The sequence below is a fragment of the Triturus cristatus genome, chromosome 8 (assembly GCF_964204655.1).
Source record: "Triturus cristatus chromosome 8, aTriCri1.1, whole genome shotgun sequence".
Classification (NCBI taxonomy): domain Eukaryota; kingdom Metazoa; phylum Chordata; class Amphibia; order Caudata; family Salamandridae; genus Triturus; species Triturus cristatus.
Window position 1 is genome coordinate 1,250,104,947 of NC_140591.1, and position 576,716 is coordinate 1,250,681,662.

Consider the following 576,716-nt stretch of genomic DNA (forward strand, 5'->3'; position numbering starts at 1 on the left):
CCAAAGTTTTCCTACCCAGAATCCTCTGCAAACCTATAATTTAGCTAAAAAAATCAAATTTTCCTCACATTGCTATATGGTTAAGATGTGGGCTCACTGGGCCGACACAAATTTCCTACCAGCCAGCATTCTCCCAGGTCTCCCAATAAAAATGCCACCTCACTTGTGTGGGCCGAGTACCTGTGACAGGGAGGGCCCAAAACGTATTGTGGAGACATCAGAATTACATATCACAAAATGACCTGGTTTTGCACAGGGGGCACCTGAGTTTTTGGTCACAGGCTCGGCAGCCATGTAGGGAAACCTACCAAATCCAGACATTTCTGAAAACTACACTTGGAGGAATCCAGCGAAATGTGGCTTGTGTGGATCCCTCCATGTTTTCCTACCCAGAATCCCCTGTAAACCTCAAATTTAGCGCACATAGAAAATTACACTTTCCTTACACTTCCTACTGCCCAGCATTCCCCTTAGTCTCCCAATAAAAGTTATACCTCACTTGCGTGGGTGTTTAATGCAGAGTCAGCCTAAAAACGCACATAAAATAAAAATATCACTTAGTGCCGGCTGTGCTATCCCCTCAATCTCTACATTTTTGGCCCTTCCCAGTTGCAGGTCCATGGACCACCCACACAAGTGAGGTATTATTTTACTTGGAAGACCAAGTGAAATGCTGTGTGGTAGTAAATTCATGCCCGTGCGGTGATCCCATAAAGAAATGTGAGAAAATTAGATTTTTCTAGCTAAATTGGAGGTTTGCAGGGGAATCTGGGTAAGAAAACGCTGGGACATCCATACAAGCCACACATCCTTGGACTTCCCAGTTGTCTACTTTTCAGAAATGTCTGGGTTTGGTAGGTTTCCCTAGATGGCCACTAAAAACAGAGGTGCACCCCTGAAAAACCAGGCCATTTAGTGATAGATAATTTGATGCCTCCACATATTTTGGGCCCTTTCCTATTGCGGGTCACTTGGCACACCTACACAAGTGAGGTAGCATTTTTATCAGAACACCTGGGGAATGCTTGGTGGTAGGATATTTGTGCCAGCTCTGTTATCCTACATCTTTTCCACACAAAAATGTGAAGCAACTGTGATGTTTTTAGCAAAATATGAGATTTAGAGGCGATTCGGGGTGAGAGAATGTTGGAGTATCCAGGCAAGCTAACCTCCCTGGACTCCCTCAGGTGTCTACTTTTCAGAACTGCCTGTGTTTGGTAAGTTTCCTAGATGGTTGCTGAGTCCGGGACCAAAATCCCACCAAACCCAGACATTTCTGAAAAGTAGACACCAGGAGGAGTCCAGTGAGGTGTGGCTTGTGTGGATCCCCCAATGCTTTCTTACCCAGAATCCCCTGAAAACCTAAAATTTAGATAAACATCACATTTGCCTCACATTTCTGTGTGGGATCAGCATGCCGGCACACATTTCCCACCACCCAGCTCCCTCTGTTTCCCGATAAAAAAGATACCTCACTTGTGTGGGTGCCCAAAGCAGAGTCAGGCTAAAAACCTGTAAAATGAAAAACTGAGGGGGAATCAAAGCATGTCCCAGGTATCTAGTGGTGCCTAAACATATCACAGATATCCCCCCATGGAGGGCAGAAATGGTTCAAATATGTGCTTAAAAAAGGGGAGCAACCCTTGACTTTGGAGCAGCTCCCTGACATGCCCATAAACATATCTGTGGTGCTTAGTGGGGCAGATCGGGTGTAATAACCACCATCTGCGCCCCAGGGGCAGAAAGACTGTGCCCATTTTTTGGGGTTGGGTGAGGGCATTGACATGCCTTTTCTGGGCACCCCACCCCTACACATGTAGAAATAGTCCTTGGATTATAGTAGGCTTTCTGCCCCCAGGGGAGCAGATCGGGGGGCTGTTGCCCAAATCTACCCCCTGTGGGGCAAAAAGACTGTGCCCATATTTTTGGGGGGCATCGGCATGCCCCTTCAGAGCAGCCCACACCCTTTCACAAGGAAAAAATGTGTTCCTGGTGCCTAGTGGGGTTTCTGTCCCATCTGGGGCTATGGCCACCATATGTCCCCTGAGGAGGCAGAAAGGCTGTGTCTATTTTTTAAGGAGATGTGGGGGCATAGGCAGATTCCACCCCTATACTAAGAAAAGAAAATAGTCCCTGGTGCCTGATGGGATTTCTGCCCCTCAGGGAGCAGATCCAGGCTATTGCCCCCATATCCCCCCCGGGGCAGAAATACTGTGCCCATATTTTGGGGAGGTGGGGGCATTGGCATGCCCATTCTGGGCAGCCCCCACCCCTCTTTTATAAACGAAACCCTGATGTCTAGTGGGTAATAACCCCATCTGCCCCTCGGAGGCGCAGAAAGACTGTCCCTTTTGTGTCTGGGGGTGGGGTCATTAGCATGCTCATTTTGGGTGGCCCCACCCCTGCACATTCAAAAAATAAAAATCCCTGTCTCCTAGTGGGCTTTCTGCCCGGGGTAATAACTCCTATCTGATCCCTGGGGGGCAAAAAGACTTCAAATGTTAGGGTTGGGTTGGGGGCATTGGCATGCCCATTTTGGGTTGCCCCCATCCTCTTTTATAAAAAAAGGGCTTTTGCCCCCATCTGCCCCCCTGGGGGCAGAAAGACTACATTTCCCCAAAACCATTGAAGCGGAGAAAATGCCCTTGCCCAAGGGGCCACTCGCCTCTCTCCTGTGTCTAGTGGTGGATCCCTGCTTGGGGTTTGCCCTCTTGCGGTGATCCCCAAATAGGGATCCACAATAGAAGAGTGCCATTGGAAAGGGGAGATTCTCCCCTTGCCAGTTATACCTCTCCTGTCTGCATAGGTGCTCAGGGGCTGAGATAGTCCCACATGCACATAGGTAGTGAAAGTGAAATAAGCCGATCAGCTGATTCTCTTTCACTTTCAGTGTGCCGCCGATAGTCATTACACTGGAAAAAAAATGCCTCTGGAGGGTGGGGAAACTCTTCCCCTGCTCCTGAGGCTCAAAATGAAAAAAGAAAATCCTCTGCTGTAAACAGCAGAGGGATTTGGTGGTCATGTGTAGAGGATGGAATTGTTCTGTACTCTGCCTGCCCACGAGCACCATGACCCAGGACGGAACCATTCCATCCTGCACACCTTACGTGTTAAGAAGTTTTTCTTTATTTGCAGTTTTTATGGTGGTTCTGGTGGGTAAAGTACAGACACCATGGCACATGAGCAGAGCGGGGTGGAGCGCTACAGGCAGACACATCACACAAATATACTATGACAACGTTTGTCACCACTGGCACTCATGGGTTCTCAGTGCTAACAGGGAATGTTAACATACTGAAAAACAAAATTGAATGTGGGCTGGTGGAAAACTATGTCAAACGCCTGTGACCTGACAGAGTTATGCTACAAGAGACGCACCTACAAGGTACACAGTGCTTCTTCCTAGTGATCGGAGTATATACATCCCTCGGTCATGCTGGTTATAATTCTGGATCTAGGTGTGTGGCAATATTAATTAAAAAAATCCTCCTCCTTTACGGTGACTCAGAATGAATTGAACCACCGGGTAGATACGTGGGAGTCAGAGGCACATGGGGCAGACAAGAACTCTCTCTGATCTGCATCTATGCCCCTCCCCGACGACAGGCCTCTGTGCTGGCCAAGGAGGTCGATAGCCTCTTTGAGACTGCAGGTTCACTTCACCTTCTAGTTGGGGACGTTAATAATGTGCTGCAACCACTGCTGAATCGTTACGGGATACATGAGAGAACCTGCACACTACCCCATTAGCCCAATTTGTAGAAACTCTGGGTCTGTCTGATTTATGGAAAAGTAAGTGCCCACATGCCATGTAATACTCTTACTTTTCAGGGACACAGCCTGTTCCTGACTACATCATCTGTTTGTGCCCATTGCAGAGGTAGCGGAGGTGAATTGAGCTGAGTTCCTGTCACGGGGCCCATCTGACCATGCCACCCTTCTCGTCCAGCTCGGAACAAAACCCTGGCCTTTCACCATTGGGCTGGAAACTAAATGCATGGAACCTTTGAGATGGGGGCATAGATAAGGGTCTCAAGATAGACACTAGCTCTGTAGATTCAAAAGTTAAATTACAGGGGGTCTACAAAATCCTCCTGAGAGATAGGGCATGGAATCTGGTCTCCCCCACAAAATATTTTGGAGATAGCGGAATTGGAGCATCTATAGCAGCTAATCCTCCTCCCAGAGGATCAGTCTATTGACTCACCAGGCCCCTTGCTCTTTTAGGCAGCTAGGAGCCCTCAACACAGAATACCATGACCTGGTGTAAGATAAGGCTAGGAAGCAGAACTTAGTGACACTACACCGGTTGTATGAAGAGGGTGACAAAGCTGGGAAACTTCTTTTTTGGATTAGCAGGAAGTAAATTGAGGCGCTGTGGGTGGGCAGTATCAGGGACAGCAAGGGGACGGTCCATGCCGCTGATGCCCAAGTTTGCCAACTGCTACCAGTCATTTTATGAGGCCTGCCCTCTAAGTGATCTCTCGGAAATCACCCATTACCTGGCCGATATTTCGACCCCTGTGTTAGATGCGGAAGCTGTGGAATCCTTAGCGAGCGACTTCACGGTCTCCGAGGTGCAAGATGCAGTTTCCAAATTTAAGATGGGAAAGACTCCAGGTCCTAAAGGTATCCCTGCTGAGTTCGACACATTTTATTTAAATATTCTAGGACGCCATCTATTGAATTTATTTCAGGAAGTAAGCGAAACAGGCATCCTCTCCCCTGACCTCAGGGTAGCCACTATAACAGTTATCCATAAGGAGGGAAAACCGTGAGATGGGCATGAATCATACCGCCGGATCTCACTTTTAAACATTGAAGGAAGAATCATGGCTACAATTCTCATGACCTGTCTGCTGCAGGTTATCATGCCCCTCATCCACAGGGATCAATCTGGGTTCATGCCGGATCATTCTACCCAGCTAAATTGCAGCCGAACCCATCACTGGATGTTAGAGGTTAAGAATCGAACTGCCTCCCATACGTTTCTATCCCTAGAGTGCACACTGATCAAATTTGGTTTTGTGCCCAAATTTAGGAACTGGATATCAGTACTATATCAAGCGCCAAAGGCTGCAGTCCAAGTCAATGGACTGATGTTCTCTGAATTCCCTATCTGCCAAGGGACTAGGCAGATGTGTCTCCTCTCCCCCCTTCTCTTTGTGTGAGTCCCTGTCTTGTTGAATCAGGATGCACCCAGACATTCTAGGCTTCCAGACCTCGGACCCAGACATGGTAGAGAAAAAGATATCCCTCTATATGGATCATATCCTACTATACATTACCGCACCCCGACCTCCAGTCCCACACTGTTTCACATAATAGAAGAGTACGGACGACTCTCAGTATATAAAATTAACTACGGCAAGTCCACTATTAACGCCTCTGGTCTTGTCCGAGATTGGCCCTTCCTCCCTAGCAACCTGACTGTGACCTCAGAGGGATTTAAATACTTTGGAATATTCATGACACCCCATAGGGAGCTCTTTTACCGTCATAACCTGGGGAAGGTAATATCTTACTTCCAAAGAGACACATAAAGGTGGAAAGAACTGCACCTATAGCAAATAGACCATGCAGCCCTTTTGAAAATGACCATGTTATCACAATTACTGTATGTCCTGCAAAACACATATTTTCCACTCCGGGGTTGACTTTTACTGACATAATCAAGGATATGCGATCCCTCCTGTGGCAAGGTAGACATCCCAGGATAGCCCTTAAGAACCTGCAGGGAAACCTCTACAATGGCGGGCTAGCACCCCCTTATATAGAGGCTTATTATTTGGCTGCACAGCTGATCCCTATCAATGATTGGGTACATATGCCACAAGACCACCCTGCGTATAAACTGGAGTGGGATACTTTAGCACCCTGCACTCATCTACACTTTCTCTATGGTGGTAAAGGAGTCTAAGGCCTCCTCCCAGCAACTCAGGTGACCCTTGTGGCAGGGGAGAGGGCTATGAGAATTATTGGTTTGGCCCATAAGGTCTCTAAGGAGGTCCCATTGTGGAAAGGGACATAGTTGCTCGAGATTGCCAAACTACAAGGATTTGGAGCATGGGACTTGATTGGAATTACCACTGTTAAAGACATTTTGGACAAGGGGGAGCTTAAATCCTTGGCAACCTTCATGAAGAATATGACCTGCATAAATCTCTTTTTTTTAAATATGCTCGGCTAAGACATGTGTGGTTGGCTAAGGGCCTGTCAGGTACTGAGATAACGGATTATACACCACTGAAGGGGCGACTGTTGCAGGAGGCACTTACTAAAAGGGATATATCTCTCACTTAAAGAACACTGAACAACAATACGCCTGATAATCTGTGAAACCTATGGGAGCACTGGGTGTGGGATGTGGGAGACCTAGATGACATTAATTGGTATGTGGTGATTATGCACCCGCAAGAAGTTTCCATAAAGTCCTGGTTGCAACTAACACAGTACAAAATCCTACACAGGGTGTAATAAGATAAAGACAGACTCCACAAGATCGGCAAAGCAGAATCTCTGACTTGCTTGCATTTCCACACTGCTAGAGGGGGTTTTATGTACACACTATGGAGCTATCCCATCATCCACGGGCTTTGAATAGAGCTTTTGGAGGAACATGGCAAAGTTCTGGAGGTCACACTTCATACAGAGCCTGCATATGTCCTATTGGGGGTCCCTAATGATGTAGATGTTTCAAGGCCCCAACTTCTATTTCGTGCCCTCAGATTGTTGCTCGCCAAGTGTGACGTGGCCAGAAAATGGCGATAGGCTGAAATGCCAACTATCCAGGAATGGAAGAGGGGGAAGGACCTTAATATGGCTGCTGAAAAGGTCACGTACGCCAGTAGGGGCTGCCCCAGAATATTTTGTAATATTTGGGGCCGGTGGATCACTTACTATGGGCATGCTTATTTTGATGATGCCACAGACCCACCATTTGATTCTCTGACAAATATGAACCATGATATCCTCCTGGGTGGAGTGGCCCATACATTACTACTTTACAGTTAGGGAAGGTTATTGCACTGATGTCTGTATGAAATTTACTGTTTTCTCTCCAGTATGCTGTTTTACATGCATGAACTCGCTGTTGTCTGCATCTCTATATATCAAGTACTTGTCCTCCATGCCACTATTGTTCTTTGTATTTTCAAGTGGTTACCATGCAAATATGAAAAATAAAGGATAATAAAAACAAATCCAACAGTTGGAGTTCACCTGGGTGGGAGTGGGACCTTGCTTGTAATTCCTTTCATGTTAGCACGCTAGCCTGCTACTACTACCACCACCATAAGATGGCACCTTGGGAAACCCTGCATCAAACACCTTTGAAAGAGATAGCAGCCCTCGCTTCATCTATTGAGGTAAGAGAACTATGTTGCGTTGTTGTAATATAGCCAATGGCAATCTCCCCCTAGTGGTCAATATAGTTACACAGGATAGTAGATATAGGGTACGGTATGGTATACACTTTTTAAACAGATTTAAAAAGCAGGCTGTGCTAAAAGGCGGCAGTGCAAAGTAAAACACCTCAAAAAGGATTTGAGGGATAAATAAAGTAAAATATATATTTATTTCTTATTTTTTTAACATAAAACCCACCACTTCCACCCACAACAGGCCCACCCCTCTCCTGTCCCTAACGAATGTCCAAAATGTCAGACGAAAAAGTCCAAGCAACAGTCCCAGTCCAACTCCCATAGTTTCCACCCTCTCCACTCACAACAAGTCCCTCCCACAAAAACAAATATTAAAAAAGGGGCTAAAGAAGAGGGCACTACACTACAAACTGGCTAGAAGTTGTTTGAGGTACCCCTCCATGTATGCCTGTCTACTTTCAATGTGTGCCAGCCTCAGCATGACATGGCACTGGAAAGTGAGGTCTAAGTGTAAGGGAGCAGCAGTGGTGGTATGACAGGCAGCTGCCAGCTATGGTGTTGTTCATGCTGGAAGGCTGGAGATGCCCACAGCTGGCTGGGACCCTTGTCAGCAGTAAAGGCTGCCTCCTCTTCCCCAGGCACTGAAATTCAGTCCATATGGCCTTCAGCTTCTGCTGCTGCAGCCGAGCTGCTATCTCCTGCCTACTACGTTGTCGATCAGCAGGAGTAGATATATCAAATAAAAAAGAACAAATTGTAAACAATGCTCTGTGCAAAGCACTTCTTTAAAATTATATAGTAGCACAGTACCAGTACATTGTTGGTCCCCTAGGTCCATTTTAATTTGATGTGATTAGAGTCCCAGACATGTTTTATCCACACATGCCTCACATAAGGTTGAAACTGGCTGAAAGGACTTAAGGCAGAATAACAGCACACCCCATTAAAACTGTTTATTTTTTTCCTTTACAGGATTTCCTAGTAAATAAATAAACCGTCATATTGTGTAGAAACATAAAAATAAATTCGTTCTCATTAATGAGTAAGACATTATACATTGTGGAGTACAAGTATTCTTGTTGTACTAAAATAATGGAAATATGTTAGCTAGTGCGTCAGTAGTCGCTTCTTTGCTATCTGCAGTCTGCCGCTGGGGCAGCTATAATGGACAATTATCTAATCCCAATGGCTCTGCTCTTCTCCAAAATGCCTTTCAATTTTACCATGACTCCAAGGCAGATGAATAATAATGATACAACATCACACACGTCCGGTATAAAATATGGATATCTTGTGCCGTAAGTAGACAGGGGGAAAAACAATGCACTGCAGTTTAGGGAAAGGATTAAGGAACATGATATATAGCTTGTATTGGCACGTTCATCACAGACTTTCCGATCAGCAAAAACTCAAGGCACTTAGTCCCACTTTACTCCCTGGACTCACCTTCCACCATAATTTATAATTATTTATTTCCAACAAATACATTTGTTTGGCAGTATGGAAAGGAAACTTAACCTATTTGAAAGCAGGTTAATTTAGAGGGATTATGCCAGGTAAGTTAGTAGATGTTTTACTACAGAATACTAGCGGGGTATCACTGATCATCATCATGTGCCTAAGCTTTGAATTAATCAGTCACTGCAGTTGACAAATGTTGAAAGGGGACAATATGAACAGATGTAAAATTCCTATGGAAGCTATAATACATATAAATCACTTGGCCAGAAAAATGTGGTGCATCCATAGAAAGGATTTTTAATTTTTTTGGGCTGGGTGGGACAGAATTTAGGAAATAAGAAAGGAGTGAATTACTAGAAAGTGACTGAGTCAGCACTGGGAGGGAAGGGAAACACACTTTGTTTTCACTTTGCCATGCATTGAAAACTGTAATTACCACATTAACTAAAGCAGATGCACATTGCACCCCTAACACTGCAGTGCTGAATTGAACTATGTAGCAGTTAGGTCATGGGTAGGGGTGGGTGGTGAATTCTGCTCCACCGGTGAAGTTCATGGAGTTTTGCCACTCTGCGCTCTACTTGGAGCACAGAGTTTGACAAAAAACCTCTGCCAACTGCTGGTGGAACAGAGTTCACCGGCATGTGCTGCTCATCAGCCAATGTTAGGATCGCAAACATTCAAGCTAGTCCAACTAGTTACATCAGCCTCTGCTGTGGCTCCACAGTGAGGGGCGGGTGTGGAAGAGGCTGGGTGGTGGTGCCAGCTCCAGAAGGGAAGAGGAGGAGGAAGGAGGATGGCAGCAGAGAACGATCTCTGAGAGGTTAGTGGTGCGCAGAGCAGGCGGCCGCTCCTGCTCTGTGCGGGGGCAGCAGGCGAGGAAAGAAGGGGTTGGGGTAGCTTTTTCCACAACCAAAGCATCCCCAAAGCACCCCCAGCCTCTGCTGGTCTGAGTGTTGGGGGTGTCAGTGCCAATCCTGGGCCTGCAGTCAGACAGCAAGGGTGGGGGGTGTCTGGTGGTAGTACATCTGTTGTATAGAATAACGTTTGCTGACAGCTTGAGTCAAAACAAGGGGTGCAAGGTGGGTGAACAGGGATTGTGGCTCGAGCCTTTGTACCTACTCTGAGACATAACTGACCTTGTACTTGTCTACCATGACTGGGCCTAGAATGTCACACCCGGGGGGATCCACAGTACTATGTCTGAAGTTTCAGAGAACCCATATATGGTACATGTTGCTTGGACGCCATGCACCAATTGGGGATGATTCACTGTAGTGATGGTGGGGATGTTTCATCCTCATCGGTGTGGGGCCATAGGGATGAGTCTGAGGCTGCCTTTGGTTGTGTGTTACAATGATCATGCACATTGGGGTGGTGGCAAGGTAGCTCCAGAGGTAGTGGGCTTTACTAGTTCTGCATCTCTCATTCTCCAATGGAGATGTGAGAAAGAATAGCTACTTAGGTTTGTAACCGGTGAGGCATGTGAGGTAGCTGGCCAGCCTCAACTGTTTGAACCTGTGTGTCCCATCTTGGCCTCTGTAGTATTCCAGCTCCCCGGTAGTGGTCTATGTTGTGTTTCTGTTGTCACTATTTAACTGTGGAACTGCGCTTTTGTAGGGATGGGGTCTTGCCAGAGAGTCTATGAGGATCCAGAGCTTTCAAAATGAAAAGAAAATGCATATGGGTGTGGGTGTGAAAGCACATGTGTGTGCGGTCACAATGTGTGCATTTCATTTATGTTCACAAATGCCTACAGCAAATCTGTCTCAACTTGAAGCTTCCTAAAAATGTGTGAGTGCAAATAGTGTTTACCATGATTTAATCAAGTGCACCTGTCTCCCACTTGATGTGTGTCCAGTGTTGGTTAGGAATAGTGAAAGGACTTTTGGTTCTAGAGGCAAAATTGAAATTTGCATCCAGAGGTGCCTACCTACCTTTCACGTGCATACAACAATTTTCTGCCTTTTTTCAGTAACCCAGTGCCAATAGGTGGCCTCCTAAGGCTGCTGGTTTATGAGGAGTCTTTACACTATTGTACAGCAAGAGGGTTATGTGACTGTAAAACTATTTGAACTAATAGGCAGGAAGCAGGTCAGTTGACACCAGCATTGTGAACCTTATATAGGGGCACCAGACATGGTTCGTAGTAGGACCGAGAAGCATTCTACCACATGCGGAACTCTGATGAATTTCACTGAGTTTTTATACAAGAGTACAACTTCGCAAGTTCCGCCCACGCCTAGTTATGAGTGGCACTGGCAAAATACCATGTGAAAGGATGTGATGGGAGAGATACATATCTGCCTCACTTAACAAATACAGTGGGCCTGATTCTACTAATAAAGTTAGACTTTGTGTCTAAGTTTAGACCAAAAGTCTAACTTAGACCAAAAGTCTAACTTTACTAGTAGTAAAGTTAGACTTTTGGTCTAAGTTAGACTTTAAGTCTAAACTTAGACTTCAGGTCTGAACTTGGACTTTTGGTCTAAGTTTACATTTGTGAATCAGGCCTTCTTAGTCAAGGGAGTAGACAAAAATATTCCCCACTTTGAACCAAAGCTTTGATAAAAACCATTCCAAACAAGCACGTCCCTCTCTAGAAGAACTCCCTTGTCTCTTCATCCAAGCAATTATGCATTCATCATTTCATTGTTTTAGTATTGTTCACCCTTTGATACCCACTATTTAAGCTTTACTTTCTCTCATCCAGTCTTTCACTATTGAAAACCATCCAGCCATATAAATCCATCCATCCATCGTGCTTTAACCGACCTGAGAAGAATTCCTTTTCAGCCATCATCCATTTCACCAACCCAGGAAGGCATCCTTTCACCCATATACCCATCCTTCATGCACCCATGTATCCTATCACCCGCCTATGCCTCCTTTCACCTTCACTCACCCACGCATCCTTTCACTCACACAACATTTCACCCATCCTTCCTCCTTCTATCCTTTTTTTTCCATTTTCCATCAACCTATGCTTTTTAGCTTTCATTATGAGTTTTAGTCTGCAGAGTTGCAGATAGGAAAGGCCATTAACTCAATCCCGCTGTAGCTGCTAAAGCGAGGGGAGGGGTTCACGACTTGTAGTGAGTATACTAGTAATTGTCAATAAGCAAGCAATGTGATTTTCCATGGTCCATCCCTACTGCTGCTGGGACCCCACTTCGATCCTCACCTCATCTGCTCCACTGGCGCTGTCTCCGTCAATGGTTTGTATGGCTAGATAAAACATTGCACATTTTAGATGCCAGATTCGCCGCTCCTTATTATTATTTTTTTTAACAAAATTCCACTACAATACATCACTGCAGTTCCGTTGCAGTGTCTTCTATCAAAAATATCCCATTGGGCGTTTTGTTTTTTGGCAATGTTTGAAAATCCAGATAGTCAAGCCAGCCAAAAATGTTTTGTAATGGAGGGGCAGGGCTATGCTGACTCTTGAGTCATTGGTGCGCAATGAAGGGGATGAATAATCATTGGCAACGTCCTCATACTAGTTTCCAGACATGCTGCACTGTCATTGAAACTGCTGATATACCACTACTCTATAAATGAATACATACACAACATTGGCAGGGTCCACACCTAACCATGGCCACTCTCTAGTTTTACTATTTGAGCATGAGCAAAAAAAAGAAAGCCTTCTCAGCGAACATAGTTGAATGGGAATAGCTTACTTGGGCATGCAAACTTCACAGTAGAGTACCTGTCCTAAAATCAGTTCTCCGAGTCCTATAGTACCAGTCCACAAGAATTATAAGCAGGGAGGGAAAGCTTACTGACAACGCTGAGGAAGGGAATCTACAAACAGACTAGTACAGACAGGAGTAAGTCATCTACAGAAACGTGAAATGTATCAAATAACTAGGATAATGCAAAGATAACAAGAATTTAACAAACATTAAATAGAAGTAGAACAAAGAAGAGTTGGGAAAACAAGAATTAGGAGACAGTCACAGTAAAAAAAACAAAAAGGAAAAAGTATTCTAAATGTGAGGCGGTAAAACTTAGGGAAGTAATAAAAAATAATATTTACATGAGGACCTACTGGGACCAGTAGATATTTATGCATCGGCTGCAGTGCTGGTGTTAGTGGTAAAGGTGGAAGTTCCACCTGCCGTGACACTGGTGGTGGCACCCCCTTCTCCCTGACCCACTTCTGTGCTCTCAGCCCTCTTCTTGCCTGTGGATGCTGATGTAAGAAATAAAGGACAAATAACAGAACGCAAGCGGTAGGGCTTCCAACACTAGCACGCTAGGCGATTCCTATGCCAAGAAAAAAGTTTTGTGGTAAGATAATGGTGCTCACTTCTCGTGGTTTACCACTGATATCCCACAACTAACTAAGACTAAATTATAAAGAGAAGGAGCAACACAGTTTAAATACAAATATATCAATATAATAATGGAGTCCTTTGAAAAAAAAAGTCATTAGGCAGATGATTCTTGATTAGATCCTTCTTCTTTATTATAATTCAAATCAAGTTCTTTTCATTAAAAAATTTTCATTTGATTTTTCAATGTTGGACTTGCAGCTTTGTTACATGAATTAAATCAGCCTTTGTTGCATAAATTAAATCAGCCAACGCGTTTCCTCCTGAACGGACATCATCAGGGCTGAAATAATAGAAATAACAAATATAACTATTCAACCGAAAATTCAAAAGAAACATTATCATAATGCATAGATACATCTCTGCCTATATCCATTCTAGTATAATACCAGCACAAGATAGAAGTACTTTATTTTACAATCTACTAATTGATTGCCTCCCATTTGCCATCATTGCATTCCGTTGATTGCAATATCTGTAAACATTTGTGTAACAGTCTTTCAAATAATGAAAACATAGTATTGATTCATAATGTATAACTTTGTAGCTTTCCAAATCCAAGCTACAAACCCTTTAATGCAACATTCATATGTTTAGGTCACATATCCTAATTCCAATCAGCTATACCCTGAATTTGGATCACCAGGGGTAAAAGAAGCTAGTACCACTGTTCAATTTCAACACAATTCATACCTTAATAATTAGAGTTGAATCCTCTCGAAATATTATCCAAATGCTCCGCATAAATTGAAGTAAAAAATGTTAGGTTCTAAGAGTGCTTGAACTCGTTCTAGAGTCTCATCTGTAAAAAAAGGGGCAAGTCTTAAAACTTAGACCAATTTATTCTTATTTAAATTCCTAGTCTGAAATAAATAATCCTTACCTATTTAATATCCACTACATTTGTGCATCTATTTTCAAAGTTGTCTTGTATGTGTCTTGCAATAAAGATGAGTTCATGAAAATTAATATATGGAACATGATTAGTAAATGAATCTGTTTCAAAACTTCATTATTGAAAGGTCATGTACAAATACACTAACCTATGGCACTATCTCTCGCTGAAATATCAAGGATGTGCAATATGAAGCCAAACTACTTAAGTCTGTTCAATCTTAATTATTTGTTGTCAAAGCGAAATTTGCCAGAAATTAAAGGACAAAGTCGCACCATGTTTCCTCATAAAATTCTAACACTCACCTCAGCCAAAATAGTAGGGAACGTACAGCGTCAGCGCGGCCTGATAAATCCCGCTGCAGCTGTATGCCAAATAGTCCAATGTTTAAATACATCACTTTGACCAATCACTTCTCTAGTATATTTTACATTGCAGCCAATCGAAATGGTAATTGCTAAGTCCCTAATTTCAATGCGCAGTTCCCTCTGTAGTCCGTATCTAGATTTGACCAATCAAATACGATCTAATGTATTCTAGTGGTGGAGTATTGCATTGAAGCTCGTCAGCCAATAACAATAGTTAGCATCGCTATTGGCGGGAAATACGAAATCTAATGGGAAAAACCTGATTGACGAGGAAGTGAAATTTAGTATCACGTCCTCCACATCGTCATCAGTGGCTTAATCAGTAAACACGTCCTGCTTAAACTGAGCTCCCAATTAACCGAAGCGAAACGCGCCCGGCTGTATACCCCAAATGTGCAAAGCTCCGCGTGCTCGGGTCTGCATCCGAAAAAACAGTTGAACGCAACAGCCTGACATTTAGCTCCCTATAATAAATTTAGAAAAAAATTTTACTAATGATTTTGCAATTGAACTTACTGCCATGCCATCAATGAATTATCTTAATTATTTAATTTAATATGTGCTCCTCGCAAGTCACAAGAAAATAACATTTACCATTTACATCCTAATTTAAAGTGAAACGAATTTGAACTGAAACAAGCGTTGTATTTAAACTACGCTACCGATTATGGAAAGCGAACCGCGTCGGGCTTGTTGCCATAAAGTTAATGCCTCGCAGTGTGTACGCATCTTAATGCAGCTCCGACACCCTGCACATTTGGCCGAGCACGACAGCTAAAAAAGTCTAAATCCCCATTCGACCAACTGTAATGCCAATTGTCCTGCAAACTGATCTAGGGTCACGTAATCTCTAATTTGCTGACCAAAATTATTTAATTTAGAATTATTAAATTAACTGCGCACACCCGTGAAAAAACTGACGCTTAAATTATCATTTATAACGGTGTTTTTGAACAATAAGCGCATGAATTTTCTTTAATCAGTTATGACCTCTCATATAGCTTATATGGTCAGTTTCATGAAGCAAATCAAAATATATTTTTTGAAATTTTTCCACGATACTAGTTATGAATAACATAAAACTATTTGTGTATGATACTAACATGGTACACAAAAATGAGCAATTAAACAATGTGTACATTGTAAAGAATAGTCCACTCACACTTGGTTCATATCCTGTTACTGTGTAGTGCAGAAAAAAACCTTCTTGACATAAACAATAAGGCACAATAGTATTAAATTGTTGAGTTGGAATACTCCAATAGGATATACAATTTGAGAAACAAACTGTCCAATTTATGACTTCCTACAAGGATTATAAGAAATATTATACCACTCCATTAGTCATGTTACACAATGACAATTATAAAAAATAATGCAGTAACGGCCATGGGCTCCAGGTTTGCTCCCTCTTATGCCAACCTATTTATGGAATGGTTTGAGAGAGAGCATGCCTGGAGCAGAAGAGCAGCCATATGGATGTATCAAATTGTTTTCTGGGGTCGCTTTTTTGATCATGTTCTGGTCATCTGGAAGGGATCTGACACAGAATTGAGAGATTAGCATCAGTTTTTGAATGATAATGATTTTAACGTGACATTAATAATGAGCCATCATCCCACTAGGATAGAGTTCTTAGATGTTGAACTGTTTATTGTGGACACTCACTTTCATAGTACATTTTTTCAGAAAAAAACAGCAACTAACTCTATTTTAAGAGCAGATAGCTCCCATACCGCCTCCGTAGTGAAGGGCATCCCTTATGGGGAAATGATTTGTATCTGGCGAAACTGTAGCAGAGATGTAGAATTCAAAGTAGAATTAAATGCATTACAATGTAGATTGGGCAATAGAGGTTATTCTAAAACAAGCCTAGTACAGACAAGGCAACGGATTGAACATGTAAAAAGGGAAGATACATTGATTCAAAAAATGAGACATCAGACTTCAGACCGTGTGGCATTTATTACCACATCAAGGGCCCGATTCACAGAACTAACTTAAGACAAAATCCTAAACTTACTACTTTTGGTATTCACAGAAGTTAGGATTTTGTCTTAAGTTTGTCTTAAGACAGACTTAAGACAGACTTAAGACAGACTTAAGACAAACTTAAGACAGACGTAAGACAGACTTAAGACAGACTTAAGTTAGGATCTTGTCTTAAGTTTGTCTTAAGACAAACTTAAGACAGCTTAAGACAAACTTAAGACAGACTTAAGACAGACTTAAGACAAATTTAAGACAGACTTAAGACAAACTTAAGACAGACTTAAGACAGACTTAAGTTAGGATTTTGTCTTAAGTTTATCTTAAGTCTGTCTTAAGTCTGTCTTAAGTTTGTCTTAAGTCTGTCTTATGTATATCTTAAATCTGTCTTAAGTCTAGCTCAAGTTTGTCTTAAGACAAACTTAAGACAAAATCCTAACTTCTGTGAATACCAAAAGTAGTAAGTTTAGGATTTTGTCTTAAATTAGTTCTGTGAATCGGCCCCATAATGTACATCAAAATCAGATCTATAAAATTTTAAATAAGAATTGGAATCTGTCAAAGAGAGTACCGGGCTTCTTAGGTATAATCTCAGATAAACCCAAAATGACATGTAGAAGAAGTCCTACTATTGGAAATTTAATTACAAGAAACTAATTGGAACCATTAAGATCACAGGGCACCAATTGGCTGTCAAGCCAACCTAAAGGGTTTTTCACATGTGGAGGTTGCAATATATGTGATATAGGCATTAATCGTATCAAAACATTTAGCTATAACACTAAGAAAAGTTACAGTATAAAGGAGTTCATCAACTGTAACAGTGTGGGAGTAATATATGTTTTAATATGTGAATGCACTAAAATATACATTGGAAGTACCAAACGTGCTTTGAAACTTAGGATAGAAGAATATAGAAGATCTATAATAAATAGAGATACAAGTTCACCATTATATCAACATGTGACATAGGATCATGAACACAGTGGGGGTTTTAAGTTCGTTGGTTTACAGAGAATTACACCCAAAATGAGAGGAGGGGACTGGGAACTATAATTGCGCCAGCAAGAGGCTAAATGGATCTGTAGATGCAGGGCCACGATTCTTGGTCTTAACAGTGACAACGAACTGCATTATTTTTTATTGTCATTGTGTAACATGACTAATGGAGTGGTATTATATTTTTTATAATCCTTGCAGGAAGTCATAAGTTGGAAAGTTTGTTTCTCAAATTGTTTATCCTTTTGGATTATTCCAACTCAATAACTTAAGATTATTGTGTTTTATTATTGTTTCTGTCAAGAAGGTTTTTTGCTGTACTACACAGTAGCAGGATATGAACCAAGTGTGAGTGGACTATTCTTTACAATGTACGCATTGTTTAATTGCTCATTTTTGTGTACCATGTTAGTATCATAAACAAATAGTTTTATGTTAATCATAACTAGTATCGTGGAAAAAATTTTAAAAATGTATTTTGATTTGCTTCATGAAACTGACCATATAAGCTATATGAGAGGTCATAAATGATTGCAGAAATTAATGCGCTTATTGTTAAAAGCACCGTTATAAATTATAATTTAAGCGTCAGTTTTTTCACCGGTGTGCGCAGTTAATTTAATAATTATAAATTAAATAATTTTGGTCAGAAAATTAGAGATTACGTGACACCAGATCAGTTTTCAGGACAATTGGTATTACAGTTGGTCGTATGGGGATCTAGACTTTTTTGGATGTCATGCTCAGTCAAATGTGCAGGGTGTCGGAACTGCAATAAGATGCGTACACACTGCGAGGCATTAACTTGGGGCAACAAGCCCGATGTGGTTCGCTTTTCATAATCGGTCGCGTAGTTCAAATAGAACGCTTGTTTCAGTTCAAATTTGTTACACTTTACATTAGGATGTAAATGGTAAATGTTATTTTCTTGTGACTTGCGTTCGACTGTTTTTTCGGATGCAGACCTGAACACGCGGAGCTTTGCACTTTTAAGGTATACAGCCGGGCGTGGTTCGCTTTGGTTAATCGGGAGCTCAGTTTAAGCAGGACGTGTTTACTGATTAAGCCACTGATGACGATGTGGAGGACGTGATACTAAACGTCACTTCCTCGTCAATCAGGTTTTTCCCATTCGATTTCGCATTTCCTGCCAATAGCGATGCTAACTATTGTTATTGGCTGATGAGCTTCAATGCAATTCTCCATCGTATTTGATTGGTCAAATCTAGATACGGACTACAGAGGGAACTGCGCATTGAAATTAGGAACTTAGCAATCACCATTTCGATTGGCTGCAACGTAAAATATACTAGAGTAGTGATTGGTCAAAGTGATGTATTTAAACATTGGACTATTTGGCGTACAGCTGCAGTGGGATTTATCGGGCCACGCTGATGCTGTACGCTACCTACTATTTTGGCTGATGTGAGTGTAGAATTTTATCAGGAAACATGGTGCGACTTTGTCCTGTAATTCTGGCAAATTTTGCTTTAACAACAAATAATTAAGACTGAACAGACTTAAGTAGTTTGGCTACATATTGCACATCCTTGATATTTCAGCAAGAGATAATGCCATAGGTTAGTGTATTTGTACATGACCTTTCAATAATCAAGTGTGGAAACAGATTCCATTTACTAATCATGTTCCATATATTAATTTTCAAGAACTCACCTTTCATTGCAAGACACATACAAGACAACTTTGGAAATAGATGCGCAAATTTAGTGGATATTAAATAGGGAAGGATTATTTATTTTAGACTAGAAATTTAAATAAGAATAAATTGGTCTAAGTTTTAAGACTTGCCCCTTTGTTTTACAGATGAGACTCCTGAACGAGTTCAAGCACTCATAGAACCTAAAAAATGTTACTTCAATTTATGCGGTGCATTTGGATAATATTTCAAGAGGATTCAACTCTAATTAATAAGGTATGAATTGTGTTGAAATTGAACCGTGGTACTAGCTTCTTTTACCCCTGTTGATCCAAATTCAGGGTATAGCTGATTGGAATTAGGATATGTGACCTAGACATATGAATGTTACATTAAAAGGTTTGTAGTTTGGATTTGGAAAGCTACAGAGTTATACATTATGAATCAATACAATGTTTTCATTATTTGAAAAAATGTTATAGAAATGTTTACAGATATTGCATTCAATGGAATGCAATGATGGCAAATGGGAAGCAATCAATTAGTAGATTGTAAAATAAAGTACTTCCATCTTGTACTGGTATTATACTAGAATGGATATAGGCAGAGATGTATCTGTACATTATGATAATGTTTCTTTTGAATTTTCGGTTGAATAGTTATATTTGTCATTTCTATTATTTCAGCCCTGATGATGCCCGTTCAGGACGAAACGCGTTGGCTGATTTAATTTATGCAACAAAGGCTGATTTAATTCATGCAACAAAGCTACAAGACCAACATTGAAAAATCAATTGAAACATTTTTTATGAACATAACTTGATTTGAAATATAATATAGAAGAAGGATCTAATCAAGAATCATCTGCCTAATGACTTTTTCGTTCAAAGGACTCCATTATTATATTGATATATTTGTATTTAAACTGTGCTGTTCCTTCTCTTTATAATTTAGTCTAAGAAATAAAGGAGATAAAATAAGAAAGGTTAGTGGTACAGTTAAAAATCTTCCCCAAAACCTTTTGACAGGCAAAGGCAAACACAGTAACATTGTATTTTTGTATATCGCCTATGCTACTACTCGTATCAAGTTGACCTATTTCTCATTTCCTAAACCAAGGCTCTATTCCAAATTTTGTAACTACATTTTGGAACTATTAATGCTTTACAACGAATGATCCTTGCTTCTCATTCTCGATCTCAACCCCCTTTGACAGGCCAACTCAGTCTCATGTTTTTCAGTGCACATATCCATACTACACATCACTGGGAGATTACAGATTACCTGGGACTGTACAAGCCACATAAAAAAGGCACAGAAAATTCACTGATAATATTAGTACTACCACTATCTTAGTGACAGGACAGAGGAGTATACATGAATGCTTAAATAATCAGCCCAAGTAAGTGCCAACAAGTATGATCAGGTAGTGCCGAACACCGGGGCTGGATCACATAAGATTTGTAACGTAAACCTAACTTACCTCTGAATGTGACAGCATTCTATTTGGCAAAAAAACAATCTTAGCATAGAAAGAACACAACAAACAAATAGTCACCGAGCCCTACAACCTCCATGCCCAGCAGGTTGAGCAGGTCGTGCTCCCTGTCCAGGATGTTGGCCCACGGTGCTTTAACTGCTGCTTGGTGTGCTGGACCCCAGAGCTCCAGCGCATACACCGGAGAACCCTCCCGCATAGCAGTCAACGCTCCTGGTGGCCATACTCGCTGACAGTTCTACCCCCTGCTGTCAGCATGGGGTGAGGTGGCATGGCACATAAAGAAATTAGTGCAGCCATCCCTGAGAAAATGGCAAGGACTGGAATGTGTGCGGTTAACACTTGCCCTGGTGCCGCCACTCCCTCTCTCGCCCTGCTCTGCCATGGCACTGGGAGGCCCCCCCAAAAAAAGAAAAAATAGGAGAAGGAAGAAAGGAAAAAGGAAAGGTTTAAAGGAACAAAACAAACAAAGATGAAAAAAGTCACAAAAACACAAACAAAATGACAAAATTTTAAATATATGAACATAAAAACACATACTGATACAATAAAGGAAAATGAGGGGTGGAAGAGTCAGCTGGGGGAGTATGCTCAGACGTGAGTCCCTTGCTCACTTTGCCACTGGATTCAAGCAAGCCTGGCTGAAGACGGCTGAAATGCCAGAAACCGGTCCTAGGAAGCTTGTTTCCGGTCCAGGGAAGACATGGCTTGGCAGTTCGGGCTGGACTGTTCCCATGAGGCACAGGGTCAGACTGATTTGCATTTGGCCATGTCTGAACTGGGGTGGCAGAGTCGGCTAAAGAACGGTGATGGATTAAACCCAGATCAGTTGACTGGGGGTGAGTGCTTGCATTGTTCAACACTCCGTCCATCATTTCCTTTGGTTTTTGCTTTGTTCGCCATAAGTTGGCAGGGTATGCTCAGACGTGAGTCCCTTGCTCACTTTGCCACTGGATTCAAGCTAGCCTGGCTGAAGACGGCTGAAATGCCAGAAACTGGTCCTAGGAAGCTTGTTTCCGGTCCAGGGAAGACATGACTTGGCAGTTCGGGCTGGACTGTTCCCATGAGGCACAGGGTCAGACTGATTTGCATATGGCCATGTCTGAACTGGGGTGGCAGAGTGGGCTAAAGAACGGTGATGGATTAAACCCAGATCAGTTGACTGGGGGTGAGTGCTTGCATTGTTCAACACTCCGTCCATCATTTCCTTTGGTTTTTGTTCAATTTGAATGACAGCATGTTACACTTGCACATGTACACACAGACACCTAAAAAATGTTTCCCAAATTAAACATTATTAGACACTTGCACTTCAAAATGACTGATGGTTTCTATGTAAAGTAGGGTTACATAAACTATTTTTCTCACTCTGAAGACACATGGTAAATTACAATGTTCATCACTCACTCTAAACCAGCTTTGGTATATATATATATATATATCCTACTGAAAATGGATTTTTAGGTTGAAGCCGCCACCCCACATTTCAACCACTTGTATCTGACTTAGAAGAATCCTCTAATAACTACTTGTTGAGCTGCATCTCCCCTATATGAGTGTTGAATAAGCACTGTCAGTATGCAGAAAACACTCCTCTCAAATCAAAGAGAAAGCCAAAATATACTTAATTAAAGTTCCTATAAACATGTAGTTTTTGCTCATTATTTTGAAACAGCTTTGGTAATTAATTAATCCTATTAAAAACAAGCACAAGTGATTAAAATAGCAAACATGTCTATGGAAATCTATAGCGTATCAACAAGAACTGGCCTTAACAGGAACATAATGATCAGTTTGTGTCCGGGAAAACCATTAGGTTTTTTAAAGAATGCTTCATCATCTGGTTCCCACCCAAGGTGCCTAGTGCACGCTGGGTGTGCTACGCCGCTTGGACTACAGGGGAGCGGGGTTTGTTTTGGTGGTGGAGTGAAGTGCAGTGAATTGTGAGTTAAAACTGTCTATAGGGTCCCCCTCAAAGAAGAGTAAATGTAATAATGGGGCTCTGTGGTAGGGTTAAAAAAAAGCTGAGGCGGATACCGTTTGAGTTGGTATTTAACTCATGTATCCAGTCTATGGGTCTACATGTTTCAGACAGTCCTTTCCATATGCTGGCTTTCGTCAGGACCATAAACTGTGCAAATAGACTCGGGAGAGATCCTCAGTCTAAGGGTGAAGAGAGTGCGCACACGCTAAGGTGAGGGACAACAAAGAAAACTTATTGGTTTTATCATGAGTTTGCTTTAGAAGTCGTTTTTTTGAAAGAAATAAAGACACAAACAATAATAATAAAGGCACACATGAAACATAGAAACACATGTATAGATGATCCACGCTTGCACTCATGTGTGCATCACACTTTGTCCGGCTGGATCTAAAATGATCATTATAGTGAGGACAAATCATACACCCATGCGTGCAATGCTTTAACACTCAAAATCTTTTTTTGCATGTAGTATTCTATGGACTATGATGGTCCCTTTAATTCAAACTTCATCACATGTTTATAATGAGGTGAGGTCGGTATGGCTGGTGGTTGTAGTTTGATCAATATAGTGAAAATGGAAGAAAACAAGAAGTGATTGATATCTTACTTAAGTCGCTTATTATTAGAGCGACATGGATCCCAAAAAGGGGGCAGTGCCTGTAGTCACACACTAAAAATAGAAGAATGGGAGGGAAATGAGGACTTTCATAAAGGAGAATCAAGTTGGTGCCATTTCCCGGTAGACCCATGTAACAACAACCTTGTAAGCCTTGATATAGAGAGTCTATACACAAGCCTTGCTCAGGATGACACCTTAAGAGTCAGCAAAAAGGCCTCTTGGGACTTCATTACCCCAAGAGAGTTTGTGATCAACTGTGCCACACTGGCATTGAAAGAAAACTACTTTGAGTTTGAAGTTCAGTCTCTGGCCCCTGTCTGACGGAGACAAGCTTTCTTACTGCCCTTCGTTGGCTTGCAACTTTTAGTAGATGAAATGGATGTGAAGTAACAGGATCTACGCTCCTCTCCTGCCACAATTCAAATGAATTAAAGTGAACATGGGCCGAGCAAAAGTTTATCTAAAGCCATCATTGACTTGCAGCGTTTACTAACTGGTAAGAGGAGTTAGGGCATCAGTGCCTCTGCTTCTCTCTTGCCATCGTTCAAATTGAATTGAAGTGCACACACGAAGACAAAAAGTTCACCCCTTAAGTATAAAAAGTAGCATTTTGATAAATATAGATTTTTAAAGAAAATAAATGGGAAAAGATTATTTAGAGCTGCGGAAAACTATTTGCAAACAGATTTCACATTTACATTGAACTGATTTGTGCTTCTTACGGTTGTGAAACCCTCCAGCTGAGTTGTTTGGATATTTCATTTTTCTTTTTGTTTCTCCTACTTCCTTTCATCATCAGTAGTTGAATCTGTTGGTATGATTGTGATCTGGTTTCAAACTTATTTTTAATATGAGTAAAATATAAGGAATGATACAACATGTTTGAAAATACATATTTATTGTCTATACAAATTCCTGATTACCTTATAAAGAACTACCTTCAAATGTATTTCACTAAATATATTTTTAAAGCATAAACAGTGAGGCAACTATTTTAAAACGCAGTGAAAACTGCATTGGAATGCACAATTTTAATACTGGAAACATCTAATTATCTAATATTGACACATAAAAAGAAATGCATTTGAGGACTCATGTAATTCAGTAACTTGTAGCATAAGAGATGACACCTATTTTCACATATGCATTCAGCCTTCTGCACAGGAAAGTGAATGATTCTAAAACTCTTCTCTCCAGCAGTGTGTCTTGCCATGCTGGCACATTCTGAGAGCTAGGCAAACACTCTGGTTCTTAATTGGAACTCTGTGATCTTCACGGCCATGTGTTTTCAGAAAAAGGCATAGCAATACATGGTTTGCTACTAAAATGAGGCATGCCTCTGGTACTAGCTGAGAGTCCCCTGGATAGCAATTGACCAGCTATTAGCCAATTGAAATGCAGAATTCTACTAATGTACACCTGTCTGATTTACCATTGAGCACTATTATCCAAGGTGGAGGGCACTGCCAAGTAGTCATAGAGTCAAAGAGCCTGACTAGTGCCAAGGGTCACTATCATATTTCAGACGTGGCCATCAGTTGTCAAGAATCTCCATCATATTACAGGTGTAGCCAGCAGATGCACAATATGGCTTCCAGATGTCAGGGGGGATTACTTTATGATATGCATTTCCACCTTTTTGCCAGGGTTGTTATCACATGTCAGTGTTTGCATGCACCTTTTAAAGATGCTCATCATATGCTGGGTAGTCCACCATATGTCAGGGATTCCCACTCAACTCTGCCATGTGTATTTTTTGAGTTCCCTATCACCCAGGAGGATATCATGGCACTGAGCAGGAGTGATAGCCACCCCTTCCCTCAGAGGGCTGAGAGTGGGTTAGTTGAAGAACCAGGTCTTTAGCTCCTTGTGGAACTCAGGGTGTGTGGAGGTGGCTCCGATGTGAAGTAGGAGGTCTTTTCACACTTTAGAAGCAATGTACGACAAGGCTCAACATCTGAATCTGCTTCAGTGTATGCATGGGATGTGTGCAAGTAGATGCCTGGATGGTTGGTGAAAGGAGATGCACCTGTTCAGGTAGTCAGGGCCTGTGTTGTGCAGTGCTTTAAATGTGTGGGTAAGGAGTTTGAATTGATCACATTTGTGTATCAGGAGCCAGAGGAGCTCACTGATATGCAGAGGGATGTGTGCCATGCGTGGAAGGTTGAGGGTGAGCCGGGCTGCTGTGTTCTGAATAATTTGTAGTCTTCTTGTGAGTTGTATAGTGATTCAGGCATATAGCGAGTTCCCGTAGGTCAGTTTGCTGGTGAAAAGGGCCTGGGTGATGGTTTTTCTTGTGCTACTTGATAGACATTTGAAGATTTTCATCAGCATAATCAGGGTCAGGAAGGAGGATGCTGTGACAGAATTGACTTGTGCTGACATGTCAAGTTTGTTGTCAGTGACAGTTCTGAGGTTCCAAGCATGGGAGCCAGGGGTGGGTGTTGATTCAGCATCAACCGACCACCATGTGGAGTCCCAGTGCAAAGTGCTTTTTCACTGTTTTTGTCTTTTCTGTGTTGAGCTTGAGACAGTTGAATTCCATTCAGGTAGCGACTCCGGTCACGCGGATGGTAAACTTAGTTCTTGCGCATAGTGTTCTCTCTGAGGCGGACAGTATGACCTGTGTGGCATTGGTGTAGAAAGGAATGTTGATGTTGTGGGCACGGATGACATCAACCTGTGGAGTAATGTATGCATTGATGAGGGTATGGCAGATAGATGATTTTTGAGGCATTTCACAAATGAGTTTATGGGCTTCTGAGGTGTACAGTTCTAGGCTGACTGCTTGTGTTCTTTCTGTCAGGAAGAAGCAGATTAATCAGAGGGAAGGTCATTGAATGCTGATCTCATGTAGTCATCTGATGAGGCTGGGGTGAGATACTATTTCAAAGCTGCCAATAAGCCCAGTAGGATAAGGGCTGCCATCTATCCACTATCCAGGATCATGTGGGTGATGTCTTTTAGGGCGATCACTGCTGTTTCTGTACTGTAGTTGGGCCTAAATCCGGACTACCATCAAGGAGTAGGTGGTTGACAAGTTGGTTGATGAATGTTTGCTTGAATAGGGCGGAAACATTGGTGTGCTTTCAGCTTTCAGGGAAGATGGCTGAGTTGATGGAGGGTTTGATGATGGGAGTGAGAGCTTCACAGATAGGAGTGAGTCCCTTGTTGAAGGCATGGTGGGGGCAGTGGTCTGGCGAGGCCTGAGGTAATCTACCTCATGGTGCTGGTAGTCTTCTTTGTGGTGACGGCGGGCCATGTGGTTAGGGTCCGTTCTTTGGCCAAGTTGGGCAGGTTTGCTGCAAGGTTGATTAGGCCTGGTTGAGGCTCAAAGATTTTGTGTGTGTCTGTGATATTTTTGCAGAGCAATTGTGAGAACATGTGCAGAGATCTTGTGAAGGGATGATGTCATTGGAGGTGGTGGTAGGTGCAGTGGCAGCATCAATGCATTCTCAGAGTGCTGTGCATGTGGTGCCGGTGGTGATCCAGCTGTTGAAGTTCTTGATGTCTTCCATCAGCCTGCTGGTATGTTTGGACAGTGTGTAGATGGAAGAAGCCCAGTTCTTTACTTTTATATTTTTCCAGCAGCGGTGTGGTGGTCTAGTGGAGGCAGGGTCTTAAATGGTTAGGGACACAAATGCTGAAGCCGACAAGGGCATTGTCTGTCCAGGTGATGTTTCTGAAGGAGGAGAATATTGGGTCCATGAGGTGGCATGAGTCATTCTGGGTGAAGCTGAGATTCTAAAGGTTTTTCAGCAAAGCAGTCAACTTGGGGTTCAGGAGGTCTTCTAGTTGAAAATTCACTCTCCTAGGAGGATGAAGGTGCTGGAGTTGTGGTTGAGAGTGCACAATGAAGTCCGTAATGTCACTTGCAAATTTGACATACGGTTCAGATGGTCTGTATGGGGCAGACCTACATAGGGTGAAGCTGGCTGTGATTAGAAGCTGGATCACTGACTCAAGACTGGGGTAAACAATATCGTAGACAAAAATATTGAGTCAAAATATCGTTTACCACAATATTGTGATCTTGTACTGATAGTGGTAAGTACAAAATTACTGAGAGAAAAAAGATATCGTTGATACTAATATCCTAAGAAAAATAGAAAAAAGTATTGCTTTTTTAATATAGAGTTAAAGTACTAAAAGTTAAATATTTTAATATATAATTTTAATACAATGCGAATTAAATATTATATTTCACTAATTTCTATATATGAATATATGCTTATATAAACAAACACATGAATATATATATTCACTGAAAAAACCATAGGTTTCAGGCACGTTATAGTTAGGAATTAGCATTTAAAAAACCTTAGAAATTCACTGAACAAACCATAGGTTTCAGGGGCGTTATAGTTAGCTGGACTTTTCACTCGTACAAAACCATTGAAATTCCCCCGTTATAGTTAGTTCAGCTAACTATAACTCGCACGCCCGCAATGCACTGCTGATGACGTCACATATTACATCACTCATGATATCACTGATGACATCTCCAGTGACATCACTGATGACATCACTGATGACATCATCCAGTGAATGTGTGTTTTTCTGAAAATTACATATGTTTTATATATGTATATCTCAAGGTCGATGGAAGAATAAATGGATATATAAGTGTCTAAATGGATGATTTGTTTTTGAAAAATTGATTGTATAACTGACTGATTAAGTGTATCTTAGTGAATACATGGCTTAGTGAGTAATGTTTAAATATGTAAATATCTGTATCAGTCTCTCACTTTGTGTATAAGTGGCTGCATGGGTTGATGAGTAGCTACATGAGTGTCTATATAGGTTATTAGTTGGTTTTTTGAGTATCAGTATGAGTGTCTGAGTGTCTGTATGGTTCGGTGGGGGGTATTACGTAGTGTATAGGTGCATGAATGAGTGACTCACTGTTTGTATGTGTTGAAGACTGCATGTGTGCAGGACTGTATGGGTGGATGAGTGTGTGCATGGGTGTGTTAGTGAGTGAATGACTGTCTCAATAGTGTCTTTATGAGTAACTACATATGTTTTAAACTAGTGTATGTGACTATTGGTGTATATAAGTGAGTATATGTGAGAGTGAGAGATTGAAAGCGTTCCTGTATGTGGTTGTTTAAAATACTAAGTATGTGTAAGTTTCTGTAGAAGTAAGTGTGGTGGTGTGTGTATAACTGTATATACAAGTAAATGGATGTTTGATTCTTTATTAGCATGAGTGACGTGGGTGTGAGTAACTCTATGGATGAGTGGCATTGTGTAACAGGATGTATAGGTGTATGAGTGCATATGATGAGTGAGTACATGTATGAGTGACTGTATAGGACTGTTGGTGAATGAGTGGATGTGTATGTGGATCTTAGAATTACTGAATAGGTTGTTGTAACTGATATTGGTATGTCCATTGTTTTGAAAATTTTAGTTTCTATTTTTGAATGTGTGATCAAAGGTTATATTAGGGGGAGAGGAGGTCTGATTCTCTATCACAAGGATGATGTCATCAGTGATGTCATTTGAGATGTCATCAGTGATGTCATGAGTGATGTCACTGACCGTGTCATGAGTGATGTAATATGTGACGTCATCAGCAGTGCTTTGCGGGCACGCGAGTTATAGTTAGCTGAACTAACTATAACGGGGGAATTTCAATGGTTTTGTACAAGTGAAAAGTCCAGCTAACTATAACGCCCCTGAAACCTATGGTTTTTTCAGTGAATTTCTAAGGTTTTTTAAATGCTAATTCCTAACTATAACGTGCCTGAAACCTATGGTTTTTTCAGTGAATTTCAAAGGTTTTTTAAAGGTTTTTCTAACTATGCCTACAGAGATAGGACATGTGAAGAAAGAAGGAAAAACGCACAGAAAGAAAAAAAAGAAATGCAGAAAGAAGCAACAGAAGTCCTCAAAGACGAAGAAAAGTGCAGGAAGAAGAATAACGTGCAGAAAGAATAAACAGAAGAGCAGAAAGAAGCCTTGTTGCAAAATCATCCTGTACCCTCAACTTTTTCAGACGGATACTGGTGGTAACTGAGTCTGACTAACCAGTCCTAGAGCCAGTGCTATGTTAAAAGACACTCAGAATACAGTGAAAACACCTACATACACTAGGGAACACTATGCGTTGGGGTCCCCCTGTGATCAGCATGACCTCCTCTGTAAGCCCCTAGTATATAATAGGGCAGGGGATTAAAACTACCTCTTAAAATGCGCCACAGGGCGTGTTTGCACACGTCACCTCAGGCCCCGTCCCCTCACTTCCCCACTGTGTAAACACGCCATGTGGCCGTTTTAAGTTGGGAAATTAAGTCCCCTTGAATCCTGAGGGTCCCTAGGGTCCAACAAGACCACTAGGTACCTCCAGTAAGCGCCACATAGCTGCGTTGCAGAGAGATGTAAAAAGGGGCACGGCCTCGGCAACCACCCTGCAACGCAGCGCAGTGGCGCTTACTGGAAGCACCAGGTGGGCTAGTTGGCCCCCAGGGTCCCTCAGGATTGAAGGGGAATTATTTCCCCAACTTAAAACGCGCCACAGGGCTTGTTTGCACACGCTAACTCAGGCCGCGTCCCCTCCCTTCACCACTGTGTAAACACGCCCTGTGGACGTTTTTAGTTGGGAGATTAAGTTCATTTGAATCCTGAGGGTCCCTAGGGTCCAACTAGCCCACTAGGTACCTCCAGTAAGTGCCACAGAGCTGCGTTGCAGAGAGGTGTAAAAAGTGGCACGGCCTGGACCACCTCTCTGCAATGCAGCTCAGTGGCGCTTACTGGAAGCACCTGGTGGGCTAGTTAGCCCCCAGGGGCCCTCAGGATTGAAGGGGAATTATTTCCCCAACTTAAAACGCGCCATAGGGTGTGTTTGCACACATCACCTCAGGCCCCGTCCCCTCCCTTCTCCACTGTGTAAACACGCCCTGTGGCCGTTTTTTAAGTTGGGAGATTATGTCCCCTTGAATCCTGAGGATCCCTAGGGGCAAAATAGCCCACTAGGTACGTCCAGTAAGCGCCATTACAGAGAGGTGTAAAAAGGGGCACGGCCTGCACCACCTCTCTGCAACGCAGAGCAGTGGCGCTTACTGGAAGCACCCGGTGGGCTAGTTGGCCCCCAGGGTCCCTCAGGATTGAAAGGGAATTATTTCCCCAACTTAAAACGCGCCGCAGGGCGTGTTTGCACATGTCCCTTCACCACTGTGTAAATGCGCCCTGTGGCCGTTCTAAGTTGAGAGATTAAGTCCCCTTCAATCCTAAGGGTCCCTAGGGTCAAACTAGCCCACTAGGTACCTCCAGTAAGCGCCACAGAGCTGCGTTGCATAGAGGTGTAAAAAGGGGCGTGGCCTCAGAACACCTGTCTGCAACGCAGCTCCCTGGCGCATACTGGAGATACCTGTTGGGCTAGTTGGCCCTCAGGGACCCTCGGTATTGAAGGGGAATTAATTCCCCAACTTGCAACTGGCCAGGGGGCGCGTTTGCAGAGTGCTGCAAGGAGGGGGCGTGGCCTCCAGCGCGATGCCGGTCTTTTATTTATTTATTTATTTTAAGAAGGAGGGCTGTGTGGCCCCCCTTCTTTTTCTAATTTACTGGCTCTGGGGACCCCATCCCCCAGGGCCTGCACCCTAAGTTTTTATGTTGAAAAAACTTAATTTGGCCCTCCCAAGGCCTTAATCGGCCCCGGGGACCCCAACCCCCGGGTCATGGCCTTTTTTTTTTCATTCTTTAGGAGGGGGCTGCATTGCCCCCCTCCTCAGGCCACTTATGGTCCCGGGGACCCCATCCCCCGGGGCCGGCCTTTGTTTTTTATTATTTAAAAAAATATATATTTATAGAAACACCTAGGACATGCTGGACAAACCGTATGTACCTATCACCATGACGATTTGCGTGATATTCATTAAAAGGCGACTATGCATTGAATGAATCCACATGGAATGTATTTATACCGCTAGTGAAGCTCTGACGTGTCTGACTCCCTACCGTACCTAATCCCGGCGCCCCCACCGGTGGGTACTCTCCAAGTAGACAGCCTTGTCGTTTATTTATACAAACATGGGTAGCTATTGACGGTGGGCACATTTAATATACACACACACCAAGCCATTCAAAGGGGATTCGACAAAAATTCGACCAAACTATGCAGGAAACCCCCCTCACGGTTAATAAAACACACATCCACCGCTGGATGTGTAATACTTTTTATTTTACTCTCTGGAAAGGAGACGAACCTCACTTGAGAGTCACAGCGTGCTCCTGGCAGAGCCCAATGCTGTGTTACACCCACCAGTGCCCGTCGATTGCCTCACACCTCTGTGTTGTATTCCACCAGCTAGTGCGTAGGCTATGACACTCTCTAGCCCATGTGCACTGTAACACCACCCCGTGAATATGTCATGCCATACTTGCCTTCGCACGGGTTATATTGCCCCATCTAACGTGCCTTCCTCGATGCCTATGTTATAACGCACAGCGCTATGCCATACATATTACAATCTGGGATCCATATCTTTGTCACAGTGCATATGCAACGTTACACTCCCCAGCACATATTTTATATTACAACTTTAGAGACTAGTTAGGTTACACAACACTGCCCTGTGCATATTACACTCCGAGGCGCAAATCGCATAGCACGCGCTAGTGCCTGTGCTATCTCGCGCTCTCCAATGAATCTGTCATTGCGCACAATGTATTGCATATTATATTTCACGTCCAGGTTAATCTTATATCACACTTTTTGGTGCATAGTTTATACCATATACTATATCTAGTTTTCATTTTCAATCGTGCTCTCAGGACTATGTTCTATATAACACTGTGTCCACCTACCCTTTTCACGGGCATTACATTTTGCGATGGGGGATGGAGGGTCAGGGGGTGTTTCTGCCAAGTGAGCCCGGAGTCACAGTCACAAACGTCCTCTTCTTCCTGAATAAAAGTGAGATTATGCTGCATACTTGTTCATATTTTAAGTAGTTCGCACATACACACATTTTAAAAACAATAAAGTTCCTAATACACACCTTCTCTGAACAGTTAGCTTGCTGCCCCATCCACCTCCTCCCTATCCTCTGTTGTCTGAATCCATGGACTAGCCTCCTCCCTCCTGCCATGCATGGTCTGATGTGCTGCCACTGCCCTCCATTTAGCATGATGTACCAGTCCACTCCTCCTGCCCTCCATTGCCCAATTCTATGGCCCATCATTGACCTCCTGCTTAGCCTCTGTGCATAGCTTGCTGCCCCTATTCTCCTTCCCCCTGATGTCTTTGTGCATGCCCCTGCTCCATCCTTTTTGCCCACCATGTTCCATGGACCTGCCACTCCTATCTACTCTGAGTGTTCTGTTGAGCTGCCACTCCCCTCCCACCTGCCTAGCATTGTCAGATGACTGTAACCTGTCCCTGCCACCTCCACTCTGCCTGTCCACATGCCATGCCCCTATCCCCTTCCTCCTGTCCTCCATGGTCCATTTTACTGCCACACCCTTCTGCCCTCCCTGGTTTGTTGTGCTGCAACTGCTCCTCCTGCCTGCCCCGCGCAGTCTGCTGTGAGGCCCCTTCACCAGAAATCTCTTGTCTGTGCCCAGGTCCTGACCCTCCCTTTTATCCTCCATGGTCCTTTGTGCATGCTCCTGCACCCTCCTTCTTGCCCATCATAGCCATTGTGCAGCCACTAACCCTCCCGCTTGCCATGCCTCCTCCCACCTTCCCTGTGTGGTCAGCTAGCTGCCCCTGACCCCTCCCACCTTCCTTCCATGGTCTGTGTGTATGCCATCATAGTCTCATTGTTGCTCTCCATGGTGTGTCTTGTTTCTAGTGCCCATCCTGCCTGACCTCCATGGTCATCTTGCTGCTCCTGCCCTACCCCCTTGCCCCCATCCCTCTGTTTCCATGTGCAGACCCCTATTCCCTCCCTCCTGGCTTGTCTGTTCCATTGTAATGCCCCTGATCCGTCCCTCCGGCCCTTTATGGTCTGTTGTGCTGCAGCTTTCTCTCCTGTCTGTCCATTATGGTCAGCTAGCTACCATTGCCTCTTTCCCCTCTGTTCTCTGTTGTCCATGTGCATGGTCCTGTCCCCTCCCTATTGCTTTCTATGGATTGTTGTGCTGCACTTCCGTCCCGCATGCGCTGTGTGGTGTATTGTGCTGCTGCAAACCCTGATGCCTGCCCTGTTTGGTGCACCTCTCCATGTCCCTCCTGTCCTCTGTTATCCGAGTCCATGTCCCTACCCCAATTCCTCCTGCCTACCATGATCCAATGTACCATACTTGCAAACATTTTGAACTTGGTAAGAGGGAGATTTTGAAAAAAAACTGGGGTATTGATTTTCCCCTTTGAGTTATATTGAAAAAGAGGAGATTGTAGACAGGAGACAGATCAAATAAAGCCCATTTGAGCTTAAAAACATTGGACGTATCCTGGCTGAAACGGGTCTGTTGGCATGTATGGTTGTACTAACACTGCCTCTTCCTTCTGCCCACAATGGTCTATTATATTGCCACAGCCTCTCTTGCCAGTCCTGTATTGTTGGTTTGTTGCTCCTGCCCCCCTTTCCACTGCCCTCCATAGTCTGTTGTGCTGCCACTGCCCTTCCTGCCTGCCCAGTGTGGTCAAATTGTTGCCTCTGCACTCTGCTACCTGCCTTCAATTTTCAGAGTCCGTGCCCCTGGCCTCTACCTCTCAACAGTATCCCAATGAACAACTAGATTGCTAACATTCTATATTTATTACAAAAGTGTGGAACGCCTGACGTCATCTTGATGTAATCAAAACTGTAATACCTAGAGGATTTTCTTTAGAAATTACATATATGAGAGGGTCTTATTTGCATCAAAATTATGGTTAGTGCTCTAAAAAACTAAAATGAGGACATATTTTCTGAATTGTCAAATAGCGACAAAGAACTTTTAAATTATTTGTAATCTTTATGTTTTTTTATCCAGTTGACCACTTGATTAAATGTTGCACCTAGGGGAGAGGATGTGGTGTTACTTCCAGAGCTGCAGACTTTGCAACTGGGAAACCAGGTTGGAGTTTCTGCTTCAGCTCAACATTCTGTGATTCTGGTCAAATCACTTAATCTCCCCATGTCTACAACCAAAATTAATTTGATCTTGTGTGATGTAACGAATGCTCATGTAAAGCATTCCAATACCTGACAAGTCTGCACTATATAAAACTGCAAATACACAAAAAATAAGGTTTTGCACACTTCTGTCATTGGGCTACATGTGGGCTACATCTGGGTGATATTTGTGCTGCATTTGGGCTCTTTTGTCTCTGGTGGCCATCTTGGGAGATTTATTTGTTATGAAGTTTCCTAATTTCCTCATTTACTGCAGTCTCCTCAGTAGAAAATGCTTTCAGTTTTTTACTTTGATTCCATCAAGAAGGTATTCAGATATGTCACACATTTGCCATAAATTCTGAATGTTAGCACTCTAGTTGCTCATTAGATCACTGTAGTAAAGCTACTGCTCACCACGGAAGTCTGCTGCTGGTATTAAAAGTGCATGTTCAGTCTGCATATCAGAATTTTTTAATGAAATAGAAGAGGATTTGAGAAGTCACTCAAAATGTGCCCTATGTTTTCTTTCTTCAGCACTTATCATAATTTCTATGGCAAAATGAACCCCCTCATTGTGTTCCTTTTTAAATTAAATGTTTTAAGTGTTACCACTTTATTCCAATCAAGATGGCTTCAGGTGTGCCATACTTTTGTCATAAGTAAGACTGTTAGCGCTCTAGTTGCTCGTTAGAACACTCTGGGACATTCTGTCATTGGGCTATACTTGGGCTACATCTGGGTGATATTTGGGCTACATTTGGGCTCTTTTGTCTCTGGTGGCCATCTTGGGAGATTTATTTGTTATGCAGTTTCCTAATTTCCTCATTTACTGCAGTCTCCTCAGTAGGAAATACTTTCAGTTTTTTATTTTGTTTCCATCAAGAAGGCATTCAGATGTGTCACACATTTGCCATAAATTCTGAATGTTAGCACTCTAGTTGCTCATTAGATCACTGTAGTAAAGCTACTGCTCACCAGGGAAGTCTGCTGCTGGTATTCAAAGTGCATGTTTCAGTCTGCATGTCAGAATGTTTTAATGAAATAGAAGAGGATTTGAGAAGCCACTCAAAATGTGAACTGATTTTTCTTTCTGCAGCACTAATCATACTTTCTATGGCAGAATGAACCCCCTCATTTTGTTCCTTTTTAAATTAAATGTTTTAAGAGTTACCACTTTATTCCAAGCAAGATGGCTTCAGGTGTGCCATACGTTTGTCATAAGTAGGACTGTTAGCGCTCTAGTTGTTCTTTCGAACACTCTGGGAAGCTGCAGTAGAACACAAAGGAATCAACTGACAGTCTCTGCCATTGTTGGATGTACATGTTTTGCTGAGAAAGTCAGACTTCATTCTCACATGACTGAGAAAGATAATGTGAATTTACAGAAAATATGCTCTCAGTTTAGCTTATAGATCACCTTCCAAACCTCTGTGGGAAAAGCATGAGAAAATAGTTTTCTCTCAAACATGATTCATGATATCACAGCAGAAGGCTTTTTCACATGGTAAAATCACCTTAGAACACACCACAATTCCTAAAATGAGTATGGTACCATCAACAAATGATTTATAATGTAACTAAAGTCTTAAAACCTTCTATTAACAGCAATGCTTTTTAATGAGGTGCTATCATGTATATTGGTCCCAAGATGGCTGCCAACACTTCTTGGATGAAGTGCTGACAGCCAATCAGATCTCACGATGAGATGTGTGGTTAGGCTCCGCCCAGATATATATGTGATTTTACTTTTGATTTGCTCAGGAACTACTTAACGGATTTACACCATTTAAGCAAAAGGCACGAGTCTGAACTGAGGACTACCTCTTTGCCAAATTTGGTGTAATTCCGTTCAGCACTATCTATCTATCTATCTATCTATCTATCTATCTATCTATCTATCTATCTATCTATCTATCTATCTATCTATCTATCTATCTATCTATCTATCTATCTATCTATCTATCTATCTATCTATCTATCTATCTATCTATCTCTAGATATATCTATCTATAGAAATATGTGTGTGTGTATATATATATATAACGAACATAAACAACGTTATTTACGTTTGAAACTCTTAATTTGAACACAATATATAATAATATAATATGCGTTTTATCTAAACCAATGCACAATGATTACAATGTATTATGTATGCAATGATTGCCAACAATAATGAATTGAATTAAGGTTGATTTGCACATTCAAATTAAGCCTGGGCGTTGAACTACGCTCCGTTCGCGGAGCTTGCGAAGTTTAGGTAACTTCGCGATTCGCGTAGAGCGCGAAGTTGCAGATTGCTGCGCAATTTAGCGCGTAGCGTAGTAAATTTGCTTCCTCGCGCGCTCAATATTCATTCTCGCGCGCGCGGTAACGTCTTACCTTGATTCTGCGATCACCAACTTGCTTTTCTGTCTGTTCGCGAGCGCCACGAGATTTGTACTATGGCTGCCCAAGCCCGCGAGAGTGTGCGACCCCGAACACGTCATTGATGCGCGTGAGCTGACTTCCGGCGGCTGTTTTGGTAAGATCGCGATCCCGAACATGGAAAAACTGCAATCTGGCAAAGAATATCTCACGAGTTTCATAAAACCTTCTCTAAAATGATCATTTTGCTCAGAAAACTCCTCTGATTGTGATCTTGCTGTAGTCTTTTGTGTAAGAAAGAGTCCTTTAATTTTTTTAACTCTTTTTTTTCATGAGGAAGGAAGTGCCCCTGAGTCTACAACTTCCTGTTCCTGTCCAGCAGGCTCCTCCCACGTGCTTTGTGCATGTGTTGTTCACTTTCATTTGGATTTGGAGCTGGAAGGATCACTTTTTGTGTCTGTCTGCTGCATCATACCATTGGATTGGATTTATTTGAGGAATTTTTGATTTGAGATTTAATTTACTACAAGTAAGTTGGATAATTGGTGTGTTTGTTTCATTGGGGCTTGTATGTACCTACATTTTTCTGGGATTTTTATTGTTTTTAAAAATTATTGTTGTGGTGGGTGGCCTGTACTACTTTCAATAGGGGCCTAGTTGTTTTTCTCTGCAATTTCAGCCAGTAGGTTACCCATGGGTCCATGTTTTGTGGTGTCTGTAGAATTTCTACATCATGTAGGGCATGGATGGCATAGGATTGAAATGCTAAACGTGGCTGTGGTGTATTTCACTGTTGGTGTGTGTGTGTGATTTACCTTTGTTGGATGTGTGTGCTTGTCGCCTAGTAGTCTTCCACTATGCCCAGAGGTAGTCAGCCTCCAATCTGTGGTGCGTGATTTAAATGTACAGTTGGTGTTGTCTGGTGATTTTCCTTTACTCCATGGATGGCTTTGGATTTTATTGCAAAAGGTGTGTTTGGGGTGCAATAGCATTTTTTGGGTGTGTGCTAAACAAATTGTGCTATTTTGGCCAGCATGTAAGGCAAGGGATTCAGCTCGCGAACTTTCGGTAACTCTGCACAGCGCGACAACGCGGACTTACAGTTTTCGTCATTTTTGCGCTCGCAATATGCGTGTTCGCGCACGCGAGAAAGCCTTTTTGTACAGTTCGCGATCCCGAACACGCAGCTTTTGCAATCTGGCAAACAATATCTCGCGAGCAACATAGACCCTTCTCGAAAACGCTTTTTTGTTCATTTCTGCACAAAAAACTCCTCAGGCTGTCATTGAGCTGTAGGTTTGGAGCAGGGAGAAGCTGTTATTTGTCTGGAAAACATTTTTATGAGAGGGATTAAGTTCCACAGACACTACAACTTCCTTTTCCTGTCCTTTGCAATCACTTTTTGTTTGTTATTGTGGTGGGTGGGCTGAGCATGTGTGTGGCGGCCATTTTAGGAAGGCATGCATTGTGCCTTTGCCATAGGCGTCCATTGACTGTCTCCCATTTCTTGTGGTTGTTGTGGGTGTGTGGCGGCCATTTTGTGAAGCCATCCAAGCAGTGTGCTTGCTTTTGCCATCCGGTTCCAAGCTTGTGGCCTAGTAGTCTTCCACTAGGCCCAGAGGTAGTCAGCCTCCAACCTGTGGTGCGTGATTTAAATGTACAGTTGGTGTTGTCTGGTGATTTTCCTTTACTCCATGGATGGCTTTGGATTTTATTGCAAAAGGTGTGTTTGGGGTGCAATAGCATTTTTTGGGTGTGTGCTAAACAAATTGGGCTATTTTGGCCAGCATGTAAGGCAAGGGATTCAGCTCGCGAACTTTCGGTAACTCTGCACAGCGCGACAACGCGGACTTACAGTTTTCATCATTTTTGCGCTTGCAATATGCGTGTTCGCGCACGCGAGAAAGCCTTTTTGTACAGTTCGCGATCCCGAACACGCAGCTTTTGCAATCTGGCAAACAATATCTCGCGAGCAACATAGACCCTTCTCGAAAACGCTTTTTTGTGCATTTCTGCACAAAAAACTCCTCAGGCTGTCATTGAGCTGTAGGTTTGGAGCAGGGAGAAGCTGTTATTTGTCTGGAAAACATTTTTATGAGAGGGATTAAGTTCCACAGACACTACAACTTCCTCTTCCTGTCCTTTGCAATCACTTTTTGTTTGTTATTGTGGTGGGTGGGCTGAGCATGTGTGTGGCGGCCATTTTAGGAAGGCATGCATTGTGCCTTTGCCATAGGCGTCCATTGACTGTCTCCCATTTCTTGTGGTTGTTGTGGGTGTGTGGCGGCCATTTTGTGAAGCCATCCAAGCAGTGTGCTTGCTTTTGCCATCCGGTTCCAAGCTTGGGGCCTAGTAGTCTTCCACTAGGCCCAGAGGTAGTCAGCCTCCAACCTGTGGTGCGTGATTTAAATGTACAGTTGGTGTTGTCTGGTGATTTTCCTTTGCTCCATGGATGGCTTTGGATTTTATTGCAAAAGGTGTGTTTGGGGTGCAATAGCATTTTTTGGGTGTGTGCTAAACAAATTGGGCTATTTCGGCCAGCATGTAAGGCAAGGGATTCAGCTCGCGAACTTTCGGTAACTCTGCACAGCGCGACAACGCGGACTTACAGTTTTCGTCATTTTTGCGCTTGCAATATGCGTGTTCGCGCACGCGAGAAAGCCTTTTTGTACAGTTCGCGATCCCGAACACGCAGCTTTTGCAATCTGGCAAACAATATCTCGCGAGCAACATAGACCCTTCTCAAAAACGCTTTTTTGTGCATTTCTGCACAAAAAACTCCTCAGGCTGTCATTGAGCTGTAGGTTTGGAGCAGGGAGAAGCTGTTATTTGTCTGGAAAACATTTTTATGAGAGGGATTAAGTTCCACAGACACTACAACTTCCTCTTCCTGTCCTTTGCAATCACTTTTTGTTTGTTATTGTGGTGGGTGGGCTGAGCATGTGTGTGGCGGCCATTTTAGGAAGGCATGCATTGTGCCTTTGCCATAGGTGTCCATTGACTGTCTCCCATTTCTTGTGGTTGTTGTGGGTGTGTGACGGCCATTTTGTGAAGCCATCCAAGCAGTGTGCTTGCTTTTGCCATCCGGTTCCAAGCTTGTGGCCTAGTAGTCTTCCACTAGGCCCAGAGGTAGTCAGCCTCCAACCTGTGGTGCGTGATTTAAATGTACAGTTGGTGTTGTCTGGTGATTTTCCTTTACTCCATGGATGGCTTTGGATTTTATTGCAAAAGGTGTGTTTGGGGTGCAATAGCATTTTTTGGGTGTGTGCTAAACAAATTGGGCTATTTTGGCCAGCATGTAAGGCAAGGGATTCAGCTCGCGAACTTTCGGTAACTCTGCACAGCGCTACAACGCGGACTTACAGTTTTCGTCATTTTTGCGCTCGCAATATGCGTGTTCGCGCACGCGAGAAAGCCTTTTTGTACAGTTCGCGATCCCGAACACGCAGCTTTTGCATTCTGGCAAACAATATCTCGCGAGCAACATAGACCCTTCTCGAAAACGCTTTTTTGTGCATTTCTGCACAAAAAACTCCTCAGGCTGTCATTGAGCTGTAGGTTTGGAGCAGGGAGAAGCTGTTATTTGTCTGGAAAACATTTTTATGAGAGGGATTAAGTTCCACAGACACTACAACTTCCTCTTCCTGTCCTTTGCAATCACTTTTTGTTTGTTAATGTGGTGGGTGGGCTGAGCATGTGTGTGGCGGCCATTTTAGGAAGGCATGCATTGTGCCTTTGCCATAGGCGTCCATTGGCTGTCTCCCATTTCTTGTGGTTGTTGTGGGTGTGTGGCGGCCATTTTGTGAAGCCATCCAAGCAGTGTGCTTGCTTTTGCCATCCGGTTCCAAGCTTGTGGCCTAGTAGTCTTCCACTAGGCCCAGAGGTAGTCAGCCTCCAACCTGTGGTGCGTGATTTAAATGTACAGTTGGTGTTGTCTGGTGATTTTCCTTTAGTCCATGGAAGGCTTTGGATTTTATTGCAAAAGGTGTGTTTGGGGTGCAATAGCATTTTTTGGGTGTGTGCTAAACAAATTGGGCTATTTTGGCCAGCATGTAAGGCAAGGGATTCAGCTCGCGAACTTTCGGTAACTCTGCACAGCGCGACAACGCGGACTTACAGTTTTCGTCATTTTTGCGCTCGCAATATGCGTGTTCGCGCACGCAAGAAAGCCTTTTTGTACAGTTCGCGATCCCGAACACGCAGCTTTTGCAATCTGGCAAACAATATCTCGCGAGCAACATAGACCCTTCTCGAAAACGCTTTTTTGTGCATTTCTGCACAAAAAACTCCTCAGGCTGTCATTGAGCTGTAGGTTTGGAGCAGGGAGAAGCTGTTATTTGTCTGGAAAACATTTTTATGAGAGGGATTAAGTTCCACAGACACTACAACTTCCTCTTCCTGTCCTTTGCAATCACTTTTTGTTTGTTATTGTGGTGGGTGGGCTGAGCATGTGTGTGGCGGCCATTTTAGGAAGGCATGCATTGTGCCTTTGCCATAGGCGTCCATTGACTGTCTCCCATTTCTTGTGGTTGTTGTGGGTGTGTGGCGGCCATTTTGTGAAGCCATCCAAGCAGTGTGCTTGCTTTTGCCATCCGGTTCCAAGCTTGTGGCCTAGTAGTCTTCCACTAGGCCCAGAGGTAGTCAGCCTCCAACCTGTGGTGCGTGATTTAAATGTACAGTTGGTGTTGTCTGGTGATTTTCCTTTACTCCATGGATGGCTTTGGATTTTATTGCAAAAGGTGTGTTTGGGGTGCAATAGCATTTTTTGGGTGTGTGCTAAACAAATTGGGCTATTTTGGCCAGCATGTAAGGCAAGGGATTCAGCTCGCGAACTTTCGGTAACTCTGCACAGCGCGACAACGCGGACTTACAGTTTTCGTCATTTTTTCGCTCGCAATATGCGTGTTCGCGCACGCGAGAAAGCTTTTTTGTACAGTTCGCGATCCCGAACACGCAGCTTTTGCAATCTGGCAAACAATATCTCGCGAGCAACATAGACCCTTCTCGAAAACGCTTTTTTGTGCATTTCTGCACAAAAAACTCCTCAGGCTGTCATTGAGCTGTAGGTTTGGAGCAGGGAGAAGCTGTTATTTGTCTGGAAAACATTTTTATGAGAGGGATTAAGTTCCACAGACACTACAACTTCCTCTTCCTGTCCTTTGCAATCACTTTTTGTTTGTTATTGTGGTGGGTGGGCTGAGCATGTGTGTGGCGGCCATTTTAGGAAGGCATGCATTGTGCCTTTGCCATAGGCGTCCATTGACTGTCTCCCATTTCTTGTGGTTGTTGTGGGTGTGTGGCGGCCATTTTGTGAAGCCATCCAAGCAGTGTGCTTGCTTTTGCCATCCGGTTCCAAGCTTGTGGCCTAGTAGTCTTCCACTAGGCCCAGAGGTAGTCAGCCTCCAACCTGTCGTGCGTGATTTAAATGTACAGTTGGTGTTGTCTGGTGATTTTCCTTTACTCCATGGATGGCTTTGGATTTTATTGCAAAAGGTGTGTTTGGGGTGCAATAGCATTTTTTGGGTGTGTGCTAAACAAATTGGGCTATTTTGGCCAGCATGTAAGGCAAGGGATTCAGCTCGCGAACTTTCGGTAACTCTGCACAGCGCGACAACGCGGACTTACAGTTTTCGTCATTTTTGCGCTCGCAATATGCGTGTTCGCGCACGCGAGAAAGCCTTTTTGTACAGTTCGCGATCCCGAACACGCAGCTTTTGCACTCTTGCAAACAATATCTCGCGAGCAACATAGACCCTTCTCGAAAACGCTTTTTTGTGCATTTCTGCACAAAAAACTCCTCAGGCTGTCATTGAGCTGTAGGTTTGGAGCAGGGAGAAGCTGTTATTTGTCTGGAAAACATTTTTATGAGAGGGATTAAGTTCCACAGACACTACAACTTCCTCTTCCTGTCCTTTGCAATCACTTTTTGTTTGTTATTGTGGTGGGTGGGCTGAGCATGTGTGTGGCGGCCATTTTAGGAAGGCATGCATTGTGCCTTTGCCATAGGCGTCCATTGACTGTCTCCCATTTCTTGTGGTTGTTGTGGGTGTGTGGCGGCCATTTTGTGAAGCCATCCAAGCAGTGTGCTTGCTTTTGCCATCCGGTTCCAAGCTTGTGGCCTAGTAGTCTTTCACTAGGCCCAGAGGTAGTCAGCCTCCAACCTGTGGTGCGTGATTTAAATGTACAGTTGGTGTTGTCTGGTGATTTTCCTTTACTCCATGGATGGCTTTGGATTTTATTGCAAAAGGTGTGTTTGGGGTGCAATAGCATTTTTTGGGTGTGTGCTAAACAAATTGGGCTATTTTGGCCAGCATGTAAGGCAAGGGATTCAGCTCGCGAACTTTCGGTAACTCTGCACAGCGCGACAACGCGGACTTACAGTTTTCGTCATTTTTGCGCTCGCAATATGCGTGTTCGCGCACGCGAGAAAGCCTTTTTGTACAGTTCGCGATCCCGAACACGCAGCTTTTGCAATCTGGCAAACAATATCTCGCGAGCAACATAGACCCTTCTCGAAAACGCTTTTTTGTGCATTTCTGCACAAAAAACTCCTCAGGCTGTCATTGAGCTGTAGGTTTGGAGCAGGGAGAAGCTGTTATTTGTCTGGAAAACATTTTTATGAGAGGGATTAAGTTCCACAGACACTACAACTTCCTCTTCCTGTCCTTTGCAATCACTTTTTGTTTGTTATTGTGGTGGGTGGGATGAGCATGTGTGTGGCGGCCATTTTAGGAAGGCATGCATTGTGCCTTTGCCATAGGCGTCCATTGACTGTCTCCCATTTCTTGTGGTTGTTGTGGGTGTGTGGCGGCCATTTTGTGAAGCCATCCAAGCAGTTTGCTTGCTTTTGCCATCCGGTTCCAAGCTTGTGGCCTAGTAGTCTTCCACTAGGCCCAGAGGTAGTCAGCCTCCAACCTGTGGTGCGTGATTTAAATGTACAGTTGGTGTTGTCTGGTGATTTTCCTTTACTCCATGGATGGCTTTGGATTTTATTGCAAAAGGTGTGTTTGGGGTGCAATAGCATTTTTTGGGTGTGTGCTAAACAAATTGGGCTATTTAGGCCAGCATGTAAGGCAAGGGATTCAGCTCGTTAACTTTCGGTAACTCTGCACAGCGCGACAACGCGGACTTACAGTTTTCGTCATTTTTGCGCTCGCAATATGGGTGTTCGCGCACGCGAGAAAGCCTTTTTGTACAGTTCGCGATCCCGAACACGCAGCTTTTGCAATCTGGCAAACAATATCTCGCGAGCAACATAGACCCTTCTCGAAAACGCTTTTTTGTGCATTTCTGCACAAAAAACTCCTCAGGCTGTCATTGAGCTGTAGGTTTGGAGCAGGGAGAAGCTGTTATTTGTCTGGAAAACATTTTTATGAGAGGGATTAAGTTCCACAGACACTACAACTTCCTCTTCCTGTCCTTTGCAATCACTTTTTGTTTGTTATTGTGGTGGGTGGGCTGAGCATGTGTGTGGCGGCCATTTTAGGAAGGCATGCATTGTGCCTTTGCCATAGGCGTCCATTGACTGTCTCCCATTTCTTGTGGTTGTTGTGGGTGTGTGGCGGCCATTTTGTGAAGCCATCCAAGCAGTGTGCTTGCTTTTGCCATCCGGTTCCAAGCTTGTGGCCTAGTAGTCTTCCACTAGGCCCAGAGGTAGTCAGCCTCCAACCTGTGGTGCGTGATTTAAATGTACAGGTGGTGTTGTCTGGTGATTTTTCTTTACTCCATGGATGGCTTTGGATTTTATTGCAAAAGGTGTGTTTGGGGTGCAATAGCATTTTTTGGGTGTGTGCTAAACAAATTGGGCTATTTTGGCCAGCATGTAAGGCAAGGGATTCAGCTAGCGAACTTTCGGTAACTCTGCACAGCGCGACAACGCGGACTTACAGTTTTCGTCATTTTTGCGCTCGCAATATGCGTGTTCGCGCACGCGAGAAAGCCTTTTTGTACAGTTTGCGATCCCGAACACGCAGCTTTTGCAATCTGGCAAACAATATCTCGCGAGCAACATAGACCCTTCTCGAAAACGCTTTTTTGTGCATTTCTGCACAAAAAACTCCTCAGGCTGTCATTGAGCTGTAGGTTTGGAGCAGGGAGAAGCTGTTATTTGTCTGGAAAACATTTTTATGAGAGGGATTAAGTTCCACAGACACTACAACTTCCTCTTCCTGTCCTTTGCAATCACTTTTTGTTTGTTATTGTGGTGGGTGGGCTGAGCATGTGTGTGGCGGCCATTTTAGGAAGGCATGCATTGTGCCTTTGCCATAGGCGTCCATTGACTGTCTCCCATTACTTGTGGTTGTTGTGGGTGTGTGGCGGCCATTTTGTGAAGCCATCCAAGCAGTGGGCTTGCTTTTGCCATCCGGTTCCAAGCTTGTGGCCTAGTAGTCTTCCACTAGGCCCAGAGGTAGTCAGCCTCCAACCTGTGGTGCGTGATTTAAATGTACAGTTGGTGTTGTCTGGTGATTTTCCTTTACTCCATGGATGGCTTTAGATTTTATTGCAAAAGGTGTGTTTGGGGTGCAATAGCATTTTTTGGGTGTGTGCTAAACAAATTGGGCTATTTTGGCCAGCATGTAAGGCAAGGGATTCAGCTCGCGAACTTTCGGTAACTCTGCACAGCGCGACAACGCGGACTTACAGTTTTCGTCATTTTTGCGCTCGCAATATGCATGTTCGCGCACGCGAGAAAGCCTTTTTGTACAGTTCGCGATCCCGAACACGCAGCTTTTGCAATCTGGCAAACAATATCTCGCGAGCAACATAGACCCTTCTCGAAAACGCTTTTTTGTGCATTTCTGCACAAAAAACTCCTCAGGCTGTCATTGAGCTGTAGGTTTGGAGCAGGGAGAAGCTGTTATTTGTCTGGAAATCATTTTTATGAGAGGGATTAAGTTCCACAGACACTACAACTTCCTCTTCCTGTCCTTTGCAATCACTTTTTGTTTGTTATTGTGGTGGGTGGGCTGAGCATGTGTGTGGCGGCCATTTTAGGAAGGCATGCATTGTGCCTTTGCCATAGGCGTCCATTGACTGTCTCCCATTTCTTGTGGTTGTTGTGGGTGTGTGGCGGCCATTTTGTGAAGCCATCCAAGCAGTGTGCTTGCTTTTGCCATCCGGTTCCAAGCTTGTGGCCTAGTAGTCTTCCACTAGGCCCAGAGGTAGTCAGCCTCCAACCTGTGGTGCGTGATTTAAATGTACAGTTGGTGTTGTCTGGTGATTTTCCTTTACTCCATGGATGGCTTTGGATTTTATTGCAAAAGGTGTGTTTGGGGTGCAATAGCATTTTTTGGGTGTGTGCTAAACAAATTGAGCTATTTTGGCCAGCATGTAAGGCAAGGGATTCAGCTCGCGAACTTTCGGTAACTCTGCACAGCGCGACAACGCGGACTTACAGTTTTCGTCATGTTTGCGCTCGCAATATGCGTGTTCGCGCACGCGAGAAAGCCTTTTTGTACAGTTCGCGATCCCGAACACGCAGCTTTTGCAATCTGGCAAACAATATCTCGCGAGCAACATAGACCCTTCTCGAAAACGCTTTTTTGTTCATTTCTGCACAAAAAACTCCTCAGGCTGTCATTGAGCTGTAGGTTTGGAGCAGGGAGAAGCTGTTATTTGTCTGGAAAACATTTTTATGAGAGGGATTAAGTTCCACAGACACTACAACTTCCTTTTCCTGTCCTTTGCAATCACTTTTTGTTTGTTATTGTGGTGGGTGGGCTGAGCATGTGTGTGGCGGCCATTTTAGGAAGGCATGCATTGTGCCTTTGCCATAGGCGTCCATTGACTGTCTCCCATTTCTTGTGGTTGTTGTGGGTGTGTGGCGGCCATTTTGTGAAGCCATCCAAGCAGTGTGCTTGCTTTTGCCATCCGGTTCCAAGCTTGTGGCCTAGTAGTCTTCCACTAGGCCCAGAGGTAGTCAGCCTCCAACCTGTGGTGCGTGATTTAAATGTACAGTTGGTGTTGTCTGGTGATTTTCCTTTACTCCATGGATGGCTTTGGATTTTATTGCAAAAGGTGTGTTTGGGGTGCAATAGCATTTTTTGGGTGTGTGCTAAACAAATTGGGCTATTTTGGCCAGCATGTAAGGCAAAGGATTCAGCTCGCGAACTTTCGGTAACTCTGCACAGCGCGACAACGCGGACTTACAGTTTTCATCATTTTTGCGCTTGCAATATGCGTGTTCGCGCACGCGAGAAAGCCTTTTTGTACAGTTCGCGATCCCGAACACGCAGCTTTTGCAATCTGGCAAACAATATCTCGCGAGCAACATAGACCCTTCTCGAAAACGCTTTTTTGTGCATTTCTGCACAAAAAACTCCTCAGGCTGTCATTGAGCTGTAGGTTTGGAGCAGGGAGAAGCTGTTATTTGTCTGGAAAACATTTTTATGAGAGGGATTAAGTTCCACAGACACTACAACTTCCTCTTCCTGTCCTTTGCAATCACTTTTTGTTTGTTATTGTGGTGGGTGGGCTGAGCATGTGTGTGGCGGCCATTTTAGGAAGGCATGCATTGTGCCTTTGCCATAGGCGTCCATTGACTGTCTCCCATTTCTTGTGGTTGTTGTGGGTGTGTGGCGGCCATTTTGTGAAGCCATCCAAGCAGTGTGCTTGCTTTTGCCATCCGGTTCCAAGCTTGGGGCCTAGTAGTCTTCCACTAGGCCCAGAGGTAGTCAGCCTCCAACCTGTGGTGCGTGATTTAAATGTACAGTTGGTGTTGTCTGGTGATTTTCCTTTGCTCCATGGATGGCTTTGGATTTTATTGCAAAAGGTGTGTTTGGGGTGCAATAGCATTTTTTGGGTGTGTGCTAAACAAATTGGGCTATTTCGGCCAGCATGTAAGGCAAGGGATTCAGCTCGCGAACTTTCGGTAACTCTGCACAGCGCGACAACGCGGACTTACAGTTTTCGTCATTTTTGCGCTTGCAATATGCGTGTTCGCGCACGCGAGAAAGCCTTTTTGTACAGTTCGCGATCCCGAACACGCAGCTTTTGCAATCTGGCAAACAATATCTCGCGAGCAACATAGACCCTTCTCAAAAACGCTTTTTTGTGCATTTCTGCACAAAAAACTCCTCAGGCTGTCATTGAGCTGTAGGTTTGGAGCAGGGAGAAGCTGTTATTTGTCTGGAAAACATTTTTATGAGAGGGATTAAGTTCCACAGACACTACAACTTCCTCTTCCTGTCCTTTGCAATCACTTTTTGTTTGTTATTGTGGTGGGTGGGCTGAGCATGTGTGTGGCGGCCATTTTAGGAAGGCATGCATTGTGCCTTTGCCATAGGTGTCCATTGACTGTCTCCCATTTCTTGTGGTTGTTGTGGGTGTGTGACGGCCATTTTGTGAAGCCATCCAAGCAGTGTGCTTGCTTTTGCCATCCGGTTCCAAGCTTGTGGCCTAGTAGTCTTCCACTAGGCCCAGAGGTAGTCAGCCTCCAACCTGTGGTGCGTGATTTAAATGTACAGTTGGTGTTGTCTGGTGATTTTCCTTTACTCCATGGATGGCTTTGGATTTTATTGCAAAAGGTGTGTTTGGGGTGCAATAGCATTTTTTGGGTGTGTGCTAAACAAATTGGGCTATTTTGGCCAGCATGTAAGGCAAGGGATTCAGCTCGCGAACTTTCGGTAACTCTGCACAGCGCTACAACGCGGACTTACAGTTTTCGTCATTTTTGCGCTCGCAATATGCGTGTTCGCGCACGCGAGAAAGCCTTTTTGTACAGTTCGCGATCCCGAACACGCAGCTTTTGCATTCTGGCAAACAATATCTCGCGAGCAACATAGACCCTTCTCGAAAACGCTTTTTTGTGCATTTCTGCACAAAAAACTCTTCAGGCTGTCATTGAGCTGTAGGTTTGGAGCAGGGAGAAGCTGTTATTTGTCTGGAAAACATTTTTATGAGAGGGATTAAGTTCCACAGACACTACAACTTCCTCTTCCTGTCCTTTGCAATCACTTTTTGTTTGTTAATGTGGTGGGTGGGCTGAGCATGTGTGTGGCGGCCATTTTAGGAAGGCATGCATTGTGCCTTTGCCATAGGCGTCCATTGGCTGTCTCCCATTTCTTGTGGTTGTTGTGGGTGTGTGGCGGCCATTTTGTGAAGCCATCCAAGCAGTGTGCTTGCTTTTGCCATCCGGTTCCAAGCTTGTGGCCTAGTAGTCTTCCACTAGGCCCAGAGGTAGTCAGCCTCCAACCTGTGGTGCGTGATTTAAATGTACAGTTGGTGTTGTCTGGTGATTTTCCTTTAGTCCATGGAAGGCTTTGGATTTTATTGCAAAAGGTGTGTTTGGGGTGCAATAGCATTTTTTGGGTGTGTGCTAAACAAATTGGGCTATTTTGGCCAGCATGTAAGGCAAGGGATTCAGCTCGCGAACTTTCGGTAACTCTGCACAGCGCGACAACGCGGACTTACAGTTTTCGTCATTTTTGCGCTCGCAATATGCGTGTTCGCGCACGCAAGAAAGCCTTTTTGTACAGTTCGCGATCCCGAACACGCAGCTTTTGCAATCTGGCAAACAATATCTCGCGAGCAACATAGACCCTTCTCGAAAACGCTTTTTTGTGCATTTCTGCACAAAAAACTCCTCAGGCTGTCATTGAGCTGTAGGTTTGGAGCAGGGAGAAGCTGTTATTTGTCTGGAAAACATTTTTATGAGAGGGATTAAGTTCCACAGACACTACAACTTCCTCTTCCTGTCCTTTGCAATCACTTTTTGTTTGTTATTGTGGTGGGTGGGCTGAGCATGTGTGTGGCGGCCATTTTAGGAAGGCATGCATTGTGCCTTTGCCATAGGCGTCCATTGACTGTCTCCCATTTCTTGTGGTTGTTGTGGGTGTGTGGCGGCCATTTTGTGAAGCCATCCAAGCAGTGTGCTTGCTTTTGCCATCCGGTTCCAAGCTTGTGGCCTAGTAGTCTTCCACTAGGCCCAGAGGTAGTCAGCCTCCAACCTGTGGTGCGTGATTTAAATGTACAGTTGGTGTTGTCTGGTGATTTTCCTTTACTCCATGGATGGCTTTGGATTTTATTGCAAAAGGTGTGTTTGGGGTGCAATAGCATTTTTTGGGTGTGTGCTAAACAAATTGGGCTATTTTGGCCAGCATGTAAGGCAAGGGATTCAGCTCGCGAACTTTCGGTAACTCTGCACAGCGCGACAACGCGGACTTACAGTTTTCGTCATTTTTTCGCTCGCAATATGCGTGTTCGCGCACGCGAGAAAGCCTTTTTGTACAGTTCGCGATCCCGAACACGCAGCTTTTGCAATCTGGCAAACAATATCTCGCGAGCAACATAGACCCTTCTCGAAAACGCTTTTTTGTGCATTTCTGCACAAAAAACTCCTCAGGCTGTCATTGAGCTGTAGGTTTGGAGCAGGGAGAAGCTGTTATTTGTCTGGAAAACATTTTTATGAGAGGGATTAAGTTCCACAGACACTACAACTTCCTCTTCCTGTCCTTTGCAATCACTTTTTGTTTGTTATTGTGGTGGGTGGGCTGAGCATGTGTGTGGCGGCCATTTTAGGAAGGCATGCATTGTGCCTTTGCCATAGGCGTCCATTGACTGTCTCCCATTTCTTGTGGTTGTTGTGGGTGTGTGGCGGCCATTTTGTGAAGCCATCCAAGCAGTGTGCTTGCTTTTGCCATCCGGTTCCAAGCTTGTGGCCTAGTAGTCTTCCACTAGGCCCAGAGGTAGTCAGCCTCCAACCTGTCGTGCGTGATTTAAATGTACAGTTGGTGTTGTCTGGTGATTTTCCTTTACTCCATGGATGGCTTTGGATTTTATTGCAAAAGGTGTGTTTGGGGTGCAATAGCATTTTTTGGGTGTGTGCTAAACAAATTGGGCTATTTTGGCCAGCATGTAAGGCAAGGGATTCAGCTCGCGAACTTTCGGTAACTCTGCACAGCGCGACAACGCGGACTTACAGTTTTCGTCATTTTTGCGCTCGCAATATGCGTGTTCGCGCACGCGAGAAAGCCTTTTTGTACAGTTCGCGATCCCGAACACGCAGCTTTTGCACTCTTGCAAACAATATCTCGCGAGCAACATAGACCCTTCTCGAAAACGCTTTTTTGTGCATTTCTGCACAAAAAACTCCTCAGGCTGTCATTGAGCTGTAGGTTTGGAGCAGGGAGAAGCTGTTATTTGTCTGGAAAACATTTTTATGAGAGGGATTAAGTTCCACAGACACTACAACTTCCTCTTCCTGTCCTTTGCAATCACTTTTTGTTTGTTATTGTGGTGGGTGGGCTGAGCATGTGTGTGGCGGCCATTTTAGGAAGGCATGCATTGTGCCTTTGCCATAGGCGTCCATTGACTGTCTCCCATTTCTTGTGGTTGTTGTGGGTGTGTGGCGGCCATTTTGTGAAGCCATCCAAGCAGTGTGCTTGCTTTTGCCATCCGGTTCCAAGCTTGTGGCCTAGTAGTCTTTCACTAGGCCCAGAGGTAGTCAGCCTCCAACCTGTGGTGCGTGATTTAAATGTACAGTTGGTGTTGTCTGGTGATTTTCCTTTACTCCATGGATGGCTTTGGATTTTATTGCAAAAGGTGTGTTTGGGGTGCAATAGCATTTTTTGGGTGTGTGCTAAACAAATTGGGCTATTTTGGCCAGCATGTAAGGCAAGGGATTCAGCTCGCGAACTTTCGGTAACTCTGCACAGCGCGACAACGCGGACTTACAGTTTTCGTCATTTTTGCGCTCGCAATATGCGTGTTCGCGCACGCGAGAAAGCCTTTTTGTACAGTTCGCGATCCCGAACACGCAGCTTTTGCAATCTGGCAAACAATATCTCGCGAGCAACATAGACCCTTCTCGAAAACGCTTTTTTGTGCATTTCTGCACAAAAAACTCCTCAGGCTGTCATTGAGCTGTAGGTTTGGAGCAGGGAGAAGCTGTTATTTGTCTGGAAAACATTTTTATGAGAGGGATTAAGTTCCACAGACACTACAACTTCCTCTTCCTGTCCTTTGCAATCACTTTTTGTTTGTTATTGTGGTGGGTGGGATGAGCATGTGTGTGGCGGCCATTTTAGGAAGGCATGCATTGTGCCTTTGCCATAGGCGTCCATTGACTGTCTCCCATTTCTTGTGGTTGTTGTGGGTGTGTGGCGGCCATTTTGTGAAGCCATCCAAGCAGTTTGCTTGCTTTTGCCATCCGGTTCCAAGCTTGTGGCCTAGTAGTCTTCCACTAGGCCCAGAGGTAGTCAGCCTCCAACCTGTGGTGCGTGATTTAAATGTACAGTTGGTGTTGTCTGGTGATTTTCCTTTACTCCATGGATGGCTTTGGATTTTATTGCAAAAGGTGTGTTTGGGGTGCAATAGCATTTTTTGGGTGTGTGCTAAACAAATTGGGCTATTTAGGCCAGCATGTAAGGCAAGGGATTCAGCTCGTTAACTTTCGGTAACTCTGCACAGCGCGACAACGCGGACTTACAGTTTTCGTCATTTTTGCGCTCGCAATATGGGTGTTCGCGCACGCGAGAAAGCCTTTTTGTACAGTTCGCGATCCCGAACACGCAGCTTTTGCAATCTGGCAAACAATATCTCGCGAGCAACATAGACCCTTCTCGAAAACGCTTTTTTGTGCATTTCTGCACAAAAAACTCCTCAGGCTGTCATTGAGCTGTAGGTTTGGAGCAGGGAGAAGCTGTTATTTGTCTGGAAAACATTTTTATGAGAGGGATTAAGTTCCACAGACACTACAACTTCCTCTTCCTGTCCTTTGCAATCACTTTTTGTTTGTTATTGTGGTGGGTGGGCTGAGCATGTGTGTGGCGGCCATTTTAGGAAGGCATGCATTGTGCCTTTGCCATAGGCGTCCATTGACTGTCTCCCATTTCTTGTGGTTGTTGTGGGTGTGTGGCGGCCATTTTGTGAAGCCATCCAAGCAGTGTGCTTGCTTTTGCCATCCGGTTCCAAGCTTGTGGCCTAGTAGTCTTCCACTAGGCCCAGAGGTAGTCAGCCTCCAACCTGTGGTGCGTGATTTAAATGTACAGGTGGTGTTGTCTGGTGATTTTTCTTTACTCCATGGATGGCTTTGGATTTTATTGCAAAAGGTGTGTTTGGGGTGCAATAGCATTTTTTGGGTGTGTGCTAAACAAATTGGGCTATTTTGGCCAGCATGTAAGGCAAGGGATTCAGCTAGCGAACTTTCGGTAACTCTGCACAGCGCGACAACGCGGACTTACAGTTTTCGTCATTTTTGCGCTCGCAATATGCGTGTTCGCGCACGCGAGAAAGCCTTTTTGTACAGTTTGCGATCCCGAACACGCAGCTTTTGCAATCTGGCAAACAATATCTCGCGAGCAACATAGACCCTTCTCGAAAACGCTTTTTTGTGCATTTCTGCACAAAAAACTCCTCAGGCTGTCATTGAGCTGTAGGTTTGGAGCAGGGAGAAGCTGTTATTTGTCTGGAAAACATTTTTATGAGAGGGATTAAGTTCCACAGACACTACAACTTCCTCTTCCTGTCCTTTGCAATCACTTTTTGTTTGTTATTGTGGTGGGTGGGCTGAGCATGTGTGTGGCGGCCATTTTAGGAAGGCATGCATTGTGCCTTTGCCATAGGCGTCCATTGACTGTCTCCCATTACTTGTGGTTGTTGTGGGTGTGTGGCGGCCATTTTGTGAAGCCATCCAAGCAGTGGGCTTGCTTTTGCCATCCGGTTCCAAGCTTGTGGCCTAGTAGTCTTCCACTAGGCCCAGAGGTAGTCAGCCTCCAACCTGTGGTGCGTGATTTAAATGTACAGTTGGTGTTGTCTGGTGATTTTCCTTTACTCCATGGATGGCTTTAGATTTTATTGCAAAAGGTGTGTTTGGGGTGCAATAGCATTTTTTGGGTGTGTGCTAAACAAATTGGGCTATTTTGGCCAGCATGTAAGGCAAGGGATTCAGCTCGCGAACTTTCGGTAACTCTGCACAGCGCGACAACGCGGACTTACAGTTTTCGTCATTTTTGCGCTCGCAATATGCATGTTCGCGCACGCGAGAAAGCCTTTTTGTACAGTTCGCGATCCCGAACACGCAGCTTTTGCAATCTGGCAAACAATATCTCGCGAGCAACATAGACCCTTCTCGAAAACGCTTTTTTGTGCATTTCTGCACAAAAAACTCCTCAGGCTGTCATTGAGCTGTAGGTTTGGAGCAGGGAGAAGCTGTTATTTGTCTGGAAATCATTTTTATGAGAGGGATTAAGTTCCACAGACACTACAACTTCCTCTTCCTGTCCTTTGCAATCACTTTTTGTTTGTTATTGTGGTGGGTGGGCTGAGCATGTGTGTGGCGGCCATTTTAGGAAGGCATGCATTGTGCCTTTGCCATAGGCGTCCATTGACTGTCTCCCATTTCTTGTGGTTGTTGTGGGTGTGTGGCGGCCATTTTGTGAAGCCATCCAAGCAGTGTGCTTGCTTTTGCCATCCGGTTCCAAGCTTGTGGCCTAGTAGTCTTCCACTAGGCCCAGAGGTAGTCAGCCTCCAACCTGTGGTGCGTGATTTAAATGTACAGTTGGTGTTGTCTGGTGATTTTCCTTTACTCCATGGATGGCTTTGGATTTTATTGCAAAAGGTGTGTTTGGGGTGCAATAGCATTTTTTGGGTGTGTGCTAAACAAATTGAGCTATTTTGGCCAGCATGTAAGGCAAGGGATTCAGCTCGCGAACTTTCGGTAACTCTGCACAGCGCGACAACGCGGACTTACAGTTTTCGTCATTTTTGCGCTCGCAATATGCGTGTTCGCGCACGCGAGAAAGCCTTTTTGTACAGTTCGCGATCCCGAACACGCAGCTTTTGCAATCTGGCAAACAATATCTCGCGAGCAACATAGACCCTTCTCGAAAACGCTTTTTTGTGCATTTCTGCACAAAAAACTCCTCAGGCTGTCATTGAGCTGTAGGTTTGGAGCAGGGAGAAGCTGTTATTTGTCTGGAAAACATTTTTATGAGAGGGATTAAGTTCCACAGACACTACAACTTCCTCTTCCTGTCCTTTGCAATCACTTTTTGTTTGTTATTGTGGTGGGTGGGCTGAGCATGTGTGTGGCGGCCATTTTAGGAAGGCATGCATTGTGCCTTTGCCATAGGCGTCCATTGACTGTCTCCCATTTCTTGTGGTTGTTGTGGGTGTGTGGCAGCCATTTTGTGAAGCCATCCAAGCAGTGTGCTTGCTTTTGCCATCCGGTTCCAAGCTTGTGGCCTAGTAGTCTTCCACTAGGCCCAGAGGTAGTCAGCCTCCAACCTGTGGTGCGTGATTTAAATGTACAGTTGGTGTTGTCTGGTGATTTTCCTTTACTCCATGGATGGCTTTGGATTTTATTGCAAAAGGTGTGTTTGGGGTGCAATAGCATTTTTTGGGTGTGTGCTAAACAAATTGGGCTATTTTGGCCAGCATGTAAGGCAAGGGATTCAGCTCGCGAACTTTCGGTAACTCTGCACAGCGCGACAACGCGGACTTACAGTTTTCGTCATTTTTGCGCTCGCAATATGCGTGTTCGCGCACGCGAGAAAGCCTTTTTGTACAGTTCGCGATCCCGAACACGCAGCTTTTGCAACCTGGCAAACAATATCTCGCGAGCAACATAGACCCTTCTCGAAAATGCTTTTTTGTGCATTTCTGCACAAAAAACTCCTCAGGCTGTCATTGAGCTGTAGGTTTGGAGCAGGGAGAAGCTGTTATTTGTCTGGAAAACATTTTTATGAGAGGGATTAAGTTCCACAGACACTACAACTTCCTCTTCCTGTCCTTTGCAATCACTTTTTGTTTGTTATTGTGGTGGGTGGGCTGAGCATGTGTGTGGCGGCCATTTTAGGAAGGCATGCATTGTGCCTTTGCCATAGGCGTCCATTGACTGTCTCCCATTTCTTGTGGTTGTTGTGGGTGTGTGGCGGCCATTTTGTGAAGCCATCCAAGCAGTGTGCTTGCTTTTGCCATCCGGTTCCAAGCTTGTGGCCTAGTAGTCTTCCACTAGGCCCAGAGGTAGTCAGCCTCCAACCTGTGGTGCGTGATTTAAATGTACAGTTGGTGTTGTCTGGTGATTTTTCTTTACTCCATGGATGGCTTTGGATTTTATTGCAAAAGGTGTGTTTGGGGTGCAATAGCATTTTTTGGGTGTGTGCTAAACAAATTGGGCTATTTTGGCCAGCATGTAAGGCAAGGGATTCAGCTAGCGAACTTTCGGTAACTCTGCACAGCGCGACAACGCGGACTTACAGTTTTCGTCATTTTTGCGCTGGCAATATGCGTGTTCGCGCACGCAAGAAAGCCTTTTTGTACAGTTCGCGATCCCGAACACGCAGCTTTTGCAATCTGGCAAACAATATCTCGCGAGCAACATAGACCCTTCTCGAAAACGCTTTTTTGTGCATTTCTGCACAAAAAACTCCTCAGGCTGTCATTGAGCTGTAGGTTTGGAGCAGGGAGAAGCTGTTATTTGTCTGGAAAACATTTTTATGAGAGGGATTAAGTTCCACAGACACTACAACTTCCTCTTCCTGTCCTTTGCAATCACTTTTTGTTTGTTATTGTGGTGGGTGGGCTGAGCATGTGTGTGGCGGCCATTTTAGGAAGGCATGCATTGTGCCTTTGCCATAGGCGTCCATTGACTGTCTCCCATTTCTTGTGGTTGTTGTGGGTGTGTGGCGGCCATTTTGTGAAGCCATCCAAGCAGTGGGCTTGCTTTTGCCATCCGGTTCCAAGCTTGTGGCCTAGTAGTCTTCCACTAGGCCCAGAGGTAGTCAGCCTCCAACCTGTGGTGCGTGATTTAAATGTACAGTTGGTGTTGTCTGGTGATTTTCCTTTACTCCATGGATGGCTTTGGATTTTATTGCAAAAGTTGTGTTTGGGGTGCAATAGCATTTTTTGGGTGTGTGCTAAACAAATTGGGCTATTTTGGCCAGCATGTAAGGCAAGGGATTCAGCTCGCGAACTTTCGGTAACTCTGCACAGCGCGACAACGCGGACTTACAGTTTTCGTCATTTTTGCGCTCGCAAGATGCGTGTTCGCGCACGCGAGAAAGCCTTTTTGTACAGTGCGCGATCCCGAACACGCAGCTTTTGCAATCTGGCAAACAATATCTCGCGAGCAACATAGACCCTTCTCGAAAACGCTTTTTTGTGCATTTCTGCACAAAAAACTCCTCAGGCTGTCATTGAGCTGTAGGTTTGGAGCAGGGAGAAGCTGTTATTTGTCTGGAAAACATTTTTATGAGAGGGATTAAGTTCCACAGACACTACAACTTCCTCTTCCTGTCCTTTGCAATCACTTTTTGTTTGTTATTGTGGTGGGTGGGCTGAGCATGTGTGTGGCGGCCATTTTAGGAAGGCATGCATTGTGCCTTTGCCATAGGCGTCCATTGACTGTCTCCCATTTCTTGTGGTTGTTGTGGGTGTGTGGCGGCCATTTTGTGAAGCCATCCAAGCAGTGTGCTTGCTTTTGCCATCCGGTTCCAAGCTTGTGGCCTAGTAGTCTTCCACTAGGCCCAGAGGTAGTCAGCCTCCAACCTGTGGTGCGTGATTTAAATGTACAGGTGGTGTTGTCTGGTGATTTTTCTTTACTCCATGGATGGCTTTGGATTTTATTGCAAAAGGTGTGTTTGGGGTGCAATAGCATTTTTTGGGTGTGTGCTAAACAAATTGGGCTATTTTGGCCAGCATGTAAGGCAAGGGATTCAGCTAGCGAACTTTCGGTAACTCTGCACAGCGCGACAACGCGGACTTACAGTTTTCGTCATTTTTGCGCTCGCAATATGCGTGTTCGCGCACGCGAGAAAGCCTTTTTGTACAGTTCGCGATCCCGAACACGCAGCTTTTGCAATCTGGCAAACAATATCTCGCGAGCAACATAGACCCTTCTCGAAAACGCTTTTTTGTGCATTTCTGCACAAAAAACTCCTCAGGCTGTCATTGAGCTGTAGGTTTGGAGCAGGGAGAAGCTGTTATTTGTCTGGAAAACATTTTTATGAGAGGGATTAAGTTCCACAGACACTACAACTTCCTCTTCCTGTCCTTTGCAATCACTTTTTGTTTGTTATTGTGGTGGGTGGGCTGAGCATGTGTGTGGCGGCCATTTTAGGAAGGCATGCATTGTGCCTTTGCCATAGGCGTCCATTGACTGTCTCCCATTACTTGTGGTTGTTGTGGGTGTGTGGCGGCCATTTTGTGAAGCCATCCAAGCAGTGGGCTTGCTTTTGCCATCCGGTTCCAAGCTTGTGGCCTAGTAGTCTTCCACTAGGCCCAGAGGTAGTCAGCCTCCAACCTGTGGTGCGTGATTTAAATGTACAGTTGGTGTTGTCTGGTGATTTTCCTTTACTCCATGGATGGCTTTAGATTTTATTGCAAAAGGTGTGTTTGGGGTGCAATAGCATTTTTTGGGTGTGTGCTAAACAAATTGGGCTATTTTGGCCAGCATGTAAGGCAAGGGATTCAGCTCGCGAACTTTCGGTAACTCTGCACAGCGCGACAACGCGGACTTACAGTTTTCGTCATTTTTGCGCTCGCAATATGCATGTTCGCGCACGCGAGAAAGCCTTTTTGTACAGTTCGCGATCCCGAACACGCAGCTTTTGCAATCTGGCAAACAATATCTCGCGAGCAACATAGACCCTTCTCGAAAACGCTTTTTTGTGCATTTCTGCACAAAAAACTCCTCAGGCTGTCATTGAGCTGTAGGTTTGGAGCAGGGAGAAGCTGTTATTTGTCTGGAAATCATTTTTATGAGAGGGATTAAGTTCCACAGACACTACAACTTCCTCTTCCTGTCCTTTGCAATCACTTTTTGTTTGTTATTGTGGTGGGTGGGCTGAGCATGTGTGTGGCGGCCATTTTAGGAAGGCATGCATTGTGCCTTTGCCATAGGCGTCCATTGACTGTCTCCCATTTCTTGTGGTTGTTGTGGGTGTGTGGCGGCCATTTTGTGAAGCCATCCAAGCAGTGTGCTTGCTTTTGCCATCCGGTTCCAAGCTTGTGGCCTAGTAGTCTTCCACTAGGCCCAGAGGTAGTCAGCCTCCAACCTGTGGTGCGTGATTTAAATGTACAGTTGGTGTTGTCTGGTGATTTTCCTTTACTCCATGGATGGCTTTGGATTTTATTGCAAAAGGTGTGTTTGGGGTGCAATAGCATTTTTTGGGTGTGTGCTAAACAAATTGGGCTATTTTGGCCAGCATGTAAGGCAAGGGATTCAGCTCGCGAACTTTCGGTAACTCTGCACAGCGCGACAACGCGGACTTACAGTTTTCGTCATTTTTGCGCTCGCAATATGCGTGTTCGCGCACGCGAGAAAGCCTTTTTGTACAGTTCGCGATCCCGAACACGCAGCTTTTGCAACCTGGCAAACAATATCTCGCGAGCAACATAGACCCTTCTCGAAAACGCTTTTTTGTGCATTTCTGCACAAAAAACTCCTCAGGCTGTCATTGAGCTGTAGGTTTGGAGCAGGGAGAAGCTGTTATTTGTCTGGAAAACATTTTTATGAGAGGGATTAAGTTCCACAGACACTACAACTTCCTCTTCCTGTCCTTTGCAATCACTTTTTGTTTGTTATTGTGGTGGGTGGGCTGAGCATGTGTGTGGCGGCCATTTTAGGAAGGCATGCATTGTGCCTTTGCCATAGGCGTCCATTGACTGTCTCCCATTTCTTGTGGTTGTTGTGGGTGTGTGGCGGCCATTTTGTGAAGCCATCCAAGCAGTGTGCTTGCTTTTGCCATCCGGTTCCAAGCTTGTGGCCTAGTAGTCTTCCACTAGGCCCAGAGGTAGTCAGCCTCCAACCTGTGGTGCGTGATTTAAATGTACAGTTGGTGTTGTCTGGTGATTTTTCTTTACTCCATGGATGGCTTTGGATTTTATTGCAAAAGGTGTGTTTGGGGTGCAATAGCATTTTTTGGGTGTGTGCTAAACAAATTGGGCTATTTTGGCCAGCATGTAAGGCAAGGGATTCAGCTAGCGAACTTTCGGTAACTCTGCACAGCGCGACAACGCGGACTTACAGTTTTCGTCATTTTTGCGCTGGCAATATGCGTGTTCGCGCACGCAAGAAAGCCTTTTTGTACAGTTTGCGATCCCGAACACGCAGCTTTTGCAATCTGGCAAACAATATCTCGCGAGCAACATAGACCCTTCTCGAAAACGCTTTTTTGTGCATTTCTGCACAAAAAACTCCTCAGGCTGTCATTGAGCTGTAGGTTTGGAGCAGGGAGAAGCTGTTATTTGTCTGGAAAACATTTTTATGAGAGGGATTAAGTTCCACAGACACTACAACTTCCTCTTCCTGTCCTTTGCAATCACTTTTTGTTTGTTATTGTGGTGGGTGGGCTGAGCATGTGTGTGGCGGCCATTTTAGGAAGGCATGCATTGTGCCTTTGCCATAGGCGTCCATTGACTGTCTCCCATTTCTTGTGGTTGTTGTGGGTGTGTGGCGGCCATTTTGTGAAGCCATCCAAGCAGTGGGCTTGCTTTTGCCATCCGGTTCCAAGCTTGTGGCCTAGTAGTCTTCCACTAGGCCCAGAGGTAGTCAGCCTCCAACCTGTGGTGCGTGATTTAAATGTACAGTTGGTGTTGTCTGGTGATTTTCCTTTACTCCATGGATGGCTTTGGATTTTATTGCAAAAGTTGTGTTTGGGGTGCAATAGCATTTTTTGGGTGTGTGCTAAACAAATTGGGCTATTTTGGCCAGCATGTAAGGCAAGGGATTCAGCTCGCGAACTTTCGGTAACTCTGCACAGCGCGACAACGCGGACTTACAGTTTTCGTCATTTTTGCGCTCGCAAGATGCGTGTTCGCGCACGCGAGAAAGCCTTTTTGTACAGTGCGCGATCCCGAACACGCAGCTTTTGCAATCTGGCAAACAATATCTCGCGAGCAACATAGACCCTTCTCGAAAACGCTTTTTTGTGCATTTCTGCACAAAAAACTCCTCAGGCTGTCATTGAGCTGTAGGTTTGGAGCAGGGAGAAGCTGTTATTTGTCTGGAAAACATTTTTATGAGAGGGATTAAGTTCCACAGACACTACAACTTCCTCTTCCAGTCCTTTGCAATCACTTTTTGTTTGTTATTGTGGTGGGTGGGCTGAGCATGTGTGTGGCGGCCATTTTAGGAAGGCATGCATTGTGCCTTTGCCATAGGCGTCCAAACTTGTGGCCTAGTCGTACAGTAGGCCCAGGGGTACAACTCAGCAATCATTACGGCGGGTTTTTGTTCCTTGCTATTCTTCTTCCTAAGTGTACACAGTAGAAATACAACAGGATCCCTGGCCTTGTCAGTCTCTTAATGGCTGGCTATACTGTTGATGTTGTTCACTGACTTCATGAAATTTAATAATTGTGATGACCACCCACGAGACACTAATAAGTTATATGTGATATTATGGATCTTTTGACTGATGTTCTTCTGGCTTTTTTGCTTTTAGGTGCACAAAAGACAGAGGTGTGTCATCATCATCCACTGTTGTGGTGCCAGACCGACGTCCTGCTGCTGTAGTGTACACAGCGTGACGTGTCAGTGCCCTGACCAGGCATCTCTGCAACTTGTGCAACTGAGTGCTGTTTTGACATCTGTTGAAGATGCCCCCAAAGAAAGCAGGTAGCAGGTCCTCCGGTACCAAGAAAGTTGCCATGGAGAAGAAGGAACAGAAGAAGAAGGAAGTGTCACTTAAGTCTGGTGTGCCTCCCAAAACCTTTTTTGGTTCACCAAAAATGAGGCCTGCAGCAGCGGTGTCGGGGGGGCAAGCTGGGGGCAGCACCTCCACATCAGTGGGCCTAACCCACCAACCCATGCCCAAGCAGATGAGTGTGGAAGAGGTAGCCAGCCTTATGGTAGAAAGCAGTGATGCTGAGCCTGAACTAAACTTATCGCTATCTCAAAGTAGTACACAATCAACGCAGGAGGGAACATCATCAACACAGCAGATAAGTGGTCAACAGCCGCAGCCACCGCCCGCAATAGTAGCTGTTGTTCCTCCCGAAGTAGGGGCAGTTCAGGAAATTGAGCCTCATGCAGAGGAAGAAGAGGAAGCCACTCCTTTAGAAGTTGCATTGGCTTTTAAATCCCCAGCAAGGAAAAGGAGGGTTAGTACATCAAGTTCTTCACCAAGCCCCCCTTCTGATGATCTAGATGTCACTTGGAAGCCACAAACTGAGTCTGAGAGGGAAACACATCACAAGAGCAGGCATGGGAAAAGGAAGGTTCCAGAAAGCCTTACACTTATGGATGTTGATGTAGAAGAGCAGGTTGATGATGATGATGATGATGATGATGAGCCAGTCATCACAAACATCACTCCCGGGCCTGAGGAGATGGAGAGCAACATTTTTACATTATCCAAAATGGATGCGAGGGATGTAGCACGCATACCTCCAACACAGGTAACACCAACACGACCTCCAGCTTCCATATTTACATTAGCAAAGGGCCGGCAGCGTCCTACATCCAGCACAACAAGCACCACCTCAGCAGAAGTAGGTAGTGGTCCTGCACAGAGTCAAATTCAACACACACCCTCCAGTTCATCCGGCATTGGAAGTGGGAGTGGCACCTCCAGCAGGAGACAAAAGTTAAGCTCCTCAGTGTGGGACTTCTTTACGGTTAGCCGAAAGGAGGAGAACATTGCTGTATGCTCCGTTTGTCATTCCTGTGTTAGCCGTGGAAAGCTTGGTACAAACTATGGTACCGGAGGCCAAATGACCCATCTGAAAAAACATCACGCAATCCAGTGGGAGGAGCACCTTAGGCTCATCAAAACTGGAACCATTGCTGTTGGGCTTAAACGAGTAGAAAGTCCGCTCACGGTGGAACAGGAAGAAGAGGGAGACATTCTCTGTGCTAGTGGTACACAAAGTAGCCCTGTCCCCAGCACTGCAGTGGTAACGCCCACATCCTCAGCCACATCTCATTGGCACAAGAGTAAGAGCCAGCCTAAGACACCAAGGAGTACTGCTGGCCCAAAAAGTGCGACGTCGACCACAGGAAGGAATACCATGCAGCCTACCATTCTTAGCATGTTTAGTAGGCCGGAGGGGCAGTACGAACGCAATCACCCAATAGCACGTTTGTACAATGCTAAGCTGGCAAAAATGTTAGCACTGGACCTTCTCCCTTTTTCTTTTGTTGAAGGGGTGGGTTTTCTTGAGTTTGTGACCACCATCTGCCCAAAATGGAAAGTTCCCAGCCGCCACTATTTTGCAAGAGTTGCTGTTCCAGCACTACATCACGACGTGCTGGAATTGCTTGGAAAAGCCTTAAAAAAGAGTGCTGTTCAGAGTATACACCTGACAACAGACATGTGGACCAGTTGCCAAGCCACTGATTACATGTGCATCACTGCACACTGGGTCTCTTTTTCGGGTGTTAAAGATAAGATATCTGACGGCGTTGTTGACACCGCTGAGATTTTTAAAGACACTCGCAAACATGCAACTGTAGCCATGTTTGCAATGGAGAAATCTCATACTGCTGCTAACATTTTGGATGAGTTTAACAGCAAGGTGTTTGAGTGGCTGCGACCAAGAGGTCTTACCATTGGTTTTGTTGCCACGGACAATGGCAGTAATGTAGTTCGGGCCATGAAAGATGGTGGCTATTTCAGGGTGCCATGTTTGGCACACTGCATTAACATTGTTGTGCAAGACTTTCTGAAAAATGAAAGCAAAGTCAGCAGCTTACTGACCACCTGCAGAAGAATATGCACACATTTCAACCATTCTTTTAAAGCCCGGAAGGAGCTGAGGGTGATTCAACGTGAGCATAAAATGCCAGTCAAAGCACTCATCCAAGAGGTGCCAACACGTTGGAACTCAACGTATTACATGCTTGAGCGTCTGTTTGAGCAGTACATACCACTTAATGCTTATGTCATGAAAAGGTCAGGGGATCCTACAGTGAAAGGCATGAGAGTTGAGATGGCCCAATGGGACCTTGTCAAAAGCCTGACAGAGATGCTACTTCCTTTTGAGGTCTTCACCCGTGAAGTGAGCCGGGAGGACTGTACTATGGGCCAAGCTATCCCATTGTTGTACATGCTAGAGCAAGAGCTGAAGGAGGTGGCAGAAATGTACGCAGGTGTGGATGACAAAGTAGACGCACATTCTTTGGCAGACACCTTATCCGCTCGCTTATCTCACAATACAAGGATTCAAAATAACATTCTGTCAGATCCACATTACATTACTGCCTCAATTTTGGATCCACGTTACACATTATTGCTGCGCAGTAATGAAGTCATTCCTTTTTCAGAAGTGAATGTTGCCCAGTACAAAACTTTGATAGCTGAGGAAGCCACTGAGTTTGAAAACGAAAGGATCTTCATTAAAGGCCCGCCCCTCCAGGGCAGAAAAAGTACTGCAGGGCACCCAGAACGAAGTTCTACTTCAGAAGCCAAGAGCAGTGCGTTTGCCTCCCAGCAGTCAACACTGCCAGCAGCAATAACATCAACAGCACCAACAGGATCATCAGGCACAATTACAAAAACGGCAGGTGATTGGTTTCTACGGAAAGGGTATTGCACATCAATGACTGATGCAAAGGCAAAAGAGGCCCAGGAAATCGGAGCACCCCTGAACATTGAGCGGATGGTTCAGGCCTATCTAGATGACACAACAGAGGTCTACATGGAGCAAAGCCCATTGGTGTATTGGTATGGGAAAAGAAGCCAATGGCCAGTGCTCAGCAGGCTGGCGATAAAGTATGTGGCTTGCCCTGTTGCAAGTGTCTCTTCAGAGCGTGTTTTTTCAGTGCTGCTGGTGCCATTGTTACTGTCAAAAGGACCAGTCTCTCGCCCAAAAGTGTTGAGAGGTTAACCATGATCAAAATGAATCAACACTTTATATCACCGGAGTACAAAATACGTGAATCACAGGAGGAAGAGGAGAGTGACTTTGATGACATAAGTAGTGGATTGTTAGACGTACTGCTGTCCGAACCACCAGAGTTTGAGGATGAGCTCCTCTTCCCTGACAACTAGGCTTTCAAATTGTTCTCCCTTCCTTTATTTGTGTGTGACTGTGTGTATCTGTTTTTCTGGTTCAAAATCTACATTCACAACAAAGCCATCAACAGTCTCCTCTTTTTATTTCCCTATTGGAGTTGCACGTCTGTGCATAACTGTCCACTCCACTCCTCAGGGTCCTGCTCCATGTTCCTTACTCTCCCTAAGTACATTTCAAGCAAGTCAGACATTGGATGGAGATGGAGAATAGTACAATACAGGTTGCCTCTAACAGTCCCTCCATGAGAAGTGAAACGTGACTCCACCTATATTCCATTTTGTTTCCAATCCGAAAGAAACTCATCACTGACTGGCAGAAGGCTAGGCAGGCATCAGATCAGACAGCCAAAGAGAACACCAAGACAGGTAATGAGTGATTATTGTGAATGATGGTGGCATGCATTGCATTGGATGCTGGCTGACTACGAAGAATTGTGCATGCCATGAAGTAGAACTATACTAGTTTATCGACAAAGTAAAAGTGACTCAGGTGTGGTGACAGTTAATGTTTCCTTGTTGTTTAATAATGACCACATTGTACTCCTACCACTGCAGGTGCCGGCCAATATCCGTTGCAATTTGGTAATATGGAATATATTATAAACTTAATCAGTCACTACAGACTGAGTTGGTGTTGGAGAATACGTACCACACGGTCACCATCATTGAGGATGCTGAGCATACTATCTTTGCACAGAGTCAGTTGGATTGGAGAAAATTGATGGAATAACTGCGTTTCATGGGCTGACTTAAAAGGTAAAAAGTTTGAACAAGAACCACAGCAGACCTAGGCTAGATATCCGTGTAGTGGTGTGGACTGGAGTAGAGTGTAGTGGTATGACGGACAGTGGCGCATTGATTTAGTCACTTCATTGGGAAAATTCTAGGTTGCTGCAGTGCATATGACATTTCTCTGGCTCAGTCAAAATTTAAGTAAGGGGTAGGGTGCCTGGCCTGTGCCGCGGTTCTCCTGTTCTGTGGCTGTGCTGGCTCCTGAATCCTGTCCCGTTGTTGTTGTACCTTAATGCTGTAGAGTAGACACACTATGTAGCCTATCCAAGCTGCCTCAGTCTGAAAGTGTTCTCTCCAGAGTGTTGTCTTGCACTCCACTGTAATTGAGTTTATTGTTGTAAAGGCTGTAATTTTTCAATACCCCGTTTGTTTTTCCATCTACACTTACAGGCCGGCCTTTACCCTGTGCTACAGTGGGAGAAACGACTCACACGTACCTTACCAATCCGCATCAGGCGTTTCATGGGCTGACATAAAAGGTAAAAAGTTTGAACAAGAACCACAGCAGACCTAGGCTAGATGTCCGTGTAGTGGTGTGGACTGGAGTAGAGTGTAGTGGTATGACGGACAGAGGCGCATTGATTTAGTCACTTCATTGGGAAAATTCTAGGTTGCTGCAGTGCATTTGACATTTCTCTGGCTCGGTCAAAATGTAAGTAAGGGGTAGGGTGCCTGGCCTGTGCCGCGGTTCTCCTGTTCTGTGGCTGTGCTGGCTCCTGAATCCTGTCCCGTTGTTGTTGTACCTTAATGCTGTAGAGTAGACACACTATGTAGCCTATCCAAGCTGCCTCAGTCTGAAAGTGTTCTCTCCAGAGTGTTGTCTTGCACTCCACTGTAATTGAGTTTATTGTTGTAAAGGCTGTAATTTTTCAATACCCCGTTTGTTTTTCCATCTACACTTACAGGCCGGCCTTTACCCTGTGCTACAGTGGGAGAAACGACTCACACGTACCTTACCAATCCGCATCAGGCGTTTCATGGGCTGACATAAAAGGTAAAAAGTTTGAACAAGAACCACAGCAGACCTAGGCTAGATGTCCGTGTAGTGGTGTGGACTGGAGTAGAGTGTAGTGGTATGACGGACAGTGGCGCATTGATTTAGTCACTTCATTGGGAAAATTCTAGGTTGCTGCAGTGCATTTGACATTTCTCTGGCTCGGTCAAAATGTAAGTAAGGGGTAGGGCACCTGGCCTGTGCCGCGGTTCTCCTGTTCTGTGGCTGTGCTGGCTCCTGAATCCTGTCCCGTTGTTGTTGTACTTTAATGCTGTAGAGTAGACACACTATGTAGCCTATCCAAGCTGCCTCAGTCTGAAAGTGTTCTCTCCAGAGTGTTGTCTTGCACTCCACTGTAATTGAGTTTATTGTTGTAAAGGCTGTAATTTTTCAATACCCCGTTTGTTTTTCCATCTACACTTACAGGCCGGCCTTTACCCTGTGCTACAGTGGGAGAAACGACTCACACGTACCTTACCAATCCGCATCAGGCAGGCAGTGATACCCAAGATTGATGTGCGGAGTGTCCATGGAAGGGAGGACCAAGAAGAATGACGAGAATGATGCAACTCCACATTTGGACCAGGATAATACAGTAACTTTAGTATCATCATTCGTCTTTACATTTATTTGCTTGCTTTTTTCTCTTTAATCATTACGACTGTGTGTTGTGGTTTGTTTGTTAATTGATCCAACTTTTTTTTAGTTTCCTTAGCTAGCTTGAAAAATAAAAGTAAGCCCGGTACAGCATGTAATTGGGTTCGGTCTGAGCTCTGAGGGCGTCAGACAGGCAAGGCAAATTTCAATTTCGTCCCTGACTGTACTGTCTCATTGGGTCATAGTAGTTATAGTACAACTCATTATCATTAACCATCAAGTTATCCTCCTCAGCATGCATGCATTTGCTTTCTCTCACTTCATACTTTGATTTCTTTGATAATGGATCATGGTCGTCTTACAAGATTGTGTTTTACTTTTGTTGTGTCCATGCATATTGTCTGTTTTTCTTTCTCAAACCTTTCCCAAAACCCCACTTCCCATCCAATCATCAATCCCTAACCCTCTTCCCCCGGGCTGTGTGATTTATATTGAGGTGTGATGTGATGACTATGTACACCAATTGATCACACGCTTGCTGGGGCAGATGTGGTGAAAGCAACACTAATTGAATTTCAACTAAGGCAGGGCAAGGATCTTCTTCTGCTTGACCACCCATGCTGTAGTTTACTTTGTGTTCTGTTCCACTCCTCCTCCCAGAGTCTCAGTCAAGTGACTTTCTCTTTCTTTTTTCAAACGCTATTGCCAGTGTCTACTACTACCACCACTATAATGGCATCTACTCCGTCAATTTGGGAAACCAACCATGCAGCCATCAGTGTGCCGAACTTCATCATCAATCACAGGTAAGATAAGTTTGGTGGGAGGTATGGACTAGGAGGAGAGACTGACAGTACTATTATGACAATTAAAAATAACTCAGTGAGGGGTACTGCATCTATCGGTTTGTGTGTTACAAAATCGGCAGATCTTTTAAATCAAACACTGGCTGTGGGCATGCAGCAGCACGGAAACAAAGTAAACAACCATGTAACTTACATTGAATTCAGAAAACTGTAACCCACCACAAAAAACATTAACATCGTATAAATAAATAGTAAGTATATTTTTAATGTCCCCTAACAAAAATAAACTATCCCGCTCTGACCTAACCCACCCCCCTCCCTAACCCCAACGAAACGAAACGAAAGTCCAAAGTCCCAATGTCTGTAGAAATCCCCAACGCCCACAAACCCACCCACCAACAAAAGGAATTAAAAAAGGGGCAAACGACGAGGTCCTCTATTGTCGGCGGGCCTTAAGATGTTTGTCCACCAGGATCTTTACCCGCTCCTCCATGTTCTCCTCCAAGCGGGTCATCCGGCGGAGCAGCTGGCGGCGAAATGCCCTACAGTTGCATCCAGGGTGGGGGGCAGCAGTGCTGGAAATAGAGGCGCGGCTGCGGCCGAATGCAAAACCACGGTGCCGTGAAAGTGGAGGCCGGGCCTGACTGGGGCCCGGGGCATTGGAGGAGGCTGCAGCTGCAGCCGCCTCCTCCTCCTCCTCCTCCTGAGCCACCAGCCGGCGATAATGCTCGCAGATGGCCTCCAGTTTCCGGCGCCGGGCCCTAGCGGCCAACTCCTTCCTTGATGGTTTAGTGGAAGGAGTATCATCTATATCAAGAAAGAAAAAGAACATGTTGGAGCCAATACTCTTAGCAAAACAGGAACACTAAAATCATTCAACACATAGTGTCACAGTATCACTAGCAAGCACAGTTCATAACATTTGGGATTTGGTGCTGGGGTAAGTATCTCTAATCCTACTTCCTTGGACTCTAACATTTGTGACCGTTTCAGACATTATTTTAAATATAATCGTACTATGTATGTACTCCGGTACACCAGTCGTGCTGTTCTTATCTGTAGTTTAGCCCAATTACATAACCTTGTTGTAGGCGGCATGCCAGGTCCATCAGCTAAGCTTGCACCCAAGAGAAACAGATATGAGCCACATGATGCAGACTCACGTTAGTTTTATTTACTACTACTGTCTGCAGGTGGGGAAGCTCATCTTTTTGTCTGACGCCTTACGGCCGTTGGCACTGGTCATACTCTGTTACATGAGGGCAAATGGCATGCACAATTTCACTTACACCCTGCCATGGGTACTACAAAAAGGCTGATTATTTATCGGATCCAACGATCATTGCTTATATTCATATTATAGATGCTGCTAGTGCTAATACGATATACGACATCAGGTCGGTAGCGGTCGGTGGTGGGAGTGCTGCCGGTCGGTGACGTGGGAAGGTGCAGGGTGGGGATAGTAAACGATGGATTAAGGACATTCACAGGTAATTAAAGAATACATAAAAAAAAACATTGCTGCACACAGTAGCACACACTGCATCGCATTCGGCGGTGCAGTGCGCACCTTGAAAATAGTTTTATTTATTTTTATGTTGATTACCTGTATTTGGCCGTAACAGTAATACACAGTTTACTCGCCAGTGCCACCCACCCATCCCCTCCCCATGTCACCGCCCGCCAACAATCCCACCACCAACCGCTACTGCAGAGGGTACTTTGCTTTCATTGATTGTGTAACCAATATACATAAACATTAAACAACAGATAGGCCACCCTTTGCAGGCTGGCTGCCCCAATCGAAAATACATTAATAATAATAGGTAGGGAGTGGTCCCCAGAGTGGGAGGAAGGGGTTTCCGCTTGATAATATATGACGTGCTTGCAAACTACTGCAAGTGTACTGTATGCTCATAATACTACCTTGATTCCTCTAGGCTTTGCTACTGTCGCGCAGTTTCTGTTACATTTTCTTCAAAGTAAGAATCTCCAGTGACACTTTCCACCTATACTGTCTCTTGGTGATAGTACATCCAGGCATACATCCATTAAAGTAAACGTCTATCCTTTTGTATATATCTCTTAACAAACCTTAGTTGGTTTCACCAACAAACACCCATGCTTCTGCTCCTTCCTTCCTTGCCTTGGCTTTGAGTTTGCACCAAAAACACCGCTGATTCTTGCTATCTAGTACTATCCACCCATACTGTGTCGCCCACCCAGGCAGGCATTCTTTCACCTTCCACCCATCCTTCAACAACCCATGCATCTGATCTTATTACTATCAGACTCCTATACATGCTTCCAACAACATATCCTTCTCTGCCGGTCAGTCATATTGTTTATCTCGCCCGTCCTTCCACCCTTAGTGCTTTCCCTCTATGTTCAACACATCCATGAAGGTCATCTGATCTGAGTTTGTCTTCTCCATAAAACATTCACAGCTGATTTTGGAGTCAAATAGAAGAGGCCATTGGTTACTCTACTCACGCTGGTAATGCTACGTAAAGGGTGTCTTCTTCAACCGTTGTATAAAGTCGCACAGTACAGTGAAATAGTGAACACAGTTCCATCTAGCTGTAATGTCAAGAAGTAATGAATATAACTTACCGCCGCCGGCCACTGCTGCTGGATCCCCCCTGGGCCCTGTGTCTCCTGCAGGTGCCGCCAGTTCGCCTGCCCCCTCCGGAATGGCCGCATCGCTGGCCCCGACGGCACTGGTGGATGGTAGTGTGCCTAGAAAAAAGCATCACAAATTTTTTAGATGCCTGTAAACCTCCCCCTATTTTAAGTGTTCACTTGGAACATTGAAAAAAAAGTTAATGCGATGCAACATACATCAGCACTAGACAGTAAGTACAGTCAGTAGACAGACACTAGTAGGATATGGTTCCACTTCCTAGGGTCATCTAGTCCTACTCTACTCTTTTGAAAGTTAGCCTGAGCCATGAGTAACCCTTTTAGATTCATCATGTCGACTACTACTCTTTTGGTGCATATTATACCTGCCAGCTTATTGACATGTGCAGTAGATGCCTTTAAGGCCGCTTGACTGTTGCGTACAAGTGAAGAGGTCGAAAAAAAAACAACATATTGACTTTGTTTAGTTTATATTGCTTAGCCATCACACATACATGTTACACTTTTTGGCATGACTGCAAAATGCTAGCATTCACCAGTATACTATCTAACGGCTAACTCGCAGCGTTTTTCTCATATATCATAGGCGGAAGATTCCCTTCTACAAACCAGAGATTTACAGAGCATATTGGATGCAAGATGATGTAACCAGTATTTCTACGTTCTACGGTGAGGGATCTTCCAGAATTATAAAGATCTTGGCTCTTGTTCTTGTTGTCAATCATGCACTTGTAAATGTTTACTGTTTTAATGTTAGGCTTTTTGCTGGCTTATTGACTATGGCTGTTGTAAATTAAATTTCATATTAACGATGTACAGAGTTTGATACTTGTTTCAAATAAACCTTTTGAACTTACACATAGACTCTGTGGTATTTGGTGTGGTGGAGTGGACTTACACAAGTGTGTGAGCAAAATGGTGTTTGTTATTATGTTCTGGGTTGTCTCTGTCTCAGTCATCATCAACATTGTGTATCGTCTTCGTGGGGGGGTCGGGAGTGGGACCCTAATGTGAGACACTATAGCTAGTCTGTTAGGGGATCCTGGGTTCTTCGGACTGAGGTGTGATCAGTAAGATCCAACCTCCCATCAGCACCATCCTATTTTGTTGTGCATAGTTCTGTATGTGGCTCTGCAGAATCCTAGACAATAGTAGTATCATGTACTATCCGATCAAAAATACTAGTCAAATATCTGGTTGGGCATTTTGTTTGTGGTAATTGTCAAAGCCTCAACATTGAGAAGACTTGAAGAGGACAACCCAAAGGACAGGACCCAGTGGCTAGAGCTATTGGTCAATCAGAGTTTTATTGTTGCAAAGAAAACCTTCTATTAAAGAGTGGGCAACTGTGCAAGCTTCGCTACACACAGAGTAATAATAGTAATAGTAGTAGTAGTATTAGTAGCACAGAGAGTCATAGCAGAGGGAGTTAGAAGCAACTTCGAGGCAGGGATAAACAGAATTAGTAAACAGATAGTCAAGGTCAAAGAAGTAAGCTTTTGTAAAAAAGAGATTCAGAAAGTGGAACCATAATTTAGAGTTTGGGAAAAAAAAAGATGCAGTAACATAACATTTAGGGAAATATAAATGTCAATCTAACCAATGGAGGACTTACTGGGGCCAGCTGCAGGAGCCTCAGTAGAGGAGAGGTCCTGGGGTTCCCCCGCCGACTCCGACCCCGTCTTCTTGCCCCTGGGTGGTGCTGATGATCATGTAAAATATAATAAAGAAAGAGACCAACATTAAGGAGTGCTGTGAGAAAAATAATAAATCATTTGGAAAAACAATAAGTCAAAGAACATTTTAGGAAACAACAAGTGCAATAAAATTGACCTATCTAATCAGATGGATCGACTACTGGCTGCTTCCTAGTGCATTTACGGATCGTCTACTTATTTATGAACACTCCAGTGTTCCTTGATCATTCTGATTCCAAATACTAACAAAGCCTAGTAAGTACCACCTGACCTACACCACCTATTCCAGACGGGCCAATTGTTCACTAAGTCTGCACTTCAATTTTTTTCAGCCATCAAATGCATAGATGAGATGGAGGACACATGCATAGTTGCATACATTAGTGCATACATACAACAAATTGTGGGTTGGTTGCATAATGCTGATCTAGTTCTGCTACTGACTGACCATGCTAAGCCTACCACTCACTAAACAAAGTACAAAAGGTTCGACGGAGGACTGGGGTAAGCAGCACTCAGTGACAGAGGATGCGTCACGCAGACCGCATAAAACAATTAGTAACTACTACTAACAAACTAAACCTAGTATCCAATATCCATCCACCACTATTTCACAGTAGGACAATGGAAGGACTAGAGTCTCTCTAGCAAATCGCATTACCTAACTTCAGTTCTGTAAAGTAAACTCTTACATAATCAGCATCAGCACAAGCTAGCGCAAACTACGTTCCAAACAAGTAAGAGTACCACCGTGCACCTGGGTCCTTAAATCAAAGAACATTTTGCTTTTTGGAACGTAATTTACCAGCAACGCTTGGCACGCAGTAGTAATCTTGTTGTTCATCTAATTTAATATACACAATCAGTTACTCACCAAGCCCGATGACCTCGACACCTAGCAGGTCCAACAGGTCCTGCTCCCGGTCCAGGATGTCGGACCACCGGTGAGCTAGCTGGTTGTGGGTGCGCCGGATCCCAGTGCACCGGAACACGGCCCGGCGCACCTTCGCCCACCGACGGTGCCGCTCCTGGGTAGCGTACCCGGAGCCGGGCCTGCCGCCTGCTGCCAAGGTCAAGGGGAGGAGGCGCTGGATGAAGAAAACAAGAGCCGCCACCTCCTCCTCCCCAAACAGTTGCCGGGCCTGCACCCCTGCAGGACGCATTCTGCCGCAAGGCAGGCGGCGCTTCTCTGCGCCTGCAGGTCCCTTGCCCTTGGGACTTGGTGTGCCCTTGGCCATGGTTCTGGGGTGGGTGGGAGGTGGAAAAGAAAAGTCCGAAGGGGACAAAAAGTTAGGGGGAAGAAGATAGAAAGAACTTTATAAAAGTAACAAAAACACAGTAAAAGTAGAAATAAAATGCAAAATATAAACTGAGGCAAACAGAGAGATAGATAATAACTAAAAAAAGTCAGGAAAAAGGCTTTAAAGACAAAGGATTGCTATGATAAAGGGAGGATACAAAAGTAGGCCCAGGAACATGGCATAGAGTGAAAAACAAGATGGCCGCGCCCATTCGCGACCGCGTGGGTAAGTTCGCGCGATATTTCTCGCGAACATGTACTATTTATCGCGAACAAGTAAAATGCGCTCCGGAACACGTCAATGCACATCGCGAACACGCTATCCGCGACCCGGAACAGGAAATAAGGCATCGCGAGCGGGCGGGACTATAGAAAAACAAGATGGCCGCGCCCATTGGCGACCGCATGGGTAAGATCGCGAGATATATCCCCCGAGCATGCAAACAGTTCCCCGAACATGCTTACCGCGCTCGCGAACAAGAAAAAGCCATCGCGAACAGGTTGCCACAAGCAACTACGCAAGCTCGCGACGCTTCGCGAAGGTCGCGTAGTGCAATGACATCTTCGCGAAGCTTTGCGAAGCGCGACTACGCGAACTACGCCCAGGGTTCATTCAAATATGGCGGCCATAAATTTCGGGGTAGTCCTTCATTTGTTTTGATGTACCATATCTTTATTTACTTTTGCCTCAGAGACGCTAGCCGACACTGACGAAGGCTACGGCTGAAACGCGTCTGTTTTGTTGAATTTTTGCACTGAATAAATCCTCATTGGATTGATACCAACGAGAGTGCTGGTCCTTTCTGTTGCGAGAAGCAGTAGTAGAGCGTGAATATTATAGCGGTTCTTATATATATATCTAGTTCACATAATCAACCTTATTTGTTGAATCCAATAATTTACATAAACATATAAGTTACACAAACAATATTGTTCGCAATAGGATGAATTTTGCAAAGCAACATTTAATTATTGTTCAATTCACAATAATACTTGATTCATAACAATTTATACATAGGTCAAAAATTTGATCATTTTCATGTTCGCCCAATGCATTTCGGGCCGTATGGTGGCCCTTCTTCAGGGGCAGATCTAAAACGAAATTATAACAATAAATCCAAAAATCTTTTCTTCATAAGTGCAGACAAACACTCAGATACATCAAGAGAAAACATACTAAATTTAACTATACCATGTTATCTCTTCATCACATTGTATATTTAGAAAATGACATTGCTAATGAATTATTTCAATCAGAACGAACTGGTAAAGAAGGAATACCATTATAAAACCCAGTCACCCTTGGTGATAAAAATATCAAAGATTTTTGGATTTATTGTTATAATTTCGTTTTAGATCTGCCCCTGAAGAAGGGCCACCATACGGCCCGAAATGCATTGGGCGAACATGAAAATGATCAAATTTTTGACCTATGTATAAATTGTTATGAATCAAGTATTATTGTGAATTGAACAATAATTAAATGTTGCTTTGCAAAATTCATCCTATTGCGAACAATATTGTTTGTGTAACTTATATGTTTATGTAAATTATTGGATTCAACAAATAAGGTTGATTATGTGAACTAGATATATATATAAAAAGCATTTGCATTCTGGGTAGGTTGCTCCGTAGCAAGAGTCTTTCACTTGCACCATCACTCATTTACTTCAGGGTCTGCCCAGACAGTCAGCCCCTTTACGGAAGCACCCCTAAAAATTATTAAGAAAATTTTTTTTTTTAATATTTGAGTGCCTTTCATACAGTCACATTATTATAGCGGTTCGCCACCGCTGGACCGGGCACCCGCTCTAAGAAGAGTGCGGGTTTCAAGCGGCGGAGTTGGAGCGAAGGAAAATTGAGACGAACCCGCACCGCCAGAACAAGCTGATATACTACCACCGGGGGAAGCCGAGCGAAGTCACTCAAGCTCTACGCGACTCGGAGGTAGGGACGATCCATCAGTATTACCAGCTTACGTATTATAAAGGCACGAGCGAGTTGGGGGTGCATGCGATAAACAATCTCAAATGTACAGTGAAACGGCACGTCGCGAGGCTGCGACTGGAATGTTTAAGACCCGTCCCGGGGGGGACACACAAGGTGCCAATCAAACAGAGAATGCTGCCCAAACCAGTACGAAAGCCAAGTACCAACAACTAGAAAGACTTCACGAGAGAGAAATAAGAAAGTGGTGGGAAGCTACTTCTTTGGAGAACTATGTTGAAGTAAAGAGGGTTCCACGGGGTTTACGAATATACACTGTTCCGGCATACGAGAACCCGGACCCTGACCTTCTGAGTGAATGGGCGGAGTATACTGCAGAATCTTCACAAGGAATGCTCAAGATTCTAATAAAATTCGCCTGGAGAGATCGGGAGAAAGCTTTAAAAGATATCGAGTTCCTTGAGAACAGTATTCTTGAAACAGTGGAAGCGGACAAACACGAGGAAGAAAAACAAATTATACAAAAAGTCTGATTATTTATGAGAAAAAAATTCAAACAAGAGAGCAACAAAAATTCGAGAGAGACACTTGTGATTATGAACAAGGAAGGATATTAACCTTCGCCAGGAGATATGACACACCACGCAGAGATCTGAAGTTATCAAAACAAAAGGCATTTGTCACTAGGGATACTTCAAAATCAGAAATCACCAGTGTGGAACAATCTGAGGAGGAGGGAAGCATTATACGAGCGCAGAAAGATAAGCCTTCTTTTCACGAGGAATACAATCTTATCAGACAGACATGGTTGAGAGGAGGGAAAGGACGACCCCCGGACCAGTCACAAAAAACAAACGATGCAAGAGGAGAGGCGGCAGGAAGCACTGGAAGAGGAAGGCCTGCGAGATCGCGGAGAGGACGGACCAACAAGGACTAGAGGATAATCTAACAATTGTGAATTTATCTCATAGAAAACTAACACCAGATGAAGAAAAGATATTGAAACTCAGCCTGTCATTCTGTCCAACACAGAGTTATGAATACACCCAAACACGCATCGACTTCTTTAAGTTTATTCGGAAGATAAAGCTATTAAAGTTCTTTAAAACAAAGATTCCTAGTGATCAACCAATAAGGAACACAAGAGAAGATCTAATGGGAACACAGGACCTGGAGAAAGTAACTATCCAAGATCTAGAAACACTAGCAGTTCTTGAGGAACTGAGCAAAGAAGGCTGCACACAACCAGTCACCCAAATAGATAACATCACGAGAGCCGCTGAAATGGGGGTAATACAAGTTGGGGAAAAAAGCCCATTCAAACCAGCTTCTCGCTTCTGCCCACAATTACCAACCGACGCAATTGACATTTTCTCAGATGACGTAATCAAGGAACTACAAGTCCTGAGAAAGGACGAAGAAAACTCAAAAAGAACAAGAAAGTGGAACCTATCGTATAAACAAAGGAGAGCCATAGAAAGCTTGGAACAAGATAAGACTATTATAATAAAACCATCGGACAAAGGGGGAAATATTGTCCTCCAAACCAGAGACGATTATTACAAAGAGGCTATGCGACAACTTGAGGACAAAGATAATTTGCCCCTACCACAGAGAAAGAATACAAAAAAAGTATTCTGGAATATGCCACCCTGATCAATAAATGGTACGACAGAGGAATTTTATCTAGAGAAGAATTATTATTCCTACAGAACCGACACCCGAGGATACCCACCTTTTACCACTTGCCGAAGATACATAAGGATGCTTCTAGACCACCAGGGAGACCCATTGTGTCGTCGATTGGAGGTCTAACAGAGAATATGTCGAAATTCATAGACCATTTTTTGCCACCATTTGTCAAACAATTAAGCTCCTACACTAAAGACACTAAGGATTTTTTTAAACAAATCCAAGACATTGGGTGGGAGGAAGATCTGACCATGATCACATTGGATATCTGTAGTCTCTATACAAGTATCAGACATCAAGATGGTCTGAAGGCTGTCAGGAATTTTTTTAAACTACGACCAGCCAAATATCTAGAGCACAGTGAAATGTTATTAGAGTTCATTTCATTCTGTCTCAACAATAATATCTTCACGTTCCAAGATCAGAAATATAGACAGATACAGGGCACGGCGATGGGCACCTGCTTCGCCCCCAGTTACGCGAACCTGTTCGTGGCCTGGTGGGAGAAGCAGGTGGCCTGGTCCGACAATGAGAACAAGTGGATGGACAAAATAATCTGTTGGCGGAGATATATTGATGATCTCTTCATTATTTGGAGAGGATCATCCACATCAGCTGAAAAATATATCTCCGCCCTCAATGTAAATAACTTAAATCTAAAGTTCACCAGTGACATAAGCCCAAAGAAAGTGAACTTTTTGGATTTGAGGGTTTTTGTAAATGAAGGTGTTATCCAACGGCTCTACACCGTAAAACTACAGTAGGGACCTCGGTTCTACATGGACGTAGCAGCCACCCAAGGTCTCTTATAAAGAGTATTCCTTATGGGGAGCTACTCCGGATAAAAAGAAATAGCTCTCAATAAACAGATTATGAAGAAGCTGCTACTGACAGCATTAACCGATTTAAATCAAGAGGTTACTCACAAAAAACACTGCAATTGGCAAAAGAGAAGGTTGAAGCTAAGGAAAGACAAATCTTGTTAAATGAAACAAATGCTAAGAAATCAGGAGAGGACACAGGAAACTTAAGATTGATTACCTGTTATTCATCAGCGGCAAATAAATTAAGATTAATTCTAAACAGGAACTGGAAAATCCTTAAATCTGATAGTGTGGTGGGGAAAGAACTTATGGATTATTCACAAATAACATTTAGAAAGGCGCGCTCTATTAAAGACCGTCTAGTACAAAGCCACCTCCCAAAGCAGATATTAGGTGGCAGCTTACAGAACCTTCATGGTTCGTTTCCATGTGGAAAATGTAAAGCCTGCAGTTCCAGTAAGAAAGTTCTTGTGTACCAAACTCCTGGGTACCAACATAGCAACAAGATTTCTAAATTCATGACGTGCACCACGACACATGTGGTATACTGTCTAGAATGCCCATGCGGCTATCGCTACGTGTTCAGTACTGTCAATGCAGTAAAGATGCGGGTACTTGAACACCAGAGGGCGATTGCCAATAAGGATGAGAACTATCCAGTTGCCCGTCATTTTGCCAGCTATCACAATAGCAATAGATCACTTTTAAAGTTTTTCTGTTTAGACTGTATTCCCAAGGATATCAGAGGGGGAGACAGAGAGAAAAGGTTACGACGTCTGGAGTCGAGGTATATTATCGATCTCCAGACCAAGTACCCTCGTGGGCTGAATGCTGGTGAAGAACTGATAACCCATCTTTGAAACACATTAATTAACTAACGCAGCACCCTCTAATACCTTGGCACCTAGTAAGAATATAAAAAGATAACATCAAAACAATGTAAGCCCATTCAGGGCATTATAACGAACATAAACAACGTTATTTACGTTTGAAACTCTTGATTTGAACACAATATATAATAATATAATATGCGTTTTATCTAAACCAATGCACAATGATTACAATGTATTATGTATGCAATGATTGTCAACATTAATGAATTGAATTAAGGTTGATTTGCACATTCAAATATGGCGCCCATGAATTTCGGGGTAGTCCTTCATTTGTTTTGATGTACCGTATCTTTATTGACTTTTGCCTCAGAGACGCTAGCCGACACTGACGAAGGCTACGGCTGAAACGCGTCTGTTTTGTTGAATTTTTGCACCGAATAAATCCTCATTGGATTGATACCAACGAGAGTGCTGGTCCTTTCTGTTGCGAGAAGCAGTAGTAGAGCGTGAATATATATATATATATATATATATATATATATATATATATATATATAGATATATATATATATATGAAAAAATATTCCCCAATCTTCTATGATTGAAGAGCCGGCACTCGAAATCATGGGTATTCTTCCCGTTTATCGCATGATTACAATCCACACACGGACATCACAGGGACGCAGGAGAAAGGCAGCAAGACTGCTGAAACGCGTCCCTGTGATGTCCGTGTGTGGGTTGTAATCATGCAATAAACGGGAAGAATACCCATGATTTCGAGTGCCGGCTCTTCAATCATAGAAGATTGGGGAATATTTTTTCACATTTTCAGCGCTGGCGGCAGCGCTAACCTTTGTGCACCACCAGCGATCAGGCAGCACGCCAGTATACCGCAATTTGTACCTGAATATATATATATATATATATATATATAATTGTACGCATTATCATTGTATATTGGAAATCCTTGCATGTGTATTTAAGCTTATCTTTAAAATCTAGATTATTTTATACAGTTGACGAAAATGAGATACAAAGACGATGTTCAGTATATGGGATCTTACAATGTAAGGAAACAGTTAAGGCTAAATGAGGTCTTCCTAATGTTAGAAATATATGCAGCACGTTCAATATGAAAGTGCTGCTTGAGGGGGTTTGCACTATTTTTTATAAAAGAAAAATGAAAGTGTTTTAAACAGATGAAAGAAGCTTGTCTACATTTCTTGATTCATTTATTTGTGCAAAGCAATTATCGTATTTTAGTGGACTGCACATGCATTGGCAACAAAGGGATAATTGGTGCATTATGCCTTTATTATTATATAATTTTGAGAGTTTAAGCAGTGCCACTATATTTTATATGTATATTTATATGTATTTAGCATGCAAATTGTATTGTTTTTTGATGCAATGGCCAATGGTTTTAAACATTTAAAGATGGGGTATTTTTACTATATCTATGAATGGGACATGATAAACTATTTGAGGAAAAAGGTGCTTACAATTGACAAAGGCTGTTGCTACAGCCGAAACGCGTCTCTCCTGGTTGCTCGGGCTGAGGGAGGCCCAACACAATAAAGAAGCCTTAATCCTGTAGTCCTCGTGTGTGTGCTCTCTTCCTTTGGGAGTAGGGGTTGTGCAGATATATATACATTTGTATATTTTTATAGACAGTTCTCCGCGCTTCTCACGACACAGACGCGGCACTCCCCGTAATAATGGTTAAGATAATTTATTCTTCAACATACACAAGCATCTACGTGTTTGGGCTCCTGTTGAGCCTTGTTCACGCGAGGAGCAAAAAAAGTGATGATGCTTGCATATCTACGCCCGGGAGAGTAACAAGCACTAGCGGTGTTCTGGATGCATGCGCATTCGCACTCGTCGTAGGAATATATATATTTATATAGACACACATATATATTACCTACTGGCGGTCGCCAGTAGGTAGTTATAGTTAGGACTTAGTTTCCATAGGAAAAGTGTTTTTTGTTTTCTCAATATCTTTGGCGCCGGTTGACAAATCTTCGCGAAAGTTTCAGAACTAGTGGCCGGCTCCGGTCATCTCCTGCCTGAAAAGCTTGGGGGTGATTTGACAAGCAGGGACTGAGAAAAAAGGGACGTCCCAAAACGTGTTTTGCCCATGTAATTTTCCATAGGAAACTTTAGACACTGCTGCAGCCCGAACTGCTAAACAGAATTACACCAAATTTGGCAAAAAGGTAGAGCTTGGTTCAGAAAGAGACCTCTTTTTTAACTTGTGTAAATCCGTTAAGTAGTTCCTGAGAAATTTGAAAAATAAAAAGTTTCGATATCTAGGGACGCGGTGGAGTCGCGACCCCTCCCGAGCACGAGCTCCAATGTGATTGGCTGCAAACACTCCAATTCAGGAAGTGTTGGCAGCCATATTGTGACTCGGTAGAACCGAGTCACAGGAAAACAGCAAAACAAAGTTGGAAAACAAGACAAGGGTGCAGGGTAGAAACAACCTGACCCCCGTAGGCCTGTCCACGGGGTCCCACAAGGACACCCGGGTTAATAAAAAGCTTATTTAAAAAAAAAAAAAGCGAAATGTGCGCTAGGGTCGCGAATCCCACCAAAATGTAAAAAAAAATAAAGCGCAGGCTCCCGCGCTTGATTTAATTGAGGCCCCCGGGTGTGCCAGGTCCCGGGGGCATTGGCTAAAAATATTAGTGGGGGCCCGAGGGGGCCCCCGCAGCCCCAGGGACTGCGACTCCCTAGGGCCCTGGGGACTGCCAGCCCCTGGGCTTGTTTAATTTGTTGGGGCCTCCAAGGGTCCACCAAGCCCTGGGGACCGCCACCCCGGGGCTTTTCTCAAATATTCACGTGGGCAGATGTCCCCCGCACGGCCCCGTGGACCGTCACCCCGGGCTTCCTTTTTTTAATAATTAACCCTGTGTGGGGGGCTCGAGCACCCCCACATAGCCCCCCACATGCCCGGGGACTGCCACCTCCCGGGGCACTAATCATGTAAATTCGGGGGCCCGTTATGGACCGCCGAGCCCCGGGGACCACCAGCTCTCAGGGGCTGTGCACCATGGCCCCCCTCCAGGAGCCCTTGATGGCCCTGGAGACCGCCACCCCCAGGGCCGGCACCTGCAATGTCCCAGGGGGCCCACCCCTGGGACACTGCTGTTTGCTATGACAGGGCAGGAGCCGTGCAGCTCCCACCGTGTCATAGCAAACTTGCTTTGGATTTTGGAAGCGAGAGCAGGAAACCTGCTCTCTCTTCCAAAATCCAAAGCAGTTTGCTTTTCCACACGGGGAGCTGCATGTTAGCATCTTCCCGTATGGAAAAGCAATGCCAGCTCCCGCAGGAGGCGGGGAGCCAGTAGGGACTTTGGGGGCATTGGGGCTCCCCCCACGGTCCCTAACTATGAGGCCATGGCCCGGGGGATGGAGTCCCCAGGGCGAATGTAAATTAATAAAAGTGGTTTAAAAAAAAATAATTGGAGGTGTGACCCTACCGCGGTGCTCAGTGCGGCCCCCCTGCTGTGAATGCGGGTTTGCGCGGCTCCCAGTGTAGCCCCCTGGTGTGAATGTGAGGGGTGCACAGCACTCAGCGCGGCCCCCTAGTGTGAATGTGAGGGGTGCGCAGCTCCCAGCACGGCATCAGGTGTGAATGCAAGGGGTGCACGGTTCTCAGCACGGCCCCCTAGTGTGAATGCAAAGGGTGCGTGACTCCAGGTCATGCTGGGTGCACGGCTCCAAGCAAAAATAATTAAGATTTTTTTTATATACACATAGGTTATGTGTTGGGTTATTGGGTGGCTCTAAAAAGAGCCCTTGTTTTTATTATGAGTTTCTTGCAGCTACATGTAAGTGCGGATGCAGAGCTTTAGGTTGTTGAGAAACACTCTGTTCCCTTCATCAGTGAAGTGTACTCGGTCACTCCTGTAGATGCCCTCCATATGGAAATGTAGATTGTTGTTATATATGGAGCCCATTCAATGGTCTCTGAGGTAGGCAGAAACAGCTTTATTGACTTTTTTTTATAGCTTTCTAAATCTGTGGACAAAATTGATTGGACCACTTCCATTTCTGTCTTTGGCATATGTTAGAGTATACAAAGGCAGTTTGGTGGAAAAGCAACATCAATTCTGCAAAGGTGTCCTTCATTAGCATTTCCAGATCTACCCCAGTCAATGTGCCCAGGTCATTGCCACCACAGTGCACAATCATGAGGTCAGGGGGTTGGAGATGCAAAAAGGTTTTAACCAAAGGCATCAATTGGTGCCACTTTAATCCTCACTGTCCAATCCATTTAATGTCTACATTTTGCAAAGCTAGGTCTTTGTCAATACCTCTGCTTTCAGCATACCTTTTGCACCAGAATACATAGCTGTGCCCAACAATCCACACTGAAAGCATCTTGAAGGGATCTCTGTAGGTAATGAAAAGATGTCTGTAGCTGAGGTAGGCAGTTGGTAGAATGAGATATATCTAAAATGGTGGAGAAGATGCTGTTTTTCAGAAAGTAGAGATTTGATTGGCTGTTTAAGAAGATTCTACATTCAAATATAGGGTGCATTTTACTTTGTTTAAAAAGCATGTTTCTTACTGGTTAGTAAAACATTTTTGAAAGGTACAGCAGAAAGGATAAGGGCATGTTTTGCAAAAGCAACCACACTTGCTGTTCTTATTTGCAACATTCTGTGGTAAACTTTTGACCGGACAGTTAAGTTGAATGTTGCATGAGCTGTTGCTATGGAAATTGGCCTTAAGCAGAAGGGGTGAAGAAGTCAGTTGAAAAGTGTTATTATGTATGACCAATGGAAATGTGTTTTTCAATTTGAAAATCTCTGGGAAGCAATGTGATTTGTTGCATATGTGTATTTGTATGGCAAAAAAGAGGGAAATCTTGCCATTACTGGTTTTACCTTGGAGAGTTCGGTGATCTATATTTTCTGTGTGTAAAAGAATATCCTGTCTGAGTGTGTGAGATTTTTCATTCAACAGATTTATTTAAAAAGTGAGTTATATATTTCTGAGGTTTATTTAAAATAGATTTGACATTATTCTAAAACTGTGTTGTTTGAAATATATTATTAAATATAGAGATGTATATTGGGATTATTTTTATTGTACTCAAAGTTTGTTTAAATAAACAGTTTGTACAGTAATATATATATATATTTAAGTCTGTTCAAAGATGTTCATATAAGGTGTAGTTTATTAGGCATCATTTTTTCATCTTTCTACAAACGTACAGTTTAATGATACTGCATGATTATAGTTAGTTTGGTAAAATGTAGCACATCTGTGCTGTTTGAAAGATTATCATATAAGGTGTTAATAACTAAGTTTCTGTTATTAGTTTGTACAGAAGGTAAAGTTAAATTATGGCATATAATTAAAGATAGAATGGTGAAATAAGGTGCTGTTAATTAGGTTTCTTTTTGTAATCTAAGCAAAGGTATAGTTGAATGATGCCACATAATTTTAGATACAAAGCTGAAATATGTGGTTTTTAAAATGATAATTAAATGTGTTGTTAATTGCTCTTCTTTCTTAAGTCTGTTGTGAGGTATAGTTTAATGATGTCGCATAATTGTAGATTGAATGTTCAAGATGTAACCCAAAAATAGACCACCATATATTACCCTTTGTGGCATGTTGTACCTATCTACCTAACTAGATGGTATGTAATGACTCATATATGTGTTCAGATGGTATTTATGTATGTATATTTACTGAATTATTGAGAGGTGCTTGACTGATTACAGGAGTGCAAAGGTAGTGAATATTTGATTTTATATGTACAAGAGAAATGATTTACTGATTCTATATAGTGCAATCTCCCAGTTAGTATGCAAGCACTACCCATGCATTCATGCAATGACTCATGCACTATCCATTCAGTCCCCTAACCACCTACACAGTACTGATTCACTCCTCCAATTACCCAAGTAGTACCCTAGAAGTCCAGCAATCACACTGTCACTCTCTGTGCACGCCTTTAATCATCCAGCCAGTAGCATGTCCTTATCTAATCACTGCGCCAAAACCCAAGCACTTATATAAATTCATCATGCTGTCAACTTGCAGCACTCTAAGTATCCAGTCACTATCCATGTACTTGTACAATGACTCAGGCATTAAGACATGCAGCGCTACAATGAAATGTGCATTATCCACGCAGTCCCCTAACCACCTACACAGTACTGATTCACTCCTCCAATTACCCAGGTAGTACCCATGGAGTCCAGAAATCACACTGTCACTCTCTGTGCACTCCTCTAATCATTCAGCTAGTACCATGTCCTTATCTAATCACTGCACCAAAACCCAAGGACTTCTAAATTCACCATGCTGTCAACTTGCAGCAATCTAAGTATCCAGTCACTATACATGTACTTGTACAATGACTCAGCCATTAAGACATGCAGTGCTACAATCAAATGTGCACTATCCATGCTATCCCCTAACCACCTTCACAGTACTGATTTACTCCTCCAATTACCAAGTAGTACCCATGCAGTCCAGCAATCGCACTGTCACTCTCTGTGCATTCCTCCAATCACCCAGCCAGTACCAAGTCCTTATCTACACATATTCACTGAAAAAAAACATAGGTTTCAGGCCCATTATAGTTAGAAATTAGCTTTTAAAAAACCTTTGAAATTCACTGAAAAAAACATAGGTTTCAGGCCCGTTATAGTTAGAAATTAGCATTTAAAAAACCTTAGAAATTCACTGAAGAAACCATAGATTTCAGGGACGTTATAGTTAGTTGGACAGTTCACTTCTACAAAACCATTTACCGTTATAGTTTGTTCACCTAACTATAACTCGTGCCGCCGCAATGCACTGCTGATGACGTAACATATTACATCATTCATGGCATGGTCAGTGACATCACTAATGACATCTCAAATGACATCACTGATGACATCATCCATGTGATAATTTGATGCACCTCCTCACACCCTAATATAACCTTTGATACACCTACTCTAAAAGACAGAATACCATTTTCGAAATCATAGACACACCAATTCCACTTACTACATATCTATTCACTGGTTCTTAGGACAACACACACATCTAATCATTCACCCATACAATCACTCATACATGCAGTCACTTATCAATACAACACTATCATGTACACGCATACACCTACACAGACACTCACACACCAGCACTCTTCCAGAGTTACTCACACACCTAGTCAGTCATGCAAAGAATCACTCACACTTCCATTTACTGACCTATAGAGTTATACACACAACAGATAACTTATTCAAACAGAAACAAATGCATAATTACTCTCTTATGCAATCACTGATACAAGTACACACTCATCTATACAGCCACTCTCACAATCACTGACTGTCACATATAGTCATTTATATACTCCAACTCTCACATACACTGCCTTTTACATATGTAGTTACTTGGACATGTACCACTGAGGCATCCATTCACTCAGTAAGACACCAATACACACACTGACCCACCCATATAGCTGTTTCCACATGCACTCTTGAACCCATACAGCCAGTGAATCAATCACTCAAACATGTATGCACAGAGTCACACACCTCCCATGCACCCACACACACACTCAGGCCCCCATACAAATACTCTGGCAAGCAATCAATAACCCATATAGACATTCATGTAGCTACTGGCCAACCCATGCAGCAGCTTATACAACAGCAGACAGACTGATACAGACATTCACACAGTTTAGTTACTAAACCATGCATTCAATAAGACACATATAATAACTCACTTAAACAGTCAGTCACTCACCTACTAAATCCTCCATCCAGACACCTTGGCATATATATAATACACATTTAAACTTTATAGAAACACACATTTACTGGAGGATGTCATCAGTGATGTTATTTGAGATGTCATCAGTGATGTCATCAGTGATGTCTCTGACCATGTCATGAATGATGTAATATGTGACGTCATCAGCAGTGCATTGCGGGGGCGCAAGTTATAGTTAGGTGAACTAACTATAACGGCAACATTTCTATGGTTTTGTAGGAGTGAAATGTCCAACTGACTATAACATTCCTGAAACCTATGGTTTTTTCAGTGAATTTCTAAGGTTATTTAAATGGTAATTTCTAACTATAACGGGCCTGAAACCTATGGTTCTTTCAGTGAATATTTATATATATGTATATATCAAAGCTCCAGGGTTCCCACCTGTGGAGACGCACTCGGACATCCACTGCAGCAACCTTCATGAGGTAAAAGCCAGATCGGCGGGCGGATCCAGTTTACAGTATGCCTGTCGATTCACGCCTGATGCGTTTTGTGCTCATTGCACTCTTCAGAGGCGCAACAGTCATTTTGGCATAGAGTGCAATGAGCACGAAACGTGTCAGGCGTGAATCGACAGGCATGCTGTAAACTGGATCTGCCTGCCGATCCGGCTTTTACCTCATGAAGGTTGCTGCAGCGGATGTCAGAGTGCGTCTCCACAAGTGTGAACCTTGGAGCTTTGAGATATATATATATATATATATCGGCAAAGCACTCTCCTCTCTCGTATCCGACCAGCTGAGCAGAAGGGAGCACGGACCACAAGATTCTTTTCAAATATCTGTTCGTTTATTCAAGACTTAAACAAACAAGGCAGCCATATATATATATATATATATATATATATATATATATATATATATATATATATATATATATATATATATATATATATTATCTACTGGCGGTCGCCAGTAGATAGTTATAGTTACAACCTAGTTTCCATAGGAAATCTCAAAATTCTATTTTGAATAACTTTGGCGCCGGTTGACGAATCCTCGCGAAATTTTCAAAACTAACGGGGTGCTCCGTTCAGCTCCTACCCTGAAAGTCTCGGGGTGATTCGTCAAGCGGGGGCCGAGAGAAAAGGGGGGTCCCAAAACGCGTTTTCCCCATGCATTTTTCCATAGGACCTTTAGACACAGCTACAGCCCGAACGGCTGAACAGAGTTACTTGAAATTTGGCAGAGAGGTAGCCATAAGGCCAAGGAAGTGCCTTTTGCAGGTCTGGTGTAAATATGTTCAGTATTTCCTGAGAAAATAGCATTTAAAAGCATATCAATATCTATACGCGCGCACCTTGCGTGCACCGTGCGCGCACCCTGCCGTGCGCGAGCGCAATTCTGATTGGTTGTTAGATGTCGGTAAACATTCGAATCGGTCGAAACCAGGAAGTGTCGGCCGCCATTTTGTCTCTCGCAGTCGGAGGGGGTGAAAAAAAAAGGTGGAGAACGTGAAAAGGGGGCAGAGTGGACAGTTCTTGACCCCCTAGCCTTGGTCATGGGGTCTCAGAACGAGCCCCAAGGGAGAAAAAAACAATTTTTTTTTTTAAATCGCGAGGTGCGTGCACTCAGCGCGCACGGCGCGGACTAGGACCCGTGGGCGCTCAGTGCGCGAAGCGCACCGAGTGCCCACAGAGCTCGCACGGTGCGCGCACCTCGCGATTTAAAAAAAAAAATAATAATTCACGGTGCGCACACGGTGAAAAACCTGAAAAAAACAAATTAAGAAATAAATAACTTAGCATTTAAAAGACCGTACAAATTCACTGAAAAAACCATAGGTTTCACACACGTTATAGTTACGAATTAGCATTTAAAAAACCTTGCAAATTCACTTAAAAAACCATAAGTTTCACACATGCTATAGTTAACTGGACATTTCACTCGTAAAAAACCAATGAAATTCCCCCGTTATAGTTAGTGCAGGCAACTATAACTCACGCGACCGCAATCCTCTGCTGATGACGTCAGATATTACATCACTGATGACATATGTGTCTTTATGAAAAATAAATATTTGTAATATATGTATAGCTAAAGATTAATGGAAGAAGACAAGGGTAAATAAGTGTCTAAATACAGTGATGTAGTATCTGACGAGGATTGCGGTCGCGTGAGTTATAGTTACCTGCACTAACTATAACGGGGGAATTTCATTGGTTTTTTACGAGTGAAATGTCCAGCTAACTATAGCATGTGTGAAACTTATGGTTTTTTAAGTGAATACATATATATATATATATATTCACTGAAAAAACACAGGTTTTAGGGACGTTATAGTTAGTTGGACATTTCACTCGTACAAAACCAGAGAAATTCAGCTGTTATAGTTAGATGTGCTAACTATAACTCGTGCCCCCGCAATGCACTGCTGATGACGGCACATATTACATCACTCATGACATTGTCAGTGACATCTCAAATGACATCACTGATGATATCACTGATGACATCATCCAGTGACTGTGTGTTTCTGTAAAGTATAAATATGTTTATATATATATGTAAATATATATACCTGGGTGACTGTGTCAGAGATGCTTCAACCAATTGTAGAGGGGCATTTCCTTTTCAAAGTGAGCTGGAAAACCATTCAAGAATCTGGCGGCATCTGAGGAAGTTTGGATAAACGAAACGCGTCATGCCGATGGTTATATTAAAAGGCAGCTTACCTGGAAACCCGTGTGTGCTCTGCTTTCTTAACTAAGGGAGTGTGGTTTTGATATTTTGGGTGCGGCCACATGCACCGTAAGGAGTACCAACCCCCCAGTGTTTCAGCGGCTAGTGTGGCAACTTGTGGACACTCTAAAAACTTTTTAGAAACACTGAAACCACCGCATACCTGAAACCGTGCCTGGTTGTAATCGGATGGAGCGCGACTTCGCTGTGAGATTACTGCTTACTGAAGCGGTGCTAACGGGCGGACATCGGATTCTCAGCGGTGGGGTGAGGGACCAGGAGAGCTGTTCATCGCCCACAAAACAAGATCAAGGCACGTACTGGGGAAAGAGCAGACACCGCCCACTGGGGCTAGTACTTACGTCATTGGTGTCTGCTCGAGAAGAACTTGGAGTGCTGAGTTCGGGCCAATCCCTGGGTGACTGTGGCAGAGATGCTTCAACCAATTGTAGAGGGGCATTTCCTTTTAAAAGTGAGCTGGAAAACCATTCAAGAATCTGGCGGCATCTGAGGAAGTTTGGATAAACGAAACGCGTCATGCCGATGGTTATATTAAAAGGCAGCTTACCTGGAAAACCGTGTGTGCTCCGCTTTCTTAACTAAGGGAGTGAGGTTTTGATATTTTGGGTGCGGCCACATGCACCGTAAGGAGTACCAACCCCCCAGTGTTTCAGCGGCTAGTGTGGCAACTTGTGGACACTCTAAAGACTTTTTAGAAACGCTGAAACCACCGCATACCTGAAACCGTGCCTGGTTGTAATCGGATGGAGCGCGACTTCGCTGTGAGATTACTGCTTACTGAAGCGGTGCTAATGGGCAGACATCGGATTCTCAGTGGTGGGGTGAGGGACCAGGAGAGCTGTTCATCGCCCACAAAACAAGATCAAGGCACGACCTGGGGAAAGAGCAGACACCGCCCACTGGGGCTAGTACTTACGTCATTGGTGTCTGCTCGAGACGAACTTGGAGTGCTGAGTTCGGCCCAATCCCTGGGTTACTGTGTCAGAGATGCTTCAACCAATTGTAGAGGGGCATTTCCTTTTAAAAGTGAGCTGGAAAACCATTCAAGAATCTGGCGGCATCTGAGGAAGTTTGGATAAACGAAACGCGTCATGCCGATGGTTATATTAAAAGGCAGCTTACCTGGAAACCCGTGTGTGCTCCGCTTTCTTAACTAAGGGAGTGTGGTTTTGATATTTTGGGTGCGGCCACATGCACCGTAAGGAGTACCAACCCCCCAGTGTTTCAGCGGCTAGTGTGGCAACTTGTGGACACTCTAAAAACTTTTTAGAAACACTGAAACCACCGCATACCTGAAACCGTGCCTGGTTGTAATCGGATGGAGCGCGACTTCGCTGTGAGATTACTGCTTACTGACGCGGTGCTAACGGGCAGACATCGGATTCTCAGCGGTGGGGTGAGGGACCAGGAGAGCTGTTCATCGCCCACAAAACAAGATCAAGGCACGTACTGGGGAAAGAGCAGACACCGCCCACTGGGGCTAGTACTTACGTCATTCGTGTCTGCTCGAGACGAACTTGGAGTGCTGAGTTCGGGCCAATCCCTGGGTGACTGTGTCAGATATGCTTCAACCAATTGTAGAGGGGCATTTCCTTTTAAAAGTGAGCTGGAAAACCATTCAAGAATCTGGCGGCATCTGAGGAAGTTTGGATAAACGAAACGCGTCATGCCGATGGTTATATTAAAAGGCAGCTTACCTGGAAACCCGTGTGTGCTTCGCTTTCTTAACTAAGGGAGTGTGGTTTTGATATTTTGGGTGCGGCCACATGCACCGTAAGGAGTACCAACCCCCCAGTGTTTCAGCGGCTAGTGTGGCAACTAGTGGACACTCTAAAGACTTTTTAGAAACTCTGAAACCACCGAATACCTGAAACCGTGCCTGGTTGTAATCGGATGGAGCGCGACTTCGCTGTGAGATTACTGCTTACTGAAGCGGTGCTAATGGGCAGACATCGGATTCTCAGTGGTGGGGTGAGGGACCAGGAGAGCTGGTCATCGCCCACAAAACAAGATCAAGGCACGTACTGGGGAAAGAGCAGACACCGCCCACTGGGGCTAGAACTTACGTCATTGGTGTCTGCTCGAGACGAACTTGGAGTGCTGAGTTCGGCCCAATCCCTGGGTTACTGTGTCAGAGATGCTTCAACCAATTGTAGAGGGGAATTTCCTTTTAAAAGTGAGCTGGAAAACCATTCAAGAATCTGGCGGCATCTGAGGAAGTTTGGATAAACGAAACGCGTCATGCCGATGGTTATATTAAAAGGCAGCTTACCTGGAAACCCGTGTGTGCTCCGCTTTCTTAACTAAGGGAGTGTGGTTTTGATATTTTGGGTGTGGCCACATGCACCGTAAGGAGTACCAACCCCCCAGTGTTTCAGCGGCTAGTGTGGCAACTTGTGGACACTCTAAAAACTTTTTAGAAACACTGAAACCACCGCATACCTGAAACCGTGCCTGGTTGTAATCGGATGGAGCGCGACTTCGCTGTGAGATTACTGCTTACTGAAGCGGTGCTAACGGGCAGACATCGGATTCTCAGCGGTGGGGTGAGGGACCAGGAGAGCTGTTCATCGCCCACAAAACAAGATCAAGGCACGTACTGGGGAAAGAGCAGACACCGCCCACTGGGGCTAGTACTTACGTCATTGGTGTCTGCTCGAGACGAACTTGGAGTGCTGAGTTCGGGCCAATCCCTGGGTGACTGTGTCAGAGATGCTTCAACCAATTGTAGAGGGGCATTTCCTTTTAAAAGTGAGCTGGAAAACCATTCAAGAATCTGGCGGCATCTGAGGAAGTTTGGATAAACGAAACGCGTCATGCCGATGGTTATATTAAAAGGCAGCTTAGCTGGAAACCCGTGTGTGCTCCGCTTTCTTAACTAAGGGAGTGTGGTTTTGATATTTTGGGTGCGGCCACATGCACCGTAAGGAGTACCAACCCCCCAGTGTTTCAGCGGCTAGTGTGGCAACTTGTGGACACTCTAAAAACTTTTTAGAAACGCTGAAACCACCGCATACCTGAAACCGTGCCTGGTTGTAATCGGATGGAGCGCGACTTCGCTGTGAGATTACTGCTTACTGAAGCGGTGCTAACGGGCAGACATCGGATTCTCAGCGGTGGGGTGAGGGACCAGGAGAGCTGTTCATCGCCCACAAAACAAGATCAAGGCACGTACTGGGGAAAGAGCAGACACCGCCCACTGGGGCTAGTACTTACGTCATTCGTGTCTGCTCGAGACGAACTTGGAGTGCTGAGTTCGGGCCAATCCCTGGGTGACTGTGTCAGATATGCTTCAACCAATTGTAGAGGGGCATTTCCTTTTAAAAGTGAGCTGGAAAACCATTCAAGAATCTGGCGGCATCTGAGGAAGTTTGGATAAACGAAACGCGTCATGCCGATGGTTATATTAAAAGGCAGCTTACCTGGAAACCCGTGTGTGCTCCGCTTTCTTAACTAAGGGAGTGTGGTTTTGATATTTTGGGTGCGGCCACATGCACCGTAAGGAGTACCAACCCCCAAATGTTTCAGCGGCTAGTGTGGCAACTAGTGGACACTCTAAAAACTTTTTAGAAACGCTGAAACCACCGCATACCTGAAACCGTGCCTGGTTGTAATCGGATGGAGCGCGACTTCGCTGTGAGATTACTGCTTACTGAAGCGGTGCTAACGGGCAGACATCGGATTCTCAGTGGTGGGGTGAGGGACCAGGAGAGCTGTTCATCGCCCACAAAACAAGATCAAGGCACGTACTGGGGAAAGAGCAGACACCGCCCACTGGGGCTAGTACTTACGTCATTGGTGTCTGCTCGAGACGAACTTGGAGTGCTGAGTTCGGGCCAATCCCTGGGTGACTGTGTCAGAGATGCTTCAACCAATTGTAGAGGGGCATTTCCTTTTAAAAGTGAGCTGGAAAACCATTCAAGAATCTGGCGGCATCTGAGGAAGTTTGGATAAACGAAACGCGTCATGCCGATGGTTATATTAAAAGGCAGCTTACCTGGAAACCCGTGTGTGCTCCGCTTTCTTAACTAAGGGAGTGTGGTTTTGATATTTTGGGTGCGGCCACATGCACCGTAAGGAGTACCAACCCCCCAGTGTTTCAGCGGCTAGTGTGGCAACTTGTGGACACTCTAAAAACTTTTTAGAAACGCTGAAACCACCGCATACCTGAAACCGTGCCTGGTTGTAATCGGATGGAGCGCGACTTCGCTGTGAGATTACTGCTTACTGAAGCGGTGCTAACGGGCAGACATCGGATTCTCAGCGGTGGGGTGAGGGACCAGGAGAGCTGTTCATCGCCCACAAAACAAGATCAAGGCACGTACTGGGGAAAGAGCAGACACCGCCCACTGGGGCTAGTACTTACGTCATTCGTGTCTGCTCGAGACGAACTTGGAGTGCTGAGTTCGGGCCAATCCCTGGGTGACTGTGTCAGATATGCTTCAACCAATTGTAGAGGGGCATTTCCTTTTAAAAGTGAGCTGGAAAACCATTCAAGAATCTGGCGGCATCTGAGGAAGTTTGGATAAACGAAACGCGTCATGCCGATGGTTATATTAAAAGGCAGCTTACCTGGAAACCCGTGTGTGCTCCGCTTTCTTAACTAAGGGAGTGTGGTTTTGATATTTTGGGTGCGGCCACATGCACCGTAAGGAGTACCAACCCCCAAATGTTTCAGCGGCTAGTGTGGCAACTAGTGGACACTCTAAAAACTTTTTAGAAACGCTTAAACCACCGCATACCTGAAACCGTGCCTGGTTGTAATCGGATGGAGCGCGACTTCGCTGTGAGATTACTGCTTACTGAAGCGGTGCTAACGGGCAGACACCGGATTCTCAGTGGTGGGGTGAGGGACCAGGAGAGCTGTTCATCGCCCACAAAACAAGATCAAGGCACGTACTGGGGAAAGAGCAGACACCGCCCACTGGGGCTAGTACTTACGTCATTGGTGTCTGCTCGAGACGAACTTGGAGTGCTGAGTTCGGGCCAATCCCTGGGTGACTGTGTCAGAGATGCTTCAACCAATTGTAGAGGGGCATTTCCTTTTAAAAGTGAGCTGGAAAACCATTCAAGAATCTGGCGGCATCTGAGGAAGTTTGGATAAACGAAACGCGTCATGCCGATGGTCATATTAAAAGGCAGCTTACCTGGAAACCCGTGTGTGCTCCGCTTTCTTAACTAAGGGAGTGTGGTTTTGATATTTTGGGTGCGGCCACATGCACCGTAAGGAGTACCAACCCCCCAGTGTTTCAGCGGCTAGTGTGGCAACTTGTGGACACTCTAAAAACTTTTTAGAAACACTGAAACCACCGCATACCTGAAACCGTGCCTGGTTGTAATCGGATGGAGCGCGACTTCGCTGTGAGATTACTGCTTACTGAAGCGGTGCTAACGGGCAGACATCGGATTCTCAGCGGTGGGGTGAGGGACCAGGAGAGCTGTTCATCGCCCACAAAACAAGATCAAGGCACGTACTGGGGAAAGAGCAGACACCGCCCACTGGGGCTAGTACTTACGTCATTGGTGTCTGCTCGAGACGAACTTGGAGTGCTGAGTTCGGGCCAATCCCTGGGTGACTGTGTCAGAGATGCTTCAACCAATTGTAGAGGGGCATTTCCTTTTAAAAGTGAGCTGGAAAACCATTCAAGAATCTGGCGGCATCTGAGGAAGTTTGGATAAACGAAACGCGTCATGCCGATGGTTATATTAAAAGGCAGCTTAGCTGGAAACCCGTGTGTGCTCCGCTTTCTTAACAATGGGAGTGTGGTTTTGATATTTTGGGTGCGGCCACATGCAACGTAAGGAGTACCAACCCCCCAGTGTTTCAGCGGCTAGTGTGGCAACTTGTGGACACTCTAAAAACTTTTTAGAAACACTGAAACCACCGCATACCTGAAACCGTGCCTGGTTGTAATCGGATGGAGCGCGACTTCGCTGTGAGATTACTGCTTACTGAAGCAGTGCTAACGGGCAGACATCGGATTCTCAGCGGTGGGGTGAGGGACCAGGAGAGCTGTTCATCGCCCACAAAACAAGATCAAGGCACGTACTGGGGAAAGAGCAGACACCGCCCACTGGGGCTAGTACTTACGTCATTGGTGTCTGCTCGAGACGAACTTGGAGTGCTGAGTTCGGGCCAATCCCTGGGTGACTGTGTCAGAGATGCTTCAACCAATTGTAGAGGGGCATTTCCTTTTAAAAGTGAGCTGGAAAACCATTCAAGAATCTGGCGGCATCTGAGGAAGTTTGGATAAACGAAACGCGTCATGCCGATGGTTATATTAAAAGGCAGCTTACCTGGAAACCCGTGTGTGCTCCGCTTTCTTAACTAAGGGAGTGTGGTTTTGATATTTTGGGTGCGGCCACATGCACCGTAAGGAGTACCAACCCCCAAATGTTTCAGCGGCTAGTGTGGCAACTAGTGGACACTCTAAAAACTTTTTAGAAACGCTGAAACCACCGCATACCTGAAACCGTGCCTGGTTGTAATCGGATGGAGCGCGACTTCGCTGTGAGATTACTGCTTACTGAAGCGGTGCTAACTGGCAGACATCGGATTCTCAGTGGTGGGGTGAGGGACCAGGAGAGCTGTTCATCGCCCACAAAACAAGATCAAGGCACGTACTGGGGAAAGAGCAGACACCGCCCACTGGGGCTAGTACTTACGTCATTGGTGTCTGCTCGAGACGAACTTGGAGTGCTGAGTTCGGGCCAATCCCTGGGTGACTGTGTCAGAGATGCTTCAACCAATTGTAGAGGGTCATTTCCTTTTAAAAGTGAGCTGGAAAACCATTCAAGAATCTGGCGGCATCTGAGGAAGTTTGGATAAACGAAACGCGTCATGCTGATGGTTATATTAAAAGGCAGCTTACCTGGAAACCCGTGTGTGCTCCGCTTTCTTAACTAAGGGAGTGTGGTTTTGATATATATATATATATATATATATATATATATATATATATATATATATATATATATATATATGCACCAAGGTGCATTGAAGAATGAGAGGGTGTATGAGTGTCTGAATAGATGATTTAGTAGGTGCGTGACTGACTGCATACGTAAGTAATTAAATGTGTCTTACTGAATGCATGGGTTAGTGACTAAACTGTGTGAATGTCTGAATCAGTCTGTCAGTTGGTGTGTAAGTGGCTGCATGGGTTGGTGAGTATCTACATGAGTGTCTATATGGGTTGTTGATTGGTTGTCTGAGTATCTGTATGGGTGCCTGAGTGTCTGTGTGGGTGGGTGGGTGGGGGATGTGTGACTCTGTGCATAGATGTATGAGTGGGTGATTCACTGGGTGTACAGCTTCAAGAGTGCATCTGTGAAGGGCTGTATGGGTGGGTGAGTGTTTGCTTGGGTGTGTTGGTGAGTGAATGGATATCTCAGTGGTACATGTGTGAGTAACTACATATGTGAAAGGCAGTATATGTGAGTGTTGGACTATATAAATGACTATATGTGAAAGTGAGTGATTGTGAGAGTGGCTGTATGGATGAGTGTGTGCTTGGGTCAGTGATTGTATAAGAGAGTAAGTATGTGTTAGTATCTGTATGAATAAGTGAGGTGGTGTGTGTATAACTGTATAGGTGAGTAAATGGGAGTGTGATTGATTTTTTGCAAGACTGACTAGGTGTGTGAGTAACTATGGGTGAGTGGCAGTGTGTGAGTATCTGTACAGGTGCATGAGTGTATATTTCAGTGGCTATATTGATGAGTGACTGCGTGTATGAATGATTGTATAGGTAAGTAGATGTGTGTGTAGACCTATGAATCAGTGAGTGGGTATGTACTAACTGTTATTGGTGTGCCTATGGTTTTGAGAATGGTAGTCTGTATTAGAGGAGGTGTATCAAAGGTTATATTAGGGTGTGAGGAGGTGCATCAGATGATCACACGGATGATGTCATCAGTGATGTCATTTGACATGTCATCAGTGATGTAATCAGTGATGTCACTGACCATGTCATGAGTGATGTAATATGTGACTTCATCAGCAGTGCATTGTGGGGGTGCGAGTTATAGTTAGCACAACTAACTATAACAACCACATTTCTCTGGCTGTGTACGAGTGAAATTTCCAACTAACTATAACGTCCCAGAAACCTGTAGTTTTTTTCAGTGAATTTCTGAGGTTTTTCAAATGCTAATTTCTAACTATAACGTCCCTGAAACCTCTGGTATTTTCAGTGAATTTCAAAGGTTTTTTAAATGATAATTCCTAACTATAATGACCCTGAAACCTATGGTGTTAATATACACACACTAACCCTAAATAAAGTTCTAGCGATTATAGTTCCATTCCACTGCATATCACAATGGATGGTGTGGGGTTTGAAGCAGGACCTGGCCTAGCATTGTGCTGATCCTACAAACACAAAAGGAGCAATAGGGGGAATAAGGAGTCAGATCGCCCCCCACTCAAACTATCACAAACACTACAAGATCTGACCCCTATTGAACAGACCAATTAGTAATTTGAGACCCAAGGGAGCTTATACTACACTTCAAAACTTCCCTAGCAAGGCCTGCTAGTTGCAAAATGCCTGCTGGTCCATGCTGTTCAGTTTAAACAAATGTTAGTAACCACAGCCTGTATACACAGTATATAGTGACTTCAAACCCCTCATACAAATGTGTATCACAAATTAAAGACAGAAAATGTGAGAGAAGGCCAGTAAGCACCTCTCGTACGCAAACCCAGATAGCTGCTGGATGGCACTCGCCAGTATGCCCACGTTATCATCATCGGTTGCTTACATGGCCAGAAAGGAAAAGAAAGTGTGTGCTTGTACTTCCTCAGTGGTGAGAAATTGAACAGAGAATAAATAAAAAAACTGTGTGCCAAACAACACTGAGTCTGTGTAGCTCACTCAGTGCCCACTGGACCCCAACGGTGAATAAGAGAAACTATTCTCACAATTAAAATGAGGTACTGCTCACATGCAAGACATACTTTATTGAGTGCTGCGAGTGTCCTCAGGTTAAAAAAACAGGCATGTATATGGCCACTCACACTCACGAAAGGCCAACATCTTTCGTTGCCAACACTCTCTAGGCAACTTCGTCTGGGCATTTGGGGAACCAGTCTTCACCACTTAATTTTACTGCACCATATCGAGTGGTTGCTGTCATCCCTCATACCTACAACCCTCTTCAATGGCGAATAACACGCCAATAGGACACGTTTCACCTGCCAGACTGTAAATATCAATCTCCACCGCACCCGCGTTACAAAAACACCATGCCTCGTCCTATATATATCTATATATCTATCTATATATATATATATATTATCTACTGGCGGTCGCCAGTAGATAGTTATAGTTAGGATCGAGTTCCCAAATCTGAAAATTCTATTTTGAATAACTATGGCGCCGGTTGACTTATCTTCATGAAATTTTCAAAACTAATGGGGCGCTCCGCTCAGCTCCTACCCTGAAAGTCTTGGGGTGATTCATCAAGCGGGGGCTGAGAAAAAAGGGGCATCCCAAAACGCATTTTCCCCATGCATTTTCCCATAGGACCTTTAGTCAAAGGTACAGCCCGAACGGCTGAACAGAATTACTTGAAATTTGGCAAAGAGGTAGTCCTCAGGTCAGGCATGTGCCTTTTGCATATATGGTGTTAATCTGTTCAGTAGTTCCTGAGAAAATTGCAGTTAAAAGTACATAAATATATGCGTGCACGGTGCGCGCACAGTGCGCGCACCAAATATCCGCGAGCGTAATTCTGATTGGTGGTTAGATGTCAGTCAACATTCCAATCGGTCGAAATCAGGAAGTGTCAGACGCCATTTTGTGTGTGACAGTGAAAAAGAAAGGTGGAGAACGTGAAAAGGGGGCAGGGTAGAGAGTTCCTGACCCCCTAGCCTTTGTCAGGGGGTCCCTGAAGGACCCCGAAGGGTGAAAAAAACATATAATTTTTTTTCAAAAAATCACGGGGTGCGCGCACGGTGCGCGCACCAAATGTCCGCGAGCGTAATTCTGATTGGTGGTTAGATGTCAGTCAACATTCCAATCGGTCGAAATCAGGAAGTGTCGGACGCCATTTTGTGTGTGACAGTGAAAAAGAAAGGTGGAGAACGTGAAAAGGGGGCAGGGTAGAGAGTTTCTGACCCCCTAGCCTTTGTCAGGGGGTCCCTAAAGGACATTTTATTTTTTTTCAAAAAATCGCGGGGTGCGCGCACCGTGAAAAACCCTTAAAAAAAAAAACATTTTAAACTGTTTATAAGTTTATAGAAGATATTAACTATGCTGTTCAACTTTATCCAAATTAAAAAAAAAGAGCTGAGCCATTCCATATTACAGGATACAGTCAATCTATAACTATATACATAGGTAGTTTATTGTAAAATAAATATATAAAAAATATAATAATACATACATAAATTAGCATTTAAAAAACCTTACAAATTCACTAAAAAAAACATAGGTTTCACACACGTTACAGTTAGAAATTAGCATTTAAAAAACCTTGCAAATTCACTTAAAAAACCATAGGTTTCACACACGTTATAGTTAGGAATTAGCATTTAAAAAACCTTGCAAATTCACTGAAAAAACCATAGGTTTCACACACGTTATAGTTAGGAATTAGCATTTAAAAAACCTTGCAAATTCACTGAAAAAACCATAGGTTTCACACACGTTATAGTTAGGAATTAGCATTTCAAAAACCTTGCAAATTCACTGAAAAAACCATAGGTTTTACACATGTTATAGTTAGCTGGACATTTCACTCGTACAAAACCATTGAAATTCCCCCGTTATAGTTAGTTCAGCTAACTATAACTCGCGCAACCGCAATCCACTGCTGATGACGTCACATATAATATCACTGTATTCACTAAGATACTGTTAATAAGTCAGTTATACAATTAATTTTACAAAAAAAACCATCCATTTAGACACTTATTTACCCATTCATTCTTCCATTAACCTTTAGATATACATATATAAAAAATATTTATTTTTCAGAAAGACACATATTCACTGGATGATGTCATCAGTGATGTCATCAGTGATGTCATTTGAGATGTCATCAGTGATGTAATCAGTGATGTCACTGACCATGTCATGAGTGATGTAATATGTGACGTCATCAGCAGTGGATTGCGGTCGCGTGAGTTATAGTTAGCTGAACTAACTATAACGGGGGAATTTCAATTTCAATACAAATAGATATATATAGATATGTATAAATGTAAAAAACGTAAATGTATCTATATTGTCAATAGGTAAATAATAAATAAGTATATATATAATTATATATACAGACATACATATATACATATATATACAGACAGACATATATATATATATATATATATATATATATACAATGGAAAAAGATAGGTTAAAGAGGTGTTATAATTAGGTGTAAAAACAAACGAAAAACAACATTTTAAAACCCAAAAAAACACTGAACTTCACCAGTTATAGTTTAGCTAACTAAAACTTGCGCCACTGCCATGGCCTGCTTATATCCTCACATATCACTCATGACATGTTAAATAAGTGACATCATTGATGGCATCACTGATGATATCTCAAAACATCATTGATGGAGATCACTGATGACATCATTCAATTATTCGTGTTGTGTAATTTGAAAAAAATTAAATCAAGAAGTTGACAGGTAAAGATTTATCACTGGAAGACACTTTCTGACAGGCCCTATTGACAATGCTCAATGGGTTAGTAAACTACACTACACACATTCATGAGAGGGGCATAATGACATGCAACCTTAGAGCCATGCTTACAAAACCAGTATGTGATAAACCAGCACTAAGTGGCACACCCCTACATTATCAATTATTCAATAATCTGCAGTGCCACAAAATCTTTTGTGAAGGTCTGGAAAGAAACATGCATAGCTGATTGAATTTGTTGATGCCACTTTATTACAACTATTTACCATGGGCAGGTGCCTAGATATTAATTGGTGGTTAATGTATTGTCAAAGGAATGTTTGGTCTTTCACGCAGATTCTTTAGGAAAGGCTTTGGCTTTAAGTCACAACCTACTTTCAAACATATTCTACAATCCACATCAGGTGCATCAACCTTTACATGGAGTGCTTCTTCTGCCGCAAATGTTATTGATTTGTAAATGGTGCACCATGTATTTTTTTAAATGAACAAATACATTTGTCTCCAAGGCTTATGCTATGTCCATGCTATTTACCCATGCATGTACAATCAGTAACGTTATACTATTCATGACTGTGGTATTATCACTGATGGCATCAGTGGTGTCATCAATAATGTCATTTAACATAAGGTGAGTGATTAAATATATCAGATCATAAGCTGAAAAGCTCACAAAAGCTGATTGTATTTTTGCCAAATCACAAAAAGCATACTTTCTGAGTAAAGTTCCATTGTTTGGTAAATTTGGTGTAATTTCTCTTAGCTATTTTTTCTGTATCAGAGATAACATTTTCAAACCAGGGCAATTAATATTAGGGAACTTCCTTTTTCTTGGACCCCACTTGACAGATCAGTCCAAAACATTTCAGTGACAAGCAGAGGTGGCTACACATTTTTTGTGAAGTTTTGTCAAATGGCCCCAAAGTTATTAGCTAAACAACCAAACTCTAAAGTAACTATAACTACACAGTGCTGACATCAAATGTATAACAGAGGGCAGTCCATGGGAAACACGCACTTTATTCTGCAAACACAAACCGGAAATATCCCTGAAATCATCATTTATTCCATAAATAGTAGCCCTGGGCCCTTTTCATTATATATTTTTTTATTTTCTGATAGATGGTTTATAGACCCTCAGGCTAGCTTTGCAAACATTAAAAGGGTGACAGGTTAACAGAGCTAAGTCATGAGGTTTATGACCCCCCCCAATAATTTATTTTTTTCAGATTTGATTCCCATGAGCCTTATGGTTAGAGGATGCTCCCCCTGCTATTTTATTTATTTTCTAGATTTAAGAGTAGAACACCATGTCCTGGTAATGGTGGCCCAAGAAAAAACTCTTGTCTTGTTGCCAGTCAGTCACATATTTTGGGTTCACTGAACCAGGTTTGGGTCCTTGGAGCCAAAGCGAACTGCAGTAGATAAAGCTTTTGAGTCCTATCATGTTTGTTTATTTTTTTTAATTTATGTCCTTTAAGTGTCTTGAACTTGGGTCCTTGAACGTTTGTTTGAGGAGAGATTGAGAACTTTAGGTTTACAAAACCTGCAATTAAAAAAAAGTTTTAACATAATACCAAGGAGGCCCCTTTGGGCTACACACAAATGAGCCTGTATGCAAGGTGGATACTCCCCGACTCACTAATGCCTCTTGTAATTTTTATTGCTGTATGAGGACTGTGAGAAACTGGGTTGTTGGTTGACTGGGGTGTAAGCCCTGGTCAAGCAACAGCCACATTCCCGTGTCGGGTGGACCACAAAAAGTCACTAAATTCACCTGTTCTTAACCTGTGTAGCTTGGCACAAAAACAGCCAGGCTTAACTTAGGGGCAGCGTGTAAAGTATGTATGCACCACAAAAACAGTAATTAAGTTAAAACACAGCACAAGAAAAATCCCTTACCTATTTAGAAAAATAAAGTACATTTTAATAAAATAATTGATGCTAAAATGACAAAAATCCAACCAGTCGAACCAAAGTTACAGTGCCAACTGCGTACATCTAGTGATGCAAGACTGGGTCAAAGTCGAAAGCAAAGGCTGACCGTGATGGAGCGTGGTTCGGATTTAAGAAGAGGATTGGGCACAGTCAGCTCTTACCTTCAGACTTAGAAAAAATTGTGGAAGAAAATGGTCTGAGAAGGTAAAGTAGCAGGCAAAGTTGCAGGAGGTGTCCGAGGAGGACATGTCTTTGCTAGATGGCCTTGAATCGAAGCTGCTGTGAAGATTTCTATTTTCAGACTTAGTTGCTAAAATGGAAGTCAAGAAACTCCAGCTGGATGAAGCAGGGAGCTGTAGCCAAAGACAATTCCACAATGTTGGATACCCCTTTGATGAAGGGCCACTGAAAAAGATTTGCTGCTGTGGAGAAGAACGTAGAGGTAGAAGCCGCAAAGCCAGTCCAACCGGTGATGCATCTTGGGCGGATAGGTGAGCAAGTTGGTCCCAGTATCATTCTGGATCTCAGAGAAGTTTTTGACCAAATTTTGTCTAAATTCGTAGTTTTGGAAATTGGTCATCTGGGCACATTTAGGACAACAAACAAGGGTCCAGAACTAATGGGACACCTCTTGGGGGTTCAGGACTCACCCAGGCTGGGTCCAGGTGCTAATTCCAAGATGATGGGAACCTCTTAGCAAGGCCTGGGTGGAGCTCGCAGAGTTTAATGCTGTGGAATTAAGCGGAGTTACCGAAAAACTCAGTGGAATTTCGCGGACTTCCACAGGCTGGCAGGGTAGGGCTTCTAATCTTCTTAACCGCGTTATGCAGAACTGAAGTGGTCAGTTCTGCCAAGCATAAACATGGCATATTAAACATGATATAAATAAAAAATATGTAGAAAGCTTTTTTTGCTCCACTGTGCATGTGTCTCTCTTTACTTCACTCTCTCTACACAAACACAGTTGACAAAGCGGCCGGGCAGGCTGGTGCTACCTGACTCTTACACCTGCTTTTACTGCACACTGAATCACTTCCCACCCCTGGAGTGCCCTCTGTCATCTAACCTTGACCATTCCCAAGAACTCTCCCTGAACATATGTGCCCCTTTGCATATTACTCACACTCAACCCCCACTATCTGTTGCATGACTCACCTTGCGAGTACAAGCACTCGAGGTCTACTTTGGAGCTGACCAGAGAGATAAGTCAGAGGGCATCGAAGCGCAGCATAGGCTAGAAGGAGAGACACCACTTCGGGCCCTGGGCCTGGAGAAGCAGCACAAGGCACAAGGGAGTCCTCCACCGGTCACCAGTGCCTGACCCTGAGACCTCGACCCTACACAGAAGTTTTGGAACCAGAGAACAGGGAGAGACCATGAAGAATGTCCTGGCTACTGGCATGGCGGACATCCAGTGATTGGGGAACAGGGTCCGGGGAGCTTGAGTGGGGTCAGATCAGAATGAAGATTGAAAAGCCACTGTTCGTCTGCTTTGGAGCGGAGATGCACGTGTGCACTGTTGCCAGGGCTAACAAACTAGAAAGAAAGCACAATCCACTTTCAAGTGTAGCCCCCCAAAAATTCCAATGATAGAACCCCACTGCAACTTGCAAGCCCAGTCTCCATAAATCGAGGGGAAAAAAACTCATGCACCTCATTGTGTGCAGAAATGTCATCACCTGCTGCTTGTGGTAACTCTCTATTATGTACATGTGTTATATACTGCTGATTCTAAATGCTGGTACGTAATTACCGCAGTGTGAATAATATCTGTTTTCCTTGCTTTTGTCCTATAACCCCCCTACTGCCTTTGAAAGCAGTTCTGTTGGGTGTGATGTGTTGTGTTTTGGCAAAGCTGTGAACAGGACACTAGGCCCTCTTTTTGCACACAGCCAGGCTCTGTAAGCTACCTTTCTCCATTCCGATTGTGATGGGATCTTGACTCTCCTCTGACTAGGACATGGCATAGTGTCCATGTGCAGTCTGTGCTGCTTTGTAGGTGCTCTACAAGGGAGGTGGCACTGCAGATAGAAGGGTCCTGACTCTCCTGAGTCTTATCCGTGTATTCCGCTGGCAAAGCGGAGTGCCCCACCCACCATTACACTTATGTCCATGTGGCTCTGAACAGGAGGCCAGCAAACAAGCTCTTTTAGTCACTTCTGGTAGTCTGGGTGCGGGTGAAGCTGTAGGCCTCAACTGCAGGGCTGGCCTCCAAGGGTTCAAGGCAGGCTCCAGGCAGCAAAGAAGTCCTTTCAGGTACAGCAGCAGTCTTTCACAGTACACAGCAGTTCACAGAACAGGCAGTCCACTGAGTGTACATTCGCAGGTCCAGTGGTGAACTAAAGAGTGGGTCTGAAGGTCCTATTTTTTTACCCTTGTGCCCTTCTTCTAGATGGTTGGAGAAGCTTCTGGAAAGGTTCTTTGAAAGTGCATGGAATTTCCTGACTCCCCATGCCCTGACTCTAGGCTGAGTGCAATGACAATAGGGAGTTGTAGGCCCTTGGCGTGGAGGCAGAGTACAGGCTATTCAGGTGTAAGTGGGATTGTGCTCAGCTCTGCCCCTGATCCTGCCAGCCGGTGACCCACTGTGGATTACCTAATCCCTCTAATGTGTGACGGTCTGGGATGAATTCACAAAGTTGTCAGCTATCAGACACAAGAGAGGATGCAGGTACTAAGGCTTATGGGAATGGAACATTGCATCTTTTTAAAAGTGACATTTTCAAAATTGTAATGAAAAATTCTGACATTATTATTAAATAGGCCTCTTCACCACAATTTTAAAGACACCAAAATGATATAGTTACTAGCTCCCAATTGAAACTTATAGTTTATTAAATGTAATGAGGAATCCCTAATCTTATCTTATGGGAGGGGTAGGTCTCACAGTAGTAAAAAAATGAATTTCTGAGATTTTACTACCAGGACATGTAACACTTGAAAGTACATGTCCAACCTTTTAATTACACAGCACCCTGCCCTATGGGCTACCTAGGGCCTACCTGTGGGGTGACATATGTAATAAAAGGTGAGTTTAAGGCTTGGCAAGGGGGTTTTAATGTATACATTTATAAGATGACATGTAGGCCTGGGCAGTGAACTTCGCTCCATTCGCTGAGTATGTAGAGTTTTGTGCACTCCACACTCCGTGGAGCTTGCAGAGTGCAGACAACTCCGCTTCGCGATATGCAGCGTATTTTTTTCCCTGCTCGCGATCGCAGTCGCGAGTGACAGGAATACCAGCACAAACTGCAGTTTGCACTGCACTCTGCCACTCGCTGAACTTCGCGAAGTTTTTTGTAACTTCGTGGAGTTCTGCGTATTAAAACTCCGCAAACTACGCCCAGGCCTATTGACATGGCAGTTTAAAACTGCATTCAAGCTGCAATGGCAGACCATGTTTCGAGGTGCTACTTTAGTGCTTGGCACAATAAGTTCTGCGGGTCTACTTGTGGCATTTAATTTACAGGCCTTGGTTCAATCAATCAATCAGACGTTTGTTAAGTGCAAATACTCACCCATAAGGGTCTCAAGGCGCTGGGGGGGTGGGGTTAGCAGGCTCCAGTCCATCAAGGGGGGGTCTGTCGAAGAGCTAGGTTTTGAGGTTTCTTGCGAAGATGGGGAGCGATGTTGTCTGTCTGAGGTGGAGTGGCAGGGCATTCCAGGCTCGGGCTGCGAGAAAGGAGAAGGAGCGGCCTCCCGATCTGGTCTCTCTGGTGCGGAGGACCACAGTGTAGGAGAGCTGGGCAGATCGTAGAGTCCTCTGTGGTGCGTGGAATTTTAGTCGGCTGTTCAGGTATGCTGGTCCGGTGTCGTAGAGGGCCTTGTGGGCGTGGGTGAGCATCTTAAAGGTGACTGTAGCTTTGATGAGGAGCCAGTGGAGTGTGTGCAGATGCTGGGAGATGTGGCAGTGTCTTGGCAGGTTGAGGACCAGTCTTGCGGCGGCATTCTGGATGTTCTGTAGCTTGCGGTGAGGTTTTTGTTTATTCTGGCGTAGAGTGCGTTGCCGTAGTTGAGTCTGCTGGTGAACAGGGCGTGAGTGACGGCCTTTCTGTGTTTGAAGGGGATCCATTTGAAGGCCTTACGTAGGAGGCAGAGGGTGTGGAAGCAGGAGGACGAGACGGAGTTGATCTGACAGTCCATTTTGAGCTCGGAGTCCAGGATGATTCCCAGGTTGCATGTGTGGTCTGTGGGGGTTGGGCGGGCTTTCGAGGGCGGGGGGCCACCAGGTGTCGTTCCATGCATCGGGGTTTGGGCCCATGATGAGTACTTCTGTTTTGTTGGTATTTAGTTGTAGGCAGCTGTTTTTCATCCATTTGGCGACGGCTTCCATGCCTTCTTGAAAATTGTGTCTGGCGGTATTGGGTTCGTATGATAGGGAGAGGATGAGTTGGGTGTCGTCTGCGTATGACACAATGTTGAGTCCGTAGGTTCTGATGATGGTGGCATGTGGAGCCATGTAGACGTTGAAAAGTGTAGGGCTGAGGGAGGACCCCTGGGGGACTCCGCAGGTGGTAGGTGTAGGGTCAGAGAGGAAAGGGGGAAGTCTGACCCGCTGCATTCTGCCAGAGAGGAAGGAGCAGATCCAGTTGAGGGCCTTGTCTTGGATCCCTGGGTCGTGGAGTCTGCGTATTAGGGTGTGGTGAGTGACTGTGTCGAACGCCGCTGAGAGGTTGAGGAGGATGAGGACTGCTGTTTCTCCTTTGTCTAGTAGGGTGCGGATGTCGTCTGTTGCAGCGAGGAGGGCGGTTTCCGTACTGTGTTTTTTTCTGAAGCCGGATTGGGAGGAGTCGAGGATGTTATGCTCTTCGATGAATGTGGCGAGTAGTCTGTTGATGGCTTTCTCGATGACTTTCGCTGGGAACGGGAGCTGGGAGATGGGTCTGTAGTATCTGAGGTCGGTGGGGTCCACCGAGGGTTTTTTCAGGAGGGGGTTGACCTTGGCGTGTTTCCAGTCGTCAGGGAACATGGCGGTTGCCAGGGAGCACTTGATGGTGTGGTAGAGCATGAGTGCGATGGTGTCGGCGGCTCTGTTGAAAATGTGTTGGGGGCAGGGGTCCGTGGGGGCCCCCGGAGTGGATTGACTTCATCGTCTTCAGTGTGTCTTCGGTGGTGAGGGCTGTCCAGTTGTCGATCGCTGGCTTCAGGGTGTCGGGGTGGTTGGTGAGGGTTCAGTGTGTTGGTTGTCTTCGTGGAAGTTGTCGTAGATGCTCTTGGTTTTGTGGTGGAAAAAGGTGCTGAGTTTGTCGCAGAGGTCTTGTGTGGGAGGGATGTCGGTGGACTCGCTGGTGGGTTGGGTGAACTCCTTGATGATGTTGAAGAGTTCTTTGCTGTTGTGTGCGTGAGTGGAGATTCTGTCTTCAATTGCTTTTTTCCTCATTTCTCTGATGAGTTGGTGGTGGGCATTGGTGGAGGCTCTGAAGTTTTTGTAGGCTTCTGTGGATTTGGTGTTTCTCCAGGCCTTTTCGAGACAGCGGCAAGTGCGTCTGGACTCTCGAAATTCGGTGGTAAACCATCTGGCTTTCTTGGTGTGGGTGTTGATGTTTTTCTTGAGGGGGGCTATGGTGTTGGCACTGTCGGAAATCCATCTGTGCAGGATTCGGGCTGCGGTGTTGGGGTCGTCGTTTTCAGCGATGGTTAGGGTGGAGTTGCTGAGTGATGAGGTTAGCTGGTCGTTGGTGATTCTGGTCCAGTTTCTTTGTGGGAGCAGGTGCAGGTGTCTGTGGATGGTGGAAGTTCTGAGGGTGAAGTGGACGCATCAATGGTCAGTCCATGGGAGTTCGGTGGTGTGGCTGAAGGTGATGGAGTTACCTGTCGTAAAGAAGGGGTCGAGGGTGTGTCCTGCTGAGTGCATGGGTTTGGTCACGATCTGGCGGAGTCCAATGTTGTGGAGGTTGTCCAGGAGGGATGTGGTGCTGGGGTCCAGTTGGTTGTCGAGGTGGAAGTTGAGGTCTCCCAGTAGGGTGTAGTTGGTGGACACGATGGCATGTGGGGAGATGATGTCTGTGATGGAGTTGGCCAAAAGTCCGTGGGGTCGAGGGAGTCGGTAGATGAGGGTTCCTCAGAGGGTGGTGGTAGGGCTGGCCAGTATCTTGAAGTGAAGGTGTTACATCAGGTCTGTGGGATTGTCAGGGAGTGTGCTCAGGCAGAGGTTGGATTTGTGGACGATTTCGATTCCTCCTCCCGGGCGGGTGGGGCGGTCCTTCCTGGAGATGTTATATCCTTGGGGAATGGCGATGGCGATGTCCGGTCCCAAGGTGGTGTTGGTCCATGTTTCAGTGAAGAACGCTGTCGAGGAGGTCCCAGATTTCGGTGGCGTGTTTGTGGAGGGATCGGACGTTAAGGAGGATGCATTGCAGGGTCTTCAGTTGGGTTGTGGTTTTGCTGGCGGGTTGCGCCGGGTCCGTGGTCTTGGCGGTGCTGCAGATGTGCCAGCAGTAGTGACAGCTGAAGGGTCCGTGGGTGTTGGCTAGTGATGCTAGCTTGCAGTTGTTGTTGCGTCCTGGGTTGAGAGCGTGGAGTGCCGCTGGATCGTAGCGTTGGCATTGAGGTGGTCCAGGGTTCCTGGCGCTGGTCGCTGTCAGGTCGCAAACGTGCTTGCATTTGGTGCGCCATTGGCGTGCCAGCGGCGCGTCCGCTGCCTGCGTCCACTGCATGGACATGCAGCGGCCGCCATTAAGTAGGGGTCGGGGAGGGCTGGACAGCTGGGAGGCGGGGAGGGGAGCTGGATTGGGCCGGTTGCATAGTATACCACTCAACATTGGATTTTTGAGTAAATTAAATGTCAATCAGGTATATGCCAATCAAACCATGTTCAGGGAAGTGAGCACAAGCACTTTAGCAGTGGTGAGTCCACAGCCAACAAAAATGAATTCAACAAAAAGTGGAGAGAAAAAGACAAAATGTTTGGGGGTGACCCTGCAGAGAGCCTGGTCCAACAGGGATACTGAACCAGATATACAGTCATGGCATCTGCAAGGGAAATTCTTCCCTTACAGACAGCCAGTCTTCGGTTTTGCAGATCCAAGTTAGGGTCCATGGTCTTGAAGTGAACAATGGGAGGAAAAGCTCCCTCATCCAATAACTCCAGCTGTCCTCAAACTTGTGTTCAAACAACAGTTAAAGGATTCAAAGGCCAAGATACACAATAGTGTTAATCCTTCAAGCCCAACCAGTACCTTTTTGAAATTAAAATATTTCAAAACCTACAAAATGGATTTAAACCAAACCACATAAAGCACACTTTCTGATAAAGGTTCTACATTCTGCCAAGTTTGGCATAAATACTTTGAGTGGTTTTTTGTACAGCAGCGAAAACATTTCATAACAGAGCTAAAATAGAGATACAGATCTTTATGGTCACCCCTTATTCTACTTCCCCCTGCACAGAACTGTACACAAATCGACAAGCAGGACCATAGCTGTTTACACTAAGCACGTGCCCAATTTTATGTTGCTCTTTCCATGGGAATAGTGATGTAGCCAAATAATAAAGTGCCTTTTCAATAGACATTGTGGCAAAACCATAAATACATAGTAGTGACTACAACTGTGTAATATATGTAGATGTTATATTTTGGTGTTTTTCTTGCAAGAAATGTCATTATATAAAAACAAGTTTCACAGAGACTAATGATATATGAAAAATATTCTACTGCCCCCTAAGGAGTGAGGAAAACATTGTCACAGGTACCTGTCAAATACAGGTTTCATTTAATCTTCATAATGACAACCCCTAACAACTCTACCCTACTTTGCTATTGTTTATTTTTTATGAACATTCTAGTCATCAAAAGTAGGCAAAAATCGACCATTCTACTTTAATTCAGTGGCACTTGTTAACTGCAACTTACAGGAAACAGCTTTAACAATCAATCCCTTCTACAAACTGAAATTCGGCTATTTTCTTAAAATTTGTGTTTGTACTAAAATAATTTTTACCTGCATAAATAAGCAGTTCTTCTCATCTTCTTCTAAAGACTTCTAAACAGCATTATCCAGTATTTGACATACTGTTTTCAATAAGCTTTTCCCTTTATGAAAAATATAGTTTCAAAACTTCATAATAAAAGTATAATATAAAAAATTCTCAATAGCTAACATGAGATTATAGTAACATTTACATATCAGTCACTCATCCTTTGGCTTCATGGTTTATGATATCACCACAACCTGTTGATAGTAATATTGGACAATTCTACACAGTTAACCATAATATATCCATTTTACTCATAGGACATTCAGGTATGTTTAAAGAACCAGAGAAATACAATGTAATCACTTTATAATTGACCTGCAAATAGTGCAATTGAAGCCGCATGCTGAAAAAACGTATTTACAGGAGTAAAGATTACAGAGGTTTATGTAAACCTCGAAAGAAATATACACTCAAAGAATCTCAAACTGTTTATTTCCTTTGCAAGCTGTATGCAATACATTATAAATAAACAGCATTAAACATTAATACATTAAACATTAATAAGCATTTATAAATGGTCCCCATGAGATGGATCATGGAAAAGAAGCATATATAACTCTGTATGAAGAGATCTGTATATTTTAGTACATTTAATATTATCAGCCCTTCCAACCCTTTTCCTGTACCACACTATCCATGACATAGCCCTTCCTTATTAGGCATCATCCAACCTCTGTTTCTATTCCACTTGAACTCCCAGGAGCAAAAGTACACATCTCTTTATTCATCCCCTGTGTCCCCACCCCATGCTAGTTGACATTTTACAAGAACAAACAACACATGCTTGCACTCATCTCACTGTCTCCCACCCTCACATTGACAACTTAGCCAACATTGAGCTCAGCACGCCACGCCGTAGAGCGTCTCTCAACATGATGATGTCAGTTCAATTCCATGATTATGTGCCAGCCTCCATGAGCTCTTTCTTGACATAACTGTAATTAATTTTAGAATGCTTTCAAAAACAAACATCATAGTCAGTTTAGCATATTTCGTTTTTGCATGAAGGAGGAAGGAATAAGAACCACTGAGTTTCAACTAAGAGGCAGGTGATATTTAGCATGACAGTTACACAGATTTTGCTTGTCTGGTGGGTGAAATGGGGAGGAATAATCAATAATGGATCACATATATACCATTTCCCCTTCCATTGTTTTAATGTCTACCCTCTCCTCCCACCTTTTCCTCGTTTACCATTTCATTATCATTTTGAGGGTACTGAAGTTTTTACTATTTCAGAATCACCATCTCATCGGCTATATATCTACTTTGTTACTTTTACCTTACCATTTGTTATAGTTAATTGTTGATTCCTATTTTATTATTTTAATGATGCTATCTGTCAGATATTGGGGTATTAATGGAATGGGGGTGAGAACAACCTGAAGTAATAACCACAAGCCTTATCAGGGTGAACTAGTAAAATCACTAAACAATCCTGCGCTCAAACCCCTATTAGTTATGGCACAGAGCAGACAGGCGTAACTTAGAGGCAATGTTTAAAAATGTATGCAGTACCAAAACAGAAATAAAGTCAAAACACGACATGAGAAGAATCCAAACCTATTTTAATAAATAAAATGACACCAAAGCAACTAAACCACAATAAGAAGAAACTCTGTCACTCCATCCAATAATGTAATCACCCCTGGATCTGGGACATCTAAAGGATTTTGGAGGCCCTGGATCAAACATAATTTAGTGGCCCTTGTTCAGAACAGCTTTGAATTAATGATCCAATTTCAGGTTTTTTAGGTTCTCTTTAGCCAGGTCAGTGACACTGCACAAGCAGGCTGGTCCAAATTCTAATTCTGTTTTCATCCAATATTCAGAGATAGTGATTTGTGTTTTTAATATTGTAGTATAGCAGCAGCTTGCTAATATTATTTCAAATAATCTCTGCAATCCACTGCAATTTCTCCTATTTGAGGTCCTGTTTTGATCTATAAGGAATTGTTTTAATGGATGTTGGATGGTGTTGAAAAACGTAACAATTCTATGCAAAATGTCTGTAACAGACTCCCACACAACAAGCGTATTACAAATAAATTAAAGGAACATGGTATTTAAAACAATCTATGTTTAAAAATCTTTCAAGGCCATCAGGGCAGGACTGTGTGGAGAACAGAGCTGGATCTATCACAAGGCCCCCTGAAAGACTGGAGCCATGGGTCAGCGCTCACTTTGCCCATGCCTTGAAATGTCGCTGCACTGGATTTGTCATATGCCACGCTGCCATTCTCCTCTTCCATTCCTCTTGTAATTTCCATGTATTCATTGTTGCAAGGAGCAATAAATGGTTCGACAGCCACTTTTGAAGTGGGGTTCAGGAACTATAGAGCCTGAAGCTGTCTATATGCACTGCTTTGATTGTATTTAACATACAAAATTGCTTTTAGGTTATATCAACCGCTTGAGTTATTATATAATACCAGCATATCGAGGGGAAATATTTTTTATTTCTCCTTATTTTTCCTCTTTCTACATGTGCTGCATTCTGCAGCACACACAGAAAAAGGAATAGGACTCTGAGGATTGTTTTTGTTCAACTTAGGCACCCTTATACCATGACGGAGGGGTGCCTGTATTGGCGCCAGGTAGCTAAAGTGTGCCAGAGCAATGAAGGAGAGGGGTGTGCCATATAATGATAAATACATCACATTCCTGCCCTTTTCCTGTCACACAGTGCAGCTCGGTGGCTTGCTGCATTGCACTGCGTGAAAGCATGATAAATCTGGGCCTAAAGCTCTGTAACATTTATTTCCTAGTCCATATCAGTAGTGTTGGTGTATGCACCATTATGTATATTTTCTCATTTCCAGTCTATCCAGCTCTTACCTAAGCGGGATTATCTTGTCGTATGTGTCTCCTCCTCACTGCTGAAAATCTAGTAACTTTACCCCAATCCCCCCACCTTACCGTGCAGCAGTTTCGAAATTGCGCACTTCCCCAATGCATTGTATTTCATTTAATTAACTCTTTAGTCTATTAACGTGCCTTCTACAGGACACTGCTATGAATCCCAGAAGTGGTTTGAATGAAGAGAGTTTTTAGGAAAATAAAACAAAAGCAACTAGAATTAACAGTCTCAAGCTAAAATCTGTAGATGAGGGAAGAAAGTCCCTGTATCACATGCAGTCTTTGGTAATCCTGTTGCCATCCTTCACATTTGTTCAATATTTCTCCCCAGTCAGCCTCACACTGCACATGCCAATACAGTGACTTTGCCAGGATAATCTCTGCCGTGATTATCTTTGTTGCTATGTAAGGTATGGTGTATCATGCATTGTACCATCCTTATATATATGTTTGGGATGGGTGAGTTGTCAGTATCATACGCTTGTGATTATTGTCTAGAGTTAATCATTGTAGCATGGGAAACCAGATACTTTAATGTTATTTGAGGGTTGACTTGTGCTCCTTGGTGGGTCCCTTCTTTTGGCGTTCCTCTCCTTTTTTAATTTTGATTGGAACCTTTTCCATTGTCTCTCTAGTTCTGGGTTTCCCCTTGTGGAGCATTGTCTCTTGCTCCACAAGTCCGTAGCCCATACTTCAATTCCCCTACTCAGTTATTTTTGTTCTACTGCTCAGTTTCAAGCGACCCTATGATTATCAAAGAAATTAGCTCTGCTATGTAGAATAACTTTAATTTTCACTGGGTATATCAGGTGATATTCAAGATTTAGGGCCTACAACTTTTGTTTTACACTCTCAAAGGTTTTCCACATGCTTGGTTTAATCTTGAAATATAATTTGGGCAGTGTAAAATGTAAGTATCCCCTTGGTGTTCCTGTCTTTAAATTTCAGTACTTTGATTATGAAAGACCGGGGTGGGGCTCCTAAGTGCAGCTGTCTGGCCATTGCTCTATGGGCAATTTCTATTACAAAGCAACTGGGTAGTTTGTTCTCCTATAGCCCTGATACATTCCAGCCATAGATGAATGTTTCTGTCTGGGAGCCCTCTACTCCTTCTAGTAATCCCACCAGGCAAAGATTCTTCCAACTGGCTCACACTTCAGTATCTTCCACTCTTTCTATCAGTGTTTTTGTGGCTTCCGTCACTAGCCACAGCCCGTGCAGGTAAGAGCAGTGGGGCAGGGTTGGGGGGGATTCAACAGACTACCATGAGGGAAAATCAAATAAATAATATATTTTCCCTCGTCATCGTCTGTTGAAATTCCCCCCCACTCGGCCCCACCACTCTTACCTGCTCAGGCCGTACTGTCTGTCACTCTTTCTGCCATAGTTCTGAAATCCTGCTGAATAAGCATGACATCTGTTCCTAATGTGCTAATCTTGTTTTCTAAGAAAATGCCCATTACTTCAATAGCTCAATCGCCACTGTATCTGTTGTTAGCATGACCGTTGCACCATCCTGTGTTGGTAGGGTCTCTTCATGCGCGAATGTTTGTGGAGGTATCTTCTATTTGGCATATTTGTCTATTTTTAGTTGTTGTATGCCCTCACATGTCATTCCCCTCTCCCTTGGGCCTTCTGCTCAGACTGATGTGTCGGACAAGCACTAGGGCTTTCAGTTTTTTTAAGGTAAGTTTGGGCTCTGGACGTGTTGTATGCTGTTTTATAACCCCTTTTAAATGGCAGACCTTTGGTCTCTGCTCTCCCAGGAGCAGGTGAATCTTCCTTACCCCCTGTAGACCTCCTTGTCACTGCTGTGCTCAAGGCCCAACCGATCCAAGTCTGGGCTCACCACGCTGGACACTCCTTCTGGACCTGAAGGCAGAGGCCATTCATTGATTTCCCCAACTTTCCAGTAGGACACCCTGGTGGTAAACAAAATCCTTTATGTAACTAGGTTTTGCTCATCATACTACACGGTATTTGGAGTGAAATGACAAAGTTTACGATGTCTGACCACTGTTGGGCATCACATTTATACCATTACTTTCTTTTAAAAAGCTAACACAACAGTACAAGCCTTTTGTAACTTTGGTAAAGTCAACATGGTATAGATATCATGGGATGCAAACTCCATAAAATGGCAGACTAGGGCTTAGGAGAAAACTACCCAGAATGGCAGCATACATGGGGGAAGGAGGACATAGACAATATGACGTAAAAAATTGTGGTAGGTGGAACATGTGAAAGAAAGGGTGGGGAGCTAAGAAAAGGACCTTGCCACTAACTGTCACTTGATATATTTTGATGGATAGCATGTCAACTCCTGCTCATGCGCATGCTTGGCATGAAGCTTAAATTTAAGTGTTCTTTAGTTAAGATCTCTCAAACCCAAAGAGTTGGACAAATCTAACAAGCCAAATGTCTATGTAAAACGTAAAAAATAACAATGAAAATAAAAACAAATGTTCTCAGTAGCAGCTGTCTCTGAAATTTGCCTTTATTTCTTAGTATTTCATTAACTTATACCGAGCGTGCACAACTTGGAATTCCAAAATGGTACACGGGAATGAGTATGCATGTATATATGAAATAATCCTAGCTACAGAACCGCAGGACGATGTATGCAAATATTAAGGAGGTTGCTGGGAATGGAAGATCTCTGCATGTGCAATGATCATGCCTAGCCTAGGCAACTCTTGCAGCGTGGAGCGATATGCTCCTACATAATTACGTGTGATGAAAATGAATTGACAGAGACAGTAACCTTTTTTTTCATCTCGGGATATATTCATCACTATAGTAAGTGGACTAACACTAAGTAATGCCTTGACTGACTTTTTTCACTTTCCGTTTATCATTGTGATTTATTTCCTTTCCCACTTTTGTTGTTATAGTTTCGCCCACTTGTGAATACTGAAAGGGCATCCACAAATGCACTGCCATTTCGGTAAGATTTGTTATATTAAGGCGGTGGTTAGCGTTGATGCACTTTTGGGTCATTGTATATTCATTATTTCTAGTTACAAATTTCCTTTCTTTCTTTATTTTTTAGTGTCTTGGTCCTGAGGAGAACCCCTTCGGTTAAACAAATTGGGGTTCGAAACACGTAGACCTTTTTGTCTGTTGTGATACTAAACATTGGTGTAATTAGTTCTCTCTGGTGCATTCCAAGAATTATTTTGCTTATTTGTAAAACGATTGCCTAAACAATAGGTTATATGCACATTTAAATTGTATTGATCAACTGTTTACCATGTTTGGACAGTCCTTTGCTACATTCAAATTGATGTTATTGGCAACCAAAGGCAGATTGTTTGAATGAGTGTTTTTTTGATGAATGAGGAGTGGTGTATGAATGTGTTTGTGAATTAGTACATCTGCCAAATTGGCAGTTTAGTCATTTTTGTCAATTGTGTGGTATATATGTTTTTTGCTAAAATTTTATGTGGTGCTTAATTGTTTGTGTGCTAAAAAACTTTCAAAAAAGATGTCGCTTGAATAAATACTATTAATTAGTGCAGACATGGTTGTTTGAAATTTCTTCCACGGTCTATTTATTTTGCAAATTAGTGATCAGCATTGGCACTCTCTTTTATTTCTCATAGCCTAGGCAACAGCAGTGACTCCCCTCCCCCTCATTTTAATGCAATTTGCTCTACCTAGAAGAGTGCACTCTTAATTAATGAGGGTCGCCTCAGGGTAGAACAATTGCATTATTTGCCTTATTGATGAGGCAGCCAGGAAGGAAAGATGGCGATGAGCTACTGAATAACCCTTGAAATAAAATGAAATCTGATCACAATTAGTATATGCTGGATTTGCATTAAAAGCCATAGGGTAAAAGGTTATTGACGCTCTGCTTTCCCTTGAGCTGGTCATTACACTTTAACTATTAATTATAACATGAAATATTCAAATATCGAAACAACCTAAATGCTAGAAAGCAAGGCAAGCATAGTTTAAAAAACCCGAGGACTAGATTGAATTTCTAGGATTCTTATTGTATACATTTTTAATTTCTAACTAAAATAATAATGTGAACTTTAGATAAATATATTACTCATTCATATGAACATATTTTAATGTGCATTTTCCAACTTAGAAAGTCTTTAAAAAGCAAAGCGGGGAGGGAGGAGCCAAGATGGCGGACGGACAGGACGTCTGAGCTCCCGGCTCCGCAGCCCGTCTGCTGTTTATATGACATCCTGATCTTTAATCCTGCCTACGGTGCGAGCAAATGTAACCACGAATGCGCTGATACTTTCCGCATTCCTCCGATGTCCCCGCCGGCTTTTTTGGTCGAGGATTCATAGAGTTTGCCGACTTCGGACCTTGCCCACGCACCCTGGCCCGACCACCGTCACCGGACACCGCTTATCACGTACGGTGAGACGACCTGGGGCTGGACCGGCGCCTGGGGAAATGTGACCGGATGTGGAGTGGGCGGCTTGGCGGAGCCTTCTTCGCGACGGAGAGAATTCCTGTAGGATTGGGCCCGGGCTGGCGAACCTTCCTTTGTCCTGCTACCAGCGGTCAGAGCGGTATCCGTTTTAGAGCGCCCACCACCCGCATTGCAATACAGCCGAGGGCTCTCCCATCGAGTGAGCCCCGTATAGCGAGCGGTAACTTTTCTTGCCTTAACTACTATTCCTCCGCCCTATGGAGTCGCCCTCACCCCTCCGCTGTGGGCTAACTGCCAAAATGGTGGCGGTGCCGGTCTACCTCGCCGGAAAGACGGAAGCCTCCATACCCCTGACGCGCGCTTCCCTGCCTACTGTCGAGCTGGAGGGTGTCCTGGTGGCGCCTTTACATACTGCCGACATGCGGAAGCGAGGAGCAGACCTGACCTATGGTGATATCCTTCTAGCCCTGGAAGACTTGAGGGCGACATGGTGCCAACACACTCGAGAACTGGAGCGGAAGATCGATGCTGCTATGCCATCCAGGGAACTACTGCGGTTGTCTGACCCCCCAATGCCTCTCATTCCCTTCGAGGTGGATACAATGTGGCGACAGGGGGATACTGTGGAACGTCCTCTCCCTGGCTACAGTGTCGAGTGTTCTCTTAATGACAAAGTTGCAGATACAAAGCTCCCTTCCACTTTACAAGCTGAGACTCTGCCTCTGCAAGTGTTGCCACGGCTTCCTCAACAACGCCGGAGTGTGTGCCGTTCTGTGGGGAAAACTGTGTTGGTTACTATCGCTGTGGTGATGGTCTATGATTGGGAACTCTCGCTTCCTCTCCCTCTGCGTCTTCTATGCCGGGAGCGGCCATCTTGCTCCTTTGTTCTGCCTGAGGTACACTCCCAGCGGTGGCCATGCTTGGTGGGGTCTCCGCGTTCTGGCCAGGGCTGATGTTGTCTCCCTTGATGATCCTGCCTGACCGCCTGGCATGACCCGGACTAGAATATTTGTCCATGTATTTGCTGTGCCGCATGTGTGTAATTTGCTATTGTTGATTGCGGGGGTGGATCTGTGGGGCCACTTAGGATCGGGCCAGGGCTGGGCGATTCCCTTTAGTTTGCTGTACGTATTGGCGGGCGGGTACTAAGACGGGACTGCTAATTATCTGATTTATTTGCACATTTGGAATGGAGTCTCCCCACCTGCTGCTTTGCTTGCTACTTCAGTTGTGCTGATGATATTCAGGGTGGGGGATGCTTATGGGGCTGTGGTGACCGGGAGTATGTAAAATTTCCTCCTCCTGCCTTCTCTGGGAGTCGGAGACTGGGAGGTTCTTTCCCACTCTCCGGACTCTCTTCCTACTTGGGGTTCATTTGGGGCGACAGGCATGCCTATTGGGGGGGGGTGGGCCGTGGCCTTCCGCTGGTATGCAGGGTGGGGGGATGGGATGTGTTCTATGTCTTTTCTTTGTCTCTATGGCCCTCTTTCTCTTTCTTTCTCTCTTCTTCTTCGGTTTCTTTTTCTTTTATGTTTCTTTGTTTCGTCGGGGTTCAGTGTTAGTTGGGAGTTTATACGTGTTCTATCATTCTGTGGTATAGTGTTTGCTCTTACTTCCCGGATGGTGGCCACCTGTTTCCTTGCAAACGCTTTCCTATATAACGCCTCCTTCTGGGAGCTCCGTGAACGGTTATGTCTCTCCTGGTCAATGTTAGCTTCGACTCCTTTCGTAGTTCACTACATTGTACTCGACAAAATCATAAAATTAAACCTTTTCTTATCCTGACATTATTGTTCTATGTTCTACAATGTCATAGCGGCCGGCCCCGAGGGGTTGTAGGCAGACGCTGTGTATTGTGCATTTACCGAAATAAAGGTTTTAAAAAAAAAAAAAAAAAAAAAAAAAAAAGCAAAGCGGGCAATCAATGCTTGCTGTTCATATATAAAAATAAAAAAAGTAAATACAATGATATAAAAGGTAGTCTTTTTTGCGTGAATTTGTACTTTTAGGTCCTGACTGCGAGTGGGCTGTTAATCGCGTTCAAAACTAAAAAAACTCCCGTTACCTCTTTGTCCATGTCCTCGCTTCAGTCATTATTCTATGAGATTAGACCGCCTCGCAGACAGGCACTCCGTTGTCCTATTTTTCTTTCTAAATTAAAAAACACTTCTCACTCTAAAGTAGATGCATAAAAAGACAACTTACCCATAAGACATCCAGTTTTGTTGTCTGTCTTCTGGCTATAGTGTCCTGGTGTGAATATATAAAAAGTTATCTTAGGAGATTTCCAAGAGTGCAATAATGATAGACTTCTTCATCTTTTCTTGAAAAGAGTGCCCGATGCATTTCGGGATCGTAAATCCCTTCGTCAGGGGCAAACCTAAGATGAATGTAAAAATTAATCCATTTATACAATTTATACAGCTACTGAGAGGATGCTACGGTGGTAAGTGTTATCAAAATAACCAATGTGATCATGCGTTGACAGTGATGGTGACTTAGACATTCCTATGTAGCATTGTGGTGAACTAAATAAAGCAAAATGGGAAAAAATAGGAGAAAAAAGGAACAAGAATAGAGAAAACAACAGTCCTTGAGCTGGTTAGTATTGGAAAAAGTGATAAGGTAAATGAAGGTGGAGGTGAAGGAAAACAACGGTATGGCATTTGAGAAAGTGCTCACCTAGCTTTGTAACGTTGATTCTGTTCTGAGGGAATGGCCCTTCTAGAAACAGACAAGCAAAAGGAATGTAGGTGAAAGCGTACAAAAAATGGAGGAACTAGTGAGGAAAAGCTCATGTGGAAAACATAGCTCACCTAGATGACGTGGCAGATAAGTTTAGATGGGTAACCCGGAGCAGAACAGGGAAGAAGTCTCTGAAATAGCCTGTTTGAAATAAATCTGAGTTCTCAATACGGAGTAACAAGTTACCGAAAAACGTGATGCGCTAATAAAGGCAATGTGCTTACCGAGTTCGATAATCGGAAAATCCTCACTTGTATGATGGAGTCAAATTGGAAACAGTTAATTCCAACAGGGTACGCGGTGGCTGCATGTTCAAACGCACGAAAATTTGAAGTGAGCAACCCGGAAGATGGCAAGGCGTGGTATGTCAAGTGACTAGCGTAATGGAAATGGTAAACATACTGAAAGCGGTGATCGTAACAGACTGAGACTGCTGAAATGCTCATGGCGATAAATGAATAATTATTATATGTACTGAGCGAGAATGTAGAGAATAAAAACGAAAAATAAACGGCAAATGAACGAGACGCAAAAATGAAAAAAAAAAATAATAATAAATAAACAAGTGTAAAAAACAAAACGAAAAAAATGAACAATAGTGTATGATCATTATATCTGATGAAAAGAGAAACAGAGGAGACAAATACCAATAACCACCTAGTAGCGTATGATGAGGAGCTGAAGAAATAACATCAGAAAAACATGTGGGTGCAAGAAAATACTGATTAGTGGTGGAAAGAATGGGCAATTGTAATGGAAATAGAGAAAAGTGTAAGTAATAATGTAGAGAGAATATGTGATACAGTGCTGAAGTAGTTAAGGGGTGAATGAAAAATGAAGTGAAGATGAAAGAAGAAGAGAAATGAACAGTTGTAAAACAGTGTGCATGGGTAATACGTTCAACCAAATCACATTGAAATTACAATGATACCATCCTAGTCGGGCAGTGAAGCAGACAAAAATATCTAACAATGACTGATTACACAAGAAACATCAAAGAATATGCCTTAAGACCAATGTTGGTGTACTTGTGTAGAAGGATCTATAGGAACCTAATGATGTTAAAGAGTTATGATAATTCTTAATGAAGATGGATGTCATGTAGTAGGTAGTGAGATCAAAGGAAACAGCTCATATCCAGACGGTCATTAAGACCGAATGGCATCATGGTATTAAGTAGATTAATCCAATAGATTTCTCTTTGAAGAAGTTTTTTAGTGGTGTCTACGCCTGGCCTAGGTGTTACAGACTCAATAATTTGGAACCTAAGTTGAGATATGATATGCCTGGATTCGTTCCAATGTGTTGCAAGAGATGAAGTGGAACTGCGGTTTCTAATCTTGCTTTTATGTTATGTTATTCTGATCTTGATTTTTCTTTCAGTTTTCCCAATGTAGGCTTTGCCACAGGGGCATTTGATGCAGTAAATGACATTCATGGAGTTGCAGTCACATGAATTTTTAAGATTAATTGGTTTTCCAGATGATGGGTGGGTAAGGACATTTCCACTAATAACATTGTTGCAATGAATGCATTTATTGCATTTCATGGTGCCTTTAAACTTTATAGTGGTCGAGTTTGGAGAAGGAGAAGATAGTAGTGCTTTCAAGTTTTTCCCACGTTTGTATGCATACAAGGGTTTGGTGGCAAATATGCCATTGAAGTCATTTTCATGTTGAAGCATTTCCCATCGGGAATTAATGATTTGTTGGCCCACTTTTGATGCAAGTGAGAGGGGTATGGCCAAAAGCCGATGGCCGCACTTTAGCTGAGCGTTCTTCCCCACACCAGCGCTGCAGAGAGGCCCGCAGCATCATGAACTCTGCTAGGGCCTAACAGGAGAAGGGGTCACAATTCCACCTATTTGCTGCTTCACCGCATCGCATCCAGCGTCAACATTAGATTACACAGGAAGAGACCCAGAAGTAAAGAAAAACATTTTAAATACATTGCTGAGCAGTTACTGTATTACAACCCAGCACTGGCATCTCCAGAGGCCTGCAGTTTTAAGAAAGCTTTCAGTGGCACCAGCACAAGTGACTGCAGCACCACCTGGTGACCAATGAGTCAAACCGCACTAGGCCTTAAAGACTGCTGCCAGAGCACCAGTACTTGTGCTGCAAACAATGTGCCCTGCCTAACGCAAACTCTGCAATTCCACTGCAACTTCACCTGAAGCAGCGCATGCAGAGGAGACTGCAAGGGGCCCTTGGCACCATCACTCACGGACCGCAGTGGAGGAGAGCTGTTGGGCCTGGCCTGCAAGAAATGGCTGCAGTGCCACCGAGAGGACAACTCTGCTACCACACCAGAAAATGACTGTCAACCCGCTATAAAACGGCCCTTCCAAACACTAAAGCCAAGCAGAAGAGACCCTGCATCATAAGTGCCTGTTGTGCCCTGTGCTCCAAAGCACAAAAAGAACAATTGATGGACAGAATGCTGAACAATGTCAAACATTCACCCCAGTACAGAGATCTAGGCCTAAATCCCCATGCCATTCCAGTTTAACCCCAGCCATGTGCAAATCAGTCTTGTCCCTGCTCCCCATGGGAACAATCCAGCCCGAACTGCCAGGCCAGGTCCTCACTGGACTGGAAACAAGCATCCTAGGGTCAGGTTTCAGGGTTTCACCCCTCATTAGCTAAGCTAGCTTGACTCCAGTGGCATGGAGAGCATGGGACCCACATCTGTGTTCCCATGCAGCAGCAAAAGTAGACTGGACAAGTGGGCTGCCTATTTCCTGAAGAGGGGAAGGACTGCGTACCACAGCAAAAAAAGCTCTGAGAGACAGCTAGCAAGCCACAAAGAATACGGTGTGCTGCACATGCATCCCCTAGCGTTGTCTGCTGCCACCGCAATCAGGGGGAGAGGGCTGCACGCCCCTCAGTGGTGAATGGCCACCACCACAAGTAAGGAGAGCAGTGGCACCCTCGCAGAGACAAAGCAAGTTACACAAAGAGCCTTGTTGCCCACCAGGTACCCACAAAAGAAATGCTACACATGCCTAGCATACCAAGAGAAAATAGGGGAGTAAAGCCCTAGCATGGCCCGGATACAGGAGGGAGAGCCTCTACATCTCCATGGCACATGCACCGCACCACAGTGGGCCAAAGACTGCCCCGAGATTATGCAGCGAGTGCCCCCAACACTGCCTTAAAACAGCATTACACATCAGCCTATTACAGGCATAAGGAGAGCTGCATATCCCCAAATGGCAAGCTGCCACCATTGCAACACGAAGAAAATGTGGCACAGCACCATATTGTGAAGAAAAGAAGAGTGACATTCCAGTCACCCTGGAGAACCGGACGACCACAGGTGCTCTGTAGAGATCAACAAGGAGATAAGAATGAGAACTCACACCACTGCAAGAGTACACCCGCAGACACAAGACAGCCACCAAGGTGAAATGACGACCCTGGAGACAGACTGCTCAATGGGAGAACAACATGTAGGCTGCCAGCAAGTGCAAACAGCGTCTCTCCCCCTACGCTTACCAATGTGACCCTTAGTTCCTGAGCGTCGGCTGTTTGAATCAGATGCCATTCCTGCTCGCAACCGCAGATGTCACGTGAGAATAACAGCACCAGCAAATACACAGAGCTACGTGACTGCGATGCCCGCCAGTCATCCTCACTCCAGGCGAATCATCACCACCTGTCATCCAGGTCTCATGGCAACCACATCATCATTGCCATCTGCATCACCCAATCCAGTGAAGGAGCAACTCATCACCAGGATGGATCCTTGCGCTTGCAAAGCACAATGAGACTGAAAAGCCCCTGACAAGACTTGTCATCACAGTGCCCAGATACCCCAAGAGAAGACTCTGCAGCCGGGCTCCACTGATGCGCATTATGCACTGTGTTTAAACCAAAAGCATCACTGCAAGAGCATACAGACCCATCCAACAGTACATAAGTGGACATTGATTCAGCAGACAGGCTGCCAAAGAATCCAGACTCCGTCTACTCAGTGTTCGTGCCCAGTGGTAGCTGGTTGAATTATGTGCCGAGATGCCCTGGTGCTCCCAACTGCACCTGTCCACCATTGTCCTGCGGACTGCATCTCAAGGATGTGATGTATTCGTTGTTTTCATTACTTTTCACAGGTTGGACTTTGTTTTAATACAGTTTAGGAGGAATGTAGTGTCCTGCTGGACACCTTCTAGTGTCTCAGCAGGCACCAGTTTTACCTGCCACTCCCTCGAGGGGAGGATACACACACTCCACACCCCTCCACCACAGGCATCCGAGTGACGTGGGCCTGCTTATAACAAGGCCTGAGTGCATGTGCCCATGGCCAGTTCACTTAGCATAAACTCTGTGTCTGTGTCCATCATGCCAGTAGCATGTGGGCCTAGGGCTCACGACACTGGCCAGGTATCCCTGGACCTCTAGTTCAGGGCTGTGCTCAGTAAGAAAGTTAACATCTTTATTTTTATTTTTAATTTAATTGTATAGGTTTGGTTTCTCCTAGCATGTAGAACAGGCTGCTATGGTTTCAGTGTATATCGAGACCTCTGAGAGGTTTGGATAGGGTCAGATAATGGAGATTTAGAGTGGCACATACTGTTCATTAATGGTGGAATAAGCCACACATCTTTGTTAACATCTACTTCACTATAGGTTCTGTGCTGCAGGCTCGTTGTGGCAGATAAAGACACGTGAGACAGCTGATCATCATAGAAACAAGGCACCAGAGGAAGAACAAAGTGGCTTGCAGATTCGACTAGCTAGGATAGTCACTGGCCAGGAGCATGACAATATACACGTGTGGCGAAACTAGACCTTGCATCTTCAATACTCAGCATTCTTGTCTGTGGTTGCCTGGTAACAAAGGATTGTTTATAGGGCAGCAAATGGCTAAATGGGAGCTAGAGCACATAATAGGATGTATTCTAGGTAGTGGTCTTTTTATATAATGATGGATAGGATGGGAAGGGCGTTTCTAGTTTAGAAAATAGATAGGGCAATGGAGTTTCTTATTTGGGAGGCAGGTTCCCCTCATATATATTAATGACTGAAAAAGGGAAGAATCGAGTGCAGAGCAGTAAAGTTGCAGGGGAGTGGTTGAAACATTTTCACTCGAAATGGGAATACTTTCCGAACAAAAATTACAAAGATGCATGAGTTAGTCTTATTGATTTGTGAGGGGGTAAAATATGTTGCAAATCGCAGGGGCAAATGGACACAAACTCAGGGGGGCTTATTTACAAGCCCCTTGCACCGCTGGTGCATCACTTTTTATGACGCTCTGGAGGAGCAGAGTTCGGATCCATATCTACGAGGCCAAGCAAAGCCACCCTTCGTGGCTTTTCATGGCCTCCTAGATATGATGTAAGGCGATGCAGCGCAAGTCACTGTGTTGATTTACACTGCATCAGGGGATCATTCCATGGGTGTTGCAGTGGGTTTTCCCACTCAACTCCCATGGGTTTTGACACATTCCTAGATTAACAAGGAACTGTAAACCTGGGAATGCGTTAAAACTGTATGCCTCCCATGGAAAGCGTAATGAGGAGAAATATCTTTAACTCTCCTCTGTTTTTTACCTCTTTCTATGTGACATAGAAAGAGGACAAAGACTCCATGAATTGTTTTTGTGCAGGGGCTGTCCTGCACAAATTCATTGTAAATGAGTCCCCCAGTCTGTGAACCCTGAACTAGGTGAATATGTGCAGAATGTGCACCTAATGTCCTGTTCTGAGTTGTCACACTCAGTGCTGAGTGCAATTTGCTCGACCACTATTCACTGGAATCTGCGGTAAGTAGGGGTAATTAGTGGGTGAACATTTCTGATTGAACATGTATTCAGGCCAATAGTGTTTCTGCTGAGCACCGCAATCATACTAGCTTGTTTTCACTCTATTTTGTCCTCACTAAGTCTTATCCCATTTATATTTATTTCTTCTAGTTCTATCTTTCTTCTTCCCTTCACTCTTTTTTAGTTTAAAGAAAGGTTTATTGGATATAAAAAAGAAGTATAACAATTCAAAATACATCATATAACGTAATATAAATCCAAAATTGGTTATAGAACAAGAGAGATGAAAGAAAGAAAAGGAAAGAAAGAAAAGAAAGAAAGAAAGGGAGAAGTGGGAAAGAGGGGGGAAATCATAAGATAAACAGCGGTATCATAACTAGAATACAGCATGTAAACATTTCGGCGAATGATAAAAATAGTATGAATAACAAACGTGCATTGTATACTAAAATATTAACAATAGATAGATTACATTTTTTTCTATTAAATTCACGGAGGCTTGGATACTTCTTCATTACAAGGAATATGTAAAGGTAGAGCACGAGCAGAAGCATTTAGGAAATTAGTGACTGGTAACCACAACAGATCTCGTTTAATGGCCAAGGCAATTGGGTAAACATAAGCTCGATCTAATCTGTGGTTATAGCAGACGCCATACCACCAGGCTTGAAATGAAATGTTAGAGGCATTTTTCCACGATTTTGTAATTTGTTGAAATGCAACGGCTAAAAGTAAGTCCACAATAGAGGTGGAAGATTTGAGAGAAGACCATACCTCTGAGATACTACCTAGGAAAATATGAGCATAAGAAAAAGGGATATGTGTGTGAAAAATTTTGTTAATTTGCTGCCAAACTTTGATCCAAAAAGTGTGAACAGGAGGGCAAGTAAAGAGCATGTGATAAAGATCTGCATTAGGGGCAGGGCATGACCAGCAAGTAGAGGGAACAGTAGGGTCTATGCGATGCAATTTGGCCGGAGTAATTAGGAGTCTATTGTAAAGAAAAAATAAAGCTTGTGTGATATTAGCTGCTCTTGACGACTTCCTTATTTTATTCCAAATCTTTTCCCATGTTAAAACGGAAAAAGATATACCCAAATCCACCTCCCAACTGCATTCCGTTGTAGACTTAGTACGGGAAAGAGATGTAGATCTTAATTTTTTATAAATAGTGGATGCCGAGGATGGGGTACGTAGAGAAGAAAGTGTGAGAGGAGAAGTTGTTGTATGAATATGGACTGAGGATAAGATATTGAAAGAATTTAAAGCAGTAGAAGTCAATATTCGATACTTCGATAGATAGGAAGGGGGAAGAGAAAAGCGGGTGCGAAGTACAGAGAAGGGAACACAAGCATCTTCTTGAAACAATTGATGGGTCCACTTAAGGTCAAGTGCTAGCCAATCCTTCCAAAAAAGGGTCCTATTTTTGATTTTAATATGTTTATTATACCAAATTGGGGAGTTTAGAAAGCGGGTACGATCATCAAGACCTCCGAACAAAAGAGGCTGAAAAATTTTGCGGGCATTCTTAAGAATGGGAAGTGACATTTTCAATGGGATGTGAGTTAAGGACAAAAATTCCTCAAAGGAGAATGGATGGAAAAAGGAAGATTCTAACTCTACCCACAAGGGACGAGGATTAAAAGTGTCGAGATCTGTAGATAATAGAAACGAAGAGTGTTTGAGAAAAAATGATGTGTGATAAGAAGAAAAGTCAGGGAAATTGACTCCACCCACATGCTTAGGTTGTTTAAGTTTGGAGAGAGACATCCGAGGATGTTTATTTTGCCATAAAAATTTTGATAAGATGCCATAGATTTTTTTGAAGCAAGATTTAGGAATAATAACAGGGAGATTGGCTAAGTAAAATAAGATTATCGGAACTAACATCATTTTAATCGAGTCTAATCTGCCCCACCAAGATAAGAATAAAGGATGCCATCTTGATGTAGAGTTACTCAAAGTGAGCTGTAAGTTTTTTAAGTTTAGAGCCACAGTATCTTTAAGGGAGGGAGTGAACCATAGACCCAGATATTTAATTTTAGAAGTGTTCCAATGAAAGGAAGAATCTACAAAATCAGCGTGAAAACAATATTTGTTTAGAGGGAGAATTTCACATTTGTCAATGTTGAGTTTGTATCCCGAAACTAGAGCAAAAGCAGAGACTTCTGATAAAAAGGCTGGAATGGATGATTGAGGACTTGAAATGAATAAAAGAATGTCATCAGCATACGCTGAAAGTTTTAAATTGTTGTCTGCATAAGGGAAGCCTGTAATGTTAGAATTCAAACGGATTTTTGTTAAAAAGGGTTCTAACGCTAAAATAAATAAAAGTGGAGAAAGGGGACAACCCTGTCGAACCCCTCTATGGAGGGGAAAAGAAGAGGATATAAGGCCATTAGCTAAAATAAACGATCTAGGAAAAGAATATAATAATGAGATATATGAAATAAATTTGGGACCAAAACCAAACCAACGGAGTGTGGAAAAAATAAATTGCCAGTTGACTCTGTCGAAAGCTTTTTCAGCGTCTAATGCAATGGCCGCTAAAGAACCTGGATGAGAATGGGATTTACTAAGAACATTAAAAAAAGAGACGAGTATTATCTGATAAATAACGACCTTTAATAAAACCAGATTGTTCTCTGCCAATTAACCGTGGTAAGATATTGTCTAGGCGAAGAGCTAGAATCTTTGCAAAAATTTTATAATCCAAATTAATCAAAGAAATGGGTCTATAGTTTTTACACAGAGTAGGGTCTTTGTTGTCCTTAGGAAGAAGACATATTAGAGCCTCTTGAAAAGAGCCTTCAGATTTTCCAGAAGAAATGAAAGATAAAAACAATTGGTGTAATTTAGGAACAAGGAAAGAAGCAAAGTGTGCGTAGAATTCCATGGTAAAGCCATCTGGCCCTGGAGCTTTGCCCTTTTTGAGTGAGTGAATAGCTTTAAGAATGTCACTGGGGAGTATATCTGAGTCCAAAGAGGAGAAATCAACATCCGGGGGAGACGGGGAGGGAATAGTAGATAAATAATGGGAGATGTCAGCCAAAGAGGGCGAAAACTCAGGAGTATAGAGCGTTTGATAGAAATTAACAAATTCTGAGAGAATATCTTTATCTATATGAACAGTTGTGTTATTAGAGGTGACAATAGAATCGATCTTTGTGCGTTCTTTTTTAACCTTAAGATAATTGGCAAGGAGATTGCCAGATTTATTCTGAGCGTTATAATATTTAGCACTGGACTTTAAAAGAATTAAGTTAGCAAATTCTGTAGAGAGTTTATTAAAAGAGAGTTTGGCTTTAATAAGATCATTCAGCGTAGATTGATTTTCTGTTATATAATAAGAATGTTCCAATTTCTTAATTTGTGAATTAAGTGTTTGAATAGACTGCATAGATGTTCGACGTTTACGAGCCACGAATGAAATAATGAAGTCTCTTGAGGCAGCTTTAAAAGTATCCCAAATGAGTTGGGGGGATATATGGGGAGTGTCATTTTCAGCAAAAAATAAGGTTGCAAATTCCAGAAATGATGATGAAAATTTGGGATCTAATAGTAGAGAGTTATTAAATCTCCAACGTTTAGTGCCTTTGTTGGGGGGAAGTAAATCTAAACTTAAAGTAACTGGAGCATGGTCCGAAATTAGAATGGATCCTATATCAGAGTGGGAAATATGTTGTGTGAGAGGTTTGGAAATAAAAATATAATCAATTCGGGATTGGGAAGAATGTGCTGGGGAAAAGTATGTGTATTCCTGAATTGTAGGATGACAAAGTCTCCAGGAGTCTACCAGAGATCTTTGTTGAATAGTAGAAGTGAACTGGTTGTGCATGGAAGAAGGAGAAAATCGGGATTTGGATCGCCTGTCTAAAAAGGGGTCTAAAATCATATTACAGTCTCCGCCCAATATTAAGTAATCATCAGTATATTGCATTAAAGAAGAAAGAAGGTGAGGCCAAAACGTTTTGTCTAAGGTTGTGGGAGCATAAATATTGAAAATGGTTAAGGGAATTTTGTTAATCAATAATGATACAACAACCCACCTACCCTCAGAATCATTCTCTTGCTTCACAAGTTGAATGTCTAAACGTTTGTGACATAGTATAGTTACACCATTTCGTTTCCCTGAACCAGGCGAAGCATAAACATGGCCTACCCATTGACGACGTAATTTAGTTAATTCACCTTCAGTTACATGAGTTTCTTGCAATAACGCAATATCTCCTTTTAAATTAGCAATATGAGATAAAACCCTTTGGCGTTTAATGGGGGAACCCAAGCCTTTGACATTCCACGATACAATATTTAAAGTCATCTAAATATAAATACTAACTCTTCAATTACCGTAGAAACAGTCATATGTAATGTTTACTAACTGTACAGTGCACGTTAAATTAATACAAGAAGGAAATATCATAAAAAATTGTTGAGAGAAGATAGAGATACTTAAACAAATAAAAGAGAAATTATAACACCAAAGAGAGAGGTAAAGGTATAAAATAGAAACTGAGAAGCTAGGAAATAGAGTATAATGGGGAAAGGAAGAACAAGAGAAGAAGTTATAGATTATTACAGGAATGTAAGTAGAAAAAAGAAAGAAGAAAAAGAGGCAGGACTGAGGTAAAAAATACAAGATATGAGAGAAATAACAGAGAGCCCAGCATAGGAAATAGGATAGGGAAGCGAGGGCAAAAACAAAAGAGAAAGGGGGAAAGACAAGGAAGATAGAAGTAGAGGAGAACAAGATGAAATAATAAATAAAGCACATACCACAAAAAGACATGGACAGATGGGGATGGTGGAAGCACATGAGGAAAACAGCACACCAAACGCGGGATACCCCAGTACAGAACGGAAAACGAAGACACCATCCAGGCAGTGGAGATAGGATCATGGAAGGACGACGATATAATTGCTGCTTCTAAAATAAAGAAGGGGGAAAGGAAGACCAATTACAAAGGGTATACGAAACTTATGATCACATACAATGACAAAAAACAGAAGAACAAAATTAGTATAAGCCAACAACATTTAGAATAGTTAAAGCAATTCGTTAAGCTATAAGTTATAGGTTATAAGTCTTAAGTAGCCTCAGGTCTTTGAAGTACGAGGAATTTCCATGTTGTCTTCAATACAAGAGTCAAGAAAGACTTGTAGACGTGCTGGGTCTTCATAGGTCGTAGTTTTGTTGTTAAAGGTGACTTTCATAAGACATGGGTGAAACAAGCCATAACGAGCATTGAGATTCCGTAACGCAGGCCTCATATCCAAAAATTGTTTCCGCCGGTCAGCAGTTGCTTTCGCATAATCCTGAGCAAAAAATAAATTATTACCTTGCCAAGACACTCTCCCTTTACTTTTGGCTGCGTGAAGAACTTTAAGTAAGTCTGTGTATTCTAAAAAATAAAGAATAACACCACGAGGCTTGGAAGTAGAGGAAGCAAACTTAGAATTTTGACCTAGTCGGTGAGCTCTTTGAATGTTCAATTTTGGAGATTCAGGAATGTCCAGCAGGGTTGGTAGAAATGATTGAAAGAAAGAAGGCGCATCCGAGCCCTCAATTCCTTCCACAAGGCCATAAATGTGTAGATTGTTGCGCCTATTTCGATTCTCCAAATTCTCAATCTGAGTCTTGAGATGAGCGACCTCTAACTGTAATGGAGGTATTTGAGACGTGACAGACTGAATGGAATCAACGCGTTGAGAAAGCAGTGAGGACTGTTGCTCCATTTGAAACCATTTATCTTCAAGATTCTGGAGACGAATGTTGGTCTCTTCCATATGAGGTTTAAGTGCGCGAATTTCTTGAAGAAGAAGTTCCATGGATAATGTCGTTGTAGAGCCTGTTGGAGACGGTGGGTCTTTTTTGACACGCTTTGTAGAAGTGGTAGATGAATTTTTAGGTAATTGTTTAGGATTACCACGAGGTAAGTTGGACTGAGTAGTAGTGGCATTGAACTGCGTAGTTTCAGGGTCTTCCGTATTGTCTTGTAGTACACTGAAGGGGTTAGGGTCACTCATCGTAGTGTTGTCACCCAGAGTAGAGCCAGTACGGAGTGCACGGGCTTTTGCCATAGTAAACCACACAATAAGATGTAAAACGCGTGGAGAAATGTGGATACGCAAATGATTAAACGCAGAAGTCCAGCCAAGAATGACGAAAGTCAGTGAAAAAAGGAAAGAGATGAGGCAAAAAGCATTTAGAAAAATACGCTGCACAGGTTGTTTGTAAAAAGCAAGTCTTCAGAAAAACAAAGAGAGCGACCCTGCATAGGTAGAAAGCAAAAAAGCCATGTCCTTGAGCCAAATCTGAGGAGATAGCATTCTGCGCCGAGGTAAAAAACAAAATGGCGGCCACAGAAACGAGCGCGAACGAAAGTGCGCTGAAAGAGTGTGAAACAGCTCACCCTGAAGGTCGAAAATGGGTTCAAATGAAAGCGCTATGTTTCATATCATCCTGCCAGCATCAGCACCGTCCCAAAGATAGAGAAAAGATGCCTGGTGGAAGCTCCGGTCATCACGTCAGTAAGGAGCTCCGCGATCCGGCGGCCATCTTCTTTGGCTCCCAAGCCACGCCCCCCCTTCCCTTCACTCTTCTGTCTTAAATATTACTACTTACGCTCAGCATAAAGCCCTAATTATTATTTTGTTATGACATGATGATGGTTCTAATTCTGTAAATTCTAAACCAGCAAAACAGAACCCTTTGAATTCTCCACTTGGGACGTTATGTACAAACTGTAAATCATCGATGTATTTTGGGAATTATGAATTTGAGGAAGGTGGCAAGGAAAGGCAACTTGTTCAGTGTATTCAGTAATATGTAACACAGAACTAACTGTGAGCCAGTCAACTCCCACTTCATTGTATTTTCAATGTCCATCCATGAGCAAGGCTATGTCATTCGAGCAAAGGAATGCACACACTTGTGCATGCACATGTGATATACAATTTCATTTTCTATGCAATAATGACTAGAGTAGATTTACCATTCCTGCCCCCACTGTAAGACAAACCAAGCATGCAGAGGCAAGTACTGTCAACATATGTGGATATCAAACATGATGAACCATTAACACAGATGCAAAGGTGGACGACAAATGTCCTGCAATTTGAGGCACACCTTCAGCTTTTTTGTGAGGATTTGACAATCATCGTATGGAAAATAGCCAATGCCTGCAATAAAATGCTTATAAACTGTGACATCGGTGCAAACTGCACAATTCGATAACATACACCAAAATCGGCCGGTGCTTTACTACCTATTCTAAATGATACCCCATACCTTTTCGTGGATCAATCTTGGCTGCAGCACATACTATCTCCTTTTAGGAACATGATAAAGGGAGCAAGGCTCCTTCCAAGTACACAAAACATCAAATCACAGTTTTACAGTATATTAAATACATTCGACCAAAAGTGACAGTAGCTGTGGAATGTGCATTAACCAATTTCACCAGAATAAGGAAGGGAACATGGGGCACGTGTGCTTTATCTTAAACAGCATATGTAGACCAATTATAGGGTAACCGAGAAATCACAGCAGGCACTGAGTCACAAGACTATATACATAAAAGCCCTGTAGGGGGGATTTCGTGTCTGTGGCTGTAGGCTGGGGAAGAGTTAGGTCCTCATTTAGCACTTTGCCTTGACAGATCACTAAGATGGTCTGACAAACCCTTGGAGTCCCCAAAGGAGTCTCCTGCTGCAGAGTCAGGGTGAGATGCACCATGCTCAAGACTGCGATATGTTATGCAGATTTGTAGAGTGCACTATCACCCAAGAGGGTATCCTGGTGCTGAGTAGATGTGAGCCAAGCCAAGCCTCAGGCCTAGTAGGATTACTCGTAAAGCTAGGTCTTCGGCTTCTTGTGACATTTAAGAAGCAAGGAGGAGGCTCTTATGAGTAGCGGCAGGTTGTTGCAGGTTTTAGGACTGATGTTGAAGAAGGCTTGACCTCTGGATCTCATTTTCTATATGCGTGGGATGTGTGCAAGTAGGAGTATGAACGAGCTGCAGTTTCTAGAAGATTTGTGAAAGCAGATGCAATTGTTGAGGTATGCTGGGCCAGTGTTATGTAGTGCCTCGAAAAGTGTGTGTGAGGAGTTTGAATTATACACATTTGTGGTGTGATCTGAGTGTGGCGTGGGAATTTGAGAGTGTTTTTGGAGTGTTTCTAGACACCAAATAGTCTGCAGCTTTCTGGTGAGTTTTTTGTTGAACCCAGCATAGTGGGTGTTGCTGCAGTCCAGCTTGCTTGAGACCAGGTTGTGTGTGACAGTTTTCAGAGTGCTGATTAGGAGCTAGGAGCCATTTAAAATCTTCTTCAGCATCTTCAGTGTATGGAAGCATGAGGCAGTGACAGTATTGATGTGGGCCGTCATGTCGAGTTTGCTGTTGATGACGATTCGGTGGGTGCTGGTGTTTGTCAGTCCGAGCTCTGTTGGTCATCTAGTATAATGGGGTGACCCAGAGCCCCTCAGAACCTGGATGTACAGGAATGTGGAGAAAGTAGGTTGTGTCGGGTAACAGAAATGATTCTTGGTATGCTCAATAATAACCAAAGGAAAAAAACAGTACTCAAAAGGAGAAACAGCAAGGAACATGAATCACCAACACACCAAATTTGAATCAATCACAGTCTGTATTTAAGGAGAAATCCATATATTTGTTTACATTTTATGATGTCGAACTGACATTACATGGCTGTCAGAGTCCTGCCATGCTTATTAGTAAATCACGCACCTTTTGGGGTCGAAACGTCGACGTACTTGTGATAATCCTGACCCTACTCTCTCCGCCGCACGTGAAATGGAAATTTAAAACCCAAGTGGTTCGGAGCTTCATGTACCTAGGGATGGATTGCCTATGAATGATCATTTTCAACAATTCGTACAGCAATGTATATATATCCTGTTCACATTTAGCACCATTTTTCGCACGTTTTCACTATAGCACTTGCGCCGTCTGAACAAAGTGTATGTTCATGAACTCTGACAGCCGTGTAATGTCAGTTCGACACCATAAAATGTAAACAAATATATGGATTTTTCCTTAAATACAGACTGTGATTAAATCAAATTTGGTGTGTCGGTGATTCATGTTCCTTGTTTTTTCTCCTTTTTTATTGATTATTACTGAAAAGTTTGAGTACTGTTGTTTTGCATTGGTTATTATTGAGCATACCAAGAATCATTTCTGTTACCCTACAGAACCTACTTTCTCCACATTCAAGCTCTGTTGGTCAACACGTGGAGTTCCACTGAGAAGTGTTCTTCCTGAAGATCATGATTTGTCTTATACGTGTTCAGCTTTATACAGTTGGTCTTCGTCCAGTGGGCCATTTCAGTCATGTAAGTTTTGAACTTGATCAAGATACTAGGCATCTTGTCCACGAGGGAGAGAATGAGTTGTGTGACATCTGCGTAGGAGAGTACGTTGATGTTGTGAGAGTGAATGATGCTGGCTAGTGATCATGTATGTGTTGAAGAGGATCAGGGTTAGGGAGGATATTTGCAGAAGTCCACAGATGAAGTCACAGGTGTACGAGGTGTATGGTGTCAGGATGACTGACTGGGTCCTTTCTGTGCACCAGAACTTTGCTTATCTCTTTTGGGTAGCACCTGGAAGCCCCTGGATGTGCTTGACATGCCTGTTACCTGGGCCTTGGAAAAATGCGGGTACACATCCAGCACCAGGATTGGCATCTGACATCTGAGAGAAAAATCACTACTTTCATTTTGAAATAGTCACTAGTATTTAGAAAAGAGTGAGGGTTTGGCCTCTGGATTCCACACCTATTTCTCTTTAATTGACATGATAGTCTACTAGATCAGAGTTGCATGTTATTTGTGTTGTGCCTACACAACAATGTTAAGCGGGAGCAAATTCAAATTAAATGAAAATGCATCTTCCTAATTTTAGACAAAGGAACTCATCATGTCCTAGGTCAAAGCAGGAATGGCAAAACTAAGTAAGATTTAAATGAGCCAACTACCTCTCAGGACGACAGGACTATGACATTCTATGTAATGTGCAGAATGAACATGAGCATTTTACACAACAAAGGTCCCCACAAATCATAATCCTACGGATGTGGGGGACATGAACTTTACTTTCAACAGGAAAACCTTTGAAACAGAGTAGTTAAGCCATGAGCAAGCCCTGGAAATGGTGAAACATATCTCAGCAGCCTATTGATAAGTAACTTTCAGTATAACAAAGAGAATTGATTGAAAAACATTGGATAATTGGTAGTGTCACATTTAAAAAAAATATTGAAAAAAAAAGACTGAAAACAGTGCTTTATTTCATTGAAAAAACACAATTTAAAGCCATAACAATTATGCTGATGAATTCTGATTTAATTTGAATGGTCTTAATACACTAAAAACACTAGAATGTACTACTCATGGGTGACTGCATGCTTATGCAATTAATAACGATATCCAGAGACTTTAGATGCAAAAGCCCAGATGCTCTCCCGTATCTGATGTACTCCCCACACAGTGATGTCAACTTCAAGCTAGGCAATGAACGCCTGCTCAGCTCACTGTTTAATGTATATAGCTTCCCCGTTCACCAAACCATGATCCCATTCTCCCTGCAAAATGCACTTTCTCTCTTCTCTTCTGTCAGTTCTTCCCGGAATCATGCACATGTGGGCACTGCAGACCAGACCAATGTCTCTTTCCTCTGAATTTCTTTTTCACAAACCTCCAGCCTAATCTTTGACCCATTCTGAGCACAACTATAGATCCACTGCTCTCTCTAGAATCAACACATCATTATACTCCTTCTCAGCCACTCTCATCCAGACTTCTACCTCATGTGAAAACATTTTCTCCACCTCCCTCATCTAGGTATTGTCTTACCAATACCACAAGCGACTTGATTCACTCTTTACACACCAGCAGCAGACCTTTCACCTGATGTTCATCTTACCATTCTGTTGTAGTAAACAGGGTGAAGCGGTGAGGTGTTTGCTATAAATACAAGTTTATTCCGTCAGCTGGCTCAACCACATTTAAAAGTCGCCAGAATTCCATGATGTCATATGCAATGGATTGATGACATTCCACAGAGGATTACATAAATGAGCTAAGCAGAACTCAACACATTATAACACATTCATTAGTGGTGGGAGAAGAAAAGCATTTTTGTTAGACCTAAACAAGTAAGGGAGGCACTGGTAGCCCCTAAAGCTTTCGGCATGGGTGAGGGCAAAAAAATCAGTCTTGATTTCGAACTGCCAGGCCAGGTCCTCTCTGAACTGGAACACAAGCTACCTAAGACCTTTTTCACCCTAATTGGACTTCTTCAGTCAGGTTCAGCTTGGTTCCAGTGGAACAGTCAGCATGGGGCCCAAGTCTGATAATATCCGCTGCACCTAGGAAGTCACACTGACAAATTCAATAAAGTATTTAATATGGTGTACGATGAACCACTCATAGACCTTCTGAAAGATCAAGCTGTTTCCTGTCTGCAGTTCCCCGATGACACCCAAAGTTATATTAAGCTCTCCTGAATCCATCAGCATGATCGGACCAACACTGCAAACCAAACATGAAAGGAAAGAATAAAAATCATTAAAATTCTATTGGTTTTAAAGACAGAGAGCCCGATTCACAAAGGTAAAGTCTAACTTTACTAAATTGTGGTATTAACAAAGGTAAGTTACTACGAGTAAAGTTTGACTTTTGGTCTCAGTTTGACTTTTGGTCTCAGTTTGACTTTTGGTCTAACTTTTCCTTTGTGTCCTCCCTCCAACTCCCCTGTAGTGCCGACAATGTTGTTTCATTGTACAATTTTCATTGACAAATGCTTTAAATATAATTTTTTTTAAAAAGCTTTACCTTTGGAGTTTCTTTGCTATCCTCCAACTTTGGGCCTAGTTCACAATGGTAAACTTACATTTTTGTTTAAGTTTCCATTTGTTTTGAAATTCACAAAACTGAATTTTATTAGTGAGGTTTACAAGTGCAGAGACTTTGCAGTCGGGGCAGAGAAGTACACACTTAAAGAGATAGGCATGTTGTAACTCCTCATGGGTGCTCCAACAGAGTCTCCACACTTGTAAACTTACCAGTAAAATACAGTTTTGTGAATTGCAAAATAAACGTAAACTTACACAAACATGTAAGTTTTCCTTTGTGAATTATTTTATTTCTCCGGTGAAATTTGGCCACTCCATGTTATGATTGAAATGTGGAGTTCTGCTAAATTCCACCAACCACTGCGTGCCAGTGTTTTTTCTTGCTTGTGGCTTGAAAACGGTAAGATGGTGCGCACAAGTTAGATTTGGAATCTCCATGTATAATTTTCAGACTCTCGGAGGGCTCCCGGTGAGATTTTTCCAATACAGGTGGTTGCGACCATTCATGGTCAGAAAGCTGCCACTCGAGCAAAGAATCTACTCGAGTGGCAGCAACATCAGTTTGAGAAGCAGCGCCCTCTGGTGTGCCACGGGATGCCATTCGCACAGATATTTCAGCACGGACCAAGGTCCTGGCGCTAAATGACAGCACAAACCCATTAGTGGAATTCCGCAGAATCTCGTGGAACTTTTTTGTACTTCTGCAGAATTCCCTGAAGTAAAACTTTGCAAGTTCCGCACAGGCCTAGCCTAAAGCAAATATTTTCTGCCCAAGAGTTAAATCAGCAGTAGAAGCTTTGATAATTTCTCACCTTGATCCCGGTTTGACAGTCCTTACTGACCTCCTAAAAATGAGACCAGTTCTTCTCAGAGCTATCTTACATGCTGTTGCAGATGACCCATGAAAACTATCTGCCTTCCCTATGAGACTTTATAACTCAGCATTCTGCCACTTTACCTCTGTGCAAATTTTGGTATCCAAGAAAGTTAATTTTTTATTTCATTCTTCCTTTCTCTATTGCCTCCTTCATTTAATTTTGCCTTTTTTTCATTCTTTCTTTTTTACTTTCTTTCCTTCCGTTCCTTCTTTCTTTTTTGGTTTCTTTCCTTCTCTCTTTTTGCCTTCTTTCCTTCTTTTTCTTGTTGTCTTCTTTCCTTTGTTCTTTCTTTCTTTCAGTCTGTTCATTTTGCCTTCTTTCTTTCATCCTTTCTTTCTTTATTTAGTTTTCCTTTTTTTTACTTTTTTGCCTGCTTTGCATTTTTCTTTCTTTCTTTTTTGCCTTCTTTGCATTTTCTTTATTTCTTGTTGCCTTCTTTGCTTTTTTCTTTCCTTCTTTGCTTTTAACTTTTGTTCCTTATTTTTGACTTCTTTCTTTCTTTCTTTCTTTCTTTCTTTCTTTCTTTCTTTCTTTCTTTCTTTCTTTCTTTCTTTCTTTCTCTCTTCGTCTTTTCCCTTTTCTTTCTTTTTTCCTCATTGCTTCTGTTTGTGTGTTAGCGCTTATTGCTGAAAAAGTGACCCATGAGTAGAATGCTTCAGTTTCATACGTTTCGTGAGCCTTAACCCTGAAGGTAACATCTTAACACCCATTTTGAAGCACATATAACGTTAGATGTGCTGTAACAGTGGAGCTGCAATTAGCAGGAATATTCACCATTGTCCTGGACGGAATTCAAAGGGGAAATATCTGCAATGGGGTATCCTTTTAAAGGTTCAAGCTTGAACAACCTACATGCAAAAATAGGTGCTTCCTATAATGCTGAGGAGGATTTGCCTCTAACACCACAGACGTCTCCATTGAATGATGAATAGGGTACCTTAGGCACAAACAAGAACTACTCAGGACACCAGTTAAATAAGTACCTGACCTCAGAATGTTGATGCCAGATTCTACGGTTCCCATTAGAAAAGGTAGAACTGCATATTAGGACAACAGGACTTCAGAATACAGTACATCTACACCATCAGAAACTGTTGCCCCAATTCCTAAATAGCTCACAGTGCCTCACCCGTACCACTAGCCTTACTGGGTGGCAGGTGATTTTGGTGACTTTGAACATGACACTCTGATTCCCAAGGGAATTTTGGAAACAGATCTTGCCATGTTCATAGTTCACTTATGCATGCCCATAGTAAACAAAATTAAAGATACAAATGGAATTGTAAGTACATTTATTGAAACAATCATAATCTTGCATAGAAAGAATGAGCTGCAATTATAAGGCAGATAAAACAAAGCAATGTAACCAGCATTATGAACATGGTGAAAAGAATAAACATTCCAACGATTTCCAGCAATTGCCAACTATGTATTTGATACCCAAGGTGCACAAAAGTATACTACCACCTCCAGGCAGGCAAATATTATCGGCAAGAGACAGTACATTTGAAAATACATCAAAATATGTTGACTTTTTCCTACAGGAATATGTTTGTGCTTTACCATTTTTTAGTACAGGACACTGGAGAAAAGAATTTATGATATTCCATGGCACAATGATTATTTGCAAATGACGCTTGGTGTAATTGCATTATATGCTAGCATCAATTATCATGATGGTTGTTAGATTTGTCTAGTTGGCAGAGGTAGGTACCTTAGGCCAAGTAGGGACCCTTGCATCTAGCCAGGGTAAGGGGGTACACTCCTAAAATAACCCCTGCCCACCCCCTTGATAGCTTGGCACGAGCAGACAGGCTCATCTCAGAGGCAGTGTGTAAAGCATTTGTGAACACATACAGTAACCCAGTGACAACACTACAGATGGACACCACACAATTTGTAGTATAAAAAGACGTATTTTTATATAGGCTTACCACAAGACCACAAACGACAAAAATCCACAATACTGTACTTAAAATGGTATAATTAGCTTAGTTCTCTTTAGATGTTAAAATGCGACACTTTGAGTTCAATGTACCTTAGGTTGCGTAACGCTATACATCGAAAATGTTACAGGGAAGGTGATGTGCCGGTTCCTTATACGCAAGAACGGTGATGCATCGGGTCCCTACTGATGCGTAGGGGGTGCGTCGGCTCTTCTCTCTGAGGGGAGGTGATGCGTCGGTTTCTTACTGCGCTTCCATGGCGATGCGGTCCGCAACGCCATGATGCGATGAAGATCCGGTACAATGCGACAAAGATGGCGTCTTCTTCTTGATGCAACACAATGGCTGCACGCCATTCGACCGTGCGGCGACTCAACGATACTGCTGAGCCGCGACAGGCCCTGCGGCACGCTTCCTGGTGATGCGTCGTCGTCCGATGCAACGTCGATCCTCTTCTCCTGCGATGCGAGATGCTTCAGCAACGATGCGACGGCCTTGCGGTGACTCAACGATTCTTCTGAGCTGCGACACACCCTGCGAAAAGCTTCCTGGTAATGCGGCGGCGTCTGATGCGACACGGATCTGCTTCTCCGGCGATGCGAGGCGCTTCGGCGGCCCTGCGGTGACTCAACAATTCTTCTGGCCGCTACAGGCCCTGCGACATGCTTCCCGGTGATGCAGCGGCGTCTGATGCGAATTCGATCCTCTTGTTCGGCGATTTGAGGCGCTTTCGCATTGTGAAGCGGCAGTTCAGCTTCACGCTTCTTGCTCATGAGTCACGCTTCCAGCTCCTTGCGACACGCAGTCCCTCAGAAAGCCCAGCACAACTGCAGGCACTTCCAAATAACTCTTGGGGAGCTGTTTGGTGAAGTCTGTTGTCCCTGAGACTTCAGAAGGAGGCAAGCTCTTTTTGCAAGCCCTTGGAGATCCTTCACAAGTTGAATAAAGTACACACAAAGTTCCTTTCTCCTCACTTTGGCAGTCAGGCAACCACTGCAGGCCACAGTCTCTCCTCAGTTTCTCTGGTTCCACTCCTCAGCAAAGTTTTCTTATTGTTTCCCAAAAGTGATCTAAAGTTCTGGGGTCTGGGTCCCCCTTTTTATACACAGTTTCTCTTTGTTCTCTGAAGGCAGAGAGGCCTTTGTCTAGTCCAAACCAGTTCTGGTCAGTCCTGGAGCACTTTGTTGACAAGACTCATTCTTTCCTTTCACAGTGCAGGCCAGGGACATCAGACACATCACAGGAGGTGGAGCCAGCATTGTGGAGGGAAGGCACAACCCTATTCAGGTCCCAGGTGCAACTCCCCCCACCCATCTGAATGCAGATCTCTCTATTCAGCCCTATGCTGACTCACCCTGTCTCCTGGAATCCCCTAGCCCCTGTCACTCAAACTCCAGACAAGGAATACACAACCTAGCAGAGGCAGGCTTAGATGGTTAGACAAGAAAATACCTACTTTCTAAAAGTGGTATTTTCAAACACAGAATGTTAAAACCAACTTCACTAAAAGATGTATTTTATCATTCTGAGTTCAGGCATACTAAACTCGAATTTCTACCTAGTTCCCTGAGTCAGTGAGGATTATAAGATGTAATAATCAAACTGCTCATTCTTGCCTATGGGGAACAGTTAGCCTTGCAATAGTGAAAAACGAAAATGGCTGCAATTCACTACTAGGACATGTCACACACACCAGGGCATGTCCTACCTTATACTTACAATGCACCCTGCCCTTGGGCCTACTATAGGGGTGTCTGATATGAAGAAAAGGGAAGGTTTAGGGACTGGCAAGTGTGTGCACTTGCCCAGTCAGCATGGCAGTACCAGACTGCACACAAGCTCTGTAATGGCAGACCTGAGAGACACTTTACAGGCTGCTTCTGCTGGTGGCACAGCCAGTGTTGCAAGCCCACCAGCAGCATTTGGATTACCAGCCCTGGGCACCCCTGGCGCACTGTACTAGGGTCTGACAAGTAAACCAAACCAGCCAATCATGGTATCACTAATCCATACATCAATTTACCATAGGGAGCGCTTGCACTGTGGCACTGAATAGCAGTGGCACAGTGCCCAAAGCATCTAACACCAGCAAAAACACATGAGGCAACAGCAAAAAATGGAAGGGAGACCCACGCCAAGGTGCCAGGTCTAACAATGGTCTAAGAGCTGTATAAAATTATCTGTGAGACAGACGGCTGAGACTATATAATCATAGTAAGATGGTAATATCAATGATTAAGTGGTGCCTTGAGAACAATTTCTTTCACTTCAACAAATAAATATTTCAGCAGATGCGTGGTGTGGTGATGGGTGCCTGCTTCACCCCCAGCTATGCGTGTTTGCGCCTGGGCTGGTGGGAGAAGCGGGGGCTTATCGCTGACCATGGCACAATCTGGGATGAACATGTAATATGCTGGTAGTGCTAAGTAGACAATTGATTTGTCATATGAAAGGGTACACCTGAATCAGCGGAGGCATTTGTTGAGAGCATCAATAATAATTCAAAGAATCTACACTTTACGTCACACATGAGCAGACAATGCATAGTTTTTTTGGATGTACAAGTGTTTATAAAAGACAACATAATTGATACACAGCTATTTAGGAAGGTTAAAACAGGTAATTTGGAGTTGCATGCTAGCAGTTGTAACCCAAAGCACCTCAAGTCTAGCATACCATTTGGTGAAATGATTTAAAAGAGAAGAAATTGAAGTTGCAGGGATGATTTAGAAAAATGTCAAACAGAAGCAAGGAACAGATTTTTAGCTTAGCACGAGATTAAACCAACTAAACCCTTGACTGGGCAGTAGCTAAAGCCAATCTGAAAAGTAGGGAAGTTGTCCTATTTGGGAAAAATCTTAAGGCACAAGATACTAACGTAAGATTAATTCTGACATTTAGCAAGCAAGAAAAACAGAGCAGGTCAGTTTTAAGAAAACATTGGTCTTTGGTTCAAGGGGATCTGTTATTAGATCCTACCTTGCCCAACTCACCACCCATTACATTCAGAAAAGCTCCCTCAATGAGTGATGCTTTGGTGAAGAACACTCCCGAATTGATAGAAAAACAAAGTTGACTGCCTGCTAGAAAGGGTTTCTATTAATGTATTTCCTGCAGAGCATGCACATTGGGATTAACGCAACTGAGTATAGCACACTATTTCATGAAAGACTACAGAAGATAACTGGCTTTTTCAACTGTAGGACTGAGTATGCAGTATATGGATTGGAGTGTGACTGCACTTTAAGATATGTATGCAGCACCAAGTTGCAGGTTCACAGAAGAATACTTCAACACTTAAGAGCCATCACCAACACGGACAACACATACCCAGTAGCTCAACATTTCAATGAACGTCATGGAAATAATCCCAAATGTCTCAAATATTATGCCATTGATGTAGTCCCCAAGAGGATGCGGGGTGGAAACCGGGATCGGTTGCTGAGAAACTTGGAATAACGTTATAATTTGAATTTGGAGTCCAAATCTCCAAAGGTTTGGAATATAGGAGAAGAATTGCACATATTTCTGTAATATAACTAATTGCTTGATAATTTCACATATTAAGTATGTAGATAGATTGCATTCACTTAAGTTAGTTTTCCCTTTTGCACATTTTATTGTATATGGTATGAGGTGATGAAACATGATTCAATATGATTATATTTTGAAATGGGATAGTGTAATCATTGATCAGAGATAAAAATAAGAAGCGTATATTTATTGATATGCTGTGTTATGAATTGTGACTTGGACCTTACAGTAGTGTATGCCCACTATGGGCTCATTTGTGTTTCAAGCAATTGGTTCTCAAGCAACTTTACACAACATTAACAATCATGATTTGTATAAAAAGTGCATTAATCTTTAACAGTAGTTGGTTATTAGATTTAATTTATGAGATATTAATTTAAATAATGTTACGCTGTATGTGAACAAGGCCAGGCTTCGCCTTAATGTGTTATGGTGGATATGTGGCAGTAAGCAAAATGAGAAAAGCAATTGGAGTCTGTGCTGGTTGTTTTGTAGAAGAAACGGAGTGTTGATAACCATAAATATATATATATGTGTGTGTGTGTATATATATATATATATATATATATATATATATATATATATATATATATATATATATATATATTACCTACTGGCAATCACCAGTAGGTAGTTAAAGTCAGGACCAAGTTTCCATAGGAAGAACATTTTTTGTTTTGCTTATAACTTTGGGGTAGTTTGATGAATCTTCATGAAATTTTTCAAACTAATTATTTGATCATATCAGCTCCTATGTTGAAAGTTTGGGGGTGGTTCGTAAAGGGGGGGCCGAGAAAAAAGGGGGGTCCCAAAATGTGTTTTCTCCATGCAATTTCCATAGGAAACTTTAGACAAGGCTACAGGTCAAACGGGTGAACGGAATTACCCCAAATTTGGCAGGGAGAAGGGTCTTGGTCTAGAAAGCACACTTTTGTTTATTTGGTGTAAATCCGTTCAGTAGTTTTGGAGAAATATCAAAATTTACAGATATCGATATTTGGGAATTCTGCCATCTAATTGGCTGAGGCGTTACGAGCACGTGCTTGCTGCTTATTGGCTGCGAGCGGTGCGAGCGGTTGCAACTAGGAAGTGTTGGCAGCCATTTTGTGATTCTGTTGAAGCAAGTAAGGGGAAAAAAGGGCGAGAAAAGTTGGAAAGAGGAGGGTAGGAGCACTGTAACCTCTGTGGGGTGTTTAGGGTGTACTATACAGGGGGTGCGAAGCGAACTACTCATCCCTACTGGTCTGAAAGTGCTGGGCTACGGAAATTAAGTCTGATGCTGCTAAGGTGAGCTGCTGCGGGACTCGGGATTAAAGCGTGAGCCCAAACTGTGTGTCTTATGCTGTGACTGAAGTCATGTGCCCTAGCCGCTGCACCACACCTGTGGAAGTAGTGTCAGCATGTGTTTATACCTACTAGGACAAACTGCTGACCACTACCGGTCTGAAAGTTCTGGGGTACGGAAAATATGTGAGGTATTGTCTAGGGTCTCATGCTGCTAAGCTGAGCTGCTGCCGGACTCGGGGATGAAAGCATGAGTCCAAAGTGTGTGTCGTATGCTGTGAAGTCATGTGCTCTGGCCCCTGTGCCACATCTGTCCAAGTAGTGTCAGCATGTAGTTATACCTACTCGGAAGAACTTTTGTTTTGAACATTGTAACTTGTGTAGGGTGCTTAGGGGGTGTTATACAGGGAGTGCAAAGATAAATTTGCGCGTATCAAATCAATTCGGTATTTGTAAAGTGCACACTACTCACTCCTGCGGGTCTGATGGTGCTGGGGGCGTAAGCTGAGCTGCTGCCGGACTCGGGGATAAAGCTGCTGAACTACTGACCCCTACCAGTCTGAAAGTGCGGGGTACGTAAATTAAGTGAGGTATTGCCTAGAGTGTCATGCTGCTAAATTGAGCTGCTGCTGGACTCGGGGATGCAATTGTGAGCCCAAACTGTGTGTCCTATGCTGTGAAGTCATGAGCTCTGGGCGCTGTGCCACACCTGTGCAAGTAGTGTCAGCAATATTTTATACGTAGTAGGACGAAGTTTTGTTTGGAACACGGTAATTTGTATATGGTGCTTAGGTGGTGTTATACAGGGAGTGCAAAGGTAAATCAATACGGTATTTGTAAAGCGCAAACTACTCAACCCTATGGGTCTGAAGGCCCTGGAGGCCGGTGTGGAAATGATGTGAGCTATTAAGTGAGCTATTGCTCAGAGTCACATGGTGCTGAACAGAGCTGCTGCCGGAGCAGGGGATTAAACCGTGAGCCCTCTGCTCTGAACTCATGTTTTATGGCCGCTGCGACAAACTTGTCCAAGCAGTGCCAGCATGTGTGCATACGTACCAGGAGGAACTTTTGTTTTTAACAGTGTGACGTCTGTAGGGTGATTGGGGGTTGCTACAGAGGGAGTGTGAAGTTCAATTGTGCAGTTTCGAATCAATCCGGTATTTGTAAAGTGCAAACTACTCACTTGTACGGGTCTGCAGGCGCATGGGGCCGCCGTGGAAATTAAGTGAGCTATTGCTCAGAGTCACATGGTGCTATCCTGAGCTGTCGCTAGAGCCGGTGATTAAAGTGAGAGCTCTGTGCTCCAAAGTCAGATGGTCTGGCAGCTGCACCACAGCTGTGTGAAGAATACATTTTGGCGAAGGTCCGAGAGTTGTCGTTACCTGGCTCTAAAATAGCGGGCCTAAGTTGTCAGTTATAAGGCAGCTCTAAAAAGAGCCCTTGTGTTTATTAGTTGGAGCTACATATAAGTGCAGATGCACAGCTTCAGGTTATTCAGAAAAACTCAATTTCCCTGATCTGTGAAGTGTACTCCATCACTTCTTTAGATATCAGCCATATCAAAATGTATGTTGTTGGTGTAGATCGACCCCATTCTATGGTTTCTGAGGTATGCAGACACAGCTTTGTTGACATTCTTCCTAAATTTTTCAATCTGAGGACAAAATTGGTTTGACCATTTCCACTTCTGTCTTTAGCATATATTGGAATATACAAAGACAGTTTGAGGCAAAAGTAACATCAACTGTCGAAAGGTGTCCTTCATTAGCATTTCTAAACCTACCCCAGCCACCACAGTGCACAATCATGAGGTCAGGGTGTTGGAGATGCAAACAGGTTTTGACCAAAGGCAACAATTGGTGCCACTTCAATCCTCTCTGTGCAAACCATTTAATGTCCACATTTTGTAAACCTAGGTCCAAGTCAATACGTCTCTGTTCTGCATACCTCTTGCACCAGAAAACATAGCTATGTCCTACGATCCACACTAGCATTTTTAAGGTATGGCTGGAAGGTATGCAAAGATGTCTGTAGCTCATGCAGTTCCTTCGTAGAGTAAGAGATATGTTTAACGATGGGGAAAAATATATTTTTTTTCCACAGAAAACAATAATTGATTGGAAGATAAGAAGCATTGGGTACTAAAAACTAGGGTGCATATTAGTTGCGTGAAAAATCATGTTTGTCATTGGTTAATAAAGAGCAGTCTAAACGTGGAATACATACGATAAGATGAAATGTGCTCAGCTCAACCAGACATGCTACTTGCATTTGGAAGGTACATTTGGACTTAAAACAATGGTGAACTTTTAACCCGCAGGTGCTGTTAAATGTTCGAGAATATGCTAAAAAAAAAAAACGTTACGTTTAAAAAAATCATGAACTTTTAACCTGCAGGTGTCGTAGAATGTTCCAGAAAGTGTGGTGATAAAATAGGTTGAACTTCTGACCTGTATGTGGCACGGAATATTAAGTAGCTTTTCATATGGAAAATTAAAAATAACCAATGGAGATAAATTTCGGAATGTCGATGAAGGAATGAAGTATTTTGATTTGTTCTTTACATATATTTATATGTGGAGCAACAGAGAAATTGTGCCATTACTGGTTCCATTCTACATGTACTGTATGACAAAGAAAGAATTGTATGAGTTTGTGACATTTGAAATCTGCATATCAATTACAAAGGTGAGGTAGAAATGAACAAGGTGTGTTATGTTTTCTGTAGTAGTGATTAAGTATTTGAGGTGATATGTTTAAGTTTGAAAGTATTTTTTATTTCAAAATAATTTACTGTGAGTAAAGTGTGGTGTTTCATATTGGTTATAAAATTTGCATAAAGTTTGACATGTTGTTAAATAAGTACTTTATATATGTTTAGGAATTTTTCACAAAGATGAAGTGTAGTTTGTCATCTTTAAAGGACTGTATGGTTTTGAAAATGAGGTACAGCGTTAATTTGGGTTTGCTAATGTATTCAGGCGAGATAAACAAAATGTCCCTCATTTGCAAATTATACTTTTTGTCGAAATAGTGGGGCGGGGGGGGGGGGTAGGAGATGTATCTGTTAGTAAGTTAAAAGCGATAAAACCAAATCCAGAAATGTTATGTGGACAGGTTGTGGTTTCATTTTTGACACTGAGAGGTAGAGTTGAATATAAGTCGAGGTAGGTTGTTGTACTGTGAGGCCATCTACAGTGTTTGGAGATTACATGACCAGGAGATGGAGATAGTAAAAGTGATACGTTCCTTTTATATGTACGCATAGTTTGAATCGATTCGATTCATGAACTTTATTCGATTAAAAAAAGATAGAATCATAAAAGTATACAGACCTTAATTTAAAAACATATTGTTACTAAAACAAAGTTTATACAAATTTAACATATCATTTATCAGAAAGAATGGAAACCTACAATGCGAAACCATATTAGTCACCCTATAACAGAAATTATTAGCATACTATATAACCAGTTGGACCAACATATGACATTGATTTTTTAGTGCTTATTGCACTGGCAGCAACAAGGTCTTTAAACAAACTAACAATACCGTTTCCTAATCTGGAGTGACAGTCGTATAAAACTTAACATGGCACAACATATTCCAGAAGATGATAGCGATAACAAATAGTCATAACCCTCTTTATAATTACATGGTTGTCGCCCTTTTAGAATAGGCTTAATAAACCTAATTCTTGGTTCCTTATAAAGAGAACAAAAAAGGACAACATGAATAGTACTTTGACTAGTTTTGTTATCGCAAAAACAAGGGGGCAGCCTCTCACACCAACCCCCTTGTTTTGGAAAGGCAAAAAGAAAATGAAGAGTGTTTAATCTAAACCTTGTTAGGTAAAAGCGCCATTGCACATTAGTAGTAAATGTTAAATAAAATTGATACTGCAATTTACCCAAACAATTTGTTGGCTGGTCTGAGTGTAACATACTTAAACTTTTACGATAACTTGTTTTAATCCGAGTTTTTATGTCCCCCTGCATTTTTTCGGGGTTATCATAAAAGTGACCCAAACCAATTCTATGCAAAGTATTACTAACATATGAAAGCCATGGGATCTGCATTGCATGTTCAAGGTTTTTGCAGTCCTTCAGGATATCTTTGGAGAGCTGAAGGTCTTCCGATAACCATATTTTACCCCATAATAATAAAGGGGAAACGCGGATGATGTCAGTCACATATTCCATTCCCATCTCAGTGTGGCAAAAACTGTTAGGTGAACCTGATGGAATTGACAATAAACGTTTTAAAAATTTATTTTCCATGACCTGGATCATGGCTGGGCTTTTTATCCCCCAGACCCCTGCCCCGTAGGTGGCCACAGATAGGCATTTTACTCTATACAAGGTTTTATAATGTGGGACTGATTTTTGTCCCAATTTACTACAAAAACGAAATAAACCCTCTATAGATCTACTGGTACATTGCACACGCGCCTTCATCAAAGGGACCCAGTTCAGTCTGTTGTTAAATAAATTTCCCAAGTAATTGAAATTATCAACTTTGTCAATGGTAGAATTAGTTACCATGAACTTACGGGTTTTTGTCCCTTTAGGGCCACAGACCATTGCAAAAGATTTTGAAAAGTTTACCTTTAGGTCCAGGTCCAGCATAAAGTTATTAAATGCTTCCAGACAGGTCTGCATACTGTTCGCTGTAAGGGTCATTAATACCGTATCATCGGCATAAGATAACATAGGTATCTTCTTGCCGTTCACCTTCGGGAAATCCAAACAATGTTCCAACAAGAACTTTTCCAGGCCATTAGTATAAACTAAAAACAGAAAAGGCGGTAATATACAGCCTTGTCGTACACCCTCAGTTGAAGGGATAGATTTAGTTTTTTCCCCCCCTGGCCCGAATCTTATTGTCACAGTTGTAGCCGCATGTAGTCTGCGGAGCAGGGTAACCAAAGGTTCTTCAAAACCCATGTCCTCCATCATCCGCCATAGTTTATTCCTACAAACAGTGTCAAAGGCACTGGATAAATCCATGAAGGCCAGGTGGATAAAAAAAACCCTGGCCTTCATGTACTTACCCATAATTAGTGCCAGATTTAGACACTGTTCGGTTGTTCCCTTTCCTCTCCTGAACCCATATTGAGAGTTCACAATTAGGCCCACGGAGTCTGACCACGTCTCCAATCTGGCCAAAATTATCCTTCCCAATAGTTTGCATGATGCATCAATTAATGATATTGGGCGATAGCATCGTGGGTCGCACTTGTCACCCTTTTTGAAAATAGGCACCTCCACTGCCTCCTTCCAGGATAGGGGAATGCGACCGACAATAGCTGCTTTGAATACATTCAATAACAAAGGGGCCCATACGACAGTATTATGTTTGAAAAGATCCAACGGCACCGCATCAGGGCTAGGGGCTTTTAGTGGTACGCCTTTCCTCAGGGCATCTTCAACTTCCCGAAGAGTAAGCGACGAGCTAAGCAAGGAAGCTGTAAGCGGGAAGTCCACATCCTTTGTATCATCCTGCAAACCCAAGAGGGATACTAACTTAGGATTAAAAATGTTCCCAAAGTGGGCTTCCCATGTCTCACCCGTTATCTGCATCACCATATTTTCCTTGCCATCACTAGAAAATAAGGGACGATTTACCACTTCCCAAAAAAGCCTACTGTCTTTTAACTCTGAGGCTTTTTCTAGGTCGTCCCAAGCTAAGGTTTTTAAATCCAGCTTCCGTTTTCTAATTGCCTCTCTATATGCGCTTCTCGCAGTTCTTACCAGCTCCTTATTCCTTGGTTTTTGTTGCAAAGCCCTTTTTAGTGATTTTTGGGTTGCAGAACACACAGCATCAAACCATTTAAAGCCATTGGACTGTCTATTAACCGTTGGTTTTTTAAGATGCTCTGCCACATTCCCACACAGAATTTCGAAATTCATAATTACATTTTCAGGGTCTGTGGTTGGTGACAGACAAGACTTAATTACAGAACTATTAGCACTTAAAATCTCCGTCTCCAGCCCAATTACATCTACTTTCTCCCACTTCATGGTAACACCTTGATTCCTATATATCCTTATATCTTACAGGTTGGTCCCAGATTGGATGCCTTGTTGCAACGGGGGGGGGGGCACACAGTTAAGATCAAAGGATTATGATCGCTTGCCGGATTTGCATGTGTCTCAAATTTATCAATAAAATGTAAATAGCTACTGGACACAATAATAAAATCAATAACACTCATAGTTCCACTAGCACCCTAAAAGGTTGGTATGGGAAGTAAATTTGGGGCAACACATGATTCCATTATACATAAGTCATTAATTACAATAATATTATTTAACGCATCACCCTGAGGTGTATGCTTAAAATGCTGGATAGGGTGCTCATTTAGGTCCACCAAACCACACACATTTGACCCACCAAATTTACACAGGGTACAATTGAAATCGCCAACCCATATAATAAATAACACTACGCACCTTGGATATAGCCTCCTGCAAACTCACAATTACAGCTGTGTCATGGTTATCAAAAACACTGTAATACCAATTAATCAGCAGCAGGGGCACGGGAAACAGAGATTCTAGCAAAAGTAATTGATACCAGGGAGTATCTACTATCTTAGATGTTATTAAATTATTCCATTTGAGAGTAATAGCGGTCATTTTCCCACCTTTAGCTCTGCCTGCCTGTGATGGCACAGCTAATACGTTAAATGATTGGAATCCGTCAAAATCCTGGTCAGTTCTACTCCATGTCTCTTGGAGGCACATGATATAGTTTGAATCATTTGATCATATGTTAAGATATAATATGAACATGGTTTCTGGTTTGCATTTGGGTATAGTTAATAGTTTTTCAAGTTTCTAAGTAGTGAATAATAAAAAGGTAGATATACTAAAATATATGGTAGTAAACGTATTAATGATTGTCTGTTCTTATGAAATAGAAGTGGTTGGGGAGTGTTTCTTTAGAAGAGATGTTTTATAAATGTGTGAGAGATAAAAAAGAAATGAAAATGTTTGGTATATTTTCTGTGTGACTTTCTTGACATTAGTAAACTACATGTGATTATAAGTGATACTAATTGTCAGGCTGTGTCCCTGTGCTGAATATATATAGGTGTTTAAGTGGTCCGGGTTTTACCAGTGCTCAGCTTCACTATCCCTTTTGAGTCACTCGTCAATTTTTTCATTCCATTTAATATCGTTAATATACATACAGTAAAGGGACGGTATATCAAAAGTTTGGAAATTACAACTTTGTTTACTCTCCCCATCCCCTGCTATACACTGCAGAGTGTTTAAACGACTTTAGTAACATACAGATGTCTAGCTAGTAAAGGTTGTGTAGTGCCACTGGGCCCATTTATAAACCGTGCTATGGGATTGTTTATGTTTTACGCGCCAATTTGCATGTTTGAATAATTTTTGCTGATAAGCATTCCGGCAGACACCTGTTAAAATTAAGCCTGTGTATGGGTATAGTGGCGCTACTAGGAATGGTGGAGGTTTCTGTTTGATTTCGTACGGTTAAGCAAGGGCGGGAGTGGGGGTGGGGGCAGTGGGTATGTTGGTGATCAAAACTTCACTATCCCTTTTGAGTCACTCGTCAATTTTTTTTATTCCATTTAATATCATTAATATACATACAGTAAAGGGACGGTATATCAAAAGTTTGGGAATTACAACTTTGTTTACTCTCCCCATCCCCTGCTATACACTCTGCAGAGTGTTTAAACGACTTTAGTAAGATACGGATGTCTATCTAGTAAAGGTGGTGTAGTGCCACTGGGCCCATTTATAAACCGTGCTATGGGATGGTTTATGTTTTACCCGCCAATTTGCATGTTTGAATTCTTTTTGCTGATAAGCGTTCCGGCAGACACCTGTTAAAATTAAGCCTGTGTATGGGTATAGTGCCGCTACTAGGAATGGTGGGGGTTTCTGTTTGATTTCGTATGGTTAAGCAAGGGCGGGGGTGGGGAAGGTGGGTATGTTGGTGATTAAAACACAGACTTTAGTAACGTGCAGATGTCTAGCTACTAAAGGTGATGTAGTACCACTGGGACCACTTATAGAGTGCCCTATGGCATGGTATATGTTTTACCCGCAAATATGCATGTTTTTTAATACGTTTTGCTGATGAGCATTTAGGGAGACTTCTGTTTAAATTAAGCCTCTGTATGGCTATAGTGGCGCTTCCAGGTTTGCTGGGGCTCTTTGTTTTATTGCGTAAAGTTAAGCAAGGGAGGGTGTGGAGGTGGTGTAGTGGTACTGGGACTATTTATAAACCGCCTTATGGTATGTTGTATGTTTTACTTGCAAAACTGCAGGTTTAATACCTTTTGCTGATGAGCTTTCCGGCAGACACCTGTTGAAATTAAGTCTATGTATGGCTATAGTGGCGCTAACGGAGAGTGCTGGGGCTCATTGTTTGATTTTGTAAGGTTAAACAAGGGCAGGGGTGGGAGTGGGGGAGGTGGGTATGTTGCTAATCATAACACGGACATTTGTAACGTGCACATGTGTAGCAAGTAAAGTGATGTAGTGCCACTGGGTCCATGTATAAAGCACTCTATGGCATGGTATATGTTTTATCCGGAAATTTCCATGTTTTATTAACTTCTGTTGTTGAGCGTTCTGGCAGACACTTGTTGAAATTAAGTCCCTGTATTGTTATAGTGGCTGTACCAGGTTTGCTGGGGCTCTTTCTTTTAATTTGTAAGGTTAAGCAAGGATGCAGATGAGGGTGGTGTAGTGGCACTGGGGCCCATTTATGAACCACTTTATGGTAAGGTATATGTTTTACTAGCAAATTTGCATGTTTTAATACCTTTTGGTGATGAGTGTTCCAGCAGACAGCTATGCAAATCACACAACATTTCTGTGGATAACAAATCTTCATGCTGATAGACACTCTTGCACTGTGGTAGAAGGCTGGCAGCGTTGATGGCAAATTATGAAACTTGGTCCCATTGTAGATTTAAATGGAAGCTTGGACCATTTCTTTGTTACTATGGTGCAGTCAGGGCTTTAAGTGGGAAAATAAAACTGGGGGTGCTCTAAAAGGGGCGGGGCAAACGTCTTAAAGGGGTGTGGGCTATCCAAGTAGGGGAGTGGTCTAAATCAAGATAACTAGCATTGTGTGCTCAAGAAAATCCCCTCCAATTATCCTACCTTCGGAAAACACACTCTTTAAAGGATTTCCCTTCCTCCTACAACGTGACTCACCTAGAATGATGTGTCTACTTCTCAGTAGTGAGCAAAATGAGCATGCGCACATTGATGTGTATGCTCTCACTGCAGTCTAAGAAAAAAAAAGACAACTGACTACCTTTGTGAGGGCCGAAAATAAAGCCTGATAGTGACCCGTTTCGAGGCCCACTGAAAATAACTGCCGGTGGTCAGACCCGGCCCACTTAAAGCCCTACATCCATCCATCCTAAGCACTGCGCCATCCAACCATCTTTCAATTGATCCATACATTCCTACCTACATACACTCACATCTGTCCCTGCATTTGTCCTAAGCATCTATCAGCCCACTTGCCTATGGTAAGCACTGTGCCATCCATCCTGCCAAACGTCCATATATCCATACATACATCTGTCCCAGAACCAATCCTAAGCATCTATCAACCCAACCCCCTATCCTAAGTACTGGTCCATGCATCTATTCATCCTTCCATCCATCCATACATCCATCCATATAGCTATCCATTCATCCATCTGGCCATCTATCCACTCGCCCTTTATTCAACTATCCGTTGTTATGTCCGTGCACCTTCCACCCCCAATTCTCAATACCTCGTATTATACTCATCCACCCAGCCTCTTAACAGGCCGAAAATCCTGGAGATAAGCATTGACAGGCAGATGTTACTGATAAAGAACAAGATAGCTTTGAGTTGCTCTTTGTGGACCATAGTTCACCACCCTTCTCTGGTGGTGTTTTAAACAAAGGTTGATCCAGCTAAAGAAATGTAAAGCAGCTTTTCATTGTAAGACATTAATTTAGAAACGTAACGTTTTGTCCATTTCTAGATAGGAACACTGCTTTAAACTGGCCGTGACTGACAGATACTGAATACCTGTAGTTCTTACATTTGAGAGAGTATACCAGATAGGTAATTTGGGGTGCTGAGAACCTGCACTTCTATATTTCCATGTGAAGCACAGTATAGGAATGTAAAGGTAATTCCAAAGCTACTATCTTCGTATTAACGAGGGGGTGTGAGAACTAAGTGAGCCAGGCAAAGCGTGTGTTTTCGTAGCACTAAAACAAGACACTGTGAAAGGTCAGAGCAGGGCCGTGCTGGAGTTAGGTGCCTGTGGTCGTCTCCAAAGGCGCAACCAGAGCGAAATTTCGGGGAGGCTAATTCTTTCTGCAATAGGCAGAGTGGGGATGTAGGGGCTCTAAAAAGGGGTGAAAAAGAACAGAGCCTCATTTACAAGCAAATGGTCTTTTCAAGACCTGTGAAGTACTCGGGTGCGGCTCTTTGTGTGCGCCCGGGAAGCTGTCTCAGGGATTCCGCGGCAATGGGGGTTGCGCGCCTGGTGGTCTCTCTCTAATCACCCCACGATGATGTTGCTCCTGCTCTGCAAAAAGAGAAGGGAAATCCTGAGAGAAAATGTCTCTCTTTAAAGGATTGCCCTTCTCCTACAACGCGACTCACCTGGCATGATGTCTCCACTTCTCAGTAGTGAGCAATGTGCATGCTCTCACAGTCTCACGGAAGTCCAATAAAAAAAAAACAACGGACTACCTTTGCGAGGCCCGAAAATAGAGCCCTATAGAGACCCATTTTAAGTCCCCTAAAAATAAACTGCCAGTGCTCAGACCCTCACAGACCCCCCCCCACTTAAAGCCCTGGGTGCAGTGTTATGTTTGCGAAGTTGTAGATAAAATTGTTAGGCTAATAATGGTAATTTTTGTGTGTGCCGTTTGGTTGATAATATCATCCTAAGTACATAGATTACAATTTTAAAAAATACTATCTATATAGTTGTCTGCAGTGGGTTCCAGAGGGAGTGCTGTGAGGTGGTGGGGTGCGGTGGAGAGGTGAAAAGTACGAGGTAGTGCAGTTACATATAAATTGTAAAGGTGTAGGCAAATAATTAAATAAATACGTTCTGTATGTTCTATGGCACTACCCGTCATCCTACTGCTCCCCTGCCCTGTTCCATCATGTTGCAGCACTGCCTCTGGAAGCCCTCAGTAGAACTTATGTAATTGTATGGTATTATTTTAATATATTGAACAGATGTAAAAAATAATTGAATCTATTTTTTCCTTTTCAGAAAATTATTTTGTTTGGATTAAAATTTGAAAATGTCTAGAAGAACTGAAAAAAAAGGAAAGAGAAAAAATATATATACTTGAACAAAAGGAAAGATTTTCAATTAGAAAAAAATAAGTGTACTACACAAACAGTTTCTTCTGGTAAAAACACTAGAAAAATTCTGAAACAAATATTACGAACATATAATGAAAATAACATGACACAAAGCAAAAAGAAGAATTTTTCAAGTAAGGAGAAGCAGACTTCAATTTCAAATACCAGGAAAAGGAAACATAATAAAGAAACAGTATCTGTTACCTGGAGACAAAAACAATTTCAAGAAATTCGTCAGAGACTTTTTCGAAGTAGAGTGATTCAGAATTTAATGAAAACATGCTGCAAATATAAAAAGAAAGTGCTGCAATTCAAACAGAAGCAGCGTATTAAAAGTATAGTGGATACTGCTTTCAATTTAAAACAGAAGTTATTCATTGTGATTTTGAAGAGGATGAAAGTGTTGGATAAAATAATGAAAGTGTTGAAAGAGAAAAGTAGAAGAAAAAGACTTGTGAACAGAACCAACTTTTGCAAAATCTTTAGTGGACATTGGAAACATACTTCAACTAGTGAGCCTTTTTATAATGAGGAAAGTTACTTCCAGGAAAATAGTTTACCATTTGCAGTTTATACTGGAGGTCGTTGCTACGAAGTTCAGGATGGTTGTCCCCTTCCAAAAGAGGAAATGGTTGGTAAAAGCGCAGAAGAGTTAATAGCTGAAGAAGTGCAAGGGAAATGTACACAAGCTCCTGTGTATAAGTGGGGTTGTAGCAGTATTTGTAGTATTCAACAGGAATCTATTGATATAATGCGAAATTTGCTACGAGAATATACACAGAAAAGTATTAAACAGAAGATTTATTTATTTATTTTTATTTATTTATAATTTTATATAGCGCTGAATCACCCCTAAGGGTATCTCTGCGCTTGCGACAACAGACTATCTTGAGCTAGAAGAGGTATGTTTTCATCAGCTTTCTAAAACAAAGGAGGGACATTTTCATGCGAAGATAATGGGGAAGGCTGTTCCAAAACAAAGGAGCCAAGTACGAAAAGGCCCTGCCGCCAGAACGGGCTTTATGTACTCTGGGAACAGCAAGAAGAGTTTTTGATCCTGATCTCAGTGAGGATATAGGATTGTAGGCCTTTAATTTCATTGTTAGATAGCAGGGACTCAGCTCATTTAGAGCCTTGAAAATCATGCAACCTGTTTTAACCCCTTCAGCGCGGCGCGGATTTCCGCGCCACGCTGAAGGTTCTGAGCGCGGACGGGGCCATGACGGAACGGTTCCGTCATAAGCACAGCCCAACCGACGTGCATGACGGAACCGTTCCGTCATCGGCGTCGAAGGGGTTAAATTGCACTCTTTTTCTTATAGGCAACCAATGTAATTCATGCAATAAGGGCAAAGAGGGGGTTCTCGCCGGAGAATCCGTAACCAGTCGAGCAGCTGTATTTTGAATGACCTGCAATTTGTCCAAAGAGGCAGCATGAGCAGAGAGAAGAAGAGCATTGCAATAATCAATCTTGCTCATGAGCAGGGCCTGAATTAAGGTCTTCCTGGTGGATACTGGAAGCAGTGGAAAGACTCTTCTAAGTAAACTTAGAGTGCGATAGCACGACACAGCAAAAGTATTAACATGGGTCTGCAAAGTGAGTTTGTTATCAAGCTTAATGCCCAGATTTTTAGCTACCTCTTTGGGTGCAGGGGCTTTACCCAACTCCTCCGGCCACCAATTAGGTGACCAACAGATGTCAGCACCTCCGAACAGCAGAATCTCAGATTTATCAGAGTTTAACTGGAGATAGTTGGTTTTCATCCAGGAGGCAATAGCCATCATACCTCGAGAAAAGATGGATTGTATATCTGGTCTCCTTTTGTCGAAGGTGAGGAGGAGTTGAGTGTCATCTGCGTAAGAGATGGGGTTAAACCCCAAGTCCCTCATCAGTATTGCCAGGGGCGTCACATAGATGTTAAATAAAGTAGGGCTCAAACAAGAGCCCTGCGGGACGCCTCTGGTAACCTGTGAACGAGCAGATGTAAAAGGACCCATTGACACTGCCTGAGTGCGGTTGGACAGAAAATCTGACAGCCAGCTCAGTGCAGATCCGTGGATGCCACACTCCAGTAGTCTATGCAAGAGAACTTGGTGGGAGATGGTATCGAATGCTGCTGAAAGGTCAAGCAGCACCAAAAGTGCCGCTTGACCTTGATCCAGAGCCATTCTGATATGGCGCGGAGATAGTGCCTATTCTCAAAAAAGGCTGTCCTCTACAGCCCTCAAATTATCGCCCGATAAGTCTAATTGATACGACCCAAAAACTATTCGGGCGCATAATTTTGAATAGATTGCAGGCCTGGGAAGAAGAAAATAACGTTTTAAGCACTTTGCAGGCCGGCTTTAGGAAGGGTACTTCAACCCTCGACCAGATATTTCGTCTTCAGGTTATATTCTGGAAGACTGTGAGAGTAGAGGGTGGCAGCCTCTACCTCATTTTTGTTGATCTAAGGTCAGCATTTGATCTGGTTCCGAGAGAAAAGCTCTGGGCCGTTATGCAAATGCTCAACATTCCCCCCTATCTCTTGGATGTTTTGAAGAACTTACACAAGGCCAATTTCGCCCAGGTTAGATGTGGGAAGTATGGCGAACTCTCCGACCGCTTCCCTGTTAGCCGAGGAGTTCGACAAGGATGCGTGTTAGCTCCTACGTTGTTTTGCCTATACATCAATGGACTCATAAAACACCTTTTAGCCCTCAAAGATATTGATGTTCCTAGGCTTGCCTCGGGCAAGGTTCCTGCCCTAATGTTCGCTGACGACACCCTGCTGTTGTCACGCACTCCCATGGGAATCCAGCGAATTTTAGATGGCTTTGTTGACTTCTGTGGTGACAGGGGCCTTGAGATCAACCTAGCCAAAAAGAAATTTATGATTCTCAACCCTCCTAAAAGTACTCGCCCCAGCCCAGTTCTGAATGGTATCCCCCTTGAAAGGGTGAAAACGTTCACTTACTTGGGGATTACATTCCAAGAAGATCTTGGCTGGGGAGGCCAGGTGGTCAATTCTACACTTAAGTTGACCCAAACCACAGGAGGTATGGCTAGATTGTTTAGTGGCACGGTTTTTAAACCAGCGGCTCCAGTGGTAGAAATCTTTAAAACTCAAGCCCGACCTGCCTCTACCTATGGAGCAGAACTATGGGGCCATTCCAAAATAGATAGTCTAACGAGGGTCGAAAACTCCTTTATCAGGAAACTACTAAGTTTACCCCCTAGCACCCCGCTGGTCCCAATTAGACTAGATCTGGGACTGCTTCCTATTGAAGAAGTGGTGGCGGCCCGGCCTGTCCACTATTGGAAGAGACTATGGTCTAATCCAGACCTGGAAATTTTTAGAGATGAATTTCTGGATCTCTGGCCTACACTTAAACACATGAAGATTCCTTGGTTAACCCACGTTAGGGAAACTTGTTTCAAGATTGGTCGCCAGGAACTCTGGGATACCCCAGAAGGTTCCTGCCTATCTGTTTCTAAAACCAATCTTGCTGAAGAACTAAGATACTTTCATATAACACGCCTGCACATGGATCCTAATATAGGCAGGCTGACTGAACAGTTTCTTCAGATTAAACCGAACTATGGGAGGGAGTTATTTTTGGATCTGATTTTCCCTCCTGTAGCCAGGAAATTATATGTTCAATTTAGAATGGGTACCCTACCACTCACGTCCTTTACTTCTAGATGGGACATTAACAATAGTATTTCATGCCCTGCATGTGGCTACAAACTGGAGGATGAAATTCATATGTTCTTTGTTTGTCCAGCGTACCTTACCCATAGGAAACGTTGGGTAAAATCGATTTGTAGGAACCTTGGTTTTAGAGACTGTGTTAATGCCCTGCGAGTCTTAAAATACGACACCCATCCCCCAATTGTGTTCGCAGTTTCACGTTTTCTTAATGCTGTATGGTTTCAGCGCAGGAAATTTTCCACCAACTCTTAATAATGTGAAAATTTTAATCTGACTATTTTACTCTGTCCTGGTGGTTAAAATGTGATCTGCTTTTGCTTTTGACATATAAATTGTTGTATTGTATTCTTGCTTTTATAGCCCTTGTGGCCGAAATAAAGTTTTTGACTGACTGATATTATCCGTCACCTCCACCAAGGCAGTCTCAGTGCTATGCTTAGCTCGAAAGCCTGACTGCAAGATGTCCAAAGCACCAGAAGCCTCAAGGAAGGCAGATAAGTACTTATTGATGTGCTTCTCAATGGTCTTGCTCTGTAGAGGAAGCAGCGAGATCAGGCGATAGTTTGACACTTCCTCGGGAGAGATGTTGGCATTTTTGCGGATGGGCAGAATCTGTGCGTGTTTCCACGTTTGAGGAAGACAGGCAGATCTTAAAGAAGTGTTAATTATGGAGCAAAAAGGGGGCGCCAGCTGAGCCGCAAATCTTGAGGAAATTTTAGCAGGAATAGTATCCAGGGGGGATCCGGATCTGGTGGATTCCAAGAGGGTTTGTACTTCCGAGATGGTAATAGCAGGAAATGTAGTCAGACAAGGTCCTTTTCCTATTGGGGTGAGGAGTAATCTCCGCGGGAATAGAAGTAGGAGTATTAGAGAGGATGATGTTTTGATAGATTCTCTCGATTTTTTGTACAAAAAAAGAGGAGATATCATCACATAGTGTCTGAGAAAAACTAACCGTAGTCTGACAGGATTTGGGGTTAGTAAAATCCTGCACTATTTGAAAAAGCATCCTAGCATTATTGCCTGCATGTTCTAGAGTTTCAGCAATATGAGTTTTACGGGCTAATTTAACATTTTTATGATAAATTGCCATGGCAGCTTTGTAAGGGATTTTAGCTTGCTCATTATGTGAGCGACGCCAAGTCCGTTCCAGTTTTTTACAGGCACTTTTCTCCACCCGTAAGCTAGGCGTGTACCAGCCAGTAGCAGACCTTTTTGGTGAGAATCTAAGAGGCTTAAGAGGAATTATTCTATCGAGAAAATTAACAACTGTCAAATCAAATAGTTCCAGCTGCTGATCCACATCCCCCTGCATACTGTTCCCGTCCCACTCAGCAAACAGTGAGGAAAGATGGTTGACCGTTAATTTGTGCCAAGGTCTGTATTGGCGGGTACCAGAGTTGTTAATAGTCGCCGGAGGATGTTCAGTTGGACCCAACAGTTGGAAATTAATCATAAAATGATCAGTCCAGGTAAGTGGCAGAGTTTCACCACATTTTATGTCCGAAGAATTGGTAAGTATGAGATCCAGAGTGTGACCAGCAATGTGAGTGGGAGCATTGTTAATGATCTTTAGGCCCCCAACAGCTAGATCTTGTAAGCACATTCTGGCATCTTGATTGGAGGCGTCTTCACTGTGGATATTAAAATCCCCAATCAAGAGAAATTTACGCGTGGTGATTAGATAGGGAGATATAAATTCAAGCAATTGGCTAGTGAAATTGGATATTGATCCAGGCGGTCTATAGACTAGAGCACCTTTCCAAATATAGACAGCAGATAGATCCAATCTAAAAACAATGCATTCAAACGCTTCCGTCCCCATCTGATCAAGGATAGTGACGGTCAGTTCCTCTTTATAAAATAAGGCTATACCCCCACCCGTTTTGCTTATTCTATCCCGCCTGAGAATCCGATAGCCCTCGGGTATAGCGAGAGCAATAGCCGGAGTAGAGGAGGGTTTAAGCCAGGTTTCAGTAATGAAACCCATATCTGGCTTCTGATCAGTTAGAACGTCCCATATCTCCGCAGAATGTTTGACCAAAGATCTAACATTGGCTAAAATACAGTTCCATACCTGGTACTGCACAATGGGAGGTGAATAACTGTGATTGGGCAACTGAGGAGAAACAGGTGGGCTCAGGCAATCAGGTGATAGAGTAGTAAGAAGAGTGGGACTGCAACAATGCATGCTTTGATACTTGCAGTACAGGCATGAAAAGGGACCTTCAAAAGGGCCATTGCGCAAAGTTTTACAACACATCTTATTTAACAATAGCAACTGCTCACGTGAGTAGGACTGAGCTGGATTGTTCACAGGTCCCAATTCTAACTGAAAACTATCAAGATTAAGTTGTTACAAGTACTAGATCCATGTAATGTAAGAAAATATACTGAGAAGCATGGGCATTCTCTGGCTTGTTTTTCAAGAAAAGTGTGTAAAAGTGTTTTTCATCACTTGAGGATGTTAGCAGTGCACCATTCAGAAATGCGGAAGTTTGTAAGGAAACTGTACTATGTAAAAAGTCCTGCATTATGTTTAAGTGAACTGAATACAGGTCTTTTACATGGTTCTTTATCAGATGTTCAAAAAAGGTGTGATGATATTGAAATGGGATATTTTGGTTCAGAAGAGCAGTCCATAGAAAGTGAAAGTTTGACAATTACAGATGTTGAAGGAGATGGGAAAGTGATTAGCACTGATCAGTTTGAAGAAGAAATTGGAAATTTTATTGTAGTGTGCTCTGAAATACCAAACTATGTTTGTGTTTGTTGTCTACGTACTCATTATAAAAGTCAAACTAGGAATGTTGATTTGTATTTGAAAAGTGAAAAGGAGAGCAATGATAAGTGGGAAGAATTTGCAACTTACTTGTTGGTGGAAGGTCGATTTGAGTTAGGTAGTGATCAACGTATATGTGAACATTGTTACAACAAATTAGAAGAGAACAAAATGCCTGCTAGAGCAGTACATAATAACTTAGAATTAGTAGCTATTCCGGAGGAACTGGCAGAATTGAATACATATGAGTTATTTCTAATTCAATCTGTTCATCCTTTTCAAACTATAATTCGGATGGAGCCTAAAACAGGTAAACTGCCACCAACAGACTTGCAATGAGGGCTGAAAGGAAGAGTGGTGTTCTTACCTTTGGATTTTAAGAAAAATATTGAAACTATTGCTGGAGAGAAAGAGGAAAATGAGGCAGAAGTCATTCTAGTAAATGGTGTACCAACAAAGAGTCTGAAAATATGGCAAGAATTTGTTAATAAAGTTGAAAAGGCTACCTTATATCTTATAGAGAACAATATTTATTACAAAACTGTAAATGTGGAGGAACAGGTAATAAGTTTAGAAGATGAATCTGAAATTTCAGGTGGTCAAATAGAGAAAGTGGACAAGTCAAAGACTGAAGAGATTTATGAACATTACACAATATGTCCTTTGCATTTAAAATAAGTAATAAGAAGCAGCATTGAGTTATTTCAAATGAAAAAAGCACAGGGAACTCCAATGAGTGAATGGGAGAAAAGCTTGGAAGCTCGTTGTTTTCCTCAGCTGTTTCCTACTGGAGAAGGTGGATGATTTGATAACTAACCTGTACGGATTCCAGCTTCAGAATATCGGTCAACAAGATTACATTCTGAAGATCCTAGATTTTAACAGTGCATTCCATACATATTTCACCTTTTGTTTGAAAGTGATCTGTCTTCTCTGTTGTATGCAGTGAACCACATACTTAAAACTGGAGTTCATCAATCACTTCTTTCTGTGAAGGAATTTTTGGAGAAAGTTCAAGAAACAGATGAAAATTTAGAAGCACAGTTAATCAATTGGATGGCATGTCAACGTGGAACAAATGAGTATTGGCATCGTCGTCATGGAGAACTCAAGTGTATGTTACAGAACTTAGGTACATCAACATGGTTTGTCACACTTAGTTGTGCAGAGTTGCATGGGATGATTCTCTTGAGGTTCTAAGAGAAGCGAATTCCAATAAAAAATATTGAAATAAAGACTCCTGGTGAACTGTGTTCATTGGATCCTGTAAATGTGTGCAGATATTTTAATCATAGGATTCAAGCTATGATGTCTTTTATCTGCAATAAAAATAATCCACCTCTTGGAGATGTTACCGATTTCTTTTGGAGAAAGGAGTACCAAGCAAGAAGTGCACCTCATATACATATGCTACTATGGATCAAGGATGCACCTAAATTTGGAACTGATTCTGATGAAACAGTATTGTCTTTCATCGAACAGTATGTGACATGTGAGATTCCAAGAGAAGAAGGAGATAGAAGCTTAAGACAGCAAGTTTTACGTTTCCAAGCTCACCGTTGTGGAAAGTACTGCAGAAGAAAATACAAGTCTAAGGAAAATTTTGCACCAAATGTCGGTTTGGTTTTCCACGTCCAGTCATTTGTAAAGCAAGATTACATTTTTTTTTTCTTCTGTAAGGCACACAATAACTCGGAAATCTCCAAAGAATACTTGCAACTTAAAAAGAACAGAAGTGTCAAAGTATATCAATGACTACAATCCAGTCATTTTAAAAATGTGGAATACGACCATGGGCATCCAGTATGTTGCAAATAACTCAATTGCTGCTGCACGTTATGTTACATCGTACATAACAAATCAGAAAAAACAGAGATGAAACAAATGTGGGAAGAAGTTGCACAAGAGAAAAGCCTTAGCAAAAAATTGTACAGCTTTACTTTGAAAATGCTTTCCCACCGAGAATTTGGATACTATGAATGTTCAGACCGCTTGTGCTCTTCAAGTTTATATTCAAAGTCACGAGGAATTATTTGGGTACGTTTAGGTCTTGCCTGCAAACGAAATAGAGTGTTGAAATCATTTGAAGAAATTGAAGAATTAGCAGCAAATGAACCAGACAGTACAGACATTCTTATAACTAATATGTTGGACACATACTATCCGAAAAGGAGTCGACATCTGGAACAGCTATGTCTGTATGAAGTACTTCAACATTACAGCTTCAAAAGAAATGTTAAACAGAATTTAAAAGAAGGAAAATATGCAGTAGTTGGATTTCATGGTTGTTTAGTAAAACATGCAAAGGGTAATCTTATAAACCACAAGAAACTCAGTTTGTGAAACTCCAGATAAGCGAGAATTTTACTATTTGCACTTCTCCAACTCTTTAAACCATGGCGTAGTGAAAATGAATTACTTGGAGACTTTGACTGCTACGAAGATTCTTTTAATGCATGTAAAGATAGCATTTCATGTACAGCTTTCCCTACATATTTAAAAATGTGGAATGATGAAGTTGAACAGGAAAAGACTATTACAGCTGAAATAGCTAATGAAAGTTCTCAAGGTAGTCAAAGTAGTGGTCCATGTAGTCAAGATCCTCTTGGACAACCAATACTGGAAAATGAAGCAGCGATTGCTATGCATGAAGTTGAAATTGCAATGCAACAAGCACACAAGTAGAATATTACATTGGAAAACTTAGAAGAACAAGTAAATGTTGAACAGAAAGAAATATATGTACAAGTGAGAGAACAGATAGAACATGGTTTGTTGCATGAAAAAAAAGAATGTGTGTGTTCATCTTTTAAACCTCTTCTGGTGTACATCAGTGGTCAAGCTGGGACAGGTAAAAGTTTTTTGATTCAAGTTTTGACCAGTTATCTTCAAATAACTACTGGTTCACATTTATGTTGTGTGGTAACAGCTCCAACTGGGTTAGCTGCACACAATGTTAAAGGAGTTACTTTGCATAGATTACTGATGTTACCAGTTGAGCATGATAATAAATTAGAATATCCGAAGTTGTCTGGAGAAGCAACAGGTATTAAAAACAGATTACGACGTTCTCTTTGGAGGAAAACATATAATTGTATTTGGAGATCCGCTACTACTAACCCCTGTAAAAGGAGAACCAGTGTTTAAAACTCTTCTACATAAAGACACTAAGAAATCTTTGGGAAGTATTGGAAATGTGAATCTGTGGTTAAATTTTGAATATAAAGAACTCACTCAGAATATGAGACAAGCAAGAGATGAAGATTATGCAAATATTCTAAAAGATGTAAGAATTGGTGTTCCAAGCAAACATGGTAAACAAGCTTTTCAAAGTCATCTACTAAAGAACTTGTTTACAAATGAAAACACACCAGCAGAAGTAATGTACAAGAAAATGAAAGAAAAAAAGTCTATAGTTTGCTTAATGCCTACAGTGGGAGAGTGTTATACTTTTAATAGAGAGCTTATGAAATTGGAAAATCAAGAAATAATTCACATTGAAGCTATTGATAAAATCGAGCATCAAGGAATAACAATTCTTCTTTCAGAAAAACTACAGACTAAATTGGATTCTTTGAGAAAGTATGTATCAGAAACTGCTGACTTAGAAAAAAATGTAGATGTATGTTTAAACTGTCAGGTAATTTTGAGGCGTAATCTGAATATAGAAGAAGGTTTAGTGAATGGAGCAATGGGGAAAGTTGTTGATTTTGTGAAATATCAAAATAGAAATGGAATTGAATTCTTGAAAGTTAAATTTGATCAGATTACAGAGGTAAAACAGATTGCGCGTTCTGCTGCACGTTTTTTGCTTGTAAAAGACTTGTATGTTCGTAGAAAACAGTTTCCCTTCTGTTTAGCTTATCCAATAACTATTCATAAATCTCAAAGTTTAAGTGTAGATAATGCTTTGGTAAATGTAGGAAGAACTGTGTTTAAAGAGGGAATGGTATGTGTTGCATTATCTTGAGTTAGAACTTTGTCTGGTTTGTATTTAATTGATTCTGATGAGAACAAGGTTAGTGCTGATGTTACTTATGTAAGAGAATATAATCGTTTGAGAAGGCTTTATGCTCCAAGTTTAGGTGAATATCCTATTTATGAGAAATTTGTTGTGTGTTCAAAATGCAAACATGTTGAAGAATCAACTATAGTTGAAAAGCAGAAACAAAATCAAGAGAAAAGAAAAGATGTACGGATCCTTGCCCTGCCAGATTGCTGGCCGCTGCAGCGGATACCATTAACCCTGAAGTTGACCAAATTGTCAATATGTCACTGCAGGAAGCCGTTGTCCCGGCTTCATGGAAACTGGCACAAATTCTCCCTCTCCTTAAGAAACCGTCCCTTGACCCGCTGATTCTAGGTAGCTATCGCCCAATCTCACTTTTGCCAAGTCTGGCTAAGGTCTGTGAGAAGGTCGTTACTAATCAACTGACCAACTTTGTAGAGGCCTCGGGTTTGTTTCACCCAACTCAATCCGGATTCCGGGCCTCGTTTAGTATGGAATCAGCTCTGTTGGAGGTGTTAGAGGCTATTCGCTGGTGTTTGGATGCCGGTGGGAGAGCCACATTGGTTATGCTAGATCTCTCGGCGGCATTTGACACGGTACCCCACTCTCTGCTCCTGGATCACATTTCGGAGATCGGCATATCAGGTTCTGTATGGGACTGGATTGGGTCCTTCCTGGAAGGTTGCTCGCAGGAGATGTGGCTTCCCCCATGTGCCTCTCTGCCCCAGCGGGTGACCACTGGGGTCCCTCAGGGATCATCCCTTAGTCCCCTTCTCTTTAACATCTATGTCACTCCGCTGATTTATCTAGCGGAGTCTTTAGAGGCTAAGGTGATGGCATACGCTGACGACACCCAGCTTTTATTCTCATGGAGTAGGGATGATGACTCTGTTCTATCGGCTCAACACTGTTTGTCCTCTGTCTTTTGTTGGTGCGCTCAGGCGCAGCTAAAATGCAACTAAGAGAAATCTGAGGTCCTTTTATACGGCACTTTCCCTGACAACTTCAGAGAGAGGTTATGGCCCCCCGGCTTCCCTTTGCCTAGTGCAACGGGTAATGCTGCAAAAAATCTGGGGGTCCGGTTCAATGAGAACCTGTCCTTTTCAACCCAAGTCAAGAAGCTGACGGGGACCTGCTTTGGCACTTTGAAACCTTTGAGGAAATATCTTCCTCTCCTTCTGAAACCTGCTAAAGAGACAGTTGTTTGTGCCCTGATTCTGTCCCGCTTGGACTATGCCAATGCCCTGTATGTGGGCCTAACCGGCTACCTCTTGAACAAATTTCAGGTTGTCCAAATCTCGGCGGCCAGATTGTCGCCCGGGTTGTCTAGAAAGTGTAGTGTGCGAGCTCATTTATGCTCCTTACACTGGCTTCCAGTGGAAGCACGAATACAATTTAAAATTCTGACTATTGCCCATAGGGCACTCTATGGTTCGGGTCCGGCCTATCTGCAGAAGAGGTTTGTTTTTATAACCCAATGAGACAGTTGCGGTCCTCTTCTCAACTTCTGGTACAGACCCCTAGGTTTAAACGTCAATGGCTCGGTGGGAGTTCCTTTGTGCGGAAAGCCACTTTGGCTTGGAATGCTTTGCCTTTAGCACTGCGCAGCATCCAAGATCCTGTAACTTGAAAAAAAAAGCTAAAGACCTTCCTCTTTTAGCACTTCCGGTTTCTGTCTTCTTTCTCCGAGCACGCGCCGGGACACTCTTGAGTATCCGTGCGCTGTATAAATTTATTTAACATAACATAACATAATGTAAAGAAGCAGAAAATACAAACAAGTGATGATGTTGTCGGATACGAATTAGAAAATGCTTCTGGTGTCAACTGCTATGGTAATGTTATTCTAAACGTTATATTTTATCTTGAAGATGTTTATGGTGAAATTATGAAAAGTCAGGAAAAAAGATTATGTTCGGCACTTTATACTTTATTTCAAAAATTGAGAACTGATAGAAGTAAGATTCATTCTGCTTTTGGTATTCGCCAACCGTTGGATACATATAATGGATCTTTAACGTTCAGTGCTAATATACAACAAGATGCACAAGAATTTCTAATGATTATGCTTGGAGTACTAGAAGATAAAGGAATTCAGATTGAGAGTTTATTTGGACTCAGTTACAAATGGGAACATAAATGTGAACAGTGTTCATTAACTTCAAGCAGTATAGTTGACAGAGAATGATTTCTACATTTAACAATACCTGACTGAAAATCTGTACCATTTTCCAAATGAGTAAAATCAACAATGCTATCTACATTATGCCTACAAAGATATGGAAAATATTTGATTATAATGCTGCAACGTTGAAGACCAAATGGGAGAAAAGTGGAAACCAAAATTAAAACGTTTGTTGCTAGTCAAGTATCTATTTCTGGAAGAACTTTTGCAACAGTTGCTATTGTTTTCCATGCTGGAATTACTACGACAAGTGGACATTATACAGTTTATTTAAAGTGTAATAATGGTTGGAGTCACTGCAACAATACACACTTGGAAATGAAACCAAGATTGCCTTAACAATTACCCAACTCATACTTGATATTTCTGAAACAAAGATTTTAGATACATCATACGGCCTAGTGGGAAGGTGTAAAGATACTTTAAGGAATTCATACTGGATGATTTCAAAGCGAAGTTTTTGATACATTATTTGGCGTATTGGGAAAATGTTAACATAAACTACAAAGTAAAGGTAAGATTTGAAGATTAAAAATAGTATTGGATGTGTTATTTTGTTGATTTTGTATTATATTTGCGAGAATTGGGGATTTGTTTTTTTTTAACAATCTAGTCGATTGTTTTTTCCCCCTGCTGTTTATGATGAAACTTCACTGACATCACTGTGAATAGTGAGGTTAAGTAGAAGCTGATGACAGCAAAAAAGGGAGAAAACTTGTTTTCTGAATGTTAAATTATTTTGTATTATTTAAATGTAATTTGTGACATATATTACATTACATAGCAGTTTTGCAGTTTATTTTATGTAGTTGAAAAGTTAGAAAAAACAGTACTAATGACAAAGAGCACCATAGTAGTTCGATATTTAAAAAACCTTTGAAATTCACTGAGAAAACCAAAGGTTTCAGGGACGTTATAGTTAGAAATTGGCATTTAAAAAACCTTAGAAATTCACTGAAGAAACCATAGGTTTCAGCGACGTTATAGTTACTTGGACATTTGACTCATATAAAAGCAGAGAAATTCACCCGTTATAGTTAGTTGAGCTAACTATAACTTGCGCGCCCGCAATGCACTGCTGATGATGTCACATATTACATCACTCATGACATGGTCAGTGATATCACTCATGACATTACTGATGACATCTCAAATTACATCACTAATGACGTCACATTTTTTCTTGTGACTTGGTCTTCAACCGAGTCACAAGATGGCAGCCAATCAGATCTCAGGCACAAGATCAGGAAGGTTTGCAGATCCACAGCGGCCACAATTGTATATCTGAGAAATCTTTATATATCTCAGGATCTACTGAACAGATTTACACTATTTAACAAAAAGAGTTCTGAACCAAGAGCTACCTTTCTGCCAAATTTGGTGTAATTCTGGTCAGCAGTTCAGGCTGTAGCCATGTCTAAAGTTTCCTAAGGAAATGAACATGCAGAAAAAGTGTTTTGGGACACCCTTTTTCTCGCCCCCGCTTGATGGATCACTCTGCAATTTTCAAGACAGTAGCTGACATGATTGTCCCATTTGAAAATTTCACAAAGATTCATCAAACAATGCAAAAGTTATTGGCAAATCAAAAAATGCTCCTCCTATGGAAACTAGGTCCTAACTAAAACTACCTACTGGTGACTGCCAGTCGGTAATATATATATAAAAGAATCCATGATAATGATGTAAATTGTCTTACCTATTATGTGATTAATGCCATCCCAAAACCAAGAAGGGGAGGCAATAGAGAACATCACCTTAGACAATTAGAAACAAAAATTATTCTGGAATTCGATAGTAAGTGGCCCAATGGGTTAAACAACACGGAAGACATGTACAATTTTCTTTAAACAAAGAGTAAAGTATGATAGTAGTATTCCGGAGTTGTTAAACAAGATCTGCAAGACTGAATTCTCTTTGTTACCCATTGTTTTCTTGGCTAAAATAAGAAATAATGAAATGTATAATGATGGCAACGAATGGCAACAGAAAACTGTGTGTATAAAAATTGCAGCAGCTGCTACCAAGATGATCAACATGTTTCCCAAGTCAAACCTTTTTTTAGTATAATGAATTTTAGATAAGAGATTTTATTTTTATGCTTTTTAGTGGTATTTTCCATTATTGGATTTTACTATTATTAATATTTATAAGATATGTATTAAAATTATACTAAGAACTGTTTTTAGATATATACTCTATTGCACTTTATATATATATATTTTCTTGCACATTGCACAATTTTGCAAATCAATAATAATTTTTATTGCTGCTAAAACACATATGCACTTTACTCCGATGTCTCACTGGATTCATCCAGAAAATAAATTTTCCTCATGAAGAGGACCAATTTCAATTGCTTTTTCATCATATGCATTTTATGTATAGAGATTATCCCATAAGAAACATGCTTTGCACAAATATGATGCATTTTTCTTAAATATTTGCTATGTGACATTTAATAGCGTGTATTTATACAAAATGTTTGTGTTGCCCTCTGGTTTTTAACTGGTTTTTATAAAAATCCAGTAAAAACAATGAACCAAGCATAGCACCATAGAGAAGCATTTTAAAATGTAAGTCTTTCTTCCATGGTAGCAATCATGTGATAAGGAGCAGTGGAAGTGGGTGGATACTAAGCAAGCACTTTAAAAATGTAATGGCGAACTGCTAATCCGCATGTGAACAAGGGCTCTTGAAGCCCGAAATGCGTTGTGCGTGGGTTGGAGATTTTAAAACAATAAAACATCTTGCCTGAAATACTGCGGGGTCTGCGTCTCCTTCTTCGCCTCTTGGAGGCTGGAAGTTGTAGGAGTTAAAAAGTTTACGATATATATATATATATATATATACACACACACACATATCTATATATTTACACTCACTTCTTCAATTTCCAGTTGTCGTGACACTGGACACTGACACCGCAGACTAGTGAAAAAAATCGCACTTTTCATTTTGCTGTTGGCACTGTTATAACGCGTTTCGGCAGTATTACTCCACACATTGAGCACCATTTTTGCTTGTATTCTTATTGCAGTTGGCTAATCACATGATTTAGGAGACATAGAAGACATACTTCTTTCGCTCCCAAATGGAGCACATTGTTTGCAACAATACAACAACTCATATCGCTTTGTATACCATGCAACCATTTTTTAGATCATTCTAAATATGTGTGGTATTACGATTAACTAATAGTCGTTTTAAAATACTCTCTTTTGTATTCTTTACATTTTAAAATGTGCTCCTCTTCATTATGTGCTTGTTTCTATAGTCACATTAACAATCTAGTTATTGCACTGCCCAATTGTGTCCTTTTCTCAAGATTCTTTGTTAAATATTAACCATTTACCTAATACACACTTGGGTCCTTTTTAACTATTTGTAATGCAAGTGCCAAAGAGGGAAGAGTTAATTCTGCATCAAATACATAACATAGATCATATGCCAAATATAAAGTGCTAGTGCCCCATATTATTGATAATTTAAATCCTCATTGAATATAAATAAAATTGATCATGCAGAGTAAACTATGATAGATTAAACATTCAATATTGCACATTGCATTTCATTTCGGCATATGAAAGTGCAGGTGCCTCGAGGTAAGAAATATCGTTCAATATTATACCATTTGACAACAATAAAAGTGCAAGAGCTTATTGTTGTCAATTGAATAGGTGCCATATACACACCATAAATTACTAGTGGAATGTTTTGCAATATCATCATCTTAAAATTAGATGATAACTGTCAGCATGTGTGTTCATCCACAGGCAATGTATAAATAATGTAAAAGTAATAAAAACCAAAATGATAAAGAACCTAATGCTACAATCCTACCAACAAATATACCAACAACTATATTACATTTAATCTCATTTCCTCATATTGCAATGCTGGTTCTTCAACACAGGTCTTCATGGCCAATCACAAAGTGCAAGTGCTATTTTTCCAAAATGATAAAAGGGTAGTAGAATTTTCTATACAGTCAACCTAGCAGTTCACAAAAATATAAAAGTGCAAGTGCTTATATGTGCAAACATTGCTGTCACTGTACAACACCATACTTCATTAAAACCAAATCTTATATCCAAAACACTACATAATAACAACAACCCTCTTTGCTTTCTTATAGATTGTTCACATTTCCCCCAATGATCTACTCTCATTTGGAGATTCCGTATCAATCTTTTTCCATTTTTAGTGGGGTACCCAGCGGGAAAATATAAACTTTGTGACTTGTCTGTTTGCCCATGTGATGGAATCTCAAAACAATCAGACCTCCATATCATTATATTCTGTGAACTGTATAAAGCGGAGTGAGCAAGATACCTATTACCGGTTCTGAGGCAACACAATTTTAGGGAATGTAGAGTGGCTCTAAGCTTTCTCAAAAAACTTGACAACTCTTTTATTAGCTACGTACTAGCCAGCTTCCTCTGGGCCTGTCTAAAGAAAAGGAAGCTTTTTAATAATTTTTTTAAATATTGAGATGTACTTGTTATTTTAAGATATTTCATTGTAACAATTGATTAATTTTACATTGGTTATTACTGTTTGTGCTTTTATGATCCTTGTTTTTATTTAAGTTCGAATAAAGCTTTATGAAATTAAATGAGTCATAATCGGCATTTGCTTCTGCATGGGATGCTGCCTTTTGTTGAGAATGCTTCAGCATTGTTTTTTAGAGATCCTAGTCCCAGGGAAGGCAACAGATGTGAATGAGTCTATGGTCCTGTTCAAGGGTCATTTGGTTTTTCGGCAGTACAGTCCTAGCAAGAGGGCACGTTATTGAATTAAGATTAATATGATGTCTGAGAGTGGTACTGGATATGTCAATAATGTCAGGGTGTACACTAGTAGGTATTCTTCAATTGGCCCCCCGGTTGTCTATTTACTTTTGGAGTCAATGAAGAAATTGTGTGGGAACTTGCCAGAGGACTTTTAAACAAATACTCTACTTTCTTGTAGTCTACACTGTTGTGCATTTGTTCAAGGAATTGTTCAAAGTGGCACAATCTGCTCTAACCGTAAAGGTTACCCTTAAGAGCTTGTATGTAAAAAAACATCAGAGGGCACAGTGCTATGTCTTGCGTAGTGATGAACCTCTAGTAGTGACATTTTCAGACAGGAGAGTTGTCCACATGCTGACAACCATTCCTGATTAAAGTATTTCACCTGTGAATGTTTTGGGGAAAGGTTGCTAAAGTGTGCAAACGTGTGCATTTTTGACTACAATAAGCACATGGGTGGTGTAGATAGAGTAGATCAGAGACTGGAGTCATACAGTTGGTATAAGAATTTGGCAGTCCATTTGTTTCATTTGGGAACCTTCAATGCTTTTGTTGTATCAAGGATTGTTCTCAAGTCTCTTGTTAGTGGAGCAGGCAAGTGTTTCTAGAGTTGGAGTGGTGCGGGATGTGGCAAGATTGAAAGACTGCCACTTTCTTAATTACATTCCTCCCACACACAAACAACTTTTCCTGTAGGAAATATAGGGTCTGTGTCAGAAGAAGCATGTGAAAGGAAAGTCATAAGCACTGCCTTGAGTGTTCTGCTAATAGTGGGCTATGTGTACCTACATGTTTGAAATCGTACCACACGCAACTGAAGTTTTGGGGGACAACCGTGAGAGTAAAAGTGAACTGACTGGTCTGTATTGTTTTATATTTTTTGTTCAGTTTCACGTTTGGCAGTTGTGTGATGTATTTATTTAGACCTGTTGTGTTTGTACTCATAGTTGGCTTTTCATCTCCTTGGTTTGTGCTTTCTTATTTGGTAAAAAAATGTGATAGGGGTGTGTGTGGACTGGTGCTTGGCTGGCGGTGTGTTTAGACTGGCACGTGGATCCCTCAGATCCCACGATAAAAATGCTACCTCAGTTGTATGAGTGGGCCAAGTGCCAACGACAGGGAAGGGCCCGAACCATTGTGGAGACATCAAACATAACTATTACAAAATGAAAAGGTTTTGAAAGGGGGACACATGCATTTTTGGTCCCGGGCTCGGAGACCATCTAGAAAAATCGACCAAACCTAGACATTTCTGAAAACTAGACACCTGTGTGGGTCCAGAGAGGTGTGGCCTGCATGGATCTGCCAATGTTTTCTTAACCAAAATGCCCTTCAAACCTTAAATTTAGCTAAAAAGTCACATATTCTTCACATTTCTGTGTGAGAAAGTTGTAGCATCATTGGGTCGCCACAAAAGGGCCACCCCAAATATCCAACCACCCAGCGTTCCGCCAGATCTCTCAATAAAAATGCTACCTGACTTATGTGGGTGGCCCAAATGCCTGTGATAGGGAAGGGCCAAAAATGTATTGTGGAGACATCAAAATGATATATTGCAAAACACATGCTTTTGCAAGGGGGGGCATGTGTGGTTTTAGTCCCGGGCTCGGCAGTCACATAGGGAAACCTACCAAACCCACGCATTTCTGACAGCTAGACACCTGGGTGAGTCCAGGGAGGTGTGGTTTGCGTGGATCAGCTAATGTTTCTTTTCTTACCCAGAATCCCCTGCAAACCACAGATTTAGCTACAAATTCACATTTTTACCATGGCTTCCTTCCTATACCACTGACTAACCTGCAGCCATAAAAGATGCTTGCACATTCACCCCTCTGCCCCCAATTCTCAAGGAAAGGGAAAACAGCCAAACAACCCCTGAGGAGGACTAGAATCTGTGCTCTCCATTCCTACCAAGGGGATAGCTCAGTTTGCATGGATTCTACTAATAAAAATGTGATGCTTTGAAGATAAAATACAGCAGCGCATGTTATACACTAGAAAATTTGGGCCATATCAGGTAAAGGTGTACATAAGGTACGTATGTGCAATTTGCTTCGTTTGTACATTTTAGTACCACTATTTGCACACTGCCACATAATTATGAGCCACCTTTGTCATTTTGTATTGTTCTTCATGTCCACTGTGAATTCAAATTATGTTCCAATGGATGTATTACCACAGTTCCTCATTGGATGCTGCTCCAATAGTTTTTGCTCATATTCAAAGACTTCTGGAATATTTTGCAGTACATGCTAGTACATGTTGCACAGATGAAAACTTTGATTTCGCAGTGCCCATGAAAAAAATATAACGTGCCAAAAGAGATTTTTTTAGCATACCTCTATTGATCATGAAGGTCTTGCTCCTGGGCAGTCGGAGGTTTTGGCACTCGTTATATTTCAGAAATACAGAGCGCACACCGGCAGTGAGACTAGATGGGTGCTGGCTAGTTTTCCTCCGCTGGAGCTGAGGAAAGTTTCACTCGTGGTCAGGAAGTTTTGGCTTGCATAAATGTGTCATTTGTCGAATTCGATCTCAGACGTGACAGGGAGTGGTGGGGTACGTTTTCAGACCTAAATTTGATTTTCTTACCAGTTTGTTTTCACTTTTGCTGCTGGTCCCATTAGTTGGTGTAGCTGCCATTTTGAGCAGTCCTTGGACTGATCCTTATTTTCTTATAACTTATTCAGTCTAACTGCGCTCATAATTTTTGTAAGGCACAAACTGTTCTTTTCTTGAGGAGTACTTCACTATCATCTTAATTACTGGCTTTGCATTGCTTCAGTCCCTGTTGGACACTGGGTTATGGCTTGATTTGACCCTGGGCCAGCTTGTATTCTTTGGTTGCTGTTTTTTCCTTATACTTGTTAGTTGTTTCTTAGCTATTGGATTCTATAATTTTTTTAAGGTGAAGCTCTACCACTCAGGTGCGATTTCATAATGGACACTGTGCATTCCTCCAAGACTTTGGCCTGTTCTGTGTCAACCTTCAAGGTACGTAAAGAGTCTGGAGGTGGTGCTAATAAAAGGGTGAAGAAAGATCCTTCCTCACCCTATGAAATCCCCATTACCTTTGACATTGGAGAACATTATGGATGAGGTAAGGAATATGAGACCCTTTATGGCAGAGGCAAGCGCATCCTTGCAGAGGATTGAGGAAAAGTGATCCATTCTTGATTCAAGGCTTACTGAGGTAGAGCAGCGGGACAGCGACGCACAAGATGTTGCAGCCAAGATATCATCTCTGACCAAGAAAGTTACACAGCTGAAGAAACTGTCTGCAGATTCAGAAAATTGTAACTGTTGGACCAACCTGCATATTTATGGTATTCCGGAAGGCTCAGACGGGCAGGATATGATTAAATTCCTAAAGCTGTATATCCCAAAAATTGTTGTGTTAAAATCCTTAGTTGAGTTGAATATCCAGAGGGCTCATTGGACAGGATCTTCCCTGTCTGCAAACTCTAATAGACCCAGAGAGATTATTCCTTTGTTTTTACAATATTCAGATCTTATCAAAGTCCTCACAATGGCCAAACACCGTAAACAGATGCTCTGGTTGGGACATACGTTATTTTCGCTCAAGATGTGTCTAGGGCCACTGCCAATAGGCAGAAAGAATACTTGGACTCGAGACCAGTATTAAGGTATATGATTGCACAATATGGGCTCATTTACCCTTGTTTTATAAGGTCACTTCTAAGGATAAAACAACCACATTCGAGGATCCAAATACATGCACACAAGGGAGAAAAAATGGAACTTAGCAAAACATGACCTGTTCTCTGCATAATTTCTTAACTCCTATTATTTTTGTTGTTTCTTTACAGGTCCCATATTACCTTTAGTCCGTTATAGTATGTTGTAGTGTTCGTCGGTGTTCATCTATTTTCAGTTTTCACTTTATGTCATTGTTGTATCATTATTTTCCCTGTATGGTAAGTTTGACCGGTGTTCTTTTTTTATTTGGATGTGGAAGAATTTTCTCTTTTTTTTATCAAGTCGTTCTTCCTGACATTATTTGTTCTGTATCTATTTTCTTCCTTGGTTTTCCTTGTTCAGGCTGGACATCTACTTGTCCTGTTCCCCCTCTCCATACCAATATCCTTTTTTTCTCTCTTCTTTAGTGATGACTTTGACTAAAGTCTTTTGGCTTTTTGTCATCTCTTTAATTTTTTCCGCACCAGGGAGCTATTTTCACTCCCTATTATTCCTTTTCTCTTCTTTATCCCTTTTCTCTTCTTTCAATTTCCTTCCTTACATTTATTTCAGCTGCCTTATATTTTCTCTATTTACAACCATTTTTATTTGCTATTTCATCAATACACTCCACATTTCATTCATGTTGTTTCCTATTACTTAATAATAAACTTATATATGTTTTTCTGGTTAACAGTTATTGTTTATATTTTTAGTGACTAAATTACATGTTATTTCTTGGAACTTAAAGTGTCTTTGAAACCCTGTGAAAAACAGAGGATGCTCACTCACCTTTCCAAATTGAACTGCCAAATTGCTTTTTAGCAGGAGACGCATCTTAAGGAACAAGATATTGACTGTTTGCGCAGACAATGGGTTGGATCCGGTTATAGTTCCCCTGCTGTTAATAATAAGGATGGAGTTTTAATTTTGGTACGTGAATCTTTATGTATTCAATTGCTCACTGAAACAAAGGCTGATGCTGGTAGATGGATATGATTGAATATTAAAATTAATGATATCCTTTTCTCGCTCTGTAATATTTATGGTCCTACAAGGGTGGATAATCAATTTTGGGATTGTTTTTCTTCCCTTTTATCGGCTTGTCCCTTGGAACATTTTGTAGTAGGGGGTGTTTGTAATCAATTAATGGACACCTTTTTCGGTCTCAGGTTAGATATATTCTGAATGCAAAAATCCTTGCAGATGAATATCTCTCCTAGATGATTAATTGATGTGTGGAGAATAGCTCATCCAGATGCTTTAGAATTCACATATTTTTCATATACCAGAACAGATTTTTATTTGTAACACCAAGGGGGCAATTACCCAACACCGTTTCGTAAACGGGACCGACCGACCTCCGGTCAGCAGTCCTGCCCACCTCATTAGGATGCGACTGAACCCTGTTCTATCGCATTCTGACATTCTTTTATGGGGGCATGCATTACCAGCCATAATACATGCTCCTATCTGTAAGTGTGTTGTATTGTTTATCCCTGCACCCCGTGGCAGGCACCCAAAGGTGCCTGCCGCGAGGTGCAGGGATCAACAGGGGGCACCTATGGGCCCCTAATCGGAGGCCACATCCACAACAGGGCCCTGCTGGGGGCACCCAAACTCCTTTTTGCCACCCCGGTTCAGACTCAGCGATATGCAAATTAGTCTTGACCCTGCTCCTCTGGGGTGATGAAGTGAGCTAAAGAACGATGATGACTTCAACTCAGATCTGTGACTGGGGGTGAGTCTCCGAAAAGTTTCAGCGCTACGTCCATCATCTCCTTGTGTTTGCTTTGTTCATCCTAAGTTGGCAGGGTATGCCCAGATGTGGGTCCCTTGCTCACTTTGCCATGGGATTCAAGCTATCCTGGCTGAGGAGGGGTGTTAATGCGAAACTGGTCCCAGGATGCTTGTTTCCAGTCCAGGGTAGACCAGGCTTGGCAGTTCAGGCTGGACTGTTCCCATGAGGAACAGGGTCAAGAATATGGCTAGGTCTGAACTGGGTTGGCGAAGTGGGCTAAAGAATGATGGTGGATTCAACCCGTATCTGTGACTGGGGGGGAGTGTCTGAAAGTTTCAGGGCTCCGGCCATCATCTCCTTGTGTTTGATCTGATCTAAGTCTACTATCCCTTATGCTGCCATAACTTTAGATGCTGTAAAAGCTTTTGATAGGTTAGACTGGGATTTTATGTTTGGTGATTTGAAATGGAAGGGTTTTAGTCCACAGTTTCTCAGATATATTCATCTTTTATACTCTCAATCCTCCACTTCAATATTTGTTAATGGCAAACTATCCTCATATTGTCCTCTTTTTCAAGGAGCTAGACAAGGATGCCCTTTATACCCTCATTTTTTATTTTATCTTTGAAACCTTTCTAGAGAAAATCAGTAGATCTCTGTCTTTTTCTGGATTTAAATATAAACATTTGGAAGTGAAATTCACTGCATATGCGGGTCATATTCTGCTATATATGTCAGATCAACAAACTATGCTTCCTGCTTTTTTTCTCTCTTAAATGTGTATTCCTTATTATCTGCATACTAGCTTAAGATAAACCAGAGGTACTGCCTTTCAATAAGTATTGTCTCCCTGATATTTTCAAAGACACTGGTTTCACTTGGACTTCGAAGTCTATCAAATGTTTGGGTATCCTTTATTCTAATAATATTAAAGAAACCATTCAAATACATTGAGACCAGGTCAAATTAAAAATGTCAAGTATGTCAAGTAATTGGTCTCCTCTTTATTTATCCTTATGGGGAAGATTAGCTACGATCAAAATGGTGATGATACCAAAATCATTTTCTGTTTGTCCGTGCTTCCTGTTAAAATTCCTCTCATATTTTTAAAGTTTATTAATTGTTTACTTATATCGTTTTTATGTCATAAACGCAAGTCAAGAATTTCTCTATTAAAACTTCAACAGTCTAAGGATAACAGAGGGGTAAATTTCCCCAATCTCAGACAATATCATTCTGCTTTTAACCTTAAGCAAGTATGGACCTCTTTTGTCACTCCTCCCCTGGATGTATTTACAGTTTGTGGTAACTGGAGCATGCACAAGCTGCTCCGTTTTGCCTTCCGGAGACAGTGCTCATTTCCCAAGCTCCTAGGGCTTTATTTTCACCCCTACTCTCGCATTCCCTCTCTATTGCCACACCTTTATTTCTTAAATCCAATTCCCCATTAGAACATGTTATGTGAACTCCTGTATGGTATAATAAGCATAATAAATTAAATAATCAAGCTCTTTTTTGGAAAGAATGGATTATTGGCCATATTATTTAAAATGATTCCCTTTTAGAGTTTAAAGACATAAAACTTAAATTTGGCATCTCCTCTTACCATGCAGTTCAATATCAGCTTCTTAAGCCTATTCTTCAGCTCCTCTCCCAATCCTCTTCTTCATCAGACAACCCTTCACCTCTCTCTTCCTCTATCGATTTTTCTTCACAAGCAAAAGCATCCGTCATATACAAACTTTTATGTTTTTCTAATAAGAATATACAAAAATCCAAGATTGAATTACAATAGAAGTCGGACTTTATTCAATAATTTTATCTATACACTTGGAAAGCAGTTTGGGCTAAGATACACATTACTTCTCGCTCTGCCACTACCACTCAAACATCATTTTATTTCTATAATAGAATGTATTATACTCCCATTCAACTTCATAGGTCTCAACTTATCACAGACACTAACTGCTGGTCATGTGCACAAGAAAATAGTGATATTTTTCATATGTTTTTTGATTATCCTCGGGTTAGAAACGTTTGGTTACTTATTTGGGATAAGATTAATAATATCTACAGATATTGCAGATGTTCCACTTTTCTAAGGTGGTCAGTCCCCTTTATAACACTCTCAAAGGACAATTGGGAAATTTACTGATAGCCCTTGTTTGACAAATGATCACATCTAATTGGAAAGACACTTCAAAAATAACATTTATTGCTTGGTGAAATTTACTCTGCCATCACCACAGGTTAGAAAGAGCTTACACTACTACACTCTTCCTTCTGATTAAAAGAGATGTGTATGGCTTCCGCTCACTTCATACCTATCCAGAACTGTTACTTCTTCTAGACTTGTCCGTACCACTTTTGATCCCTCATGAGGTATCTAGCAGTCTGTTTTGGTGTTTTAGGTATTAAAAGATGGTTGTTATGTTATGCTAATATATACCTCTTAACTAACTTTCTTCTTTTCTTCTTTTCTCCTTCTTTTCTTTTTCTTCATCTCTCTTTTTTACTCTTAGAAAATAAAAAAATGCTACAGTTTCATACATGTTCAGATTCTTTGATTTTAAGCATTATATTTTCCACTGATTGTAATTATTCATTTTTATATGTTTTTGTATACCGCCAACACTCCACTTGCTTTGGGGAACCAGGGTTAATTCACCCACTCACCTGGGGGCCAGGACTCTGTTTCCTATGAGCCACTGCTGCTGCTGGGACGCGTTCAAAAGGCACCAGCAGTCCAGCGTTTTTCTTATACCGCCAATGATCCACTTGCTTTGGAGAACCAATTTGATTCACCCACTCACCTGGGGGCCAGGACTCTGTTTCCCGTGAGCCACTGCTGCTGCTGGGACACGCTCAAAAGGCGCCGGCAGTCCCATGGTTTTCGTGTACCACCAACACTCCACTTGCTTTGGGGAACCCGTTTGATTCACCCACTCAGCTGGGGGCCAGGACTCTGTTTCCCGTGAGCCACTGCTGGTGCTAGGACGTGCTCAAAAGGCACAGGCAGTCCTGTGGTTTTCGTATACTGCCAATGCTCCACTTGCTTTGGGGAACCCGTTTGATTCACCCACTCACCTGGGGGCCAGGACTCTGTTTACCCTGAGCCACTGCTGCTGCTGGGACACGCTCAAAAGGCTCTGGAAGTCCCACGGTTTTCATATACTGCCAACACTCCACTTGCTTTGGGGAACCCGTTTGATTCACCCACTCACCTTGGGGCCAGGACTCTGTTTCCCTTGAGCCACAGCTGATGCTGGGACACGCTCAAAAGGCGCTGGCAGTACCTTGGTTTTGGTATATTGCCAATGCTCCACTTGCTTTGGGCAGCCCGTTTGATTCACCCACTCACCTGGGGGCCAGGACTCTGTTTCCCGTGAGCTACTGCCACTGCTGGGACGCGCTCAAAAAGCGCTGGCAGTTCCGCGGTTTTCGTTTACCACCAACGCTCCACTTGCTTTGGGGAACCATTTGATTCATCCAGTTACCTGGGGGCCAGGACTCAGTTTCGCATGAGCCATTGCTGCTGCTGGGACGCGCTCAAAAGGCGCCGGCAGTCCCGCAGTGTGGGATACGCCTGGGCAAAGCCAAGGACAAGTGTGGGCCCGTCCATGCCTGTTGGAGCCCGGAGGAGGCTGGGCCCACTCTCTAAGCCCAGGATTACTGTGCCATGGTCCAGTATATTAAGGTACTGTTGTTCCCCCATTATTTGCCACATTTACCGCAATCATATTCAATCTGTCGGGGATACTCTGAAACCTTCTACATAAACAAACTAAAATGCGTAAATGGAAGGGTCACACAGAAAAGCCAGGGGGTGGAATTGTTGGGACCCTTGATGCCTTTTTGACAAGGGCTGGGACCGTAATAGTCCATGAGATAGAGCTAACGGAGTGAAGACTCTCTCTTGACTCACTTATTGCACAACAACGCTCCTCCCTTGGAGGCCGAACTATGGACTCTGACCCCTCGATCTCTGCTCAATCTACATTGTCCCCTTGCAGGGTATTGCATCAAGCCCACCCCCCCCCTACTAATGCTCTATCTGCTTGCGGTATGGCGACGCAGAGGAACACAGTGTCATCCCAGCTAGAAAGCAGCACTTCTGAGGCCCCGGTTAAGAAAAGAAGGGGAGCGGGAGCTGGAACATCAAAACAGAAAATATCGAGAGGGAGACGCTCATGGAAAACTACTGGGAAAGGTGATCTGGATTCGGGGCCTTCAGTATAAACAAGGACTATGAACATTATCATACCGGTGACTGATTCTGATTCCGATCTCTTAAAGAGGATGGAAACTATGGTGACTGTACTCCTAAATCTCATTTTGTATAGATTAACTTAAATTGAGGAAAGGTTATCTTCCATGGAGGCTTCTTTTTCGCTGAACCAAACTTCTTTAAATCGAATCCAGCAAATTGAGGTGGCAGGGACAGTTGTACAGACGGATGGGGCAGCCCCTCGGATTTCAGACAACATGGGAGGTCATCTTTCCCAGCAGTCAGTAGGGCCACTTACTTATTTGGCAGGTTCCGCCGAAATGTTATCTAATAGGGCGAGAGATCATGTTCTTAATCAGTATCAGCGACAAAATTAGCCCCAAATTAACTAAGGAGTCCCTTCCCATATGTATAACTTCACTGCCCCACAGGGCGAAACTCAAAGGAACCCAAGAGGTCAAAGCGATTTACCAAATCTATTGGCTAATACTATTAGAACTGGGCATTTTACTAGTTCTCGGATAGCACATAGGGGAGATGCTGAAGGTTAGATACGTTATAATAACAACGTAAGTCAGAAATCAAATGACTATACTTCTCTCCATTTACCACCGGCAGCATCACCCTTGGTGATGGTTCTGACCAATGTTCTGACTTTAAGGGAGGGCTAACTCGAAACAACCTCTCAACTAATGGCTAGGTCTCTACAGTGGCTGAACCATCAGTCGGTTTAGGCAGGGGGAGGGAACAACTAGCCAACCAAATTATTATGGCCAGAAGGATAGGGTGGCTGGGTCTGTCCCCAAAGAAGTTGGAGGGTGACTGTGTTGTAATACATTTTAATAATCTATACACACCAAGATCCGTTTTAAATCATTTGTCCAGAGCTCCTCCAATAGTAACACAAATTACAGCATTTCCTTTGGAGTATTTTTATAGGTCCTGCCCATTGATGAATCTGGAATTGCCACTCCGCATAAGGGAAAATTTAGATAGACCAAATCTGCGGGAAAATCGTGGAATCCAACTAGAAATTAGATTCACCCCTTTATCTGGCTTAGAGTTATGCGATTGACTATCTACCCCTGTGTCCATAGACGCCTATACGGTAGACACTCATCCTCTAACTAAACAAAATGTAAATAAAAGGGCAGGATTACATGTATTCAGAATAGTAACATGGAATCTAGCAGGCATTTTAAATAAATTGGGTGATATCGAATGGTATAAATTATGGACGAATCAAGACGTCTCCTGTTTCCAAGAGACTTGGGCAACGGAGGACATCTTTTTAAATGGTTATCGCTAGTACCAGATGAGAGCAATCGCGTCACCCTCAGGAAGAGCCAAAGGGGGTGTAATATCACCGATCCCCAACACATTGGCCTCAAAAGTTAAGGTGTTGGAAGGTAATAGCCCATATTTTCACCTTCTTATTCTGGAATCTCCCAATCAAGATTTTTGGATTCTAATAAATTATTATAATAATAATTTTGGTCCAAATGTGCATTTACCTCTGGAGGATGTGAATCGGGCTATTGATAAGTCGGTCAACCTTATTAAACAAAAGGCTGTCATATATATCATTTGGTTGGCAGACTTCAACATTCACCCCTGTAAATATAATCTAGAACGGGTTTGTGGTATGGAGGACACGCTGGGCAGCCCTTTTTCTCATTTTACTCATAATAATTCTAGAATCACCCTTAACAAGATGGCTTCATTGAGAATTATGCAAATGGTAAATAGCTTGGCTACCACCTCAGATGCCTTATTAACCACGTTACAGCGAGAAAATCAAGAATCTACTATAGATTTCATTTTGATTACACACCCACTAAGTGACAGAAGTAGTATTACCACTACGCATTTTACAGATTTCAGCGATCATGCCATATTGTTCTGTGAGATCCTTCAGGTGCGCAGGGTCGCGATGACACCCCAGAAAGTGGGCCAGCCAATATTAGCCACGAGAAATGGATACCAACTTAGGGGGGCTCAAGTGGATAAAAAAATTTGGTTCCTGAAATAATTAGAAACACCCTTGATCAAGTTGCCTGGACTCTGCTATCCCCCCCACAATCTCTGGTTATGTCCCTTGTAACACTCCTAGAATTCATAAGGAATGCACTTACTAGGAATAACACAATGAAAGCAGGAAAGGATAAGGGTTGGTTTGACTCCTCTTGTTGAAAAAAAAAAGAAAGCTCTTATTATAGCCCTGGGAAATAAACCAAGAAATATAAATTGCTACCATTCGCAGGGAATATAAACAGGCTAGGAAAAACAGGGAGAAGGCGCTAAAAGAAGAGATATGGGCTAAACTAGAGGAGGCCTTGGCTCTGGGAAACTCATAGGAATTTTGGGGAATAATAAATGGACCCCACTTTAAAACAAAGAAGGACCCTACATTAGATGTTAATGTAGGAGAGGAGGAGTGGGTAGTTTTTCCCCAAATGATCTTCCACCTTCACATAGAAATAGCCCAGGCGATGTAAATAGGAAATACCTTTTTTTCTCGATTAGTGAAGTTAGGGCTGGGTTAAAAGCCTGTAGTGCTGGGAAACCGCCAGGGCACGACAGTGTTCCCATAGATATTTTCCAAGAATATGAGGATGTATGGGTCCCTTTATTGACTAACGTGTTTAATAAAATCGCCATTACTGGCCCACCGCCCTCTTGGAACACAAGTATCATTGTTCTGATTCATAAAAAGGGCGATAAAGGTTACCCAAAAAATTACCGATCAATCTCCTTAATTGATATGACAGCCAAACCAATGGGCCGTCTTCTATTGTCGAGACTGGAGGTATGGGCAAAGGAAAAAATATCTTAAGGGAGTCCCAGTATGGCCTTCAGGAGGGTAGGGGAACAATGGATCAGTATCTAAATCTCTCCCTGATTATGGACAAATATGTCAGGGCCAAGGGTGGGAAAATCTACCTTGCATTTATGAACTTATCCGCAGCATTCGACTGCGTGTCCCACCCTAGACTCTGGCATAAAATGGAGGAGATGGAAATTGACAAGGCGATACTTGATTTTATCCGTAAATTATACTCCAATGCCTCCTCATCGGTCCATTATAGGGGAGACAGGGAGTGCACCCGGTCATTTAAGGTACTTAGAGGGGTAAGGCAGGGCTGCGTCCTCGCACCGTTTCTTTTTTCAATCTACACAAACGGTATAGGTAAACATCTCAAGGACGCAGCCCTGGATGGTCCCGTATCTATAAACCATCACCGATTACCCATTTTAGCTTATGCGGATGATGCTGTTTTGATGGCCCAAACAGGTATGGGGCTCCAGCATCTGATATCGCCCTACTCGTCTTTTATGTACTCACTGGACCTACAGGTCAACCAGTCTAAATCATTTATAATTGTGGCTGGGGCAGGGAAACGGGAAAAAATGATATCCTTCTTTACGGAATCTGGGAAAATTGAAGTAGTGGAGTCTTTTCCCTACCTGGGTATACTTTTTAATACAAATCAATCATGGTCCAGCTCGGTGGTGGGAAGAGCAATGGGCATGGAGAAAAGTCTAATGGCGTTAAAATCAATTTAAAAAAGATTGGGGGCAAACCCCCAATTCCTATGAAAAACATACGCACCGTACATACGCGATGTTGGGGTATGCGATGGTGGGGTACGCGATGTTGGGGTACGCAATGTTGGGGGTACGCACAGTACATACGCGATGTTGAGGTACGCACCGTACATACATAACACACGGGGGTGTATGCCTGTACGACTCGTACCCCTGTACGACTCGCACCCAGGGAACAACTTTTCCCGGGATACGAGTCTTACAAAGTTCGCTTCGTAGCGGGTAATGACATTCCCCGTGTACGGGACGTTTTCCGTACAAATCGTAAAACGGAAAGCCGGTCCGGATCGTACTAGTACGGTTGGACTGCATTTTTACAATTTGTACGGAAAAGTGTCCGGGTCCGTCTGGTACAACTTTTCCCGATCCGATTTGTAAGAAAAGTTGTATTTTTCCCATACGAATCGTACTTCACGGGTCGGACGGGACTTGTGCGATTTGTATGGAAAAATTTACCGATACGAGTCGGACGGGAAAAAAAAATACAGGATCGGAATCGGCCCCTTAGTGTAATAATAATGTAATGTAATGTAGCAATGTGATAACAAAGTCCTCTCCAAATGATTTCTCCTACCTAACCTATTATATTACAATTCCATAAAGAAATATGGCTTACCAGGACAATATTTTTAAAACCTTTATCGTGACTGTTCTACTTACATCATCTACTCAATAATATGTATTAATTTATCTATTTTTTACCAGTGAGTGACCTTGGTATGAATGGCTCTTTGGTGTCTCGAATTAAATAAGAAGGCAATAGATTCGCAGCAAACACGTTTCTTCACAATTCTTTGCGCGGTTTGCAGCAGATGTTTACTGTATGAAAGAAACTAATGGCACGCAAGACATGTTGCTTGGATTTCACGGTGCTTGCTTTCCTTTTCATGTCTGTTTTGACTTATCGCTGCTAGAGCGCACACTCATAATTAAGCTTGTCTGTTGAGGCCACTGTCATGCTAAGCAACTTAGTCATTTCCATAAAATCCACACCTCGTTTCCCCTGAAAGAGATCGAGAGTCTAGGGATAGGAGAAACAAAGGCTTAATTTTTTAGTCAGTGTGAATGTTTAAAAAACGAGATGCCCAAGGAACATTTTTCAGTAAAGAATATAGCGAAAGGAGCAGAGTACTATCAAAGTGAAAAATACAGTAACGGCAAAGTCAGAGGTTCTGCTTGAATTGACTGTGTTGTGCAGTACAGATAGAAATGAAAGAGCGAAGGTAATGAATGATAGAAGAAAGACACAGAGAAAGAGAGATAGTAACAAAGTAATAAGTTAGTTAGAGAGAGAAGATATAGTGAGCAGGTATAAAGCGAGGGGAAGTGGAGAAAAATGTAGAGGTAAATTCAGAAATTAGGGGGCAGATTTATGAGGCTCTTGCGCCTCATTTGCGCCGCCGTTGCGTCACTTTTGTGACGCAGCAGCGGCGCAAATCCTGCGCCATGGTGCGGGGTATTTACAATGTGACGCATCTGGGAGATGCGTCACGTTGTAAAGCCCTGTGCCACATGTAGGCGTTCCAGGGCAGGTGGGGGCGTTCCGTCGCAGGAACGCCTCCTAAAAGTGGCTGAGTGAAATCTACAAGATTTCACTCAGTCACTTTTGAGCCCATGCTGCATCAAAACCCTGCGCCTGCTTGAAGCAGGCGTAAGGATTGACGCAGCATTGTGCAGATAGGGCCCCCCAGAGCATTGCTGGAGCTGCGTCCGCTTGCGACGCAACTCCAGCAATGCGCCACTTTTACGGCACAGATGCGTGACGCATCTGTGCTGTTTTTGCCCCATGGTGCGCCGCATTATAAATGCGGCGCATCCATGATGGCGGAGCTGGGGCGCAAAATAACTGGCGCATCCCTGCTGATATGCAGGGATGCGTCAGTTATTATAAATATGCCCCTAGGTATTGAGAGAGAAGCAAGCTAGAAAGAGGCGAGGTAGTGCGATCAAAAGACAAATGAGGTAGATAGAGTTGAGGTACAGAGAGATAGTTGATAGGGATAAAGATGAGATATAAGGAGAAGGAGAGAGAAACAGAGAGGTGAGATAAAAATGGATGACATAGAGAGAGGGGTGAAGTCGAGGGAGGAAAGATGGAAGATACTGTGATGCAGAGAGGGGGATGAGGTAGTGAGAACTGAGACAGAGAGAGGGGCATTGAGGTAGAGATGCAGATGGTAGGCACAGGGAATGATAGAGACAAAGCCAGGCTCATCAGAGATAGGTGGGGAGAAGTGGGGTAGAGAAAAAGACTAGAGGTGATATACACAGAGGTGGGGTAGAGAGAGTAGCTGTAGGGAGCTTCGGTAGTTCATGCAAATGTAAAAATAGGTAGTAGTGGGACAGAAATGTCACCTGCATGGTGTACAGTTGTTCTCTTGCACTGAGTGCTGAACGTGTATTTGGTATCCTGACAATTTATTTTGTGCACAGAAGCTTAATCCTGTTCCTTGAAATGGGTAAGGTCCTAGGCTTATCCAGTGACCTAGAGGTGCTCACCTAGCATACATACCCTCATTGACACACAGTGGACTACGGTCTCTCTTGTGGGTTTACTACATGTATTGGTGTTTTGTGAATCTATTGTTGTGACTGCATCTTTTTTTATCTGTGGCACTGAAGTGGAGCCCTACTGGTCTACTCATGTAAAGTTCTGCTTCTATGCACTTACCCAACATGGCAGTGAGCAAGGAAGGGAGAGAGATAATAGAGCAACAGATAGGCGAAACAGAGAAAGAGAGGTAAATAGAAAGGTATAGCGTGGTGAGGTACGGGTAAGTAGAGAGTGACAGAGTCAAAGCTGGAGGTTTGCAGAGAGAGGGAGAGAGGTTGAGATAGAAAAAGAAATAGAGGAGAGAAAGAATAACTTTTCAGTGGTCCCCTTAGATGGTTAGGGCCCTGGGCGATTGCCCGTCTCAGCCATGACTTAAACTTCTCTGCAATTACTTGTCTTTGATACTAACTTTCTAAGCCCAAATAATAGGTAATTCTTTCACCCACTTTAATGGCACTCAATTCATTGACCTCTGTAGAAGGGAAAGGATACCCACTGAGTTCAGCAGCAACAACTTAACTCATTGAGCGTTCATTATTTCTGGATCGACTAAAAAAACTAAGATTTATTTACTTAGGAGTGCAGTTTCCTTTTGGATTGGTTAGGGAATGACTGTGCTCTTTTTAATTCTGGTTGAGACAGTTTAAGTTGATGGCAGGGCTCATATTCAGGAAAGAAAGATACATAGAGAGGGGCTTCTGGCCAACCTCTTTCAGCCATTGATTTTGGCATACCATTTTTCACTTTTACCTTGTTTGTGATTACTGCCCTTCAGCATGATCTAGTAGATCTCGGGATACACATTTAGTTAGGAATTGGTGATAAACATTTGATCAGCTAGAAGGTGTTTCTAAAGATGGGAATTGTGAAATGTGCGTTAAGGAGACTCGTTTTGGAACAAAGGATTCTGGCTTATCCCCTGAAGTATTTGACCCTGTAGGAATGACTGTGAGAACCTTGTCAGGACCAGAGGGAGCTCCCAATGGCGGTTTACCATAGCTACCAATAGCTGTAAGTTTGAGTGCAGGCCTGTAAGCTCTTTGGAGCATGCAGGGGGCCTAAGTAGACACCAGACTAGCTACTTGTCTGTGATAATCCTTTCCATATGTTTTGGTTTCTTAAAGTGTAGAATGTGAGTTCCTCGAGAGATATGGCTTAATGATCAGAAAAGATGAAAATTATGAATTTGCCAGAACTTAAATTGTAGCATGAAGTGAAGGAGAAGAGCACTGCGTATGACCGAATGGAACACTTAAGCTGGAGTGATAAGATGGCTAGGTCTGGAGTTTTACAGAGATGGTTGTAGAAATTACATATGCCGCCTCTTTACCCTTGAGAATCGGCACAGTACTGAAAAACTGTGGCGAACCAGCAGTGGCTGTGAAAGTAGGGGTGCTGGAGGTGCTACTGCACCCCCTCATTTCAAGTAAGAAGAGACCAGCGGGAGAAATATGGTGCCTTTCTCTTGCTGCCACTTTGTTCAAATATTTTTCTTGTAGAGTATTTTGTTAGATGTAATTAAACCGTAAGCACAGTGATCAGCTTTTTCTTACAAATTACTGCTATTTTGTAGTTGTTATGCATAGCTGTGTTTTTGTTTTAAGGAAAATGAAAGTGGGAGAATATTGTATCTTGAAGCTAATGACAGGAGAATCACAAAGAAGAGTGACAAATGAACCTTTAGAGGTTCCTTTAAAAGACTCCAATGTTAAAACGACTTACTTTCTAAAATGTACAAATATTTTAAAAGTATACGAGCCTCCCTGAAACTTTAGTTGAGGCATTTTTCATTTTAATATTGAAACATCAAGAAAACGATTTTTTAGTATGGCTGGAAAGATTCAGAGGTGTACAAAAGGTTAAAATCACTCCCATTTTGTTTTGCTCTTTCATAGACATTGCTTTATTGCAATGGAAAATGACACCAATAACGATTAGCAAATTAGTGTATTTTGATGCAAAACATTTTGTGAAATCACATCGGGCCAAGTGTGTTAATGGTATACATTACGGACCTCAATTCAGTTGCTTGAAAATATCAGAATATATACGTTTGCCTTGGGGGGAAACGTAGCACACCTTGTGGGTTTGATTTACAACGAATAATTTACCTCGCTGTTCTGAAATATACAGTAGCAAATGGGGGATTGTTAGACCTGGCCCTTTTTGCGGTGTCTTCCCCAAATGTTTTGCCTTAGCACTCCACAGGACTCTGTGCACTTTACCACTGCTAACCAGTCTTAAAGTGCGTGTGCTCTCTTCTTAGATTATGTAGAATTGGCTTATAGCCAATTGGCATACTTAATTTTCTTCTAAGTAAAGTAGCACTAAGTCCTGTAAATTAGATGCAACTAGTGGGTCTGCAGCATATATTTCACCTCTGGGGTAGGCCCTGACCACCCCAAAGGCAGGGTGCAGTGTATTTAAAAAATTGGACATGTACTTTTAAGTTTCACATGTTCTAGTGGTGAAAAGCTTTTAAACTTTTTTCACTACTAGAATGCCTATCTTTTCTATAGGGTAACATTGCAGTTGCCTTATTACATTTTACAAGTGTAATTTTAAAATGAGCAGAGATGTCCCGTTCATGTTTGGTATCTCTGGAATACTAATTTAAATCCTAGCTTATGGTGAAATCAGATTTTAAATTACAATTCTGAAAATGCCACTTTTAGAAAGTTGCCATTTACTTGTCTTAGCTATTTGTTGCTTGCAGCCTGTGTCTGAGTCACATGACTGGGTGTAGATGACAGATGGACTTTGTGTATTCCTGCTAGACAGCCACACACAACGGGAGGTTAGGCGTGACTGGATGGTCCATCATTGGCAGGATGGGAGGAGTAGCTGGGCACAGCCCCACTTACACTTGAATAGGCTGTGTTCTGATTCCACACAAAGGGCTGCCTACCCCCTGCAGGTATTCCAGAGCCTGGACCAGGAAGGCAGGGCATCCGTGCACTTCAAAGGCATGCTTCTGAAAGTTTCTCCTCACTTCAAAGGCACAACTGTGGATAAAAGAAGTACCTCAGACACCAACTGTTCAGTACACTTCTGGACCTGTGGATACTCTACCACAAAGAGTACTGCTGTGCTGCTACCAGGACTGCCATTCTGCTGGACTGCTGCTCTATAAGAAACTGCTGCCATGCTGTGTTGACCTGCTTCCTACTGCCCTCTTGCCTGGGGAAGAATAACTGGACATGCAACATCATCTTGAACCCAGCGTGAATCAAAAGGCTTGTCTGCTGGCCACCTGATCTGAGCCTCAGAGATTTAAAAGGCTCCTCAACAGCTCCTGGACCAGTCTTCAGCAAGTTCCTGACCCCTCTTTAGTGCCTCTCACATCCTGGATCCTTGGTTTGGCTCTCAAGCTCTTGAAATCAATCTTTTAGCCTCTTCGCGACTGTGAACGGGCCCATTCCTACTGGACCTGCACTGTTCATGTTCGGAAATAAGCGCAAGTCGCCGCCAGCCCATCTCTTTGCACAGCAGCATTGACAGCCCACGCATGACCGTCAACACGAAGCTCCAGCCCACCCATCTGCCATGTCCGGCCTGCTCTTCACGCCACAGTGACCACCACCCACATGCTCTCCTTGCTCCCGGCAACCCTCTCCAATGCGAAGCAGACTTAAGCAGTTGAAACTTCAGTTGGACTAATCTGGGCCTGTGTCCAACCTGCACTCCATCGCTATCGACCTGAGCTTTTGACTTTGACCCGGTCTGGCATGACTAGATAGCCGCTGTTGGCGCTTTATGATTTGAGGTGCTATATTGCAGTTCATTCATTCAAAATTCATAATTACGGTTCTACTGATTGGTTTTTTTTCATTTTGCTCTTGTTTTTTAGATTGCGCTCTGTTTTTCTAACCTGGTTTGGTATCTTTTAATTTTCACTGTTTTATTGATTGCAGTGTTGCACAAATACTGAACACATTGCCCCCAATTTAAGTCTGGCTGCTCTGTGGCAAGCAACTAGGGGGTTGAGCAAAGGTTAATTTGGGATATGCTAGTGCCTCAGCCTTACTACGATTGTGGTTGCTGATTGACCAGGGCTAACACACCAGTCAACCAGTAACCCGAATTCCAACAGGGATGTCATGAGATTTTGTTTTTACTAAATGGTAAAAACATAGGTGCTCTCCCGTCCTGGCCTGTAAAGCAAATATGGACCTTTGTGCCCCACACATATTTTGTCGGGAATTGCCCAGAAAAGTGTGCCTATGGAATAACTCCGGTCCATACATACTCAGAATTCAAAATATCAATATCGCAAACAACCATTTGTTAATGCCTCATTTAAAATCTTCCTCTAGGCTTGTAATATGGCCCTATATATTATGTCTTAAATATTAATCTCTGTAGGGCCAGTTTCACACTAATCTTTGCATTTACAAAGTCAGCGCCATTAAGTTCTGAATGTAAAATATTGATTTGAATTTACAGTTGTGCACTGCAATTCACAATTAACGTTTGCCAGTCACAGTGCACATCTTGCTAGCTTTTGCTATTTCTCATTTTTGTAAAGAATAGAATTGTAGTAGACCACCAACGTAATGACTAACAAAAGGCAGCGTGTAGTGGTCAATTTCTGATCAATCAGCATTTGTATAGTGCAACACTCTCAACCCTAGAAGTATCTGGGCGCTGAAGGAGCCATGTTTCAGTCAAAGAGCCTCCCCGGGGATGTTGTTTGGAGGTGGAGAGGCAGGTGATTCTGGGTGTTGGTGGAGATGTAGGAGAAGGAGTGGCCCCCACTGTAGCTATGGCAGATACGGGCTATGTGTGCGAGGGCAAGTGAGGTGGAGTGCATGTGTCTTGCAGGCAGGGGGAAGTTTAGTTGATGGTTAATGTAGGATGGTCCTTGATCATGTAACACTTTCTATGTGTTCATGAGGAACTTGAACTGGCATCTTTCCTGGATGGGGAGCTAGTAAAAGTTTCTGAGGTGGGGAATGAGGTGGGTCTGATTGGGGAGGTCCAGAATAAGTCTGGCTGTGGTGTCCTGTATGGTCTGGAGTTTTCTGAGGTGTTGGATGGGAATTCCGGTGTAGAGGGTGCTGCCGTAGTCGAGGCGACTGATGACAAGGACCTGTGTGATGATCTTTCTAGTGTGGATTGAGATTCATCTGAAAATTCCACAGACCATGCAAAGGGTGTAGAAGGAGGAGGATGCAACTGCGTTGACTTGTCATTTTATGTTCAGTTGGCTGTTGAGGATGATGCCCAGGTTGCGTGCATGGTCTGTAGAAGTAGAATCTGGACTGATCTCTTTTGGCCACCAGCTGTGGTCCCATATGTAGGTGTTTTTTCCCGAAGATCAATACTTCTGTTTTTTCGGAGTTGAGTTTGAGGCAGTTGTCTCTCATTGAATTGGCTACGTAGGTCATGGCGTTGTAAAAGCTGATCTTGGCTTGGCAGGGTTCTCGGTGAGAGAGATGATGAGTTGGGTGTTAACTGCATAGGAGATTAGGTTGAGTCCATGGGATCTGGCAATATTTGCAAGAGGGATCATGTAGATGTTGAATAGGGTGGGGCTGAGGTATGATCCTTGTGATACGCCACATATGATGTCGTTGGGGGAGAAAGTAAAGTGGGGCATTCAGTTGCTGTCTGTAAATCCTGTGAGAAACGATGCAATTAACTTGAGGGTGTTTTGCTGTATGCCAATGTTGTGGAGTCTCTTGATGAGGGTGTGGTGGGAGGCAGTATTGAATGCAGCACAGAGGTCGAGGTGGATCAGGACCACTGATTACCCGTGGTAGAGGAGGGTTCTAATTTCATCTTTGGCAGCAATAAACATGGTTTCGGTGCTGCGCTTGGCCCCTAATTCTGATTATGAGGGGTCGAGTAGGTGTTTTTGTTCCAGGTATTTGGTGAGCTGTTGGTTGATTATCTTCTCAAGTACTGAGAAGAGCGAGGAGATAAGTCAGTAATTTGTTAGGTCGCTGGGGTTGGCAGAGGGTTTCTTTAGGAGGGTTCTGACCTCGGCGTGTTTCTATCTATCCAGGAATGTTACTATGGAGATGGAGGTGCTGAGGATGCTTGTGAGTTCTGTGCTGATTGGGTTGGTTCAGAAGTTTAAGAGATTGTGGGGGCAGGGGTCGGTGTCGCCCCAGCGTGCATGGACGACATGATGGTGGAGATCATTTGGCTGGTGTTAACTGGTTGGTTGAGGATAGCAAGGTTGAGGGTGGTGGGTTGGAAGTTGAAGTTCTTCTAGATGGTGGCAATCTAGCTGTGGAAGTGGTCCAAGAGGGTGTTGCAGAATTCTTGTGAGGAATGGATGGCATCGGGGGTCTGTAAGCAAGGGGGCATCTTATTGTGGTCTTGGCATTCGTCTGTAGTTGGAAGTTGAGGGGTATTAGGTCGTAATTTGTGGTGGTGCATTGGATAATTCCTTGAAGATGATGGCGATGCAACCGCTGTGTTTCTTGATGCAGTCCATGTGTATAATTTTGTAGCCATCTGGATTGGCGGTGGCGATGTCAGGGTTGGAAGAGGGGTCAAGCCACGCTTTGGTGATGAAGGCCACATCAAGGGAGAGGGTGCTGATTGTGTTCCAGAATTCCATGGCTTGTTTGCAGAGGAAGTGCACTATGATTAGGATGCATTGGAGCGGGTCTGGGCTGTTCTTGGCTGTTCGTGGTGCATGATTCATTGCGGGTTGTGTTGCAGCAAAAGCGGCAGAATCCGCAGGTGAAGGGTCCTTTGGTAGATCGTGGTGGGGAAGTAAAGCAGCTGTTATTTCGGTGTCCGGGGTTCAGGTTCAAGAGCTCATCGGTAATGTATACGTGAGTGGTGGGAAGGCCGGGGTCCTGGCGCTGAGCACCTTCCAGGTGCAGACAGGTGCCGTCGCGTTTTCCTTTAGCATATCTTCTGCACACAAGCCATGCAGCCGCACAACGGCCTCAATAAGTAGCCCTGGGAGGTGGGAGGGGTTATCACGGAGGGCGAGGAGAGGAAATAGCAAAAGGGGCGGTAAAAATTACTGGAATGGGCAGGGAAGCAAGGATGAATAACCTAAAAATAAACCCAGGAAGGGGGCCAATGGCAAGTAAACCAGACAAAATTAAACCCAGAAAAATTAAACCCACTAAGCAGGGAAGAGTTTAACAAATAAATTGAATATGCACAGGTTAAAGAGTCTGAAGCCCAACCAGGCAACCTCATGGCAGTGGGAATTAAATTGTGGCTGTTGGAACTCAAAAGCAGTCCCAGTCAGTGAGGAGCTAGGCACGAGTGGGAGGGCAGAGCACATGTTCAATGGTCAGGAGTCACTCACTGGAGCCGTGCAGTGGCCTCCATAAGGTAGCCCTGGGAGGTGGAAGGGGCTGTCAGGGAGGCGGGGGAGAGAGGAGTGGGAACAGTGAAGGGGTCAGGAAAAATCAGGTGGGGAAGCAAGCGAGGACGAAACACCCAAAAATAAATCCAGAAAGCAGGCCAATGGCAAGTAAACCAGACAAAAGTTAAACCCAGCAAAAGACCTATTTAGAAGGGATGAGTTAAATTAATAATTTAAATGTCCACAGGTGGAAAAATCCTTTGAGATCTCAAGGGGCAATGAGAACCTCTTCATAAAGGTAATCACTTTCTCATGAAGTACACACATTTCTTAACAGTAAATATACAGCTCATTGGAGCAATGAACATACCACAGAAAGTCATTCACTATAGCAAACAGCATTGAGATCTATGCCATATAACATTAGGATAAGAAGGTCCCCTTAACATCACCTCCTCAAGGGCAATAGCTTTGTTTGTTATTTTCATGCTGTCTTATCTTACTATCAGCCACAGTTGCTAAATTATGTACATGTCACTATTTGTGAATTGTAATTATTTTATCATTATTAATATCGCGTCACAATTTTTATATGTGTCACACTGGGTGTAAAGGGAATCAGCTCACAATAATATTATACTAAGATAATTGCTGTTATTTGTTTTTCCTGATTCACTTACAGTCATTTGCCAGAGTCTGCGCCTATAACACCAGCTAGTCATGAGCAGAATGTGCTCAATGACGAAGAGTGGTGAGTGAATATAACTACCTACAGTGAATGTGGAGTGCATAAAACTTCAGAACCTCTACTTTTTTGGTCCTGGCGAAGGCCAAAAGGTCCATAGGGGTAATTCATGGTTGAAACAAGTCAACCCGACCACCAGGTGTTGTGGACCAGTGACTTACCCACTTAACACCAAATCTTTCATTTAACCTTATCCCTATCCTGGTTCACTCTGTTAAATACATTTTCAGGCGCAGAATAGGAGATAATTTTAATCTCTCACTGTTATAATAACCAAGACAGTCTTCCTCCTGGTGGAGGATAGTAGAGTCACTTTGATAGCCGAACACTCAAGTGACAGACCCAATGATGACACTAGCCACCAAACCACATGAGCGGAGATAATATACAACACAAACTGTGAAACTGTAGATGAGGGTCTCACAGACAATCTTCCAGAGACGGCTTACCGACAACAGTGATTCATTCTCCCCCCCATTGATTAATAGAAAGAGTCTGAAGCCCAAACAGATGGACCTCCTTGCAGTGGGACTGAACTGGCAGCTGTGGAGACTCAAATGCAGTCCCAGTCAGTGAGGAGCTAGGCATGGGCTTGGGACTGGGAGAGGGGCACACATGACCAAAGGTCTGGGCTACACTTTGCATTTCCAGACTACGGACAACTTCAGGTCTCAGGATTAGGCATCATTCTGAAGGATGACAGCATGCTCCCACCTCTGACCCAAAGACCATTTACAGTGCACCATATTTTGTGGCATTGTGACCACTGATCCTTCAGACACAGGGGTCGCAATTTAGGCACATTGCACTTGTGAATGCTGAGACTGAATTCTCCTGTACCACAGCCAAGACCCACCCCATTCATTTTAATTAGATGGGTAGTATTGCTCTATACTCCTTACAGCCTGTTCACACAGTAAAGGAATAACAAATCCTTCACAGCAGAAAGAATGACTCTGCTTGAATCTGACATGTGTTGATTCTTCATCAGACTTTCAACTGGGTTATTAGTATTTCCCTACTTTTTGAGGATTTGTGATCTGTGCAAATGGTGCATGAACCCAATGAAATACCTTATCAGTTAAAAAATGTACAGCCACTCTTTTGCTAGTTAGGAGAATCATTCTGGACCTGCAATTAAATCTTACCCTCAGTACTCTTATGTAAAGGTATTGGGAACAAAAGGGACAGATGTACAAAGCTTTTTGAGTTTACAAATGGCCTGATTTGCAGAATCGGGCCATTTGCACAGCATGACATCTTATTTTGATGATCAAAATGCAAATTGAAATTCAGTAACTTTTACCGAATTGCAATTTGCATTTACGATTCGGTATTTGGAAGGGGCATGGTTAGGGTGTCCCTTGCAAATACCGGTTCCCATTAGTATATTTTAGTGTTTTTCAACTGAATTCTGGTTGCAAAATATCAAACCTTTACCACTAATTCAAAAGTGATGGTGACCCCTTCCCCTTTGAGAATGTAAAAAAAACAAATTTAAGAGCAGATAGGGGTCCCACAGACCTACTGCCTACTCCAAAAAAAGGAAACATAAAAGTTTAATTTTCTTTTTTAAATGGGCTGCATTTTAAAAAAAAATCTTTCTTGAAAAGCAATCATGGTGGTCTGCAGACTACAGCAGGAGCAGGACACTATCTTTGTGATGGCTGTCATTCCTAATGGGTCGCACATTGCGACCTACCTCATTCATGAGTTAGATTGAGTTGCATACCACTAGTAATTCCTATTTTAGAAGTCAAAGTTTCACAGATTAGGGATAACGATTTCCTAATTACAATTCAGAGATAATCACAATTAGGAAATTGCTATTCTCAATTAAAGTACATCTGGCCCCAAGTGGCTATCAAAGGAAAATCATTTTTGTATTTAGTTGGGTGTTATATTCGGTAGGGGCAATTAGAAAAACTAATTTTCAAAATTGTACCCTTGAAAAGAAAGCTCCATTTCCATATGTATCCAATGTTCACATGTTCCCAGTTATGTTATAAATGAATAATGAATACCACATTTTTTCACATCTAGGCAGGGGTAGTGGCTTAGTGGAATAAGGCATTCACTCCAGGGGTTTGCGTGTGACCTCATGGTCGCAGGCTTAAATCTCAGTGGGTCCACTCAGTCTATCATTCTTTTGAGACTAAACTAAGATGAATAACATTAACTTGATTAGCAATAAATACCAATTATCTGTCAATGGCAATAATAGACTGCTCAGTTGTGTACATGTGGTATACTAACATACCTTCTATGTTAAACAGGCTTTCCAAGCACTCAACACTAACATTAGAGTTTTTTACAGATTATGAGTTTGAATAACAGCAAGACCAACTTATGATAGTTTGCAAATCATTAAATTGGATAAAAATTTAAACTGTTTTTCACTGTGCTTTGAAACAGTGGAATAACGTTCACAGCACATAAAGCTAACAAAAACCCCAAATAATAACTAAAAGCTCCATTTTTTTCTGCCCCTCTGCAAACTACCATGGGCTCAAATGAATCCTTGTCAGGAAGTAACAGGAACATTTTGTCCTCACAAATGGGTGCACATATAACATCCTGCCCTCTGTAAAGTTTGAAGCTCACTTGGGAGCCCACTAGAGGGCAATACTGCTAATTAACATGCTAATAGGAGGTGCTGCAGGAGTGTCTGCGCAAAGGTGTATTTCTGCCTGTAATCAAGGACCAAGGAAGGTCTGAAACACGTTATGCTAAAGAAAGGAACTTCAGTGCCAAATGTCATTTTTTTGCCTCATGAAACGGAACACATGCCTGGGAGTGTGTCTTCAAACTTGTGGACAAACTTGGTATATATATTGTAATGGGGAGTGTGATCAGTAAAATATCAGCCTAGTAAGTAATGCATACCATTTAATGGCAAGACATTCTTTTTCAATTGATATATAGGTAAGTTAATGGGATAATAACTTCCTGCTTATACATAAAATGAAATACTTCCTATCGTTGTAGTTTTGTGACAGAATCTCTGCCAACCCAAGCTCAGAGGCTCAGTTTGCAGAAAAAAGGGAGCCTTAAAGCAACATAATACTGAGACAGGGATGAGGACTGCCATAAGGCAGTGAAAACAATGGCCTCCTTCCATATTCTAAAGTATTCTTTTAAGGCATTGTTTTTGGAAGGATTAGTGATAGGAGTGACAAGTGAAGACACATTTGGTATAACCTATTTGCAATACCCAACAAACCCCAAAAAGTTCTCAAACCTATTTTATTGTAGTCGGGATTTGCATGGACTGGAGAGCTTTCATGTTCTTGGTTTGTGCTATCAAAGTCCCAGTCTTCAAGATGTATCATAGGTATGGGACCTGATGTGAGGACTGGGTACATTTGACTAGGTTGGCTGTTAAACTGGCTTCTCTCTCTCTCTCTCTAAGGAACTTCAAGACAGAACCACAATTCTGGTGGAGATCTTCATATGTCATACTGTAGATGACTATGTCATCTATATAAGCTGTGACAAATAAGTGGTCCATGAGCCTTTGGAATATGTCTGGAACCTCATGCAATCTAAAAAGCAACACCTTGAATTGGAGAAAGCCTGTTTCTATCTGATACTTGGTAGGTTACCTTGCTCATTTATCCTGGTGCAAAGTAGGGACCATGCCCTTTAGCCATTAGTTTTTGGTCTTAAGCAGTCATGAAATCAAGACTGTGCAGTAGAATTCTCATCCTTGCTGCTTTGTAATACTGCTGTTCTTGTTAAGTTTGTAGCCTTATCCTTTGCAACATCCCTAAAGGTATTAAGTAACTCTTGCAGAGATAGCATTTACTCAAACACAGACTGTGGTATTTTCTTCGTCCTCGTCACATTGCTCTTGTGTAAGGTCGAGGTTGATTGTGGGGTTGGAGATCAAAGAGTAGTTCAAATAGACTGACTAAATTAGATAGCTGAGAGGTGATTCAGAGAGTAAAGAGCAACAAAGTTAGTACTTTGTACAGGTCTTTAGCCCCCGTAGCATTTGTGGCTCTCACAGTAGGTGTTTAATGATAATGTTATACCATGAGACAAAGCCATTCATCTGTGAATGGTAAATGGAGATTTTGATGTGAGTGATACATAAAAATACAAAGAATTCATACATGTTTTGTGATTTAAAATTGGTTCTTTGGTCTTTGATGATTTCAGATGTTAACCGTTGTTGAGGAAAAAGGGATTAAGGGCCTCATGTAGGTAAATAAATTTTACCAGTTCTTAAATACCGAGCCGTACCGAATCGGTAAATTAGAATCGGTAAGTTATATGTAGGTAAAAATTCGGTAACAGTTACCGATTCGGTAACATTCGGTAAATACGAATCGGAATTCACCGATTCGGTAAATACCGAGGTGATAATTACCGAATCGGAAAATACCGAGGTGGTATCTACCGATTCGGAAAATACCGAGGTGGTATCTACCGAATCGGAAAATACCGAATCGGTATGTACGGATTCGGTAAATAACATCACATGACTTGACGAAACAGCTAATCCTGTGCAACGACAGCCCACCCAACCAGGAACTGCCCACACCCAGGCAGGTGTACACAATTAGCCGACGTGGCCACACCCAGGCAGGTGTACATAATTAGCCGACCCTGGAGAGGCTTGGAGTGCAGAGGAGAGGCAGGGAGCAGTTGCATGTGCGAGCGGGAAACGAACAGCATGTCCAGCCAGAGAACACAGAAAGACGGAGGGGAAAGGAGGAGGAAGCTCAAATTCAGCCCCAAGGAACTCCAGGTGCTGGTGGAGGAGGTGGTGAAGCAGCACCAGAAGCTGTTTGGGAGGCAATCCCTGCAAGTGCCTGAGGCCGAAAAGCGCAACATATGGCTGGCCATCCAGGCGCAGGTCAATGCTGTGGGAGTGACCCACAGGGACATTGAGGTCCTCAAAAAGCGCTGGTATGACCTGAGGATTGTGACCAAGAGGAAGATGGGCGACATCCAGAAGGAGGCCAGCCAGACCGGAGGTGGAACCAACAGGGCACCTGCCCTCACCGAACTGGAGGAGCTGGTGGCGGCCACAATCGAGCAAGAGAGCGTCGTGGGTCTTGGGGACGCCGACAGCTCTGCCAGAGCCGCAACACACCAAGGTAAGACGAAAGCACAGCAATGTAGCCTCCCCTACCCCTATCCCACATCCCCCATTGTGAAACGAGAATCACACTGCAGTCCACACGTGTCAGTGCAGACAGGCAATGCATTCCGGGAGATGTAGTCAGGGCAACACTAACCATGACGTAAATGTCACAGGGCAACAAGGCATGTCACGCACTCGAGGCACAAGGAGACAGAGGACAGATTGGAATGTGAAATGATTTATTGTGACGCTTGCAATGCAGCCCTTCGGGGACACTGAGCCAATGTTGTTTTTCTGTCCACAGATGTGACATCATGCAGTACAGGGCATGCTGCAGGGGAGACGGCACACCGGCCACAAAAATCACCTCTAGCCAGCACGAGTTCAGACCAGGGAGCAGGCCCACTGGCAGCCGAACCACCAACACAGCCAGCCTCGCCGCACACAGAGCCAGCATCACCTCACCGAGAGCCAGCATCACCACAACCACAGCCAGCATCGCCACTCATGTTCGAATCACCGGCCACATCTCCGCTTGCAGGTGTGAGAATGAGGAGGCGTCCAGCAGCCAGGCTACGAGCCTTCGACACCTCGTCAGACGACAGCATGGGCCCAGAAGACCGCACCGGGCACCAGGAAGGGAGCCATCCCACTGTGCCCCACACCTCACAGGCAGCACAGACGGGAGCAAGAGGGCGCCGCAGGTCGCGTGTCCAGAGTCCACCAGCACCCACTGACGGCCATGGTGTCTTCTTGGGGCTCGAGGGCCAAATGTTGAAGCAACAGCGCCTGCAATCAAAGGCAGTTATGTCAGTCCAGAGGCACATGCGGGTGATGAAGACAAGCTTAGTCAACATGGACACAAACATTGGCGGCATGGCTGCGGGCATTCGGGACATGTCCCAGTCAATCCAGCAGTTGTGCAGCAAATTAGATGCTGACATCGAAGCACGGCGCCGGGAACGCCAGAGAAGGGACACTACCAGCAGGGCACTCAACCGTCTGGCAACTGCGACTTCCCTACTTTGCCGGCGCTCTGTGACGATGCAGGAGGGCCTAACACAGTGCTGCAGCGACCTGTCTCGGGGGATGGTGCAGGTGACAAGTGCACTAGGGGTGCTATTGACTAGTCAGGCGTCGACAACTGCTGCAGGGGATGCTGCGGAGAGCATCGACACCAGCAGCAGCATCACACCCCCCGTCCCCGAAGCACGCAGGAGCAGCAGGCGGCTGGGGGTTGGCTCTAGTGAGGATGCACAGGCCGTGCAATCCACCACTGCAGCGCGTATGCGCAAACATTGATGTGGCCCTGCTTAGCCACTTCCCATTGGGTGACGTAACCCTGGACATACTCCTTGTATAGATGGTATATTGCCAGATTGGCCTGTTCATGTGTTCATGGCGTGGTGCCACATTAAACTACGTCATGACTTCTCACAACTCGCTGTGTCCCCTCACTTACTCAGAAATAGTTGCATGTGATCTCTGCCCGTCTCTCTCTCCCATCGATTGCAGTTGGCACTCTAGCTGCGCTGCCCTCTGGCTGGCCTGACTCATCCTCGTTGTCCTCAAAATATGTTAGTTCCACATCTGTACCTTTTTTCGTGGCAAGGTTGTGCAGCATTGCACAAGTGGCAATAATCTTGCAGCAGGTGATGGGTTTGTACTGGCGTGCGCCTCCGCTCTTGTGGAGGCAGCGGAACCTGCTCTTCAGTAGTCCAAACGTGCGCTCCACCACATTGCGTGTTGTTTTGTGGGCCACGTTGTATCGTCTCTCACTCTGGGTTGCTGGGTGTAGGTAGGGAGTGAGGATGAATGAACGGCATGCATATGCACTGTCGCCTGGATGAGTAAAAGGGAACCATCAGTTACATGCCTCTATACACTCTGATTTGCAGGTTTCAAGGGGCGTCACTGTTACTTACCCAGCAGGTATCCCTCTCCGAATTCGCCGGCACTCAGTCGTGTGTAGATCCCACTATTCTGGAAGATGTAAGAGTCGTGGGTGCTCCCAGGAAACTTTGCAACAATATCTGTGATGATGTTCCCTGCATCACAGATCACCTGCACATTGATGGAGTGGGTGGACTTCCTGTTCCTGTAGATGTGCTCTGTATCAGCTGGTGGACAGATTGGGATGTGTGTACCATCAATACAGCCGATGACATGGGGGAACTGTGCCATGTGATAAAAGTCTGTTTTTGTTTTCTGCAGTGCAGCCTGTGTGTTTGGGAAGCTTATGTAGTGGTGCATTCTCTGCGTCATGGCATCCAGGAACTTCCTGAAGAAACGGGACAGGCAACTCTGGGATACACCACCCACCGCAGCTATCACCACCTGATAACTGCCGGATGCCAGTAGATGTAGGCTGCAGAGCACCTGCACATGTGGTGGTATGGCGTGCGCCCTTCTTGTTGGCTGGTCCAGGAGTGGGTGCAGGTCCCTTATCAGGTCCATGATGGTTTCGGGGTGTAGCCTGTACCTCTCATGTATCTCTGCATCAGTCAGCTGTAATAGTGTGATGCGCTGTCTGTAGATTTGTTCCTCCCGTCGCCACACCCTCAGTCCTGCTGCCTGTAGACGTAGGCGCCTTGCAATGACGTACATGGCGGCCATGTTGTCCACGCTGTTGCATTTTGGGATTGCTTATGTGCATTGTTGATGGTTACCACCTGCTTTCAATCCGTGTTAATTACCGACTCTTATTTACCGATTTTCCTGGATTTCTTAATTACCGACTGCTCCTACATGTCATTTTAAATTTTTACCACTTCATATTTACCACTTCATATTTACCGATTCGTTAATTATGTATTCGGTAAATATGAATCGGTATTTTAGAATTCGGTAACTATGAATCGGTATTTACCGCCTCATATTTACCGAAAAGTGGTTTTTGGACTCCTACATCTCACTTGTCTGAATACCGGTCGGTAACGGCATATTTACCGAAAATCGGCCGTTACCGACCGGTATTTCGCTACCTACATGAGGCCCTAAATGATCACATTGATGAGGTGTTGTTATACCTCACAAATAAAAGGCCTCCGAATATCTAGCACTATCTACTAAAACCAAAATAGAGAAAGTTGTTACCTAGATGGCTTAAGGGATTGGACTAGGTCCATCAAGATCCTCTGTCATGGGACGCAGATAATAGAGAGAGGCTGTAAGGGAGCATTTGATATTTTCCTGGTATTGGTTAAGTAGCTGGTAGAATATGTCTTATTCAAAATAATAACATTGGAAGTCTGAATGCTTATGGGCTAATTGCATCACTATGTTCCTGAAGGTTTTTAGGGGCTACCAGATGTTTCAGGATGGAGGTTGTTAATTGGGCACCATCCTATAAACAGATCCACTGGAATTATGTGGCTGAAGAGGGACAACTTATGCAACAGAGTACAGCAAATTATGTGGCAAGAAAAGTCAAATTATGTGGCATAATACGGCACACTTTGTAATTGTGTTACTTCATAATTTCATCCGTTTTTAACTTGGTAACACTGTCTAGGCATTGGTTGCACCTCATTTGTAGTACAAATATAGCAATGAGCAACATAAAGTTGACAAGTCCAGCTTTCCAAAGGGCATTTCACTGCGTGGCAACACGTGTCGCTGCATTTTAATAACTTGTAAACGATTAGAGCTAGAAACAAGGTTTTTTTGTTAATATCTGCAGATTATGTGGCAGATGGGTGATGTGGCAAATGAGGCAAATATATAATTATGCAAAAATAACCACAGCCGCTTAATTCCAGTGGCCCTGCCTATAAACAATCCCTCTGATGTTCTGGAATTTGAGTATGGATGGAGTGGAGGTGATATTGTATTCTTCCCCAGCACGTAATAGGGCATAATGCAATGAATCATTTTGGGCTTGTGCTTGTTGAAAAGTTGTGCAATTTGGTAAATTCCAATCTACCAGGTTGGAAACTTTTGCTTGTGCTGCTATAAGGGAGAGATCTTAAATCTTCTCTCTACCTTTTTGGTTGTGATACTTCCTTATGCGATCTCTTGGGGAAATTAAAACAGTTCGGTGAAATAAAGCAATGTGAAGCCATAAGTATATGCTATTACTGTCATAAAACAATTCCAGGCAGTTTGGCATAATCATTTCCAATGCTATAGGTTTATGTAGTTGAAGCAGAACTACCTACAGTAAGCAAAAAGAACTGGTTATTAACTTATATTTGTTTCATGTTAGAATGTTCTAAGCTGTTTTCTGGAACTTTCCCCCACTTCACTGTATCTGCAGCATACCATACACACTAGGAATATGTTAGATAACAGTAGACCCGGGTAAAGTGGAATGGGATCAGAGAGAAAAGAGAGACAGTGGATATCGGCATTCATGATTATATTTGCTATTAAAAATTGTGTCAATGCCAATAGATGTGGTAGCAATACATTCATTACATATACTCATGTTTGGGCAACAGTTCTAAAATAATTATGAACTGTGAAATACCTATTTTTAGATTTGTATTGTATTAGGCACTGGGGTTTTGGGATGAAGGTCTGCTGGTGCACAAACTATTAAGAGAGCCTCTGGCCTGTTCAAATTTACATTTAAGTGGTTAGTCCGCTAGAAGATGTATGCGTTGGATGTTACTCCTGCCATTCTGTGTACATTTGTGATTTGGTGCTTAAGATTTAGTATTGTCTGCTAAAGTACTTAATCTTTTTAAAGCTAAAGCAGTGATTGGAAATTGACTTATTGAGTGTTATTTATTGTGTTCTGAGTTGCTCACCCACAGCACTTCCTGTCTAAGCCTTGTACTGCTCTGCTTCACTGGGCTGAGAGTCAAGCACTAAAGGGGATACTTGGTTATTAGTTTGAGGGTTGGCAGTTCAGCCTCCCTGAAATACCAGCAGCAAAAGATCCTGGTTGCCACAATTGGGGACTAATAGTTTCTGATTGTCATGGGACCCTACCACCTGGATTTCTCACAGATGTGTTATGCAATAACTACATACATATTATGACAAATGATAGTATGAGTGTCTTTCAGGAAGAATTCATAGTGTATGATTTTTTCAAATTTAATTAACCTCCTAAATGGCATCCACTGTATCTCAGAGTAAGTGAATAGAGGTAGTAAGGTGGCAAATGCAAATACAATGTTTTATCTGTTTTATCCATCTATGCGCAAGATTAGTTTTTATGCAGTAAAGTAACATTTCATTTAATCATCCTAAGCCAATGGCAACTATATGTGAAGGGTTGAATCATCTTGACTCTATCAAAATGTAACAAATCAGCTCCACCAGACCCAAACACTGTGTCATCTTAAAAAATTAACTTTTACAAAATTGTATTGTGTGAAACCATTTTATATAACAGATAATCTATATGAACTTCAATCATCGAAGATAGGCAGTTTTTCATTTTAATATCCATATTCAAGGCTAGCTATTTAGGCTTAGGAGTGGACTAAAAGTGCACTGGATTTGGCCTTGATAAGTCCCCCCTTAGAATTACCTATTGTAGCAGTACATGTAACGGTGGGGCCAGAGTTACGATGGATTACAAGTTGAATCCTGAGGATCCCCTTGGAAATGATGACCTACCAGAGGAATCAGCAATTCTGTTCCGCATATAGAATCCACAGTAAATCTGTCGACCGTGTAAATCTAAATGAACTGGGCATGGGAGCTTCCACCTCATTGTAATTAGTGATGAACATGTAATCGGTGTGCATACTATTGTCAGCCCATATTGCATGATGACAGACATTTGACTTTTATGTTTATTGGATTGCATGTGTGTAAGAGACTTTATTGAGATAGTTTCTGTTTCATCCATTAATACAGTACTTCACTGGAAAGTTTAGTTTTCTTTTGCATGGTCAGAGCATCAATTTTTTGCACTTTACTTTCAGTGAACTTTATGTCAACCCACAGTAGACAATAGCACACCTATAAGCTACAATGGAAAGATTCATTATTATATTGTTTAGATGTAAAAGGTGTGGATTTATAGATTCACATGGAGTACCAGGGATATGTAAAACCATTAAATGGTAGCAATTATTTCAACTCCTTATTGATTTCTTGCTTTCATAATTAGCCTTTGAAGTCGGAATGTGGGCTCCTTCAAGCTATTATTTCTCTCCGCTCAACATTGCCACTTGAGCAAACTTTTGCAAGTGGCACTTTTGTTTCAAATTACTAAAATAGGTTAACCTCTTTTTATCACTCAGAACTACTCTGCTAAATTGAAAATTGAAAACCTACCAAACAATTACTGTAGATTGAAAATAGAGCCAAGATGTAGTAAAAAATCAAAACACAGGGCCAGATTTAGATCTTAGCCGACGGGCTGAAATATAAATCCCATTATATCCTATAGAATTTATATTTCAGCAGATGGGATACCAGTCCCAGCTGTGGTAGAGTAACCCCATCCACCAAGATCTAAAGCAGGCCAATTTTATCCCTAAACTGAGCTTTATGGACATCGATGTTCAGGGCAAAATTGGAAATTTTGGGAACTCACAAGTTCATTTACTCCCTGGCAGAGGGAACAGCAGTGTACAAGGTCAGCACAGGATATTTCCTCTGCTTCCCTTGCCAAGGACCACTCCTAAATATAGAAATGTCTGGATTGAAGTGGGGATATCTGTTCCTTCAGTATAGCTGGAAGTGCAGTGGCTCTATTGAAAAAATTATCTTTGCCATGTGGGCTTCATCTTTCTTCCACCTGCTCAGCACAGGTCTTTTGTTTACAAAAAACAAAATCCTGAAGTAGGAATTTGCTGATTTAAAAATAAAACAAACAATGGCCTGACACTGAGGTAAGTTTTAATCCGGTAAATCATTGATTTCCCTCACAGGGCCCACCATACCTCTTAAGATGGTCTGTGCAGGGAAATCTAGATATAATCGATGGTGGGCTGACTGACATTATGATCTGGTGGTCCAGCTGCAGAGTGGCCACCAGGTCAGCAGTTTACACTGAAAGAGACAGTTAAGGCTTCACTGGTATAAACTGGGTGCTTCACCTACCTATAAAAGAGGTTGGAGAAGTGCTATTTTGGTTGGGCTAGAGTTCCACTATTTTACACTGGGCTACCATGATGCCAAACTCTAAACGAGGACCTCAGTAACAACAGCATTGTAAGTAAAATATGTTCTTGGTTATTGTGTGTGGTAGTACAACCTAGTTTATTTTAGGTCATCAATTTCCTCCCAAAAAGTTGCATCCTTAAACTGAAAATTAGAGCGGATTAGATTCATTTTGATCTTCCTTGGTCTTGGGGTTTTCATTCTTTGTCAATTCCTTAAGAGTTCCTATGTGTCTGTGACACAGACGTCTACATGGAATATCTTAAAAGAATGCTGGACATTGTTTGAATACCAAAGAGGTTGGTTGTAATGAAGATATGGACTACCTGTTCTCCCCTGAGTATCATATCATTTTGTAAAATGCTTTATCCACCTACTGTATGACCTCTTTAAAGTATTTACGGTGATATTTTACACTAAAAGCCTCACGGTGCTTCCAGGTTGGTCATCCCTTTTAAAATTAAAGAATTGTTTCCTGCTTCTCTATGCATCCTAGCATATTAAGTTGTATTTCCTAATGATACGTTTTAAAGTCTTGTAATGCTATATTATCTTTACTTACGGAATACCTTAATTGATTTAATCTGAGTCTTGAGTCTGGTAATACCCACACTAAGGCATCTTTCACAAAGATAATGCTGTAACTTTCCTTTTAACTCAGGAGTACTCTGGTTTATGCATGAAATGCATGAGCATAAGTAAACCAGGAGTACTTCAATTGTGAGTGACTCCTTCTATCACACTAGTCTTTGTGAATTAAGACGAAGTCATTATGTATTTGGTTGGAACCACAATATAGTTTTCTTGTCTATTGCAAGCCACATGATCACAAATAAAAACTTTCATTTTCAGAATTATTTTTGAAAGCATTTCATATTGCTTTGATTCAATTGAGAACATTGCCCTTTTTTTAAGGCATTTATTTTTCCTAAGATTTACATATGCAGCTTTTCCTTTTTTATTTTGGTAAATGTTATTGGAACCAAATCATTTAGTCTGTAACCCAAACTATTGTATTTATGAATTGAATTGTGGCACATCTATATCACAGTTCTATTTCAATATTTTAGGCTTATCGTTAATTACTTTATATCCAGCCACATGAAAATGTTTCACTTATTACAACTGCTTTAATTTTCTGCCTGGAAACAATCAAAAGATAATTAAATCATCTGCATGCAGTATTATTTTTCACCACCATTGTTTTTTAAATGGATAACATGTCCAGAACTCCTAAAGCTTATGACTAGCAGATTTATATAAAGATCAGTCTGCATCGTGGAATGTAAGCACGACTGCCTGGTACTACTTTACATAGCAAGATCATGTGTGAAGACCCCATTAAAGCATATCCTTACTTAAGAGTTTCATATAGGAGTTCTGATTAAACTTATTCTAAGACTAAATTCATACTTGTACAACATTGTCCTTTTTAAAGGACAAGCAGTTTCATCCAAAACCGTTGCAGTGTAAATTGTACAAATCATTTATGCATGTTTTTGGTTTACAGCCATAAAAAGTGCCTGTAATAAATGAGTGCTATACTCAGATGATTATATTCTACTAATAAAGTTGACATTGATGCAAGGGAATAAAATCCACAATTATCTTGTTTACATCGTTGAAAGGGTATCTAAGACAGATTGTTTGATTCACTGTTTAGTAAGGAAATCAGTCTGTAACGTTCATATTCTTGAAGTATGTAATATAGGGGGAATGTTTTCAGACCTTCAGGAGTAGGGCCCCTTAATTTATTTTTCAAATATCGCAACATAGATGTAACACTTCTCTGGTTATTTATTTGGACAACATCTTATTAATCTCAGTCAGCTGATTTCATTTTTGATTGAATGTTAATCTCCATTGTACTGTTGCCTTCTATGCCCTCACTCTGTACCTATATTATCATATGAAGGTTTACCCAGTGGTTAATTTGAGCCAGAGCTTCCGGTGCTCGGCACCGCACTTAGTTTTTGACACCGGCACTAATGACAGTCTGCCACATGGTGGCACTGTTTGTTTAATGGGATGAACACAACAACAGTTATTCATGAATTCAAAAAATATTTTTAACAACACTAATAACTGTACAGTCTAAGCCTTCCTACAGGTTTGGGGGCCTGGAATAGTCTTAAGTGTCACACTACTAGGAGCATGATGGTTAGTTGTTCAGTTAGTACCGTCATTGGCAGTTCTGGCACGGGCAATAGGTGGTGCAAGCTACAGTGGCTTTTTTTTTTTTTTACAAATTAAGCACTGGGTTTACCCTCTTAAACAGTCATTTCTAAGTATGTTTCAAAAAAGGTTTAGAAGGTGAGTCTGATCCCTGCTTTAATTCTTCCTCATTCTGAGCTTCATGCACTCCGAATTCATCAGTATAAGTCCTAATGAGTGTAATTTTGCAAATTCCTGGCTAAAATGACACCACAATTCTGTTTTTTCATTGTTGAACTATTTAATTCATTAATCCTCTAAAAAACTCCACAGTCTCCTAAAGGCAGAGACACAGAATGGTTAAGCAAGAAAATGCCCACTTTCTAAAAGTGACATTTTCAAACCCACAATTTAAAAGCCAACTTCACGAAAAGATGTTTTTTTGAATTATGAGTTTAGAGACTCCAAACTCCAAATCTCTATCAGCTTCCAATGGGAAATTACACCTAAAAGATATTTCAAGGCAATGCCCTATGGGAGAGATAGTCCTTGCCATAGTGAAAAGCAAAATTAGCAGTATTTCACTATTAGGACATGTAAAACACAACAGCACATGTCCAGCCTGTTAAATACACTACAGCTGGCCCATATGGCTAAATTGGGCCTACCTTAGGAGTGTCTTACATGTAATTAAAGGGAACGTTTGGGTATGGCAATTGGGTGCAGTTGTGGAGGGTGATGAAGTGCGTGCAAAGTATTAAAACTGACTAATGGTAACCAAGGGGTGTGCTGACCCGTCAGAATAAAAATCCCATAGCTTAATGTGTTACCCCAATAGGCAACAACGTGCCCAGGTTACTAAAACGTCGACATGTTTCACGCCTAAGTGGTCACATGGATCCTTGGCGCTTCTTCAGTACCGTAAAACGCGTCTTACGGCGGAATGCCCACTGCAACACCCATTGCATGTCCCTTTTATGCTAAGTGCTGTGAAAATAGGGGTGTTATTTACAAGGCAGAGTTAAACTACGTTAAATGGCTTAACGCCAGCTTGTAAATAGGGCGAAGGAGTTAACGCCACACGAACATGGGGAAAGGTGACTTTCTGGTGGCATTAACTCCTTGTAAATATGCCCCTTGGTCTTCATGCTGAGTCAGCTTAAACATATACATAAAATATTATACGGTCCTGGTCAAGAATTAAGAATTAATGAGGTTTGCCTCAAGAGGCCCACCTCCCCATTAAAAAAAGGCCTGGTCCCGAAGGATGGGGTTACCGGTCCATATGGCCCCCTCCCCTCATACAAATAAATCGTTAAAGATATGAGCAGCAAGTCGTTGGAGGCCCTGCCCCCTTTCACTACCACTCTGCAAACACACCTCCTGACACACAACTGGTTGGGAGATGAAGTCCCCTTAGCTCCAGCAGGTCCTTGGGGGCCAACAAACCCACCTGCTACCTCCAGTAAGTCCTACACAGCGGGATTGTTGAGAGGTCACCAGAGGCCCCACCCTCTTTCTCCACCACTCTTAAAATGCACCACCTGGCGCACTGCTGGTTGAGGGATGAAGTTCCTTTGAATGCTGAGGGTCCTTGGGGGCCAACAAGCCCTACTATTACTTCCAGTAAGTCCCACACAGTGTGATTGCTGAGAGGACTTCGGAGGCCATGCCTCTTTTCTCCACCACTCTGCAAACGTGCCTTCTGGTGCAGTGCTGGCTGGGAGGTGACGTCCCCTTGGCTCTAGAGGGTCCTTGGGGGCCAACAAGCACTCCTGTTACCTGCTGTAAGTCCCACACGGTGGAATTGCTGAGAGGTTTTCGGAGGCCATGCCCTCTTTCTCAACCACTCTGTGAATAAGCCTCCTGGCTCACTGCTGGTGGGGGGATAACGTCCTCTTGGACATTGAGAGTTCTTGGGGGCCAGAAGCCCTCCTGTTACCTCCAATAATGCTGCCACAGCAGAATTCCTGAGAACTGGTTGGAGGCCCACCCCCTTTCTTCACCACTCTGCAAACACAACTACCAGATAAAAAAACGTACAAATTAGCTTCAAAAAACAAAGATTATAGGGACGTTATAGTTGGGAAAAAGAATTAAAAAATAGTTAGAAGTTCATAGAAAAAAACAAAGGTTACAGGGACGTTATAGTTAGGCTCAAATTTCGCTTATACAAACCATTAGAATTTAGCACTTAGAGAAATGCAATTCTTATGACCTAACATATTACATCACTCATGACATGGTCAGTGACATTACTGATGACATTGTCCACAGAACCTCTTCAACGCCCAGTCACACACCCTATAATGTCTCATACACCTACTTTCACTCCCACACAACCACTCATGCACCAATTCACATACCCATACACATACTCATACACCCACTCACTAATCCATAAAGCAACTCACACATCCACTCACCCATACAGCCACTCACACAACCACAAACACACCCATGCAGGCACTCATGCACCTACTAATTCACCAATACAGACACTCACACATCCAGTCATATAGCCATGCAGACACTTACACACCCAGTCATACACCCATACAGCCATTCACACACTGAGTCAGTCACCCATACAGCTACTCACACACCTACTATTTCTCCCATAAAGTTACTCACACATCCACTCACTTACTCATACATATACTCACACATATACTCACTCGCCTATACAGTCACTGACACAAGCACACACTCACCCATACAGCCACTCTCACATTTACTCACCCACTCATACAGTCACTCACACACCCACTCATTCACCCATACAATAATTATGCAACCACTTGCTCACCCATACAACCACTCACACACCCCCCATTGTTCACCTAGAACATAACATAACATATCATGTGTATTTGTAAACTGAATATTCACCCATAGGACACCCAGCATAATAAGGCCGGATCATGGGGGATGGGATCCCAGGGCCGATATCAGCCTGGGGAGCAGGGCCGCACGCCCCCTCTCCCTTTCAATTGTGGCCCGGCCCCGGTGATGGGGTCTCTGGGGCGGGGACCAGTCCGGGGGGTCCGCCTCCCCATTGAATTAAGACTAGGCTCCGGGCGATAGGGTCCTCGGGCCACAACTTACTCTATTTCCATTAGCAGTATGTAAAGATCTTCCCACTTTTTCCCATGTCGATGGACAGCTTAGCAAAAGGTCTACTAGTGCATTTGCAGCTGATTTTGGTGGCACGTTATTGATGCAGAGGAATACGAGGACATCTCCATCAAACATAGAAGCACTTCATTTAGTTATGGGGAAGTACCCTGTTTGGTGGAGATTAACTTCTTTGTAAACTTGTCATCTTCTTTTGACAAGGTTTCAGGTTATTACAGATTTATGGATGAAGACACTCAATGTACAATCACATTGATGAAATTACATGCAGACAAGGTCACTTTAAACATTACCCCGTGGTCCTTTACACAGCTGTAGTGCAGAATATGCATGAGACATTTACCCAACAAGGTAGCACTTACTAATTAACCAGATGAAAGTACAACAGTTGGGTCGATCTTTTTAGCAAAACTGGGGGCTCTTCTGGGAAATAATGACATTCCTGTCTGGCCCAGGTGTGCATTTCACAGAAATTAAACCTCAATGGGAAGCACTTACAAATATAAACATAGCCAGTCTGGTTTCCCAGTTAACGCTCCACTTTAGTAAGGCACAAACATTCACAACTTCTTTGGCTTGGCAAAGGCATTTTAAATGTGTGTTCCTCTCGTATTCCATGTTGAAAAACAATCTGAAATCCTTAATGAAGGTGAATGCATCATTGATCTAATGGAGGGCAATTTGATCTGTAGTGACTGTAATGGTGGTTTCTTTCTTGTCATCTCCTGGTGAGAGCAGAGTCCATGGTTCTTCCTTTTAAATACCCTAAGCATGCAAATGCCCAAATTTCATAGGGTCCTTTACTCACCCACTCACAGACACACACAGGCACTCACACACCCACTCACAAACTAACACAGCCACACATGCACCCACTCAAAGACCCATAGCGCCACTCACAAACCCAGTTACAGACCAACATAGGGACACACATACCCACTCACAGACTCACACAGGCCCTCACAAACCCACATACAGACTCATACAGGCACTCACATACCTACTAACAAACCCATAGCACCACTCACATACCCCCTCAGAAACACACAAGGCAATCACACACCCACATAGCAACTGACACAGCTACTTACAGACCTATAGTTCTACTTACAGACCCACACAGGCATGTATACACCCACTCACAGACCCACACAGGCACTCGTATACCCACTCACAGACCCACACAGGTCCTTACATGCCCACTCACAAACCCATAGCACTACTCACACACACACCCACTCACAGACACACACAGGTACATACACACATACTCACATACCCACTCAGCCACTCACATATCCAATCACAGACCCAAAGTGCCACTCACAAACCCAGTCAAAGCCCCACACAGGGACTCACACATCCACTCACAGCCCCACACAGATACTCATACCACTCATGGACCCATACAGCTTCTCATACACCCAGTCACCAACCTATACAGCCACTCACACACCCATTCTCAAAGTTTGCAGGTTGCAATTTGGAAATAACATTTAAAAAAACATAACACTTACTGAGAAAAACAAAGGTTATAGGGACTTTATAGTTAGACTCAGATTTCACTCTTGCAAAACCATAGAAATTCAGCAATTTATAGTTACCAGAGCTAACTATAAATGATGCCCCTAAATGCACTGCTTAAGACCTGATATATATCATCACTCATGACCCCGTAGGGTGTCCTAGAGCCTACCCAGGGTACCCAGTCTGCACCATTAGGGACCGGGGGAGCCTGAATGCCCCTGTGGTCCAGGCCGGCTCCCCACCTCCTTCTGTGTTCAAGGACTGACCCCATGGAGGTGGTGGTCCCCAGGCTGTGTAAGGCACGGGAGGTGGGCCGCATAGCCCCCTCACCTATTTCATATTTTGCGTAGCCCCTGGGAGGTAGTGGTTCCCAGGGCTTTTATGAAGCCCAGATGGGGGTCAATATGACTCCTCTCCTTTAATAAAATAAAGCCCTGGTGAGGTGGTGGTCCCCGGGGCTCAAAGAGCCTGAGGAGGGGGCCTCATGAGCTCCCTCCTTTCTTAAAAAATAATGCCCCTGGAACATGACCCACCCTGGGCCTCTTTTCAAAACAAGCGCATGGGCACCAAAATTTAGCCAGAGTTACAGATCGGTCATGTTTCTTGGTGACATTTTAAAAAAAAAAAAGATTTTAGGCCTTGCAGGGTCCCAGGGGGACCTCAAGACCAGAGATAGGGGGTCAGGGTATTCCTACCCTGCCCTCTTTTATTTTTTTAAATGTTTTCTTCCTGGTTGAAGTGTTGGCAGCCAAACAGATGCCTCTACGAGATCAGGAGGGTTTATGCAGCATTCACGTCCCTAGATATACGCATTTGGATTCCTTTTAATCATTTGAAAAGTACTGAATGGATTTACACCATATAGCTGTGAACCAAAAGCTACCTTTCTGCCAAATTTGGTGTAATTCCATACAGCGATTCGGGCTGCAGGCGTGTCTAAAGGCTCAATGGGAATTAACATGGGAAATACACTTTTTTTTGACTGCCCCCCCCTTGTTTTCAGCCCATGCTTTACTTATCACATTTAAACTTTCCATGCACAAAGTTCTGTAGTCAATTGATCACCCTGGTGCACACAGAACCCAAGAGGTAAATAAAGATACTAAAGGTAAAAATTACAAAAATCACCTTCCATATCAATACTCGTATTTGCTCCTTTAACACTTAATCCAACAAATAAATGTTCACCAACACTCTGTAAAAGAAAACCGATCCTCCATAAGCCACTTTCTTCACTACAACCACCTGTCATCTTAAATCCATATTACAGGATTATCCCTCAACATCACTAATAACGGTAATACATTCCTCTTCCTCAATTACTAAAGTAGGCTCCTGGTGCTTTTCATTCACCTAGTTGGTCAAGATCTCCTTGTAAAGGAACTCAAATATGACGCCCCCATTCACATACGTATTATAGTACTCCTGTTTCAAAGTACACTTGCAGTATATACATTGTCCTTAATTTTAAAATAAGGTCCAATTGTTCCAATTAATTTTTGTCGTTCATTGCTTTATGCCTTACCTAAAACTTATCCCAAAACACTTACTGTACCGATAGTAAATTCTCTCAAAACTCCCTTGGTATGTCGATAACTTTAAGTTATAACGTTGTTTCTGTAAGACAAAGGGACATTTACCTCCATTGTAAGTAGTGCACCCCCAAATCCTCTTTATGTCCACATCTCACCTTAATTAAATATTCTTCAAGTCTCACAATCCGTTAAGTCTTCCGGTACTCACGAGTACGTGATCTGTGAGAGAACACAAGTAATGCCTTCAAATTAATTCTGCCTCTCATCATAACACCACTAATATTTAACATCTTATACCAAGGAAACCCCAAACTTTAACTCACCAACTATCGACGTATCCTTCCCTACAGCAGTATCTACTTCAACTCGCGTACTACTCGTGCGCCATTTTGACATCCCTTTTATACAAATAGTCCCGGTGGGCGCCATGTTTGAGGATGTTTGTAAATACTTCAAACCTAGAAATTGCTACTATTGTCCTCAATCTACTATTTCTTATTATTTATTACCGCCCCCTACACTACCAATCACATTTATCAAGTTTCCTACACCAGTATAATAGATTTCCTAGCCGTACATTAAGTTCGTATGAACTGACTCTGTCTTCCATTTCTAGTATGTATGCAGCCGTATCTCGTAACATGAGAGCAATCCATCACTGTAATACTGGCCCACCCATGGCACCCAGTACCCATTGTTGGGGACCGCAGGGTTAAGCCTCAAGGCCCAGTGGTCTTGCCTCCTGTGGGAGCTGACATTGGGGCAGCATGCAGGGAGCTGCTGGAATTGCAGCCTCCTGCGTGCAGGAGCAATAGTTTAATCTCTTTCCCTGCCTGCATGTATACAGACAGGGAAAGACATGAAATCTCCACTACCAGTGGGCGGGAGAACTTTGACACTTTGATTACTTTGACAGCTACTGCCTGCTGGAACCGGAGTGTTTGCTTTTGCTTGGCTGATGCTGTTAGCTCCCTCCAAGCAAAAGCAAACAGCTATGTCCTGGGATGGGCACCCAGAGATATAGCAGGAGCTGGCACTGGGGTGTGGTGGTCCCCAGGGCCATATATGTTTCCATGCAGGGGGCCGTGTGACCCTCATCCTTTGATCTCCCAAGGCCGGCCCCTGGAGGTGGTGGTCCCCAGGGACATATATGGCCTGGGAGGTGGGCCACGCGGCCCCTCCTTCATTTTGAAAATAAAATTTGGGTTAGGGAGGTAGTGGTTCCTGGGGTCCAACCCCCTCCTTCATTTTAAAATTCACCCCGGGGTAGGTGGTGGTCCCTGGGGTTTTTGAAAGGTCCAGGAGGGGTGGTCTGTACGGGCCCTCTCCTTTAAAAAAAAAAGTTCTGGGGAGGTGGTGGTCTCCGGGGCTAGGGGTTGTCTGCGAGGCCCCCTGATTATAATTAACAAAATCAACGGTGAGCTGATGGTCCCTTGGGCATAAATTATCCCTTGGAGGTGGGCCCTGTGTGCTCCCTTTCATTTTTACATAAAAATCAGAATGCCCCCAAGACGTGACCCACCCGTGGCTTTCTTTGAAAATAAGCACGGGATACCACGCTTGTTTTTTAAATTTATTTTTTGCAGGCTTGGGGGTCAGAATAAAACTATTCTGACCCCTTTGCTTTTTTTCATGTTTTTTTGGGGGGACTTGGCTGAAATTGAGTCCCAAGATGGCTACCAACACTTCCTGTTTGAAGTGTTAGTAGCTTGTTATTATTTGCAAATTCTTCGCGATCGTAGATATACAAATTTGGATTTCTTTTAATTTCTAACTTACTGAATGGATATACACCAACTAATTAAAAGGGTGATCTGTGTAACCAAACCTACCTTTCTGCCAAATTCAGTGTAATTCCACCCACCGGTTCGGGCTGTAGTCTTGTTCAAAACTCCTATGGGAAGAACACTTTTTTTACCCCTTTTTTTCTCGGCCCCCGCTTGACGGATCACCCTAAAAACTTTCAATGCATAACAAAACCTAACTTGAGACTCTGTTTCGAAAAGTTCAAGAAGATTCATCAAACGCCATAAAAAAAAGCTTTATTTATGGAAACACGGTCCTAACTATAACTACGTACCTTTGTAACATAAAACATATTGAGGACCCACTCAGCTAAACAAGGCTATTGAACTGCTTAATATTGCAGTATTAAGGGAGGGTGGAAGATTTTCAATCTTGAGGAACTCATTTAATTTTTTTTTTTTAATGGAATGGAAACAATGGAAACACTAAGAAACACTCACAACAATTTGGATAAAGACAGATCTACGGTGTTGAGTAACAAGGACTAGTATCATGAGTAGGTTCTGACGATCATACACAAGGATAAGGCTCTTTGAAATGATCACAAGATGGGAAATATGAAATATGATATAATATATTTGAACTATTACTAGAAATAGTGATCCGCTACTGGGTTAGCCTTAGGAAAAACATTTTTTTTGCCCATTTAGCAAATACTTGTTTTTAAAACAGGCATATTGTTAGCCAAAAAATATACAAAAACCTGTGAAGTCATCAAACAAGCTCTACTGTAGCTGGCCAAGCCTCAATATTTGTACATTAGCAATATACTGGGGGGCACCATATACACAAGGTATGGAAATACATATCAGTCATTATGAAGCATGGTACAGATGTTTTAACACAATGTGAGCGGATAGTGCGAGTGAAAAAGACACATTATTTGCATGCAATATTGAAAGTTAGGACTGGAATATCCCACACAATGAAGGTTTACAGTCAACATAGAATTTTATGTTGGACCCAATGAATTTTTGAATGACAAATGCCAAACCTTTCATTGAAAAAACTTTGACATTAGCCCAGCTATTTTAGACGTAGGGCAACATTATATACTTAAACTGTCTGAACTTGAAGAACAAGCATGATCTTGTTGAAAGCAAATATTTATATTCATTATATCGTGCAAAAATGTATTCTGGCAAAGGGCCAATGTAAGAACAACATAATATAGTAGTGGTGTTATATTGATGATGTACTTGGGAGGAGGCAAATCAAGATATAATGAAATTATTCGTTTGAAAGCATACTTAAAAGACTTCCATGCATCAACTAATGTTTCCATGTTTATTAGTACCCTCATGTATCTTTTTTTTACGTAGAATTTCATAAAGATAGAAACATATTTTGAAAAGACACATTTATAAAAGTCTCTTATGAAACACCATATTATATGCAAATAGTTTCAATTTCTCGATGATCAAAGAGAGTCTTCAAGTTATTCAATTCTCGCGATCATGAAGAATACATTTTGAGGGCAAGACAGACTATTTTCATGAAGAAGAAATGTATAACAAGTTTCTGAATAGTGGTAATGAAACCCTTACTTAGAACCATGCGAAAGAAAGCATGCAAAGGACCACTCAGGTGGAGGCCTTGAATGCCCAGGAGAAAGTTGACAAATGTTACAATATAAAACTCATATTTCCATATGCAAGACAACCTCACTGCATTAAAGATAACAACGATCTCAAAGATCAGTAGATAGATATTGATGTCACCATTTTGATGAAAAAAAATCCACGGCACTAATTAATTCTAGCAGGTTTGTAATCAGTGGAATGAAATTGAGATATATCAAGAAACAGTAAGGTGAAGACCTTATGTGACACATGAACCAAAAAAGGTGGTTTATGCCTTAAACATTACATGTTGTTTAACTGTTGTACCTGACAAAGTCCATGAACGATCTCTTTTACTAATAGTTAGCAATTTTCCCTGAAAACCTTTATTATAAGTAACGATCAGTAACCAGTGTTGTGGAAGGTAGCCCATGTTTTTGTAGGTCCTAATTAAACTTTGACATCATTTATTGATTTGCTAAAAGTGTAAGGAATTTGGTAATGATGCATGCGAACTCTTGTTAAATATAAATCTGCCTCAAGTTGTTCCTTTTAAAGAATGCATTCTGTTGCAATTTGTATTCTGTTTAAAATTTTTGTCTTTCATTATACATTTTTAAGGGCAATTATGTCCAAATGAACAATATTTATACTATGTTGTACAGATGTTATGAAAAACAAAGGTGAGAATTAATGAAATACCAGATTTTTTCAAATTGCATGTAAATTAGTAAGTAATGATCACTAGTGAACAAAGGTACTTATTCTTGAATGAACTACGTAAAAGGGACAAAAGAATGAAAACTTCCTTTCCATTTTTGACTGGAAGAGAAGCTTCACCTTGCTGTTGATCAGTGTGATCCAACATTTCGCTGATAACAGACTGAGACACAGACTCAAGACTCTTTCTAATGCAGTAGGCCAACAATATTTCCTCTAGGATGAAATTCTGTAATTGAATTGATTAACCGGAAGTAAAGTTGATGTAGTTGAAACCTATATTTGAAGGTTTTGGGATAAACAGAGTGATTATTATTCGCATGAGTGCATTAATTAGTAATGTAATACCATCTTCAGAATTACATGTTATGTTATACTGCATTTATAGTGCTCACGGATACTCTGGAGTGTCCCGGCGCAGAGTGCTAGTAAAAGGAAACAGAGGAGGATAATCGTACCAGGAGTTAATTAAAGAGCAGGGTTTTGAGATGTTTCTTAAACAGTCTGATATCATGGACATTACGCAGTTCCAAGGGAAGAGCATTCCAGGCTTCAGCCGCCTTAAAAGATAAGGAGTTGCCGCCCATACGAGTGAGGCGGAAACGAGGAATGACTGCCAGACGGTGAGCAGCAGAGCGTAAATGTCTAAGAGGAACATAGAAGGTGAAGCGTCTCCTAAGATAGAGCTCTATGCACCAAGGTAAGAGACTTAAACTGAACCCAGCGGGCCACAGGAAGCCAGTGGAGGTCCTGTATATGTTGCTTCATGCTTGACCTTCCAGAAAAACTGAGCAGAACCCTAGCTGCCGCATTCTGTATAGTTTGTAGTCTTCTTAAATGGTAACCAGGCAGGCCAATGTATAAAGCATTGGCGTAGTCAAAACGTGACAGGATAAGAGCACGAGTCACCATTTCCTTAGCTGACCGGGACAGCAGGGGAAAAATCTTTCTGACTGATTACAGCGAACCAAAGCACACTCCTGCTAGTTTTTTGATCTGCATAGAAAACCTGAGGTCTTCACTGAACCACACCCCTAGGTTTTTAACGGGGTTGCCAACAGAATTGGGTAGGGGGTATTCTGAAGGCCAGATCACTTCCCTGAAAAACGGGAGAAAGGATCCATACAGGAGGAGCTCTGACTTGTCTTCATTGCACTTCCGCTGCGCCAGTGCGAGCCATTTAAAAACAGCGGAGAGACAGTCTTTCAATTTGTCAGAGGACAGATAATTTTTCTTCCAGGTGAACAGGAGCTGGGGTATCATCGGTGTATGCTCTGATATTCACTCCCAGCTCCTCTGCTAGGTAGATCAGGGGAGTAACATATATGTTAAAGAGCAGGGAGCTCAAAGTAGACCCCTGCGGTACTCCCGTAGTCACCTCTGGGAGCCGAGGAAAACGGGGGCTGCCATACCTGTTGGGTCCTGTCCTCTAGAAAGGATTTGAGCCACTCCCAGGCCTGGCTAGAGATCCCGATACTTGAGAGGCGAGCAAGTAGTTGGTGATGGGGCACCGTGTCGAAGGCGGCAGAGAGGTCCAATAAAATCAGAGCCGCTCTGCCGCCTGCATCCAAGCATTCCTTTGTTGCCTCAGATATTTCAACTAAGGCTGTATAGGATGCCCTGAATGCAGATTGTGCTGGATGGAGGGCACCAGAAGCCTCCACAAAGGTGGATAGCTGTTTAAGAACTGCTTTCTCGCATACCTTAGCCAAGGCCGGCAAGAGAGTTATAGGTCTATAGCTAGCAAGGGGGGGCTTTTTTAGAAGCGGTAGCAGTTTAGCCTGCTTCCAATCCAAAGGGACTGTGACAGTATGGAGGGATACATTTATAATAATATTCACCTCAGAGTTGACCATCTCCGCTACCTCAGCAAGTAGCCTGGCCTGACATGGGTCAGTCGGAGAACCTGATTTGAGTGATTTTAAGAATGGACAGTGTATCAGGTGGGGCAATAGGTGAAAACCCTGTCAGGAGGGAAACTGGCAGGGCGGAGACAGAAGTGAACGAGCTAACAGACCTAACTTGCCCATGTGAGTTAAAGCCCAAACTATCCTGGATGGCTTGAATTTTCTCAATAAAAGCTAGATAACTTCTCACACCATTCGGTGGAGGCAGGAAGGGAAGTACGTTCAGCGCAATAGCAAAGATTTATTTTGGGTTGTTTTTTGACCTGGCGATGTGTTCTGTGTAGAAGCAGCTTTTTGCCTCCCTGATAGCGGCATAGTAAACCTGCTGGGCCTTCCTTAGCACTATTGTGGCCAGGGGGCAGTAGGCCAATCTCCAACTGCGTTCCAATGTTTTACAAGACTGTTTTCATTCCCTGAGCTTACTAGAATACCAAGATTTCAAAGGGGTAATTCTTGCTCGTCTTTTCCGATGGGGCGGGGTAAGAAACTCAATTGCTTGAGAAATCCAGTTGGTAAACCTCTCCAGTGCACTAGACAAATTAGTAGAGGGAGAGGGATGTGTGTCCGACAAAACCTTGCAAAATGCAGCTGAATCAATTCTTGGTGAAAGTCTGCCTTGAGGGAGTCCCTGAAATAAGGGAGAAGGCACGATGGTCCAGGTAAACTGTATCAAGAAATGATCTGACCAGGATACTTGCACAGGTTCGGGAATAAACAAAGGAAAGTTTGAGCATACTGGATCTAAAAGATGCCCTCCACTATGGGATGGGGAGTTAGTCCATTGAGTGAGTTGCACCATATCAAGCGAGTCATAAAACTCCCTGGTATCGCCTCTGGACAATTCAAATGAATATTAAAATCACCAAGAAGCAGGAAGTTCAAGAAGCGAAGGGCCCTAGGGACAATCACCTCATCTAAGGTTTTCAAAAAGGCTCCGGGTGGGCCGGGCGGTCTGTACACCAGGGTGCCGCCGAGTGTGAAATGCGGGGAGATAGCGATACTGAAGTCTAGAGCCTATCCATCACTGATGCCCATAGTGTCTTCACGAGTAAACGTCCACATGTCCCTGAACACTACCGCAATTCCACTACTCTTCCCTCTTTACGGTCGACCCTCGCTATTTTATAACCCCTGGAATGGCTAACTCAATCGCTGGTGAGGAAAATTCATTCAGCCATGTCTCGGTCATAAATAATATATCGAGCTGCACATCTGAGAGGTGTTCAAATATATCCGGGGCATGTTTAACGAAGGAGCTGGCGTTAATTAGCGCTCCCCTTATGTGTTTACTTTTCCTGGTGTTTGAAGGGAGACCAGCAGGAGGAGTATAGTCGTCTAGCTTAGTACGAAAGTGGAACTGACACTTCTCACACCTCCTGTTCCAATTATCAGGTGCTGGCCAGAACCCTTCACAGTCAGCACGTTGGATATTTAGGGCTAACAGGTCAGCTCGGCTATAAACCTGGAGACCACCCGGCAGTTCTGAAGGAGCACAGGCAGCGTTGCTGGCGCTGGCCGCTTCTGGGAAGCTGACGGGTGCAGACGGGCTTGCCTTAGGCACGCCTCCGGCGAGCCAGCGGCACGTCCGCGCAGCGCGCATGGTTTATGCAGAATACGCCCCCAACTACTAGAGCACGCCCTCGATAAAATGGCGGCCTAGTCTGTGCAGCCGGGATTCCCGGCGATGCATGAAGAGAGGGCGTAAGAGATTGTTTCAAATTCTATTTTAAAAGAGTGTGTCAAGCAGCAGTCTGAATTAAAATGACAGTAGCAGCAGAATAATAATTTTAAAAGCAGATAGCAGCACAAAATCTCAATTAAAATACTTTAAGCAACTGAGGAAAGATACAAGTGGAGGGAACAGCATATTAGCGATACATTCTCAAATGAGGCACTGGCCATTCATTTTCCAGCTGTAATAAATCAATGGAAGCAGTTCATTGCAGAGCTACAATATTCCACAATTTAGATATTGCTTCATTCTTAATCCACATTTGCTTCCCATACAGAGTATTTTAGAACTGGGATCAAGTGTAGTGTAGGCCAATTACATCACTATAGCTTCAAAATTAATGGAGATCGCATTGGGAGAGGTAGTATATTAAAACCTTTGCACACCACTCCCACCAGAAAGTGGGCTGAAATTTGCTTCATATCAAGGCCAGAACACTTGCATGCTGAAATGGAAACACTTGCAGCTAGAGGTCAGAAAATCACAACATGTAGGCCAGAGGTCTTCAAACAACATGGTGCGCCCTGTCCGAGGGAGGGGCACTCATCTGATGTGGGTGCTCTTCCACATCCAGGAAAATGGATAATGACTCTAATAGGAACAAAATGAGCATGGACATGGAAACAAGCACAACTGCCTTTGGAAAAAAGACTAAAGCAAGGTTAACCTACACAATAATAGTGATACACGTGTCAGCATCATTGTGTGGCTTGCAGTAGTTTTAGGCATATTTTAACGGGCAGTGAGGGAAACTTCCATGGCAAGGTTGAGCAATGTCCTGTAGCAAGAGAGAGCTGGGGGGGCCTGCAGGGGGTGTTTCCACCGTTCCTAAAGAAAAATACTATCAATTTGTTCATGGTTTAATATTATACAAAGACCTGAGCATGATATAAAAGTAGAACGTTATATATATATTTTTTTCATTTCAAACATTATGTTTCTGCTTTTGTTTCCTTTAATAATCAAACACACAAAAGGTGATCTAAGGATGCTTGCACTAAATCTAACCACTGGCAATTACTTGGCACAGCATTCCGACCCATCATTCTTTAGACCAACATGCCACCTCAGATTAGACCCAGACATATGCAAATCAGTCTTGCTCCTGCTCCAGTGGAAACGGCCAGCCTGAGCTGTCATGTCAGGTCCTCTATGAAGCAGAACACAAGCAACCCAAGACTGGTTTCGCCCTTATTTGATCTCTTCAGTCGGTGTAGCTTGGCTGCAGTGGCTCAGTGAACATGGGACCCGTGACTGGGCATACCATTGGTCCCGTAAGGTGCTGCATCAAACACACACAAGTTGATGGAAGTATGCTTGCAATAAGTCTAACCACTAACAATTGCTCGGAGTAGCATTCCAACGCATTGTTCTTTTGCCCACCATGCCACCTAAGATTAGACCAAGCCATATGCAAATTAGGCTTTCTCCTGCTACTTTAATAATCAGTCAGGTATCATTAAGGCAGCTCTAGAATATATTTTAAAGTGAGCTCTCAGCTCTAGCCACAGAGAAGGAGAGAAATGAAGCCCAGAGGGAGCAGATATGGTGGAAAGGAAGAACTGCAGTAGCCTCAAGGGCTAGTACACTACAGGAGAATTATGGAAAGGGACCTCTGCATGAGCCAATGGAGAAAGGGTGATAATAACTTCTGGAGGTAGAGTGCATAGAGGGATTGAGAAGTGCATCAGTCAGGAGCAAGGAGGAGTTCCAAAATCTTGATTGAATGGGGTTCCACAGGAACATGGACCGAAGGAGCTTGGAGGCAGTGAGTGCTGCAGGTTCCATTAGAATACCTTTCAACCTTTTGAATATCCAATTCTGATGAGATGGAAAAGGTTTGAAGGGTGAGCCCATTGAAATCAATGGTGATAAAACATTTTGTTTTGGTTGAGGAAAGTTTTTAGGGTATGTGATAACATTCAGGTTAATAGGAGAGATTTTGTTTGTTTGAAAGGCAAAAGTAAACCCTCACAAGGTGACACTCTTGAGATGAATGTGTATTGAGCGGTATGTCATGGTTCGAGGGTGTGCTACAAAAGTCCTAAGGATTAAAACAGTGGCAGGAGTGAGGCATGGAAAGCTGAAAGAGTTAGTGCTGGGGAGGTAGGCACGAGACCTGTCAAAACAATGCTGGCATCAGCAGTGAGAAGGGGCTGTAGGAATCTGGATTGAGGTAGAAAGAAGAAAGGACCACTCCTTTACCCCTCATGCCCCAGTACAATCCCTACAATAATGTTGAATAAGCTCCCATCTATACACCTTTTGCACTGGTAAAATTCAATCTCCCTATTCACCTCATCTTGAGGGGGGCCCTATGAGAAAACATTTAGCTCAGCAGGGCTTGGCATTATTAGAGTGAAGACCACATTGTAGGCACTTTATGATGAGCCTTCATATTAGCTATGTAATTTTTGTAAGCATGTCTATTCGCATGTATCATCCCTCTGGCAATTTTACTCTATGTTGTAAAAATTGTAAATGTTTTGGAAGCAGTGATAAAACCATTATGTGAATATTTCTTTGTCTGTTCCAATATGGAAATGTCCAATGATATATCAAGGTTACTCGGAGGTGCTATGTTGTTGTGTGTGGCAGGGTTTTCCGGATAATCCATATATATTACATACATGCCAGGCCTTATTGTATGTCAGCACCAGGAGCAATAACTCTTTAGAGTGTATAGGCATAAGACTTAGAGCCTATACAACTAATATATTGAATGGTGATGCTAGATAGTACAGTGTGGAATGGCCATACTATTTGAGCAACAGGTTGACATTAGTTGCGCTAACATAAATTATAGAAACACAGCGGAGAGAAACCTTCCATTCTGCTTCCAGAGACCTACGTGTAGGGATAAACACTGCTAGCCATTTGGCTTTCCACAGAACAAGTTTGGATGGAATAGTGAAGCAAATTACTTACCTATACCTGCATTTTGAATGCATATCTGGCAGAGACGTTCTTTTCTCACAGTGCTAATATGAACAACTGGACAGCGGCTCACCTCCCCTCTCCAATGAGAATCAGTGAAGAGAAAGGTATATGAGACCCAGGAATTTGGGAGGAGCAGACACGGAGGCTAATTGCTTGAGGGGACATGCCGGGTGAGGGTTTGTGCATATCCATTTTACACTTGCAGATAAGAATGTCTCTGACAGCATTGTCTGACTTATAACACTATGCATTTAGATGATCCTAACCTTTTTAGAGAACAGTGAGAGACACCTGTCTGCTCTTTATTTTCTGAAGATGTGATATGCACTATCCCTTTGGAGCTAAGGATATCTCACAAGGTTTGTCCCACCTAAATTTGAATGCTCACAATAAAGTGGCACCTATAGGTGATTACAGGCATGTTCAAACTTCCTCACAGGCATGTCTGGGTGAATAGGAGCATGGGTGGAGTGAAGTACACAGCAGACAAAGGGGGCAGGTGTCAAATGTAATTGTAGGCAAAGTTTGAGGGTGGAGCAGGAAGAGAGGCTCCTTTATCAGCTAAGAAAACCACTATATCACCCTAGATCAGGGCATCATTCATCACTGCCTTCAGTATCAATGTTAAACATACCTTCATGTTTTGTTTTGGATATTTTTTCATCCTTACTTGACTACAATTCAAATGTGTCTATTGATGTGAAAAGTTCAGCATATGGACTGCAGAAAGTGCTTTGTAAGTGACAGCGGCAGCAGGTGCAGGGCACATGCCCTCAGTTTATGGGAACTGTGATTTATTTTTAATCTTTTGAGTTTGACCATAACAAGAGAGGGAAAATCAGACAAAGGAGAAAGAAGGACAAAAAGATAGGAATACAGTGCTCACTTAGAAAGCTGGTATGAAAAAGAACTTGTAAAGTGAGATAAATGCACATGAAATGTTGTGTGATGGAAGAAAAAGAGGACCAGCCAACCTTGCATTTGGCAGCACCAGTGGTGTGCTTGTCAATAAGCTTTAGGCATGAACATCTTTCAGGGTTTGCCAGGAGTAGCACCTGGCTTGCCTTTTGTGCTCCCTGGCACGGCCGTTGTGACCCCCGGCCGGAGAGGCAAAAGTAGTGCAGAGAACACATGGTAAACAATCACCACTATGTACTTTCTGCAGCTCCCACTTGGCCGTTACTCTTTTAAAACAATAAAATAAATGTTACCAGCAGTTCAATGCTCACTCATTAGCAAACATCATAAAATGACATTTTCCATTATATACATCACATGAAAAGATATGTGTTTGAATAAAACCTTTATCGGTGTGAATCACACAATTTATAGTGCCTTACAAGTGATCACAAAAGAAAGCTAATTAACAGTAATAAAGAGTAATTCCACCAAGAACATAGTTCATATTCAATATATGGCCTACACAAATTCATAGACGTGACATGACCACTATTGTTTTCTAAATCTCTTTTTTGTGTCTTTTTGTGATTTTTTAAATATGTGTTTTCTTTAAGGTATACATTACTGTTGAATATTAGCCAGGCTCGGCTCCGCCGTTGGGATTATGATGGCTCTTTCCGACAGCCTTTTCATGTCAACCTTTCTGACATAAAAAGGCTGTCAGAAATTGTCTTTGGGGGCCTCCAGCAGGGCCCCCTTAGCCCCTGGCCCTCTGCTATGGGGCGTGGGGACACCTAAACATCCCTGCACTGTGTGGCAGGCACTATGAGGTGCCTTCCGCACAATGCAGGAATGTTTAAAAACATCCATTTCCCAATATCAGCTTGTGCTGCGGACTTTTTCCGCATGCCGCACAAGCTGCTGTTGGAAAATGGATGTTTCTGACTGCCCATATGGTGGTCACAACCAAATCCAGTGATCAGAACCACTGGCCTATAGTTGGTCGGTTCCAGACCACTATGGTGTTGGGTTAGACATAACTCGAACCAACATTTTATTGAGGCCATTAATGGTAAAGCTGAGTTTTATATTTCTATTCTGAAACTACACATTTAGAAAATGTCTGCCTAAACCAAATGGGTGTTTCTGCCAGTGTCCAGTGTCACAAGACTGTTTAATGGCTCCCCTGTGGTAAGATGTGGATTGCTCCCTGACAGTGGAATAAAGGCTTGGGTGTGAAGAGGTATTTTTCTCCTTGTGCAGGATGGCCAAGGGGGTTGTGCCCAGCCCCCTCCTGAGGATCAAAGGATACACACTCTGTGACTGGCAGATGTAGCACACTCCTAGGCCTGCCTAGCTCTTCCTTTCATGTCAGCTTGGCGCCATGCTCAGTGGGAGGGCGGAACGGCCCCAGGACTGGTTCAGAGTGACCACAAGGTAGGATTCACCTCTGGATGGGCACAAAGAGCTCAGACCAGGGAAGACAGGTTCTGCCATGGTGTTTTTGGGGAAAGATGGGTACTGTGGGATATCTTAAAGTAAAAAATATAGGAAGTGCTGCATATGAGGGTAGGTCACCTCTGGAAATGCTTACTCCACTGGCCATGGAGTGACCAGGAGTTTCCCCATCCACAGACTGGCACTGGGCATAAATGTGGAAACCACAGTACCCACCTAAGAACACTCCTGGACCGGTGAAGAATCAGAAGAAGGGCTGCCTTTCTGGCTGAAGAACCTGAAGGAAGACTGGACTAACCTTGGGTGTAGGACTACGCTACGCTCGCGTATTTTGCATATGGTGCGCAACTACGCGCTACGCAAATTGCACGTAGCACAGTGCAAAAACGCATAGCGTAGCGGGCATTTTTTGCTTGCTCGCGGTCCTCAACATCAAGTTGGCGACCGCGAGCGAGAAAAATAACATCCCGGCGAGACTTTTTCCTCGTTCGTGATCAGCAACATCAAGTTGCCGATCGCGAGCGTGGAAAATAAACCGCCCGGCGAGATTCTCAACGCGGGGAGGTCAGGTTTCTCATTGCGAGTGGTCGCGTATGCTTGCGACCGCTCGTGATGAGAAACTACCAGTCCGCGTTGAGAAAGCTGCCGCTCGAGTACAAATCTACTCGAGCGGCAGAAAAAGACCGATTGCATTGTGCACGATGCGGTTTGCAATGATTGCACAGTGCAGACAAGCATCCGACACTGTGCAATCAGTGCGAACAGCATTTTGCACAGTGCACTACAAAGTTCGCATAGCTACTCGTAGCTTGCGTAGTGCGAAGTGCACTTCGCGTAGCGCTACTACGCAAACTACGCCCATGGTTAGACTGGACCTACTTGCCTTGAATCTAGGACCCCAGAATTGACTACAAGGATCAGTTTGCTGACCTTCTGTTTGAGCTACAGGGGAACAACAAGCCTCCACATACCTTTCTGCAACTGCCCATCTGACCAGTTCCAACTGTAGCTATCCTGTCCCCTGCTGCTGGCCTCTGCTGGAGTGAGTAATCACCACAGAGTGCTGTTCCCAAAGTACTGGACCCTGTCAATGTTACTTCTCCTAATTATTACTGAAACCTGGGACTTGGAAAATGTTGCCAACTTTTTGCCCTGAGAACCTGTGTAGGACCAGGGCCAACCAGCAAGCCGATCCACTGAGGCTGTATCACCAGTGGGATTGACTTTGCCATAGTTCCACTTTGTTCTTCTCTGCAGCAGCAAATCTGTTTCAGTGGGACCTTCCAACAATGGTATCCGACCTCACGGAGCCTTCCTCATCTCCAACTAGCAGCCTTTCCCTGCTGAGGAAATCAGAGTTCAAGAAACATTTCTAAATCCGAAGGTAGAAATCTTTACCAAGCTCAATGTCAAGTAGCACACACTCAACAACGACCTCATCTGTGCAAAATCTCGACTTTTCTCAATCAGAGCTTTTCTTGCCTTTGTGGACAACTTCTCCAAGACTTTGTCCAGTGGCTACCCGTCATCAATGACTCTGTCTTCAGATTCAGACTGCTACCTTTCCCCCCTGAAGACTCTACCTTCTCTGAATTTCTTCTAAGTTTGAAGGTAAGTCTTGGGCCACCACCAACCTGGTCCATGTATCTGACCCATGCTCCATTGTGGTCGGCCTGATCATTGACCCAGTTTTCTGAGACCAGCTAACCGTGCTTTGCACTTTCTGCTTTTTGCAGCTATGTTCTTATTTAAAATTTAAAAATGCATATCTCCAGTTCTACTTATTGGATTTTGTTTCTCTAGTTTTCAAAATTAGTTTATGATTTTTCTTGTGCTGTGTATTCAGCTTGCTACTGCTTGAGCACTGCATAAATACTCTACACATTGCCTCTACGTTAAGCCTGACTGCTTTTGTGCTAAGCTCTCAGAGGTTTAAGCACAGGTTTATTTACTGACTTTTGTGGTTAACCCTGAGAAGAACTGTGAATATTATTTGAGGTTGGTTCTCACCCCCTCAACCAATACTCCAAGTTCTTACAATTAGGCTACTATGATGATAATTATTTTGATTCAGGGTCATGGACTCATGGTCAAAGTTCTTTTGATGTCACATCCTGTGTTGTCATAGAGTTCCAAGGGTGTGAAATTTCACTTCCACTAAACCTAGGGCCTCATTTATGAGAAATTGGCATAGGTCAGTGCTGCAAGTCTTCCTGCTGCACTGCTCTATTCCAGTGTGAAAGGGCAGGAATGCATTGTATTTATGAAATACTGTGTGTTGTGTTCCTTCCCCTCTGCGCTGGTGCAAAATTTGCTGCCTAGCTTCAACGTAGGCACCCTTGCACTATCGTGCAATGGTGCCTCCATTGCAGGCAGGATTGTTTTTGTGCAGGAAGGGGCACCTTCCTGCACAAAAACAATCTCAAGAGCTGTTTGCCTCTTTACTTGTATGCTGCAGAATGTAGCACACCTGGAAAGAGGAAATAATGAGGAGAAATATAAATATTTCTCCTCATTACGCATGCCCTGGGGAGGGCTGAGGTTTGACGCTGCCCCAGGTTTACGTGATTAAGTAAACCTAGGGCACCGACAAAGTTCATGGGTGTTGCGTGAGCAACCCACCGCAACTCCCATGGAACACCTTCTATGAGATGCAGAGTAAGGCAAGGCAGAAACTTGCTCTTCTTTCTCTTACTCCATAATCTATGAAGTTATGCAAAGCAGCGCTGAGTGGCTTCGCACTGACTCATCGATACAATTGAGAGGCATGAGCGCCCAAAAAAGTGATGCTCTGGCGGCGCAAGTCTCTCAAAAATAAGTCCCCTAGTATTTAAGTGAATTGATGGCCATAGCGTTAAGCTCTATATAAAAAGTAAACACTTAGGGCCAAACTAACTAAGAATTGATTCACAAAATAGGCGGGGGTTTGGGGCTACCATAAAACCTGTCACCTGCAGGTTCTAGCAAATAAATGTATTAAGAGATTGTTGTTGGTCCCAAATAGTTCCCCTGCAGCCTTTTGATATCGCCCCATTGCTCTTATGGGCTAAGATGTGGTTATCTGAGGACTTAATGTTCTCAAGGGGCGTTATCAAATATTGTACAAACTTAGATAGTGCACTGTCCATCACCTGGCTCTGTTTTGTGAAGGGTAAATGACATGAGCTTGGGTTGGGGCACTAATATGACAATGCTGCAAGTATTCATGGACTAGTTGGTTTATCACCTGCCCCAGTCTTGTTGCTAAAATCTGTGAATAGATTTTATAGTCATTGTTCAGAAGGGATAGTGGTCTGTACGACTCACATTTCAGGGAATCATTCCAGGATTTAGGTAATTTTACTGCATTAATAAAGATTTAATTTAGTAGCTTTTCTAAATAGGGGGCTAGTAGCTCTTTCAAGTTAATATACAACTTATTTGGTAAAGCGTCCGGACCGGCAGCTTTTCCTTTCTTTAATTTTGACAGGGCATTATTTATTTCTTCAAGCGTTATTTCTGCATTGAGTGTTTCTCTATTCTCATCTTCTAGACTAGGGATGAGTAAATTATTGAGATAGGAGTCTATTTCACTACCAGTAGACTTCAGATCATCGGCGTATAAGGACTGAAAGAAGTCAGTGAAGGCTTTCTCAATCCCTTCTTCCTCAACTTCCTGTACAGCCTGTTCTCAAGGCTGTATAGCTGTTATTCTGTTTCTATTATGTTTGGTCTTGAGTTTCCATGCCAGCAATTTGCAACTACCTTCTCCATATTCATAATTTGCTAACTCGCTAGCCTCCAATTTTTCCCTTATCCTGGTGTCTAGTATATTAATTAGCTCAATTTGTTTAATCTGCAATTCTTTTTTGATTTTTTCGCGGTTATTTTTGGAGTCAATGGTCTCTAGCTTCATGTTCTGTTCTAAAATTTCAGATTCCAGTTGATAAATCCTTATTCTTGTGGCTTTATTCCTAAACGCAGAGAGATTGATTAAAGTCCCCCTAATTGCTGCAATGTAGGCATCCCAGACAGTCTGCATTAGTACTTCTCTGTTATAATTACACTTAAAGTATTCCTCTGTTGTTAATTTTAATTTATCTATAATTTGTTGGTCTAAAAGCAGGGTACGATCTAGCGTCGATCTAGTTGTTGCTTGATGTTTCCCAATTTTTATTATCAGTGATACTGAAGAGTGGTCTGACAAATGGGCAGGGTTGTGGCCTATACTGACTACTTTGTTAATCAGAGTTTTCTCTAGCAAGAAAAAATCGATTCTAGATGCGTGGCCATATTTCTTGTTTTTATAGGTAAACCTGTTGCTTGAAATACCTTATTCCTCCACGCATCCACCATCCCCAGGTCTTCTGGATATCTTTTTAACCAATCCCTCATTTTTGGTAAATTTAAACCTTTACTTGGAGGAGATCTATCAAGTTTAGGGTCTATTAATATATTAAAGTCCCCCCCCCCAGAATAATTGGGGCAGACGCTTCTATAAGCTGAGAGTAGAGTGCTTGGAGAGGAGCAGGGGCGTCTAGGTTTGGACCATAATATCCCACAATATTGTACAACTCCCTCTCCATTCTTAATTTGGCTATTGCCCATCTTCCCTCTGAGTCGATTATCTCTTCCACGATTGTTAGCTTTGCAGCTTTTTAAAATATAATCGCCACTCCTTTGATACAACATGTTGGATTTGTACAAACATAGCAGTCCACCCACTTTTGATGTTTCATGATATTGTCTCATTCTGTTTTTTTAATAAGTGTCTCTCCTGTAGAATTACAACCTCACTCTTCTCATTTTTCAGATATTCAAAGATTCCCTGCCTTCTGTTTTTTAACTCCAAGGCCATTCATGTTCCAAGACATGATCCTCAGCTTATTATTTGCCATTTCTTACTTTTACCATTACTATAAGGTTCAAGTAATTACCCAGTTTTAAGACGGACTTACTGTTTGTATTAATATTACTTGTCAGACGGGAAGTATGTATAAAAAGTGTAAACCCCCCAAACGTAAATGAATGGCTGACCTCAGTGAATAAGATTAAAAAACTAGCAGTGAATAAGGAGGGAAGAAAGCGAATGAGGTCTTGGGATTTTGGGATAGGAATTAACCTTAGAGTAGTGAGAAGGAATAAGTTAGGGAGGGCAGTCCGATGATTATTCTTGTGCAATAAACGGATTACGGGCATGGTTCAGTGGAGGAATCTCGAGAGACCTGTCTAAAGAATTCGAGATCAGAAAGCCACTTCAGATTAAGTAGGGTTCCGAGGTTCAAGAAGAGGTGAGAAAGATGCTGTCCGGTAAAGTTACGTTTAAGGATCCTTGTCTTCCAATATCTTATCTTTGTACATTATGAGGACAAAAGTATTGATACTAATGCAAAAGATGTTATAAAAGGGCATTTTATGCTAGGGCACATCTGCATCGTGTACAAATGGTAGTATCAGGCCCCTCATGTTTACTCCCTGGTGAACAGAAATTTTATTTAACTTTTACCATTAATGTTCAAACACGATTTTACTAGACTAGGTTTTGAATATGCACATTGCACTTTATAGTGGCATTCGAAACAATCGGGTTGGGTCCACAATTTACCACCTTGTCCGTGTGATAACTTGTCAGCTCAGAGCACGTTGCCCTTTATTTTGTTCTGTCCTCCATATAAAGAATCAAGGGGGAAATTTTTAACCCCAATTTAAAGGGAAATGCGGCCATGTACCTATATTGGTGGTTTTAATTTTTTACAGTCTTTGTCTACTTCAACTATTTGCATTGCTGTCTCGAATTATATTAGAGTTGTGATGTTTATAAGGAAACGCTATGAGCTACTGTTACTTAATTTAAAACCTCTGTTACCCTTTTACAAAAGAGACGCATGTTTGGGGTACTCAATGTTCCTTCTCAAACTTGCTTGAATCCCATATTGTTTTTTTTTTTTATTGTTTTTTTATTCATGCCTCTGTAACCATGATATGAAAATTCATTTTAGCAATATGTATTTGTGAACTTTTATGGTTCTTGGAATCGAATAAAGATATTTTGACTTGACTTGACTTGATTCACAAACGTGGTCATAAATTGCCCAATATTTTTTGTGAATCAATTTTGATTTTGCAAACGGGCCTATATGATAATAGGTTGTTACACAAAATTTCCATTCAGAGTGGCTCACAATCCAACCGACCGTAAGAATTTATTGAGTTAGGTCGCAAATTGTGACTCACTTCAATTGATGGCCATCACAGCGGTGGTGGTCTTCTGGGGTCAGCAGAGCACCATGTATGTGATCCGCTTCATTATATAAAGCAATTTTTTTTAAAATGCATACTGTTTTCCTAAATGGAAAAAGGGCTGCTTTAAAAAAAAAATCAACTTACCTTTTTTTAAAAGTTTGTATGATAGTTGAGTGGCCCCATGCATCACTGCGTACTCCCTCACTATTCTTTTTTAACATTCACAAAGGAATGAATTGGGGCCTCAAGGAGACACCTTCCCTTTTGAGAATAAGTTACCACCTCCTTTATAGTGCCAGTAACTTCAATTGTTAGTGACTGGAATTGCAGTTGTAAACCATTGATACATCTGATACTGGATCACAATTTGTAAGGCACACCTTAAGCACACCCATTGCAAATTGCGATTGGGTATCCATTTCTAAATTCATTTTCCAATTTGTGAAGAGTGTATCAACTGGCAGAATACATTTAGTATAGTCTGCATTTAGTGAATATCAAAAATCCATTTTGCTGTCGCAAACTGTCTTTGTAAATTGCCAGGTGTTTAGTTGCGAAGTTGCTTAGTGCATCTGGCCGTTTGTACATGAGGTAGTGGTTAAAGCAAAATAGAAAATAGTCAGAAGCATGGGCCACGGTGTCATCAGAACAGGTACTTTCTGAAACTGTCAGATATTACACTGGATTCTACATTTAGAGACACTAGACAACCTAATAAACTTCCCTGTGGTTCTTTCTACTCATAATTACAAACATTTAAAACCAAACATAGTATTGAGATTTATGATCAGCAATATTCCAATAACTTTTTATTTAAGTAACAAACACACAGAGGGGCATATTTATGAGAAAATGTCGGAGCGCGGAGTTGCTCCAAATTTGCCAGCGCCACGCTCAGGCATTTTCAAAACACAGGGATGTGCCATATTCACAAGAATAAGGGGCACCCCTGTGTTTTTTCCCTAGTGCTAAATGTAGTTGCATAGCGCCAAAGCAGGCACCCTTACACATAGTGCAAGGGTGCCTGTGTTGCATGGAATGATTGTGTATGTGCAGGAAGGTGTCCCTTCCTGCACATAAACAATCAGTAATGGTTATTTGTTACTTTATGCGTGTTGCAGAATGCATCACAAATAGAAGTAGCAAATCATCATTATTTTATGAATGTTTATGTGGAGGGAGGGACACCTTTCTGCACGTAAACAATCATTAATCGCATATTGCTCTTTCTATGTGTGCTGCACAATGCGGCACACATAGAAAAAGCAAATACGAGGAGAAATGAAAGTTTCCTCCCCGTTTCCCTATTATAACGCCTGCTCTTGCTTGGCTTTAGTTTTTGGTGCTGCCTAAGATTTACACCTTCTTGTAAATCTGGGGCAGCCTCAAAAGCAATGGGTGTTGCGGTGGACGCCCACAGCAACAACCATTGCACGCCCCTCTAATGCTAAGTGATACATGTAAAGGGGCCTTATTTACAAGGTGCCCTTAAGCCACAAAATGTGGCTAAACGCCTCTTTGCAAAAATAGAGAAGGGCATATCTCCACCAGAACGCCATTATCCCCTTGCACTTATGTGTGCATATTTTTATACTTTGGTATGTTCTTATGGATTTTCACTGAGGTTTTCTGTATTGCAATGGTTTTTAGTAACTATGCAATTGAAATAAATAAAAACTATCCCTTGCAAATGTGCCCCAGAGTTCTTCAAAGGCACATCTGGCATGTGCTAACCTCCTCAATAAACAGTTTGCTACTTTCTATCCTCCTGACACTTACATCGTGTTCTCGTTTTGCAGAAGTCGTGCTAACGTGAATTCACAAAGAAATGCCAATGATATCTGTTATTTAGTACACTGGGGCAACCTCTGTTGTACATAAGCATCAACATAATGCATAGGAAGGTTAAGAGCTGAATGTAGCCACAGAGTCCTCTATGTGGCGACAGACACCGGTGATAAAGATAAGTATGTGTTGGGGAGCTGTACAAGGAAGATGGGTTTGTCTCTTGCTTTTTTCCTGCTTCCAAACTCACACAGAATTGGATGTTCCCCCTGTTGTAAACGATTTATGTTGCCATTGTTTTCAAGGTAACGACTTGTAAATTGTACAGCAGAAACAACTTGCTGGCGAGGAACTGTAATCCACCCTCAGCAAACTGTAATTAAGTGAAAATACAGCTTCGATTTTGTAAACCTTTCAATGGAAACATCTGCCAGAGCCTTGCATTAGGAGTTTAAAAGATGGCGTCAGGCAACTTTTATTGCAGGCATTCTGCTCCTAAATATATGATGCTTTCAGAATATTTTCATCTGGTAGTGTCACTGTAGAAATGTGTGCAGTGCATTAATATATTATTTACGCTGGCCGTGGTGTCTATATATAAAAAAATGTACATTTAAACTCAAACATGTTTTCCTTTTCTTTTTTTTCCCTTAGTTTTGTTTTCTATTTCAATTCCTCACTTCCCCTTCTCCCCTTGCAGATTTTTTTTTCTCTACTTTTCACTTTTCTTGTCTTTTAATTCTCCTTTGACGGTATCAGGTATTTGATTTGCACCTAGATTATTTCAGTATCTCTTGAAATAACCCTCCCCCCACACACACATGGGCACACCCACACACATACACAAACATACACGCAAATGCCCTGTAATGATATGTCTAAGAGGGGGACAGGAATTCCAATTAAATCTGGGCAGGGGGCAGGGGGAATCTATACACCCTAATCCTCTCTCGCATTGTTCAACTGAATGTATTTGGGGTGATTTTACTACCCCTATTGCATTGGCTAAGCCGGGTGGGGTGAATTAGATTCCCTCACCTTAACCAATGGTTGGAGACCATTGAAAAAAGAATGCAAGGGTGGTTGGTTTCGGCCCTGCTCCTACCTGGCCCACAGCACTTGAGGGTCACCGAGCGGTGTGGCACATACCAGCTGTCCCTGTGTCCTGTTCAGAATTATAAACAGGTAGTAGGGCAGCATTGTATAGTCTTTGGAGGAGTGGACCAGCTGTGAGCCACTTAAATAGTTGGACAAAGACCTTTGGGTTTTCTCAGAACCCTCCTAACCCTTTGACAAGGCAAGTGAGGTTAGGCGAGCATAGCTCACCACTGCCCCGTTCGTCAGTTTGAAGTTTACATATTTAGCTAGTCATCTCTTACACACAACTTTTATTAGGTCAAGGGGGGGCAAGGTATGTCACAGCTATCACACTGCCCAGTTGTAAAAAGCAAGCACCATTATATCACAACCTATCCCTTGAGCAAAACAGTGAGTGGGGAGAAATATGCACAACACTACCCTTAGGTAAGGCAAGAAGATGGAGGATAACTACATCCTACATTTGGGAAGGCAGGGAGGTCATAAGTAAATGTTAAGCACTAATATAATACTCCCATCCTTGTGAAAGGTGGGGAATTAAGGGCCACAAACCCCCACTACTGCACTTAGGGAAGGTTGGGGGCATATCTGAACACAATTTGTCAAGACAGAGGGAAAACAAACACTGCCACTGTTGTGTGCAAGGGAAGACCTTAAGATCCCATGGTCGCTGCATCCCTGTTAGACCTGGCACATTGGCGTGAGTCTCCCTTCCATTTTTTGTTGTGCCTCATGTATGTTTTTGCTGGTGTTAGTTGCTCAGGACACTGTGCCACTGCTGTCCAGTGCCACAGTGCGAGTATTCCCTATTGTAAATTCATGTATGATTTGTGATTCCATGATTGGTTGGTTTGGTTTACCTGTCAGACCCTAGTACAGTGCACCAGGAGTGCCCAGGGCTTATGATCCAAATACTGCTGGTGGCCTTGCAGCACTGGTTGTGCCACCCACAGAAGCAGCCTGTAAACATGTGTCTAAGGTCTGCCATTGCAGAGCCTGCGTGCAGTCTGGTACTGTCATGCTGACTGGGCAAGTGCACCCACTTGCCAGTCCCAAAACCTTCCCTTTTCTTCATATCAGACACCCCTATGGTAGGCCCAAGGGCAGGGTGCATTGTAAGGATAAGGTAGGACATGCCCTGGTGTGTGTGGCATGTTCTAATAGTCAATGACAGCCATTTTCGTTTTTCACTATTGCAAGGCTACCTGTTCTCCATAGGCCAGAATGGGCAGATTGGTTATTACATTTTATAATCCTAGCTGACTCAGGGAACATGGTAGAAATTCGAATTTAGTATGCCTGAACTCAGGATGATAAAACCCATCTTTTAGTAAAGTTGGTTTTAACATTCTGTGTTTGAAAATGCCACTTTCTGAAAGTAGCCATTTTCTTGTCTAACCATTCAAACCTGCCTCTGCTAGGCTATGTGTATTCCTTTGTTTGGAGTTTGAGTGACAGGGCTGGGGAATTCCAGGAGACAGGGTGAGGTGTCCCAGTGGTGAATAGAGAGATCTGCTTCCAGATGGGTGGGAGGAGTTGCACCTGGGAGCTGAATAGAGCTGTGCCTGCCTTCCACAATGCTGGCTCCACCTCCTGGGGAGCGGCTGATCTCTCTGCCCTGCACAGTGAATGAAGAGAAGGAATCCTGTCCACAAAATGCTCCAGTGCTGTACTTGCCTTCCACAATGCTGGCTCCACCTCCTGTGGGGCATCTAATGTTTCTGCCCTGCACTGTGAAAGGAAAGGAGAGGTCTGGTAAACAGAGTGCTCAGGAACTGGTTTGGACTGGGCAAAGGCCCTTCTGCCTTCAGAGGACAATGGATTTCTGGGTATAAATATTGGGACCCTGATCCCAAGAATTTAGATCACTTTGGGAAAACAAGAAGAACATCTGCTGAGGGAGGAACCAGAAGAAGCTGAGGAGGAAACTATCCCTGAAACTGGGGGATTGGCCTGCAGTGGTTGCCTTACTGCCAAAGAGAGGAGAAAGGAACTGTGTGTGTACTTTTGCTCAACTTGTGAAGGATCTCCAATGGCTTGGAATAGAGCTTGCCTCCTGCTGAAGTCTCAGGAACAACAAACTTCACCCCCCAGCTCCCCAGAGTTCTTTGGAAGTGCCTGCTGCTGTTGTCGGGCCTTCTGAGGGACTGCGTGTCGCAAGGAGCTGGAAGCGCAACTCAAGAAAGAGAAGCGTGCCGCCGTCGGAGCTGTTGTCGTCGCATCTCGTAAAGTGTGTCGCCGCTGCAGCATCGCATCGAGCGGAAGCGTCTCGCATCATCCAGGAAGTGTCTTGCAACGCCGAAGAAGCGTCTCGCCATCGCAGCCATCGTAGCTGTCACATTGCACCGCATCAAGAAAAGCGCCTCGCATCCACGGAGAAGCGTGCCGCCGTCGGAGCTGCTGTCGTCGCATCGCAGAAAGGGGTGTCGCCGCTGTAACATCGCATCGAGCGGGAGCGTCGCGCAAACTTCTACCATCTAAAGTAACAGTATTGTGTGTTTTTGTCGTTTAATGGTCTTGTGGTAAATCTATTTAAAGAATACTTATTTTTTATATAAAACCTGTGGGGTGTCCATCTGTAGTGTTGTCACTTATTACTGGTTACTGTATGTATTCACAAATGCTTTACACACTGCCTCTGAGATAAGCCTGTCTGCTCTTGCCAAGCTACCAAGGGGGTGAACAGGGGTTATTTTAGGAGTGTACCCCCTTGCCCTGACTAGAGGAGAGGGTCCCTATTTGTCACAAGTACATACCTGTGCCAACTAGAGACCCCCAATTCTAACAATCACCCTTTAGAAAGAAAAGAAAGCATTTAATCAATCCTTCTGTCATTGTCTAAGGCAGGCATAATACAAACAGATGTCCCTACCTTAATTAATGACTCATGATGATTGCAAGCATGCCTTTTTACTTCAGTATGGGGGTCACGGAGATGAGGGCTGAAGAAGCAGGACAAGGCGGATGAAGTAGAAGAAAAGGAAGGAGAGCACAGAGAATGTCGCAGGAGGGCCTGAGTGAGTAATGGACATTAGGAGAAGGAGAGTCAAGATGACCAGGAGGACAAGGAAGGGGACCAGTATAAGAAGAAGGAAGAGGAACAAGACTGCGAGGAACACCATGAGAACCATGAACACCTGGAGAGCCAAGAGGACAATGCAAATTGGGACGAGGAAAACAATGAAGACCAAAAGGAAGAAATAGCAGAGCACCAGGAGTTTAAATAGGATGAGGGACATGAGAAGAAGGACCAACAGCAAGCGGACTAGGGAGGAAGGAGTAACAACAGGAAGACCAGGATGATCAGAACGTAATCAAGAAGGAGCATTACGAAAAGTAAGATCCTCAGGGCCATCACGATGGCCAGTACCGGGCGCCACAAGAGGATTGGGACAAGAGCCAGGTGGGTTAAGACCAAGAAAAAGCTCGGAGAGAACTAGGAGGGGAAAAGGGAGAGGATGAGGAGGAGGAGTAGGAAGGCATGAGGAGAAGAAGCCAGAGGAGTAAGAGGACCAAAACCACCAGAAGTACAAGGTCCACCAGGAGGACCGGGATCAGAAGGAGCAGAAGCAGGTGGAGGACCACAAAGGAGATGACGAAAATTATCACTGAGAGGAGAATCAATAGGAGGAACAAAACCAACAAAATGAGGAGGACTAGGAAAACCAGGGTGGCAAGTTTAACTAGTCAAGCATAACCAGCAGCATCATAATTGACCAGGTGCAGGAGACAACAGCAAAGGGATGATCAAACCATAAGGCTCAAGGCTAAGAGGACCAAGGTAATGTGGTCCAAGAACTGTAGAACCAGGATCTAGGAAAGAAGGGGATAAGGAATATGAAGACGAAGATCAGCAGGATTATTTCAATGGGCTACCTTGGGGAGGATCGAGAAGAATAGGAGTCTCAGAAGAAAACCTCTAGGATTTCCATGATAGCAAGGAGCAGGTGGCCCTGGGACAGCAGAACCAAGAGGAGAAGGAGGAGAAGGACTGGGAACAAGAAGACAATGAGTATGAGAAGGACCAGCAATAAAGGCCAAGAGGATCAGGGGCAGATAAAGGTCTAGCAATCCCAGGAAGAGGAGGACCAGGAGCAATACAATTACCAGAAGGACAAGAAACTCTTGAACAAGGATGGCAGGAGGGCCAACAAATGAGAGGACGAGAACCCACAGGACAAGAACCAGTAAGACCAGTTTAGCCAAAGCAAGCAAGACAAGCAGGAAAGTAAGGGGAGTGGGAATATCAGCTACAGCATCAGCAGAAGGTGGTGAAGGACCAGGCAGGTGGAGGACTGAGACAACTAGGTTCACTTGGATGGCCAAGGCTAGGAGCACCGGAAGTATTTGGACCAAGAGGGCCAAGACCATAAAGAGTAGGAGGAGGATAATAATAAGAGCACAGTGACAAAAAGTCCAGGTGAAAGGAGGGCCATCATCATTCATAAACCGAGAGGAAGCAATAGAAAAGCAGAACATGGAGAAAGAGGGCAAAACAGCGGTAAAAGGAGAAAGCAGAGTTGAACATGATCCTGCCATCACAAGTTAGAAAGTGTAGGGTGGTGGAAGAAAGAGACATGGGGTGAATTAAAGGTAGACAGCTTTGGTATTTGTCAACCCCAGCATTCTGAAGGGCTCCTAAAAACACCTTTGAGCCCTTGCCCTTGCCTTGCTGTATCATTACGGAGAGTATGAGACCTATTCAACTTTTTCATTTCCCAACCCTGCCCCCTGCAAGTACATTATTTTTCATAGTATATGGCTGAAAATCTATTTGAAAGAGGTTGGATAAGAATACGAATGGAGATTTAGGGTAGAAGGGAAAATACGGGATATGCTTCTTCCAAAATAACTGAAGTCAAATTTAATTCCATACTGTGCTAACTGACTGTAAACAGGTGGCTGTTTCTGGGAAATGGGACAGAAATGTTTTCCTTTTTGCTACCATTCTTCACCAACGTTTTTGAGGGGTTCACCCGCAAAATACTTCCAGTGAGGATCTGACTTGGCAGGCACACCATGGGAGTATGGGACACTGCACGAATGCCTCTTCGGAACTGATGGTAAAACCTGTGGCTGTTTAGTCACTTACTTTGAAATCTGTTGTAAGTGGGATAATGTCCCCAATATTTTCAGTACTTTTTTGGGGAGAATGACGTCACAACAACCCTGGAAAAGTTTAGCCTCGGCAAGCGGACCTTGACTTGATTTTTTCGTGAGCATCGTTTAAGAGCTGACTGATAAATTAGTATCTTTTGATTCATGTTTTATGAAAATTGAGCTGTAAAATTCACCAGTTGTCAATATATTTTTTCATCTTCACATTGGAAGAAAACACCCCACCACCCCGAACCCTGCTCCCTCAAAGCCACGTGAGATTTGTCTGGCTCGTTCACGTCACTCCCTTGCCTTGTTCTTTTCGAGCAATGGTTCCACGAGGGGGGCTTGTAATTTTTCTGGTTGTTGATTACTCCGGTGTATTGTATTATACTACGTTTTACACTTGAGGGTTTTGGCATTTTGTCTTTAGCCACTTCGAGATTGATACTGTGAAGTGTTGCCATTTGTCAGCTCAGCACATCTGCGGGGCTTTATTTGAATCAATCCTTCATAAAATCTGAAATGAAGTCAGCAGGGGTCAACCGATGGATCGCCGACCTTTGCTTTGGAGTAAAACACGTTTATTACTTCTTGACTTCACACTGAGTTCCTGAATTTCATCACACCACTTCGAAGACTGTTAACAAAGGTGCGAACGGCGGCTGAGAAGAAGACATCACAGCAACTGTCACTAGGTGAGATAATATTTCAGAGCTGAACTCCGTGAGATACGGATATTAATAGAAAGGCAGATTATTGCCGGGGATTCTCCACCAGCTAACCGCGAACTGAGAGATAGGTGTTGAAAGCACCTCTTGATATTCATTTAGGATTTCTTTTCTTTTTAAGCTGGAATTATAAAGTCATATGCTGCCAGTGCAGCAAACCAACCACTGAACATCTACTGCATCATCAGCAGGCCCGGCCAAGCAAAGGTGATTGATATGTGGCTGTGCGAATGAATACCATGTCAGGGAGGAGGAACTGATCACATTGCACACATAAGGCTGCAGACAAGGGCAGAACTAGGTTCATTTAAGAAGACATGCAGGGATTACAGGATGCTGTTGAATCAGATGTAACTGTAGTTCGAGGTGTTGGAGAATGCAACTGAATTACTGCAGTGCTTAATCTGGGAGCAGGTCAGTGTTTCCCACACCTGAGCCATGGAGGTCATTTTGAGGTCGCCAGAGGTCTCAGCTACGACCCATGGCTTGCCCGTGCAAGCCCTGGAACTGCCTTTGTGCCCATTAGTCTCAGAGGGGGCAAAATCAGGGCCAAAAACACAGGGGCGGCTGTGCACTCTTTGTTTTCTGATAATCTTTCATGTGTGAGAATGTGTATGTGAGTATGAGTGAAAATAAATGAGGGTTACTGACAGGGATTGAGAATGTGTGAGGTTGAGTGTCAGTAAGAATAAGTGAGTCAGAGTAAGTGACAATGAGTGAGACTAAGATCGACTGCAAGTACGAATGAATTAGAATTAGAGAGTGTTAGAGAGTGTGAATGAATGTGAATTAGGGAGAATGTGGTGTCCTGCTTGTGAGGTTCGTTGACCCTGGTATACTGAGTCTTACAGAAACACCCACTGGAAGTAACTCTTTGCAAATGTGCACCTATGGTAAAATACTTATACTGCCATATTTGAGGTAATTATTGCATACAGGCCACCCGTCGAAAAATGCTGCCATACTTGAGGAAATTCTTGGCATGGGAGTACCCATGGCAAAAATGCTGGTACTGGCACAGTGGAATTAATACCTGGCATAAAGGAGGAAAGCTTGGCATACAGAAGAGTAGCAACCATGTCTAAATTCTGCCCTTGGCATACTGAGGCCATTTTTGAAACAATGGTCACCTATGGCATATGGACAGAATAAATGGCAAAATGTTGGCACTGGCATATTGGGGACACTCATGGCATGCGGGGCACCTATGACAAAATGTGGGCTCTGATGCACTGGAGGCAATTTTTGACCTATTAGGTCGGCCATATCACATTTTTGAAAAAATAGGGTAATCTCCTGGGGAGTGTCAGGTTTTAATTGCTTGACACAATATATAAGGAGTTGAATATTTAATGTATTTTCTTTCAAAGCGTGCAGCATTTTAGCAAATTCATGAAAAATTGGTCTTAAGAAGCAGTGATGGATTCCTTAATTTTTTTAATTGTTTAGGGGACTGCAACCCCTTAAAAGAGGTCAGGCTTACTTGCTTTGCTCACTTGCTACAGTTCAGGGCAAGTGGTATGGCCCAGAACTTTCAAAGATCAAGCCAGCACCACAATATATGTGTTACCTTGCATAGGCATTTGTCTGTGTTGTGTGGTTACATTAACCCATTAAGTTATTATGAACATTCAGCAGTCAATTATTGTGATGTCATGAATGTTAAGGTCATGTAACATGATTTCCCAAAAAAACAGGGTCAAGGGTCATATTTAGTCACTTTCTGTGATGTCATTAAGGTCAAAGGTGATGTCAACTCTGCTGCCCCTGGCATTTGGGTGAATAAACTTTCATGACCTGAGCCACACAATTAAAAAAAAGTCATAACATTTGATGCATATCAATAAATAATTCAACTATAATACCCCACCTGGTTAACTACAGAAGATGGTCAGCCCACTTTAAAATTGGGAGACCGTATAGCTCTAACAAGTTTATTGGATCCTAAAAATATTTTTACATTGCTTAAAAAACTCTGTTTGCCCTGAAGAAGGGACAGTCCATTTCCTAAGCCACAAAATATGTGTTGGCTTGGAGTGAGCTTTTTAAGAAAATTCTCAATAAAATATTTAAACTTTAGCATCACATCTATTTAATAGAGACTTCAGAATTATATCTGTTCCTATATTATAGCCTTATAGCCCGCCGTAGCGGGCTATACCGGTTGTTAAAGGCCCGCTGCAGCGTTAAAGGCCCGAGCCGAAGGCGAGGGACTTTAACAAAGCAGTGGGACTTTAAAAGCCGGTATAGCCCTGCTACGAAGGGCAATAAGGCTATTAGAACATTCTGCCACTAGAGGGCAGAATGTTCTAACAAAACAAAGCCTTCAGGGAGCGCGAGGGGATTGAAATCCCCTCAGGCTCCCGGAAGTCTTTGTTCACAGCCAGAGCTGTGAACAAAGACACATTGGAATGTTGGTGCTCCGGGCTTATACCAGCCATTATAAGCCCAGAGCACTCCATTGTTTTCAATGGAGCTCCCAACATTCCAATGTTCCAGTACACTGTAGCTCTGTGTCAGCCCCGGGCATTTTGACTAAACCTATTGGCCAACATCCACTCTCCCTTTGATGTGGGGAATGTACTTGTATGCACAGCCTATCAATGGATTGGTTTGTTAAGAATGTATTTATTTGGAAGTTTTCTAAAGTGGTAGACGTGTCACCTTGCAGAGACTATAAAGCACTGAAAGAAAAAACAGGAGTCCATAAAGGCTTCGGTCGATTCCAACTGAATGCATAGTGAAATACCTTATTTGGTATTGCATTATCACTACTCTTATTAGCATCATCAATCTGAGACATTAAAGGGTCTATTAGGATGGCGGGCGGATGGCTACCGCCGGGCCGGCAGTGGCAACCGCCAGACTGGCGGTGGCCATCCGCCTGCAATCAAAACTCAGAAAAACGCCGGTCCGATTAGCATCACGGCCGTGACCGCCGTGGTGTGCTTTTCCGCCTGCCACTTTTCTGCTGGTTGCAGTCCGCCTGCTTGCCTGGCGGATGGAGCTTGACCGCTGCAATTGTTGCGGATCAGGGCCAAGCACCGCCAGCACGATTATGATGCCGGCGGAAGCAAGCCTTTCCGCGGCGGTGGAACCGCCATGGAAAGGCATGCGGAGAATGTCTCCGGGGGCCCATTGCGGGCCCCCAATGTGTTGGGGTGTGTGTGGGTGCACTGGGGGGTACCCATGCTGCCCCCTACATGTTCCTGTACCAGGTGACAGGCACTGTGCAGTGCCTGCCACGCAGTGCAGTGACATGCATGACATGCTCCTTTGCACACTGAGGTGGTGCTGCTGGCAGCAGAAACCGCAATTTTAATTGCTAGAATCCGACCGCTGCGGTCAGATGTCAACTGCAGAGCATCCTAATTGGACTGGCGGTTATGCCGCGGTCCGTGCGGGCGGTCTTTTTCCGCTACCATTGCGGTTGGGGAGATTTTCCGACCGCCATCCTAATAGACCCCTTAGTCTTCTGACATTTTCTAATAGTTAGACTATGCTCCCATGCTGAGATTATAGGTATTAAAGAGTTTGGGGCCCTGATACCAGGGCTGTGGCCCATGCTTTATGATTTGAAGGTCTGTAGCTATCCACAGATGATAGGTTCCTACCTAGAGTGTAATGTGGGAATAAGCTTCGAAAGTCAAGTAAGCATCTCGTTTGTTTCCAGGGTACCTTGTAGATGGTGGCATGAACATTTAATTTAATACTGGATTCCTCTGGAAGCCAATGAAGGACTTTCAAGACTGGTTGTGGGTGGTTGTGTTTCTGTAGATTGAGGTCAAAATTTTGACTAAATGGTTTTTGCAGTTGTTATGATACGTTGATGACTGTTTTGAACGCCCTGTAGTGATCACTTTACAATAATGCAGCCATCCCATCACTAGGGTTCTTGTAAATTTCACTTGACAATTGTTACATTTTTCCTGAGCATAGACAAATGTAGGTGAACACCACTATTTACAACTTGAACTTGTGGGGGGAATAAAACATCTAGAACAAAGAATATCCCCATGTTTCTTTTATTCTTGGATGTGGACAAAGGGGAAGCTAGGCCCTTGCACCACTCGAACTGAACTTGTCATTTTCAGATCTCCCTAGTATCTTGAAGTGTGTTTTAGTTACATTTAGGTAGAGTAAACTTGCATCCATTGGAGCTTCTGATTTAGGACCTCCATGTTTTCTCCAGTCAGAAGTGGACTTGTATGTAGTTAGTATATTGTTGGAAATGTACTTGGTCATGCTGTAGTATGAGTGTTAGTGGAATCATGGCAAAGGTGAACAGTTCTGGTGAGAACAAATCGTTATGCAGCGCCATAAATGACCCTTCATACTGAAGAATTTCTGATCCAATGAAAACTTATTTTTTGGGCTATGGAGTAAGAACTAATCCATTGCAAGACAGTGACTGATGCCCCAGTGCATTTATTGAGTTATTTAAAGAGCATTACATGGTCCATATAAGCTCTCGAGAGATCTAGAAGGATTAAAGCTACTTTCCTCCTCTCATCCAGGGCGAAGAGGTGATCTTCCCTAATGCTAACAAGTTTGATTTCTGTTTCCTGCAAGGGCCAGAAGTCTGATTATAGGTCACGGAAAGATATGTTAAAACTAAACCTAAAACCTTTTTTGTTAAACTTCTCTTTATTGATTTTGTATACACACATAAAAAAGAAAAAAATGCCGGCGGTTCACAGAAGATATAGCACATATCATTAGTACACAGGTATTCAGCAACGTTAGATACTTCATCTAAAGGCAAAAGTCACAGCATAAGAAAATCAAGGTGGCCCACAGCAATCCATTCACATATGTTCAGGGGGAAAGACATTTTTAAAGTGTTCTAGCCATTTACCCCATATTGAACTATATTGTCCTGGGCTGCCCATGCATCTGTATCGGGATAGTTCCACAACGCACAATAATCTTTGCCTCGGAGCCACTATAAGACCACAGGACGCTATTAGCCTGCAAATGGTTGGTGATATGCCTTTTTGCCACCCAGTATCGGTGTGCAACAACAGTTTGTCTCCAAGCGCCCAATTTCACTCACTTGTTATGCCTAGGTAACTGTATTTGGGGTTCGGTGTTATTGGGAATGCAATTACTTCCTGCAGCGGAGAATGGACCAGTAAACAGTATGTTTGGATTTTGGGGCAGCCGCAGACCATATGCAGTAATGTCCCCATTGTCAGTTCACACCTAATACAATTAGCACTAGAGGACCTCTTTAACCTAAACAATCTATCTGGGGATTAAAAAACACAATGTAAGAACTTAACCCCTTCGGTGCTCATGACGGAACGGTTCCGTCATGAGCCACGGTTGAGCTGTGCTCATGACGGAACCGTTCCGTCATGACCACGCCCGCGCAACAAACCGTCAGCACAGCGGCGGAATTTGCGCAGCATGGAAGGGGTTAAACTGGCAGATGTGCAGTCTCGCTGAGATTGCCAGCCCCCTGGCAGTCATTCTGTCCTCAAACCAATCGTCCTCAAGTGCCACCAGGTCAGCTGCCCATCTATTACTTAGGGTCATAAGTGCATCTGGTGAATTATCCACCAGTGCCCTGTACTATTTTGAAATACCCTCAGTTTCCATGGATTCAAGGACTAATTTAGCCATTATTAGGTTTAAATCAGGAAAGATTTTATAGAATCCCTCACTTCTTTAAGGCGTGATACAACTTTTAAAAGTAACTTGTGTAGTTAGAATTCTACAATGAGATCAGAGCATCATTTACTGTGCATAGATAGCCTCTACCCCTCAGTGTGGATATCCCAATCATGTCCTCTGGTGTGAAGCCTTCCACACCTTTGACTCTGGGCATTTAGGTGTCTTCCCCACAATGGTGTCAGTTTGGTCAATGTGTTTCGTCCATGTCGTACGCTTAAGTGCCTTTAACCAAATCTCTATTGACATCCTTGAGACCAGTGGAAGGGACTCTGAGGCTTTGTTAGCATACAAGTGTGTCAGTGCCCCCACCTCCTCAAAGCAGAGAAATTCAAGCCAAATTGCAGAGTCTTCTTTATTCCCAAATAACCAATCACTGATAGGGAGCTTCCGGGCAACCTAATAGCAAAGCTGTATCCAGTGTCTCTAAACCGTCGTCATGAGGAGATTGGAAACATTTATTAAAAGCCACTCAAAGCAGCTCTGCTACAGAAATATAGGATGTACAATGGATTGCAAGTTCTTTAAAAAGAGACAGGCAAGGGGTTGGATACTTTTGTGTTATAGAGAGTAGCCGTGGCAGCATTATCATCTCTATAGTATCCCTTTGTCCATGTTGAAACAGGAAGATTGGCTCATGCTGCTAACTGCTGTTTCAATTTTACCAGCGATGTGGCAATATTTTGCCAGCTTTAACAAAATAATGATTCTGAGATATTTGAAGGGGGTCTTGAGTGGCTCGTAAACAGAGGATACCAAGCTTGCATAGTGCATCAGACTGTGTGAAGGAGACCAACGTTGACTTGTGCCAATTAACTCAAAGTCTCGAAGCGCCCCCATAAATAATGAGTATCTGCATAATCCTGGATTAGCCTGGGTGGAGAACATGCAAAGTGTGCATGACTGTTTGGTCAGTCCAAGACGGATGGCCAAACAGTCATGAGCACTTGGAGAGTGCCACCACTCCTCCACCATGTGCTGCCCAGCCACACCCCACCCCGCAAAACTGCCTCAGCATGGAAAAATAAAATGATTATAACCTTGCATTATTCTCATTTTGTATTTTCTTTTTTGCAGTGCTGAAAGGCAGTGAGGCAACGCTCCTCAGCTTTAGCGGAGGAGGCGCCCCTGCCTGTCCGAATCAACAACTGCAAAAGTGAGATTGAGCCTCAAGAGGCTATGGATAGGAGACCATATCTTGAGTATTCCTCGAATCAAACTTCCTCAGGGAAGGGGGAATGAGAGACAGAGACAGCAGCTGACCTTTAGATTTACATTCTTCCTTCCTGTAAAACAGAAACCACTGCCTCCTCTTAACATTTGTTTTACATTCACAAAGAAGAAGGGATTCCAAATGGACACCTCCTTTGCGGTGCGGGTAAAATATCAATGATTTGTGACCAGATTTCAGTCATAAAACCTTGATCCATTAGATACTAATTCACTATTTGGAAGGGACACCAACAACATGCCGATTCCTGATATCAATTTGGTATCCATTCAGGTTCCCATTTTAGGAACCCTAAAAAGGATTACTACATAGGAAAAAGCATTTTAAAGGGTGCAAACACTGAATCGGAGCATCTGTGTCAAAATACTTGGAGCATCTCGCCCCTGGTATGGAAAAATATGCTACTAATTATTTCACTCATAGTTCACGAATACTAAAAAAATAGTAAACTTACTTCAAAATGTAAGTTTACCTTTTAAATCAGGCCTGTAGTTTGTGACTACCAAAAAAACCTACTATAAAGTGTCAGTTTACCTTCGTGAATTCGGCCCATAAAGATAAAATGCTTGAATATCAGCTTTAAATATTTTCACTTTTTAATTTGAATTTTTTGACCATGTACTGAGATGAGCGTTAGATAATATATTACACAGTACAGGGGACAACTTCTCAAGTGACTAGCTTTCCTTCACTAATTCGATGTATGCAGACTTCTTTCGAGAGTAACCAACGTGTTTTCCATCACATCCTTGCTGTGACTTTATTTCTGCTGCCACGGCATGACTTTTTATTCCTTTTAGAAGATTAACCATCATTCCAGAGTGTAACTTTTACCCTATTAAGATTTTAAATGACAGCGTTTTTCGGCAGAAAACTTCCCATCTTCAGTGACCTATTTATTTGTAAAGCTGGGCTGGGATTGGCTCTGACGAATTTCTTAAAGTAGCACAAGGAAGGATTGCCTGCTCTACGCGTGGAGACATTCAGTATTCCAGCTTGAGAGCACTGAACAGGATATATTTACTAGCACCCAGAGCTCACCTCATACATCTCCATTCTATGTGTGGTCCTTTTTCAGATTAAGGGGCATATTATCAACAAGCATTGGCATTGCCAATAGGTCTCGCCTTTGGGACCTTATAAGTGTTTAGCCATGCAGCAGTTGCATAACTAAATACTTATAAGGTCCCAAAAGCGAGACCAATTGGCTATGCCAAGCGGCCGTGTGGCCGCAAAAGTGAAAGTGATTGCGATAGCGATCAAACATCAAAGCGGCCCTGCGGCCGTGAAAGTGAAAGTAATCGCGGTAAAGCACGGCGCGCGCGCCCGCGCTCATGCACTGTAGCTCTAGGCTGGCCTGGTAGCACTTTTTGGAGCCCTCTCAAGAAGTCTCGCCAAACCAGCGCATGCGCTGGGTCAGGCGAGACCTAAAAACAGCGATAACATTATCTCCGCTTTAGCAGCAGGAATCTGCCTCTAAAGCGGAGATAAGGGGCCTGATAATATGCCCTAGAGAATTCCAATAGAAGCCCAGGATCTGGTGTCAAGGACATCAAACATGGGCTTCTATGGGAATTCTCAAGGGCATATTATCAAGCCCCTTATCGCCACTTTAGTGGCAGTTTCCTGCCGCTAAAGCGGCGATTATGTTATCGGCGTTCTTGATAATATGGCCCTTAGTCTTCTCCAAATGTGGTTGATACATTTTGTAAACCAGAGAGCACTATCAATATCAAAGCATTTACTGCAAATTAAAAGCAGTTAGCCTCGTCCGTGTTATGCCATTTCTCACGGCAATGAAATTAGCTTTAAGGGTGATAAGCAAGTCAAATAAGAAGATTAAAATACCTAAACTGTAGGAAAATATGTAATTCTGTATAATTACCTTCTATACGCATAGTACTTTTTCTTTATATTTGCATGAACTTATTGCAATTTTTCATTTATTTATAGTACTTGCTGGAAGGAGAGCGGTTATGTATGGGAATACACTAGAAGGGCTCTATGACAAAGGCAGTTTACGTCCAGTCAAGAGAAATTCTTTGATGTTACTGACAGGGAAACTAGAGACAAGCAGAGCTTAGTTTGTAACAAAAGAATGTGGGTGCCCAAAGCTCTGCTCTAAAGCACCCGGCCAGTGCAATTAAATATCAGTGCAATGAATACCAAGCGTGCCTAGTCTTGAATCCATCTCATGCCTCTTTAATCCACTCGCAGACACTCCCTGCCCTTTTATCTCACTCCTACAGGTTACTTCTTTCTTCCTTGATGACAATTTTTCTGTCTCTCTTACCCTCCATCTTTCTGCTTTGTTTCCGTCTCTTTCTATCAGTAAGTATCTGAGGCAGAAAAATAAGGGCAAGTCCCCAAAAATGAGTGCCGGTGGCCCCCACCAGCTACCACCGGCTCGAATTATTCAATGGAGAAAAGCAGAGAAAGGGTTGCCAGGAGGTATTGTCTGTTTACGACACTCCCTCTCTCTTCAGGTACACAGTGAGGGGATGTAGGGGTGATGCTGCATCAATGGCCCGTAAAAGTGATCAAATGCCAGCTGCACAGGGCTGTATGGGGTGCTGCAAGTCTGCACTATGAGGGAGAGGAGAAGCCTCAGTATGTGGGAAAGGGGAGGAATCTGCCCACCGACCTCCTCATCTATCCTGGGTTTTCCCTCTCAAAGTCAATCAAAAGCTAGCTAGTACTCTTAAGTGTAGATGTACTTTAGGTTTGTGGCCTGTATCACCTCTATTATAACTATTGTCGTTTTTCATGAGCATGCAGTAGTGTAAAATGCTTGACAATGTCTTGGCATGCCTTCTTTAGCCATGCACAGATTCTTAAAGTTCCATCTATGAGTTACAGTTTCTATTTGTCCTCTGGAGGTTTAATAATATCTCTTACCTAGTGACCTTTTGGATAAGTTAGTAGTGGTCGTTGTGGGAGGTTGTTTGTGGACCTACAAGAATAAGGAGTTGGGTTGGTAAATAAGAGTAAGGGGAAAATTCTCCAGTCTTGAAAGGTTCCCCATTGCCTTGCCACTTGCTAGAGCAGAGGTCTGCAAACCTTTTTGCTTTTAGTACCCCTAAGAAAAATGTTTTGAAGTCAGGCCACCAGCCAAAACTTTATGGCAAGACTTGTGGGAGCAGGAGGGGGAGAGCTGCTTGCAGGGGGTAGGGCTTATGAGGTCATTTCAAAGGTACATTTTCTTCAACTAATGATTCACACTAAATGTGAGACTTGTAAAAGAATATATACATCAAACAAAAACAGAAATTGACCAAAAAAACACTACTCCCCATAATTCAGTTGTGTGACCTCCTCATTCTCCAGAGTCCCACTGCAACTGTAGCTGCTGCAAAACAAATAGCTGTGGTCTTGAGTAGCAGGCAGTCTCCTCTGCCTCTTTCACCCCTTCCCCACCGGCCTGACCATCACTCAAACCGTGAACCAAACTCTCTGTTCCTTTCAGAAAAGAAGGATCTCTCACATGTTGCCCATCTCTTTGCAGCAAGGTTGCCCTCAGACCTAATGATAGAAAGGAAAACAAGCTTCCATGCCTCTTTTGTAAAGTAAGATAGTCATAATAATGATATAGTGGGCTCCTCACACTTCCCGGCCCCAATGGCCCTACTCCTACTTCACTTATGAGAAAACACCCCTTTATTAGACTTATAAAACTGTCTCCCCTAGGTGCAATCTGATTACCTATTGCTAAAATGTAGTCTTTGCAACACTTTTTGTTATCTTAAACACTAAATCATTTTGTGTTGGCCTATATATACTTAGAGCCACTGGAATTATACGGTTCTGAGGCTGAGGCATTTTCTGCAAAATTATTGAGTTTCAACATAATCTGTTATCTGCTGCATAAACTGAGGATTCTAACCAAATAAATTGTTTCTTGCTCAAAAGGATCAAACGTTACTAAAAAGTGGTGACTTGTCCCTGCAGAGTGGAATGACCTTGTCAAAGGTTTACTGGTCATCTATCTTTCCATTGCTTATTTCTGTGTTTTGGTGTTTAACTGGTACACATAAGATTAAATCTTTCCCCAGACAGTGTTACCATGAGTAAAAATATCAAACATGAAGTAATGAAATCACCAAATGAGCCACATTATGCCACATAATTTGCCTTCTCTTGCCCATAATTTAGTCAACCCTGCTGCAAAATGTGCTCCTCTACTGTCACATAATTCCAGTGGCCCCGCTTATATTGTGTGTAATACAATTTTAAAATACTGACATATTCACAGTGCTTTCTGTTACAGGCTGGAATTTCATAGCACTGTAAATACACAAGTTACTATTCCAAACCAGGATTCAATGTTGTGACTCTCACATCTCACAAACAGACATCTGGGGTGATTGCATTAAAAAACTGATGTTTCATAATGTAAAAGAGTGCATGACCCACCAATTAGTTTAATTTACATTTACTACTTTTTTTAACCCCTTCAGTGCCCCGCCCTTTCCCCCTCCTGTGCCGGGCCTTTCATTAGCGGGCGGGCTCCATGACGAGATAGTCTCGTCATGGGCACAGCGCAACCGTGCTCCATGACGAGACTATCTCGTCATGGGCATAGAAGAGGTTAATGTGTGTGCATTATTTACATGTAGATGTCTAAAGCTGAAAGCACAACAAAATACTTGTAGTTCTTTGTAGCCACCTGTCTGACCCCACCACCACAGTGCTCAGGATCACATTTGCCATACATTTTACATTTTTATGCACTTCCAATGCTGCATATAAATGAAGGTAGTTAGGAAACATGACAAATGAACAATGATGAGCTTCCAGGCCATCTTCATTTACAAATACTTACTGAGGCATTTGTGCCTTCATGGGAACACAGCCATGGACCCCATGGGGGCACGCCCCACAGTTTGAAGACCTCTTTCCTAGAGCTTCGCTTCCACTCGGGCCTGGGTGGTCTGGCTGGAGATGCATTAGTCCATTGCACACACCTGCTTGATTTCCTACAATAAAGTAAAACGTTTCACATAGTTCTTTTGAGCATGGCAAGATGGAAGAGCATGCATACCATATATGGTTGGATTAAAGTTTTGAATCGTTTCAGTGTGAATCATTTACTAGAGTATGTAGCGTTTCCATTGACAAAACAATCCAACCACACCTTATACCATAAAAAGTTTACGGAAAGGCAACGGAAAGTGGACGACTCATGGAAACTTCAAAGTTCCTCTGAACATCCACAGGCTCCAGCACAACATTAATTTATGGAGTGCATGGATCCTCGTAGATATTGAACAAATTACTCTTTTGACTTATGCTTGCTTTATGTGACTTCATCTCCTCTCATATACTTCTTTTGGGCAATGAAACAGAGAACCAGTCTGCTGGCTTTTGATGTCACATTTACTTTAGAACTTGTCTACCACGCTTCAAGCTTATGAGCTCTTATCCCTTTATTTTTGCATTGTCCCATTTTGAGTACATCTTAATTAAATTGTCCTGTCCCCCTCTTACCAGCAGACATAAATCACAAAATGGTATAATCTCCAACTCTGGGCATGTATTGACCTAGTCTCTAGCCCTCACATGGGGCACATTATGATGCCGGTGGGACCACCACCGACAGGTTGTCTGTGGCGGTCCCTCTGACAGACAGTCCTTCCAGCCGACAGTCGCATTACGATGCAGGCGGTCAGACCCTTGACTGACAGGTGATGGACCGCCGCTACCAACAGGATCTACTAATCCCGACGGGATGGCGGTCAGAATCGTGATCCTGAATGGTGGCGTGACTTGTCAGGCACCGCCTTCAGGATAACAATGTCTCTTTCCAAATGCCTATTCGTGGGGGCCACAATCGACATGGAAAAGCAGCCAGAAACTGACTTTGGGAACCCAAGCAGGGTCCCTGTCCCACGTGGGCCACTACTAAGTGGCCAGGGGGGCACATGCGGTGCCCCCCAAACATCCATGGTGCCTGGCACACAGTGCATGGATTTTTGGAAACTGCCTTTTTCTACTGTGGCTTGTGCTGCAGCCCTTTTCTGGGCCGCAGTACAAGCCTCAGTAGAAAAAGGCAGTTTCTGACCACCTACATGGTGGTCTCATCAAAATATGGCAGGTGGGACCGCCAGCTCCTTGTTGCGTAGTGTCAATCCCACTGCAATGGAGGTCGGATGCTCATCTGACCGCCATCGTAATAAACCCCATAGTTCGGGAAGCTGTCCCCTCAGCTGTATGCTTTCTTTTCTCTCCCTATTCAGTGACACAATATCCTTGCTGCAAAAGCAATGACAACAAAAAAATGGAAAATTGTCAGCTGAACAAATGTTCCTCAGGATTATCTTTGCTGCATCTTTTGCTTTTCCTCCAACTCTGTTCCTCACCCCCTTGACAAACAAGTAAGTAGTGTCCTGACCATACACTGATAGTGATTTATTAGATTTTAGATTTTAGATTTAATACGGTTATTTCCTGTAGGACTATGATTAGACCGTTGAACTGACCTGGTCTCGAGGCGCCCTTATATACCCGAGGCCCTCCTCTCTTTAAATTCCCAGATAATTTTCATGCGTCTTTTCCTAATATTGCCTCTGAACGCTTCCTCCCTGGCCATTAGACATCTGTAATGTACATACTCCTTGAATTCTTCTCCGTTTGGATTGAGTCCTTGCTTTCTTTCTCAGTTTGAACTGATGTTTGGCCTTAAAGCATTTCCCCAATTCTCAGTTTCATTTAGAAAAATGATGTTTATCTATTTGAGTATGACTCCAGAGAAATGCACAAGCCTGAGGGTGGCTCATTTGATGCCACATGTGGAAAATATTGCTTTACTGAGACTGAATTTACATGAAGCTAGCAGGAGATTGTTGCAGGAAATTAATCTTTTTTCCATTCTTCCCATGGATTTTATTTTGAATTTTGGACTCTGGGTGTCTAGTATTTGGCCCTTTCTGTGCACTTTCCTAAAAATGAAAAACAGTTTTGTGATGCAATTGGCACATTTGAGACTGGTCATTCTTTTCGACAGCTGTCAATTTATTTTGACAGCTTAGTACAGTTGCTTTGTCAGGTGCCATGTGTTCACCCTGTTTTTAGATGGTGCTCTTGAGTGTGGCAGAGAGCTGAACTAGTAGACAATGCTGGCCCCACCAGTGGGTTGGCCATTATTACCACCTCACTGGGTGCATATATGGACAAATTGAAGTTTTCCTCCTCACTATTGATGTAATTAGGTAAGGACCGAGCTCTTCAGTAAGTATGTTTAGTGATGGGGGAATACCCAGTATAGGCACTTAGAATGCTTGGAGAGGCGGAGAACTTACCAATGCAGCTTCTGATTTGGTGGATTGTCTCAGATGTATCACCTTAGTGTTTTAATCTCTAAGGGAGGCAGTCAGTTTCCATCCATTTTGTTCTGGGTAAGGCATCTATAGGAAAACCATGTTTGTCCGTGTTCCCACAGATTGTTATTTTTCAAATTTGAACTCTGGGCGTCTGGCATTTGGACCCATGGGTAGCTATACTCTATTAATTAGCTTCCACTTACGTGTGTAATTTCTTAAACTAACAAAAAAAGATGTTTTGATTATTTTGCCATTAGAGAAACTTTAGCAACTCTATTAACCTGATTTTATTCCAATTTTGTGTTTTGTGAGTGACACAAATCGGGTTGGCTAAGGGGTGATTCTGTTGTATGTAGATGAACCCAGTTAGATTATTTTCACACTGCCAGAAAGGCAGCCTATGCTGGGCCTTCACTGTGATAGGAACCCCTGCTAAAGGTACAGTCTGCTTCTGAGTGTGGAACATAGCCTGCTATCATGTGTCTTTTTCAGTGATGCATCTGGGTTTTCTCAACCCGTGGAGCCATGCTAAGAAACCAATATTCCAATTGAGAACCATAGTATCTGGTTGTTAGTTGTTACATGTGGTTTGGACTGCTCCAAGGATCCCACATGCACACTGGTAGCTTAACAGCACCATGTCTTGGGATCTAAGCAGACCACATTTTGGGGTAGAGGGCAGTTCTAAAGGCCTACACATACATACAAGATATGCAGCTAACACATGATGGGAGCTGGGCAAGAAACATGGAGCCACAAAAGAAACTGCTTATAAAGATCAGAGCAATTATTTTCAGGTTCTTAATCAAGTTTTGTATATGAGAGACACATCCTCCAACTACTGTTAAATTCAGAGACCACTTTCACATCAAGCCGCCATGTTCCATCAATCACTAATGAACCCAGGTGGAAGACAGTTGAAGTTATCTGTAGTAAACACAAATATGCACTGATCACAATAACCGCCCCCAAAAAATATCTTTTTTCATGGACACCCCGCATGAGGCACCAAAAGGAACAAGCATTGGCATAGCCAATAGGTCTCGCCTTTGGGACCTTATAAGTGTTTAGCCATGCAACATTTGCATAACTAAATACTTATAAGGTTCCAAAAGCGAGACCTATTTGCTATGCAAAGCGGCCGTGTGGCCGCGACAGTGAAAGTGATCGCGATCACGATCAAACATCAAAGCGGCCGTGAAAGTGAAAGTAATCGCGGTAAAGCGCGGCACGCGCCCGCGCACATGCACTGTAGCTCTAGGATGGCCTGGAAGCACTTTTTGGAGCCCTCTCAATAAGTCTCGCCAGACCAGCGCATGCGCTGGGTCAGGCGAGACCTAAAAAGAGAATAAGTGAATCAATGTCCTAGATGCCAAAGAATGGTGACTAGAAGTGCGGGTAGCCGATCCAGCAACAGGGGGCTATAGGCGGACAAAAGGGTAGGAATGCGGACGCATCAATGTAAGGGAGTGCACATCGCAATGGCACAGAGAGTGAAGACAATGAAAACGGACAAGTTTCGAAACAACCAAGGGAACGAATAAACCGGTATTGGGCAAGACTGAACATTGCTGTATTCAGCTGCTGCAAATATATTTTAGATAGTTATAAATTAACCCAGCGCTGCATAGTATGATAGGATGAGATTGTTGGGGAAATTCTTTAGTGGATAGAAAAACAGTGTAATATCCTCGCAGCTGTCTAAACCGTTGTGGGCTCCTTCCTAAACAGAGATAGCTGGCAACATATTTATCTCAATGCAAAAAGAAGCATCGAAAGCCTGGGCATTTCTGACCTTTCTCCGCATATGGCTCTGGGTGGGAAACTCACTGTCCCCCAGTGTTCCGCGCTTTTGTTGCAGCAATAAACAGAGGTAAACAAAATATGGCTGAGGATCATTGTTCGCGCGCGCACACACACAGGGGATCGGATTGTGAGGGATTACTCTGTAAGGCTTCTTCTCCGTTTGATGCAGAATGCGCGAGCTGTTGTCCCATTCAGCCTGAGACCCACAAAACTCCATGTGTTTACATGAGGGACACGGACAGCGCCGCACAACGGCGTGACTAGAAAATGTGAGCATTCAACCCTCTCATTCGTTTATGATTGTATTTGACGTTAAGCGTCACCACCTCAGACTTCTACATCGATTTCAGACTATGTGTAGCTTGTTAAAATTCACCATATTGTACCTTAAAGCGACAGTTTAAATATTTCATACCTTGCATCTGTCTTGTGGTACCTCAGGGCAGGAGGTCTTCTAGCCAGGGTTTATTGAAGACCCTGCAACATATTTACAAATTGGAGAAAATATTAAAAAACATACAGTCCGGAAGATTATTGCTGAAAATGACTTTTCTATGTCAAAGTTAAGATATGATAAATAACAAACATCGTTTTATCTATCTCAGTCGGATTATATTTCTTTTTTTAGATCACACCTTTTGACGTCTTCTTCATTGATGTACTCCCCTTTGACATCATATCGGTCGAAATTTGATGTAAAGGGCACGAAAAATGTAGTGTAATTGTATGTTTTTGCATTCAGTGAATCCCCCAGGAGTCCCTCTTTTTAGAACGTTGAAATTCCTTCTTTGAATCCCTCGACCCTATCTGTAGGTTCTTCAAGAGCTCTGAATACATCCATACATGCACTATGCCATTGGATGACATTGTGGGTTTTTGATATTACTGTACAATGTAATCTAGGGGCTCAAATTGATACATTTTAGCAGGACGTATTCATCACCTTTGAGGTGAATTTCTGTGGTGAAATGAAAGATTCCATCACACGACCCCTTATCTTTACACTTGCGCGTGACTGGCGAAATTATTCATACTCTAAATTGGGTGTTATCAACTTCACAATTACTCCCCTATGTGTGATATTCCTCCTCTAAAATGGCGACTGATTGGCTTAAGCCCTCACTTTGCCGTTACCAGGTATTGACGCAAACACAGAATACGCATCATGTGACACACGCTCATGAGAAAGCATAAGGTTTTTTTTTTATTTTTATCTTTTATTCATTTTTATGATTAACAATCCAAATGAGTTCTTTAATGAGAGCACCCCAGGAAGAGGCTGCTCCTCCAGGAACCAAAGACAAACTGACTACAAGCATAGAACCATGACGCATAGGAGGCTCTTTGCATCATAACCAAAGGCATGGAAGCGTCGCAACTACCAAGTGATACAAGGTACCATGAAACGTGGTAGGCTACTGATAATGATCTTTGATGACCTGAGTCAGATAGCTCACTTTCAGCACATCATGTTGTTTTTCATTCAGGTAAAAATGTATCAGGTTATGCATGAACACAAATGTAACAGGAGCTATTGGTACCTGAGTACAATAATTATTGTCCTACATAGGGCATATGTTTAGACCTTAGTGGCTATCGTGACAGCCATCTTCCATGAGGCAAGAACCCAACAGTGTTAGGGTAAGACAGTTTAGGGTTAAAAATATTTATCTCAATGTGGGCATTTAGACATGTGTGTGTGACTTGCTGTTAATCACAGGGCTGCTTGTTACCATTCACAACAAAATAACTAATTTCCTAAAGCTGGTGTGTAATCATTTGGCTATTTTATGTGGCTGTATGTAACTTAGTATGGTATATGATTTTATAAATGTTAATTTATGTTTAAGGTATTTCAAACCTTAGCTATTCTTTAAAATGAACAACTACATGTCTTTGCATCTTCTTTATGATTTACATTTACTTCCAGCCCTGCTCGGTGCCTTTTAGAGGTGGTTTACATTTGAGCCCTGCCCACATAGAAGAGTTTGTCTGGATGCATGACGTCAGAGTGTCTCATGCCCTTCTGTGTCTTGCCATTTATTGCCCCTTCATTCGATGTTGATGCCACCAGCTTATGATGTGGCTGGCATGGAAAATAACACAGCGGGTGTGCTATTCCTGTACACCTTGAGTTTTTGTTTGGGAGATGTTGGGGTCATCTTGGAGGGGCCTACGTTTCACAACAATGTCAGATGAAAATGAAGACTTGGAGGCGTCCAGTAGAACTCTGCTCTCTGGCCACGTCTATGCATAAATGTCTATACATTACATCTGCCCACCTTGACCATTTCCCCATCCTGCACACTTCACTCATTTAACACTCCTTCATCTCTCTTCCTCTGTCCTCAACCTCCACGCTGCTCAGATCCTATAACCCAACTCTAGTTCACGCTCCTTATCCCTCTCAAAATGCTAATCGGCACTCTGTTAGACTTTCCTTTTCAACGCTCTGCCCATGTGGCCATTTCAGTTTTTTGGCCATAGGTTAGGTAGGTTAGACAGCAATGCTTTGCATGTAATAAAAAGGTAATTTGAGAATATAAAAATTAATAATTGCATTAGGCATTAGTTAATGGCTAAAAGGAGCCTACCCCCAACCAGAAGTTGAAACTAAACAAAACATAGTAGGAGATACATTGCCTTTTTTAACATTATGGCCTATAAACTTCTTATTCTGTTCCCTATACTGTTTACTATAGGCACTTACACTCTATCTCTATATTTTCTCTTAAACTGTGCACTGCCGTTCTTTTTCAGACCTTTTTCAATTATGTTACTTTTTGGGTCCCTACCACATTGAAAAATCCTTGGGTTACCCCTGAGCAATGTCCCATGAGCTCAGCCCTGAGCCTCACACTTTATATTATTTATACAACACCACAATTACTACGGACCTATGACAACAATGACCAGAACAATCCACCAACTTTGCGGCATTCATATTTGCTGTGATAGGTTGTCTGAGGGATAACGCTCTACAGTGCAACCCAGACAAGATAGAGGTCCTGCTATTTAAGAATAAACCCCTGTCCAGCTGGTTCATGGCTTGGCCAGCCAACTGTAGTGCACCCCTCCCACTGATACTCCAGGAATCTGGGAGTCCTTATAAACACTAACCTATCCCTCAAGCCACAGATCTCGGCTTTAATCAAAACCTTTTGCTGGATTTGAACATTTCTGCCCTGGGAAGCCCAGAAAAGGTGGTACAAGTCCTGATTCTGTCACTACTTGACTATGCAAATGTCTTCTACCTTAGGATACCAGACTACCTGATACAAAAACTCCAAAAGATAAAGAACTTGGCCATCCACCTCCTGTTTAAACTGTTTGAATGCACCTCACTATCTACCTACCGGAGCCAGTTACACTGGCCATCAGCGAAGAAGAGGTTTATCTTTAAAGGACTGACAGTAGCTCACGCAGCCTTTTACAGGACTGGCTCCAAATACATGCAGGACAGATTGACCCCCTCCTGTCTGAACAAACCCCTGAGATCTCAATCATCCTTTATGTTATCTATCCCTCCTGATAGACAAAAGAAATCAGGTGGCTGAGCTCGGCCTGCTCAGTCCTTGCAGCTGAACACTGGAATGCTCTCCCGGTTTCCCTGAGAAGCATCCAAGACCTCAAGACTTTCCGTAAACATTTAAAAATTCACCTGTTCAAAAACTGAGTTGGTCCACCTGCTGTCTGCCTAGTGCCAGGACACTATAGTAGTAGCCATGCACTCTATTAATCCTTCGATTCATTCATTCATTCAGACTTAGCCCTTCCTAGTATCATGACTGGCCCACGTGCATGGTCATCACATCTAAATGTCTATAGCAGGCATTAGAGTAGTCACTAGGGTAAAGAAACCGATAGACACCGTAAGGCTGTAAAAGTCATCACATGCTAAGAACTGAGAATAAGCATTGCGTTATACCATATCCACCATTGCAGCGCAAAGACCCTGGTGGAGTTGAAACACATTTTCTGGATGTTCACCACGGGATCTCTGGCTGAATTTGCCGCTACCATCAACTTTCGAAGGGGAGCCATATAAAACAAATTTCTGAATAGCCTGTTTATAGACAATGACACCCAGATTAGAACAATCTCTGGATTACTTCATTGCAAATTACTGAGGTTAGAGTTTGATGTTTTGACCACAGCATTGGTTTAGTAGAGTTATGGTAAGGGAAGTGGTAGTGGCATGAACTGTATTGATACTTTGACACTAAACTAATGGGGCAACACCCATTAGCAGCTGTCAGTGCAAACAATGTCCTTCAGAAAAATACATATTTTAAAAAGTAGATTTATGGTTTAGGCCAAGTCAAATTGCCTTTTAAGATAATTTTCAGGAAGATTGTGCTGAAATAGTCTCCTACTGCCAACATTTTCTCAAAATTATCTTGGCGTGGTCAAACATGCAATACCTTTGGGGAAGGTCAGGCTTAGTTGATACACGATGAATGCACTTTAAAATTTCATGAGTGCTTTATCAGAGCCTACACCATTTTATCAAATTTGTATGAAAAGTATACTGCAAAATTTACAATCAGATTTATTAAATCTTTTTTTAACTTAACTCAGTGGAGAACCCCTGCTCTGAACTTCCCTTGAAGAAGGGGGACTCACTTGCTGTCCTCACTTAGGGCCTCATGTAGGAAGCCAAATACCGGTCGGTAACGGCGGATTTTCGGTAATTATACCGTTACCGACCGGTATTTTGGCTTTTGAGATGTAGGGGGAGAATTTCATGATTCGGTATTTACCGAATCGGTAAAATTACCGAATCGGTAATATTACCGATTCGGTAAATTTACCGATTCGGTAAATACCGAATCATGAAATGAGATGTAGGGGGAGTGTGTGGGTGTTGGGTGGATTCGTTATTTACCACCAACTAATAGTTGGTGGTAAATAACGAATAGCTGCAAAAAAGCATTTTTGTGCACGTTTAAGTGTGCAATGTGGCAGACATACATGCCCTTAGGGCATGTATGTGCGCCACATGTGCACACATGGCCGAATCAGGGGTGCAACAGGGTGTCAATGTGACACCCTGCCACCCTTGCATGTGCTCCCCCATTACCGAATCGGTATTTACCGATTCGGTAATGAGGCATACCTTCCCATCAATGGGAAGGTATGCCTCATTACCGAATCGGTAAATACCGATTCGGTAATTACCGAATTTTTCCGAATCGGTAATATTTACCGACTCATTACCTACATTGCATTTACCACTTCATAAATACCGAATCGGTATGATTCGGTATTTATGAAGTGGTAAATGCCAGCCCACCTACATAAGGCCCTTAGTGCAGTGGGTGGGACCAATGATGGAAATTGCTCTGCCAGTAAATCTGGTATATGTACACAAGGGAAACCCAAAGATCGTAAGGGGCCAAGGTTACTTGAGTAATTCTAGAGACATGGTATGAATTGATATATTACACGAAGCACCTGATTTTTCAATAATCTGCAATTAAGCAAACAATTTTCAACAATCTGTAATTAAGCAAACAACAGGCTTTTTCAAAACAATTAGTGCTTTTTCATGAGTATCATACGAAGATGAAGCACAAAGGTAGTGCAGTATAGTAGCCCAAAAATTGCAGCGTATTTGGGAGGAATCCAAATATACACCCATATAACAATACAATCAATTTTAGTGCTGCTTCAATTAACACGCATTTTCAATACGATGGGAGAGCAAACCACAATTAGGAATCAAGGCCTTAATAGAGAAGTGGTCCCGAATGAGAACACATTCATGTCATGCTGACACAGCGGCAATGTGCAAAGCAGAGCATGCTTACAAACAGAGGGAGTAGAAATAGGACAGGCTAGAAATGGAAAGCCAGTAAATTTGGGCAGTGCCACAGGTGAAAGTGGATAGCAGCATTCTGAGGATAATTTGGGCACCTTTACTTACTATTATTAATATTTTTTTTTTTACAAATTAAGACACTTAGCAACTATCTTCAAAATGAGAGCACATACTTGCTACTATAGTAACATACATGTGAGATAGCCATTAGGAAACTAAAATACAAAGACCAGTCATCAGTATTTTAAAACACACCAGCCTCACCACTCACCTATATACATAGTGTATATGGCAAATATTTAAAGAACCTTTTAACAATGAGACGAAATCCATTCAGTTGCTTCATGTATTATGAATCAATACTGTTCAATAATATATAGTCCTATACTTATTTAAGAGATTTCACAATCAGTAATGTAAACTGTCAAAGTTTATTACTCCAAATATCGCAATATGCCCTTAGAATACTTCTTTGAGTTAAAATTCCCTTTCCCCCCTAACAAGTTTCAAGGAAGAATAACAGTCTCTAAGGTATCCAAAAGAATGGAAATAAAGGCCTGAGATACAGCAAATAATTATCTCAATTACCTAGCGAGGGCATGTGAACTGCGAGCAAACTTATACACAACTGTCTTTAAGATGACTGACATAAATTCCAAACAATGTGAGACTTTCATGGAATCATGGGAATTGTAGTTTGTGCTTGGACAGTGACAAATAGTGCTTCCTTCAGGTATACAAAGCTTTACACTAGGCATCTTTGACATTTCATGACTACCTCCAGCCTTTCTTCCCTTTGAAAGTGCTTGGTATGAGTGAGTTTTTGGATGGGAGAGTGCAGAACCTATACTGGGATGGTCTGCAATCAGAGAGCTTCAATCTGCCCTGTGGGGTCCCCCAGGGTTCTGCATTATCACCCACTATTTTCAATATTTACATGTTGCCACTGGCCAGCTTGATTAGGAAGCATGTTTTCGAATTCACGTCATATGCTGATGACTCCCAGCTTATAATCTCCATGGCTAAGCATTCCGATAATACAGCTGTCAGGTTTCATGCTTGCTTGAAGGAGATTATAACTTGGATGAACCACAGCTATCTAAAAATCAATACTGACAAGACAGAAGTTATGGAATTTGGCCAGGGGCAACCTCGATGGGACGCATCTTGGTGGCCAATGACAGCTGGGCAATGTCCCACTCCTGCATTAAAGATCAGAAATCTGGGAGTCATCTTTGACTGCAACTTAACTTTTTCTGCCCAAGTTAACAGTCTCACCTCTTCTTGTTTCTTTTTAATTAAATCCGTAAAGAAGATTTTTCCCTTCATTAGGAAGGAATTACAGAAGTCAGTGGTAGTAGCCCTTTTACTTTCCAAATTAGACTACTGTAATGGCCTACTATTGGGAATAAATAAGTCCCAAATGAGCAGGCTTCAATCACTACAGAACGCTGCTGCTAGATTACTCCTTGACATACCCAGGGGAAAACCTACTTCTGCTGGTATTCGAACCTTGCATTGGCTTCCAATTCAGCGTCGAGTTGAATTCAAGGCCTTATGTCTGGTCCATAAAGCCTTTTATGGAGGAGGCGCTAAGGCCATGCATATATTGTTTAGACCTTATATCCCCACCCGATCACTAAGGTCTAGTACTTTAGGTCTTCTCCATTTGGACAGAATTAGGAAGGCAAGATGGGGTGGTAGAGCTTTTTCCTATTGTGCAGCAAAGTTATGGAACTCACTGCCTACTGCCATGCGTCTCCAACCAAACAGACTAGTTTTCAGGAAGGCCTTGAAGACCTGGCTGTTTGCTATAACATAGGTGACTGCTATTGGGCTTTAACACAGGTACTCACCTCCTAGCGCCAAGACGCCACGACATACGAGCGCTCTACAAACACATATCCTATCCTATCCTGTTACTTGTGTTCCCCTCAAGTGGTATTAGATGAGCCACATCATGACAATGTGAGTTGCATTTTCAAATAATTTTCTCATAAACCTTTCTTTGCAGATGCCTTTGCTAAGAAACTGCTAAAAAAAGAAAGCCTTTTTTAGACTTATGACTGGTGATGACGTCCATGTAAATCTGCTTTTGTTTTGTCTGGCCACCAGCAATGAGGATCCCTTAGACGGGAAATCACAAAAGTTTGACTATAACAAAAGTTTGGAAGCATTTTTGGAGAATCGTAATGAAGAAGAAATGACCACATACAAATGTTAGCAAATATTATATCAAGTTATGTTATGAGATAATATCGGTCATTAAATATATCTGGTGGGTTGGTAGAAGTTGAGGTGGTGGTTGAGGTAAGCTAGACCGGTGTTGTGGATAGCTTTGTAGGGGTGGGTGAGTAGCTTGAACTCACATCTTTCATGGACTGGGAGACCAGTGGAGATTGTTGAAGTGTGAAGAGATGTGGTTATTTAACAGGATGTTCAGGATGAGTCTGGCTGCAGTGTTCTGGGTGGCGGGGAGTCGGTGTAGGACATGGGTCGGGATTAACATATAGAGGGCATTTCTGTAATCAAATCTACTTGTGGCAAGAGCCTGGGTGACTGTTCATCCTTATGGTGGTAATCTTTCAAAAAGTTTGCTTTCCTTTTCCCTTTTTTCTGATCTCGTTTTTGCTGGCCTTAGGACCATGTGCACTTTACCACTGCTTACCAGGGCTAAAGAGCATGTCCTCACTCCTTAAAACATGGTAACATTGGCTTATCCTCAATTTTTTAAACGCTACTAGTGGGCCTGCAGCACTTATTGTGCCACCAACTTGAGTAGCCCTGTAAGCATGTCGCAGGCCTGCCATTGCAGCCTGAGTGTGCAGTTTTTAACCACCATTCCAACCTGCCAAAATAAATTTTTAGTCATACCAAAACCGTCCTTTTCAATACTCATGAGTTACCCCTTCGGTAGGCACTAGACAGCCCAGAGGGCAAGGTGCATGGGGTTTTTAAGAAGTAGGGCATGTACTTTAAAATTGTACATGTCCTGATAGTGAAAAATACTTACATTCGTTTTTCACTATAGCAAGACCTAACTCTCGCATAGGATAGCATTGGAATACATTGTTATCTTTAATAAGCTGTAACTTCCAAATGGAAAAAAGGTAAATAGTTGATGTTTGGTATCTTTGGACTTATAATGAGTAAACCTCTTTTATGACTTAATCAGACTTTTGACTGAAATTTTAATAATGATATTTTTAGAAAGTTGACGTTTGGTGCCTTAACCATTTAGTACCTGTAGCCTGTCTCTGGGTCACATGACTGGGTGACGTTGGCAGTTAGACTTTGTGTATTCCTCCTAGACAGCCACACATAATAGAGAGGTTAGGTGTGCCTAGATGGGTCATCACTGGCAGGATGGGAAGGCGAAGTTAGGCACAGCCCCACTTACAACTGACCAGGTAGTGTCCTGACTCTGTAAAAAGGATGGCATACCCCCATAGTTAGTCTGGAGCCAGGACAGGAGAGGCAGGAAACCTGTGCACTTCAAAGGAAAACCTCTAATATCTTCTCAGACTTTAAAGGCGCCACTAGCTATAAATATCAACCCTAATGCACCGACTCTTCTGTACACTTCTGGACTTTTGGAGACACTACCTGGAGGAAGGACTGCTGTGGTGCTGAAAGGACTACCACTATGCTTGACTGCTGCCCTGCTTGACTACTTCCTCGCTAGACTGCTGCCCTGATGGATTGCTGCCCAGCCTAGAATACGCCCCAGATCCTCAAGTCCTCAGGTCCTGGACTCATGGTGCGGCCTCAGTGGTGCTGAGTAAGGGTGGGTGGCAAACTGTGCTCCGCCTGGTGAGTTTGCAGAGTTTTTCCAACTCTGCACTCTGGTGGGAACAAAGAGTTCAGCAGAAACCTGGATTCCAAAGACTGGATGAGTTTGCCCCTGCCACCTACCCCTAGGAGACTGCCACAGCTTACCTGTTGCGTTCTCCGCCGTGCTTGGGATGTCCTCCTCCTGAGTCCTGGATTTCTCCTCTCCTCGGCGGTGCAAAACCCCTATGCTGTACGTCTGGGAGGACTGCGCATGCGCACATGTGAGCACAGCCTAGGGGTTTTGCACCGTCAAAGAGAGGAGAGAGCCAAGAGGAGGAGGACAGACCGGGCATGGCAGAGAACATACCAGGTAAGCCAAGCAGGTGGCAGTCTGGGGGTAAGGAACCCTCCAGGTCTGCTGCATGCAGGTTAGGGCGGAGCGGAGCGAAATTTCACAAAGGTTTTAGGCAACTCCGTGTAATTCTGTTTACTGGAACTCCACCAACTTCCGCCCATGCTTAGTGCTGAATTGAAATTATTGGGCTCTTCACGATTGCCAACGGGCCTGTCGGTGCCAAATTCTTGTCACTTGCACTCCCTGCCAATCTGAAGTTCCATCAATCTGACCCTTGGTATCGATTTTATCTCTGCACTTTATCCTATATACATGAACAACTTTGCTTGTTGCCTATGTTCGACTCGTGGACTCTAGCTGATTTTACTCTCTACCCAATTTCTTTCTTTTATTCTTCTCTCTCTCTTTTTCTGACCTTGATTTAAACAAAAATGCTGTTCACATTAATATGGGTAAGTGGGTGAAGGGCCTAGGGATATACCTTTGACATGGGAAAGTATCATTCATATAGAGGGTGATGGGGAATCTACAAAAAGTTATGAAAACATGATATCAAATTGTAACAATAGTAAATTGGGTTAAACTAATCATCATATCACTAAAAATAACAGGTCCTAATCACTGTGTGGGAAGTTAATAAGGGGATATGCTAATTCAAGAGGTTGTGGAAAAAGTAGTAGATGCCAAAGCCGTAGACAAGAAAAATGACATAATAATAATGTTGATAGGAAAAGAAGCAAATATTAGAATCTTTGACAGAAGAACTTGCGTGGCTGTTAATTGGTGCTCTCTCTTGAAGGTGTTTTGCTCTCTTTGTACTGTCAACTATGGAATGTCCATGTTTCTCTCTTGTTATTTGTGGAATTCTTAAAGAGCTGTGAAAACGTTGGTGTTTTAGGACTCTGTGTGGGACCAGACTCTGGACATAAAATATGTGAACATTCAAAAGGAAAGTGCACCTAATTTATGGCTAGAGTGGCTCACTGGTGAAATGGTTGTGTGTATTATGTACGAATGAATGGTTGCGTGTATTATGTACTAGTGAACAGATTGCTTGGCATTACTTGAGGCTGCTCTGTGTTCTGAACCAAGTCTAAGTTTTCGGTCTGCAAAATTACATCTCCACCAAGTACTAAAATGTAGGGGGTAAGCAGACACCTCCAGTCATGCACAGCTTTAAGGAGGTGACCCTCTACCCAGGAGTTAACTCTATTTTGAGCATCCATGGAGTAGGTCTCACCCTCCCAGGTCCCCTCTTCATCATAATCACACGTCGTACCCCACTCCCTACTCCATTAGGACACAATGGTGTTCTGGTTTGGGAACTGCCTCACAGTAGCAAGACTTGTCTGTCTTGGATCTCATAAATGCTCCATGAGGTAGGGGTGCCTGGATTGGGCATGTAAATCATGCTTAGCTGTGTATTCCCATGTAAACCTACTTTATTTGGTATTCACTGTAATGTGATTTTTTTTACTAGTATCGAGTTTAGAAATTCAGGGGGTTATTCACAAATTGTATTTTATAGTAAATAGTAGTATGACAATAGTACTACTAAAGTAATACAAAATGCTATTTTCAAACTTATGAGTGTAAATCTCCACCTCTTCTACCTTTTCTGTGGAAAGATCCTCATACATGTGTGTTTACAAGTTAGGGGCCGATTACGATGTCGGTCGGAAAGGCTCTGACTGACTGTCCGATTCTCCTAGACCGTGTCGGAACCCTTCCAGTCGACCCAGTCAGTTTACATTTCGATCTACCGATTACGATGTCTGCGGTCGGAAGGTAAACCATGCGGTCATTCCAAATCGGTTCAGACTGACTCTCGGAGTATCCAGGTTGGTCGTAACTGCATTGTACAGCCCTATGGGCTGTGTTTTTGACATCGGGATTACGATGTAGATTTTCAACAGCCTGTCCAAGTCGACCTGTCTGACACAAAAAGGTTGCCAGGAAGAGACTTTGGGGCCCCTGGCATGGTCCCCTTTATCCTGAGGCCTCCGGTTGGTGGCTGAGGGGGTACCTAAGGGACCCCACTTTAAAACCATGCACTGTGTGACAGGCACCATGGGGGGCCTTGGACACGTTGCAGGCTTTACCACACACACACCATATCCCCATATCCCAAAGAAGCCTGTATTATGGCCGGTTGTCGGGCAGAGCACGAGCTCCCATAGGAAACAATAGGAGTCAGACCGAATAGTGTTCGGTCGCATCGTAATTGGTCGGGAGAAACAGCCCGATTCCAAAACGGTTACGGGCAGAAAGTTTTCGACCGACGACTTCGTAATCGGCCCCTTAGTAGTAAATATGGGAGAGTCCAGGAGGAAGCCTGGAAAATAAGGCATTATTCCCACTAAATAGGAGGATTTAGGGAGGAGGGAATTGGGGAGGGTTAAGGAGGAGTGTATGTATGGACATGCAGCAAGCACAAAAGAGTAAGCCCCATGCTATTCACAAACTGCACTTCTAAAGTTACTTCAGCCAGAAATTAGTAGTAGATCACTCCAGTACAGAGTTGAAGTAAGTCCAGTAGTACACCTAGCCAACCACTGGTACTACAACACCCTCCAATAGAAATCAGTGGCGGTGGGGCCTTACAATAAAACCTCTTAGGAAATCATGTAAAATTTTATTTAAAAGATTTAAATAGTGACACATGTAAATAAATATAATTTAATGGTTTAACAATCCAGAAAAAATCTTTGCAATTTAAATATTGCATATTTACCAAACTTTTGTGAATTTATAAATTATTTTGACATTAATTTTAATTAAAATATAATAAATTACTTATAAATAATTCTATACATCACTATTTATAATTAATAATGAATACACAATTAACTTAGTTATGTTGAAGTGGGAATTTATTTTTGAAATTGAACTACAAAAAAAAGTTTTTCATTTGATATATTTTAATTAATTATTGCTTTACTACAAAATTAAGTTATTAGTCTTGTAACTTTTTTATTCTAGGTTTAAAATAAATATATATGATCTAGCATAAACATTTCTTTGGTACATGTTTTCAGTTAAGTAAACATTCTAAAAACGTTTTCCTAACTTTACCATAGGGAGATTCCGTAGCTGGGGTGGAACTCTCTCTATGGTAAAGTATGGAAACATAATTTTTACATTTACTATTATTGTAAATTAGTTTCATGCATGTATTTCACAATGTATGCAAAAGAAAGAAATGGCATTGCACTATTAACTTAAATATTACATTTATATATTAAATTGAATAAAACATATTTTTAAGAAATTTCGATTAAAAAATAAATTCCTACATTAAGTAAAATGCATTATTAATAATTAAACGTGGTGCACAGTATTAATTAAAAGCAATTTAACTATATTTTAATAACAGAAATTGTTACATTAATGTATACATTCAATAAATATTATTAAAATAATTCATAATAAATATGTTTTAATATATATTTCCACTTTGAATTGTATTTACTTATATGTGAAACTATTTTAAATAATTTAATTTAATTTAACATTATTTGGCATGGGATTTTATTTTAAGTTCCTGTCTCCTTTACTTTCTGTGAGAGAGTGCTGCACTATCAGTGGTTGTCCATTTGTGGTGATTGGCTTACTACTGTTTCTTTTTGAGCGTAGTAACTTAAACTCATAAATATGGCTTATACTCCCTTCTTCAAGGTGTGGGTATGTGTAAGTCTACACTTTTGATTAACTTTGCACTCAGATGTTGTGAATAACCAAAAGCAGTAAAGCTACTCAAAGTGTAAGAGGAAATTACATGTGTAAATTACTCACAAGTGTAATTTAGCTTTATAAACAGCACCAGTAGAATACATTCCTCCAGAGACCCATTGTCCATTTATTCTCCATTCCTTGGTTTGTGCTTTTGGATTCAATTTAAGGGAAACACTATTAGAGTTTGGTGACCTCATGAGACAGTAGTGCAGTGTAGCCATTCATTGTTGCTTCACATCATCCAGTAGGCCAGGAATGTATGTTTTTCCCATATCAATCTTGCCAAAGACTAGATTATTTGGTGGTAAATCAAGAGTTTACAAAGGAGATTGACTCAATCCGGATAGAACAAATGTATATGTCAGACTATATATATGTCAGATAAAACGTAGCTTATCAAAGGGGTAAGCAAAGAAATTATACTACCGTTATGTAATGACCTTTTACAAACTCTGATGCATTCGAAAATGATGGAAAGTAATAACCCTATACATTTCAGAAAACCAAGATTGTGCTTACAACTATAAAACAATTTGGTATGCAATGAAAGCTTTGATCAGAAGCACTTAGAACTAGAATTTACAGCTTTTAAAATAAGATAACTCTCTTTGGTATATATAGATAATTAGATTAGAAACTTCACATAGTGCTTCAAAGAACTGTGATGTATTTCTTAAATTACAATCATTAAAATTTGACTAAGTAAGATACTATTTAAAGTGACCAATCGTTTACTTCAGTTGGAAAATGCAAAATGGTTATAAAGGACAAATAAGTCCAGACAAATATTAGCAAATTATCTGGAAGATAAAAACATGAGGATGTGCATTTCTGTGAGAAGAGATTGGCATAGTTTACACTAGAAATTAAGACATTACAAACATTTGGAAAGCATTCTCTCAGGATTTATATACCCTTATTAAAAAGGTGAACCATGATAAAATGAATGCTAGTTAAAGATTGTCACCCTTCCCACAATTTCTGATATAGAGAAAGAACATCTTGAAAGACCAGTAGATCAAGCTGAGCTACCTAAAGTGATATTCGATTTAACTTTGAGAAAAACACTATGCCCAGACAGTAGTCAAACTTTTTCCTACAGTCCACATGTATTTAAATACACGTTTCAGTTCCTCTTCCAATGAATGGGGCTGTTTTGAAGCTAACACTGTATTAATCCTAGAAGAAGGGAAAAAATCCCAAGAATAGGAAAGTCACATAAGGACCTCATTGATCAAAACCTATTGCAAATTGTATGCTAAAGTATTTGCTAACAGACTATTAGCAGTAAAAAATAAATGAATCCCTGCTGCCCATAGAGACCCTCTTAAGAATAGACACCCGAATTACAATACTACACATTTAGGTAATTTTTTAAATGTTGCTAGCAGACAGGATTCACCTTAAACCCTGATAGCATTAGACACTGAGAAGGCATTTGCTAAGATTTAATGTGGTGCTCTTTCATGCCCACTTTGAATAGAGTTAATTTTGGTACTAAATGCATAAAGATGCAATGGTCCTACATCAAAATCACAAACCGGCTAGCAGAGCCAATGGACAGTCTCCAATTATTTTATTTTTTGCCAAGGATGCTCTCTCTCACCTCTTCTTTCTGTATTGTCACTAGAACCACCTTTAGGCAAGCTGTGGTAGAGTTGGAAGTTTAAAGGTATCAAAATTGGGAAAAGAGAATGCAAATTAGCTGCTTACATAGATGGTGACATAGGGCCAGATTATGATGCGGTTCAGACCGCAACCGCATCTACTGCTGCAGTCCTACTGACGCATTAGGATGTATGAGGTCGAAGGCAGCAGTCGGAGGGACCAACCGACGCCTTTGAGCCCCTCAGTTGGTCAAAAACTTCCATAATACCTTAAGGACAGCGCTTCCACCATCAGGATTATGATGTTGCTTTCCTACAGCCTTTCCATGTTGTCCTTTCTGACAAGGAAAGGCTGTCGCAAAGTGACATTGGGTGCCCCTATCAGGGCCCCTCTTCCCCCCTGGCCCTCGTATCAGCCACACAGTGCAGGGATTTTCACAAACTCCCATTTCTCAATGGGAGATTGTGCTGCGGGTGGTTTCAGACCGCTATACAAGCTCCCATTGATAAATGGGAGTTTCAGATTGCATTATGTGCGGTCGAATCATAATTAGGTGTGTGGAACTGTCGACCTATGGTCGAACGGTTCCGCCACCGTAATGGTGTCAGTCGGAGGCAATTCCGACCATCACCGTTATTAAGGCCATATAAAATGTGCCACTTTACTATTTGAGATTCCGCACTTGTTAGAGACCTTGTTATTTAGTTCAAACCTCCCAGTACATGCGGCTCTTTGTGCTATTTATTCTTGCACATACCCGATTGTGGGCTCATTTTGCCCATTGGAGCTTGTATCAGCTAGTGTTTTTTTATGTGTGCTGTACCTATTAGCGTAAAACAATGGCGGGAGTTTTGGGAGCCTCTCCTCCTACTTGTGTGTGTTCTATGAATAAACATAGTTTTAGTGAGTGGGGTATTAATTTATCGTATTTTTATTTTTTATTAGGTAATACCGTGACTATCATATCACATAGATTGTCAAATTGGTCTACATCAGAATAATTGCATATATGGCTCACATTATGCTTACCACATAGAAGGTAGGTTGGATATTGGTGCTCAATGGGGATGGATGGTCAAAACATGCATAAATGTGGCATGCGGCTTTCGTTGGCTTTGACTTAGATTTTGCTATTTGGTTTGTTGTTGGACTTTTTTAGCGGACCTAAATTCAATGTGCTGAAAACACGTTCCGGACTTAAGACAACATGCTCATAGATTTACAATCGGAACTTTCGTGGATATTAAGAATGGTATGTCCTTCTGATGTTAGCTGTGCTTTGTCGCTTTGTTTGTCTTTTACTGACTATTCTATCTCTGGTTACCTCCTCTTTCGTTTTTTGCCTCTCTCTTTTGCCAGTGCTTTTTTATTTATTTTTCATTTTATTTTAGTGCTCTTTTACTTTCTGATACAAACATTTAGATATGCCTAATTTTATACTTATATGGATGGATGTCTTTTGTAGTAATTATATTTGTTGGTCCTCAGAGCCTCAGATTCTCTCTATCTAGGGGCTTTTGAGGTTTCATTTTGCCTTGGGTATGTTGGTATTAATTTGGGGAGTTTATTTGTCTTGTATGGTCATACATTTGTCAATTTCCGTTGAAATAGATTGTGTCAATTCTCACCAGATTTAGGATATACAAGAACACTAGTGGCGCTTTTGTGTTCGTTGTTTATGCGATGTCTTTATTTGGCTTTTATAACCTGAATTTGTTACTGTATGTGCATAAATGTTATGTATATATTTGTATGTATGTCACAAACAACGTATGTTTTTATCCATGTTTTAACTCTACAGCCCTGAAGAAGTTCTCTGTTGAGAACGAAACGCGTTGGCTGTGTTTTTCCAAAAAGAAGAAGATACAATAATAAAGATGGACAATTAAATAATTCATGGACTGACTGTGAACTTTTCGAGTACATTGATCACCAGTGGTGCAACCACAACATTTGTCTATTTTTTTTATTAAGGCCATAGTGTTTATGTTAGATGAACAATCTTCAATACCTGGTATTCTAGAATGTATTAATTATATTCTGAAGTCTTTGGCTACAAGTTGAACAGAGCTTAGAACATATGTCTCTGAATAAACCTTGCTTTAAGAATATGATAGAGCAATTTAATCTAAAATAGAATAAGGGACCTATTAAGTGTATATGATTGAGATTTAAGAATAATATGAGAGAAGCAATGACATTGAATTGTGAAATGTTTTATTAATAACTGGACCACTCTACATTTTAGTTGGTGGGAATGTGTACAATCAGTAAATATATCTTTGTCTCCGGTCATTAATTATGCACTCATATAATTCTAACGTATTATTAAAGAACTTGATGGATTAATCTTGAGATTTATTTGGTCCAACAAAAAAACACAAGTAGTTTTGCCTAAACCTAGAATGGACAAACAGAGATGAGGAATTTGAAAGATTCCTGTCAAATGATACCAATCGCCATTTCTTTTCCCCACGGCTTCCAAATGATTTCAAATTACATTTAATCAAAGTCTTTCGATTCAGCTAAAAGCTGACTTGGGAATATCAACTATGTTTTTGCTGTCTGGTATTTTTTCATAGTAGGCCTGGGTGAACTTTAAATTACTCTGACATATTTTGTACTATTTTGGGAAATTCATAGTACATTTCTTAGCCATTTCATGGAACTATGCACCATTCAGGGTACAAATGTCCTACTAATTATGCCATTTGCAGTACACATTTATGGTGAATGAAAGCGAACAATAGAACACAAGCCACTGTTGTTCGAGTTGCTTGGCTTAAATGAATTCATTTGCCAAAAATTTACATAAGAATGGATTTCATGCTAAAATATAGCACAACATACTAAATTTGCATTTTGCATAATGATGCTTGAAATTCGAGTCTCTATGCAAATCGAAACTGCATGAATTTCACACACCTCTATTTTATAGATACCTTTTCTAGGATATTCAACAAGATTTAAATGTTGGAAGAGAAAGGGCAGTAGGGGTATTAGGCTGCACACAGTGATGAAACTGTAAGTAAACAAAACAGTTCTATTTGATGCAATTACGATAGTGCTCCAAGGAATTTGAACAACGACCGCCCCTCATTGTTAAATGGGTGCAGAGAAACCCCACACTCATATAGCACAAAACAAATTCAAAGTCCTGAGCCACAGTCGTAGAGTTAGTATCACAGTAAGTCCAAGCAATAGTCTTCTCAAGCGTTTTTCTTGATGTTTATTCCCGTTTTCATAAAAATTGTAGTTCAATCCTTCAACATAACAGGTAGCGAAAGGTTGAGCTAACCTGTGGCTACCTGTTATGTTGACTGTGGCTCAGGACTTTAAATTTGCTTTTTAAGATTTAAATGTTGCAGATTAGTTTGAACTTTTCAGTTTGTGGTTTCCAAATATGTTTTGTTAAGAAAATGAGGCAGCGGGAAAGCAACAAGGACGGATCATAAGATCACCACGAGGGACGCATCTTGAGGCAAGTGTGACTACAGGGGTCCATCAAATCCTCCCTTCCCATGGGACATCTCTACCCCTAATCTGGTGTTTTTGAAGTTTTCATAGTAGACCAAGGCCAACCTACCCAAGTAGATTCATCTTAGTCTCTTAGAGATGAGATAGGAGCCTTTTTCTCTTATGCCTTGATGAATGCCATGGACCCTCCTGACCACTATGGCAGAAACATGTTGGCAACACTGAGGGGATGGGGTACTAACCCCCCAAGTCCCCACTATTAGTTTTAATATCGAGCACATTCTGCACAATTTAAGTTTACTTTCCACGCAGTTATTTACATCGATTTTTAATATCACTCACTTACTTTCTTAGCATGGACCCCCACTTAGTTATAAAAGTGCCTCCCTGTCTCTGGGTGTAGGCCCGTTCTTTATCAAACGCGGTTTTTAAAGAGCGAGGACTGCCGATGATGAAGCATGACACCTGGTGGTGTGTGAGGACAATCCTTACATTTTTTTGAAATGCCCAACACCACATAAGTTATCGGCATAGTGTGCCTCATCCTTCACTAAGAGTCAGACACTTAGTCGGGGTAGTTTCTTGTTGTGTGATACATGTTATATAAGAGGCCAGCTTACCCTGACTGCTCCGTAGCCTCCCGTTCCCTCCCCTTTTGAATAAAAGGGTGTTGTGCGTATAAGTAAATGAGGCACCCATGCTTTTTAAGAGCTTAAAAAATGGTATGAAGACAAAGGGAACTGTTGATGAAGTCCATGATTGTGGAAGTTAGCTCTTCAATGCAATGTTCAAGTACACTTTACAACCTTATAATTTGTCAAGTTCTTTGCCTTAAGGATGTCCTTTATTTCCATTAAGGTAACTTCTCTAGAAAATGAGGGGGTGCCTGGTTATAAGTAGAAGACTCATGATCCAAGAGGGACCTTAGGAATTAGGCATTTTACATAGCAAATGCTTTGCATGATTTTATTACATACGTGGGCATTGCAATTAAAATTCAGCCAATAGTGCTGTCAAGCACAAAAGGTGCCACAACACAGAACTCAAGATACAATGGGCCTCATTACGATGTCGGGCGGACACCATAGTAGTCTGGAACTGTCCGACCATAGGTCGGCAGGTCCGACCGCACAATTAGGATCAATTCTACTATGGCAGGTTGTACGCAGAACAGGCCCACAGCACAAGCTGCCATGGCAAAATGGATGTTTGGGAACATCCATGCACCTTGTGGAAGACACCTCATGTTACAGGGATGTTTAGGGGCACCATAGGTGCCCACCAGGCCCTATAGTGGAGGGCCCCTTCTAGAGGTCCCCAAAGACATTTTCTGACAGCCTTACCATGCCAAAAAGGACTACATGGCAAGGCTGTCGGAAAATGACCTCATAATCCCGACGGCTGAGAACAAAGCTGGCTCCGCCATTATTAAGCTATCATGTTAATTTCCGAAAGCTCGGACGGGCTCAAGAGCAGCGAATGGTCCCCCACCCGATGACTCAACCCTCCCGCTGTACCGTAATGTGGCAAACGGACCGCAGGGGCAGATGTCAAACGGACCGCAATCGACCGACCGTCAGTAGCAGTCCATCTGACCTCATAATCAGCTCCTTTAATATTTAAAATATTTATTTAGAAGAGGTAACAGGATCTTGAATCTTATGGTTTTAAAAGACTTGTTTTGCTTTGAAACTGTCTGTCTTTTATTATTTACAATGTCAAAACTCCATTCTTTGATTTTAAAGAGAAGTTTACAAGTGATAGTGCCTTAGTCATAAAACAATCTAGATAACACCCAATTGCACCTGTCACTGATGGCATTTGAAATGTTATTTTGTAAGAACATCAAAAACAAAATGTTGTGGAACCAAATTATCAGCGCCTAAATGCAAAGGACAATAATATCAATTTTCATCATAAACTATATAATGCACTCAAATATGGAAATTATGAATATCGACAACAAAAATATAATCAAAACAATATTGAGCACCAAAATATAGAAAAAATATTGTTGTTCAAATTTCGTAATGGAATTGACTAAAATAGCAATAACATAGATATTGTGAAGCGAAATATCATCATATTAAAAAGACATCAAATTAAAAAAGATTTGCCCAAAGATTGAACATTTCAATATGCAATTACAAAAAAACTTTGCAAACATATATAAAATGTAAAGTAATGACCAACTAGAATATCATGTCAAGAACATCATTAGCTCAAAAAATATAGCTGAACACTGTATAGAAGGTAAGACTATGTTCTTTTAGGAATATATTATTGTTTTTTAAAAAATATTGTATATAATATTTGTTTCTTTAGTAGTTTGTAATTTGTCATGTGTACTTTTGGTTTTAATTTAATGAGTGCTTTTTAATTTAGTACTGGGTTGTTGGGGTTGTTGAGGGTTAGGGTGAGAAGTTATTTAAAATATTAATTGTAATATGTTTAATTAATGTTTTGCATTAATTAAATAATTTATTGACAATTAATTATGAACAATATTAAATTGAATAATTATTTGAATTATAATTTTAACCTTCCCGCCCCCCTGTGCTAAGACTTTTTTGGCTATTTTGACCCCATAAGGTATCCACACCAATTATGTGCCATTTTCTTCCAACACCATGGGGATTTTAGAGGTACCCAGGGTTTGATGATTCCCCTGGAGGGGGCCCAGAAATTAGCCAAAATACAGCGACATTTAGTTTTTTGAGGGAAAAAAGGACTGCCGATGAAAGTTTTTTACCCTGCAAATAGTATCAACAAAGGGTTTGTGGTGTTGAAATCACCACCTTCCCAGCTTTCAGGGACTGACAGACGTTTGTCAGAAAACCAAACTCTTTTACCCAAGTTTTGGCATTTTACTGGGACATAGCCTATTTTTGCTATTTTTTGTGCTTTCAAACTCCTTCCAGTTAATGGTAACAATGGGTATGAAAGCAATGATGAATCTTAAAAACCTATACATTTCTGAAAGGCAAACAACATTTTGAATTCAGCAAGGGGTAATTTGTGTAGATCCATCAAGGTTTTCTTATAGAAACTAACAGTTGAAAATAGGAAAAATTGAAAATTAGTTAAAAAAACAGCTATTTGTGCTAACGTTTTCACCTGTAACTTCTTCTAAGTATGACAGATTTTTTAAAGCAATATAATGTTACATTCACTGGACACTTCTGGTTCTGGGGATCTATAGAACTTATAGATTCACCAAGAACCCGAGGAACCCAGAGCCAATAACTGAGCAGCATCTTCAATGGTTTTTTATTGTGTACCGGGTATATAGGAATTCATTTGGGAAAACATAAACAGGGAAAAATCGATATGAAAGACACCTATGTATTTCTGAAATGGGAAAAAATATAGAGATTAGAAACAGTAGCTATTTGCACATCTCTGAAATTGTGTGCACCCATACCAGCATGTGAATTATAGGGCATTTTTCAAAGTGATTTCTTTTTTACACATTGTCTTACATTTGGAAGGCAGAAATGCATTGAAATTCAATAGATAATAACAGTTGCTCTACAATTCTGTGTTACCCAAAGTCTGCCAATAAATATGGTACCTCACTTGTGTGGGTAGGTGTAGTGCTCCTGTCAGGAAACGGCCCAAAATGCAACGTGGACACACCAGATTTTCACAGTGAAAACTGACCCTTTATTTGCAAAGTGCCTAACTTTATATTTTGAACCCTAGCTCTGCCGGCACCTAGGGAAACCTAGCAAACCTACACATTTTTGAAAACTGGACACCCAGAGAAATCCAGGATGGAGTGACTTGTCTGGCTTTCACCAGGTTCTGTTACCCAGAATCCCTTGCAAACCTCAAACTTTGTCAAAAAACCAAATTTTCCTCACATTTCTGTGGTGGAAAGTTCTAAAATCTGTGTGGACCCACAAAATTCCACCCACCCCGCATTCCCCAAAGTCTTCCAAGAAAAATTGTACCTCACTTGTGTGGGTAGGCCTAGTGCCCGGGACAGGAAACAGCCCAAAACACAATGTGGACACACCACATTTTCACAGTGAAAAAGGACTCTTTTTTTGCAAAGTGCCTAGCTGTAGATTTTGAACCCTAGCTCTGCCAGCACCTAGGGAAACCTAGCACACCTATACATTTCTGAAAACTAGATTCCCAGGGGAATCCAGGATGGGGTGACTTATCTGACTCTCACCAGGTTCTGTTATCCAGAATTCCTTGCAAACTTCAAACTATGTAAAACAAATACATTTTCCTCACATTTCTGTGGTGGAAAGTTCTGGAATCTGCATGGATCCACAGAATTCCACCTATCCCGCATTCCCCAAAGTCTTCTGAGAAAAATGCTACCTCACATGTGTGGGTAGGCCTAGTGCCCATGAGAGGAAACAGCCCAAAATGCAACATGGACACACCACATTTTCACAGTGAAAAAGGACCCTTTTTTATAAAGTGCCTAGCTGTAGATTTTAAAACCCCAGCTCTGCCGGCACCTTGGGAAACCTAGTAAACCTATACAGTTTTTAACATTAGACGCACAGGAGAATCCAGGATAGGGTGACTTGTCTGGCAGTCACCAGGTTCGGTTACCCATAATCCCTTGCAAACCTCAAACTTTGTAAAAAAAAAACACAATTTCCTCAAATTTCTGTGGTGCAAAGTTCTTGAAACTGTGTGGATCCACAAAATTCGACCTACCCCGCATTCCCCAAAGTCTTCCAAGAAAAATGCTACCTCACTTGTGTGGGTAGGCCTAGTGCCCGCTACAGGAAACGGCCCGAAACGCAACGTGGACACACCACATTTTCACAGTGACAACAGACCCTTTTTTTACAAAGTGCCTAGCTGTAGGTTTTGAACCCTAGCTCTGCCGGCACCTAGGGAAACCTAGCAAACCTATACATTTGTGAAAACTAGACACCCAGGGTAATCCAGGATGGGGTGACTTGTCTGGCTCTCCCCAGGTTCTGTTACCCAGCATCCCCTACAAAACTCAAACTTTGTAAAACAAAAACAAATTCTCCTCACATTTCTGTGGTGGAATGTTCTGGAATCTGCGTGATCCACAAAATTCCACCCACCCCCCATTACCCAAAGTCTTTCGAGGAAAATGGTACCTCAGTAGTGTGAGTAGGCCTAGTGCCCGCGACAGGAAATGGCCCAAAACGCAACGTGAACACACCAGATTTTTACAGTGAAAACTGACCCTTTTTTGCAAAATGCCTAGCTGTAAATTTTGAACTCTAGCTCTACCGGCACCTAGGGAAACCTAGCAAACCTATACATATTTGAAAACTAGACACCCAGGGGAATCCAGGATGGGGTGACTTATCTGACTCTCACCAGGTTCTGTTACCCAGAATCTCTTGCAAACCTCAAACTTTGTAAAAAAAACACATTTTCCCACATTTCTGTGATGGAAGTTTCTGGAATTTGTGGCGATCCACAAATTTACTACCACCCAGCATTTCCCCAGGTCTCTCAATAAAAATGGTACCTCAGTCGCGTGGGTGGGTCAAGTACCAGCACCAGGCAAGGGCCCAAAACCTATTGAGGAGACATCAAAATTACCTATCACAAAACAACCTGGTTTTGCAAGGGGGGGTCACTTGAGTTTTTGACCCTGTGGCTCGGGGGCCATCTTGGGAAACCTACCAAACCCACACATTTCTGAAAATTAGATACCCGGGGGAGTCCAGCGAGGTATGGCTTGCGTGGGCCCCCCAACGTTACTACCCAGAATTCCCTGCAAACCTCAAATTTAGCTGAAACTTTTTTTTCCTCAAATTTCTGTATGGGAAAGTTCTGGAATCTGCATGGATCCACAAATTTCCTACCACCTAGTGTTCCTCCAGGTCTCCCGATAAAAATGGTACCTCACTCACGTGGGTGGGTCAAATACCCTCGAAAGGCAAGGTCCCAAAAATTATTTAGGAGACATCAAAATTACCTATCGCAAAACAACATGGATTTGCAAGGGGGTCACCTGGATTTTTGGCTCTGGGCTCGGGGGCCATCTTGGGAAACTACCAAACCCACACATTTCTGATAGCCAGACACCCGGGGGAGTACAGCGAGGTATGGCTTGCATGGATTCCCCAACGTTTTCCTACACAGAATCCCCTGCAAACTCCAAATTTAGCTGAAAACAACCCACATTTTTCACATATTTTTGTGTGGAATTACCCTGCCAGCACAAATGTTCTTCCCAACAGCACCCCCCTCAGTCTCCTGAGTAAAATGACACCCAGAACTTTGGAAATAAAAATCCCTGGTGCCAAGTGGGCTTTCTGTCCCCCCAGGGGTGCAGATTAGGGGCTATTGCCCCATCTGCCTCCCAGGGGGGCAGAAAGACTGTTTTATTTTTTTTTGGGTGGGGGCATTGGTATACCAATTCTGGGAAGCCCCACCCCTACGTATAATAAAAAATAAACCCTGGTGCCTAGTGGGCTTTATGCCCCCCCCCTGGGGGGCAGAAAGTCTTTTGCCTTCTTTGGGGGGTAGGGTGGGGGCATTGGGATGCCCATTCTGGGCCGCCCCTCCCCTGGCCTATAAAAAAAGAATCCCTGGAGTCTAGGGTGCTTTCTGGGTGCTACTGCCCCATCTGCCTCCCGGGGGCAGAAATACTGTGCATTTTTTTGGGGGTGGGGGCATTGATATGCCCATTCTGGGCAGCCCTAACCCCTACGTATATATAAAAAAAAATGCCTGGTGCTTAGTGCTGGAGGGGGCAGAACTTTTTTGTTTTCTTTGGGGGGTAGGGTGGGGGCATTTGCATGCCCATTTTGGGCAGCCCCCACCCCTTGCCTATAAAAAATCCCTGGCATCTAGGGTGCTTACTACCCCCTGTGGGGGCAGAAAGACCGTATCATTTTTGTTTAGGTGGGGGCATTGGCATGCCCATTCTGGGCAGCCTCTACGTATAATAAAAAAACAAAAAAAAACTGGTGCCTAGTGGGCTTTCTACCCCGCCGGGGGCAAATCAGGGGCTATTGCCCCCATCTGCATCCTGGGGTGGGCAGAAAGTCTTTAGCCTTCTTGGGGGGTATAGGGTGTGGGCATTGGGATGCTCATTCTGGGCAGCCCCCACCCCTGGCCTACAAAAAAAGAATTCCTGGCATCTAGGGTGCTTTCTGGGTGCTACTGCCCCATCTGCCTTCCAGGGGGGCAGAAAGTCTGTAGCATTTCTTTGGGGGGGGCATTGATATGCCCATTCTTGGTAGCCCCCACCCCTACGTATATATATAAAAAAATCCCTGGTTCTCAGTGGGCTTTCTGCCCCCCCGGAGGAGCAGATCAGGGGCTATTGCCCCATTTGCCTCATGGGAGGGGCAGAAAGTCTTTTGTTTACTTTGGGGGGGTAGGGTGCCCCACCCTTTGCCTATAAAAAGAAATCCCTGGCGTCTAGGGTGCTTTCTGACTCCTGAGGGGGCAGATTGGGGGCTAATGCCCATATCTGCCCCCCAGGGGGGCAGAAAGACTGTTTTTATCCACATTATATGGGGGGCAAAGGTCCTTGCCCAAGGGGCCACTCCCCCCTCCCTGGTGGCTAGTGGGTGGATCCCTGCTTGGGGATCACCCTTCTGGGGAGATCCCCAAGCAGGGATTTGCTAGGGAAGGGTACCATTGGAAAGAGGAGATTCTCCCCTTTCCAATGGTACCTCTCCCAAGTGTTTCTGTGTTGGGGGCTGAGATAGCCCCATGAGCACCGAAACAATGAAACTGAAACTAAGGAGCACTGGTGCTTATGACGGAACCATTCCGTCATGAGCACCCAGAGGGTTAAATGTTTCATTTAATAATTTGTTTATTATTAAAATTATTTCATTTTTACATTAGTTTTAATTAATTTTAATTGTTTGTTAGTGCTTTGTTGTGGGTAGACAGGAGGGAAGGATATTTATTTTAAATATTTTAAATTTGTTACATCTTTTAATGTATTTTGTAATATAAAACTTTTATTTAAAATGTTATTTTAATTGTATTTATCTTTAACCTGTATACTTTCATTTTAACTATGTCATTTTTTTATTTTTTTTAAAATGTATTTATTAGAGCAGGAATAAGAGCCGCAAAAACATGAAATCCCAGGATGAGTAACGAGAGATAAAAAATTACAAATATCAAATAACTAGCAACAATAATGCATTACATGAAATTGCATAGAAAAGTCAGGGTTAATATCAGCTATACAGGTACTTATGAAACCTATGAGCCTCTAATCTACCAGGTTTTTTCTACCTCCTGGTAATTCCCCAGGGACACCAATACATCTATTCGCTAGTGAGTATCACTTCATGGTTAGCAAATAGTCTATCCAACAGCTACATCAAGCTAGCGTACAATTATCAGAAACTATTTAAAGTGCATGTGCGGCTGAGAGCATACATTTTAGTCAAGCACAGAGATTAACTAATATCTGTACATACAAGGGCTACAACAGCCTAGGGTACAAATATCAAAACACTTTTTAAAGTGCATTTGCGGCTAGCAGCAGCCATATTAATAAAGTGTGAAGATTAGCTAATAACTAAACAATACCTACATTGGACTTAGGTACAGACATCAAAAACTAATTAAAGTGCAAAAACAACTAACAGCAACTATTTTAATAAAGTGCAGAGATTACCTTCTTATAGCACAAGACTCTTGAAATCTACTTTAGCCGGATGTATGATGTTACAACGCACACTTTTACAACGCATGCACTTACAACGCATTTTTTACAACGCATAATCCATTACAACGCATGACATTACAACGCATGACACTACAACGCATTTTTAAAAAATACCTTTACAACGCACTACCATTACAACGCATACTACCTTTACAACGCATACCATTACAACGCATAATATTAAATTACATTTAAGGTAAGTATTAGATAGTATAGGGGTAAAAATTACTATTCTAACTCCAGGGGGTGCAACAGTAGGGTAAGTGTTGGATAGTGTAGGGGTAAAAATTACTATTCTAACTCCAGGGGGTGCAACAGTAGGGTAAGTGTTGGATAGTGTAGGGGTAAAAATTACTATTCTAACTCCAGGGGGTGCAACAGTAGGGTAAGTGTTGGATAGTGTAGGGGTAAAAATTACTATTCTAACTCCAGGGGGTGCAACAGTAGGGAAAGTGTTGGATAGTATAGGGGTAAAAATTACTATTCTAACTCCAGGGGGTGCAACAGTAGGGTAAGTGTTGGATAGTATAGGGGTAAAAATTACTATTCTAACTCCAGGGGGTGCATCAGTAGGGTAAGTGTTGGATAGTATAGGGGTAAAAATTACTATTCTAACTCCAGGGGGTGCATCAGTAGGGTAAGTGTTGGATAGTATAGGGGTAAAAATTACTATTCTAACTCCAGGGGGTGCATCAGTAGGGTAAGTGTTGGATAGTATAGGGGTAAAAATTACTATTCTAACTCCAGGGGGTGCATCAGTAGGGTAAGTGTTGGATAGTATAGGGGTAAAAATTACTATTCTAACTCCAGGGGGTGCATCAGTAGGGTAAGTGTTGGATAGTATAGGGGTAAAAATTACTATTCTAACTCCAGGGGGTGCATCAGTAGGGTAAGTGTTGGATAGTATAGGGGTAAAAATTACTATTCTAACTCCAGGGGGTGCATCAGTAGGGTAAGTGTTGGATAGTATAGGGGTAAAAATTACTATTCTAACTCCAGGGGGTGCATCAGTAGGGTAAGTGTTGGATAGTATAGTGTAATATTATGCGTTGTAATGGTATGCGTTGTAATGGTAGTATGCGTTGTAATGGAATGCGTTGTAAAGGTAGTTTTTAAAAATGCGTTGTAGTGTCATGCGTTGTAATATCATGCGTTGTAATGGATTATGCGTTGTAAAAAATGCGTTGTAATGGTAGTGCGTTGTAAAAGTTGCGTTGTAAAGGTTGTTCCCCACTTTAGCCCAATATACAATGAGTAGAGAAATTTTGCCAAATAGCTCTAAATCTTACAATAGCTCCTACACGTTTTGCATAGGCCTCCGCAAATCTATTACTTCTGTGCATTTTGTTAACCCAGTGGTGAATCCTTGGTTGTTTGTCCATTTTCCAATTTTGCAGGACCAGTGACCTACCGACCGCTATAGAAATTTCTATAAAACACTGCTGATATTTCGTTAACCATTTTACCTCCCCGATCAACCAAATAGATGATGGGACAATTGTCAAAGACAAAAATTGAGAAATCTTGTTAAAAACATCCTTCCCAAATTGCTGCGGATTGCTGCACTCATAAAATATATGTACCCAGCCCCCCTCATCTTGTTTATTGCATCTAAAACATTGGTTCAGATTAGTTGAAACATCTTATGCAATCTCAGAGGGGTGAAATATGCTAACCATCTAGATACAAAATTCATTCTCTTAAAATTAGCACCTTGCAATGCTTTATTCGATAGCTCACTGAGCTGCTGCCATTATTTTTCATTAAACTTGCAGCCCGTCTCTGAATACATTTTCTGGAGCTCTTTCACAATAATTTCTTCACTATGAGCCTTCTGATGTAGTAGCTGGTACCAAAATCCCACACCCACCGTTTTATTCGACATCTGCCTAGTAATTTGCCGATGATCCTAGCTCAGCATAGTATAATTGTTTTTAAGAAAGTTCACAAGCTGAAGAAAACTAATGGAGAAAGCTATGTTTAGATTGTAAGATTGTAATCGTACCATTTCCCAAGTTATTAATGTCTCATGATTATAAAAATCTCCAAGCCGACTGAAACCTAATTCTTTCCATGCTTGGTAAAGCCCTCTAGGCAACATTAGACCTCCTGCTGCACAATCTTGGATAGAGGTATAAGCATGGTATGCTGGAATATCTCGTAATTTGTAAAAATGCTGAGTTCTTGCTGCTAATGCCAATATCACCTTGTATCTGGTCTTTTTAGGAAGTTTTGCTGACCGTAAAAAAGTGGGGAGTTTTATGGTACTTTCCTTCAACATATGTATTAAAAAAAAGTTATCAAAGACTGAATTTCTCTCTCCTAATTGTGAAAGCAGATCAATCAGGGAGGCCTCGTATTAGGACAAAATGTATGAGTGCTGATCCTCCATGTGCTACATCCAGTTGTAATATGGCTAGCTTAACCCGGGGGTGCTTATTATTTCACACAAACTTTCGAATCATCACGTCCAATTCTTTAAAATAGGAACTTGGGATTTTCAAGGGAAGATTTACTAAAAAGAAACAAAAACAATGGGAGCCCCAACATTTTAACCATAGAGATCCGTCCTATCAATGATAAATGGAGCAAGGACCATATCTCAAATAATTCTTTCACTTTTGCAAGCATACTACTATAATTCAGTGGAAATAGTTGGCCATAATCATTTGTGACAAAGATACCTAAGTATCTAACTGATTGTAATGATCGTAATTGTAGGGAAGCCAGGATATCCGAAGAGGCTGTATTAAATGTAAGAATTTCTGTTTTAGCTTGATTCACTTTATATCCCCCTACCTGTGTGAATTTCTGGATTTTGTCCAATGCATTTTGTATATTAGCCCCCGCCTTAAGATATAGAATTATATTGTCTGCATATATCTTAATTTTTGCCATCCCCTCCATGGGGGGCAAAATCACTACATTTTTACGAATTTTAACAGCTACGGGTTCAATAAACAGAGAAAACAGAAGAAGGGATAATGGACAGCCTTGTTGTGTGTCACATTTAATATCTACCCTACCGGCTTCAGTTCCAATAATGATAATTTTGGCTTCTGCAAGACTATATAATTATTTTAGCATATGTATTATTGGTGGCGGAAAACCAAATTTATCCAAAATAAAAAATAAGACAGGCCAAACTACCAAATCAAAAGCCTTTTTCGGTATCCATCATCAGAATGGCCGCTTTGATCTTATTAGTGGAAAAATAATCAACAGCTTGCATTAAAAATATGTGTTGGTGGCCATTAGCTGTCCTGGAAGGAAGACATTTTGATCTGTATGAACCACCTGTTGGGCACATGGGGCAATCCTTCTTGCCCAAATCTTCATAAACAGTTTGTAGTCTGTATTTACCAAACTGATAGGGCGATAGGAATTAGGATTGCAAGGATCTTTATCCTTTTTAAGAAAGACTACCAGCACTGACTCCTTAAAACTTTTGGGGGTGTTTATACCGTCCTTTATTTGATTAAACAGTCTTGTCAAAAAGGGAAGTAGTTCTTCTTGAAAAATCTTATATTCTTCTACCAGAATACCATCTGCCCTACTAGCCTTGGCGTTAGACATACTTTTTAATACTGTCAGAATTTATGAGATTCTTATTGGGCCACTGACCGTATCATTGAGCTGTGCGATATCAGCGGTAGCTCTAGTGATTCGAAATAGGACATCAATTCTGACTCTTCTACCGCCTTCATTTCTGTATAAATTTGTTTAAAATGTGAGAGAAAAACCTCAGAAATCGCCTGTTTATCTTCTTCTAGAAGGCCTGTGGTGGGATTTTTAACATGACTAATTATTTGCGCTGCTTTCTGAATCTTCGTGGACCAGGCCAAAAATTTACCAATATGCTGGCTTTCCTCATAAAGCTTTTGTTGGCAAGCCTTGCTTCCCGAAATCTACTCTGCCCAAAAAAAATCCTTCAATTGGTCCTTAGCTTTTGATAATTCTTGCTGTTGAGCTCAAGCAATATGTTCTGCTGTCACTGTTAAGGTTACATTTTGTCTGGCTTTCTCCACAGCGGTCTGTAATTCCCGAGTCTTTTGCTTGCATTGTCTATTTATCCTAGACTTATAGGATATCGTCTGCCCTCTAAAAGTAGCTTTAAATGCCTCCTAAACCATAAAGATTGAGTCAGTATTTGCATTGAACTGGAACAATTCTCTGATAAAAATTCTAGTTTCTGTCACCCAGGTGGTATATTTTAGTAAAGATTTATCAAACTGCCACCTTGATTTCTTTTGCAGGTTAATCCCTAATAGTAACTTAAAAGAAACTACGGAGTGATCAGAAAAAGAGTTGGCCAATATTTCTGTTTCGCCATTAGCTAACAGCTTATCCACCAAATAAAAATCCAACTGGGATGCCATTCTATATCTTGAAGAATAACAAGTAAATTGCATAAAGCCAGGTTGCTCCTGTCTCTAAGGGTCGGCTAAGGCAAAATCTACTGACAAACTTTTTATTAGGTTTGCAGTTTTAGGCTTTAACTGTCGTTTTGCTTTATTTGAGGTGTTGAGTACTAGATTCTGGATATAATTAAAATCGCCACCTATGATCAATATACCTTCCATATTTGCTGCTAATTGATAAATTTGCTCAAGTGCTGTGATCTCATCCTATATGGGGCCATAGTAACTAACTACATTTAGCACTGTTCCCTCGAGTTTTACCTTCACCCATAACCATTACCTTTCCCATCTCGCCGGACCTCCTTAACCTGCCAATCACGCGTATTAGATAGTAAAATCCTGACCCCTCTCACTGCCAAATTAGCAGATGAAAAATACGCCAGCTCATATTTCTTAGGTAGAGATATCTTAGGGGTGTCAGTCCTGAAATGCATTTCTTGTAGCAATATAATTTTAGGAGAGAGGGATGTTAGCCAATTTAAAAAAGCACCACTTTAACGTGGGTTCAGCAATCCATTGACTTTACATGTAATCACTTTTATATTTTGCATGATTTGATCCATCTTGGAAGGCCTATCTCCACTTTACCCCCTCTGAAATTATTCTCTATGATTTTAACCCTTCTTTTACCATCATCTCCCTCCAAAGACACTCTCTGTGGTGTCTTGCTAACTTGAGAGCACATCCTGTGTAATTCACTCTTTTCCTGCTCATCTTTCCCTTACTTACCCAATCCCTCAACCTGTACCCCTCCCCACCCCTGGCAGTTGAGGAATACCCCACCAATCCCCCTGCCTCCCCCCACTGGCTAGCCCCTAAACTGGGTGCCATGTAATTGCACCCTTAGTGACCTATCACCCCTCCCCCCTAGTCTCATCAAACAAGGAAGAAGAAAGAAAGAAGGAAAGAAAGAAAGAAAGAAAGAAAGAAAGAAAGAAAGAAAGAAAGAAAGAAAGAAAGAAAGAAAGAAAGAAAGAAAGAAAGAAAGAAAGAAAGAAAGAAAGAGAAAAAAAACAACAGCCAGTTCCAAGTCTCTATTTTTCCATAGTGACTTTCTGAAGAAGCTCCTGTGCTTCATCGAGGTTTGTAAACATATGAAATGTTCCTTGCATCAACACATGTAGCTTGGATTGCTGGGCTATGGACACCTGAGCCCCCTGGGCCTTGAACAGATAGAGGAACTCGACAAATTCTTTCCGACAGCTTGCCGCTGCTGCTGACATATCGGAAAAAATGAGGCCGCTGGGAACGTCAAGAGTTGAAAATTGCCTCTTTTGAATGGCTCTGATCAATATCTGTTCTTTGATCCGATAATCTGCAAAGTTAACGAGGATTGTGCAAGGTAACTTTGAGTTCGGAAATGGCTGAGCTGGGACCCTGTGTGCTGTTGTGATGGTAAGATCTCCTTCAAACTGGGCAGCACATTATCCTTAATAAATGATTCAACCCACTGGGGCATTTGCGCCCCTTCGCAACCTTCTGGGAGCCCCACCAACTGCAAATTAGAGGGCCGAGAATGATTCTCTAGTTCTTGCAACTTGCTTTCCAAGAAATGTTTTTGTTTTTTTATCCAAGGTTGCCTGATGTTGCGTCATGGTCATCTGATCCTCCAGGTGAGATATCCTGGATTCAGCCTTTTGTAATCTTGCCGGATAACTGCCAACCACTTCTTCAATTTTTGACAAGCGGAGATGTAATGCTGCAATTTCATTCGCCTGTGTCGCTTTCATCTTGTGTATCTCATCCAGAATAAGATTCAACATGGATTTGATGTCACATTGGAAACTGGCACCGGTGTCTGAATGTTGAATTACAACAGGCTCTTCCTGAGCCAGTTGAGGCAAACCTTGCTGCTCTGCTGCAACCATTGTATCCACCAAAGAGACTAGAGGCTGACCATCCCTTAGATCCCCCATTGAGTGATCAAAGGGCCTAGTAGGTAAAGCAGATGCTTGAATATCCAGTTGGCCATCCACTTGCATTTTCCCCAAGAGTTCTTGTTCTGCCCCTGGAGGCTGCACAGGTGGTAGGGGTATTATAGATTTCAAAAATAATGAGTACTCTTTAGTTTTTATTTGGTGTATGCCAGCAGAGTCTTTCTTTGCGATCTCTTGGCTTGGGCTCCCCTGTAAATTTCCATGATTTTCTGCTACCTGGCTATCTTCCTGGATGATGGCCTCCCTAATAACTGAGCCAGATTGGGCCGGAACTAGTCCCTCAGCTGTGCGATCTTCATTCGGCTTTTCAAGGCAGAGAGTCTCAGAGATTTCCAGGGTGTAATCATATTTGGTACCCTCCAGAGATCCAGGAGATTGTCTTCTGAGCTTGGTGGGCTTGATATCTTAGCTAAACTCTGACGGGCTTTCTGCAAGCGTTCATCTCTTGCCATTGCTGAGGCTGTCTTCTTCTGGGTCGTCCGAGTTTTTGATTTAAGACCCCCACTTGAATCCATATGTGCTATCACATTGGTGATTTTTAAGTGTTTCCCCATCTTGAAAAAAAACAGCTACCAAATCCACAATATTGTTTCAACCGCTTACGAAGGGAACAGCTTGCCCTCAGAGTACAATATGTGGCATCTACCCCGATTTTATTGCTTTCCAACAGACTTTCCAACAGCCTGCAATAGTAATATAGGCCACAGGGTGGTTCTATAATGTCCTGCCAGCAGTCTCCCTCACATAAGAAAAGGGGTTTACCCATTTTAACCCTCTGGCACCTGGGTAAATACACAACATATGAAAAATATATAGTGCCTAGGGATGGATATAAACTTAATTACATATAGAAATAGTTTAGTTATCGAAAGTACTTCATTTTAATCGAAAGAATCTATGTATATTTTGTAAAATCAATCCAGAATCCAATGAGTCCCAACCCCCCAAAAACAAATTATAGACGAATGTATAGTAAATAAAATATATTTATATGGTTTTTTTATAGTACGTTTCTCTTCTCATTCTTTCAATACATATATACATCTTAGTTTCTTAATCACAATGTGCAATTGTCTGTCTCTTCATAACAATATGCAATTGTCTCTTTGCCCTACTAATCAATAAGGATGTTTGCAATGATTTAAATTACATTCCTTAAATGAAAATCACTCTATCAAAGCAACATAATGGATTGTTTTTTTCACAAAGACATTATTAAATGTTCTTTTTGTCTGTTTCGTCACAGTTAGATTTCATCTGAGTGTCTCCAAAATAAATGTCGACGCGTTTCAGCCTATATAGTTTTAGGCCTCTTCAGGACTTAGGGCAGTCAATTGCGTAAATTCTCAATTCCACCTATAAACCAAATATACCATTTAGTGTGTATATACACGTACAACTAATAATATTTACATCTATATACATATAAACTCATACTTAGGTCAAACAAAGTGTCTTAACACCAGTACATAGTTATAGTACTTTCTCCTCTCTGGAGTGACGTATTGTAAGAGATTAATAGAAACATGCCACCAACTTGTGAATCTTTAAACTCATAATAACAGCAGTGCCCCAGTTAATATATTATGTGGTCAAAGAAAGAAGAAAGTGTGCCACTAATTCCTTTAAGTGACCTACGGCTCACACATGTAACTGCTTAGTCCAAGCGGATATATCTCCGTATCTTCCAAAGACGTTATCCTAGAAATAACAAAACACTGTACCTAAATATATAAGCATTCCAATTCACTAGTTACTAGTGAATTGTGTGAGCCGTCCCCCATTAAGGCATTAATTTTGTGATAGATAATAGTTCCCGTGAACTACATAACAGTGGACAGACTGAGTTTGAGATAAACGTATGTACATTGGCTACAATTATTTTTAAATAATTGGTTTAAATGAAGTAGGTCACTTAAAGGAATTAGTGGCACACTTTCTTCTTTCTTTGACCACATAATATATTAACTGGGGCACTGCTGTTATTATGAGTTTAAAGATTCACAAGTTGGTGGCATGTTTCTATTAATCTCTTACAATACGTCACTCCAGAGAGGAGAAAGTACTATAACTATGTACTGGTGTTAAGACACTTTGTTTGACCTAAGTATGAGTTTATATGTATATAGATGTAAATATTATTAGTTGTACGTGTATATACACACTAAATGGTATATTTGGTTTATAGGTGGAATTGAGAATTTACGCAATTGACTGCCCTAAGTCCTGAAGAGGCCTAAAACTATATAGGCTGAAACGCGTCGACATTTATTTTGGAGACACTCAGATGAAATCTAACTGTGACGAAACAGACAAAAAGAACATTTAATAATGTCTTTGTGAAAAAAACAATCCATTATGTTGCTTTGATAGAGTGATTTTCATTTAAGGAATGTAATTTAAATCATTGCAAACATCCTTATTGATTAGTAGGGCAAAGAGACAATTGCATATTGTTATGAAGAGACAGACAATTGCACATTGTGATTAAGAAACTAAGATGTATATATGTATTGAAAGAATGAGAAGAGAAACGTACTATAAAAAAACCATATAAATATATTTTATTTACTATACATTCGTCTATAATTTGTTTTTGGGGGGTTGGGACTCATTGGATTCTGGATTGATTTTACAAAATATACATAGATTCTTTCGATTAAAATGAAGTACTTTTGATAGAGATAACTAAACTATTTCTATATGTAATTAAGTTTATATCCATCCCTAGGGACTATATATTTTTCATATGTTTCATAAGCAGTCTCCCTCACAGCGCTTTGGGAACACCTTAACAGAAATTCAGGAAGCTACGTGGTACACAGCCGTAGCACACAGCCATCCAGGGAGCCCTCGAAGTACCCCAACACCAGTCAGGGCAACACTGTTGCTGCTCTACAGGGTGAACTCGACCCCTAATGCACACGACCTCTGGTCTGCAACAAGCTATTCTGATCCCTGCTCAATGGGTCAGCCAGCCAGGAACTGTGGCTATCTGACAGACCTCCATCAATGTGCAGCTGGGCGTTTAGGTGGTTGAAGGTTCGGGTGTGAGCTTTGCATGAGGAAGTTGCTGATAGACTGAAGGCAGACTGAGGTCCTGAAAACTCTTCATAGGTGTAACTCCTAGGGTATTTATAAATAGCAATTTAATCAGTTTTAGCTGTTAGCAATCGCAGAGTTTTCCTCCTGACAAAAAAATTATAGACTGAGAAATATATGCCGCTATATAGCAGGTTATATAGCATCTATGTCTTCTGTAACTTCTCATTAACCTCTGAATAACAAAACAAACAACAAAATAAAAAACAAGGACCGTAATCCAATGTCCGGTCACATCACTGCATACTTCCAGAGGCTTCTGTAACTGCCCAGCTCCAGGCAAGCAGGCAAGCAGATAGAGATTCAACCTCACTAAAAGCATCAGCGTGCAGCGTCTTTCAGTGCGGGCTCGATACATCCAATACAGCCGGCCGGGCGTCCCTCACCTTCCACAGCTGGGATCCAGCTTTCAATCACGGCTTCTCACCAGCCTGCGGGGGGTCCAATCGAGCAGAGGATTTCTCGGCCACCATCGAGCTACCAGGCTCAAAACCTAGCCCTCGTGGTAACACCAAAAATGACGATACACGGAGCCACGGAGCCACTCCAGTCCAGCTGAATAGTCGCCTTCGTTCCACACAAGCACTCAGGTATGTGGGTCGGCGGGCTCCATTGCAGGGGGAGGGGCACAGACGGTCACCTCGGGCTACACACAAGCGGGATTCGCCATAGCCATTCGACCAGTTCCATTTTAACTATGTCTTAATATGAGCCCCCCATGAAAAGGTTGGCGGAGAGGCAACACAGGGGTCCCTAATAGGGCCCCCTGAAGCTCCTGAGCCTGGGGTACATGGGGTTAGGGCACATTTGCACCCCCAATTCCTGCACTGTGTGTCATGTATGCCCACACCATGCAGGAAGGTGCAGTCGGCACACTGATGGCAGCGGTCTGCAGGTAAGGCTCTTCTATGAGCCTAGCGGCAGCCACAATTCCGCCTGCCAGACCAGGTCTGAACTCCTAATCTGGTGGGTGCGTGCACAACGGCTTTGATGGTCCTACAGCGGACTGCATGTTGGCGGCACCGCTGTAGGGCCGCAAAAGTCTAAATAAGGCCCTAAGTCTAACTCCTCCAAAATCTAATCCAACACATTCTCTGCTTTTGCTTACATTGGAGTAGGGATAGTAAATCAAGCTCATCCTAATTCGAACACTTTTTCTATAATTGCTCACATTGGAGTGGGAATAGTATATCAAAACCCTCCAAAAATCCAAAGCTTTCCCTGCTGTTCCTCACACTGAAGTGGGAATAGTAAATCAAACCCATCCAAGGTCTAATACTTTCCCTACTGCTATGGAGATTGGAGTAGGGATAGTATACCTAACCGTCGAAAGTCCAACACTTTTCCTGTTTTTGCTTATGTTGGAGTGGGAATACTAAATCTAACCCCTCTAAAGTCAAACACTTTCTATACTAATGCTAAGATTAGATTGGTAATATTGAATATATCCCCTCCAAAGTCCAACTAGTTCCCTACAGTTACCCTGATTAGCGTGGGAATAGTAAATCTAACCCCTTGAAAGTCCAACACATTACCTTTTTTGCTTATGTTGGAGTGTGAATAGTAAATCTATCCCCGCCAAAGTCCATTATCTTCTCTGCTTTTGCACTTACGTTGAATTTCAACACTTTCCCTTCTGTTGCTTATGACAGAGATAGAATAGTTAACCTGACTTTTTGCATGTTGAACACTTAAATCTTAATATTATTATATTAATTTTGTATTACTTTTTTATAATATCTGTTTAGACTTTAATACACTGAATAAATGATATCTTTTGCTATATATCCAACCAAATGTGGCAGCTTCTCTTGTTTCACTGGTGTTGAGCAACGGCTGCAGGTTTGGTACAAATGCCTCTTGGAAAGAGGACTTGCTGGCACTATAAGAATAATCCATTATTTTTTCACACAAATGTGTCATGTTTCAGCTCAAAAGCCTTTGTCAATATGATGCATGTGCCCCATCACCTTTCAAAAATACAGAAACACCCTCATGGGCAGTGGAAACATACTTAACGCAAATCAAACATTGTTATCATTGTCACCAATTTATACAATATTAGGTAAACCCTTCTATGAAGTACAAATTAAAAAATAATAAACAAGTTACAGTTTTATGTGAGCAATATTCACAATTTTTGATAAATACAGAAAAGGACTTCAGGCAATATTGTTCTCATTAGAACAAGGAATAGCTGGTAATATTTTTCAAACATGATCCACAAGTATATTGTATAGCTCAATGGAATTTACCAATCCCAACAGTCATATGTAATTTCCCATTGCATATATTAAAGAAGGCATACATTATCAATGTATATTTCATATATATTTGCAGTCCATCCTTAAGGTAAATATCTAAAGATATAATAGGTACTTATATCATCTCAGATGTTGGGTGTATTGTTAACTGTACATACGTAAATAAAATCACTGCATAAGTCCCCACGTAAAAGAGGAAAGGAAAAAGAAATTCATGTCGCGGTACCACATATGTATCTTACCTCATAATGCAAAACAAATTGCATGTCTGTCAATGCTAGAGATCTGGTATAAGTAGGCAGAGCGGCACAACAATGCATAATAACCTCATAGAAAGGTTAGGAGTGAGACTAGAGTTTATGCATTTTATGTAATTATACTAAAGTGCTATCCTCTGGATGTCATCTATATGTGACAAATCAATCTTGTTTATCGGGATGGCATATTAATAGTGAAATATGCTTGGCCACTATACTTAATTTGTAATTGATTTTAATAAATATTCAAATTAAATCAATCTATATCTTCAAGATGGTGGCTGCTGTAAGTCGTTATTATGCTTGTCAAATTCGACTTGAGGGTTACTTTGTATGTGTTGTTGCTTATTGCTTTACACATGGCAATTCAGTCATTTGCTTATGTTTAAATCTGTGTGATAAAAAAAATAGATTTTTGCTACTATGCTGATTTCATGACATTTTGTAATTGTAGTCTTTTTGTTTTTGTACCATATTAGTTCACAGAGATAAACTAGGCAGTCCCATTTCTATGGTGATGACAAATGAAATGGATTTAAGTAGATTTTGAACGATAGTGCGATCATGTGATCAAGATCCTGTCTCCGTCTGAACGGATCACTTCCCTCTATATGGCAGTTTGTTCAAACAAATAGCACAACAGAAATTTTGGAGTGGCTTATTATTGTCGCTGCATTACATGGTGATATCTATTCATCTATCTATCCATCTATCCATCTATCTATCTATCTATCTACTGAAAAAAGGTTAAAGAAAGATCGTAGGTGTTTAAATGTTTTTAAAACTAACGTTTATTAACCACATGCACACAGACATTTGCCAGTTATTGATCAGTAAACCTACAATGCTCCCCCATGCACTGCTTGTAGCATTACATATTTAATAATTAATTAATTGTTAAATGACATCACTGATTAATTGACCAATGCCATCTCAAATGGCATAGTTGGTGGCAAAATGCACATGTAAAGAGGCAAAAACAAGGAGAAATAAAGGTATTTCTACTCGTTACGCCACCTCAGTATTTTGGTGCAGATACACGTATACAATTCTTTGTAGACATGATTTTGTGTAAAAAGCCATATGTGGATGCACAGGAACGCCCATACAACACCAAAGGAACACCCCCTTGACCCAAAGTAATGCATGACAGTGCATTGCGCAACGTTCCTTTACTTTTGGTTACACACCAACCCAAATTGCATTTGCATTTTTTGGGAAATTCCACTCTGAAGTTGTTTAAGGTCTGCATTATAAAAGTAACACAAACCCGATGTAAAGTCTTTGTAAATCTGGATCTCCATATTCAATATCATCTGTGGTGTGATGCTTGAGCTCAAGCAAGGATCCAGGAGTTCAATGATGTTGCCTCTGTTTTACATATCTTGGATGGAGCCCATGAGACTCATAGTCTTGGAGCAGCAGCACACACGTGAAACAATTAGCCAAGGGGCTTTTAATGGTTTGATGCTCAATGACATTTTAGAGGGTAGGTGACTGAGTGTTTGCTGCAGACGTAATGAGCTAAATTGAATTAATAATTTTGCCTCTGCAAATTTATTCTGTTAGATTGACTTGTGATTAGTACAAGAAACCTTCAAAACCATCAGTTTATCCACAGGCCCATTAATTACTTTCTGGCATATAGTCATGGGGCAAATGCTTTGTTCTATATGTGAGGTAGAGCATTCCACTGAGGGCTGGAAATCAGATGTAGTCCTGACTGAAAAGACTAGCAAAGTTGCTTGCGTGGACTGAAAGGGAGCAGCAAAGGGATTTCATCATGAGCTTGTTATCGACAGATGGCCCGCTTTTACTCCATTTTTGTGGAGCAACTCAAATGAGATAAGACAACTAAGGGCTTCATCATGATGTAGGGTGGAAAGCCATTCAACAGCTAATTGGAGGCTTTCCACCTGACATCAGATGTTTCCGTCCAACCGCTCTATTATGATATTGGTGGTCGGAGGGAAACCTGCAGGGGAATTCCACTCTTGCTTCCGGCGGGCTCACGGAGCCTGTTAGGCGACGGTCAGCTAAGTAATCCCCAAATGTCAGCGGGGCCAGCCTCGGCTCTGCCGTAAGGATCACAATTTCGCTTTCTGCCTGCCCTTGCATGGCAGACTGACCGCCATGAAAAGACAGGCGTAAAGTGACTTTGGGCGCCCCTACCAGGGCCCCGTTTGCCCCGTGGCCTTCTGCTATGGGGTATGGGGCACCTGTGGTGCCTCCCTAAACAGTTTGCAGTTTGCATCACAGCCCGCAGCACAAGCCGTAATATGAAATATGTACTTTCTGACCGCCGTGAAGGCAATTGCATCCTAATTAGGGAAGGGAGACCGCTGACTCCTTGTCTGACTGGCATCATAATGGCGTACTTAATTGCTTAAGGTAATTGCTTAAGGTAACGGATATCTGCATTTGACCATGGCTGGATGATGGGGCTACAATATTTTCCCTGGAGAATACTTCAGCTGTTGAATGCAACCTTTTGGAGTTTACAAAAGTAGGGTAATTCTTTAAATGGGTATAGGACATACATTTTTCATGGAAATGCCTTTGGTTTTGGATGTTATTAGTTTCTTATGCCTTTTTCAATACTACAGAGGAAGAGTACAGCCACCACTTGCACATTTTGATTTTCTTGGACCATTTTGAGACTAATCCCTAGCATCTTTAGCAGCATAATTTGGAGCTGCAAATTAGTCTTGATTTGGCCTAGATGGAATAATACAGACGCAATTATAAAGGGGAAAACACAGTTTTCCTCATTCATTCCAACAAAACTAATTCTTGGCGGTTGATCGCTCACCAGTTGATCAGCAGCTAATTTTCAATGGTGAATTACTAATCTTACATGCTGGGTTGGATGTTGACATTTGGAACACTATGGTAGCGAGTGCACGAGAAACAAGCAAGCACACAAACACTGCTGATAACCTAGCATTACTGGGCACTCTCCACCTCTCTTATGGCTCACTTTAAATGTTCTCCTTGTACCTAGTACAGCACCACTTCTCCACTACAACTTTAGAGTTTTCACAGCCAGCTGTTAATTTAGCACACTGATGCACCGCTGCTTCACTTAAGCTCGAGCAAGGTTGAATTGATATGGTCACCTGGTTCAACTCTGCCCCTTGTGACCAGGTCCACAACCTACACCAGTGTCATCTTCTCCTCCAGTCCACACTTATTTCGCCCATCCTTGCTCACTGCTTTTCTCAGCTGGCTCCCCAGTTACAAGGAATTGCCCTTTTCAGCAAGTGTATACCATAGAAACAATCTACCAGGAGAGGGCACAGACTTATCCGGACACGTTCACGTTCTCCCACAAATATCCACTACAAAAACATTAACGTTACACAGTAGAGGAGCCAGAGTCTATAAATTGCTGCCAATGTGATCACCTCAGTTGGAGATAGAAGCCAGTAGTCTCTAGTTGTTTGTTCTCACAGCATGTTTCTGCACACTAAGGATATTCATTTGTCTGTTTCTCTAGTGGTGTTATAATCCTCTCAAATGGCTGCAGCCTGTACTGGTTTTGACTCCTCATCTAGTTATGCTTTGGTAATTACTAGAAGCTCTGGTGGCCAGGGTTCTCCAACGAGTAGTTTGTGAGCTACTGGTAGCTCCCCACCCACCTGTAAGTAGCTCTCCAGTGTTCATCCCAGTCTACTAAATTTGAAGCTTTTGTATATGTATACCAAAATTAAAATGTATGCATCTGAGACCAATATGCGTGTATTTTCAGACCAATTTAGAGAAAAATACATTTAAAGCTGATATTTAAGTGAAAAATCACGTGACATTTGGGTATATTTATCACTAATATTATCTTGGTGCCAGAGGTGATGCAGCAATGGCTGCCCTGTATGACACATGTAAAAGCATTCCAAATTGATAAAGCCTTTTTTACATTGCTTTGTACAACCCTGCTTGATGCATTAAAGTGAACACTGCTGACAACCCTGCACTGAGGTGACCACTGCTGGTAATCTTGCATAGACTGTTACTATTGTAATATTGTCTGATATGGACATTATTATTACAAATCTAAAAATATTAGTAGCTCAGGGTGGTTTTCATAGAACATGTGTAACTCTTATTACAGAAAAGGTTGTAGACCCCTTCTCTAGTCTCTTCTCAAGTACTTATTTTATAATGCAGTATGACAGGATGAATATCTGTAAATTCAGATCATCGCTATAGATCTGACGATACTGGAATTTGGGGTAGAATAATATGTGCTGGTATATGCCCCATAAGTAAAGAGCTGTCACTGTTTTTCCACTGTTAATCACATGTATGGAGAGATGAATGTGATGTTGCATAAAGCTATTTGCTCCTTTTAAATCCAGGTTAGGGTTCTGATGGTGACTTTGCACAAGAAACAAAAGTGCCTTTTACTGAGTTCTGGAAATGGTGCGCCTCTTTTTCAACCAGCAGATTTCACCTCCCTTTTTTTACTTGACAATGGACAATTTGGTTTGGCAGCAGAACCCATGGAGAATAAGCTGGACTGGAGTCAATTGAGTAGTGATCCTCATTCTATCTTCTCTCACAGATTTGGGATAAGGTTTTATCAGAAGCAGAGCATCCCTGTATCCCCTCTCGCTCCTGACCCCAGCCATCGTTCCTTCCTTTTTAAGGAATTTCTGGTTTGTGAGGTTGCTTCAGATCCAAAGATTGCCTGCAGCTGAATTGCCACCCCCAGGATGCTGTAGTCCTTGTAAACAATATCATCTTGCCCTCAACTCTCCATGCCTTCATTTTACCCAACTGTATGCCAAACAACCTGCCCCCAGAGAAAGACTATTTAATTAGCAGTGTTTTCTGGGCCACGTCTGCTTAACAGGATGGCATAGTCATCAGTTTTCATGCTGCACCACAGCTGTGCCTGAGATGCACATGCTATCAAAGGATACTTTCAGTAGTTTCAAGGCCTTTTTATTTCATAATGCTAAAAAATTCTTTCCAGTCCCCATCTGTACACAATACTATAGCAATCTGATGAAAATAACTTCCTTGGACTTGTGTATGTGTATATGTTGTATGTGTAGTTCACTGAAGGCATACAGGTATTTGTGTCTAGGAATCAATCAAAGATGAAACGGTTAGTGTCATGGTTTGAATATAGCCTGCATATGTTTTCAAGGCAGATTCCTTTAATTCGGTTGAACATTGTAGAGACTTCTATGGATGTACATGTTTAAACACTTCTATTAATTCTATTACCTTGGTGATATAATGATTGGATCCCAATCACCTTTTGATTATAGCATTTCTGCATCACCATTGAATCTAAACATTAAAGTCCTAATTGTATCCCGTTACAATATGCTATAATGCATTCCAGATTTTCTTTTACATTTGGGAAGGCCAAATGTTTCCTTGGGACCTACAGCAACCGTATAAGAGACTATAAGCCATTTAATATCATATAGCAATTGAAGCGTGATCATGTACATTGGCTAAATGTAGCTCCTACAATAAAAGTGATTAATAGACATCGAAGATAGTAGACTGACAGTTCTCATGAGACGGCTTAATAGTCCTTGCTTAATTTCTGTGTGACGGCTTTGTTTATAGGAACTATTTTACCAAGTAAAAACATACAAACTGAATGATCCCATTTGAAAATAGGGTAGTAGTGAATCTCCAAGTCAACATAAGCTCTGCCCCTAATCGTAGAGCATATGGTCTGTATACAGCTCTAGCAATTAATGCTAACACCACCCTTGACATCTGCCAATTCTTCGGTAAGAGCACATCACCATGGGACTCCAGCTGATGGCCAACAAAGCTAGGATCGAGCCCCACCATCCACACCAAGAACCTCAGGATCATAATCGACAGAAAACCTGACATGAACAACCAAGTCAATGCCGTCACAACCTCATGCTTTTATACCCTGAAGGTGCTGAGGTAGATTTTCAAATAGCATCATGCATGCCATGGTCACAAGCAACACACTCTATGCCTGGATCAACAAAAAACTCAGCAGTCAGAATCATTCTCAACCTCCCATGCTGCACTCACATCACACCACACCTGAAGGAACTCCACTGGTTCCCCATTCACAAACAGATACATGTCAAACACCTCACCCTCCCTTTCAAGCTGCTACATACCACTGGCCCAGCATACCTCAACATTTGCATCTGCTTTCACAAACCTTCCAGACACCTCTGCTCGTCCGGACTCCTACTTGCACAAATTTCACACCATACGGAAAACCATATCTGGCGGTTGAGCCTTCTCCTACATCGCTCATAAAGAATGGCACGACCTTTCTCTACACATGAGAGCCTTCTCCTCACTTCCTGAATTCTGCAAGAAGCTGTACACCTGGCTTTCCGAGTAGTCCCACTAGGCTCAAGAAGTGCTTAGACTCACACGTGCTCATTGCCAGGATACCCTCCCAGGTGATAGTGTGCTCTACAAATCTGTATACCATAACATAACATAACTTAACATAACATAACATAGCTTAGCATAGCATAACATAACATAACATATCATAACATTTACATTAGGCTCTATTGATTACAATATCTTAGTCAGATTCTTGAAGCACCAAACTGTGGCGTATCTACTATTCCAAATTGGAGACCAGGCATTTTACAATTTGCAAACCCACTGCTTTGCAGATGGGATGGCAATTTTCAATTCATACTAGAAATGAATAGATCGCAGTGCAAATTACATATACAGAAGGGGTGCCAATGGATCTACAGGGCTTCCAGCTCTGGCTATATTCTGGATAAATCCAGAAAACCTATCACAGTTTCCCTACAATCAGTCAAACACAAGCTCAATAAATTATAATTTTACTTTGTTTACAAGGCTCCATACAAAAAGCAGCCTTTATCATTCTGAAGCAAACACTCTGGGCCCAGTTCACAAGTATGAGTCATAAAACTGAACCCACTGGTCTGCAGCTATTTAAGCGTCACAAATCTTTCCCAGTGTTCACCTGCAAACATAGGTCATGATATGCAGATTTCCAGTCATAATCCTAGAAAATCTGAGTGTATTCATGTTTTAGATTGGCTATTCACAACTTTATCCAAGGCCTCAAACCCATGTCACCAATGCCAACAAATACTGAATTTGGGTCAGCCCTCTTCTGCCCTTGGTTGCTTTGGAACTTTCTTATTTACAGCAAACCATAGGAAAGGTATGCAGTTTGCATTTTATGGTGGTAACTGGCAACATTATCTGTATTTGGCATTTCAGCTGTGAAATCCATGTTTCTGAGTCCCTCCTCCCACCTCATGCCAGTACAACAGTAGATGTGCTCATGCGCTGGAAAAGTCTCACCTCCAGTCCCCTCCTCCTTCCGCATTGCTGGCGCAGTTGGCCCCTATTAAATTACTCTTTGTAGAAAATATCCTAAATTAGTCCAGGCCATACTCACCTATTTTTGATACTGCATTCTCAATGGCAACTCTTATGGTTCCAAATTAAAACTTAAATATATGCACAAGGATGCCCCTACGAGGCAGAGGTCTTCATATGTTAATGTATCCGGGAAGTAAAAAAATGTATTAAACCTAAAAATATTGGTAAACATATTTTATGAAAAATATCAATGTCAATTCATCATGTATATTATTTTAAATTTAGAAAAAATAAAAATGCTACAGAGCTATTAACGTTTGAATTGAATTTTCAATTAATTTAAATATAATAGGATAGCATCCTGTTTTATAAGATGTATTAAAAAAACTCCCACGTAAAGTAAAATGTTTACATTTATTTGTTATTTATTAAACATTACAGAAAGTTAAGTCAAGTATAGAATTAATTTTAAAAACATTATTATTTTAATAAATTAAGTTTTCATGTTTTTTTATTAAGAAGGTATTTTATCATAAAATAATATTTATTTTTATTGTTTACATTTTTAACATAACACTAAATATATTTATCAATCGAATTTTCCAAAGAGATAATTTGAGTTTACATTATTTCCTATGGGGTTCCTTTAAGTCCCTGCCTCCATTATTTTCTATGGGAAGGGTGTTGCAATATAATTGTTGACCATGTGTGGTGCTGGACATACTACTGCTTCATTTTTGCATTAGTACCTAACACTTGTGCATTTTTCAGGTGGTGGAGACATTTAAGTCAAAGCTTTTGAGTAACTTTACACTCATAAATTGTGCATAGTCAAAGTAGTAAAATTACTCAATACTGTAAGAGTAAATGTGCATGTGTAACTTATTTAAAAGTGTGAATTATCTTTGTACCCTCTATTGTCTCTCCACTGTTGGGTTGGAAAAGGCCCTCGCATGGCGATATACATGAACACCTGCCCTGAGTGCCCCTGCGGTGGAGATATCTCGATCCTTGGTAACGATTTTTGGTCATGCGCAAAAATGGATCATGCATGTGCGCTTGGCCAAGGCCTATCTCATGGACTGCAGCCTGCTTAAACAGGGAGGGACGCCCAAAGCGCTACCCTCAAGTGGTGTAAGGCTACTGCCTTCACTGGGGGTTAAGTAGCAGGTGGATGGGTGTGGCAGCCTACCATGTTTTTAGTTGTGTTACAGGAGTGGCGCCTCCTGGCCACTCGGGTAAATTTCCACTGGTGTGTTTAACTCACCCTTGGCCTGCATTGGATTGTGTGTAGTGCTGAAAATTATCATCTTTTGTGTGGTATTTTTGCCTTCACTACCCTATTTTTGATGAACGTGTTTTTGTTGGAATTAGGACTCTGCACACTACTCCTGCTAACCAGTAAAGTGGTGGTAAGCTCCCTCTCAAAAATTGCAAAATGGGTATACACCAAATTGGCACATTTAATTGACTTGTAAGTACCTAATAAAGTGTACTACATGTACCAAAGGACAGTAAATTAAATGCTACATGTTGGCTGCAGTGCTCATAGTGCCACCCACTAAAGTAGCTTCTTAAAACATCTCAGGCCTAAAACTGCAGCCTCTAGAACAGTTTTAAATTGCCATTTCGACCTTGCAAAATAAACCTCTAGCCAGTCACAAATATTCCTTTTCAAAACTTACAAGTCATCACTAAAGTAGGTCCTATATGCTTACAGGGCAGGTTGAATGGTTTTTATTAGCACTTGTGTTTCTCATTTCCTGGCAGTGAAAACAACCAAAGTCCCATAGACTATCACTGGGTTACCTTATGAAATTTATTATGCAATAACTTCAGTTTGGGAACAGCTAGAGAAATACTTCTTTCACTCTGGAATTGTAATTTAAAATCCTCTTTAATTGTAAAGTTGGACTTTAAATTACTATTTTGAAATGCCACTTTTAGCAAGTTGGCATTTTTCTGACCAAACCAAACGTGCCTTTCTGCCAGTGTGTAGGGTTACATGATTGTTAATGGCTCTCATGTGGTGTTATGTGTATTCCTTCCTGACAAGGGGAAAAAGTGCCTTGGGTGTGGGGAAGGGTGTTCCCTTCCTGAACTTCAAATGGTATTGTGAGGGCTGTATCCAGCCCTTCCTAAACTTCAGAAGATGCTTGACCTTTCACTGCACTGGTAAATGCAGCCCACACATCAGCATGCCTGCCCTTTATTCCCCTACAAAAACTGAAATCAAACCCAGGGGAATGGAAAGAAATGACCAGAACCAGTTTACGATTAGATAATGGGGGGATACCCCATGCGCAGACTGGCACTGAGTATAAAAGTGGCAACCATGATAAAGTCTCTCTTCAGCACACCCCTGGACTGGAGAACATTAAGAAGGATTGCACTGCTGCCTGAAGAAGTAACATTCAATATGCTTGCATTAAACCCAGGATCCCAGAAGTGACTCCAGGGTCAGTTATCTGACCTCCTGGTTAAGCTACAGGGACACAACAAGCTTTCAGGTGCCTTTCCTGCTTCTCAGTTGACCAGTACTAACTGATCTTGATCTGGTACCATCTACTGGCCTCTGTGGGAGTGAGTCTTAACCCCCTAAGTGCTGTCCTAAAGGTCCTGGACCGTTGGCTATGTCAGAGTGCACTTCTTACAGCCTAACTGTAGGCTTCAGCGGAACCGACGCCAAGCAACACAGAGCCCCGGAGTGTCTCGCTGCACAGCCAAAAGCCTCACTGAATCTGACACTGAACAACACAAAGCCACGCTGCTCTAATCCCATCTAAAAGCTGCACCGGATTCAACGCAGAGTGATGCCGAGTCTCGCAGAGCCACACAGCTCCTTCATTGGATCTAACGCTGAGTGACGCGTCTTCGTGCATCTTGCCACTATTTTTACTTAAACTTTAAAACTTATAACTTTGGTTCTTCTGATTTAATTGTTTTAGATTTTGATAATTTCATTTAATAAACTATTCTCTATGTTTCTAAATTTGTTTGAGATTATACTTGCATTGTGTTTTCACTGTATTGCTGTTTGAGTGCTGCATAAATGCTTCACACATTGCCTCTAAGTTAAGCCTGACTGCTTCCATGCCAAGCTACGAGAGGGTTTAGCACATGTTAATCTAATTACTTTTTAGTTCATCCCGATAAGGATTGTGCTTATTTTTTGAGTGGGGCTTCCGCATCTCTCAACTAATGTCTCAATTTCTTACTGCTGGAATGTATGTGTGCCTGAGGAAAGGTATAGTGCATCAAGAAATAGGTTGGAAACGTCCTGGACCCTTGGCTATGTCAGAGTGCACTTCTTAAGCCTAACTGTAGGCTTCAGCGGAACCGACGTCAAGCAACACAGAGCCCCACAGTGACTCGCTGCGCAGCCAAAAGCCTCACTGAATCCGACACCAAGCAACACAAAGCCGCACTGCTCTAATCCCATCTAAAAGCTGCACTGGATTCAACACAGAGTGATGCCAAGTCCCGCAGAGTCACACAGCTCCTTCATTGAATCTGACACTGAGTGAAGCGAAGCTCCGCCAAGCTTCAGCCTTGCAGCTAAGAGCTTCACTTTATCTGACACTGAGCGATGCAGAACTCCACAAAACAACATCGTGTAGAAAGAAAGAAAAACCTCCCAGTGGCCCAAACTCTTTTGTGTACCTGGCCCATGCTCTATTGCAGTTGGTCTGAACTTGTGACTTCATACTGGTCCAGCACAACAGGATACCAGAGTTTGGCGCTTCATGCATCTTGCCACTATTTTTACTTGAACTTTAAAACTCATAACTTTGGTTCTTCTGATTGAGTTTTTTTAGATTTTGATAAATTCATTTAATAAACTATTCTCTATGTTTTTAAATTTGTTTGAGATTATGCTTGCATTTTGTTTTCACTGTACTGCTGTTTGAGTGCTGCATAAATGCTTCACACATTGCCTCTAAGTTAAGCCTGACTGCTTGCATGCCAAACTACGAGAGGGTTTAGCACATGTTTATCTAATTACTTTTTAGTTCATCCCGATAAGGATTGTGCTTATTTTTTGAGTGGGGCTTCCGCATCTCTCAACTAATGTCTCAATTTCTTACTGCTGGAATGTATGTGTGCCTGAGGAAAGGTATAGTGCATCAAGAAATAGGTTGGAAACGTCCTGGACCCTTGGCTATGTCAGAGTGCACTTCTTAAAGCCTAACTGTAGGCTTCAGCGGAACCGACGTCAAGCAACACAGAGCCCCACAGTGACTTGCTGCGCAGCCAAAAGCCTCACTGAATCCGACACCAAGCAACACAAAGCCGCACTGCTCTAATCCCATCTAAAAGCTGCACTGGATTCAACACAGAGTGATGCCAAGTCCCGCAGAGTCACACAGCTCCTTCATTGAATCTGACACTGAGTGAAGCGAAGCTCCGCCAAGCTTCAGCCTTGCAGCTAAGAGCTTCACTTTATCTGACACTGAGCGATGCAGAACTCCACAAAACAACATCGTGTAGAAAGAAAGAAAAACCTCCCAGTGGCCCAAACTCTTTTGTGTACCTGGCCCATGCTCTATTGCGGTTGGTCTGAACTTGTGACTTCATACTGGTCCAGCACAACAGGATACCAGAGTTTGGCGCTTCATGCATCTTGCCACTATTTTTACTTGAACTTTAAAACTCATAACTTTGGTTCTTCTGATTGAGTTTTTTTAGATTTTGATAAATTCATTTAATAAACTATTCTCTATGTTTCTAAATTTGTTTGAGATTATGCTTGCATTTTGTTTTCACTGTACTGCTGTTTGAGTGCTGCATAAATGCTTCACACATTGCCTCTAAGTTAAGCCTGACTGCTTGCATGCCAAACTACGAGAGGGTTTAGCACATGTTTATTTAATGACTTTTTAGTTTATCCTGATAAGGATTGTGCTTATTACTTGAGTGGGACTTCCACATCTCTCAAGTAATGTCTCAATTTTTTACTGCTGGAATGTATGTGTGCCCGAGGAAAGGTATAGTGCATCAAGAAATAGCAGGTGTGGTTGCGTATGCATGCTGGGATACATGTGTGCTTGTGGTAAGATACTGGGCATCAGGAAATAGCATGGTGGTTACATATGCATGTTGGAATACATGTGTGCGCCTGAGTAGAGAAAGTGAATCAGGAAATAGCATGTGGTTGCGTGTACATACAGGGATATATGTGGGCATTTGAACTGGTATAACATGTAGGGGATAGCGCATGGTGTTGCATGAGTGCAATGGAATGTATGGATGCCCATGCAAGGGTACAGTAAATTATTGGCTGCACTTGTGTGTGCACAGAGGGTGTGTGTGTGTGTGTGTGTGTGTGTGTGTGTGTGTGTGTGTGTGTGTGTGTGTGTGTGTGTGTGTGTATGTGTGCGCAATGCAATGGTTTTAGTTTTGGGAGAGACCCAGGACTTGCTGGAGGCGTAGACAGATGTAGAGGTTTTCCCCAGACAGATTTGTGGATTGCTGCATTCCTGAAAGATGGGTGGGAGATACAAAGGAGGAAGGAAGAGTTAGACTATTCAGTGCACATTCACAAGTTATACTGATGCACACACTGATCAAAAAACCTCAATACCAAAAATAGTAAAAATTATTAAATTGAACACAAAATTCAACGGGGCTCCAGCTATTCTTTAGTCTTCCTTTATTACTTTGTCTTCCATTCCCCAACGCGTTTCGTCGCTATGGTAATCAACCGTGCGACTTCCTCAGGGCTGAAAGTAACAAACAACCACCATTGTAATATACATACAGTAAACACAAAAAGTCAAAGTCGCAATATAAGGGGAGCCCAAAGAAAAACCTCATGCTTGAGGACTATGAAATATACTCATTATCGAAAAAGCAAACAGAATAAAGGAAACATATTCAGTGCTCCAAGTAAGTGCATACAGTTCTTACACCAAGTTGTGGTTTCTATTACTAAGATGTCCAAAAAGTAAAGAGACAGGATATTCTTGATATTTGACATATATACATATCACACCACAATCGTGTAGTGACTATAAATCTAAGTTTGTTTTCCGACAGCATCATGCCACCATAGTGTACAGTATGTGCCCCCTATAATAATAATTGGTAAGTAACTTGAATTTCAATTTTTGATCAAAAACCTAAAATCAACGAGACAAATAACAGCAAGATAAGCTACGAAGCACATGGGGCAAGGTGTCTCAATAAGCTACATCGCCTCTCATTTCAGAACCAAATCTCATACCTTCCAGTATTCATATATAGATTTCCAATCAGATGTGCTTCACGTTTATATAGAAGAAGTCTCCTCATCTGTTGTATTCATGTGTGAATGCCAGCTCAAATACGACTTCACGTTATAAATTTCCTGCCAAAATAAATACAAGTGCACAATGTAACCCAAATGATCTTAGCAAAAATAGAACTGATAGTATGCAATCATTTTTTCATGTTTAATGACGAATGGTTCAAACAAATTCAAGGAGTAGCTATGGGCTCCAGATTTTCGCCATCCTACTTGAATATTTTTATGGGCTGGTTGGAGGAAATGTTAATCTGGGGCCCTAAGGGCAGTCAATGGAATGAGCATATTTTATTTTGGGGACGTTACATAGATGACTGCCTGATGATCTGGACGGGCACAGAGGACTCACTTGAAGAGTTTATTGTATATTTAAACAATAATGATATGAATATTAGATTTACTACATGTTCCAGTAAGACCAAAGTGATTTTTTTGGATGTTGAATTATATGTTCAAGATAATTCGATTCAAAGCAATATGTATCGAAAAACCAACTTCATGTAATACGATACTACATGCCAGCAGTGCTCACCCCCATCACCAAATCAGAGCAATCCCTTATGGGGAGATGCTCAGAGCGAGAAGAAATTGCAGTGCGGATACCCAATTTAAGCAGTGCATAGAGGATATGGGAATGAGGTTCATGCAAAGGGGTTACTCACAGCATGAGGTTATTATAGCAAAAGAAAGGGCTCTTAAGATTGAGCGCTCTACTACCTCGCAACCAAAGAAAAAGACTATACAGATTACACCACCTCTACGAATGATAACTGATTTTACTCCATTGAATATGTCCCTTCGAAAAAGTTTGAATAGGCATTGGCATATCTTACAAGCTGACAATACTCTCAAGGGACATTTGACTGATAAACCTCAGATTACTTACCGAAGGGGCAAAAAGTTGGGTACATTATTAAGCCCCAGCTACCCACAAACCAGACAAAAAGAATCTTGGTTAACAACATTAACAAAAGGTTTTTACAAGTGTGGCCATTGTGGCGTGTGTAGATATGCAAGAGACAAAACGAAGTGCTTTACAGATAGCAATGGCAAAATCTACAATATATTGATGAACATCAGTTGCTATACAAAATATGTTGTATACGTTATTGTCTGCAAATGTAGCAGAATATATGTAGGTAGCACGATTAGGGCTTTGAAGGAACGTATAGGTGAACACATGAGGGCAGTGAAAAATAATGACACCAGATATCCTATTGCGGAGCATGTATATAATTGTGTGGCACAAGGCCCAACAAAAGGTTTTGAGTTCTTTGGTATCGAACATATTCGATTGGACTCACGTGGAGGTAACAGGGAATTACAGTTGCGGAGGCATGAGGCAAGGTGGATCATGCGCTTGCGGGCCGTGCAAGATGGTCTTAATTATGACCATGAACTACAGTATTTTTTAGGGGATTAGGGTGTAGAGGTCTATCGAATCCTCTGGCTGTCATGACTAAGTATACATTGACAAGTTCATGATGAATTAAGACTTAAACATGAGATATTTAAATAGGGGAATATCAGTTATGGTAGAAGTGTGAAGCTCATTGGGCAGATTTAATCTGTTAAATTATAAGATGAACATTATCATGAATGGTGCCTAATTCACTGTAAATTTATTCTTAGGTGGCGCTGTATATATTAGAGCGTTGAATCTTATTATAATCGCATGTATGGCAGCGGCTGTATTAGTTATTCTTTACAGATAATATGGATACTTATTCTTATAATGTGTCTGGATAACTTGGATATATATTCCATACATATGACTTGTCGTCCCTCTAAGATGGCGGCGAATGGAATTTAACGCTTATTATTTAACAAATGTATGTATCACAGTTGATATACTGGCTACTAAATAATGTAAATACGGAGCCTTATATTTCTATATTTTGCATACGTGATTGTTGTTACACATTATTGGTATGTGTCTATTCATATACACTATTATTACCAACGTCGTTCCCGTTTTAAGATGGCACCTATTCAGAACGCCAGCCGGGGGCAGGCGTCGTCGATCTCTAACACGATATTAGTACGAGCGTGGACAATAACGTTTATTATTTGCACAAATTTATGTATCACAGTTAATATACTGGCTATTAATATTGTAAATACGGAGCTTTATATCTTTATAGTGTACACAAGTGATTGCTGTTACACACTACTGATACGTGGCAAAATTTTCTGTACATTATCATTAGCAACGTTGTTCCCATCTCAAAATGGCACCTCTTCAGAACGCCAGCGGGGGGAAGGCGTTGTCGATTTCTAACACGGTATATAGTATGAGCGTGGAGATTCTCATACCGCCGCTGCTTGCCTACAATTCAGGAGTTATAACTATCGATAGGTATGTACTATATCTTTTGAGCCTAAATACAATTATACTAAAGGGCGCATACTTAATTTGTTGGACTGAGGCACTGTTGTTACACTTTAATTTTAGGTCCCCGTACTTCAGGGACACGTGAGTTTTATTTGACTATATGCTGTTCTAATAATTGGAACTATACGGACTCTGAGCGGCGTAATACACTGGTTACGATAATAACGGACGAGGTAAGAATGATGAGTTAATATTGTGTAGTATAAGAATGGGTAAAAATATAGTCAATTGACTATTTTATCTGGATGGGTTACATTGTGCACTTGTATTTATTCTGGCAGAAAATTTATAACGTGAAGTCGTATTTGAGCTGACATTCACACATGAATACAACAATAACAACAGATGAGGAGACTTCTTCTATATAAACGTGAAGCACATCTGATTGGAAATCTATATATGAATACTGGAAGGTATGAGATTTGGTTCTGAAATGAGAGGCGATGTAGCGTATTGAGATACCTTGCCCCATGTGCTTCGTAGCTTATCTTGCTGTTATTTGTCTCGTTGATTTTAGGTTTTTGATCAAAAATTGAAATTCAAGGTATTATTATTATAGGGGGCACATACTGTACACTATGGTGGCATGATGCTGTCGGAAAACAAACTTAGATTTATAGTCACTACACGATTGTGGTGTGATATGTATATATGTCAAATATCAAGAATATCCTGTCTCTTTACTTTTTGGACATCTTAGTAATAGAAACCGCAACTTGGTGTAAGAACTGTATGCACTTACTTGGAGCACTGAATATGTTTCCTTTATTCTGTTTGCTTTTTCGATAATGAGTATATTTCATAGTCCTCAAGCATGAGATTTTTCTTTGGGCTCCCCTTATATTGCGACTTTGACTTTTTAAGTTGATCTGATTGACATGCTCCAGCATGAGGATTTTTGCAACAGAGCCCCTGAAGAACGTCTGTGACTTAAAACACCTTAGCAGGGTCTAGCACTAATGTTGCCACACATGAGAGGGAAATAAACATCAGTCATAAGCAGGGAAGTAAAAGTGGAAAGCTGATCCCGGAAAACTAGTGGACTTGCCTCAAGAAAGGTGTGTATAATATTTTCTGTGTACTGTATTCTACTTTTTGCTAGTAAATAAATACCCTCTTTTACATAAAAGCAAGTAGTTGACTAGACAATCATTTATTGAGGTGGCAGGATGTATTATAATTTGTGAGTTTATGCCCACCTTACACCTACCTCCTCCCCGAGAACCCTTGGACTGCGTGACCCACGCTACCACTGAGAGTCAAGTGTTAAAGGGTACTTTGCCCAGACGCTTAGCGCCCATATTAGGGTGAGCCTCCAGGACACATCAGGGTTAAACACCTCAACCACCACAGTTGGGCCCAGTACCTCCTGCTTGCGCCTTGACTCTTTAAAAGGGGTACTGATATCCACTCTCATTCATCTACTACTATCCACTAGCAATTATTATCAGATGCCATAACTGATCCAAGGCTACCGTACCTTGTCAACATTAATTGAGTATATAGCAATGTAATGACTGTTATTATTATTCCGATCGTAAAGAAAACAATTGGTCCCCTACGCAACAAAAACATATTTAAAGAATTGAAAATATAATTATGCTTAAATCCACATAATATTTATGTGAGTCTCAATAAATGCTGTATTGTTTGAAGAACAAAGGTAGTCGCAAATCCACTAAGATTGGCTCCAAGAATATATTTAAACCATTTCGAGTGTGGAAGCCTTAGACTGTATGATATGGACAGTGATATGCCTTCGGTGACAAAACACAATTCAAATTGTGTACAGAGTTGAAAAAAGTGCATCTTAAGTAGTGAGAATCTTCAAAGGTTTAACTGTCCAAAGATTTTATTTTATGTTGCAATGAGCTTGTGGTCTGATGTCTGATATATTGTTAGTCCACGTGAATTAAGTTGATGGCATTTTGACCTTAGTAAACTACTCAATGGGTCAGCATCAGGACATGGAGAAATTGGTGGTGAGCATCTGAGGGTAACAGATGGCATGAAACATACATCTTTTTTTATTAATGTTCTCAAAAAGCAAAGGTTTCGGAGTGGAGCCCCGAGTCCTATATATAATGCTGCTCAGGTCACAGTGTACGGTTCAATTCTTTGAGACTTGCTAAGAAGTCAAGTCTGAATGCGGCAGTGGACCATTGCAAAACAACTGAAGCTCCAAGGGCCTTATTTACAAGAAAGTAATGCAGCGCGGTGTCGTAAGCCATTTGGCTTGTAATAAACCACAGGAGTATGACCCATAAACCAAGTTGAGATTAGGGTAGGTACATGAAAAAGAAGAACATTATCTCAACTGGTATCAATCAGAAGGACAAATAGACATGTATGCATAAAACATTATGTGCAAAGAAAACGAGAGACTCTGAATTGTTAGGTCTCGCCTTGCTATCGCGCAAGCGATCGCACAGCGAGACTATTGTAAGGGGGCTTTTCAAAGTGCTCCCAAAAGCGGATTGCATGGCTAGCACGCTCACAATCACGTGCATCGTGGCGCCATGCAATCCGCTTTGGCATCGCGCACTTCAAAGGGTCCCCCGCCTGGAATGCGCTCCCCTGCCCCCGCCAAGCGCTTGAGCCATGCTCCGCCGGGCTTGTTTTTCTTGTTCATTATTCGCGTCCCTTTTGCTTGCCGGCTGCGCATTGAAAAATCCCCTATTTGATGTCCCCGTCTTTGAATTGACTAATGTTTAGAAGCGGCCCAAATCACCTCCTGGCCACACGGACCGAACCCAGAGTGACTTGGTTCGGTAATCAGGCTCAGTTCTTCAGCACCTTTCATCGCCCTTTACATACACACACACAACAAAATGGCACCGATGTGACAGTCTATTTCTGTGCTCCGTGTGGCACCTCTGCCGTTACCCGACAGTGCCGTGAGTCACTCACGCCTGAGCCAGCTTCATTCAGACACAGTGAGAGCCTGAGCTCCAATTTCTGCATAAAAGCGACCAATATCTTAATAAAAACTAACCCAACGCCGGGCTGTTCTGAGTGATTCACCACCCTGCCCGGCGCTGTGCTGCTGACGAAGGTAGCAAAAGTTACTGCTCTCTTACAGGAAGCCCTCTGGCCCGAGACTGTCAGCCGGCGGCATGCAGTCATTAACTTTCATAATACACATTATCTGAACCTGGCATCCTGGAAGCTGGTGTACCGAGATGCATTTGTAATGGCGGGAAATCATATATCTGGACCAAATTCAGCAGGTGCGCATTTCTAATCTTACCACCTCGCAGGCGCGCTCCTTACAGTAGGGACAGCAGCGTCATTTCCAGCGTAGACTGAAACAGAGCTGAAGTTTTGTCCGGGTACTTACACGTGTTCCCTGCCACCCCTGCACCCCAGCCATGGGCAGCGAGCAGCACCAGAGAACCCCAGAAGGTGTGCGCGGCCAGATCCATGTCCACGTCCGGGGAGCCTTTCCCAAAGTGGCAGTGTGTGGGATGTTGCTGCCCTCGCCGATCACTTCTTCCCAGCTCTAGAAGTACTTCCAGCATTCAAACACCTCGACTAGTCTCATCCGTCCTCGTCGCACACCATGTGCAAACACACCTACGAATCAGCTTGTCTCCCTAACAACTCCAATCCCTGCAGATGCAGCGGCAAGAAGCTCCCCTCCAATTTAAGAGCATCACTCAGTGCTTAAGTGTGAGCCTGCTGCCCTGCTCAGCTCCTTACCACGGCTGCACATCCACGCCGTGCCCTAAGCGCCCGGCCCACCCCGCCAGAAAGCAAGCCCCTCATTATCACCCAGTGATCTCGTGTTTTGCCACCAAACAAAGCACTACAAAGTATCTGGATATTCCAAAAATACCGCAGGGAGTGAATGCTAATCTTTCATGGATGCCCCTGACCTGGCGCTGGGGCGAGAGGCTTTCCTGGTGCTCGTGCTGAGATCGCAGCGTCTGCGGCCCATCGAGGATGTGTGTGGGAGGGGAGGGGGTGCTTTTCACCAGTAACAGTATGAGGGCGCTGACCTCCTACATTACCAGGGCAATGCACGTGTGAACATTAGTAGTGTTAACGGCTTCTTAGCTATTGGGCACAGCGGGTTGAGAGCTTGTTGCAAAGTCCGCACGTAACTGGCCGGTCACAGGGATGTGGGTTGACTGCTAGATTACCGACTTTAGTGCTGGAAACCAAGGTACGAGCCTCGGGGTCGCGTCCACATGCTGTAATTCTGGGCAAATGCAAAAACAACAATTGATGGACAGAATGCAGAACAATGTCATACATTCACCCCAGTACAGAGATCTGGGCCTAAATCCATCGTTTTTTGCTCACCATGCCATTCCAGTTTGAACCCAGCTATATGCAAATCAGTCTTGACCCTGTGCCTCATGGGAACAGTCCAGCCCGAACTGCCAAGCCAGGTCCTCCCTGGACTGGAAACAAGCATCCTAGGACCGGTTTCGGGGTTTCACCCCTCTTCAGCCAGGATAGCTTGATTCCAGTGGCATGGAGAGCACGGGACTCACGTCTGAGCATACCCGTCCCACTCGGGGTGACAAATGCAAAAACAACAATTGATGGACAGAATGCAGAACAATGTCATACATTCACCCCAGTACAGAGATCTGGGCCTAAATCCATCGTTTTTTGCTCACCATGCCATTCCAGTTTGAACCCAGCTATATGCAAATCAGTCTTGACCCTGTGCCTCATGGGAACAGTCCAGCCCGAACTGCCAAGCCAGGTCCTCCCTGGACTGGAAACAAGCATCCTAGGACCGGTTTCGGGGTTTCACCCCTCTTCAGCCAGGATAGCTTGATTCCAGTGGCATGGAGAGCACGGGACTCACGTCTGAGCATACCCGTCCCACTCGGGGTGACAAATGCAAAAACAACAATTGATGGACAGAATGCAGAACAATGTCATACATTCACCCCAGTACAGAGATCTGGGCCTAAATCCATCGTTTTTTGCTCACCATGCCATTCCAGTTTGAACCCAGCTATATGCAAATCAGTCTTGACCCTGTGCCTCATGGGAACAGTCCAGCCCGAACTGCCAAGCCAGGTCCTCCCTGGACTGGAAACAAGCATCCTAGGACCGGTTTCGGGGTTTCACCCCTCTTCAGCCAGGATAGCTTGATTCCAGTGGCATGGAGAGCACGGGACTCACGTCTGAGCATACCCGTCCCACTCGGGGTGACAAATGCAAAAACAACAATTGATGGACAGAATGCAGAACAATGTCATACATTCACCCCAGTACAGAGATCTGGGCCTAAATCCATCGTTTTTTGCTCACCATGCCATTCCAGTTTGAACCCAGCTATATGCAAATCAGTCTTGACCCTGTGCCTCATGGGAACAGTCCAGCCCGAACTGCCAAGCCAGGTCCTCCCTGGACTGGAAACAAGCATCCTAGGACCGGTTTCGGGGTTTCACCCCTCTTCAGCCAGGATAGCTTGATTCCAGTGGCATGGAGAGCACGGGACTCACGTCTGAGCATACCCGTCCCACTCGGGGTGACAAATGCAAAAACAACAATTGATGGACAGAATGCAGAACAATGTCATACATTCACCCCAGTACAGAGATCTGGGCCTAAATCCATCGTTTTTTGCTCACCATGCCATTCCAGTTTGAACCCAGCTATATGCAAATCAGTCTTGACCCTGTGCCTCATGGGAACAGTCCAGCCCGAACTGCCAAGCCAGGTCCTCCCTGGACTGGAAACAAGCATCCTAGGACCGGTTTCGGGGTTTCACCCCTCTTCAGCCAGGATAGCTTGATTCCAGTGGCATGGAGAGCACGGGACTCACGTCTGAGCATACCCGTCCCACTCGGGGTGACAAATGCAAAAACAACAATTGATGGACAGAATGCAGAACAATGTCATACATTCACCCCAGTACAGAGATCTGGGCCTAAATCCATCGTTTTTTGCTCACCATGCCATTCCAGTTTGAACCCAGCTATATGCAAATCAGTCTTGACCCTGTGCCTCATGGGAACAGTCCAGCCCGAACTGCCAAGCCAGGTCCTCCCTGGACTGGAAACAAGCATCCTAGGACCGGTTTCGGGGTTTCACCCCTCTTCAGCCAGGATAGCTTGATTCCAGTGGCATGGAGAGCACGGGACTCACGTCTGAGCATACCCGTCCCACTCGGGGTGACAAATGCAAAAACAACAATTGATGGACAGAATGCAGAACAATGTCATACATTCACCCCAGTACAGAGATCTGGGCCTAAATCCATCGTTTTTTGCTCACCATGCCATTCCAGTTTGAACCCAGCTATATGCAAATCAGTCTTGACCCTGTGCCTCATGGGAACAGTCCAGCCCGAACTGCCAAGCCAGGTCCTCCCTGGACTGGAAACAAGCATCCTAGGACCGGTTTCGGGGTTTCACCCCTCTTCAGCCAGGATAGCTTGATTCCAGTGGCATGGAGAGCACGGGACTCACGTCTGAGCATACCCGTCCCACTCGGGGTGACAAATGCAAAAACAACAATTGATGGACAGAATGCAGAACAATGTCATACATTCACCCCAGTACAGAGATCTGGGCCTAAATCCATCGTTTTTTGCTCACCATGCCATTCCAGTTTGAACCCAGCTATATGCAAATCAGTCTTGACCCTGTGCCTCATGGGAACAGTCCAGCCCGAACTGCCAAGCCAGGTCCTCCCTGGACTGGAAACAAGCATCCTAGGACCGGTTTCGGGGTTTCACCCCTCTTCAGCCAGGATAGCTTGATTCCAGTGGCATGGAGAGCACGGGACTCACGTCTGATTTGGGTTAAATCCATCGGGTTAAATCCGATGGATTTAACCCAGATCTCTTGACTGGGGGAGAATGTATGCATTGTCAGCATTCCGTCCATCATTTGTTTGTTGTAACGCTTTTCGCCCTAAGTGGGATGGGTATTCCCAGACGTGGGACCCGTGCTCACTACGCCACTGGAGTCAAGCTATCCTGGCTGATGACGGCTGATAGCCAGAAACCGGTCCTAGGATGCTTGATTCCGGTCCAGGGAAGACATGGCTTGGCAGTTCGGGCTGGACTGTTCCCATGAGGCACAGGGTCAAGACTGATTTGCATATGGCCATGTCTAAACTGGGGTGGTGTAGTGGGCAAAAGAACGATGGATTTAACCCAGATCTCTTGACTGGGGGAGAATGTATGCATTGTCAGCATTCCGTCCATCATTTGTTTGTTGTAACGCTTTTCGCCCTAAGTGGGATGGGTATTCCCAGACGTGGGACCCGTGCTCACTACGCCACTGGAGTCAAGCTATCCTGGCTGATGACGGCTGATAGCCAGAAACCGGTCCTAGGATGCTTGATTCCGGTCCAGGGAAGACATGGCTTGGCAGTTCGGGCTGGACTGTTCCCATGAGGCACAGGGTCAAGACTGATTTGCATATGGCCATGTCTAAACTGGGGTGGTGTAGTGGGCAAAAGAACGATGGATTTAACCCAGATCTCTTGACTGGGGGAGAATGTATGCATTGTCAGCATTCCGTCCATCATTTGTTTGTTGTAACGCTTTTCGCCCTAAGTGGGATGGGTATTCCCAGACGTGGGACCCGTGCTCACTACGCCACTGGAGTCAAGCTATCCTGGCTGATGACGGCTGATAGCCAGAAACCGGTCCTAGGATGCTTGATTCCGGTCCAGGGAAGACATGGCTTGGCAGTTCGGGCTGGACTGTTCCCATGAGGCACAGGGTCAAGACTGATTTGCATATGGCCATGTCTAAACTGGGGTGGTGTAGTGGGCAAAAGAACGATGGATTTAACCCAGATCTCTTGACTGGGGGAGAATGTATGCATTGTCAGCATTCCGTCCATCATTTGTTTGTTGTAACGCTTTTCGCCCTAAGTGAGATGGGTATTCCCAGACGTGGGACCCGTGCTCACTACGCCACTGGAGTCAAGCTATCCTGGCTGATGACGGCTGATAGCCAGAAACCGGTCCTAGGATGCTTGATTCCGGTCCAGGGAAGACATGGCTTGGCAGTTCGGGCTGGACTGTTCCCATGAGGCACAGGGTCAAGACTGATTTGCATATGGCCATGTCTAAACTGGGGTGGTGTAGTGGGCAAAAGAACGATGGATTTAACCCAGATCTCTTGACTGGGGGAGAATGTATGCATTGTCAGCATTCCGTCCATCATTTGTTTGTTGTAACGCTTTTCGCCCTAAGTGGGATGGGTATTCCCAGACGTGGGACCCGTGCTCACTACGCCACTGGAGTCAAGCTATCCTGGCTGATGACGGCTGATAGCCAGAAACCGGTCCTAGGATGCTTGATTCCGGTCCAGGGAAGACATGGCTTGGCAGTTCGGGCTGGACTGTTCCCATGAGGCACAGGGTCAAGACTGATTTGCATATGGCCATGTCTAAACTGGGGTGGTGTAGTGGGCAAAAGAACGATGGATTTAACCCAGATCTCTTGACTGGGGGAGAATGTATGCATTGTCAGCATTCCGTCCATCATTTGTTTGTTGTAACGCTTTTCGCCCTAAGTGGGATGGGTATTCCCAGACGTGGGACCCGTGCTCACTACGCCACTGGAGTCAAGCTATCCTGGCTGATGACGGCTGATAGCCAGAAACCGGTCCTAGGATGCTTGATTCCGGTCCAGGGAAGACATGGCTTGGCAGTTCGGGCTGGACTGTTCCCATGAGGCACAGGGTCAAGACTGATTTGCATATGGCCATGTCTAAACTGGGGTGGTGTAGTGGGCAAAAGAACGATGGATTTAACCCAGATCTCTTGACTGGGGGAGAATGTATGCATTGTCAGCATTCCGTCCATCATTTGTTTGTTGTAACGCTTTTCGCCCTAAGTGGGATGGGTATTCCCAGACGTGGGACCCGTGCTCACTACGCCACTGGAGTCAAGCTATCCTGGCTGATGACGGCTGATAGCCAGAAACCGGTCCTAGGATGCTTGATTCCGGTCCAGGGAAGACATGGCTTGGCAGTTCGGGCTGGACTGTTCCCATGAGGCACAGGGTCAAGACTGATTTGCATATGGCCATGTCTAAACTGGGGTGGTGTAGTGGGCAAAAGAACGATGGATTTAACCCAGATCTCTTGACTGGGGGAGAATGTATGCATTGTCAGCATTCCGTCCATCATTTGTTTGTTGTAACGTAATTCTGGGCAAATCACTTAATCTCCCCGTGCCTAAATGTGCCCTTGTGTAACATATCCCATGCTTATGTAAAGCGCTTCAATACCGTCGGGTCGAGTTCGCGCTATATAAATCTACATTAAAAATTATAATAATAGCCGAGTGGGTTGCGCATCAGCGACAGAGGTCCCTTTAGGCTCTAATCCCATCAGAACAGCCGAATAATATCGCCTTTACCGGATATGCATATTCCATATGTGCCACAGCAGAATTGTTGCATTTGTTATGGGTGTTGTGGCGCCTAAAATGATTGTTGCACCGAGCACCACCAGCGCTAAAGCCGGCCCTGGTTGGCTAATGCAACACATACTTTTCTTTATACATCGTGGCATAGGCGTACTCGCCGTCGCCACTACATCTACCACAGTTCCTTGGGGCAACTTGCTGGTGTGACGAGCAGAGTGCGACCAACTTTTGAATTATTTATTACGGCTCCCTTGAGCCAACGGGCTGACGAGCCTCTGATCTGCACCTGCGCGCCATGAGAGGTACTTCACCTGTTTTAATTACATTTTGGCAGTCCACGCGGCACCCCTTTACACTGACCTGCTCCCTGCTGACGAGAGGCAACTACCTCGAAACACGTGTCCAGGGATGGCTAATGCAACACATACTTTTCTTCATACATCGTGGCATCGGCGTACTCGCCGTCGCCACTACATCTACCACAGTTCCTTGGGGCAACTTGCTGGTGTGACGAGCAGAGTGCGACCAACTTTTGAATTATTAATTACGGCTCCCTTGAGCCAACGGGCTGACGAGCCTTGGATCTGCACCTGCACGCCATGAGAGGTACTTCACCTGTTTTAATTACATTTTGGCAGTCCACGCGGCACCCCTTTACACTGACCTGCTCCCTGCTGACGAGAGGCAACTACCTCGAAACACGTGTCCAGGGATGGCTAATGCAACACATACTTTTCTCCATACATCGTGGCATAGGCGTACTCGCCGTCGCCACTACATCTACCACAGTTCCTTTGGGGCAACTTGCTGGTGTGACGAGCAGAGTGCGACCAACTTTTGAATTATTTATTACGGCTCCCTTGAGCCAACGGGCTGACGAGCCTTGGATCTGCACCTGCGCACCATGAGAGGTACTTCACCTGTTTTAATTACATTTTGGCAGTCCACGCGGCACCCCTTTACACTGACCTGCTCCCTGCTGACGAGAGGCAACTACCTCAAAACACGTGTCCAGGGATGGCTAATGCAACACATACTTTTCTTCATACATCGTGGCATAGGCGTACTCGCCGTCGCCACTACATCTACCACAGTTCCTTGGGGCAACTTGCTGGTGTGACGAGCAGAGTGCGACCAACTTTTGAATTATTTATTACGGCTCCCTTGAGCCAACGGGCTGACGAGCCTTGGATCTGCACCTGCGCGCCATGAGAGGTACTTCACCTGTTTTAATTACATTTTGGCAGTCCACGCGGCACCCCTTTACACTGACCTGCTCCCTGCTGACGAGAGGCAACTACCTCGAAACACGTGTCCAGGGATGGCTAATGCAACACATACTTTTCTTCATACATCGTGGCATAGGCGTACTCGCCGTCGCCACTACATCTACCACAGTTCCTTGGGGCAACTTGCTGGTGTGACGAGCAGAGTGCGACCAACTTTTGAATTATTTATTACGGCTCCCTTGAGCCAACGGGCTGACGAGCCTTGGATCTGCACCTGCGCGCCATGAGAGGTACTTCACCTGTTTTAATTACATTTGGCAGTCCACGCGGCACCCCTTTACACTGACCTGCTCCCTGCTGACGAGAGGCAAGTACCTCGAAACACGTGTCCAGGGATGGCTAATGCAACACATACTTTTCTTCATACATTGTGGCATAGGCGTACTCGCCGTCGCCACTACATCTACCACAGTTCCTTGGGGCAACTTGCTGGTGTGACGAGCAGAGTGCGACCAACTTTTGAATTATTTATTACGGCTCCCTTGAGCCAACGGGCTGACGAGCCTTGGATCTGCACCTGCGCGCCATGAGAGGTACTTCACCTGTTTTAATTACATTTTGGCAGTCCACGCGGCACCCCTTTACACTGACCTGCTCCCTGCTGACGAGAGGCAACTACCTCGAAACACGTGTCCAGGGATGGCTAATGCAACACATACTTTTCTTCATACATCGTGGCATAGGCGTACTCGCCATCGCCACTACATCTACCACAGTTCCTTGGGGCAACTTGCTGGTGTGACGAGCAGAGTGCGACCAACTTTTGAATTATTTATTACGGCTCCCTTGAGCCAACGGGCTGACGAGCCTTGGATCTGCACCTGCGCGCCATGAGAGGTACTTCACCTGTTTTAATTACATTTTGGCAGTCCACGCGGCACCCCTTTACACTGACCTGCTCCCTGCTGATGAGAGGCAACTACCTCCAAACACGTGTCCAGGGATGGCTAATGCAACACATACTTTTCTTCATACATCGTGGCATAGGCGTACTCGCCGTCGCCACTACATCTACCACAGTTCCTTGGGGCAACTTGCTGGTGTGACGAGCAGAGTGCGACCAACTTTTGAATTATTTATTACGGCTCCCTTGAGCCAACGGGCTGACGAGCCTTGGATCTGCACCTGCGCGCCATGAGAGGTACTTCACCTGTTTTAATTACATTTTGGCAGTCCACGCGGCACCCCTTTACACTGACCTGCTCCCTGCTGACGAGAGGCAACTACCTCGAAACACGTGTCCAGGGATGGCTAATGCAACACATACTTTTCTTCATACATCGTGGCATAGGCGTACTCGCCGTCGCCACTACATCTACCACAGTTCCTTGGGGCAACTTGCTGGTGTGACGAGCAGAGTGCGACCAACTTTTGAATTATTTATTACGGCTCCCTTGAGCCAACGGGCTGACGAGCCTTGGATCTGCACCTGCGCGCCATGAGAGGTACTTCACCTGTTTTAATTACATTTTGGCAGTCCACGCGGCACCCCTTTACACTGACCTGCTCCCTGCTGACGAGAGGCAACTACCTCGAAACACGTGTTCAGGGATGGCTAATGCAACACATACTTTTCTTCATACATCGTGGCATAGGCGTACTCGCCGTCGCCACTACATCTACCACAGTTCCTTGGGGCAACTTGCTGGTGTGACAAGCAGAGTGCGACCAACTTTTGAATTACTAAAGCCGGCCCTGTGCAGCTGGGATTCGAAAACAAAAAAATGTTGCCCCTGCTCACCGGCTCCCAGCACAGTGTCCTGAGCAAAGCTCAATGCACTGGGTAAAGGTTAATAGGTCACAGAGGCTAACAACTCCCTTCAGTTTGTGCTGTAGATTTCTGTTGCTTGAGTGACATCTTTCCTCTCACACGTAACACTGTGATCTTGGGCACATTTATCTCACCCGCCTATGGATTTCAGATGCACAAGAAACTCAAACAGAAGCAGCCCCACATAGTCTACAAAGTTTTCAACCCTCGACTGCAGGGCTCTCAGGTTATCCCACATTGCCGCCTCACTCTCAGTCCTTCTATTGTTTCTATGAATACACCCTGCTCTCGGCTCGTAAGCCACACAATGCTGGGCCCCTCACACCCTCGGTATCCAGGCCTGATCTTGATGCAAGAGCGGTGCAAATATTTGCAGTGGGTTGGATTAGTGTGGCTCTGTGGGGTGTTATCTGTCCCTAACTTAACCGCACTTTCTTAAACCTGGCTGTAGAGGGGCTCTTTAGGCGCACGTCCTTAAATAAACACGAATTATCTAACTTTTGCGAGTAGTTTACAAGACATCAAAGGCGAGGCCTGTGCCTCTCGAGGGCCCAGAGCAGTCCAAATGGTTAGGTTTAACGTGCAGAAAGCCCCAAGTCTAACAAGCATTTGCAATGCAAAAGGTCTCGCATTTATACGAGTTTGAGCTATTCGCATTGTAAATGACAATGCTTTTTATTTAAGTTTGTTTTTTTTAAAACATAAATAAAAGGCACTGTCATTTACAATGCCAATAGCTCAAACTCGTATAAATGCGAGACCTATTGCATTGCAAATGCTTGCTTTTTAGAATGTGCACATTGCATCATATAATTGTGGATGAAGATTCAAAAACAAGAAAATACAGTTGTAGCAGCACTGTAGGCAAATTAAATGCGAGAACAACCCGAATTGGACTTGGTGCTTGGAATACATAAGTGACAGAGATAGCGACGCAAGTGACAATTGTGAAGTCAGCGACAACGGAGCAAGTTGCAATTGTGAATAGTTATATACAGTGAGAAGTGTGGCTCTAGGCAATGATTTTACAATTTGGTTACGAATGCTTGAGGGTAATTATAGTAGAGTCACAACAGGAGTCGACGACGTTTCGATCCTATCATTCATGATCATCATCAGGACCGGGTTGTAGGTAATTGCGGTACTGTACAGGGAGGCAAAGGGAAAGGGTAAGGAAAGGGAGGAGGGGAGGGCCGCGTGTGGACAGGGCGGGTTTGTGGATAAATGCGAAGGCAGGGCGTTTGAATGGAAGAGCGACCCGGAAAACAGGACATGCCGTGAATGTAGGACAGTAAAGGAGAGGCGCTGTAAAGAGGGTTACATGAGGTGGGGGGAGTACTGCGCAGTGGTAGAGACTGTCTGTGCCCTCAAAGAGTACATGAGGAGAGCGAGTTAAACAAGAAACCAAGGTGGCGAAGAGCGCGTCAGCGGCTTATAATGAGGATGAATGCATGGGGCACCAACATATGGGTACATAGCAGCGTGGGGCCGGGGAGGCTGTTACAATCATCAAGGAGCATGTGGGGAAAGTGTGAGGCTGGATAAATCAAGCTGGTAGGGAGAAACATGGGAGAAGGATAAAAGTGAGGGTAGCTCCAACGGCCGTGGCAGAAAAGAACTTAGACTGGACAGAGCTAGAAGCGCTGGGGGAAATAAAATGCGCAATCGGCGGTGTTGAATACCTGGGGGAGTAACGGTAAAACAAAGGTCCACAGAGGCGTGTGACTGGAATGGCTACAGCGGTCTCGAGGGATAACCGGATGACCTGTGGAGGAAGGGGGAAGCGCTGGGTCAGAAAAATGACGTGCGGGCGCAGGAAATGATGTGAGAGTGGTATGGGGTTACCTGTTTGTAATGAGTTTAAAGTACAGATGAGAAGCGGCGTGCCGTTCAGACGATCGGCGGGAGAAACAATGGTGGCTCCTCGGTGTCCCTGGAGAAGGGCACTGTGGAGGGGGCACCTGTTGAAAAAAGGGCGGAAGTGAAAGGGGGAAGTCGATCGTGGTAGGTAGTGAGGGCAGCAGGACTAAGAAGCGCTTACCTGGAATGGTGGATTTAATCCAGCGAAGGGGAACCAATCACGGACTCGCCACCTTCGTGTGCAGAGTACCGCGGTAGTGAAGAGAGGTGTAGAAATAGTGGAGTGGGGAAACGCTTCCAGGTGTGTACGTCACGATGGCGAGTGTACATGCCAGGCCGAAGGGGAGTGTCAAAAGTGACGCGAGGAGGGGAGGCGGGGATAAGAAAAAGGGCAGGGGAATACACGTACTTGTTGTTAGTAGCCAGAGTAATTTTAATAAAGAATTATGTAAGTCTTCCTGTATGGATACACAGAAGCGTGTGAGAACACTCACATTAAGGCACAGGTTTATGGTTTGCAATAACGATCGGTAATCATTGCACCACAAAGAGCAAGGGAGGACAAGGTAAGAAAAGACACAACGTTGTAAAAAAATCATTAATATGATCAAGTAGCGGGGAGGCAGGGAAAGGGAGATGAACGCACATATTAGTTGGTACTAGCCAGAACAATATTGATAAACGTTGATTGCATAAGTTTTACATAAATGCACAAAAGTACTACACACGTGTGGGTGTAAAGGATCACATATGAGCCGATTTGGTATGCAATGAAGATCGGAGAACATGACAGCATCAGAGGAATGAAACAATGAAAGAACAAACCATTGCATAAATAATTAATACGATCTAGTGGAGGGCAGGAGTACAAAAAGTAAAGGAGCAGGAAAGGTGACAGATACCTTGGAAATTTATGTGAGGCTGGTTGATGTAGACGGCTGAGAAATTAGCCTAGAGTGTGGATCAAATGGATCTGAAGGGAAAGATCGAATTAGATGGTAATGGTGCTGTTCCATTCGTCAATAGTGTTCAGGCCATTATTGACTGAATTACAGATGCCGATCCATTTACACTCACATTTGCTCAAGAGGGCTTGGATATTTCCACCTCTGGTGGGTAGGGTCGGTTGGTCTATCACCTGCCATGTGATGTTTGCTACGCCGTGATTTTTTCCATATAGTGAGCCACCAATGGTGCACTGAGGACTTTGCAATGGATTCTGCTCCTCAAGTCTGAATACGGCAGTGGACCATTGCAAAACAACTGAAGCACCAAGGGCCTTATTTACAAGAAAGTAATGCAGCGAGGTGCCGCAAGCCATTTGGCTGCGCCGTGCTGCGTCACTTTCAGAGTACAGGGATGCGTCATATTTACAACAATATAATGTTTCCCTGAGCTCTCCCCTGTGCTAGCGCACAATTGGCTGACATGGACCAACGCAGGCACACTTTCACCATGGTGCAAGGGTGCCTGAATTGCCTGGATGAATGTTTTTGTGCAGGAAGGGACACCTTCCTGCACAAAAACAATCACAAGACGTGTTTTCCTCTTTCGATGCGTGCTGCAGAATGCAGCACGCTTAGATAGAGGGGAAAACAAGGAGAAATACAAATATTTCTCCTTGTTGCGCCTCCTTACCCCTTCCCAAGGGAGGCGAAGGATTCTGACGCATTCTCAGGTTTACATGAAGACCGTAAATCTGGGAATTCGGTAGAATCTATGGGTGTTGAATGGAAACACCCACAGCAACACCCATAACATGCTCCTTCAACACAAAGTGCTGTGTGAAAAGGAGACGTATTTACAAGGCCGCGAAAAGCCATGCAGGGTGGCTTTACATATTCTTGTAAATATGGAGCACCACACAGCACCGCCGGTGCGTCAAAAAAAGCAGTGCAAGGGGTTTGTAAATAAGCACGTAAGTTTCTCTTTAGGTTTAGGTACGTCTGTTTCTTGATGCATGTTATTATCCTCAAGCATGTGTGTGTATTTCATGATATCATCTACAGAAACATAAATATTGTGCCCTAAATATAATTTACAAAAACATTCTCCGTTTGGGTGATGATTAAATATTATTAACTCCAATAGGGAAATGTTTTTGTAAACAATGTTTAGAGCACGATATTTAAGTGAGGTGATATTCTTGGAAAAACACTCTGGTGGATATAGGTGAATCAAATACTTAAAGGGAAATGGTACAAGAAACAATTGCAGTCCCAAGAACATCTATCTGAGAGACTGACAGCATCATTAAAAGAATGGCAGGGAGTACATGATCACTCTCAAGAAGAAATATACCCAACTCTCACACCCTGGCAATCAAAAGTAAAAATATTGCAAAGTATAAAATATATTTCCAAGGCTGTACTATCTGAGTGCACCTCTTATAAAACTTTAATGTGTGGTGCTGGCTCAAACTGCCAGCAACATCTCAAACTGCAGTCCAAAAAGCAATAACATTTTCCACAGGAGAACGCACAGAACTTGATGTTGCTGCAAGCAAGAGTAAGTTGCAGTCAGAGCCCCAAAAAGAACAAAAGTATTTTAATTGCATTGAATTGAGATCTGATGAACATTGCCTTTGATTATAAAATGTGTATGTCAATCCGCATTGTCTGTTTAACTTATGTGTTTGGTATTTTATTAGTTAAACAACCCTTTCTTGGTGGGGAGGGGATATATAGGGCGATTTAGACCCGAAGGTATCAGAGCGCTTTACACGAGCTCCAGTTGCATTACAGACGGAGAAAGGATTTTGCCCAGAATCACAGGATGTTGAGCGTCGTTGCCGAGACTCGAACCGGGCTCCCCATCTTAGAGGTCGACCTCTCGCCGTTAGGCCACAGCCCCTTTCTTTTTACCCACATCCTATCCCCTCTTACTTTGTCATTTGATCTCGCACCTTGCATTCCATTTCTTTCAAATCTGTATTTTAATATTATAACATGTTTGATTCTGGAGGTACATTTATGCTCAGGAGGGCTTTGTGCCAACCAATGTTCCAGCTATCAGAATCTGCCAAAACATGGCAAGGAGTCAAATGCGCGGCCGTGCCCTCCTCTGGTGTGATTCCGCTGTTTTATGGTGTACAGACAGAGCACCGACTAATTGCTGTGCCCCGCGCAGCTGCCTTCTCAGCTCGGAATCACAAACCGCCTGATCGAAACGCAACTTCCGGAGCGCTCATTGATCTGCATTACAGGTCCCCAGAGCCCGAGCAGCTCCGTTGCTTCCCTCTCTGATAATCACCTAAAACAGAGCAGCTTTCGGAGCTAAATGGCCACGCAGGTTGCAGGCCAAGAACCACAGCCCCGAAGCGATGCATAAAAAACATCCCTTCTGCAAGCTCAGTTCTGGACCCCTCTTCCCTTCGTACTGTGGATGGGCAATTATGAGGTGATTTAAAGAAGTGTGCTGTGCAGGTGACAGCGTGTCAAATTCGAACCGGGATATTATGCAAGCCGTGTAGCCACTGGCTAAGTAGCTCCACGGCACCCGTTGTAGCCCGATCCTCCAATTAAGACATTTCCACATCAGCAGTGCCGGTGTCTTCAATAACGCCACGTGCAGCTGGTCGTTTAGGAGCATGGTGTGAAGACTGTAGCTTTAAAACAGGGTATTTGTCTCTATCTGGGTCACTCATCCTGGGCCCAGTGCATGTTTACTTATAAAATAAAAAAATAAATACACATTTTCCTACCTAGCTGTTGAGGGAAATCTCTATTTTATTTAAGAAATGCACCACGTTTTCAAATATGCAACTGTAGTTGGCAGCAACTAGGAAGAAACGGGATTAGCGAATTGTTCGTTGTTCCTCACAGCATTTACTAATGGCCCGATTCATTAAGAAATTTTGCAAGTAGTGTGACCTTTTCTTGATTTAGGACCTCATTCTAACCCAGGAGGAATCTGGATTACAAGTAGTGCAGCGCAAAGTTGGCCACTCTTTACACGTCACAAAGTCTGACAGAACGAGATTTGGCGCATACCATGAACGTGCACTTTGCGCATGATCCCTACATGACACCATGATTGGTGCACACATTAGACCTGATACTGAGATTTACACATTGTTTTTACTGTAGAATGTATTGATTCCCATATAGAATCAGTGGCGGCTGCAACTTTAAAAATATGGTGAGCGCGACGGCGCAAAACTCATCATATTTACTGCTCCCTGGTGCAGCACTTTTCTCCCCATATCGGTGTCCTCAAGCAGGAAACTAAAGGACTTCCTTCCTGCTCAGGTGAATACCAACACCCAATGCTGGAGCTGCTCTCAGCATGACAGAAGCCCCAGGATTGCTTGGAGCAGGCTAACTCAGAGCTCATTTTGAGGATGGGAGCCTGTGCCAGCAATCCCCCGACTGTTTCATAGCCATGAGATTGCTGGGTGTGCACTGCGAATGTCGGGCTGGCCATAGCAAACCAGCCGGCCAGCCCGACATGCCCACTGCAGGGGCAGCTGTAATCCTGCAATCGCAGGATTGAGGTCCGCCCCAGCACTCACACGGCGCTTGTAAGTAAAATGTCATTGACATGCCATTTTATTTATTTGTTACTTCGGTTCAGTTGTTGGGGGCTCACTACAATAAAGGCGCACGCTGGTGTGGACGTGCAGCGTGAAAGAGACTAAAATTGTGTAGAACTTAAAGGGAGTTGCACGGGGGCTGCTGTGATTTTTATTGCGTTTTTTGCACATTATACTGAATTTTTAAATCATTGAGGCGTTATTGCACATAGCATAGGAATCTTTTTTAAAATTGAATCATGTTCAGCCAGGAAACTTTTTAAATAATTGATCATGTTGCCCAAGACTTTTAGGAACTTTTTTAATAACAAAGTGGCATTGCTCTTTTCTCTGGTGGCAGTGTAACGGGGCTACTCATGGTGACTGATCCCACTGACTCCTGCCGCGCGGTGCCCGTTCGTTAGAGCGGACCCGCCATCTTGGAGGTTAGCGGTTCAGTTGTTGGGGGCTCAGTACAATAAAGGCGCTCGCTGGCGTGGACGCGCAGCATGAATGAGACTAAAATTATGTAGAACTTGTAGGGTGTTGCATGGGGCTGCTGTGATTTTTATTGCGTTTTTTGCACATTATACTGAATTTTTAAATCATTGAATCGTGATTGCACATAGCATAGGAATCTTTTTTTAAATTGAATGGTGTTCAGCCAGGAAACTTTTTAAATAATTGATCGTGTTGCATAAGACTTTTAGGAACTTTTTTAATAACAAAGTGGCATTGCTCTTTTCTCTGGTGGGAGTGTAACGGGGCTACTCACGGTGACTGACCCCGCTGACTCCTGCCGCGCGGGGCCCATTCGTTAGAGCGGACCCGCCATCTTGGAGGTTAGCGGTTCAGTTGTTGGGGGCTCACTACAATAAAGGCGCATGCTGGCGTGGACGTGCAGCGTGAAAGAGACTAAAATTGTGTAGAACTTGAAGGGTGCTGCACGGGGGCTGCTGTGATTTTTATTGCGTTTTTGCACATTATACTGAATTTGTAAATCATTGAGGCATGATTGCACGTAGCATAGGAATCTTTTTTTAAATTGAATCATGTCCAACCAGGAAACTTTTTAAATAATTGATCATGTTGCACAAGAGTTTTAGGAACTTTTTTAATAACAAAGTGGCATTGCTCTTTTCTCTGGTGGGAGTGTAACGGGGCTACTCACGGTGACTGAGCCCGCTGACTCCTGCCGCGCGGTGCCTGTTCGTTAGAGTGGACCCGCCATCTTGGAGGTTAGCGGTTCAGTTGTTGGGGGCTCACTACAATAAAGGCACATGCTGGCGGGGACGCGCAGCGTGAAAGAGACTAAAATTATGTAGAACTTGAAGGGAGTTGCACGGGGGCTGCTGTGATCTTTATTGCGTTTTTTGCACATTATACAGAATTTTTAAATCATTGAGGCGTGATTGCACATAGCATAGGAATCTTTTTTTAAATTGAATCGTGTTCAGCCAGGAAACTTTTTAAATAATTGATCGTGTTGCAAAAGACTTTTAGGAACTTTTTTAATAACAAAGTGGCATTTCTCTTTTCTCTGGTGGGAGTGTAACGGGGCTACTCACGGTGACTGACCCCGCTGACTCCTGCCGCGCGGTGCCCGTTCGTTAGAGCGGACCCGCCATCTTGGAGGTTAGCGGTTCAGTTGTTGGGGACTCACTACAATAAAGGCGCACGCTGGCGTGGACGTGCAGCGTAAAAGAGACTAAAATTGTGTAGAACTTGAAGGGTGCTGCACGGGGGCTGCTGTGATTTTTATTGCGTTTTTTGCACATTATACTGAATTTGTAAATCATTGAGGCATGATTGCACATAGCATAGGAATCTTTTTTTAAATTGAATCATGTCCAACCAGGAAACTTTTTAAACAATTGATCATGTTGCACAAGAGTTTTAGGAACTTTTTTAATAACAAAGTGGCATTGCTCTTTTCTCTGGTGGGAGTGTAACGGGGCTACTCACGGTGACTGATCCCGCTGACTCCTGCCGCGCGGTGCCTGTTCGTTAGAGTGGACCTGCCATCTTGGAGGTTAGCGGTTCAGTTGTTGGGGGCACACTACAATAAAGGCGCATGCTGGCGGGGACGCGCAGTGTGAAAGAGACTAAAATTATGTAGAACTTGAAGGGAGTTGCACGGGGGCTGCTGTGATCTTTATTGCGTTTTTTGCACATTATACAGAATTTTTAAATCATTGAGGCGTGATTGCACATAGCATAGGAATCTTTTTTTAAATTGAATCGTGTTCAGCCAGGAAACTTTTTAAATAATTGATCGTGTTGCACAAGACTTTTAGGAACTTTTTTAATAACAAAGTGGCATTGCTCTTTTCTCTGGTAGGAGTGTAACGGGGCTACTCACGGTGACTGATCCAGCTGACTCCTGCCGCGCGGTGCCCGTTCGTTAGAGCGGACCCGCTATCTTGGAGGTTAGCGGTTCAGTTGTTGGGGGCTCACTACAATAAAGGCGCTCGCTGGCGTGGACGCGCAGCATGAATGAGACTAAAATTATGTAGAACTTGTAGGGTGTTGCATGGGGGCTGCTGTGATTTTTATTGCGTTTTTTGCACATTATACTGAATTTGTAAATCATTGAGGCATGATTGCACATAGCATAGGAATCTTTTTTAAATTGAATCGTGTCCAATCAGGAAACTTTTTAAATAATTGATCATGTTACACAAGAGTTTTAGGAACTTTTTTAATAACAAAGTGGCATTGCTCTTTTCTCTGGTGGGAGTGTAATGGGGCTACTCACGGTGACTGAGCCCGCTGACTCCTCCCGCGCGGTGCCTGTTCGTTAGAGTGGACCCGCCATCTTGGAGGTTAGCGGTTCAGTTGTTGGGGGCTCACTACAATAAAGGCGCATGCTGGCGGGGACGCGCAGCGTGAAAGAGACTAAAATTATGTAGAACTTGAAGGGAGTTGCATGGGGGCTGCTGTGATCTTTATTGCGTTTTTTGCACATTATACAGAATTTTTAAATCATTGAGGCGTGATTGCACATAGCATAGGAATCTTTTTTTAAATTGAATCGTGTTCAGCCAGGAAACTTTTAAAATAATTGATTGTGTTGCACAAGACTTTTAGGAACTTTTTTAATAACAAAGTGGCATTGCTCTTTTCTCTGGTGGGAGTGTAACGGGGCTACTCACGGTGACTGACCCCGCTGACTCCTGCCGCGTGGTGCCCGTTCGTTAGAGCGGACCCGCCATCTTGGAGGTTAGCGGTTCAGTTGTTGGGGGCTCACTACAATAAAGGTGCACGCTGGCGTGGACGTGCAGCGTGAAAGAGACTAAAATTGTGTAGAACTTGAAGGGTGCTGCACGGGGGCTGCTGTGATTTTTATTGCGTTTTTTGCACATTATACTGAATTTGTAAATCATTGAGGCATGATTGCACATAGCATAGGAATCCTTTTTTAAATTGAATCATGTCCAACCAGGAAACTTTTTAAATAATTGATCATGTTGCACAAGAGTTTTAGGAACTTTTTTAATAACAAAGTGGCATTGCTCTTTTCTCTGGTGGGAGTGTAACGGGGCTACTCACAGTGACTGATCCCGCTGACTCCTGTCGCGCGGTGCCTGTTCGTTAGAGTGGACCCGCCATCTTGGAGGTTAGCGGTTCAGTTGTTGGGGGCACACTACAATAAAGGTGCATGCTGGCGGGGACGCGCAGTGTGAAAGAGACTAAAATTATGTAGAACTTGAAGGGAATTGCACGGGGGCTGCTGCGATCTTTATTGCGTTTTTTGCACATTATACAGAATTTTTAAATCATTGAGGCGTGATTGCACATAGCATAGGAATCTTTTTTTAAATTGAATCGTGTTCAGCCAGGAAACTTTTTAAATAATTGATCATGTTGCACAAGACTTTTAGGAACTTTTTTAATAACAAAGTGGCATTGCTCTTTTCTCTGGTGGGAGTGTAACGGGGCTACTCACGGTGACTGATCCCACTGACTCCTGCCGCGCGGTGCCTGTACGTTAGAGTGGATGAACCATCTTGGAGGTTAGCGATTCAGTTGTTGGGGGCTCACTACAATAAAGGCGCACGCTGGCGTGGACGCGCAGCTGATGCGCGCTGCGGGCGCGCCGCCGGCACACCGAAGGAGCGCCAAAGGCAAGCCTGTCTGCGCCCGTCAGCGCACCGACAGCACACAGTGCCAGCTATGCTGCCCGGTTGGGGTGGTCCCATGGAAACGGCACGCTCGATTGCCATTTAAGTTATTCAGGTGCTGAACTGCAGAGGATAGGTGAGTCCGGGACAGAGTGGGGAAAGTGGAGAATAGAGGAGTCTGCATATCCCCTATCAGATCTTATTAAACAGGACCGCCCTATATGTGGTCTACTAAATGTTAGATCACTGCCTAAGCATTGTGTTGAGATCCAATTGTTATTGGAATCCCATGAATTGGATATGTTATTCATGACAGAAACCTGAACACTTCCCGATTGCGACTTAGAGCCAGGATTGGCTTGTCCGCCTGGTTATAAAGTTGTTCATAAACCTAGAACAAGCGGGAGGGGCGGAGGAGTAGGGGTAATCTTTAAAGACACCTGGAACCTGACCGCAATAGATATTGATGCGACAGAGGGGTTTAAAATGTTGGGATTTGGGATAAAAGACCTCAATGATTATGTATTGGCTGGGATTGTATGGTATAGACCTCCAGGGGCTATTAGTGCGCAACAACTACAGTCTGTGATTGAAACCATGAGTAATATGGCGGCTACGCATGCCAGACTACTGGTGTTAGGTGATTTTAATCTGTGGTGCAATGGAACCTTTGACTCCGGCCTTACCAACTTCCTCCAATCATGTGAAGGTTTTAACTTATGTCAGCTAGTTGATGAACCAACACATAAGGGAGGTCACATGCTCGATCTTATTTTTGCAGATAAAATTTGGTTGGGAGTCTTGGACATTGCACCTGTGGAATGGTCTGACCATTTCCTGATTAAGTTCCAGGTATCCGACCTAAAATCTCATGGTTCGAATATCAGAGAATCTAGGAATTATGTTAGTATGAATTGGAAATCCCTTTTAAAAAAAAGTGACACCCTTCCGGTGTTTGCCCTCGAAGACCGTTTTAAGACTAATAGGCAGGTTGGGGAGAACTATGGATCCTTGTGCACAGAGATTATCTCAACTTTGGAACAGATCGCCCCAGTAAAAAACCACAAGAAAGTGGGCAGACCTTCGGCACCCTGGTTTAATGATATATTGAAAAATCTTAAACTTGGGTGTAAACAGGCAGAAAGGAGATGGAGAAGGGCGTATGAAGCGAAAGATAACATCGCCTGGAAATCTCTAATTATCATTGATGGCCTTGGAGGGACTATGATACAGGAGGAGGGTGAGGGCATAGATTATAAGGAGCAGGATGAGGGAAATCCAACTGATGTTAATAAGGTAGGAGGTGAAGAGCCAGAGTTGCGGCCTACCTTAACTGATTTTGAGATACCATCGGAGGAGGAGTTCTGTAAAATGGCCTTCAGTATTTCTTCGGGGTCTCCTTTGGACCCTTTACCACATAAGGTGTGGAAGGAGTTGGGAGTGGAATTAGTCCCTATTCTGTGCCGTATCTGTAACCAATCTCTTCTTAGTGGAACAGTACCAACAGGGTGGAACAGGCTTTGGTAACCCTGCTGTTAAAAAAGAGAACTTTGGATAAAGGATGTCCTAAAAATTGCAGGCTGATCTCCCTGTTACCCTATCCTGCTAAGATTGTAGAATGCTTGGTCAGTGGTGCGCTCTCTAAGTACCTGGAAATTAATGGAATCCTAGAGGATGTACAATTTGGGTTCCGTCCAGCCCATGGTACGAAGACGGCCTTAGTGACTGTGATGGACGAGCTCCGCATGCGTGCAGACAGAGGTCAAGCGGTGGTTTTAATCCTGCTTGACCTGTCTGCCGCATTCGACACAGTCAATCACGCCACTCTCTTGAAGAGACTTAAAGAGGTGGGCATAGCAGGCACGGCTTTGAGCTGGTTCCAATCTTTTCTTTTTAATAGGAAACAGGCAGTGTTGCTCCCCCCTTATCAGTCAGATTTTACTGACATTTTGCATGGCGTTCCGCAGGGCTCCGCACTCAGCTCTATTCTCTTCAATGTTTATATGAAAGCTCTAATTACTGTCATAAGGTCACACAATATCAACATTGTGGACGATATCCAACTGAGTCTCTCCTTAGAGGGAGAACAGTCCACAACGCTGGAAGTGTTTTATGAGTGTCTTCGAGATACTGCTCAATGGCTGAAGGAGAATTCGCTTCAGTTTAACTCAGAGAAAATTATGATTCTCTACTGTCCAGTGGGGAAGAACCCCACGGGGCTTCCCCCGAACTTCTGGCCATTAGCATCAGCCAGTCCAGTGTTGCCAGTCGAGATGGTCCGTAACCTGGGTGTCATGTTCAACAGTAAGCTGACTCTCGAATCGCAGGTAAAAAAAACAGTGGGGAGTTGTTTTGCCAATATTAGAGGCCTGCGTAAAATTCTCCCACTTCTGCCAATGCATGCACGAGCACTGATTGTGCAATGCACCATTGTAAGCCGATTGGATTACTGCAACGCCTTATTGCTTGAGTCCCCGAGATATTTACTGGATAGGCTTCAGAGGATTCAGGCAATAGCTGCGAAACTTGCTCTGGGGAAATCAAGGCGATCTTCTACCTCTTTGGCTTTGGCTGAGCTGCACTGGCTTCCGATATTCCAGAAAGTCCAGTTCAAATCTTTGTGTATAGTTTGTAAAGCCCTGCATGGACTTGGGCCGACTCTGCTGAGAAGGAAATTTGCGTGGTATATTCCGGTGCGGAGCCTTCGCTCCTCTACAGCGACGTTGGTAAAGGTGCCTAGGTACAACAAAATAAAATTAGGTGATAGCACTTTTGCACCGCAGCCGCACGACTGTGGAACAGGCTCCCTCTGGAACTGAGACAAATGGAGGACCTCCTCCCTTTCAGGAAGAGATTAAAAACCTGTCTCTTTCCTAGTTCGTAATTGGTAACTTGCGTCTCCCGGAACACCAGTCTGATTGTTTACACTGTTGGTTTAGCGCCAGGATGCCTGTTAGGTGATAGAGCGCTTTATAAATGCCATAAATAAATAAATCTGTGAGTACCTGCTGCGCTCGCAGAAGGCGGGCGACGCTCCTCTTCTCGAGGATAAGCCGGCGCAGCATAGAATATTTATTAATGTCCAAAAGAAATACTTCTGATGTTCAATTTAGAAACTGTCTACAATGAATAGAAGTGCACTTAGTAGAGATGACCTACGAATAATGCTGAATAATAAAGTGATTGACGTTATAACAAGTGTATATGCTTCACCACCACTGAAATAATTTACAATTTCAATGTGTATTGCAATGCAAGGATAATATTAGTAATGTGTATTGTACTTCAAACCATCCTCTTCCCTATGTGCATGTGTTTCACAACCGAAATCCTTATTCATAATTCTCAAATGTGTGTTATATTGTCTGTGTAATTCGTAGAGATCTCATTATTAGTACTTAGAATCCTTACATGTGTAGTATGCTAACATCAGTAAAACGATAGTCTTTCCAATGTATGCATTAATGTTACACGTATATACTTTCAAAATGTAGTACACAGTTATACCTAGTATTGTGCAATTTAATTTCTTATTAATGCCAAATGAACTAAAAGGTATTAAAGAATATTATATTATATCTATGTTTAGATGTGCACATTCATATTAGATGTGCATTTCTGAATGGAATGTCTTAAGTTAGCGTTTACACTGAAGGCCTATACTCCTATTTGCTTTTATGTCTGCTGACGTGTTCTTCTCACTGGTGCTCTCATGCTTTGCTAGTGTTAGAAATTATATTTTTCTTGTAACAGTATGTTATGCATTGCCTAAAAATTGAATTTTGATGACGAGAACATGAGAAACCTATGGACGAATAAAGGACTATTATGGTTTAGGCTGAGCATGTGACCCAGTCAGTGTTCTCATGTTCAGTGTGAGATTTTTCTTGAATGTTACAGTCAGAAAGATAGGATTTTTTAACATGAACAATGAACTTTCTGATGACATGGTGATGAAGTGGATATCACTTACTGACTTGTGAACCATAACAAATCAACAACTGTGAGATCAAGAAGCAGAATGCTGGAGGAGAGATCTCTCTTGGAACGCAGCTGAACCTTCCTTTGCTGATTCTATTGCAGACTTCTTTGCTGAACCCCTTTCTGCAGATCCTATGCCAAATTCCCTTGAACTCTTAACTAAACCTTTCCCTGATGCCCTACTACCCTTTTGAGTGGACTTTATGAGTAGGGGTGGGCGGCAAACTCTGCTCTGCCAGAGGAGTTCTCAGAGTTTTGCATCTCCGCACTCCATGCTGAGTTCAGCAAGAACTCTGCCAACCGCCGGCGAAGCAGAGTTTACCGGTGCACGCCCTCACCCCAACTTCTCTGTACTTCTTAGTCCTGTGCACCTGCCAGCTCAGCTCTTGTTGCCTACAGGCACAGGCTTGACTTTTGGAGCTTTTAGTTTGGTAGCTGTATGCCTTTCATCCCTCCCGCCTTCTCATGATTGGTTGTGGGACTTTTGGAAACAAAATGTAAAGTGTTTTATAGAATTCTCAGCTGGCGCTTTTAACTGCTCCAACCACCATGGATTATAGTGTAGACTGCCCGCTTTTTCCGCTTTCTCCAGAAAACACCCTGAAGTCTGAGGTCCGCAGAAACTTATGAGAGGGGGGCAGCCGGTATCGGAGGTAGGCGGCTGGACTGCAAAGCAGAGTGTGGGGACGAGTTGCTGAATTCCTTACAATAGTATGTACTGTGAACTGGCAAAAGGTTGTTCAAGTCATATGTTCTAAGAGCGACACTCGCCTTGGAACATCACTTCAGCCAAACCATTTACATGATATTCTCACACCATCCAGCATTGAGTGCCAGTGGCAGCTGGTAACATTTGAAAGTGATGAGGTGAAAAAGATCTAGATGAGTGCCTTGTGGCAAGTGAGCGTTGCGAGTGAGTCTGACCATCGTAAGGGGGATTCTCCCCCGAGAACTTTTCGAAAAAAGAGTGAGAAAATAGTGCATTTTCAAGCATATTTGAGCAAGCAAGAAGTGACTTTGGCAAGCATTTGTGGCAAATTCTGAGAAATTCATCTCCCAGTCCCTTCGTTCCTAGAAACCGTCCCAAAGCAAGTCAGTGTGTAACATCAAAATTATTAATTTTGATCTGTAAAAAAAAAATCCCTGACAAGGCAAAAATATTCTGCTGCTGCGTGAAGCACAGAGAGGTGTCTGTCGCAGCTAGGGAAAACAGCCAGGCTCATATCCTAATGTCTTCCCAAGTCATTGTCCCAGCTGAGTCGGCATTCCATAGCTTGGTGGGCTTTGGCTTGCTATTGTACTCACTGCAGGCCAGTGACGACTTGTGAAAGGGCAGGGTGAGGGGTCGTCCTTACCAGCTTTAAACAATGCAGCCTTGGGAGGTACAGGGCTTATACTGTACCTGCTCAAGGCTTCCTGGAAATATGACACTGCCTGGTGTCATTTGTGGGCCGGCCCCCAAAAGGGCCAAAACAGTGACTACTGGGCTGGCACCATGTCAGCCAGCTTTATTGAACTGTAATGTGACACATGCGCAAAGCGCATGTGTCACAACTTTACAAAAAGACTGTCTACCTGTCTTGCCTGACGCTCGTCTGACTCAGAGCGTCACAGGAAGTCAGGCAGCAACACTGGGGCAGGCTTCTGCATTTGTTTTATAATGATAAGTAACAATGCTACTGGTGTAACATAGCATTTTAAAACAAATGCGGTATGCGGATGCTGCACGGCAAGTAAATAGGGCGGGCCCAGCCCCCCAACCATTGAAGGAAACCACCGCTGTTCAGAGCTAAGAAATCTCTAGAAGTTCTACAGCATGCCAGGTCTACCCCAACTGGTTAACCACATGGGTCTTCCTGATACGTCCCTGGTCTGCTGTTTTTAGGTCTCCCCTAGCGTTGCAGCGCGAATGCGCTGCCATCGCTTTGAGAGGCATGCAGTATATACTGTAGTGTGGGAGCTTCGTGAAAGCTTCGCCCACTCTCTGCCCATTGGCTTTTGTCTTAAATGCTGCCTTCCGATTGGTTTGAGGCTTGTTAGTCCCTCCTCATTCATCATTTGTGTCCTTCCACGGCTATTGGCCCCTTTACTCCTCACAATATTTTCTTTCTGGTCTCGCCTAGCATTGCAGCGCGAATGCGCTGCCATCGATTTTGCGAGACATGCAGTATATACAGTAGTGTGGAAGCTTTGTGGAAGCTCCACCCACTCTCTGCCCATTGGCTTTTGTCTTAAATGCTGCCTTCCGATTGGTTTGAGGCTTGTTAGTCCCTCCTCATTCATCATTTGTATCCTTCCACGGCTATTGGCCCCTTTACTCCTAACACTATTTTCTTCCCCGTCGCCCCACCCCACCGCCCCCTCCCTCAGTCTGTGACTTCACACCCTCACCCTCCCCCGCCCCCCCACTCCCGTTCGTGTTCTCTTTCCTGCCGGCACTTCCGTTTTTTCATCTTTATTGTTGTCACCTTGAAATATGCGAGTTCAAGATGCGTGCTGTACAAAAACTTCTCGTGTTTAATGAACTAGATTTTAATGTTACTCTAAATGTAATAAGACTCTAGGAAACATTTGGGGTATGCATGGCAGCTGACGCCTCTTAGTGTACAAATGGCATTGTTGTCGGGTGGGAGGAGCGACAGTGTTTTAACTCATGCTTAAAACGAGCACTTTTAATAACTTCCTCTCAATTCAGTGCTATAATCTTGTGTACTGAGTTGACACGCTAAAGAAATGCACTTTTTTAAAATTCTGATGAGACATTATCGCACATTTACATCATGTTTACTGTATGATTAACATGCCGATCATTTTCATGGCTCGCCCACTGGCTCTTATACGCTTGGCTCGTCTCCGGCTAGCTCTACCTGTTAATTAATATATTGGCTCGCGCACCTCTGACAAAGAGAGATGAATGGATACATGACAGTGAGTCCGGTAGATGGTAGAGAAATAGACGGGTGCAGACAAACAGACAAAGTCAGTCTCCATTGCCTCACGTCAGAATCATCACTTGCAATAACCTGGAAATCTGCCAGCAACTCCTGCATGTCCCAACCTCATCCCCCTCACCTATTCTTAGCAGAAGCGGCAGATTCTGAGCTGTGCCCTGCTGGTGCAGAGGAGCACGGCAGAATCTGTAGAAGCACTGAGATCCCTAGCCTCTCCGGGGGGGGGGGCACCTAAGCCTTCCGGATGCCTTCACACTCAGGATAAAAGAATACATTTTGTTCTGTGCTTTAGTCGCCCCTCTGTGAGCACTGTCTGGTAGATGAAGCTCTGTGTTAATAAACACATTCAGAAAGGTGGTTGTGTACAAACAAACAACAGCCACAATGCCATACGTTTTGAACGTGTAGTTTAATACCTGCTCATCGAGTACCTCATTGGCTGATCATTCCATGGCACTACCAAAATTACATTTGGACACATTTGCTCATTTGATTGTGTTGATCATGAGCTGTTATGGGAATCTCTTGCAGAGATAGGCTTAGATCCCCCTATTCTTTTATTTATTAAAGAGTTGTACAGGGACGCATCGGCCCGCGTTCGATACGGTAGGAATGGAGAATGCTCTGATAGGTTCCTCATTAGACGAGGTGTCAGACAGGGTTGCATATTAGCCCCCCTACTTTTCACTCTCTATATTAACTCTGTTGGTCACCATCTAAACAGAACCTTCAATCACTACCCTACTATAAATGGCAAACCCATACCTATTCTGCTCTCCGCGGACGACGCTGCAATTATGTCCCAGACCCGCTTGGGGTTACAACGGGCAGTCAACGAATTCACTGACTTTATGTCAAAGAGAGGCCTAAATGTTAACACCTCTAAAACCTTAAGCATGTCTTGTGGCCTAGGGATTGGGAAAAAACCATGCTCCATCTTTTTGAATGGTAAAAAATTGGACAGTATTGATAGATTCCCTTATTTGGGTATTATTTTTAATAAGAGGGGCACTTGGCGAGCCGCGGCTCAAGCCAGGGGCTTAGCACTATCTAAAGCTATAGGCGCATTGACCAACTTCTCAAAAAAACTTGGGGGTCGCCCGATAAGTCCTCTACTTCAGATCTACCGGGCGAAGTGCATTTCAGCTGGCACTTATGGTTCCGGGATCTGGGGGATCGAGCCCGCTGACCAAATTCAACGCCTCGAGAATGCTTTTTTACGTTATCTCCTGGCTGTTCCACCCAGTACTTCCACCTATATGGTGCACACTGAATTAGGTCTCACACACATTGCGGACACGATCAATTCCTCCCCCCTCATTTTATGGCACAAAGTTTGGACTAATGAAGAGACACCTTTTAACAGAGAAATCATTACAGACTGCCTTAAATTGAATGAGGTCAAGAACATTAAATGGCTGAACTATGTTAAGAAGCTGTCCTCTGACCTAGGGCACCCTGAATTTTTCACTGACCCTTCAACATTAATTAATATAGCAAGAGTTACGCTAAAACGTCTCGTCCTAATCCATTTGTGCAGCCAACGATGGTCCTTAGAAAAACAAAAGAGCTCAATTGTTGAATATCAACAATCGACCATTACGAATGGAATACAGCAATACTTACTCTTAGAACCATCGCCTTTCATTCACATGCTCCTGACCCGTTTCCGCACCAACACTTTTTTTAGATTGTTAACTTTTCCTAATCCAAATTGTTGGTCCAGCAACATGGAGAAATGCCCCTGTGACGGATTATCAACCCAATCCAATATTCACTGCATCTTATTTTGCAGATTTTATCAACTGCCAAGGGCTATTTTCTTAAAACCTCTGCTTATATCATGAAGATTACGCTCATGCAGAATGGCCTACTATAAATTAAAAATTTTGGAAACACCCTTAGCCTTGGCAGCAATTTCATCTTATCTGAATAAGACCTTGAGATTGAGGTTATCAATGCAGACTTAGCTGACATTTGCCTTGATGCCCTGATTGTGTACCTGCACTTTTAAATTGTACTTTTACTCGTTTTTATTGGATCTTTTATATTTATGCGTATGTACTTTTATGATATTGTTTTTACATATCGAATAAAGTTCATTATCTATCTATCTATCTACATTTGGACACATTTGCTCAACTGTAAAACACTTCCTTCTATGGGTCATTTAACAACTCGGGGCTTTGGGGTTACGTAACCTACTTTGGATGCTGTGTAAAAGAGTAAATATAAAAATGAATGCAATGAAACTAAGCAACCAGTATTTTCTAAAATACTGTGAAAACGGACACGCATTCTTGCATTTTGCTTAGTTAATGTCGATTTTCTCATAGATGCGAGTAATTTACTCTTTAATGAAATCTGCACACTTTTAACTAATAGCACCGGGCGACCTTTGACAACTAGGCAATGAATACATTTTCATGTACCCCCGAAGCCCCCCTGCCCCCGCCCCCTTGGCAAACTTCATTGCCACCCAGTGTTTGGGGGATAACCAAGATGCAGGAGAGTGAGTCAAATAGTCTAGAAAATGAAAGAGAAGCCGGGATTCAGATTCACATGCTCCGATCCCAATCGCGTTGGTTAGTCTGTAAGCACTACTTTTATTCATGAGTTTTGCATTAGTCAAGTACCACGGTGTGCATGTGTGGCGACACTTCACCCATGAGGTACGTGCCAAGCAATTGTTGACACAATCCACACTTTGCATCTTTTTCAATATATTTATTACGAAGTGCAGGACCTTTCCAAGGGATTTTGCATACTACATACATTCACTCCAAAAATAAATTGTGTAGGTAGAAAACATTGCCATTTACAATGTCAATAGCTCTAATTCACAAATGCGAGACCTATTTGCATTTCAAATGCTTGTTTGAAATTGTTTTACATTTATTTGTCTCCATTGGGTAGGACTGGCTTCACTGTCTTGCACAGTAGAATCTGTACTCCGGACTTTGACTCCCGTCCTAGAGGACTGCATTCAAGGCTTACATCTGTTTGTGAATTGAAACTCACTTTTGTATGACTAATTATGACAGTAATTTGTTTTATAAATGTAGCGTCTGCTGCCACAGTCTTGTGACTTTGATGTTTTATTATACAGCTCAGTGACTCTCATTTTATTGACCCTAAAAAGATGAATGGGAGCATTTGCTGTGCTGACACTTGAACCTGTGGCTGTCAGTTTTCAGCAGCATGTGTTTTAACCCCCTGCTCTGTTCTGCCTATGTGCCACTTGCTGTGATCTACAGTGTGCCCGGTCTGAGGTGGAAAAATATGTCAGTTATTGATGGCGCAGACTGTCATCACAGATGAACAATGCCAGTTTAAAGAAAAAATTGTAATGTTTGATAAATAATGCATTACTTGCTTCCTTTACACCCTTACTTCCCCTCCCTTCCCCGTCTTTTTCCTCTCTCGCCTCTTCCTTCCTCTCCCTACTTCTTCCTCGTCCCTTAATTCTCTCTCTCTGCCTTCTCTGTCATCCCTTCCTTCTTTTCACCTCTTCCTTATCCCCTTCTCTCCCCTCTCTTCCCTCATCCGGCATTGTCATTTTTCTCTGCCCTCCCTCCTCCCATTACTGTACCTGTCTCTTGTTTCTTCCTTTAGCTTTCCCTCCCTCATCACTTCCTCTCCTTCCTCACTTCCTCACTTCCTCCCCCTCCTCATCACTCCCTGCCTTCTCTTTATCACCCTACTTCCTTTGCTCTCCCTGCCTCTCTTCCTAACCAGATTGTTAATGGGCCTGGGAGTTGAATTAAATACAGAATTGGGGGTAGGGGAGAGGTTAGATCGGTGCGCACAACACTGGGGGTTACTCTGGCTAAGTGCGGCAGGTGTGGGATGGTGTGATCTGCCAAGCTGGGGCCTCATCAGGTTAAATAGCCCAGCAGTCAAGGACGGAAGGGATGCTCGGCTGCCCTACCGGGTGGAGGTAGCCATTCCTCATTCATGGTGGACATAAGGAACACTTTTATGTTGGCTGGGAGCTGTCTACATCCTCTGAGAGGCATAGGCTGGAAGGGGGCATAGGGCTATAGTCTTTGCCCATCGTTGAAGCCCATCAGACCTACCTGCTTACAGTGCTGGCAGAGGGCAGTGACTGCTAAGAACCTTCTTTCCCACACGCCCTCTGATATTTAAAGGTTCACTTTTGGGACATATATATGGGGCGGGCATTGAACAGCAGACCAGCCTTTCAGTAGAGGCACCAGGAAACAATTCAGTGGCACAGACAAAAAATGGTAAATATTGTCAGACTGCTGCCAGGTCCTTCCGTTGTGCAAGCCTGCTCTCCTTGCCTTTCCTTGGCAGTGGCATGCCTTGCCTGTGACTGTGCCAGACCTCTCCATGTGCATGGCATGCAATGGTTTCTGCCTCCTGAACTGGTCGCTTCACTCTCTGAAGGCATCTTGCTCTACAGTGGTATTCTTCTATGGCTCATGCCTTAGTCAGCAAGCAGCGTGACAAATGTGCTGTCAGTGTGGGACTGTCATTAGTGGTGGCTGAGAAATATGCCGTCTGCTCGCGGAACTCAGTGGAATTTGGTAAAGTTTTTGGTAACTCTGCAGTATTCCATGGAGTGAAACTCTGTAAGCTCTTCCCAGGCTTATTTATGAGGTCTGTTCCACAATGATACTTTGGACTTTGCCCAAAGTGTAGCTCAGGCTAGCACTTATTTCTGACTTACTGAAGTCTCTTGACCGAGCTTTGACCATGTTGCTGCTGGTGTTGCTTATACTCTTTTTTTGATAGAGCTCTTTGATTTCTGAGCTCTTTGCTCTCTTGTGCCTTGAACTCTGCTTGGAAGATTTAGATAGCAGGAAGCCGCCACCCTCAGCACGGATTTCCCGCCTGAAGGAGTTTAAACTCACAGCTCGTTCGCGGCAGAGCGGGCGTTTTGCTTGGTTCTTGGGGAGCGTAAGCCACTGGGATCCTGCCTTACCTCGCTTTCCTGATCTTGCCAGCAGCACACCTGGGCGCTATTGCAGGAGCCATCCTGCCGCCGCAATCCTTGTCACCAGCGCGGCCGCAGCAGCTTGGGAGGAACTACAAATCCCACGTGCCCTAGCGGCAGGAAGCCGCCACCCTCAGCACGGATTTCCCGCCTGAAGGAGTTTAAACTCACAGCTCGTTCGCGGCAGAGCGGGTGTTTTGCTTGGTTCTTGGGGAGCGTAAGCCACTGGGATCCTGCCTTACCTCGCTTTCCTGATCTTGCCAGCAGCACCCCTGGGCGCTATCGCAGGAGCCATCCTGCCGCCGCAATCCTTGTCACCAGCGCGGCCGCAGCAGCTTGGGAGGAACTACAAATCCCACGTGCCCTAACGGCAGGAAGCCGCCACACTCAGCACGGATTTCCCGCCTGAAGGAGTTTAAACTCACAGCTCGTTCCCCGCGTCGCGGGACCGCGCGCGGGCGGCACCGGGAGAAGCCCGGGACAAGGGCGGGACCGTCTGAGGCCGTCCGATGTTGGACTAGGTTGGGTTGGGCCAGGGACCCTGCCTGAAAATCTACTTTCACCATTCTTGTATATATGAGCAGTTTGGTCCAATTAGGGTAATTATAATATCTATTTGAATCTTGTGCTTCAAGTGTATTGTTTATCTCAGCCACCTTATTTACCTCACTCATGCCTGGAAAAAAACAAACCCCAGCTAATAATACTATAGATAATTATCTTATCCAAGTTGTGGCTAAAATTAACAGCGACAGGAGATCCTCACTGGGATTAGATTCATCCAACCAATTCCAAATGGCTGATAAAGAGTATGGGGATACCTCGGCTTTACATAATAGTAGTACATCTTGTGTGGCTCATGACCCTCTTTACGATACAAACCCCATTTTGCCTAGTGGCGTAGTTGTTCTTACTGAAGCCAACAGTGATAGCGAAGGGGTGTCAGTGACATCCACTAACATTGAGTCCCCTTTTTCTACTGCCCCTGTACCAGCTCCGAGGGTTACTAGGGGTAAAAGCAAGGTTATCCCAAAATGAGGGGGTCTAAGATCTGGCAGAAACAAAATTGCAACCCCTTCGAGGAAAATATCAGAGGATGAGGAGGAGGAGGTTGATCTGCTTAGTGAAGCTCACGTAACCCTTTCTAACGCTCAATTTACTAAACTATGGAGCAAGATGGACACAAAAATTAAAGGGATAGTTAAACCCCTGGTAAGTAAAATTGATAAATTAACCGCTGAGGTTAATAGACTAGGTGGTTTACTAGAGAAAACTTTGGTGAAGACAGGAAATATTACTGAAGTTGCTGTATCTAGGGTAGAGCCAGTAATGAGTAAAACATCACTTGTTGAGAATAGTGGATCTGACTCTAATTCTGTACCACTGTCTAATGTACCTAGTGGTGCCCTTGTAGATATACCCCCTGTCTCTGCCACTAATAATTCTAACATGGGGAAAGGGTCTTTCGAGCTTGTAGTTGAAGCCTCTCCATTAGTTCTTGTCCTTGCAAATGTCCTCCCTTTGGCTTCTGGGGAGGTCGAATCTGCCCCTTCTTTATTAAATAAATCTTTATCGTGGCTTACTAACAACATGGTAATATCGCCTTGGGGGAAGCAACAATTATCTGTAGAACTTGTTAATGCCAGAAGGGTTGAGTGGATTGGTAACAGTGTTAAGAGGTTCAGAGGGGATTGTGTTGTTCTTAACTTCACTGACCCCGAGGTTTTATCAAACATCTTGCCTAACATCTTGCCTCCACAGCGAAGGTCAACTTCAATTGTACCATTGACCCTGGACTTTTTTTATCCTCGGAAAGGAAGAGGTCCGAATCCTAGTATTCTAAGAACTAAATGGAATGTTGTGACCAACAGGAGTAGTAATGATGCTGGATTTCGCGAATGGGGTCTATGTGTGGAAAATAGATTTTCTGCCCTGTCAAACCTGGATGCTTGCGATTGACAACCATTTCACCATTCATCTGAGTCATGCTCTATTGATGAGCTAGGTCAACGAGTAGGTACTCGTCCTGAGATTGTTAATATGGAGGCCATAGCTGGTTTAATTACCGAAAATGTAAAATCCAATGGTTTAAACGATACTGTGATGAACGGGCTTGACTCTAGCCCCAAACCTGTAATGGCACATGACATTGGGAACTTATTATCCTGGAATGTGGCCGGGCTATGTTCCAAGCTGGATTGTGGTGATTGGTTTAGGTTTGTTAGCAAGTTTGACGTTTGTATTTTTCAGGAAACATGGGCCTGTGACCCCGTTTTTGCTTTGGGGTACCTAAATTTTCACGTACCAGCTTCCAAGGGCCCTAAAGGGCGTCCGATGGGGGGCCTTACTATATGGGTCAAACAATCTTTAAAGGTTGTTGTAAAAAGTGTGGAGACTGATCAAAAACATATTCAGCTCATTAGACTTACGAGTAATTTATCCTTATCCATCGATATTTATAATATTTATGCCAGAGGTGGAAATGCAGGAAAATCTGAGGTTCTTCTTACCCTGTATAATCTCCTTGAGACACATTCTAGCGGGAAAAACATAATAATTGCAGGGGATTTAAACCGTACGTTTGAACCTCTAGATACAGGCGAAGCCTTTTTAGGTGCAGAGGAAGACAAACAATGGGACATCCCCTTACTAGATACTATCCCAGTAACTCGTTGGACTGAGGATATTCTGGGTTTGAATGCAATGTGCCTTGAACAAGGGTTAAGAGCTTTGAATGGAAGGACAAAGTCAGATAGAGTACCAGCTATGACCTTTAACAATGGGAGAAGCAAAAGTCGTATCGACTATATTATTTGTAGCCTTTCCCTTTGGCCAACAGTTAGAGATATGGTTGTAACAGAAATGCTAGAGAGTGACCATAATCCGCTATGTGTTACTCACAAATGGTGGTCGTCTGAATCTAATGCTTCTACTCCTCTGGATGATTCCCTACCCCCGCTTATTGTACCAACAAATGATATGCGTAGGTTAAGATGGACAAGTGTTAGGACGGACCAGCAAGCTATAGAAAATATAGGAGTTGCGACCGATAAGGCCATTATGGCCCTAGACGATGAAGCAGGGATCACTTCAGGTCAAGTCAACACTATTGAAGTACATGAGTCTCTTTTCCAAGAAATTAAAAGCTACTTTCTGAAACCAGTGAATTCTAAGATGACACGTGTTCATAGAGCAGCTAAATGGTATAACAACACTTGCAAGGTGGCACGAATTTCTTTGGGAGTTGCAATCAAGAGCAAAAACCTGGGGGCCATCCGCTCTGCCAGAAAGTTATACAAAATTTGTATTGCCAAGGCGAAAAGAGATTGGGACGAAGCCCATTGGGACAAGTTGAAGTGTGCTAGTGATCGAAAAGATTCTAGATTATTTTGGCATATTGTCAAATGGGGGCAAGAAAGGTCTGAAGAGGCTTGTAATAATAATGTCCCACAGGACGCCTGGATAAATTTTTTTAGTGATCAGTATGCTATCAGGGATCAGATTGCAAATAACACCTGCCCTATCTATACAACTTCTGAGGACAATGTCTTCACGAAGGGTGAAATTCTGTTGGCCCTCAGAACCGTACATAGTGGACGTGCTCCTGACATTGATGGAGTCCCAGCGGACGTTTTCTTAAATGACACTGGGAGGTGGTGGAAATATATTCACTTGTTAATAAACCACATAGCTAGGGGTGCAGCTATCCCGGTATCATGGCGGGGTGCTGTTATTATCCCTGTGTACAAAAAGGGTGATCGTTCCCAGCCTTGTAACTACCGCCCAATTAGCCTAATCGATACAGTGCAAAAAATCGTTGGGCGAGTGATTGTTAATCGATTGCTCGATTGGGCGGAAGAATTTAATATTCTATCTCCCTTTCAGGCTGGGTTTCGCAGGGCCACTAGTACTGTGGATCAAGTGTTTCGGTTCCAGCTGATCCAGTGGAGGACTGTGGTGCTAGGTGGGGGCAGTCTTTATGAGGCTTTTGTTGATTTGCGGGCTGCCTTCGACCTGGTACCAAGGGCGAAACTGTGGGAAGTACTTGTGGCCCTAGGGGTCCCAGGAGTCTTGTTGACTCTGATCATGAGATTACATGAAGGCACCTATGCTAAAATCCAATGGGGTGGATACGGTAAAGACACAGCCGAATTTCCTGTTGAGCGTGGGGTTCGGCAAGGGTGCTCAATGGCACCAACTTTGTTCACCCTTTTTATTAATGGCATTGTTCCCCGCATTCAATCACAGGCAGTGGATGCTCCCTCTCTTGCAGGTGTAAAAGTTCCGATTTTAATGTTTGCCGATGACACGTTAATTTTATCTAAAACTCCAAGTGGACTGCAAAAAGCATTGGACATTTTCGATAAGTTTTGTGGGGATCACGGACTGGAGGTGAATGCGTCTAAAACAAAACTCATGGTTTTTAATCCATATCGAAATTTTAAACCTAACATTACCATGAGTGGACGCACTCTTGAGGTTGTATCATCATTTACATACCTGGGGATCCTCATTTCTAATGATAATAGGTGGAACCAGCATTTAAATATTGCAATTCTAAGGCATAAGCAATTAGCTGGAACCATCATAAAGGAGCATAGGAAATAATTGACTAAACCGATCAAACCACCCCTGATTATATATGAGGCGAAAGCTATTGGGTCAGCATTATATGGGGCTGAGCTATGGGGGCAAGAAAATCTACAGGAGCTACAAATCTCAGAGAACAAATTTTTTAGGAAACTAACGGGTACTCCACAGAGTAGTCCGTTATTGCCTCTGAGATACGAGCTTGGCAGGAAAGAAATCTCGGAAATGGGCAAACTACGACCAATTTTATATTGGCGTAGATTATGGACCACACCTGAGCTCACTCACTATGCGGCCGGGTTCACTGACGTCATTAAAGCAGATTGCTTTAATAGAATTAGATGGTTCAAATTATTAAAACTTGCACTATCTGAACTAGGCCTAAATGCACTATGGTCCGACCCAGCTGGGGCATCATTTCCTAATAAGACAACCCTAAAAAACATTTTTTGGGAAAATGTTGCTAACAAGAGTTTGCTCAGTATCAACTATGGGTCCATGACTGCTAGTTTTCTTGAGGTTAAACTGTACCCCATGTATGAACTGTATTGGGATTATATATCCAAACCTTTGGATAGGAAACTGCTTTTCCAACTTAGGGCGGGCTCTCTTCCTCTTCGTAACCTAACATCTAAGTGGAGGGAAGGAGGCCCTGCTATATGCCCAGCTTGTGGGGAAGGTAACGAAACACTTGGACATTTTTTGTTCTCCTGCAAACCATACTCTACTCCAAGGCGTGTTTGGTTGGCACCTATGTGTAGGAACCTGGGTACTAAAAGTAGTATGGTGGCTTTGCGCATAGTTAGATCGACTACTTTAACTTGGATTATAATTGCCACCGCTAAGTACCTGGGGTGGGCATGGATAATCAGGCAGAGATTGCTAGTTCGGTGACTACTCTCTGCCTAGACGCTCAGAGACTGCTAGAGTACTGTCTATTCTCTGTTTAGTGTAATTTATCGTGTCATCTGGAAAAATTTTAAACGATTCTTTTTTAGTATAAAGATTTTACAAATTATATTCAATTGTATCATCAACATCATGAACTTTACACCTGTGAAATGAAATTCTAAATGGTTCTTTTTTTAGTATAAAGATTTTATAAACTGTACTTAATTGCATTACCAACATTAATGAATTTTACTTCTGTGATTATGTATATTTTTTATTCTGAAAATAATCTGTATTCTTTTTAGAAATGTGCGTATGTCAATATGACATCTCAGATTTAATTGTTTTATTATTATATGTAATACTCGAATAAAGCACTTTTGACTTGACTTGAAAGATAGCTAATCTATAGAAAGGACCAACTGAGAATTTTTTCCTGAGCAACAGATACTCATGCAATAGTTCTGTAGAGCAGCAATGGAGCTCCTTCATTGATTGATTCTTATTTGTTTAAAACTTGTTCAGGAGGATTGGTTTCCCTTTTGCCATTCTCTATCTTTACAGTTTGGTCTTAAGAGTGATTTGTTTGAATCTAATTACTGATTTGTAATAAACAACCTTGAACTTGGCAACCGATTCCTGGTCCTCATTATGTAGCCACATTGGTTGCACTGTTAATTGAATGAATGAAAAGTGATACCTTAAGATTCCCCACCCCTCAGTGCAATTAAAAAGTTCTGTCGTAGGATCAATAGTGAGTAATGGAGCACTGAGTTAAAGACAATAAAATTAGATATAAGTGAGAGTAAAAGTGTGGGCCCAGAAAACGCTGGATCAAATCTGGTAGCACATCGAATGCTTTGTCTCATTCCACCTCATTCCAACCCAGGAGGAATTGGGATGACAAGGCACAGGTGATAACCACAGTCCCAGTGTTTCCTCTCCTAGATAAACCAAAAATGAGGAAATACAGCGATAATTGGGCACAGAAACTTCAATTCCCAATGTAATTACTTATTTTTGAGTGTCTGTTAGGGGTCAACTTGGAATTCCTGGACATTAGTAATTGCAGGTGCAGGTATACAAAAGCAGTTGTCCCCAAGTACCATAAAATGAGGGTTTTACTGAATAATTCATAGTTTGGCAAGTTATATAGCTTTTGGAGTGGAGTGGAGTAGAGTGATTGGCATGAGTGAGTCACCAGAAATCTGTGTATATACAAACCTCTAGGAGGATTCTCAATTCTCACCTTTGTGACAGATGCCTCACTGGCCTCTCTAGTGCCAGTGAAAAGAAAAAGAACTCTTAATGGAATTGTACTTTTTACAGCAAATGTATTCTTCTCTCATGTGAAAATATGAAGCTCAAAATCAGCTTTTTTCTATCTCAATCAGAGGTATATGTGATGAGCTCAGGGACAGTGTATTTTTAATAGTATTTCAATTTGCACCCATCTCCTTCAATGGGCATTAAAAACCTTGCTTTATGATAGCATAGCATCAACAGCATAGGACAATACTGTTTATGATTTTTTCATGTGTTTGGTGTTTCCCAGAGCAATGCACCAGCTGACTTGTGCTGTTGATTGGTCATGCTGCATAGTAGTGCTGTTTTTTACACATTTAGGTGATCGTTTGCTTCCTGCAGAAGTGGGGACCACTCATTGGCCATGTACCTAGGTAGCCATGGTCTTGCAGGTGGAGACAAAATGATAAACTCTTTGCAAATAGTCAGTCATTTGCCTGAGACCAGTTACACCCCTCCACCCTTGAACCGGGTAGAAACTGGGGATTCAATTTGATATGGACAATAAATATAATAGAGGGCCCTTTCCTGCCTGATCAGACTACAGCATTCCTTCTCCACACATATCCACCTTCCTTGGTCACCTACATGCACCACTGTGATAAGAAAGAAGATTGAAGTGGGTGCTAATGGAGAGAATGCACCACACTTCAAAATGGAGAGACTCTAGAAGATAAAAAAAAATCCAGACTAGTTCATTGAGATAGATGCAAAAGCAGCAAATTCAATGAATGAAGATTAAGTAAGGTGCCCATGTTTAATAATGACTGCTAATCAGTCAGTCAAAGGCTTTTATTTGGCTAATCACCATAAAAAGATAAATTACATATGTACATGTGTAACAAACGTACAGCGAAAAAAAAGTAAAAGCATGATAACATTACATTTATCAGTAAAATCGTAATACAGTCTAGCAACCATGATCTTACATTCTTGATCGCTCAGCAATGACACAGTGGAGTGAAATCGTTAGGTGAAGAACCGTTAGAGCATCTAATTTCAAATGTAAAAAAGAATAAAAACTTGAACATCAGACATTAATATAATTCAGAGAATTCCTAATGTTGAAACCTTGATGGACAAAGCATAAAACAGATAAGCAACAAAGTTCAGTCTCTAAAAGTTTAAGACAATGCAAAAAAAAGTAAAAGAACTAGAGCCAAAGAAGCCGAGCAAGGAAAGTAAAAAATGCACCCTCGGCCTGGCGTAAAAACTACAAAAAATAAATAAAATGTGCAACTATTGGTTTGAAAGTGCAGTCGCAAGGGCATGGTGGTAAGGCGTGAAACCAGGTAACCTGTTGCTGGGGGGGCTACCAGAATGTTGGCTGCCCGTGGTCCACGAAGGGGACACTCATAAGAGGACGTCCGCCTTAGTGCCACATTAGGGCACATGAGACAGTCTAGTGGTAGGATCCCCTCTTGAGGGGTCAGCACGCAGCGTCACTTTCGGTAGTGGGTGGGTGGGGATGACGTATAAGAGCCTCTCCCCACCCACCTGGCGGCCTCTTTGCCTCTACCCTTGACATCGTTTCAGCGTGTCCCCAGACCTCCAGGAGCTGTACTCTGTGAGTGTGTTGCCCACCCCCCCAGTTTTCCTTGGGCGGGGCTGCTTGGCCCGGCCATTGCTGAGGCTGCGGTCTGCCGTTGTTGGGGGGAGGTCAGCTCCTGGGGGGCACAGGCCGTCGTCCCTCATCTAAGGCCTCGTGTTCCTGGTCATGGCCGGTTCTCGGCCACACCGTTCGGCGCTGGCCTGGTCCCGGCCCTGCGTGGCCCTGTGTGTGTCTGGGGGTGAGGGGGGAGCCAGCGAGTACAGCAGGGCTTCTCTCTGCTCAGAGCAGTGCTGCCGGGTCTCGGGGATCTGGCCATCGTGAGCCTGAACTGCGAATGGGGAGGTGAGCGGCGAGCGCCACGACCCTCCCCCTCTGGCTGTTTGCTATGCAGGGCCTGTGGCTACTTGTTGACTCTGGGCCGCAGCCCGTGAGGGCCTGTTGTTGTTTGGGGGGGGGACGCTAGTGTCACAAGGTTTCCCCCTCCTCTGCTCTACCATTCCGGCTGTGCCGGTTCTAGGGTCCCAGCCCGATTGGCCTGTTGATGCGTGGGGGGTGCCTTACCCACGCTCGACCGGCGGCATCTGCTGGTGAGAAGTTGCGCCGGCTGCCAGGAGGCCAGGCGGTGGCAGTGCTCATCTGGAGTTGGGGTGGTGCAGGGGGGAATGGCCACAGGGACGCTTTCCCCTCCCCTGCATTTTTGACTGGCCACGTCAGTAGGTTTGTTGCTCTTTCCATGGGTATTCATTCGGCAGAACAGATTTGGTTTCTGAGGAGACTGGGTTGCCATTGCTTCCTTGCAGAGGCATGTTTGAAGGTTCACAATGCCCACAATGTTTGTCAATGTCATCTACGGGGTATATGCCTCTCTGGATCAAGCCGATGTAGGCAGGAATGGTAGGACACTTGCGCCTCGTTCATTCTGTGCCAATGAATGCACTTGTGTTGTGGTCCTCTGAAGCAGAGATGTTCCTCTACTTTCTTAGTTTTCAGCTTGGGTAGCTGGCCAGCGGAACTTCTCTCCGCTGGACCGGCACTGCCATAATTGGACAGGTGGGAAAAGGTCTGAGAGCAGCCCTTGTGCTGGCATTTCTGCACGTCTGAGGGAGTCAGCAGATGCGCCCTCAGGGTGGACTTGTCGGCGAGGGTTCAGGTGCAGTGTGAGCACGAGAGGGGCTACTCTCCTATTTGGAGGGAGGACACATACATTGCATTGTTCCACCTTTGGTTTAAATGTTGATCGGCACAGTATGTGTTGTGGTGATGTGGTGTCAATGTCGTCTTGCTGCCAAGCTCTGTATGGGTTCGGTGGGGTGCTTTCCATGGATGTGCAGGGTGCTATTGCTGAGAGTTGTCGGCCGGGTTCTCTGTGCAACACGGCGAGATTAGATTGCCTGTGCGGTCCTAGTAGGTAATGCGAGAAATCTTTTGTCTGCATGGGTCTGTTGATAGGAGTTCTTTTGGAGAAGTGACTTTGATAAAAGGGGTTTCTTTGACATAATTTAGTGTACAGCAGGTATTGGGGCTCATCGTTGATTAAAATGGTTTATCTTTTGTAGGAGCTAGGTGTCCGTGATCGGGGGCCGTGTTCTTACAATAGGAACGAATCTGCAGGGATGGAGTTGGTGTCGTGTGGCCCGACCCATGTGCTCATTTTCAACCGGCGCCGGTTGATCCATTCTCTCACGGGGTTTACGGGTCGAAAGTCTCTGAGGCAAATTGGGTGCACATCGACAGGTCGCATGACCTCAGGCAATTTGCTTGGCTTTGATTTGACTTTGGCATTGGCCGGGCCCACCTCGTTGTGCTGTTTTGATGTCACCATGCTCATGGGCAGCAGGAGGTTGGTCTGGGATCGTCAGGGGTGCCAGGGCAGGCTGCGTGGGATGAACTCGCAACAGTGCCGCATGCGGATCATCCAGGCATTTGAGCTGCTTCGTGTTAGTGGCCTTAGAGACACTAGGGAGGCAAGCTTGAGTTCTGTATGCTTAGTTCGCTGCAATAGTGGTTAAATTGCATTTGCCTCTCCATCTAAAGGGCACTGAAAACAGGCATAACCATGACCGCCCCCTCTCAGCGCTACGGGGGGAGCAATTTCAGCAGGAAGTTGCTGGCTTAGACTTGCATATGGTGCTTCAAGGTTATTTTTGAGCATGTGAAGCCTTTCAAATTGTGCGCGTTGACCCAAATAGTGTGCCCATAGTGGTGGGGCCCTTGTCTGATGAGTCTTTGCTCCAGCGCCACAGCAAGCAGAGGGAGAGTCGGGTCAGAGAATGTTTGGGATGGGCTAGCCTTCGTAGGGACCCACCCCCCGATAGAGCCAACTCTGTTCTGCAGAGTCCGGTCCTGATTGCCTAGATATTTCGTTTGCAGATTGTTTTACTAGACGTGTGACTTCGGTGAGTTAGGCTATGCAAGCACCCGGTCTTCCATTAAAGACTGCAAGTGTTTTCTCCTGCATTTCAGTACAAGGCGTACTTCAGACCGCATGCTTAGAATCATGCTTATACTTGTATAGGGAGGGTATATATATTTTAATTGGTATCAGCAGGATTACAAAATAAGGCAAAGGTTACAGCACAGGAACTCGGTTTCGTCCAAAATGCAGGGTCATCTCTTGCATAAAGGTGTAACGTGACTAGTGCATAGGGGGAATTCACGTTGTTACAAGGTTTCCCATGGGTGCAAATGGGCCGAGTTTGCAGCTATGGGAGAGGCCAAAGGAGGGCTTTTTACTAAGGGTGGCAGCAGTGGCCCATATGCACTAGGCACGCACTGGAGCAACTCTGCAACAAAGTTGTAAGGGTGGAGTTGGAGAAAGATGTAACCTCTAACAATTGCAGTATAGATCTTGCACAATCTCATGATTACAGAACTGTAGCAATTTTCAATTTCTCTCAAGGAAGCCATATCGGTTGCTTATTTGCCTATGCAACTATCAACCTTGACAAAGGCAATATTAGGACTGTCGATGGGTCCAAGGTTACAGGTTATTTAATTAGAGGGATACTGGACAGAAGAGCCAGAACTGTGTGGCACACTCGTCTAGGAAAAGATTGCAGCTTAAATGTTTGAATCCAATGCCTAAGATAGGCGCAACGCCCAGGCCAGAATCACTGGGCCAGCGGGTTGCTTGACGACGTACGTTCTTCTCAAAAACAAGCAGGCACTCTGGTCCAGAGTACCTGCACTGCTAATTTTCCATAATAGCACTGGGGTTACCGTATAATACTAGTGCCGCATGGTCGAGTGCCATGGCATACCAGACTGTTCAGGTACTATTATACTACGCATATGTGCCTATGCTCCACCTTTACCATACTCCTGACGGATACAGTTACTGGGACCTTTGCCCGCTTCTAGCCTTCAAGATCTGAGGTACGGCCAAGTCAGGAGTAGGTATCCCAATTTGCGAGACGCTTCCGCTCGATGCGATGCTGCAGCGGCGTCACCCCTTTATGCGATGCGATGACAGCAGCTCTGACGGCGGCACGCTTCTCCGTGGATGCGAGGCGCTTTTCTTGATGCGGTGCAATGCGACAACTACGATGGCTGCGATGGCGACACGCTTCTGCCTCGATGCGAGATTCTTCTCATGATGCGGTGCAATGCGTCAGCTACGATGGCTGCGATGGCGACACGCTTTTTCGGCGTTGCGAGACACTTCCGGAATGATGCGAGACGCTTCCGCTCGATGCGATGCTGCAGCAGCGACACCCTTTGCGAGATGCGACGACAACAGCTCCGACGGCGGCACGCTTCTCCTCCTCGAGTCGCGCTTCCAGCTCCTTGCGACACGCAGTCCCTCAGAAGGCCCAACAACAGCAGCAGGCACTTTCAAAAGACTCTGGAGAGCTGGGGGTGAAGTCCACTGGTCTTAGGACTTCGTTCAGGGGGCAAGCTCAGCACAAGCCCTTGGAGATCTTTTAAGCACAAGTTGAATTAAAGTCTTTGTAGTCTTTTCTCCTCTCCTTTCAGCAGCAAGGCAACCACTGCAGGCCAATCCCCCAAGTCAGGGACAGTACTCCTCCTTACAGCTTTCCCAGTTCCTTCTCCTCAGGCAGAGGTTCTTCTTGTCAAGCAGGATCTAATTTCTTGGGAGCAGGGTCCCAATACTTATACCCCTAATTCCTTTGTTCCTCTGGGGTAGAGGGGCCTTTGTCCAGTCCAAACCAGTTCTTGAGCACTTTGTTGACATGACTCTACCTTTCTATTCAGGGTGCAGGGCAGAGACATCAGCCGCTCCACAAGAGGTGGAGCCAGCATTGTGGTGGCAGAGCACAGCCCTATTCAGAGTCCAGGTGCACTCCTCCCACCCATCTGGATGTCAATCTCTCTATTCACCAGGCTACCTAGCCCTGCCCCTCTGGGTTTCCCCAGCCCTGTCACTCACACAAACCAGACAGGCAGATACACATCATAGCAGAGGCGGGCTGAAATGGTTAGGCAAGCAAATTCCAACTTTCTAAAAGTGGTATTTGCAAACACAGAATATTAAAATAACCTTTACTAAAAGATGTATTTTATTATTCTGAGTTCAGGCATACTAAACTCGATTTTCTACAATGTTCCATGGGTCTGTTAGGATCATAGGATGTAACAATTCTAACAGCCCATTCTGGCCTATGGGAACAGGTAGCCTTGCAATAGTGAAAAACGAAAATGGCTGCAATTCACTATTAGGACATGCCACACACATCAGGGCTTGTCTTACCTTATGCTTACAATGCACCCTGCCCTTGGGCCTACCATAGGGGTGACTAATATGAAGTTAAGGGAAGGTTTAGGGACTGGGAAGTGGGTGCACTTACCCAGTCAGCATGACAGTACCAGACTGCACGCAGGTTCTGCAATGGCAGACCTAGACACATTTTACTAGGCCGCTTCTGTGGGTGGCACAACCAGTGCTGCAAGCCCACCAGCAGCATTTGTATTTACAAGCCCTGGGCACTCCTGGTGCACTTTACTGGGGTCTGACAGTAAACCAAATAAGCCAATCATGGAATCCAACCAACATATACATTTTACATAGGGAGCACTTGCACTGTGGCACTGGTTTGCAGTGGCACAGTGCTCTGAGCGGCCAACACCATAAAAACACATGAGGCACAGCGACAAAAAGTGGAAGGGAGACTCACGCCAAGGTGCCAGGTCTAACACGTGGCCCTTCCAGCTGAAAAGTGGGGAGAACTACCCTACCCCAGGGAGTTCCTCATCACTAAGGCGGAAAAATCTGGACAGACCGTCAGCATTGGCGTGATCTGTACCAAGGTGATGTTCCACCGTGAAATCCATACCCTGTAGGGAAATGGACCACCTCAACAGCTTTGGATTCTCACCCCTCATATGCATCAACCATCTGAGGGGCCTGTGGTCTGTCTGAACCCGGAAGTGAGACCCAAACAGGTAGGGTCTTAGCTTCTTCAGCGCCCAGACCACAGCAAATGCCTCATGCTCAATAGCACTCCATCTCTGTTCCCATGGTAGTAACCTCCTGCTAATAAAGGCTACAGGTTGATCTAGGCCCTCTTCATTGATCTGTGAAAGAACAGCCCCCACACCATGCTCTGAAGCGTCTGTCTTAACGATAAACTCTTTGGAGAAGTTGGGAGCCAAAAGCATGGGCGCCGTGCACATAGCAGCTTTCAGGGCCTCAAAAGATTTCTGACAGGTGTCAGTCCAAATCACCTTCCTGGGCTGCTTCCTTGAAGTCAGCGCTGTCAAGGGGGCAACAATGTTGCCATACCCCTTGACAAACCTCCTCTAGTACGCGGTGAGACCTAGGAAGGCTCTCACCTCTGTCTGGGTTTTGGGCGACTCTCAATTCAGGATAGTTTCTATCTTGGGTTGAAGGGGTGCCACCTGGCCACTCCCAACTTGGTGTCCCAAGTACACCACCGAACCCTGCCCGATCTGGCACTTACTCGCCTAGATCGTGAGGCCTGCCCTCCGCAGCGCCATCAACACTTCCCAGAGGTGGCGCAGGTGTTCCTCCCACGTAGAGCTGAACACTGCGATGTCATCCAGGTAGGCTGCACTGAACGAATCCAGCCCAACCAACACCTGGTTGACCAACCTCTGGAAGGTGGCAGGGGCATTCTTCATCCCAAAGAGCATAACCCGGAACTGGTAATGCCCATCAGGGGTGGAAAATGCTGACCTCTCTTTGGCTCCATCGGTCAAGGCGATCTGCCAATACCCAGACGTTAAATCAAACGTGCTGAGGTAGTTGGCAGCCCCTAGCCGATCTATGAGCTCATCAGCTCTGGGGATAGGGTGTGCATGAGTCCTGGTGACCGAATTGAGTCCTCTGTAGTCCACACAGAACCGGAGTTTGGGTGTGGCTCCCGGCACTGCAGCCTTTGGGACCAAGACCACTGGGCTGGCCCAAGGACTGCTTGAGGACTCAATTACCCCAAGGGCAAACATCTTGGAGACCTCCTCCTTGATGCAGGCCCTTACCCTGTCAGTCACCCTGTAGGCCTTGTGCCGCACAGGTGTACTATCCCCAGTGTCCACATCATGGACACACCAATCAGTGACACCGGGAATCAGGGAAAACAGGTCAGAGAATTGTCCCAGTAACTGGCGACAATCGTTCTGTTGCTCAGGGGTCAGGGTGGAAGAGAGGATGACACCATCCACTGACCCATCTTGCTCCTTGGCTGACAGGAGGTCAGGAAGAGGCTCGGTCTCCTCCTCCATCCCAGCATCTGTCGCTAAGAGCATGCCCACTTGGGACCTCTCCAAGTGGGGCTTGAGGCGGTTGACATGAAGGACCCTCAAGGGGTTCCTTGGAGACCGCAAGTTCACCAAATAGGTGACAGGGCTCTTGCGCTCTACAACCTCAAAGGGACCGGGCCACTTATCCTGGAGTGCACAGGGCTCCACTGGGGCCAAGACCCATACCTTCTGTCCAGGCTGAAGCTCTACCAGAGTGGCATTCTGGTCGTACCACCGCTTCATCTCCTCCTGGCTGGCTTCCAGGTTTGCCTCAGCAAGTTCCCTGAAACGCCTAGTCTGGTTTCTGAAGGCCAGCATGTAGCTATATACATTCTGGGGAGGTTTCCTGGGAGATTGCTCCCAGCCTTCCTTGACCAGACTTAGAGGTCCTCTCACTGGGTGTCCGTACAGAAGCTAAAAGGGACTGAACCCTAGAGACTTCTGTGGCACCTCTCTGTAAGCAAAGAGAAGGCATGGTAAGAGGACGTCCCACTTACGCCTCATGGGTTCCTCAAGACCCATTATCTTGCCCTTTAGGGTTCGGTTGAATCTCTCAACCAACCCGTTTCCTTGGGGGTGGTAAGGTGTGGTGAACTTGTAGGTTATACCACACTCTTGCCAAAGGGATTTCATATACTTAGATATGAAATTGGTACCTCGGTCAGACACCACCTCTAGAGGTAATCCCACTCGGGAGAAAATTCCCATCAGCGCACGTCCCACCACGGGGGCCGTCACTGTCCTCAGAGGGATGGCTTCCGGGTACCGGGTGGCATGGTCCACCAGGACCAGGATGAACCTATTGCCCATCTCTGTCCTGGGGTCCAGTGGCCCTACAATGGCAATCCCCACTCGCTGGAATGGGGTACCTACCACAGGGAATGGCTGGAGTGGAGCCTACTGCTTCCTTCCACTCTTCCCACTTGCCTGGCAAGTCTGACAGGTCCTGCAGTGAGTGTCTGAACTACTGCACATTTGGGGCCAAAAGAAGTGGTTGACAAGCCTTTCAAAGGTCTTGTCCTGCCCCAAATGTCCTGCTAATGGCACATCGTGAGCCAGCCCCAGTAGGAAGGCTCTGAAGCGCTGGGGTACCACCAGCACACGGGCTGACCCAGGCTCAGCAACCTTAGGCTCAGAATACAGGAGGTCGTTCTCCCAGTAAATGAAATGTGACCCAGACTGATCACCTGCGGCCTGGTCTGCAGCCTGCTGCTTCATACCCACGAGAGAAGGGCACTCTTTCTGCTCCCTGCAGAATTCCTCCCTGGAGGGTCCTCCTTCTTGCTGCCAATGGGTCAGCTCAGGCAGGTCCCCCAGTTCAGCTATCTTTTCCCCTGTAGGTTCCAGGGCATCCCCCTCAAGGTCTGCTTCCTCCTGGACCGTGGGAACTTCAGGGGCCGGTTTCCCGCGCCCCCTGCCTCTTCTCCCTAAGGCCGGTTTCTGGGCCTTCCTCTCAGGCTCCAGGTCCTCTTGAGCACCTCTACTCGCTGCCATGGACCCTGTGTTGACACACGCCCAATCCGGCATACCGAACATCTCCAGGTGAGCACTCCACTCCACCTTAGCCCAAGGTGAGCTCTCCAGATCGTTCCCTAGCAGACAGTCTACATGCATGGCGGGCCTCACAGCTACCTGAAGAGTACCGGAGACCCCCCCCACTCAAAGGGAACCTGAGCCACCGGGCAGTGACTCTCGGTGTTGTCGGCAGCAACAACCGGATAGAATGCTCCTGGGGCAACCTGCTCCTGAGACACCGGGTGGCGCTTGACAGCCGTCACACTGGCTCCTGTGTCTCTGAGAGCTTCCACCCTATGGCCATTTATGGTCACCCACTGCCTGTATTTTTTAGTGTTCTCAGGCAGCTGGGTTTTGGGGACCACTTCACAGTCTCCTAATGAGACCAGGGACATTTCTACTGAACCCCACCCACCTTGGACACCCATCTCTCCACCCAGGGCTACACTAGCCGTCTGCCGGGGGGTTGCACCAGGGGGTGCTGGTTTACCAAACTGGCGACACTTGGGATCATTGGCAAAATGACCCAGCTCACCACATCTGTAACAGGTTGGGGGCCCTCTTTGAACAGGGGTACCTGTCGGGGTCCCAGTCGGTTTCTGGGGTGGGGGAGGCTGAGAACCTTTCCCTTGGTTCCCTTGGGGATTACTTTGGGGCCTCCTCTGGAACTCCCTCTGTTTACCCCTGTCCCTCCGGTCTTCTGCTGGGGACCCTGCCCACCTTTGGCGGAGTCTCCCACAGGACCCTTGTGGACCCTGGTACTGACCCAGTGGTCCGCCTCCTCAGCAAGCTTCCTAGGGTTAGTCAGTCTACTATCAATCAGGTGCTGGCGTAGCTCAGGAAAATAATTACTGGACAAGTGCTCCCATGCCATTAAATCAAGAAGCACTTGAAAATGATCAACCTTGCTACCCTTCACCCAACCATCCAGTGCTCTGCAAAAAAAAGTCACATACTCCACATACGTACTATTAGGAATCTTAGTGCAACCCCTGAACCTCTGTCTATACATTTCAGGGGTTAACCCATACCTAGCCATTAAAGCTTCCTTCATATGGGGGTAAGAGTTATACACTTCTGAGGGCAAATCTAGCAGTGTGTCCCGCCCTTCACTCAAGAACCGTCCCCACAACCCCGCTCCCCAATCCTTCTCAGGGACCCGGTGGGAGGACATGGCTACTTCGTAGGCTTTGAACCACTGCCTTATGTCATCATTTTAAAAAAAATATTTCACTACATCTTTGGGTATGTACACTCTGGACTCTACCGGCACTGGGGATGTGCTGCCACCAGAGGGAGTGCTTCCCAAGCCCTGGGCTTTCAACTCCAGCTCCCTCATTTTCATTTCATGCTCCATTTGGCTTTTTTTCCCTTCCATTTCCAGCCTTTTTTGTTCCATTGCCAGTTGTCCATTTAGTTTCGCCATCTCTATTTCATGAGCTCTGGTTTCCTTCCTGTCTGCCAACTCCTCTGGAGATAAACTTTTACTAGAAACACTGCTACCTGCAGGGGAAGGGGTTCTCCTTCCTCTTGAACCTACTGGCTCATCCATCTGCTCATCTGCATTATCATCATCAGTGGCATTCCTTGCTTCTATCCAGGCCCTCAGCGCCTTGTATAACTCTGCCTTGTTTCTACATCCAGTAGTGCAAACATTACATTTCTTGCAAAAGAATTTCAGATGAGATAACTTGTAGCTTTCCAGTTTCTCTTCTTCCCATTCAAATTCAGTATTCACAGAGACTATGGATGCTGCTTTCTCCACCATGGTTAATCTTGGCAGTGCTCAAAAATAGACAGTCCCAAAATAAATCTACCAACAAGTATTAGTTGCGTTTAAGGTCTGCACTCACTAAGTAGTGTTCACCAATTACTGTACATGAGTCACAAATGCAAGTCCAGAATCCTCACCGCTGACCACCAATGTTAGAATCCGGGTTCTCTGGTTGGCACAGGTAGGTACCTGGGACAAGCAGGGAACCTTTCCTCTAGTCAGGGTAAGGGGTTACACTACTAAAATAACCCCTGCTCACCCTCTAGGTAGCTTGGCGCGAGCAGACAAGGCTTATCTCAGAGCGTTATAGGTTAAGCATTTGTGAACACATACAGTAACCAAGTGACAACACTACAGATGGACACCACACAGGTTTTATATTAAAAATAAGGATTCTTTATATAGAGTTACCACAAGACCATTAAACGACAAAAATACACAATACTGTTACTTTAGCTGGTAGAAGTTTGCTTAGTTCTCAAATGCGACACTTTAAGTCAATGTACCTTAGATGCGACACGCAGGGCAACGAAAGTGTTGCAACGATGCTGATGCGATGAAGTTTTGGTGCAAAGAAATAAAGACGTGAAGATCTTCCAGATGCGTTACGCTTCTCCGATGTTGTGAGAAGACTCGACTCGACGGAGGAGAGGAAGGCAGGTAGTAGGTGACTGGAGCAGATTGAACGTAGTCAGCAGGTGACTTTGTTACGAAGTAGCTTACCTGGCTGAAGGACGCTCCGCTGCGCACTCTGCATCACCCGGGGCCCGGAAACGCTGAGATCTTCATCTGGGCCGCCATTGATCGTGCTGGACGCCGTGTTGGGGACTACAGCCCCCAGAGTCCCTAGCGGCATTTCCCGCTTCCGCTTCCCTGCGCGCCCGGAGGCGCTTAAAACTGTGAGGCTCCCTCGGTGGAGCGGGGGCATTACGAAGTAGCTTACCTGGCTGAAGGACGCTCCGCTGTGCACTCTGCGCACTCCGGGCAAAGGGCGGGCCCTCTGTGGCCCTCAGAGGCCAGAAGAGACTGGGCTGGGCCAGAGACGCTGGTTCTGTTCATATGTGGTGCACAACGTACTGGGGGTGATATTGAGTTCGTTGCCAAGACGTAGCTATTGTTTTAAAGTTTTTAAATATATGAGTAATTAACGTTATATCAATTCAGTAAGCTTTTGACGGGGGTGTGACGATTGATAATATGTCTAGATCTAAACCCTCTTTGGGGCCACGCACTATGGATAATTATTTGGTCCAGAAGGTTAGCAAGATAAACTCTGAGAGGCGCCAGTCGCTTGGGAAAAGTAGTACTCCGCATTTAGAGAGCCCTGTAAGAGGTTTATCAACCCCTAGCATGGAGGATGCGAACAATCACTCTGATACTATTATCCCGGAAGTGGTAGAGTTAATAGAGATGGGACATCTCGAGCCCGAACAAACTACCCCCAATGAGTTAAGAACAGATGACTGCCCTGATATGGTGGAACAATGTCTACCGACTCCAAAAGTACGGGCAGTTAGAACATGTAGGAAATTTCCTATCAAAAAGGGGACACTGCGTAATGGGCGGAAACGAGCAGTCTCACCAGATAAAGTCGCGGAAACTAATGTACCGAGTAAATTTAATAAGGTGGGAGTTGAGGATAATATCGTATTTGACCTAGAGGAGATTATTGGTATCAAGATTAGAGGCATTATAGATCCACTGGTTTTAAAAATAGAGGAATTAACAAAAGAAGTTGTTAGATTGGGTGGGTTGCTTAGTAAGGCTTTAGACAAACCAGGAGAGGTGTCTGCTGCTACTACTGTCACAATTGCTGTAACTGACACTACTAGCAACCAACATAAGAGTCATGCACAGGGAGACCCTTCTAAGAAAGCCACAGGGAATAAAGGGAATGATAGTGTTAACTCTGTAACACCCCAATTGAGCACGCACTTAACTAGCAAGGCTTTGCCTGCTATAGATAATATAAATAGGTGGGAGGAAACTTATAATAAGGGCGCTGTTAATCTCCCACCTGAGTGTGCTCCTTATGTGGTGGTACTTACCAATGTGCCGCCGCTTGATAGCACGGGTCACCAAGAAACCCATGATTCCTTAAAAAACAAATGTCTGTCGTGGCTAAATAGACAATGTGGCTTCCCATTGAATTTCTCTGATAATATTTTGACTACCAGGAGAGTCAACTCGATTGGGAGCGATAGGAAAAGCTCGAAGGGGGACTGTGTAATTATTAATTTTAAACACCCACAGCATGTTACTACCGTTCTCCTAAGAGCGGCATCTCTCCCAATCTCAGATGGCAATGTATGTGCCCGAGCACTAGGCTACTTTTATAATCACCTTAATGTTAACCGGAGGGACAATACTAGAATTTCTACTTATCCGCTCACTTTTAAACCTTATTTTGATATCCCTACACAGAATAGATTTCTTGCACTTAGTACTCTGGACTCTAACGATTGACGCCTAAAAGAGACGGAGATATGTTCAGTAAGGGAAGAGGGTCCCGATAGGGATGTTTGTAGGGACGATTGCATACCTGTAATATTAACCTTGGTCCCTGGATTTGCGCCTAACCAGAATGAGGCTGAGAACATTCAAGAGGGTGGTATGAATGCATGTGAAATGGGCCAAACCAATGAGGCTGACAATACGGAGGGAAATGCCCGAGGTTCCACTAGTGGGATTGTCACCAGAATAGGTATATGTTCCAGGATGGTGTGCTGGAACGTAGCTGGTCTGAAATCTAAAAGCAGAGACCCTGGTTGGCAATCCTTTATTAATAGGTACGATATCTTATGTTTTCAGGAAACCTGGTGCAAAGATAACATTGATTTTGAGGGGTTTGTTTCATATAACCTACCAGCATATGGAGAGGGTCCGGGAAGAGCTAAGGGGGGCTTACTCACCCTTGTATCGGTCCACCGTCAGATGCTGGTGATAAAGTATGTGCCGGTGGGTGATCTAATACAGATGATCTGGATCCGTGAAGGCAAAAGTCGTAACATCCTTCTGATCAATTACTATAACAACATTTTTGATAGCACCAGGGGCAGAATAATAACCGAATTGGCCTATGCTATTGATAACCTAAGTTTGGACTCCAATGTAGTATTTGATATTATCTGGTGTGGGGATTTCAATGCCTCATTATGTGAATTACTATCTACAAAGGCCTGTGGGGTTACAAATAATGCCGGATGGGAGGTCCCACACTTTGGTCATGATATGTATGGGGAAAATGTGAATACTTTAATGGGGTGCCTTGACCTGGAAATTTTGGATTGCTGCAGGGATAGTAATGGTTCACCTATCCCCACATTTAGGAATTGGCGCTCCAAGTCTGTAATTGATCATGTGTTGGTATCCTCTAGTATTGCCGATTGTTTTGCCCCACTGGAAATGGAAATAATGGACACTAGTGATCACAACTGTATTATTGTGTCCATGACTTTGTGGGAGGAGAATGATAGAGAGATAGGGTCCACGGTTAGAAATATTGAAGCCCACCGGGCTAATGGGGTAAGGTTGAGGTGGATAGGTGCAAAAGCATTCGAACTGACCGAATCCATTATTATGAAGAATTTAGCAGACATTGTTTTTATTTTAGAAAATAGATTAGATCATGAGCGGGTCTTATCTAGTTTTACAGGAATCAACAATGCCATTAACGCAAAGTTCACAAGTGGTAGCAGGGGTGGTATAAAACCTGGCTGTGTCTGGTTTGACAAAACCTGTTCTGCTGCCCTGACCGATCTTAAGCAGGCCCTAGCAACAAGACCTAGGGATAAAAAATTAGTAACTACTCTGAGGCTAGAATATAGAAATGCTATTAAAGAAAGGAAGACGGTTCTACAGCTTCAGGCGTGGGACTCTCTTAACCAAGCGGCAGAACTCTCTAATTCTGTATTATTTTGGGCAACAGTCAACTCCCCATTCCTTAAGGAGACAAATATACCTGAGTTAACAGCAAATGTCTCCTGCCAAGGCTGGATTACCCATTTCTCAACTATTTTCGATTCAGATAAAAATAGTAATGTTGGGTCAGATAGCTGGCCTATTTTACCACTCGATATTACTGTGGAAGAAGTGGAAAGGGGGATTAGGGCAAGTAAGGGAGGAAAGGCCCAAGGCCCAGACGGGGTTCCAAGTGATGTATATAAGGATGCACCAGAAGTGTGGGGACCTTTGTTGGCTGTTTTTAACGCCGCGGTTTGTACAGACCCTCCGTCAACGTGGGAGGAGTCTATAATTGTACCAATATATAAGAAAGGATCCAGGTCTGAGGCAAAAAATTACCGACCAGTTTCATTACTGGATGCTTCCGTAAAAGTTATGAGTAGGATTATGCTGGTTAGATTGGAAGAATGGGTAGAGCAAGATTGTATTTTGGCAGATAGCCAATATGGTTTTAGGAAAGGTAGAGGTACGCTCGATCAATGCATTAATTTAGAATTATTGATCGGGAAATATAGTGAAGCCAAATTTAGCCATATATATATATGTGCTTTGCTGATCTAAGCAGCGCTTTCGACATGGTCGACCACTCTATCTTGTGGCCGACCCTGTTGAAAATAGGGGCGCCAAAGGGCATAATTTATTTTCTTGCCAGGATGTATGAGAGATTAAAAACATGTGTACGTTTTGGTAGGAAGGGAGAATGTACCCGGAACTTTAGTGTAAAGCGAGGTATAAGGCAGGGTTGTGTTTTAGCTCCTCTTTTATTTATTTTATTTATAAACAGTATTGATGCAATTTTAAAGGAAGTACCCGCAGATGCTCCCATGATCAATGGTGTTCCAGTACCGTTGTTACTATACGCCGACGATGCTGTATTGTTGTCAAGAACTCCGATAGGGTTACAACGATTAATGGATAGTTTTGCTTCCTTTATCGACGACAAAAAATTAGTTATTAACAAAAGCAAAACATACACTATGATCTGTGGCCCAAAGAAATTTAAACATGTGGCGAAAGGGTTTTTTATTGACAAGTTAAAAGTACAGCAGGTGGACAAATTCTGTTATTTAGGTATAACTTTTTCTGATGACAAAAAGTGGACACATGAATTTAATAATATACGCAATAAAATGGCTAGAAATGCACATGGAATTTTTAGATTTGCCCAGAAAATTGGGGACCGTAGGACCAGAGATATGACAAAAATATATCAGGCTAGATGTGTATCAATTGCATTATATGGGGCTGGAATTTGGGGTTACAGTTGCGTACATGAATTGCAACTGGAACAGAATTCTTTCCTTAAAAAAGTTTTATGTTTACCCACTTCGGCTTCTAATGCGTTATGTCACCAAAAATTAACTGTGAACTATCTATCCGACCGTTTGTCATTTAGACCTCTGATGGTTTGGCGGTCTATTTGGCTGAATGAGGAAAAGTCCTTTACTAGGTCTATTATCCAGGATTGTATGCGTTTAGATAAAGCTATAGCAATACCCTGGATTAAATACATTATTGTGTGTTTTTCGGATATTTTTAACCTGAATATTGTAACTGATCCGAACGCTGTTTTATTGATCCCCAAGGTCGAGTTAAAAAGGGTCTTCCTAGCTTTTGTTGAGAGGAAGAGAACAGTTATTGCTGGTACTTTGTCCACTGTTATGTTTTATAACAGATATTTGTCCATGGATGGATTTCCTGTCTATTTAACCCTTGTCACCAGGCCGACACATAAATTTGTGCTGACCAGATTGAGATTTGGAACAGTGCATCATCTGGTGGCCCATCCTGTAATGAGAAAATACCCCGTAGGTCCTTGTAGATGTGACGGGATTTCCAAGCAGAGCACAATGCACTTTATATTATTCTGCAAGCTGTACTCTAATTTCCGTATTGTCTTGCTTAAACCCATGTTTGTTAAATATGGTACACGTACGGTTGAGCACGCAATGAAATTGATTTTTAACTTACAATCTGCGGACATCTGTTTTTATACTGCTACTTTTTTAAACAAATGCATCAATTTGAGGAAAAGTATGTGTTTTTAGATGTAGTTATGTAATTTTAAAGGTGTAAATTATTGTTTTAACTAATCATAGTGTTTAGTGATGTGTGATTAAGTCTGCTAAAAGTCGTTCATATTTTGTATTTGTGATTGTGATTGTGTATGCTTTTATGGACATTAATTTGTACCGAATAAAGCTGAATTGAATTGAATTGACTCGACTCGATGCGTCAGCTACAGCGGCTTCACCTCTTTACGTGATGCGACGACAGCGGCCTTGGCAGTGGCACTCTTCTCCGACATTTGCGAGACGCTTCCGCTCGATGCGATGCTGCAGCGGCGTCACCCCTTTACGCGATGCGACAACAGCAGCTCCGACGGCGGCACGCTTCTCCGTGGATGCGAGGCGCTTTTCTTGATGCGGTGCAATGTGACAACTACGATGGCTGCGATGGCGACGTGCTTCTTCCTCGATGCGAGATTCTTCTCTTGATGCGGTGCAATGCGTCAGCTACGATGGCTGCAATGGCGACACGCTTCTTCGGCGTTGCGAGACACTTCCGGAATGATGCGAGACGCTTCCGCTCGATGCGATGCTGCAGCGGCGACACCCTTTGTGAGATACGACGACAACAGCTCAGACGGCGGCACGCTTCTCCTCCTCGAGTCGCGCTTCCAGCTCCTTGCGACACGCAGTCCCTCAGAAGGCCCAACAACAGCAGCAGGCACTTCCAAAAGACTCTGGGGAGCTGGGGGTGAAGTCCACTGGTCCTGGGACTTCGTTCAGGGGGCAAGCTCAGCACAAGCCCTTGGAGATCTTTTAAGCACAAGTTGAATTAAAGTCTTTGTAGTCTTTTCTCCTCTCCTTTCAGCAGCAAGGCAACCACTGCAGGCCAATCCCCCAGGTCAGGGACAGTACTCCTCCTTACAGCTTTCCCAGTTCCTTCTCCTCAGGCAGAGGTTCTTCTTGTCAAGCAGGATCTAATTTCTTGGGAGCAGGGTCCCAATACTTATACCCCTAATTCCTTTGTTCCTCTGAGGTAGAGGGGCCTTTGCCCAGTCCAAACCAGTTCTTGCCACCTTCGACACTGTCTGCCACCACACCCTACGCACACACCTCCACAACGCAGGGATCTGCGACAAAGCCCTGGACTGGATCACCTCCTTCTTCACTGACAGAACCCAGAGAAACCGCCTCCCCCCATTCCAATCCAAAGCCACCAAGATCACCTGCGGCGTACCCCAAGGATCATCCCTCAGCCCAACCCTCTTCAACATCTACATGACACCGCTCGCCAAAATCGTCCGATCGCACAACCTCAACATCATCTCATATGCCGACAACACCCAGCTGATCCTCTCTCTCACCAAAGACCCCGCCACCGCCACTGCCAAAACCAACTTCCACGAAGGAATGAAGGCTGTCACAGAATGGATGAAGAACAGTCACCTGAAACTGAACTCGGACAAGACAGAGATCCTCATCCTCAGCTCCACCCCCTCTGCCGGGGATGACTCCTGGTGGCTGACCTCACTGGGAGCTGCGCCGACACCCACCAACCACGCACGCAACCTGGTGTTCATCCTGGACTCATCCCTGTCAATGACCCAGCAAGTCAACGCCGTATCCTCCTCCTGCATCAACACCCTCCACATGCTTCGCAAGATCTACAGATGGATCCCCACTGGAATCAGAAGGATGGTCACCCAGGCCCTCATCACCAGCAGGCTAGACTATGGCAATGCCCTCTACGAACCACGGCCAAAATCCAGAAGAGACTTCAACACATTCAGAACGCCTCCGCATGCCTCATCATCGACATCCCCCGCCATAGCCACATCACTGCCCACCTGAGGGACCTGCACTGGCTCCCCGTCAACAAGAGGATCCCCATCAAGCTCCTCACCCACGCTCACAAAGCACTCAACGACGCCGAACCAGCATACCTCAACAAACGACCCACCTTCTACACTCCCACCTGCCAGCTTTGCTCCGCTGACCTTGCCACCGTTCCAATCATCCACCGAACGTCCACCGGCGGCAGATCCTTCTCCAACCTCGCCACCAAGGCATGGAACACCCTCCCCATCCACCTGCGAGAGACCCAGGACCTGCTGATCTTCAGGAGATTTCTCAAGACTTGGTTGTTCGAACAGTAGCAGCCCCCCCCCCCCCTCAGCGCCTTGAGACCCTCACGGGTGAGTAGTGCGCTCTACAAATGATCGATTGATTGATTGATTAAGGGGGTTGCAGAATCAGTGCTGGAGGCCCACTAGGAGTATTTATTTTCCAGATCCTGGGCACATGTGGTTCACTTTGCTAGGCACTTATAAGTGCATTTAAAATGCCAGTTGGGTATGAGCAAATATTACCCTGTGTAGAGGAGAGAGCACATGCACTTTAGCACTGGTTACCAGTGGTAGTGGTAAAGTGCCCAGTGTCCTAAGGCCAGCAAAAACGAGGTCAGAAAGATGAGGGAGTAAGGCAAAATGTTGGGGGGAAGACCACCCTAGGGCTGACAGGTCTAACAGTGTGTGATCGCTAAATGGATTTTTGCTATGCACAAAACCCATTCTTCAAGTCAGAAAGCCATTTCTAACCTTAAAAATGGATTTCATGACCCAATCTAAATTGCAAATAGGAAGGAGCATGACAGGGGAGTCCCTTTTAATTGTGATTTAGAATGGTACGTATTAATGATTTGGGATGATAATTTGTCTGCAGACCAATGAAAAGATGCCGACTCCCGAAAGGGTTGCATGACTAAATATTGAGTACAAAAATCGAGGCTGAACCATTTAAACTGTAATTTTGACTTTCTTAATGCCCTCTGTAAGAAACAAAACTATAAACAACATATCACCATTAAAGATCAATAAAAACAATAATATTTAAAGCAAAAATATAGAGTATTTCAATATCAATAACACACTGTATCTAAAATAAAACAGCATAAACATCAATAACAAAGAGATCGACTGCTATATTATTGTTATAAATATTAATAAATATACTTTTAAATAAAAAACAATGTAGTATAACACTAAATTAACTGTGTAAATACAGGGTAAAAGCGGCACACACTAGTGCCTTACATACGTGCTAATATATGGTAATCTAAAAAAAGCCTTCCTAAAACTTTAACCAATCATATTCTAAAACATAATTGTTAGCAGATAGGAATCCAAGTAATTAAAAAAAATAGAAATGCAGCACACAAGAAACTCAAAACCTGCTACAGAGTTAGCCCATTGTTAAGGACATCATGACTCTTCCAGATTAGAAGCCCACTAGCACCTATACAGAAATCTACACGAGAAAATAAATTGGATCCTGTAAAAAAGTAGATTTACGATTTCTCTATGACTAAAAAAATAAAAGAAGGCAAGGTTCATTTTCTGTGTAAAAAATAGACCACCAGAAACTGACCTTTTCATTAGTGACAATGAGGATCTAATCACTCTATGCCCTCTGGATGGTGATGGGCTTGACACCATGAGTAAATGAGTAATGTTAACCTCAATGATCCTGGAGATACACCCCAGTAGTAATAGCTGTTTAAAATTGAAGAGTAAACACATACCCACACTACCACACTTAGACATTTTTCAAGAATTGGTCACGAAGGACCTTGCTAAACTGGCAGCACTGTCTAACACTTTTAACAAATATTAGAAATGTGATAGGAAAAACCTTACTTCTGCACAGAAGTGTACCATCTCATCATTACAAGGGAATAGTAGTATGATCATTAACCATCTGACAGAGGGGGAAATGTGGTGATATGGGATGTGGAGGAATATAGAAAAGAGACCCACTTTCAGGTACATGAGTCAGGGTGTGAAACCATTAATTGGGAAACTTACCAATGGGTAGGCAAGACCTATCACAACAAGCTACATGAAAGGAGAGATCAGGGAATGTTGTATTTTTCTCAATATAATTATCTCTACCTGACAAACCAACTGTGCCTTGCTTTTACTTTCTCCCCAAATTTAATAAAAGTATGTCCTGAGCACAGGGCAGACCAATAGGCTCTTCTAATGGGAGCCTACTAGAGAGGAGAGTCATATATTTGAACCATTTTGTGTTGCCATTTGTTCTAGGATTTACTTCTTATTGCAGTGACAGTGGTGAGTTTTTGAGGGTTTGCATTGGGAACTCAGTTATTTACTGATGACGTTGGATGTGTGTTCTCTAAACACATGTATTCAGCATAAGGATGGATCGAGGGCCTGCCAGTATTTTTTACAAAGCAGACCACTCATCATGTATGATCATACTAATATGTTGCTGGACATTCTTTGAACCTACATAATAACATAATTATCTTCGATGATGAGTAAACATCTGGTAGTGCTATAGGCACCTGCTTCAACTCCAGGTTCGCGAATGTATCTATGGACTGGTGGGAGGAGCAGGTGCTCTGGTCAGGCAGCTGTAAGAAATTTACCATACAGTAGTATGCATTAAGCATTCATTATATTGGTAATCTATTTGCAATTTGGGAAGGGATTACAAGTTGGCTGAAACATTTGTTGAGGAGAATCAGAACAAAAATCTCAATCTGCCTTTCACAGTTAATATTAGTGCTGAATAACCTGAGTTTCTAGATACATGTGTAGTGGCTGAAAGAGACAGGATGCAAACCAAACTTTTCTGCAAAGCCACAGCTGGCAATAGTCTGTTTCATAGGAAAAGTCATCATACCAGTCACCTCAAATGGAGTATTCCATATGGGGGATTTATAAGAGCAGGGACAAATTTCTCTACATTCAAGGCATATAAAATTAGCGAAAGGGAGATTGCTTAAAGATTCCTCCAGAGGGGAAATCTGAATAGGATACTTATCACAGTCACAGATAAGGCAGGTGCCTTGGACAGGAAAGTGCTACTATGTTCCTCACAACCAAAGAAGACAACTTCACACACTGTGAGATTTATTACCACATATAATAGAAATTTTCAAAAGTATACCAAATTAAGGCCAACCACTGGAAATTACTCACGTTTGATACGATTATTGTTGGGACTCTAACATTACACACTAATGTAATAAATAGGAAATGTAAATCCCTATGAGATATTCTTGCACAGAGTCATATAAGTAGGATCAGAGCTGAGTCAAGGTTTGCCCAACCACAAGGATTTATCACCTGTGACACTTGCAAAGCATGCTGATAATGCAGCAGTGTGACTGAATATCACACTAGGTTTAGTGAGAAGTGCAAAATCATGAAACGTATAACATGTTTATCTGTCGGGTGACAGCTCCCACCAAGCAAAAAACCTCTCAAGTTCCAGCAGGTGGGAGATGTCAAAGTGCTTCCTCCTGCTGGAAGTGGAGGTTTCATCTCTTTCTCTGCCTGCCGACATGTGGGCAGGGAAAGAGAGAAAAGATTGGTCCTGCTCTCACGGAGCGGCATTTCCAGCAGCTCTCTGTGTACAATAGTAATGCCGGCTCGTGCAGGGAAAACATGGCCGGGCCCCGGGGATGGGGTGCGGGGTTAAAAAAATTGGCCCAGAGAGGGGCCCCCCCCCTTGATTGAAATTACGGCAGCCACCTTTCCCATTTTAGAGGGGAAAAACATTTAAAAATGTTTATTCACATGTATGTGAATAATTGAATGTAAGATGTGGCCTAATGGCTAGGGCGGTCGATCTCAAATCTGGGGAACTGTGTTTGAGTCTCGGCAATGAAGTTAAACGGCGACAAAAGTCTAACTTTACTTCCCATAAATTCCCTTTGTGAATACCGAAAGTCATAAAGTTAGACTATCATCTCAGTTTACCTTTGTGAATCGGGCCCATACAGTTGGCACCCCAGTTTTCTGAAAAAGCACTTTCAGAGAGGAAAACAGCATACATAATATCACCGGTGACAAGGTAACATCAATCAACATGATGTTTGAAATCAAGGTTTTATAATCATTATGCAATATACAAAAAGCATAATATATTAATACATAGCCTAGTGTTATAATAGAATCTCATAGGGAGCCCCCTACTTGCCCAGAAAAATTCCCCAATGCATGAATAATATGTCAATTAGCTAAAATACGAGAAGTAAAGAAAGAAATGAAAAGCTGATCTCAACAGTGGAAGTCATGGAAGAGCCCACCTTCCAAAGAAGCGCATCACAGGTGCCCATTAACCCAGGCCCCGTTTAAAAACCCACCAAGTGAATGTGAAGACGACAACTTTATATAAATATGTGCACACAGATAACTATCATTCCACTAAAAAACAAACCTAAACACACAAATCTATCAACAAGATATTCTAAGTTATATCTTAAGTCAGATGACAGTAGGTTGAAGAACAAAAACTGCAACCAACAGCCACCCGAAAACAGGGATGCAGAGAAGACCATATCACCTCTCAGAATAAGGAAAAGTTAAGAGACACTTCATACAGTTTCTATAATATCATTAACAAAAGAGAGAAAGAAAAGAAAGAAACCTTCCACAGGATGCCCCCATTGGAGGGGGGAGTGAAAGTCACTGTCAATGCCCAAATCAGCCGATATGCACATGTAGCTCCTCACCCTCATTGAGGCCACCAGGAAACTTGCTGCCTAGAAGAATAATGTATTCTTGTCATGTGGTTACATTAGATCTGAGCAGTAACACCACCATTTTACATGATCATGTCTTTGAGTTGCCTTCTTTTTTAAACCCGATGACATTTGACACACATTAAATTGCGTGACTGTGCAGGATAATATTCTCTGAAAAAGCATTGCTTACATTTCCACTTTGTAGGCACATTTTCACAGTACCTTGAACATTCTGTACTAGGACTAAGTTAACCACGCAAAATGTTGTTCTTTTTATTGTCCATTCAGTGACAAAGCTATGACAATAGAATCAACAATAGCGGCCTGACTGAGACTTCAGCCTGGCAACATGGGTGATGCTTATTATATGAATGGCATCACCTCCTTTTTTAGTTAGAGGAGCATTTCACTGGCACTGAGAGTTCACCCATGCCAGAGTTCCAGCCCAGCTTATACCTGTTTACCTCACGCGACGGTTGCTCCCCCATTCTCCATTCAGACGGGCACCCTGATGACACTGACTCCAAGATAATGGGGAGTTAGGTCACCTTATAGGGATTCAGCAGATTCTCCCACCCTAGACACACTAGGTTAGGCAGCGCTAGGTAGGAATACAATATATTGCACTACTTGAAAGCAGACATATAGGTGCCAATCACGATCCTGTAAAAACCGGGTACGAACCGTCGGACGGAGCATATAAACACCATTTCCGTACGAATCGTACAAAACCCCGACTGACGAAAATAAACATACAAATGCGATCCGGGAAAGCGCCGACGTGACGCCGGGACGCACGCAGCCTGCCATTCACGAACCAGGAATCACGATTCGCACCGACGTCATCCCGCACGGTGAATATTTTCCGGCTGCCAAAAACTGCCGGGAAATCAGGACGACGCGAACAAGGAGTACCTATACGCGACGGACAGACATGGACCCGAACCTACGTGTCATCCCGGCCCTCATAGCAGTCGACCTCCTCTACAGGTTCAGACGCAGACGCCGCAGAAGGTCAGAACAACAAAGGGAGGGAGGGAAAGGTGGGGGGCAGGACCAGGGGCAGGCCACAAAACCCCCACCAAAGTCACACAGCACACATGCCCTGGACATACCTGACCCCCAGGCCCTGGTCACTACGAGGGGGTGGGGGCGTGTCCAGCAAAGCCAGCGACCGCCACATCGGAAGTGCTTGACGACGCGAACCGGCAACACAACAATACAGGTACGTCCCGTACACACGCCTTAAGAGCGTGGGTACGAGTCGTACCCCGCCCACACCTATGTCATCCCAACAATGGCGGGACGGCTGTACCCACGTGGCAAAGGCCTAGGTACGGCCCGCACAAGCATCACATAGCGTGGGGACGCATATGTACGGACCGTACCCCCACCCCCGTATGCATGGAGCGTACCCCCAACCGCAACAGTGTAAGTACGACCCATACCCTCACCCGCGTATGCATGGAGCGTACCCCCCACCCCAACAGTGTAAGTACGACCCGTACCCTCACCCGCGTACGTATGGAGCGTACCCCCAACCGCAACAGTGTAAGTACGACCCGTACCCTCACCCGCACCCTCACCCGCGTACGTATGGAGCGTACCCCCCACCCCAACAGTGTAAGTACGACCCGTACCCTCACCCGCGTACGTATACGTCCCACCCCAACAGTGTAAGTACAACCCGTACCCTCACCCGCGTACGTATGGAGCGTACCCCCACCCCAACAGTGTAAGTACGACCCGTACCCTCACCCGTGGACGTTTGGAGCGTACCCCCACCCCAACAGTGTAAGTACGACCCGTACCCTCACCCGCGTACATATGGAGCGTACCCCCGCCCCAACAGTGTAAGTACGACCCGTACCCCCACCTGCGTACGTATGGAGCGTACCCCCCCAACAGTGTAAGTACGACCCATACCCTCACCCGCGTACGTATACGTCCCACCCCAACAGTGTAAGTACGACCCGTACCCTCACCCGCGTACGTATGGAGCGTACCCCTGCCCCAACAGTGTAAGTACGACCCGTACCCTCACCCGCGGGCGTATGGAGCGTACCCCCACCCCAACAGTGTAAGTACGACCCCTACCCTCACCCGCGGACGTATGGAGCGTACCCCCCAAACAGTGTAAGTACGACCCGTACCCTCACCCGCGTATGTATGGAGCGTACCCCCACCCCAACCGTGTATGTACGACACGTACCCCCACCTCGTATGCATGGAGCGAACCCACACACGTGTATGTTCTAAGCGTACATATCGTGAAATAGGAGGGGTGGGTGCAGAGTCCTCCCAGCAGTGCCCAGAGACAGGAGGGGTGTGTGCAGAGTCCTCCCAGCACTGCCCAGAGACAGGAGGGGTGTGTGCAGAGTCCTCCCAGCAGTGCCCAGAGACAGGAGGGGTGTGTGCCTATCACTCCCAGCAGTGCCCAGACACAGGAGGGGTGTGTGCAGAGTCCTCCCAGCAGTGCCCAGACACAGGAGGGGTGTGTGCCTATCACTCCCAGCAGTGCCCAGACACAGGAGGGGTGTGTGCAGAGTCCTCCCAGCAGTGCCCAGACACAGGAGGGGTGGGTGCAGAGTCCTCCCAGCATTGCCCATGGAAAAAAATAAGGGTGGAGTACCCACAGATCCAATTCCCACAATTGTCAGTCAGGTGCACAAAGACCCTGCAGTACATGTAACACATGTGTGCGAGGCTGGGAGTACACACCTGCATACAGCCTAAAAGGGAACATGTCCACATGAAGTCATGTCAACAGACTACATACGCAAGTACAGTGATCACCAAGGATGCCACGAATGATGCAGGTGGAGACATCGCTCTGCATGCATGGCCAAAGTTGAAGGGGTCCGTCACACACCCAGCTAATGTAGACACAGCTCAGCGCTAAATATTGGGAACACCCTGCAGGGAAGATGTCAGGGTACACAGAGGAAGGAATACACCTTGGAACAATTTCACCATGCAGTAACTGCTTACATGAACAGAGAAACCTAGCTAACACCTTGTCCTGGCACACAGATACCAGGGTCCCCCCTATGACCAGCACACTACTACATTTCCCACACACCCAACACATGATCACCACCCAAAATTACGTAGCAGCCCCACCAACAGCAACACCACAAAAGCAGTAGTGTTGTAAGGAAAAAAAAAGGCTTTATTCAGCATTTCCAAATAATGTGTGTGTGGATCAAGTTCAATATTTACAAAGCCCATAGGGCAGTCCATGAGTCACAGCTGGATGGGGGACACAGTGGGACGCGTGTCCCCTAGCTTGCCTGCACAGTCAGACCCCTTCGTTTTCCACAGCGGGGAGGGCATCATGTGGGGGGGAAGGACCAGGCACCGCAGGGACATGAGGGCGAAGGGTAGGCGTCGTGGGTACAGGGATGGAGGACTCCACCACAGGGGGTGGGGCAGGGCCAAAGGCGGAGGCCAGGATGTCGCTGCACACCTTAGCAAGGTCCTCCAGCGTCTCCCCTGCACCCGAAGGAACCACAGGCCCCAAGGAGGGGGGGGCGGAGGGATGGGTCGCAGCGCCACTGGGGGAGGGTGCGGACAGGGGGGGGACTCAACCACCCTGACCGGGGACTCCCTTGACCGCTTGCGGGGTGGTGTCACAGTGGGGCTCAGGGACAGAGCGGCCATGAAGGAGTCCTTGCTGGATATGTGGCCAGGAGAGCTGAGGGGAGGGGATTTGGAAGGAGTGGATTGGGTGGAATGCGGACTCCCACTCTGGCTGCATGACTTACGTTTGCCCCCCGACCCAGTGGGTGTGCCTACTTCACCCTGTGTGTGCGTGCCAGGAGGTGTGCGTATGACCTTCCCTGCTGGTGTGGTGCCTGTGTCTGTTGTGGTGGGTGCATGCTGACGTCTGGGTGTACGTGGGACAGGCATGGGAGTGGGAAGTGTGGATGGGGCAGTGGTAGGGGGTGGGACGTAGCGCTGCAGGAGACCCACTGCTGCAGTCAGTGTCGAGTCGATGGACCTCAGCAACTGGCGTTGGTCAGCCTGCGATGAAAAAATGCCCTCCAAGTATGCCTCCATGTTGTGCAGCACTTGGCTGTGGCCATGGAGGACATTAAGGATCGCAGCCTGACCAACCTGCAACTGCCGCTGGATGTCCACAGACTCGGCATTGGCGGCAGCAGTGGAGACAGGGGCAGGGGGTGCGGTGCCTGGCAGGAAGGAGACATGTGGTGACCGGGCACGCTGGGAAGGGACACGAGCAAGTGGGAGGCGGCTGATGGCAATGGAGGGGGCGGGGTGCGATGTTGTGCCGCTGTCAGCTGGTGGTACAGCCTCCACCCACTCTGAGAGATCATCCTCGGACCCGTCAGCTTCATATTCTGTCGTGCCAGTGGACAGGTCCTCGGCCTCACTCTCCTCCGCCACAGTACCACTCAATGTGCCAGCCACGATGTCAACGCTGGCACTGGTGCTCGGTCCCTCCGCTCCGTCTGTGCTCATGTCTCCCTCCGTGTCCCCCGACGATGCTGTGGGCAAGGTGAAGAGACAGCAATTAATCACACATCTGTATACATATGTCACATGAGTCCAATCTACATAGGTTACAGTGCATAGCCTGCAAAGAAAGATTAGTAACATCTACAAAACAAGGTACAGATGTAGGGCATGCAACACACAGTTGGTTGACCCACCATGCCAAAGAAAATCCATGGAGAGCATGACACAATAGCAAATGACATGAAATGGAGTTTGACATAGGAGACAGGCCCTGGGGACAATCCAGCACTGCATCTGCACCACACAGCGTTGCCGAAAATAGGGATGAGGAGGGACCATATCCATGAACTTCAGGCAGATGCTGCATAGGTAATACTGAAAACATGCCCACCATGACTAGCTCACTGAACCTTGAGTGTATGTCCAGACAAACATCACACACTGGCCAGACCTAGCAAGGTGAATTCTGGGTTTGACATGTAGGCTTGGCCCGCACCAACCACCCCCTACATGAGACAATTAGTTGAGACACAGGTGGCACTTACATCTCTTAGTCTGGGTGAAATACACAGGGGCTGCATAAATGCAAGATTGGACGCCAAATTCCCAAGGTGCGCCTGTCCAAATAATCATGGACAAATGGTCATCATCAGATGATTGTAACAAGACACACAGGCACTGGCCACTGTGACTATGAACAATGAAAATCAGGTCAGGCTGTACAGTGGACACTTGTACTACATTTCACGTCAATATACATGGTGCCAGGGGACAATGGCACAGAGCACAACCTATGCTGTAGACACTGAGAGTGTCCACGTTTTGTGATGACACACATGACACCTATGAACATATGCCCCAGGGGACAGCAGTGGCCACACAACTCCATGGTCCTGAATGGGAATGACTGCAACACACGCCACCATCCCTGCACTATGCGTATCGCACACTCATGCACATCATGTCACAGGCCACAACATAGGACATGCGCGCTGTAAGGCATGACACTTGAGAGACTAACTCCCATGTCTGGACTCAGCATCAGTGCCAACTGACATGGAACCCACATGTACTGAACTGGACAGGGCACAGGCAAGGTCCCCAAACCTGTTACACACCATCCCCACACATGATGCTACAGGCATAGTTCACGTGGAGAAAGCGCCAGCCTACATTACCTTGTGAAGGAGTGACTACACACAGACCAGGGAACACATTGCAAGGAGGGGAAGGGAGGCAGGAGAGCACAGCTATACTGTGGGTGACTGGATCTGCACAGCACCTTTAAACCCTGGCAGTGTATCCATGCAACTGTGCACTTACAAATGCTGGTGACACACAACAAACACACATGTACCTACCCCCTTCCTGCTGCTGCTTCTCCTGTAAGCGCCTCTCCAAGTCTGGAAATACCACCGCCAGCACACGCTTGTGGATGTGGGTTAGACGGCGGCGCCCCCAGTTCTTATGGGTCTCAGGTGAGTCCCCCAGCAGGACCCGTGCAATCCTCCGCGTCCAGCACCGGATATCCTGCCAGCGTTTCCTCACCTGGGCCAGGCGCCGCTTGCGACCATCCGCACTCCTCACGGCACTGACGGCGGTCAGCCATATCTGCTTCTTGGCCGAGGCGCCTACCTGTGAGGATGAACAAGTGACACTACATCAATACACCAGGCACATGTCACAGAGAGACATATTAGAACAAATGTGCTGTTTACAACAAGGCATAGTATGCATCCAACGCATTGCACCTTTGTCATAGGGACATGATCCTCTGGGGAAGGGCAAAAGCAGTACGTGCCAGTGAAAGTACACAGGTGGAATGAGGGCAACGACACAATCAATGATCCAGGCTCACACTGTGCATCACAAGCTACACCAGGATAATGTGCAGCACCTCTAAGCAGTCACATGCCACAGGCCACTGACGCTACCGCAGCAGAGTACACAGACACACACAGGCACAGGACATTCACCTGCCATAGCCAAATGCTGCGACAAAACTCACTCTGCACATGTGCCACTAGACGGGGGGGCTCACAGGTGTGGGGCTGGCTCTGCACGTCAGACACACAGCACTGCTCCCTGCTCACATCACATGGGCAGGGTATATCCATCCCTCATGCAGCCCGGCTTCTACACTCCACATATGCACCCACCCACATGACAGGGGACTTACACACACACTGATGTCCAGGGTACAAACACATCATGTGGACACTCCCAGCACAGGTACACAGAACTAACACACATCTGTGGGTACAGTCACCTGTCACACTGGGCTGACTACATAATCACATGAGGACTGTAGAGGCTACATTCCCAGGAGGACAAGACAGGCAGAATGTGGCATGCACCATGCAGTGATTGTCACAGTAAACACAATGCAAGTGAGGACGGCAGACATGCACCACAGCATGCACTGGCTGGGAGACATCAGGCATTCCCCCCCCGGGACCCCCCCTACAGTACATAGCATGTGTGCCACACCTGGACACATTGCCAGAAGTCACACTCACAAAAAAGGGACACAGTCTGTGCTGGTGGACTCTGCACTCACCTGATACCCTGGTCGCCCATACAGCATGGGGTACTGTGGGAGGATCACATCCAGCAAAGTCAGGTTCTCCTCCAGGGTGAAAGGCTGTGACCTCTCCACAGACCTTGGCATGGTTCCAGGGAATCAGTAGCAGCAGCTGGGTCGTCGAATACAAAGATGTGCAGGCAAGTGCTCCCTCATGGGACCTGGCTGCCTTATATCTGCCTTGCTGGCCTGTTTCATGCACAGGAGTACAGAGTGATTGGTCACTCACATTTGCATCCTATGTTTCCTCCAATCCCTTCAAACCTAGCACAGTCAGTGGGTTTAAATTTTTTTTTTCTTGAGCATGATGTCAACTCCAGAAGCACATTGCAACAAAGTAGATTCATTCAAACTGACTACTGCAGTGCACCTGCTGAAAAAAATTCAAAATTTAAACTTGGTCTCCATGACAACCAGCATGCATGTAGGCCTTTATACTTGTCCCTCATGTGTCCCCTCTGTAATTTGGAGCTTCACACACAGGTACGGTGCGTTCCGGGGCCCTAGGGCACCCCAAATGCATAGCAACGGCCCGTACACAAGCCTGTACGCTCACTATCACTATGGGTGTTCTCGCGTATGCGTACTCATAGTGGTACGGACCGTACACACGCCTGTATGCTCACTATCACTATGGGTGTTCTCGCGTATGCGTACTCATAGTGGTACGGACCGTACACACGCCTGTACGCTCACTATCACTATGGGTGTTCTCGCGTATGCGTACTCATAGTGGTACGGACCGTACACACGCCTGTACGCTCACTATCACTATGGGTGTTCTCGCGTATGCGTACTCATAGTGGTGCGGACCGTACACACGCCTGTACGCTCACTATCACTATGGGTGTTCTCGCGTATGCGTACTCATAGTGGTACGGACCGTACACACGCCTGTACGCTCACTATCACTATGAGTACGCATACGCGAGAACACCCATAGTGATAGTGAGCGTACAGGCGTGTGTACAGTCCGTACCACTATGAGTACGCATACGCGAGAACACCCATAGTGAGACGGACCGTACACACGCCTGTACGCTCACTATCACTATGGGTATGCATACGCGAGAACACCCATAGTGAGACGGACCGTACACGCGTGCGTACGCTCACTATCACTATGGGTACACATACGGCATCACTCCCATAGTGATAGGGAACGTACACAGGCCCTCTTAGCGAAAGTACGGTGCCTTTCACACATCACAGTGGTGACAGGCAGCACACAGGAAGGAATAGGGCTGACATACTTGTCCATGGATGGACATCAAGGCATTGTCTGGCCAGTACTACATGTGTGGGGCACAGGTGTGAAAGGCTGTGATGTGGCACATTACTCCTGAGTCGAGAAGGCACCAGATGTATGATGAGATGTGTACAGATGTTATGTGTGATGGTGCAATGTGTGCCAGGCATGCCCTTGACTCCTTTGACATGTGTGCATGTCGTACTGCACACTTGGGATGAGCGTCACTGGCATGGCACGGTCAACAACACACGCAAGTGTCCCCTGATGCCCGCTACAGGGGTTACCACACCAGACAGGTCACTACCCACGGTGCACGATGTGACTATGTCATGTATGTGTGGGGGGTTCCCATTAGGTTGATGTTGGAGCTCCCTCCAAAGCATCAGCTGTTGCAGCAACCAACATGTGTCTGTGTGTAGATTGACATGGCACACTGTTCCGCACACCAGGCCACATGTGGTATCGGATGTGAGGTGCGTATGTAACAAGGACATGTCTGCATCCTCTCTATGAATATGTGGTGAGTCATCACATGTACACCTTCATGGCAAGGTGTGTGGGCTGTCCTAGTGTAATGTCATGTGACCTGTGGCTCTAGTGTTCCGCTACCAGTCTCTGCAATCGACATCCTACTTCTGCTGATGTGTGGATGTATGTCACTCCTGTGTTGCGTCTGGCTGTTCACTTACACTGGGACACAGCTAATCCCATGCCATGGCATGTGGAGGTTCACAATCTTCGTGTGTAGCTGGGTCTTGGTAGGAGTGTCACCTGCCAGCCATACGTGTCCAGGGCATGTGGCACATACCTGACTCCGTATGTCGCTTATGTGTATTGACAGATTAACATGTGCTCAGTACATATAAATTGTTGTTGTAGTGCACTCACTCTTCCTTGTCACTTCCAAATTACTGGAGAGCACCGCCTCTTCCCCGACCAATTCCGGACTTGGCTGGCATGCGGGAGAATGACTGTATCCGGTGCTACCGCTTCCCCCAACCGTTGATTCTGGAGTTGACGGCGAGACTGGCACCACACCTGCAACCGCTGCACAGGTATCCTACGGCACTGACACCCAAGCTGAAGGTAATGGCAGCCCTACATTTTCTTGCCACGGGTACCTTTCAAAATACCATAGCTCATGTTGGTGGCATGTCCCAGAGCATGTTCTGCCGTGTGCTGCATGATTTCTTAGAGGCCATGTTGCTTCACCTGGATGAGTTCATCCATTTCCCAACCCCTGAAATGTTGACTGGGGTCAAGCATGGATTCTATGCCCTGGGAGGGATGCCCCATGTCATTGGGTCCATAGATGGGACACATGTGGCTTTGGTACCACCACAGGCACAGGAGGTAGCGTACAGGAATCGCAAGCACTACCACTCCATCAATGCCCTTGTGGTGTGTCTGTCCAACATGGTGATTTCACATGTCTGTGCTCGTTTTCCAGGATCAGCACACGATGCCTACATCATGAGGCGTAGCAGGGTGCCTGAAATGATGACGCAGCTGCGCAACAAACGAGCATGTGTTGTTGGTGGGTACACTCTGTCTGTCCTGTATTTTGCGTAGACTTCCAGCACGACCGCTTCTCCTGTCCTACTTATGTCCATGTGCTTTCCATGTAGGGGACGCTGGCTATCCCAACATGCCATGGCTGATCACACCTCTCCGCAACCCCATCACGCCGGCCCAGCTCCGCTACAACACCGCCCATGGCCGGACAAGGCGAGTGATAGAGAGGACATTTGGCCTCCTGAAGAGCTGATTCCGATGCCTCCACAAGACCGGCGGCGCCCTCCCATATGCCCCGGCAAAGGTCTGCAAAATCTTCATGGTCTGCTGCATGCTGCACAACATGGCAGTTGAGAAAGCTGTGCCACTCATCCTGGATCAAGATGATCAGGACCATCCACCCGTGGAGGACGAAGGGCTTGGCAATGGGGCTAGTGATGTGGAGGATGTGGAGCCGCAAGAGGACATCTGGACTCGGCTCATACGCGACTTCTTTACTTAGTGGTGAGTACCAGTGTCTGTGTGTGCACGCATTGGTCCCTGTGTGGCATGTGTTGCGATATGTGTGTCCATCTGCATGTATGCCACGTGAGTCAGAGGTGTGTGTGGATGTGTCACTGGAGTGATGGTGCCAGTGATGTGTATTTCCCCAGTCATAATTGTGACCTAGCATGTTGTCATCCTTACATGTGTCGAGTACATGCACATGCAGGTGGCTGTGCTTTTTGTGGCTGACTTCTTGTGTGTCTCTCTTCCCCAGGTACTTGCGCATGCCGTCTGCTGCTTGCATTGTTGTGGCACTGCTATTCCTCATGGACACGTCATCGTGTGCTGACTCAGCGTTACACGCATAGACAAGTTTGGAAGTCTCCTTAGGGTAAGGGAAGCATCAGGGGTGTATTGGGTGTGGCAGTTGTTTACGATGTATGCACACTGCCCCTGTCGATGTTTGGTTCCTCTGCAGACATGTCGCATCACCATGGTACACATGACATGCAGCTGGGTACACTTGAATAGATGGTCAGACTTGTTGACAGTCATCAGTGATGGGATTGTGGAATGTGATGATGGCAACAATGTGTGTTACACTGCCCTCGGACACATATGGTTTGCATTGGCTTGACATGGTGTGGGACTTCCACATCAGCGGATCAATGGTGTATGGCAGGCTCTCCGTGAGCAGCAGGGGGTGTTTAGCTGTTAGCCGACACTTGTGTGCCAGTTCCATGGCTATGACGCATTTGTGCTGCAGAAGGGGGGTGCCAGTGTTGGACCCACATGTTACTCCACATGACCTGTTCATGTGTACTCCGAGTTGCCTCTGCAATCCCAAATACATGACTAATAAAGGTGTCCCTATGCCTCCAAGGTGCCTCTTCTCAGTCAATGCTGGTGTGTTGCCATGGGGCATACGGCATGTCTGGCATGGTTTTCCTTGATAGTGGCTATGTGTCTATGTGTAGAGTAGCAAGATGCAAGCTGTTTGTGTGGGATTAGACTGTGTATTGTGCATGATGTCCATGACTGTGTGGGTATTGTGACATGTGCCATCCCCATACATCCAACATTGGCCAGGCCACCATTCTCTGCATCCACCTGACTCAAGCTTGCAGGACATGGTTCTGCCACCTGTCCACACATACCTGGGTGCCCCCCAGGACACTCCACATGATCCCTGACCTCTGCGCATGGCTGTCGCTGTACTCAATATGTCTGTCGGCACGGTTGTGCGGCCCCCCCTCAGCTGGTTGGGCCCATCACGGGTGTGTATGGTGCTCCATGTCTGTTTTGCCTAATACAATGTGACTCATGTGTGACCGGTGCCAGACTCAGGCCCCAGGGTGTGGATGGTTGAACTCAAATGAGAACTCAGGCATGGTTAGACTTTACAAGACACATGTAAGGTAATAATGCAACCAGTAGGCATCTTCTCTTCATGGTGTGACTTTTTATTTTGGTTGGGGTGAGGGGGGGGGGGTTTGACATGAGGGGCTTTCCGGGTGTGTGGAATCCAAAGTTCACTAGGGGAGTTGGTGTCCTTGCCATTTGAAATCCTCAGAGTCCATGCCACAGTCTTTGTCAACATTGGTCAGACAGTGACCAGCAAGTCCATGTGGCAGAGAATGTCTTTTAATGCTGTGCTGCTGTTGCTCCAGTGGGCCAGGTGCCAGGCCAGGTGTCCTGGGAGATGGTGCTGTTGCGCCGACCCTCACGGTCTTTTCCGTGGACGACCCGCCCTCCTGCGGGGACCCTCAGAAGCAGGCCGTGACGATGTTTGGGATGCTCCATCGGATGTTTCCTCCTCCTCCTGATCCCTCCCTGTGGGTGGTGATGTTCTACGCCTGCTGGCACAGGGAGGGTTGCCCATGTTGTCGGCCATCCGACGGAGTGTACTGTGAATTCCCGTGAACACCGTCACGAGCTCAGCCTGTCTGTCCTCCATCCGCCGTTGGTGTTGCAGTAGACAGGCATGTTGCTCCGCATGTTTCTGGGCCTGCTGGGTCTTGATCTCCTCGAGGATGGACACAACCTGGGCCATGCCCGTGGTGTCCTGCCGGTATGTGTCCAGGATGTTTCGGACATGGGAATATACCGGTTCCCCAGCCAACTGGTCAGGCTCGCGCCTCCGCCGTCCTCCACTCCCACCACCCCTGCCCACTTGCACCTGGCCTGCCCTTGTGGGCACATCGGGTCTCCGGGACCCCGGAGGGGTTGCATTGGCGTTGTCGCCTGCCTCCTCCTGGGTGCCCGGGACACCGTGTCCCTCCTGGCCAGCCTGGCTGCATTGTGGTGGTGGGGCAGGGATCCTGGGTGTCTCCTGGGATGTGGCAGGAGTGGGGGTGGTGGTTGGCCCAGTTGTACCTGACGCAGGTGCTGCAGGTCGTTGGACACCAGAGGGGCCAGGTTGGTCGGGGTCGGGTTCGTCCACAGAGTGGTGAGAGTCATCGCTGTCGGTGGCTCCGTCATCCCGCCGAGCCGGGTCCTGTGAGTCTTCCCCCCAGTGTTGGGGGGTGATCCACGACGTTGACCTGTGTGTGAGAGAGACAATGTTAATTTTGTTCCATGCAACATCCATGTTTCATTGGTTTCAAAGTTGGCACATTTCCTCTGGGAATTTGGATATGTCTTGCATTCCACTCACAGTGCACTTGTGCATGGGTATGTCCCTTGGGCACAGCTTTTGCGACTTTACCTATGTGTGGCACAGTCTTACTTGCTGCGTCAAGTGTGACTGCAGTCAGCAGTGAAGTGGGCAGGTGTGGCGAGCCATGCATTGGCGCCTTCCGTGTAGCACTGTACGTGGGCACATGGAGTTGTTCCACACACTTATATGATGCAGGTAGCTGTCGTTGTGCTTGTGCACAGGTTGTGACATGGCCCTGTGTTTTGCTATGGAGAAGGGGGGGGTTCTGGCACTGGCCACCCTCGTCTACATGCACACAGTCCACCTGCTGACGAGCAGACATTCCCACACACCACAAGGCTGATTTTCTCTCCCTGTGTGTCCCTTTCTCGCTCCCTCTCTGTCCCCCTCTCCCTCCCTCTGTGTGTCAGCCTCCTCCCTCTGTCCGTCTCCCTCTGTCTCCCTCCCTCTCTGTCCCCCTCTCCCTCCCTCTGCACTGCTGCTGTGGTGGTGTGTGCTACCACTCTTTCACAGTGTTGGCTGTTCATTAGCTGCTGTCATGTGCAAGAACGTGCCGTCACCCCCATGTGTTGATGCAAGGCGTCCGCCATTTGCTGGCAAGTCATTCCTGTGTTGGGACACACTGTTTGTCTGGCTGTGACCTAGGCCATATGGGCAGGGGGCATTGTTGTCTGCTTCTGAGTTGCACTATGTGATTTTTTTGGGCCCACCCTCCCGCCATCCGGCTTACCGTGTCATGTGTTGGTGTTTTCTGTGGCCTGTGACTGTGTCCAGCTGGGTGCATGGGGCATGGTGGCGCCAGTGGCATGTGCGTGTTCATGGAGTGTGGTTGAGTCATGCGATAGCTTGGGGTGGTTGCGTGCCTGTTTGTGAGTTTGGTTATGGATGACGTTCCCCCCATTTGAGGTGAGTTGTTTGTGTACTCACCCGGCTCTCGGAGTCCATCTACTCTGTCCACTGCCACCACCGGCAGAATGGCCATCACCCTCTCCTCCCAGGGATGGTATTCTACGCGTCTGCGGGGCGGCCCTCCTCCAGTGACGTTGGCCTGGTTGTGTTCGTCAGTCATTTTGGCTCGGACCCTCCTCCGCAGATCGTACCACCTGGCTTGGCATTCATGCTTGGTCCTTCTGGTGTCCGCAACAGCATTCACAGCATCGACGATCGTCTGCCACATGGCTGTTTTTGCTGAAATGCTGGTCTGTCTGACCAATGTTCCAAAGAGCTGTGGCTCGACTCTGAGGATTTCATCGACAAGGACCTCCAACTCTCGGCTAGTGAACTTTGGATTCTTGTTAGTGGGCATGGTGAGAGATGTGGGTGTGGATGGTGGGGGGGTGTGTGGATGGTTGTGGGTGTGTGGGTGTGGTTGTGCAGGTGTGTGTGTGAATGTGATGAGGGGGTGTTTGTGAAGGTGTGTGTGTGAAGGTGTGCAAGTGTAAGGTGTAGTAAAGGTTCTAGTATGGTGCTGTAGGTTGTCTGTGGGGTCTGGCAGCAGTGAGTCTGTTGCAAAGGCTCATGGTTTGTGTGTGTGGGCCCTTTTTATTGGTCCATTGGTGGGTGTGGCTGTGTTTGAACTTTGGGTGGGTGTGTTATAAGGAGTGGTTGTGTTTTGGGCCTCTGTTTTGGTTTTTGGCAGTTGCAGGTCAGTGAATGTGTTGTTTTAGTAGTTGTTGGACATGTTTTGTGGCTTTGTGCCATTCGAATGGTGTATTCTTGTGTTGTTTTGGTTTGTCCTGGTTGTGTACGTGCGTTTTTAGCGTGTGTACGGTGTGTACATGGGCCATTTTGTTGTACAGTGCTGTCCTTGTGTGTGGCTTGGTACGACTCGTACATGCGCGATGTTGTGTGAAGGTGGTGATGTTGGGGCCTGGGGTGCGCTCCGTACTTAGAATGTTGGGGTGGGGGTACGCTCCATGCATACGCGGGTGGGGGTACGACTCTAACGTACACGGGTGTACATACACGGGGGTACGACACGTACACGGGTGTACATACATGGGGGGTACGACACAAACACGGGTGTACATACACGGGGGTACGACACGTAGACTGGTGTACATACGCGGGGGGTACGACACGTACACGGGTGTACATACACGGGTGGGGGTACGACTCGAACGTACACGGGTGTACATACACGGGGGTACGACACATACACGGGTGTACATACACGGGGGGTACGACACGTACATGGGTGTACATACATGGGTGGGAGTACGACTCGAACGTACACGGGTGTACATACACGGGGGTACGACACGTACACGGGTGTACATACACGGGGGGTACGACACGTACACGGGTGTACATACACTGGGGGGTACGACTCGAACGTACATGGGTGTGCATACACGGGGGTACGACACGAACGTACACGGGTGTACATACACGGGGGGTACGACACGTACATGGGTGTACATACACGGGTGGGGGTACGACTCGAACGTACACGGGTGTACATACACGGGGGGTACGACACGTACACGGGTGTACATACACGGGGGGGTACGACTCGAACGTACACGGGTGTACATACACGGTGGGTACAACACGTACACGGGTGTACATACACGGGTGGGGGTACGACTCGAACGTACACGGGTGTACATACACGGGGGGTACGACACGTACACGGGTGTACATACACGGGGGGTACGACACGTACACGCGTGTACATACACGGGGGTACGACACGTACACGGGTGTACATACACGGGGGTACGACACGTACACGGGTGTACATACACGGGGGTACGACTCGAACGTACACGGGTGTACATACACGGGGGGTACGACACAAACGTACATGGGTGTACATACACGGGGGGTATGACACGTACACAGGTGTACATACACGGGGGTACAACACGTACACGGGTGTACATACACGGGTGGGGGTACGACTCGAACGTACACGGGTGTACATACACGGGGGGTACGACACGTACATGGGTGTGCATACACGGGGGTACGACTCGAACGTACACGGGTGTACATACACGGGGGGGGTACGACACGTACACGGGTGAACATACACGGGTGGGGGTACGACTCGGACGTACACAGGTGTACATACACGGGGGGGTACGACACGTACATGGGTGTGCATACACGGGGGTACGACACGTACACGGGGGGTACGACACGTACACGGGTGAACATATACGGGGGTACGACACGTACACGGGTGTACATACACGGGGGGTATGACTCGAACGTACACAGGTGTACATACACGGTGGGTACGACACAAACGTACACGGGTGTACATACACGGGGGGGTACGACACGTACACGGGTGTACATACACGGGTGGGGGTACGACTCGGACGTACACAGGTGTACATACACGGGGGGTACGACACGTACACGGGTGTACATACACGGGGGGTACGACACGTACACGGGTGTACATACATGGGGGTACGACATGTACACGGGTATACATACACTGGTGGGGGTACGACTCGAACATACACGGGTGCACATACACGGGGGTACGACACGTACACGGGTGTACATACACGGGGGTACGACACGTACACGGGTGTACATACACGGGGGGTACGACACGTACACGGGTGTACATACACGGGGGTACGACACATGCACGGGTATACATACACGGGGGTACGACACGAACACGGGTGTAAATACACGGGGGTACGACACGTACACAGGTGTACATACATGGGTGGTATGACACGTACACGGGTGTACATACACGGGGGTATGACTCGAACGTACACGGGTGTACATACACGGGTGGGGGTACGACTCTAACGTACACGGGTGTACATACACAAGGGGTACAACACATACACGGGTGCACATACACGGGGGTACGACACGTACACGGGTGTACATACACGGGGGTATGACACGTACACGGGTGTACATACACGGGGGTACGACACGTACATGGGTGTACATACACGGGGGGTATGACACGTACACGGGTGAACATACACGGGGGTACGACACGTACACGGGTGTACATACACGGGGGGTACGACTCGAACGTACACAGGTGTACATACACGGTGGGTATGACACAAACGTACATGGGTGTACATACACGGGGGGGTACGACACGTACACGGGTGTACATACACGGGTGGGGGTACGACTCGGACGTACACAGGTGTACTTACACGGGGGGGTACGACACGTACACAGGTGTACATACACGGGGGGGTACGACACGTACACGGGTGTACATACACGGGGGTACGACACGTACACGGGTGTACATACACGGGGGTACGACACGTACACGGGTATACATACACGGGTGGGGGTACGACTCGAACATACACAGGTGTACATACACAGTGGGTACGACACAAACGTACATGGGTGTACATACACGGGGGTACGACACGTACACGGGTGTACATACACGGGGGGTACGACACGTACACGGGTGTACATACACGGGGGGTACGACACGTACACGGGTGAACATACACAGGGGTACGACACGTACACGGGTGTACATACACGGGGGTACGACTCGAACGTACACAGGTGTACATACACGGTGGGTACGACACAAACGTACATGGGTGTACATACACGGGGGGGTACGACACGTACACGGGTGTACATACATGGGTGGGGGTACGACTCGGACGCACACAGGTGTACATACACGGGGGGGGTACGACACATACACAGGTGTACATACGCGGGTGGGGGTACGACTCTAACGTACATGGGTGTACATACACGGGGGTACGACACGTACACTGGTGTACATACACGGGGGTACGACACGTACACGGGTGTACATACACGGGGGGGTACGACACGTAGACGGGTGTACATACGCGGGGGGTACGACACGTACACGGGTGTACATACACGGGTGGGGGTACGACTCGAACGTACACGGGTGTACATACACGGGGGTACGACACGTACATGGGTGTACATACACGAGGGGTACAACACGTACACGGGTGTACATACACGGGGGTATGACTCGAACGTACACAGGTGTACATACACGGTGGGTACGACACAAACGTACATGGGTGTACATACACGGGGGGTACGACACGTACACGGGTGTACATACACGGGTGGGGGTACGACTCGGACGCACACAGGTGTACATACACGGGGGGGTACGACACGTACACAGGTGTACATACGCGGGTGGGGGTACGACTCTAACGTACATGGGTGTACATACACGGGGGTACGACACGTACACTGGTGTACATACACGGGGGTACGACACGTACACGGGTGTACATACACGGGGGGGTACGACACGTAGACGGGTGTACATACGCGGGGGGTACGACACGTACACGGGTGTACATACACGGGTGGGGGTACGACTCGAACGTACACGGGTGTACATACACGGGGGGTACGACACGTACATGGGTGTACATACACGGGGGTACGACACGTACATGGGTGTACATACATGGGTGGGGGTACGACTCGAACGTACACGGGTGTACATACACGGGGGTACGACACGTACATGGGTGTACATACACGGGGGTACGACTCGAACGTACATGGGTGTACATACACGGGGGTACGACAAGAACGTACACGGGTGTACATATACAGGGGGTACGACACGTACACGGGTGTACATACACGGGTGGGGGTACGACTCGAACGTACACGGGTGTACATACACGGGGGGTACGACTCGAACGTACACGGGTGTACATACACAGGGGGTACAACACGTACACGGGTGTACATACACGGGTGGGGGTACGACTCGAACGTACACGGGTGTACATACACGGGGGGTACGACACGTACACGGGTGTACATACACGGGAGGTATGACACGTACACGGGTGTACATACACGGGGGGTACGACACGTACACGCGTGTACATACACGGGGGTACACGGGTGTATATACACGGGGGGTACGACTCGAACGTACACGGGTGTACATACACGGGGGGTACAACACGTACACGGGTGTACATACACGGGGGGTACGACTCGAACGTACACGGGTGTACATACACGGGGGGTACGACACGTACACAGGTGTACATACACGGGGGTACGACACGTACATGGGTGTACATACACGGGTGAGGGCACGACTCGAACGTACACGGGTGTACATATACGGGGGTACGACACGTACATGGGTGTGCATACACGGGGGTACGACTCGAACGTACACGGGTGTACATACACGGGGGGGGTACGACACGTACACGGGTGTACATACACGGGTGGGGGTACGACTCGGACGTACACAGGTGTACATACACGGGGGGTACGACACGTACACGGGTGTACATACACGGGGGTACGACACGTACACGGGTGTACATACACGGGGGGTATGACACGTACACGGGTGAACATACACGGGGGTACGACATGTACACGGGTGTACATACACGGGGGTACGACTCGGACGTACACAGGTGTACATACACGGTGGGTACGACACAAACGTACACGGGTGCACGTACACGGGGGGGGTACGACACGTACACGGGTGTACATACACGGGTGGGGGTACGACTCGGACGTACACAGGTGTACATACACGGGGGGTACGACACGTACACGGGTGTACATACACGGGGGGTACGACACGTACACGGGTGTACATACACGGGGGTACGACACGTACACGGGTATACATACATGGGTGGGGGTACGACTCGAACATACACGGGTTCACATACACGGGGGTACGACACGTACACGGGTGTACATACACGGGGGGTACGACACGTACACGGGTGTACATACACGGGGGGTACGACACGTACACGGGTGTACATACACGGGGGTACGACACGTGCACGGGTATACATACACGGGGGGTACGACACGTACACGGGTGTACATACACGGGGGTACGACACGTACACGGGTGTACATACATGGGGGTATGACACGTACACGGGTGTACATACACGGGGGGTACGACTCGAACGTACACGGGTGTACATACACGGGTGGGGGTACGACTCTAACGTACACGGGTGTACATACACAAGGGGTACAACACGTACGCGGGTGTACATACACGGGGGGTACGACACGTACACGGGTGTACATACACGGGGGGTACGACACGTACACGGGTGTACATACACGGGGGGTACGACACGGGTGAACATACACGGGGGTACGACACGTACACGGGGGGTACGACTCGAACGTACACAGGTGTACATACACGGTGGGTACGACACAAACGTACACGGGTGTACATACACGGGGGGTACGACACGTACACGGGTGTACATACACGGGTGGGGGTACGACTCGGACGTACACAGGTGTACATACACGGGGGTGTACGACACGTACACAGGTGTACATACACGGGGGGGTACGACACGTAAACGGGTGTACATACACTGGGGGTACGACACGTACACGGGTGTACATACACGGGGGTACAACAGGTACACGGGTATACATACACGGGTGGGGGTACGACTCGAACATACACAGGTGTACATACACGGTGGGTATGACACAAACGTACACGGGTGTACATACACGGGGGGTACGACACGTACACGGGTGTACATACACGGGTGGGGGTACGACTCGGACGTACACAGGTGTACATACACGGGGGGGTACGACACGTACACGGGTGTACATACACGGGGGTACGACACGTACACGGGTGTACATACACGGGGGCACGACACGTACACGGGTGTACATACACGGGGTGTATGACATGTACACGGGTGTACATACACGGGGGGTACGACTCGAACGTAAACGGGTGTACATACACGGGTGGGGGTACGACTCTAACGTACACGGGTGTACATACACGAGGGGTACAACACGTACACGGGTGTACATACACGGGGGTACGACACGTACACGGGTGTACATACACGGGGTGGTACGACTCGAATGTACACGGGTGTACATACACGGGTGGGGGTACGACTCTAACGTACACGGGTGTACATACACGGGGGTACAACATGAACGTACACGAGGGGTACGACACGTACACGGGTGTACATACACGGGGGGTACGACACGTACACGGGTGTACATACACGGGGGTACGACACGTACACGGGTATACATACACGGTGGGGGTACGACTCGAACATACACGGGTGCACATACACGGGGGTACGACACGTACACGGGTGTACATACACGGGGGATACGACACGTACACGGGTGTACATACACGGGGGTACGACACATACACGGGTGTACATACACGGGGGTACGACACGTACACGGGTGTACATACACGGGGGTACGATACGTGCACGGGTGTACATACACGGGGGTACGACACGTACACGGGTGTACATACACGGGGGGTACGACACGTACACGGGTGTACATACACGGGGGTATGACACGTACATGGGTGTACATACATGGGGGGTACGACTCGAACGTACACGGGTGTACATACACGGGTGGGGGTACGACTCTAACGTACACGGGTGTACATACACGGGGGGTACAACATGAACGTACACGGGGGGTACGACACGTACACGGGTGTACATACACGGGTGGGGGTGTACATACACGGGGGTACGACTCGAACGTACGGGGGCTGGGGGGGTGTTCGGCGCGTATGCGGGAACATGTCTCCATGTTTGCTATGGGTGTTCGTTGCGGACAGTGTTTTTTCCATACGGTTGTAACATCGGATGCACGGGATGGATCCTGAGTCCGCGGTCGGACTTCATTTTTCACATTTGTACGATAAATCGTCCGGGGACGTGTCGGGCACATTTTCCGACCCGAGGACGTGTGGGGAATGATTCCCAATGCGATTTGTATGGTCTTTTTCCCATGCGAATCGTAATTGGCAGTTTGTACGGCACTTGTACGATTCGTACGGTAAAAAGACCGGATACGAGTCGTACGGGGAAAGTTTTTTACCGGATCGTAATCGGCACCATATTCTCTGTAATCAGCATATTGTTGAACTGTTTATCTTTTTCACCATTCTCTTAATGCTAATCACAGTATTCTGTTTTGTTCTATTGATTATTGCAGCACACATATTTTACTCAAGAGTCACAATGCTTCAATAAATACTGAAACACTTTAATGTGCATTTCTTGTGTATCTCTTTGGGTGTGCATAAGTAACCAAACAAAAGGATTCTAGAAATGTAACATGATTTCCTTTTGGAGTCAGAGTTATGTTCGGAGGTTGCACATTCCATTTGTTGCATTGTTAGGCTTAGGGGGGCAGATGGTGCACTGTGAGCTGGCAGGACTAAGGCCAATATATCCTGATGGCATGCCCAGATTCAGTCTTGCACTGTTTTGAAGTTTATGTTGTTCAACAAACACACAAATTTACTTGGCAAAGTATAAACTGTACGACATGGCAGGGCCATGTCCTAGCTTGGGTTCTTATTCAATTGATCACCTAATTAGTTTTCATTTGTATACCCGAAGACCCCTACTCACCTACTAACTGGAGACATCCGAGTGTTAGGGAAAGATCCTTCTCAGCTAAGTAGATAAACCCTTTGTATTGGCTATAGGTTGTTCAAGCTTGAACCTTTCAAAGGATCACTCCCTAGAGGTATCCTGTCTGAAACTTACATAGTTGTATGGCTGACAAAGATGAAGCAGCAATTAAAATACCAGTAAACTGCAGACATGTGGTTACTCAGATGGTGCAGCAACGTGGAATGCCCCTTGTGGGTATGGAAATTAGCTTTGTGGTTTAGGCTTATGAAGCATTTAGGACTGAGGTATTCTATTCATGGGTTACATTCCCAGCAGTAAATATTACTTCAAGACATTTTCACACATACACTACAGCAGCAGTTCTTAACGACTAGACAGCTTATGGAACACTAGAAATACTACTAACCTGCCAAGAACATCAAAATTGGTTTGAAGGCACACTACTACATACAAACAACAATGCTAGAGGACTAGGTCCCCTTAGCAATGAGGGAACGCAATTGCCAGTCTTAGCTGGTTACACACTCTACACAGACATCGAAAATCTGACAGCACCAGACCTAAGTGTGCTATACCTAGATTTAGTCAGAACATACAGATGTTTGACACTGTTCATCATGAGAACAATGGCAATAAATTATGCGAGGGTGGCTGAAACTGCACAACCACAATTGGCTACACCTGAAATTTGTCCACAAGCAATCAGTGCAGACATGAGTAAAATTCCTGTCAGATGAGAGGAAATGCTAATCTAGATGGCACAAAAACTAATCAGTTTGAAGCAGTATTGCCCCATACAGAACCTCAGTAAGAACATAGAATTCTTATAATATGCTTATAATATGCTTGCAAATGGGGATGGCACACCCAGAGTAAGACTGTTTCACTTGGGGCACAGTCTTTGCTGAAGTATATACCAGCACACATGGTACACCTCATTAGATATTTTGCCAGAAGTGCTAAAACAGATCCAAAACGAGCATGGGGCAGGCCCAGCCTTGGATTTGTGGATGAAACTGATGGGCAATTTTGCCGCAGTATCCGCCATATTGTTAAGTAACATTAAAGGGAAACCAGCAGTGTTGGCTTAGGCCAGCGACTCACAAATTTGGATCCGGTACAACAGGAGCGTGAATTACCAAGAATTATTGAGGAAACCTATGCAACAATAGGTAGAGATACTTTGGGAGCATTGCCTAGAAAACCACAAAGTGAGGGTAATTCTGAAGAGGATAACTTAAAGCAAGCACCTGAATCTTCTAAGAAGAAGTGGGACAATAAGAAAAATACAGAAAACACGGGGTGGATCCCCTCAGGAGGTGGCAACTGAAAAGTGCTACAATCTGCATAACCATAATAATATTAAAACACCTGACAGGTATTAGATTATTGGTGCACTTTTATCTCAGTCCTTCCAGGATTCATCTGAAAAAACACTCGGAGAGAGGAGAACAGTCAGAGCGCAGATCAGAGGAGTATATGAAACTAAAGAAGGACTTGCAGCGCTCATCTGACTTTATAAAACAGGAAGATAAACCAAAACTGTCCAAACCTCAATTCAAAAAGAAGAAGGTGCCTCACATCATCACCAAGCATCCCGAGAATATAGAGGATACTGCTTTTGAGCAGAGAATGGGCTCTGACCGTGCTTGACAGCATGGCAGAAGTCATGATAGTTTGCCGGAATCTAATGGAGTATCTCACAGCAGTAGCAGCGAGTAACTATATCTAAGTGGAAACACTGGATAGGAGAGTGAGTGTACTTCATCACTTATAGGATATTCAACTCCAAATGGAGGGGGATATACGACAACCAAAACAAATTCTCTTTGGGGACAATTTGTCATTCGGCTATGACATTCTCTTGCCCGAATAGGATTGGACACCAGAATGTGTCATGGACTGCCCTGAGGGAGAAACGGTAATTTGACCTGCTTTTACCAACCTTATCCCGATTCAGTAAAACATTCCTATGCCAAGTAGTGGGCCTTAGGGCAAGCTCCTGCATTATACCACAACCATGTGGGGTGGGATTATGGTTCACCTAATCACATCATACCAGTGAGGTCAGCCCCACAACCTCAATGTAAAAACCAATTAAAATGAGGCTAAAACACAAGTTAGAGAGAGTCTCACACAACTTGAATATGAAGGTGTAATAGAAAGTTGCACCCCTCATGAGTAATCCTTTGTTTCCAGTAATGAAAACAGACATTCGTATAGTTTGGTCTTAGGTTACAGACACCTAAACACAGCTACACGTACATTTGCTATACAAAATGCGTGCAGCGCGGCACTAACAACATAGCGTGTAAGAAATACAAAACCTCATTAGACATTTTAAATGGATTTTTCTGCCAAAACATAGCACCTGAAAGCAGGTACTTGACCGCATTTAGTGTGCTCAGGTCTCTAAAGCAGTTCTGTCGATTGCCCCAGGCGTAATAACAGACCAGGGTTGTTTTTAGCAGGGTTACAGAACTTTTGCAAGAATATGATGACCAGGCATTGATCTATGTTGATGACATATACCTAAAGGATGATGACCTTTTTGCACAATTGGCAAGATTAGATTGAGTAGTTTTGGGATTTTCGCACCTAGGCTACAAATTTAATTTCAAGAAATCAAAAATTCCCCATCTCAATATCCTGTTCCTAGGATGCAAGATACCAAGTGAAGGTAGAAGCTATGCGACACATTTTTTTTTAAAAAATGTGCGCTTCTACAACAACCTAACACATTACAGAAACTCAAATCTATATAGGGTTTCCTAAATTTTGGCAGAACATGCATTCCAGACTACTTAGCAGAGCGGGTAAAACCATTATACAACTTGATTCATCCAACTTTTGAAGTACACATTGGAGAACTGAACACACACAAATTATATGTTGAGTACAAGCTGACATGCTAGCTTCAAAACACTTACACACATGTTAACACCACAAACCTGATGATTTGTATAATTGTGAGTGCACCAGGATACACTTATGCCACATTCAACAAAGAAGACACTGTTCCAAATGGTTATAAATCGCATTTTATATATAAATGCTGAGATGTGTTTTGCACCAACAGAATATTCCAAAACCAGTTTCCCGTAGGAGATTCTTCCCGCACTCACCGATTCTGAAATAATTTCAGTCCACTGCAATATGCATTTTTTGAGGTGTCTATTCACAGCAAGCCAGCTACCCCTACGCGTTTCGGTCTCAGACGAGACCTTGCTCACGGGGACAAACAACACAATGAGGCAAAGTTTTTTCTAATAGTCTAAATAGGCTGACATATATCCTGTATTATGTCGCTTTGCATTGTGGTTCTTGTAGTACAGTTAGAAACTCATTTCTTTTGCTTCAGTGAATAATCCTATTGCATATATTAAAAACACATTACACAATCAGATCCTCTTATCAATGTTGGTATTTGCAGATTTAAGTCACACTGAACACTTTGATTATAATTTAGGGTCCGATTCTGATGCAGGTTAGAAACCTTCCTGACCGAATCGGTTTGGAAATGGTTTCTGACCCACTTGGATCGGGAGAGTCCGACCGACGGAGTATGATGCATCCGGATGCTTCCCGATACGATTTGGTTGGACTCCCATTGACTTCAATGGGAGCATATGCTCCTAACCGCATCATAATTGGGCACTCTGTCGGGAAGACACGTTCCCGATCTGATTTGGAAGGAGAAAATGTCATTAGGAGGCCTTCCTAACTGCATTGTAATCAGGCCCTAGGTGGGAATGCTTTCCTAACCGCATCAGAATCAGGCCCTTAGTGTTGATCTTGATGCTCTATTACCGTTCTCTCCCATATTTTTATTCCGATACAAACACAGTAAATTCAATGGCTTTTCTAGCCTTTTCATTTGTCTGCTCCACCGTTCTGATCTTGCCCGCCAGTTGGCCGAGTTAACCCTCGGGTTGTATTCATGCTAAAATTAATGTTCATGCTACCGCACTGTCAATTGAGCATAGCCCCCCAGCTCCGACCCTCATTAGGCCCCGGGGACCCCATTCCTCATGGGGGTATTTTTTTTAAATGGGAGGGCGGCACATGGGGACCCCCTTTCAAAGCCTTACCAGGCCCCAGGGACCACATCCCTGTGGGCCGATTGTTACCTGTAAGCTGCACACATGCACGGTTGCACAGGGCCTTTCCCAAGAGCAAGGTGATTAATGCTCCTGCCAGAGAGAGAGAGCGAAGTTTTGTCTAGTGGCAGTTTCAGCTCATCCTAAAGTAGAGCAAAGGTTTAATGTGCCTGCTGCAAAGAACGTGTGATTGACGTGTACCATGCAGATCACTGAACTGAGTGTGAGTGAACAATAAGTAGATCTATAAAAAATGAAATGTATGTGAGATACTGCTCAATACTTTTTCACTGAGTATCCTGTTTGTTCTTTATCACATATGAAAGCATTTCTGAATACTTCCATTCAGAAAGGGACTGTACAAAAAAAGTCTTTTTTAAATTTAATAGCCTATAAAGTTTGCCAAGTAAATGTGGAGGAGGAGTGGCATACATTTCCAAGTTGTCAATATAACTTCTGTTCCATCACCTTCCCTGTCGGGCACTCTACATTTCTACAGGCGGTAAGAAATATGTGACTGTCCTGTAAGACTCCTAACTTAGACTTCTAATGCTCTACATATGCGGGCTTCCTTCTGTTCATTTTACACACTCTTAGGTAACCCATGAATTACTAGGCTACACCTGTGAAGGATGGACTTGCACAAGCACTTGGGACAATGCAGCATCACAAGTATAAGGTATTGCCAGGGCCACTGAAATCATGTGATTCTGCGGCCACTGCTTTTTGTTTTTGCATAATTATGGTTTTGCCACATGATCTATTATCTGCCATAAAATCTGTAGATTTTAACCCAAAAATAATTTTTTGGGCTCAAACAGATCCAAAGTTACTAAAAACGCTGTGACATATGATTGCATGCATTGAAGGCCCTTTGTAAAGGTTAGTTGTTCATCTTTCAGTCACTTATGTCTGTATTTGGTTGGTAAACTGGTACTAATGAGGTGAAATCCATGCAAAGACAGGATTACCATGTGTAAAAAAATTATAAAATGATAAAGCAACACTATGAAAAAATGTGCTGTAGCATGCCACATAATTTGGCTATTCTTGCTGCATAATTTAGTGTACCCTGTCACATAATTTGGTGCTTTCCCCTACTGCACAATTCCAGTGGCCCTGGGTATTGTTGTTTAGCTTTTGCACAGCACACAACATCCATTAATATAATTCTATTGAATACATAGACACTGACAATTGCTCCACATACACACACTTTAATTCCATATACTCTGTTGCACTCTCTCTGTCTCCTCTCTGACCTCCAACCACCCCAACCGACAAACCATTCAGGTTCATAATGGACCTCTGTATGAGAAAGCTACAAATGTAAAAAAAAATATTAAAAAATTCATGGCTAGCAGCAAACGACAGATGGAATTGGCTTTTTTGCTTTTTTAGCTCTTGTGTTATTCAAGACCTTTCGATTTTGTGAAAGGTATGTGTGTTACATTGTCAAAGGGCTTTTCAGTCAAGTGTCCTCCATTGGACTGTTGTTGGGTCATTCATATTTTTATTCCACCCATTCCAGCATGAATTATGGGGCAATGAGTCAGTCCTCTTAAGCCATTGGCTGACTTCACTGTACGTTACAACATGATGCCTTTTCAAAAGGAGTATAGCCACACAATACAAAATGTATTCTTTTCAGTGTGTTATTTGCAGTATTTGAGCTTTAAACCAGTTGTTTAAAAAAAAATTAATTGATGAGGGCACACCAGCTTATCCCCAAAAATATTGTTGCAAAATCAAAACAGAAAGAAAAAACTGAGGTGCCAAAGGCAAAAGACATTTGCTAGCATCAAGTCGCTTGGCTTTGATAATGCTTGTTTACTTTTGGAGGACAAATATCCCTGGTTGACCAAATTGTGCGTTCCAATAAAAATACTTCTTTTCACCGAACTTCCGTTTTGTTCATTATTATATGAGACCACTTTCAAATATGTGAGTGCAGGATGTGAGCCATACAGAAACCTTGGTGTTTTTGATTTAATTGTCTATAATATTTTTCCAGCTATAGCACAAATCAAGCCACCAACTGATGTATACAGGATAATGGATTTGCACCTAGGTTCAGTAGCATTCATAGTTATTAAGGCAGGGCCATGAATGTAAGGTGAAACATTTCTGTGTGTTAAGTAAATACTTTCTTGAATTTTGAATGCACCTTATCCTACTCTAACATGTTTGTTGAATGATTTAGAGCTAGAGCCAATTCTTGGCTCTGCTCTACTCATTAATTTCTTGGCTCATCCACCTCTACTCTGAGGTATTCCTTTTACTGAAGTGCTATATTCTAGGGTTTCAGTGCATTAAAAATTACTGAAATAGGGAAGGTCAGTGTAATTTAGTATTTCTTATGTTGCCCTTTCGTCAGCCTTCCACATTACTTCGCAGGTTTGTACAGGCCCTACATGATGCATCTGTCTGTCACAAAAGCAGACATACAAGCTGCTGAATGTACACAATAACTACATTTTATCTTTCCTTTCTCAGGATTGCTGAGTGCTATTGACATATACCATTCGCCGTTTGTGAATGTTCAACCAATAGAATGGTTTGCATTGTGCGACTTGTCAGTCACGTTCCAACACATTTCAATCATCAAGTGCAGACTTCGAACGAGGATTCAGTCTCTTGAACACTATCTAGTCTAAATCAACAACTAGACTGTAGGAGAATCACTTGGTTATGCTGACGAGGACAAAGGCCTACCTCTTAAATGGCAAAGTAGACCTTCATAGAGTTTATCAGCACTGGAGGAATGACAAGGACCAGAGAGAGAAGCACATGTGTCACACATCTAGTGATGGCACCTGACTTGTTTGAGTCACCCTTTCCCACAGTTTAAGTTTGGCCTGGATGGGCACATTTTAGACACTTCCTCTTAGCAGGGACATTAATCCTTAGGTCATACATCACAATGTAACTGTGGTATGTAATTGTCAATATGCTAAATGTACATTTTCTCATATAGTCATCCAGCATTCTCCCACAAAATGATCAGTGGTCCAATCAAGAATATTCAGTACAATTTTATTATGGTGCTCCCTTCTGAGTCCTGTCGTTTTCTAAACCTGGCATATAGGTGCAACTAGAATAAACAAATAATGTCAAGATGCCCTGTTTCCATACTGCAAAACTGTCTCAAGTCCCTGTTAACTAAAGCTATACATGTGAAATGCACTTGTTCTCGAGCTCATTCTAAACAAAACATTTGAGTGGTAATTGCCCAGATTTATATGCTTGCATGCTTGGCGCACACAGTCTTGGCTGCAAGGCACAGAGATCTTGCACTGCCGCCCACAGAGGAAAATAATTAGAGTGAACATTGCATGGGACGTATTTTTTAAAGGTGGTGGGCCACATGGCCCCCATCCCCAACCTCATTAGGCCCCAGGGACCCCATCCCCCAGGGCCATATTTTTCCTTAAAGTGGAGGGTAGGCACGTGGCCACCCTCCCCAAGCCTCATTAGGCCCAGGAACTCTATTCACTAGGGCCTTATCTCTTTAAAAGGGGAGGGGAGCATGTGGCCCCACAACCTATTTTTCCCCAGGAACCCCATCCCCTGGGGCCTCTATTTTAAATAAGTGGGTGTCCCCGTGCCCACCCAGGGTACCAACCATGCACACTTAGGGGGGTGTCGGGAGAGTCCCAGGGTACCCGCAGCCCCAGCCAGCTCCACACATGCTGTGGGAGCCAGCATTGCTTCCACCGAGAGGGAGCAGCTATTTATGCTGTTCCCTGCAGGCTGGAGAAATCTGCTTGTCTGTTTTCCTGCCCACATTAGTGCGGGCAGAGAAACAGATTTCAAGTCTGCTCCCAGCTGGGATGAGCATTTTTAAAGCTCCAGGCTGCTGGGAGAAGACTTTATGTATACTCCGGTTTGACAGGAGATTCAAAAATGTTCCAGTCAGGCAGGAGAAAACACAAGTTTCCCAGCCCAGGCTAGTGCAAACAGGGAAACTGCTATGTCCTGAGTGGGCCTTCTGGGGCACAGTATGTGAGCCGGCCATTGAGGGTGGGGTCCCTGGGGCCATTAAAGGTTCAGGGAGGGAGACTGCATGGCAGCCCTCAATTTTTTCAAAGACACAGCCCTGAGGGATGGGGACTTAGGCTCAGGGAGGGAGTCCGCCCAACCTCAAATCTACTGTGGGCCCTAGGGATAGGGTTCCAGGAGTGAAATACGATTGTGTGCCCCCCTCCCCATATTATTAAATCAGACCCTGGGGGATGGAGTGTCCAGGGCCAAATACAGCTCAGGGAGCATGCCCCCTCCCCATATTAATAAAACAGGCCCCCCTGGCCAAATACGGCTTGGAGAGTGGGGATGTGCACTCCCTCTCCCTATTTAAACAATGAGACCACAGCCTACCATTTTGTTTTTTTTATCGATCCTGAGGAAGTCTCGTGGGATTGTGCTGAAAATTGCCATTTGGGGCTCCCTCTAGCACCCCCCATGGGTCCTGGAGGGGCAGGGTATCCCTAGTTCAGGCCAGGGGAGTAAGTCCCCAAGTCCTGTAATGGTTTCCAGCAATATTTTTCTTTTGTTGCTGGCAGACAGTCTGATTCTTGTGGGAGCGAATTAGCCCAAGGGAAAAAAGCTCCCTGGGCCACTGCATTCAAAAGAAGCATTGGGGGATGCCATTAAACGGTACCAGATGAAACAAGCTAAAGGTGCTCCAATGAGTGTCTGGGAGAAAAGTTGTGAAACTCGCTGTTTTCCACAACTATATCCAATTGGAGAAGGTGGATGGTATGATGACCGCCTAGTGCAAATACCAACAGCTAAGTAGAGATCAACCTAATTATATTCAGAAGACCCTAGATTTCATCAAAGTATTCCATATATATTCCATCTGTTATTTGAAAATGAATTGCCGGGAAGCAGTCGGAACACCGCATTCTAAACCACAAGTGTTTCGACTCCGTAAGCCCTACCACCCATGCCTTAACCACGAACATGCCTTAACCACGCATATGCGTAGTTAAGGCAATGCGCGGTCTAGTTGTGGGGTGTTGCAGATAGAAGCAGGAAGACATAGCATGAAGAGGTGAGGTTAGTGGGGCTGGGTGTAGTTCTGGGCTGAGAGTGGGTTGGGGGTTGTTTTATGGGCTTGGGTGGTCAGGATTGTTTTCTAGGCTGGGGTGGGTCTGGCTGTTTTCTGAGCTTGTGGGGTCAGGTAGTTTTCTGGTTTGGGGGTGGGACAGGGTTGTTTTGTTGGCAAGGAAGTGGGTCTGGGTTGTTTTATGGGTTTGGGGGTGACATCTAGATAGATGTCAGCGTTCATGCAGGCACAGGTAAAAGCTTATTAATGCAAGTTCTCGCTGCTTTCCTACAGAAGAGTGCAGGGTGTAATTTGTCACATTTAGTAACAGAACCCACTGGATTAGCACCACATAATGTCAAAGGAATTACTTTACATCGACTTTTGATGCTGCCTATTGAGCATGAAAACAAAGTAGAATAGAAAAAGTTATCCGGTAAAGCTTGCCATGAAGTATCCAGAGTGCCAAAAAAGTTAAAGCATTTCATCATCAATGAGTGACCATGGTCTCAAACTTAATGTTTGCCTTTCTACATTTAATAATGCAACATATTGTAAAAACAGACTATGATGTCCTACTCGGAGGAAAACGCTAAGGGCCTGATTATGATGTTGGTCAGAGTTGCCTCCGACCGACCTCGGGTCAGTGATCAGAAACCACAATTACGATGTGACGGTAAATGGTGCAGTCACAAACTCCCATTTCCCTAAGGGAGCTTGTGCACCAGTTGAAAACCGGCCGCAGTATAAACTACCATAGAAAAATAGGAGTTACTGTAAATCCCTGCACCATGTGGCAGGTACCTCACGGTGCCTGACACACAGTGCAGAGATTTACAGGGGGGAACCATAGGTTTTTCCCAGGCCAACAACCAGAGCCTGCAGAGGGAAGGAGGCCCTGCTAGGGGCCCCTAAAATCGCTTACCCGCATGCTTTCCATGTCGGAGAGTCCGACATGAAAAGCCTGTCAGAAACCAACATCATAATCCTGATGGCAGACACACCGTTCGTACTGGATTATGTGCGGCTTACAACTAGCCAACGGGGTCCTTGAGCCTGTCGGAAGCCAGTCAGTTTGACCGGCCACATTAAACTCTGACTGCCCTCTTTGTGAGAGGGCAGTCAGAGTTTAAAACTTAGATATCGGTCAGAAAGCCATCGGCCTGCGGTCAGAAGCTTTCTGACCGAAATCCAAATAAGGTCCTGAATTGTTTTAGGGGATCTACTGCAACGTTTGCTTTTTTTAAACTCTTTTTTATTGAGGTTCAAAATTATATCCATAGCAACACTGCCATGCAAGGCAGCTCAAATAGTAAACAAACATACAAATAATGTGAGATTGCCTGTTTTCAGTATATCACTACTGCTAGATGTCTGACCATGGACATGTATTAAGTCTGCAATGTAAAGGTTGTGTACATACATTTCCATTAGTCTGCTGTGGATTGTGAACTGGTGTGGGCTTGCTGTTGGAGATATTGACATAGAGGTTCCCAGATGTCCTTGGGTTTAGATGATGTTGGAGGCTCTTCTGCGTATAGTTTGAGGTTCTCCTTACAGTACACCATAACTTTCACCCAGTGCTCGATTTTCGGGGCAAGGGTGCTCTCCCATGTTAGAGCTACCCTGCGCTTAGGCACCAATAATGCACCCACCCAAATTTGCCCAGGGTCCCCTTCAGTTTAGGTACATAGCATAGTAGACAAATTAATGGTGTACATTGCAATAACGCCCCAGACATGTCTTGCGTATGTTTCCCCACCTCTTCCCAGAAGAGGAGCACCAGCCTACAGTCCCATGCTAGGTGCCAGAAGTCAGCGTCTAGTTGGCCACAGCGCTTGCATTTGCTAGAATCGCGTAGACCGCATTTGTGCAATTTAAAGGGCGTGTGATACACCTGGTGGATATACTAAAAATGTATAATGCGCAGGTTGCCATTAGGTGTGAGGGTGCTAGTGAGATTGCATATGTGCTCCCGCTCTGATGACATCACGGGAGGTGTCAGTCTATCATTCCAGCGGGCAAGGCTTCTGTCCGGTTCAGCTGCTTTCTCATCTCACACAGCTATATGTAGTTTGGTGACCAGCTTACGCCGTGTGGGCGCAACCAATAACAGTTGTAGTGACTGCAAGGTTGGCGGTACGGCTGGATATGTAGTGTAGTGTGCTCTAAGAGCCTGCTTAAATATATGTATAATAAATTGAAACAGTGGAGTAGGGTTGATAATATATTGGAGCTCCTCCGGAGTAATGAAATTCCCATCAGGATAGAGGTCTTGCATGGTATCAATACCCGCCTCCTTTAGTGACCGTAGCGTGCCCTCATCTTGTGTCACCGAGATCGCAGCATGGTGTGCCAGGGGCGGGGTGTAGATAGGGAGCTTAGCTGCGAGTTTGCCTATACAGTGCCAAGCCACAATAGTCGTGTCTAGTGTGTTGACTTCCTGTTTTGGCGTGCCTCTACGTGTGTGCGTGATAATACCGGGTAGTCGAGTCGGATACGCATCTCCATCCTCCACCGCCACGTGAGGAGTGAAAGCATTGGGATAGAACCAGTAGTGTGCATATTGCGCTTGGGCGCAGAGATAATATATGTATGGGTCTGGAGCGCTGAATTTCCCCATTGGCTTAATTGAGCGTAAGTGTCGCCCAGCCTACCCTAGCCTGTTGCCTCCCCAGATCAATCGAAGCTGAGAAGTCCGCATGATGCTGGAAAAATGCTGTTGCAATTTTATAGGGATATAGCAGAATCAGTACAAAAAACATTGTAAGATGACCATTTTGATAACCGCAATGCGGTCAGCCAGGGATAGCGACAATGCGATCCACTTATCAACTTGTTGCTCTAGAGAGGTACACGCTCTGCCATAGTTTTCTTTTATGACAATCTCGGAGTCCCGATGCACCCATACACCCAGGTATTTCACTGGATTTGTGGTCCACACCAAAGGGTACTCCATACTTAAAGGAGTCATTGCGGGTGCCAGCGGTATCATCACCGACTTGTCCCAGTTGATAGTGAGACCAGAGAACAACCCAAATCTGATATACTCTCTCAAAACCTGCACCAGGTATTGTTGTGGCTCTCTAATAAAAAGCACCATATCGTCGACATAGAGGGATATACCAACAGGGCATTGCATACAATTGAGGGCTGACGCTCTGTGACGCTGGTGGATCACACAAGCCAAAGGCTCGAGTACAAGAGCGAATAGCAGCGGTGACAGAGGGCAACCCTGATGGGTGCCTCTATTGATCGGGAATGGCTCTGATGTCAGTCCCCCCACGCGTACACGTGCTGAAGGGTCGGAATATAATAGTCTCACCCAGCCAAGAAATATTGGGGAAACCCCATACATTGCAAAATTTGGAACATGTAACTCCACTCTATAGAGTCGAACGCTTTCGCTGCATCTAACTACTGCAGCCGCGTGCAAATCTGAATCCAGGACATGAAACATCACAAATATAATTCTTAAGTTGTGGGATGTGGATCTTTCTGGGATAAAACCAGATTGGTCCGGGAGGACCAGACAAGGCATCAGAGGCTGGAGCCTGTTCGCTAGAATCTTAGCGAGTATTTTGGCATCTATGTTGATCAAGGACAAGGGCCGATATGATTCTCAGAGATCAGGTGACTTGTCCTTTTTTAGTAAGGTGATAATCAACGCCTGGCACAGGGATGGTGGCAAATGGGGTGTAACTAGATCGGCATATTCTTTATAAAATTCTGCCGTAAGGCCGTCTGGTCCATGCGCTTTTTTGTTGGGTAGAGCGCATATAGCCGCGTTAATGTCCAATGCTTAAATCGGTTGACTAAAGTATTCACGATGGCCATCCGACAGCCACGCGCAAGTCAAAGTTGAGACGTGGTTGGTTTTTGTGTGGTTTGCCCATGGCAGTGGAGAAACGCAGCCGCTGAGGCCCACTCTCGAAGACAATGGCCCCGGATCGCTTCCGCACGTGCTGTTGTTGCACTGTTAATACAGTAGGCACTCCATGCACTAGAGGACTGTTGGAGGGCGAATCTATGAGCAGAACGAGGGCCGAATATGCGGCGGACTTCTCCACCCTCTGTCAGCAAATTGCCAAACAGTGTCCTCGGGCCAGTCTCCCTGAGGTCCGATGCACGGAGCAGCGTACCAGCCCCCTATTCTGGACGCAGTATAATGATGGAGTACGCTTGCAGGCGGGAATAGGCCTCCCCAGCTAGACCTGGTTATTCAGCGTAGCTGCCCACCGATGGCTCAGAATGCCCCAGCAAGTCCCAGAACAATAGCAATAGGCAATCGGTAGTGTAGTGCGGTCTCTGGCCACGGCAACACGACACAGTTCACCAAAAGCACCTCAGCATCCTGCACTAGGCCCCAGTGTGCAAACCAGGTGGGGGAGCAGTACGGTCAGTAAACGGACGGAGCGCAAGATCAAGCAGACCCAGGTTTCAGCCCTCCAGGCCCAGCAGCGATCGGGAAGTAAAATCTGTCCCGTGAAATATCGCCTGCACCAATGCACACAAGAGGCTCACCGTTGAAAGTGCCGCGGCTCCTCAGTGCGCTCCCGTTGACACAGGCCCCACCACAGCCTCAGCCCCCAATCAGCGGCAGCTTTCTTCTGCGCGGTCACGGGCCGTGCCACTCTCCAAATGCTGTCCGGGTCGCAGGAGCCGCAGGCACAATATCCCCCAGTTGAGGCAGCCAGGCACACACCGCAAGCCACACAGTCCGTGGGTGGGTGCAGTGGGCCAGTCCTAGCTCCGCATGCGTACCTGCACCCATGGCCCTGCTGTGCGATGGTCCTTTGCAGCAGGCCGCTCTTGGGATGCAGAGGCAGGCAGGCACTCGTGGGCTTCAGCAGCACCCGCTGAAGAAGTTAATGCTGTGTCTTCGAGAACACAAAAGCTGATAAGGCTGCACTGGAATTTCCACTGCCGTCCGTCGTCCCTCACATGGCCGCCATGTTGCCACAGAGACGATATGTCGGAATCCGCTCCTCACGCCTGTTAGGGGTTGCCAGCTATCTCCAGACACTGCCAGAGCAATGCGCAGCTGCTGTAAAGGAGCCACCTTGCATTTGACGGCTCGGATGGCTTACAGGGAGTAGGGTATATAAAGGATAATGACGGCAGACGGCGAAGCTACACTACGGTGCAGCCATCTTGCCCTCTAGCACCCCCTGGATCTACTACAACTTACACCTGTGATAGGACAGTCAGTGTTCAAAGCACTGCTCCACAATGAAACTCAGAACTCTTTGGGAAGCATTGGAAATGTCAATATTTGGTTATATTTCCAAAACAAAGAATTTGTGAGGAATGTGAGGCAAGCATCTGACGTTGAACATGGGACTATTATGAAGGATATTAGAGTGGGTATTCTTCCTAAGGAGGGAAAGCGTCTTCTGGAAATTTGTCCTCTTATAAAAGTGTTTCCAACAAACAAGACAGTAGCAGAGATAATGTTCACTTTCATTCAAGAAGGAAAACCAATTTCGTGCCTAATGCCTACACTAGCGGAGTGCATCTTTTTCAACAAAGAATTCCTACAATTGGAGAAAGAAGACATTTTGGAACTGATGGTCATAGACAAAATGAAATACCAGGGTGTCACAGTATTCCTAAATGAAAGATTGCACACAAAATTGAATTCTTTGGAAAAATCCGTTTGAAAACTGCAGGATTTGAGAAATGCTTCAGTGTTTGCAGGAAACTGTAGAATAATTTTTCATCGTAATTTAAATGTTGAGGAAGGATTAGTTAATGGTGCTTTGGGGAAAAATATTGATTTCATTAGCTTTTGTAACAGGAGTGAAAAAGAGTGCCTAGCAAAATTTGATCAGATTGATAGCTTAAAGCAGATTGAAAGGTCCATTGTATGTTTTTTTAAAAGACAAATATGTGCGATTGAAACTGCTTCCAGTTTCTCTGGCATATGCTGTAAGTATTCATAAATCTCAAGGTTTAAGTGTAGATTCGGATTTGGTTAATGCTTTGTGTACAGTGTTTAAGGAAGGAATGTCATATGTAACCTTATCTCGAGTTAGCACATTGTCCAGTTTGTATTTGGTTGCATTTGATGACAGCAAAGTAAGTGCTGATCTAAGTTGTGTTAAAGAGTACAATCAATTAAGAAATGTTTATACTCTTCATTTAGGACAGTACCCCATTTAGGAAAAGGGCATTATCGGTTCAAAGCAAAAGTTTGCAAAGGAGTGTAGTGATGTTGTTGTAAAGAAAGAAATGATAGAGAACAAAGAAGTTGTTAAAAAGAAAAATTGACAATGAGGGAGATATTCTTGGTTACCAGTTGTCAAGCCCCTATGGAGTCAAATGCTATGCAAATGTTGTTCTAAACGTACTCTTTCAATTACCTCATCTTGTATTTGCAATTGAACAGAAACCACAGGAGAGATTGTGTTCTGCACTGTGTGCTTTGTTGCAATGTTTACGTACTGATAGGACTATAATGCATTGTGCTTCACATATTCTAAACTTTGTAGATATATGTAGTGGCTCTGTACAGTTTACCCAAAACACTCAAAAGGATGCACAGGAGTTTACAACGGTAATCTCTGGAGTATTGGAAGAAGAAGAAATATGCATTAATGAGTTATTTGAACTTACTTACACTTGGACCCATGAGTGTGAAGATTGCTCATTCACATCAAGTACAGAAATACATTCAGAGTGGTTTCTTTTTTAACACTACCTGATTGTAAAACTTTGTCTTTTGACAGATTGTTCAAACAAGCTACACAAAACAATACCTGCCCAAATTCTCAATTAGATCTCATGTCAACATTATGGGGCCTATTAGGATGGCGGTCGGATTTTTTCCTGCCGCAACCGTAGAGGAGATTGAGTCCGACCGCCATGCGTGTGGCGTCTCACCCGTGGTATTATGATGTGACCGCCACACGCATGGCGGTGATTGGGTCCATCTGCCATGCTTCCAGTGGTCCCGTCCGTGGTATTAAGGTGGGCCCTCCACCGCAGCAGTCGGCTTCCGCAGCTTTAACATTGTGGCAGATGGTACTGGTAGCAGCACCAGTGCGTCGCGAAAACAAGCATGTTGTGCATTTCACTGCACTACGTAGCAGGCACTGCACTGTGCCTGCCACTTGGTGCAGTGAAATGTGCCCCCCAGTGCACCCACACCCCCCAACATGTGGGGGGCCCGCAAAGGGCCCCGAAACACAATCCCTGCCAGCCTTTCCATTGCAGAGAGACTGCTGCGGAAAAGCTGGCTTCCGCATGCTTCCTAATCCGGATGGCGGAAAAAGCTAGGCACGGCACCATTTTGGCAGTCCAGCTCCACCCGCCAGGCCAGCGGGCAGATTGCTACTGGCGGAAAAGTGGCGGACGGATTTTCACACTGCTGCGGTCACCACCGCCATCATAATCTGACCGGTCGTTTTCAAGGTTACGGTCGTGGTGAGGAGGCCACCGCCGGACCGGCGGTGGCGATCTGCCCACCATCGTAATGGATCCCTATGTGTATAAAGAAGTGGAAACTATCTTATTTTAATGCTATAATGATGCAGAGCAGATACAAGTAAAGTGGAAGCAGAGATTACAAATTTCAAAGAAGGACAAATATCTATTTCTGGATGACCATATACTACTATGACTAACATATTTCCTGAAGGAGTTACTGTTACAACTAGCCACTACACTGTCTATGTAAAAGTAGATGGACAGAATGTAATGATAGCAACCTCAAATTCAAGCAAAGACTGCCTTTTAAGCTACTAAATTCAAGCAAAGACTGCCTTTTAAGCTACTAAGGGCCAGATGTACGACCTGTTTTTGCATGCGCAAACCGGTCTGCGACCCGTTTGTGCATGCAAAATACCTAATAGGCCATGTACAAACGCGATTTAGTGAGTCACAATTTATTTGCAACTTGCTCGCAATTTGGAAGGGGCGTTTCAAGGGCGTCCCTTCCTAATTGCGACTCTGAGCCCTGTGTATGACTGTTTTGTGACCGCAATTGCGGTCTCAAAACAGTCGCAATTTACCACCTACTTCGAGTAGGTGGTAAAGCAGTCGCAAATGGGAAGGGGTCCCCAGGGGACACCTACCCCTTTGCAAATGCATACGAAAATATTTTTTAAGGGCAGGCAGTGGCCCCAGGGACTACTTCATACCCTTAAAAAATTAAACAAAGACATTTCATTAAAAAAAAAATGCATCCCCTTTTCCTGTAAGGAAGATGGGCTGCATTTAAAAAAAAAAGCTGCTTTATTTATAAGCAGTCCCAGACATGGTGGTCTGATGAGCCCAGCCGGCCACCATCCCTGGGATGGCCAACAATTCTCAAATGGGTCGCAAAATGCGAGTGCCTCATGAATATGGATGAGCCTCGCATTTTGCGACCCTATTGGGAATTGTGCATTTGGAATTGCGACTCGCAAATTGCGACTCACTATTTTGCACAATTTGTGAGTTGCAATTCCAAATGATCGTACATCTGGCCCCTAATTTTTATCTTTTAATTTTAGAAACCAAAGTTTTAAGGAGGATTACAGTTATGAAAAGGGTATACTGTATTTATTCTAGATCTTATCAGTATTTACAACAGCATTCGGCCTATATGGGGTGATGTCTTTATATGGCTTAACATATGCTGGTGTGCCTTATAGATCTATGAATAGTTTTGATGATAAGGGTCTAATTTTCAGCATATTATTTCTCAAATTAGTTTGCATTTATGGGTAAAACAGTTGCATATAATTGTAGTGACATAGTATGCTGTTTTTTCTTCAATCTTTATGATTGCTTTTTCCCACTGTTCAATGATGATTCTTTCAGCAGCACATCATCACTTACAAGTATGAGTATAGAAACTGAGAACAGTAAAAAAGGGGAAATTAACTGCTTATTTATATTATAAAATACGTTGACAGTATGACAAATTTCTACTGATTTCTTTGAATTATGATGTTATGCACTGTTGAAACGATAAGTTTATTTTAAGTTAATAATTTTCTAATTTAAAACAATTGTACTAGTATTTCATATTTCACTTATTTTTCTTTTTATACAGATCAATAGCACAATGCTTTGGAGTAATGTACTTTACTAATTAGTTCTTTCAGTGTTGTTCCATAACATTACTTTGCCAGGGTGTTTCAAACTGCAATTGAAAAATAGACATTAACTTACAAATTCACACACTCCTATATACTGATACTCACCCACTCACTCACCCATGCATCCACTCATAGACCCGCTCATTCACCCATATGGCTACTCATGCACCCACTCACCAACCCATACAGCTACTCACACACCCACACAACTGCTCACACAGCACTCACACACCTTTGCAATCACTCACTCACACAGCCACTCACACACTCATATAACTACTAACACACACATATAGAGACCCATATAACCACTCACACAACCACACAACCACTCACACACCTATACAGCAATTTACACACCCACCTCTATACCGACACAGGCAGTCACACATCCAGGCACACACCCACAAAACCAATCACACACCCACTCACAGACCCATACAGCCACTAACATATTGATACAACCACTTAGACATTCAGCCAAACACTGATACAGCCTCTCAAATACTCTTATACATGCTGATACAGCGACTGACACACCCAGCCACACACTAATACTGACACTAACACACCTAAGCACATATTGTTACAGACACTGAAACACCCAGGCAAACACCAATCTAGCCACAGGCACACTAGTCAAACACCAATACGTCCAGGCACACACTCATACACCCAATAACATACCCACTCACACAGCAATAGAGCCACTTACACACCCAGGTGAACAACAATACAAATACTGACACACTCAGCTACACACCAATACAGCTCCTGACACACCCAGCCAAATACTATTGCACTTGCTTACACACCCAGCCAAACACCGATACAGCTTCTCAAACACCTGTACACACACAAATACATCCTGGGGACCCCATCCCACATGGCCAGGCTTTTTTCAATAGGTGAGGAGGCTGTGCGGACCCAATCCCCAGGCCTATTTTGACCCTGGGACCACATCCCCTGGGGCCTATCCTTTATATATATTTTTTTGTGTTTTTATAATGAGAGGATGGCCGCATGGGCTCCCTCCCAGGCTGATTCTGGCTCCTGGGGCCCCATTCACCAGGGGCTGCCACTTTTTCTTTGTTTTTTTATTTTAAAGGGAGGGGGCTGTATGGCCCCACTCCCGGACCGATTTTGGCCCCAGGGACCTCATCTCCAGGGCCTGTCCCTTTTGGATTTCTTTTAATTTTAAAGTGAGGGGGGCTGTGCAGCCCTCTCCCAGGCCAATTTTGCTCCCAGGGACCCCATCCCCTGGGGCCTGCCATTTTGTTCCTTTTTTTAAAAAAAGGGAGGTGGACCATGTGGTCCCTCTTCCTTGCTGATTTTTGCTCCAGTTACCCCATCCCCCGGGCCTGCCTCTCTACTGGGTGCCCTGGTCACACTCAGGGTACCCAGTCATTTTAGTTGGGGACCGCAGGGGAGTCTAAAGGCCCCTGCAGTCCCTGCCAGCTCCCTGTGTTCTGTTGGACCCGGCATTGCTTTTGGACTGAGGGAGCTGCTAATATGCTGTCCATAAGAAATTCTGCTCTGCTTTGTGCAAGTGAGAGTATTCTCTGCTCTTGCTAGGATGAATATGAGCAGAGTTTGCTATGGCTTGGTGGGAGTGGTGCTCCTGCCAAGCCATAGCAAACTGCAAGGGCCTAGGGGTGAGACTGTGTGACATTGCTGGAGCTAGCCTTGGGGGGTGGCAGTCGCCAGGGCCATCTATGGCTCTATGAGGGGGCCATGTGGCCCCACGCCTTTCTTTATATTTGTCCTGGGGAGGTGGTGGTCCATGGAGATGTGGGGGCACCAAGCAGCCCCATGCATTCTTTTTTGTTAAAGCCCTGGGGAGGTGGTGGTCCCTGGAGCTGCAGGTGGATCCACATGGCATCCCACATTTTTTTAAATTAATGACCCGGGGATATGGCAGCTGCAGGTGGGGTCCATGAGTTCCCTGCTTTCATAATACATAAACCCCTGGAGAGGTGGCAGTCCTTGCAGATGGGGGGTCCATGAGGCCTTGCAAAAACAACAATTGATGGACAGAATGCAGAACAATGTCATACATTCACCCCAGTACAGAGATCTGGGCCTAAATCCATCGTTTTTTTGCTCACCATGCCATTCCAGTTTGGACGCAGCCATATGCAAATCAGTCTTGACCCTGCGCCCAATGGGAACAGTCTAGCCCGAACTGCCAAGCCATGTCCTCCCTGGACTGGAAACAAGCATCCTAGGACTGGTTTCAGGCTTTCAGCCCTCATCAGCCAGGATAGCTTGACTCCAGGGGCATGGGGAGCACGGGACCCACGTCTGGGCATACCCGTCCCACTCGGGGTGACAAATGCAAAAACAACAATTGATGGACAGAATGCAGAACAATGTCATACATTCACCCCAGTACATAGATCTGGGCCTAAATCCATCGTTGTTTTGCTCACCATGCCATTCCAGTTTGGACCCAGCCATATGCAAATCAGTCTTGACCCTGCACCCAATGGGAACAGTCTAGCATGGACTGCCAGGCCAGGTACTCCCTGGACTGGAAACAAGCATCCTGGGACCAGTTTCAGAGTATGTCACCCTTCTTCAGCCAGGCTAGCTTGAATCCGGTCCGCCCACCATCCTAATGGAGCCCTTAGTTGTTAAAAATATCATTTTTTATTAATGTTATATATTTTAGTACATATTTTATATGCATTTGATGTATTTTTTTTGTTTAAGAATTGTTTGTATTTTAAATATATGTGTTGAATTTTTTGTAGTTATTATTTTATTTTTTTATTTTGTGCTTTTAGTTCCGTAGTTGGTTATGGGTTTATAGGGGAATAGGGTGGGAAGTAATTTAATTATATTGAATTTTTTGATTCATTTTTATTTTTTTATATTTATTTAATTGAGATGTTATAGTGTTAAATGTGTAACATAATTTATGATTAATTCATTAATAGATGGTTGTTAATTAATTTTAATTAATTAATTGGTGGTTAATTATGGTAATTGTGTAATTAATTTTAGGAGCATGTTGTGGTGTTTATAGGTGTAACGGGTGGGAAGTATTTAATTTTGTATTTTTTAATTATTCATTGGTTGTTAATTAATTTTAGTTCATTATTTGGTAATTAATTATGGTAATTGTGTAATGAATTTTAGGTGTGTATTGTAGTATTTATAGGAGTAAAGTGTGGGAAGTAAATTGTGCTTGGATAATTAATATATAGTTGTTAATTAATGTTAATTATTTTATATTTGTTTTGGGTAATTGTTTATTGTTTGTGTGTTGTTTTTACTTTTAAAGGGGTAAAGGGTGGGTATTAAATAAATATTAATTATTTAATTATTAGTTGTTAATAATAGTTTTTAATTGTAAAATACATTTTAATTGTGTTTTATTATTTTATATTTTATTGTAGGTGTGCGTTGTGTAAATTATAGCATTGAAGTATGTGTATTCAATTAATGTTAATTAGATTTCTTTACTAATATTATTTTTAGTTGATTATTAATTATGTTAATTATGTAAATAAATGTAATTATAATTGTTGCCGTGTTTTGCTATTGGTGTGGTGTTACAGGGAAGGAAATAAAATAAATACATTTATATTTTAATTTTGTTTTGTTTGTAAATATTTTCTAGTTTAAAAGAATTATATTTTTGTAAATGTATTTATTATTTTATAATATATAGTATTTGTAGGTTTTTGTTATATGGAAATAATATTATAATATATGTTCTTTTTATATGTTTAATATTTTGTGTTTAATTGTTTTATATTGTTTATTAATTAATTTTTATTTTTATTTTAATAGGTTTTTTTTAGTGTTTGAGTGTGAATAGTATTATGTTTTTTCTCCGGTATCCAACACTCTCCCTAATGTTGCATTCACTGGAGTGGGAATAGTCATTTTTACCCCTCTGCTATTCAACATTTTCCCTACTGTTGCACTCTGGAGTGGGAATAGTAATTTTTGCGCCTACGCTATCCAACACTTTCTCTACTGTTGCTCTCACTGGAGTGGGAATATTAAATTTTACCCCTTCGCTATCCAACACTTTCCTTACTGTTGCACTCACTGAAGATGGAATAGTAATTTTTACCCCTCCTAAATCGAGCACTTTCCAATACTGTTGCACACACTTGAGTGTGAATAGTAATTTTTACCTCTCCGCTATCCAACACTTATCCTACTGTTGCACTCAATGGAGTGGGTATAGTCATTGTTACCCCTCCGCTATTCAATGCTTTCCCTACTGTCGCTCTTACTGGAGTGGCAATAGTAATTTTTACCCCTCCGCTATCCAACACTTTCCCTACTGTTGTACTTACTAGAGTGAGAATACATTTTTTACCCCTCCGTTAGCCAACACTTATCCTACTGTTGCATTAACTGGAGTGGGAATAGTAATTTTTACCCCTCCGCTATCCAGCATTTCCCCTACTGTTGCACTCTTTGGAGTGGGAATTGTAATGTTTGCCCCTCCGCTATTCAACACTTTCCTTACTGTTGCTCTCATTGGAGTGGGAATATTACATTTTACCCATCCGCTATCTAACACTTTCCCTATTGTTGCACTCATTGGAATTGGAATAGTAATTTTTAGCCCTCCGCTATCCGGCACTTTCAGTACTGTTGCACTCAGTGGCATGGGAATAGTAATTTTTACCTCTCCCTCCACTATCCAGCACTTTCCCTACTGTTGCTCTTACTGGAGTGGGAATAGTCATGTTTACCCCATCTCTATCAAACACTTTCCCTACTGTTGCATATAATCTTAAAGTTTTAAAATAAATTAAAGATAATAGTTTATTAATTATTGTAAAGTAAATATATATATATATGTATAAATTATTATGTTTGTGTGTTTATTTTTTTAATGACGTTTATTTGTGCTATTTTGTAAAATGTATATTAAATTCAATTAATTTTGTTAAAATTAATATTAATATTTAATATATTTAATAAATATTAATTTATTTATATCTTTAAATGGATATTTTTTACATCTATATTTTTTACATCGCTATTTTTGATTCAATATTTTAGTACTTACCTGTGTAAGTATGGGAGTCAATATTTTTGTAGTCTATATTTCTTTCGATATTTTTAACATCGGTATGTTTAACATCGATATTCTATCAGTGAACCATGTGTGACTGGCTGTATTGGAGAGTGTCTGTGTGAATGGCTGTATACATGACTGAGCAGATGTGTGAGTGCTTGTATGGATGTGTGAATGGGTATATAAGCTGTTGTGTTGATGTATGTGTGAGGGTAGGAGTGTGGGTGTGTTGAGAGGTTTCATGGGTGAGTGAGTGGGGATGTGAGTGACTGTGTAGGTAAATAAGTGGGTGTGTAAGTATAATATGGCTATGTGGTTGGCTGTAAGGGTGAGTGACTGGTTTTTAGGGGTGGGCAGAATTTGCATAGTCGCGCTACGCAAACCTCCGCAAAACATTTAAAAATCTCCGCGAGCACGCAGAAATTCCACAAACACGTGGAATTGCTTGTTCGCGATGCTTGTTGCCTGTTCGCAAACGTTGTTTGCGTGCTCGGGGTGAAATATCTCACGAACACACATTTTGAGATCGCGAACAAGCAAAAAATTCCATGAAGCCACGGAACGCATAATTTTGGGCAATTCTGCATTCTCCGCGAAACGCAAAATTACCCAAATTCCGCAAGCGGAACGGAAATTACCACCCAGTCCTACTGGTTGTATGGGTGAGTGAATGGTTGTGTGAGTGGATGTATGAGTGAGTGAGTGGGTGTATGAGTACCTCTATGAAGGAGTGAGTGGGGATATGAGTACTGGTATGGGTCTGTTAATGGGCATGTGAGTGGTTGTGTGGGTGTGTGAGTGGGCATACAAGAGGTTGTATGGGGGTGTGAGTAGGGTTGTGAGTGGTTCTGTGGATTATGTCATCAGTGATGTCAACAGTGATGTCATTTGAGATGTCATCAATGATGTCACTTACCATGTCATGAGTGATGTAATATGTGAGGTCATAAGCAGTACATTGGGGGAGAGTAAGTCATAGTTAGTTCAGTTAACTATAACTGCTGAATTGCACTGGTTTTGTATGAATGAAATGTGAGCCTAACTATAATGTCCCTGTAACCTTTAGTTTTTTCAGTGAATTTCTATGGTGTTTTAAATTCTATTTCCTAATTAAAATGTCTCTGTAACCTTTGTTTTTTTTAACTGCATTTCTAAGGTTTTTAAAATTCTATTTCCTAACTATAATGTCCCTGTAATATTAGTTTTTTTAAGTGAATTTCATTTTTTTTAACTAAAGGTCACGTTTACAGAGTGGTGGAGAAAGGGGACAGGTCCTTTGACCAGCTCTCAGGAGTCCTGCTATGTCTTATTGGAGGTAACAGGGGGACTTCTGGGCCCCCAAGAACCCTCAGCATCCAAAAGGACATAATTCCCCAACTAGCAGTACGCCAGGGGGGCATTTGCAAAGTGGTGGATAAAGGGGCGTGGTCTATGAAAGCCTCTCAGTAATTCCACTGTGTGGGACTTACTGCAGGTACAAGGAAGGCTTGTTGACCTTCAAGGACACTCTAGAGCCAAGGGGACTTCATCCCCCAGCCATCAGTGAGTCAAGAGGCAGGTTTGTACAGTGGTAGAGTAAGGGGCTTGGCCTCTGAAGACCTCTCAGCAATCCTGCTGTGTGGGACTCACTGGAGGTAACAGGAGGGTTTGTTGGCCCTGATGGACCCTCAGCATCCAAGGGGACTTCATCCTCCCACCAGCAGTGCACCAGGAGGCATGTTTGAAGAGTGGTGGAGAAAGGGGGCATGGCCTCTGAAGACCTCTCAGCAATCCCGCTGGTTGTGTGTTCAAGAATATTTAAACATGTTTTTTTATGTAAAAAAAGAGTGGCATGGATTTTTTTTTCTTTCAGTGACATATGTGTTTAACCACTCAATAATACTGTTTCAGCTTGAGTGTCTTTAAAAAGGTAAACACTTTTTTCCATTTATTGGAAAGGGTACTCACCTAAACAGGGGTACGTTAGTATGATGTAGGTTTTTATTACTGATTGCAGAGAAGGGGAACTTTTTCTGTTTACACATATCATGCAGGCCCTTCCCTCATGGCCTGGTTGAGCCATATCTCATACCAATATAAAACTAACCCTGGGTGGAGTTCGCGTAGTCGCGCTACGCGGACTTCCGCGAATGGTAAAAGAACTCCATGAGCTACTCGGAATTACGCGAGCAAGCGGAGTTGCTTGTTCTGCCCGTTCGCGATATGTTTTTCCTGTTCGGGATCGCGTATTGCATTTTCGGTATGCTGTTTCCATGCTCGGGGGAAATATCTCGCAAACTTGTCCATGCGGTCGCCAATAGGCGTGGCCATCTTGTTTTTCACTTGTCCCGCCCATTCGCGATGTGTATTTCCTGTTCCGGAACGCATATTGCGTGTTCCCATCTGTTCGCGATGTTTATTCCCTGTTTGCGAATGTGTTTTGCGTGTTCGCAATGCTTTTTGCGTGCTCGGGGGGGGGAAATATCGCACAAACTTGCCCATGCGGTCGCAACGGTTGCGGACATCTTGTTTTTCACTTTTTTGCTATGGTTCTGGGCCTGCTTTTCTATCCTACCTTTATCTTTTCAATCCTTTGTTTCTGGAAACCTTTTTTGATCTTTTTTATTTATTATCTATTGCTCTATTTTCCTGATTCTAAATTTTGAGGTTTTGTTCTACTTTTTGTGTGTTTTTCAATACTCTTTTTCTATTACTTGCTTGTTTCAGTTCTTTTACTTACTTTTTTAATTCCTACCTTTTCTTTTCCACCCCGAGTACCAGAACCATGGCAAAGAAGGGCAAGGCACGTAGCCACAGCCAGAGCAGCAACAGCTTTCCTTGCGGAAGGCGGCGCCCAAAAGGGGTGCAGGCACGGCCCTTTTTTGGAGAGGTGGAGGTGGCCGCACTTGTTTTTTTGTGCAGCGCCACCTCCCCTTAACCCTGGCAGCAGGCGGCAGGCCTGGGTACGGGCTCCGGGAGCATCACCAGTGGTGGGGAAGGGTGCGCTGGGCAGTGTTTCGCTGCTCTGGGGTCTGGCGCATCCCTAACCAGCTTACGCACCGGTGGTCCGATAACCTGGACCGGGAGCAGGACCTGCTGGACCTGCTAGGAATTGAGGTCCCGGGGCTTGGTGAGTAGCTATTTAATATTACTACTTTGGGGCCGATTCCGATCCGGGTCAGAAAGCACTCTGACCGAGCCGTATCCGGAGTGTTTTCCGACCGAGCCGGAGTCCTGCAGTCTGACCGAGCGAGTACCAGACTCGGTTCGGTCGGACTCCCATAGAAGTCAATGGGAGCCGGTCGTACGACACGTACAAGGGCTCCCATTGACTGAATGGTAACGTCGTGGACAAGTGCGCCCCCTACAGTGGGTACGCATCGGTGCCATCCGCACCGTACATGCCTGTGTTGGACAGACCCATGGGTCTCCCCCTGTGTCCAAGTCGTAGGGCTGCGGGTGACAGGGGGTCCGACGTGGACCCCCAAAGGCCACCACCTGGATGATTTGCGGGCCAGACACTCCGGCTCGCACAGGCTGTCCGACGCGTGCATCGTACTGGCTCGGTCGTGAATCGCATACATTGCACGCCACGGTTAGCTTACGACCGAGACGTACGGAGCGGTTCTGACTCGGAAACGTCTCGGTGGGTGAATTTCATGTAGCTCACATTGTACTTGCTCGCTCGTACAGCTGTACGAGTCAGCTGGAAAACACGCGTACGGCTCGTAGTTTTTCCGTCCGGATCGCGTTCGGTGCCCTTCCGACCTGGATCGGAATCGGCCCCTTTGTGTTCTTCTGCTCTGTGTTATATATTGCGAATATAATTTTTTTCCAAATAGCAAGAATGCTGCTGCTTACATTGCAAGTAAATTACATTTGAAAATCTTCTGTGACTGTTATGCCACAGGTGCTCGGCGCTACTAATCTTACTTGTTTGCAACTTTGCGCTCGCTTGGGCTGATTATGTAAGAGTTTACTTTAGAGAACTTAAGTTAGGTAATGCTAGAGAGATTCTAGTCCTTCCTTTGTCCTTCTGTCACTAAGAGATAGTGGTGGATTGATAGGTTTAGTTACTTATTAGTATTAGTCGGTAATTTTTTAGTGGCCTGCGTGACGCATCCTCTGTTACGTCACGTGTTGCTGAGTGCTGCTTACCCCAGTCCATACTAGAACCTTTTGTAGTTTGTTTAGTGAGTGGTAATAGGCTTATCACTAGCAGAACATCAGCAGCAACCAACCAACAATTTGGTGTATGCAAAAGTTTATTTATGTGTCCTACATCTATGCATTTTTGAGGACTAAAATAAATGGAAATGCAGACTTAGTGAACAATTGGCCCATCTGGAATAGGTGGGCTAGGTCAGGTGGTACTTAGGCTTAGTTAGTATTCTGGAATCAGAATGGAACACTAGATTAGTGTTCATAAATAATAACTAGACGGTCAGTGAATCCCGCAATACTACTAGTCGACCAGATTAGATAGGTCAATTTTATTGCAATTGTTGTCCCCATAAATGTTTTTTTGAGCGTCTTTAAAATATTTTATTTGTTTCACACCAATCATCAATGTTTGTTTATTTCTTTCTTATATCTTTTATGATCAGCATCCAGGGGCAAGAAGACGGGGTCGTTGGAGTCGGCGGGAACAGCTGCACAAGATGCCGGCCAGGACCGCTCCTCTACCGAGGGCTCTGCTGCTGGCCCCAGTAATTCCTCCTGTTGTTTTTATTTATACTTATACTTCCCAAACTTTTACTGCACCATATTTTTTTCCAAACTATTATTTACGTTTCCTAATTCTATTTTTTACCAATTCTTCTTCGATCTAGACTATCTGTTTCTAAATTTTTGTTATCCACGCCTCTAACTGCCTCTGCTATGACTCTCTGTACTACTACTATTAGTCTGTCTGTAGCTAAGCTTGCCCAGTTGGCCACTCTTTATTTAAAAAGTTTTAAAACTCTGATTCACCAATAGCTCTAGCCACTGAGTCCAGTCCTTTGGGTTGTCCTTTTCTAGTCTTCTTAATCTTGAGGCTTTTCGACAATTTCCACCAACAAAATGCCCAACCAGATATTTTACTATTTTTGATAGGATAGGACATACTACTACTAGTCTACGCTACTCTAGTACCCGTTTTGTACTAGTGATGTATGTTGTGTATGTATGTATTAACTTTTTTTTCAATCTTGCTAGTGAAAAAGAATAAATAGGGGGAAGTGTATATGGCATCTAAAAAATGTGTAATGTTTTTTCTAGGTGTACCGACCACCAGTGCTGGGGCCAGGGTCGAAGGTGACGGAGCCTGTAAGGAGGGAGCAGAAGATGCGGCAGCTGCAGGGGGTGAGCCAGCAGCAGTGGTGGGCGGTGGTAAGTTATATTCCTTACCTATTGACATTACACTCGCTGCAAGGGTGTACACTGTACTGTTGAGAGAGACTAAGTTGTTGTGAACAACGGTTGAAGAAGACACCCTTTACTTAGCATTAGCAATAGCATTAGCGGCAGGAGTTGAGTAACTAATGGCCACTTCTATCTGACTTCAACTCAGATGTGAAAGTTTTATGGAGAAGACTAGGAGTCAGATCAGATGACCTTGATGGATGGGTTGAATGAAAAGGGAAAGAAGGGTGGAAGGAGGAAGGACGGGCGAGATGTAATATTTATGAATGGCAGAGAAGGATACGCGGGATGCATGCATAGGTGGCTGATAGGAAGGAATCCGATGCATGGGTGGTTGAAGGATGGGTGGTAGGAGAAAGAAAAGATGCCTGCCTGGGTGGGTGAAACTGTACGGGTGGATAGCAAGAATCCTCCTTGGTGTTTCATGGGTCAAACTCAAAGCCAAGCCAAGCAAGGAAGGAAGGACGCATGGGTGGTGGTTTAAAAAAAAAAAAAGAATTAATGTATGTTGTTGGTGAAACAAACTAAGGTTTGTTGAGAGATTAAGAAGAAAGTTAGACATGTTTACTTTGAATGGATGGATGCCTGGATGGTATTCATCATAGATAGCATAGGTGGAGACTGTCACTGGATGAAGAGTCTTAGTTTCAAGAGTATGTAAAAGAAACCGCGCCAGTGTAGCAAAGCCAAGAATAGAACAAAGTTGTATTTTCAGAATACACCCTTGACTCACAGTAGTTTGCAAGTACAGCATATAAATTGTGTATGTATGTTGTTATCAAGCACCTCCCTCCGACTCCGAGGCCCACTCCCTACCTATGTTAATTTATTTTCGACTTTGTCAGCCTGCCATGGGTGGCCTGTCAGCTGCATGTTTATTGTTTACACAATCAATCAAAACAAAGTACCTCATGTCATCCCATATATAAGCAATGATCATTTGGATCAGATATCATCTGCCTTTTTGTAGTTGTCAGGGCAGGGTGAAAGTAAAATTGACCAGTTGCACTTGATGTAACAGAGTATGGCCGGGGCCACCCGTAATAGAAAAATACAATGATTGTGTAATCAGCTTTCCCACCTGCAGACAGAGGTAAATAATACTAACGTGAGTCTGCGTCACAAGTATGTTTGTCTTGGTCGCAAGCTGATTGAGCTGGCATGCTGGCTACAAAAGGTTACCTAATTTCGCTAAAGAAGAGAGAAGAATAAGACTGGCGTACTGTGTACTCGAGTCCATAGTGCTAGTATAATGCCTGATACTCTCACAAATGTTAGAGGCCGAGGAAGTTGGAGGATAGATACATACCAAAATGTAATGTACTGTGCTTGCTACTGCTACTGTGCCACTATGTGTAGAATTAATTTGTCTCACTGTTTTGCTAAGAGTATATTGTTACAATAGTCTTTTTTTCGTCTTGATATAGCTACTCCTTCCAAAGGAAAATCTAAACCAGACAGGAAGGAATTGTCAGCCATGGCCCGGCGCTGGAAGCTGGAGGCCATACAAACCGAAAATCGGTGGCTGGTGGTTCTGGCAGAGGAGGAGGTGGTAGCAGTTGCAGCCTCCTCCAATGCCCCGGGCCCCAGTCAGGCCCAGTCCTCTCCAGTGGTACGGTGCCGCAGTCAGGCAGCCACCCGCTGCCCACTACATCCAACACTACTGCCCCCCATGGATGCAATTGTAGGATATTCAAGCACCGCATGCTCCTCCGAATGGCACGCCTTAAGGAGAAGCTAGAGGAGCGGGTAAAGGTCCTGGTGGACAAGCAACTCACAGTCCGCTGAATCCGATAAGAAAGACCCTGTTGGATTGCCCCTTTTTTATTCTTTTTTTTGGTGGGTGGGAATTGGGCGTTGGGATTTCATTATTCACCGGACATTGGTTGAACTTTTTCTTGTTAAACATTGGTTGGGGTTAGGGAGAGGGGTGGGTCAGGTGTTGTGGGATTTTTACATAGTTTATTTTTGTTAGGGGATTAAATTATATTTATACTTAAACTTTACATACAATGTTAATGTTTGGTGGGGGGTTACTGTTTTATGTCACACGGTTTCCTTGCTGCTGCAGGGCCGCAGCCAAATAATCTGCCGATTTTATAACACACAAACAGATAGATGCGGTACCCCTCACTGAGTGACTTGTCCTACTAGTACTGTCAGTCTCTCCTCCTAGTCCATGCATTCTGCAACAGGAGGACTCAAGGGGTGTGTGAAGTGATTAATAATTTTCTATTGTTAATTATACCTCCCCCAAACTTCTACTCTTACCTGTGATTGATGTTTAACTTAGGCACAGCGATGGCTGCATGGCGATGATGGTTTGGTGTCCCAAGATGCCATGGTTGTGGTGGTAGTAGTAGACACTGCCAGTAGCATTTGCAAAAAAAGAAAATGAGACAGTCAGTCGCCTGAGAGAGACTCTGGGTGGAGTAGTAGAACGAAGTACAGTACAGTACACAAGAAGACTGACAAACAATAATAATAATGCTGATTAGCAATGCTAAAGTAAAATAAAACATAATGGTGGTGGGGATAGCCTAGTACAACAAGTTACAAACTGTAGTTGTGTCTAGTAGCTCGACACAAGCATAACCTTTAGTGCTATGTAGGAGGATGATGAATCCAATCGATGCCAGCAATTAATTATGATGGATTAGGTTCCTTTGGACAAAATATTGACTTGCAAATATACGGAGCATGGGTGGGCAAGCAGAAGAAGATCCTCTCCCTGCCTTGAAATTGAATCAGTGTTGCTTTCACCACATCCGCCCCAGCAAGCGTGTGATCAATTATTGGTGTACATTTAATTTAGTCACACCTCAATAAAAATCCGACAGCCCGGGGGAAGAGGGTTAGGGTTTGATGAATTGTTGGGAAGGGGGGTTGGGGAAAGGTTTGACAAAGAAAAACACTACGCATGGACAAATAACAAAACACGATCTTGGCAGACGACCATCATATCCATAAATCTGTTAAGGGAGAAAAAGGAAATGAATGCATGATGATTATGACTTGATGGTTAATGATAAGTAGTACTTACTAACTACACTAGTAGACAGTACAGGGCAGCAGTATATTATAAATTATTATACAATTTGCCATGCCTGTCTGCCCTCAGAGAGACCCAAATTACATACATTTTTACTTCTGTTGTACCGGGCTTACGTTTTTTTTTACTCAACTATAAGCAGAGAGCAAACAACAACCACTCACAGTTATAATGACTGAAGAGAAAAAAATGAATCAAATTATTTAAAAGTTGAGAAATGTTGATACTAAGTATGTTATCCTGGTCAAATTGGGGAGTTGCATCACGGCATTCCTCTTTGTCCTCCCTTCCATGGACGCTGAGTCCGTCAATCTTGGGTGCTACTGCCTGCCTGCCCATAGTACAGTCATCCTTGCTGACTTCACGTGTGAAGAGCTCGAAAGGAAGTAGCTTCTCTGTCAGGCATTTAACTAGGCCCCATTGGTCCATCTGTAGGGTCATGCCTTTCACAGTCGCATCCCTTAATCTTTGAATGACATAGTCATTGATTGGTCTGTACTGGTCAAACAGATGATCAAGCATGTAATAAGTTGAGTTCCAATGTGTTGGCACCTCCTGGATGAGTGCTTTGACTGGCATTCTATTCTCACGTTGAATGATCCTCAGCTGCTTCTGGGCTTTAAAAGAATGGCTGAAATGTGTGCATTTTCTTCTGTAGGTGGTCAGTAAGTTGCTGACTTGGACTTCTTTTTTCAGAAAGTCTTGAACGATAATGTTAATGCAGTGCGCCAAACACAGGACCCTGAAACAGCCACCATCCTGCATGGCCTTAACTATATTACTGCCATTATCCGTGGCAACAAAACCAATGTTAAGCTCTCTTAGGTGCAGCCATTCAAAGACCTTGCTGTTAAACTCTTCCAAAATGTTTGCAGCAGTATGAGATTTCTCCATGGCGAACATGGCTACAGTTCCATATTTCCGAGTAGCATTAAAAATCTCAGCAGTGTCAACAACACCTGCTTCAGATATCTTTTCTCTAACCCCCACAAAAGAGGTTCAGTGTGCAGTGATGCACATGTAATCAGTGGATCGGCAACTGGTCCACATGTCTGTTGTCAGGTGGCTATTGTGAACAGCACTCTGCTGCAAAGCTTGTCAAAGCAATTCCAGCACATTGCGATGTAGTGCTGGAACAGCAAATCTGGCGAAATAGGACTGGCTGTGAACCTTCCATTTTGGGCAGATGGCTGTCACAAATACAAGGAAACCCACCCCTTCCACAAAAGACAAAGGGAGAAAGTCCAGCGCTAACATTTTAGCCAGCTTCGCATTGTACAAACGTGGAGTTGGGTGGTTGCGTTCATACTGCCCCTCCGACCTAAGCATGCTGACAATGGTAGGCTGGATTTTTTTCTTTCTGATGTAGTTGATGGAGGTGAACTCTTGAACCCAGTTAGGCTCAAGGACGCACTTTTTTTCATTGTGGTACTCTGTTGCCTTGGTGTCTCAGCCTGACTCTTACTACGGTGCCACTTAGATGTTGCTGAGGATGTAGCCGGTACCACTACACTGCTAGAGACAGGGCTACTTTGTGTACCAGAGAAAATGTCTTCCTCTTGTTCACCTGCCACTGCGATCATATCTTCTTCTACTTCTTCATCCCCACGAACAGCAATGGGTGCAGGCTTATTTTTTGTGCGCTAAGTAGGTGTGCCTCCCATTGGATCATGTGGTGCTTTGTCAGGTGGGTTGTTTGGCCTCCGGTACCATAGTTTATACCAAGCTTACCCCGACTAACACCTTGCTGACAAATTGAGCATATAGCAACGTTGTCCTCCTTACTGCTGACTGAAAAGAAATCCCAAACTGGGGAGGTGAACTTTCTTGAGCTGCTGGAGGTTCCACTTGCAATGCTGGATGAACTGGAGGGTGTGCCTGGAATTTGACTCCGTTCAGTTACAGTACCACTACCTACTGAGGTGGTGGTTGTGCTCGATGTAGGTCCCTGCTGGGCCTTTTCAAATGCTAATATGGAAGCTGGAGGTCGTGTTGGTGTTACCTGTGTTGGTGGTATCTGTGCAACATCCCTCATAGCAATTTGGGATGGGGTAATAATAATATTGGTCTCCATCTCCACTGGGGCGGGAGTGATCTTCATGATGACTGGCTTGTCATCATCCTCCTCTTCTACATCTTCCTCCATAACTCTAAGGCTTTCTGGAACCTTCCTTTTCACTAGCCTTGTCTTGTGGCGTGCATCACTCTCAGGCTGAGCTGGTGGGTTCCAAGTGGTATCTAGATCATCAGAAGGGGGGCTTGAAGAAGAAGTTGATGGACTAACCCTCCTTTTCCTTGCTGGGGATCTGGAAGACAATGGATCTTCTGAAAGAGTGGCTTGCTCTTCTTCCTCTGCAGGAAGCTTGAGTTCCTGAACTGCCCCTACTTCGAGAGGAACAACTACTATTGTGGGCTGTTGTTCCTGCTGTTGTTGCAGCTGTTGTTCTGGCTGTTGTTCTGGCTGTTGTTCCAGCTGTTGTTCCAGCTGTTGTTGCCCACTTATCTGCTGAGTTCCGGCCGGCGTTGATTGGGTACTACTTTGTGATAATGACATTTCCACATCACTGCTCATTGGCGTTTGCGCAAGTAGACTGGCTACCTCTGTGACACTCATGGGCTTGGGCCTAGGTTGGTGGGGTGGGCCCGCTGATGCGGAGGTGCTGCTCCCAGCTAGGTCCCTGGACACCACTGATGCAGACGTAATTTTTTGTTTCCCAAAAAACATATTGGGCGGCACACCAGTCTTGGTAAGTGGCAGTGCCACTTCCTTCTTCTGTTCCTTCTTCTCACTGGCAACTTTCTTGGTACTGGAGGACCTGGTACTTTTCTTTGGGGCCATCTTCTGCCAATGTCAGCAGGACGCAGGTGCACAAGTTGCAGAGATATCTGTGGTCACATGTCACGTGACGTGGTGCGCAGCAGGACTTCTGTCTGGCAGTACAACGGGTGATGATGACACCTCCTCCTCAGTCTTTTTGTGCACCTAAAAGCAAAGAAGCCAGAAGAACATCAGTGAAATGTTGCATTTGTTGTTGTGGTTCAATTACTACTAGTACAAACAAACAAATATAATATATAGCTTAGTGTGTGGTGGTCACACTTGTTAGTGTTATATTATTACATTTTATTAACTCAGTTTAAGTTATGAAAAAAACATAACAGTGTAGCCATTTGTGAGACTTTGACAACAAGGGCTTTCATGGTATATTGTGTACACTCAGGAAGGAAAAGAAAGAAGGAGAACAAAAACAAAAATACAAATGTAATGGAAGTGGAACCTGTTTGGCATTAATTTGCGCATCATGTCATTCAGGGAGCTGCAGCTGGCAAAGGGTATGGAAGCAGTAAGCCAAGAGGAACATAGGAAAGACATGCAGGCCTATATGGCAAAAGCAGCACACTACTAAACTACCACCACAAAATGACCACCAGCCACATGGTCACTCACAGTCACAACAAGCTGGAGGCCTAGAAAACAATGAACTCAAGCAGGCCTATATGACCAGACAAAGGAGGCATGCTAAACAATACCACTTTAATGTAAAAATGCAAAAATGAAAATCCACAAGGCTAAAAAGGGTTGGAAAGCTATGCAACAATCACACCACACACACACACATCCAACAAAGGCATTTATTTAACACACACCACAAAAGTGAAATACCCCCCAAAAAACACATTTTGCAATTCAACCCAATGCCATCCATGCCCTAAATTATGTTTAAATTCAACAGGCACCACAGAGACAGTTGTTTCATGCACCCATGAGTAGCTCTGGGCCTACTGGCTGAAAGGCCTATTGGTAGAGTAGGCCACAAGCTTGCATGCCTGTGGGAAAAGCACACTGGCTGGCTCCATAAAATGTCTGCCAGCCACATGGCCGGGCCACCCACAACAACAAGGAAGGGAAGACAGACAATGCAGGACTATGGCAAAAGCACACTGCCTGGCTTCAAAATGGCTGCCAGCCACATGGCCAGGCCAAAATAACAAGAAGCCGAGGCCAAGAGGAACAAAGGAAAGACATACAGGCCTATATGACAAAGGTAGCACACTTCTAAACTACCACCACAAAATGGCCACCAGCCACATGGTCACTCACAGTTACAACAAGCAGGAGGCCTAGAAAACAATGAACTCAAGCAGGCCTATATGGCCAGACAAAGGAGGCATGCTAAACAACACAGCTTTAATGCAAAAATGCAAAAACCCAAAGGGCTAAAGAAGGTTTTCAAGTTACACAACAACCACACCATACACACACATCCAACGAAGGCATTTATTTAACACACACCACAAAAAATTGAAATACCCCCAAAAATATACATTTTGCAATTCAATCCAATGCCATCCATGCCCTAAATGATGTTTACATTCAACAGACACCACAGAAACAGTTGTTTCATGCACCCATGAGTAGCTCTGAGCCTACTGGCTGAAAGGCCTATTAGCAGACTAGGCCACAAGCTTGCAGCCCTATGGCAAAAGCACACTGGCTGGATCCACAAAATGGCTGCTAGCCACATGGCCAGCCCACCCACAGCAACAAGAAAGGGAAGACATACAATGCAGTGCTATGGCAAAAGCACACTGCATGGCTTCAAAATGGCCACCAGCCACATGGCCAGGCCCACAACAACAAAAAAGGGAAGACAGACAATGCAAGCCTATGGCAAAAGCACACTGCCTGGCTTCAAAATGGCCACCAGCCACATGGCCAGGTCCACAACAACAAGAAGCCTAGACCAAAAGGAACAAAGGAAACACATGCAGGCCTATATGGCAAAAGCAGCATACTTCTAAACTACCACCACAAAATGGCCACCAGCTACATGGTCACTCACAGTCACAACAAGTAGGAGGCCTGGAAAACAATGAATTGAAACAGACCTATAATGGCCAGGCAAAGGAGGCATGCTAAACAACACAGCTTTAATGCAATAAAATGCAAAAACGAAAATCCACAGGGCTAAACAAGGTGTGCAAGTTACACAACAACCACACCACACACACACACAACAAAGGCATTTATTTAACACACACGAAAAAAGTGAAATACTCCAAAAAATACACATTTTGCAATTCAATCCAATGCCATCCATGCCCTAAATGATGTCTAAATTCAACAGACACCACAGAAACAGTTGTTTCATGCACCCATGACTACCTCTGGGCCTAATGGCTACCCACAATACATTTTTATTTAAATGATGAAAAGTACAAAAATTGTAGTTGCAGCAACTGCAATGCCCCAATCAAACAAACAACACCATCTTTCTAGTAAAATCTCAAATCCAAAAGTCCTCAAATCCAATGATATATGATGCAGCAGACACAAAGAGTGATCCTCCCAGCTCCAAATCCAAATGAAAAGTGAACAGGACATGGACAAAGCACTGGGAGGAGCCCGCTTGACAGGAACAGGAAGTTGGAGACTCTGGGACTCTTCCTTCCTCTCCAAAAAAAAGTAAAAAAAGGAAAAGGACTCCTTGCACAAAAAAGTACAGTCAAATGTCAATCTGAGGAGTTTTTTTCATCCAAACCATCATTTTCAAGAAGGTTTTATGCTGCTGGAGAGATATTCTTCTCCAGATTGCAAATTTTGCGTGTTCGGCATCGCGAGCTTCACCAAATTTCTGCCGGATGTCCGATGGAGTGTCCGAATGATGTGTTCGCAATCGCACACTCTTGTGGGATCGTGCGGCTGGCTACCAAAATGTCGTGGCGCACGCGAATGGATAGGAAAACTCGCTGGCGAACGCAGGAATCCCGGTAAGCCGCTACTGCGCATGCGAAAACGCATTTTGAAGGCGCGAACTAGGGAAAAACTCTGCTACGCAATGGATCGCAGAGTTTTCGGTAATTCCGCATTCTACGCAGAATGCAGAGTTGCCAAAAAATGTGCAAACACCGCTAGCGGAGAGGATTTTACCGCTTATATAAAACATCATTTAGATAGACCACAGGTGTCTGGACCTTATTAGCAGGCTGAAATGACTGCCGTGATCAAAATATCAGATATTAAGGGAAAGAAATGGGGGCATTGTGACAAAAGGATTAATATCCTTACACGTTATTAATCCCTATGAGCACGTCAGATGGCATTAGTTAAATTCCCACTGTTAATACAGATTGTCTTAAAATAATTTAGTAATAAACTGCACTTTCCTTTGATAAGGTACGCCCTCTATGACTTTAGGACTATCAAGCCGTGGTGAAAACTTTTGCAGTTCATGACTGGTGCTGGGTCTTTGTAGGGAACTGAGAGCAGCTGTAAAGTTAATGGTTTGTGAATTAAGAACATTGTGGAGTGTTTCCTTGCAGTGGCTGGAGGCGAACAGTTACCATACCAATATTTTAAGCAATGTGTAGAAAGTTAAATGAGTGATGCTGTACAATGAATACAAATGTTTTGCTACCTATTACTAAACAATTGGCGCTGTGTCTATTTCCATATAGCTGTATTAAATGCTGTACTAAAAAGCAAACTGTTTAAATAATGTTGTATGCTTAAGAAAATATAAAAAACGTCCACATATGTCAAAAATACGAATTCCTGGTTTATGGATGTGTACGTATATCGCAGATCAGTTAATCAGCAAATTGTGCTATTCTCATTCAAATGGACTGACATTAAAAATAAAACACATGCTCTCAGATTTCTTCCAAGTCCCTAATGGAAGGTCGATTGCAGTAGCTGCTTTTAAGCTGAGTTAACTGCTTGCGATTACATCAACAGCTAACCGCACTAATTGAAAATAAGAAGCCAGTGATTTCACTGCTGTTTACAGCCCAGTATCTTTGCATTATAAATAGTGTAGTAGCAAGCCCTGTGGAGAGAGTCTTCAGTCGCCGGATTCCATGCGCTGCCGACTACAGAGCACTGTTGCACCAGTGACAGGCACATTGTGCACCAGCATTTGCACTAGCCAAATAGTGCAATATTACTCTTGCACTGATCTAACAATGTGAGAAGATTTACACAACTGAAAATGTCCTTTTGTTCTAGACTGTGCCAATGAGGGTGCAACATGTTGTGGTTGCTTGTGTACAACTGATCAGTTTTTTCCGGCAAAGCATTTAATTTATATGCGATCTTTCCAGACCCTTTTCCCGCATAGAAAAATCACTCAAATATAAATTAAAAGTCCCATCTCCATGCTAGGAACAGACTGTTTGTGGAAACCATGCCAACACAGCATGACATGAATAATTTCAAATGTGCAGCGGGAGGAAAGACATCTCGTCTTAAATTGTATGAATATTGGGGCATATTATCAAGAAACGGCGTTAAAATTATCGCCGCTTTAGCGGCAAAAAACTGTCGCTAAAGCGGCGATAATGCGCTTGATAATATGCCCTTGAGAATTCCCATAGAAGCCCATGTTCTGGTGTCAACATGGGCTTCTATTGGAATTCTCTGCGTCATATTATCAAGCCCATTATCGCCGCTTTAGCGGCAGTTTTCTGCCGCTAAAGCGGCAATAATTTTAACGCCGTGCCTGATAATATGCCCCTTAGTTTGTTGATGTTTCCAATTCCAGGTGCTCAAGAACCTTAAACCCCCCCAACACATTATAATTAAATAGTTACCGCGTTCGTTTGCCTTCTCATGCCCGAGAAACATATTTTCGTCAGAGCAACATACTCCTGTAATTTACTCCAGTGACAAATGGATCAGAAGAGTGAGGCACGTGGCCACTCACAGCCATGTCGTGAGCACTGACTTCTAACACCCATGCGGCCCAATTCTATGTACTTGCAGAGCTGGATAATGAATTAATAAAATGTGCTCACACAAATCCCCAAAAAGTCCTACCGTTAATTAATCAATGACGATATAAAGCAATAATGCAGTTTCACCCAAGGGTGTACTGTCTCAAGCACATATGCTTAGCTTTGAAATTCTTGGAGTTGGTCCATGAGCTGCAGATGATGAGGAGGAGGATAAATGATGCTTGCGAAGCATGAACAGTTACCCTGCCAAGGGTGTCCCGGCGCAGCAAGTAGTGTTTGAGGCACCTTTTAGGTGCTAGCCTCCTTTTCTGACACTGCTGATGAGGATGTTTGACACCAGTGTATACTTTCCTTCTTGGTGCAGCTACTCTCTCAAGATGTCATGTTCCCTGGCTTACATTGAGTACGATGGACATAAAATGGTCTGATGGGTGGCTTGCTGGAAGTGGGAGATGGGGACCGGAAAAAATTGCTTCTGCCCATATCTTAATATTAATTTTTTATGTCAGTCATTGGAGCACATGTGCTGCTTTAGTTCCAAGTGCTTGCAGCATCAGCCTGGAAGCCTCTGGCACTTGTTCAGCCTACGCCTCTGTAAAAATGAGGTCATGGAGATGAGGGCAATGGAGTGGATGTGAACATACTAAGTTCAAGAAAAGACTTTATTGAAAAGAAATGATAGTAACTTACACACAATATGCAATATAAATTATACATCTATACAATCCAAGCTCATTACATACAAAATAAAGGAATCGGATTAATAAAATAATAAATACATGAGAAATACACATCAGATAGGTACAAAACGAAACTTATGGAGCCATTAGGGAATCTAAGGTGGTTTAGGAACCTCCTGTTGAGAAGGTTGTGGCAAAGAACATTGTCTGGCACTTGTGTCAATAAAAACTGTAACAGGCGACCATAAATCAGCACGTTTGACGGGTAATTGAGGCGGGTATACAAAAGCAGTAGCTAACCTATGATTATGGCACACAGTGTACCACCAAGCCTTAAACGATATTTTTGATGAGTCCTTCCAATTAACAGTAATTTGTTGAAAGGCAACCACCATTAATAAGTCAATAATCTTGACATTAAGAAGAGTGTCGTTCCAAATGGGCGAAAGACTGCCTAAGAAAATGTGAGTGAAAGAGAAGGGGGACTTAGTGCCAAAAATAAATTAATTTGAGACCAAACTTGTATCCAGAAACGGTGTACCTGTGAGCAACTGAATAACATATGAAAAAGATCAGCATTGGGGGAAGAACATGTCCAACATGTGTCCAGAGTAGAAGAGAAGCGGTTAGAGAGAGTAGCTGGAGCTAGCAACAATCTATTATATACAAAGAATAATGTTTGGGTAGTGTTAGCTGCTCTGGAGGATTTGCGTATTTTGGTCCAGATACCGGTCCACATCGATATTGGCCAGCAAGTATTAAAATCATGTTCCCAAGCTTCTTCAGTGTTTGTCTTCTGTCTATTAATATCCTTGCCTTGTAGGTGTTTGTAAATAATAGAGGCTCTAGGCGAAGTCAATAACAAAGTCTGAAGATCAAGAGAGGGTTCTGGGTTTACAGAAGTATTAAGTACGGTGGGAAGGTGGGAAAGAGAGTTCAGCACCGATGATTTAAGTAGATTATATTTATGAAGAAAGGAGGTAGGTAAATTAAATAACTTCATAAGGTCTTCAAAAGGTACAAATTGTGAATCCGAGAACAGTTGGAATATCCATATTCAACCTTTTTGCCTCCAGGTTTTCCAGTAGAAGGGTTTATTGTGAATTAATACGTTTTTATTATGCCAAATTTTTGAATTCAAGAAGGATTTTTTAGAGACACAAGTGGAGTGAGAAGGTATCTCAAGTAACTTGGAAGTATGCTTTATTATAGGAGTAGAAATGGATTGCGGTTTACGAGAAAAGGAGAGGCATTCGGAGAAAGAGTAAGGAGAAAGGAAGAGGTGCTCCACTAATGTCCAAAGAGGGCAATCATCTGTAGGGTCAAGCAACCATAAAGAGGCTTGGCGTAGTAGAAAAGCTTTCTGATAAGCGAGGAAATCTGGAAAATTAACTCCACCTTCGGCCTTAAGACGGGTTAATTTTTTCAGGCACATTCTAGGTTTTTTGTTGCCCCATAAAAATGAGGATAAAATGGAGTTAATTTTTTTAAGAAATTTAGATAGAACTGGAACCGGGATATTGGAAATAGTGTATAAAACTATGGGCGATAGCATCATCTTTATGGTGTCCAAACGACCCCACCAAGTCAAATAAAGAGGATGCCATCTAGTAGTCAAACCGGAGAGCTTTTGAATACACTTATTCATACAAAGATTTACAGTTCCTGGAATTGAAGAGGTAAAATGTAAACCTAAATATTTAATATTATTTGGACTCCATTTAAAGTGGGAGATTTGAAAATCTGAACTAAAAGTATATTTCGTTAGAGGTAATATTTCACATTTATCATTGCTCAATTTATAACCAGAAATAGAAGAATAAGCTTTCACCACCTCCAAGAAGGCAGGAATTGAATCTGTTGGATTGGATACAAAAAGCAGAATGTCATCAGCATAAGCCGCCAATTTAATGTGAACATGCGATGAATGAAACCCACAAATATTGGGATTTTGGCGTAATTTGGATAGAAACGGCTCAAGGGCTAAATTAAAAAGAAAAGGCGATAAAGGGCAGCCTTGACGTACTCCTCTACATAAATCAAAAAAAGAGGAAATCAAGCCGTTAGCACAGATTGCTGCACGAGGATTAGAATAAAGGAGAGATAATAAATGTATAAAGTTTGGGCCAAAGCCAAACCATTTTAAAGTAAAAAATAAATATTTCCTTTCAACCCTGTCAAAGGCCTTTTCAGCATCAAGCGCTATTGCCGCCAAAGAGTGGTCAAGATGAGACGATTTTGATAGAATGTCAAAAAAGAGTCGTGTATTATCAGTAATTACGCGCCCCTTAACAAAACCAGATTGTTCTTTTGGTAAGTAGGGATCTAGACGTATGGCTAAGGCCTTAGAAAAAAAATTATAATCGATATTTACAAGAGAAATAGGCCTGTAATTTTTGCAATATTGAGGGTCTTTACCATCTTTGGGGATAAGACAAATATGGGCCTCTGAGAAAAGAACCAGAGGAATTATGAGAAGAGAGAAAAAAACTTATGAGTAAATGTAACTTTGGTAGTAAAAGCTTAGAAAAATGAGTATAAAACTCAACAGTAAAGCCATCTGGGCCAGGAGCTTTGTCCTTTTTAAGGTTTTGTAGAGCATTAAATAGTTCCTGCTGTGTAACAGCAGACTCTAATTGGGAGATGTCCAGAGAGGACTGCTGAGGTGTTTGGATCGTCGAAAAAAATTGCGCTAAAGAACATTCTGAAGGTTGAGTTTCCAAGGAGTATAGGAATCTCTGCATCTTTAAACTTTAAAACTGATTGTTCGTCAAAAACCGAATCAATATGTATTTTGTTTTGGCGAATCTTTAAATAATTAGCCAAATATTTCCTGCTTTATTTTTACCCCCGTAAGTAAAGTGAAGCATCTTCTGTAGATTTTTTTATTAAATTCCAATTTGGCTTTGAGAAGTGCTTTTAAGCAAACTTCCGAGTGAGAAGTATAGTATGAGTGTTCGAGTGCTTGATATCTTGAAGAAGATCTGACATAATCTTACGTGCCGATTTTCTTTTCTTTGCCACAAAATGTATAATAAAGTCCCTTGCTGAGGCCTTAAATGCATCCCAAATAATTGCAAATGATAAAGATTCTGTCTGATTGTTTTCAAAGTAATCAATAATGAAGGAATTAAATGAAGATGAGAAATTGGGGTCTAAGAGAGTGTTATTAAAACGCCACCTTCTAGGAGCGTTATTCCTAGGCAATAAATCAAAACCAATAGAGATGGGAGCGTGGTCTGATAATAGAATAGGACCAATGTCAGCAAATGTAAGGGATTGTGAGATATTATGAGAAACAAAGACATAATCAATTCTGGATTGGGTATGGTGTGACGAAGAATAAAAGGAATATTCCCTAGTGATTGGGTTACAGAGGTGCCAGGCATCAAGTAATTTGTGATGAGAGATAGTGCGAGTGAATGATTTGTGCGTCTTGTTAGGGACGAAAGGCACTATTGAGTTCCTGTCAACAAAGGGATCTAACACTTGATTACAATCCCCAGCCATAATAAAATTCTCCTCAAGGCAATTGGATATGCATTTATCTATAGCAGGCCAAAACGAAGTGGCTCCGCCTGTGGGTGCATAAACGTTAAGCAGGGATAATGGAACATCCTTTAGCAATAATTTAACAATAAGCCATCTCCCATCAGCATCCGCTTCTTGTGACAGTAATGTGACTGGAAGAGATCTGTGACACCGTATTACAACACCATTACGTTTGCCGTCCCCAGGAGAAAAATAAACCTCACCCACCCAGCCCCTCTTTAATTTCATAGACTCAGTTTCAGTAAGATGTGTTTCTTGTAAAAAACAACATTAGCATTTAACTTAACCAGATGCGTTAAAACTCTCTATCTCTTAATGGGAGAATTTAATCCCCTAATGTTCCATGAAAGCAACTTAAGTGGCATAGCACACTAAATCACAAATCAAATAGCATGTTGAATCAGCAATCCAATTCCATAAAATAGAAAGCACAACAATAAAAAAGTCTATCTAAGCTTGGTAAATTAGTATCGAAATCTACATAAGAACACTGTAAAATGTAAGAGAAAAATGATAAAGTAGAAAGGAGAAAAGTAATTTAGAATAGTGCAAATTATTAAAGATGCATGAAAGTAGCCAATGAAATAAGAAAAGAGAATTTACAAAGAAGAAAGATTGTGAGCAAGTTAGATAGTAGATGAAAGAGATGGAAGAGAATATTACTGAATAAGAAACAAAGAACATAACGAAAACCAAACAGACAAAAAACATACCTACAGGTAGGAAGACTCAAGGAAAATACGTGAGGGGGAAGGAACCACATGGAATAGGCGACACAGCTAGGATCAGCTGAGCGGGGGTATCCAAAAGAAACTATGATACCACTATACAGGAGTCTGTGTGGGCAATAAAGGAAAATAAGTTAGAGTAAATATTGAAGTGATGAAAAAATAAGTAGAATGAATAATAAGATAAACAGAAAACAGGAACATCGGCAGTAAACTAGTAAACAATGCTAAGTGAGTCATCATTATACAATCTATCAAAACAGAGAACAACAATTAAAATGTAAAAATAATGAAGTATATATAAGAGGAACAAGAAGGTGTGAGAAAAAAAGAATACAGAACCATCAATTAATGAATATTAGAAAAAGAAAGAGATCAAACACAAAACCCATGAGAGGCTAGAAGCTGTATAATTGCAAGCAATACACAAAATCAAGTATTATCCGATGAAGAAGGCCGTTGAGTGTCCATAGCAGTTGGATTACATGAATTGATAAAACTTTGGAGCTTTACTGGGTCTTCGTAAGATATCGTTCTATTATTATACGTAACCTTAAACAGGCAAGGGTGAAAAAGGCCAAAACGGGCCCCCAATGAGCAAAGAGCTGGACTCAGGTTGAGAAAGGCTTTACGCCTATTTGCGGTAGACTTGGCATAGTCCTGTGCGAAAAACAAAGTTGAACCAGACCAAATAATGCGTTGGGCCGATTTGACCGCAGAAAGCACCAACAACAAGTCTGTGTATTCCAAAAAGTATATAATTACTCCTCTTGGTCTTGGAGAGGATGACAAGTTAGAGGAGGGACGACCAAGCCTATGTGCTCTTTGGATGTTAAGAGTAGTACCTTCAGCTAGATGAAGCACCTTGGGAAGAAAGAAAGTAAAGAAGGCGAGGGGGTCTGATCCTTCAATTCTCTCCTTCAAACCGTAAATACGTAGATTATTTCTTCTACTGTGATTTTCAAGATCTTCGATGTGTTTCTGAAGTGACGACACTTGAGATTGAAGCTGGGAGACACTCGCACAAGTATCACCAAAGGTAGAAATACTTTGTTCAACAGCAGTGACTCTGATGTCAAGTTGAGACCAATTATCCATAAGGATTTGTAGCTTAGAGTTAGTTTCCTCCATGAAGGGCCGGAGGGCTCTAATCTCGTCCAACAGCATCTCCATAGAAACCGGAGAGGCTAGTTTTGGAGGAGAAGGAGGATTGTGCTTTAGGTGCTTGGTGATTGTCTTCCCTGATGGTGCAGGTACAGAATCCATGTCGGCCTCGGAGGAGCTAGGTGTAGATTGCTGAGAATCCTTCAATCTGGAGTATGCAGTAAAAATCCTAGAGTTTTTGATGAAAACGTTCTTATGCTGCGTAGCTGTGTGAAGAGTACCTTTCGTTCTGCCCATAAATATACCAGCAAAACTGTCAAACAGCAATAAGAACAAAAAATGTTTCTTGCCTCTCAACAAAGAAATTAAACTGGACAAGGGACCTGCACGAAGAATTGCCAAAAATGCAGTAGTAAGGTTAACACATCCAATGAGCCACAGGCAAAGTAAACAGAAAGTTCAAAAAAATAGTCTCAGGCATGAAGAACGAGGATAATACAGCTCAATCCTTGATAAGTAATGCAGTACTTGGGTGGTAAAAAACTCAAAGAGTGTTATTACCCTGAGGAAAATGCGCCATAAGGAAGCAAACAAATACCTAAAATGGCCGCCCCAAAAAAAAATTCTGACTGTGTAAGTGCTGAGGGGACAGCTAAATAATGCAAACAAGGAAGAAACACCTCAATTACACAGCCAAGTAATGCTTTCAGATGAATTTTGCCCCAAAAAAGAGAGAAAAGCAAAAAAAAACGAAGAGAAAGTCAAAGACTGCCTGGAGGCATCAGCGCGGCATATCCACAACTTTTGCCGGTAGCGAGGATCTCAAGATGGCGGCCGCGACTTCGCGCTAGTAACCAAGAAACTCACTTGTCATTAAAAAAACGCATTTACATCGCGTTTACAGAAGCGCTGACGGTTTCATTGAAGCCCCTGCATCTTCCGACGTCCGTGAAAACTCCCGGTTCAGCCCGACACTGTTAATTAACGCGCAGTCTTCGGAACCCCCGGAGAACCTCACCCAGGCGCCGCCATCTACCACGGGCGCCAAGCCACGCCCCTAAAGTGAACATACTAAAATAAGAAGTATTTCGATTTTTTGGTTTGGACGATTGTGGTGGTGTAGAGGTTGACTTTGGTAAGTTTGATGTCTTTTTGTTCGTTGCTTGTGATGTTTTTTTTCTGTCAAGGTGTTAGGTAGAGTGAGGTGGGTGTGCGGGAGTGCATTCATTTCCCATTTGCTGGCATTAACCCTGTGTTTCGATCAGAGAGTGGGCAGCTTGAAGTTGATGTATTTCAATTCCCAAGGGACGTGTGTGTGTGAGAGATGTAGTTAAAAGGGGGATTGGTATTGGTCTGCCTGAGAAAAGCATAGGTCTGAAGGAAATTGTTCATAACTGTTTTGCACATAACGACATAAACATGCAACATGTAAATATATGAACATTGTGGGCTCTTTACTTTTAACTGTATGTGGTGAACAACGGTTGCATATTAAAATGGTCCACATTAGTTTCCAATGTTTTCCTTGTTGTGTATCTCCTTTTTCATTTCAGGAGAAAAGCTCTACCTGGTCCTTCAAGGATGTATTTTTGGATAGCATTTTCTCCTGTGAATTATCCTCGGATCATGTCTTGATGGGCACGTCAGACAGGACATCTAGGGATGTTGGAATCTAAGAGTGTATCTTCTTTTGTTGCTGGTATGGAACCTGGAGGACGGTTAGGAGAGGTTTCATTGTGCTTTAGTTTGTGAAAACAAAGAGACTGTCTTATCAAAATGTAGTCTTACCTGAATGGTCCCCTTCATAGGAATCATGTGGAGGTGTAGCAAAATGCAGAAACATGTTTTAAACTAATGCAATGTTGACCTGTACTCAAATGCCTTCTACGCTTGCCCAAAGGATCTTTACTTGACCCTTTAGCTTTATTTGATCTATAAATACTGCCTTTCAGACGTTTTCCTTGCTGACACCATTATCCTGCCTTCTCCACGACTCTCCCGACCTTTCTCTAGGTGAGTCGAGTTGGGATTTGCCCTCATGGGAAAATGAGACTGCTTTCTGTTAATAGCGACAAATTTATATTAGTTTGTCTATGCAGTTATGATTTTGTATTGCTTCAAATATATTGACTAATGCATTCATTTACTGACTATTGCTTTCAACTAATTTGATAATTTGACTTTCTAACTTTGCTATCTTTTTAATAAACCATCATGGTTTATAAATCTAATATTCCATGTCACCTTTGTGAGGCCTAATGTGCTTTATGTTATTGGCTTGCATTGATTACCATGTCAGCCTCAGTCAGAACTAAAGCTGGCCCTCTGGCACTGCACTGGGGCAGTAAAGTTCACCCCACTGACACTGCATGGTTAAAAAGCATGATGTTTTGTGATACAACCAGTAAGGACTATGATGCACTGCAGCCACACACTTCCAGACAGAAAGACATATGGCAGCCCTTTTGGGACTACTTTCTCATGTTGAATAGTGATGTATCAGATTAACTTACTGACTTTGGGATACTCTGTTTGTACTCCTCCACTCCCCTTTTTTTTTCTCACTCCCATTTGCCTCAATTGAAGCAAGGAAACATAGCATTGACCAGTAAATGCAGCCACATCATGTGTGTTCTACCGCTGCTGTGCAACTTTGGTTACTTCGCCTTTGCCACCCACCGCAAAATGTTGAATTATTATAGCCGCTTCGCCTAGTGAGGAGGACGTTGTAACTGCTGGAGAAGGGACTACAAGTCGCAGGAAGCCCGGAGGTTTTGCTGCGCACCTGTACCTCTTTGCCGCAGCCTACATCAGCGGCTCGCCGCTCCCACTTTGCGGGAGCCACTTCGCCTAGTGAGGAGGACATTGTAACTGCTGGAGAAACGACTGCAAGTCCCAGGAAGCCCGAAGGTTTTGCCCCGCACCTGTGCCTCTTTGCCGCAGCCTACATCAGCTGCTCGCCTAGTGAGGAGGACGTTGTAACTGCTGAAGAAGGGACTTCAAGTCCCAGGAAGCCCGAAGGTTTTGCCCCGCACCTGTGCCTCTTTGCCGCAGCCTACATCAGTGGCTCGCCGCTCCCGCTTCGCGGAACGCGCTCGGGCGAGCGCCGGGCTAAGCCCGGACCAAGGGCGAGCCCGTCTGAGCCCGTCGGAGACCGGACGAGGCCGGGCCGGGCCCCCCCTCTAAAAGCACACATACTACAAGATTAGTCCTGAAAAATATAGTACTTGCCCTTATTAACACTTGTTGACTGTCTGGGCTTAACCTTTTACAATGAGCAAGCAAGACGGGAAGTTGTTGGGTGCATCCAATAGCGGAAGGGTAGCGGTGACGTTAGATCAATTTATTACAAGGGCAGCCTCTGTGCTTGAGAAAGAGATAGCGATCACTGAGCGAAGATTATCCTTGGACCCGCAATTAACCAAAAGATCGTCTTTGGGTCTAATCGCTTCTGCTGTCTCTCCGGTGCATTTGGCGGTTAATTCATCTACGCCTACGATTAATAATTAAGCTAGAGGCTTTGCGCTTACTCAAGCAGGTTTACTTTCGGAGAGTCCTGTACAAGTATCGGTAGTCGCAACTAATATTGTTGCCAGCATGCCTTCACGAACTTCAGCCAGATCTACAAATAAAACCACAACTAAAACTAACAAAACCATCCCAGATTCTGCAGTTAAAAGGAAGAGGGGAGGTGGTCCACAAAAAGCGTCAATTGCGAAAGTGCCGAGGATTAGTAACATTGGAGGTTGTGACCTAGCAGTTGAATGTGGTACCTTAGGCAATCATGCCTCGGCCTTTCCGGATTTTAATTTTTCATCTTTGGGTGGCCCTAGCCAAAATTCTAATGAGGAAATGTGGAGAAGGCTGTAAAATCTACTATCAACTTTATTATCTCCTATTACATATAGATTGAGTCGGATAGAGGAGCAATTAACTAACTCTGCATCCCAAGCTAAGACAGGTTTTTCTGTGCTTGAGAACCTATCTGCCAAACTTAAGCCTACTCCTGTGACCATTAATAGTAATATGGGGCCTTTGGTGCCAGACAAGGTTTTAGTCAAACGTAAGCCCCCAAGTCTGCACGCAATTAATCCAACTGCTTCTGGGCTACACAAGAATGCAGTCGTAGTAACACAATTAAAGACAGTCCCCACGCACAAGGATGGTGCTGATTTAGGGAACCTGTCTAGTGAATTTGCACAATCGATTTCGAGCTCCCCGGATGTTGATAGAGTGGAAGTAGTAAATGTCGCAACAAAGGATAACAACTGTAAAAACTGCCCTTTAGTCAGCCAAGCCAGTAAATCTATTCACCGACAAGGATCCAGAGGCCTGGGTCAGAACGCTGTGCAAGCTAACCCTCCGGTCCTTCACCTTCCTTCCGCAGCAGCCCCTTTAGTGGTCGTTCTGATGAACGTTCCTCCACTGCGGGAAGCGCAGTCTGAAACTACCGAGCAGTTGTTACTAAAATCTTTGCACTGGCTTAACAACCATCTAAAGGATGTTGGGATTTGGGAGGAGGGAGTTGACATGCACATGATTATGGCCAGATGAACTCCGTGGATTGACCCCTCGAGTAAGGAAGGGAATGGTGATTGTGTTGTTGTTCATTTTAATAATGTCCATATTACCCGATTTCTTTTGGATAAATTGAGTGGGATGCAAGGAAGACACATGGATAAACTGTGTATTTTACCATTATGATTTTTCTATAACTCTGAGCCATACTTTTCTAATGTGCTGAATTCCCATGGGAAGGATAAGCAATTTTGGGCTCCCCTGGCATAGCACCTAGACCATCAGAGGTCCTTTTGACCAATAGATTTGCTCCACTATCTGACCTAGCCCTATGTGACTGACTACACCTATCAACCTCGATTTGGGTAGAGCACAAGGATAGCTCTCCTATCTTCCCATTAAACCCTCTAAAGGGAATCCACAAAGTAGAGGATAAGAGCCAGCAATGTGTGAAATTCGTATCATGTCTGGGAAAGTCTGCCATTATAACTCCCTCCCCAATCTCCCTGCTATCTTGGAATATTGCCGGTTTACCTTCTAAATCATTATCCGCAGATTGGTCATGTTTTATTGAGGGGTATTATTGCCTTTCAGGAGACTTGGTCAGTGGACATGATCTACCGCCCAGATAATTTAGCCTTTGGTAAAGCGGCTGTCCCAAATAGTAAGGGGAGATCTAGCGGGGGATTGATTATATGGGTAAAGAAACAGACATCGTCTCAAATAGTGGAAGTACCAGTAGATAGCCCAGATATTCTTGCTATTAAGATTCGTGCTGAGGTTGAGTTAGATTTTATCTTATTTAATGTATATGCGAGAGGGATTGCGGGTGGGAAAACGTCACCAACTATTGCCCTCTTGGATGAAATTATTAATGACTTAGTTGGTACAAATGTCCTGGTGATTGCAGGTGATTTTAATTGTACATTTGAGCCCCTAGGCCCAGACGACTATAGCCTCAGTATGGAGGAAGACCAGAATTGGGGGTCTTTATCACTGCCACCAATCAACAAGTGGACAGAGGCGGCGTTACAATTAAAAAGCTTATCCCTCGGGAGGGGGCCAAGGGCTGTTAACGCGAGATCTCCTTCAGATATAGATGGTATCAATACGTTCTCTACTGGGACTAGAAGTAGTAGAATAGACTATATTCTCATTAGTCTAGAGCTCTGGCCTAGACTTGTGGATATAATGGTACACCACAGACCGGAGAGTGACCACGATCCATTAGTACTAACCTTAGCTAGGATGGGGTTGGATCCCACACTGGCTAACATGAAAACTGCAATAGGAGAAGTAATCATGTCACAAGACTGCCGACGGCTGAAATGGGCTGTGGTCGTAGAAGATGAAGGCACCCTGATGCAGATTAAGGCAGTGGTGGAAGAAACCCTATTAAGGCTCGGCTCACCAGATTCTCTTGGAAAATCCTTTTCAGACTTTAAGGAGGCCCATGAGGATTTATTTGCAAAATTGAAGACCCTGTTAACAAAAAATAAGAAATCAATTAGGCATTATACAAAAAAAATCGGCCAATTGGTACAATGAGGCTTGCGGAGTCGCATTTAAACACCTTTCAAAAGCTAGTAAGAAAGGGGTCCCCCATGAGGTTAAATTAACAAGGGCAAATTATAAAAAGGCACAAATAAAGGCGAAGAAGGATTTTGATGAGGACAGATGGGTGAGCCTAACTAATGCTAGCAATAGGAAGAATTGGTCAAAATTTTGGCAATTAGTCAAATGGGGCAGTGGTGCGATAGGGCCCACAGCAACGAATAATGTACCTCCTGAACTCTGGGTGGAATATTACCAAGCTCAATTTGCCTCCTCGTCGAGCATTGTTACTGACTACCCTGCGGTGAATTCTGATGTTGTTTTAATTTTTGACAAAGGGGAGATAGAAAGTGTCCTGGATGGGGTTCCAGCAGGGAGGGCACCTGGCCCGGACTGTATCCCGGCCGATATCTACAAAAAAGATAGAAAAAACTGGACTGAATATATTTTTATCATCATAAATGCTATTGCTAGAGGTGCGCCGATTCCAGATACTTGATGCGGGGCCGAAATCATTCACATATACAAAAAGGGAGACCGCGCCAGACCAGGCAACTATAGGCCGATAAGCCTAATCGATATCTTACAGAAAACAGTTGCCAGACTTGTGCTAGGTAGAGTAAATGAATGGATATTAGACCAGAATGTATTATCTATCTACCAAGCGGGTTTTCGACCCCATGTCAGTACCATCGACCACGTTTTTAGATTTATGATCACATATTGGAGCACCGTGACCCTAGCAGGGGGAACTCTATATGCAGCATTTGTTGATTTAAAATCAGCATTTGACTTAGTCCCCCACCACAAGCTATGGGATACGCTAAAGGAGGCTGGGATGCCCTTAGACATTTTAAGTTTCATCATTAAACTGCATGAGGCCAATTATGCTCAGGTTAGGTGGGGACTACAGGGTGAATTAATAGACCATTTCCCTGTTAACAAGGGAGTGCGGCAAGGGTGTGTCCTTGCTCCTACCCTATTCTCCTTGTTTATAAATAAGGTTATTTCGTATTATACTAATTTTCCAACAGATGCTCTAACTCTTGCTGGCTCAAGGGTTCCGCTTTTAATGTTTGCAGACGACACTTTAATTTTATCCAAAACTCGATGTGGTCTGCAACGAGCCCTTGATAGATTTATCGAGTTTTGCAACGACCATGAACTTGTAGTAAACGTTGACAAAACCAAGTTCATGGTGCTACATATACACAAATGTATCAAAGGGAGAGTTGAAATGAATAAAGCCCTTTTGGAACAAACTGATACCTTTACTTATCTAGGAGTGACAATGGGTAGGAAGTTGAATTGGACACCCCAGCTAGATGTCTTAGTTCTCAGGCACAACCAGTTAGCAGGTGCCCTACTTAAAGAACATCGACTTCAAACACTAAACCGATGGAGCCCGCTTTATTGATTTATAATGGGAAAATCAGAGCTTCCATAATATATGGTGCAGAACTCTGGGGGTTTGAAAATGTATCACCCCTAGTTCTTGCACAAAACAAGTTTCTGAGAACATTGATCGCCCTTCCCCAATCAACCCCTATCAAGCCCCTCTTGTCTGATCTGGGATGTACCTCCTTCGATGAGGCTGCGGGATTTAGACCCCTAGCCTACTGGAGGAGGCTTTGGATTACTCCTGAATTGACGTCTTATGCCAATGCACTAATGCATATTAGAAATGCCGATCTGTCCTCTAAAATCAAATGGCTCCAGAAAATTAAGGGTAATTTGTTTGATATGGGGCTTCGTCATTTGTGGGAAGATCCTATAGGGAACTTATTTCCCAATAAAGATGAGTACAAAGAACTCTACTGGGCTATGATCACTAAAAAGACACTGTCAGGGGTGAGCAGTAGTCCGCTCACAGGTATCTTTCTGGAGCGTAAGCCTACAATGGAAGCAGAAGCTTACTGGAATCTGATTACAAAACCTGGTGATAGGAAACTATATCACCAATTCAGAGTAGGCTCTCTCCCCATAAGATCATTCACTGCAAAGTGGAACAAGGCTCATGATACCAATTGCCCTTCGTGTCCAGCCCAGGTTGAGTCGATAACCCATGTACTGTTTGTGTGCCCGGCCTATAATGGCCCCCGTCGAAGGTGGCTTAAGCCACTGTGTTCCAATCTAGGTACCAGATCGTGTATGACAGCTTTGCGTATCTTGGTATCAAATACAAGTCCAGATATTGTGATCGCGATGGCGATATTTCTTAGCTGGGTTTGGGCACTAAGAAGGAAAAATTTGGAGGCTGGTTCGGTATTTGTACATACTATCTGATTATTCTATTGGTAAGCAGGCATCCCTTGGTCAAATTGTGTAGGAGTTGGTTTTATGGATGTACTTACATATCTTAACCCCTTCGCCGCGGCAGGGGTTTGGGGGCAGTTGCGGGTCCGCTGTGCTCGTGACGGAACCACTCCGTCACGAATCACGGTTGAGCTGTGCTCATGACGGAGTGGTTCCGTCACGTCTCCTCCCACTGCGCTAATCGCCCGCACAGGCAGGGAATTAGCACAGCGTGGGCGTAGCGGCCGCCAACGGCCGCAGCATGACGGAACCACTCCGTCATGAGCACAGCGCAACCGTGGCTCATGACGGAGTGGTTCCGTCATGAGCGGGGAAGGGGTTAACTGAGTCAATGACGTTAGGGAATTTGATACAGTTGTTATTACATTTTCCAAGGAATGCAAGTTTTATGTTTGTATTGTGTCTTTTATGGTTGTAAATTACCGAATAAAGACTAATCAAAAAATATATTCCTAGATCACGCTGGATCGCCGTCTTCGTCAAGATGCATAAAGTTTTTAAAAAAAAGAATTGTGATTTAAAACCCCCTTCAAAGGAAAAGTTCAATTTTAGGTCACAAAGCTGGATGAAATTGGGATATTTCTCTCTAGCGAAAATATGTGTAATGACCACAAAATTACTCACAATTATATGCGATTACGTGAGATGCATAATCCAGCAGTTAGAGCTATTTTTTTCAGTAAAATGCACCCATTTGTCCAAAATGGGCCAGAGGATGCATTTTGTGCTTGGAAAATAGCACTAAATTGCACCAGACGCAAACAGCAGAAGCCAGCGGCTGCTCACGCTCTCTTAGTTTTTTGTTCTTATGCTTTTGCAGTAAGATTTTTAATCCAAATTACTCTTAATTACTCAAACTGGTATAGTCGCGCATTTGATTATTTAGAATGGTCCTTTTTAAAAGCCACCCTGAACAAACTGGGACCTCCCCGTGGCTATACTGGCCTAATTATGCTTTTGTATGCAGGCCCAATGGCCCGCTTACAGGTGAATGGCTCGCTCACCGACCACTTCTCAGTGGCCAGAGGGGCCCGATAGGTTTGCCCTCTGTCATCACATCTTTTATTATTACAATGGATCCCCTGGTTCGCCATCTGCAGGAGAAACTTCTTCATTGGGGCTTGCATTTCACCCCTAGCCCAGAGAGTGATGCTTAATTACTGAAATTACTCTGATTAGTCCGGCGTGATTAAAATTTGCCTGGGCTAGCCACAGTTCTGAAAATGCCACTAATAGAAAGTCTTTCCCCAACCATTTGTGCCTTCCAGCAGTATCCTGGGTTACATGACTGTGAATGGCTCTGCAGTTGAGGTTTGTGTATTGCTTCGAAATAGTAACACAAAGGGGGTTTGGTGTGGACAGTGTGGGCCATCCAGGCAGGATGACTGGGAAGGGCTTTGCTGCCTGCACACACAAAGAAAATGGCACCAGGCCTGCACTGCCTTTTGTCACCCCCTGACATTCTGGAGCCATGACAGGGGAAGGGAAGAACGTTCCAGAACCAGATGTGGGGGTAGGACAAGGAGTACGCCCACACAAAGGCTGGCACCAGTTATAAATATTGGACTTCCAGAGCCACTCATCAGAACACTCCTGGAGCTGTTTAATGTACAGAAGAAGGACTGCCCTGCTGCTTAAAGGACTTCCTTACTGTCTGAGAAAGAAGATTGTACCTGTCTACCTTCATCCCAGGCTAACCAGAGTGACTCCAAGGGTCATTTGGCAGAACTCCTGTGTGAGCCATAGGGACACATAAGCTTCAGAGGCCGCTCTGGAACTGCCCATCTGACCTGCTGCAACATGACCTACCTGGACCTGCAATTGGACCCATCTGAGCCCGCTGGCCTCTGCTGGCATCTCCCCCAAGTGGTGCCTTCACAGGTCTTGGATGTTTTGGAGACATCAGAGTGTACTCCTGCCAAAAAATAGATGAAAATCCGGTTGTTTATGCTCCTCTTGACCATGAACGGGCCAATTCACGCCAAGACTCTTTCGGTCGACTAGACCCCCAATGTGACGCTCTGATGAAACCTGCCCATCACACCAATGACAGTCTACGGTGACCGGTAATGTGAGATCTGCACTTCGCTCTACAGCAACGATGGTTCGCGGTGACCGCCAACGCGAAGCTTCAGCAACTACCATCTGCGACGCTCGACCACTTCTTCACGCTACAGCAACAACTATCCACAATACCCAACCTGCTTTGGCCCAACAGCAACAACCATTTTGAAACTCAGCCTCCTCCTTGTAGCCTCCTTCAATGCAAACTGAACTGTTTGCGCTGGACACAGAAGGTAACTTTCCTGTGGGACTAACCTGGTCCCTGTATCCGACCCGCCCTCTATCATGGTTGGCCTGAACTTGCCACTTTCCCACTTTTAGCATGACCAGATGGCCGCAAGTGGCACATTGTGCTTTAAGGTGCTATTTTCACTCAAAACTTTAAAGTTGAATATCTCCAGTTCTGATTGGGTTTGTGTCATTCTGGTGTTATTTTTCTTTTATTTAAAAATGTAATCCATTTTTATAAATTGGTTTGGGATTTTTCTTGTGTTGTGCTTTAACTTTGCTACTGTTTCTGTGGTGCAGAAATACTTTACACATTTCATATAAGTTACGCCTGATTGCATTTGAGTAGAAGGGTTAAATTTCTTTGTACATAGCGAAAAATTAATTTTTAGATGAGTTCAAAGCTGATACTCAACCACATATTATTTGATTGAATTTAATCAAAGATATGCAACACACACGGGGTATCTTTTTAGTGAAAAAATCACTGACTTTTTATATATAAACAATCAATAAAAAGGAGTACAAATAGACAATTGAATGTGCAGTGTAACATGAAAGGAGAAAACAATTAAATATTATCCACAGTTCATGACACAAAATATCCAATCCAATAAAGGACACAGAGATCTATCTCATGTTTGGAGAGCAATCAACTGTACATAGATGATGTGGAAATGGATAATGTAGTCGACGTTTCGGTCTGTAAGGGCGTCAATCCGTTAGATACCCCGTGTGTGTTGCATATCTTTGATTAAATTCAATCAAATAATATGTGGTTGAGTATCAGCTTTGAACTCATCTAAAAATTAATTTTTCGCTATGTACAAAGAAATTTAACCCTTCTAAACAAAATCCCTTGTTGGCACACTACTTTTGCAACTATATCTGCCCAAGCCCTCAAGGGTATATTGGGTGTTACCCTAAGACTATACTGATTGCATTTGAGACAAACAACCAAAGGGGTAAGCACAGGTTGATTTAGTGATTTTTGTGGTTCACTATGACGAGGATTGTGGGTGTTGCCTGAGTGGTGCTTCCACCACCCTCAACAAATGACCCAATTTCTTACAGGCTGTCTTATTAACATGTATTCTAACGTGATTGGTCCCAAAAAGCTGAAATGTATGTTTTAAACTAATGCAATGCAGATGTACCCAGATGCTTTTCTCCCTTGCCCAAAGGAGAATTGCACGGCCATTGAGTTTTACTTGAATTTTAGATGCGCTATTTCATAGGCGTTTCCATGTTGATGCATTTATCCTGACTTTTCCCCAAATATCATGACTTTTCCCTAGATTAGTCAAGTAGGGAGTTTCCTTCATGTGAAATTGAGTCCGCTTTCTGTTAATTTTGACAGCTTTATAATCGTTTTTCTTTGCATTTATGATTTGTAAATATATTGACTAATGCATTCAAGTATTCACTGTTGATTACAACTAATTTAATGATTTGACTTTGTATCCTTGCTAATCCTTTAATACACCTTCATGGTTTGCATTGTCGATCATCTTTGTGAGGCCTAATGTGCTTCATGCTTTTGAAATGTATTAATTGTCCAGTCAGCCTCAGTTGGAACTAAAGGTCCATTCAAGTGAGTGCAGCCGGTACTTTAGTTTCCACCAAATATTTGCACAGTGCAAAGTGCTGCATCAAGTCTTTGTGAGATAAGATATGAGGTTTTACTGGAGCAGGTCCAGAAAAGGATTGTATAAGATCTGATTAATTTCTTGGTATGCTTTAGTTTGGAACGTTTGGTGAATGCAGGCAAAATAATCGGAATAACTGAGTGTGGGGGGACTCTATGTATACCATGGGGTTGGGTTGAGCTATTTTGAAGTGAGGAATGTTGCATTTGGTGTGTATGTCCACATGGTAGTGTCGTATGAGCTCACCAACTGTCGGGGTGCCAGTGCAGTACAAGTACATGTTGCAGTAAGTAGCAGTAGGGAGGTCGATTCTTAACTATGGAGGAGGCCGTTAGAAGTATTCCGTATCAAGTGATTAAGTGACGCTGATGGCGGATATTGCATTTATGAACATGAGTGCCATGATCTTTGACTATGCTGTAATGTGAAAATGAATCAGGTAAAGTGGTTCATTGTGTGAAGAGGAATATAGTGTAGTTTTGGGAGGATCTTTGGCTCAGTCTGGCAACTGTGCTGAGGTGGATTGTTTTCAAGCACACGGTGAGCGACCTACAAGGTAACTGCTGCACTGCCCAAGCCATTTTGTTTTTTTCGTAGTTCTGAGAGGCACAATTGGGCAATGTCTGTAATGATCTTGGCCTTATGTAAGACTCCAAAACTGAGGCAAAATCAGAAGAGTGTCATATGACATAGTTAGGTAATTTTAATTGGCAGGTTTTCTGAGTCAAGGTGTGTAGGAAAGTGGGTTTCTGTTGCAGTAATCCCCCCACTTTTTACCAGACTACTGATGCACTTTCACTTGATGTGCCCTGGGTCCCTGCCAATCACATTCCCAGGGCCTGTGTTCTTTCCCCAAAACGAACCCAATTCGCATCTCTGGCCACAGGTCAGCCCCTGGTAAATGGTACCACAGGTACCCAGTGTAGGAGAGTGGAATCTTACTAATGGTTGCCCCCAACTTTTTGCCTGGTATTTGAGTGGTTTTTGACTAGTCTGGCTGGGATCCTGCTATCCAGGACCCCAGCCTATTTGTTTTCTCCCTAAAACTAATGTGAGTACTCTAGGTACAAACCTAATTGGATGCTGGGCATGCCCTACCAGTCCCTTGTAGATGGTACCCTAGGTACCCAGGGCATGGGTCCCTCAGTAGGCCTACCAGGGCTGCAGCACTTATTGTGCCACCCTGGGACCGCCATACAAACTGACACCACCAGACCACTACTGTAGTCTGGGTAAGGTGGTGCTAGCACCCCTTACAGGGATATAGGTACCCTATATCCCACCCCATTACAACACATGTACTCTCATAGGTCAGCCCTATAGCAGGCCTTGCTAATCCTACAGGGCAGGGTGCTGAGGTATGTGTGAGGGGGGACCCCTACATGAGTAGGGCCTCTCTGCAACCTTCGTAAAATCGTTACTGGGTTGTTTGTAGTGTAGCCATACCATATACTCTTAACCGCATTATAAGTCTATCGCCATACCGCGATAACTCGAGAATGGCTACACAGAACCATATCGTGTTTGGTGTCAAACATGTAGGAATCATACCCCCAGTCCAGCCATGGGCATGAGGGTACGATTCCCCCCTGCTAGAGGGGCGATATGGGAAAAGCGGTAGAATTGAGACACCAATTTAAAAGTGCACTAGTTTCACAAAATGGCTACTGCCCGCCACTAACACGACCCTGGCTGGCTGTTGCTGGGGAAAACCCCAGCCTCGCCAGCTGGACAATAGGGCTCCTGTGGCAGGGAGGTGCTAGCATCTCCCCAGACAGGATAAAGTGGATTGGAACAGGGTGGGTGCAGCAAATGTCCTTTCAGAGTTGCACGTAGGCAGCTGCAGAGACCTAATTCTGGATACACCGCTTGGAACCGGTTCAGGGGCATCCTGCCCCTCGCCCAGGTGGGAAACACACAAAGGGGAGAGGGTGTAGCCACCCTTTCCCGCCTCACCACTCATTGGTGGATACTGCTCTGGACACTCCCCTAATCTTGGGGATAAAGGTGAATAACGTGGCCCCAGAGCCTCAGATTAATCTTGAACTTTACAGTCTTGACCTTCGAGTTGCTGCTGCCCAGCTGACGGAAGAAATCTCCCTTGGGATAAAGGAGTTATCCCTCTGCTTGGCAGGCACCTGAAACACTGCAAGTGACCCGGTTAGAACTTTGCTGCTCCGACGGACTTCGATGACTTCCAGCACCCTTGAGGTTGGTTTCCAGTGCATCCCAGAGGCCAGTGAGTGTGCTCAACGAGTTTGGGCACCGTGGACCATGTGGGTGCCAAGATCTCCAATACCCCAGGACACCGGCCACCTCATGCATAGCACACGACCCTGACCAGTGGGGAAGTTGTGCTTTGACCTGTTTTTGAGCCAACCACTCTACAGCAATTGTGCCAAAGACCAGCGCCCTAGCCCCCTCCGGTGGCCCGTGGGTGCCCTTTTACGCACGCCAAATTGCCGCTTCCTGCGGTCCCTTGTCTCTCAACTTGTGGGCCCTAGTGGAGGTCTATTTCAACGAACAAGAGTTCGCCTGGTTGCTCCAGGCCTGCTCTACAGTCTCTCCAAAGGAGACCTCTCCCAGACCTCGTGGGTCTGCACTGTAGCTGATTTGTTTATTCTTCATGGGTTGCGGTTGCAAAGGCTTAGTGGATCCAATCCGGACACTAACACTGCAGCAACCCTCATCCAATGTGGGACAGTCGCTCTCCGGAAGCTGGCCTTCCTTGAAGCCTCCCGGAGCCCGTGGCTGCAGATCCAAGCTACAGCACCTCTCACCTGAAGCACCCGACATCGAAGGGCTCTTTGCTTTGAGCCTCCTGGTCACTTTGCCGTTACCCAGACTCTGTCCCCTCTGCTTTCACGTTCTTCTCTACAATCTTCACATCTTTGATCTTCACGGCATCATCGACGCTTTTGGCTAGCAGCACTTTTGAACATTTTCCTATAGAAAATCAGCCCGCGACCCGACACCAGAATCGACCTATGCACCCGGCTTCCCTGGGGCAGGTAACAGTGGTACCTCAGTACTCTCGTGGTAGTGGGCTCCTCAAAAGCTTAAGTCTAAAGTTTTAACTTTGTACTCCTGCTAGAAGTGACTTTAATCTGTGTAATTTAAACCGCAACATTCTCCATAGGCTAACATTGAGATCCCGATAGCAGCTCTTTGCACTGCACGCGTCTCCCGTGGGTCCCCTTCCTCATAACTGTGGGTGGATTCTGAAGGGGCAAGCGATCCTGAATGCCCTAGGCATTGTCTGTAGAATTGTTGTGGTTCTTATACCACTTTTTTTATATATGGTTTGGTCCCCCCCTGGGGCCCAATGATTCCTGTGCTATTTATTGTGTTTATAAATGCTTGTTTGAAGTGTAACTTTGCCACTAGTCTCATAAAGCGACTGTGGGATTCTGTCTAGAATAAATACATATATTTTATATATATACCTGTGTGGGCTACTCTTTCATTTGGTTATTCAAGAGGTTATTATGGTAAAACAATAAGCTTAACAATCCTTCAAGACTTAGCCTGAATGCTGCTCTCCACAGCTACCACTAGGATAGCTTTCTTTAAAGGTTGTCTTAAACCTATCATCAATAAGAGTCGAATTGGACTGGTGCAAGGTGTCCCTATAACTAGGAGTCAGCATATGCCAGGCCAACCTCTCACACCCAGGGCACTGTGACCAGGGAAGAACTATAAGGGCTGCATCACTTATTGTGCCACTCTTAGAGGCCCCGTACCTCTACACACACACACTACCTTTGCAGGCTGCGTGTTTTGGTGCAGAACAAAGTGAAGAGCCGACATGGCACATCTGTGTGCCATGCCTACAACTCACTGCCCTGGCATAGATCAGTCACCCCTCTAGCTGGGTGCACTATACCAGTGGTGAGGGTACAGGTGCATGAGCCCTGTACCCCTACAGTGTCTAAGTCCATTCTTAGACATTGTAAGTGCAGTGCTGCCATTAAGAATATATGAGCTGGGAGTTTGTCATTACGAAATCCACAGCACCATAATGGCTACACTGAAAACTGAGAAGTTTGGTATCAAACTTCTCAGCACATTAAACCCACACTGATGCCAGTGTGGGATTTAATGAAAAATGCCCACAGAGGGCATCTTAGAGATTCCCCCTGAAAACTAACCCACCACTAGTGTCCAGACATGTTTCCTGACCCCTGGGTCGAGAGCCTGCTGCTCTCTGGGGCCTGAAACAATGCACATCCTGGGACAAGGTGCCAAGCCGCCTCACCCAGGATGGGCAGGGCAAGAGAAAGACGCCCACTGACTTGTCCCCAGCCCTACCGGCCTGTCTCGCCTTCGAACCTGCTCCTGTGAAATTCTGGTGTGTCCTGCAGCCAGCAACCTCGAAAACCCCAGAGGATCTGCCTGCCTTCAAGCACAAAGACCTTGTTTCCCGTGAACACTGGATTTGTTCATCTGCAAACTCTGGCTCCGGCCGGACACCGCGCATCCGCCCCATTCTGCACCCGCCATCCACGGTCCGAGCTCGAGTGGGCAAACACCACGAGGAGGTCACCCTGGCGATCATGACCCTACATCCGGTGATCCCTGACCTACCTCAAGCCTCCAGCTGACGCCTGCAGCCTAAATCCAGAAAGCCCCCCAAACCGCGACCAGGAGCTGGTTAGTAGAGCCCACCTCAAAAGACACCTCTGCACCCGACGCCCCACGGCCTTGTGTGCCCAAACTGACGGTGCCTAACCAACCCCTAACTTACCTCTCGAAGTGGTGGTTGCACCCAGAAGACCTTCGTTCCCAAGCCTGAAGTGTCTTTCCAAACCAGAGGTTCTCCTTTGAAAACAACAGGTCGTCCGACGTCAAAACAACCCTCTGCTCCAGGCCACCCGAGTACCGCTGAGGGTGCACCTTTGGTGCTACTTTGTTTCCCAATTTGCCCTGAGCTAAAGTCCAGGAGCTTTGCTCCCACAGCCAAGTGGACTGTTAGTCAGCAGCCACCAGAGGCCCCCTATCCCCCATTGTATAACATTGGGCCTCAGCATTCTGCACCCGGTCGCCCTAGTGCCGCTGAGGGTGTAACTAGAGTGCATCCTTGACCCTGGGGGACCCCTGAGTCTACCTCCAGAACCTCAACTCTCCCTACCAAATACTTACCTCAAAACTGATAACACTATTTTCCTCCATAGGATAACATTGACAATTTTTCTGTGAAAAGTTTAAGTGTGGAGTTTGAGAAACTAAAGAAATTCTTTAAAATTGCATAATCTAACAACAACGATTTTACTTACCTGTTTTCAGGAAATGTCCCAGAGTAGTATCTAGGTATACTACTCTGTATAAACCTAGTAATCTAATATCAAAAGTTACTTACCTGCTATTTTACTAAAAAGCCTATTCAAGTCTATGTACTGCATTTATTAAGTATTGCATTTCTCTGCATCCATACTGTGTATCAAACCAAAGTGCATATATAATTATCATTCAAACTGTATTTCAATTGCATTACTACTGTAAAGTATTTATTTATTGCTTACCTGTGCCAGGCTTGCTTGGTTCTGGAAAATAAAATAACTAAAAGAATATTTTTATACAAAAAGAATTGGTCTGAAGTTCAGTCTTTGAGTGTGTGAATTCATTTGCTGACTGAGAGTGTACAGCAAATGCTTAACACTGTCCACTGATACTGCCTTACTGCTCGGACACACTACCACAAATAGAGAGTAAGGTTCTATCTAACTTTACCTCTGCCGACTTTCGGGGTTCCACTGGACTCTGTGGACCCTATACCTCACTTTGGTATAGTATATACAGAGCCATCTTCCTACAAGGTGGTAGCCACGTAGTTGCAATGAGAAAAAACCTAATTAGAACCTTAAGGGCCAACAGTTTTTCAGATTATGGGGCACAGTTGGTCCTCTGCTGATCCATGCTCTGAGATCTAAACACTGATAAGTTGATCTTACAGGCTTCTCTGCTGTTGCAGACAGATTCGCAGGCATGTGATATGCCCCTGTCGATTTAAAATTCACATCCACTTAATAAAGATGCATGTTAAGGCATTGTGTACCGGAAGTCATCCCAGTTGGCCCTGGTCTGTTGAGTGGTCACTATGCTTTAGGAAGATGTTGCACTGACTGGACAAATAACTGAGAACCTCTGTTATAGAGGACAGCTGACATGGATGATAAATTTCTTTTGCTTGAAGGACTGAAACACCTTGAGTGTGAATGCTCTGTTACCAATACATGCAGTTTTAAACATCTTGAAAATTAGGATATTTTGAATTACTTTGTCAATAGTTATGAGTGGAACACATGGTCTTAGCCTCCTTATCATTAACCTGCCTCTAATGTTACTTAATAAAAGCCCAGCTAAAGTCAGAGCTGCAAGCATGGGTAGAAAAACAAATGAATATACTTACCTACTCTACTAAAATGTGATTAAATGCATTTCTTCAAGACTATATGTGGCGTTTTATCATTTCATGAGACAGTGTAAAGAAACGTATGAGTGGTCCTACAAAATAATTATATAAGGACAAGAAAGAAACTACCATACACCTCTCTGTTTATATGGAATAGCTCTGTTTCAAGAAGCTGCAACCAATTATGTTATTCAGAGTTCTTTGGTCGTAGAAGTACTGCTCTCCAGAGGAGTATATCAGTTGGATGTGTGCTCACAGCAATTCTTATTCCAACACATTTCATTATGGTTTAGCAAATGTGAAAGGCAATAAAAGTGAATGCTACCTATGCCCAATTAAGTGATCATAAAGAATGGTGCAACGGTTTCAAAGCTTTACAAAACAGACATATCTTAAAAAATATAAAAAGTATAATAACTGCAACAGCAGGCAATTATAGTTAGTCATCAAGTTGTTATAGTACTGATACATTCTTAGTGAGAAATGTTGAAGAGAAAGTGTAGAGCAGCCAATGATTAATAGACTAAAAGATGGCACCAGGCACTGCTTTAAAAAGACTGCAGGTGCCCAAAACTCTGCTCCGAAGCCTGCGGCCAGTGTAATTAATATCAAAGCTGGTAGTCCTGAATCAAACTCAGACCTCTTTAATAGACTACCAGAAAATTCCTGCCCATTTATCTCAATCTTGCAGGTTCCTGCTTTCTTCTTTTTTGTGTGATTTTTCTGCCTTTCTCTTCCTCTTTCTTTCTTTTTATTTGTTAAATATTTTTATGGATTATACAAATTGAAACAGGATGCAAAATATATCAATAATCATGGTACACAATACAAAAGAAAGCATATTAGCACCATACCAATGATCAAATAGGAGAAAAGCAGATTTATAAAAAGAGGGAAATAAAGCAAGAGAGAGAGGAAATGAAAAGTAGAAAAAGGAAAGATATCAATATTGTATGACAGTGTAAAAATACATCAAATAACAACAATACTTTCCAAAAAGTAAAACAATTGTATGAAATATGACTTGAATATTCTAAATACAATTGCTATAACAAATATATACATTTTTTAGGAGCAGGGTGAAACCTTAGGGAGTCTATAGTAAGTAAGTAGTAACCCAAGACCATAATCTGTCATGTTTGATTGCTAATGAGGTTGCATGAAGATGACATTCCACACAATTAGCTGTAGAGCAATAGCAATGAGCAAATCTATCAGTTTTCATTGAAGATGATCATGGGACCAAATATCATGTAACCCGCCCAAAAACAATTGTTGTGTTGAAAAGGTTGAAAAAAATTTCATAATATCATTAATTTTAAACCATATTGACTTCCAGAACTGTAAGACTTTAGGTCAAAGAAACCCCTTGTGCATATGTGAACCATCTAAACCATTACATTGCCAACATATCTGTTGACCAGCAAGTATGGATTTAGATATTTTATCTGGAGTATTCTACAATCTGTTATAAAAGAAAATTAAAGTTTTTGTTAAAGAGGTCGAACTAATAGTGGAATGTAGTTTAAACTATATTTTATCCCATACCTCTAAAAACCATCTGCAAGCTAAGTCTGATTCCCATAGGAGTTCAACTTTACTTTTAGTTCTAATGAAATTTGATGAACCAAGCAATTTATCCATAATAGATGCTTTACTATAAAGGTTGTGACCTATTAAAGTGTCTCTGGTGTTTACAGAATCCAAGGGTATATGCGAAAAATCCACAAGCAATGTAGCTATTTTATCATTTAATATCTGAAATTCGTTAAGCTGCAATTTTAAATCTGGAAGAGTTGTCAGAGAATGAGAATAAGCTATCATTATGCAACAACTGCGAAATCGTTATTATTCCTTTATCAACGCAATGCTTCCAATGAAGCACCCCGCCATTATGTGTAATATGTTTATTGTGACATATGGGACTAGAAATAAACTGACCTGAGGATGGAGTATTATACAATGTACAAGGTTTCAACAGGGTAAGGGCGTGTGAAATGATAGAAAGTAACCCAGACTTTGGAGGTGAAGACATAATTAATATATGTGAATATATGAACAAATGTACCTGTGCAATTTCCAAATACATCCATAAATTCTCTGGATTACAACTGGAAGAAATTAAGGGGCTGATTACGACTTTGGTGGTCTGGGAGTGTGCTGCCACGCCTTTGCCCTGCTCCCAGACTATCAAAGTTGACTGCTGTCCGGCTGCCAGATTGCAAGTTGTTTTGTAGTGTGGCTGGCGATAGGTGTGGAGGTCCCATGGTGGTGCCTTTCAAAACGCACCACAATGGCCCATGGGAGCACAGCAGCCCATACCTGCACGGCATGGACTGTGCTGTGCATGCTGTGCAGGTACCGGGGGGTCCATGCATACAGGGGGGCACACTTGTGCCCCCCTGCAGACATCTCCATTGACAGGTGCAACAAGGGGCCCTATGGTGCCCCCTTTCTTTCCCCACCACCACACTTTTCATGCCAGGTCACTGCCATGAAAAAGCTGGCAGCGGGGAAAGTTGTAATTTGCTTGGCAGTGCCGCAGCAGCACCACTAAGCATATTGATTCCCCTGACCACCTCGCAACTGCCAGGGATCTCGGAGCCCTGGCAGTTGCAGCGTTCACATGGTGGTCAGACTGCCAAACTCGTAATGCGGTGTTCAGACCACAGGTGCGGCAGTCCCCAACCGCCACCGCACATCCACAGTGAGAACGCTCATAATCAGGCTCTAAGTATTCTTGGATTTGTTTAATACCAAATACCTTATGATAACATATACAGTCAGGAAAGTTAACACCACCATACATCATGGGGAGCTTAAATGAGAAAAAGAAATGCGTACATTTTTACCATTCCGTAAAAGATTTTAAGTATGCTATCTATACGTGAAAAAACTGTATGTATGATCTTACTTGGGAACATCATGAGGAAAACATTTATGAGAGGAAATAGCATCATTATGATTGCATCCAATTTGTCCCACTATGAAAGGTACAAAGGGGAAATTTTTTGTGTGAGTGCAGTAAGTTTATCTAATAAACCATTGATATTAGCTTGAAGACAATGATGAAGTGAATAAGAAATGCCCAGGACCTTGATTTTGGAAGAATTCTATACCAATCCTGCATTATCAAAATGGCCCTTTACACAATACTTATTGAGAGGTAGAACCTCTGATTTATTAATATTAAATGTGTACTCAGAGATTTGAGAGTAGATTTGTAATTCTTTAAAGAAATGCATGATGGATGATTTTGGAGATGAGATGAACAATAAAATATCATCTGAGTAATATGCAGATTGGTTTTTTTTAACCTTTATTTTTCAGTTTTATATCAAACAAACATACAGCAGTAGGTAGATTATAAAACATGCAGCATAACGGGCATATTATGGCATCAGTAACAATTCTCTTGTACACAATTTATGAGAGCTCTTCTGATGACTTTCTCCCTCCACACATAGGCATGTCAAGGCGTTCCAGTCCGCTAATTGGAGTCCTTCTCCCCATCCGTATGCAGTCCATCATCTGCTATGCTTTCACTATCAGAAGAGATCGCTGTGGCCTCGAGGACTAGGAGTGTATCACAGAGGTCCCTCCAGACTGCAAGGTCTTCAACCACCTTGTTGCCTCACCTACTGAGCTTTATGTGAAATTCCTCTGCTAATGCCCATTCCTGGATATTCTATGCCATCGGTCAATGTTGGGTGCTCTTTGTCTAATCCAGATGATAGCGATCTTGCATCAGGCCAGAACTAGCGCTAGTTGCAGATATTTGTATGCCATATTCCTGCCCTTTGGTCATTTAAAGTTACCCAATAGACAGCCCTGTGGTGTGAGCTCAAGCTGCAGGTGCACACCCTTTTTAGGTCTCACCTGACCCAGCGCATGCGCTGGTCTGGCGAGACATTTAGTAGGTGGGTTTTGAAAATACTACCCACATTTTTGAGCTGGTGACAAGCTAGAGTGCACGATGGCGTGCACGCGCACAGCTGCTACCCGCATTACCCCATCCCTTCTCCCCAGCTATCTGCCTTTCCTGCGCCAGCCCTGGACAACGCCATACAATGTATTTCCCTATCCGTCCCCAACTGCTCCACCCACTCACCAGGCTTCCATACACGTCCGGTGGCCTCTGGTAGTACACAGTGTTCAGCGCCTCCTCCAGGCGCACTGGGACTCCGTTTGCTCGGAGGCCAGTGTTTTAAAGAAGAATTAATTAATTCCTACTTTTTAAAGAAAAATGTTTGCAACGTCGATTAATAGTTTTACTGCTGTTGTCAGTGCTTTGCCGTTGTTGTATACCTATCAAAAATGGCGGCTCTAATGGGAAGTCGCAGGAGAGCGATCAGGCAGATCACGCGCACAGGTGCTCCCTGCATTCCCCCCTCCCTTCTCGCCCAGCCATACTGCGCCAGCCTTCAGCAGCATAACCCCCCCGCTGCTGCGCACGCATCCCTAATGTGCGTCATCGCGATCACTTTCGCTTTTACAGTGATCGCGATCGCAATGAGGGATTGTTCGTGTGAGACTTATCTATTCAACTCCAATGAGAACATTTTCACATAGCAGATTAAGCAATATCAAACAAGTAAAGCTGACTTGTTTTACCTCAGCTGTCCCGGTACATGAAATTAGAGGGCGGTTGGCACTTTTAAGAGTGGAAACTTTGACATAATTGCATTTATGATTCCAGGCTACCTTAGCATACATTTTTAGTTTTTTTTGTTATCATAGATATTGCGACCCACTGTAAGTATTACTGAGTGGCACATGAGTGTTGCGTGCTGATAATACCTCTATGCATAATGACGTGTATGCTGTCGCGCGATCGCCTCTTGGAGTCTTTTTTTTACACCTTTTTTTTCATTTTATTTGTGTTTATTGATTATAATTTTTTGTGCTTTGAGACGTTTTTCCGTTTGTTCGTAAATCACCAATTTGGCTGGGTTAAATATTGTTTACAACATAGTGCCTTTAACTCGATGCCACACCGCACGCTGCACTTTTACCCCCTTTCCGCCCTTTTGCATAAGCTGTGTAAATCTTAAATACGGTTAGGTATACGGTTAGGTCTCCCTCCCACCTGCAGTCCACCCGCGGCGTCCCTGCAGGACCCTCCCCCGAATGTTCTTCCGGTTAGAACCTTCCCCTGATAATGACATGTTTTCAAGCCCCAGTGTGAGCCTCACGTCAAAGGGAGCCTTGTTTGCCACGAGGTGTCCCCACAATAATTTAATCTTTCATAGAAATCTGCACAAACAGCAGCCCGTTCTTAACCAGCGCTGACAAAGCCAATAGGAACATGTCTTTTACATATGGTTTGCTGAAGATGAGCACTACATGTCGCCCAGCTGGACGGTGTGTGAATAATGACTGTGTATGGAAGCCGTGTGTTTGTTGCTGGTGTGGCTGCTGCCCTATGTGCAACGGGACCTATATATGTCTGCAGTCTAGCAGGCACATCCTGGCTGCCTGTTGGTCTCCTGCCCTCCTTGCATGGATATTCTATGTGCCCCTCTGTGCCAGTGCCTCCGTCTGTTTGGCATATGAACAAAGACGTATGTTTGCTCTCTGGCTTGAGGGGGCGAGGTTCTGTTGGAGTGCTGCCCGATCCGGCCTCCCGTCAAGCTCTCCCTGTCAGCACCTCTCCGAGCACTCACTCGTGGCACTCTTCCCCTGTCACTCTTTCGGGACCTCGCTCCGGTCCGGGAGAACTGCCTTAATTTACGTTCTCTCTCGTGTATCACTTTGCCCTCTGCGTATATGTCACTCTCTCAATACCTCTATCACTCATGACCTCTTTCTTTCGTAGCTCTGTCTCTCGATCATGCCCTGTCTCTCTCTAGCACCTTCTGTATTTCTGTCGCTCTCTCAGTATCTCTCTCGTGGAGCCACTGGATAGTAAAACCCAGCAGTTCTGAATGACCAGGACATGTGCAAATGATCTCTGAAAGTCACTGTATGTACCTTGTCCTCGTGCACATTCATGGCAGGTTGTTTTGAAAGATGTCTGTATTTTTCTGTGGTTCCTCTCCACCGATTGCTCCGCCTCTTCCAGCCCCCCCCCCTCTAGTGTCCCTCTCGCTTTCGGTTCTGTGCACCTCTCACCGGGTGTTTCCCGCTCCCTCTGTGTCTCTCACACAGCACCGCACATGCAGTCTCTCTCTCACTGTCTACCACTCTACCCCACTCACGCTCTCTTTATTGACCTTTCCCTTTACCGCTTTCCTTCATGCTGCTGCTTTTTACCTTCTGCTTCTCTCTCATGTTCTGGCTGTCTCTCTGTCCCTCTCACAGCCCGTGTCTGTCTCTCTGTGCACCCTGGCCTCTATTCGCCTCTCTGTCTCTCCACCCGCACCCTTCTCGCCCTCAGTGTGGCTGACGCTGTCACGCTGTACCCCGACCTCTCTCTCCACCTCTCCCTCGCATCTTACCTGTCTGTCAGGCTCAGTTTTTATCTCTCTCCACAGCCCGTTTACCCTTGTCTCCCTTCCTGCAGCCCTGACCCCCTTGACAGCATTATCTGTCATCCTTTGCATTCTCTTTAAACCACTGTCCCTCATCAGTGCTCTCCACCACTGACATATCTCTTTACCTCTCAAACTGTATTCTTTTCTCCCTCTCACATCTCATGTTCTCCCCCCTCCATCTCTCTCTCAGCTCGGTCGGCTCTCTCTTCAGTTCAATGCTCTCCAAGCCTTTGCTCCTTCCCCCGCCCTAGAATCTCCCTCTTTTTACTTTCATCATCATCATCATCATCGTCATCAAAGTAGCTTTATTCTGTTTTAAGAATACAAACCATAACAAGCATTTGCAATGCAATAGGTCTTGCCTTTGGGACCTTTTAAGTATTTAGCCATGCAACAGTTGATGTTGGTGCACCAAGGAGGTTGTGCTGGATAACTAAACACTTAAAAGGTCCCAAAGGTGAGACCTATTGGCATAGCCAATAGGTCTCACCTTTGGGACCTTATAAGTATTTTGTTATGCAGCACAATATCCCTGGTGCAACAACATTAACAGTTGCATGGCTAAACAGTTATAGCTATTGGCATTGTAAATGCCAATGCCTTTTATTTATCTGTTTTCAAAACCAACACAAACATAAAAGGTTTGTCATTCACAATGCCAATAGCTAACATTTGCAAAACCAACACATAGATAAAAGGTTTGTCATTTCCAATGCCAATAGCTCAAACTTTTGCGAATGCGAGACCTATTGCATTGCAAATGCTTGTTAAATCTGCAACCACCCAGTTCCACAAGCACTCTATCTCCTGGGCCTGCAAGCTAAATGCAGAAAGCCTTCCTCGCAATCACTGCATCGAGGACAACTGTCCAGTCAGGAAGATGTCATACAGTGTAGGTCTTGTGGAGTAAGGTAGGTCCTGTTCAGGAAATTATAGCGAACCAGCTTAAGTCCGGCATTACAAGAGACCATGTGTGTTAAGGCCATTGACTCATACCCGATCCCCATCATCCAGCAGGACTTCCAAGTTGGCATCCCATGCGGCCTATGAGTGTGGAGGAGACCACACAGCATCCACTCGCATGGCCTTTTAGAACAGCATGATCAAGTGGCAGTCAGAATTGCAGGACTGGAGTATGCCGAGAGTATGTCTGTCAGGCCGGCATGGTGTAGAAAATGCCCAGGGCCAAGAGTTAATGTAAGACATGCCCCCTTAAATGATATGAAGTTCTTCCCAGGGTACAGGTCCCAAAAGAGTTCACACCCTCCCATACACCATGCCTGGCAGGACACATTGTCCATCATCTGCCTGACGGGGTTCAACATCCAGATCAGAAGTTCTCGGTGAAATGGGGCCCACTTGAGCACAGTCTGGACAAAGCGTTGCCAGATGGGATGGTATCCATTTGTCGAACTATGAGTGGGACAGCATGTGAAATCCCCACTCGCTTCATCAGGAGCTCGGGTAGATGCTCCACTGGGACTCTCCCAGCCAGCAGGCTATTTTGCCATTTATCATCAGGATCCAGTAAACGGGCCATGTGTTGCAAGTGAATTCTAAATTGAGTTGTGAGGCTTCCTGTCCCCCATCCTGATACATCCTCGTCAGCGTCATCAGGGCCTCTCTGCTACTGCTACTTCTACCCCCCAACAATAGGGATATGAGAAGTGAGTCCAGTTGCCTGAAGACCCTTGTTGGAAGGGGGCAAAGGGAGTTCTGCAACATGTACAGGCATCTTGGGAGTAGCACCATCTTGGCCATTGCCAGTCAGCCCATCAGTGAGAGAGGCAACGTGTTCCAAAAGAGAACAGATTACCTTAATCCATCTACGACCCTTTCAGTATTTAGGCTGAGCTGCAGTGCCTCAGTATGTGCCACTTTGATGCCCAGGCATCTAAATTGAGACGTCTCCCAATGCAGCCCCATATATGGTAAGTGCTCCGGTGGAATCCTGGTCAGCGAGGCAAGTGGGAACAACAGGAACTTGGAACGATTGAGCAACAGTCTGGAAAGATTCCCGAAAGCATTGAACAGCCAAAGTAACATTGGCACAACAACCCTGGGGAGGACAGGTAAAACAGAGGATTGTCCACGTAGAGTGAAATAATGTGTTGGGCATCTCCTGATCATATACCCCGATCCCGCAGCTCCCGGGGCGTCCATACCCCCAAAGGCTCCATCGTAATCACAAACAAGAGCGGTGAGAGTGGGCAACCCTGGCGTGTCCCACGTCCTAATGTCCATGCATCTGAGCAAATGCACCCCACGCATACTGTAGATCTAAGCTCAGTAGACAGGCAGTAAATAAATATATTGTTTCAATTAAACAAAAATTGTTACAAAAGTCCGTGCGTGGTGTGTCCTTCCAAGGACCTTCTTTAATCATTAGTAAAACCAGCGTCGTATCATTTAATTTAGTACATTTTGAATAGTTTAAAAAAACATAAAATAGAGGTCCATAAACACTTCATAACTGCTCACAGATTTGGGCCTGAGGTCTTACTTTAGACCAAGGTTCGATCTTTGCTTATGAGTTCTTTAAATTGTCATGAAAAGTTCGCTAATCTAGCCAGTTCCGTGGGGATCTCTAAGTTTAAAGAGAAGCTTCATTGCATCTAGGCAAGTACGGATGCCGTATTTTAAACAAGGGTTATAATAATTAGCAACGTTCATGTGTCAGTTCTGGGCAGATACAAACTATGTGGGCCAGGGACTCCTCGAACTGATTTTCAGCAAGTGTTTTGTCTTTTATTGGCATAACCATGAGTCTGACTGATAGGATTTGCTTTAATATTGGAGCTGAATCAAGGTATAGCTGCCTCAGTTTGTCCTTGTAAAAACTGGCTAAAATCCCAATGTTGCTGCTAGAGGACTCTATCGCCCCCATGTCATCCTGCTTTGTTAATATTCTTACTTGTTTCCTTAAAATTGTGTTAAGCAGACCCGGTTGATGAATAAAGTAGCCCCAGCTGGACAAACCAAGGTGCAGCTCAATGAGGGCAGTAGATAGAGCGTCTGCCCAAGAATGTTTGCCTTTTGTGAAAATTTCTTTCAGGGTTGCTTTCATTGTGTGTGGAGGGGCAGCGCATGTCCATTGATAATAGCGGATGACCGATGCCTAGTGTTCATAAGATTGTTTACTTATTCCGAATTCCAGTCGTACTAAGCATTCCTGGAGTGAGCTGGTGTCTGGAAAATTAGTGTGAATGCTGACAGTTGGCAGACTCCATGATGTTGATTAGGCCCCAGGAAAGTCTTGTTGCCCGTAGGGAGATTGAAGGAATTAGCTTGGTTTTTATAACCTTTCAAATAGGCTCAGTTGTCGGACTACACAATTTTGAATTGAGTTTGCAGAGGGAGTACGTCACCACCTTGGCTTTAGATTCTATGGATGCAATGTGTGCTGTCGGCTTGTTGTTGCTCATGATCCATACTCCCAGGCAGTTATACTTAGTTGTTGTAGATATTTTCAGGTTGCCAATTTTCCACAGATGTTTAAGTTTGTTAACATGTTTTCCAAAGATGACTACCTTTGTTTAACTAGCGTTTGCTGTCAATTAATTTTCTTCATTGTAAATGCGTAGTGCATCCATAAAGACCATGTCCTCAGCGTATTGCATTAAGAACAGTCTGGTCGTTCCAATTTTGGGTGCTAACAGGTTGGCTTTTGATACATTTTTGCCAAAATCTGCAGTACATAAATTAAAGAGTAACGGTGCCAGTGCGCAGCCTTGTTTCAACCCTCGGGCGATGTGTATCTTCTTTGTGGCTCTATTCCGGGTGAGTTTGAAGCATACCCAGGTTCTGGAGTAGAGGGCAATAATGGCGTTCACGAGCCTGGTTGGGATCCCCCAGTTTTGTCATTTTTACCAGAGAAAGTTTCTGTTGACACCGTTGAACGCCACTGAGTAGTCTATAAAGCATGCAAAGAGGGTGCACTGTTAATCCCCGGTGGACTGTTCTAGGTAGGCTAGGGCTAGAATGTTATCCAGTGTTGATGCACCTTCCCAAAAGCCAGATTGATAGACTGATAGTATTTCAGCCTCATTAGCCCAGTTTTGGAGATCTTGTAGAAGCAGACTTGCATATGCCTTTACCTCGATATCCAGGAGGGCTATCATCCTGTAGTTACTCTTCCCAGGCTCACCTCAACTGGCTGGGCAATAGATCTACTGCGCTGTGAAAGCAGTTGTCCTGCCCCTCACTTTACAATCCGAGTGCTCTGAGGTACCAGGGTGGTCAGCATAGGGGTGCTCTCCGAGCCTCGAGGGCAGGCATGCCCATCAGCAGGACTGGCTGAGGACCGCAGTCAGATCCAGCAAGGCAGCATGGGCAATTTAGCAAGAGCACCAAGGGCGATCCTCCGCACCTCACAGTCTGCAGCATGGCATCCGCATTGTGCACCCAGTACCTCCGGCCACAGCTACCACTGTTCCAGGACAGGTCACTCCACAATAGCAGGTGTTGGGGACCCCGCTGACAGATGGAGATCCAGCGGGGCAGGAGCAGTCACCAGGGAGCTTGCTCCAGACCTCAGAGAAGCTGGCCACCACCCAGTACCACCAAGGCCCAACCCAGCCTGACAATCAATCCGGCCCACCGTGCAGACCCGAGCCATGGGCCACCCATCGTGGATGTGTTAGGGCTCAGTTGTGCCTCCGGCACTGCAGGAATACAGGAGAGTTAGGGATTCAGGGTCCATCCTTCTAGCAGGTGGCTCTTCATTGCATTATGTTGCTACACCATGTTTCACTATGATGCACTCACAGACCTCATTGCGTTCTCCATCCAGGTCAGGGGAGTGAGGGCTACAATCAATCTCGGGACAACAGCATGTCTCACCGGAGACTGCAGTGATCTAGAGATAAGGAAGTGGCAGCATCATGCAAGATTGGTAGGATAAAACAAGTGGGCTGTCCAGGAGCTCAACGGATCACGTCCTGTCGGACATGTTTACAGGCCATGCCCCCAAATATGCTGATGTTTAATATGAAATCCAGAGGAAGACTTAATTTTACATAAAAAAGGGTCCAACACTAAAATAAAAAGAAGAGGAGATTCACTATTAATATAACCAGATAAAATAAGAAAGAATGAGAAGAAGAAAGAGGTATGGAAGATGGAATAAAGAGGAAATTAGAAAGAAAAGCAGAAAGAAGAAAAAAACTCATAAGGGAATGTGGAAACAAAATTCCAAATAAAACAAAGGTAACATATAGAAACTTTTCAAATATTAAAACATATACCATAACAGGTGAAGAGGAGTGGGGGCACCCACAAAAAGATGTGCAAAGCCCAGCTCTATTTCCACATGAAACAATCATGACAACATGCTAAACAACAGGTAAAAACATTTAGGCAAAATTAGTGAAAGATATATTAACATGAATAATTAGAACAAAAAAGAGGAAATACTGTCACTTACCTACACACAGGACAGATAAATTGAACATGAAACCAACAACACTGAACAACTTGAATCCACTAATCACATTTACTTGACAACACAAAGACAATCGAAGAGAATGAAATATGTATCAGCAAAAGGAGGGATATAAGTGATTACTTTGAATTTTTAAAACCAGGATGCTAAGGAAAGAATAACCAATATGATTAAAACATTCGAATACCAATAGAATATGTTTATTAAATAGTATGAGCATCTATATCTAAAGTCTCAGTCTGGTGTCATTGCAGCAAGTCGTTTCGAACAGTGGGATCACTATGAGTGGTGGTCTTGTCTCTGTAAGTTACCTTGAAGAAACAAGGATGCACCAGCCCACACCGGACATTCATAGTCCGAAATGGAGGACTTTGATCTAGAAACTGCTTTCGCCTAGTTGCAATTGCTTTGGAAACATCTTCAAACAAAAAACAGTATTGCCTGGCCATTGAAGAGTTTTGTGTAGTTTTACTGTTTTGACAATCTCCATCAGGTTAGTATATTGAAGTAATAACATGATGATACCACTAGGTTTAGCTCTTGCAGTGGATGTGAGTTTTGGGCCCAAAAGCTGAGCTCTCTGTATGCTTCAAGGGTTTATGGGGTTTCAATGAACAGTCTTTGGTAACATTGACTGAAAAAAGTAATCATATCTGAGCCCGCTACTCCTCCCTCCAGGATGCCATACAGTCTGAGATTATTTATCCTGTTTCTGTTGTACAAATCTTCAGTTACCCTTTTAAGCACATCAACATCTTTTTTGATTTGTGAAACATTGGACACAGTCTTCCACATTATTAAGACATTGCTCCATAGTAGAGACCCTTTTATCAAACCCCCCCCTTTCTTTCAGCCTTTTCAGAGAAGCATTAGTTTCTAGAACAAACAGTCTCAAATACTTCAGCTCATCCTTCAAATGATCTAATGTTAAGGACAATGGAGATTTAGGAGGATAGTCAACATCTTTTCTTAGATCTCTTAACTGAAACTGAGGTGATAATTCTTTTAGCAATAGCACCAGGACCCTGAGTAGGAGATGCAAAAACATGACCATCTGAAGAAGGAAAATTCCAGCCCTTCATCATATCCGCTTTATTTCTGCCCATAAAACAATATGTTGAATGTAAGAAGTCTAATAGGAACTGTTACTGTATGAATAATACAAATATTTGTGACCGGGAAAGAAAGACCTTATGAGTCAATAGTCTATCATCTGAGGTATTTTGGGATAAATCCAAACGCTATCTGGGCAGAAAAACAAAATGGTTTCCTGAAAATATCTCCTTAATTAATAGATATATACAGAAAAGTCTGTATTCATTACAGTGTGAGGTGCAGACATGAGGCTCATGTCCAATTATCAGATACAACAAGGCGGCTTGAGCATCTCCAAATTAGAAAATATTTAAATATGCCACCTAAAACTACTTAGGGTATATCAATGTGATGAATGCTAAAAAATAAAATAGCTCAAGCTCTGTTTAGTGTCAATGTGCTTGAAGAGGGAGAACACCTCATTCAATGGTTACTACTGGATTTGGCTCTGTGTTCTATCAAGCTAGTATTTATTTCCTCTGTGTTATCTGATTCTCATGTTCTTCTGCATTGATATGCTTTTTCACTTGTGTTCTATCTAAATCACACTTACATCACATGATGAAGCCTTTCTCACTAAAACCATAAAATATATAAATGAATAAATAAATAAGCAATGCAGCCATAAAACATAAATTACTTTTGTGCCTGCACAAAATTAGCATGCAGGAAAGTAACTGGTAAAACGAAATATTATGGAAAAATGATCACCCAATAATCTGGGAAAAGACCTTTATTTATGATCATGCTGTAGTGAAATAAGTGCCCCTTTGAAAGAAAATTGGTTAGTAATTGGGAGACTCGGTGCCCGTTCAATGTAATAAGTCCAAACCATTGTCAGGTCCAACACCAAAGTTCAATAAATTAACCGGCGCTCATCATCTGGTACCCATGGCACAGAACAGAAAGGCTTGACTTAAGGAAATGTGTGCCGAGTATTTAGCAGTCCCAAAATAATTCAAAATCCAAAACTCAACAATAAAAATCCCACAAAATATTTTTAAAAATAGAAAACATTTAATTAGAAAAATGGCACAAAATGCTTACATTCCAAAAAGGGGAACCAGAGAAATGGTTTATTAATGTTTAAGGGTAAAAAGGCACCAAGGAAAAGTATAGTGTCAAAAGTCACTGTTTGTGGTTGACCTTGACCTAGGCCTGATTTCAGGCCAAACATGACAGTGTGAGGGTTGGATACAAAAAGTTGGTACTTCCGCCGAAGATTTTATTTTATGACTTAGTCTCTGAAATAGAAGTCAAATTCCACCTGTGGGGCAAGCTTAAAGGCTGTATCCAGCAAAGTCCTCTCAAACTTGGATAGCCATTAGAAGAAGTCTGGCTAAAAGTGTTCAATTTAGGGGGAACAGCTGAGACCCAGAAAATTTAAATTTCAGAAGCCCTCTTGTTGAGGGGATGCCTTTTGCACCTTCAAACTCTTTTTTTGGATCTCAAGCTCCACCAGCAGGACAAACATGGAAGTTGTATGCAATAAAGACCCCAACATTGGAAACCTTTGCTGCCTGGTCCTGCTGAGGCTCTGGACATCATGAAAGTCCAAAAAAGTTTCTTCTAAGGCTTTCAGGACCTCAGGAACAGTACTTAGGGTCCCTGACTCACTCCAGCAGATGCCACAAGTAAGATCCAGTCCAGGTCGATTTGCTACTGGTCAGCTGGTTACACTAGGAAAAGCACGTCTTGTAGGATACTGTTTTCCTGGAGCCACAAAGGAGGTCAGCCAACTGAACTTTGGAGTCCAGTTCTCCCTCCTGAATACAAGTGGGAGCACATCCTACCTCTCCGATCCCCACACAGGTCACAAATAACAAGTCCATTCATCTGCTGTTCTTCTAAAGGTCCAGAAAGTGTTAGGATGAGCTAGGGATTAGAGATGAGGTGCACATGTGTAGGGTTCACTAGCAAGTGGGTGTGGCTAACTCCTGGATACTCCCTAACCAATGCAAAGACGGTTCTCTAGGGCCAAACTTCCTATATTTGCAGCACCTAATGTTTGCCTTACTGCAAATTGTCCCAGAGTCAATTATTCTGAGATAAATCCAATATGGCAGAAACCTTCTTGCCCTTGTAGGTGGCTAGTGTCCCTGCCAGGGGTGTGTCGAGTGAAATGAGCAGCCGCCTCCTCCTGAAACACATCAAACTATTTCTGGAACCAACTTCCGCTCCTATTTCATTAGTGGCAAGCTGGCTTCAGTTGGCCCAGGGAACAAAGGTATCTCTTCCCCGGGTCTCCTTTCCACTTAGCTATGGATGTGCGTTCCTCACTGTGCTTCCTCTCATGTTAATGAAGATCCTAAACCCACCCTAGGTGGCCTTTGTCAGCCAAGAGGAGTTACACACCTCACACCCTAATCTTCCTGCCATAAGATATAGGCTATTATTTATGCTTTAGAAGCAGTTCTCAAATCTCATTGAGGGTAAGCATTGACAGGGGCCAGTTGCTGGCAGGCAAATGCTATTAGAAGTTTAGGCAGAAAAAGTCTGACTTTTTAAAAGTTAATTTTCCGAAATAGTTCTCAAAAATCTAACTTGAACATTGAATTTGATTTTATTAAATATTATAAACAGTGGTTGAACCATTTCTGCAGCTTATCTGTTACACCTGGCATCCTTGACGTGGTTCTCCCTTAACGTTTTGCAGTCAATTCTCCTGTTCTACTGACTTCATTTTCCTGACTTTAGGATTTTTCACCCTTTACCACTGCTAACCAGTGCTAAAGTCCTTGCACTCCCTCCTTAAAACATGGTAAAATTGGTTTACACTCAATTGGCTTATTTAAGTTACTTGGAGGTTCCTAGTAAAGTGTTACTACATGTGCCCGGGGCCTGTAAATGAAATGCCAATAGTGGGCCTGCAGTACCGACTTAAGTAACCCTTTAAGCATGTCTCAGACCTGCCATTGCAGCCTGTGTGGGCAGTTTTAAAACTGCCATTTCAAACTGGCAAAATAAACCTTTTGCCAGGCTCAAACCTTCCTTTTTAAAACAGATAAGTCACCCCTACGGAAGGCCCTGAACAGCAAGCCAGAGGGCGGGGTGTAGTGTATTTGAAAAGTAGAGCATGCATTTTTAATTTTTACATATCTTGGTAGTGAAAAATGACTAACTTTCGTTTTACACTACTGCTAGGCCTACCTCTCCTATAGGATAACTTTGGAGTTTCCTTATTTCATTTAATAAGCTGTAACTTCCAATTGAAAGTAGTTAAGCAGATCGAGTTTATGTAACATTTTCTAATTAAAAGCCCTCTTGTTTGAAAATAGCCCTCTCTAAAAGGGCATCCTAAACTTTTTTTTCCTTCCTCCTCCTCTGCTACCACATTTCTAATTCCTTATACCCTTCTCCTCCACCGGATGATTTCACTTGCACGATCAGCGCTGTACAGCTGACGTCCCTAGACGCCTTCCTGGCATCCTAAATCGGCCCTTCTTCCCGAGCGCACTGATTTCCTCGTGCCACAGCACTCATCAACTTGGCCACCCGGTCCTGATGATGATCCTAACTTGAAAGGATCGAAACGCCGTCGACCCTCCCACATCAGCAAAAATCCTTTGGCGCACACCGTACTTTGGTTCTCGGAATCGCTGAAAATCATTGCCTATCTTTTCGAATTAATCATGTTGTGAACCAATAATTTTGTACATATTATATTGTACTCTTCACCTTGCGCCCTGCACTGTGTTTTTCTCACATTGTCACTTGCGCCGTCATGTTTTATCACAAGCACAATGTGCACTTCTCTTGGGTTGCCACTGCATACATGCTCAACAGTGCTGGTATAACTGTTATGTATATTTCAATATATGATGCATAAGAGCACATTCAGCAAATGACTTGGAGTCTCTCATCTTTATTCTCCTATTGTAATGTCTTGTACATACAAGCATAATTATTTTGAATGAATCCGGTTGAGATATTGTTACATATTTGTAAGCCAGGTACTGCTGAGCCCGAATGGTCCATTCCATTAGGGGATTTGGTCACTGCTATACTAACTATGGATGAACGTTTTTGGGCCACAAGGGTGTCCAGGGAAAGTATTTTTTCTGTAAGCTGAATCTGGTGGGTCAGCAATGATTCAGCTGTAGTCAGAAAGGCATCCAAAGTCCCCTAACCCCACCACCTACCAGAGAGCCCGTGACCTTGCGCTTGCTCATTCTGCTCATTGTGCTCTCAAACTTATGCACAAGGATGTCACAAAACAATACCTTAAGTGTCCTCCCTGAGTCCGACTACTTAATTGCCTTGTCGCCCAGATATCAGGGGGGTGACCCAGCCCTGCCGCGCCCTGTCGCGGGAGCCCTTGCCGACACTTATGTGGCGCCTGGTGCATGGGGTGACGTTGATGGCATGCGCGCCGCTTCGCTCGCTGGGAAATGTAGTCCCTCCCCGGTCCTAGCCCTCGATGTACTCCTCGGGTGGCGGGGTGGCCCAGGGGCTTCAGCGGCAGAACAACCTCCCAGCGGGAGACCTGCAGCTGTTGATGCAAAGATATATCTTAAACCAGTTGGCAGGTACGAAAGAAAGGAAGGGGCTCAGCAATCACTTGTCATCCACTGTGAAACTCCGTAAAGAAGGCGCCACAGGAGTGTGAAATAAGAAACGTTCTCACATGGAATACCAATGAAAAGTGGTACCTTACAGAAGAGCTGGAGGAGTGGATATCAAAAGGGGAGGAGCCGGTGTTGTCTGTCCCCTTCCACAGATCGTCGCCAATGATGAAAAGACGAAGCCTTCAATGAGGTGAGTAAAGTCTTTATTGCCGGTCTCCTCTCTCCACCAACTATCCGCTAACTGACATACTTGAACATTCCAAGGTAGCCTTCAGGGAACAGAGGGAGAAACCAGGGAGGAGAAGGGGGGAGCCAATGAAGGAATATACCAATAATAAACAGTGAGAATAAGAGTTGGAAGTGACTCCAAATAAACAGAAGAATAAATCAATAAATAAACTGACAGAAGAAATACAGATTGTAACACTCATCTAGCTGTTAAATTTAGGGGGCAACAGTATGTACCCCTGGGGCACACCACAGATGAAGGTCTCCAGGTCAGAGGGGTAAAGTGGAAATTTGCTGATGATCATATCCAAAGGATATTAACCATCAGAGCTCCTCTCTTGACATTCCTACGCCCATGAACCTTGCAATAAGTGTTGAGTTTGTGATGGTGCTGAAGGGAGCTGATAGGACAAATAACACCACCACCATCCACTAGCATGCATGAATATTTAAGAACTTACTCAATGACTGACTCTGAAGCCCTACTGGGTTGAAAGCCTGCCTGGTAGCTGACCAGAATGTTATTATTTTCTACATATCATTATAGTTGGTTAAACAGCTACTTACCTAAAATATGGAGTATGGAAATGGATCCACAGATGTTGTTGTCCTCGAAGTTAAGAGAAGTTTTTTAAAATAAGGTTATACCAATGCACAGTTTACATATTTTGGGCATTGTGTCAGAACAAAAACAACTATTAAAGCTGGTGACAAAATCACTGAGTAGTTTGGATACGGCTCAGCTTCTCAGCCACCTGGACTTCAGCTTTCCTAATTATATTTGATCCATTACACCAGAGATTTAGTTTGGATTACGTGGATCTGAAAGGCCTTTATTAATCGCTACACCATAAACATTTCCCCTGTTGTTAGTGTAATTTTGACTCAATTGACCTTCAGAACCCTGTCTGTGTTTCCTACAATGATCTGTGTAAGTGTAAGATCTGGGCTAGTTTCACTAGCCATGTATTCAGTTGCCAGGAGTTGTCAACTGCCCTCAGCACCCTCAGAGACCTAGAAGATGAATGAAGAGACTTGGGAACCAGGAGGAGAGACAGTCCCACCCAATCGGCTACTCTTCCGACAATGGCCACCACAGCCAACAAAGTTTGACCACATCCTTGACCATAAATCTAGTCAGTCCCCAGGTTGGCCCTTTTATTATTCAATGCAAGTTAGTATTGGGGTTTTATGACCAAACATCAATACAACATCCAGAAACACCAGGCATGATCCCAATTTAGATGCATTAGCATCTGGGCCCAGCAAAAGATGGAACATATATTATGAGGACCCGCACACCTTACCTGCCTCCACATAAAGAGCATTAAAATCAGATAAAGTTCCCTCCAACCATCAATTCAATAGGCAAAGAGAACATGAAGAAGAGGAAATGTTGTTCCTTCCAGTAGTTCACCCTACTCACCAGACGAGACAAATTACTCTTTCTAGTGGATGCACGTTTGATACATTGACATATCAGAAGGTCACCTTACCCACCTTGGGCCCGATTCACAGAACTAACTTAAGACAAAATCCTAAACTTACTACCATTTTGGTATTCACAGAAGGCACTTACTCATTTTGGTATTCACAGAAGGCACTTACTCATTTCGGTATTCACAGAAGTTAGGAGTCCTAACTTTAGGACTCCTAAATGCCTTCTGTGAATACCGAAAGTCTTAAAATTAGGATTTTTCTCAGTTTAGTAGTAGTATAGTTAGGACTCCTAACTTTAGGACTCCTAAATGCCTTCTGTGAATACCGAAAGTCTTAAAATTAGGATTTTTCTCAATTTAGTAGTCCTAAGTTTAGGACTACTAACTTTAGGACTCCTAAATGCCTTCTGTGAATACCGAAAGCCTTAAAATTAGGATTTTTCTCAGTTTAGTAGTAGTATAGTTAGGACTCCTAACTTTAGGACTCCTAAATGTCTTCTGTGAATACCAAAAGTCTTAAAATTAGGATTTTTCTCAATTTAGTAGTCCTAAATTTAGACTTAGGACTACTAAATTGAGAAAAATCCTAATTTTAAGACTTTCGGTATTCACAGAAGGCATTTAGGAGTCCTAAAGTTAGGAGTCCTAACTTCTGTGAATACCGAAATGAGTAAGTGCCTTCTGTGAATACCAAAATGAGTAAGTGCCTTCTGTGAATACCAAAATGGTAGTAAGTTTAGGATTTTGTCTTAAGTTAGTTCTGTGAATCGGGCCCCTTGCATCTACATCTGCACTTTATCATCTGCAATTCGACTTCCAGGTTGGGAGGAGGTGACAACATTTCCTGGAATAAATTACATTATGATCTTTATTAAGGTCTCCTCCTCATCTTTTAAGTTTTCTATTTTTAGTGATGATGGATCCAGCGAACCTAAAATACGTAGGACTGTATCATGATGAGCTGTACCACTTCAGCACTGAGCTGAGATGACTGCCTGTTTTTTTGTGTCTGAGGCATATATAGTTCATAAACATAACTTGAAATTTCGGTGAGTTAAAGCATAGCTTTATACAGAACCATTTGGAAATGGAGAGAAGCAATCTCTGCTCACTGTTTCCGTATTGTCCTGCATAATGTTGATGCACTAACATTGAGAAATTCTGAATTATATATATGGACTTTAGAGGCCTCAGATGCAAAAAGAACAGATGATTGGCTATGCACTGAACCAGTGAACCCCCCCCCTCCCTGTAGTGATCTAATAAAGATAGAGATCTCTGGAAAACAAGAGCTCAAATCAGGTAATCCTATGCAATGTGAATGAGGATGGCTACCACTGGACTTAACCATAAGCTTCCCAGAATAGAGGCCTGACTCACAAAGGTAAACTTACACTTTTGTGTAAGTTTATGTTTTGGGGATTTCCAACTATGAGTTAACAGTGATGAAACAAACATTTCATTTCAATTGTAGAGGTGTGTCATAATCATTTGTAGAGCGCACTCGCATATAACCATTTTTTTTATTAATGTGAAGTGGTACAATTTGAAATGTAGTAACATGAATACGTGGTGTATTTTAATCCATTGACAAATAACATGGAGAATCGACATAGATAGTGAATGTAACTAGCAGGAAACATTAACATGAAGAACTGGTGTTGTGCAATTGACACTTATTCAGGTGTTAAATGTGCTTATTAATTATGTTATTTCATTTCTAGCTAAATTTATTAGTTGAAATTGAATTAATGTTAAGTGAATTCATAAAGTTTTTTATGATTTCTCTCTTATGTTATCTAAAATGTATAGGCCTGAAATGCAAATCTTGCTTTAGAATTAACAGTTTGAATTTCATGTGTGCAATGGAATCTGTTCTTTCTCACGTTTTGTGTTGGAGGTGAAGAAGCACTCTCTTAGATAGAATAATGTATTTGTTTAGTCAGGCAAGGAGCAAAGAAGTTACAATCATGTGGCTTGAATCAATAAGGGAAGGTCATGGTTCTTCACACAGGAGAAGGCCTGGGAACCAAGGAAGGAAGGAAGGTACACCATCGACATTGTAGAAAAATACCTTCAGGACTGTACCCAGGGTGGATGGAGTGATCCAACGTGCATCTTCAGATTTCTACCTATAGATAAAGGTCGTTGGGAGTAGGGATAGAGTGCCACTTCTTTTTTGCCTTTGGAGAGAGAGTATCCTAGAAGCAGCTCTGTCTTTAGTAGCCTTATGCCACTTAACCCACTGATCATAGAGAAACGTCTTAGGGAGACTCCACGTGCTGACACCTTTTAGCCTTCCTCCTGAAAATACTTATTTATACTGATACTTCTACTTATATTTATACTTATTTAAGGATGTCACTTTAGTGTTGAAATAGGGATAGATTTAATGCTTTTCACTCACCAACCCTCGATGAAGGGAAATTTGGACTCATGCTTCCTGATTTTCTGTATTCTACTTCTTGAATTGATTCTGTTGCTTATGCTGCACTGTCTAAACTGGATGCGCAGATTTGGCTTCATGCTTATTCCTCTGTATTTCTTTACACTCGTGTTGAGGTGTCTCTATGTATCATATGCCCATGTGGGTTGATATACATTGGCAGCACCATACAAGCCTTAAAAGAAAGAATACAAGAACACATAAGGGCCATTCGGAACAACAACTCCAACTACCCTATGGCCATTAATTTTAATACAGTACATCCAAACATGTCTCTCATGAACATTAAATTGCATGGCATTGCACAAGCCTACAATGACCCTAGAGGTGGAGACCGTACATCGTCGCTTAGGATAATGGAATCAAAATGGATAATACGCCTTCGGGCAGTAGAACTGGGGATAAATTATGATAGAGAATTACATGTCTTCCTGGGGAAGTAAGATCATTCTCAGCAGGGGCTCCTCTTGATGAATGCCTGAGTGATGACTATTGTAACAACAAGACTAATACATTGAAAGTATATGACTAAGTTAGTTTACATGTATTTCCTCTTGATGAATGCCTGAGTGATGGCCATTGTAACGACAAGACTAATACATTGAAAATATATGACTAAGTTAGTTTACATGTATCTTTCAAATATACTTTACTGGATATGTTACCTTACCTTGTGAACAAATCTTCGTGAATGTAATTGTAAGGATGTTACAATGTTTTATATAAGAATGTACTGCTTATAACAGTCTCTTCAGTTCTATTTGATAAATATAAATGTCTCTCCTGATCTGTAAATGTATTAAACAGGAATGGTTTGGTTCAATGCATGCGAGACACACTAATTGCTCTTTATGGACATTCCATCATGGGATGCCACCTTTGGGAACGTGGGACATTCCTTTCACTAACGGATATTGCCAACCCAGGGACTTAGGTATCTTTAACCACTAGGTCAGATCCAGAAAGAATATCATGACATCCTCAAGAACTTTGTCTCTTGAAGACATATACAAGGCACTGATGCCTTGGACTAACAACGACTAGGGATTCTGGGAACAGGCATTTATATTCCTGTTAAGAACGGTCGGGGCATAATCAGTGTAGGGACATTTTATGGATTTTCTCACTTTGTTTTTGGAACTTTTAAAGAAATCGGCAAAATCGGTAAAATCACCTATTTTGACTTTCCAGATACACACCCTACGAACGGGAGTAATATTTCAAAACCTAATGCTCTCTTATAGTCAATCTCGTTCCGTTATGCCAACGTCTCAATAATAGACGGAGGTGTTTCCTGCGGGAGTAACTATTCCATTTTTACTGTTGGAGCTTGGGATGTCGACCCCATTTCCATTACTGTTTTAAAATGGCGAGGGTCTCTCCTTGGAATTTCTCGGTCCTCTTTCACTGTTGCCTCGTAGCATCATGAAAAAACCGACATAGTCCTTTCTTTGTGCTCATGATCTCTGTGCTTAAAAAACGGCGAACACAGACATCGACTGCACTCGTCCATCGTAGCCAGATTTACGGCGCGCTGTTTGCAGAAAACAAGTAAGTACGACCGCTTGGGGTTCGACTTGATATTATCTGACACTGAAATCTCTAGACAGTCATAGCTTGGAACAATGAGATAAGCGTAATTCAATTGTGCTTTCTTTACAGGGACCTATTATAGTCGCTGTATTTAGGAGCAGAGAAAGATAAATTACTAGTACTTTTGCAAATTGTAAGTATGATGCTTAAGATGTGGACATCTTACAACTGTCCTAATCACCGTCTTTGAAAGAATCGGAACGGCCAAGGATAAGTACATGCCATGACTAACATAGAGGGATGTTGCTGCTTCATAAAGTGTGGATAATTCAAATTTTACGTATGAACCTTGTACTCCATTCACGCAACATGCGGTTTTTAGAAGGAACGAATCAAAAAGCATATTGATGGTTTCCCACACAGTAAGCAAATGTTTTTAGAGTGAATATCGGCTAAATTGTTGGCCTTGCAAATTTTACGTATGAACTATGTTCCCTACTTACGCGACATACGGCATTCGACGGGAGGCAATTGAGAAATATATTGATAGTTCCCTATACAGTAAGAAAAAGTCCCCTTTTTTCTCTCTTTTTGTTATCTGAAACATAAGGAAGAAGTATTGAGGGGGATTAGATTATAGTGCCGCCAGGCAAATAACCGGGTCTTTGTTTCCATTTTCTGGAACATTATTAGAAACTCCGGGTACCTATTAAAACAATAACTCCTGTCTAACTGATAAAGCCTTGAGAGTGAATATCGACTTAATTGTTTGCCTTGCACCCGGACGCAGAGGTGCGCTGACACATACCTCATATTGATACAGTCTGGCATAATTCATTAACAGATTACCAACCACCTAATGGTGGGATGAAAGAATTTTTTGTACGGGGAACAGATTGCGCGACAATATTAGATAAACGGAATGTTTCTCCGAAGTTATTTATGTTTATTTTAAATATATTTTTGTCTGAGTGAAAAACAAACATTAGATCACGCCAGACGTTTTTATTTCTCATAGATGTTTTTATTGAGCAACTTCAATTGAAATACAGCTTTTGCACCGACAAAAACAGGGGACCTCGAATAAGGTCAGTGGCTATTAATAATTAGGATGACCATGTATGATGGAAACTATAGTGATCTTTCTTAATGACTATCGTGGACAGATATTCTAAATGTACCCTTCTTTTTGTGATATAATTTCAGGACCAATTCAGTGCCTAAGAGATTACACTAAGTCGCTAAAAGATTAATCGGTGCCCATGGTGTTTATTGACATCAGCGCATAGGATAAACCCTACTAAGGTCAGAATTGGTTATGTTTCAGAAGTACTATATACCAATAAATACAGTTCACGTACGTAAAGTGAACATAAACTTGCACATGTCCTGAACAACTAATGTTATTCCCATTCTCAACTTGCAGGATTGGTTCAATAATTACGGACCATTAACTGAATCTTCGGGCAACATCGTGCCCTTGCCATATCTTAACATTAATGCAAAACGACTTCTAAGGTATAACTTTCTCCTCTTCGTTCGTACATACTAGGTGTATGTGGCAAAACTCTTTTGCACACTGTTAAATGTCTTCACTAAGTAAGGGTGTTTTTCTAGGCGATTGAATTCAAGGTCTACATACTTCTTAAGCAGAATCTGACTTTCTGAATATTCTTTTCTTGGGCTTTCTATTTATTTGGATCACGGTACCCATTTATTTTCTATGCACCTTTCAAGTAGCATTTTGAACACTTCAAGGATCTATTTGGGATCTCTGTTCTTTTTCTTTCACATATATCTCTTACGTTTATTAAACCATTTCACAAAAGCTACTTAGCATTTACGTTTATGGAAGGGATAAACTAAGAACATCATGCATTTACCTTTTGTCCCTATAGGAAGAAAATTTATTTATTTGACTTTTTATCTTCTCTAAACTTTGTCTACAGCCTTGATAAAGTTACTAGACGTAACGAAACACGTGTCGGCTGTCTTTGGGAATAAGAAACTATCTTCACCACCTGGACTTTCTCATCAGAATATGATCGTTTTGTAATAAAATTAGAGAATATAGAACATTCATCCAACACAGAAATGTTTTGTATGGACTTGACTGTATACCCTGTAATGTTAAGTATACTGTATGAAAATCTCATATCATACTGAAAATTAAACCTTGTAAAAAAGAATCTTCGTATGATGTTTTTCCCTCTGAAACAAGGAAAGCATATACTGCGTTCTTAATTTCTGATAACAGAATAACACCTATTTTCACCGTAGTGTTTCCATCAAAGAACTGTTGAATTGTTTTTGATAAAATCTGTGATACACATCTTACATCTTCACTAAAACTATTAGAGTGCCGGGGTATAGCTATTTGCTAAAACATGTTAGAACAGATTCTCTCTTAGGAGAATTTCTGCCTATTTTTACATCTCTGGTAGTGGGATGTCTATCTACCCTGAGAGGCACCACAAATTGATCTAATAGTGCATACTACTTACTACAAGACTTGGATGTGCGGCTGTTCAAACCACCACTACCAATCAAGAGTTTCTTTACACTCGTGTTGAGGTGTCTCTATGTTCAGTTATCTTTGGCTTTGTCATAAATCAACTAACCTTAAGTAGCTGTCTGCAAGTTATTATGTGTCCATAAGAATTATTGATTAATTAATTGCTCTCCTAATTACTTTCTCCCCTTTACACGTTCATGCTGCGGAAAAGAACAATCAGAATGTGACTCTAGAGCAGTCGAGAACTTATGGGCCTGGCTCTTTCAACAGTAAGTCAATGACTGTAGAGACTCCTCAGTCGGGGCGGAAACTCTGCACATACAAAGATAGGCCTGCTCTATCTTTTTGTGTGGAGTTCGTTGCCCCAACTTCGAAGTCTCCACAGTTGTAAACTTACTATTAACTTGTAATTTGTTGTAGTTTGTAAATACCAAAAAGTAAACTTACATAAAAGTGTAAGTTTACCTTTGTGAAACGGGCCTTATATGTTTGTGTTAGCCATATATCTCCTGTATCAATACAATTCTGGAGAATTTACAGCCATGAGAAAGCCAAGTTTCAAGAGTCAGACTCAAGTTTTTCCTCAGTCGCAGACTGTAATGTTTCACACACTTTTAAAACGTTGGGTTGGTCTTTTCGTAGTTCAGAATACAGACTCTTGCTTGCTGATGTTAACTTGTTACATGTTGGGTCCCATTAGCTCTCCTGGCAGCATTAACTTTAAAGCACATGATGGAGCGGGTAGTACAACATTTTGTATACCCCCCCTATTCTGCATGAAAATACTTGTTGAATAAACTATTAATTATAATATTACTAAATACGTTTGCATGTGTATTATTCAACCTTATTAATATATGAAATATACGTTGGATTTGCATTTTGCATGGCTGAATAATTGTTATTACTAAAATACGTACGCATACTAACAGTATATATAGTAAATAGAATACTGCATGATATATGTGGCTTTTGTGACGTTTTCATAGTTTGCCCCAGATGACATCAAATGGGTGAATATGAACGCTTTAAATGTCGCTATACGCTAGATAATTACAAGCACATAGAGGGATTAGTAAGGGGTTAACATTTTATTCATTATTTCCATGTATTAATTACTTTTTGTGTTTGTTTTGCTTAAGTTGTCCTTTGGGCCTAAAAACAAGATGGCCGCCAACGTGATACGACGTGATGGCCATCATTCCACGAGGTTTCGGGCGAAGTGCGACTGCGCAACAGTTTGTTCCTGTGGCCTTGTCCTGACCCTTGTAAATAACAAGGGGACCCGATCGGGTTGCTTTGGACCTCGGGTGATTGCTTATTTTTAAAGAACAAAGGTCCTTAGCTAAAGGATAAATAAATCAAACATAAAGACATAGACTTCAATGAGAGCTATGGACAGTCTTCCAATGTCCAGCCGGAGAGAGGAACATTTATTTAGAGCAATGCAAAAAAGATTTAGACAAAGTAATAGACAACAAGAAAGGTGAAACAAGGGCACAGTCCTGTACCGAGCTTTACAAGAGGAAGAGTGAGAGGGAAACGAAATAGCAGGCAAAAACTTCAGGAGCAAGTGGTGGCTAACAGTACAATACAATCTAAGTGTAAGCTCTGACCAGCAGTAACCACAATAAAATTTACACAATGGATAAATTGTGGTACTGTTAGAAAAGTCGACGTTTCGATCCCTAGCTCATAATGCAATGGGATCATCCGCAGGTTTAAATAATAAACAATTGCCTGATTTGAGTTGGACGCCTGTGGGATTGAAACAGGAGAAAAAGGGGGAAAGAAAAACATAATAAGGTCCACCATTAATTTCTAAGGTAGCGTGTCAGCATCATTACAAGTTGTGAAGAGCATATGTATGGTCTGTTACTGAGAAAGTGATTTTAAAGGCAAAAAGTGAAATGACTGGGGCACAGTGAAACATGCAGTAGCGATCCAGTGCATGAATTGCATCAGTTGCCAAGCAAGGTGAAGAGCCTCAAGAACGAAGGTGAAATTTCTTACATGGGGCTATAACAAGATTTCTCATAGGCGACAGGCGAAATTAGGGTTGGCAAGATAGTACTACCACGTATCATGTGCAATTTTTAAAGACTGATCAGATACCGGGTGAGCGATGTATATTTAGGCCGTCATGCCCTGTTAGAACATGTCGACTGAGGCTTACGGGGAAGACACGGAGTTAAGAAAGTGATCAATTAAGTGAGGGTGGCGGCGCAATTGTGGAATATAAGCAGATCGAGGTGGTGTGTTTGGGGGGATACTGAGCCTTTGATTGCGAATGGCACAATGAAGGTATTGCCGGCGCAAGTGTGGGAGATAGAGTGATTAATGGATGTGAAGCAATTAATTACGAGCGGCGCAGTGAGAGTGTAGTCAGCGTACTGATTGCGGGAAAAGGCTGAACTTATGATGTGGCTCGTGGTGTGCCAAACAAGGGAATAGTGGCACTTGGTGATGTATTGCAACACCTGGGAAAAACGGAAAATTGTTGGGGTGAGCGGAAACATGCATGAGCCAGATCCTATGGGGTAAAGGATAACGGAGGCAAGGGGTGGGTTACCTTATATTAGGGTTGGATGATCGTGATCTGGGAGGTAGAGATCATGTTCGGGTGCCCGGATGGGCAGGCCGTCTGCTAGAATAACGCAGGATAAAAGGCAGCAGGCGATGGCTGCTGGTGTGTGATGAGCTGTGGGAATCAGAGAGGGCGTTAGTTTGGGGTTACCGATGGCAAGGGTTATGCCTGGTGTATAGCGATCCGTCTCGATGGCTTACCTCATTAGAGTCTCATCAAGACGAGGGGAGGCGTACGATCTTAAGTTCCTTAGAGCATGATAGCTGGAATGGGTTAGGGAACCGTGCATGTTGTATATGTAGGAACGACCGCCTCTAACATGTTTGGAAATAGAGGAGGGACTACGCAAGCAGTATCTGTGTAGGCGCCGATGTAGGGGCCATTTTGGAATGGGGCGCTTGAGTGGCAAACATCTTGGAGTAGTGAAAGGAATTGTCGCCGGGTGCTTAGTTGAAGGGGATTCGTCGTGAATGCAAAAGTGCCTGTGTGCTTAATTCATTGGGTAGCAAAAAAAAACATTTCTATATATAATCTTATTATGTACATATTTACAGGTTGGTTATGCGAGAGCAGTTCATACAGTAAAAATAACAATTCATTCATATTTTATCAGTATCAGTACCGGTAGAAACTGAATTAACTTTTGGTCTGATTTAAATAATTGGGTGCTTATAGTAGGGTTGTACAGTCATCTGATCTCTTGATCATATTTTGTGCATATTTACAATTTGGTTAATGCAAAGACAATTTATACCATGGAAATGTGTAACATTACATTCATATTTTACAGTGTCATTGAAAGTGGAAACTGAATTAACTTGTGTCCTATTTCTGTAAAGAGCCTAGAGTAGGGTTGTCCAGTCCTCTGTTCTATTGAGCCCGTTACGTATTGAATCAAAAGGATAATTGATTTTTGTTCGTCTCTGTTGAGTAATTGGGCTATGTTTCCACCTCTTTGGGGCAATTTCAGGACTTTGAGAACTGTCCAGCGTATGTCGTCCTCGCTGTGATTGGCATCAGAAAAATGGTCAACATGGGGCGCATTTGGTGTCCTACATCGGATGCGGCTTCTGTGTTGACAGATCCTGGTCTTGACTCTTTGCGTTGTTTGTCCGTTATATACTTTCTGGCATGGGCAATGGATAAGATAAATCACATTGGATGTGTTGCAGTTGGAGAATGATTGGCAGTGTACTGTAGTGTTCTTCAACGTAAAACTTTTACCCTCGATAGTGAACAGACAAACATTGCAACCTCCACATTTAACATGTCCAATGATGGGGGACAGACCCCAAACAGCATCAGAGTAGTAGCGTTAGAAGTGACAGGCAATGCAGCTCTGACCAGGTGATCTTTCAAGTTTTTACTCTTTTTGAAAGCGAATAGAGGTTTGTCAATGTTAAGACTACCAACATTCAAAATGGACCAATGGTGCAATATCATTTTTCTCAACTTGTTGGACACAGGGGAGAAAGTTGTGACACATGTAGGGGGATTAGGCAGCCATTTTGGAGTGGTGTTTGGGACGTGTGGGGCCGCCATTTTGAGCGATCTAGCGGTCTTCTACACATGCGGACACCCTATTTAAGGCGGTACTTCAAGGGGGTCAGCCTGGACAAGGTAACCTGGCTCACTTGAGCATTTTAAGCACTCGCGCTTTGTGCTCTGCAGCGAAGGCGCTTCGCGCTTGTATTTTAAACTACCTAGTTTAGTATTTACATTTTGATTTAATTTGTTTTTCCTTGTTCTTAATATAGGGCATCCTCCCTCCTCCCTCTTACCTGCATTTAAATTGGTTGTTTCACCACTGTTTTAGCGGGTCCGGTCCTGGTGGTGGCAGTTAGTAGGGGGATTAGGCAGCCATTTTGGAGTGGTGTTTGGGACGTGTGGGCTGCCATTTTGAGCGGTCTAGCGGTCTTCTACACACGCGGACACCCTATTTAAGGCGGTACTTCAAGGGGGTCAGCCTGGACAAGGTAACCTGGCTCACTTGAGCATTTTAAGGACTCGCGCTTTGTGCTCTGCAGCGAAGGCGCTTCGCGCTTGTATTTTAAACTACCTAGTTTAGTATTTATGTTTTGATTTAATTTGTTTTTCCTTGTTCTTAATATAGGGCATCCTCCCTCCTCCATCTTACCTGCATTTAAATTGGTTGTTTCACCGCTGTTTTAGCGGGTCCGGTCCTGGTGGTGGCAGTTAGTAGGGGGATTAGGCAGCCATTTTGGAGTGGTGTTTGGGACGTGTGGGCTGCCATTTTGAGCGGTCTAGCGGTCTTCTACACACGCGGACACCCTATTTAAGGCGGTACTTCAAGGGGGTCAGCCTGGACAAGGTAACCTGGCTCACTTGAGCATTTTAAGGACTCGCGCTTTGTGCTCTGCAGCGAAGGCGCTTCGCGCTTGTATTTTAAACTACCTAGTTTAGTATTTACGTTTTGATTTAATTTGTTTTTCCTTGTTCTTAATATAGGGCATCCTCCCTCTTCCCTCTTACCTGCATTTAAATTGGTTGTTTCACCACTGTTTTAGCGGGTCCGGTCCTGGTGGTGGCAGTTAGTAGGGGGATTAGGCAGCCATTTTGGAGTGGTTTTTGGGACGTGTGGGGCCGCCATTTTGAGCGGTCTAGCGGTCTTCTACACACGCGGACACCCTATTTAAAACAGTCCTTCAAGCGCGCAGCGGTTACGCGCAGTGGGGACGCCTTCTCTGTGCCTGAGTCGTGGCAGAGTCCTGCCCGTCTACGCTCGTCCGTGCCGAGTCAGGGCTAAGGCAGGGCAGTGATCTTTGGTCTCTCGGTATTGCTTTGGGATCGGTTTGTACGAATGTATTCCAGACTGGAACTGCTTACTTATCGCGATTCTACGCCTTGCATCTCTACTTCGTTACATCCTCTATCCGGCCCTTCTCAGTGCCCTAAGTGTATTTTTAAACTCCCTCTCCCCGCACCTATTTCCGCTTACAGGCCAGCCTCCTTGGGATGCTCTGATAGCGTTGTTCCTCCGCAGCCTAATTCTCAGGTCCCTTATGATGTTAAGATTTGTCACCTCAATGTGAGGTCGCTGGTTAGACATCATTTGGACGTCCATAATTTACTTACGGAGGAAGCTCCCGATGTTCTTTTTATGTCAGAGACATGGCTGCATGAGGAAGCTTTAGCAGCGGTTAATTTGGCTCTCCCCTCTGAGTATGCGATTTTTACTCATAATCGTAACTCGAGAGGTGGTGGAATTGCGGCTGCAGTAAAATCCTGCTATTCATGTACCTGGAAGGCCTTAGACATTGCAGGTTGCGAAAGTGTTCACTTTCGTATTTCTATTAGTCCTCATTTCACTTTTTCGGGGCTACTTATCTACCGACCTCCGGGCCCGGATGCTGCCTTCAGGTCAGCTCTTCCTGAAGTTGTGAGCGCATTAGCCTTAGGGGCTGCCAATTTTAGTATTATTGGCGATTTAAATCTTCATTTTGATGCTCCTCTTTCTTCTACGGTCAGTAGCACAATTGCCGATCTGGAGGCTCTCCAGCTATTTCAGCTGGTTGAGCATTGCACTCATGTTGGTGGACATATTTTGGACCCTATTTTTACCAACTTAACCTCGGCTAAAGTGCTATCTCCCAGGCCGATCGCCTGGACTGATCACTATCTTATAGAGTTGCATCTCACAATTGAGGATTTCCCCCATAGAGCAATTGCGCCTGTGTCCTTTCGACGCCCATGGAAAAAACTCAAGCTTGCAGATTTTCATCGGCTTCTTGGGCTCTATCCGCTTGGCCCTTTTTCCGATGTTGAGTCGGGTTATGATCTTTTTTGTAGCTGGCTGACTGGAGCCTTAGACTGTCTGATCCCAATTGCCGAGAGTAAATGTCGTCGTGCTGAACCTAGACCATGGTTTGATGATTCACTCCGGCTCCTAAAAAAATCATGTAAACAAGCTGAAAGAGCCTGGCGTAAGTCATATCTGCCTGCTAGGAAAAAGCTGTATCTTGTTAAGATCAAGAAGTATTATAGAGCGGTATGTCAAGCTCGAGCCGCTTATTACTCTCGTGAATTTTACATTAGCACCAATCCCACTAAATTAATATTTAAGGTGCTTAAGGATCTTACAGCCAGTAGAGCCCCAGTCGCTGAGATCTGCTCTGTTTCGCATTGTGAGGACTTGGCCGTCTTCTTTGTAGAAAAGGTGGAGGCTAATTACCGCTCTTTGCCTGGCTCATCTGTACCTCAGGAGAAGCTGAAATCCAGCCCGAAGACCTTTATGTCTTTGTGCTCTCTCCCAGAGCTATCAATGGAGGAGTTTAACAGAATTGCGGCGAAAGTCAAATCAGGCTCGCCAATGGACCCTCTTCGACCTGCCCAATTTAGAGAATCTGCGTCATTGTGTCTCCCTCCTCTACGTGACCTCGTTAATCTATCTCTGACGTCAGGTTCTGTTCCTGGCAGCTGGAAACAAGCCCAGGTGATGCCTATTTTAAAAAAACCTGCCCTGGATCCATTAAAGCTAGAGAACTACCATCACATATCTCTTCTTCCGTGGGTGGCAAAGTTAACCGAGGCCCATGTCAATGCTATCCTGTCCACTCATCTCCACTCTGCTAATATTTTAGATCCTTCACAGAATGGCTTTCGATCTGGCCATAGTACTGAGACTGCGCTGCTTTCAATGGTCGATCATCTACGCACTTTGGTGACTCCGGTCAAACGGCGGCTTTGGTGCTTTTGGATCTCAGCGCCGCGTTCGACACCGTCTCCCATGCCATTTTATTAAATCGTCTGGTTGAGGCTGGTGTCGACAACATGGCTCTTGAATGGTTTCGATCGTTTCTATCTGGTCGTACTTTTAGGGTTGCTACTCCTCCTTTTCAATCTAAACCCTATCCTATTGCACAGGGCGTTCCGCAAGGGTCGGCTCTCAGCCCCACACTTTTCAATCTCTATGTGCAGCCGCTGTCTGCTGTCGCCAAGCGTTGGAACCTGACTATGGTGTCCTACGCTGACGACACGCAGCTGGCGGTTGCAATAAGTGGGGCATCCGACCTTGAGGCTGCTAAGTTTCGTAAGGGAATTAGCTCAGTGGCCCATTGGATGACTGATAACTGCCTACAATTGAATGCCAAAAAAACTGAGGTTCTCATTGTTGGCAGGCAGTCATCTCTGGGGCGATCATTGGTGGCCGTCTGAGCTTGGGCCAACTCCTCTTCCTGTCACCGAGGTAAAAAATCTAGGGGTTTGGCTGGATTCAAAACTTAGTTTTGTCTCCCACACGAAGAAAACCGCTGCCATGTGTTTTGGGATTCTTCGTAGACTTAGACCTATTTTCAAATTTTTTGATGCTCCAACCAGACAGCTTATTGTACAAGCCACTATCTTGTCTAGGTTGGATTATGCGAGTTCTCTTTTGCTGGGAGCCAATGTGGCCGAACTTTCCATACTCCAACGTGTTCAAAACGCTGCCGCCAGGGCTCTGGTTGGTTTGCCGAGATTTTGTTCGGCCAAAAAAACTATCCATAAACTTCACTGGCTCCCCGTTGTTCAGAGGATTCAGTTCAAATCTCTTTGTCTTTCGTTCAAAATCTTGAAGCATTCTTCTCCCCAGATATTGGATCATTTTATTTTACCGTATGTACCTCCACGGCCTCTTAGATCTTCAGGGCTTCACCTGGTCACTGTTCCGCGTTTTAAGAGGGCCAGGGCCGGTGGCCGCTCTTTTAGAGTACTTGCTGCTAGGCTATGGAACTCTCTACCTGTTCATATCCGTGCCATTGATGAACTGATAGTCTTCAGGAAGGCCATCAAAACCTTCCTCTTTCCTTTGGACTTGTAAGAGCTGTTATGGCCGTGTTCCCTGATACTGCTTGTTGTCCGGTTTCTTTTGTCCATTATAGCGCCGGGACGCCCCTTTGCTGGGGCAGCTGTGCGCTCTACAAATCCGGATAACATAACATAACATAACATTTACAAGAAACCGGAAAAATCCCAAAACCATTACATAACCTCTTGAACTGTGCGAAACCTCACCGGACGATCCCAACCGACCAATCAAGAAAGCCCAAAACTTTGAAATTTGTTACATCTTGACATTATTTTTATTATAAAAATGACGGTAGACTAGAGAGGCTGAGCTGTGCTTTCCCTTTCCTTTTTGCTGACGGAGACGACGGTGACGCTACGTGACTGCTGCGTTCCTAAATCTTTGACAGACTGAATGCTGCCGATTTCCTTGATGAACTTCGAACTTTATAAAATCTATGGGCACTGAAAGATGCTTGCACATCTCCGGTCCTTGTCTATTCTTGGGACTGTAGCGTGCCGCATGAAGAACTTCTAAACACTGACTGATTGATGACAAATTTGATGACTTAGAGGACGCCCGATAGCTAAATTAGGTAAATATGGTGTTTGTGATTCAACATAAAATTAATAAAACTTTCTAGATGAAGATTTAACCCTTTTTGCGATAAAAATAGATAAACGAATTTGATTAACAAGCAAATGCGTTTGTGACTCATTGAGGGAGGGGAGATCAAATGTTAAATGTGTTTTAGCTGGTTCTAAATCACCAACACTGATCCAACTAAATGATCCATTGATTACGTGGGAGGAGTGTCTTGATGTTTAAAGATTGAGATCTGTAGGTGTAGGGATGTTAATGTATAGATATGTAATATAACTTTTCTTCCTATAGGTTATAAGGTATTCCTCTCATGTCAGCGCATGAAACACTCATCTCTCCTGTATGTGCAGACCAGTGTGAAGTGATGTGTGAATGTTGGTGCTATGGGCCCCACCAATGACTGTATGTGTGTAAGCATTAATATGATATCTGGGCTGTGACCAAGGGAGGATATTTGGTACGGGTCTTGTCCTGTTTCCCCGTTACCCAAGTTTCCGCGCTGCAACAGTTTTTCTGGTAGCAGAGTTATGGTTTTTATTGTTTTGGTTTGGTGATTATTGCTTGTAAATAGCTTATTGATTATTGGAAAGTATTGGTTTATGTATTAACACTCTATGTTGAGACGCGTCAGGTTCTATGTTGTTTGCACGGCTTCTGGGAGGTAGGAAGTCAGGAGTTTGTAACGGTTCCATAGTAGAACAGAGGTAAGCGCTGTTCTCGGGAAAGACGGAATTGTTGTTGCCCTGTAGGTACACGGGGGAAACGTGTAACAATTGAAGTTGCACGGCGCATTGTCTGGGTTCGATTCGGTGACATTGTCGTGTGTTGCCATTAGAAATATCTCCTGTATGAAAGAAGTGTATGTTAGCAAAGTTCACCTGTGAAATTTTGGTCTTAGGTACCAGGAGTCCAGAAGGAGCTCTGATAACGCTTATCACTGGAAAGGTAATAGGTGTTCCCTAAGCTTGTTTGAAGGATAAAGTAGAGGGAAGTGCTACTTTATTAACGTGTGTCTGTAGTAGGACAGACTGTTCGCTGTTCTCGGGAAAGACAGAATTCTGTGTGAATGAACTACATTTTTCCGTGTGAAAGTGTGTGAATGAAAAGGCATTCAGGTTAATTGCGATACTCTGGTTTTATTTCTCAGGTGTCTTAATTCTGGAGAAACAGTTAGCTAATGCTTGCTAGAAGGGTAAGGTAGAGGGATGTGCTACTTTATCAACGGAAGTAACGATTCCGTAGTAGGGCAGAGGTAAGCGCTGCTCTCGGGAAAGACGGAATTCTTGTGAGAAAGGTCATTAACTATTCTTTGGTTAGCGAAGCGGACAATGGTGGCATTTTTATGTCGTTACTAACAGATTTGTAAATAAAAAGAATGTAAGAAAAGTTACTGATAACATTTTGTAAAGGAGGGGTCAGCAGGAGCAGGAGCTGCGATAGCGAGAAAAGCTGACGTCAGAAAAGCCGCGCTGGGATTGGCTAGTCAGTAGGAAGCGTAGACGCCCCTGACTGATGTGTTAGTGCATGCTGCGCTAGGAGTGGAGAATTACAGGGTGACGTAGACGCTGCTGATTGGTGTGTAAGTGTGAGACGCGCTGGGATTGGAGAATTGAAGAGGTGACATAGACGCTCCGGATTGGTGCGTTGGTGTGAGTCGCGCTACGATTGGTTGAAATAACAGAACAGTCGTAAGAAAAAGAATAGCGATACACGAAAAACAAAATGATGTATTACGATCCACCTGAAAAGGAGATAAAGTCCTGGTTTGGGAAAATCAAGAAATTGTTTAAAAAGGTCAAACCGATTGTGACTAGGGAGGGAAAGTTGCTTCGCCCACCGAAAACCCCTGCATCCTTTATGGTTGCGAAATACGGATATCATACTTGTATTTGATTAGATAATTGGGTAAAATACACAAAGAATGATGGAGTTTTTGCATTTCCAGAGCATGGTTCGTTTAATTTAGCGGTTTTGAGAAATTTGAGAGAGAAAATGATTAATCTAGAACCATGTCAGAGGAACATGGCGGCAGGCTGACGCCGGTCGCGGGAGCTCCCGACGCTGCGAGGCAGAAATCGAGGATTAAGCATATTGGAAAAGCCTGAAAGGTATATATGAAGCGGTAGCTGTTTGGATACGTTTGAACTTATTAAATACCTTGTCTTTCTCTCTTCCTGGTATGTCGAGCATACGGCGTTCGTCATTTTTGACTATCCAGGATTTTCTCGGCTTGTGGACGCTGCTGTCTGGAGGGAGTCGCCGACTGAGCATATGAACTCTGGTGAGCCGGTGGCTTCTTTCTCTGTATTTCTCCTCCTTTTGTTTGTTCGGAGGCTGTGTTTGGGGCGCGGACGAGAATATGCATGGAGCTGAATAGGGGAGATTTTACTGGCACTGAAAAACGTCGAGCCGCGCTGTGGAGGAGGGCTCAGGCGGCGATAGGCAGGATTAGCCTCCGGGACGGTGGTGGCAGAGGCAGAACAGTTTGCTGGGGGGTGCGAGTTGATCAGAAAGCAGCTGGCGATGTAACGAAGGATTTTTGGTCACGCTGTAATCTGGATAAGATTAGGTTTGCCTTCAGCAGCCAGCAGATGGAAAAGGAGATATGCCCTATTAACTCCAGTATATCCAGGATATTTAATCTCCCCACAGAGTTAACCCCCATTGAGTTACCCCCGGCAAATAAGGTGGGAAGACAGGCTCGGGTGAATAAAGTAGCTGAGAAATGTGGAGAGGATGAACTAAATCTGAAAGGACAAGAGGCGGAAAAAAAAAATTCTGATCTGCCTATAGGAAATCCAGTCCCCCTCTCAAGAACTAAAAGCAGAAATAGGTACCAGCTACGCTCTCAACCGGAGTTTAAGCGAAAATCAGCAGTGGAGGGAAAAAGCATAAAGGGGGTACTCCCGGTCACCCCCAGGAAAAAGAAGGTGGCAACAAACCCAGTGGAGAGTAAGAAGCGACGAGAGCCCAAGTCTGCGTGTTTATTAGTTAAGACTACCCCCTCATTGAAATCCTATTTCAAAATAATGGAGCAGGAGAAGGAGAAGGAGCAGGGGCAGGCCGGGGAGGAGTGGGAGTCACAGCAGCCCACTATATTAACTCTAAAAAACCGATACACACTGTTAACAGCGGATGAAGAGGGGGAGCAGGAGGGGGAGCAGGAGGCTCATCATGAAGTAGTAGAGGGGCTATTGGATATGGGATGCATTATCCCTGGTATAGCACACCCTCCCAGCACAAACTTAACATTGGAATCGGTACAATTACCGGAAAAAGGTGTCTCCCCGGGCAAAGAAAAAATAGCTACCCCATCGAGATCAAGATTGGGAGATAAGCCTGACCTGGAGTCAATACTATTAAATCTAAGAGGTGATTTATTTTCAAAGTTTGAAATCTCCGAGGCTAATCAAAAGGGAATCCATGAAAAATGCGAGACTTTAGAAGAAAAACTGGATGATATATCCTTACGCACTGGAGTCTTGGAGTCTGAAGTTAAAGTACTTTCAGAGACGGTATCAGAAAATACTAAGGGTTTAGAGAAGTTGAAGACTCAAAACAAGGCTTTACAGGAGGATCTGGAGAGGTTCGAAATTCAAGCAAGACGAAATAATTTAAGAATCCTCAAAATTCCAGAGGGGGCTGAAGGTGGAGACTTAAAAGGATTCATATGTAACCTTCTCCGGGGGGGGATCCTAAAAGACAGACTTGATATAGATTTAGACAAGGAAATCCAGAGAATCCATAGGGATCCCTTCAAGATGCACCCAGCAAGAAAAGCCCCAAGAAAAATTGTGATAAACTTTCTTTCTTATACAGTTAAGGAGTTGGTTTTGGGGAGGGCATTAAAAGAAACAAGCCTACAATGGGAGTTGACTGAATACCAGATCGGGTCGGATCTTGGAAAGAGGACTGCGCCGAGGCAGTGGGATTTAGGGACTAGGATGCCTGAACTGAGAAGTAGAGGCGCCCAAGTTCAGATGAAATTTCCGGCCATGTTAAAAATAATGTGGCAAAATAAGATGTATAATTTTACCTCCCCCAAAGAAGGTGATGTTCTCTTAGCACAAATGAAGCAGTAGAATGTAGTAAATAGAGAATGTAGTAAATAGAGAATCTAGATTTAACTTTTACTCTTTTTGAACAAAGGAAGAAGAAAGAAGGGAAAGGAAGGGAAGGAAAAGAAGGGGAGAGAAGGGAAGGAAAAGAAAAGAAAAGGGAAAGGAAGAGGGAAACACAGTGAGGAGAGAGATAAAATAAAATAAAAAAAGATAAATAAAAAAAAAGGAAAAGGAAAAGGAGAAATGGAGAGGTAAGGAGAAGGAAAAATGACTCTTCTCTTTCCCCCCCCCCCCTTTTTTTTTTTTTTTTTTTTTTTCAGGCGAGCATGATATGGAATAATGCTTCGCAGCATAGTAGAGGGCTCCTTAGGCGATACAATCGCCAAAGAGGTAGAAGGGGGGTTCCTCATGGGAGGTAGTGGGGGGGGGCACTGGGTATAGGGAGTAAAAGGGGAAAAAATTTAGTCCTCATACAAGTAAAAAAAAAAGAAGAAAAAAACTTATGGAGGAAGAGCCCAGGGTGAAGCAAGATGAGCAGGTTTAATAAAGTTAAGATGATAACATGGAACGTTAATGGGTTAAGGAATAGGAAAAAGAGGTCTAGGGTAATGGAGTTTTTAAAGGATAGTGAGACCCACCTCTGCTTTTTAGAGGAGACACACCTAGAATCCCAGGAATGTAAACAAGAGCTTAGCAAGACGAGATGGGTCCAAGAGGTGCTTTGCTCTAATCAAAGGGGAAGCACTAGGGGAGTCGCTTTAGTCATTAGAAGTAACACTGGAATAAAGGTAGTAAAACAAGAATCAGACCAGTCCGGGAGATGGTTGGTTGCTACCTTAACAGTTCAGGGTACACCCCTTATTTGTGCTGTATATTATGGCCCGAATCAGGATAATCCTGGGGCGCTTTTGAAACTTGAGGCTAGCTTGTTGAGCACCTCAATACCGATAATAATAGGGGGGGATTTCAACCTGGTCCTAAATAGAGAATTGGATCGGACGTCCAAAGCTAGATATAGTAGTCCACCTAAGACCTCTCTCCTCTTAAAAAATATAATCAAAGACTTTAACCTAGTTGATGTATGGAGGACTAAAAACGGAGAAATTAGAGATTTCACGTTTTATAGCAAAAAGTATAAGCATCACTCAAGAATAGATTTTTTTCTTATTGACCAGGTATTGCTTTTAGAGGCCAAGGCGATATACCATATTCCAGCTATTCTTTCAGATCATTCAGCTATAGCCTTGCTATTCGAGTTTAAGCAAAGAGAAATACAAAGAAGGTGGACTCTAGATAGGACCATGTTACTTGACGATGAAGTTACTGAGAAGATTCGGAATAAAACAAAAGATTATTTCGAATGTAATAATAGTACAGCTAGGATTCAGACTGTATGGGAGGCCTTTAAGGCTTATATAAGAGGGATTTTTATATCCATATCAGTTGGGAGAAAGAGGACTATGAAAATTGAGGAAGCAGACAGGATAAGTAAGATAAAGGAGAAAGAGACAGAAGTACAGAAAGCATCTATTGAGAATGGGGGTGCAGTGCCAAGGCTAGAGAAAGAGTTGGAAAAATTGCAGGCAGAATACCAAGCAAATCTTGATAGGAAGCTCTCTGAAAGATGGAAAGTTAGCAAGCTGCAACATTTCTCATATGGTGAGAAATGTGGTCCCCTGTTGGCCTGGAAAGCAAGAGCAGATAGAACCAGGAATTCGATAAAACAATTGATTCAAAGAGGCTCGCGAAATGTAATAAGTGAGGATGAAAAAATTCAAGAGAAGGCGAGAACCTTTATGAAAGATTTATATAAAGAAGATATTGAACAAGGACCAGGGGTGATCCAGGAGTGGTTAAAATTGACTACTTTCCCTCAACTGACCGAAGAATATAGGTTAGCTCTGCAGAGGAATATAACTGAGGAGGAAATTAGAGCACAATGCAAAAAATGGTCAGTGCAGGCCCGGATGGACTTCCAATTGAGTTTTTTCTAACTATTTTAGATATTGTAGCACCAGTCTTAAAAGAATTGTTTAATAAAATATATGTTGAAGGGGAAGAAATTCCGGATTCTTGGATGGAAGCTACGGTGACTCTAATTTTAAAATCTGATAAAGATCCGCAGTCCATTGAGTCATATAGACCAATATCTCTACTAAATTCAGACTACAAGATTTTTACAGGTATATTAGCAGCAAGAGTGGCAAAGTTATAAAAACTATAGTTCACTCCGATCAGAGAGGCTTCATACCAGGGAGACAATTAAATGAACTCACCTTCCAGGTAATGGGGGCCATTGATATGGCGGAAGTAAAGGGGGCACCTTTGACGATAGTAGCCATAGACGCAGGAAAAGCTTTTGACCAGGTTAACTGGGTATACCTTTGGGAAACTCTAATAAAATTTGGTTTCCCTAATAATTTTGTTCAAGCAGTTAGAAATCTTTATTTGGCCCCTAAAGCTAGAGTACTGGTCAATGGCGCTCTGACTGGTTGGTTTAACATTTCTAGGGGTACAAGGCAGGGGTGTCCCTTATCACCACTCCTGTTTAACCTATATATCGAGCCATTTGTCAGCTGGCTTAGGATGGATCCCGATATACACCCATTCATAATGGGAGATATGAAATTGAAGCTTGCCCTATATGCAGATGATTTGCTTCTCTACACTACAAATCCAATAGACGCCATTCCTAGGCTAATTGAGAAGGCTGAAAAATATGGTGAAGTTTCAGGATATAAAATTAATAAAGGAAAAACTGAAATAATGGAGTGGAACCAAGTGAAAGGAAGTCTGGGGGCGAGAAGTCACATGAGGTATTTAGGGGTCCAGTTAGTACAGAAGCTCGAGGATATCCCAAATGTAAATTGGAAGAGGGTCTCTAAGGAGGTAAATGGCCTACTTACACGTTGGTCGAACCTCCCTCTTAATATTTATGGGAGGGTTAATCTTGTGAAAATGATTATATTGCCAAAAATCACTTTTTTAATCAACTCAATCCCATTGTCATTTAAGACTGAGAATATAGCTAAGCTACAGGGAAGAATAGGTACTTTTATTTGGGCATCGAAGAGCCCTAGAATAGCCTGGAAAAAACTCAGAAAAGGCCTTGCACTGGGTGGGTTGGCATTACCAGACCTACTTATATATTGCTATTCTTTTCAATTTAAAAATTTTAGAATGCTGGCCAATAAAACAAACTCATCTTCTTTAGGTTTATTATTCCAGGCCCTGCTAAAGGATATACCACAAGCTCAGGAATTATTTTTATTTAAATATGGACATCCAAAGTTTTTAAAAAAAGTTAGACTGAAGATTTTGAGGGCAGCTTTAAAGATTTGGAAATATATAAGTAGCAGAATGAGAATTCCATATTATGCGCAAAAAGCCCCCATCTGGGATTCCCCTGGAACACCTGAGTGCCTACAAGATCAATTGAGCTTGCCCCTAAAAATGGGGGGCATTAAATTCTGGGGCGATATGCAGGAAGATGGTAAATTATTGAGTTGGGAGGCTTTTGATAGGCTAACCCAAGGAACCCTCTCAAGATTTAAGTTTTATCAGATTTCATCCTGGTGGATGTCACAGGATTGGCATGAGGGGGAGGAGGAGATAAACTGTAACGCGGAGCTAATCACCAGAACAGGTATATGGAAAAAGGAAGTCTCCTTCTGGTATGGAGATCTTTTGGATGGAGAGGTTGAAGGGGAATCCGAAGTTATAAGAGCATGGGGAATAGAGTTTGGAGACAATGAATTGGATTTGTATAAACTATGGTGTGATTCCTTTGTTATGCTACAGGCCATAGTTAAACCAGCTGCATTGAGAAGAAACCATCTGTATACTATGTATCGAGTGTACTGGTCTCCGCTAAAGTTAACTAAGGTGACGGGGAAAGCTTATTGCTGTCCAAGGTGTAAGTATCCAGAGGCAGATGATATACACATATTCATGGAATGTATAAGAATTAAAACTTATTGGATGGAGGTTTGTAAATTCTTGGAAGCTGTGTTGGAGAAATCGATAGAAGTAAGTCTTAGCCTGATTTTCTTTGGTCTAATGAAAAATTATCGTGTGAATTCTATGGATTCTAATTTTGTACTTTATGTTATAATACTGGCAAGAAGAGAGATCTGTAGGGTCTGGAAGTCAGAACATCCTCCGATGTTTGCTGATTGTTTGAAAAAAATTATTTATACTTTCAAATCTGATATGGCTTGCGACCAACAAAGTAAAAATAAAGTTTGGATGGCTCTATCAAATTGGATTGAGCAGTAAACTTGATTCCTATGATTAAGCCTGCACACCATTGGATCTAACCTCCCTAACAACACCCAAGGGCCTCTACTGATATGTGAATGGGAGTGGGATTAGGTAATGGTGTGATCTAGAGGGGAAAGCTCTTCTCTCGCCTTCGGGAAGGAGGTTAGAGGAATCCTATCTAGTGATTTGGCTGTATGAGGGGAAAAAAAAAAAAGAATCTAGAACCATGACCTAGAACAACACAGTTTGAAGCATTGACAGAATAGGAAGATGAGATGCAAGACAGAGAAAGACAGAGGAGTGGCGGAAGATACAGATACATGTTTGGTAGATATGGGCATGAAAATCATGATGACAGAATGAGGAGGTGGCCAAATGCAAGTATGACTGATGGGTTGTTTCCTGTAAGAAACGTTGAAGAAATTGGAGGTAAAAAATGTACGGAAAAGAGACATAGTATAGAATCAAGAGGGTATGGAGTGAGTGAATCGGAGGATGATGTTCTTGATGACATTTTTATAAAATACACCCCCATACCAACCAGAATCTGAAATGTTGACACCAAGTGCCCCAATGAGATTCATTAAGACTGAAACAGTTCCTCAAGAATTAGGGAAAAATAATTCTTTCAGAGAGATAGAGAGAAAATCAGATGATAAAGTGAGTGGTGAAAATTCGGCAGAATTAGCAAAAACAACTTTGGAATTAACTGAAAAGATAAGAGAATTGACTAAAAATTTAGAAGCTGTGACTGTTCCGGTGACTATAGGCCCTGTAATGCCTATTTTTGATAAACAGAAAGATAGTGAACATTGTTTAACGGTTCCTTATAACAGTAATAAACAGAATGAGAGGCCAAAGCAAAGTATAGATGAAGATTCAATGAGACAAACAGTGAGTACGATAGAGCCAAATGTTCCTAGAAACCTGATATTAAGTCCAAATATAACAGAAAGACCTACAAAGACAATGGAATCAGTATTAGAAACTCAAAAAGACTTAGAACGAAGTAATGTAGAGAAGCCAGTAGGTCCTACTTCAGAGGAATTAAGTGAATGGTTGAGAAGCTTGCAGAAAATAGACAAAGAATCCCAATCAATAGATATGGCCAAGCTACGAATGGTTCTGGAAGAATTAATAGTAGGGACTATCCCCACAGAGAAGTTAAAAACTTATCAAGATGAGGAATTACTATTTCTGTGTAAAAGTATAAACTTGGAGAGCAAAAAATCTGCATGAAAGATTAGAAGAAGTAGCAAATGAAATGGGTATAGATATTGAAAAGGTAAAGGCTCTATATAAACCATATCACATAGATTTTACTGAAAAAGATATTGAAAATTTGAATACCACAGGACGAATAAGTCAGATTAAGGAAATAATTATCCTGTTGAGAAAATGGGGAGATGTGGATAAATAGAGAAGCAGAGGTTATCGAAAACGAGATGATGCCTCAGATAAAACTTTTGCAGCTTTCCCTGTAAGAGAAAAAGAAAAGGTAGTAACAGAATGCCCCATGAGAGAAATTCCAGGAGGAGGATATGCACATGTTCCATGGACTAGGCAAGATATTTTGTCATTTACCAATGATTTCCCTCGACTATGCGAAAAGCCTGTTGAGTGGTATAGGTAAGTGGACAGATTTGTGAAATTATCCAAAGTATTATGGATTGACCTAAACAGTCTGTTTGACATAATAGTACCAGCAGATTTATGGACAGAGTGCAAGCTAATGATAAATTGGCCCACACAAGAATACCCTAGGGATCCAAAGACAGGAGCCCCTGACCCAGAAGTTATGAAGAAATATGAACAGGTTATTGCCCTTCTGAAAAATAAAGTACCTTCCAAAGAAACTGATTGGATAAAAATTGACCGAACTCATCAGGAAAGTAAGGAGTAAGTACACGCATATTACGAGAGATTAATCCTGGCCTTTCAACAGTTCAGTGGTGATGAAAACCTGAGTGAAAAGGATTTGAGCAATTTTGTATGCAGATTTGTATATGGTTTACGTCCAGAAATTAGTGAAATGATTAAGCAACATACTGTAGATTGGCAAAACAAGGAAATAGATGAAGTATTGAGACATGCAAAAATATTTTAGTGATGAGATTGAAGCCAAACAGCGTAAATTAAAAGAGAAAGCTATGTGGGCACAAGTAAAAGTGGCAGAGAGACAGGAAGCTCAGTTAGTGGAACAAGCGAATAATACAGGACCCAGATCAAAATTCAATCCTGGGAAAGGTAAGGGAAATTTTAATATAGAAGAAGCTAAAAAGAAATTCCCATGTCATAATTACGGAAGAGTAGGGCATTGGAAATCCGAGTGTAAATTTCCCCCAAGTACTAATAATGAAAATGCATCATTGAATCCACAGATGCAGAATGAGGTGAATGGTCAACCACAGCGACAGCAGCAGGTTGTTACCCAACAGAATCAGGTGCCAAAACCGCCATTTCCACAAAGCAAAAATTCACAGAAATACACTGAGACAGGATTCTACAACGAAGAACGGGTAACTAAGCTGCCGCTCGCTCGCGCTGTTTCGCAGTATTGGCTACAACGCGATGAGAGTGAGTCAGAAGAAGGTTATTGACGGTGCCGAGGGAAGGAAGAAGAGTGCATACTTGGCACAACTCTAGAAGTAGACCAGGCAGGCCCATTTGTGGATGGGAAAATAAATAATGAAAATATTACTTTTCTAGTAGATACTGGTGCTACTCGATCAACTGTTAGGTCAGCTGATATTAAGAATATTCCTCTCTCGGATGAAACAATCCAAGTAGTTGGTGTATCCAACAGACAGATTAAAACTTATCTTACAGAACCAGTGAAAGTTAGCATAGGGAAATGTTCTGAAATGCACCGCTTTGTTGTGTGCGGCACAAGTCCTGTGAATTTGTTAGGTAGGGATTTGCTGTGCAAAATTAATTGCACTATTTTCTGTACCCCTTATGGTATAGCATTTGAAACCCCTGATGAAGATGTGCTGTATATGATGACTATGGCAAACAGGGAAACTGAGGTTACTGAAGCTTATGCTGTATTTAACCCTGATGAATTACCTAAAGAATTGAAACAGACTGTAGAGGCAGAAGTCTGGGATTTCACGGGAGAAGATGTGGGACTAATGAGAAATGTGGACCCAGTAAAAATAACAGTGAAGGAAGGAATAAGCTATCCAAATGTCCCTCAATATAAACTGACACCTGAGATAATTGAAGGAATTACTCCTATAATTGGGAAAATGATAAAACAAGGCATGTTAAGAGAAATAATGAGTAGTCCATGTAATTCCCCAATTATGGGACTGAAAAAGCCTAATGGGAAGTTCAGGATAGTGCAAGATTTGAGAAAGATAAACAAAATCGTTGTGTCATGCTGTCCTATTGTACCAAATCCATCTGTGATTTTGTATCAGATTCCCCATGATGCAGAATGGTATACAGTAATTGATTTATGCCATGCTTTCTTTTCCATCCCATTGCACCATGACAGCCAGCAAATTTTTGCGTTTTGTTTTGGCGAACGTATTTTGGCTTGGTGCCGAATTCCACAAGGGTATACAGAAAGCCCGTCAATATTTAATCAGATATTGAAAAAGTCCTTAGAAAGCCTAAAAATGCCTGAAAATTCAGTGTTAGTACAGTACATCGATGACCTTCTTGTGGCGTCGAAGACTCGTGAAGCTTGTGTAATGGACACTATAGCCTTGCTGAATCATCTGGCCGATGGAGGACTTAAAGTGTCACCATCAAAGTTACAATTTTGCAAAAAAGAAGTACGTTATTTAGGCCATAATACGGATAAGGGACTGAGAAAAATAACAATAGACAGAATCAGGATCATAAAAGGAATGAGAGCCCCCATGACGCAAAGAGAGGTGAGAATGTTTCTTGGAATGGTTGGATATTGTCGTCAGTGGATAAGCAATTTCTCCCTGATTGCAAAGCCTATGGTACGTCTGACAAGAAGTGATGTGAAAGATCCCATTGATTTAAATAAAGAGGAATTGGCAGCTTTCAAACGACTGAGAGATGGTTTGTGTGAAGCGCCAGCATTAGGAATGCCTGATTTAGAAGGAATTTGAGTTGTACTGCAGTGAGAGGAATGGATGTGCACTTTCTGTTTTAATACAGAAGCATGGAAAACTGAGGAGACCAATTGCATACTTTTCATCTATGCTAGACCCAGTAGCTGTAGCTCTACCTGGGTGTCTGAAAGCAGTGGCTGCTACCTGTAGGAGTTTGGAGCAGAGTGAAGGAATTGTGATGGGAAATCCTGTGAAAGTGTTTGTACCTCATGATGTGGCAATCCTTTTAACCAGGAGTCGCACTCAGTTCATGACACATAGTCGGGCGACTAAATATGAAAAAGTCATATTAGGTGCAACGAATGTGAGCCTTGAGAGATGCTTGAATGTGAATCCTTCAACGTTGCTGCCTGATGCTGAGAATGTGGAAGTCAGAGATGAAGCAGATCATGATTGTCTGGATGTACTCGACTTCTGTACCAAACCACGTCCGGATATAAAAGATGTACCATTGCCAGAAAGTGATTTTGTGATGTTTGTAGATGGGTCTTGCTTGTGGACTAGAGCATGCAAGATTGGAAAGAATATGAGAGTGACTGTGATAACTGATAGTCAGTACGGTTTTGGTGTGGTGCATGACTTTGGCCAAATATGGCTACAGAGAGGAAATTGCTTTTGAGGGAATTCATTCCTAGATTCGGGTTTCCAGTGACAATTGAGTCAGATAGAGGAAAACATTTTCATAATGAGATCGTAAAATTGATTTGTGAAGCATTGAATGTACAGCAAAGATTACATTGTGCCTATCGCCCAGAGGCTTCTGGTGTGGTGGAAAAAATGAATGGAACTATCAAAAACAGAATAGGGAAAATTTGTTTAGCCACAGGTATGAAATGGCCTGATGTCTTGCCTCTAGTACTCATGACTATTAGATCAATTCCAGACAGAACTACAGGGTTGAGTCCCCATGAAATTATCATGGGCAGAGCAATGCGTCATGTTTTCATACCAGTCAACAAGCTGTTACCTATAACTGATGACATGGTGTTGGATTACTGTAAGGGCCTGGCTGACGCAGTTCATTCTCTGTTTCATCAGGTTGGAGCGGATGCCACCACCCTTGAAAAGAAGCAAGCTCATGATCTGAGCCCAGGGGACTGGGTGAGAATTAAGGTACACAGAAGGAGGAACTGTTTGGTCCCAAGGTGGGGGAAACCACGACAGATGATTTTGACTACAACAACAGCTGTGAAGTGTGCCGGAATCAAGAACTGGATTCATGCGAGTCACACATTGAGGATTCCAAATCCAGTGTATATAAAAAAAAAAGAATATTTCGATGAATCAGAATCAAGTTCTGAATCGGATGATGAAAAAGAAAGAACAAGAGAAAACTCTGAAAGGGGGGAAACAGAGTCAGATCTAACTTTTGTCCCAAGAAGTATTTCCTTGAGAAGAAGGTTACAGATTTCTGATACCAGCTCAGACTCAGAGACTGAACAAGTAACTTTATGTTCGAGAAAAGAAAACGACAGTGAAAAGACAATTAAAGAAATTGTTGATAAAGAAGTTCCAGATGATAAGTTGAGAGAAATTCCACCTGAAATAACAAAATTAGATGGACAGGTGCCAGATGCAGAGAGAGAGGGAAAGATTCTTGCGGAAGACCCCCGAGGAGGTGTAGGGAACTCCAACATCCAGTTAGAGAAAGGGACAAGTAGTCAGCAGGAAGATTGTGCGTCGGAAACTCGAGGAGGGACAGAAGTGGGGAAAATGAAAGAAGCGGTGGAAAGTAAAGCTGTTGAAAGTAAAAAGCAAGTTGAAACAGAGTCGGAGTCGGAGGAAAGTGAAGACGAAGTACCAGAAGCTCGAGTCTTAAGAAAGAGAGCATGGAGAACTGAAAAGAATGAAAAAGGAGGTAAACTGAAAAGATCAGCAAAAGATGAAGTTTGGCCAAACAAAATAAAAAGGGCTGAGATATCGACTGACACGAGTAAATTCACCAAGAGCTGAACAGGTGAATGAAGTAACTAGTCAAGAGAAATCAAAAGACGAAGAAATAATTGTAATAGAGGAAAGCAAAAGAACGAGAAAACCTAACCAGAAGTATAAGTCGCTGGAATGGACGTATGTGGCCCTGCCTGAAATAAAAGAAGAGGTGGATAGCCAAGAAAATCCAGAGGTGACTGTACCGGAAGTGGTTGAGGAAGGCGAAGAATCGGAAATCCTGAGGGTTATCTTGTCCGATATTGGAGAAGAGACGGATGTTCAGGAAATTCTGTATTCAGATCACGAAGGAAAAGTGAAGGACGATGAGATGCCAAACTGAATAAGACAAGAATGCTGCTAATGGAAAGATAACCAAGAAGGTGCTTAGAGCCTTGGGTTAGACAAACTAGTTGTAAAGTAGAAGAGGCTAAGTCAAAAGACACTGTTCATTTTTACAAAAATGACAAACACAGATAGTAGAAAAGATAGATGTATATTCTTGAAGCGATGGTGTAGAATGTGTTGTTGTTGTACAGGATTACTAATGCTTCTGTGGAGTATACTAGCTCTGATGATCTAATTTAAGGTTACCATAGACACAATAGAAGGACATAGTGAAAATAAGACTAATATAGAGAAGATTCAAAATGTGGTTCCGACTAAAATAGATAGAAATTATTTGCATAAAGACAGGTCTATAATTGATTTTTCTAACAATGTATTTTCAAAATTACTGTATGAATTTGTAAAGACAATGGACGTAAGGGACTGCTACGTTTGTATGCAGTTACCTGCATCTGTATCAGAGGGAGTGACCTATCACCACCTTCCAGTAACTTCTGGAATAACATGTAGTGTAATAGTTAGTTTATTTTATCAAACAGGGAAGTTAGAATATTATTTCTCAGATGTAGATAACATATTTTCACAAGTACCATCAATTAACAAGCTAAACAAGGTAAAACCTGCAAAGGTATTAGGTGAATTTTTCTTCGAGACTAAAGAACTAACATTAGAATATATATTTAGAAAAAATTTGACTTGCAGTTTAAAGAAAGAAGAAAAGACGTTTTTAGATATGGATGAAGAAAGGAGATTGAAAATGCAAAGGAAGGCATCTGAGGGAAAAGTGGAAAAGACAGTTTGGGATGTAGAAATGGAAAAAACACTTGAAGGGAGAAGCTAGTCCAACTATTGCTTTAGATTGGCCTCAGAAAGGAAAATTGTGTATTAGAAGGAATCAGACTGCATATGATAATTACTTTGTAGGTAACAGTGAGTGCCATGATACATACCGAATCATGGGTGGATGGGGATTTAAAGGAGGAAATGATCCAGTTTTTCCTGGGTTATATTTTATCTGTGGGAGCAAAGCATATTATCATTTGCCAGACCATTGGTATGGCACATGTTATGTAGGCCTGGTTTTCCCAAAGATTTTTCACATGGGAAGAGGAGAAGACGGTGTACATAAGTTAGGTCATTATTTACCGCGTAGAAAGAGAGAATCTTGGTCAGAAATTGTAGGTGACATCTTTGGAGCATTGATACCAGCAGTGAGATTATCTCTGTATGCAAACAAAATTAGAAGGTTATCAACAGTAGTGGATCGCTTGTCAACAAGCACCGCTGGAGGATTTTTATTGGTAAATACTGAAATGGTTGCCATGCGTGCCATTGTGATGCAAAATCGACTTGCCCTTGATATATTATTGGCAAAAGAGGGTGGAGTCTGTGGAATGCTGAAAGTTCAACATTGGTGTACTTACATTCCAGACGAAAGAAAAGATTTGAAAATTTATATTAAAAATATAACTGATCTGCATGATGAAATTGCACCACTGGAGGTTAAAAGTGTTTGGGAAAAGGTTGGAAAGAAAATATCTTCCATTAAAAATTTCTTAGTAAACCTAGGTAGTACCTTTTTAGGTAAAATCTTATTTCCATTAACGTGTGTGATTTTTGTAGTGTTAATATTAAGATTAGGATGTCTGTGTCGTAAAAGAAAGAAAAGCCAGAAAAAGCTAAAAAGAGAAAATTTGAGAAGACAGGATAAGAAACAAGAGAGGGAATTTGAAGAAGTAGAATTAGAAGAGATGAAGGAGAATATGTATAAAACAGCCAGAAGAAAAGAAATTGGGGAGACAGAGATGTAAATTAAAGCAAGAATTCATTTCAACTCAATACAAAATGTTATTGGTGTGGTGATAAAATCACCAAAGGGGGATTGATGGAGCGGGTAGTACAAAATTTTGTATACCCGACCCTCCCTTATTCTGCATAAAAATACTAGTCGAATAATCTATTAATTATAATATTATTAAATAAGTTTGCATGTGTATTAATTTACCTTATTAATATACGAAATATACGTGGGATTTGTATTTTGCATGGCTGAATAATTGTTATTACTAAAATACGTATGCATACTAACAGTAGTATATATAGTAAATAGAATACTGCATGATATATGTGGCTTTTGTGACGTTTTCATAGTTTGCCCCAGATGACATCAAATGGGTGAATATGAACGCTTTAAATGTCGCTATACGCTAGATAATTACAAGCACATAGAGGGATTAGTAAGGGGTTCATATTTTATTCATTATTTCCATGTATTAATTACTTTTTGTGTTTGTTTTGCTTAAGTTGTCCTTTGGGCCTAAAAACAAGATGGCCGCCAACGTGATACGATGTGATGGCCACCATTCCACGAGGTTTCGGGTGAAGTGTGACTGCGCAACAGTTTGTTCCTGCAGCCTCGTCCTGACCCTTGTCACACACTGTGCCCGAACAAGGCCACGGTGGGAAGCCAGCCAAGTACCACACAATGGACATTTACAAGAAACCGGAAAAATCCAAAAACCATTACATATCCTCTTGAACTGTGTGAAACCTCACCGAACGATCCCAACCGACCAATCAAGAAAGCCCAAAACTTTGAAATTTGTTACATCTTGACATTATTTTTATTATAAAAATGACGGTAGAATAGAGAGGCTGAGCTGTGCTTTCCCTTTCCTTTTTGCTGACAGAGACGACGGTGACGCTACGTGACTGCTGCGTTCCTGAATCTTTGACAGACTGAATGCTGCCCATTTCCTTGATGAACTTCGAACTTTATAAAATCTATGGGCACTGATAGATGCTTGCACATCTCCGGTCCTTGTCTATTCTTAGGACTGTAGCATGCCGCATGAAGAACTTCTAAACACTGACTGATTGATGACAAATTTGATGACTTAGAGGACGCCCGATAGCCAGATTAGGTAAATATGGTGTTTGTGATTCAACATAAAATTAATAAAACTTTCTAGATGAAGATTTAACCCTTTTTGCGATAAAAAGAGATAAACAAATTTGATTAACAAGCAAATGCGTTTGTGACTCATTGAGGGAGGGGAGATTAAATGTTAAATGTGTTTTAGCTGGTTCTAAATCACCATAACTGATCCAACTAAATGATCCATTGATTACGTGGGAGGAGTGTCTTGATGTTTAAACATTGAAATCTGTAGGTGTAGGGATGTTAATGTATAGATATGTAATATAACTTTTCTTCCTATAGGTTATAAGGTATTCCTCTCATGTCAGCGCATGAAACACTCATCTCTCCTGTATGTGCAGACCAGTGTGAAGTGATGTGTGAATGTTGGTGTTATGGGCCCCACCAATGACTGTATGTGTGAAAGCGTTAATATGATATCTGGTCTGTGACGAAGGGAGGATATTTGGTACGGGTCTTGTCCTGTTTCCCCGTTACCCAAGTTTCCGCCCTGCAACACACACATAATAAACAATAACAGTAATGCAGCAAGTGCTTCACCTATGTTCCGAGTGCAAGTATTGGATGAACATTTCTTCCTTCTTATCCATGCAAGGACTTACGAAATGATGCCTGTGCCTTCTCATACAATAGTGACACTGTTGCATGGTTGAAATGAGAAACGCTTGGGCGCTTCCAGTGAAACACATCATCCATCACTTGTAGGACTCCATTTTCTTCACAAAAGGAAAGCAACACTCTCAAATACATTTCACATGTCTTTCTTTTAATCTCTTTGAAGTGGAGCTATGAATGAGGGAGAGGTCTCCAAGTTGGTCTACAGTTACAAAGCACCCCAAACTGTTTGCAGTGGAAAAACAGAAGTCCTCCTATTGATGAATACAGGCTCCAGCTAGGCCCGCAGATTACTAGGGTTCGCTCTCCTGTAACGTAAACTAGAAGGAAGTTGGCACGGAAACTGCAAATACAAAGACAGAGTTTATTAACCCTTAAGGGTGGTCCTACAACCTATACAACACTCTTCAGTATTGCATAGAGTAGCACAAAGAACTTGCGTACACGGTCCCCTTTTATACACAACAGAGGGGCTCATAAGTGGGTGGATACAACATGAGGCGAAAAGCATTACCTTTTATGGACATTTTCGATACAGAATCAATATGTGGGCGGAGTTAACACATTCCTAAGCCCGCAAAAACATAGTCAAGCAAGGACTAACTGATAACAGATGTGGTCAAGTCTGGACATGCGCCGGACGGATAAAGGAGCTATTTATAGACTGTTACTAGGCAGATTACAAGAGCAACTAACACGAAGATAGGACTCTTCTCGTGCTGAGCACGTGGAGACATGACAATACAAAATGGAGTCCGGACATTAGTCAACATAAGACAGGAAACATGTTTCACCTAGAAAGAAGTCATGTCTTTAGTGAATGCTTAATCACATCGCTGTTTTAGTTTTCAACAGACGACCCTTTCAGCATTTACTGAAGACATTCGGCTTATTAGGATAATCATCATATATGTCAATTTTCATCATCTCTTCCACCTCTTTGGTTAAATGTTTCTGATAGGTAACATTGGCAATAGCATTCTTATCAGGTATACAGAGTGACACACATAAAGAACAGAGTAAAGGACCACACTGAACACAGATGCAACAGGAAAACAGAATTGCTACAATAATGCAGAGACCAGTTAAAACCTTCCATCCCCATGTAGTGATCAATGCCCAAAACCATCCAGAAAAGGTCCAAGTGCCATTTTCTGTATGAATCTCAGCTGCGATTTTATGCAATTTATTAATAGCATTATAAACTGATGGCATATGGTCAGGAATGAACACACAGCAACTACTTTCAATAATTTTACATGCTCCACCTCTGTCAGCTAACATAACATCTAATACCATACGATTCTGCAATGCAACAATTCTAGTAATTTGTCATTCTTCCGTAAGATTCCCAAGAGCAGCAGCGGTCTGATTCGTCACAGCCTCTACAACTCTCGTTAATCTACGAACCTTCCTACTATTTAGGGCAGCTCCGACAAAGAAAAACAATCCCAAGTTAAAATCAATATATTGCTGTAGGCTAGTATCAGTTTGATCAACATCGTCAATGGATAGAGTACGTTTATACCTATTTACAGTCACATTATTCAACAACTTCAAATCTTTATGATAAGATGCAGGTGCTAAAAATACAGGAGGTAATAAGAACGCTACATAACATACTCCGGACCAGCCGGCTGGCAAACGATAATAACTCTTATTCCCACATACAAAGTATGTATTATGGGAGGCTAAGAAAGTACTATTATTTAGTCCGTCAATATTTAGCACAATAATACAATCACTAACACCAACAGGAATATAACCCACACTCTGAACACACAGGTCCGCTTGAGCTTGTGCCACTTGAATCACAAATTGTTCTTTCCCTACTGTGTCTCTGGTGTTCGTGTAAATGTAGGGGATCGATTCATTGTCTGGTCGATATTCTTCCCATTCCCATATTGTCCCATTCGCTTGTGGATAGCCATCTTTATCCTGATGACATTCCCTATTAAGTCTGAAAAGTAATCGTCCCACTGTAGGTTTCCGTGTGGCAAAAAGCAAAGTGTACCATGCTCTACAAGAGCCATTATGGGAGAAAGGAAGAGGTATGAACGGCGTTCCTCCTTTCTTCTGATGAGCTGGCATCATGCCACATATCCAACAGTTCGTAGCATTCGTAGCAACATGGGTATGATGCAACATCTGGATAAAAGTGTTATTCAAATAAGACTGACGATGCTTCAATTCTTGATACGGAAGGGTATAAAAGTAGTGCTCCTCGTGCACTGGAGTGGTCAAAACAAGCAACTCACGAGCAGGAGTCACATCCTCAACAAACCATGTGGCTATACCAACAATAGCCACAATGATAATAAAGCTTGTCGCACAAAGAATCTTCTTCTTCTCCATTTTGTAATAAGAAACCAATATCTTCCTGAAACTAAAAGGTTGTCAGAACTCTTCCCCTTAGGCAGCCGTTGATTTCTTCACCAGTGGGCCAAGACGGGTGTCACTACACTAATGCAGGGCTGATCCCCCCCCTTGCCTCATTGGCTCTCCGTTTCACTAACCTAAGGGCCGTTCTGACAACCTCTCTGGATACAGAAAAAAATCACTTCCTCGGTCTGAGATGATATCTTCCTCCTCCAGGAATCGATTGGTCCGGGAAGAGCTGCTCAGCATCGTTCGGTTCCACAGCACGGCCTTTCTCTGCAGTCAGGATTTCTCGATGGTCGGTCAACACAGCAGGCTCCACCAATCCAGGCGGCACTTTACGACAGTGCAAAGAGTGGATCCAGTTCTTCCGATTGGAAACTCGCACAGCTGTCCTCGTTGCAAGCAGGACCTGCTCAGGACCAACCCATCTCGGCTCCAGACTGTTCGTCCTTTCAAATACTTTTATCATAACCTGATCGCCAGGTCGGAGATTATGACCTTCACCTGTGGACCGATCAGGGAGCGCCTCTCGAACCTGTTGATGAATAGAAACCAAATTATCCGTTAACTGTGCCAGATAATCATTCATCATTACACAAGGTACATCATACACTGACTTCGGTTTTGGTGGACCCCAAAAATTCATTGGGCGTCCGAACACGATCTCGTAAGGTGTGAGACCGGTCCGAGAATGCGGTATCGATCTAATTGACAATAATGCCAGCGGTAAAGCGTCTGGCCAAGTCAAAGAAGTCGAAGCTTGGATCTTCGCGATCTTAAGCTTCAGAGTACCGTTATATTTCTCAACCAATCCCGCAGACTGAGGGTGAAACACTGCATGAAATTTTTGGGTAATTCCCAGACCTTTCAGGACATACTTGATAACGTCTGCTATAAAATGAGGTCCGTTATCACTCCACAACAATCTGCAAACACCATATCGAGGGAAGAACTCCTTCAATAGCATCTTGGCTGTAGTCATTGCATTATTGTCTTTCGTAGGGTATGCCTCAACCCATTTGCTGAAGGCACAAACCACTACTAGAACATACTTCAGATTGTTACAGCGCTCAAGCTGAATGTAATCCATCTGCAAAACCTCAAAGGGTGCAGTAGGTGTCGCAAATCCTCCTGCTGGAGTTCGTGTACCCTTTCCCGGGTTATACCTCAGGCAAATCATGCAGGTCTGCACTACCCTCTTTGCCGTACTAGCGATCTCCGGATGCTCCCAAACTCGTGTGAGTAATTTAACAATTGCGGAAGCTACGACATGCGCTAGTCCATGTGCCATCTGAACTATAGGTTGTACGAAGGCTGTGGGTAACTTCCATTTATCCATCTGCTTACTTCTCCAACACCCATCATCATCTAATTCTCCATCATTGGACCATTGCTCCCGTTCCTTATCGGAAGCGGTCCTCTGTATTTCCAGCACTTCTCTCCTAGCATCGTGCCATCTTTCTGCCTGCGACTTCACAACATACATTGCAGTAGCCCCAGGCTGCATCGCAGTCTCTCGTGCCACTCGGTCTGCGAAAGCATTCCCTTCTCCAACTTTATCTACCACTTTCTTATGAGCACTACATTTAACTATAGCAATCTTCTTTGGATATGTTAATGCGGTCAAAAGATTGTGAACTAACTCCCCGTACATTATCTGTGCTCCATGTGACGTTAGAAACCCTCTCTCCTTCCAGAGCAGGCCGAAATCGTGCGCTACTCCGAAGGCATAGCGGCTATCTGTATAAACATTCACACACAATCCTGCACTGAGCTCACATGCTCGTGTTAATGATATCAGTTCCGCTGATTTCTGCGGTATGCGTGCTGTCTCCACTATTGTTTGTAATGTGGTAATTGCATACGCTGCTGAAGTCGTACCATCTGGTAGCTTCAGGCATGATCCGTCCACCCACAGTTCTCCATCTACATCTGTAAAGGGCGTATCCTGGAGATCAATACGACGCTTTGTCTGTTCCTCAGTCACAAGAATACAATCATGAGCTTTCCGTGCTTCAGACTGAGTTTCCGGGAACGGCAACAATGTGGCTGGATTTAACGTTGCACATCTCTTTAACGTAATATGAGGAGCCAAAAGCGTCAACTCATATCCCGTTAAACGAGCACTGGTCAAATGCTGCGTCTTTGTCTGATTAAGCAAGGCATCAACAGCATGGGGAACTAATACCAACAGCTTATGAGATAACACAATTCCCTCACTTTGGCATATTGACAAAGCTGTCGCCGCAACCGAGCGAAAACAAGCAGGCAATGCTCGGGCAACAGGATCAAGTACAGCGGAAAAATATGCACAAGGGCGCTGCTTGTCGCCGTGCATCTGCACTAAAACTGATAATGCGGAACCATCGTTCTCATGCACATACAATGAAAAGGGCTTCGTATAATCAGGGGTACCTAACACTGGTGCTGAACAAAGGGCTTGTCATAATTGCTGAAAAGCAATTTCACACTCATTTGACCAGGGAAGAGGGATCGGTGTGTCTTTTGTCAAAAGGGCTAACAATGGTTTAGCTATGTGTGAAAACCCCAATATCCATTGCCTACAGAAAGAAGCAAGGCCCAAAAATGCACGCACATCCTTCTGTGTGGAAGGTACTGGCGTGTCCAAAATTGCTTGGATACGATCTGGTGTGAGTGCACGCCCCTCCTTAGACAAAAGGTGACCCAAATAAGTCACCTTTGGTCTACAGAATTGCAATTTCTTTCTCGACACTTTGTGATTATGAGATGCCAAAAAGGAAAGCAAAGATAACGTACACTTCTCACACAGCTCAGGAGTGTCGGCCGCCAACAAGATGTCATCGACATATTGTATAAGGGCGACACCCTCAGGCAGAACAAAGGAATCCAATTGCCTTTTCAATGCTTGACTGTAAATACTAGGGCTTTCGGTATAACCCTGAGGGACTCTACAAAATCTTTAAGACCTATTATTCAAAGTAAAGCCGAAGAGGTATCGGCTATCAGGATGAATAGGAATCGAAAAGAAAGCATTTTTCAAATCAATAACTGAAAACATGGTCGCCGTCGGCGGGACCAAAGTAAGTAACGTCGTGATATCAGAAACCACTGGATACTGAGGTATCACTATCTTATTCACTTCCCTTAAGTCACTGATAAAACGATAAACCCTGGTATCGGTATCTTTCTTCAAAATGGGTAAAATAGGACTGTTGCAGACATTATAGGGAACTTCCTCCACTACTCCCACCTTAATCAAATCCTGCACAATCTGTATGAGTGCCTCCTCCCCCTCCTGGGAAATACGATACTGAGGGAGGCGCGGTAACACCGCACCCTCCTGGACACTAATGTGGACTGGCGGAATCACCATCTGTCCCACATCAGTATCCGAAGTGGCCCACAAAGAATGAGGGAGGGAAGCTAATGCAGTATCCTCCGCAACCACACACATCCGGTCTGTCATTGGGGGATTATCGTTTAATATCACACGTACTCCAGTAGGGGAGCAGCGGATCGTAGCTCGAAAGTGCTTGAGCATATCAAGACCCATAATGTTGTCAGGCGTGTTCGGGGCAAGCAGAAACGGACAGGGAGCAGAAAAGTGGTCAACATGGAATGCAAGGGGTCGGGAAAGAGGGCTTCGAGAGAGTGTACCATCAAACCCTACCGATGTAACCATTAAGCCAGATGGGGGAGCCCTCGGAACCAATTGTTTGGACAGCGCACTGCGAGTAGCTCCTGTATCAACTAGGAACCGATCAGTAGAACCCAAAACATTTGCTAAAACATAAGGACCCTTCTGATCAACCGGCACTTCAACTGATTCTAACCCCCATCCAACGCAATCCTACGCATGCTGTGAGTCATGGTACCCAGAACGGTCATTCCCAGACATTTGAAACTGATTTTGCCGATCAAACACATTAGATCTATCCCGTTGCTGCACGTTAGGTTCAAATCGAGCACGATCATTAGAGTTCCCTCTAAAATTCGAAAAGCACCCTCTACCTCTCAGTGGTCCCTGACCACGTCCCTGACGAGAGGCATATAACACCGGGCAATCTCTAGCCCAATGACCCGACTGTTTACAATACGCACATTGATTTCTATTTACATCCGACTGGCCCGAAGGGGGACCATAGAATCCTCCTCTACCTCTTTCGACACCCCGACGAGGCGGACCATACACTTGTGCTAACATCACCTTAGTTTTCAAATCTTTCGATTTCTTCTCCTCATGCCCCTTCGCTTCTTGTTCCTGACGCTCATAATACTGAGCCATGGTCAGGAGGGATGCCGGAGACGAAGTGGACCAAGAACTTTCACTCGCTTTTAAACGAGCTGCTATTTCCGGTAATAAATTCGCCACATATTTATCAACAAAAAGATGTCGACCCGTATCATCCGTAAGTGACTGACCACTGAAATCATGAAATGTCTCCTCAAAGCGTGTAAAGAAATCTGAAACTGATTCATCAACCTTCTGTTTACATGAGGCTAACATATTCCAGTCAATCTTTTTAGGGGGGATGATTGTTTTCAATTTAGTCAAGATAGCAGCAGGAAGATCTAAAATAATCTGGGGCGGTTTTTGCGCGGGTTTTCTCTCCCTATCCTCATCCTCAATTTCAGACCACTTGGCCTTAAAAGCGGCTTGATCATCCACCTTCCGCACAGATCGCCACATATCCGGTGGTAAAATAAGCCCAAAGAACAAATCTATATCTGCTAAAGTCATAGTACAAGAATTCAAGGCACCTTCGACTTCTTCGTAAAAGGCCGCTGGATTCTTGCGGGGGTCAGGCAATGCATTCTTTAGTGCCATAACATCAGCCCTATGCCAGGGAGTATAAACCCAATTATACACGAAATAACCCCTAGCATCGGGGGAAGACATATCTGAGCTAGTTTCTGCTCCTTTAGGAGGAACATACAAAGGTGCCGCCTCTCGCATTGGTTTAGCATGCACTAGTTCGCTCTTATCTGGTGGGGAGGTAGATGATTGGCCGCCGCCGGTACGTGAATCCGATTGCTCCTCCTCCCCTGCCTTTAGGCGCGCTCTCTTTAAGTTCAAACGCTGCGTCCCGCAATGCAAACAGCCCTCGGACCGCCTCGGGTACCTTAGAGGGAGAAAAAACACCGTTACGTAATGCTTTAGCATCTAATACTACAGCTTCAGGCTCGAAAACATCTGAATATTTCCGAAAGGCAGTAATCACTTCATCAGAAAAAGTTTCAAGAAAATACAACTTCTCTCTATCCCGCCAACTTTCCAAAGATTCCAACAATTCAGCAAGGGGTAGCTTGCCTTTAAGCGCACGCAAAGAAATTTTCCGAAGCTCACCCATACGCTCAACTGATAACATCGACCGCGTGTCTACCTTATCCGAAACCGATCCAGAATCCTGTGACCTCGGGGCAGACGCGCCAACATAAGGGGGCGGAGAGCGATCTAATAAATAAAAATCATCTTCAAGATTAGTAAGGACAGGATAAAGTGGCTGGCGGACAGCATATTGACCCGAGACTTGCAACCTACGCTCTTTCTCTTGTCTCTCCGCCAGTTCTCTTTCTTCCCGACGCTTCGCTTCCTGCGCTCTCACATGATCATTTTTCCGTTGCTCTTTATCAAACAGCGCTTTCTCACGTTTCTCTCGCTCACGCACTTCCTTCACCCATAACCGTACACATTCAAACATGTCTTGCCGAGCACGCCGTTTACACATACACTGTTCCACATACTCAATCTTACGCATGTCAAACGATCCATACAAAGGCCATCGCAACTCAGGATCCTTTTTGGTGTATTTCCTCCACACTGTGCTGTACATTATAGAGGAAAGACCATGTTTCACATACATATCCCTATTAGGAGTCCCCTCTGGGGGGGCTGGAGCAGGTTCCTCTAGGTTTAACCGGTTTCCAAAGCAGCAGCACCACTTACGGAGCGCGCTAAAAGCAGGCATGCTCAAAAATAATGCAAAATATGCAGTATTATCAAAAATGGCACTTACACTTTGCGCCGTTCAGATTTAAGCAACTCCGGAGAAATATCTCCACATTACCTGCCTATATGTGTTGCAACGCATATATTCTCACAATAATCAATACAAAATATGACCGGTCATCACAAATCAAACTCAAATAGCCAACCCAGGCTTCAAAACTCGGAGCAAGTACCGTACAACGGTTCTTACCAATCAAGAGTGTCCAGATTCCAACTGCCAAGTTCCAAAATTCGCCCAAACGGCTGTCGCGGCAGACCGACAGAAGAAGTCTCAGTCGAGGACCGGCGCCACCCAGAAGGTCAGTTCGGAAGGGAAGGAAGAAACCTCGGGATGCCAGGACTAAAATCGCCACTGGCAGTGATCACATCCCCGGCCAAATTCCTCACCTTCGTCACGATCAGTCAGCTTGACGGGCGCCAATTGATGAATACAGGCTCCAGCTAGGCCCGCAGATTACTAGGGTTCGCTCTCCTGTAACGTAAACTAGAAGGAAGTTGGCACGGAAACTGCAAATACAAAGACAGAGTTTATTAACCCTTAAGGGTGGTCCTACAACCTATACAACACTCTTCAGTATTGCATAGAGTAGCACAAAGAACTTGCGTACACGGTCCCCTTTTATACACAACAGAGGAGCTCATAAGTGGGTGGATACAAGATGAGGCGAAAAGCATTACCTTTTATGGACATTTTCGATACAGAATCAATATGTGGGCGGAGTTAACACATTCCTAAGCCCGCAAAAACATAGTCAAGCAAGGACTAACTGATAACAGATGTGGTCAAGTCTGGACATGCGCCGGACGGATAAAGGAGCTATTTATAGACTGTTACTAGGCAGATTACAAGAGCAACTAACATGAAGATAGGACTCTTCTCGTGCTGAGCACGTGGAGACATGACAATACAAAATGGAGTCCGGACATTAGTCAACATAAGACAGGAAACATGTTTCAACTAGAAAGAAGTCATGTCTTTAGTGAATGCTTAATCACATCGCTGTTTTAGTTTTCAACACGATGCCCCCCGCCAGGGACATCTTAAGGATTTTTAGGGCATGGGCCAAACATGTTTTGGGGTCCCCAGTTTGTAACAGCTTTAGATGTGTCATCCAATTACAGCTCTTCCATACTCTTTGGCAAGGCACAATCTGTTTCCATCTAATATTCAGGGATTGTACCACGTGATTTCAATGGTGTGGTGTAGCAGTACTTCACTAATATTATTGCAAATAATCTCTGTGGCCCCCTCCGATTTTTCATACGTGAGGTCCTGTTTTAATCTGAAAGAAACTTTTTTATGGTTGTTAAACAGTTTTGAAAATAATAAACAAACTTTTTCTGCAAGATGTTTGCAATACATTTCCACACATTACCAGCATAAAAAAATACATTAAAGGAAAAGGGTATTTAAAACACACTGTGTTTAAGAATCATTCAAGGTCAACAGGACAGGACTGTCTGCAGAACAGAGCCAATCAGGGGCCCCCTGCTAAGATGAGGCCATGGGCCACCGCCCACTTTTCCCATCCCTTAAAACGTCTCTGCCCCCAGCCCCCCAAATATTTACATTTCCACCTCAACTACCCCTTTATGTCTGATGGATACTGGTTCTTTTGCAATAATATTGTAAGAAAGCAAACCATAAAGTGAGCACCAAAGATGACATTTTTCTTTGCTGATGCAGGCTTAGTCATGGAGCCATGACTCATTAATTTGGCTTGTGCTCTCAGCTGGCTAGAGTATCATCTTTTGTGGAGCCTTTTCCACTTACACTGGTGTCTTACTGTGTCCAACTGATAAATGTGCCCCTTCTCACATGTCTGTCGCACAAAGTACAGAACTCCATGGTGATTTATTGCAGATACATCTTAAAAAATGAATAAGCTGCAGAACGGCTGCCCTTTAAATATTGATCAACAGAATTCATTGTTTCTCTTGGATTATCAACAACTCCTGCTGTTTCTCAGCTTTCATCCAAATCACACCATGCTTGTGGGGTGTTAATGGTGTAACCACCTGGCTGCTGTTTTTCGTCGTGCTTTTATAATTCCCAGAAAACCTGCTGGACACCGCTTTGCTTCTCCAAGCACATCAAAGTGTTCTTTTCCTTTCTCTCTGTCATGTAAAACATACTTAAGTAAAGTATTTCTATCTTCATTTTCAAATAGTAGAAATTTTGGTGCTGATCACGATCCTGTAAAAACCGGGTACGAGCCGTTGGACGGAGCATATTCTCCGTCCGACGCGTACCCGGTCGTAACAATATACAAACATGGAAGTACGATTCGCACGGAAATACTATTTCCGTACGAATCATACAAAGCCCCGACCGACGAAAATAAACATACAAATGTGATCCGGGAAAGCGCCGACGTGACGTCGGGACGCACGCAGCCTGCCATTCACGAACCAGGAAGTACAATTCGCACCGACGTCATCCCGCACGGACAATATTTTCCGGCAGCCAAAAACTGCCGGGAAATCAGGACGACGCGAACAAGGAGTACCTGCACGCGACGGACAGACATGGACCCGAACCTACGTGTCATCCCGGCCCTCATAGCAGTCGACCTCCTCTACAGGTTAAGACGCAGACGCAGCAGAAGGTCAGAACAACAAAGGGAGGGGGGAAAGGGGGGGGCAGGAGCAGGGGCAGGCCACAAAACCCCCACCAAAGTCACACAGCACACATGCCCTGGACATACCTGACCCCCAGGCCCTGGTCACTACGAGGGGGTGGGGGCGTGTCCAGCAAAGCCAGCGTCTGCCACAACGGAAGTGCTTGACGACGCAAACCGGCAACACAACAATACAGGTACGTCCCGTACCCACGCCTTAAGAGCGTGGGTACGAGTCGTACCACGCCCACACCTACGTCACCCCAACAATGGCGGGATGGCTGTACCCACGTGGCAAAGGCCTGGGTACGGCCGCACAAGCATTCCATAGCGTGGGTACGGATATGTACGGACCGTACCCCCACCCCCGTATGCATGGAGCGTACCCCCCACCCCAACAGTGTAAGTACGACCCGTACCCTCACCCGTGTACGTATGGAGCGTACCCCCCACCCCAACAGTGTAAGTACGACCCGTACCCTCACCCGCGTACGTATGGAGCGTATCCCCCACCCCTACAGTGTAAGTACGACCCGTACCCACACCCGCGTACGTATGGAGCGTACCCCCACCCCAACAGTGTAAGTACGACCCGTACCCTCACCCGCGTACGTATGGAGCGTACCCCCCACCCCAACAGTGTAAGTACGACCCGTACCCTCACCCGCGTACGTATGGAGCATACCCCCCACCCCAACAGTGTAAGTACGACCCGTACCCTCACCCGCATACGTATGGAGCGTACCCCCCACCCCAACAGGGTAAGTACGACCCGTACCCCCACCTGCGTACGTATGGAGCGTACCCCCCACCCCAACAGTGTAAGTACGCCCCGTACCCTCACCCGAGTACGTATGGAGCGTACCCCCCACCCCAACAGTGTAAGTACGACCCGTACCCTCACCCGCGTACGTATGGAGCGTACCCCACACCCCAACAGTGTAAGTACGACCCGTACCCTCACCCGCGTATGCATGGAGCGTACCTCCACCCCAACCTTGTATGTATAACCCGTACCCTCATCCGCGTACGTATGGAGCGTACCCCCACCCCAACAGTGTAAGTACGTCACCCCAACAATGGCAGGACGGCTGTACCCACGTGGCAAAGGCCTGGGTACGGCCCTCACAAGCATTCCATAGCGTGGGTACGGATATGTACGGACCGTACCCCCACCCCCGTATGCATGGAGCGTACCCCCCACCCCAACAGTGTAAGTACGACCCGTACCCTCACCCGCGTACGTATGGAGCGTACCCCCCACCCCAACAGTGTAAGTACGACCCGTACCCTCACCCGCGCACGTATGGAGCGTATCCCCCACCCCTACAGTGTAAGTATGACCCGTACCCTCACCCGCGTACGTATGGAGCGTACCCCCCACCCCAACAGTGTAAGTACGACCCGTACCCTCACCCGCGTACGTATGGAGAGTATCCCCCACCCCTACAGTGTAAGTACGACCCGTACCCACACCCGCGTACGTATGGAGCGTACCCCCACCCCAACAGTGTAAGTACGACCCGTACCCTCACCCGCGTACGTATGGAGCGTACCCCCCACCCCAACAGTGTAAGTACGACCCGTACCCTCACCCGCGTATGCATGGAGCGTACCTCCACCCCAACCTTGTATGTATAACCCGTACCCTCATCCGCGTACGTATGGAGCGTACCCCCACCCCAACCGTGTAAGTACGTCACCCCAACAATGGCAGGACGGCTGTACCCACGTGGCAAAGGCCTGGGTACGGCCCTCACAAGCATTCCATAGCGTGGGTACGGATATGTACGGACCGTACCCCCACCCCCGTATGCATGGAGCGTACCCCCCACCCCAACAGTGTAAGTACGACCCGTACCCTCACCCGCGTACGTATGGAGCGTACCCCCCACCCCAACAGTGTAAGTACGACCCGTACCCTCACCCGCGCACGTATGGAGCGTATCCCCCACCCCTACAGTGTAAGTACGACCCGTACCCTCACCCGCGTACGTATGGAGCGTACCCCCCACCCCAACAGTGTAAGTACGACCCGTACCCTCACCCGCGTACGTATGGAGAGTATCCCCCACCCCTACAGTGTAAGTACGACCCGTACCCACACCCGCGTACGTATGGAGCGTACCCCCACCCCAACAGTGTAAGTACGACCCGTACCCTCACCCGCGTACGTATGGAGCGTACCCCCCACCCCAACAGTGTAAGTACGACCCGTACCCTCACCCGCGTACGTATGGAGCGTAGCCCCCACCCCAACAGTGTAAGTACGACCCGTACCCTCACCCGCGTACGTATGGAGTGTACCCCCCACCCCAACAGTGTAAGTACGACCCGTACCCTCACCCGCGTATGCATGGAGCGTACCTCCACCCCAACCTTGTATGTATGACCCGTACCCTCATCCGCGTACATATGGAGCGTACCCCCACCCCAACAGTGTAAGTACGTCACCCCAACAATGGCGGGACGGCTGTACCCACGTGGCAAAGGCCTGGGTACGGCCCTCACAAGCATTCCATAGCGTGGGTACGGATATGTACGGACCTACCCCCACCCCCGTATGCATGGAGCGTACCCCCCACCCCAACAGTGTAAGTATGACCCGTACCCTCACCCGCGTACATATGGAGCGTACCCCCCACCCCAACAGTGTAAGTACGACCCGTACCCTCACCCGCGCACGTATGGAGCGTATCCTTCACCCCTACAGTGTAAGTACGACCCGTACCCTCACCCGCGTACGTATGGAGCGTACCCCCCACCCCAACAGTGTAAGTACGACCCGTACCCTCACCCGCGTATGCATGGAGCGTACCTCCACCCCAACCTTGTATGTATGACCCGTACCCTCACCCGCGTATGTATGGAGCGTACCCCCCACCCCAACAGTGTAAGTACGACCCGTACCCTCACCCGCATACGTATGGAGCGTACCCCCCACCCCAACAGTGTAAGTATGACCCGTATCCCCACCCGCGTACGTATGGAGCGTACCCCCCACCCCAAAAGTGTAAGTACGACCCGTACCCTCACCCGCGTACGTATGGAGCGTACCCCCCACCCCAACAGTGTAAGTACGACCCGTACCCTCACCCGCGTACGTATGGAGCATACCCCCCACCCCAACAGTGTAAGTACGACCCGTACCCTCACCCGCGTATGCATGGAGCGTACCTCCACCCCAACCTTGTATGTATGACCCGTACCCTCACCCGCGTACGTATGGAGCGTACCCCCACCCCAACAGTGTAAGTACGACCCGTACCCTCACCCACGTACGTATGGAGCGTACCCCCCACCCCAACAGTGTATGTACGGACTGTACCCTCACCCGCGTACGTATGGAGCGTACCCCCCACCCCAACGGTGTAAGTACGACCCGTACCCTCACCCACGTACGTATGGAGCGTACCCCCCACCCCAACAGTGTAAGTACGACCCGTAACCCTCACCCGCGTACGTATGGAGCGTACCCCCCACCCCAACAGTGTAAGTACGACCCGTACCCTCACCCGCGTACGTATGGAGCATACCCCCCACCCCAACAGTGTAAGTACGACCCGTACCCCCACCCGCATACGTATGGAGCGTACCCCCCACCCCAACAGTGTAAGTATGACCCGTACCCTCACCCGCATACGTATGGAGCGTACCCCCCACCCCAACAGTGTAAGTACGACCCGTACCCTCACCCACGTATGCATGGAACGTACCCCCCATGCCAACAGTGTACGTACGGACCGTACCCCCACCTCGTATGCATGGAGCGAACCCACATGTATGTTCTAAGCGTACATATCCTGATATAGGAGGGTTGGGTGCAGAGTCCTCCCAGCAGTGCCCAGACACAGGAGGGGTGGGTGCCTAACACTCCCAGCAGTGCCCAGTCACAGGAGGGGTGTGTGCAGAGTCCTCCCAGCAGTGCCCAGACACAGGAGGGGTGGGTGCAGAGTCCTCCCAGCAGTGCCCAGTCATAAGAGGGGTGTGTGCAGAGTCCTCCCAGCAGTGCCAGTCACAGGAGGGGTTTGTGCAGAGTCCTCCCAGCAGTGCCCAGACACAGGAGGGGTGGGTGCCTAACACTCCCAGCAGTGCCCAGTCACAGGAGGGGTGTGTGTAGAGGCCTCCCAGCAGTGCCCAGTCACAAGAGGGGTGTGTGCAGAGTCCTCCCAGCAGTGCCCAGACACAGGAGGGGTGTGTGCAGAGGCCTCCCAGCAGTGCCCAGTCACAGGAGGGGTTGGTGCCTTACACTCACAGCAGTGCCCAGTCACAGGAGGGGTGTGTGCAGAGGCCTCCCAGCAGTGCCCAGTCACAGGAGGGGTATGTGCAGAGGCCTCCCAGCAGTGCCCAGTCACGGGAGGGGTGTGTGCAGAGTCCTCCCAGCAGTGCCCAGACACAGGAGGGGTGGGTGCAGAGTCCTCCCAGCAGTGCCCAGTCATAAGAGGGGTGTGTGCAGAGTCCTCCCAGCAGTGCCCAGTCACAGGAGGGGTTTGTGCAGAGTCCTCCCAGAAGTGCCCAGACACAAGAGGGGTGGGTGCCTAACACTCCCAGCAGTGCCCAGTCACAGGAGGGGTGTGTGCAGAGGCCTCCCAGCAGTGCCCAGTCACAAGAGGGGTGTGTGCAGAGTCCTCCCAGCAGTGCCCAGTCACAGGAGGGGTGTGTGCAGAGTCCTCCCAGCAGTGCCCAGTCACAGGAGGGGTGTGTGCAGAGTCCTCCCAGCAGTGCCCAGTCACAGGAGGGGTGTGTGCAGAGTCCTCCCAGCAGTGCCCAGTCACAAGAGGGGTGTGTGCAGAGTCCTCCCAGCAGTGCCCAGTCACAGGAGGGGTCTGTGCAGAGTCCTGCCAGCAGTGCCCAGACACAGGAGGGGTGGGTGCAGAGTCCTCCCAGCAGTGCCCAGTCATAAGAGGGGTGTGTGCAGAGTCCTCCCAGCAGTGCCCAGTCACAGGAGGGGTTTGTGCAGAGTCCTCCCAGCAGTGCCCAGACACAAGAGGGGTGGGTGCCTAACACTCCCAGCAGTGCCCAGTCACAGGAGGGGTGTGTGCAGAGGCCTCCCAGCAGTGCCCAGTCACAAGAGGGGTGTGTGCAGAGTCCTCCCAGCAGTGCCCAGTCACAGGAGGGGTGTGTGCAGAGTCCTCCCAGCAGTGCCCAGTCACAAGAGGGGTGTGTGCAGAGTCCTCCCAGCAGTGCCCAGTCACAGGAGGGGTGTGTGCAGAGTCCTCCCAGCAGTGCCCAGTCACAGGAGGGGTGTGTGCAGAGTCCTCCCAGCAGTGCCCAGTCACAAGAGGGGTGTGTGCAGAGTCCTCCCAGCAGTGCCCAGTCACAGGAGGGGTCTGTGCAGAGTCCTCCCAGCAGTGCCCAGACACAGGAGGGGTGGGTGCAGAGTCCTCCCAGCAGTGCCCAGTCATAAGAGGGGTGTGTGCAGAGTCCTCCCAGCAGTGCCCAGTCACAGGAGGGGTTTGTGCAGAGTCCTCCCAGCAGTGCCCAGACACAAGAGGGGTGGGTGCCTAACACTCCCAGCAGTGCCCAGTCACAGGAGGGGTGTGTGCAGAGGCCTCCCAGCAGTGCCCAGTCACAAGAGGGGTGTGTGCAGAGTCCTCCCAGCAGTGCCCAGTCACAGGAGGGGTGTGTGCAGAGTCCTCCCAGCAGTGCCCAGTCACAAGAGGGGTGTGTGCAGAGTCCTCCCAGCAGTGCCCAGTCACAGGAGGGGTGTGTGCAGAGTCCTCCCAGCAGTGCCCAGACACAGGAGGGGTGTGTGCAGAGGCCTCCCAGCAGTGCCCAGACACAGGAGGGGTGGGTGCCTTACACTCACAGCAGTGCCCAGTCACAGGAGGGGTGTGTGCAGAGGCCTCCCAACAGTGCCCAGTCACAGGAGGGGTGTGTGCAGAGGCCTCCCAGCAGTGCCCAGTCACAGGAGGGGTGTATGCAGAGTCCTCCCAGCAGTGCCCAGACACAGGAGGGGTGGGTGCAGTGTCCTCCCAGCAGTGCCCAGTCATAAGAGGGGTGTGTGCAGAGTCCTCCCAGCAGTGCCCAGTCACAGGAGGGGTTTGTGCAGAGTCCTCCCAGCAGTGCCCAGACACAGGAGGGGTGGGTGCCTAACACTCCCAGCAGTGCCCAGTCACAGGAGGCGTGTGTGCAGAGGCCTCCCAGCAGTGCCCAGTCACAAGAGGGGTGTGTGCAGAGTCCTCCCAGCAGTGCCCAGTCACAGGAGGGGTGTGTGCAGAGTCCTCCCAGCAGTGCCCAGTCACAGGAGGGGTGTGTGCAGAGTCCTCCCAGCAGTGCCCAGTCACAGGAGGGGTGTGTGCAGAGTCCTCCCAGCAGTGCCCAGTCACAAGAGGGGTATGTGCAGAGTCCTCCCAGCAGTGCCCAGTCACAGGAGGGGCGTGTGCAGAGTCCTCCCAGCAGTGCCCAGACACAGGAGGGAGGTGTGCAGAGGCCTCCCAGCAGTGCCCAGTCACAGGAGAGGTTTGTGCAGAGTTCTCCCAGCAGTGCCCCGACACGGAAGGGGTTTGTGCAGAGTCCTCCCAGCAGTGCCCAGTCACAGAAGGGGTTTGTGCAGAGTCCTCCCAGCAGTGCCCAGACACAGGAGGGGTGGGTGCCTAACACTCCCAGCAGTGCCCAGTCACAGGAGGGGTGTGTGCAGAGGCCTCCCAGAAGTGCCCAGACACAGGAGGGGTGTGTGCAGAGTCCTCCCAGCAGTGCCCAGACACAGGAGGGGTGGGTGCCTAACACTCACAGCAGTGCCCCTGCAAAGAAAAGGGTGGAGTACCCACAGATCCAATGCCCACAAATGTCAGTCAGGTGCACAAAGATCCTGCAGTACATGTACCACATGTGTGCGAGGCTGGGAGTATACACATGCATAGCGCCAAAAAGAAAACATGTACACATGAAGTCATGACAACAGTCTACATACACAAGTACAGTGACCACCAAGGATGCCACGAATGATGCAGGTGGAGACATCGCTCAGCATGCATGGCCCAAGTCTAACGAGTCCGTCACACACCCAGCTGATGTAGACACAGCTCAGCACCACATATTGGAAAGACCCTGCAGGGAAGATGTCAGGTTACACAGAGGAAGGAACACACCTTGGGACGATGTCACCATGCAGTAACTGCTTACATGAACAAAGTTATGTAGCCAACAGCTTGTGATGGCACACAGATACCAGGATCCACCCTATGACCAGCACAAGACTACAATTCCCACACACCCAACACATAATCACCACCCAAAATAATAGGGCAGGTCGACCAACAGCAATACCAGACAGACAGTAGTGTACTAAGGAAAAATAAATTGCTTTATTCAGCATCCAAAAATCTGTTTGTCCCTTGAAAGTTCAAAATGTACAATGCCCATAGGGCAATCCAAAGTTCTAATCCAGGTGGGGGACACAGTGGGACGCGTGTCCCCTAGCTTGCCTGCACAGTCAGACTCCTTCGTCTTCCAGAGCGGGGAGGGCATCATGTGGGGGGGAAGGACCAGGCACCGCAGGGACATGAGGGCGAAGGGTAGGCGTCGTTGGTGCAGGGATGGAGGACTCCACCACAGGGGGTGGGGCAGGGCCAAAGGCGGAGGCCAGGATGGCGCTGCACACCTTAGCAAGGTCCTCCAGCGACTCCCCTGCATCCGAAGGAACCACAGGCCCCAAGGAGGGGGGGGGGCGGAGGGATGGGTCACAGCGCCACTGGGGAAGGGTGTGGACAGGGGGGGGACTCAACCACCCTGACCGGGGACTCCCTTGACTGCTTGCGGGGTGGTGTCACTGTGGCGCTCAGGGACAGAGCGGCCATGAAGGAGTCTTTGCCGGATATGTGGCCAGGAGAGCTGAGGGGAGGGGATTTGGAGGGGGTGGAATGGGTGGAATGTGGACTCCCACTCTGGCTGCGTGTCTTACGTTTGCCCCCCGACCCAGTGGGTGTCCCTACTTCACCCTGTGTGTGCGTGCCAGGAGGTGTGCGTTTGACTTTCCCTGCTGGTGTGGTGCCTGTGTCTGTTGTGGTGGGTGCATGCTGACGTCTGGGTGCACGTGGGACAGGCATGGGAGTGGGAAGTGTGGATGGGTCAGGGGTAGGGGGTTGGACGTAGCGCTGCAGGAGACCCACTGCTGCAGTCAGTGTCGAGTCAATGGACCTCAGCAAGTTGCGTTGGTCAGCCTGCGATGAGAAAATGCCCTCCAAGTGGAGACAGGGGCAGGGGGTGCGGTGCCTGGCAGGAAGGAGACATGTGGTGACTGGGCACGCTGGGAAGGGACACGAGCAAGTGGGAGGCGGCTGATGGCAATGGAGGGGGCGGGGAGAGATGTTGTGCCGCTGTCAGCTGCTGGTGCAGCCTCCGCCCACTCGGAGAGATCATCCTCGGACCCGTCAGCTTCATATTCTGTCGTGCCAGGGGACAGGTCCTCGGCCTCACTCTCCCCCGCCTCAGTTCCACTCGATGTGCCAGCCACAATGTCACCGCTGGCAAAGGTGCTCGGTCCCTCCGCTCCGTCTGTGCTCATGTCTCCCTCCGTGTCCCCCGACGATGCTGTGGGCAAGGTGAAGAGACAGCAATTAATCATACACCTGTATACATATGTCACATGAGTCCAATCTACATAGGTTACAGTGCATAGCCTGAAAAGAAAGATCAGTAACATCTACAAAACAAGGTACAGATGTAGGGCATGCAACACACAGTTGGTTGACCCACCATGCCACTGAAAAACTATGGAGAGCATGACACAATAGCAAATGACATGAAATGGAGTTTGACAGAGGAGCCAGGCCCTGGGGACAATCCAGCACTGCATCTGCACCACACAGCGTTGCCGAAAATAGGGATGAGCAGGGACCATATCCATGAACTTGAGGCACATGCTGCATAGGTAATACTGAAAACATGCCCACCATGACTGGCTCACTGCACCTTGAGTGTATGTGCAGACACACATCACACACTGGCCAGACCTAGCAAGGAGATATCAGGTTTTGACATGTAGGCTTTGCCCGCACCAACCACCCCCTACATGAGACAATTTGTTGAGACACAGGAAGCACTTACATCTCTTAGTCTGGGTGAAATACACATGGGCTGGATAAATGCAAGATTGGACACAAAATACCCAAGGTGCGCCTGTCCAAATAATCATGTACAAATGGTCATCATCAGATGATTGTAACAAGACACATAGGCACTGGCCACCGTGAGTATGAACAAGGAAAATCAGGTCAGGCTGTACAGTGGACACTTGTACTACATTTTACGTCAATATACATGGTGCCAGGGGACAATGGCACAGAGCACAACCTGTGCTGTAGACACTGAGAGTGTCCACATTTTGTGATGACACACATGACACCTAGGAAAATATGCCCCAGGAGACAGTAGTGGCCACACAACTCCATGGTCCTGAATGGGAATGACTGCAACACACGCCACCATCCCTGCACTATGCGTATCGCACACTCATGCACATCATGTCACAGGTCACAACATAGGACATGCGTGCTGTAAGGCATGACACTTGAGAGACTAACTCCCATGTCTGGACTCAGCATCAGTGCCAACTGACATGGAACCCACAAGTACTGAACTAGACAGGGCACAGGCAAGGTCCCAAAACCTGTTACACACCACCCCCACGCATCATGCTACAGGCATAGTTCACGTGGAGAAAGTGCCAGCCTACATAACCTTGTGAAGGAGTGACTACACACAGACCAGGGAACACATTGCAAGGAGGGGAAGGGAGGCAGGAGAGCACCGCTATACTGTGGGTAACAGGATCTGCACAGCACCTTTAAACCCTGGCAGTGTCTCCATGCAACTGTGCACTTACAAATGCTGGTCACACACAACAAACACACATGTACCTACCCCCTTCCTGCTGCTGCTTCTCCTGTAAGCGCCTGTCCAAATCTGGAAATACCACCGCCAGCACACGCTTGTGGATGTGGGTCAGACGGTGGCGCCCGCGGTTCTTATGGGTCTCAGGTGAGTCCCCCAGCAGGACCCGTGCGATCCTCCGCGTCCAGCACCGGATATCCTGCCAGCGTTTCCTCACCTGGGCCAGGCGCCGCTTGCGACCGTCCGTCCTCCTCACGGCACTGACGGCGTTCATCCAGATCTGCTTCTTGGCAGAGGCGCCTACCTGTGAGGATGAACAAGTGACACTACATCAATACACCTGGCACATGTCACAGAGACACATATTAGAACAAATTTGCTGTTTACAACAAGGCATAGTATGCATCCAACGCATTGCACCTTTGTCATAGGGACACGATCCTCTGGGGAAGGGCAAAAGCAGTACGTGCCATTGAAAGTACACGGGTGGAATGAGGGCAACGACACAATCAATGATCCAGGCTCACACTGTGCATCACAAGCTACACCAGGATAATGTGCAGCACCTCTAAGCAGTCACATGCCACAGGCCACTGACGCTACCTCAGCAGAGTACACAGACACACACAGGCACAGGACGTTCACCTGCCATTGCCAAATGCAGCAACAAACCTCACTCTGCACATGTGCCACTAGACGGGGGGGGCTCACAGGTGTGGGGCTGGCTCTGCACGTCAGACACACAGCACTGCTCCCTGCTCACATCACATGGGCAGGGTATATCCATCCCTCATGCAGCCCGGGTGCCACACTCCACATATGCACCCACCCACATGACAGGGGACTTACACACACACACCGATGTCCAGGGTACGAACACATCATGTGGAGACTCTCAGCACAGGTACACAGAACTAACACACATCTGTGGGTACAGTCACCTGTCACACTGGGCTGACCACCTAATCAAATGAGGACTGTAGAGGCTACATTCCCAGGAGGACAAGACAGGCAGAATGTGGCATGCACCATGCAGTGATTGTCACAGTAAACAGAATGCAAGTGAGGACGGCAGACATGCACCACAGCATGCTCTGGCTGGAAGACATCAGGCATTCCCCCCCCTGGGACCCCCCCTACAGTACATAGCATGTGTGTCACACCTGGACACAATGCCAGAAGTCACAGTCACAAACAAGGGACACAGTCTGTGCTAGTAGACTCTGCACTCACCTGATACCCTGGTCGCCCATACAGCAGGGGGTACTGTGGGAGGATCACATCCAGCAATGCCAGGTTCTCCTCCAGGGTGAAAGGCTGTGCCCTCTCCACAGACCTTGACATGGTTCCAGGGAATCAGTAGCAGCAGCTGGGTCGTAGAATCCAAAGATGTGCAGGCAAGTGCTCCCTCATGGGACCTGGCTGCCTTATATCTGCCTTGCTGGCCTGTTTCATGCACAGCAGTACAGAGTGATTGGTCACTCACATTTGCATCCTATGTTTCCTCCAATCCCTTCAAACCTAGCACAGTCAGTGGGTTCTTATTGTGTTTTTTCTTGAGCATGATGTCAACTCCAGAACCACATTGCAACAAAGTAGATTCATTCAAACTGACTTCTGCTGTGCACCTGCTGAAAAAAATTCAAACTTTAAACTTGGTCTCCATGACAACCAGCATGCATGTAGGCCTTTATACTTATCCCTCATGTGTCCCCTATGTAATTTGGAGTTTCACACACAGGTACAGTGCGTACCAGGGCCCTAGGGCACCCCAAATGCATAGCAACGGCCCGTACAGGCGTGTGTGACGGTGCAATGTGTGCCAGGCATGCCCTTAACTCCTTTGACATGTGTGCATGTCGTACTGCACACTTGGGATGAGCGTCACTGGCATGGCACAGTCAACAACACACGCAAGTGTCCCCTGATGCCCGCTACAGGGGTTACCACACCAGACATGTCACTACCCACGGTGCACGATGTGTCTATGTCATGTATGTGTGGTGTGTTCCCATTAGCTTGATGTTGGTGCTCCCTCAAAAGCATCAGCTGTTGCAGCAACCAACATGTGTCTGTGTGTAGATGGACATGGCACACTGTTACGCACACCAGGCCACATGTGGTATCGGATGTGAGGTGCGTATGTATGCATGGGACACGGAGTAGCGTAACAAGGACATGTCTGCATCCTCTCAATGTATGTGTTGTGAGTCATTACATGTACACCTTATTGGCAAGGTGTGTGGGCTGTCCTAGTGTAATGTCATGTGACCTGTGGCTCTAGTGTTCCGCTACCTGTCTCTGAAATCGACATCCTACTTCTGCTGATGTGTTGATGTATGTCACTCCTGTGTTGCGTCTGGCTGTTCACTTACACTGGGACACAGCTAATCCCATGCCATGGCATGTGGAGGTTCACAATCTCCGTGTGTAGCTGGGTCTTGGTAGGAGTGTCACCTGGCAGCCATACGTGTCCAGGGCATGTGGCACATACCTGACTCCGTATGTAGCATATGTGTATTGACAGATTAACATGTGCTCAGTACAATGAATTGTTGTTGTAGGGCACTCACTCTTCCTTGTCACTTCCAAATTACTGCAGAGCGCCGCCTCTTCCCCGACCAATTCCGGACTTGGCTGACATGCGGGAGAATGACTGTATCCGGTGCTATCGCTTCCCCCAACCGTTGATCGAGGAGTTGACGGCAAGGCTGGCACCACACCTGCAACCGCTGCACAGGTATCCTACGGCACTGACACCCAAGCTGAAGGTAATGGCGGCCCTACATTTTCTTGCCACGGGTACCTTTCAATATACCATAGCTCATGTTGGTGGCATGTCCCAGAGCATGTTCATCCGTGTGCTGCATGATTTCTTAGAGGCCATGTTGCTTCACCTGGATGAGTTCATCCATTTCCCAACTCCTGAACTGTTGACTGGGGTCAAGCGTGGATTCTATGCCCTGGGAGGGATGCCCCATATAATTGGGTCCATAGATGGGACACATGTGGCTTTGGTACCACCACAGGCACAGGAGGTAGCGTACAGGAATCACAAACACTACCACTCCATCAATGCCCTTGTGGTGTGTCTGTCCAACATGGTGATTTCACATGTTTGTGCTCGTTTTCCAGGATCAGCACACGATGCCTACATCATGAGGCGTAGCAGGGTGCCTGAAATGATGACGCAGCTGCGCAACGAACGAGCATGTGTTGTTGGTGGGTACTCTCTGTCTGTCCTGTATTATGCGTAGACTTCCAGCACGACCGCTTCTCCTGTCCTACTCATGTCCATGTGGTTACCATGTAGGGGACGCTGGCTATCCCAACATGCCATGGCTGATCACACCTCTCTGCAACCCCATCACGCAGGCCCAGCTCCACTACAACACCGCCCATGGCCGGACAAGGCGAGTGATAGAGAGGACATTTGGCCTCCTGAAGAGCCGATTCAGATGCCTCCACAAGACCGGCGGCGCCCTCCCATATGCCCCGGCGAAGGTCTGCAAAATCTTCATGGTCTGCTGCATGCTGCACAACATGGCAGTTGAGAAAGCTGTGCCACTCATCCTGGATCAAGATGATCAGGACCATCCACCCGTGGAGGATGAAGGGCTTGGCAATGGGGCAAGTGATGTGGAGGATGTGGTTCCGCAAGAGGACATCAGGAGTCGGCTCATACGCGACTTCTTTGCTTAGTGGTGAGTACCAGTGTCTGTGTGTGCACGCATTGGTCCCCGTGTGGCATGTGTTGCGATGTGTATGTCCATCTGCATGTATGCCACGTGAGTCAGAGGTGTGTGTGGATGTGTCACTCGAGTGATGGTGCCAGTGAAGAGTGTATTTCCCCAGTCATAATTGTGACCTAGCATGTTGTCATCCTTACATATGTCGAGTACATGCACCTGCAAGTGGCTGTGCTTTTTGTGGCCGACTTCTTGTGTGTCTCTCATCCCCAGGTACTTGTGCATGCCGTCTGCTGGTTGCATTGTTGTGGCACTGCTATTCCTCATGGACACGTCATCGTGTGCTGACTCAGCGTTACACGCACGGACAAGTTTGGAAGTCTCCTTAGGGTAAGGGATGCATCAGGGGTGTATTGGGTGTGGCTGTTGTTTCCGATGTGTGCACACTGCCCCTGTCGATGTTTGGTTCCTCTGCAGACATGTCGCATCACCATGGTACACATGACATGTAGCTGGGTACACCTGAATAGATGGTCAGACTTGTTGACAGTCATCTTTGATGGGATAGTGGATTGTGATGATGGCATCAATGTGTGTAACACTGCCCTCGGACACATACGGTTTGCATTGGCTTGACATGGTGTGGGACTTCCACATCAGAGGATCAATGGTGTATGGCAGCCTCTCCGTGAGCAGCAGGGGGTGTTTAGCTGTTACCCGACACTTGTGTGCCAGTTCCATGGCTATCACGCATTTGTGCAGCAGAAGGGTGGTTCCAGTGTTGGACCCACATGTTACTCCACATGACCTGTTTATGTGTACTCCGAGTTGCCTCTGCATTCCCGAATACATGAATAATAAAGGTGTCCCTATGCCTCCAAGGTGCCTATTCTCAGTCAATGCTGGTGTGCCACGGTGCATACAGCGTGTCTGGCATGGATTTCCGTGATAGTGGCTATATGTCTTTGTGTCGAGTAGCAAGATGCAAGCTGTTTGTGTGGGATTAGACTGTGTATTGTGCATGATGTCCATGACTGTGTGGGTATTGTGACATGTGCCATCCCCATGCATCCAACGTTGGCCAGGCCACCATTCTCTGCATCCACCTGACTCAAGCTTGCAGGACATGGTTCTGCCACCTGTCCATACGTACCTGGGTGCCCCCCAGGACACTCCACATGATCCCTGACCTCTGCGCATGGCTGTCGCTGTACTCAATATGTCTGTCGGCATGGTTGTGCGGCCACCCCCTCAGCTGGTTGGGCCCATCACGGGTGTGTATGGTGCTCCATGTGTGTCTTGCCTAATACATTGTGACCCATGTGTGTCCTTTGCCAGACTCAGGCCCCAGGGTGTGGATGGTTGGAGTCATATGAGAACTCAGGCATGGTTAGACTTAACAAGACACATGTAAGGTAATAATGCTAAATGGAGGCATCATCTCTTTATCGTGTAACTTTTATTTTTGTTGGGGTACGTGGGGGGGGGGGGGGGTTATGACATGAGGGGCTTTCCGGGTGTGTGGAATCCAAAGTTCACTAGGGGAGTTGGTGTCCTTGCCATTGGAAATCCTCAGAGTCCATGCCACAGTCTTTGTCAACATTGGTCAGACAGTGACCAGCAAGTCCATGTGGCAGAGAATGTCTTTTGCTGATGTGCTGCTGTTGGTCCAGTGGGCCAGGTGCCAGGCCAGGTGTCCTGGGAGATGGTGCTGTTGCGCCGACCCTCACGGTCTTTTCCGTGGACGACCCGCCCTCCTGCGGGAACCCTCAGAAGCAGGCCGTGACGATGTTTGGGATGCTCCGTCGGATGTCTCCTCCTCCTCCTGATCCCTCCCTGTGGGTGGTGATGTTCTACGCCTGGCGGCATAGGGAGGGTTGCCCATGTTGTCGGCTATCCGACGGAGTTTACTGTGAATTCCCGTGAACACCGTCACGAGCTCAGCCTGTCTGTCCTCCATCTGCCCTTGGTGTCGCAGTAGACAGGCATGTTGCTCCGCATGTTGCTGGGCCTGCTGGGTCTTGATCTCCTCGAGGATGGACACAACCTGGGCCATGCCCGTGGTGTCCTGCCGGTATGTGTCCAGGATGTTTCTGACATGGGCATATACCGGTTCCGCAGCCAACTGGTCAGGCTCGCGCCTCCGCTGTCCTCCACTCCCACCACCCCTGCCCACTTGCACCTGGCCTGCCCTTGTGGGCACATCGGGTCTCCGGGACCCCTGAGGGGTGGCATTAGCGTTGTCGCCTGCCTCCTCCTGGGTGCCCGGTACACCGTGTCCCTCCTGGTGAGCCTGGCTGCATTGTGGTGATGGGGCAGGGATCCTGGGTGTCTCCTGGGATGTGGCAGGAGTGGGGGGGGTGGTTGGCCCAGTTGTACCTGACGCAGGTGCTGCAGGTGGTTGGACACCAGAGGGGCCAGGTTGGTCGGGGTCGTCCACAGAGTGGTGAGAGTCATCGCTGCCAGTGGGATCGGCATCCCGCAGAGCCGGGTCCTGTGAGTCTTCCCCCCCAGTGTTGGGGGGTGATCCACGACGTTGACCTGTGTGTGAGAGAGACAATGTTATTTTTGTGCAATGCAACATCCATGTTTCATTTGTTTCAAAGTTGGCACATTTCCTCTGGGAATTTGGATATGTCTTGCATTCCATTCACAGTGCACTTGTGCATGGGTATGTCCCTTGGCCACAGCTTTTGAGACTTTACCTATGTGTGGCACAGTCTTACTTGCTTTGTCAATTGTGACTGCAGTCAGCAGTGGAGTGAGCAGGTGTGGCGAGCCATGCATTGGTGCCTTCCGTGTTGCACTGTACGTGGGCACATGGAGTTGTTCCACACACTTATATAATGCAGGTAGCTGGCGTTGTGCTCGTGCACAGGTTGAGACATGGCCCTGTGTTTGGCCATGGAGAAGAGAGGGGGATTGAGGCACTGGCCACCCTTGTCTACATGCACGCAGTCCACCTGCTGACGAGCAGACATTCCCACACCCCACAAGGCTGAATTGGTCTCCCTGTGTGTCCCTTTCTCACTCCCTCTCTGTCCCCCTCTCCCTCCCTCCCTGTGTCAGCCTCCTCCCTCTGTCCGTCTCCCTGTGTCTCCCTCCCTCTCTCTCCCCCTCTCCCTCCCTCTGTGTGTCACCCTCTGTCACCTCAGCCCAGCTTCCTAGGCACACACTTTTAGCAGATCTTTGAATGGCCCTTGGCTTGTTGATGTGAGTTTGTTTCTGATCTCCAGGCACCCATTGGGTGTAGTGTCTGTGTCTGCGCTGCTGCTGTGGTGGTGTGTGCTGCCACTCTTTCACAGTGTTGGCTGTTCATTAGCTGCTGTCATGTGCAAAAAGGTGCCTTCACCCCCATGTCTTAATGCAAGGCATGCGCCATTTGCTGGCAAGTCTTTCCTGTGTGGGGACACACTGTTTGTCTGGCTGTGACCTAGGCCATATGGGCAGAGGGCATTGTTGTCTGCTTCTGAGTTGCACTATGTGATTTTTGGGGCCCACACTCCCGCCATCCGGCTTACCGTGTCTTGTGTTGGTGTTTTCTGTGGCCTGTGACTTGGCATTGTCCAGCTGGATGCATGGGGCATGGTGGCGCTAGTGGCATGTGCGTGTTCATGGAGTGTGGTTGAGTCATGCGATAGCTTGGGGTGGTTGCGTGACTGATTGTGAGTTTGGTTGTGGATGACGTTCCCTCCATGTGAGGTGAGTTGTTTGTGTACTCACCCGGGTCTCGGAGTCCTTCTAATCCGTCCACTGCCACCACCGGCAGTATGGCCATCACCCTCTCCTCCCAGGGATGGTATTGTACGGGTCTGCAGGGCGGCCCTCCTCCAGTGATGTTGGCCTGGTTGTGGTCGTCGGTCATTTTGGCTCAGACCCTCCCCCATAGATCGTACCACCTGGCTTGGCATTCATGCCTGGTCCTTCTGGTGGACGCAACAGCATTCACAGCATCGACAATCCTCTGCCACATGGCTGTTTTTTCGGAAATGCTGGTCTGTCTGACCAATGTTCCAAAGAGGTGTGGCTCGACTCTGAGGATTTCGTCGACAAGGACCTCCAACTCTTGACTAGTGATCTTTGGATTCTTGTTAGTGGGCATGGTGAGGGGTGTGGGTGTGGATGGTTGTGGGGGGTGTGGGTGTGGATGGTTGTGGGTGTGTGAGTGTGGTTGTGCAGGTGTGTGTGAATGTGATGAGGGGGTGTTTGTGAAGGTGTGTGTGTGAAGGTGTGCAAGTGTAAGGTGTATTAAAGGTTCAAGTATGGTGCTGTAGGTTGTCTGTGGGGTCTGGCAGCAGTGAGTCTGTTGCAAAGGCTCATGGTTTGTGTGTGTGGGCCCTTTTTATTGGTCCATTGGTGGGTGTGGCTGTGTTTGAACTTTGGGTGGGTGTGTTATAAGGAGTGGTTGTGTTTTGGGCCTCTGTTTGGGGTTTTGGCAGTTGCAGGTCAGTGAATGTGTTGTATTTGTGCTTGTTGGACATGTTTTGTGGCTTTGTGCCATTCGAATAGTGTATTCTTGTGTTGTTGTGCTTTGTCCTGGTTGTGTACGTGCGTTTTTAGCGTGTGTACGGTGTGTACTTCGGCAATTTTGTTGTACAGTGCTGTCCTTGTGTCTGGCTTGGTACGACTCGTACATGTGCGATGTTGGGTGAAGGTGCTGGTGTTGGGGCCTGGGGTGCGCTCCGTACTTAGAATGTTGGGGTGGGGGTACGCTCCATACATACGCGGGTGAGGGTACGGGTCGTACATACATGGTTGGGGTGGGGGTACGGTCCGTACATACACGGTTGGGGTGGGGGTACGCTCCATACATACGCGGGTGAGGGTACGGTCCGTACATACACGGTTGGGGTGGGGGTACGCTCCATACATACACAGTTGGGGTGGGGGTACGCTCCATACATACGCGGGTGAGGGTACGGGTCGTACATACACGGTTGGGGTGGGGGTACAGTCCGTACATACACGGTTGGGGTGGGGGTACGCTCCATACATACACGGGTGAGGGTACGGTCCGTACATACATGGTTGGGGTGGGGGTACGCTCCATACATACGCGGGTGAGGGTACGGGTCGTACATACATGGTTGGGGTGGGGGTACGGGTCGTACATACATGGTTGGGGTGGGGGTACGCTCCATACAGACGCAGGTGAGGGTACGGGTCACACATACACGGTTGGGGTGGGGGTACGGTCCGTACATACACGGTTGGGGTGGGGGTACGCTCCATACATACGTGGGTGAGGGTACGGGTCATACATACACGGTTGGGGTGGGGGTACGGGTCGTACATACACGGTTGGGGTGGGGGTACGCTCCATGCATACGCGGGTGAGGGTACGGCTCGTACATACATGGTTGGGGTGGGGGTACGCTCCATACATACGCGGGTGAGGGTACGGCTCGTACATACACGGTTGGGGTGGGGGTACGGGTCGTACATACACGGTTGGGGTGGGGGTACGCTCCATACATACGCGGGTGAGGGTATGGGTCGTACATACACAGTTGGGGTGGGGGTACAGGTCGTACATACACAGTTGGGGTGGGGGTACGCTCCATACATACGCGGGTGAGGGTACGGGTCGTACATACACGGTTGGGGTGGGGGTACGCTCCATACATACGCAGGTGAGGGTACGGGTTGTACATACACGGTTGGGGTGGGGGTACGGTCCGTACATACACGGTTGGGGTGGGGGTACGCTCCATACATACGCGGGTGAGGGTACGGGTCGTACATACACGGTTGGGGTGGGGGTACGGGTCGTACATACACGGTTGGGGTGGGGGTACGCTCCATACATACGCGGGTGGGGGTACGGGCCGTACATACGAGGGTGTACATACACGGGTGGGGGTACGTCTCGTACATACACAGGTGTACATACACGGGTGTACATTCACGGGTGGGGGTGCGTCTCATACATACACGGGTGTACATACACGGGTGGGGATTCGACTCGTACATAGGAGGGCTGGGGGAGTGTTGGGCATGTATGCGGGCACATGTCTCCATGGTTGCTATGGGAGTTCGTTGCGGACGGTGTTTTTTCCATCCGGTTGTAACATCGGACGCACGGGATGGATCGCACTAGCGCGGTCGGACTTCACTTTTCACATTTGTACGGTAAATCGTCCGAGGATGTGTCGGACACATTTTCCGACCCGAGGACGTGTGGGGAATAATTCCCAATGCGATTCGTATGGTCTTTTTCACATGCGAATCGTAGTTGGCAGTTTGTACGGCACTTGTACGATTCGTACGGTAAAAAGACCGGATACGAGTCGTACGGGGAATTTTTTTACAGGATCGTAATCGGCACCTTTGAGTGCTTAAATCGCTGAGCCACCATGCCAGATGGAAAAGAGCGGTTGCCAAGGGATTATTCAGAGATTCTAATGAGTGAAAACCAAAAAGGTACAGATATATAGGTAGATGCCCCATCTGTTTTAAACAGCGGCATCAACTCCCAGAAAATATCTGCTCAGAAAGAAGACTAATCTGGGGTTGAGGGTTAAAGAGAATACCAACAGCCGGGCTCATGTACTGCAAGACCTCAGGGCAGTAGTTGTAACTGAGGCTACTGCAATCAATTGATCAATGTAGTCATCCTTAGCGATGATGTGATCTCACGGTAAATTGTTAATGTAGGGACACTGGGACCTGCTGTTGTAAAAGAGAAAGCGATTGCCTGCCACATGAGTACGGACTGCATTATCCTATACAGCCAGAGAGCATTCTGGGTCAGGATTAATTTAGGGATCGCTAGCATTTGCACTGGCAGCCTGCATGTTTTGCTTGTGTTGTAGCATTACTGGGCACAATTTCAATCAAACAAAAACTCAAGTGTTACCTCTAAATATACCTTTAAACTCCTGCTACCTATTTCCTGCACTTGGTCGCCCGATGGATTGTGTTCTGTGCTGAAAGGGACTGGATATTCGGAGGATGTACAATTATCCAATGAGGACCAGGAATAGAAAAAGTTTCAAGTTTGGTTATTCAATTACAGATGAAGAACATTAGCATTTAAATAATATAACATACAGCACTAATATTAAATAAGTAAAAGGATTTAATGAAATATACCAAGTCTCAGAGATTCAGAGAAATTATAATATAGGACAAGGGAAATCTTCCTCAGCCGAGGTAGATTTGGACTCATACAGCGTATGTGTCGATAGGGGATAGGAAATCAGGTGAGCCTTATACAGACTCTAAGGTTCTAAGTTCAGCAAAATTCCATTTAGCCAGTTCCAGTTCGTCAAGACATCTGTCTCAGTCTGTCGCTGCAACAACAAGATCACAGCAGCATTGTTGTGAACACTACAGCTGAAAAGTTCAATCTGTTTGGTAGCCAGTCACAATGTCTGTCACAAATGTCGCATTGCAGTGTCGCACAGTTCTCCCAACGTTTGAGCAATAAAAACTCCATAGATTTCTGTGGTGACTCGCCCGGGCATCACTAAAAATGCTAGACCACTCAGTTCCATTGGTCAGCCCAAAGTGAGATGAGGATGATGCAGCCGGAAAGAAGATACACTCTTGAAAAATTATGTAAATCGATTACATAGCTTCCTTAAGTCATGCAGGCACAGGATACATAGAGCAATGGGCCATTTAGAAATGAAACTTTAGAGTTCACCAGTGGCATTTTCCCAAGCAGCTGTTCTAGAGTGTAGCAGAATTGTTGCAATCAGTCCAAATGATGTCAAAGAAACAGTATTGATTTCAAATACAACTTGCACGTTTACTAAATATTCCCAACTGCTTCAGAATATTCAGTCTATGACTTCACTGTAAAAAGGAAGTAAATATAAGGCCTACAGGAATTTTAGCTAATAAATGGCAATGACCATGTTAAATTATGAATTGCACCTTAATAAGAAAATAAGAAAGCTAGCATATAACTTCAGGAGAAATTAATAAACTTTTCAATCTGATCATAATTAATACATGTAAGTAAGGTGTATTCTTAAAGCTTTTAAGCTTCATCATTATTCATATAAGAAAAATGCATATTAATCTTTGTCATTATATGTTATCTAACATATATATATATATATACATTATATATATACATTATATATATATATATATATATAATATATATTACCTACTGGCGGTCGCCAGTAGGTAGTTATAGTTAGGACCACGTTTCCATAGGAAATCCGCAACATTCTATTTTGAATAACTTTGGCGCCGGTCGACGAATCCTCGCAAATTTTTCAAAATAGGTGGGGCGCTACGCTCCGCTCCTACCCTGAAAGTCTCGGGGGGATTCGTCAAGCGGGGGCTGAGATAAAAGGGGGGTACCAAAACGCGTTTTTCCCATGCATTTTTCCATAGGACCTTTAGACACAGCTACAGCCCGAACGGCTGAACAGAATTACTTGAAATTTGGCAGAGAGGTAGCCATAAGGTCAAGGAAGTGCCTTTTGCAGGTCTGGTGTAAATCTGTTCAGTATTTCCGGAGAAAATAGCATTTAAAAGCATATATATATATATATGCGCGCAGGGTGCGCGCACCGTGCGAGCACCCTAACGTGCGCGAGCGTAATTCTGATTGGTGGTTACATGTTAGTCAACGTTCGAATCGGTCGAAATCAGGAAGTGTCGGCCGCCATTTTGTTTGTTTTCAGTGCGAGAGTGAAAAAGGAAGGTGGCGAACGTGAAAAGGGGGCAGGGTAGAGAGTTCCTGACCCCCTAGCCTTTGTCAGGGGGTCCCTGAAGGACCCCGAAGGCAAAAAAAAAAATTATTTTTTTTTAAAAATCGCGGGGGTGCGTGCACAGTGCGCGCACCCTGAAAAACACAAAAAAAATAAATAAATTTTTACAAAAAAATAATAATAATTCGCAGGGTGAAAACCAAAAAAAAAAAAAATAATAATTTTTAATACGTAGTTTATTGTAAAATAAATATATAAAAAAAATAATACATAAATAAATTAGCATTTAAAAAACCGTACAAATTCACTGAAAAAACCATAGGTTTCACACACGTTATAGTCAGGAATTAGCATTTAAAAAACCTTGCAAATTCACTTAAAAAACCATAGGTTTCACACATGTTATAGTTAGCTGGACATTTCACTCATAAAAAACCAATGAAATTCCCCCGTTATAGTTACTGCAGGCAACTATAACTCACGCGACCGCAATCCTCTGCTGATGACGTCAGATATTACATCACTGATGACATATGTGTCTTTCTGAAAAATAAATATTTGTAATATATGTATAGCTAAAGATTAATGGAAGAAGACATGGGTAAATAAGTGTCTAAATACAGTATTAGCATCAGCAGAGGATTGCGGTCGCGTGAGTTATAGTTGCCTGCAGTAACTATAACGGGGGAATTTCATTGGTTTTTTATGAGTGAAATGTCCAGCTAACTATAACATGTGTGAAACCTATGGTTTTTTAAGTGAATATATATATATATATATATATATATATAGACAACCAATTCTGAACCCAACTATAGATCAGACACCGACACAGGAGTAGCATCGCTATTCCATCCATTTATTTAATTCCTCTTGCTATATGACGCGTTTCGGCATACCTGCCTTGCTCACATATATATATATATATATATATATATAGATAGATAGATAGATAGATAGATAGATAGATAGATAGATAGATAGATAGATAGATAGATAGATAGATAGATAGATAGATAGATAGATAGATACAACATGTTAATGAAGTTTTACAAAGGCACATTTAAGTATATTTATGTATTACCTACTTTTCTCTTGTCATTTTTGGTGCACACATTAGAACATTTTTGCAACTTTTCGAATGAACATGTCAAATTTGATTTCTTTAATATAGTTAATATCACATTTATAATCATATTAATTATACGCAGTAGTTCTTGGTTAATAGTCACATTCATTGAAATTTAGCACAGTATATGCTTCAAACTATTTTCCCATCTGCATGCTTTTACGATGCAGTATATTAATAACAATTGTATGGCATTTTCAGAAACGTGAACCTCAACCTACGTTTGTCATCATTTTTGTAAAGGTTATCATAATCATCATAATCATGTATTTTTGTCATTAACTTTTTAATGGAAATCTCTGCTCTTTCACTTGCAATCCATATATATGTATAAACAATGGGTCTTGATGACCCACTTGGTAGCGTAATTTATCCACTTGATTGTTGCAGGCTGTAGAAGTCAAGGGCATGCTCAATGTTTGCTCCTTCCCATTCACACCTTACATAATGAGAAGCTCCTGCTGCTTCCAGCTCCAGGGTTCTCTCCTGCTAATCATCATTGCATTCAGCAAAGATGGCCAATAATGTACCTATTATAGAAGTTTACAAAAAAAAAAGCAAGAGGTATGCTAAGAGAACGATGTGAGGCGGATCATAATTATTTGATGTTATATTGATTATTTAGGACTTTATTCTGTCTGAGGTTACCTAAAAGGGCTGAGGGGAAAAGGAGAAATTAAAGAACGGCACAATATTGGGGGATTCACAAAGCCTTGCTGGTATACCCGTCTTTGTGCATAATGAACTAAAACCATTAATGGCTCTTTAGTAGTTGACAGATTTGGGCAAACCACCGGGATTTCTAAATAATGCAGACCACTTGTTCACTACAATCACAAATGAACGGGCAAGAAACATAAGGGCATATTATCAAGCCCCTATCGCCACCGCAACATCACTTTTTGTGACGTTGTGGTGGCGATAGGGTCAGCTCCCTATTATCAAGGCAGCGTTAAGCCACTTAACGTGGCTTAACGCTGCCTTGATAATAGTGCCCCTTTCATGCTTAATTTAGAGTGAAAGGGGCGTGCAGTGGGTATTGCAGTGGGCGTTCCACCGCAACACCCATTGAATTCGAGGCTGCCACCTATTATCAAGGGTGGCAATAATAGGTGGCAGCGCCGAACTTAAGACCAGGAAAATCCTGGTCTTAAGATGGTGAAAAGAGGAGAAATGCTTTATTTTTCCTCTTTTTTGCTTTTTCCATGTATGCTGCCTTGTGCAGCACACATGGAAAAAGTAAAATGCCATGGCGTGTTTATGTACAGGAAAGTGTCCCTTCCTGTACATAAACAAACCTTATTTTTAAAATGTCATTTTGTAACTTACATGTGTGCTGCATGAAGCAGCACACACAAGTTACAAACTGGAATTTTAGGTTTGTTTATGTGCAGGAAGAAACACCTTCCTGTACATAAACAAACCTCCCTGCTCACAGAAACCCTTGCACTCTGGTGCAAGGGTGCCTGCGTTGGTGCTAAGTTGTAAAACTTAGAGCCATCGCAGGGAGAAACGCGAGGCGCTAAGTCTCTCTTCTCCCCATCGCTCTTCTGTACACTCCTCCTCTCCCACTTTGTTCAGTGCTGCCTCTACACCTTCCTTCTCTTTTTCCCTTTCTTATCCATTCCTTAGCTCTCAATGTTCTCTCTTTTATCCCCTCTCCTTTGCCGGCTTTCACCTCCTCTTTCATTCTCTCTTCACTTCTACTTCTCATACGATATTTAACCTTTGCCTCTTCATCAACCATATCTCATTAACACTTTAGCTTCTTCCATTTTCTACCCCAAAACTCTGCCTCTATCTACCATCCCTTCCCTACATCCTGCTCCACTTGCCCTTTCTTGTCTTCTGGGTTGCCCCACATCTCTTCCTTGCTTTATTTCTAATACCTGAAGTTTGCTAATATATGCTGCAATGGCTCTTTCTCGTAATATACGCCCTCTAATCCTCTCTCTTTTTTGTAGTTCTATACAGCGCGAACTAAACCCCAAGTCATTGGAACACTTAACACTCCCCCATTTATTTCCTCTCTAATGTACTTTCGATTACCACCACCTCCTCTTTCGTCCTATCTCCCTACTCCTCTACTACCTCTCTCACACCTTCCACTGACTAGACACCCTTTCTATTCTTTCTTATTTCTCTCCCCATCCTCTCATCTCCTGTATCCAGCTCTTCACCTTCCTTTCCTCCTGCTCTCCCCTTCCCTTCTCCTGACCTCCACCAGGTGTGTTTCCTCTCCCACACTCCTCTTTCTTTTCAACTTTTTCCTGTCTTGGTTACCACACCGCCTCCTCCTCCTTCACTACTCTCCCCCCTGCATTAGCCCACCCCTACGCTATCCTCCCTCCTTTCTCCTGCTGTCACCTTTTTAAAAATTTCCCATTTTTTCATCTCCCCCTTTAATCATGACTACCCGCTGTCCTCCTCTTCATCTCTACCCTCTTCATCTCCTTCTGCTACGATTGATGCAATTGCTTCCGTGAACTCTGCCATGTCAGTCCCTGAATTACAAGCAACGAGGTACAGAGTGACTGGGGAAGCAGGATAGCTCAGTTTGGTATCTCGTACTACAACTCCCATGATTCTGTGCAGGGAATTCCGTGGCTCAAGTCAGAATTGGGAGCTAGCTTCCGCTTTGGGTAGGGATTTATACAAACTACGATCAGCCGGTCGCTGTACATTATTCTTCACTGTGGCAGCAGTCTCGGGCATGTTTTTCGCGCTTTCTCCAATTTGGTAAGGGTGCTACAGCTCCATTTGTACATTTTATTGGAAATGGTCTGCTAATTAGATTGTATTAAGAAGGTCCGATCTTGTGGGAGCAGGACCTTGGGCTCTTAACGGCATGTCAGTGTGTCGGTAAATCCTCACGTCTCAGTGAGGCGAGAAAATGTTGGAAGTACGACTATAATTGAAATGAGGTGAGCTTGTGGCTATTGGTCAAGAAGGATTGATAGCTAATGAGCACAGGATTATAATGTATATATATATACACACACACACACACACACAAAACAAACAAGAATTGTTATGGAAATGATTAATGGTGTATTTCTTTTTCTTCTAGGTCTCCTTCTCCGCTGTTCCCTTCCTATTCTTCTCATGGCATACAGAATTGAGAGGCTCAAGAGGTGGATCAAATTAGTGCATTGATTAAATCCTGAGGAATTGGATCAGCTGACACTGTCGTGTGGCTCCTTTAAACCTATATCGGATCTGCGCGTTTAGACAACATAGACCTTGGGCTTGGTGTCCAGACTGATTCCGGACACCCCCACCGGGTATGTTTGCCTGTATACCAGCTAGCTCACAGTGCCACTAAAAACCCCTCTTACCAAGGAGAGGATAGTTCTTGGCAACTATCGAACATGACAACCTTGATCCCTCAGAATCATGGAAACAGTGCAATACTTTTCGCTCACTCACTCACTCATGCTCACTTTGTCTCAGAGATATACACAGAATAAACGGTGGGGACGTTTTCCAATAAGCATTTATTGCACCAGTGTCATTCTATTGTAAAATAGGTGTGCTGAAACAACCATAAGACAGTAACAGATATAAATGATTATAAGTACTAACAAAGTAACAGGATGATAGATTTCTACCATTGTGCTAAAACAATGAATACAGGCAAATCTATAAAATACATGACAGTAAAATGCGTACTCCAAGGATGCGACCCTAACTAGATGTACCTAAATGCACCTACCATGTATGTAGGTGTAAAGCCAAGAATCCCTCTAGGATAAATTCAACCCCATTAACTGAAGTGAGAGACTGTGGGACCCCGTCTTGGTCTTGAGATGGATACCCCGCAAGGAATGTCATACCACTGCGAGCTGGAGTGTCTGCATGCAGGAGCCTCAGCGTCTCGCATCAGTGTGTCGGCATGGAAGTCCTTTTCTCCTCTGCCTACCTCAGCAAGATATGGTGTTTATATACCCAAAGTGGTACCCCCTGGGGATATACCTTGCTGTGTCATGTCGGACGAGCATGAAGGAAGAAATTACCCTTATATATAGGGCCATATGTATCAAGCCTTTTTCCCGCTTGCAAACCAGAAATTTTCTATTTGGCCTTAAGGAATTGCAAATTACCATCAACTTCAAGTTGGTGGCAATTTTGCGATTTTCTTTAAAAAAGCACTTTTTTGATTTTTTAAAAGTGCCATATGTCCCACATACATGCCCTTAGGGCATGCATGTACGCAAAATGTGCACACATGCATATTTCAGGGGTGCAACAGGGTGTCCTTTTGGCATCCTTGCAACCTTGAAATTGCATTCTCAATTTGCGATTCTCTAATTGGTAATCGCAAATTGAGAATGTCTTCCCATTCATTCCTATGGGCCTCCTAGCCCATAAGAATGAATGGGTAGGTATTCCTTATTTGCGAATCTCAATTTGCGATTCGAGAATAAGGAATATGTGGGATTTGCAAACTTTTTAGCAAATCCTGCATACATTGCATTTTGCCATTCTATAATTGTGATTCGCTAAAAATCGCAATTTGAGAATCGCAAAACTCTTTTTTGATACATATGGCCCATAGTTATTATGCAGGAGATGGTAGGCCTGCTGTCCTGCTGTGATTCTAAGAATCCTCATGCATAATGAATGAGGCTTAAGCTTTTCGGAGAAAACCCCATGCCAACTTTAGGCATTACCGTAACTAGGTAAAAGGTCAGTAGTAAAAACCTTTATGCAGTGTATTATCAGGAGAATGTAGGTGAAAGATGCAATCATTGACTGAGCCGATATTGGGGTACCTATATGGAACATAACCACACCTTCCCTCCATAAAGCTCACTATTCTTCTTGCACCCTCAAGTGAGCCTACTTCCGTCCTTTACTCCTCTCTGCTCACTCTTCTTCACTCTTACTGTGCCTTGGCTGAACCTGCGTTCTCCTTCTCCACTCCAGCACTCCACATTCCCAAACTCAGCTGCCCTCCACCCTCTTCCTCAACTAAACTTTCCTCTCATTCACTTCATACTCCCTCCTCATCCCTTCTTTCCAACAAGACCCCCCTCTCTTCCACACCTTAGTCCTCTCGTACCCCCTATGCTTTGCCTTCTCTGTTCTGTGATCACTTCACCCCTCCACACCCTGTCCACCTTTCTCTCTCATCTTGACTTAATCGCATTTACTGTCTTCACCTCCCTTCCTTATATGTTCTCCGTCTGCCCTCTACACCACCCTCCAGCTTTCCACACCTTCCCTTTCTGTCTGCCGCTCTCTCTCTCTCTACTTCCCCCTTTGCTTCTCTCTCCCTTTTTTGTCTCCTCGTGTCCACCCCCTCTTTTCTCTCACTGTCTCTCATATTCAGGCCTCCATACCGCCTCCCTTTCATACCCACCCCATTGCCCGTTTTCTCCTCTCGTTTTATCACCCTGCCTTCCCCCATCCACCCTCCATTCCTTTTACCTCTCTCCACATCTCTCTTTCCTTCACTCTTTCTACTCATTTTCTTCATATTTCACCACTTCACATCCCTGCTTCTTGTCTTTTGCTACCCACCTCTCACCTGATCATTTCCTCTCCCCTCAAATCCAGCTTGCCCTCTTACCCCTCCACTATAACTCTTCCCAGGCTTCAGTCTCTCTTCTCCCCCATCGCTCTTCTGTACACTCCTCCTCTCCCACTTTGTTCAGTGCTGCCTCTCCACCTTCCTTCTCTTTTCCCCTTTCTTATCCATTCCTTAGCTCTCAATTTTCTCTATTTAATGCCCTCTCATTTGCCGGCTTTCACCTTCTCTTTCATTCTCTCTTCACTTCTCCTTCTCATACGATTCTTTAACCTTTGCCTCTTCACCAACCATCTCTCATTAACACTTTAGCTTCTTCCATTTTCTACCCAGAAGCTCTGCCTCCCTAAACCATCCCTTCTCTACATCCTGCTCCACTTGCCCTTTCTTTTCTTCCCCTTCTAGGTTGCCCCACATCTCTTCCTTGCTTTTTTTCGAATACCTCAAGTTTGCTAATATATGTTGCAATGGCTCTTTCTGGTAATATACGCCCTCTAATCCTCTCTCACTCAGCCTCCGCCCTTCCACACACTCGTCTATTGTACACTCAAATTGGCAAATTAAAACAATTTCATAGCTCCCTTCAGTCATTTATATTTTAGGTGCGTTGTAAAGTGCCTGTTGGCTCCTTCCAGTAGCTTCTGAGCACTGATATCTACACATTTATTTCTGTGTTAACAGTAAATGGGAAATGTCCACTACAACGCAGCCGTTTCAACGCTTAACCTTAAAAACGCATGCATAACAACGCATGCGTGGTTACCACGTATAGCCTTTACCACGCATTCCTTTACTACGAGATATGTAGTAAAGGAATGTGTGATAAAGGCTAAACGTAAAAACAGGGGGCTTGGGGGGGTCTCCGCCCCAAGAAAAAATAAAGCATGTGTTAAAAAAAGGGGGCTTGGGAGGGTATCCCCCTCAAAAAAACGCACCTGTTTCTGTTTCTGCAGGCAACCGGCGTCGTTAAGAGGAAACAGAAAGACACTTCCGCTTCCTCTTTACGATGTGCGACGCACCACCGAAGAGCCTGAAGAAAAGAGGACGTAGAGAGGTAAGGGGGATTAAATTCAAAAGTAATAAAGGAATGAGGGAGTGATGTAGCGCAGGGGATATTTAAAAGAAGGGTTTGTGGGTTGGGGCAGAAGGGTACAGGGAAGGGGTAATATATATAAAAAAGAGAGCGGGAGGGGGGAGGGCACAGAGGAGCAGTGAAAGGAATAAGGGTAGGGATCAGAGAACACCTATACCAAGAAAATGCCATTACCACACATCGTTTTACAATGTAAAAGTATGCGTGGTAAAGACATTTTCGTGGTAAAGGTTATGCGTAGCAATGGCATTCGCGTTGTAACGCATGCGTTGTAAAGGCTTGCGTTGCAACGGAATGCGTTGTTATATCATACAACCCCAGTAAACAGTGGCGTATCAAGGACAATTCCCCCCACTGCAACTGTTGGGTCATGAAACAGGCCTGATTGGGGTACTGTTGGCTCCTCACGTGCCATTGCCCTTGGGCCACTGCACCTACTGTACCAATAAAAGCCGCAAATACGTTCAGTATTCTCTAATGCGTTCTGTTGCTCTCGTGGGTTCCGTGAGCTGGGGCTTCACTGGTCATTCCTACAGGAGACTCTGCTGCAGGATACAAGACTTGGTTGTGGTTAAGCACTTACACCAGCAGCCACGAGCAGCCAGAACTGGCTGTGACTCGACTGAGCAGTAATGAAGTATCGGGTCAGCCGTGCCATAGAATTTGTTTTTAACTTTAAAGCAGAGTTCAGCGCCCGCTTCAGGGACACTGTGCTTAATGTTGAACCAGGACGTTTCATAAAAAAACTACTTTCACAAAAATGACTACTAGCAAAATTCAGCTAGTTCTTGTGAACAGCTCTAGTAGCAAGAAATGTTGAGGAACATTCACACAGATCTTATTTCACCAGCGCTCAGTTCACTGGCCACAGAACTCTGGCCAACATCACCGTTTTCCATGAGGCCCATCTAATTTCCAATCCTTTAAATCTGAACATGCTCAACTCTGCACAGTATTGAAATCCTGTATGATGATTTTTATATATTGACTGCTGTGATTGTAGGGCCTTTTTGTGTTACTTAAATCCTTCGTTTGTAGATTTGTGATGTATGTATTTATGGTATGGTATGATTTTGGTATGAGTCTGTGAGCTTGTTTGTGTATGATTATGTCTGGGGCCTTTCTTCAAGTCTGACCAACATGTGTGTATATATACTGTTATGCTTGATGCCTTCCTCACAAACTGTAAATTAGCCATCGCATTGAATACATTTTTTTGATTTTGATAAAAATGAAAAATAAAATACAGTAATGAATTCTCTTCCGACTATGTGCTGAACGTTTTGTTTGTTGGTTTAGTTCAAGTGTCAGTATACAAATTGATGATACTTTGTACATTTTGAAAGATATAGGTAGAGAAAGCTCTTTTTTTCATGTCAACATCACCGTTTAGTCTGATAATATATATGCTTCCCTAGTATTGCACCTACAAGAAACCCAGTCTGCATGCAGCTAGGGAGATAACTTCTGGCTTCATTTCTTCAGGAGCAAATGTTTCGATTTCCAACTATGTGTCAGTCACAATAAAGTAGAGTTGTGTTCCCTACTGTCGGTGTGTAAAGTTGCTAAGAGCCGGAAGTGAGGCAGAATCACATGCACACATTTTATAAAGATTTTTGACTGCGGTCGCCACGGTAAGTGTCGCTTTCGAGAATCTGCTACTGGATATGGGAGGGTGCCACTAGTTCTATTTTTTAGTCAAATATTTGTTATACCAATTTTGTTTCTCTTTTCGCCTATATAAAATAACACTTTACAAAAATAAGTAAAGAACAATCTCGTTGTTTAAAACATAATATCTCAAACTACAGAAAAACGCATCCCCAAAGTAAACTTGTCCCTATGCTTCATTTACAACGCCAATTGTGTCTACAACCTTTTCTGTAATGAGAGATACTTATGTTCAATGAAACTTATCGAGAGCTACTAATATTATTAGCATTGTAATAGTGGCCACCATGTGTAAGGTTACTAACAGTTTACCAGCAATTACCTCAGTACGTCAGGCATGGTTGCTAGCAGTAATATAAAAAAAACGTAGTCATTATGAAAGGCCTCTATCTGGGTAATGCATACCAGCCATAGCTGTAATGCCTCTGTTACCAAGGTAATACGGGGCATATTATCAAGACACAGCGTTAAAATTATGAAAACTGCCGCTAAAGCGGCAATAATGGGCTTAATAATATGCCGCAGATAATTCCCATTGAAGCCCATGTTCTGGTGTCAACATGGGCTTCTATTGGAATTCTCTGCGGCATATTATCAAGACCATTATCGCCGCTTTAGCGGCAGCTTTTTGCCGCTAAAGCGGTGATAATTTTAACGCCGTGCTTGATAATATGCCCCTACGTTTGTAAAAAATCTCCACAGTGTCGCATGATTTATCACTCAAATATCAGTTGTAAATATATTGTGGAAATTCAGCCATTTTCCTTTACAATGTCAGCTCATGAGTTCTGAAAACGAGCACATTTTCATCTTAAGTACACACTCTCAATTTTGGTATACGTAAATTATTCTAGAGAAGCAATAGCTTCTAATATAGTAGGGTTGGCTACACACAGGCGAGCTACCCTTAATTCACGAGCTACTCGCTGGAGAAGCCTGCTCTAACTCAAAAAATGCGAGACTTATTGCATTTCCAATGCTTGTTGTTAATGCTTCTCAGCTCAACTCATAATCTTTCAGCGACAGCAGTCAGATTGGTTCCATTTTAAGAATGGTGGCACAATATAAATATCGAATAAACTCAAACACAGACACGTGATCCTCACAAATGTATATTTCCTATAAAGTGGCACTTCAAGAGACACATCTTCGCCCAGAAGTCACTTTGAAAGCTGTTTGTACCGTCTAAGGATGCCAAGGCCATCAACACATTACAGAATTCACATTTTCTAAAAGCGCCTCCTTCTGTGCATGTGCCAGGAATATTGTACCGTGCATGTTTTCAGAAGCTAATACATAAGTGCATAGAAATAAAATCTGTTCATGCAAAGAAGGCAACAAATACTCGTGGGAGGAATTCGTCCTTGACCAGGTGCAGCAATAAGCAAAAGGGCTTGAGATATTTTTCTTGCTAATAATCAAACCGCAGAAAAAGGCACTAAACAACTTTAGAGCTTTTGCGGTTTAAGAAAATGAAAAGAAATAACATTTGGTCAGCGTACACAGAGCTTGTGTTTAGCCATTTGGAAAGAAGTTGCAGGAAATGATCGGCTCCTTGCCTGGGGCAGATGATTAGAAACCGCTGTTTCTTTATTGATGTCATCCGCATAGATTTCCATCCTTCCCACCGCAGGATGTTCTACCAACCTCAGAGGCAAGCCTGACATTCTTCAGCATGTCTGCCGAGATCACTAACAATACCAATTAACACTTTAACCCTTTCCCCTCCAGAGAGTGAAAGACAATTTATTCAACGGTGTCTCCCAAACTAACTTCCTCAGAGCCATAAATCACCGCCGCGAATTCCTGTGTTGCACATGCGTTTCTTTTATTTCGCCTCCAATTCCCATTTGATTAAGGGAAGTGCTTGCTCAGCTCTCACAAAAAGTAGAGCTGCCGCCTTGTTTAGAGGAATGCATTACTCTAATGATCCCTGAACAGTGATAGGCGAGGGATGCAATTTTCCATTCTTGTTAATTAGGTTAAATCCCTTTTTTACTTCTTGTTTTGCCAGTGAAATTAACTTCTGAAGAAATGTTGGTTTTATTGTAAAGTGGAGCATTCCGAGAAAACAATTCCAAGCTGATGATTATCAAATGGGGGGCACCCTAGAGAACCAACTATTTGTACTTGAAGTAACTAAATTGTCTGGAGTTCCTGTTTCTGGTGCTTTACTGTACAACAACAGAAGCTGTCCTCAGCCATGTGAAACATCAGTATGTATGTAATCATTTTGCTTGTAGCAGTATCTATTTGCGCATGATATATCATACAAGAGAAAATCCTCTTGGATGTGCTGCTGATTTGAATCATTTGCTCCAGTAAGCACATCCTGTTTTTTTTTCTCAGAATGCCCAGTTTGACTTTAACAAAAGCACTACATTGAGATAATTTAAAATGAAAGTCTGTTTATTTTAAAGAACAAATAAAAAAAGGTGTTGCCTTCTTGCCACCCCTGTCTTGACCATCATGTTTTTCCGATGGTTTCCGAACGGATTTCAAATGGAAAGAAAAACAATTTAGGAATACACATTTAAAATGTGCTATTTTGATCAAATTGGCAATGCCTTTCAAACCCTACAACTATTATCCAGAGCTTTCATGTCTATTTTACTTTTCCTTGTCACAGTAATTAGCCATAAGCTGGATGCCATTTATCTGGACAGAAAACCCTACTGCTGCTCCCCAGAGCGATTTATTTATGTATTTGGTTGGGCAGGTTAATAAAATACATGCATAGCCCTCGGCATTAGAGTGCTTTACAAAAAGGGAGGAGGTATCATTGCAGAGAAGTTGCAGCATAGTTTAAAAAAAGTTAACATAGTGGCAAAATGCGAAAGGGGAGGAGTAATACATGGAACATGGAGATTGCCTGGGTTTTGATTCCTATTTCATTGAGAAGCAGGGACCTACAGCATACTGGAGCAAGCAATACAGTGTAAGTAAGAAATATTATAACCAAAATGAGTAAATTAAAGTGAGGAGAAAAAATGTATTAGGATAGTCCGTGTATTAGAGAACCACATTAGATAAGTCCTCTGTGAAAAAATAACTAGAACAGAACGGTTCTAACTCTTTTGATTGGTAGCGCATGGAACTACTGTGCCCAGAATCCTGCAGTAGGATGAGCCGGGACAATCAATCAAGGGTTGGGAAAGTCCAGCTACTCACCCTTGAGGGTCTCAAGGTGCTGGGGGGAGGTGGGGAGTTTATCCGTCTAAGTGCTGGGGTCATTCGAAGAGCCAGGTCTTGAGGTCCTTCCTGAACTAGGGTAGCGTGGGAGATAGTCTGAGGTGGAGGGGTGGGTGTGAGAAGTTGGCCGGGTATATGCTGTCCACTAGTTATAGTGGGCACCCTGTACCAGTCCAAACAACCCCTTATTGGTTATAGGTTAAAGACAACCTTTATTGAAAGCTATCCTAGTGGTAACTATGGAGAGCAGCCTTCAGGCTAAGTCTTGAAGGAATGTAAAGCTGTTTGTTTTACCAGTCTATAATCTCTTGAGTGCCTAAATGAAAGACAACCACACCAGGTATATATATAAAATATATGTATTTATTACTAAACACACCCTCCTAGGCTCTTTATGAGACTAGAGGTCAAAACACATAAGTAACCCTTCAAATATCACAGTAAAATAGCACAAATACACATCAGGCCCTAGGGGCGAGCCAAACCATATACTAAAATAGCGGTATAAGAACCACGACTTAACTAGACACAAGGCCTAGAGCCTGTAGAATCGCTGGGACCCCAAGGAACCACCCAAGGTAGTGACACAGGAGACACACGGGGGCTGTGTGCAGTGTGAGAACACAGCTGCGAGCTCCCGTTAGCTTCTATGGGGAAAGTCGCAGTTAGATTTTTAAAGATTAGGGACACTTAGAAATGAGTCAGGACCAAACCCTTTGGACTTAGGAAGTTCCAGGGTCAACACCCACGGGAGCACCGGAGTACTCGAGTTACTTCACCCAGGGAAGCCGGGTGCATAGGTGTCAAATGGTGTTGGGTCGCGTCGTCGTTTTCAATGGGAACTGGCAAAGAAGTGCTGCTGCCGGGAAGATGCGAAGTGTCCGAAGAGATCCAAGCCTGGATCGAAGTTGAGAAGAACCTGAAAGCAGAGGGGACAGAGTCTGGGTCACTTGCCAGTGACCAGGAAGGCGATAGGCGGATGCCCACAGATTTTGGGTGATTTCAGGTGAAGGAGGTGAAGCTTGACTCTTCAGCCACGAGGACCAGGAGGCATCGGGGACAACCAGGAGCTGGATTCGAGCTGTCCCACAAAGAATGTCGAGTGCTGCAGTGTCCGATCCCGGATTGGACACAACAAGCCTTGGCAACAGCAATCCACACAGAAAGGAGAAAGATGCTTTGGTGCAGACCAGCAAGGTCTGAGGGACTCACCCCTTGGTAGGGACTCAGGGCACGTCTGGAGCAACCAGGGAAGCCCAAGGAAATTAAAAGTTACCCCCTCACGGACCCACCAGTTGACGGACCAGGGATCGCGAAGGGACCTTGAGAGGAAACACAAAATGGCGTCACACAGGTCACTCGGGGTGACTAGGCCGACAATCTTCAGGGGATCTTCTGCTTGAGGTGGGGGCTACATGTAACCCCAAGCACAACTTCAAAGAGACATCGAGAAGTCAATGAACTTGCAAAAGGGCACTGTGACCAGGAGTTCCGGTTCCACCCTACTCATGAGGGATGCGGGTCTCAGCTTTGCTGGGGACTCGGGTCGGCCTCTGAGATGACTGGAAATCCTCGGCCTGGGCTGAAAATACTTCAGAGTCTGGTGGGAGCTTCGGAAATGCAGACCGGCAAAATGCTTTGTTGGTGCTTGACCCCATGGGAGATTTCTTCAGTCCTCTAGCCTTTAGTAGAGCGTCGAAGTTCCAGGATTCAGCTTCAGAGTTTCGTCCAGGGATATCTAAAGTTCTGGTTACAGAGGTTCCTTACTTATACCTAAGGAAGGGGTTGAACTAGCTCCAGGGACCCACCTATGGGAGGGTTTGGAAAGAGGGGTGGCTACACCCATTTCCTTTGTCCAGTTTCATGCCAGAGCAGGGGCTGGAAGCCCCTGAATCGGTTTGAGCTGGACAATACACAGGGACACCAAATGTGCCCCCAGTGCAGGACTTCAACGCACTCAGAGAGTGCTCCCACCCAGCCCCAATACACATAAGCCTGTCTGGGAGGTGGTTACACCTCCCTGTGACAGGAAACCTATTGTCCAGGCCTCCCCTGCCGGAGTTTCGGTCAGCAGCAGGAGGTCAGACCCATGTCTGTGGCTGCAGCATCCATTTTTTGATGCCAGGGCTCTATTAGATTTCTACCTGGTATACCAGTACTGTCATGTCTCTCCCTCTAAAAGGGTGGGATCATATCCTCACATCAAGAACTGATGTAGGGGTATGATTCAAAGGTGTTTGACACCAAACACGACATATTTCCGTGCAGTCAGTCCAAAGTCCAAAGTTAGCATTAACTGTTTAAGATATAATGCACTTAAGAGTATATGGTCAGGCTGCACCACTGACAACCCCGGAGAAGAGATTCTGAAGGCTGCAGAGGGGCTCAGCTCATGCCTGGGCACCCTCTCCCATATAACCAAGCACCCTGCCTTCAGGATTGATAAGGCCTGCCATAGGGGTGACTGATAGGTTACTATGTGCAGTGATAGGTGAGGTATAGTGAACCTATACCTCAGTAAGGGGTGCATGCACCACCTTACCCAGGCTGCAGTAGCAGACCTGTGGTGTCATTTTGCATGGCTTTCCATGGTTGGCACATGCTTCAGCTCCTGGTAGGCCTCCGGGGTACCTATGCCCTGGGTACATAGTATACCATATACTAGGGACTCAAAAGAGTACCGCAGGATCCAATATGTGGTGTACCTAAAGTACAGGCAATCAATTTAGAGAGGAAGCAGCTAGGCTGGGGCCCTGAATAGCAGGGTCCCAGCCAGACTAAAGTCGAAAAACAGTGAAACACCAGCAAAAAGTGGGGGTAAACATGTGAAGCAGATCGTACTCTCCTACAGTGGGGTGCTCCAGGTCTTGGCAGCAAGGAAGGAGAAGGACTTTCCTTTTGTTCTGGTCTTGCAGATCTGTTGGACAGTTGCTAGGGTGAGCTGGGCGGAGAGGACGTGTCTTTTGGGTCCGTGGATGGAAGGAGAGGTGGCTGTTCAGGTATGCTGGTCCGACGTTGTGGAGGGCTTGTAAGCATGGGTGAGGAGTTTGAAGGTTATCCTTCTGTCTGCCGGGAGCATGTGGAGTTCGCAGAGGAGTTAAATCATGAGGCTGTGACGGGGGAAGTCGAGGACCAGTCTGGCTGTGGCACTTTGGACATCCTGGAGCTTGCAGAGGTTTTTCTGGGTAACGCCGGAGTAGAGTGCTTTGCCGTAGTCGAGTCTGCTGCTGATGAGCGCCTGAGACATAGTCTTTCTGGGTTCGGTGGGGATCCATTTGAGGTTTTTTTTCAGCAGGCAGAGTGTATTGAAACAGGCAGAGGATACTGATTGATCTGGTGGTCCATAGTGAGCAATCCGTCTAGTGGGATGCCGAGGTGTCATGCGTGGGCCCTCGGGGTGGGGGGAGTTCTAGCGCAGAGGGCCACCAGGCATTGTTCCATGCGGAGGGGGTGGATCTCAGGATGAGGACTTCTGTCTTGTCTGGGTTGAGCTGAAGACAGCTGTTCTTCATCCAGGTGGAGACGGCTTTCATCCCTTCTCGGAAGTTGTGCCTTGTGATATTGGGTTCTTTGGTGAGGGAGAGGATCTGCTGTGTGTCATCGGCGTAGGAGACGATGTTGAGTCCGTGGTTCCTGACGATGTTTGCGAGGGGGACCATGTAGACTTTGAAAAGGGTGGGGCAGAGAGAGGAGCCCTGGGGCACTCTGCAGTTGGTCCCTGGGTCACTTTCTTCCGCACTATTGAGAGCACCAATGTCACCCTCAGCACCGGATGCCTCTTTTGATTTGGGGTCCTTGGAATTACTGCACCCAGAATCCACAGTGGAATAGGTGTGACACTTTCTTCTGCTCTACTAAGAGCACCAACACCACCCACAGCATGGTACACTCCCTGGTGCTACTTGGGGGAAGACCAAGCCCATCTGCACTTGTCAGAGCCTGGAGGAAGATGGACTGGCCTCATCCTCCAGTTTCTAGTCACTTACCCTACTGTAACAACTATATCCTATAATTGCTGACAATATGGGGAAGAGTAGAGCAACCGGCTGGGCAACCATTGCCTTTAAGGGCACTATAACCGACAAAATGTTAGAAAGGGCCGTAGGAGTAATCTTCAATGAAATTGCATAAACAGACCTTTGCTCGGCACAAGGCCTGGCTACATTATACAAGGGACCAGCATGGAAATAGGTGGAAAAGATAATGCTGGCCCATTGGTGGTTAAAACCAATACCCTTGCAAACATTCTAGATCTCAGACCCAGTCAAGAACAACATGTTTCTCTTGACATGATATCCCCAAATGCCCCTGCCCCAAACAGGAAACGGTAGTGACCACAGACCCGGGTCCCTTCATTAACTATAAATGAGTCAGCCAATGAAGTACCTCTAATGCTGAGGGAGGTTGACAGAGACTCGTTCTAGGGGACTGCTGTGAAAAATTTAAGATTTTCCTCCACTCAGAGCTGCAACTCATATTGGGGCTTTTTGCTCTAATAGAATCCCGGCTGGGCAAATTCCTGAACTCCTGAGCATTTCGGTCCCCTGTGCAAGAAGCAACTCCATCTATGAGCTCTGATACCCATCCGCCCTTTAGCCCCACCCAAAGGGAATTTCTCTGTTACTTTGGAAGAAACTGTGGCCCAAAGAGGATCTAAGCAAAGGATACATAAAGAAGATAACCTCTCATCCGACTGTATGGATATCCTGAGTCTTCACGTGCCGGAAAAGTTGGGTGACTGCAGCCACTTCCTCGTTTGGCCGAGGGGACAGCTCAAATGGTAACTTTTCAACCAATACCACTCATTAATGTCACAGATTGCAGTCTGGGCCAGGACAACCTCAAAGTGAGTGCAAGGGAAGTTATATATCTCTATCAGGCTACTGCCCATATCTTTTAGTTATGGCAGGTGTCCCTACTCTTCAAAGGGCTGTGGAAAGAAGCGCAAGGAAATATTTGTGGAATCATAGTGGTAGAATCCTCATGGTTAGAGTGGACTGGGTCTGCGTTCAAATCTACATTCAGTGAGATTGTGCTATTATTAACTTTAGCAATGTTATCACATTAGAAATTCGTTGCCATACCCCAGGAGCTGAGATCAATCAGGCAGCCAGATTGTTAAGCTGCCTCTGGGACATTTTTATAAGCCTTATGGTTTGTTGGTGTCCTTAACAGTATGGCAGCCTAACACACAGTTAGTAGACCATCTACACTCCCCTACCCCTTTTACTAGTGGTATTCATGGTCAGATTCTTACCTCAAGCCGTTTTGGAGTTTTATCAGATTTAACCACCATTGACTGACTTTTACTCATGTGATCATAATGCCTTAACTACGATATTATCCCTAACTACATTGAGAATCAATACACCACAAAAAGCCCTAGCTCAACCATGTCTGCGATAAGGGCCCAAGGCTGTGTTAGCATATGAGCAACCCTAGTGTAAGTTTGGCTAAAATGCTGAGGCACAATGTGACAATTTGTCTTGGCTGTCTTTCTGAAGTGTTAGAGGGGGCTATTAGTCAGTGTGCCTTTGAAGTAGTATGTTCTTATACTAGAATGTCCCTCCTGTATCCTGTTCTGAGAAACTGGAGGCCCAGTTGTTTTGATTCCCAATGTTCACTTGCCAACAGGCAGCTCAGAAAAGCACTGCAAATCAAACCTACGATACAACACAAGGTAACACATGCTAGAGAACAGTACAAACAGAAAATCAAAAGAAGGAAAAAGAAGCTGACTGAGGAGGAATGGGATCAACCTGCTGCCAGACAAAAAAATTGCAGGCCTGTTGGTCCACAGTCTAACAATATAGGTCAATGGATGCCTCAAATAGCATGATCTGCAATAACATTATTTCTAGTGATTGGGTCAAGCACTTTCTGAATATATATCACACCCCTTTAAAAGATTAATCGCCCGATCTCTTTGGGAATCGGTTCGGGCTTAACCTCAAGCTAATATTCTCTACCAAAGAAGAGACAGATGCTATTTTGTAAAGTTCCACCTCTGAATCCCCAGGAACGGATGGGGTAGCCAATATTCACGGAATATAGTATTGAGCTCTGGGCTCCACTCCTTACTTATTTATTTAGTAATTTGTCATTTATCAATCTGGCAGGGTCCTGGTCCATATCAACAATTGTGCTGATCTTCAGGGAGGGTAATAGGTTGGAGCCTAAGTGCTACCGCTCTATCTCCCTGATTGATAGTTCGGTAAAGATCATTGGTAGGGTAATTTTCAACAGAATATGAGAGTGGGCTTGTGGTCATAATATATTACACCCTAACCAATATGGCTTTAGGGAGAGGCTGGGTAAAGTGGAGCAGTGCCTTAACCTACATGTTATTGTTGAGAAATATATGTCATTGCCAGGCCGAGGCCACTGTACCTAGCATTCATGGATTTATCCACTGCTTTTGATAGTGTGAACCATCATAACTTATCGAGGTCTCTGTTGGATTTGGGCCTGGATGTTACTTTAGTATAATTTTTGGAGCATATACATGAGAATTTGGAGGCCACGGTATGGTTCGGTCTTGATTGAGAACTCTCCAAGGCATTCAGTCTTACACGGGGGTTTGTCATGGTTGTCTCCTCGCAGTGCTTCTGTTCATTTTATACATTAACAATCTAAGCCCTGTTTTAATGAACACGTCTAAGGATGTGCCACTAATAGGTAGCGTGCCTATCCTGACCTTACTGTATGCAGATTACGATGTTCTCATGGCCCGCATGCCTTTTGCCTTACACAGGCTGATGGATTCCTTTGCTGAGTTTATGACCTATCT

At 44.0% G+C, this 576,716-nt stretch overlaps 1 long non-coding RNA gene across 2 annotated transcripts; it reads left to right on the plus strand.

Annotated features, from left to right (window-relative positions):
- The first annotated feature begins 494,352 nt into the window (after nucleotides 1-494,352).
- On the plus strand, nucleotides 494,353-497,619 carry LOC146805673 (uncharacterized). Of its 2 annotated transcripts, none has more exons than XR_014967489.1 (6): nucleotides 494,353-494,392; nucleotides 494,504-494,567; nucleotides 495,393-495,462; nucleotides 495,581-495,679; nucleotides 495,801-495,892; nucleotides 496,324-497,619. It is a non-coding gene; the product is annotated as an uncharacterized LOC146805673 (long non-coding RNA). The 2 variants fall into 2 exon arrangements; XR_014967490.1 differs by having other exon boundaries at nucleotides 494,359-494,392; nucleotides 494,504-494,796.
- The last annotated feature ends 79,097 nt before the right edge of the window (nucleotides 497,620-576,716 follow it).